The following is a 576716-nucleotide window of genomic DNA, read 5'->3' on the forward strand; positions in this document are numbered from 1 at the left end:
TAGGAAATGATAGAGAGAGCACATGGTCTAACTCACACCTCTTTTTGACATTCATCATCAGCTGTGTAGATTGCTACACTGTGTGGAAGTATATGATTTAGCTCCGTAAAGAAAGTATCTCATCAGGAAAAATAAGCCAGCACTTAGCTCAATTTACTGATGACAGTGCTTAATCTGAGTAATTTAGGCGTTTCCAAACTTTACATTAGGATATATATTTTAGTCTTGAATTTGTAGTCCTGAATCTTTCCCTTGAAGTAAGCAACTAAGCTTAGAATAAGATATTTTTCCTTTTATTTTAAAACAGGGCCAGTTAAAGGATAATTTTCACTAGAGATTTTATTCTCAGGGCCTTCCTCAGAACAAGATAACTCAGTATATTTTTTCTATCTCTCTCCTGTATTTATACCTTAACTATAAACTTAGAGGAGAGGTGGTCTGTGTTAAAATATAGAGACAAGCAAGTGGAAAGCAGGACTTCTATTTTCCTGGGAGAGCCATAATCACTAGACTAGAGGGTAGTCACCCTCTCTCTCTTTTGTTTCCACAGGTCTGTAATTTTTACTTCATAGTGGAAACATGGCAATATGTTGGGTAGAGATTTGAGGCCCCATTACAAAACTTCATGCTTTCTTACATCTGGCAAGGTGTTCTTTTCTATATTGCAAGAATACAGAGGAACAAGCTGATACTTAATGTTTTGCAGCCACATTCAAGCTTGAAAAAAAGTTCTGGCATATATTTATCATTACTCCCTCTAGATGTGTAGTATAGTACTTGGAATAAGAAAACTTGTCATTTTCTGACAAATTCTATACCTGTATGCTTCTTGCTATATTTCTGATAAACAATATATAAGCATACTACATACATAGATACGTAGATATGTGTTTTTAAATGTACATGTGTATTATAGAAATATATTATGATCAACTGAAAAAAAACACAACAGGTTATAAAGTACATACTTCTTTAAAGCACTCAATATACATTTACTGATCAACCAAAGCAATACACTGGACAACGGACATATGTCTGTTCTTTTGTATCTTTTATAAAGGCAGTACAGTCTTACGGAAACAAAAAGTCTCTTTTGCAGGGTTAGGAAGAGAGTACTATTAATAGAATCTTTAATTTCAGTTTTCATCATTCTTAACAGCTTTGTGAAGCACTGAGATGAATTCATGTCAGTCAGACCTGTAGGTGTTAAATTAGATGTACTTCCATATGTGTTTATACTTGTGGGTGCAAGTGCTAAAAATATTTGTGTATTGCGGGAGTTTTTTTAAACATCTCTAATTTTCCTTAACTTAAAATGATTCTATTAAAATTGTAGTAGGCAAAATAGCAGTCATGATGTTATACGTGCATGTGAAAGTCAAGTACATGTGAAATTGTACAAGGATGACCATGCATACTTTTTTCCTGTGGTCTGAGCATTGAAATTCCTTTCTAAGACAGACACAGTCCGTTCATTTGGCTACAAACAAATGCAAATGAAAGAAATTGCATCTTAAAATAAAAGAGAATTCACAAAAATCTGAACAATCTGGCATAGCATAATACGTATTATGAATACATTATTCTGTACTATTGCAACACAACTCTTTCTTGTGGGGACATGGACTTTTTTACTGTTGGTACATCTGTAAAACTGTTTGCACAGAGAAAGCTTATCTGATGGATAATTCAAATGTATTTATAGTATGCTGTTTTCTAACTTTACAGGAATATTCATCTAACCACACACAAATAACAGCAAACTAGTATCTTGATATTTCTTTTTTACTTAGTGCACTACACTGTAATTTAAGTTCTGTTCTCTAATGAGGAGGTTTGATTGACAAAGGGCTTTCTACAGAAGAATGGTAGTATATGGGTTCCCAAAACTGTTGTCTTTCTCAAAGACAGATGGTAAATCTGTCAGCAATAGCATTCTGCACAACAGCAGCCCAGATGCTTTTAGGCTTTCTGTGTGAAGCCTCTCCACCCCTCCAGAGCACCAAAGGGCTACATGCCAGAGAAAGGTCCCCAAGGCAATTAGCTGCCTCTGAATTCAACTCCAGCTGTCTGGGAAGTCAAATGAACACAGCTTGTTTGGTCATACACCGTTTAATGCAAAGTCTGCTTTTTTATATTTAAGGCAGCATTCTATAGATCAGACCAGCTGTATCCTAACAATAATAATAATAATAATAATAAAAAGGTGACATTTATTGTTCACAATAGAAAATGTGTCTTATTGTACATTTTATTTTTTACTAATGAAAGCTAATAGTCCTAACAATTACTGTTTTGCAACTTCCCTGCATGTATATTTTTTGCCAATAAAACCTCATATCCACAGTATTTGTGAGTGTTTTAGTGCAAAAAGAAGAAAAAAAAACTGAGAAACAGAATAGACTTTGCACTTCAACTTTGCTGGTTTCCTGAATGCTTCTTTAGTATAACTGGGCCACAATTTAAATTTGATTAAGAAGTACAAATTGATGCTAGCAATGAAAAAATTACATAATGATCTCAATTATTAAAGACAGAGTATCTAACTTACTTAATTCTTAAGCATACCAGACCAACTGAAATACAGACTAAGCCATACTCCTTTATATGCTACTAGTATTAAATTGTTAGATCTCTACTACACACCATTTTGAAGAAAGTCAGCAAATGAATGTGTTCTTTCAATAACTACAAATACAAATGAGTATAATAATTCATGTCTTGAAAAATGAAAACTGTTAGATAGATATATTGATTGTAACATGCATATGAAATTACTTAGGCAAGCACAAATCAGAGACTCCATACAGTAACATCTTGAAGACATATTTTATTGTTTCAAATGAAGCAAGTTTGTTGAAGCATTGGGAAGCAGCCATTACTGCTGCTAACTTCAATGATTGCTCACAAACAACAAAAATATCATTAGTTTCACTGCATCATCAGTGGGACATCAAGCTATCTAGCAATTTAAAATTTTGAAAAAAAAAAAAAAAAAAAAAAAAGAGTTTAATTTGTCTTTGCTTCTCATGCAGTAGAACTTTTAAATCTCAACCCTCTGATCTCTGCCTGTCAGCAACCAGTTATTATCTTTCTACTCTTTTTGTTATTAAAAGCAAGTTTGATTGATTGAACTGGAAGTGTTTTATTTAATTTTTTGAGATTCATAAAAACATAAATATTCAACAGGTTATTTTGTTATTTTGTTTGACAAGTTATTTTGTGCTTCGGACTTTGTAAACTATAAAGTAAAACTGCATAGAAATGACGAAACTAAAAGACTGTATATATAACAAGCCACTTGTGTATATAACAAGCTACGAACAGGAGGGGAATCAACTCTTTGAAAGGGTAGATAACAGCTGGACAAGGGGAAATGGTTTGAAGTTGAGGAAGGGAAGATTTAGGTTGGATGACAGGGGGAAGTTCTTTACAGAGAGAGTGGTGAGGTGCTGGAACAGGCTGCCCAGAGAGGTTATAGATGCCCTGTCCCTAGAGGTGTTCAAGGCCAGGTTGGATGGAGCTGTGGGCAGCCTGGTCTAGTATTGAATGGGGATGTTGGTGGCCCTGCATGTGGCAGGGTGGTTGGAGATTCATGATCCTTGAGGTCCCTTCCAACTCTGGCCATTCTGTGGTTCTGTGATAGGAAGCCACTTCTTTGAGAAGCTGTAAACTGAGAAAGCAAACTTTACAAGAATGAACTTCAATTAGGAATTTTTATTTATAATATTGTAAAGAAAGAGAAAATATTATTATTAATAATAATAGTAATAATAATGACAAGCTTTTATTCCTGCCCTGCTTAAAGGACAGATTTCATATAGAATGACCACCTACAAACTGAATAACATCTTTTTCTTAAAGGAAAAAGAAATTTAGAAGCAACACCATAGCAAACATTCTGAATTTTCCTCCGCAGTATGTCTTTTTGATGGCTGACTTCATCATAGCACCAAAGGACAATCTCAAGTCTCAGTAGTAATTGTGTTCTGCAGTGTATAACAGAGGAGGGATTATATTTTAGTAAGTACCAACTAAGCATTTAGCCTTTTTTAAATTAAGGCCTTTATGCTACTAGCAAGAAGGAAAGACATTCACTATAGAAAATAATTCACAGAGAAGACAACTGTTACTATGAGGAGGCTGGCTACAATTTTACCTGTCACTGTAAGAATATGTTGTTCAGACATCATTACACCAAATTATAATTTTAAAGGCAAATTTGCATTTATTTATTTACTCATTCACATTCTGCCATTGTTAAAATATGTTATTTTACTAATTTAACATATAGGATATTGTGCCATTCAAATTTCAGATAAAATAAGGGTGTGTGGGAAGTGAAAAGAGCCCATAGAAACTTTCATTCTCCCTGGACTGAGAAAAGTACTTTCTTCTGACATTCATATTTCTGTCACTTAATTACATTTTATTTTGACCAGAAAGAACAACAGACCTACAGTCACACACACACACACACACACACACACACACAAAAAAAAAAAAAAAAAAAAAAAAAAAGGACCAACATTAACATTAGTCTGTAAACAGTGGGATTTAGTCCAGGTCTTTTACAAAAAAAATTATACTACCCCTGCAGGTCAGACATTGTATCTGTTACACTGTGTAGTCAAAAAAGATGCTGGATTAGCAGATCTTTTATGTATTTATATCACTGGTGCATTTCCTCAAACAACTGAAAACAAAGCATCTGTGGATAAGCCTACTATTTTCTCATGTCTCATTCCACACATTTAGAAACTCCCCAGTTGAAGCAGGCTGGAAGGATGAGAAATACAAAGTCTGAATTCAAAGTTAGGGTCCTGGTTTCAGCTAGGAGAGAGTTAATTTTCTTCATAGCATGTGGTATGGTGCTTTGATAACACATTGATATTTTGTTTGTTTCTGAGAGTGACTGCATAGAGCCAAAAGATATTTCATCTTCCCCTATTGCCCTGCCAGTGAGAGGACAGGGAGTGGCGCAAAGAGCTGAAAGAGGACAGAACCAGGACAGTTGACCTAAACTGCCAAAGGGATGTTCTATCCCATGTGACATGATGTGAAAGATATAAAACTGAGGGCATTTGGCCAGAGGGACAGTAGCTGCTCAGCGACTGAATGGGCATCAGTCAGCGGGTGGTAACCAACTGTGTTGCATTTCTCTTACTTTGTAAATATGTGTATATATATATATATATATATATATATATATAAAATGTATATATATATATATATATATAAAATTTTGATTGTTATTATTTCTCTCTTCCTTTTCTGTCTTAGTAAATAGATTTTATCTCAACCTACAAGTTCCACTTTTGTTTTCCCTATTCTCTTCCCTATTTCATTGGAAGAGTGTAACTTCAGAGAGCAACTGCGTGGAGCTGAGCTGCCTTCTGCGTTAAACCACAACAGCCAGTAGCGATATTATTTCCCTCAAAAATACCTGAGTTATAAAAAAGCAGTTATTTCTTATAACCCTCATACATTATTTCCCTTCCTCTTTTAAATTTGCAGTTGCTTTCTCCACGCTGTGTTACTGTGGGACAAAATTTATTATAATTTCCCTCAGCCACAGGGAAGGTTTACTTAAAATGCAATTCTACCTTGAAAATGATTATTTTAATATGCTATCAAAGATTCTCTGTTCACTATGCTCCAATGATTTCAATATTAAAAGTGCTAGCAATGAATATTAAATAACACAAAATAACTGCCAGCCATACAAAATCAGCCTAAAAGCCAAACTGGTCTTCTCCCTTTAAAGCAATAATAGAGATTCTGCAAGCCAAGTTATACATCAATTACACGTGTGCAGCTTCATATTCTTCTGATTATTTTCAGTGACAGCTGTGGTACCGTATTGACATCAATTATTTTATGCATGTGTAATGTTGGCTAACTTAGTCTTGTTGTGGCTGATTTTCTAGATGAGACTGCATCATGTTCCTCTTCCTTAATGTTTTTGTAAAGTTAATGTAGAGGAAAATAATTTCAGGTATCCTACATTTTTTGTGACTATACTCAAGACTGTACCATATTAAGAAGGATATATTTATTTGTTCAGGAAAACAATATGTCTAATACTTAATGACAGTGTATCCTGAAAGTCAATGGGGTGTACCTTACATTTACATACCTCAGATAAGCCTACTCAAGAACTGGGGATACAACTGATACAAGACAATACATTCAATATGGCTGTATGCAAGTAAAAAAAAAAAGTCTATATACTGTGTTTGTACTAAACAGTTAAGCTAGTAAATCTTTCAGTAGGAATTCTTAACCTATGATAATGCCTGTATTCTTGTGCTATCTCTATTCTAGAGAGGAAGTTTTTGAAAACTGTAAGCAAAATCATGGATTTTAAAAGACACAGGATACAGTTGGCTTTCTTAGCTGCAGGTACATGTTGCTGGCTCAACTTCAGTTTTTCGTGTCCTTCTTTGCAGAGTTGCTCTCTATCTACTCATTGCCCAGCCTGTGTTCATGCTTGGGTTTGCCCCAATCCAGGTGCAGGACCTTGCCTTTTGCCTTGTTGTTTCATGAGGCCCAGTTCTCAAGGACCTTCATCAAGGTCCCCCTGGATGCCATCCTTTCCCTCCACGTCGCTCAGCTTGGTATCATCCACAATCTAGCTGAGGCACCCAATCCCACTGTCCGCATCACTGACGAAGACATTAGATTATACTGGTAGTTCAAAACTTTTGAGTTTGTACTGTAATATGGAATTCTCCAAAAGTAAAAAAAATAATGAATGTCAGAAGACATAAGTTGAGTGTTCTAGGCAATTATGATTAGCTTACTTAGTTTCCATCCAGAAGAATCCTCTATTTTTTTCATATCAGTAATCTACAACTATAGTTGTATCAGCACGAACAAACTTGTGGACATACATAACTGCTCTTTTACAAGTGTCAGTGTATAGTATGCAGGAAAGCTCTGAGAATGAACAAATTTTATTTTCCAACATAAAATTGTATCAAAATTTCATCGTAAAGGCTTTTTTCAAGAAAAAAGTGGAAGTTGGAAGCATTACGTTTTTTAAGGTCACTTTTTTTTTCCTTTCTGAAACAGATAACCTGCAATCATTCTTCCTTTCAGTAGACGAGTTATTTGTTTTTATTTCTGCATTATTTGTGATGATTTCTGTTACAGTATGGGTAAATAATTGTGTGGAACTTGAATAAGATAAGGTTTAAATATACTTAGAATATATAAATTACCGTTGTTTTTTTTTTTCCCATGGTAAGACATTTGACATCTGCTACAATTTAGAATGAGGCAGATAACCAGACTGAATTAATTAAAAATGCTTATAGCTATCCTGAAGAGCTAATGAAAGTTATAACCTGAAAACCACATTCATGGAAGAGAAAAATTAATGCAAATATGGTTTTTAATTAGTGTAGGAAAAAATATGCTTAACTGTATTGACTTAAGAATAAACATTTTCAAATTGAGATCTAAAAGTTTGCAAATAGATAAGTAGTAGTATTAAGTGTGCACAATATAAGTTCAGTTTCAAAAAAGTAATAAGCAAACAAAAGACCATCTAGTTTAGGTGTTGCCTAGAAACACTTCAATAACAGCAACAATGATATTAATTTGAAGCTTGCTGTCTTAAGCAATCAACTCTGTTTTTCAGATCTCATTTGAATACCCTTATTATCTTCATGTGCCATTCTGTCTGCCTACTCCAACAAAACTGCTTAGTTTATTCTTCAGTAGGTCTTGAACTCGTTGCTTTAAATACTATATCAACTCTAAAGCCCTTTGAAAGTAAAATTTCGTATCAGATAATTTGTTTTACCTTGTGCCATAAAATTAGATACCTCATAAAACGAAGCCTGAAGTCTAGCTGAGGACAACTATAAATATGATGCAGTATAATCAGAATGAAGAAACTTCATTTAGAAAACCACTTTATTACATTTGGTTTACCTAAAAACCAAACAAACATAGATTGGGAAGAGATTAAAAGATATGTATTTTACCCCTCTAAGAGATGAATTATCACTTTCATATAATCTTGCAACTATTGGATCTTGCTGTGGTCTGAGCATCCGGTCCATAACTCCCTTGCAAGTAGTCTATTCCACAAAAAATTTGGAAAAAAAAAAAAAAAAAAAAAAGCAAAGCTAATGGGATGGAGGGAATTTACATTCATGAAACATTTTCCAGTATTTGAGCTTGTAAATTTCCTGCATGACTTTATCTAAATTATTGTATTCACTCTTCATTTACACTACCAGTCTTCAGCTTAAAATGCTTTCTTGTCTTTTCTGTCTACACACAGTTACAAAGAAAGAAGCCTCATTGCTTTGTTGCTGCATACTCTTTATGAATGAAAGTAATGTTCGATATTCAGAATACTCATTAAATTAGACTAAATTATTAAATTCATTTACTAAATTCATTTTAAATTTTTACAGAAGGATAGAAGCAAGTAGAGGCATAAACTTTCTGTCTTTGAACAATGTTAAATGGTCTTTCCAATTTATTACTCCCTGGTGTGAAACTTTGTTAAAGCAATAAAGTATTGCATTCTAAATCTTTCCTTACTCAAACTCCAAAAGAAAATTATTCAAGTAATCTTACCTGGAAGAAATGATTAAGGAAAGAAAGGTATGTACTAGGGAAGTAACTATAGACTTAACTCATGCACTTCAGAACGTTTTACCTAAACTTTATTATAATAAAAAGTGTCTCAAAGCATAAATGGTCATCCCAAGAAACAAAAAAATGCCTAGAAAAAAATTCCTAGATATTGTAAATAGTGGCCTCGCTGTCAAGTTTCAAAATTGCCTTTGAATTATTCAGTGTGCTCCCCATTACAATGGTTACACCACCAGAGTAAACCAAAGGAAACATTTCCTCCTGACCCTAATTACTGAACAAATTATGTTCTGAAACATGATTTGATAGACTTTAACATTTTATCCTGGAAGAACTGGAGAATGATTTTCTCACTAATATAATATTTGAAATTTACTATGCTGTCTACCCAATTCTGTCTTATGTTAATCATTACCATACGGTAATTCCATATGTAAACATTTGCTTTTTTTGTCCATCATGGATAAAATAAAATACAAGCAATTCACTGGTCTTTCTCCATTATTTTTCATTGTGTATTTGTGTATCTCCCCAAATTGATTTGTACATGAAATACAGAAGCAATATACATACAGCTCTGGAATCCGAGAACTGAATTCAAAGGAAGTCAAAATTAATGTTCAGAAGTGTTTAGTCAGCCTTGATCTCCTCCTTTGAAACCAGTGACAGTTTTAAGACTGATCCCTTGGGGGAATGCTGAGCATTATTAAAATCCGAAGAGCATAATTGTCCTATGGGAATGCATTTGACTGTTTGCTGTTGCATATCTGCCTCAGATTTTCTCCTGCATTTTTTATGTCAGGAAGTTCCTACTGGCATAATTAATTCTGCTTCAAAAATATTATCCACTGTTTCTCACAATTACAAAAAGAAAAGGGAAAAAGAAAAAAAAAAATTAAAAATCCATGATGAAGAATGGAAACAATTTCAAGTTTATCCATATGATAATCCACCCATCCACCCACCTCAGCTGGGACAAAGTACCAAGATACAACCCTATGACAAATTGTGGTTATCATTGCTTTCACTAGCATTTTCAGCCAGTGCAGTAATATGGTTTTAAGGTAAATCATCCACTTTTATTATGTGCTGATACAGTTCACCACAGAGCAGTTCTGATGCTCATGAACTGGATTCCTACCAGATAAAAATCAACCAGAACTTCCAACAGAGATGCACACCAACTGTGCTCAAACCTCTAATGGCTACATAAAGGTCCAAGCCAAAAAATCTTCATTCATATTCAAACAGCACTTGTAGAGCTGTTTGGGAGGTGGAAAAATTTCATGCGATCTAACTTAAACTTTGCCTCCACAGGTTATGTAGAGATAGTGTCTGAATCATCTGATTCTTTTATGCCAAATTAGCTCCTAACGGTATGTCTATACAGACAGATTTGCACATAAAACATCAGAGACTTTGAGAATTCAGTTTTCAATTGCTTGGTGTACCTCCCTTGTGTTTCTCTTCCTCATATTGGTTTTCTAGGTCATCCTGTCTATAGCCAACCTGAAGATGGAATAAGTACTTATGATGTCAAAATGTTTATCTAGTTTTCTTGATTAGTAATTCAAATTTCTCTACTTAAAATTTTGTTAATTCAGTCTCTCTTTAAAAAAAAAAAAAAAGTCTATTACATTCGATTTATATGACTTTCTGAAGATCACTAAATGGTTTTGAGTGACACAGCACATTTCTCCAGCACATAGATACTTCTGACTAATTCTTCAAGTTGTAACTCAATGAAACTGATAGCTCTAGATATTCATATCTGATTATTTCTGTGGGTAACTGACTCATGCAAATCAACCATCTCGACAGCAATCTGAATAGTGTGGCCTCTCTAAAGCTAATTCTGGTACAAGGACATGAATATCATATTTGCTGGTCTCTGGGCTGGCTGAGTACAGCCTCAGATGCCTTTGGGGGATCTCAGCCTGCAACACCTCAGTACGCTCCAGTTTTGGAGAAAGAGAATTAAGTGCTGTAAATATCATTTTCCCAAACAAGTCATTTTTAGCAGTGATAATTTAACCTTCACCCTACAATTTGAGATTTAAGCTGCATGTCATATTTACATATCTGCTGTCTCACTTAAGTTTGAGACTATTATCCTGTCTCATATCAAGTTACTGTTTTAGATATTCACATTACAACACAACCTACCTTAACATTTTCCCATGATGTTAAACTATTGTTTCATTTGCTGGTTGTTGTGGATGCCCTGTTCTCTCTTCACGGTCAATGGACCTGTGAGCCAAATTCAGAAGTTACATGTAAGGCACTGTAAGATAGATCCCATAATATTCACTTGAATTTCCTTAATATTTCATACTCTGTTCTCCACAAAGTGAAAGGTAATGTAACAAAATATAACTCTTACACAAAGTAGTTGAAAGGAGCTGAGTAAGCTAAAGCATCTCATTCCATAAATTATGTTTTCTCACGTTTGTGAGACACTGTGAGTTAACTTTAAGTTTAAATAGTCAGGCAGCGAGAGAGAATTAGCAGACACAAGTCTAAGTCATTCTCTGTTAGTTGTGGGTGATCTTTATAAATAAAATATTCAAAAGTACAGCCTCTGCGTGAGCTAATTGAACTCGAAGTCATTTTAGGTATATTAATTACAGGTCTACTTGAGTCCATGTACTTACAAAGACACTATGCTCCTGAGTCAGCAGAACCAATCTAAGAACCACTTTCTGTGGGAAATACAAATGAGACTCTCACTGCCTCCTGCTGACTTACGCTGAGAAGCTATTGAAATGTCTGGATTGTTTCCATTTTCAATATCCCATCTTCTGAGTAAGATAACAGAGTCAACTATAAAACATACAGTCTGCATTACTCATCACTTTTACTTTGTGCATGACTTATATACACAACAGTTTGTGACAGTGAAAAAGAGTGAAGACAAAAGGTGCCATAAAGTTCTGGAAAAATGTAAAAATAAATAAAAGGAAATAAATGGAGAAGATTGAGAACATGAAATGAACAAACCAAATGAGGATGGTAGATATTCTGAAATATACTGCAGTTGCTTGTGCTGAGAAAATAAAAAGTTTAAAACTCAGAGAAAGCTGCTCCTCTTGTTTTCAAAATTATTGGAGGGGTGACAGGAAAAATAAACCTATTTTAAAAAGAAAGGTTAAATTTCTGCAAGATCTCACCGCTCTAGTGGCTAAATCCTGCCTCCCTGTTTTCCCCAGGTATTCATTGCCTTTCATGATTCTTCAGGCTGACGACCCCTGTTACAGTGCAGAGCATCTTATGGGAGCTGACGTTTATACATTAACAGGTTTTCCATGTGCATTTTTCATCCAAAGTGGATCCAAAGTTTTTGCAATAGCTTCTTTCAATCGTCTTGTTCACAAGAAGATAGCAGCTTGTGTCATTATACAGTCCTTTGTGAAACTCGTAACAATAAAGATTTGTTTCAGTGTTGCTGATATGACTGTATCATTAAGAACTGGTAAGTTTTGTATATCAAAGAACGAAATAGCAGTCTAGACCATACAGAAGAGCTCTATACCTGAAATTTTTTACCATATATATAGTTACAGAAAGTCACAACAGCAATAAGAGTGTAGATTGTTTTGAATATAAAGGTATTTGAAGGCAAGAGAAAAATTAATTGGTGCCCAAATTGGTCTCCATCTTCTATGCTACTTGTTACTCTAATAGTGTTCAAAAGCCAGACTGATGCAGAGAGCTCCTGCAATACCTGCCTTTTGCAGACATTGTATAGACATTACCTGGGAATTATTGTCAGATAAGTATATGTATATGAATTTAACATGCATACTCACTGTTGGAAAATATAATTTTTTACTCACTGTTGGAAAATATAATTTTTTTCATATTTTAAATGTAGATGACTATTGTATCCCATTAAACTTTAGCACAAGCATCAGCATTAAGCATAGTTTGATTTTTGGTTAATTCTATCTACTTTATGGATAAAAGGTATACAGAAGTAATTCTTTTTCATTGTTTTTAAGGGGCAAAGAGGGTTGTGCAAGTAATTTGTGTTGTGGTGCTAAATTTAGCAGAAGACTGCCTTTTACTGCCTTAAATAATTCCTTATTTTCTGAGTAGTAGCATACAAAGTACAGACCTGGAAGTAACATCAGACTAACAAGAACAGACAATTTGTATATAGAACAGAGTTAAAATTTGCAGTCAAGATGATGAGAAATTTAATCTAATTCACCATCTTGATCATGTTGGTGTGGAAAATCTACAAGCCACACAGACACATGCTTGATTTTAATTGGCCTGTCAATATCACTTTTTTCCTTACATTTATATAATCCTTATATTTATTCCAAAAAAAATGAAAAAAAAATTTAAAAAAAATTAAAAAAAATTAAAGCTATTTAATATTTTATAGGATATCTATAGGTATCTGAGCTCTTCATTTCTGAAATTCCCCTTTCTCCTATGTGGCATTCACTTAGTGTACCTCAGAGAGTAGAAAGTGAAGTCCCATTATATGCTCCAGTTCCTATTCAGTCAATTAGTATATGCTCAAGAGTTATTCTTCTGTGGCAGACCTGCCCATAATTGAATTTATGTCAGATAAGATGTTGTACTTATACATCCGCTGGGAGCAGAAATGAAGACATCAGCCATAAGGTACAGAAAGATTTCTCTACCCTATAATCTCAGCAAAACAGATGCTAATTTGTTTTTAGAGTACTTTGCAGATGCTTAAACAAAACAGAAGCTGGTTTACCTGACTTCTAAGAAACACTCAGTCATTGCCCCAGCTGAGAAGATATGAGGTCATCTCAGCTCATGAAGATGATAGCTGACAATGTTTTTTGCAATCTGTATCATTATCATTATTGTAAGAATCACCCTGTACTGTTCCATCAATTACAAATGCTAGGGAAATTTACAGTGGGTTTAGGAGATTGTTAATGAATTCAAACACGTTCAAACGACATCTTAATTGGCATAACCCAAATAGTTGTTCACCTCAGAACAGATTTTTTAGCCAGGCTACAGTTTCCACTTCAAGACTGAGAAACACACAGCAGGAGAAAAAAAAAAAAAAGCTTTTGCATGGCATTACATTATTTCTTTCCCTGGATGTAAATTTCAACATATTCAATTTTAAAAATATATATTCAAGGGAAGATAGCATCTTTAATCTCTAGCCCATACAAAGAGTGAAGTTAACTAGAAAAGGTGACATTGATATATCTACTTGGGCTAGCAGCAACCCAAGGTTACCTTGTACTAAGATCATCTCCAGTTGCTTTTTTTTTGCTTATTTGATGCCTATTTACTGAAGTCTTTCAGTGCAAAAGAACAATGACTAAGTTTAGATGCAGGCCTTTGGTTATAAGATAAAGTACAACAAAAAGAGAATAAAACTGCAAAAGTATAAACTCAAATAAATTAAAATAAGTTGCAAGAGAACTTTGATATAATTCCATCAGGGCATTCAATTACTACACGAATGGGAAAGTGATTAACAGATCTATGTACTGAATCAGTTTTCTTGCACAAAAACAAAACAATGGAAAATGCCAATGTGTATTCAATACCATCACAAAGAGTTAAAACTTTCATACTCAGAAGGATTTATGCAATTTAAAGAAAAATCTTGCTAAAATAAGTAGAGCACTTTAAATCAACCTGTGAGAAACTCCTAATAAGGACAAATGTTTGAGTGAGAAAATTCTTAAGCTTCGAAAAATAAACCCTACAGCTAAAGGAAATTCTTCAAAATGCACATTGAAAATGTTTGATTCTTCTTCTGTTTTAACAGATGTAAATCACATTTCATTTAAACTGGTGAAAGAATGTTGCAAATTTGGACTACACTGTCTAAAACACAGCTTTCCATCTCAAAATTGATAATCTTTTTCTTTTTTTCTTTTCCTTTTTTAACTAAACAGAGGTTGCATTTTCTATAAGGCACATCAGTTAATTAGAGGGAAAAGTCCTATCATCAGTATCTGTCTCATTGTTAGATACTGCTCCAGGCTGCATTTATTCACTTCACTTGTTTCTTTCTCTTTTTCAGTGTTTACAGCTGCTGTCAAATCTCAGAGAGAAAAAAAAAATCACTATCTACTATAAATGGAAACAGACTTATCTTTACATAGAGAGGAGTGCTTCTGGCTTTTTCAAAGCATAAGACCTTTTTCATTTTTAATTGTATCTTATTTTATTTTATTGACTGACATGTAAAGAGAACGTCCAAATCCTTAATTTTTCTTCCTGCATGAGTGCCACAAAGTCTGTAGGGAAATGTTAGATCAAGCGCAAAGTGTAATACCTTGCATTTCCAACTCCTTTATTAGCTCTGTATATTCTACTTCATGCTTGTTTCTAAAGAAACATTCCCAGGATTAGGTGTCATCTGCCTTTAACATCACTCAATGGTGATCATTTGGCATCTGGCTAATCTGAGCCCAGCCTTGGAAAGTATAAACTGCATTACCTTATCGATCAATATGACCCAAACTAATAACTCTATCACCTATCATGAAAATTGTCTTAAAACAATTGCCTGTCATTTTTTAGAATATTTTAAATTGATTAACTAATACTATTCCAAAATTAAAAAATAAAGGTTCTGGTCAATTATAAATGCTGCAAATCCTCTTCCTCTGGCTATAGTATAATTTTAATGCCTTTGCTAATGGATTCAATAAACTGTATTTTAGGATGTGAGCTTTTTACTTAATTGGCATGTTTTATTTTCCACATGCTCTGCAAAAGCTGTCAAAAAACTGAGACTATACTTTTGCTAAGGAATTAATCATCATTAAGCACTAAACCATAAGTATGCAAAGTAACTTGTCAAACATTAACAAGCTCTGTAGATTCAGCAGACTTACCTCAGACTGAGTGTGTAAGACATCTTCACATTGTTATAAATGTAGTCAAATTCCTATGCACTCTCTATGATTGATTCTTTTTAGAAATGCATTTGATTGACTAAAGTCTCTTGCTCAGGAGATTGCCAGAAGTTAGAAGCTGATAAATGAGTTTAGAATTAACTTCTTTTGTAATATGATCAAATAAATATATATTTGTCATGCTCATGAAATCCATTAACTTTAGTACATACATAGTGTAGTTCATCACAGAGCATTTGCAGATCTGCTCATTGTGTGGTCCTTGTCCAACACCACATTCTGATGGTGATCAGATATTTCAGGGCAATTGTAACATTGTCTGCCAAAAATAAATAAATAAATAAATAAATAAACAAAAAAAAAAGTTAAATAAAAATATGAAAAAAGCGTCAAGAAAATTGCATGACTTATCTACAGGATACTACTACATTTCTCCTGCTGCCAGTCATTCTTTCCTAGTCAAACACGAACAAGTCAGACACTTAGCTGAACTGAAAGTTCCATTTACAGTAAACATTGAATAGCTCACATTATTCCCGGACCATGAAGAAAGTATGTACTTAGCCATTTTTTTTATAGAAAACCTAGGACAGTGATTTCCTTAAAAAATTAGGACTGTTTGTCTAGAAGACAGAGAATTAATAAATATAGAACAAAATATCTGTATCTTTGATGAGTAGAAAAATCAGAGAAGTAGTCCTAAAACCACATGAGCAGACAAAGAATTGCAATCTCCTAACAGGTGCAAGGGCAACCAAGAGAATGAGCTTACCATGAGCTAACACTGAACATGGAAGAGAGTTCTACAGGATGTAGAAGCAAGACATGAATAGTAGCTGACAGAGTCTGGAGATTTGAAAGTGCTGTGGTTTAATCCAGCGGGCAGCTCAGCACCACAGAGCTGTTTCCTGCTGGGGAGAGAATCCGAATTAAAAAAAAAAAAAAGACAAAGTAGAACATTTGGGTTGGGATATAAACTATTTATTAAGGCAGAAAATTAAGAGTAAAGGGAAATAATGACAATAATTATCATAATATATTATATATATATATAAACAAATGATGCACAATACAATTGCTCGCCACTTATCGATCATTGCCCAGACAGCCAACTCCTCATAGTTTTACAAACTTTTTTTTTTGCATGATGTCATCTGTTATGTAATATCTCTTTGGCCAGTTTGGATAATCTGTCCTGGTTCTGTTTCTCACCAGCTTTCTGTGCCCCTTCAGCTTCCCTTGCTGGCAGAACAGTACAAGATGTTGACTCTATGTAGCCACTACTCAGCAACAACTGAAATACTGGTATGCTATCAATATTGTTTTTCTCCCAAAGTGAAAACATTATATCATACACACACAATAAATAGAAGAAAAAGAAGAAAAAAATAATCTCTGACCCAGATGAAACCAGGACAGAAGCACATGGACCTGGATACTATACAGTGAGAAAAAATAAAAGTAGATTTTATCTAAACCAGTATATGTTTGGATATGTTTATCTATGTACTAGATTAACAAAATGTAAGCAGAACCCTATGGAACATCAGCTTATGCATTATGTTTATTATTTCACGTTTGCTTCTGAAAAGTTAACTCAGTGAGACAAAATTTAAAGTCAAGGGGTTTGCAGGGGTTGTTGCCAGTCTGGATGCCAGCAACTAGGTCATGGGTTGTCAGATCTTAGGCAAGTTGCTTGTAAAAATGTTGTTCCTGTCCTTGGCAAAGGGCTGTGGACACAGTGAAATTTGATTCAAGACCAGTCACAAAAACTTCAGAAGTGTCTAACCAGAACTGACTTGGCTATGGTTCTCACAGAGTATTAATATCCTTAAGTGACTGAACAAGTAGCACTCAGAGAGAAAAATAAAGGCAGTCTCATACTCAAAAATAAAGCATGGAGTAGTCTCAGAGATTAATACAGTGGGTGACCTTTAAAATGTCATTAAATCCGTCTTCAAGAAATCAGTTCTCATTGAAATCAAATTAATCTACTCTTCTATTCATCCTAATCTGAGCAACAATCTTATTTGTTGCTGTTTTCAGTGATCTCTAGTATAACACTTCTTTTGCTTTTTCTGTATATCTTTTGATATAAATCATTTTCCCTGTGTACATGTACTTTCAAACTCAAGGTTAAGAAGCCAATTGCTTATTTAATAGAGACAATTAAGATAACTCCTCTCACTGGATATTCTGTGGCGTATTTCATGAGGTAAGTTTTATTCTATGGGAGCAGGTAGAATTTTGGTAAGTTTAAATGTCCTCAATAACATATATGACATGTAGTTCCCAGTTTTGGTTCGTCAAGACTACAGAGAAAGAGCAAAGTATTGTTTGTTTCTTTCCCTCCAGATCGAGAGGGCTTAATATCATGTGATGATTTCACCAGATTGCATTAAGAGAAAGAGAAAAAACACAGATCAAAATTTTACTGGGCATAGTAGATTGTCACTGGGGACTGATGGCTAATAGACATGAGGTATAAACCTTTACACTGTTGGTCATCTCTGTTCTGAGAAAGATCATGGAGCAGATCCTTCTGGAAGCTATGCCAAGGTACATGGAAAACGGAGGTAATATGGGAGAACCAGCACAGATTCACCAGAGGCAAATCCTGTTTCATCGACCTAGTGGCTTTTTATGGTGATGTCACTGCATCACTGGTGAAGGAAAGAGCCACTGATGTCATCTATCTGGACTTCAGTAAAGCTTTGAAATTGTACCCCACAATATCCTTCTCTCCAAATTGGAAAGATATGGATTTCATGGGTGGACTGTTCAGTGGATGAAGAACTGGCTTTAGGATTGAGTCCAGAGAGTAGTGGTCAGTGGCTCAATATCTGGATGGAGATTAGTGAAGAATGGTGTTCCCCAGAAGTCAGTGTTATGACTGATACTATTTAATATCATCATCAATGATATCAACAGTGAGGGGTGCAGGAATTCATCCCTGTGCCAGATGAGATATTGAATTCCTATTTCTTCAGAAACTGTACTCAGTTTCGTCAGCCACCTTTTAGGCATTTTTGGAGCAGCCAGTATTTTAAAGGTCAAAAATGGAAGTAGTCACCAGTATAAAGTAGTTCTGGCAAAATGATGGATGAAAATAAGGCTTTTTGTAGCTTAATTGTAGCTTTTTTTGTAAGAAAAGATACCAAATGTTATGTGGATGCTATTTCTATTAATCTTTATTATACTAGAAATACATCCAATATGAAAATTGCCTAAAAGTCCAGACATCACAGTGTATATTTTCTTCATTTCCTTCTGTTATTTCTCTTACTACTCAACAGGTCAGTTACAGATTTCAACTCTCTGAACCAGCTGCAAGATTGCTGAGATCTGTAAAGAACCATCTGGCTCCATTTCTTTCAAAACTGCTAAGTAAAATTTGCGCAAATTCTAGAAGAAATTATTCATAACAAATGTATTGATCTGTTCATAACCATTTTAGCTGAAAGATTTTTCCATAAAAGGAACCTCCACTGTCTGCAGATTCATAACCTCAGAGTAATGAGATGCTTAAACTGCATGAGAGGCATCCAATGTTTTTTCATGAACCCATTATTTGAAGCTACTGTACTTTAATGTGGTATCCAGAGTGGAACAAAATGATTTCTTTTTATTTGTCTTGCCTAAAACTTTCCAAATATCCATGCAACTGAGATTGAAATCATGGATTTCCTCACATATCCCACAAAGAAAAACTACTAACATAGCCAACATCTTCCTACTTTAGCTGAAAAAGTATATATATCACATCTGTATATTAAAATGTCTATTTTCAGCTGAAGTATTTCAGCAGTATTTTAAACCAATTTCAGTGTCCTTATACATCTCTCATGCCTTTTTGTGGAATACTCAGATGTTCTTTTTAAGAGATTGTGACATGCCATTTGAAATCCATGTATAACACAACATGGTCCAGTCAGAAAGATTCCATTCATTCTGCTACTTTTTCTAGAGAAGATAAGTGACAACCTGAATAAAAAACATCTTCTGTGAGAGTACCTCAGTCTTTGTGGAGAAGGCCTAGAGTTACAGCCTCACATGCCTCAGCCGGGCCCTTTTGGGAGGAAGGAGTAGACAGGACTCCTGCTATATTAGCAGTCATTTCCAATCCATAGTGTTGTCAAAGAATTTGGGCAAAGTTTCAAAAGCAGATCAGGTCCCAGTGGTTCATAGAGTCGAACTGTGCATAAATGCCAGTGATGGACAAGAGTCAGCATGCCATGCATCTAAAAATCTATATCAGTAGTGATTCACTGTTTCACAGCTATGACTGCATCATTGCTGAAACTGACCACATGCTGCCTCTCTGTATTCACATCCACTGCTTGTTCTCAACAAACATTCATTACACATCAGTGAATGTGAATGGTGACATTTTTTCCACGTGGAGGAATTCAATGACACTCCTTTGTTTCATACGCACTTCCATGTCAGATGCCATTCTGTCAGACTGCCCCTCTGCTGCCATCTCTCACATGGCAACAAAATGGAATATTGGTGGAAAGGTTCAACATCTACTGCCATACCACCAGCATCTGCCTCTGACATCAAATAATAAAAAAAATAATAAAAAAGGAGACATTGCATTCAGTGAATTTGGTCTAGTGTATTTTCGATGTAAACATTTTAAGAATAGAAATTGGAGGTAGCCAATAGAAGATTTTGTGTTCAATTGTAATGAGGAAACAAATATTTTAACCACATCCAATCTGGTAATCTAACAGCTAAAACATTGCTGCAGACTAGCACTATAATTTAAAATTTTTAAAAGGTTATTAATAATTTCTGATACATGAAACACAGGTGTTTCTCTGAAAAGGAATGAAGAATGAGGAACAGGAGGAAAGAATGCAGGAAAGAACAGGAGATGAAATTCAGTGGGGAATGATTATAATGAGGTCCTACCTTCTCCTTTCCATGTTTTCCAGACTAACAAGAGGTAGTGGACAACTTTTAAAATGTCACTAAACTCAGATTTTATTTTGTTTACTACAAAGGATAATAATTCAAAGAGTTGTGGTTTAGCACTGCACACTGAAATCTAAGTAACGTATATTTTAAGGGTTTCTGTGGCTTTTCTGATCTTTGTTTCTTGAAAAGATCCATTTGCCTCAAGATTGTTCCTCTCTTGCCAACATTCATTAAAGAAAAATATGTAGGAATTTTCCTTGAGTTAAAAGGAAGTCTTTAATAGCTCCAGGAAAGGTGATAATTGTTTTTCACTTATTTTGATTCAAGTGTTCTACCTAACATTCATTCTGTCTATATATAATGAAAAAGTAAATAGCCAAGGAGTGAGTCAGAAGAGCTTTAAAAAATAATACTAATAATAAAAAAAAATTGCCAACAGGAATGATCAAAGGCAGCAAATATTGGAAAGAAAAATATACTTTTTTAATTCTTCTATTTCTCATTCCTATTTACCTTTCCTTTTTCATCTTCAGTCTGCTTTTGTTTACATATCATGTATTGATTGACCTTGAGCTGGTAAGTGGGATCACATCCACTGCCTCTCTTGAATATCTGTTATACCAAAAGTCATCTGCAAAACAGAATAACCATGCCATCTTCAAAAAGACTATTAAAGGAAAAGTCACTGCTTCACATACATAAAGCTATCAGGACCTAGGTTTTCATATTTATTCTAAGGCTTATTCTACTCAGTCTTCAGTTAGGGAGATGCCTAAAAGAGAGCAATATCATGGAGGCTTTTCTGCTGACACTAGGATCTCCATATAGCACTACACCATTCTGCAGTTTCTGTGACAGTTCATCCATTGCTGAGGATATTGCTCAACACTTGGCTGGACATGAGCCAGCAGTGTGCTTAGGTGACCAAGAACACCAATGGCATCCTGGCTTTTATCAGAAATAGTGTTGCCGGCAGGAGCAGTGAAGTGATCATCTTTCTGTACTCAGCACTGGTGAGGCTGCAACTCAAGTACTGTGTTCAGTTTGGGGCCCCTGACTACAAGAAAGACATTAAGAGCCAGGAATAAGTTCAGAGAAGGGCAATGAAGCTGGTGAGCAGTCTGTAGCACAAGCCTGATGAGAAACAGCTGAGGAAACTCAGATTATTTAGTCTGGTGAGAGAAGGTTCAGTAATGATTTATCACTCCACAACTACCTGAAGGGGGGTTGAGGTGAGATGGGGGTTGGCCTCTTCATATATGTAAGTAGTTACAGGGTAGAGGGAATGGCCTCAAGTTGTGCCAGAGGAGATTCAAGTTGGACATCGGGAAATATTTCTCCAAGAGAGTGGTCAGGTGCTGGAACGGGTTGCCCAAGGAGGTGGTGAAGTCACCAACACTGGAGGTATTCAAGAAATGTTTAGATGTCGTGTCGAGGGACATTTTTTGTGGGAAATTTTGGTGGCAGGTGGATAATTGGACTGGATGATCTCCACATCTTTTCCAACCATAGTGATTCTATGATTCTATGATCAAGTCTATAAGGCAGGTATGAAATTCTGGATCTCTCCTGCCAGACATTAAGATTTACTTCAATCACAGCTTCTGGGCTTATTCACTTTGCCCATTCTTTCCTCTTCTGTGATCCATTTCTTCACTGAGTCAGTTTAAATATCTGATAACAATTTCAGCTGATGCACACCCAGACATATCTCCTGAAGAGTGAGACAGCTACCCAGGCCTTTGATTCCAGGGAGCTCTTGAATCTAGTGGTCACCCATGGGATTGAGGCAGGTGAGGGGTGTCATGGGTGCAAATGTGTCCAACTGAATGATCTTCTTGAGCAGCTGACCAAGCTGTAAGAGGAGGTCATAGAATCATAGAATCATAGAATGGCTTGGGTTGGAAAGGATGGTCTTTGTGGCCCTCCTCTGGACCCTCTCCATAAGAGCCATATATTTTTTTATTGGGGTCCTAGACCTGGATGCAGTACTCGAGATGGTACCTCATGAGGGCAGAGTAGAAAGAGACAATCATTCCACTGTCGTGTTGGCTACCCCTCTCCTGATGGAGCCCAGGATACCATTGGCCTTTTGAGATGCAAATGCACACTGCATGTTATGCTTTTCATCCATGAGGACTTCTATGTCCTTCTCCACAGGGCCATTCTCAGTGAGTTCTCCCAGTCTGTGCACACATCTCATATCTGAGATTACTCTGATCCAAGTGCAAAATCTTTCACTTTTCTATGTTGAACCTCACTAGGTTCACACGTGCCCACCTTGCAAGTTTGTTGATATCCCTCTGGATCATGTCCCTTCCTTCTAATCCTTCTAATATGTCAACCACACCACTCAGTCATTACCAAACCTGCTGAGGGTGCACTCAAGCCCACCATCGATGTCACTGATAATGCTGAATAACACCAGTCCCAAGAGCAGTGAGGGCAGTGCCCACGCTGTCCCACCACACACATAGAAGCAGAGCAGATTGAGTTTGGTCAGTATGAGCTGTGTTGTCTATAGCCCAGCTGTGAGGAGGCAGGATCCAGGTCACATCTGGGAGTCTGTCCAGTCTGTGTGGATAGGCCTACTCTAGAAAGTGAAAAACAGTCTGAAGGGAAGCAGATAAAGACTTCTCTGGAGAGCAGTCATCTTTTTTTGTATCTTATTTATCTGATGGCTAGTCCAGGTGGTCTTTGATTTAAATTCTTATGTGTTTACAGAGAAAATTACTGTCCAGTGTCATCTCCCTAAATAAAATTTGCTACAATCTTTTATACACTTTTCTTTTTCTTTCTGTTTTTTAGCATAAATAATAGGTTTGGAAATTTTAAGACACTTTTATATCCTCAATGATTTCATTCTCTATTACAGTATTATCTCTATGTTTACTAATGATATTTCCACCATTTTCAAGAAAAGCCCTGAACTTTTCTTCATTTCATAGGACTCTTGAGTTTTCTTTTTTTGTGTGTGTGTCACAATTTGCTGAAGCTGCTGTTATCCACACTTTTCCTCAGTCTTAATGTAAGGATAAGGTTTACCCTTATAGTTATAAATAACATTGCAGTGATACAAAATTTTTACCTTACCCCAGTCATACTTACCAGAGCTCCTGGCAGGATCACAAAAATCAGCCTCAGGTGCAATAGTAGACAGTTCAATCCTCATTTTATTCCCAGATTTGAGTTACCCTTTTCTCCTTTTGTTTTAGCAGATGTAACATTATGGCACCATGCTTGCCCTTACATTTTATGGCTGAGAAAGAAAAAGTTCCTCCTGGAAGCCTTGGATACTGTAATCATCAGACTTTCTCTCCTTGCTTTTTGCCCCTGAACTTGGCCTCTTCTTTCTGTCCAATTGTCCTGAATTTATGGGATCTGGGCAGCTCAAGCAAATCAGTCCCCAGATTGCTCTGAAACTAGCCAAACTCCAGGAATCCCATCTACACACTTAAGGTTTTGTAAAACAAAAGGGAAAAGGAGGGCAGAGGGAAGCCAACAGGTTAGTGGGGCTTCTCTTTATGATTCCTCAGGGGAAGAAAAATAACACTCTAATGATTTAAACAGCCTGATGTGTGTTGTCAAAGTCCATAAGTCAGCACCAAAGAGTTATATGCAGCATGCCCTATAGCAGCTAAAAAATGCATTTGCCATAAAACAATACTGTGTTATTCATCTAATATGCTCCACAAATCCAGCCCAGGCCCTTTAGTAGGTGACCAATTTAAATAAGGTAAAGCTCTGGAGATTGGCCATTACTATACACTGGAACTTGCAGAACAACTCCACACTAATGATTAACCTGAGAAAATACCCTTTCACATGCTTCTTTTCTCTTCTTCTGATCTCAGAATCTTAATTTTGACAGTATCAAGGTATTTTATAATAGTATACTATATATAATATATATATATATATAATTCTTGCTGTAAACAGTCAGTGCTTCTAATTTAAAGAGTCCCCACAGTGTTTAATCTGCAATTAATTCAAATAAAATATTTATGTTAGAGATACCTCATAATCAAAATGATGTTAAATATCATGCATATTTGAAATTGCAAGCAGTACAATATATGCACATTTTATTAAACATTCTTAACATCATCAAGGAAAACCATCACACCATTACTGAAGGTAACTTTAGTCTATCTCTTCTTGAAGCTGGAACATTAGGGAGGTAGAGAGCTTTCTCTGAGATGCATCACAAGGTGCATTAAGGAGACAGTAAATTGATTCTCACCTCTGTTTCATGACATCCTGGCATAAACAGATCCCCAAACATGGAAAGACACAGAAATGTTGATGAACAAGGTGCAACCATGTCAGCCTATCACATATTTGCAAATGTTGTGTATCCTTCCCTGAAGAAGCAGCAGTGAAGCCTTGAATATATCTCAGATTTGAAAAATAATTAGTGAACATCACTGATCATGTTTCTGAATGCATTGTGAGCCAAGGAATTGTTTGTCCATAAGGCTTTCTGAAGTCAAATCCGAGCAGGAGATACCAATCAGTAACAATGCTTTCCATGTTAGCAAACTATGTATTATTCCTGTCAATTAGCCAAACGGAGAAGTTGAGGGTCACTACATTTTAATACAGGCTCACTTAACTTTCAGTATTATTAAGACCTTGTGAGTCACTCAAAATAATGATTCCAAGTGGGGGGAAGGAAAGAAAGGCAGATAATGAAACCTGCAGGCATGGAATAAGTTTTAATACTCCTAGGAGGCATTATACAGAATGTCAGACTGGACACCTACTGAAAAAGTGCTGGAACCATTGTCTTTCAATGAAAGTAAGTAAATGCTCATTAATCAAGCTAATGTTTATTTTATAAAAGCCATACAGATTTTTGTTGAGGGGAGGAGATTCTTATCTCCTATTTACCCTGGTCATTATTTTTCTATAGGCTGGACTGAATGGAAAGTAGTTATTGCTTTTAATTTTGGATCCTAAAACACTATAAAAGTACCACTCACCTAAACTTCCACATAATGAACTGCAGTAACCCTTCTGGAAGAAACAGGTAACTACTGTACTCCACAAGCTCCCATTACTGCTATCCAATCCTTTACAATGAACACTCTTTTCTACAACTTCCATTTTATTTTTCAAGTGTCAGAAAAATTCTAAGAAAGGTGACATAATTTCATTTAGGTGCTCTTGGCTGGAAAAAAGTCACTTCCCAGAAGTAGAAAATTAAACACTATTCTGCTTGTCTTGTGAGGCAAGGAAAAGTAGTAGCTTAAATATCTACTAGATATTCCTTAATTTCAAAGACAAAATGTTTAATTAATAATGTATATCAATATTTTTTTTAGTAATGAATGAAAGGTCAGAATCATAATATTGGGACATAAATTTCAACTCATTTGAATGTGTATGTATATTTATAACTATGGGCAAAAGGCCACATAATAACTGCAACAATCACCTGACCTTTGGTCATCCCTAGTCAGGGATTTTTTCATTATGACAATCAAGTTAAGTTTCTTTTTTCATTTCAGAAACATCTAATTTCCTGTATTTTACTGATCTATTCAGGAGCAAAATTAAGTTCCAAGAAATTTTCATCACATTTCACTACAGGACAGGTTCCTAAATTTTATAGGAGACAGTATTGGTCACACAGGTCTTTGTGGCAGATTACTTTATGAATATATTACAATATATTCATATTTGAGAACTGTACTTGAACCAATTCTAAACAGCCACTAACAGTTTACTGCTCCATTATTTAGAGCCATGAATTGTATATCCAACTCTTCTTTACATTTCACATCCAGTTTACTTTTTATATAAAAGGTAATCTGGAAAGCAGGTTACCAGTCTGCTTGTAAAGATTTTTTTGCTTCTATCTGAATGGTCTGTGCAGGCTTCTGTTCATTTCATTTTCACTTTGAGATAGCATACCATGTACACAATTGTAATTTTGTTAGAAACTACATGGAATTGCTAAACAAATTATTTTGAACAGCCTGGTGTAGAATACAGGGTTGGTTTGGTTATTTTTTTGTTGTGTTTGTTTATTTGTTTTGCATTATTCTGTTAATGTATTCACAGTTACTAACTCCAGCCCTTTGCAGAAAGTCACTGTCTCCACAACAATATAGCTGGAAAAAGAAACTAATGCCTGCATGTTTTAGTCTCCATGTTTTAGTGGGGTAGTGGGGGGGGGGGGTTGAAGAGAGAAAAGAGAGAATAATAACAAACGCATCAAAAGCATCCTGTGGCACCTGGTGGCAGAGGGATAAAGAAGAAAGAAAGTTTAATCATCGTTGTGTGACCCCCTGGTCAGTTTTGTGGTTGTCAGTCAGCATCATCCAGAGCTGTACTGTGCCACTCACAGTGGTGATGAACAGAAGGTCTGTCTCAGGTTTTTCCTTCGCTATTTTGTAGGACTTCTGTAGTTCTTCATTTATTCAGATTTAATTCAGATATTCTAATAATTAATATTAATCTAATAAGAATATTCAGATTCAGATTTGTTGCTCATTCCCTTGAGAGCACAATTTATATAGTACATTTTCAACATCAAAGTGAATTAGAATTTGTTACATCTGTAGGTAGATTTCTGAACATTTGCCTTGCACTCTTTCTTTTGTTCAATGAGTTTTGTAAGATTTTTCTGTTTATTGATATTATTTTATTTTTCAGCAATAAATTAAATTTATAGGAAGCATATTTACTTCTGTGCCAGGGGATAGTTCACTAAGGTTAACATTTATTTCCAATGTATGACTAGAATTCAGCTTAGCATAGAACGAATTTTGTGTTGTATTTGTTTTTTGTTTTTCTGTTTGTTTGTTTTCTGGTGTCCTACAAGCATAAGAGATCAAAAGCAATCCAGAGCTGGGGGCATTATACAGTTTTTTGGGAGGATCTCTACCTCTTTAGGCAGGAACAACATAATATGTACTTGACGCACACTAAAGTAGAAGGTATAAAATATCCTTTAACCTGACAAGTCTGGGAGCAGAAACAGAATAAAAGCTTATTGTAGTTAAGTGAGAGGTATCTACATGTTATAAGAATTTGTAGCCCTACATCCTCTCATTGTTTTAGGAAAGACAGAGCACCTCTTTTCAATTAGGAAAAGAATGCAAGCCTCTAAGTCTGCCTGCCTGTCTTTCCATTTGGACATGGACCTATCACACAATTCATTGAGTTCAGAAAGGAAAGTCAAGGTACTAGTTAGTATTTTTATGATTTGTTTACTTAGAAAAATTACACTTAACCACACAGTCTATTTTAACTAAAAGAAAAGAAATACTCCAAGAATGTGTATCAGAGGAATTTACCGTTTGTATAAAAATATGCTTTCTATCGCAGAAATGTGATTGTGCCAGAAACTTGTTATGATTTCCCAACATTTTGTAGCATGTGAGGTAAAAATGAAAAGGAAACTTTTCACATCTGTGGACAGATTTCCTAAATCTGCAAAGATTAAAAATTATTTTTCTTCACATCATTAAAATCAATAAAATATAAACAAGTTGGAAGCTTCTCAGATAATAAGCATCATAAATCTACAGTTTACTTTTCACAGAATCACAGAATCACAATTACTTTTCTTTAAATTGTTCTATTTACATGCAGGAATCCTGCTGAAAGAAGTGGCAGGAAGGAACCATGGTATTATCTTCATAAAACAAAGGTATTGGAAAATGTTGGTGTCCAAAATGGCTTATGACCCAACAAATTCCACTGAATTCAGACATTATATAATATGAATAAAATCTTTACTTTGAAATAGTTAATTATGTCTGAATAAGTAAACTCAGCATTGCTGCATCCCATAGAGGATGAGGGGACACATCTTTGTAAGCCACAATTCTGTGTTTACTACAAACAAGAAGAAAATTTTGTGTAATGTTACTGTTATTGTACAGAAAGACACACACACACTCAAAAAAAAAAAAAAGAGTATGAAATACAGTTCTGTAACTAAATTTGAAGCAGAATTACTGGAGTTGACTCACATTTAAATATAATTCATCTGACAAGATACAGAAGGGAACGACAGTGCAAATAAGAAAAAAAAAAACAAAACTATTCAAACCATAGCACAAAGAAAGAATCTATCAAATCTCTCTTTCTTTCTTTACCTAGCACAGACTTTTCTTTATACTGTTAGATTCCTTGTTTTAAATTAAAATTAAAATGAGTTGCAAAATATAACAATGAATTATATCTTTCATAGCCACTTGTCGTTTTCACATTCTGCATCTACCTTACCTTCAGAAGTTCTATTGAATGTTAAAGGCACAAAGGAAGTCTCAATGTTTTTTTTAATATTAGTGGCACCATGAAAATGTCAGATTTTTAAAAACAATTTCATTACTGTAGTTAAAACTAGTGATGACTGACATACTAGTTCCTCTGTTTCTTATTTTTACTAATAAAATTAATTGCAGAAATAACAATATAACTTGTCAGCCTCTGCCTACTTATGTATTTTTTACTGACAAGTCCATAGTATATCACAGATTTGATGCACAAAAGCATCATGCAGTAATCAGTACTCACTGTTCTTAAGGCAAAGATTAACACTGACAAGACAAGGAACTCACATTTAGTGTGAAGATTGCTCAATGTTAGATTTGATTGTCGCAGATTCTAAGAAAATGCAATTCCTCTGCATTTATTATGTTTCCTTTGGCACTGAAACACTTTCTAAGGAGACACTTCTGCAAAGAAGAAAATCACTTTTGGAAAAACACACCATAAAACTAAAGAAAATCACAACTTCAGTGTGGTGTTGAACCAAGTTACATACAAGAATGTAAGCAAAGAACTGTCAGAAAAATACAAGTAAGGTGTTACTTAGGTGAAGAGCTGAAGAGTTGTACGAAAAGTTATCTTCAGTTAATCTCTAGACTGAACCACATTTAATTCAGATGAACGTTCACTTTTCTTTGAGGGACTACCTCAGACATTTGGAGGTTATGCTCAACCTGAACATAAGAAGATTCTGAATATACCGGGGTTCAGATAGGAATAATAAACTCTGTAGATACACATTCACTTTTTTTTCAGTATCAAGCTCTCAGGAAGAGAGAAATGTCTCAGGTTTTCGTAGTCATTATGTCTGTCTTCAAAGATGTCTGAATTTGTCTGATTCATACAAAGAGTATATGGATATTAACCACTTAGATTTTTGTCTGACTCAAATTATAAGAGTCAGAGGCAGTGCATACATAGATAAATACTCATTATCAATTTACAAGCCACAGAAAAAAAATAAAAGAAAGGACATCACAAAGCTACAAAATATGATTTATATTATGGTGGGATTCAGTGATTGCATTTCATTTTGCACTTTGCATTAAGTTGCAAGGAACATGAAAGGGGGAGGGGAATCAATAATGCATTTAGTTTAGAAGAATGTTAAAATGTAGCATTACTGTTTGGGAATAAAAACTGAACATTGTTTTATCAAAAATTATTTTTTTTTGTTGTTTTTTGATAGAAAATTCAACGTGGATGTTATAAATAAACTCAACCATGAATTTTACAGTAAAATCCTGCAGAAATCATAAGAAATATCCAGAAGCAGTTGGGAAAACAAAGACCTGAAAATTCTGTATAACTGAGAGAACATTTTTGTGTTAATAAAAGCTCACAACTTTTTTTTTATATACCTCTTTCACAGATATCAGTGTACCAGAATAGCCTTTAAAGTTCCAGAAGGTGAAGTATTGAATCATATAGTTTTAGAAGGATCTTGCTGAACCTAAATGGGGAAAGTTTTCATTTATGTGGGGATGTGCTGAAGATGTGCACAGGAAAAAAAAAAAATGAACGTGAGATGATGGTGAAGATAGATTATCATCTGTTTGTGACATTATGTGTATGCCTCATTTTATCCATATTATTTTATGTGAGTGTCTCAAGTAAATTAAAATAGAACCTGTTAGGGAATGCAAGTATGAAACCAATACCTGAATTAGAACACTGTGTGTCTGTTCCTCAGCGACCCAACCTATACATTTCCATAAGGAATGCAGACTAATTTTGTCAAGGCCAGAAAGATGAAACAAAAATAATCAATTAAGTGCCTCATCATCAGGAAATAAAAAAGTGAACCTGGGGTAGGAATAATGGTGGCTTATCAGAAAATGATACAAGCAGAATTTCCTTATGATATTTTTGAGACAGTTATACTCATTTAACCTCTGAGAAGGTGATGTTTCAGTCAATTAATTCTTTTTCTTTTGCTGCTATATGCAATTGCTGAGTGAATTCAGAAGTGCTATGTTCGATATAAACTTAATCACAAACTCTTGAAAAGTAGAACTTGGCAAACATTAATTGTAGTTTTGCCTTCAAGCTGATAGGACTGGAAAAAGTGAGAAAAGTCTCATTGTAGCATCTGGTCTAAGAACTTAAATAGGTTACCTTGACAGATTAACACATCAAAAGGGCACATTTTCAACCAGAGGTAAGTTGAAGCTGCATACAAGAGGAAAAAGGCCACTTCTTGATTTCTAATAAGATCTGGGAGGTGGTGGATGTAGACACTGAAAGCAATTTGCTGATGAAATACTTTTTTCAGTATTAATACACTAGATTCATTCTTGATAACACTGCTGATATCTCAGTCCCAGTACCAAATCAGTGGTAAAAATGGACTTCTTGTATTAATGAAACCAAAAAAATCTGTGAAAGATAGGAAGAGGAAGACATTGAAATGAATGTTTTATAAGGTGTTAATAAAACTTATAGAACAACAAAAAAAAAAAAAAAAAAAAAAACAACACTAAAAATTTACTTTTGAGGGATAATCTTGGCTTATCAGGGGGATTTTTGAAGTTCTTGTCTTCTTTTCAGATTTACACCACTCTTAAACACATAGCTTATTTAAAATCAAAATGAGAAGTTCTGTATTTTTTTAAACATTGCTTAAATAGTTCTATACCTTCAAAACTAAATAATTTAAAGCAAAGAAAAAAAAAGTATTGTGTTCTTAAGAGATCCTTTAGTATTTCAGCTGAACTGTGTACACACGCAGATACATGACAAATCAATGCCTGAAATCAGTCTCCAGTTACAGCATTTCCCACCATGCAAACTCACTGACATGCAAAAATTGTTCCACTCTAAATGCGAGAGCTATTTTGATTGTCTTTCATGCTTGACTCCCCTTCTCTGAGGCACGCCAGTGTTCATGGTTGTCACTTCCAGCCTTGACTTGCACTGTGCAATGATAAGAAGGGACTATGCTACAACAGAAACCTAAATAGGGTAGATTAAAATCTGAATGGCAAGTTTGCCACCTTCTGAACAATGTACATTCTCTTCCCACAATAGCTAGGCAGTGTTAGCTATTATATTTAGAGGTAACAGTAAATCTGAGCAGCCATCTCACAGTCATACGCACATTGCCCTGGAGACAAAATCCGTGGCAATTTAGCTACAATCTTTACCTCTACAATTTTTTGTAAAGTTTGAGTTACTCTGTTCCTTTTTCATGAATCTATTCAGTGCACTGAATATCACATATGCTGTAGCCAGTGCCAACATAAAATACAATTATTTTAGTTTTATTGAGTCAGTAACTAAGAAAGAGAGATGTCCAGCTCCAGTATGCTGCATATGTATTCAAATGAGATCCATCTGTAGATGTACAGCAGAATGTATGGTATCCTGTAAGCCCTAGAGCAAATATGAGGCTAATTGTATTTTATTTCAAAAATACTTTTCTAAATGTATTATTATTTGTTTTGAAGAAAAAATGAAAAGAAAGAAACAATAGATTGTGCAGAACAAAGCAATTTAGTTAGGAAATAGACATTAGAGGAGTGGGATGTGTGCCATGCACCAAAGTGCATTCACCAGTAAGGTACTCAGAAAACTACAGTGAGTACGCCTTTTGTACATATGAATCCTGAAGGGAACAATAGCATGTAAGATATCCAGGGGCAGTGGGAAGAGGAAAAATCCTTCCTCCTTCATCTAGAGGCACATGACAGCCAAACCAAACACTGAGTATGCCAACTGCAGCACCATGATGCTCTGCCAAGCACTGACTGTGGATTGGCTCAATTCTGTGGCTCTCTGCCTCAATGTTTGAAAAATGAGTTATTGCATCAAATACCAAACTAATTTTTCAACTCATGGTAAAACAATGGTGTATCAACAACTCTCTTACTTTCTGTGTACTTTTTTTTTGTTTTTTTTTTTTTCCCCCACTATCCAGATATGGCTGGACTCATCACAGTTAAAACAGTTGAAATGGTAGGACACAGTTACTATAGTTGAAAAGGGAAAAGGGAAAGGGAAAAAAGAAGGGAAGGAAACTACACACTACAGCACAAATCACATCACCTAAAGGTAACACAATTTTATCAGAGAAATGAAAGGCTGGAAAGTCACAATCATGCTTCTAAATTCTTTCTATGCATTGGAAAAAAAAACAGTGTAAAACAAAAGTAGTGATCACAGATTTAAGGGAACTTCATATATTGCTGAAACATTGATCTTCACATCAGGTCTAAATGCTGCTCTATGCTATATTTGGTCTGAAAAAAAAAAAAAAAAAAAAAAAAAAAAAAGCAGATTGAAGACAACAAGTAATTTGACATCTCCAGTCGGATTCCACGTGGCATTGTAATAACATAACAGCATTACAGTAATGCCTACCCCAACAACAAGAGTCCAAAGTAGAATACATTTTCTCATATATGTCTTTATGGTTAAAAATGTTCTACTCAGCGTATCTAGTCAGAGCAAAGTTATGCTCAATGTTAAAAAAACAGATATGGAAACATACTGCTTATCCTCAAAAGTTCTCAGTGACATAACACCGTAACTTTTTCATCTTGCAGACCTACCAGAGGAATTACAGCTCCTTAGCTCCCAAGACAATTTAAATACTTATGTAGAAGGTAGAATTTGAAGAAGAATTGTGGAAGCAAGGACTGAACAGATGCAGAATGTTCCCCACTGAAACAATGTCCACAAAGGTACCAAACCACATAAAAGGTTCTTCATTATGTAGACATTTTACATCCTTAAAATATTTGAATGGAGTTTATGTGATTTCTGCAAACTTACCAAGCTCCTTGAAAACTGCTAATCAGAAGAGTGTTTTTTTCATTCCTCTGAGCTTGATTTGCATAACTTTTCTGACTATATCACTCACTTTCTTTCAATAACAATTATTCACAAGTGAATAGGTTAAAGTGAATTTTCTTTTACCTTTCATCTACCTTGAACAATGGATTACTTAGTTCACAATAAAATTCAAGTTATCTGTCTCTTCCTCCTTCATTTATCACGTGCACTGATAGAATTAATATCAAAACAAGCTGCAGGCAATTTTGGGTAAGGGCCATTTCTAGCAGGGTATTTGCAGAGCATTTACCACAATTTTGTTACAATTAATCATCAGCAGAGTACCAGAGATATTATTAGCAACAATAGAGGCTTTAGGTTCAAAGATCAGATGAGATTATGTCTAAATGCAAACGAGACAGTTCCATTGGCTAGCAAATAATGATCACTTCACAAAATGAATTCAGTGCTTGCAGCCTCTGCTGAGAACCCCTGATTGATGGGAGTCCTGACTGGTGCCACTTGTCAGAGCTGTCAGAGCATAACCTTGATGTGCATGTTTCAGAGCTGCCTGCGTCTCTGTCACTTTCACTACAAGCACAGCTCCAATTTGTTGTTTTCAGTGAATTGTCATTATGGCATTACTGATTTTTCCCCATTTAACATTCTTGATGCTCTCTACTCAGCACATATAAATGCACAAGAGTAGTAGAAACTAAAAGCTAAGAAATCACAAAAGTAAACTTCACATGAAGCTTACAGTGATACAACACCTTGAACACTTTTCCTTTTTTTGCATGCTGACTTTAAATTTGCTATGACTACACAAACTGGTTAATTGGAATAAATTGTTATGAGTTCAACATACAATACACTAAATAAGGCTACTTACATTTTTAAAGAATAGAATGACAGTGTATTATCATTTTCAGCCTAATTTAATGGGAAAATTAATGAAGATAACATTGTGCAATATTTATGAAATTTTTACTTATCAATAGTGAGAGCATGGTGACAAACTAATGTATTTATTAATCAGCAAAACTGGCATTACAAAATTTTTGGAGAAATTCAAATAATGTGATGGGCAAAGTGAGACTTAGAGCAGATGGAATTGTCCAAACGAAATGTCACTGAAATTAACATATAGATTCTACAATATTGGGAAAATGAAAATATGACTTCAAGGTAGAATACTTGGTGCACAATAATTCTTAGAAGTTGTAGAGATTTGTAACTCTTCTAATAAGATATAAATGTTTCATACCATTCAAAGAAAAAAACTCCTTTGTTATTGAAATAAAAAAGCAGTTTAATAAAAGGAAAATCATAGAAGAGGGTGTCGTATCATAATGTTCATTTTTATTAGCTGTGCATGCGTTTGAGTGTGTAAAGTAGCATGACTTCACATCTTTTGGCAAGTACAGAAAGATAACCTGTCAGACACATGGAGAGTTTCAAATTCCTAACTGTAGGGATTTTGTGTCATTTTGACCCTAGGATAATTATATGGGACTTGCTGATATGAAAGGTTCTTGAAGAAGCAGCTGAATATCAGGCATGAGACCCTTGTACATCTTAAAAAGGCACGAGAGTACAAAGTTTAAATGTCTGAACCCTGTCTTCACCCCTAGTTGTCTGACTAAGGGACAGCAGTATCCCCCTGTTGAGAAAAGTCTGAGGGAAAGGCTGAGAGAAATGCTGTTTGGCTTAGAAAAGAGAATGCTCAGAGGGAGATCTCATCAACGTGTACAGATATCTGAAGGGAGTGTGTAACAAGGACAGAGACAGGCTTTTTTTAATGGTATCTAATGGCAGGACAAGAGGCAAACACTGGAAGAAAATAGGTCCCTTCTGAACATAAAAAATCATAGAACCATAGAATCATAGAACTGCTCAGGTTGGAAAAGACCTTAAAGATCATCAAGTCCAACTGCAACCTAATCATATCACCCTAATTCTAACAACCCTCTGCTAAACCATGTCCCTGTGAAGAAAATCTTCTCTACTGGTTGACTTTCACCCTCACATAGCAAAAGTGACCATGCACCAAATGTGCAACAGCTGAAAGTGTTCTCACGCTTTGAAAAACTCATGCATTGCTGTAGATAAGCACTAATTTATGATTCAGGAATGCCTGCATAGCGGTATATGTATCAAGTACCCATTTGTATATTCATATAAAACACTCCCCTGGATGCAGAAAATTAGATTCTTACAACACAGCAGATAGCATCTCTACTTTAATGTGCTTCGTACTGCTTCAGTTTTGTGGCTTCTCTCCATGTTACTAGTCTCACATCTAGCTCTACAAATATTGCTTCCATTACTATGGGAAAAGTTCCAAACTATTGTAGGGGTAATCTCTATCATGAATCTTATGCCAGTGGTTTTCTGAACATTATATTATAGTATTTTATCTTTTGTTTTTCTTTTTGTTATGCCAGATCATTTAACACATTTCTTCTACATCCTGTTGTATTCATTCTGATTCACTAAAGTCCTCTGAGATCTAGAAAAGCCACCAGGGTGTATATGCTCAAAACAAACCTGAAACTCCGGAAAATATTCATTCTTCTTTATATGCCCACATACACAGATAAATTTTTTGCAGTAATATTAAAATATATTTTTTTAAAAAAAGGGAAGGAACTGTGTAGAAAATATACCTCCTATGTTGCTTGAAAGACATACTTGAAAGACAAGTAAAGAAAATTTGTTTGTACTAAAATAAAAATAAAAATATAAAACCTTACTGCAAGATGATGAAAAATGCCCAACCATCTACTTTACATTTGTTTTAATGAGTATGAATAACACTGCAAACCAGTTCATGGCTACAGAACCAAAACAATTGAAATACACTATAAGTCATTCTGTTCATTAAAAATAGGTAAATAAATAAATATTAATTATAGAATCATAGAATCCTTAGAGTTGGAAGGAACCTCTAAAGATCTAGTCCAACACACCCGCAATGAACAGGGACATCCACAGCTAAATCAGGTGGTCCAATCTGACCTTGAAAGGTTCCAGGGTCTGGACATCAACCCTATACTTGGGCAACTTGTTCCGGTGCTTCCTCATTCTCCCTGTAAAAGAGTTTTCCTTATATCCAACCTAAATTTACTCTCTTTAATCTTTAAGCCATTTCCCCTTTTTCTGTCACCACAAACTCTTCTAAAGAGTCTGTCTCCTTCTTTCCTGTGGCTCTCCTGTAGATATTGAAAGGCTGCTATCAGATCACCTCAGAACCTTCTCTTCTACAGGCTGAACAGCCCCAGCTCTCTCAGTCTGTCCTCATAGGAGACTATTCCATCATTTGAATCATTCTTGCAGCAGCCTTCTGGACACTCCCCAACAGGTCTATGTCCCTCCTGTACTGAGGACTCCACGTCAGGAGTCCTGATGATGTCCTCACTACTCCAGGTGAGACCTCACTGATGCAGAGTGAAGGGGCAGGATCACGTCCCTTGATCTTTTGGCCATGCTTCTTTTGATGCAGTCCAGGATACTGTTGGCTTTCTGGGCTCCAAGGACGCATTGCTGGTTCATGTCCACCTTGCCATCCACCAGTACCCCCAGGTCTTTTTCAGCAGAGCTGCATTCAGTCCTGTCATCCCCCAGCTAGTACTGGTAGTGAGTTGTAAGTATTGGTAGTGAGATTGGTTGCCTCAACCCAGGCGAAAGATCTTTAATTTGGATCGTTGAACCTGGTGAGGTTTACCTGGGCCCACTGCTCAAGCCTATCTATTTCCCTCTGGATGTCATCTCACCCTCTGGTGCATTCACTCACCCCAAAGGTTGGTGTAATCCACAAACTTGCTGAGGGTGCACTCAACCCCACATGATGATGATATTAAAGAGTCAGTCCCAGCACTGAACTTCGTGGGACACCACTCATCACCAATCTCCATCCAGATACTGAACAATTGATCACCACTTTCTGGACTCAGTCCTGCAGCCAGTTCACCCATTGCATTCATATCTTTCCAATTTGGAGAGAAGGATGTTGTGGGGTATCGTTTCAAAGGCATTACTGAAGTCCAGATAGATTACATCATTTGCTCTTCCCTTGTCCATAGATGTAATGACACCAATGTATTGAGATTTGTAGCTGTATTTTTAAATATATATTGAAAAATATATGGCATGCAATTAATAGGTAAAGAGGACAGTGTAATATAGGCTGCTAAAATTTGTCAAGAAAAATAACTGACGGTTGCTGTTATCTCCTGCCAGTGACAAGTAATTTTTTTGAACTGAGCTGTGAAGAAAGATTGTAATAGATGTTCACTTGAGTAGTTGATTGCCCATAGCATCATGAACATCAGAAGATTGAAATGTAATAGGATTTTTACTTTGCATAACTTAATCTGTAAGTTACACAGAAATGAGGATAAAAATGAATGCTAATCAACTATGTTTTTCATACAAGTAAAATACTGAATCTTACACAAAATTCAAGGACTTTATCTACAGTAAGGTTTTGATTAATTAAAACTATTCCCAGAGGCTTCAGTGAGCTCTGGTTCAGATCCTAATAGGGCAGAACAGAATCTGAGCAAGAGAATCAGGCTGTTAAAGATATATAGCAACAGATGATTATCAAATATTACAAATATTACCAAATAGCTTCAGGTAAGCCCAGTGTAACTCTATTCTCAGCACATTTTTTGTGCAGGGTAATGTTTTCAAGGTGGATTTAAATCAGGCATTGTGTTGCCATACACATGTTTGTAATAACATGATCAGGATCCTTCATTTCAATCCACAAAGGAATATATATATCCTTAAAATAATTATGTGCCTCCTCACAATGTTGTAAAATATTCTTGAAGGTATAATAGCATGAATGCTGTATTCACTAAGGCAAATATCACAAGAAACAGTAGTAATGACAACTTAATTCAACCTTTCCAAATTTGACATTGCCCAGCTCTGAGGTGCTTCTAAAAACATCTTTAATATTAAAATTGGTCTATAGTGAATTGAACCACAAATACTGCCTCTGGAAATACTGGTAATATTTCAACTGCTTTTCATGGGCACATAAGAGTAATATATACCTTACAAGCCCATTAAAATATCTCTAGATCCAGTTATAAGGTTCATCACGAAACAAAAAGATCTAACAAAGTGCACCTGCCACCTCCCACCTGGTGCAGTGTACCTTATCCAAACTATTTCAAAAAAAGTCTATAATTTTTACTTCCACATGACAACACAGCTGTGCTTTCCAGTACATGTTTTAGTCAATAATATGTGAAAGACTCTAAACAAAAGTCCATATCTGTGTTACAATACTTGAGTACCTAGAGACTGTACAGCTACTTTTAGAAACAGAGATGCCACTGAAGATTGCCTATCTTTTTGAAATAAACCTTTTAGTTGAAACTGAAAATACTTATCTGGAACAGCAACAACAAAAAAGTAGAAACCTTTCTTGACTGTGAAGCCGTTTAGTATCTAAAGAACTGGACTTCTTCACTCTGGCCAGAAGATTCAATACAGACAACCACTGCCCTTCTCTCACTACTTTTCATTTTTGCTTTTTCATGATGAAAAGATGCAGCTTGAGTCAATTAGAATTTTGTCCTTTTTTGTTTTTCCAGTTTTAGGCTCGTCTTCATGGAAGGTAGTTCTGTAGAATTTAATTTTATTTTTTGCCTCTTTCTTATGCAATCTGCTCTTGAGTCAGATGTTATCTCACCTATGAATCAGGAAATTAATACCTGGCCTGAAAGGGAGGGAGGGGGGAGGGGAGAGAGGGGAGGGAGGGAGGCAGGGAGGCAGGGAGGCAGGGAGGCAGGGAGGGAGGGAGGGAGGGGAGGAAGGAAGGAAGGAAGGAAGGAAGGAAGGAAGGAAGGAAGGAAGGAAGGAAGGAAGGAAGGAAGGAAGGAAGGAAGGAAGGAAGGAAGGAAGGAAGGAAGGAAGGAAGGAAGGAAGGAAGGAAGGAAGGAAGGAAGGAAGGAAGGAAGGAAGGAAGGAAGGAAGGAAGGAAGGAAGGAAGGAAGGAAGGAAGGAAGGAAGGAAGGAAGGAAGGAAGGAAGGAAGGAGACCTCCTTTATATCAGATAATCTGGACATCAGGAAAACTCAGAAGCAATTTTTGTTCTGCACTGTGGTTCTGCGCTGCAGATCTGAGCCTATTTTAATAGTAACAACTCATTTTTATTCTGTTCAGAGGTTACAAACAAACTTTGAGTAACACTCCAAAAAAGTAACTGAATTTGAGTAGTTTAGTTACATTCTCTAAGTCTCTGTCTAATTTTTATCAAAAAGAACCAGTCTGCTAGTGGGAATGGGCGCTTTCCAAAAAAAAAACAAAACAAAACAAAAAACAACAACAAAAAAAAAAAAAAAACATGAAATGGAAAAAACTGTTGTATTTTCCCATGTCACTGACATTTTCACCATGCACAGGAAGGACAGAGACTTTAAAATCAGATTTTTTTGATAAAATGAGAACAATTACTGTTGTGTCATTGATTAAGCACTAGCAGTTTTCAAATGCCCTTTCAAATGGAGCTTCTAGATGTTTTTACGCTTGAGATATTGCAAAACTGAAGCAGATCTTCATATTTAAAACATACTAAGTACCCATTTTGAACATGTGGTTGCACTTAGAAATAATAATGTTTATAATCTTTCATTAGGGGCCTCAAACATTATTCAATGGATTCCAGCTCATGCTAAAATTGTACAGCTCCTTTGACCTCCAAGACACTTGCAAAGTGCTGTTTTCTTTTTAAGAGATTCCAAAAAAAAGTAATTGCAATGTATAACCACTTTCTGAAATAATTAGGATTTTTTTCTTTTTTTCTTTTTATTTTATAACTATTTGAAATATACTAGCATTTTCAAATTGAATCACCACTAACATGGATGAATATTACATGCTATATACATCTGACACTGTACAGGCCATGATAAGAAAAATGTACTGTCATAAGAAAAAATGTTTCCCTGTTTATGCCACCTGTGTCTGACATCTGACAAGCGAGTGTGTCACATATAAAGTCATATTTAAAAAGTTCAAAAAGTACAAAGTTGCATTCAGCTCATAATAGGGGAATTCATTTGTGAAAATTAACTGGGGGACTTGGAAACAATTCAACTAGTTTACTGTAGAAATTACAAATTACAAATATTTGATGGAATAGAAAAAAAATTCTGCAATGCTGTGAAAAAGAAGGTAGATGAGTGATGCAAGTATGCCATTGCCAGGTTACTTTAGAATGCAACTGAATATTGGGTAAAAGATCCAGTACATATGTAAAATATTATTTTTGTTTTTCTAACAGTCACATTTGTGATCCATGTGTAAGTGAAGAGAATGGCCGTATCTTATAACTTGAGACAGCAAAAGACTTGGATAATCCCAAGGTGATCCACAAGAAATGGAAACCATCAAATATATAGTAGCTGTCTATTTCTGTCTAAGTGTTTAGGACTGCTGTAGAAACCTTTGAAGGTTAAAGGAATGAACTACAAGAAAGAAACTTTTGGATAAGAGTTTCCAAGGCTTACAGCAGGTCTGTGTGAGGTTTCTCGCTTGTCATACTTACTTTCATTTCACAGGATATGTCTGGCAGACAGAGAGGAAACAGTTGCTTCAAAGAGAACTTTGGGAAACATAATGAAAAAGCCAAACAATAATCCTTATCTATCAAATCCCTCTCAATTTTTAATAAACTCCTCTGTCATTTTCCTCTTTTAAACATCTACATCTGACTCAAAAATTCAGTTGGATAATGCCAAATGGTTTTGCTATGTCATCAGACTTGTATCATGTTTAAATGTGAGCACAGTACAGGTGAACACTTAAGAATGAAGATTCATAAGAGATGAGAGTCAAATAGAGACAAATTTCAGCATTGCGCTAAATATATATTTTAAAAAAAAGTCATGCAGTCATGCTCACTGCTTTGCATGGGCACCATGGACAAATTGATAGTGTGCATGGATAGGAAACTAGCATCCACAGACCTCTTTTGGTTTAATTTAGTAGTGTGAGTGTAAGGACACATTTCATAGTAATTTGCCTAATAGTCTGGGATGTAATTTTTTTTTTTAATTAAATACATTTAAGAAATCTAAATTTTGCAGCTGAGTCTATCAACATCTGCTCCTGTCTTGATAGGGCAGAACAATTCCATATCTGTCTCCTAATCAAGCCTGTTTAGGATTTATCAAATAGAAGGTCCCTATCAAATTGAAGGTCCCTATCATTTATATTGTATGTCTAACAAATTTGTTAGGTTTATTGCATAAGTCTAACAAATATGAACTTTACTGTTCACAATATCATTAATTCAAAAGCATTATGATGATTGTGACAATAAGCCATTACATGAAGCTGTGTGTTCTCACAGCAGGGTGTATCCTTCATCAGGGAGATACTGACTCATTGAATGCTTTTCAACATATACTATTATACGACAATACTCTTAAAAATAACTTAAATTCTTTTACAGGCAAACACACCACGTTACAGGCATCTAGAAGGTCAGCCTTTTTACGTTTCTGGATTTATTATCTCAAAGGAAATAAATCCACCAAAGATTTATGATCACCAGAGTTTACCTTCAAGAAAAAAAATATAATTTTAATATAATACACCATTGTTTAGAAAAAGTTTAATTCTTGATAATAGAAAAGGAGAAAAATAGGTAGTTACAAAGAGAATATACCACTAAAATGTAATTACAGTGACTACTTAGCAGTAAGGTTCAGACTCTGGTGCCAATGGAGTGGGCTAATTCAGTATCTAGCTTTGCATTCTGTGTTGTGTTAATATCTTCTCTGTCACTGTCTTCAAATGAAATCTTCCTGCCTACCTTTCATATGCCTTTTAAAAATTTATGCCACTGAGAGCATAGCTTTTCTACGTATACTGCCTTTGGCTATGATGACTCACAAGTTATCCATCTCTCACATCATGTGAATCTCATACAAGCAAAGAGTAAGACTGATCTGCAAGACATATACTTTATTCAGTTCATAAGAGAATCTCACTTTATTCTTCTCGCAGAGACCATACAATGTATCAAAAATACCATGAAAAAAAAGACTTTGATAACTATTCCCTTGTTTTTTTCAGAAGTTAGTGTCATAAAAGTTTGTTAAGCAGTTAAGATACTTCATGAGATTTTGCTGGTTTTAATACTTTTTACATACAGCATCAACTTTCAGAGAAAGTGTCTAAGCCAACAGACTATACACAAGTCTAAATAGGGCATGATATTCTTCCCAGGCCTCTTGTTTGAGCTAAGACACTGTGCAGAAGGGCACAGAGAATGTAAAGGAAGTGAGAGCAAAAGAGGATAGCACATAAGTTTGAATTATTTGGGTAGGTGTTCAGAAATAGTAAAAGTATGCCATCCAAATTTTGCTTTTAAAAAAATATAATTTCTGGACACAGTTGTAGGTAAATCTTTTACCCTGAAAGAGTGGTAGAGCACTGGAACAGACTTCCCAGGGAAGTGGTGGAGTCACTGTCCTTGGAGGCATTCAAGAAACATTTAGATATAATACTGAGGGACATCACAGGATCACAGACTGTTCAGGATTGGAAGGGACCTCAAGGATCATGAATCTCCAACCCCCCTGCCACATGCAGGGCCACCAACCTCCCCATTTAATACTAGATTAGGCTGCCCAGGGCCCCATCCAATCTGGCCTTGAGCACCTCTAGGGATGGGGCATCCACAACCCCTCTGGGCAGCCTGTTCCAGCACCTCACCACTCTCTCTGTAAAGAACTTGGTTTAAAACATGGTTTAGTGGGCATGGTGGTTGTAGGTAGACAGCTGGACCAGATGATCTTAGAGGTCTTTCCCAACCTTAATGTTTCTATGATTCTATGATTATTTAAAAGGATAAATAAATGTATAAGAATATTACACTGACAAAGCACAGGTGCACTGCATAAGGTCATAGGACCATATAGAGCTTTCCTTTCTTTGAGAGTAGCAACGAAAGTATAATATGGGGAGGTGACTAGGTTATGATATACAAAATTGTTCTCTCTACATTCATTCTAATAATGTTCCCAACTTCTATCTGTACTTCAGAGATTTCCTGAACTGTTTATCTATGAAACATTTTTAATAACCATTGATGAAAAAGATACCGCATAGACAAATAATTTCCATGATGCATTTTGTCACCTGGTTCTAAAATTACTGCCATTAGCAGTTTATTCTGATGAGCCCTTATACTCTCTCCCTTCCTGGTCACAAGTTCTCTTAATTCTCTCTGCATGAATCACAGATCCATCCCAGAAAGAATATTTCATATATTGTTGCCACTACAAAATCTCCTCCTTTGGTCAATATTTAGACCCACAAGAGCAATTTTAATACAAATCTGATATTTGGAACTGTGCTAGCCAAGAAGCCTCTGTACATGCATCGTGGGATTTTTTCAGCCCCATTTTAAAGAATTTCTCTGGGTGGTTTAGGAAATATTTTGTTTGTGAGATTTTCTGAGTTTGATTGCTGTACTTCCATTTTTATTAGACAAATTTTGATCTATCTAGATGTTTTCTTTTTAAACTGTGTTTTAACTACTGTTTTTCAGAACTCATAGGTCTATTGACAGAAGTATTTGTTAATACAAATATTTATGCCACAGTTTCGTTGTTATTTTAAATATAAATATTATCTTCCTCAAACAAAAAAAATCATGACTGTTCAGTAAAAGGAAAATAAATAGATATGAAATGAATTCAAAAACAAAAACTCTACTATCTGCTAGAACATGAGTGACCAAGAGAAAGTTCTGCTGACAACATGAACTCATGAGATATCCTATGAGCAAGAAGATTTGTACTTTCCCTGACTTTCATTTGGTGCCACAGACAAAGAAACTGAGAAGCCTTATGCAATAGGTTCTTCTCTGAGAGAGTGGTCAGGTGCTGGAAAGGGCTGCCCAGGGAAGTGGTGGAGTCACCGACCCTGCAAGTGTTCAAGGAACAATTTACATGTAGTACTGAGGAACATGGTTTAGTGAGAAACATGGGTGACAGCTGGACAGTTGGACTGGATGATCTTAGAGGTCTTTTCCAACTTTGGTGATTCTATGATTCAATAAAGTAGCTTTAATGACTTCAATATTTTAATATAGAAAGTTGATGTTCACAGTTATTGCTCACAAAAATAGGAGACATTCATTCTGAATGAGCAATAGAACTTCATTTAGTAGTATCCTTTCACACAAGATCATGTTCAAAAGCCCTCCATACTGTTAAATAGTACAGGAATGGATCAGAAAATTCATAAAGGAACTGAGGATGATAGAAATTAGGTAGTAAAAAAAAGAATGTGTATCTTTTTCCTTTCTAAGTGATAAAAGAGGCAAAAAAAAAATAATACAGAGCATAGACACAGATAGACTGTTCTGTATCAAAGATGCTGTTCTGGGAGCAATTCTGTCTGTGGCTAAGCGGTGTTAGGGATAATTCTAAGTGTTTGGTTAGTGTTACAGATAAAGAAAAGACATGATAATATGAAGTAAATCTCTGCCAATGACTGAAGAAAAGCATAGGCCTAGATTTGTTTTGTTTTTGTTGTTTTTTTGTTTGTTTTTTTTTGTTTTGTTGTTCCTTTGGATTGTGATACCTGAAGCTTCCTGCATTTTGTATACTAAAATCCTGAGTTTATTTACCTACTGCTATTTGAACATTTATAACCGGAAAAAAAACAAGTTGATGTGCAAAGGAGATAATCTCAACGTCCCGGTTCAGGTTCTGAAATGTAAGTCCTTATAATCCTCTCTACATGCTATCCAAAATGCAAGAAACAGACTGGAAAATGGTATCATAGACTTGGTATTTCTTAGAGTGCAGGATCACTTCAACTATACGAAATTTTCCACTAAGATGCTTGGGGTAACAATGGTTAGTAATCTGAAGGTACAGTTTGTTCAATGTATGAATAGCATTGCCCTACATGGATATTGGTTGGGGCTGTAATGAGTCCTCTCCAGTCTCTCTCAAGTCCTTCATTTTCATCTTTCAGAAAGAAATCCTCCTTTCTGAGATCTCACTTTTTCCACGTCAGCAGTCCTAAACTTATCCTTTTTATTTCTGTGATATTGCTCTGGATTTGGAATAACTGGTCTTCCTTCACTTTAGTAGGTTTAGCACATGTAAAAAGGGTTGTTTTTGTTTGCTGCTCTTCCTACCCATCACAGTGTGTGACTTATTTCCTCTCACAGCACACAAACAGAGGAGCGGCTGAAGGAGCTGGGATTGTTTAGTCTGGAGAAGAGGAGGCTCAGAGGAGACCTCACTGCACTCTACAACTTCCTGAAGGGAGGTTGTGATGAGGAGGGGTTTGGCTCTTCTCCCAGGCAACAAACAGGACCTGAGAAAATGGCCACAAGTTGCACCACAGGAGGTTTAGATTAGACATAAAGAAAAATTTTTATCTCAGAGAGTGGTCAGGCATTGGAATGGCCTGCCAGGGGAGGTGGTAGGGTCACCGCCCTTGACAGTGTTCAAGAGGCACCTGGATTAGGAGCTAAAAGATATGGTTTGGGGCTTGTGGTAGCAATGGCAATGGGAGAATGGTTGGACTAGATGATCTTGTAGGTCCTTCCCAACTTTGTGATTCTATGATTCTATGACACTAAAAATATTATAAGAGTTTTCCTGTCTACAGTCCCACAGAATACATAGTCTCTGTGGGTTTGAGATGTCTTTAGGATGCTATCATTGTCTCAACTTCTCAGTTAACTGTGATTGTTATAAAAACAAAAACTGTCTTTGAATCTTAGGGAAAAAAAAAAGGGATTAAGAGTAATTCAAATTAACCATTCTGTTACTAACTAGCATAGCCAGATATGCCACTATTCAAGGAATAGTTTATTATCTCACCACAAAACTGCACTGTACAACTTAGTGTCTGATTTATATCTGTCCTCAACTCATGCACCATCTGCATTTGATAACAAAAATCATCTAATCATACGTAAGAAACAATCACAGATAAAGAAAACAAAACAAAACAAACAAACCTAAGAGATCAAGGAAAAAAAAAAGATCAAGGAATATTTTGAATGTCAAAGAGATGTATAAGTTAACTGTATGTTGACCCATTCTTAAACCAGGTTCAGAAAAAATTCCCCAGACATAGCTCATCTAACCTAATGTATACCAGATGTAGGACACAGAACTCCCTATTTCATACATAATAGTTAATGCAACTTCATCAACTAATAGTACTGACGTCATATATTGAATAGATCATAATCCACGATATAACCTGATACAATAACCTGAGGAATGTTAAGTTCATTCTTACTTCCTGACAGTGTTATAGACCAAATCATACAGTCATATCTAGGATAAAGTTGAAGGATAAGTGGGGTTTGATATGGTTCAATTTGAGTATGACAGATACCCTATACTTATAAGAAAGCCAAGAAAAAGGAATTCTTGATGTAAATATTAGAAAACTGTTAATAAATCTACTTTAAAGGAATTTTCTTTAAAATCCTCTTTCACTCTGGAGCCAAGAACTGCCTTCTGGAAGAACACTTCATTTCCCATACGTAACAAAGGCAGACCAAATCCCTAACACGGGAACTGTTATGATGTTTTCAATTAAATACACTGAGTGGGGGACAGACTGGTAGTCAGTTTTCACTACTTGATGAATTTATTATGTATTCTTGAGAGTAATTTTACTGGGAAAATAATTTCTATGTAACTTGGATTACTAGTTACTTATGAATAGCCCCTTTTCTTAAATGTATAGATTTTCACAAGAGCGGAGACAGAGAAAACGTAATATAATATATTCTACATATAATTAATATGTAGTAATATTATATATAATATATATATAATATATAATAATATTATATATACTACTATATAATATACTACAGTTCTTGTCTTATTTTTGCAACATCAGCTCACTTCATGATATCACTTAGTGGCAGTGACCAGAAGCGCTCAAGCTGAAATGATTTCATTTAAGTTGAAAAAGCACCTGCTAACAGAGAGTTCTGTGGACTCTGGAGCTCAATTTGCCCAGTTTGATCTTGTGTGGGAAGATTAAGAAAGGATTGAAATGATCTTGAGAGCTGAACAGCTCAGATGGATCATCCATCCATGATTTGCGGTGATGAACAGATTCTTCAAGGAGAATAAACTATAATTGTTACTTAGTATGTGATTTATTAGACCAGATTGCTTAATATGTCAACCAATATCTTATCTTCCTTCTTATTTTGGACCATGATTTTCTCAAATAAACAGCTAAACAGCTAAATGTGATGACGCTAAATGTATGTATAATGATAAATGATACGTTTCTAACCAAAAACCACAGTTATTAAAATTTCTTTAGCATCTGATAGATAAGTTACTTTTAATCTACAGAGAGATTGATTTTGTTCAAAATGATTTAAAATCTGATGTACTATTTCACCAGCCATTCTACATTCTGAGCTTTATGTGCAGTAGTTTCAATGCAATTATGACAGCCAATAAAATCTTCTTTGAGAGTGTTGAGTTCTGTAATTTAATTAAATAATTCATTATATAGGAAGCTATTATTCTTCTTCATTTTAAATCCACATATATTGAGGTATGGGAGAAAAAAAAAAAAAAAGAAAAGAAAAGACCCAAACGGAATTTCTAATTAAGCGGTGATTTTGTCAAAGAATAAAATAAGAACAATGTTGCATTTGGAATTAAGTTTTCATGAGGACTTCCAAAATATCTCTTATTGTGAACTTAACTATATTATAATGAGGCAATAGGACATTTATAACTCAGTTTGAATGGTTGTTTCTTACACTGTGCACTCTCTCTTACACATACATATATAGCTTAGAACTTTTATATCAATCTCTGTAGTGGAAAATATACATTGTTATATATTCTCAGAACTACTAAATAGTTAATTAAAAAGCCTTCACAATGTATGCTTAATTAATTAAAAAGCCTTCACAATGTATGCTTAATGCTTTAGTAAAATAATTATCTGATTTTATTTGCACATCTCTGCAATAGAGATTTTTCTGATTAATTTCTCTGAAACTGTTAAATATTAACCAATAGATAGTTAAACTTCAGCATCCTAAGTCAATCTATCCTCTAAATTTTAAAAATCTTTTCAATATTTCAATAAAAGGATTAGAACTGCTTGCAAATCCATTGTATTAGATACAGTAAGTGACATCTATAAAATTACTTGTGTACATATATTTAGATTACTCTGAAAGTAATGCATCCTACTTATATCCATGGAAAATAAAATGGCTACAAAGAGCATAATAAAACTATTTGATAGATCAAATTCTCATCTACAGAACACTACTTTATACCATAGTCCATTGGCTATGCATTTCCACCAGCACTGGACAAGAGCTTGTATGCCGTTCTCCTAAAAATTTGCATGGCCATGGCTTGTCTTTCACATTGCTGTCACCACTGCTGAAACAGATCACTCACCACCTCACTGTGCTCATATCCACTGTTTGGTCTCCATAATTGTTCAGCAAGCATCAATGAATGTCAATGCGTGTATTTTTTTTCCACATGAAGGAATTCCATGACATACCTTTGTTTCATACTCACTTCTGTGACAGAAGCCACTTTGTTAGATTGCTCCTCTGCTTCTGTCTGTTGCAAGGCAATAAAATGTAAAGCAATATTGACAGGGAGGTTCAATCTTTAGTGCCACATCACCAACAACTGCCTCAGAATGTTGTGGGCCAACATAATAAAAATAGGAGGCGTTACTTTCAGAGCACATTTATATATGTGTGCACCCTGTGTGTGCAGAGTATGTATAGATGAATAAGTGAGCACATGTATTACATATATATATAAATAGGCAGATAGATAGACTGATTAATGGAAGAATGAAATCAAGTACTTTCTCACATACACAGTGAAAGAAAGTGAAGAAATTTTTCACTCTGTCACTCATTTAAGACAGTCTACCATTCCTGCAGAGAGCAGCAGTCTCTGTGCGTTGTATTCTAATGAATATGGGAGTCGCATTTCCAATTTTCCATTAATCTTAACTTTGCTTATCATATTTACAGTGAAACACTATATCACAGTTACTAAGCAAAGAAAAAGTATCTCATAAGTACCTTGCTCTCATCACAGGTTTTGAGAGAAAGAAGCAGTTTCTACTTACCAATTTCATGCCTGTCAAAGGCCCTGGAAAGTATTTCCCTTTTTTTATTTTGGTTGGTGCATTTTTTAAATTTTTTTGTATTTTTTTTTACCTCTACTCTTTTATCCACAATGCTATTCAGATGATTTTATTTCTTTCATTCTTCCTTTGGCTTTCTGCAATTTTGTCAACCTCTGATATGAGAAAGAACTTCCCTTCCCCCCTTTACAATTTATAATTCTTCCAAGGAGATCAGGATATAAACTTGTACTATTCTTCAGGACTTTAATGTCTTTTCAAAGTACTTTTGATGATGTTAGCAAAGAGGAAAAATGAAATTAAATGAACAGAACAGATTAGACAATATATTAAAATATCAGAGTAATGAATATATTCAATATTAACACTTTCCCGTAGACCCACTGCAGCAATACAGAGCTCTCCCTGAGACTCCTTGTTCTGTTACACCAAAAAAAAAATAAATAAATAAAAATGTCATAGCCAACCCCTACTAATCTGAACACTTGCAAACAAGTGGCCATTATCTTCCTGAATCTAAGAGGAAAAAGTTGAAGTAAGCCTGACCACAGTGGCAGCTGCAATGTAGGGGACAAGCATAGAGGAGCTCAAACTTTACCAGAAGAGGCAGAGTAACCTCTCTAGCAGTCAACACTAATGGAAGCGCAGTGATTTAATTCCTCCAAATACGAGTAGAGAGAATTAGAAAGTTCCTACTTCCAAAACAAAAACCAAAAAAAAACAGGCAATCCACTGTCATTTCTGAATAAAAGTATTTGTAGCACATTACTCAGAAATGTCTCTTTTGGAATAACTTACTGAACAATCTTGCACAAGGACTGCAAATTTCTGCATATTCATGCCTTGCCAATAAATTTTTTTTTCCATGGTCACTAACAGCCGTATGGTTTAACAGTCTTATTCTGAGTCTGTTTAGACACAGTTTCTTTTCTAACCTTCTTGTGAACCTAAGGGAAAGACACAATTGGCTGGTTTTAATTTACATTCTAAACACTCCACATGACAATTCAAGATGAACTTATTTTAGTCTTCACTTTTAGCTAGTAAAAATATCTGCAAAATGTATGTGTCTAATTTTCCAAGAACTTGGCTTTGATTAATAACTATGTGTATGTACAAAAAGCTGATATATGTATTAAACTGTGATTGTATACAAATTTTTTAAATTATTTTGCAATTAAAATATTCTTAGACTAATTATAATGCAAAAGCCTCATGTCAAATCATTCACATTTCTCAGTGGAATATGTTTTTTCTTCGTTGTACCATGGCAATGAACCCTTAAGGAATTTTTTAAGTGAATGTAACAAAAATCTTTGATAGTAAATTTATTTTTCTTATAATTTAGGTGTGTTTTCTTTCTCTCCTTAACTTCTGCCTTTGTGAGACAAGGGAGTCAAACAATTCTTTATAAACTTTTGCAAATTTTGAGGTCAAAAGTTTCCAAAGATTCTGAGTAGATCCAGACAACACAGAAAATCAAATGTATGCAAAAATATACAGAAAGTTTAGTGACTAAGTAAAAAAAAAAAAAATTAGGAGTGAATACCACTCAGCTGTGAGATTCCTCAGAACTATGTCTTTATGATAAAATAAAGTAAAATAAAATAAAATAAAATAAAATAAAATAAAATAAAATAAAATAAAATAAAAGTTACTTTAAAAATCTAATACAAACTAAGCATGGACTCTAATGGAAACTAATTAGGTTTTTACTGTCTCTGTCATGACACAGTAGGACAGCATGTGTTGTTTTGTCACAGAACCAAATTGTAGTTCCTTTGCCTTAAATTAAGATCAGCACTCTCCCAGCATAATCTGTTTACACATTTAGACTGTTGATTAAGACTAGAGATTTTTATAGACATTTAGTAGAACAGAGTCTAGATTAGGAACCAGGATAAACTTGAAAAATTGGGTCTGCACTAAACAAATAAAGTTCAATACAGCCAAGTGCTAAGTGTTGCACTTGGATTGGAGCAACCTTAGGTACATAGACAGGCTGGGAGAACTTGTAGAGAGTGGTCCTGTGGAGAAGGACATAAGAGACCTCATGGATGAAAAGCATAACATGAGCCAGCAGTGTGCACTTGCAGTCTGGAAGACCTACTGTATCCTGGGCTGAATCAAAAGAGTGGCCAGCAAGGAGAGGGAACCTCCTCGGTTCTGCCCTTATGAGGCCTCATCTGGAGTATTGTGTCCAGTCCTGGGGTTTCCAGTACAGGAAGGATCTGTTAGAGCAGGTCCAGAGGAGCACCATGATAATCAAAAGGCTAGAGCATTTCTCCAATGAAGAAAGATTGAGCAAGCTGGGATGGTTCAGCCTGCGGAAGAGAGAGCTCGTGGGAGAATTCACTGTGAACTTCCAGTAGCTAAAAGAAGCTTATAAACAAGAAAAAGATTGACTTTTTACTTGGGTAGAGTAACAGGACAAGGAGAAATGGTTTTAAGTTAAAAGAGAGGAGGTTTAGGTTAGATAGTAAGATGAAATTTTTTACTTGTAGGGCAGTCAGAAGCTGGCACAGGCTGCCCAGGGAAGCTGTGTTTGCCCCTTCCCTGGTGGTGTTCAGAGCCATGTTGGAAGGAGCCCTGATCAAATATGTGGCAGCTCTGCCCATAGCAGTGGGGTTTTAATTATATGGTCTTTAAGGTCCCTTCTAGTCCAAACCATTCTACAGTTCTATGATTCTATGAAGAAAATGCTTGCTTGTGGGAAAGCCTAGAGGACATCAAGAACTAGATATTTTTTTTTAAGATAGTCCAGATTATTCACATTATAATATACAGAATATATTGAGATTTGTTTCTCAATGTATGTGAGTGTAGACATACACAGTCAGCCAAGTTATACAGTACAGGTTCATTAAGATTCCTCGATTTGCGTTAGCATCCTCAAATTGCATCCTAGCATCACAGATTAGACCTAAAAAAAGAGAAATTATGCCCTCAGTTTATGTGAAAACCATCGTGACCATGAAGAATCAAAAAAGACTTTAAAAACTATCAAAACTATCCTGCATTATTTTTTCTTACAAAAATCTGTATCATATCAACAAAAGTTGTGAATAGTGGTTTAATTTTTTTTCCCTGGTTAATAGCAAGATTTGGCAATCAGGTAGTCTGGGACCCAGGAAGTCCAGGATCCATTTGGATAATTGACTCATCCAGATTTCATTTATTGCAGACAGAATTTTCAGGTTCTTCTCTCTTCATATGATGATTGTGATAATATTCACTGGAGAGCATGACTGCACAGTCCACAAAGCAAATAAATAAGAAATACATATATAAGAGTGTTTCCAGAGAAAAGTAATATTTTTAGCTGGCTCTCATGATCAATATTCAGTATCAGACTCATACCTGTAATAATTAAGTTTAAATTTGTGTTGCTAAAAATTTCCAGAAATATCTAATTGTGAATATTTCTTACAACACTTTGTAGCCACTGCCTTACTTCTACAAGATTAAAATGCCCTGAAAATCAAATGTGATTTTAAGGTTGCCTCTTGAATAACACACAGCATTTACTTTGACAACACTCATTCCTGCAATAGGAGCAGTTGCTATTGAGCACTCCCAAACAAATCCTTCTTCTCTGTTCACTGTGAGAATAAAATCATTGAGCTCTGGAGAAGATAAATTTAAATAATGTGATTCAGCTTAAATGTTTTCTAATTAAGCATAATGTTATATGGTAATTGCAGATGATGCAAAACAAACCTCAAATTATACTTATCATTTGACTAAGTCCTTTTTTTTCACTAAACTCTTTTCAGCAAATCATGTGAATTAATGATTTCTTTTCTAAACTGGAAACGCATTTAAAGAAAAAAAAAAAAAACATTAAAAAAAAAAGTACCATCTGCCAAATCTGTAACCATAGCAACTCTACATCCAGATGTAAATCAGATTTGTCCCCAGCAAACTCTCATTAAAAAAAAGCTATTAACTGTTTATAACTTATAGGTCCAGGAAAAAATAGATAAAATAGAAACTAAGTTTATGCTCTTTCAATAAATGGTCTTCCTGTGCTAGTCAGAGTCTGAGCTGGCATAGTGAGATGGCACTAAAATGCATGTTATAGATAATACAGACAACTTCCAGTACTTGTGATGCAGACCAACAGCATTAGCATAAATCAGAAGGAACTGGATTTTGAACAAATATGTATTACTATGTACAGCAGATAAAGTTGAAAGAAAGGATTTGTTAGGCAGCCTCACTCAGAAGAATTTGGGAAGAGATTGCAGCTACATTATTCTCAGTCTGTGTTACATGTAATATTATGCATATTATTTCTCCCAGTATGACTGTGTTCTCTATTTGTCTTCTGGACCCTTGAAACAAACAGAAATAAAATAGGAAAAGAAAGATGAGCATTGATACTTAAACTGATGTCACACAGATGTAACATCATTGTAAAGACAGTCAGTCGCCCCAAAAGAACAAGAAGCTATCAATCATGAATTTGGGACATACAATTTGGACCTGTACAGATGTCTGAGTGTACTGGGGGCACCCTCCTCTGTTCAGCTTCTGAAAGTCAGCTAAATGGACTTTCTTTGGACTGAATACATGCTAAGTAAGATCACACATCTCTTCTTTATGTAAAGCCACTTTTCCCCAAGTGGGAGACACATTCACTGTGGGAATAAAATAGAGAGATAAGAAAATAAGAACACGTCTTTTAACGGTTCTGAAATACACTATCTGATTTATGTTTAACTGCTTCCTTTGTAGTAGGTGTTACTCAACACTTCAGTGGAAACTTCCTTCCTTTGAGTATGTCTGCATCCAAAGATAGATATTTGTAAGATATTTTATGTTGTTTTAATACAAAGTTACGAAGAGTTTGAAATCTGATTTGCTTATGTGGAGTTTGCCTATAGCAATTATCGGCAGATACCTATCCTCTGAAGGACAATCAAGTACTTCCAAAACAAAATCACCCTGAATCATCTACTTCATGGCATTTATACATCTATTCATGATGTGTGAGAAAGAACTTTAGTTCCCTATGAGAATAAAATATTCAGTTTCTAGAAAAACTGTTTAAATTTAAATCATTTTGCTTCTTTGCTTTAAATTTTAGAGTAATCAACTTTCTTAATCGTCTTGACATATCAGTAATAGTCATGCAGACACTTATTCTGTATTGCCACTCTATATCATTTGTCTACATGGTGGCACTTCTCAGAAGGCTCTTATATTTGGAACTTTATTTCATGTTTCAAATATTCTTCATAGGATTCTGTTGTCAAGTTTTGTTTGAAATTGGAATTATATTGCACTGTGAAAAAAAAAAAAAAAAAAAAAAAAAGTTAATATCTATATAGCATGTCATTAAATGAAATTAAGTGAAATAGACTGTTGGAGCCACATTCTCTCATCCCTGCAAGAAGTATACCAGAGTGTACCAAAGGGACAGTTTGCAGTAAGCGGAGAATCCCTTACTTTCTCACTCACATGCTTAAGGAAGGTACCTAAGAGACCTGGAGGAATGGAAATAGGTCCATGCTTGGGGTAGCAGGTGAATCTCCTCCCAGTATACTTCATCTCCTCAGGTGCTCAACAGGTATGAAGTTCTAGAATGTGAGGGACAGACAAATAAGGATATTGGTGAAGGTTCATCCAGGGAGTTATCTAGGGTGAATCAGTCAACCTCACACCTCAAGACCACCTCTGCCAAGAACAAAAGAAGGGGAATTGTCATAAATGAGTCCCATACAAAGTGAACAGAGAGCTTGACATACCAAGTGGACCCTATCCACAGAGAAAGCCATTGCTTCCCTGGGGACCAGATCAGAGACATTAGCAGGAAGCTCCCCAGTCTAGCCTGTCACTCTGATCAATATCCACTTTTGTTTGTTCAGGTCAGCAGTGATGAAGTTGCAGAGTGAAGTCTGAGAGTTATCAAAAGGATCTTCAGAGCACTGGGGAAATTAGTTGAAGGAGCAGGAGCACAGGTGGTGTCTTCCTCAATCCCTTCTGGGTCAGGAAAGGGTATAGATGGGAAAAGGAAAACCTACCTGATCAACAGATGACTAAGAGGTTGATGCCATCAGTGGAATTTTTTATTTTTTTATTTTTTTTTAATTGAATCATAGAATGGCTTGGGTTGGAAAAGACCTCAAAGATCATCTACTTCCAAACCCTCTGCCATGGACAGGGTTGCCACTCAATAAATCAGGCTGCCTATTTAACCTAGCCTTGACGATCTCCAGAGATGGTGCATCCACAACTTCTTGGAGCTGCCTGTTCCAGTACCTAAACACTCTCTATGAAGACCTTCCCCATGACCTCTAATCTAAATCTCCCCTCCTTTATTTTAAAATCATGTGCCACCATGCAGTTTATAAGGCATTAGGTGTACTGGAGACAGATGGGGTTCACCTATCTCAAAGGGAGAAAAGGGTTCTAGCCCTAGAGTTGACAAGGCTCATTGACAAGGCTTTAAACTATGTTTGAAGGGGGAAGGAGATAAAATCAGGCTCTCTATAGCTGAGCCTAAGGGCAGTATGCCAGGCTTAGAGTAGCCCAGACAAAGTGCATCTTATCCAATGCACACAATATGGATAACAAATGGGAAGTCTAGAAGCCATTGCATGGCAAGAAATCTATGCCATAGTTGCCATTACTGAAATATGGTGGGATCACTTTTGTGATTAAAGTGTTGCAGTGGATGGCAATAAGATCTTCAGAAGGGATAAACAAGGAAGGAGAGGTGGTGGTGATGTTCTCTATGTTAGTGAGTGTTTCAGTGTTGTAGAGCTCACTGCTGGTAATGATAGGGTTGAGTTTATGCCAGCAAGGATAAGGTGAAGGGCAACAAAACTGATATCCTGATGGGAGTCTTACATAATACCAAACCAGGATAAAGAGATGGATGAGGCATGAGGCATTCTACAAGCAGTTGGCAGAAGTCACACAATCGCTAGCCCTTGTTCCCATGGGGTACTTACACTGGTCTTACCAGAAGTTTCGTGGAAATACAACATACCAGAGTGGAAACAGTCCAGGAGGTTCCTCAGTGCATACAGCATAACTTCCTGACAAAAGCTGGTGAGAGATCCTATCAGAGGAGGTGCCACACTAGATCTGCTTTTCACAAACATAGAAGAACCAGTGGAAAATGTGGTGGTCAGAAATCATGGACAAAGAGACCATAAGATAGAGTTCTTTATTTTTGCTGAAGTGAGGAGTGAGTCAGCCTGTACTTCCGAACGGCCAGCTTTGGCTTCCTTAGGACTCTGGTTGAAAGAGTCCCTTGAGAGACAGTTTTGTAGGGAAAAGGGGTTGAATTCTGGACTATTCCTTAGCAGGAAATCTTAAAAGAACAGCTTTTGCTGGGACTCCAGGAAAAGAAGGTTACCACCTTTGTAAGAAGGGACAGGCACAAGAATACAAGAATGTACGAGAATGTTGCTTGGATATGCAGATGGAAAATCTGAAATATATACAATACAAAAGCCCAGCTGAAGTTTAATCTGGTGACCACTGTAAAAGATAATAAAAAGGGTTTTTACAAATACCTTAACAACAAAGGAGGGACAAGGAGAATATCTATCCTTTATCAGATGAGTTCTATAATTCAGAGGGAAACATTTAGCAACCTGCTACTCCACCTGGACTGTATGAGTCCATGGGGCCAAATGAGATCCACTGAGATACTGAGGGGATCTGGTGGAGGTGATTGCTAAGATATTCTCTGTCATTTGCCAGCAGTTCTGATTAACTGGAAAGGTCCCAAGCAACAGGAGGTTTGCTATTACGACACCCATCTATAAGAAAGGTCAGAAGGAGGATCTGAGGAACTGTCAGCCTGACCTCAGTATCATACATACCTTTGTATATATATACAATATCAATATATATAATACAATATAATATATAATTATATAATATATATAATACAATATCAATATATATATATATCAAAATGATTGCAGTTTGACAGTTTGTAATAGATCCACAGCAGGTTTCAATAAGCATTGTCCCATAAATGTTAAGAGAGTTATGCCTATTTGCCTATTTACACAAAGTCAACATGTCAGGCTTCTATGCTGTTATATTCTTTTGGGATATGTTTGGGACAAGATCATAAAAATTTGTTGTATCTTTGCAGATACATTTTCTGGATAGTTGTGCTTGACTCAAGAGTATTAATCTGTAACAGAAGAGAGAAATGCTGAAAAAAGCCATTAATAAATCCTACCAAGTGATGTCATTCCACTCAAATGAGGAATAGTTAAGGCACAAAAACAAACAAACAAAGAAAAACCCCATCTGGTGGGATTTATGCACTTTGTCAGACAATAACAAAATTATTTGGATGAAATGACCAAGGCACAAACCTATTCAGGTGAGTAAAATTTTCAGGTCTGCATTTTGAAGTGCATATCAAGATTTCTTTAAAAGTTTTTCTCTCCAAAAATATTGCCCAACTGCTGCATAGACAGTACATTTTCTTCTTTTCTTTTTTCTTACAAAGAAAGTTTTGGTTACAAATAACTGTAGATCATAATTATGAAAGAGAAGAGGTATCTTTAAACAAATCCAAATGAATCTCACATGTACTACTAGCCATTGATTCAAGCAGATCTGTAGTCCCAGCCCTCAATACAAAACAAGACATTTATGGAATTCCACCTAAGGGTAAGTGAAGAACTTGGACATGATAATGAAAGGATGGATTCAAAGAATATAAATTTAGCTGCATATTTTTGTGTATTTTTCTTAGCTTTAAAAAGATACCTGCAAGTAATCCTAGCCTAATTACTATTTCCTTTGCATCATAATAGTAATCTGAAATTTCATTAAAGTAAAAAATAATTCATTTCTTGGATTTTTTTAATCACAGTATTTATTTAATATAAATTTCTAGAAGATAAATTGTGTCAGACAACTGTGGTTACATTTCAATTCTGTCATACTGAAAAATGATCAGATTTACATATAATCACCATAGAGAACACCGTAGGAATATCACAACATGGCATGGCCTTTAAAAAAAAAAACAAAAAACATATCAATACACAATGGAGTGAAATATTCACTGTAGGTATACTAGAATTAACACTGGTTGCTTAACTGACATGAGAAACATTATTAACATAGCTATATGCATCTTCAGTGTTTGGTTTTGAAGTTCAGAGACTCAGATACAAATACTAAGATTAAAATTATCATTATCATATGAATGATGATCAAAACTAGAAGAAAATGAACACATGATATTATTTAACTGTAACAGATGGGGTATGGAGAATATCAGGTAATATAACTCATTTAAGATAGGTGAATTTTGTAGACTACAGTACCTGTGAGGTACCTTCTGTCCCAGCCTTGTAGATATGAGCCTGATATAATTCCTAGGGGTTCCTAGGGGACCAAGGGTAAGGATGCCAAATACAGTTCCTGAGAAGCATACATACACCCACAGAAGACAGTTAGAGATAAGATTTAATAAGTAGATAGTACAAACACATTGAGGAAGTGCAGGATTCAGTCAGGCACAAGACGATGTGCTGACAAACCAGCATCTGCTTCCACATATGCAGGCACATCTATTATCTTTCTTTCTATTTTCACAAGTTTTCCTCCTCAGTCTTCCTTGATTCCTCTTGTTTTCGGCCTCCAAGCTGTCTCCTATAAATCTCATATTAATCTTCTACCTATAATTGTTCATCTGATCCTTGTTGGGTCTTCATATAAATTTCTAAACCTATATTCAGATAACATAACTATATCTGAATTTAGCTTTCAAAACTAGAATTTACAGCATTTATTTTCTGTAGCCCACCCCTTTCAACCTGACCTTTGTTTCCCTTAACATTTGTCAAGCAATAGCCCCAGTGGCAGTCATGATGGCTGCATCCAACTTGAGCAGATAACCATCAATGACAGTCATGATGGATGCAGCGAGTCATGATGACTGCATCTGACTCAATGTAGATTGAGGAAAAACATATGACAACACAATATCCGAGGGGCAGTTTGAGCAATATTCTCATCAGACCACAATGTTTGTCAGTATCAGACTCAAAACAAATTTGGAAAAGCTGACACCTGCAGTCAGTATGCAAATATGACTGTGAGTCAATCATGTTATGACATTAATGCTGAGCAGTCTAAGAGAATATTAGAAAGAAAGAGGATCCACTTTGAAACTAACTACTCAATGGTAGTGTCTCCTCGATGAGTATGTTTAACACTATTCTTTATGCAGTAAATTGTACCTTGTAATCTCAAAACTAGTTTCTGTCTTATGATTAAGATTTATTAAATCACTATTTTCTTTCAGTAATTATATTTTTGCATCTATCTTAAGACTGAAGTACATAATTCTATCTGTGACACTGTTTCAATCTAGCAAAATTGCGATCATGCAATAGTATAAAAAGAGCTAATGAAAATTTGGCTGAAGTCTGGCATATTCTCCTCACTGCTCCCCATCAAGGAAGAAATTCATGGCGTTTTCATTAAAAGTTTTACTGCATTTTAGGAAATACTATAAGGCCTCATGAAAACCTATTTTAGGTAATATATTATGTTTTGGATTTATTTTGTACCCCAGTGTTTATTTAGAAAATAAATACTTTTTAATTTGAATACCAGGCATTGAATGATCCAAAGCTACAGAATCGTTAGTCAGTTGCAGACTCTTCTTTAGTGGGATGGTTTCAAACTGATGACTATCTAAACTCCACCACATCATTCTCTCACTCCTCCTCAGAAAGAAATGGGGAAGAAACTGCAATGAAAAAAGGACTGAAGTTGAGATAAAGGCCGGGAGATCACTCACTAAGAATTATCATAGGATAAACAGACACAGCATAAGGCAGATTAATATATCTAAAACCAAACTAAAACAACCTTCGCTCAAATCCACTCTCTTTTACCTCTTCTCCCTCCAAACACCACAGTGGAACAAGAGCGGCGTTCCATAGCACTTCATCTCTGACACTCCTTCACTACAATACTTTGCCCCTGTTCCAGTGTGGAGCCTCTCCCACAGGGTTCCACCCTTCCCAAATTTATCCAATATAGGCTTCCCACAGGCTGCAGCTCTCCAAGCACTGCTCTAATATGGGTCCATGACACAGGGTCCACACTTCAGGAGTGGACTGCTCCAGTACAGATAAATGTAATTCAAAATATGACTGAAAGTCAAGCATTTACAGCCTTCACAACAAGACCTCACAGCCACTATCTTGATGAAACTTCGCTGATGGCAATATTGTCTTTACAGCTATACTTTCCTTTGACAAACCCTTTTCAGATGCACTGAGTCCACAGCTATAGTCTTCTTTCTTTCCTCATCCCAACCCTAGTTTTAACTAAGCTTTACACAAGGACCAGTTGAAATACAGATTACACAGTGGAAAAGCTTCTCACACGAAAGTTCACTTTGCATCCCACATTTTGTTTTGCCAATCTATTTTCAGCCCCACCCAACTTCCTCTTTTCTGTCAATTCTAACCTCAGCCTACCATAGGAAAACAAGCTTCTCCATATAACTGTAATTAAAATTTAATGTTGTTTTATTTAGAAATCAATAAATCCTTGTTGTTAAAATGTAGTTCTGAAAATTTCTCCAGAAGAGATTCACATCAAAAAATTGGTTGAGGTTGACAGGAATCTCAACCTGTATATACGTAGTCTAACTCATCACTAGAGTACAGTGGTCAGACCTGATACCTCCATGGAGACTTCACAACCTCTCTACACAATTGTTTGACCATCCTCACAGCAAAGAAATACTTTCTTTCTTATGCACAGATGGATTTTTCTGTATGCCAATTTCTACATTGCCCCTTGTTCTGTCAGTGTTTTCATCCTTCCTTTTCCTATAATTCTTTATGGGTCTTTATGTTAAAACAGATTGTTACAATCTCTAAGACAAGAATTTCAACAGGAAAGAGAAACTGTACTATAAGGAAATGGTCTTTAGGACATATCACCCAACTTTAAAATTAGATTAGCTATGATGGGCTATGCTTTTTATGACAAGATATGATATTTGTTCTTTTTTTTTCAATTTATCATTATAACCAGCCAGCTAGTTTTTAAAAATCATTTTCCTTATTTTCTGTCATCTGTTAATTTTATGTTTCTATAAAACTTTTTCAATTGATCTTTTGGGGAGAAAAGAAAAAAAAAATGAAACAAAAGACAATTACTGAAGTAAACATAGAACAATCAGGACACAAACACAACAAGCTGTATCAGTTATTTTCAACCATTTTCTGCTTTATTGAAACTAAATTTATGGTTGAAAATGTATCTTTCAGATATTAGACAACTTAATGAACTTTATATTAATCCATATTGTTTCCAAAACATTTAGCATCTTCTACCCATGCTTCTGGCATACAATATGTGTTTCTGGAAAGCATGCAATAAAACATAAGCCAGTAGTAAACTTTCATTTTCAGTAAGCTGTCAAAATTTTATGGAAGTCTCCTATGTTGCCACAGTCCTGAGAAAATATCCTTATTTAATCATCTTTATAAATTACAGTGTTTTTATATCATATTGACCTTTATCTATCATGAGCTAATTTCAACTAAACATTTCAGATGAAGTAATTATGTGTTCCAAATCATAACAGTTATTCAAAATTGCTACAAATGGTTTTTCTACAACCATGCATAAAATTGATCACAGCAATGACTAACAGAATCAGACATTCTCCCGTAGTTCAAAGAGTAGGGTAAACCTTTAACAGACAAAGAAAACTTATTTCTAAAATTGCTGCATATAGTCTCATGTATTCCTTTTTTTCATCTTGTATTTGTTTAGAGAAATTCCTAGGTCTTTTACAATTGAATTCTCTCATGATTTTGTTAGCTCATTTGTTTACCAACTACTCAATTACTTCACAAGACTCATCGTTTAATTAAAACTTCTTCTTTTCTATTGGGTATTAAGTTTCTCCAGTTCTTCAGAAACCTGATGAACTTTAGTGGTTTCTTTGACTCTCTGTGGTCCACAGCTCATAGCCTTCTCATACTTCCTTTTTTCAAAATGTCTACAAGTTACAATTCCAAATTTTCACAAGTTCCTTACTAATCCATTGTTTCTTATTTAATGAACATGAAGCAGTAACAGCATTTTCTTTCAGAAAGGTGCCATGTGAAGATAGAAATTTCTCACATCATGGTAACTGCCAGGAAGTGTCTTACTCTTAAATCACTACTGCTAAACTGAACTATGAAAATATGAAAACAACACAACTGAATGTCTCAAGTCATTCAAAGTTGTATTTTGTGGTGCCATAAATATGCTACACTTCTTACTGCGTATGTCAGAGTTTTTTTATGAGAAATTCTCAATCCATTAAAAATGGTGACACTGGAAGTTAAGAGGTTAGTTCAGAGAGATTACTAAACTGGTCTTCAACTCTTCAGCCAAAGGTAGTTCCTTATATATTTTGTAATGTGTATTTCAAACTTTTCAACACATAATAAAATATTTTAATTTCCTTCACAAAACTCTAACTTGGATTTTTAATTCTTTTTGTCACTCACAGGATGCCAGGAATTATCCTTTCCAGAAGCAATTATAATTTAAAGAGTTTAGATTTGAAAAGTTATTATTTATTTAATCTTGTCAGGGCAAGCAACTGATAAATCTTCTATGTATTGACAGTCTTTGTACAATGTGAAACTGGTGGATACATTTGAAGAACATCCTAATTTGTCTGGCTTAGAAGACTGATAACAGATCTTTCACCTCTGTTAGTTGTAATGTTTGGCACAGAGGTATGAATATGTGAATACATGTCTTTTTTCTTGGAACATCCAAATCTGAGATTCTTAAATGAGTTGTTTCTCAGTAACTCAATTTCCAGTATTTGTTGAAACTCCAACTGCTCTAAGAACTCTCATGAGGGAGAACCAAAATAAATAGTAACTCAAAATCCTGAACACAATCTTTTCAAGTAAAAAAAAGTAAATATTTTCCTTGTTGAACATACTACCAGTACTTTTTGTGTGTGTGTAGAAGACATATTGTTTCTCTCTGTTTTGAATCTTTTACAGACATTTAAATGGATAGACAGTGGTTTTGCAATTGTTCAAGAAATTAACATAATTTTTTGCTCTCAACACCAATATGAGAATTTACACTGTGTTTTCACCAATATTTAGGAAAAGTTACCATCAATAATAACATATTTAATTTGGGGATTCATTTCATGCCTGTAATGATTTACAATTTAAATAATTTAAACTTAAGTATCCAAATGTTCTATTTGTAATGTAAGAATGAAATACAGTATCAACATCCAAAGGTCTCAGAAGAAAATTCATACAAATGTATTTAAAAATTTCTGTTAAATATCCCAATTATAAAATTCAGTCTGGCTCCTAGGAAAAGCACAATTTTACTTACTGCAGTTCAAAGGATCAAATTCTTCCTTGATTTGGACATATTATTTGAAGAAAGTGCAGGGCCAAGAAAAGAGAAGTGTTGGAACCAGCAGATACTATATTGCATGTTTTAGACCTTTATTCATTCCAATATGTACCCCTTATATATACCAACAGTCTTTACATTTCTCTTCCAGATATTTCAACTTCTTAAGGTTCAAATTCAATGTGCAGTTTTCTTACTGCATTTTTTTTTTTTAAATGAGGACTAGTTGTTCTGCTCGAAATTATAACTTTTTTCTTTTTTTTTTTCACCAGCCTATGTAAAAGGTATCTGATGAATATTTTCTATATTTTCTGCTGCAAGTCTGTAATATTACTAGTGGTACCCAAATCCCTTAACACTGCAATTTGATATTATAATCCAAAAATCAGTCTACCATCAGTTACATAGAAGAGTCTGGAATATCTTAAATATATAATTTTATGCCCTTATTAACAACCGGAGACATTGTTTTCATCCAAAGTCTTTGCTTTTAATAAAGACAAAAGAACACTGATGCTTCTTATTAGGCAGTCTTTCACTACTGCAACAACATGCATCCTTCAAATCCTACCTACCTTCAAATCCGCTGAGCTAGTTGTAAAACTATGATTTCAACATAGTATGATTGCGCTTGATTCTACTTCATACCTTTTCAGCTTAATATCTTGGGTACGTAATATGTATTCCAACAACCCTGGGATCAAGCAGGTATATAACTTATGCAAGGAAGCTGGATCTCAAGATTAAAACCTATTCAAACAGCTCAAAGCCACTTTTGAAGGTTACAAATACGAAAGGAATATGTAATCTACTCTGCATATACTTCAAAATCAGAGCCTAGAACTGAGGTCTGTGCTTCAAGCACATTAAAAATTTGTCTGATTAATTCACACAGATGTATGGGATTGGAAAAGATGAGCTCAAACTTACTTACTTACTTTACTTTACTTACATAAGTAAAATATTTTTACTTTACTTACGTAAGTAAATTTTACTTACGTAAGTAAATTTTTTACTTTACATACGTAAATTTTCTTCTTGTGTCAGAAAGATTCACCCCCTTTGATTTTATTTGATTTCCTAAAGCTACCATAATTGGCAAGGAGATAATAATGTAGGAGATCTAGTAAATCTATTTCTTGAATCAAATTGATATTGTAATTTCCAGAAGTAAAATTAATACCCTTCCATCCATCTATCCATCCATTTGATTATTCTCTGAAGGATCAGAGGATCAGATTATTCCAAAACTAGCAAGAAGAAACTAGCAACTAGCAACTTTAATAGGAAGAGACCTGTACATTGACATAATTCAAAATTAAGTCTGTTAATATTTTTGTAATTTTACTTAGTGATAGCAGGACTGGTTTCACAACTGAATGTTAGTTACTGAAACAGTGCACATTTAGATTATATCTTTCAGTATAATTTCACCAAAAGGAAGCCCAGTTCATGTACAAGAGCTGTCTTTGCAGGTGTGTGGGAAGAGTAGTTCAATTGCACAATGGCAGCCAGACCCATAATAACACAATCCTCATTTACTATATATCATAACTGTAGATACCACCTTAGCATGATAGTATTTAACAGTGCTCAAGTGGAAAAAAATAATCAGTGTAAAATTAAGCCACGGAAAGAAATTTGAGATTTTCAATTTTTAATTTTTTTTTTTTTTTCTAAGATTTAGGAAGAGAATGACTACTTTTGATTTGAGTTAGGTTATCTTAAGAGCCTAACAGTATAAGTCATATGAAGAAAGAAAAAGAAATAACAAATCCATTACAAAAACAGTAATTTCTTCATTTTAAAAGGTTGCTTTTGAAGACCTGGAATTTCAGGAAGCTCAGGGGAAGAAGTGAGATCTAAATCTTATTTGTACATCTTACTTGCATTGCTATTTTTTTTTACAGGAAAAGCAGCGTGTTCAGAAAGTTACCAAATAGAAGTGATGGTAAGAAGTAGGAAGACCTGAATATATTATTATCTCAACTCAGCAAAAGTGGAATAAATAAATAAATTTCTGCAGCTTATTATGATTGGTGTCACAATAAGGCAATGCATTATAACTTCAGCTAGAAACCAGATGAAAAGAATATGCCTAGAAATTGCATTCCAAGGTAGTGGGAGGAATGAAGTAAAGATACAGAGGATCATTTGGACAAGGGTTAGCTGAGAAGCTCTAAATCTTTGGAGCTATCTTTATTTGGTAATAAAATCAAGACTTTTTAAAGCAAGTTTAATTTTCACACTGAAATTAAGTCAGCAGAGAAAACCTATGAAAGCAGAATTGCCTCTCTCCTTTGTAAATTGTCTGAATCAATAGTAATTCCATTCCTGGAAGCAAAATTATATCAGGATGTCTCCCTTCCTAGGAATATTCAAAGGCTATTTGGAGATGGCTCTGGGCAACCTGCTCTAGGTTTCCTGGCTTGAGAATGGAGTTGGATCAGATGACCTTCAGAGGTCTTTTCCAAACTTAATCGTCTTGTGATTCTGTTCCTTCAGCTCACTGCACACAGTGTAAGCAATTTCATGGCAAAAGGAGAGATGAGAAGATAAAAATCATGCAAAACCTGTAATAAATCAAAATTTTATGTGCGTTGCGGTAAGGGCTGTAAATATCTGATGGCCTGTTGAGGGGAAGTAAAATAATATGCTAGGGGTCTGTAAACATGCCTAAAGACCAGTAGCTCATCATAATGGGAATGACATCGGTATCAGACCCCAGATTCACAGAATATTCACAGTGAAATGAGAAAGCTACACCATTCCTAACGTCCCTTTTTCCTTCCTCTTCCCCAATAAAGACTTAACACTGAATCAGAAAATGCACTGTCTGCTTTTGATTTTTGAAAGCTGGCATTTTCTCTTGTGTGCATGTCATTTTTAATTCCACTTAATACAAACTATTAAAAGAAAGCATTTGAATAAGTCACTACAGATGAATTATAAAAACTATCTATTAACTAATGATCTACAGATGAATGTCATGCCAGCTCCTTGAATCTAAATGTTTAAAACCTAGGGAGCTATTGGATTTTCCAACAGGTGACAAAGAAGATTGCACATCCATCTCCACTGGTATCTAGCCATAAGCAGATATTCTTATTAATCTTTCCATTATTAGGTGACAAGTAACAGAGCTTTGTTTTAACCACACAAGATCAGAATGGGATCTGTTTCTTGCTGCTGTTTTAAGAGATCATCTACTGATAAAATAATATTTAAAAATAACTAATGGGCATTCAGCCATCCTGGTATGCATTGGCCAAGTTAAAAATAAATATTTGCAACAGATTACATGGCAGCATTGTTTGGCAAAACACACAAAAAAACCACAATCAGTTGTGTTTTTTTGTTTGTTTGTTTGTTTGTTTGTTTTTTCAATTTTGCTATATATACAGAAAATCTCTCTCTATATATATATATATACTAAAATCTTTTGGTACATATATATAATGTGTAATTTCAAGGAAACTGAGGTATAAATGCATATTAACCATACTTTAATTACTAAAAACCATGCTATTTTCTCACAACTTTTACACAAACTTGTAAGGCTAATCTAAATTTCAGGGAATTTTTGCAGGTAATTTTCTAAAAAGCAGAAGAGTCATAACCCTATACCATATTTAACCATAGCATGGATGCTGACTTGTTGTCTTTCAAATCAAAATTTCTGTGCTTGCCTCTGCTGAGTATTCACTCCTGTTCTTAAGCTTTCAGATTTACAAGTCTGAAAAATGATGAAAGCTGCAAATCTCTAGGACATAAATAAGACTTAGATTAGGTTCAAACACACTAGTCAACTCAACTTTAAGGAGCCTGTCTGTTTAACATAAAGATGATATGGCCCTATCAGTCTCACAGACTTTCAGCATAATCTGGATCACAGGTCACAATGATTCAGATGTTTAAATCAGATTGTTTTCCTCTGGTTTATGATGCCTCAACTGTGATATGGATGTCTTCTCCATTTCCAAAAACACAATCTGCTCCGTCAGCATAGTGGGACTGCTGTCGCTGCACATTATTTTGACTATATAATATGTCTTACTGACAATATCACCACCTTTTGATTTACATTGACAGGCTTCAAAATATAAAAGTGGAATATTCTCCAAGGCATATAATCAATAACATCTGCAGCATTTCTGGTATTTCCTTTGCCCTGTTCGTACCACTGTTGAAGCTATATCACTGTAAATGCTTCCAGGAATATATGCTGGCATCTGTTTACAGCATTGATTCTACAATTAAATTAGATCTCAGAGGAATCTCAGAAATATTTTATTGTTCTTATACTCAATTTATTTTAATAAATAGGTTGAGGAAACATACACAGTAATGTCTTTAGTAACTTATTCTCATTTTCTGCAAGAAAAGACAATGAAGAAAAAGCATTCACAGGGATAATAAAAAGTCATAATCTTGGAAAAAAATATATATAAAATTAAACAGGTTTTTCCTTTGAAAGAAAAAATAAATTGTGTTCAAGTATTAAAATGAGTTATCTTTTGGAAAAGCATTGTCATAAAAATAGCCTTAAGAACAATTTAGGACAATATGAATAAGTGAAAGTTGACATTATTGCTAACTGTGTGTATTTATATTATTTCAGTGATGTATTTTCTAATATACAAAATTCATATCAAAATAAAAAGCACAGTTGAAATGATTATATTAAAGATTGGAGAGTAGAAACCAAGTTGGAAAAAAAATTCTGATTGACTACAGGTCTGTAGCTGAACAGCGGAGAGGAAACTATGCATGATTTAAATTATGCAGTGTGGTCTGATTTAGTTCTAATAAATGTATCAGACACTGAGTTCTCTGAGGTTTATTTTAGTAACATTTGCTGTTTATTTATGAGAGAGACTCATGAATGTTCCAAATTATAATAATCAAAAATAAAATAATATAATATTTATTGTTGTCAGCTTAAGCATGAAAGTAGCCATTGCAATTGCTTTCCATAAAATCATAGATTCACCAAGATTGGGAAAGTCTTCTAAGATCATCCAGTCCAACCATCCACCAATCACCAATATTTCCCACTAAACCATGTTCCTCAGTACTACTCCCTGGGCAGCCCACTCTCCTTGAGAAGAACCTATTTCCCAACTTCCAAACTGAATCTCCCATGGTGCAACTTGAGACCATTCCCCTTAGTGCTATTGATAATGATGTGAGAGATCAATTCCCACCTCACAGCAACCTCCCTTAAGGTAGCTATAGAAATCAGGTGAGCAGGCAAAGAAATGTTCTGCTGTATCAAACTAAAATGTTCAAATTTTCTGTGTCAAACTCTAAGCCAAATGCAATTGCGTTTAAAAAAGAGACAAGAAGCTTACCGAGGTTTATCTCTTGAAGTAATAAGTAAATTAAATGGAAAAGAAAGATGATTTTAGGAATGGTATTTTTTATATACAGGATTTAGATGATGTTGTGTATATCCAGTAAAACTATTCTATCAGGAGCAGTAAGATGTAATGAAGAAAGGAAAAACACATTTATCAACTGTGTAAAATTCAGCTATGGCAGCAGTGAATGTGCCTTAATGTTCAGGTGAGGGGTGGTAGACAGGACACGGTGTGGCAGTTGTCATAGGAGGAAAACTGCCTCCAAAACTTCAACTCAGGGAATATGCGGTACTACGGACTACGGACTACAGACTGCTTAGGGAATTAGAGAGCAAGGTCCCTTGACAAATTGCATTTAAAGGTATTGTAGTTCATCAGCGCTGGTTACTTCCTGATGCAAGCAGGTCAGAAGGCTGGATTGGCTGAGCAGGGATTTTCTTCTAGAGTTTAGGCGTAAAAACAGATTGTATGGCCATTAGAAGCAAGGTTGAGCAATATGGAAGGATTATGGAGATACTGTTCAACATTGCAGGGAGAAAACTAGTACAGCCAAAGTTCAATTAAACTTGAAGCTGACCAAAACTGTGGAACACAACAAAAAGGGCTTTTATAAATGTGTTAATAGCAAAAGGATGACCAGAGATAACATTGTTCTTTGACGAGGGATGGTCATCTGGCAAAAAGAGATGCCAACAAAGAAGAAATATGTAATTCCTTCTCTGCCTCTGTCTTCAATACCAATTATTATAACCCTGAAATCCTGAGTTGGAGAACTATGACTTTAGTAAAGATAAAATCCCAGCCAACCCTGAACTTGCGCAGGATTTACTACTTCAGCTGGATGCATGTAAGTATATTGGGCTCAGTAGGATTCATCCTACTGTATGTAAAGAACTGACTGGCATTGTCCTAAAATCTCTCTTAATTATTTTTCAATAATTTCATGAATCTGGATAAGTCCCAGTCAACTAGAAGTTGGCATACATTGTCCCAGTCTTCAAGAACTGAAAGAATGAAGATCCAGTTTTGTCAGTGTCACTTTAGAGGTAGACAATATTGAGAAAATAATTCCAGGACTTATTGAAAAACACATGAGAAAGAATGTATTTATTTGTTAAAACCAACATGAGCTCACAAGGAGAAAGCCCCATTTAACATTTTATGAAAGTTACTCATCTAGTTGAGCAAGGGAAGCTAGTTGTAATGCTTTTTTGATTTATGCAAAGATTTTGATACTTTTACTCACAGAATCCTTCTGCACTAAATGTTCACCATACAGCTAAACAAAAATAAAATGTAATGGCTGATAAGCCAGGCTCAAAGGGTAAATGAGGTTACAGCAAGCCGGTAGCCAGTCACTAGTGAAGTTCCTAAAAGCTCCATTTTCGGATGAATTTTATTAAATGTTTTCACCAGTGTCTTGGACGCAGAACTTGAAGAACTGAGTTTGTAGAATACACTAAATTAGGAGGAGCTGTTCACTATCCTTGAGGATAGAAAGATGGAGAGATCTTGACAAATTAGAGGGCAGGGCAATCAGGAAGCACATGAAGTTCAACAAGAGGAAGTGCTGGATTTTGCACCTGGGACAGAGTAACTGCATATAAGTACAGACAAGTAAAAGAGGCAGGAGAGCAATCCCACTGAAACAGATGTGGTTAATAGCAAGTCAAACATGAGTCAGCAGTGTGCTCTAGCAGCCAGAAGGGCCAACCATACCCTGGAGTGCGTATATATATATATATTTATACATACATACATACACACACACGTATGTATATATGGCCCAGCATCAATCCCAGTGAATGAAAGCGATTCTCCTGTACTGCTATGAGCTGCAGTGGCTTTACCTCAAGTACTGTGAACAGTTTTGGGTGCCACAGGAAGGATGTGAAACCAGCAGAGAGCTTTCAAAGACAGTGAAGAGTCCAGAGGGCATGACTATCATGGGGAATGGCTGACATCCATTGAACTATTCAGCCCAGAGAAGAGGAGATTGAGGGGAGTCCTCATGAGGACTACAACTTCCTTACAAAGGGAGATTAGGGGCAGGCCTCTTCTCTCTAGTAACAATGATAGTAACAATGATCTCAACAACGATCCCAAGGGAATGGCATGGAGCTGCATCAGGGGAGGTTCAAGGCTCAGGTTGGATATCAGGAAAAACACTCAGATAGCAGTCAGACTCTGAAACTTGTTCCCCAGGGTAGTGGTCAGGGCCTCAAGCTTGCTGGAAAGAAGAATCATTTATCAGTGCTCTCAGACACGCTTTTAATTTTGGATGAACCTGCGTGAAGCCACAAGTTGGACTTGATCCCTGCTGGTCCCTTCCAACTCAGGATATTCCATGGTTCTACAGTAATCTTAGTAGTATGCTAAAGTGTATACATATAGAGCCTGTGAGAGATCAGCGCATTAAACTTATTTGCATGATTAATGTGCATAATTTGTACTTCTTATGAACCATCTGTTCTACCAATAAAAGGTGAACATTTCTTTAGATATGTATAAATCTGTATTAACTTTAATTCAAACTAAATTTCAGTAATTCTTTTTAAAGTGTCATCCAAATGAAAATTTTAAACAATCTATAAAATAAGGAAAAAATCCATGCAATAAAACTGTGTACAAAAAAGCAATTATATCAGTACTTTCAAAGCAATACCACAGATTTCTAACGTAAGAAGGGAAAATGAGTAGCTTCAGGGTTTCATTTATAAATCTTGTACTCTTTATTGAGATTGATTAAAAGCAAAAAATTTTTGGCTGTATTTTTAAGTTCTTTTCCAGCTAAGGACAAAGAAATATGGGAACTATTGCATAGGAGTAGTCACTCTGAAATCTCAACTCATGCATTTTCTTGGACTGGCCCAGTATCTAAATATGCACAGACACTTTTACTGCTGGAGAAAAGTAGGTGCTCCAAGAACAGATAAATTTGTCTCAGAAATGAAGATTCACAGCAAATCTCTAGAAATTTAAGGACATACCTAAAACCCCATGAAGCCCAAATGGGAGACAGGGCCTTGCTGAAAATGTATCACACTGTAGAAAAGAGTTGAGACATAGCAGATTGAGGACTTGTCAGTGGATATGGATGAAGAAATAATGTTTTGCTTTGTGACAGAGTTAAGGTGATCATATAAGAACTGTGAAACCTGTTATCCTGTCCTAGTGTTTGGCTTCTATATATTATCTTACCAATAAAAAGAGCAATAACAAAAATAATGCTCTTCATCTCAGCTGATAATACTACTTGCCATGACTTCAGAGCTAAGCACTTCTTTCACTGCATACCTTTCCTAAGAAATAATAGACATTTTGCTGATTCGTTTAACTAGAAGAGATGAAAAAAAAATCAAAAAGTCTTTATCTAAAGATTGGAAATTACACTGCACAATAGTGGTGGTTAAGATAATCTTCCAGATGGGAGAAACAGGCAAAAAAAAAAAAATCCAGAGCTCATGATTTATTTTTTATTAGAGGTTCCTAAACACCTGGCTCATATACAGTAACTGCTGTCATTCTGAGAGATCAGTGAAGAACTTGATCCTGTTAACATATGTTCAGCAATCTCCCTGAATGTTCCAAGAATACTCTTGGAGTACATCTCTTCAGAAACATGAAGAAAAGACTAAAATTCCTCAAGGGATCCCACGTTTCTCAAGACTTTTGCACCAAATACAGTTAAAACGTTTACTAGAAAAGAATAGCAAGAGCATGTATATCATCTACATATAGACATACCCTCGAATTCTGGTAATTTTTCTTTTTTTACAGAAATTAAAAAGAACTAACACAGTGCAAGAAGAGTAGATAATGGAGATGATGTTTTCATATTGCAAGAACTGAGATTTTTACTTGAAGGACACACATTTTTCCTTAATGCCTAGGAAAAATACAGGTATTTTTAATAAGTATAAAGGATCTACATAGTTGCTCATGAACTCACTTTGTCACCTGCTTTTATTGTCTGCCTAGGTTAATAATGGTTTTTAAAATACAGACAAATCTTGCCTACCTTAAAAACTTTTATCTAAGAAAAGAAATACAGGCAAACACAAATGAATGATCAACTTTTCACAGGCCCCACTGTAGAATAGTTTTAGAGCAAAAAAATTACTTTAGTAGAGCTTCCAACCACCAGGGCCAAGACTCAAACTGACAGTCATAAAGAGAATTTTAGTATGTGGAGCATGTACTTGTAAACATTTCTTATATTTTCTCCACATTTCCTTTTGTCACTGAGGTTATAAAAATAGATTTTAGCTTCAAAAACCATTTGAAATAGTGAAATTTAAATTACTCCTCTATGATTTTCCTTGGCTGTCACAGCATCAACTCAGATTTCATTTCATATTGTGCAAATATCAAATTATAATTCCTACAGTGACTTTACTAGTAGCACAATACACATTTTTGTGTCTTGACTGGCAGGTTTACACTTAAAGCAATTAAATAGAAATTAAGTTTTAGAGTGGTTATTAAACTTGCTACATAACTTGTCTACTGTTCTGCAGAGTTTCTTTTTCACATTGCTAATATTCAGAAAAATGGTTTATTGATAGGAAGATCTTTTGAGAAGGACCTGAGCATTGTTTCTGCAAAAAGTAGAAATAGAACACAAGTTATATAATTAGTTAATAACAAAAGGAATATTAAGATTGGAAATCTGTTAATCTGTTACACCTTATTTATTATAGCTATAGTATTTATAATTCACAGTTCTTCATCAGTATAGGAGACTTAAATTTCAGTCTAGAACAAAGAGAAAGGGGTAGCAATATCTTACTTCAACATTAAAGATTTGAAGCTTCTTGGAAAGAAACAGAGTGTGATTTCACTTTTTTTTTTTTTTTTTTAAATACACTTAATCATAGGTATAGCAAGCCTTCTAAATGAGAATTTCCAATATTTGTTGAACTTGTGGTGGCGCAACCCTAGTAGCATCACATGGCCATTTTTTCACTCCCCTTGCAGGGCAGGGGAGAGAATCAAAAGAAAATGTGCTAGAACTTGTTGTCTTTACCTCAATTAACAGGTAAACAAAAAGTAATTCATTTGCTACTTTCCAATATAAAGCAGATGTTCAGCCACTTCCAGAAAAGCAGAGCTCATTATGTGTGAAGGTAAGTGCTATCACTCCTGCTATCCCCCTTCTCCTCCTTCTTTCCCCAGCATATATTGCTGAACATGATGCCATATGGTATGGGATATCCCTTGATGGGTTGGGGTCAGCTGTCCTGGCTGTGCCCCATCCCTGCTGCTTGGCACTCCCAGTTCCTTACTGGCAGAAAAGCATGAGAAGCTGAAAACACCTTGGCTCTGTTCAAGCACTGCTGTGCAACAAGAAGAACGAGCGCGTTGTGACCACTGGTTTCCATCACAAATCTGAAACACAGCATCTTATGAGACTTGAAGAAGAAGAATAACTACACCAGCCTATACCTATAACACCCATGAATATTTTTCATGAAATCAACTGTGGTTTAAGAACTGAAGTAAATTGCATTTATATCCTTTTGGCAGGTAAAAAGTGTGTGTAAATGATCAGGTATTTCCCGTTCTTGTGGTTCCTCTATGTATGAATCAGCAGATAAGTCCATAGCCAGGAACTCAATGTCATATAGTTGCTTCTAGAACTGGACAGCCATTACAGCGTGTCTTCAATTGTTTTCTTTGATTCAAGTGCTTCAGGACTACATAATTTTAACCATTAAACAGGAGCTATTTCTTTTTACTTTACCTTCAAGTATGACATACCATTGCATCTTTACATACAAAATGAGTTGAAATAAAGGTGAAAAGGAAAACAAAGCATTTCAGTAGTTCTGTATTATGTTTTAACACATTTTGCATGGATTTTCAGAATGACAACTTTTAATCATATTTCTGGAAAGGAACAATTTTCAACATTTCAATCTGCCTTTCCCTGCTCCCAGGAAGACAATAAATGAAGTTTGCATTCTTTCCTGTATTAATTTGGTCTGAGGCATTCCTTGCAACCCTAACGGTATTCAGTTTGTTTATCGTACCGTCTTGTCTTATTTTCCCTTATTTAAGAATTTATATTTATACCTGTGCTAGAATACTCTATTTACCTTGCTTTCATTATTACATTTATGATACTCTGTCTCTTGGAAATTTTCCTTGTGTGTCAAATATGCATATAAGAAAAAGGAAAATAGAAAATAGAATTACAGATGAGAACATTATAACTTTAAGTCCTCAACAAAGTATCCAGACAACTCAGGCTGTACATACAAAGAGCCCAAATTTTTTTTATGTAGAACTAGAGCAGTAATTGCTGTGTAAAACTCTGGAGCATTATTAACTTCGGCATAGATACATTTTAATGGAAAGTGTGAGTATAGAATAAAATTTGTTTTTTTCCGCATAGATCTTAACTTCACAGGTGTTCTGACAGCTTTTCTTGAATATTTAAATGTTCAAAAACAGTTCATCCAGAAATATAGAGCCTCCAGATGAAGTGTTAAAGTATGAGCCAGACAATCTATTTTAAATTAAAAACAAAGACGTTTAATTGAACTTGCTTTAGGCTACTGACCCTGAAGATGTTAAAATAAAATAGAAAGTCATTTCACCAGCCACATTTTCCTAATCTCACAGAGTATTAATCATGTCCTTCATAATGAGAAAATTCTACTAGCTATTGAATTTAAGGTTATGTATAAAAAAATTGAAAAGTGCTTATTTTAACAACTATTTTATCTTTAATATTTTTAGTGGAACAATTAGATTCTATACAACATGATGTAACACATTTGTTGTGTATATATATATACACACACATTAATATGACAAATTCAAGCTCAGTACTTGGGTGACTGGATATAGATCATTTACTGGATATAGAGCATTTATTTGAGCAGTCAAGTTGTGTGTTTCTTTTCCTTCAAAAAGTGACGATTTCCCTCCATTACAACTTTTATTAATCAAATACGTCCATAGTTAAAAAGGTTTCTATACCCTGGAAGAAACATCATGCTCTGTGAAAGAAGCAAGATAAATAACTAGTTGAGATCATCTGTGTCTCAGCTCTCCAAACTGCAAGTAAACTGCAACTGTCTCTCTGCAAGTAAATCAGTTGATGAACAGTATCTAAACTGCTACATTTACATTTCAGCTAAAAATATAGTCTAAATTAGATTCTACTCCTGCAGTGCTTTAAATACCTCATGAAATGCTTGAATTCTATGTGCTCAAAAAGTCCAAACATATCTAATATGACACATAAGACAACTGGGCTATTCCACAATCTGTACTTATAATCTAAATGATGCATAGCTTCCCATTTTATTCAGCAGATTGTAGGAGCCCTCTTCTCCACACAGGATTCAGAAGGACTCTGATTTCTGGCATCACAAAACAAAACTGTTCTACCTGCTGCTTTTAACCAGGATTTTTTCCCATTGAAATATACTGAAAGCAAAGGTGCAGGTATTGCAAGAAATCACTGTCTCTGCATCACATTCAACAATTGCAGCCAAGTAGTTTGTAGTTACAGAATCACAGAATCATAGGGGCTGGAAGGGGCTTCCAGAAATCAGCGAGTCCAACCCCCAAAGTTGATTTAATCAGTCTAAAAAAAAAAAAAAAAAAATTGTACTGCTCTCCCCATTACTTCACACTATTCAGATACTCAAAAAAATTTGCAAAGAGAAACGTAGGAAGAGAAACTATAGGTGTGGTGTTTTAATGTTCTAATGAATCCTTCTCTGCAATGCAATTTCTTTTTTTCCATATAGGCAATAACAGTCTGTCAGTGAGTAGACAGTCTCTGAGCTGCATTTCCTACTTAAACAGTAAGAAATGTTATGTGATTGTCTCACTGACTGTAATGAACAAAATGAAATTGAAAAGTCTCGTGCTTCAATAGCTTTGATGATTTTTTTCAAAGATATGTCACATATATTACACTTTTTATTTCACTTTGAATGAGAAACTACTAGTGCCACTTCAAATTAAGTTTTCCAGTTATGAATTTAACTAGACAGTTATTGGGCAATACAATCAATAAATACTAACTGATTGTTAAAAGCAAATTCAGACAGGATTAGTTGTGTAATGGATACATACATATTGTATTACTATAAAACCTCAGTTTTATAGGGTTTTACTAACCAACTGCTATTTCAAATGCTTATAAAATCTAAGTACTCTATTAAATCCAGTTATTTAGCCTGAATGTGATGGATTATATACTATTCTGTAACTGTTTGAAACTGTTGTATGTTGACCTGGATATTGGGATTGTTAGCATATGCCTGTATTTTGCTGCTAGCAGAGTTAGATGGGCAGCGGCTTCCCTGCTGTTATCCAAGGAACATACACAGCAATAAGTAAAACCAATAATGGAAAAAGGCAGTGCACATCATTCCCTTCAGCCTTCATCAACAGTAAAGCTTACTGTTAGTCTTCTAAAAGGAAGAAATCCATGCCTGAAGTGAACCCATTCCCCCACCTTCAAGGTGATTGAAATGCAAATGTTGATTCAGACTCAAGAAACCGTTGAGGTTGGAAGGAACCTTTGGTGACTACATAGTCAATTCTGAGCAGAGTCAGCAGATTGTTCTAAAACCAGCTACACTATGGAACTTACTCTACTGTCTCTTTGAATCAGAGCATCAGAATAACCCTTTGCCATTAAGAGTTTCAGCACAAGAGTTCATTTTAAAGGTGCTCTCCAGATGGCTATAAGCACATACTTTCAGCCTCACCAGAATTATCACATTTTGATGTAGTTTTGTGTCTGAGGCACAGCACTGTTGTCTCTTCGCATCCACCTTGAACTTCATAACCTATGAATTTCATTAGGAAAAATAAAAAAACTCCATTTTAAACAAGAATTTTTGCATGAGATAATTGAAATGTGCCTTAAAGAGTTTCTTTGCCTCAAGTAAGCCACAGTAGCAGACTGTACAGCCACAACAAAATGTCAAACATGACAAAAGAAACTTGAGGAAAGAGGCTTAAGCTGACACATTGTAGTTAAAACTAGAATACATACACAACAACATGTACTAAATTTTTAGTAGTACACTCATATGTAGTAGTCAGGTTTTATGTCTGAGCCACAGCACAGAAACAGCAAAGTCAGCATCCACTGACACTGGAAATAGTGTCTGATGGAATCTATGCTAAGTAATAGACTCTCAAACATATACTTCATCACCAAAAACGCGTAGAGTTTCCAGATCCTTTTTTCTTTCAGTAGAAATTTTTCATTCTTAAAGATTTAAAATGGTGATGACTTGGGACCATCTATATAAATGCGTATACACAGTTAGAAGTGCGTCCAAGGTGAGTGTCTGCATAACTAATTTCTAGGCATGAGCTGTGAATGTGAGGAAAGCATATGAACAATAACAAAGTTTCACACATTTCCATTTTTAGTCTGAAAGTCCCCATCTCAGTGTATTCAGAGGAGTTTCAAGTTTTATTGCCACAGTAGTAAAAACAGCAACTCAATAGCAAGTCTCCATCCAGCCAGTGAAAACCCCAACGCTTAGTATTCTGATCCAATAAGGTATTTAAACCCATGTGATTCCTTAAACAAGAGTAGTCCCATTGAAGTCAATTAGACTATTTATTTGCCTTAAATAACACATGGGATAAATATTCTGCCAAACTGGGACCAAGGAGAAAGTGCCTCACAGAAAATAAAACAGCTATAAAGCCTGTTTTCTGTTGGGGGCTATCAATTCATTTATTTGCTTTTTCCTGAGTTTTCACATCTGCTTCTGGCTTTCTTACTTACATAATTCAATTACCTCCAAGAACTAACTTAAGACTTATTTGAAGGAAAATATGCTAAACAGGGGCAGAAGCAAATTTTTATTTATAATAAAGCAGCACAGCTGTAGAAGACCAACAAGGAGCAGTTTCTTTAAACATTGAGACAATTCTCCACATTACTTCTGTTTCTGCGTCACATGCAAATGGTCATTTCTCCAGTTATAGACTGAAAAAATTCTAAGAGACGGTGAACTCAGATTGTTCACAATAAGTTAGCACAAATTTATTTAGCAGAATTTTGTGGGGAGGTTTTGCCTGACGTTCTGGCATCTTCTTTGACTAGGCCTTCAGTATACTCTGAAGTTCAGAGATTAGCAATTTCAGGCAAGTAGGTTATATCCCTGTTCAAAATGTTCCTTGATGCACAATACTGTTAACAGAAATTAACCCTAAAAAGGTGAATGTCTTTCTATGTTATCTGTGCTCTTTCACCAAACAAAAGCCAATACAGAAATACTAATCAATAGAGAAGCACACTGTTGGTAACTTTAATATGTACTGGAATTTTAGTTGCACATTTTATTAACATATTATGCAGTAATCTGGGATGAAGCTTTACATTGCCTTTCCCCCTGTTTACAGTCTTCTGACAAGTGTAATAAAGAATTATTACTCAATTCCTCATTAACATCACATATTTCTAAGTAGAGTTTTACAAATCATGAAGACCATGAAATCATTTGCTTTAGAAGATTCACCTTATATTATTTTGTCAGAAAATACTTATTAATACCACGTACAGCAAGTTCAAATTGCTTTTAGCTTTAGCATTAACAGGGAAGTGGTGTTGTGTTTGTTTTTTGTGAGTCCTTTCTACTGGCCATACTGTTCTCAGACAATAAGTATCCATAACAATCTCCAGCATAAGTTTGCATAAATACATAATCAGAAACAAATAAATATGCTTATGACAACAAAATGCATTTGTAAAAACTGGATTTTGAAAACACTTGATCCTGAGAAGGTATTTACACTATTTGATAGAGTAAATAGTAGCTGTAACTGTATTAGAGAGCTAATAACATCAGCCCCGATCATGACTCTGCCAATAACTTTCTTTTTACTCAGTGTGTTTCAGTATACACATGCTAAACTTGAAAAAACATTTAATTTCAATATGATTATTGAAAAAAGGCTTCTAAAATCTTGTTAATTTGGTGGTGGTTATGCTGTTGTTTTGTTTCCTTGATTGTTTTACTTTGTTTAGGCCTGAAGTAAAGAGTGAGAGACGCTATGGAAGTATCTTATTCTCAAACAGCTTGAAAGTGAATGGTGGTAGTGTATGAATGTGCTATTGCACACACCTTCACAAGGATGAAAAAACTGCTTTGAGAATTATTGCTTGCACTGAAAGAAAAAAAACTCTGAAACCTTCCTTTGGTACTATCACCTGTTAACTAACCACAAACATCCCAGTGGTACATTTGACAACGAAACATAGTTTAACAACTTGTGACTTTCAAAGCCCATTGCATAATCAATGAATATACAGATGTTGCAATTAAGAAATATACAAGAAGGTCAGGCTCAACAAATTATCACACTAAACAATGGATGGAAAGCTTACCCTTATCCTAAACTTGCTGAGAAGGCTCCAAGAGAAGCAATCTCCAAAAGAGACCCTTCCCCAGAAGTAGTCAGCTCTTAAATGGGGTCTAGGAGAGGTGGAGCAAGGCTTCACCCCTTCCAGGAGCACAGGAGAATTGCCTTCACCTGTGCTCCCAGGGTTGACTCATTGCTTGCCTCAGGTGGTCAATCAGAGGTTCAGGATATGATTCAGCAGTTTCCATACATTTGTTGAAGTCTGAACATTCTGAAAATGAACATGTTAAAGTCACACTCAGCTTAGGGGTTTGCATTTGCTGTTGGAATTTTTATTTTATTTCTCAATTCATTCTTTCTGTGCACTATAGTTAAATGAAAACTGGATACACATTTAAAATTAATTCTCTTCTAACACTTTCCAAAAGCATAATAAGAAATTTAATATGAAAATAATGAAATGTTTTTAAAAAGGAGTATGGTATTTTATAGCATAGCACCAAGTAAACAGTAAGATGATCGTTGCCTCCTTCAGTCAGCAAGGTTATACTGTTGAGCCAGGCTAAAAGTTAAAAGCCTTTTTTTTTTTTTTTTCAAGGATGCTCCTTGTGGCATTCTACCAAAGTAAAAAGAACAGAACTTTTCACAGTCAAAACTGAAGTGAAAATCTATGTAGTGTATGTCCCGCTGTTTCTCTGAATGGGTACTTTGATTTTCTTCAGGCTTTTTCTAGCACTGTTTCCCAAGACTCCTTTCCAGTGTAACATTTCCTTTGAAGTCTTACATAGCTTTCAAGTGCCAACCTACTTGCTCTTGAGAGATGTCAGTGGCCTGCTTGAGAAAGATAAGCAGCACAGGCTGACATATTCAATGTATTTTGTTTACTGTAGTTTTATCTCAGTGATCAATAACTATATGTAACAGAAAGATAGTTTCAGTCTCCCTTTGATGTGATGCTAGGTACATTGCCTAAGGTCTTTTTTCACTGTCAAACACGGTTTATTCTAATATCTGTAGCTAGTTTAGCACCAATATGATGTTTTATACTCAGAGGTGCCAGCTATGCTTTCACTTTTGATTTGTATTTATTCTATCAAAGGGATTATATTTTAATATACTATGGTGTCTGGCTTTAAATCACTGTCAGCAAACTGCATTTGTTGAGTAACAAGCTCAGGCCAGCAGAAAGGATTTCAAGCAGTGAGGAGTTCTACTACAGGTTTTTGTTTTCTAGGACTTTTCACAACAGAACTTTGAACACTGGCAAAGATTATTACTGTCAATGTATTCGGTAAGTACATCTGTTTGTGGAAGTTAGAGTTAGTTCGTAATACTGCTCAAAGGTGCACATTCTATCACTTCTTCAATAAGAATTAAATCAGAATCATAGAATCACTCAGGTTCAAAAAGACCTTAAAGATCATCAAGTCCAACCACAACCTAACTTAACCATACTACCCTAATTCTAACAAATCATGTCCCTGAGCACCACATCCAAACGGATTTTAAACACATTGAGAGATGGTGACTCAACCACCTCCCTGGGGAACCTATTCCAATGTTTAACCACCCTTTCTGTAAAGAAGTTTCTCCTGATATCCAACCTAAACTTACCCTGGCACAACTTGAGGCCATTTCCTCTCATCCTGTCACCAGTGAGAAGAGACCAACCCCACTCTCACTGTAAGCATCTTTCAGGTATTGGAAGATAGCAATAAGATCTCCCCTCAGCCTCCTTTTCCCCAGACTAAACAGCCCCGGTTCGTTCAGTCACTCTTCATAGGGCATATTCTCCAAGTCCTTCACAAGCCTTGTTGCCCTTCTTTGGACCTGCTCCAGCACCTCAATGTCCTTTCTGTACTGAGGTGCCCCAAACTGAACACAGTACTCGAGGTGAGGCCTCACCACTGCCAAGTAAGGGGCAGGATGACTTCCCTAGTCCTGCTTACCACACCATTCCTGATACAAGCCAGGATGCCATTGGCCCTCTTTGTCACCTGGGCACACTGCTGGTTCATATTCAGCTGACTGTCCATCAGTACACCAAGATTCCTTTCCATCAGGCAGCTTTCCAGCCACTCCTCCCCAAGCCTGTAGGGTTGCCTGGGATTGTTGTAATCAAAATGCAGGACCCGACATTTGGCCTTACTGAAACTTATATAGTTTACATTGGCTCATCAATCTAGTTTATCTAGGTACATCTGTAATGCCTTTCTACCACTCAAACTCTCATCAAGATCATTGATAAAGATTTTGAATAGGAGTGGACTCAGTACTGAGCTCTGGGGGAAAAAGGTGTGAAAATGAATGAGGGCATGGAGTAAAAAAGCACACTTATCTGCTTCAAGGAAAAGCAAACAATCCATCCAAAAATATCAGATAAACCTATTTAGTATTTAAGCACATTAAAATATTAATGTCTTTTTATTTGTCTTTTTTAATAGCATGTTTAGTACTGCCTTATCTGTCTTATATCAATACTTACATGACTGAGTTTATGGAGACAAAATTAAATATTGTCATCTTACAGTGACTCAACTATTTGCATTCTAACGGCTGAGGTGACATACAACTAATGTAGTTGTAAGATAAAATGCATAAGCTCATCACTGAGACATGCTAAAAGTATGTTGATGGTCAGGTAGACCATTTAGCTTTGCCTGTAGCACTAGTTCAGTCACATTCAGTTGTGTCAGTACCTTTAAAATATGTCTTTTCAGTTTCTATCACAATTGCAAATTAATAACACCTTTTCTTAAGTACGGTCTATATAAAATGCTTATATTATGTTGAAATAAGAGTGCATTAAAAGACAAGGGATTTGCAACCCAGTTGTTTCTACTTTGGTTCCAGCAGTGTAATACAGTGCCATTTATTAACTTATTCCATGAACAATGTAAACTTTGAGATTCAGGGACCAGGATTTATAAGCATTTATATCCACTGCATGGACTAGCACTGGGACAAGTGGGGCAAGAAAAGTTTGATTTGCATACACTTTATTTCAGTCCCCCTGTATTAAACCAGTGCTTCAGGAAGGCATTAATAAACAAACAAACAAACAAACAAACAATCAAACAAACAAATAAATAAATAAATAGGGGGCTCACAAGTTAGAAGAAACAGATTAATCCTCAATCCACAATTAATAGAAGATTGTACTGCTGTGAAAATTGCCTTATCCTGCTGTTTATTGTTAGGCTCTCTTTCAACTTATCTAACCAGGACCTTCCCCCTTCCCTGAACAAAAGCCCACAAGAAAGACATACTAGGTTTCAGCCTTTGTTCCTTAATAGCAATGCTTTAGAGGAATGTCGGGAATTAAAGATCACAAAGGAGCTTGGTAAAACATATGTGGAAACTTTGAAATAGGAAGAAAGGAGGAAGATTACCTCATTATAGCTTCTAAGAATAACTTTTATGTGAGCTAAGGATGACACCTTTACATAGAATAAGGGTTAAATTCTTTTGGTACAGGCATTAGGAAGGATGCTGGCTCTTAGGACTTGGGTTCAAGCAGGCAGGTATTAGAAATCTCCTTATGTAAATCTGAATTTTTATAAGATCCCTTTTCATTTGAGAGTGCATTAAAGCTAAGAACATGAGTGCCACAACCTCTCAGCTTGTGAGAGATATTCCTCTTTTGGATGAGCATGCGTAATTCTTTCATAAAACGTTTGTTCCGGTTTGGAGATTTTTAAATGACACTTGTAGTGATGTGGCGGTAGGCCTCTTCTCTAAGAAAACTGGTGATAGGATGAGAGGTAACAGCCCTAAGTTGCATCAGGGGAGGTTGGATATTAGGAAAAATTTATTCTCAGAAATCACAGGAATCACAGTCCCTTGTGGCATTCTAGAAATTTGTGGGTGTGATACTGAGGGACATGGTTTAATGGGCATGGTAGGGATGGGCTGAAGGCCCATTCCGGCACTCTTTCTCATTCGATGATTCTATGAAAAGCAACACAAAAGAATACAAAGCCTGATTAAATTTCTTCACAGCTATACAGTGTGTTTTTCTTTAAAAACAAAGCTAACCCACATACTGAATATACATATATATATATTACGAAGTGTTACATCTGATCTGTTTTCATTTTAGTCTTGTTGACTAAATAATGTTAATGTTATGCTTTATAAAAACAAGGGTATTTTTTTCCAGGGAGTGCAGATTTTTTTTTTAATATAATTAATCCTTTCAGAAAACAATGCCTGGAAGCCACATCAACCTCATTTCTGTTTATAATTATTTTGGGCTTTAAGAGTTTCTAGACCTCTGTAGAGAGTTGTCTACTCACATTTTCTAAATAAGAGTATAATTCTTGGGTTTGTCTTATGATTAATTATTGGAAAATCATCTTCATGCATGAGGAATGAACATGTGAAAGCGGGATCTTTTTCAAAGACACAAACAGTTAGATATTTCCTCTGGGTGACATTATGTATTAGAAGTAAATTCCAGAGAAGCTTCTGCAGTTTTTCTTTGGTGTTCTCTCTAGGGTACACAGACTAGTGCAGAAAGGTCTACAATGTTTACCCTGCCTGACTGCTGAAACTTTTTGAAATGCTGCCCTAATCACAGTGGTAGCTTTAATCTCTTTTTAACCAGAAGTCTACCTAGTTTAAACTAGCTGTTCAAAGCTTCTGATTATTATACAATCATAGAAACACAATTTCAGGGGTGATATGTAACAGGGCATGGATCCAGTAATCCACTATTTCTCTCCTACTGATATAGTAGTTACAGTGGCATGATTACATTATTATTATTCCAATTTTTACTGAGGATGTTTTTTATTTTTTATTTTACTAAGTAGCAAAATTCTGCTTTAGAAATGTCAGAAGTGAAAGTTATGGATCCAAGCCTACACATATGAAAGGCAATCATCAGAAAATTCTGTCCAAAATATCTGGCTTTTTTCACTTCCTATAAAATGGCAAACAAAATATCTATGCCATAATTCAAGTTCCTGAGAAGTTCAGAAATGGTGGTCTTCAATAGGCTTCACATTTTTTATCGTGAAATCAGATAATCTACATGGGCATGGGTAACTACACTAACACTTAAGTTCTGCTCTTACCTCTCCTACAAGTTATCTTGCATAACAGACATTGTTTAATGTATGCAATGGAGGAGTAACTCTCACCTTGTTCTGATCCTTGTATATTCACTTGTCAGCCATAGAAATACTCTTTTCAGGAGTGAAACCACTTCCCAAACAACAGAAAGGAGCTATCTGGGCCAAGAATATATTTCAGCATTTAGACATCAATTTGGCAACACCTGAGAATAAGGAAGATGGAATACATCAGTCACTATCAGTCAATCCACACTTTGGATAAGCAGGATGCAATTGGCTGTGTTGGACTCTGGACAGAACAATGGACCTAACACCCTTCCACTTGCATCAGGAAGCTATTTTTAATGACAAGTAATGACTACCTTGATTATATGCTTCCACCAAAAGAATTCAATTCCTGCATCATATCTCCTAATGCCAGAATATTAATATAATTAATATTGACTGAGAGTGAAGAATATCATCTATTAAAATGCCACAATCACTTGCACTTATAATCTGGAAATACCTGTTTGAGCTAACTAAGCATGTTTTGTGTAGCTGATCCTCAAGGGTTCTATTCCATGATGTTCTATTCAGAAATATCCCTTCACAAAACAAAAGACTTTTGTTGAAGGAAAATTTATGGTTTCTGCTTCAACAGTCATTTTTAAAGGGGAAATTAAAAGCGTTTTACAAACAAGTGTAAAAGGAGAAGTACCTAATATGCATGCCTAAACTCAGAACATTATCTTTTTGCTCACCTAACCAATAAGTTACCTTTTTCATCTATGAATGATTCAATTTATTCAAAACAGAATAGTTTCCAAAACAAGTTACTCCTTTTGAGTATATCCATATATATATATATCACTTTAGATCTGCCTAATCACAGGAACAAATCCTATCAAAAGCTCTGCAGTAACATCCAGTGGTATGGAAAATGTCCAAAGAATACTAATCAGTTTTCTGTATAAACAAAATGCTTTGTATAATTCAGTTTCTGGAAGGTTATTGTCCAAATATTTTACTGAAGTACTAAGTGCCTTAGAAAAAGACTCTTGCACAAAAGCAAGAACTGTCAAAATACCTGTGGTAAAAGATAAGATTGCACTTTATCTTTCATGATGTGTTTTTGCAAGCTCCAGCTCTACTGATGCTATCAAGAAATTGCTCAGCCTGTGCAACTTCAGAGTTTCCATGGTCAGGATTCTTGACTAGGATTCTGCTCTCTTAGTATTTTAGTAGTGGAGGTAATACGTGCAAGAGAGTGGTTGTCTGGCAGAGAGAGAATCATTTCTGTGGTCTCCATGTTCTTATTTAAAATGCCAAAGTGAAGTACAATAAAAATATTAGCAATGAAGGGCAGCATATTTAACTCCTGCTCATCTCATTTCTCTAAAGTGCACATTTACAGCCCAGACCACTTGCTGAACTGCTGAATACATAATCCCAAACCACCACTACCAAATACAGTAAGTTCCTCTGAGACAGCACTACAAGACATAGATTCAGCAGCAGAAGGTCCATTGAATTCAGTTTGATCCCTTAGCCCACATAATTCAAGAGATATGAAGGTTTATTAACAGCCTTGTATCAGCCACCTAAAATTAGGTGCTATCCTGAGCCTTCTGTTTCAGAGAACGTGTCTGCACAGTCAGATGTAATTTCTTACGTTTCATTGCTACAAATTTCCTTCAAATTGGGTTTGTCACTCCAATGAATCCCCTAGTCAAAATAGCCCTGAAATCCTAACTCATTTGTCACCCACCAGTGCTTCCATCGGCTCAAAATTATCTAAAGCTTCCTTTATCATTCCTGCAGATGTTAACGTTGACTAAATGCCTATTTTCATCCAACTGTAGAATTAAAGCTGCCAGCTCTATTTCTCACAGGGAAATAAAATAAAATAAAAATAAAAATTAGGGTATAAAAATCCTGTAGCATAAGAATCTGTAAAAGGTAGGGGACTGACAGACCAGAAAAATAGCACAGTGGTTCTATTTTGTCTGCTTAGTCACCAGAAGAAAAAAAAAAAAAAAAAGATAGTAGGATTTAAGGTGCATAGGCTGAAAGTACAAGGTTTTCCCTTCCCCTCCACAGGTTCGTCACATATGTGAGCAGTCTCTCACCTTGTGTCAGACCTGTTAATTTCATCTGTGTCTCAAGCTCCCTGCTGCAGTTTCCATAACTCAAAAGAGAGCAAAGCTCCTTGATCTTCCTTTTGCCTTGTTAAAAAGACTGCCAATTATTTGCACATGACCTGCAGACTCCTTCAGAAAGAAAGGCCATGCAACTCACAGCCATGAAAAGTTCTGCTCCTCACTGGGCCAGGAACTTCAGGGACCCTCCTGACATGCAAACCGCCCTACAGCTTTCCCCTGCCTACCTACTGGGTAGACATGCAGTGATGAGATCTAACTCATCACCCACTGTCTCACACACTGGATCAGAGGGAAGTTGATAGGTTTTCACAAAATCCTGAGTGACTTCATGCCACAAATACTACATGTTTTCAAATAAGTCTGCAGCTTCGCAAGATACAAGAGCACTCCCATTTCTACAGCAAGACAGTCCACCACAAGGCTGGAGAGCTGCACTGCTACTCTCCAGCCACATCTAGTAGCTGAGGGACCACAGTGCCAGATGTGTGGCACAGGGCACCCTGGGTGCCAGGAAGTACTAAGTTTATTCTTACATCCATTTACCACTCTGGGCCATGTAGTGTTGAATAGATTGCTACAGTGAAGCTGTGTGAAATAAAATTTTGTGCCAGTGAAGATAAATGGGGACGTCAGTAGCCTTAATTGATAGTGATTTCCTTGCAGGAAAAGCTACTACTACTACCTGTCAGAACATTGCAGACCTTTCATCTGCCACCAAGCACTCAAAAGATTGGGGAAACAGAAAGAAGACTTTAGCTTCAGAGTCCTTATAGAAAACTACTTCAGAATAAACATTATGCTTTAAAAGCTTACCAGCCAAATCCCCAGAAACTTCAGTGCAGACAAGAATGATCAGCCCCCTAATCTACGTTGTCTCAACAAGAATAAAAAATCTGGAACGAAAAGGCTGTTGAAGAGTCCAGATATATTGCAGATACAGTGAGATGTTACTGCTTATCTGGAGGTCAATCTTATTTTAAAATGCAAATTAGATGGTATGAAAAATATTTTTATTCAGCCACTAGCCTAGCTGCCACTGATATAATACTTTTCTAGAAACCCACTATTGGACAAGGGCTATGTAACCTTATCACTCAGGCCAGGCAGTGTCACATGTGTAGTACTGCCAAGTTGGTAGTACCTTGAATTAACAGAGACCTCAACAACCTCTTTGGGAAAGAGCTTTGCTTTTTTAAACTTTATGAGAATTTCAATGCAAATAAACCACTTATAACATCACTGACATGATTGTAACATAACTGCTGGCAACATTTAAATTCTTCTCAAGATCACCTCCACAGACTTGACAAGGATTTGTTTTTCCAGCAAAAACTCCATCAAAACCACACTATAATGTTACTAGAGAATTGTTTTTAAATTGCTACGATAACGCCACAGTAATATTTATTAATGTGAGAAGATACCTTGTAAAGTTGTCAAAGTTTCATTCTTAAAAATTGACTAATAATATATGCCAAATATGTTTTGTTTCAGCAGAACAGCGTAACTTAAGACAAAATCCATATACATAATTTAGAAGATTCTGCAGGCATCAGCTGGGCATTCTTCAATGATTTAATGTGCTGTATTTTTAACAGACTAGAATATAGATGATACTAGATACTAGATACTAGATACTAGATACTTCTGTGATCTGAATTTTATTTTCAACCCTTTGAAATAACCTTAATGAAAGAATATATTGTTCCAGAGTTAAAAATTCATTTAGATTAAGGAATGCTGTTTTTTATAAATAATATCTATTCTACTTTGAAATTCATTTCCCTTTCAGGACAATTAAATTTGCAAATGTGTTCTCACCTGTATTTATTCAGGAATAACTAATTTCTTGTGTAGACAAGCTCTGATGAGCTTACAGAAGATGCAGAAAGTATTACAGTATTGCAGAAAGTGTTGTATAGGTGGTAGATTTGAAGTAAAATGCCAAGGGAAAATATAGTCCTCAAAATGACTTGAATTAGAGTTCCTGTTTTGTGCACACATTTCAGATCAGCTATCCCATTTCTGAACCTTATAGAGACATATTCTTCCTAGGGATGGAGCAAACGACAAAATTAGGTGGTTGAAATTAAAAAAAAAAATGCTATGCAAAGAAAATTTTGGTTATAATTAAATATATCCTACCGAATTTAATTTTTAGTCATTAGTACTGAAGAAGGTTTTCTATTTTATACGATTGTTCCTTATAAACAGAAAATTCAATAAAGCAAAAAGATTCTGATTGGGCCAGGGAATCGCAGCCATATATATTTATGCGACAATAAACTGATAACTGCAGTTAACTTACGTAGCTACTTTAAAATTTGTATGGAGCCATTATCATGTTGTAAGGCGAATATCTTCTCACCTGTACTCTTCCCCATAATACATACTTTCGTCTTCTCTTCATTAAACTTATCTGAAAAGCTTATTTAAAATCATTAAATTTTCATTATAAATATTTTCTGTATGCTGAGTTGCCAGAGCAAATTAATAAGTAAAATATATTTAAACAATTAGAGGTTAATTGTGGTGGATGAATATTAGAATAAACCAAGACATTTACATTAAAGAAATACTATTACTAGAACAAAGCAGCTTTTACATAATATCTTGCTAATATTAGCAATATAATATCCATTTACTTTTCATAACTGTACAAATCCATGAACTAAACTATAGAGAATTATAAAAAATCTTTAACTTCACTGCTACCAATTTAGAATTTCTAGTTTAAGTAACAAATACAGTCCTGGGTGCCCTCTTTCTTCAAGTGACAATTATTGAGGACAAGGGAGATGGTTTCAAACTAACAGAAGGGAGATTTAGATTGGATATAAGGAATAAGTTTTTTAAAATGGTGCTGAGACACTGGAACAAGTTCTCCAGAGAAGTGGTGGATGCCCTTGGAGACATTCTGGGTCAGGCTGGATGAGGCTCAAAGTAACCTGTTCTAGCTGTGGGCGTCCCTTTTTGTTGCAGGGTAGTTGGATGATCTTTAAGGGTCTTTTTCAAGTCAAATGATTCTGTGATTCTAATATGAATGTGGTTGTCACAGTGGACACTACAACAGTTTCACTGGCATCATGAATAATACCAGCAGCTAAACTTCAAATTCTTTTAAACAGTGAATTACAAGCATAATTTGCATAATAAAATCCCTTTGTATTCACTGAGATTGCTAATATCAAGTGATTTCATGGGCGAATGAGAGCTTGAAAATCCGATCCTCAAAAAAGAAGTCTCATTATGACTTATTTCTCTTTTCTTAAAATAGAATACATGTGAAAATATAACATAGCATTTGTATCAATTGTGGAGCAGCAGTAAATGCACACAAACATTAACTTCTCTGTATGCACAAAACACCAGACATTTGCCCATACTGTGGTAATTAATTCCTTGCTGCTCATTTCAGAGCGAAAATGTAGGTCATGTTCAATCTTTGCTTGAAATTGCATTATTACATGACTGTTAAATAATGTAAAAACATGTGAATGCAGTCACTGCTTATACAGTTATACATCTTGTTTCCTTGGGGAATCAAGGGGTTAAAGGTACTCTTTGGCATCAAGTATTACTTTTCTAGCCTTTCACATCCGAAAATGTGAATTCAAGTCATGCTAAAAGTAGGTTTTTTGTCCCTGTGCCCAAGGACATAGTGTGGCACGCATATTTATAAAACTTGTTTAGAGCAGGACAAGGTATGCAGCCTTGCCTTTAGGAAATCAATGACAGCTCTCATACTGGTTTCTCATACTGGCTAAGCTTTCCCCTAAGGCTGGCAGTATAAAAGTCTCTCAAGAGATCTGCCTAAAATTTAGCTTCCTTTTTGGCTCTGTCTCATCTTGGCATGGTTTCCATTTTTCTTGGCCAGCTCTCCAAAATTCCTGTAAATAAATGACCAAAAAAAAAAAAAAAAAGTCTTGCCTCTTGACTATTTCAGGATGCTGTTTCCCCATGAAGTTGCATCTGATTTGCTCTAGCCTTTATTGTATCAAATAGTAGAGTCCCTCTGGGACATGCTGGCTCAGAACAGACTCCTTTCACTTCTGCCCCGGCAAATTCTGTATGCCTAAGGACAAGCAGTAAGGGGCCTAATTTCAGTAATTCCATTTTTATGCCACCTAGAGGCTTTCCTAATTAGAGAGTATGTTGGTACAGGAATGTAGGTATTGCTATAAAATATATTAGAAAGCAGGACTGCAAAAGAATATATCAGACACTTTCTCACATAGTCTCAGGATCCATTCTCCTCATTAGATCTCATTCTGATTATTGGTATTTAGCTGCTGTCTTCAGATAGAAGTAAAATTGAATATCTGTGCACTTTATCTTATCCCAACTTATTTACCTATTTTTGAATGTAAATAATCTTCACCTTTTAATTTCTACCTCCCATTTTTCTGGTCAGTATTACGCGTATGCTCACAAACTGCCTAAACTATGCTAAGCGTGTGTTATGCAGAAGTCTTAGAATTCAGCATGAGCAGGACAATAAGTCAACACAACAGGACACAACTTCATGCAGACATATTTGGCCACTTTGAGGAACAACGCAATTGCACTGCTAACATACTATACCTAAGCCAGCACGTTCAACTCTTTAGCTTGGACAAAACACAGTCATGATACGACTGCTGTCACAAGCAGTGATTCATGCAATCCATGTGCACCCATAAAAGGCTGTTATTTTTAGAACATCCTAGCAACTTCTAAGTACTTGATTTATATAAACACACTTGAGGTTTGTTTGTTTTTACTAAACTCCTTTTTTACTCGAAACCTGCTTTTATAACATATTTTCTTCTTGTGTCACTATCTGCCCTTTAGATACTAAACTTATGGGATTCAGTTACTGCTGTGGCTTGAATGAGCTTTCTGGTGAGATAATTCAGTCTAAGCATGAATAAATGCTATTGCCATTTTCTGGAACTATCTGTTCCAACATTCTACCACTTAAAGTGCCAAAAAATTGTTTTTCCAAACACCATACATTTGTAATTGTTATAAGCAGGTAGCTGTTATTACTATCTTGTCAGATTTTTGTGGCCTCTTTGATCACACTTGCCACAGAGCACTCAATGCTTAGTTTTTATTTTATTGATCTAGTAGATGTTAACAAAGCCTTACTTCCTTACAGATTATTATTACAGCTTGTGATTTCTAGTGATACAGATTAAACTTTGACAAGATAAGGAAAAGAAAACAGAGGCATTTAAAAATATATATTAAAAAGATATAACAAATACAAATGTATAATATAAAATATATTAAGAAATATAAAAAAAAAAATAGAAACACAAATTATTTAGGAAATAGTTTTGCAAGACTCAGATTAATTTAGGAGTGTACATATATCTGTGCTATTAGGAGCACCAGTGAAACATGAAGTAACAAACTGGTAGCAGTTACAGCTGAGCAGGTGTTCATTTATGTTCATATGGAGTTTATGTGTTCTCTGGAGTGGGACATAACTGGAGAGGACTAGACAAGAGCAGAGAGATTAGGTAAATTAGGCTTTGTCAGTAACATATATTGTTACTCATATATTTATGGTGCTCCTGCTCCAGAACAGATCCCATAGAGGAACTTAATTTTTTATTTTATTCTTTTTTTTTCTTTTTTTTTTTTTTTTTAAAGAAGAATGTACGTTTATGTAATAAAGACAGAGGAAACACCAGGATACTGTACAAAGGAACTGACAGCCTGCCTTCAGCCTGTTTAAATTTAAGGGATATTTTTAATTTATGACCTTTAAAATGCAATTTCATGTCAGACTACACGTGAAAAGAATCAAACAACAAATTGCAAAATTTTACTTAAATTTCATCTAAAAAATGCTGGCTTCAGTCTTATTCAACATCTTCATCAATGACCTTGATGAGGGGATAATGGCCACCCTCAGCAAGTTTGCTGATGATAAGAAGTTGGGAGGATTGGCTGACACGCCTGAAGGCTGTGCTGCCATTCAGCGAGACCTGGACAGGCTGGAGAGCTGGGCAATAAGAAGCAGGATGAGGTTCAACAAAAGCAAGTGTAGAGTCTTGCATCTGGGGAGGAATAATTGCATGCACCAGTACAGGCTGGGGAATGAGCTGCTGGAGAGGAGCTCTGCAGAGAGGGACCTGGGTGTCCTGGTGGACGACAGGTTGGCCATGAGCCAGCAGTGTGCCCTTGTGGCCAAAAAGGCCAATGGCATTCTGGGGAGCATTTAAAAGAGCGTGGCCAGGAGGTCGAGGGAGGTGATCCTCCCCCTCTACTCTGCCCTAGTGAGGCCTCATCTGGAGTACTGTGTCCAGTTCTGGACACAGTTCAGTACAAAAAAGACAGGGATCTCTTGGAAAGAGTCCAGCGGAGGGCCACAAAAATGGTGAAGGGCCTGGAGCATCTCTCCTATGAAGAAAGGCTGAATGAACTGGGTCTGTTCAGCCTTGAGAAAAGAAGACTGAGAGGGGATCTAATCCAGGTTTATAAATATCTGAGGTGTGAGGGCCATAGTGGTGAGGCCAGTCTCTTTTCAGTGGTGAGTGGAGACAGGACAAGGGGAAACGTACGGAAACTGCAGCATAGGAAGTTTTGCACGAATGTGCGCAAGAACTTCTTTACAGTGAGGTGACGGAGCACTGGAACAGGCTGCCCAGGGAGGTCGTGGAGTCTCTTCTCTGGAGATGTTCAAGACCTGCCTGGATGCCTACCTGTGCGACCTGCTGTAGGGAACCTGCTTTGGCAGGGGGGTTGGTCTCGATGATCTCTGGAGGTCCCTTCCAACCCCTACAATTCTGTGATTCTGTGATTCTGTAATACAAAACATTATTAACTGATCAGACTAGAGAACACAGTATGGGAAACTGCATAAAGAAGTTCTACTTTCATTGGAGAAGTCCTGTTCCTATTTATATAAAGTTGATGCCATTTATCCAAGACGATTTGTATTTAAATCTTTTAGAAGAAAACATAATTTTATGTGGATGTGTCCAAAACTACAGGAGTGACTGATTTACAGAGGGCAGTGAATTCTCTCTGCTCAAAGTTTCACGTTCCAAACTGAGTAACCACTCTGGAAAACTGAAAGTCTGTTTGCTATTTGCTAACTTCCACAACCATTACTTCTACTAAATTTATTTTCAAAGAGCTGTCAGTATTTTTTTTTCCCCCCTGCAGGAAACTACAAGGGCTTCTCTTATGAATTTCATTTTAAAAGCAGATTTGTATTGCCAGGCACACACAAAGCTCTAAACTTGGTTTCATTCCCTGAAGGATTTGGGAAGTGTTATAATCTATAAGAAGTGCTAATGAGTGACTGAAGGAGAATTCTCCACTGCTGGAAGATTCCTCTCTCTGTCTGTGCAAAGCTGATACTTTTTCAAGAGCCAATGAAAGGTACACTGCTATGTGATCTCAATTCATCTTCATCACAGTAAGCAGCCAGTGACAAGGTAAAGATACACTCTTGAAGACAAAGCAGATTTCAGAGGGAAAGCTATCCTTGTTGAGCATGCAGTTGGTGTGATTTGTAAAAAGGTATACAGCGGTATCCTTTCTTTGCATAAATAATTGAAGTGCAGCAACTACTCTAGCAGCAGCACACTATTAATTGCTTATTTCAGAGGCTAAAATCCCTGATTACAATATCAAACTGGTAAAAGGTTATACTTTCAGACCACAGAGAGTGCTACATAGCTCAATTCAGATAAACTAATAGCTCTTCTGTATTCAAACAGTAATCAGAAGTAGAAACTCAACTCCACCTTAAATCTTTAGCTATAAATGTGCGACTTTCAAATAAAGGACCATTTTTAAAAGAACACTCCTGAAGTGCCTATACCACTGTATCTAATAATTTTTGCATGCACACTGTGAAATATCCCTCCATACTTTGCAAAATCCATTCTTTCGAGCAGACACATCACTGCAGTTTACAAGGCTCCATTTCAGTAGGAGACAAACTCCTCCCTGCTGTGGATTGTTCACCTTCATGTGCATCCAGTGTAGTAAGCAAAGCTAAGACAAAAAAAAAAAAAAAAAAAGTAATGAAAATAGTTTCTATAAGTCTGGCAGCTATGGATAATGTTGTGGATAATTTGCAAAATGCTAAGTATTCCTGAAAATTGCAGATGCTCTGTTTTATTATGTGTAGTACCTTTCATTAAGATTATTTCCTTCTAAAGTCAAACTTCTGAAAGCACATTGTGTCTGTCTGTTCAGCTGTCTCTCTGTCCACCATCTGATGATAATGCAATTTTCAGCCAAGTTCAACAGAACAAGTTTCATTAGCTCATCTGCTCACTATTTTTTCCATCTTTTTTGAATGTCATTTAGGAGAACATCTCCTAAATAACATCTCCTAGGTAACATCTCACTAAGATACCCTTTTTGCAGGATTCCTCCAGCATTAGCATATTATATACCTCAAGTGGCATTTCCTTGAGAAATCTGAGTTCTCATCTGTGCTCCATGGCTAAAACAAGTGATCTTGGAGCACTATTGATTGTACTGTCATCTGGAAAATCAGTAAGAAATGGCTGTTCTGGACACAACCATTAAGGAACAAAAATCTTATCTCTTGGGCATCACTACTTTCAGGAAAAATACACATTTCTAAGACTCAGGAAGGAATGTTTTGTCTTTCAGACACATGAGAACACTGAGAAAGAATTTTCTTTGATGTAATTAAATGCATTTCCTCCAGGAAATCCAAACTTTTTCATATATTTGCATTTAGCATCTAAAATGAGATTTTACATCCTCAGAGGCACATATTTAACTCTGAATCTTATCATTTCACAGTAACTTCCATGAGAAATTGCTTCATCTAAGTATAATCACTTTCACAGATGATAAACATCTGATTGTAAATAAGAAGCATCAACATATCAATTACACCTGAATACTCTGAAAGTACTTAGCCAAGGCCCAAAAATTGCTGATAGTCACAGGTATCTTGGCTTTTGATTGTCTTCTTTTTGAAAATCTATTTAAAAAAAAAAAAAAGCAAACCTGAAAGTATCGAATTTTTCTACACATGGATCTTATTTTTCTGATTAGAAAAACCCAAGTGTTTTTGCGTGTGTTGAGACTTCAACCTTCGGTGCTCAGCACTATTTGCCATAGATTTGAGCCAATATGAACACTTTGCTAGTGACAAATTTCTCAGTAAAACAACATTTTCTCCCCAACAATCTCTGGATAATATAGAGAGCTGTGGCAAAATAACATATATCATGAGAAGACATAGTCTTTACCAGTTTAAGCAGTTTAATAAAGTTAGATAGCACTTTGGGGCCATACCAACTGGTAAAATGATTTTGCAGCTGGTAAAGTAAGTCGCCGAAAACAAGTGTCTGTAATGGGTCCACATGATATTCCAGCGTAAATCTGAAGCAGCTCTTAATGGTGAATGGGTGTAGATTGTTTACACTGGTATAATTCTTTTTTTATAGAACGATAAACATTCCTTGACCACTTTGGCTCTTGCATCTGAAAGCTAATAATGTGTGCAGCTTCCTTCTGTCCCAAGTGTGGTGACTTCTCAAGTGTACAGCAGTTTTAGACTTTTATATTCTTCTGTCTCAAAACCAACCAAAAAGCAAATAGAGTAAACTAAAATATCCAGAAAGATTTGCTAAGAGAAAAAAGGAAAAGAGAGAAAAAGTTACTGTTATATCCATTTGCACTGAGCATTTCTGTTATACGTGTCTAGAGCCCATGTTGTGTGGGGTTTTTTTAACTGTTTTATTTTCTTATCTGCAGTTTTCAGCCACATTAAAAACATTACCCTTGGAAGTTAAAACAAGTCAAGCCGTACAATGTAAACCCACAGCTAGTACAAAGCTATATTCTTCTTATTTATGAGCTTTTCTTTGTCTCATCCTTCCTTTTATTTCTGTGATGAGATAATATGAGGTTATTAGAATAAAGAAAGATTTCTTTGCCATCACATTCAAGACAATTGCAAATGCTCAGTCATATGTAATAAATACTTGGAAAATAAGATCTATGTTCAGATATAATCCTTCATCTGTTTATTGCAAAAGTTTAGACTGTCAGTTTTACTGCCTGTTAATAGGAAAACATAATGAAAAAATAAAATAGTAAAAATGATATCTTGTGTTCTTGACAGACATTTTACCATATTTTAACAATCTGAGTTGATATCCCTTTTTACTTTAAGTAATGAAAACATCTCAAATATTGACATTGAAAATTGTTATAAAGAAAATTTTTAATTGTCTCTATACCCTTTGCAAAATACAAATTCTTAAGTGAAGGACAATTCAGAGACCACTCAGGTGACTGACTGAGAGATGTAAGCAGGATCCTGTTGCAGTAAACACTGCATCCAAAATGTATTCATATGGGCATATGCAGAAGATAAAGAAGTAAGGATGACAGACAAGAGAAAAAAAATGAAATTCATAAGAAGAAAATTGAAAATGAGAATATCATAAGAAACACATTTTGGAAGAAATTCTTATCAAAGTGTGGGTAAGTATAGATTCCATTTGTTGGTTTTCATGGGAAAAAAAAAGACGCAACAAAAAATTAGATTGAATAACATACAGAATTAAAAATACAGTAATTTTCTAACACCTAAATTGTGTTTTAAGTCTGATTTTATGCATTTAATTGCAGTCAATAAAGTATATTAAAGGGAATTGCAAAATGTTTTGGTAAACAGCAGCAGAAGCAACAAATCACCTGATCTGCGCTGACTACTTAGTTCAAAAGAGTTCCCATGCCTTTAGCAATACACAAACAGTGTTTGGAAGATGCCTAACAAATTACTAGAAAAGAAATACTTTTTTTTTTTTTTCCTTCTTGCTATTGCCATCTTTTGCTTGATTATTTGCCTTAGGAAGTTTCTTTTCTGCTCTAGTTTTGTGAATTAGGTGATATACAGCTTGCAAGTAGATTGCGTGCATCTGTCATATCTGGAAGCATGAATTTATTCATCTTGAAACATGGGAACAGACTAAACAAAAGTCTGAGATTCTAAAACTAGTATGATACTTGAAGGATACTTGAGGGGTACTTGAAGGGATTGGGTTTAGGAATAATTAAGGAATTTCAGAAGTGCCTCTACCAGTCTCCTTTGTAACACTAGCATCACAGAATCACACTAAATGCAATCTAGCATCACAGTGACTAACCCAGCACCTGTAGTCATAGATCAGCAATGTAAGCACATATTCTGTTATAGTATGACTTTCTTGTTTTCAACTGGCAGTTGACTGCCAGTTTTTCCTTATATGAATATTAAGAAGGAACAAGACCTTCCACTCCCATCTCTACTGCTTTATAACTTAGTTTTAACTTAAAAACACTACCTTGAGCTCAAAGTGAAAACACGGTGAGGGAGTTTTGAATGCATCAGTTTGTTATCAAACTGAAGGATAAGGAAAGAAACTTTTTCACTGGCAGTCAGCCACAGGGTCGCAAGAACTGATATCACACCTAATTCTTACTAATAGCATGGTATGATTGTCATTGCCTTTTTTTTTTTAAGTTTACGTAAAATTGAAGCATAGAAATAATTAAACATTACTATCATAGTGTGTCAGGAGTATGATATTCTTGTCCAGGATAAGATCCTGAGTGGGTCTGTGTTTTTAAAATTACTTATACGAATTATTTGAACCCAAAAAGTCAAATTAAACCTTGACCTTATACTTTCCTAGAATTAACCAAAGGATATTCCAGCTGGTGCTGCATACAAAATGCTGAATGAAAAAGAGTAGAATAGATTGACAATATGATTCAGACATAAAATTTGATGTGTTCAAAATTTTTCAAATAATTAATTCTGGCAGAAGTAGTTTTGAATGCATTAACATTTTGATTTGTGTATCCTATATTAGGATACACATATTATTATTGATCCTATATTAGTTGTCTCACTGTTAGATTTATCATATTAGAGAATCAGAGATTTAGAAGTTGCATCAACCTTAACCTCACTTCTGCATGTAAGATAACCACAAAGGAAAGATGTGCAAAGGAGTACTCCCTTAAATTCTGTAATCACATAGCCACAGAGCCATAGAATATCTTGAGTCAGGTGGGAACAACAAGGATCATTGAGTCCAACTCATGACTCTACTCAGGACCACTTGAATCCTATGTCTGAGACTATTGTCCAAACACTTCTTGAACTCCAGCAGGCTTGGTGCCATGACCACTGCCCTCAGGAGTTTGTTCCAGCATGTGATAGCTGTCTGAATGAAAAATCTTTTCCTAATATCCAATGGTTGTACCAAATAGAAGTCAGGAGATAATTCTTTTAAAAAGGTAAAACTTCTCAAGTCCGGACTACTCAGAATACTTAAAAAGTAAACAAAAATAAATTTACAAAAAAAAAAAAAAAAAGAGATTATTATGATTTCATAGAACTCCTCTTAAATAATGGGGTATTAACTTATTAACAGTGTTAACTGCCATAATCCAGCTTCCAGTTTTCTTGAATGATAAAATGGCACAAGGGCAACACCATGTTGTTAACTGCCAAATTCCTCTGGAGAAAATTATTTCTAGGCAAGGCATGTTGTTTAAAACAGTAATACAATAGGTGTCTTTGTGGGGCAGATAAGTCTGTGTGCCTTCAGAAATTCATATCTTAGTTCACTAATTTCAGCCACATTTCAAGCTTTGAAGCTGCTCCAGCAATGGTTTCCTGGAACTTTTCAAATAATTTGACTTTAATTTAAGGCAGAACATTAGCATCTTCAGTGAACTCAGAAATAGTCATATAGCTCTCGGCACTCAGGGAACTGGTGTGCTTCAAAGCATGATTGTAACTTCTTTGATGCCTTGATAATATCAGCAGCAATAGGACTCTTTGGTTGAGAATCCTCTCAGGAAAAAAGTGGAGTCTACTTAATTTGCCAATAATACTGCCAGTCACAGCTGGAGCCTCCAAAACTGAAGTTCATTACTAAGAGATCTTTAAAGAGCATAACAATCAGGGTAAATGTCACACTCATTAATCACCTTCCTAAATAGACCAAACAAATAGCAATGATTGTATGAACTCTGCTTTCCTGAGAAAATGCCATAAATTATGGAGATCAACACCACATCTGATAAATTGCTAAATAAAAAAGAAATATGCACATAAAAGTAATGTGAGGCCCAAGTAAGGGTTATTTATTCATATCTCTGCTAACCTTGGTGAATATAGTAACATACAAAAAGGTAGAAAGGCAAGGAGTTCTTCTATTTCACGTAAAAAAGTGAAATCATTATTGCTTGCAGTATGATGAAGCTGGAATGGTGCGTGATGTGTAAAGTAAGAGTCTCATTTCCAAAATGGTTGAAACAGTCTGAGGATGATTAAGCAGCAGTAAGGCCAAGCAGCTGTCACGGTAGACATACAGTTTTTACACCCATTTAATGCCTTCCTTTAACTAGCCATTCAGCAATAGGAACTAGTCCTTTCTAGAGCAGCAACAGAAGCAGAGGAGCATTAAGAACTGATCCCTATACTTCCTCCCTACCTTGTAGTCTGTAGAACAGCCACATGGCTTTTTCTGTCCTACAGTGTAACTTGTTAGAGAAACATTGTAATGGGTTATTTGTTTATAATATATAGTAAATTGCACACTAAAATAGATAGTGAAGGCATCTCTTATTTTATTATGCTGGCCCACAGCATCAGAGGCGGATGTTGGTGGTGTGGCAGTTGAGGTTGAACCTTCCCATCGATATTCCATTACGTTTTGTTTTCCCGTGACAGATGGCAGCAGAGAGGCGGTCTAACAGAATAGCATCTGACTTTGAAGTGCGGATGGAGAAAAGGTGTGGCGCTGAATTCCTCCAAATGGAAAAGATGGCACCACTGACATTTACCATGCTCGCTGAATGTTTATGGAGACCTACAAGTGGTTGTGAGCATAGTGATGCAGTGGTGCATTTCAGCAGTGGTGGCACTGACAGTGGATCACCTCCCTCAGTGCAGATTTTTATAAGCATAGCATGCAGGTGCAGGTTTGTGTTCATCGCTGGTGAAAATGCATGGCTAGGTGGGGTGACTGTGTTCAAAAATAGTGTTTTGTGGCTGAAAATGTGCTTTATCAAATAGTACTATTGTGCTCTTCTTATCTGTTTTAGTTAGCATGGAAATAAATAGGAGATATTACTCTCAGAGTGTTGGGAGAACTTGTAGCTATGCTTGCAAATCTTTTCAGCAACCTGTGAACAATCGTATCTGTCTCTGATCCTGATGGCATACTGAATGCTATTTTGTAAGTCCTGCATGTGCTAGAGCTATGACAGAAAAAGAGATAGAGGAAATGATAGAGAATACAGCACCTGTTGTATCATTGGCAGGAAACCTGACCTGGATGTGGTCCTGGAAGTCTGCTCTAGGCATCCTTGCTTCACCAGACAGGTTGAACAGGATGACCTCCAGAGGTCCATTCAATCTCTCCCCACTCCTTCCACAAAATCTGCAGAGTATGATGTCTTTGTTTAACCACACTGAACAGTCTCAATATTCCTCATTTCATTCATGACGAAAGGGGTAGGCTTTTGACATTTGCAGATTGATTTTTCTGCCAGATGAGGAAAAAAAAAGCATTAAAACTCCAGATATTGCTTGTATACAAATAACTAAAGACACACAGAAAAAAAGCTGCTTGCATAAAACAAGTTATGGCAGATTGGCGTATTCTCTTACATTACCCTTCAGCAATGAGGAAAATCTGAATGCTGATGTAAGAACTTTCAGATTCAGAAGATAAAACTAACATACTTTATACAGATCTCTTTGCATATAAACATATACTGCACTGCCTGCACCTTTTCTGGTTTCAAAACAATACAGTATGGTTGATGAATGCATGTAGGAATATTCACACCTATGTTTTCAAACTTCATGCACTTTTAATGGCATGCAACCCTACTTCACCTCAATGTGAATAAGGGAAATAACCTCTCCCTGCTGCAAGTAAACTCCATACATTATTATGTACAGTATATCAGTTGAATTCAATTAGGGGACAAGGAAAATGTAAGCAGAGGTGAGGTAGGAGTGGGGGGGTGGCTAAGGCACCAGTAATCAGAACTTACTGTGTCTCTATAAGCTTTTAAGAGTGTGCACAGAATAATTGCTTCTTGCACTAATATAGAAGGAATTATGCTAAGGTTAATAAATTAAATGTATGCAAAAAAGCAAGTATATCTATATCTACTACTTGTTGTAAGACCAGAAATAAATAGGGAAAGCAAACATGAACCTGGAGGTAACCTATATTGACACTCAAGAACTATTGTTGTATCATGTTATTGTTTGTACCTATTCAAGCACGAGATAAGTCAGAACCTATAAAGTCAATGCCTTTTCCACAAAAGATATTGTAAAAAGAAAGTGATTGGAAGAAGCAGCATTTATTTGGCCCTGACAAATGCCTTCCCAGAAGTCTTTCATTAATGGAAGTTGAACAGCACTATTGTCACTTCTTGTTGTGACAACTATTGACTATGCTGGCACTGCTTCTTGCAGTACAAGTAGGGTATATTACATGTATTAAAGCAGTCCGAGTCTTGAATAGTATTCCTCAGGCTATGCAATAAATCAACCAGCAGACAAGAAGTCATCAACAGTTCTGTAAAATTGCCTGCATTAGTAAATGAAGATTTTATGTCATACCTCAAATTTTTTCCTTGGCCAAGACTATCAAAACAGAGGTTTTATGTCTGTATTGTCTATGCATGCTGTTTCATTCTAGCTTGCTTTCCACCAAACCAAAATTTTCCTCTTGACTGTTAAATTCTCACAGACAATGATGTGTTTCAGTGCTTTGACTTTACTCGTTGCTCATTTATCATAGCAGAAGGGATTAACTGAAGATTTCCAATCAAATAAATGCCTGCCTGCTTTCTATGCTGTGCGAAAATCTAAAGTTGTAGTTATTTACTCAGCACTTCTGTAACAAGCTTGGAAGTTCAGCCAGGAAAGATGATCAGTATGGAGTTGAATACAACCACTGCCAGCTTAGTGGCATGGAAGAATGTATGCCCTCCATTTCTCCAAAGTATTGGATAAGTGGGTATTTTTTCACTGCTCCTCTTCTGTTTTGGCTCGCCTAACAAGGTCATCCCTCTACTTTAAATACTTTTAATCCTAATTTTGAAAGTTATTTCCTCTAAAAATGAACCAAAATTGATTTTCCTATTTTTATGGTTTCTACAAACCCAGGGTTGTAGAAGACGGATCTACCCATAGGACTTACAAAGTCACACTTTCTCTTACAAGACTTTGCTGGGAACATTCTCCTTTCTTATAATACTCTTCCTCTTGTTAAATTCTCAGAGTAATCTGGTTGCTAATACGTTTAGTGCTCTTTCTAGTATTTTTTCCACTTTACAGTATAGTAAGCTCTATTTCTCTTTCTTTATCTTTCTTGCCATCTTGTCTTTATCTATTTCCCTTCCCACACACTATTTTGTCTCCCTGTGTCTGATAGAAGAAAGTATAATAAATGCAACATACGAATTGTATCTTAGAATGCCCATGGGGCCATCAAAGTAAAAATAAAGGCTATTTTCTACTCTATGAAAATAAACTTTATATAGTGGAAATATGTAATTTATTTTCAAAGAGATGTATTAATTTAAGATGAAATATGTTACTATAGTATTGGAAAAAAGAAATTCCATCTGGCTGCTCTTATAGATGTATTCCCAGCTGAAAGTTTACAAAAGTGTTAACTCTCTACCATTCAAAGTATATTGTGTCCTATGAAGTAATTTTGAAATGACTGAAGATACTCTCCTTCCTGAGAAAGTTCTTCTTTCTAGGAGAAAGTCACACATTTTGAACACAGTAAAAAAAAACCTTTCATTCTAATAGCACCACACTGAGAGCTCTGTTACATATTTAGTGCAGCAGTCCACTTTGGCCTGGACTACAGAGAGACAAAAAGCAGAACTGGAATGGCTAACAGGGCTGTGAAAGGTTTCAGAAATTCCTGATCTGTATTAAAATCTTTTTTCCCCCAGACTGTAAATAAGCAATAGACTGCCTTATGTGAAATCCAGGTTCTGATCCTTGGTCTTAATTCCTTTGTTTGAATGGTCCTGCTTTCCATAAATAATTAAAACTTTTGACTACAAAGAATAAGACTAAAGCAAGGATTTTAATCTAGATCTCTGACCAGCACCTACTTAGTCATTCACAAACCTAGCACAGTATCTGCTCATGGTTAAATACTTCAATAGTTGGATTTATAGTTTTTGTCAGAAAATATCATGAAAACTTGGTGATGATAATAAAAACATCTAGCCACTTGAAGGAAATATGGGAAAATTCTTCCTCTTGTTGAAAAAACAAACAAACAAACAATCAAACAAACAAACAAGTATGTGTTTTAGACATGGAAAGACTGTAGCTTTTAATCAGCTTCATGCTTGGACCTTCCTCTACTGCAACATTTAGGGCCTGACATCAACAGTCAGGCATTGTCCCACTATAACATCTGCTAGGAATCCTTAAGTTGTGCCTTCTATAATGAAATATGCATGTTCTGGGAGCTTTTTATTTTCTTTAATACAACAAAAGCCTTGCAGAACTAGGTGTTTCAGAAGAACTCTAGTTTTATGGGCACAGTTTTGCACTTGCAATAATTGAAAGCACCAATTACATTTACACATTTTGGCTGCTCGCTTAGACGTATAAATGCTGACATTTGCCCTAACAATTAGCTTGTAGAGATAAAACTGTAATCACAGAGCAGCAGACTGTCTTTCACTTACTTTAGCAATTAACATCATGACATCTTAAAAACTCTTTATTCCCAGCTTTCTTCCCTCTCCTTCTGCACAGCTTTCTGACAAGAACAGGAACATAATTGGTCTTCATTCTTGTAGAATGCAAGAATAAGTGCATGGCCAGTTTCATTGCATTGTACACCGTGTGCACAAACAACTGATTTTGCAGATTTTTTTATTTTTATTTTCATTTTTGCCTGTAGTTAAGGTGTAGATATGGAAGTATAAAGGACCCATTTGGTGCTCTCCCTCCTCCTTAAAATGTCTGTCCATTGATTGGCATGAGCTCTGTCACAAACATTCCTTCAGCAGTAGGAATTGGCTAGCCCATGAGCAAATAGTATGTGTTTCTTAAGCACCAGTGACACCTGCATTCAGAAAAACCACAAGCTGTCCCATCTGACAGTGCCTTTTTCAGCATTCACTTATAATATGGACAGAAATACGTGATGTTTCTGTTGAAAGCAGAACTGAAATTACCATAATTCATATACACAGTCCAGGAGTTTATATAAAAACAAAATTGTCTTTACTTTAACATGTTATGCAAGGTATTAGTTTTTGAGTGTGAATTGTCACCAAGTTATGCATCCAGTAGAATTTAATATGATTCTTTTAAAGTTATTTAATTTTAAAGTTTCAGAACAAAGATTTTCCTTTAAGTTTTCTATCATTCAGCCATTATCTTAATATTTTCACTCATTTTACTTTCACTAAAATACAGATTTATTATCTGGAAAATCAGAGTAAAATACTACAAATTCATTTGATTTTTAGCTGAGCTTTTATTCATTTCTGGTTTTATTGCACTTATGAGACAATTGCTTTTTTTTTTTTTTCCTAAATCTTTGGTAGTTCTTCTTCGGAGTGAAACTTTATTCTGGGAAGTGCTCTGAAACAATTTAAAGAAAAAATGAAATTGATACAGTATTGTTACATCGTTAGAGGGGAAAATATATAAAATATTGTTTACTGCTCATTCAAACAATGGTAGATTAAAGGCATATACAAAGAATAAACCATTGAATTTTCTGTATCTAATCCGAGGGTGAAGGGGGAGGGAGTGGTAAGGAGACCATTATGATATTCTGTCAGAGAACTGCTCGAGAAATGACAATGGACAGCAGAAGAAAACTCAAATATATTTCAAGAATAAAAGAGATGAGAAAGAAAATCTTCTACACAGAAATTCACAAAACATTTCTTCTCCTTTTTAATTTCTCATTATTACCATTCAACTGGCCATTTTTAATAATAATTTTATTTTTACTTTACTTAATTCTCATTCAGAAATAAACTGTTTCTGCATAAACTTTGAAGAGAAATTGCTCAATTTCCAGCTCAAATACCAAAGCCAATTTCTGCAGTATCTCATCACCAAAGAGCTATGGTCCTCAGCATGTAAACTGTTAAAGATTGATATTTATGCATTTATATTTGAAAATATGTCTCCAACATAGAGACAACTCTCTAGTGTCTCTGGTGCTCAATAATATTGGCCTTAACACTAAAGAAGGAAAGTGAATGACTTGGATGACAAACATTTCAAGAGTATTTCATAAAATGAGGCACTCCAACGGGAATGAAAAGTTAATTACTTTTCCGACCACAGCATCCACAGTTCAAAAAAAAAAGGTTAATCAGGATCAAACAACATCAACCAGTAAGTAACAGAGTAAAACTTTAGCAAGATTCTGTGGGTTTCAGACTTCTGGAGAATGTGACTAATTGGGAATTTGAGCACTGAGATAATGGAAATTTATTGATATGGACAAAGGTACTAAAATTTCCTGAGAATCTTTAATAGTACCATATTGGAACACTAATAGCTTTGTATTGGAACACTAATAGCTCCATATTGGACGGAAAGCTCAGCTAGCATTAGATGATACATTAGAAAGTAGTGAGGGGCCATTAAAAAGAAATTGTCCTGAAGGCAAACAAACATTCAGAACTGTAAGTGCTAAAAAATACTTTGGGTTAGTAGGGATAGAGTGAGAACATTATCAACAAAGTAAGAAAATGTCTGAGGACATTTATTGGTATGGAGATTTCCTGGATTTGCAGCTGAAAAATTAAAAAAAATAGGGGGCTTAAACACAGAAACTAAATTTAGAAAAATGATATTAATTCATTTTGGTTTGTTTTGTGTTAACATCTAATCCTGGAAATATTTCAATCCAGTACACACTTGTAATTTGGTTTGATGATTACTTTAATTCTGACAAGTTTCTTTATACCCACCCTAGTACCTATTAAAGGGCAGTTTTATCCATGCAGGCACTATTTTTTTACTGCAGTGTCACTATTATTCCAGTTCCAGGTTGCTCCTGGCAGAGAAGTTACATCTCACATAATCTCATTTCTGTATACTGTAAAACACTCGAACCAACCTAAATCATATGCTCCAATCAGGTGTGCCTCCCAGTCTGGGAGACAGAAAAGGCAGATATTTTCTTTCTCTATATTCTTTCTCTAATTGCTTTCATCGTGCCAAATCAGAAGTTCTCAACAATATATTAAATAATTAGGAGGTATTAAGAAAATAGTATAATTTCTTCAGATGATGCTGACCCGGTGTTTCAGAGTTTATTCTATATTCTACAGACCTATAATCTCTTATTTTATCCTTTAGGTAAAATCAACAAAAAAGTAAGAACGTAGGAATAGAGCACCAGATCAAATCAGGGAATCATTTAGGCTAGTATCCTACTACACCATAGCTATATATGCTTATCCAGTGAAGATTGTAAGAACAAATGGAAATGATACTTATCCATAAAGATCTCAAACTCCAACCATTTTCAAATCAGAGCTATGCTGTTTTAGTTGTGCTTCTGTTGTGCATAGTAAATCTCAGTAATTTTTTTCTTTTGGACTTAGGCAGTCCTTTCCTGACCATCAAGTAAACTTTAAACATGCACTTTTTTTTTTTTTTAAGAGTCTTCTTATTTATTTTGAACCCTCTGCAATCAGCTTTATTTGATTAGCCCCTCCATCTTGTGGTAGAGATGATGAAATATCAGCTGAGCCTCTACATGCCACCAAGGAGTCTTTAAATCATACTTTCTCTTTCCTCCATCAAATATCTCTTTTCCAGCCTGATGATTGCTATCTTTGTTGCTCCTCACATAAAAGCTGTTTTGTACCCTCTTCGGCTTCTGTTGTCCACTCATTTTCCAGATCTCAATCCAGATCCAAGTGATTCAATGGTTTGTTTAGAAGCTTTATGTCAATCTTCAGTGCCATTACTTGCACTTGCTCTCATCAGTCACGTATGCGTATAGGGAAACAATAATTCAAAGGACCCAGAAGTTTTGTCACTTTGATGACAGGCAGTCTAGAGCATAATTTATTTAAATGATGCCAGAAGTGTGAAAGATTCAAGATTTAACAAGACAGCCAACTGCATTATGAGATTTTTAGTCTGCAAGGTTGAATAGTTTATTGTAAGGGGTATGAAGAAATCCTCACTCCTGGAAGTCTGGCTGCTGGGGCTCAGGGGCAGCCGAGAGCTAGTAGCTGTTCATTCCCTTGGCAGTCATAGAGAGAGCCATCATAGTGCAGCACTGCAGGGAGGGCTCAGCCTGCAAGGCAGGAAGGCTCTCACCAGCCAGGGTCCATCCCATTGTCCTTGGGGAGATGCAACTCCTCTCAGCATCCCTTAAACCCGCAACTAGACCCTGCTGCGACCTTATATACAAGAAAATATAAAAATACTAGGATGGAAACCAGGGCTTGGTTCTGATTAGCCTCTCAAGATCAGTGCTAATAACTTAAAATAAATCAATAACGGGTTGAGCAGATACTTTCCTAAAAGAGAGATGGGGAGAGAATGGAAATGAAAAGAAACAAACTGGAGGTAACAGGACAGATTTGCCTTAAAGGAAAAGCACTTTAATTCCGTGGAAAACAAAAACAAACAAACAAAAAAGTTTAAATTTGGTACTGATCGATCAGTGAGAGGGTGGATGGAAAACTAATCTATACAAGAAAAAGCTGGGATAAATTAACTTTTTTATATTCTTCATTGCTCATTTTCACCTCTCAGCTTTTGCCAACTCATCAACAGGCAATGATTTCACATAGTGTTATCCCTACTAAAGAGATTGTATACAGAAACCGTATGTAATGCAGATTTACTAATCAATTGTGGGACTGTGGTGGCTGGTCAGAAGAGCAGTCCGAGAAAACAGTTTAGCAAACAGAAATGCAATCACTGTTGTTTAAATTTTTGTGGTTCTGTTATACATGTGGTTCTGTTGTTTGCTTACTTGAAATCTGTGTCCATACTGCTCTGGAAAACAGTACATTTGAATGGGCCTACAGCACTGCTTTGAAAGGAATTCATATAACCCTTAAATGAGTTTTAGGTAAAGTTCTTAGCTGGGAATGGAGATGAAAAGTGAGTCTATCCTCACTTTTCTAGCTCTCTCTTTCTTAAAAAAAAAAAAAAAAAAAAAAAAAAAAAAAGCAGACAACAACAAGAACAACAAGGAAAGGATTTCCCTATAATTCTCGATGCTTGTTTACAGTGCTCCAAAAGCATGTTGTCATTTCAATTCCCCACACTTCAGGCATTTGGCAGCTTCCTGTTGGCCCATGCAGGATGTTTTGGATGACTTGCTGAAGAACTGAAGTCTTTCTGTGCATTTTTTTCTGGAGATAGGACACATGGAATGAAGTTCAGCAGTTGACCAGTTAGTTTTCTTTCTGCACAGCTTTGCCTATTCTAGATGTAGGCATAGCTGCAAGAAGGTTAAGGTTATACAAGATATGAAGAATCACAGAATCACAGAATCACAGAATCACAGAATCACAGAATCGCCCGGGTTGGAAGGGACCTCAAGGATCGTGTAGTTCCAACCCCCCTGCCTAGCAGGGCCACCAAACATACACATTCAGATCAGGTTGCCCAGGACCCCGTCCAACCTGGCCTTGAACACGTCCAAGGACGGGGCATCCACAACCTCCCTGGGCAGCCCGTTCCAGGGCCTAACTACTCTCCTTGTGAAGAACTTCCCCCTAACATCCAACCTAAATCTTTCCTCCTTCAACTTGGATCCATTTCCCCTAGTCCTGCTGTTGTCAGCCCTTCTGAAGAGTTTACTCCCCTCCTGGGTGTAGGTTCCCTTCAGGTATTGATAGGCTGCAACGAGGTCACCCCGCAGCCTTCTCTTCTCCAGGCTGAACAAGCCCAACTCCCTCAGCCTGTCCTCATAGGGGAGGTGCTCCAGCCCCCTGATCATCTTAGTCGCCCTCCTCTGGACCCTTTCCAAGATCTCTATGTCTTTCTTGTACTGAGGGCTCCACACCTGGACACAGTACTCCAGATGGGGCCTCACAAGAGCCGAGTAGAGAGGGACAATCACCTCCCTGTCCCTGCTGACCACCCCTCTCCTGATGGAGCCCAGGATCCCATTTGCCTTTCGAGCTGCCAGAGCACACTGCTGGCTCATGTTCAGTCTCTCGTCCATCAGGACCCCGAGGTCCTTCTCTGCCGAGCTGCTCTCAAGGCCCACTCCTCCCAGCCTGTACGGGTGCCTGGGGTTCTTCCGGCCCAAATGCAAAACCTTGCACTTTGCCGTGTTGAACCTCATTAGGTTCACCCGAGCCCAGCCCTCAAGCCTGTCGAGGTCCCTCTGAATGGCATCCCTTCCTTCCACCGTATCGACCGCACCACTCAGCTTGGTGTCGTCAGCAAACTTGCTGAGGGTGCACTCAATTCCCTCATTGATGTCATTAATAAAGATGTTAAAGAGCACCAGTCCCAAGACAGACCCTTGGGGGACACCACTTGTTACCGGCCTCCACCTGGACATAGAGCCGTTGACCACCACCCTCTGTCTGCGGCCTTTCAGAGGGACAAAAAAGAAGAAGTGAACAAATAAACAAAAATGTTTGCTGGAAATGTAACTAAAATCAAAATTGCATAATAAAGAAATGGTGACTCATAAAAATTAGGAGAAAATACAACATTCTACAAAATCAGCATGTCCTAAGGATATGCAAAAAAGACATCTAAATAAGAAGTAGGTCAGTAATGTTGGATACCTTCTCATTTCATAATATGAAAGAGAATATTTAAAACAGACTGGGCTGCAATTAGGAGCATTAGTGTGAATGATGTACCTCCCTTTTTATTTCATTGCCTATTAAATCAAGCTTAGTGTCGTAAGCTGAAGAAAGAGAATAGCAGCAAAAAAAGGGCAAACTGGGAATGCACGACTCATCAACCAGAAGTAGGTTCTATCACATTTTTGGCAAATATATCAGGCTTTTGTTAAATTAAGATGAATTCTGGTTTCCTTTCTGTGCTTTTTCTTCACCCTTCTATTCTGTCTGTTGGGCATGGTTTGTTTTTCCTGACAGTTTGAGATTTCTGAGCTACTGCAATGTAGTGCCAACACACACTGTGCACAGTGAGTGAAGAAGAAACAATCTGGCTGTTGTTTCTCTGCTTTGCAAATAGCAATTTGCTTCTCATGACTATATTTTAGATCCTGATACCAGGAGTCTGATTTTAGAATGTTAAATGTTTTTGTTCCACATAATGTGTCTGTTCTAAGATGGCTATTCTGATGCAAAATTAAAACTGGCACTCAGTTTATAGAACAAACTAAGTAAGAGTCAAGAATACATTGCAATACAAATCTAGTAATTACATAAACAAAGCAGAATTAAAATAACTCAGTGGTCTGCTTACCACTGACCTTGATCTTTGGAGGAATCAGGCTTTTAATGTTGAACTGGTTCATAAAACAGAAATTCAGCACTTTGTTCAGCTAAATGTAAATCAAGATGAAATTTAGAATATTTTATTAAAACAATAAATTACACTTCACTATTTTCTGACAATAAAACAAGAATGCAATAAATACTTTATATTCAATACAGATTAAGCAAGAACACTAACAGATTTGTTACTATTACTTTACAAAGACATCTATTGGCTATAGTTAAAATGTAGCCAAATTTCCAACAAAAACTTTCAGATCCTTTGCCAAATAGTAATGGTATCTTGTCAAGAAATTCGTAGAACAAATAGCACCATAAATCATATGCCACGTGCAATTAACTATACATTTCATTTAGATTTAATAGGCTATTTACTGCATGATCTTCTCATGTCATAAATTATCATCGCTTTGTGGAAGTCAGTGAAGCCTGTTTATACCAGCTGCAGCTTTTCTCCTTACTGCTGAATGATTAATGTTGCTTTTTAATATTCAGTAGAAAAACGTATTCCGTTATTGAGAGACATCAAGAGGAGAAAAGGCAAATAAACATTAGAACTACTTTCCAAGAGGTGCTGAAAGCCAACATTTCAGGGAGGGCAGGGAGAAAAGCACAAATCTAATCATAATTGTTTTACAAACTATTATGATTACTTTCTTTGAATAGCTTTGAATTAACTCCAAGGGAGAAAAAGAAGGGGAGAGGGAGAAAAGACATGTACAGAAAACATGTTTTTTAAAAGCAATCATCAGTCACATATGTGAGGTAAGAAGACTAATTGCCTAGTCTAGAGATTATTGAAGATCAGAATGTTTTTTCAGTAACAACCATTCTGAAACACTGGATTACATAAAGTAAGCCAGGATCATCCAGTTTAATTACTTGTACTTTTGTCTCTTCAAGAATGTGACAACTTAGTTTGTAAATTGTCTATTTAGTGAAGAACCTCAGCTGTTCATATACGTCAACAAGCATAGCTCCATGTAGTTTTACCCACTTCAGTGGCATGCTCTTTTTGTTTTGTGCTAATAGCCTGCTTCACAGTGGGTGTCTTTTGACAAAGACTGAGTACTTAATGACATTTACAAAATAATTAAATGTGATAATTCTGGATTACCTCTTAATTAAACCAGAGATTTGAAACACTCTTTGTGATTGTAGTAACAAGTAATTGAAGATAATCTTGAGATAAAACAATCTTCTTTCCTCTTGATTTCTTTCCTTGATCCCTTATATGCAGGCAGTTATTAGTGGTATTCACCTTCATTTGCCTATTTAGACCTAGTTTTATTTGTGATTGTATGTTCATGTTCTCAATTGATTTTACACCTAAAAATCAGCAAGGATTTAGGTACCCATTCACACTGTTCCTGCCATTTCCCAAGCGTTTTGGTATAAGTAGTAGCTCCATGTCAGGTGTGTCAGATTTTTCTTATGTGAGAGTTTCAGGTAGGTTTTTGATGACAGTCCTATTTTGATCTCTCAGTTTCAAAGGTTTGCTACATAGATGTAGTAGTCTCAGTATTTGTTATGACAATACCCATACAGCTACTGTCAAGTAGCCAAAAGACATGTGGTGAGCTTTGAACAGGGCAGAGCATGTTAAGGAAATTGACACAGAAGTGAAATTTCACTTCTTGGGATTATTTTAATTGGCTATTTAACTAATGGAAAACTACACAGAATGACTTAAAGCCTCCATAGATCACTACTATTCCCATTACAGTCTATATGACCTCATTTGGGGAAATGGCATTTGCCATTGAATTGGCCTTTCTGGACAGAGATTTTCTTAATAGTTTAGAAAAACAAGACCTACTTATGGCATTTTCTGAAGAGGCTTACACATTTATTAGAGCTTTATTTCTCTTTCATCCCTATTAATCTCTGTGAGGGGTGTTCATAAAGGCCAACATTATCTTAATAAGGCTGATCTCTCCCTCTGTACTGTATTCAAAAGGACAGAGGGTCGCTTAGAAGAGCTAAGCCGGGTCTATCTTTCTCTATTAAACTTAGAAAAAGCCTTGGGAGTTTTATATCATACTTTGTGAATATCCTTTTCCAAAATTTTCCCATGTAAAAATAACTATAACAAGTTCAGGCTGTTTCCCATAAACTTCATAACAATTGAAATTGCCTTTTGTTGTTTGGTTCTTTTTTGTACATTTCATGTTGCTCAGAAACATAGTAACAGAAAAACAGCATTTGATTACTAACAGGCATGAAACAGAGCCAAATAAATAAATAGTTTCATAATGACTTGGAGCATACCAAGTTATAACAACTCAAGGTCAAGATCAGTGAAAAGGAATAAATAGATATTAAAGCTCCATCAGCAGCTGTAGGTGGAAAGTGGTTGCATTATAATTTTTTTTAAAGCACAATGTCAAATTGGTGTGTATGCTTTCATGGTGGCAAAGGAAACAAAAACGTTATTTACGCTGATACAGAAATGATAACTCCTACAGATCAAAGGCTCCCATCTTTGAGAGATCCCTGGGCTTTATCATTAGAATCTGTGTTAATTCATTAACCTCAGAGCAATATTTGGCTTAACATCTAAAAATCTCCATGAAGTATGTCTGCATTCAGTTACTTTTGTGATCAGGGAATAAAAACAGAGAAATCACTCTGTTTCTAGATGAATTTTAGTATTTGAAATACCTTAGAAAATTGTGGCCTGCTGAGAAAAACCGAAAGGCTTAACAGCGTTGTTAAATAGATTTACTGTGCATTAAAATTGTTATGTCACCACTGAAAATCAACCTGTGATTTTAATAGTATACTAAATTCCTGAAAATATTAAATGCATTATTTCATACCTACTGTTTGTGAGCCATGAATGATACATAAAAAGGTTCCCAAGTTTGAAGAAAAAAGGTTTGGAAACTTTTTTCTAAAACCAGACCCAATTCTTCCACAAGATTTTCACTATTGTATTTTCTATGTGCACACAACACACTTAAAATCACAGTAAAATCACTACAAGATCTGAAGTTTCCAACTCCATAAATTGACAGCTGATGGCAGAAAAAAAAAAAGCCTTAGGTTGTTATACACTCAGTAGATATTTTGGGTAACAAATAGTCCTATCTTTAAACATACATTTGGAATGTTCTGGGCCTTCCAGGTGGGGCATGCAACAGATCAGACTGGCAAACAGAAACAGTCAGTCAAACAAATAAGCAAAGTCATAAAAATGATATTTATTCAGGTAACAATTCTCATTAATTTAACACATCCTTTTTTAAAGAAGGCACTGTTTATTTTAATAAGCTAGAACTCCAGGCTAAATCACAACATATTCACAGGAAAAGAGACCTCCTGTATCTTGGAATAAAAAGTATTATCCCTCTCTCTCAACAACTATATTTCCATGTTCTGTATGATCAGAAATAACATTATTTTATGATTAGCTATATACATTTTCAATGAAAATGTCAATAGTATGTGGCCCTTCAAGAAAACCTTATTAAATTACCGAGGTTTATGTTTATGCTTCTCTAGTAATTATTTATATATATATATATATATACATCATCAAATTTTCTAATAAATACTAATTGAACACAGAAGATTATCTGTAAATTTCTGGAAAGACGTAACTTAAGCTACTGCACACTAATCAAAAACTCTCACAATCTAAAAATTTATTTTTAACACATAGGACTGGATACCACTGAGGAAGACCATAAATTCATAAGCTGCACCCAAGAAAATGTGCAGCAGGATATTTTTGCTATTCAATGTGATTGTTGAATACTCCACTCATCCACTTGAGAAGGTGAGATGTTCTTTTTTCCTACTTTTTCCTACATTTACGGAATGGGAAATACTCTATGGATTGGAATTTAGTATTGGATTCACTTTTCTATACTATGGCTTCTCTAATCACATTTAAAACAAGGAATTCTGAATGACCAAGAGGATTTTGAACATTGCTGTTTCTTCTCCACCTGTGAACTCCTTAGGGAAGAGGCTGCATCTTATCAGTTAATGAAAAGCACTATACAATAAACTAACATTACTAAGTAACAAGTAATGGCACTTCTCCTTGCCTATCACTTTGCATAGGGAAATTCTGCTGTTCAGTATTCATTTTTCAAGTCAGAGGAAGAAAGCCAGTGTAATTGGAAAACTGAAACATGACTGTCTATAAGTTGGTTAATGTGAGGACCCATTTTACATCCAAGTTGTTATTCCATTCAGAATGTCCCAAGCCAATGGCTGAAGATTTTTATTTTTCCTAAGAGATCGGTTGGTTTATAAGAGCAAAGTCCAAAACCACTAAAGTCAATGGGACTTACTTCAGAAAGACACGGATTGAAGATTATGAGGGAGAAAATATTTGTCATGCTGTTTATACCATTCTTTTCCTAGCTCCCAAAGAAAATGTCATTTTTTTTTCTATATTTGATAATGAATGAAGATGCTGTAAGTCAAATATATCTATATATTGTGAAGATTTTAAAGGAAAAATACGCTACGAGTCACAGGTGGTTCACAGCTCAAAACAGATATTTGGAGATAAAATCTGTTCAAAGAATGCACTTACTGCAGCTCAGGCACAGATATATCCAGCCTTGCTGCCATCTCCTCTCAACGTGTATGTACAAGTATAGACACACGGTTAGAGTTACACTTGAAATACTCCATATTATAGTCACACCATGAAATTCCTCTCGTCCCAGCAGCCACAACAAAGGAAGGAAGCTGCTGAGCAGTACCCTGACTAGTATTTGGAATGAATGCAATAAATGGCTTTTGTTCTATTTTCTAACTTCAAATGGTGACTGAAGTAGTCCATGCCATCTGCTGAACAATTTGCCTCCACACTGTCTCGTCTACCACTTGTTTAACATGTAATGTTATATGTCACTCTGACAGGAGTGCAGCATTAACAGGTCCTAACAGGGGATGTCTCTCAATGGGATGACAGTTGATGTCGACTCTGCCTCTGAAATACTGCCAGTTTCATTTCTATCCTACAGACTCATTTCTCAAGATTATTAATGATAATTTGACACTGGGTTTGCAGCACACTGAGTTTGGCAATTACTCCCCGTCCTTTCCAGAAGGGAGGCCTGTGGCTGTTATGACAATATCACTTTATTCTTTCAGTTCACATCTTTTTTCCTCTCTGTTTTTATCACACATTCTCTGTCATCCTCCCTGCCTTTTATGTGATTTTTTTTTTTTCTCCTCCACTTAGCACTGTCTCCTAAGTGAGGAAAAGGAAAAGGAAAGATCAAGCTCCAAGGCTCACCCCTGTCCTCTCTACCCTCACTGTGGGGAGTGAACAGGAATTGCTGTAGCAGGGCATGGAGTTTTGGAGCACGGAGCAGCTACTCCAAGTTATGCCAGTTGTTAACTCAGATCACTAAATGGGAGCCCTCAACCATGTCACACAAGACTATGGACCCTGCATGTACATTTAACAGAACTTTTTTATTTTTTTATTTTTTATTTTTAATTTTATTTTTTGCTAGTACTGCTACAGTTGCTAATTTAATCTCAGTTTTGTTCACTTTTACCAGAGCAGAGTCTTAAATAGAATCTGGTGGTTCTTTCACCAATAGAATCAGGAGCTGATAAAACTTTCCAGATAACAGTAACTACTGATCACTTTGCAGGTCTAGCAGCATATAAGACATTTCAAGCTTTCCCTTCTTGAGACATTGATCTGTGGTCATGGATCACTTCATGGAAGCAACTTCATTGGAACAAAAAAAGGTTACTCAGGTTATTGAAACAAAAGTAGCCCTTGAGCTGGTGAGGCCTGTGAGCTTCAGCACAGCGATATATTCATGAGTCTTTATGGCTTCCAGGCCAGAGCTGGCTTCTGTTCAGGCAGCTTAGTGTGCAAGAAGATCAAACGCATGACTGTCTGCACCCATCTGTACTGACAAAGCCTTTCTGCCTTCTCTGACTCACTCTGCTTGAACTGGTTTTGATGCACCCCAAAGGAAACACACTGAAACCATTAGAAGTATTTATGGAGTCACTCCTAAGGCCCCAGAAACTAAGTATGCAGTGTTCCATCTTTTCTCATTTGCAATTAGCAGGCCATTAGCTGAATGCTCATTTGAGTACCTAGCACACACAACTAAAACCTGCCGGTGACTGATAGAGATTCTATATTAGGGCTATCAATGACCATCTTGCATTTCTGAATTTACCTTACAAATCAAACTGATTTCAGATTTTAACTCACTGTGCACGTGGCCCATCATAGTTCATGTTTAGTTCAGAAGCAGTAGTCAGAACTGAGCACATCACAAACCAGATCCACAATTTAGACATGCTCCTTAATGAAAGAAGTGCAATTGCTGCAGTTTCTAAACTGCAGGGAAAGTTGGTGATCTTTGTTCCACCAGAAAGGCTTGTTGCCACGTGCCACATCTGGACAGCAACATAAAGTTCCTTTGTTCACTTGATGTGGAATCACCATCATTTTTTGAAATGTTTGCTGACACTAAATGTGCATCTTCTTCTTCAAACCATAGACCAGTAAAAGCATACGAAAACGGTTCTTAACTTTCTACATTATCTTTTTGGTGGATAAAGATCCAGGTGAAAGCAGACAGTATTTGCAGATTTTCAGATATCTGTGGCTAACATATGAAATGTTTACATAAATCTCTTGATAAAAATTATGGCGTACACAGCTTTGCTCTTCTGGCATAATGGAGCACTTCAAAGGAAGGATAAATCCTTCAGCTGATGAGTACCATTTTTCCACAGGTTGGCTTGAAGTTCTTTAACAGACTTCCTTATAAACTAAGGTCTGGAGCCTTCACTGCCTTCCACTCCAAATACAAGATGCCTTTTCACATCTTAGTGTACTGAAGACATCCAGTATAAACACAAAACAGGATATCTTTGCTAATAAAAAAATATATGTTAGAGCTATAACCATAAAGTAGACTTTAACTATAAATTTAAGCCATTCACATCCATTAGTATACTCTTATCCCCTGGGAAGAAAATAAAAAAAAAAAAGAACTACAGGTCAGATTTTCAGCCTGTAGTTTATGAACTACTGGAACATACTCCGATGCTATTGTGAAAAAAAGCCATATAAAAATTCACAGATAACAGAGTAGAATTGCCAATCCACAAAGCCAGATGTAATAAGCATGATATTAAATAGCAAGGGTGCATGCTTCCCTGGATCTATAATTTTGCACCTCCCAGGCAGCTGCAGAAAATAAGGAGATCTCCATTTGTTAGCATTTTTATGGTTGTTTGGGATATATTAAGATGAAAGATACTGCAATACTGGGTGGCCATTTCCCAGTTCGCTGCTTTTGACATTCTCTTCCTTGACGCCAGCTTCAAAATACTGTTTCATTTGTTGCAAGAATATTGTTGTAGCCCTTTACATTGATCTCATGACCTCTCTTGATCTCCCGGAATCCCATACTGCAATAGGAAGCGGGTAGCACAGAGTGAGCAAATACCACACAGCACTTGGAACGCAGCACCATCAATCAGTGAACTTCACAGGGACTCTCTCTTTCCAAGAAGAAATAAGGCAGAGGGTCTCCTCAGTTGTGGTTTCTAAAAACTTTGTGGATCTGTAGTGCAGGAGTAGGATGCTAACCTCGCTATCCTTTAAAATTTCTAGCTAGATAATTGCATCTTCCTGACCTACATTCCACTGGCAGTCGTGATTGGTTTTCAGTGACTGCTTTTGAGAGTTGCTCTGAAATGTTAAATACTGCTTTGTTTTGCTTCAAAGGCATTCTTGTCACGGGGAAATTGCTGCTCTATGACCCTTCTGTATGCTGCAGGAGTGACGGGACATTAAAATACTCTGATAGCCTCAGGAAAAGGTATTAAGGAATATACTAGTATTCATAAAATAGTGAGTGGTGTTTTAAATCTCTCTTTACATCAGAGCTTCTAATTTGACATTGAAATCTATGAAGACACACTGCATGAGAGGACTGCCAGAATTACCCAGCCTGCCATACAAAGAGTGGAAGTTTTAGAAATATCAACTGCACAACAATTTAACAGTGGAATTTTCCTTCACTGCAGGAAGTCAGGTCCAAAATACCTGATGTCATATTCTTCCAAACTGAGCACTCAGACTGAAAGCCTCAGAAAAAATTGCTTGTACAGCTGAGCCTCCTTACATTGGAAAAACAGTTCTGTGAGCTGCAGAATTAATGAGGCCTGATTTCCTATGGATTGTGTCTAATGGTTGGATTCCCTGATGTCTAAAAAGGTGCGAGCTCCTATTTTCCCACATTGTTCTCCCTCTCCAGTATGGATTTGTTTTCAATATTTTCCTGAAAGCACCAGGGGAGGGCTGGGATCATGGGAAAGAACAATAATAGAGTCCTCTTCCTGCTCTCAGCTACCTAGTTTCAGACTAATGATAGGGCAGTGAAACGCATGCCACTCTTGGTAGAATTCAGCCAAAAATAGCACAGTCTGATAGGACTGAGACAGACACACAGAGAGATATCGCATAAGACTCACTACATGTGAGTAAGGTGTGTGCAAGAAAACAGCCACATATTTAGATATGTTTGAGTATGCAAAACTATTTTTGAGACAATAAGAAATTTTCTGAACTGCAATGCATGACAGTTGGCAGAGCTCTTTCTCTACCGTTCTTGAGGTAACCTGGTTTATTCTCTGTAATTTTTTTTCTTTTTACTTGTTTGTGTTGTAAGTTTGTATATCAGGTATTTTCTTTCTTCTGTCCACTTTGAGTGCCTATCAACCTCTAATTGTGTTCGTTTAGAGCAAATGTACTTGTTCTGTGGAAATTGCATTCTTTCAAGTTTGTCTACTGCTTTAGAAACAAGGTAATGATAATAAAAGATGCACTGCTAAGTGTGGAAGTTCAAAGACAAATTAACCGGAAAGATAAAATCATCTCCATCAAAATCATGATTCGGTCTCTGCTGAAGTATTGACAACAGAAAAGCATTTTCTCAAATGTTTGAAATCAATTAACTTTAATGAAATGGAAAAGCACAATGGTTAAAAATTTTGGTACTTTAAAGTAATATGAATAGCATAAGCTTCAAAAGAAATGTACTTATTGAGCATTTTTAAATTGACTATCTTTTAAAAATGTAATATCTTTATGAATTATTGCCTCTCAACCAATTGAATAATTCAAAGTCAAGAGCACTTGCAGAAAATGTATTGAGTGAGTTTAAGAATACACTAAACAGAAAAGTATGATAAAATTTCTAAGAAATTTCAAAGGCTAAATAAAATATTGAAAATTGAGCATTGGTAGATTATATATGAAAAAAAAACCACAAATCCTGGGCAATCTTGGCGACCGGAATTAGGATTTTTATCTAGAATGTTCAACTGTTATGAAAATAAGGCCAGTCTGAACAAGAAAACACTGATATGTTGCATGCCTTGTCACAGAGGCAGAAATGGCTCACCTCTCAGGTATCCTACTGTCAAAAACAGTTTGCTTGATGTCCTCCAAGACACAAGTGAGCTCACTAAGGACCAGTGACAGAGCTATCACTGAGACACACCAACTCTGGAAAAAGCTCCATTCTCTGTTGATGAAATACTTAGAGCTTAAATGTCATAACAAGACTCAATGTGAAATGATTATGAGGAAAGTCCTGGGTACAAACAATTTCAGAAATGAACAAGCTCAAATACTTCTCCTGTAAACCGTATGTTCCAATGCTTGCTTACACAGAGTTGAAATTGGGTCCTGTTAAACTAAACAAGAGCAGACCAGGGGATGAAATCAGATCTGCTCTTACTGCGAAATAAACATTTTCCTGTAAGGACAGTTTGGACATACATGCCTTTTATGAAGTTCCAGCTCCAGAATGCATTTTTCTAACATCAGAGATGGTGAGCAATTGAACTCTATAGCCAGAATGTCCAGCTGCATCTAAAACTGCCTTAAGTCCATCTATAAGAAAAGTAGAAGCCCTGAATTGCAACCTATGAGCGTTGCAGGATGCAGTGACTAGAAAAATTAGTATCTCCAGCCCACTGTAAGAAGATAATTAAAGCTATTATTTTCCTTTCACATCTCTATGCAGGAATAATGAACAAAGGAAATAAAATATCCCATTAGCAGTTGCAGAATCAAACACAGAGCTGGTGGCTATTCAAAGAATTGACATCTGCTTGTCGTTGCTGTCCGTAGTGAACAACAGATGCTGTTAACTTTGCATCCTGCGTGTGAAGGTCCTATTTAAAAATAAGACCTTAGCCTGCTTACTAATGCTTACTCTTCATCATGCTTTACTTTCAAGCTTCCTGTAAGAAAAAAAAAAATACAATAATCATTAATGCTCTTCAAAACTCTCTTTTTATTAAAAACAAACAAACAACAAACAAACAAACAAACAAAACAATGAAAAACTCAGGGTTCTATAGGTTTGTATTCTGATTTTACACATTCTTACACAACTACATTTACTTTGGTGAAATTTCTTTGGAATTAAAGCAGTGTGTCTGAGATTATAGTGAGGCCCTATGATATTTCCAGTTACAAAAGCTTACTATGTGGTTATTTAAATTGCAGGCAATTGATGTAGGTGTTATTCTTTCCTGTAGTAGATAGCTAGATGTCAAAAATCTTGCACATCTAATTCTTAGTACAGTGCTGGGCTGAAAAAGAGATATGCCAAAGAGGTTATATTTCTTAGGTTTCTTTAATATAGTCTCATGTGACATTGTCCCTCCTTGATGTTTCTTATTTCTCCTATTAAGTATGAATTACATTAGGCTCTACTAGCACTTTTCCACCAGTTTCAAATTACCTTTCTATTTCAGTTAATATGCTGCTATGCAGTTAATATTGCTGCCTCTTACTTTTCCCAATCTAACTTCTGTATTTCCTATCTGCTTTTACTGGATTTCATTAAATTGAAACAAAACAGGAAGCTTATATTCAGTCCTCTGCTCTATGTAAGAATATTTTTCAGTGAGACCCTCCTAAATACTTTGTTTTCAAAGGGATAGAGATTAGACATTCTGGAATGAGTACTGTTACATTAACTGCAGTGACATCTGTTAGGTTAAGGACCATGAAAGGCCTGTCAATAGATCCAATCATTCCAGCTTCTCAAATGGAATAATTGTAATTATTTGTGCAGTGCAAGCATGAAACACACCTTCTGGTACAATTTCAGAAGTGACTTAGAGAAAATGTACTTTCCAATTTGTTTTGTTAAGCCTTTCAAATATAATTCTAACTCTGTATTGATTGGGCTGTTTTGCCTCTACTTGCATTAACTTGTACTCGATCAAAAAGTAGATCCTTGCTCTCAGTGTTACAGAAGTTCATAGAGAGCATCTCACACACAGTGGAGGTCCATGAACAAACGTTTAGTCACAACAAATGCAAGATGATTAAATTCAGCTTCTTGCATTTTGCCTTGATTACATCAAATCACACCATGTTTACTATGGCTACTGATAGCAACTGAGCCTCAGACAATATCCAACACAGTTTGGACTTGGAAATTAACTGTGAAGTTTATGTTATGTTGTTGCTTTTTTAAAGGAGAAACTAAAAAAATGCAGACATGATTTTTCGTGTGAGGTACTCCTGAACAGGAAGACCTTCTGTGAACAGTAGGCACCAGAATGTCTATTCTAATTCTAGCAAACAAACTTGTAATCTAAAGTGCTGCATTTGACACTTTGGGGTGGGTAGCTTTCAGATTTTAGGTATATGTGTCTAACCTGCTAGACCACCACAGGAACATCAAGTCCTGATGCCTTACTTACCCTGCACCACTGCAGCCAGGGCACAGAGCAGATGACTGGAAAGGACAAATGATGTGACTGCAAGAGATGGGCGCACGCACAGCTGCTGAGAAGCTGAGAGGCAACTATAAGGAAAGCAGTAATTAACCCTTCCAACATTTTATATTAAAAACAAAACACAACAAAAACAACAACAACTAACAAACCCTACCTAATGAACAGCTTGAATTGTGAATCTAAAAGTACCTGAGATTTGAGCTTCCTTTATTCCCCAGCTGAATCTCTTGACTGAGCTGACAAGCTGTTTGCTTTTCCTCAGCCTGTAAAAGAGAGATCTGCCAGTCAAAAGGTTAGTACTGGGGCAAAAGGGCTTGGAAAACAACCCTGAATCCAGAGAAGGGCAACGAGGTAGTTAGAAAAATCAAGCAAACATGAGAGAAGTTTTAGCTATGGCATAGATTAGGAAAGAAAAAGAACATCAATTAGATTTCTTTCGGGATTTCTTTCAATAAATAATTATAGGTGATTTACTTATTTATTTATTTTTGCTTAAGAGTTAGCACATAAGCCACAAAAGGATGAACATCAAGTTGTTCAGACTTGTTCATCAAGTCTGTGACAGAGAAAATTAATTACTAACAGATGAGCTGTTGTAAGTGGACTGAAAAAAAGAAAAGAATAACAAAGCAGAAGCTAAATGTCCATTATACCTTCATTCTCAAGAGAGCCCAATTTTTTCATGTACATTAACTAGTATCTGTCAAAAACCCATATTATTTCAAGTAGCTTGGGTTTTATTTGGGATGCATGTCACATTTTTATTCTTTTTCGTGTATTTAATAGTCATAATACACTCAGAAGTTTCAGAGGTTATCTTTCCTGAAAATACAGTTTCTGATATTTTGTTTCAAATATATTTTGCTGAAGCAAAAAAAAAAAAATTAGGTCGAGATTCCTTTCCTCCCTTCTTACCCACCCTGATTACTTGGCTTTGTCCTATCAATCACAATTATGTTCCTCCTACAATAATTACAGTTTTAAATCAATTTTCTAACAACATTGCTCAGTGGACTGTGAAATGCAGTTGAAGTCAGTCATAAGAGGGGTCACACTGAAAATTGCCAGAAATAGTGCTTTTTTTTTGTAGATTTGGTGGAGAGGTTACACACAGGAAAGACAGAGACATCACCTCCTCATCAGGCTTTAACATTCATTCAGTACGCAGCAAATAATTATCACTGTGCGTTTGACAAACTGAAAGACTGTTTAGATCTCAGCTGGATGCTGCCATAATGACAACAGCCCTCCAGACATTTGGTGGGGATGTATTTTCCTAAAAACATGCATACACACAAAAATATCCTTTTGCAAATCGTCCCTGTTATCCCTGTTATGGCAATGTGACCTTGCACTGCAAAACAACAGCTCACTGTGTTAGCAACCAGCACTCGCTCTGCTCCAGCTCTGATGCTCCAAAGCAGCCTCTCTGTCTTCATGCTTTTAATAACACAGCTTCACATTGCCTGAATGAGGCAGTAGACTCTAACAGAAAAATCGTTTCCTCTAGGGGTTTCTTAGCACAGCATTTCTAAGAACAACTGATACTTTGCTAAGAAATCAGAAAAACCATCTGAGAAAACAGCATATAAAGAAGTCCTTGTTCCAAATAGCAACAGTGCAACTGTATTCACTCAGTTCAGTGACAAAACTTTTCACATTCAAGTGGGACAGCAGTTCTTCCACTTGGAGAGTTCTTCCCTAAAAGCAGAAAGACAGAAAGTGGGGTGCATTGTCTGAAAAGCTGCAGAAACTGTAACACGACAAGATTTGCTGATTTGTAACAGGCTCGCAGGCAGAAAGGCCCTTCAGAAGCTTCCTGTTTGAAACACTACAATTATGTATGTTTTCCAGATTTGTCACATAGAGTGCTATGTCTTGTTCTGTTTGGGTTTTGTTAGTAATCAAAACTTCTCTCTTTAAGAGAGTCTGATTTATTGTCTCCTGATTTTCAAAGTACCACCAAGACAAAAGCAGCCAGCAAAGGAAGTGACTGCCAGAAGAGTATCAACATATAAAAGCATTTAAATAAAAGACATAGCTATCTGGATCTTTTCTAGCATTTCACTGTTTCAAACACAGAATTTAATATTCATGATATGGAAGAACTGGAGCCAATTATTCTGGCCACTGAACTTTGCAGTGAGGGAGACTGTGCTACAGAAAAAATCCTTCAGTTCTTCTAATTGGGAATCCAACTTTGTGAATCTAGTAGGCTCATAGGGCTTTGTTATACGCGCTGTTATCATCCCTCTTGTCTGCTCTACATGTTCATAATAATCACTTATGCTTAATTTAACAGACGGCTGGAACCTGTACAACTCCCCTTAAGAGGTACAGAGAATGGTTATACCATTCCCACCCTTGAATTAAAAGTAGAAATCCAACACCAAGTAATGCTGCCTATCCACTATATGTCCATCTATCATTTCTACAGCTTTCTGACTCTCTCTAGTCTGAAATGCATGAGGCAATTCTACATTTTAAGTATTACTGCCTTTTCTTGTCATTTAAAAGGCAAAAAGGGAGGCGCATGCTAAAAATCTTTTAATCCTGTAAGTAATTTATTGAAAAGTTAGATTGGTATATCCTGTTTATTCTTACTAATACTTCCCTGAATGGGGCAGAAAAACTAATTACTTTTATTTACACAGTTTCATTAAAGAACAGAGTACTTCACAGCCAAGTCAAAGAAACAAATCACTGCTCCCGGGACAGTGCTGTCTGTGATGAATACAGAAGGGCAAGGAAGGACAATAGTCAATGGCAGAAGTGAGGTTATGGGAAGATGAAGGTTAGGGAAGTTTGGGAGATGATCTCTTCATCTTGTCACTTTCTGGAGATGCTGAGTGGGAAACTGCCAAGATGGATGTGACCATTTGGGATTTGCCAAAACATGACATACAGTCCCAACCAACATTTCTGAGAGCAGAATTATCACTCACTATTTTTGCAGTAAAGAAATAAAGTAAATGATTACAGAGCAGCTTCCCACATTTTCTACCCAGCTTTTTTTCCCTCTTGAAGTAGTAAAACTCATTCCCATGTGCAGTGTTAAAAAAATATTTTTAATCTCAGATACTAAAAGGTTGTTCTTCCCCTCATTTTGCCATTGAATACATTTTTTTTCCTGCAGTTTATGCTAATTTTCAGCTTTTTTTTTTTTTTTTTCTCTTTTTCTTTTTCTTTTTCTTTTTCAGGAAAGAGGGTGAAATAGAAACGGGACAGTACTTCATGTTCGCATTTGATCTACTGCATACCCTTGCAAGATAATAATATACGAATCAAAATAAGAGGCCCTCTAAATTCACACTTTTTTTAAAAAAAATTTCACAGTGCTAAAAAAAATTAACTAAATAAAACCTTCTCTTTCCCTGTCCTTATTCCTAATTTTTCATCAGAATAAAATTATTATTATGAAAGATATAAGTTAACTAAACAACAAAAATATAGAATATTAACATTAAACTATTATTACACTGGTCAGTATAAAAACCCTTTGCTAATCAGTCTTGAAATCTGAACACTAACAATTCTATTTGCAGAGGACACAATTCCTTCTTTTTCAAAATTACCAACTTCATCGAGCTAAAGAAAATCCACTTTTATAAGGCTACCTCTAATTGACATTGATGTATCACTACCAAGAGTTGAGCAGCACGTGTCTGATTTCACATGGCTTGACCTCTTTTTCTTCTTCCCATGCCAAATGGAGCAATGTTTTCACAGCAAGAAACGTTAGAGTAAATGTCCTGTTCAGATCAGTTGGGTAAACATGGCAGGGATGATTATTAGAACAGCTGACATTGGGACATATATGTGTACATATGTGCATAAAGTGAAGAGCGTGTGTGGCGAGCACGAAAAGTGGAGTGAGCACTGCACTCCTCCACAGAGTTCCATTGCCACCTACGCAGTCTGCTCTCAAACTGCATGAAACCAACTGATGAAAAATATCACTGAAAATCACATAGTAGTGTGAAAAGTTTACTATCTTGTGGAGCTGCATTTCGAGCCACGCAGGGGCACATGCAGCCCATGGGTGTGACATGTCTGGTCTAAATGTAAATGGTCCATAGTTTACAGTATTTCCTAAAAAGTAAAACAAGTTTTAAATACTTTTAACATCGTTGACTGTAAGGCACAAAACTGATGTAGAAGTTCAGTTCACAACCAAAACTGCTCTCTGTCTCTAGCTTCAGGGAAAGCAGTTCTTCTTCTGGTCTCTATATCATCCATATGACCAATAAAGAAAGAGGAGAGAAAATTATTCTGCGCAAGAATGTCCTAAAGACTTTTTAAACCAATGAAAACAATAACCAGGAGGCCTATTGCATAAAGCAAAGAAACAAAGAAACAAACAAAACCATCAGAGAAACAGATATTTAGTTATATAGCTAAAAAATGAACTGACACACAAACTTCACAGAGAAACTGCGCGTTGGAGGAAGAAATATCAATTAAAAGACTTTCTATAGACAGCGACTGGCTTTGCTCCTTCAGTGAATTTTAAGACACGAGTGCCACATACAGAGCTCTCTGTTGCTATTAATAGTTCATTTATGAAAAAAAACCTTAAAGACTTTCATTATGGAGCAACAAAGGGAAAAAAAAAAAAAAGGCTACGAAACAGTGGTTGAAAGGAGAGATTCAACTGTATAGCAAAAATAAGACTTTTTTTCTAGCATCCTACATACTTACGGCGTCATATAAAAAAATTCACTGCCACAAGAAGAACAATACTGGATTCCAGAATCTGTGGGTGTGCTAAAGTGATTCTTTGTTGTAATGATTGGCTTTGTATATTGGACACAAACCAGAAGAGGGAATTTATTTAATATAAGGAACAATATGCTGTATTATATATTCATGTACTGTAGAGAAACTTATGTTTGTGGTTGCAACAAACATGTCAAAATAATACATAAATCTGCTCTACGTAAAAGTAATTTCCCATTGTAATAAAGAAAAATATATACAAGGGTGTACAAGAACATCTGTTTCCAAGAAAATTAGAGACAAGATAAAATAGATTTTTCCAGAAAAGGATAAAAAATGCTTTGCTTACAGGAAAAATTTAGAGAAGAAATAAAAACCTCTGAAATACTCTCTGCTCTCAGCTATTTCTTACACAGCAAGCCAATGCATAATTTGTTGAAAATCAGCTGGCTTAAATCATTCCTGAAATCAAACCTGAACACAAGATCAGCCATCAAAGCCAAGTTCAATTTCTGCTTATCACAAAACTGTCGCACCCGTGGCTTAAATGACTCACAACCCTGCGTGAGCGTACTTCATACAGTCAGATTCAGGTTCAATAGGAAATCTTAAGTTTTCTTCACTGTGAATGCTGAAATGCACACGAATTGACACAGATTTATAAACAAACAAAATCCATCTTCAAAACTTGGACAGAAATACCTGCAAACTCAATAACTCAAGTCAATGTCATTCCTCTGTCACCGAATCTTTATTCAAATAAATGAGTAGTTAGCAAACATGAGATATTTAATCTGCTTTATTTTATACCTTTATAAAAGGTCCTCTCTGATGTTTCTGCCCTTCTGAAATGCTTCCTCATTTGCAATCTGCAAAGCTGTCTGAATCTACCTACAGCACGATACTATCCAAGAGCCAGCACACCATGACAGAGGAAATACAATGAGAAAAGAAAGAACAGAAGGTGAAGGGAGAAACATCAACTTGAATTTTGAACACATATGCATACTTAACAGTTTTGTAATTGAATGAAATAAATCCAGGTATGTATTCACTCTTCCTTGCTGGGATGTCCTCTAGTCTGTATTGCTTTTTTTCTCCCCTTTTAGTTTATCTTGGTATATTTTGATCTTGGAGTTCCTTGTTTGTTGTCGGAATAGTATGTCCGTCCTCCAAAATTCTTACTTATTTCCACAGAAATTAATATAATTTCTGCATAAGCTTCCTGACACTTCCTTTCCTACTCCCTACACAAATAGGGATACACTCTGTTCCTTAAAACTCATTCTTCCAGTGCTGCACTGGTGAACCTCAGAGAGGTGGATATTAAGCACTCACCATTCACAAGAAGCAAGGCACGGAGCCTGCATAACATAACATCTGAATTTTCAAAGAACTAGAAATACAAGTTTCGAAAAGAGAAATCAGTTATGGGATTCTCTTTAGATTTTCCACAATTTCTTTCTAAATTACTTCAGATTTTCTCACTGAAATCTTTGCCTTGCAGACTTTATGGATGCTGCAAAATAACAGTAACTCAGCCATCAGTAACTGTTCTCACACCTGAACTGGAGACAGATTTTCCCATGTTACCTCCATTCACCTCTGGTGGTCAAAGCTGTTGTGGGAAAGCTTACACCAAACAGCCATGCTAGAGTGTCCCAAGCCAGATCCATATGAGCTGGTGTATTTACATGGAATTATTCACTGACTTACTGTTATTCTAGTTCAAACCCCAGAAGTAATACAGCCATCTGTGCCAGCTACAGAGACCAAGTCCAGATGGGCCTGTACAACACATCATGTTTAAAAAGCCACCTCATTTCTCCAGCTTAATTACCCCTGTGTGGAACTACTATGTGCCTCCATCAGAAGAGAATCATCAGAATTATGTATCTGCTACCTGAAAGGTGTAATGTTTGGAAGAATAGAAACATTGGGAGCAAAACAGAAGGCAGACAGAACAAGATCTCACAGAGGATTTAGTGAAAAGATTGCATAAGAGGAGCTTAAGCACAGTTTTAGACTGTTTTCATGAGCAAGCAGTGACACAGATCAGATTCTTTGCACGCATCAAATTTTGTATGTGTCATTTGCCATTAAAACCTATGTAGTAAGGAATGACTGAAAGCAAGGTTTGACTTTTGATAAAAATCGGGAATGATCATTAAGTTTGGAAGTCAGTGACCCAAAGCCTCTCTTGTGCTCTGCTCGTGTCCACAGACGTTTTTTAACTGTACAGCAAATCCATAAATGCACAGCACCCGAACACAACAGGACTAGGTAGACAGCAGAAACCTGCTGTTAGGTCCATTGAACTAAAAGGACTCTGTCCATCAAAGATGAAGGAAAAAATCCACAAAAGATCAAAGAAGCATTTATCTTCATGACATCTCCTGTGTAGGAATAAGGTGGATTTTAAAATTGATCATGTAACACCATAGCATCAGTAAAAGGTGACCTCAAACACTAAAAAGGCAGTGTATGTAAAGCCAAGACTGATTCCCAGCTCGTGTAGACAATTACACGTTTTTGAAACAAATTCTTTGACGTCATATTCATATATCAATACAAAAATAAATTATAAGCATAACTTATTTGTAAACTCTTATTCCCATGCAGTTTAGAAAAAAATATATTTAATAGTTACCATAACACTTTTGGTGAGAATTAGTGATTGGAGATATCAAAATGCTTTCAGAGAACTTTCTGAAAATATCAAATGAATATTAAAGGTAAAAGAGTATAGAAAAAGCCAGCTACAAGACATTTGTACTTAAGCTATATAGTTCTCTCATACCTAGAACAGCCAATGTAACTCACTAAATAAGAATAATAATGAAAAATAGAGTTGTTACAGTAACAGATAAAGGAATGCACACTGTGTTAGTTATCAATGCTTTATTATTGAAAACAAAATTGAAATTCTCTTATCTGGCACATAAACAATTATTTCTACAAAAAGGAAAGCCTACAAATCTGATAATTTATACAAATAACAGTTTTTCAAAAAATAAAATTTTAATTTAGTAAACTTGTTTTGTGCTCTTTAATTTTTTAGCACTGTCTGCAATAATCCACCATAAATCCCTGAGCAGAGAGACATATTTTAAACATGTTCTAAATTCATCCCAAAAGAAGAAAGTTATCAAGCCCAGACCTATATTAAAAAAACATATTCAGGGACATTCTTGTTAAATTTATGCTAGTCCTTTTTTCTCTCTCTTTTTTTTTTTTTTTTTTTTTTTTCTTAAGGAAACAAATAAGAGTTATGAATGCAAGCATGACACTGCATCATACGAGTGCTCCCCCTACCCCTATTTTGTGCAATGAAAAAAAGTTAATAAACAAGAATGAGTACAAATTGAAGGAAACATATAACATAGTGAATGGTTAAGACCAAGAAGCCATCAGAGTTTGATGGATGTTGAGTACAGTTTTATACTGAATTCTATACATTTTCCAGAAAGTCAGTAAAGCAGGAAAATAAGTTCAAGCTACTATTGTGTTCTACAACTGGTTTCAATGATAAAGTACAAATTCAACTTCTGACCCTTCCATTTTGCTTTTCCAGCCACAACATTATTTGAGAAAAACTTGATACATTCGACAAAACTAAACAACCTTGCCCCTCTGGCCCTTATGGTAGGCCACTTGTGAACACAGCAATATGATACTTTAGTGAGCAAGAGGAAGGAAAACACACACTACTGCATTTTTACTACAGTGACTGAAACAGCTATTCCTCAGTCTGTTTCAGTACATATTTAAAATCCAAATATAATGGGACAATGATTGAGATGGTAGAGAAAAGTGTCCTCTTTCCCAATAAGGTAAACACGCTAACCGCACAAAAAATGTCAGGAAAGCCAAAGTAAAAAAACAAACAAACAAACAAAAACAACACCAAAACTAAAAGACTACTGTGTTAATAGCAGGTAACATTGCTGTAGTCAAGTAATAAATAAATAAATACAGCAAAGTATTCTTCTCTATTGTTTTGTTGGAATGGTGCTTAACAGTTAGGAAGAAAAAAAACAGAAAACAACAAAATTTCCTCAGTAATCACGAGGTTTTAAAGACGATCCTGAAAAAGCTTCAGTTCAAGGTGCTCTACCACTTTAACATTACGTCTACCATTATGAAATGAACATTGAAGCATGAACATATGAAATGAACGTTGAAGATATCAACAGGTCATTAAATGAAATAGTACATTTTCATAAAAGCAATAATACTTATTCCAAAGAAAGAGAGCAGTTAACAAACGGCCTGGAAAAAAAGGATTGAATCTTCAATACACTGCAATTTAAAATAAATTATTCGTACATTTATAAACCGAAGAATAAAACAGTAATTAGGTCAAATTGTTCTGAATCAGGAATAAGCAGAACCTCACCAGAAGCATACTTAGATATTTGACAGCTCTGTTGCTAGTACATGTCAGAATACAAACAGAATTCTACTATTTGGTTAGAATCTGAATAGGTAATATGTTTTTAAAACATCACCACTACGAAAAGTAACTGGCAACCAGTTACACATTTATCTTTGCCTATGATGTTTTGGATATAATCTAATCCATTCCCTTGAGCTATTTTCTAGTCCCACAGACGTGTAACATTCCCTTCTCACTGAGTTGCTCATGAAGTCTGTGTAGAATATGCACAAACTAATATTTTCAAATCTTACTGGATGAGATATTGCAAAAATACTGGATGCAGAATCCAGTCAGTCTTTTTTTTCTTAAGATGACATTCTGACCACATTCACTTGATACCAGGGCAAACATCAGTCTCACTTGTACTGCTACATCATGTCTTTTTCTTATTTTTTAGATTCTGCATACATGCGTGATGTAGAATTTGGGCAATCGCTTGCTCATTCTGTCAAGCCCACAGCCATTTCACCATGTATTTCCAGAGAATTGCAACAAAACTTAAAGTAAGTTGAAATAATATGCATATTTGCAGCAAAAAAAAAATTTGAATGCCACCATCTAAACACAAACAATAGGTTTTAGAAAGATAAAAATTGGCCTTGTATGCTGTGAATTGGTAAACAAGTGGTCTTAAAGTGAGATTCAGCAGCATTAAGACAAACTGCAAACACGCCAGATTTAGTACACATTTTAATGAGTTACATTTAACGAGTTATTAGTACCCACTTTCACTCCCATATGATTTAGTGTATACTGTACAAATTTCCATTAGTGTTTCTAGGACAGTATACCTTTCACAGAAGTGAGCAATATGGAATTTGCAATGATTTTTCAAATATGCCAGGACACCCTCTTTCAAGTTCTGTGGTTCTAAATCTTTTTGTAGGCTAACATTGAAGTCCTTCATGAATATCTCCATCTCCCTTTCTGTGTTTTTTTTTTTGTTGTTGTTGTTTTGTTTGTTTGTTTTTCTTTTTTTTTTAAATCTAATAGTAACAACAAAAAAGGCAAAAAGCAGAATAGCTTCTCCTAGCAGCAATCAAGACTTCCGATCCTTGCAGCCAAGTCTGATGAGTTCTCTGTTCAGACAACTGTATGAAAATTCTAGTTATAAACCAATTTAAGAAAAAAAGCTTAGCGTTTTCCACATCATGTCTTGGATGTCTTTAAACCTTGTTTCTCCATGATGTTCCACAATTTGCGAAGATTGGACTGAGTGATGACATCATCAGGTTTAAGTTGAAGAGCAAGGAGGTAGTTTTCTTCAGCCTCTTTCAGTTTACCATTCAGATGAAGAATGGCTCCAAGATTCATTAAGGCAGCTGGATACTGGTACAAAAAAGAAAATGGGAAGAAGAAATATTAAGAATATTTTCAGTTTTTCTTTTCAGACAATCTTCTTCCACTTAAACAAACTATTACCTTATGTTTACAGACTTTTCATGGAAGCAGTTAAGCAATTTAAGGAAATAGAGATAACAAGAAAAGGTTTCTGAACAGCTGTTGCTTACTCTGTGCTTAAAACGGCAAATTCTGGTGTCTACAGGCATAGACTTCTCCCTTTAATGAGAAAGCACAGACCTCATCAAGCTTTTCATGTGGTAATGTCAGCATAGCACAGTTTCCAAGAGAAAATTAAAGTAGTCCAAGAATGGATTAAAGACAGGAATTTAATTTTGATTCAACCCATTGCCAATAAAGAATTTATAATTAGTGGGGATAGTTAACACATTGGAACTCACCCCTTTTTTCTCTGTCTTAATTATAACTAGTAGAAAAGACAATCTGTTCTCAGATTATAAGGATGTTCAGGAGTTCTAGGATATCCATTTAGATTAAGGCTGTGGCATTTATTTCTTAACGAATGACCAAACAAAATTTATATTATGGAAACATCATTTTAATAACAAATGTGAAAAATGTACAACAAATCCACAAAACTACATTAATACAAAGTCCATCTTCAACTAAAAGAAAATATTTCTTGTTTTCATTTTTTAATCTCAAGATTACTCCACTATGAAATAAAAAGCTCCTCATGATAATTAAATATGTTTAGATATCACTCACCAGGACTCAAGATCTGATGCCACATGGAAACTCAGCTAGAGAGTGTTATGAGTGGGGATGCAAAATGTTCTAAAAGGCCTGCAGTGACAGTAACTTCAGGAAAATATGATAGCCAGAAGGTCAGTAAAATACGCACTAGGGATGGTCTCCCAGACCAGGAAGTCAACTGGATGAAGAAGACTTACCTACATTCCAAACATATTCACCACCACATTAAACTCATTACTCTTACCCTTGTAATTCAGACCTCATAAATAAACAAATCATGTCCAAAACCTAAATTTTGCAGTGGAAATCCTGCTCAAAAAATACTTGATTTTTATATCCAACAAATATGTCATATTTTCTCACCTTTCTTCCTGCTTCTTTTCTTCTATTAAGATACGCATCATAAAAAGTGACAAGGACAACAGTGCATCAAGTTTTTAGAACTGGCTTCCAGAGTTCCAAAACAGAGCAAACCAAATTAAGTTTAACTGCCCCTGTGTAAACACCTGAAGGTATTATTTTTAGATTTAATTTTTCTTGGTTAACTCTGATAGATTAATTCCTCTCACCCCTACTCAGATGTTTGTTTCCACTTAAACAAAACAAAACAAAACAAACAAACAAACAGACAAAAAAACAAACAAAAAAACTACAGACACACACATACAAAAACAAACAAACAAACAAACAAAAAACTGCAAAAGAAACTAAAACAAATCCCCAGCTGAATCTTACAAAGTACTTATTACTCTCCAAATCTTTTTCTTCAGCCACATGCTATATAGAGAAGGAAAACTATTCCCTTGAAATGTTAGCTTTTGCTAGAGAAAACATATATTAGAAGCCACATTATCACAGTTACCCCTTCTCAGTGTCAGCATTATATACTATTTTACAAAGGAGTAACATTCTTCTTAATTATAGAAGTTCTAAGCGCTGACTGAAGTGCTACAAATGAAGAATCATATGCAAACAGCTTCACTGCAAATGGACGATTGCCTAAATATCTATATATTTTATTTATTCATTTAATTTTAGACTGGAGATTGTTTGAGATAATTTTCTGTATTTATTCTAAGTTGGATGGTCCATACTCTCTAACTGTGCTACTTGTTTGTCTGATTAAAGCTTGTGAATCAAATAGCTTCTTTCAAGACCTCCATTACTGACATAGAACTGTCTTTATTCTCAAAGTATAATTTGGTCCAGATGTAGATGGTAGACAAAGCTTGCAATAGATAAGAATTAACAGAACATATACCTAGAATAACCCATATTACATAAGACATACTTTTGAATTGTCCATTTCTAATTCTTTAACATTCACAAAGTTACTGAGAAGTAAAACAGTTTTCTCATATGGTTTCCAGAATTTGTCTCAATTTCCTTCACACAACACTCACTGAAGACATGGTATGGGTATGGTACTAATCAAGTACTCTAAATAAAGATTATATATGACTGTACACCTACATAAGAAAACTCTCTTGCCATGTATTTATCATCTTACTAGGGCAAGCAACAAAAATATCTAAAAGAATGAACTGTATGCCTTTTAATTGAATATGAAATTTTTCAGCTTCTAAGTATCACCTCTGAATTCCCAGAGGCCCAGCAAATTTTGGGCCATTAATATTCTATGAAAATGTATCCATGCAAGTAGATAGTGACAAAAGCTCACATGATCTCCTTCATGCTTCGGGTGAGGACATGCATAGGATAGCTGAAAGACTGCTCTCCGACCTTTTAGAGCACCTGTCACCCCAGTATGTACAGTTTATTGTCAGTCACAAGAATCACATTCTTTTCACCAGAACATGAAAGATTACACATCAGTGTCATCACTCCCTGACAGCTATGTATGACGGCCTGAGGAAAGAGAGAAAGAGACATTTGCTATAGTTTTTCTTCACATATATATTCTTTTATTAAACACAGCTGATAAAACTTTCCAGTATGTTAACAAAGACCGTCGGCAGCTACCAGTGCAATAACAAGAGACTTGTAGCACTGTACAGCAAATGACACCACCTACTACTTCAGAGACTTGAAAGGAGAAACAGTCCTTCCTTCATTTCCTTTTGGAGACAGATGCTTTACATCAAAAAGCTGACTGGCATTTCTATCAGGGTTATAAATGCTGTCTTTTATGTTCTATTGGGAATGATTTCCTTTATTAGCATTTTTATTGTGGTATGCTCGTTTCCTTAGTGGGTTTTTGGGGGGGTAGAGTTGGGGGCTGAAAGGAAAGAAATAATGGAGCAATTAATGAATAACAAAATAACAAAAGGCATGGACTTAGTTGCCTGAGGTGGTTTTGGTTCACATTGATGACAATTCTTTCAAACTTTCTCCACAACACCAAAATAAAAGGAGAGCCTAGGGGCACGAAAAATTTTTTAACATCAATTAAACTGTTCTGTAAAATGCATTGTGGAATCCATAAATAAATCAAAATAATTCTACATAGTACTTCAGGATTATCTTAATGTAACCAAGTACAGTATTGGTACAGTACAATAAGTACAGTATTATACCAAAATAATGAATATTAGCAACACAGTAGGTATAGTGATATCTTGTTCATCTCAGGCTCCATGTATAAAAATATTAGAAGAAAAGTCCCAAACAGAAGAAGATAATTTTATTGTTACATAAGCTTAAGGAGTTATATAGAGAGAAATAAAGAAATACAAACAACCTATTTAAAAAGGGCTTTTGAATGGCAAATAGCTATATCAAAGAACAGCCCAAAAGTGACCAATGAAATTGGAATATCTTTTCCCCAAAGTTGATCTTACAGATATTAATTGCTTGACACTATGAAGTCAGAGTGACAGAATGTGAGATGGAAATGCATTTTGTTGCTGTTGGAGTACTTTTAATGAAAGTCATGCCAGTTTATACTCCACTAGAATTGCAACTGCAAGCTAGTTCTCACTTAGCAATTTTCAAAGGTCACTGAAAAGATGTTGCCAACATTTCTCTTGCTCTTAATGAATTACTGCAGTGCATAATCATGTAGATGTTTCAAAACAAACCCAGGACTGTTTAATGAATTCTGTAATCAGCATGGCAAACTTATCAAAAACACAAAGGTTAACTGCTTTGTTTTAACAGTGCAATTAAGGATCCTTGTTCTTTTAAGTACTTAGAGAAAGACAGTAAATGTCACATGTGAGTATTTCATCACATCACTTTTGTGTAAAAAGTAACGAAGTAAAATATTTCTCTTTAATAACTGAAGATACATGGGTGATATAAAAAGTAATGAAGTATGCTTCATAAAGTATGAAAGCAAAGCATGGTGGACTGCCTCATCTTATCAATAATCATAATGCTTTATTTATCTTCCCACTGTGATAGCAAGAATTTTTACTCATATTTTTATTATTGGCGTTAATGCTGTAGCACAGTATAGTATTTTCTGAAGCAAATCTGAATGCAATCAAAATGTCATCAGCTCCTTTTTTATTGCTAAAGATAACTGTGAACTACTGAATAATTTCAGGGCATGGCACTTACTTTGGACAGACCGCAAAACATCTGACTGAAACCATGACCTACAGGTTGTCCAAGATGTAAGCATACAACCTTGAAGTATGTGAGGGAAAGAAGGACAAGAAAGGACATATCCACAGAGATGGCGTCTGCCAAGTAGATCTTAATCCCCAGTGTTGTTCCATTAATACTACTATAAATTTAGCAAAGAGACTGATACATGGAAGCAGACCTTTTCATAGAGGTAATCAATGTGTTGCCAGATAAGCCAAGTAACAGTTGCTGCTTCCAGATAGTCATGTTTTTTACCTGGTTCTCTATGCTATAAGGCTGCTGAATCTCTTAAGAAGTGGAGTTTGCATATACTGCCACTGGTATTTTCTTCCAAAAAGCACATGAATCCTCACTAAAGCACTATCACCAGAAAATTGCTTAAGATGGCAACAGTAAATTGTCTAGGATTTGATTACTTAGTGGAAAAGGCATTCTGAAAAAAGATGACAGGATGTATGTCAAAACATTATGGATCAGAAAGAATAAAAAAGCATAAAATTCACAGCTGAGAGGGATTTCCTGTGTCATCAGCCAGACTGCAAAGCATTCAGTTCTGCTGTAAAATAAAAACATCAGCATCTTTGCAAACTCCTTCTTAAAATGGAAGAATGCTTTTCAACTCCTTTATGGTAGTTAAGTATGTATTTAATTGCAAGTCTGCCTGTGAATGATTTCTGCAAGTAAGTTTTTGTGTTGACAACTACCTACAGCTTAAACAGTAAAGATACGAAATGGAGAGGAAAAACATTCTCCTTGCAACTACTATTTTGAGCAAATGTTCTGAAAAGCACAGTTTCCACAGTTGCATTAGTCAGATAAATACCTCTGCTATAAAGGGAACCTGTGTCCCAATCTAATTATGCGAGGCTGACTAACATTGCTATATAAATCTAAGCAACAACAAACCTGGGCTCTACAGGAGAGTGGATCCTTGGATTTAGTTAGAATGTTTGAGAGTACTACAGTGTTAATTCTGATAGAGAATAGCCTCAGTTACTTACGTTCCTTTAAAGAAATAGTCTTTATTTAGTGTTCTAGTCATATTTAAATTACCAGCCTTACAAACTATTAATCTGCAGAGCAAATGATGAACATCTTTTATATATATACATATATATATATGTATATAAATCAAAACAGACAAAAAACAAAAGTAGGAAAGTAAGTAAGAAAAATACCACTTTTGTGGAATGCTTTTTATGTACTAGTCTTATATTAGGATGAGGCAGAAGTAAAGACAAAGACAAACAACTGGTCACATTACCAACTGTTACCACCTACATAAATGTTAGGTCACACGGCTTTACATGTTGGTTGTTTTTTTGTTTGTTTGTTTGTTGGCTGGTTGTTGGCTTGTTGTGTATTTATTTACTTACTTTTACATTTAGACGTTTTTATCGTGACATTCAAAGCAAATGGCACTTTCACCTCTCTCATGCAAACAGAACATATGTGGAAATGTTTGTATGGATCTAAGCTTGTGTGCTTTTGAACACTGGAAACTTTCCTGTCTAAAATCAAAAGCTACAAGATACTTACAGCTAAAACCAGAAACTGAAAAAATGAAGGAAGGGACACTTTCCCCCCCACACCCTAATCCAGGATCAGTATCATTACGGGTTGAGAAATGAGAATGAGCACTGGACTTGGCATGAGAAGCAGTCTGCTTCGTTTCTCAAATTATCACATCAATCTGGAGTGTTTTCGAATCAGTGTTGTCCAGCAAATGGGGATTTTTTGTTCTTTTTTTTTTTTTCCATGTTAACATTCAGAGAAAGAGCTTTTAAAACACAGTTATCCAAAACCAAACAACCATATATTGATATGCTGTATCTTGCTGCTGAAAAGCTACCTACTACTGTCTTTTATGTAAATTCAGAGGATTTATGTATTGGTAAGCTAACAAAAGCACATGTTACAGATGGTAAAGGCTGCAGATAATCACAGCAGCTTTAAAAGTCCTACAAAAATGTACTTGCATTTGTAACTTCTGTATATCTAGGATTTCTTCATCAATGGCCATGCGTCAGTTGTTTTGATTTATTTGATTTAAAAAAAAAACACCAAAAAACTCATAGTAATCACTCTTGGTTTATACAGAAACCTTGATGGAAATTTTTAGATAAAGTACTTGTATTACCATAATAAAAGCTAAATAGGAACATATGTGATAAGCATTTAGTATTATGGCTGTATTAAAAAAAATAAACAAACATTTTCCAGGCCTTGAAGTGTTTTTAATTAAACTTTGTAGCTTTCCAGCTCAGAAGTTTTCATCAGTATAGCATATGATAATCTTACTCAGTTTTTCCAGCAATTCAGGATTTTATTAAAAAAAACAACCTTCAAATGACTTAATTTTTGTTTATCAAAATTCAAATGCTTTCTGATGCCTGCAATTTGATAATTTTAATACATAGCTATGATTATAGCATAAAACATTTGACAACTCCTTTACCTTATTTAACAAGAACCCTATGTGCTAATAAGACACTCTGCATTCTCAGCAAGTGAGAAACTTGCTGAACAGAAATGTCATCTGTACTAACAGAAATAGCTCAAAAACTTTCAGTAACAGAAATAGATCATATTGAAACAACAAAAAAGGTGTTCTTGAATAAAACTGAATCTGTTAGTTTTCATGTACTTTCACTCTAAGCCTTGAAAACAAGAAAAAAAGATGGGTTTATGTTCTTGCCTGAAGACAGATCATAGAATCACAGAATCATTAAGTTTAGAATATACCTCCAAGATCATCCAGACCAACTGTCCACCTACCAGCAATACTTCCCACTAAACCATGTCCCTTAGTAAAACAACTTAACGTTTCTTCAACACTTTGAAGGACGGTGACTCAACCACCACCCAAGGCAGTTTGTTCCAGAGCCTGATCACTCCTTTGGAGAAGAAATTTTTTCCTAATATCCAACCCAAATCTCCCCTGGAACAATTTGAATCCACTCCTTCTAGTCCTACTGCCAGTCATGCAAGAGAAGAGACTGACCCCTACTCACCACAAGCTCCTTTCAGGTAATTGTAGAGAGCTATAAAAGCCGCCCTGAGCCTCATTCAGACTGAACAATTTCAATTTCCAGTATTTTGACTCAAAGCGTTCAGAGGAAATGTTAAGTGTCAAACGAGGCTTTGCATCTTTAGCTGACAAGTGTGGTCCAGTGAATTAAACACTAAAGAACTTGATTAACATTGATATCGCTGTATGTTTTCCAAAACTATTTAGGTATTTGCAGTTGTAAGGTAAAGCATTCAGACTTTCACAGTTTACACTGTGTAAACCATTATGCAACTTGATAAATTTGCTCTGAGTATGAAGAATGAGAACCTCAAAGATTCACCCAAGTCTTACATCATGCACTATTCACTATGAAGAAATCCACAGGAAAAAAAAAAAAAAAAAAGAAGAAGATATTAGAGCATTACAGGAACAGGAAAAAAGGAACGGAAAAACAACATAGGTTAGGCATTGCCACACATTTTAGGATGAACTTAAACCTTCATTCTACTCCTTCACAGTTAGTTTCTTTTAACTAACTTTCCCTAGACAACAGATTAAAATATTTTTCCTCTACTGGTAGTAATTTAATTACTGGAAAAGTACAATTGATATCTACTGAAGGAAGTGAGACTATTTCCATAACAATAATTTATCAATAGTGTTTGAAGGTATTTTCAAATTGGTCGAACAATGCAACTTCAGCAAATAGAAATGTCACCATGGCAATTTTACAAATAAACTCCCTAAACAAATAAACTCTCTGTTTTAAAATAAACAACAAAACTCTTCAATGATGTCTTCATTAAACAGTTGACAGAACAGCAAAAGCTGAAAAAATCTTTTTTTTTTTTCTTTTTTTTTTTTCCCCTTTGTCCTTCATCTGTCTCCTATCAGTTTCTTGCCTATTGCACAGAGCAAACAAGCTTTGCCCACCCTCTGCCTTGACTTCAGTTTTACCCACAGGAATATGAGAGCAGTTAAAAAAAGAGATACACTCTATTGGTTTCTTTCAAAATCCTGAATTACAGTACTCCATACAGTTCATGCCTTACTTTTTGGCAGCCAGTAACCTGCAGGTGTTCCCTATATAGTGTTTAGCAATTGAATCCACAGTACATATTAAAATTATTAACTTACAGGGTAAGTGCAAGGATTTAATTTTGATTCTTACAGCTTAAAGATTTTAATGCTGTAGTTCCTAAAATACAGTCTTTTCATTGCTAATAGTGAGGCCACTGGACACTAATCACTTGCTAGGCTTTTACAAGATTGTGACTTGTAAAAAATAAAGCTACTTACTGCTAAAGCAGCCTTATTTACTACAACTGATCGATGACATGTACATTTACAGTGCTTTCTAAGTAATTAATATCAATTACAGCAAGTGTTCAGTGTTACTTACACATGCTACTCTGGAAGTCTGCACTTAATAATGCATATGCCAATAATTGCTGTTTAGTGAACAACAGGTTTCTGCATTTTACCAACTGTCGTTTTAAGAAATGGACACAATAATTAACATTAGCCTTAAAAAAAAAAAAAATGTTTAATTAATTATTTCTTAATGCACGGGAGGACAACTTACACTTATTAAGGAAAATCATAATTCAGTTCCAGCCTCTGAAATTCAGTGTCAAAAATTTCTCATTGAAACTACATGCCTGTGTGCCCCAAACAGTTCTCTGCTGACTGGAGTGGACAATAAAGACATGTGAAAGCATTTACTTCTTCTGTTACTGTAAAAATATCCAATTTGGGAATTAATTAACAAGAAAATCAATGTAACTTCAGAATATAAGTTTTCAAACAGAATTAATGAAGAAACATTTGCTGATCTTTCAAATATGATAAAAATAAGCCTGATAATTTTAAGTATGTAAATGGAATCAGAAGGAAAAGAAATACAGTACAGAACTGCTGAGTTACAGTAATCGTCCACCAATTAACCACCATAAATACATCAGTCATTCACTCCAGAGTACCTAAGAGGCAGACAGCAAAATTTCATCTGGAATTTAAGTTTTTACTGTGTATTTTCTTTTTTTTCTTTTCTTTTCTTTTTGTTGTTGTTGTTACATTGGACAAGATTTCCAGCCTGTAATTTTTTTCACTGAGTTTAAAGCAGCTTGGGCAACTGGCACAGTTACAAACCATAATGTCAGATTAAAGCTATGTACTGTTAGAGGAAGACAATTTTTACTGGAACGCCTTAGGAATTAAGTAAGATGCCTCAACTTCATAAAGTAGCAGTTTGTTATCTGGAAGATACATTTCAAAATGATAGGTATACACTTGAATGTGTATTTGCTCTCCAGTAAAATTAACTATGGTGAATAGAAGCATATAAGCACAGCATTGATCAGTATACACTGGTACAGAACGTCTCAAAAAAAGTGGCTGTTCTTTGGAGGAAATGAAAAGCTACCCATTCTCTCCCCACTGTTTCTTCTCATTAGCATGCTTCTGACCTCTAGACTCTAATTTTCCCAGGCAGAAATAAATTAAGGCTGCTACTGAATTTACTTCTAAAAACAAATTACAAGAAAATGACTTCAGCCACCCACAATCCCTTGTCCACTGCCTTCTTCCTGACAGTCTGTAAACACACAAAACAGGGAAATCTCAGACCTAAAACAGTTTCATTGTAGAGCATTTTTTTCTCCAGACAATCTCTTGTGTATACTATAGGAGGAATGGGGGAACAAAAGCAGTTGCATCAATACCATCTCAAGCAACAGAAACATGAGTTCTCCAAAACTTACATCAAAATATTCCAACAACTCACTCCTAAAGTAAAATAAATTAGAACTACAGACAAGGAAGAAATTAAGAATTCACTGATTGCAAAACATCCTACTGAGAATGTAGTACTGCTGATTTTATTGAATGAGCATTAAGAACGCTTCCTTGTAAGTTCTAACTACATAATAAATTGTTTCCAGAATCAGCACATCTAGAATACTCTATTAGGAAAAACCTTGCTGGATTCTCTTTTAAGTGAGTTGAAACAGATGGTTTAATTTCTGAAATGCTAATCTACTAACTGCAAATTCTGTATTTCATAGCACTTTGCTTTTGGTTGACACCGATGGCTACATTTACACCGCAAAGCCCATCTTCCTCTCTCCAGGAATTCATTTGGCGGCACAGTACCCCTTGCTATGTTACAATGAGCCAGTGAATCATAGTGAAGTGTACAGGTCTATCCATAATGTATTATCTTAACTTACAAAATTTGAGCAAAGAGACTGTGTCTTCAAAAACTATTGCCTCCCACCACCTCGAAGTATCATAATTCCTTTTTAATATCATGGGTGTCCAACCTTTTGGCTTGCCTGGGCTGCACTAAGTGAAGAGGAGTTGTCCTGGGCCAAATAGAGATTTTTGATGAAATTTTATTCTTTCTGTACTTCTTCTTTGAAAACAGTTGTTCACAAATGTACATACTGCCCAGAAGCAATGACATGAATAAGGCATGACTGCAAAGCAAAGAATAGGTCTTATAAAAGTCTAGACACGTGATCATTCTTTAGTTTGATTTGAATACCTGATCAGAACTCATTCAACTGAGAATTTGCAGGCAATGTATTTATGCTGACTGAAAATGGGAGTCGTAGTATCTAGGTAGGTGCCTCAAAACTAAAAAAGATTCTATACCTTAACATTTCAATATTTGGAAAACGATACTGAACTAATAATGAACGTGCTTTTTTGTGTGTGTGTGTAAACATCATTTACTGTTTTGCAGGTTTAGTGGCATTAAGATTTTGACGACATCAGGCAACAGAACCTAAAGTGGAAAACAAATGCAGAAAGCAAAATATTCTGGGTTTGGGTGATCTTTTGTTTATTTGTTTATTTTCATATAGAAAAGACTTCCAGCAGCTCTAAGCAGCAAAACACTCTGCCACTAGACAAACTGAGAACTTTATACAACCTATATTCTACGTGGACAGCGCCTGAATCACAGTTTGTCTCTCTCAAATGTTAAGCATGGAATTAGTGAATTAACAGTTCTTGGCAAGAAGAACATTGGTTCATTGGTTATTTAATGAAGATCTAAAGGTTAATGAAATTAGAAAACAGGATTCAGTATATAGTTGCTTATTTCTAATGCTTCTTTTCCTGTTAAAGAAAAACATGTATATGGATTTTACAGTTCATGAAAATAATTTATTCAGAAAATATAATAATAATTAGATTGTAGAGGGACTAATATTTAGAGGAAATCTGTAAACATTTTCATAGCCAAAATTGAAAAGAAAAGCACTCCAAATTACCAATTACCAATGAGTTTCTGGTTTACTTTGTGGGATGTTTCTGAGTATGTAATCTATTTGAAAATCTATGCATTAAGATGAATTCATAGTTGTTCATGTAACTTTACTTGAAGAAACCACGAACAACAGAGCCCCATTTATCTTTCACATGGGAGAAACAGAGAAGTAACTCTAAACAAGTCAATATTGCTACACCAATGTAAGCAGAGAAAACAAATGCATTTTCCTTTCAGTCATTTAGAGCTTATGCAGACAAAATACTTATGTATTGATTATATAGACGTATAACAAGTTATTCTTGATGAGAAATAAGAAGCAAGTTAAAAGCATTTTCATTCTAATTCCCAGTCTCATACATTACATGGAATGAGCCAATTGATCTCAGATATTTACATATTTAACTGCTTGCATAGTCATAAGAGTACAAAAGAGCTTCCTATAACCAAATACTCATGATAGTGAAGAAGACAACTGTAATAACATGATTTTCACTTTCCTTCCATGTATATTAAAATGAGATGGATCATAATATCCAGAACCAGACTGAAGTATTCCATAATCACCCAAAAGCACATTCAATCTTTGTTTTCACAGAGCTGCTAGCATGCATGAGAAAACACTTATAGACTGCTCTGGGATAAGGCTGTAAAATGCACTTTTGTATTTCCCAAAGGAAATTCAGTGTTTTCCACGAATGAGTAAGTTGGTTTTCAAATTATGCAACTCATCCTGATATTGCGCTCCAGTATTACAGGTAAATATCCCCACTGCAGTAGCCTGTGTTCTTTCTTTGTCCCCCGACAGACATCAGAGGGATGGGAAATGCTGTGTATTTTATTTTATTTTTTTTATTATTTTTATTTTTTTTTCTTTTTAAAGGTGGGAAGGCAAAGTTGGAATACTTAAAGATTTAGAAAAACAACCTATATGCAGAGCTTGTCCTGAGGCTGAAAACTGTGCACAAGGAAAAAACTAAATGTGTCTTTAAAACACTTAAGAGGTCAATAAGCAAATGTAATTGTCAATACAGACAGAACTATTCAGTTCATAAGAAATACCACAGATTTCTCCCAGTAGGTAGATAGAGGCAATACCCCTCCTTTCCACTTAGCCACAGACAGGAATGAGCTGAGCGTAAGGACTTGGAATGGCTGAAGCACAACTCCCACCAAGAAAAAACATGTGGACCCCGAGTCTAAACAACATTTTAAAAGTTTTCTAGCTTAGGAGACATAGAGAGAGGGCAAGTACTAATGAGTGCCTTACATGGAGGAGTATGAGTATTACTGTGAAAGCATGGAAGACTATTTCTACCTGCAATGAATGACAGATTATATGTAGTAATTATTAATTCCTCTGGAATTCACCCCTTCTGCACCACCTTCAGGCTAGGTCAGCCTTCTGCTAGGAAGGTCAATATATGTCATAATTATTTTGGGCCAGTCTTTCACTGTTTGTCAAAGGAGACATTCCAACCAATTGGCAACAATCAGAAAGTGGAATCCTTTTTTCTCAGGATGTTTCACTGTCTCTTCTCCCTGTGGAACTAATTCGTGCTTTACTCTCTATCGGTCTTAAATCAAAATACTAGCAGCATGCCATCTGGAAGTACAATTCACATCTGTCATACCCATCTTCTCATTAGGAAGCCATGGTATACTTTTTTTGTCCCTGACAGTTTTGTATGCCCTATAACAATAGATACAGTCTTCAGAAAGCCACAGAGCAGGAAGAGGGAAGTTTTCTTATTCCTCATACCTTCAACAGAAAACAGAGACAGATTCAGCAGGTCAAGACTGATGCTGGACTGGAAGGAATCCACAGCCACTTATGTCACTGAGGCAGAATGTTTTTTATGCTTGAGAGGAAGGTTTCTACAATGCGAGGCTCAGCGACAACTAGCGCCACTAGGGAGATGCTGGAAGCAGCTCAGAGGGCGGGCAGACAACCAGTAGAAACTACACTTGCTCCATATGGCTCACTTTTGTATTTTCTGTAAAAGCAGACACAAGTCAGTGCCTGACACTACCTAAAAATAGGACTGTGTGGTTATTCTATGGAATAAACATACAAACATTTGACTGTCATGTTGCCATAACTTTGAATAAGCAAGTAAACTTACAAAAGAACATTTTAGAATGAGGATTCTTAACTGGAAATTTCATGAACCTTGGGAGTTACCAGTACTGCATTCAGCTCTGCGTTCTTCAACATAAGAAAAATGGAGACCTGCTAGAGCAGGTCCAGAGGAAGATCACAAGAAAGATCAGAGGCCTGGAGCACCTCTCTGGTAAAGAAAGGATGAGGGTGATAGAATTGTTTAGTCTGTAGAGGAGAAGATGCCAGAGAGACCTTATAACATCCTTCAAGTACCTAAAGGAGAACTACAGGAAAGATGGGAAAGGATTCTTCATCAGGGATGTTTTGTTAGGACAGGAGATAATGGTTTTAAAATAAAAGAGGGTGGATTTAGATGAGACTTTAAGAAGATATTCTTTACTACAACAATGGTGAGACACTGTTGGGATTCAAGAAAGAATATTCAGAGCAGAAGCTGCAGAGCAAGTTAAACAGCATAAGAAAGGAATGCTGAGAAGAAAGGACCCCTCCTGAAGAGAAATACAAAGATCAAGTAAGCTGCATGATAATGCATGATAATGACCCTGACTGGAGGAAGAGTGGTGGCTTGGAATGACTCATGACTCAGATTGGATAAGCGCTGCATGCAAGGTTAAGGAGTGTTTGTGGAATGTTCTGTTGACATGTAAAGGCAGGTGGGAAAGTTACAAGAGAAAAATTGTGAATGTAAACAAGGGATGTTTGAACCTGCAATAAACGGTTTGGGTTGTTCACATCTGATCTGTGCCTCAGACACTGCAAGACACTGGAACAGATTGTCCAGAAAAGCTGTGGATGCCCCATCTCTGGAATTTTTCAAGTCCAGGTTAGATGGAGCATCAAGTAACCTGATCTTGTGGGAGGCATCCCTGTCCACAGTTGAGGGGTTGGAACTAGGTTATATTTAAAGTCTCTTCCAACCTAAGTCATTCTGCATTTCTATGCTTTAAAGGTAATGATACATGGTATAGAAATGAAATATGCATAGTTTCTGTAGATGACCGAGTCAGTTTTGTCTGTACCATCCTCCCGAGTACTTTGGGCAAGACACCCCAGATGGGAAGATGGATAACACTGGGTAGATGTTCTCAAAAGAGCTGCAGGAACAACAGATACATCCCTGGTAGGGGATTTACAGTATCTGTGAAGTAGTATGAGCAGAAGATTGCATCTTGCGAAGTGTGGAACTGTGCTAGTTTTTCCTCAGTTGAGGATCAGCTGCAGACTGCTCAAGAATCACTTGTAAACAATCTATCTTCTATCAGCAGCAGAATTAACATAGCAGGAGCTATGTTCATGACTATGTTCATGACATCTCTTACAAGCTTCATGAAAATTCTCCTGTGAAAATAGGATATACCTTTAACAATGATGGCAAAATGTATTAAGGCCATCTCTTTCACATTTACCCGAGCTAAAAGAGCGAATAACTAAACATTTAGGAGGAAGATACATGGGGAAATTTGACACTGAAACATCTAAAAAAAAAATTATGATAAAGCAGAATTTGGTCACATATGTTTCAACATAAAATGTGACATCTACTTTATTTTTTAAAAATGTATATACTGTAGGAAACATATTCATTTCTTGAGACCTTGCCAGGAATATAAAGCATACATACATACAAAAGAACCAAAAGCATTTTATCTAGAAGAAAGCTATAAAAATATACTCAATTATCTGAAAATCACTAGTGTTCTTCTTTTAGCTGTTGGACAGCTTAGTGTAAGCCTGGAGACTTTGACACAAAATCTGTATTCTAATGCTAGGGCAAAACCAAAAGAAGCACTTGTAGAAACTGCTTTTTAATATGATATTGTGTTAACTGATTACATAAACCCTTCAAATCAAGAAATAGTTTAATCCTCCACACTATGATTAAACCATCTAGTGGAAATTATATTTATTTTGCTTACAAGTACATTTCTCCTTTCCCCTTCATTCTGTGTGTGTGTCTTTATATATGTTGTTACAGTAAGACATTTAATCAAACCCTTTTGAAGTGGTAGAGTGGAAACAGCTGTTTCTGACAATGTGTCGATGATATGGGGCTTAAAGCTGTCATGAACTCCAGATTGCAAGCAGCACTAATATGTGGTTGGGATGGTAGTGACTTGCAGGTCATGGCAACTCCTTGAGGAATGCTTCTAAGCCAATCAGCTCAAGGTGGTGGCTCAAAGTCTTAAAGCTTTAGTGAGCTCTCTTTCATTTAATGCTTTTGAGGTCACACTTCAAAGTGCTCTTTTTTCTAAAGAGCCACTGGCCATATGTGGGGGTTCTAGAGCAGATTTTTAAAGATTGCTTGCTTCAAGTTTGGACTTAAAAAATTAGAAATGCAGTTCCATTACACAAAGGATGTCTTACAAGTTCAATAAAACCCGAAGCTTACATCAATAACTCACTTTATTGTAAAGAATGATAGCTTAAAAAAAGTTTCTGGATGACTGATTTTTCCACAACAAAGTGAGCTTAAGGCTCACATTTCAGAGTGCCTAACAACTCATTAAAACAATTTTCTGATATATGAACATTACAAGACATAGGGCACCTAGAAACCATCTGTGAATACAGACTTTCCTCAACAATATTCCCACTCAAAATACTTACTGCAGAAATGTCTGTCTATCCAAGAAACCTGCACTTTCATTTCTTCATGCAATTGTATTTGTTAAAATTAGACTAACATCCATCTAAGCCAACACTGTTAGAATGAACACGTATGGGCTTTTTATTAAGAAGGCCCTAAAATGATTTTGTTTTGACAGCACTGTGGGTATACATTTTTCAGAAAATATTTTAAAAGGTCCAGGGACTAGGGAAAATAATCTCTGTAGGTTACCTATAGAGTTGAAGGAAGAAAAATAAGTCCTGTAAGAAATTATTCATAGCAAATAAGAGTAGACTTCTCTGAACTGCTTCCTAGATACCTCTCCTCTTTGGCTCTCCAGGGGAAAGTCAGCTCTGTAAAGTCTGCTTGGAAATAAATAAACAATCTTGAAAATGCTTGCCTTTTCACTGAAGTTCAAAAAAAAAAAAAAATTCCCATCTCCACAGAAGTATTGTATTCCATGGAAAGTATTGCTCTTCTAAAATTTGACTGGATGCTTTCAAAGAAGATAAATACTCATCTAATGTAAATACAGCCAATCATGAACATTTTTTGACAACAGTTGGATCTAAATCCAGAATAACTACAGTCAGATTTCTTTTTTTTTCTTTTTTAACCAAGCTTAATCTCAGCTGCTGCTGCTGCTGCTATACTGAAGTGCTATAATTCTTTTACACTCTGCAGAATGGAGTAACCAAAAGCAAAGATGTTCAAATGAATATATATATATAATAATAACTCATCTGTGCTGTTTTCAGTAGTTCCTTTACTATGCATAACCTTTTTTCAAATACATAACTCATTGTAATACAGCTTTTCAATATCTTTAAAACTTATCAGAATTAATTCAATGGTGATATTTACTATTTACTAATTTCAACTGCTGTGTGGTTTTTTATTTAGGTTGTTTTTAGCCTCCTTAGTCACAATTTCTACAAAAATGGATTGACTGAATGAGAAAACGATCCAGACACTGTTGCCACTGTACCCCAGTCTTGAGACACTGAAATAGTGGAAAGCTTGCTTAGGAGACAAATGCAACAATGGAGATTCTGATGTTTGGGAAAAAATTAAAAAACAAAACAAAAAACAAAACAAAAAGCCAACAATGAAATGGCCAACTCATTAGTTCTGAAAGTCATAACTCAGGAAATTATTTACAATAAAACATGGACCAGAATGAGGTCAGTATCACATGGTAGTCTCTGTACTTCGCCATACCGCAGCTTCATTTCCTGTATGTGTGCAGTTTAGTCCCCAGAGCTACTGTGGGTGTTTTGAAGTTGAAGCATCTGGGATGTGCTAGGACCTCACTGTGACAACTAACAGGACACAGCCCCAGAGTTAGAATGCTGACACTAAATTTGTTTCATGAAGGTTCAGATGAGAATCTGAATTCCCTTACTAGCAGTAAAACACTGAAGAGTTTGTAGCTACTCTCACTGCTACTAAGGCTAATATTTCATAGTAGAGATATGAGTGATATTCGATATTAAAGAATATGCAATATTTGCAAAGAAATAGATACTCAGATACAAGAAATTGTAAATCTGAGTATTGTTTCAGGCTGCACTAGTTATCTATCTCTCAGTACCTAGGTGCTGATCTAATTCTAAATAACTGATAATTTAGGTGTCTTGGTACAGTGAATAACAAAGAAGTTGTAACAGAGAAATGGATCACCAACTTAGGGTTCAACTTAGGACTTGGTGGAAGGTTATCTTCAGACCTGAAAATTCTATAGTGTTAAGACTTTTTTTTTTTTTTTTTTTAACTGAAATTGCTAACATATTTTCAAATTAAGTACTATAGACTTCTATGACAAGAATGTGTTCTATATTTCATTTATTACATATGCAAGGCATGAGGTTTTAAAAATAAATTCTGTCCCTTATATCCACGATTGGTGCTTTTTTTTCCAAAGCATGAAGGTAATTGAAAAGGAATATAACAATGAAGTGTTAAAATGAAAATATTTTATTCCCTTAGTTCCTAATACAGTAAAAAAGGTAATGAGCTTTTATTTTTGTTTTCTAAAAAAGAGCATTTACACATTCTTACACATTTCCACTTCAATGAATAAACATTTATTTGCTGTTGTACTTCAATCTTAGAGGAACTATCTCTAAAATAAAAAAATTGTTTGTTGAACAACAATGTTTTGCCAGAAGTTCAGAAAGAGGAAAAGTCTTAAATTATTATTTAAAATGCCCTAAATAATCACAAAATAGCCTTTCGTTGTCCTTTTATTAGAGAAAACAGATGAAATTAGGAGAGCTTTCCAAACTTAACACATTTAAAAATAGACAAAGAAATCTAAATCTATATTTTAAAACATGTTGGCCAAGTATGACCTGGTGTTAGAATAAAATGGAAGTGTGGTGATTGTTCTAACAATCTTTATCTGACTACCCTATAATTAACCACTAAAAAAGTATGTATGATACAGGCCAAGAGATCAAACATCAGCAAGAAGTCTCTCCTCAGCACAAACAGTTTTGCACTACAGAACATTCATCAGTTTAAGTAATGTATATCAATAAGAAGGTACTTACATTAGGTCTTAATCCTGCTGCCAGTTCATAATACTTCTCAGCTTCTTCATTAAGACTGGCTTGTCTATCAAGACAGAAAAAAACCAACATAATTACACCTTTTTTTCCATATACAAAAGCACACTTAAAAAAATTACTGCAACCATTTCCCACTACTTAAGCATATTACCATAACAAATGCATGAAATACGGAAATCTTTTAGATTGCATTTCAGAATATCCATTACAAACATTTTTGTGCCTTATTTTCTTCTTCGCTCTGAAAAGGTATTAGTGCACACTGAAGAGTACTGCAGAAAGCCAAATACTCATCTGAGGCAGAAACACACATGTACCAGTCTTCATCAGATGAATATTTAGCACACTTTTGTAATTAGCCATACTTTAACAGCAAATTATTAAGCAATATGTTATACAATAGTGCAGTTTATTTCTGTGTGCACTGTTATCCAATTATAAGAAAGAAAACAGAGAATACAATGATTTCTTAAAAATCAGTTTCCTTGATTCAGGGAAATAATTTACATAAGAGTTCTCATTTTGGCAACTACTCACACCAAGAGGGGTTTTTTAACTTAGAACACATAACCCATGGGACTGAGCTTCATGGTTCCTGAAGTACTATTAGCCCACCTTTGCTCTTCTTCCTTTCACACAGACAACAACTACATTCTCCTATAACTTAAATTATTACATCTTCATTCCCACTTTTTTTTTTTTTTTTTTTGTCAGAGTGGGCTCTTGTAATCTTTTCCTTCAAACTCATTTCTTCTTCTTTTGTCTCCAGCTTCTTAATTTCCCTTCAAATAATCATTGTGGCCACTGGCCCAATGTCTTCCACATCTTAAGAAAGATGACAAATATTTAGAAATGACCAGTCAGGTAAGATAGGTATCTTCTGCTATTGTTCTATCACAATAATGAAGCCATCATGGTATCGTGGGTGGGAAAAACATACACACACACTCACATACACATATGTAATTGTTGCATGACAAGCTACCTGTCCTAGGACAGGAGTTCTTCAGGGTATTTGTGGGTGTTACATGATTATAGATGCATTTCTATGATACAAGTGAAAAACCAGAAAACGAATACAACACAGACTGCGGTAGGTTTTTCTTCTTTTTTTCCCCCTTTTTCTTCACCTTCCAAGAACACTTCAAAGAGTATCAGTCATAGAGCACTCATACCTGGAGATTTTACCATGTTTGTTACATATGAGGTTTTACATGTTTCAGTGATTACATTGTGTTTTGATTTTACATTCCCATCCACCCAAATTTTAAACATAGTCACACTACACATAACAGGCAATTTCAATCAACGCATCTTGACAGACAGTGATTGGTCCTGGGAGGAAAAAGGGAGGATGGATAAACTCTTTGAAGTTTCTTAATAATTCACATGCAGGCTGAAACCACTTTCTGACTATGCACTGAGTAGAACCCAGTTGATACCTGTGAACTGTTTTAAATTACTTTACACATGCATCATCAACATAGTGGTTGTCATGGTTAGAAACAGTTGAATATCTGAAAATATTCATTCAACATGCTTCTGAATCACTCCTGCTAGGCACAGGAAGCTCTTGAAACTACTGGAAAAAAAAATTCTCATATTTGCAAATTTCAGTACTTGCTACAAGGCACGTAAATTGAAATTTATGACATAGCACTTTCTCCTGTTTCTACTTAGTATGATGCTTTCACTACAGTCCCATTCCTCATTCTAAAGGCAATCATCCTTAGTTCACACGAAAGGATCTTACAGAAGCTGACCTTCAACTGCAACTTAGCACTGTCAATACACCAAGCTCCAGCCAACATAAGACATTTCCAATACATGCTTCACTACATTCCATTACAATGTATCTAGTTTTGCTGAAAGGCTTCAAATAGAGGCTATAAGCACAACAAATACTTTGAAAGTAAAACATGTGACCAGTTACTATATTAGGGATCACCTCCACAACAGCTATATGGCCCTGGAATTAAGCTGTTTGAAGAACAAATTTGTCAAGAAAACAAATTTTACAGACAACTACTATGCAAATTTATGGGGGAAAAAAAAGAAAAAAGTAAAGATCAGTCTATCCCTTGTTCAGAATATTTAAAATTCGGTAATTAGTGGAGTACAAAATAAATTGAAATTTAAGGAATTCTGTTATCATCCTTCATCTAAAGTAGCCGTAACCCAAATTATAAAGAATTTATCTGCAATTCTAAATAAGCAACTTCATGTTTTTTAATCTTGTGGTGCTAGTAATGATGGAAACAGGATTCTGACAGGAGGGAAAGATGATAAGCTTCCTAACTAAAAAATGTAGCATTGAGAATGATTACAATTAAAAAAGAACAGGATTTATTAAAAAAATTCTGAGTTGCTGTTATCTTCCCTGACATTCATGACACCTTGCATCACTCACATCAACATCAATTTCTGCTTCTTAATCCATAACACATTTCTAAAGCATATCACTTCTCTCTTAGGGCAGTTCACTTCCATGCCTTCTGAACTTCTATATTTTCTACCTCAAAGACATGCAGTCCACTAAGAATCTAACCAAACAGATTTTATAGCTGAGGTACCTCAATAGCAGTTGCTTGCCTACACGAAACTGTTATATTTACTAATTTCAGCTTTTCTTTTATGATTCTCCTTAGCATTCATCGGTACCATAGTTTCTAGCTTTCTCACTCCATGCCACTCTGAGTATTTGTTTCTCTTCTTACTAATTTGTATTTTGGTACTGCTTTCTACTTGGAATCACCTCAGCTCTCCTTCATTCAAAGTATTCTGAAAACCATTATGAGTCCTCCAGACTCATAATGGAATTGCAGTTGCTTTGCCCCAGAGTAGTTGCTTTGACCCAATGGACAATCTATTTGCCTAATTTCTATTATGTAAGTAATATATTGAATAAATTGCTAAGCATAGCAATAAAACAAGATGGGCAGCAAAAATGAATCAAATCATAATGCCTGTGGTTTTAAGGAAATACTTGGCAGCATTCAATTTGACTTTGCCATGCTGAACCTTGCTATATCATCCACACCAGCTGAGACTCCAAGAGCATATTAAGAGGACATTACAGTCTTCCACAAAGAAAGCTGTATATTTAAATGAAAAATTAGACCAACTAGACATCCCAAGTGGGCACAAAAGGATTCTAGCTAAGCTAAACTATCAGGGCTTTTTTTCTTGGTAGTGGTGGGTTTTTTTTAGAGTTTTGGTTTAGAGACTATTTTGTTGTTGCCATTTTCAGGTTTTTAATTCTGCTTAAATATTTAAAATAGAGAATGCTGTTCAGAATCCCTCAGCAAAATACTGGTTGAAATCTACAAGTATACAGACCTAACAAGATCAAATAGCCCTTATTTCAAAATCCTATAGAAATATTCAAGGTATAGAGGTAATAGAAGAGGTATAGAAATATAGAGGTATAGAAACCTCTCTTTGAAACACAGGCCACTCGGCTGAAGCTGATTCTACCTGTTTTAATATAATTTTCATTTTCTTTTGTTTACTGTCTTCAATAGTAAAATTACAGCCAAGCAACACATCTTCATTAGAGAAATAACCTAAATAACAGTTTTGTGCTGATTAAGTACGTTTTTTATTTCCTTTCTCATATATTTTCTAAGCATAGATACAATCTGAATGAAATTAAGTATTCTCACACCTGTCAAGCACACAATAGATAATAGTTATCCTAAAAACAAGTATGGAGAATACCTATTACAGTAATATGAGATTAATGATAATGTGCAGGCAGAAGCTCAATGTTACTGAATCTGCCATCTTTAAAAGGAAAAAAAAATTCCATTTAAAGGAAAGGAAAAGGTCTAACATTTTATTAATTTCAGAAAGAGAACATAATTAAATATAAGACTATATAATCGTATAAATATATAATCGTATAAATATATAATATATACAATATATATATAAATATATAATTAAATATAAGAATATATATTGAATCACATATATTGATAATATTAATTCCTCTTGTGTAGCTTCAAGTATCCTCAAGCATTAGCTTGAGGATATTTAGATTTCAAACCATCATACTGTTCCCTGTTGATACTAGCAAAAAATGTGTCACTTCCAGTATTCTCTAGTTACATCCAGATCAGATTCAATCTATTCTTTGAAGTTGCTTTGTATTCTAAAAACTTTAAAGATCAGATGAAAGAAAAGTCTTCACAATGTTCTTCACAAAATAAACCAAGCGTTCTTCTGTGCAAGAAAAATAATGATCTGGCTTGTGAATAACAGAAATTTTAAAAGTACTAAATTATAAGCGCTCAGGAAAGTAGAAAGAGATAGTACTAAATTCTGCAACAGTTTCATTCAAGTTCTTTTTATCAGCAATATTGAATTATTGACAACAGTTGCTGGGCTTTAAAAAAAACAACAAACTCTATACAAGCAAAGACTGTAAAAAGTTTTTCCTCCAAAACAGAAGAGAAAATTGAATTAGATTTAAACACACTAACCTGAGCATATGGGCAGCGTTGAAAACAACATCAAATTCTGTATTATCAAGTTCAGCTGCCTTCTTTGCCATCTCAGCTGCTTCAATCAGACGGGATTCCTCTAGCAGGAACTGACCTGCAATGGAGAACGTGAGGTTGATGTCATAAAAACCAACTGATATATGATGCTTCAGATAATACAGTTGTGAAATACACATTTTTCAAAAATTGGATGTTCCACACTCAGTGTTTGGTCATTTGCTGATTTGCTCTACGTTACAACATGCAAGATCTGTCTCGTTTCCTACATAATCCTTATCTGTTCTGTAAAAAAACTCAGAAAGTATCTAAAATCACATTAATGAATTTTACGATGGCACAATCTTATTCATTAGACCACGTAAAAACCGAAAAGAATGAATAATGTAATATGAACCAAATTTTAACTGAAGTACAGTACTTTGGGAAGAAAACCACATATCATCTAATAAAACTCCATAAAAATGAATTTTCATTGAAGAAGGAGAAAATGCCTTGGAAGACACTCCAGCCACCTTAATTCTGTTCCTTTTAATGATTTTTTTACATTTACTTTATAAAATGTGTTATTTTGGATCAAGGACATTTCAAACCATTTCAAGGGTTTCAGCTATCTAGACTTTGTCTAAATAACATATTTGGAAAATGTATCTTAAAGTATGGTGATGACACATTCCAGCATCCCATGCTTATTTTATCTTACTTTTGTAAAGTAAGATCAGTCAACCAAAAGTCTACAAGGCCATCACTTGCCACAAGTCTCTTCAGGGGCAGCAGCCCATGAACAAATGGTTTCTTCTCACAGTGAGGGATTTTGTTTCTTGCTTGTCTCCTTTCCTCACACATTCCCTGTTCTATTGATACTCGTTTTAAGCATATGCAGAAAATCCACATAACTAGAGCTAGCAAGGTCTATAGAGGCCACAGTGAATCCAATGATGCTTGATACAATGAACACACATGCAGAAGGAATTACCACAACACCAAAAGTGATGAAAGACAGCTTTCATAGATTTTTGCTTTTTCTCTATGGATGCATTTCAACTTGGCAAGAGATTCTTTATTCAGGTAGCTACCTGTCTTAGTTATTCAGATGTACAAAAAGTTTTGGGAAAACAATAAAATAAATGCCTTACTGCATTTGTAGCATAAACCTTGCTTGCTTTAGTTACATCCACACTCAAATAAGTGCCATCCTTTTACGCATAATGATGCTTTGTGTTGTTTCCAGAAACAAATAATTTCCAAAGAGGTTTTCTTACATGGATCAACAGCAGTGACAAAGATGAAGAGGAGGAAGGGGAGAAACACACACACACAAAACAACATACAAAAACAGTTTGAATCATAAAAAGTAATTGAACTTCAGAATTAGAAACCATCACTTAAACCATTAATTAGAGCCTCTTACAAAGGAGAAAATGTCAGTTTTCCTGCCTCGTAACAAGAATACAAACAAATACCAAAAGTTTTCTCTTATTTCCTCTTCTTTTTTTCTGTACCATTTTAGGGTTTACTTTATGTGTAATTAGACAAACACTAATATGAATTTGAAAATTCCCACGCAAGTAAGTGTTCTAATTACAATAGGCAGTTCTTAATCTGGGTTGATTTTCTAAATTCCTTACAGAGAAATCTTTGAAATAAGCTTGAACAGCTGACATTCCGATTCTTTCAACAAATGAATTGGATGAGTAATACTAATCTTGGGTCTATGCCAAAGCAAACTAGCCTTAAACTGTTAACATTAAGTTTGTTGGTGGTTTTTTTTTTTTAATGGAAAGCATGGAGTTAGGAGAACAAGATTATAATAACTGGATGGGCTATTTATACATCCAGCAAGAAGGTGAGAAAAAGAATCTTTCAGACTTCAAGATATAGTCAGCCTTAGAAGATCATTCTGAAAAAAAATCTTCATACTTAGGAAAAATATTGTGCAGCTTAAAACCCACAAATAAAGTCAAGTGATCATCAGGGCAATTAATTCCACACGGGTAGAAAAAAACTTCATTGTTCTCGACAAAAAATTACTCAAGTCCATCTTTAGAACCACGCTTCTCGTTGTCTGTATGAAACATTTCAACACTGGACCTCAACCAAGATGTTATCTCATATATATTTATAACTACCCTACACGTAGTAGAATGTAGATGATATGCTCAATTTAATGTGATCTAATAAATGATTTTCTTGAATCAAGATTTACTTTATTAAGACAGTAAAATTATTTCACTTCATCCATATAATTTCTAAATTACATTTTTTTAAACCATTTCAAACTAATACTAATGGTTTGTTGGCAGTCCTAAGCGAAACACACTTGGTTAATTTTTAGCTCTTTAAGAGATCTATAAGATCAACATATCACTGAAAATATTATGAAATTCCTACATACTTTGGGATTTCTACAAGAAGGCTGATTTAGAGAAAGTCATTATTTACATTTAGCAAGTGCATTTCTAGTTAAAACCTTATTTATCTTAATAGCCTTTTCTAGGACTTTGGATGCATACATTCCATTAATCTACATGGACATACGAGAAATGTCAGCAACAGCTATAAACGAATGTTTTCAATTGTTAAAAGTAAAATTTGCCCTGTTTGCTATTAGACCTCTTAAGCATGCCTCTATAATAGGATTACATTACACAGCACATTAAAAGTTTACCTTTACTACAGGTTTACCAAAGCGAACTAGAACAAATTGCAATTTATCCATGACCCCAGCTAAGTACAAGCAAAACGCTCCGGGACCACACATTCCCATAAACAAGTCTCTTTCCATATCGCAGGATTAATAACATTGCCAGTAACTCATGTTAAGTGGTAAAGAGCAGATGACACATGGCACCCAGTAGAACCAACTATAGCACCTCTTACATCTGAACTCTTACAGAATCCTGACAGCAAAGAAAAGGAGAAGACCCCCTGAAAGGACCCATCCCTATCATTTCCTGAGTAGAGGTGACTTAATCAGAGGTTGCTGATTAAACAATTTCTTCTGTCACCTTTTCAATCTAATGAAAAATCAATACCTGAGTGCATAACAGATGTGTGGTGGGCTGCTACCCCTTACTGCCAAGCACTCCCCCACTCAATCCCACCTCTCAGCAGTATGAGGTGAAAAAAATATAGGAAGAAAAAAGGAAGAAAGCTTAGGGTTCAACACAGACAGTTTAATATGTGAAAAAAGAGGGGAGGGAGGGAATTGCAAAGTAAAGGAAACTGCTCACCACTTCTCACTTGCAGACTAATGTCCAGCCACTCATTGAACAAAGGATACCTTAGAAGCCAAAAAATTTTTTTCTGCAACTATCCCAGTTCTTATCGCAGAGCATCATACTATATGTCACAGAATATCCCTTTGGCCAGTTTGGTCATTCATCCGAGCTGGTCCTTACTTCTCCCAGTCAGAGTAGGAGGAGCCAAAACACCAGTGTATTTATCAATGCTGCTTTAGTCACAGATTCAAAACCCAGCATCATCCAGTTATAACTTAGGAAAAAAGGTTAACTTCATCCCAGCCAGACATGGTATTAGGTGGAAACTTACAGCTGACAATTGAAATTTGACAGGTTCTCCTGAAATGCAAACCAAATTCATTCACACATTTAAATTTGATTTACAGCATATAAGTAGTGGTAACCCATTTTGAAAACATTAGTTTCTTATAAAATGATATACAAAGATCATTCAAAAATAAACTAGATTGGCAGGTTAGTGTTGTGCTTTCCTCATTAAAAAAAAACTGACCTCTGAACTTTTCCTGTCAAAGCTATAAAGATGTGTTTTCTTAAGACAAGAGCACTACCAGGGCAAAGTATTGGCTAGATCCTGAAAGTGAATCAGTAAGTCTCATCCACAAGCCTCTAGATTGAGGAACAACTTGTGTGGGTCTAAATTTATGTGTAGGATTTTCTCCTTTGAGAGGTAGCTGGCAAACTGCATGATTTGTGAGATACTGCCCAGTATCACGTACAGAGCGTTCTTAGTGCAGGTGTCATGAATCTGACTCTTGCCAACAACATAAATTATGGCAGCCTGTTTTTTGGAATTAGAACCAGGTTTTTTTAGAAAACAGTTTTCTAGAAGCTTTTGATCCAAGATTTTCTTCCTTCAAGAAATTAATAGTTCTCATTAACTAGAATAAGTGAAATCCATAGTCCAGGTGTGATCTTCAACAATACTGTTCTCTGTCTGGAGCAACATTACTATTTTAAATATAATTTTTCATCTTTCTTACTAGATAGCACAGAGATGAGTGTAAATGCATAGCCAAGATTTCTCAAAGACCTCTGGGAGAAGATGATTCAATGCTTTGTTATCTTCTCAGACGTTATTTTTTTCTAAGCCCTAAAATATCCAAGCCTCAGAAACAGCATAAATACTGAAGGATCCTACACCTGCAGCACTGTTCAAACTTTTTCTTTCAAATGATCAACAGCGATTTGAGTCCACATTTGACTGGGAAAAAAAATGAGGCAATATACATGTATCTGAAAAATAACATAAAAAGGTATTTCAATTCAATTTCAGTTTTCTTTTTACGGATTGTTTCCACTTCCTAGTTGGAAAATAACAACAACAACCACCACCCTAACTTTCACCTTCTGCCAAAATTTTTAACAAATATTCATCCAAAGAGATGAAAGCGGACAGCTCTACTCTGTGTAACAACCTCTCTAAAATGATCATGAACATTTGTAAAGCATTTTGTAAGACATGTGCCAAGAACCGTTTAGAAGCCATACATCTAAATGACTAGCTCTGTTACTTTGTTGTGATATAGAAGATATTAATTGGTTGGGATATGCTTATGCATAAATATCTTTCACGTTAAGAGCACAAGGACATTAGTGCCTTTCTCTAGAACCTCTCTCCTATCAACTTCTGCCCTACAGGCATTACGAGCTTTTATTTCACTAGATAAAACTGAATGTTGCATCGATCTTTCTTTGGTTCAAATTTTCTATTTTTTTATTCATTGGCAAGCAGTCAAAGGTACTTTGTACCAAAACAAGGAGAATTTCTAAAAGAGTGCACCTTGCTAACACTGCTTTTAAAACAAATCACTCTGAATGATCTCTGAATTCTATTGGTTCTGTTCTTATTCAAACTTCAATAATTTATATTCTTGTCCCGATATCTTTACTAATGCAAGAAAAACTAAGTAAACTGTCTTCCAAATAAGAAGGAAAAGATCTTCCAAGTCCCACCATAATAGGGAATTGTTAATATTTGATTTTTTAAAAAATAGATATACCTTTGTCATCAAGTCTTTTGTATATTATCCTATGCAAAAGATTTTTCTCCGTGGTAGTAACTTAACTATTTTAACCTGAGAGATAGATATATCAACACCATAAACTCACATATCAAATCTATTTATAATGAATGTCACTAGCAATACCTTCAGCACATTCAATGCTGAGGATATGAAGCCCAATATTTGTTGGTGTTTTCACAGCACTTTGAGTTCCAACATAAACCAAAACAGGTATCATGTTCTGGGTGAGCTAATGCATTTTGTCATCTGAAGCATACATAAAGGCTACAAGATCATGTCTTGAGAACTGAACTACATTCTCACTGGCACAGTGGCAGGACCATGTCTGAAGTTGTCATTAACTCTGTGGCAATCTGAAGCAAAGGAGCAGATGCAGGTATTTCTCTAAATTGAAAAGTTTCAATAGCTGTGGAAGGAATAAGAGAAAAGATCTCCTTTCTGAGTTGATATCCAAAACTTTGCAGCTGATGAATCAACGTCGCAAGATGCCAGGTCAACAGACATGACCTAATGTAACTGTTTCCTTCAAGAGTTTCAAAACAGATTCATTGGCTGTGAATGAGCAGTTTCCAGCGCAAGGAAATGTTCGCTAAAGATCCTGCTTTCCTGTTAAGACAATTTCTCACTGAATTTGTAGGATGTGACAGAATAAACAAAGAGAACTTACATCAGAGTCACAAAGATGAAGGCAGTTTTCCAGTTTGTTTTATTGCTTCTTATATCCTATTCCACCCTTATATAAAGCTGCTCTCTGCCTTTCTTGCTGAAAGGGGTGATGGGGAGCCTATCCTCTCAATTGTTTCCTTCTGAGAAAACAATTACATGCAAATAAGATGTATAAAAAGACTGTCTAAGCCAGTGCAACATCGGTATCTGCACTGTCTTGAAACACTCCTTTTTCTATGCCTTTTCCTTTGTCTGAAAAACTTATCTGTTGCAGTTGTGCTAAATATACCATTGGATGTCATCCAGAGCACAACCAGAGGTAACAGAGAAAAAAATAAATTGTGAGCTTTTGAGACTCGGTGTTTGAGCTTGTAGCCATATCTAGATCACTAGAAGCTCTCAACGAAACATAAAATTGATTACACTACAGAGGATCTGATGTTTTTTCACATTCTAATCTAGATTCTAGACACTATATCATTCCCCAGACACCTGATGATATTTGGAAAATAGATATTTGGAGGGGAAAGATCTATCCAGTTGCACTTCTGTAGCAGCTCCATGTTGTCTCTTCAAAAATCTTCATAATGAGATTGCAATCATAGGTCAAAACATATAATCATTAATAAAAATGTTTCTGGGGATGTTTGCACCACAAGCTTTTCAGTTTCTGCAGAAACTCCAAATTTTGGCAGCATGAAAGAAGCATAAAGCCATATTTCTAGCAATGTTTCCGATCTAAAATTTCTATTCAATATCTCTTGAGCAGTCTAGTGTATTGTGCTGAGGAAGCAGAGTCTACCATATATTCAGGATGTCAAAATGATTACATTTAAGGATACCTCAAGGGAAGAGCCAGAAACATGTAAATTCCACAGCATTTGGGGTCAGTGACCTAACCTGCTTGGAAATATGCCACTCCACTACATTCCACTTCAGTGATGGGTTCTAAAGGGAGTTTGTAATAAATAGTGATTAGAATGGTTGTAATAATCTTCTTTGAATGCTGTATGATAGCAACAGCCTAAGAGCAGCAAGAAGAACTTGAAAGTTTATACACATGCTCATTAAAGTTATTCACAGCTGCCAAGAAAAATGCAAGCAAGACTTCAAATTCTTCCAGATAGTTCAATTTCTACTACATCCCTCTTGTTTGGTTTCCTTTGGAAGAAATACTGTCTATGCTAATAGCAGCTGAACATTTTCTTGAAGTTATTGGAGAGAGTTTTGGGAGCAGAAAGGTTGGAAGATTTGAGTAAGTTACAGCTCTCTGCCTGGTTTAGACCTGCAAATCCTGTCTTCTTTGAATAACATTCACTGATATTGTAGGAGCAGGTACAAGACATAATTCAAGCATCTTAGTTTGATGGCCCTGTATGCTCAATATGGAGAGATTTTTTTCTTTAGAAAGTACACGGTCCACAAAAATACATTGTTTGAGTATCATAAACTTGTTTTTATAGCTTCCCAGCAAAATTATGATATATTTAATATTCCCACACAGTTTAAAAAAAAAACCAAAAACCAAAAAAAAACCACTCTCCATATTTCGTTTACAGAAAGTTTCACTGCATGCATACTAGGAAGGCTGGCAAAGAGACTTAGTGATGGCCATACTGTATCTGGTTGGCCCTGACCCCATCACTGAATTTAATTTTTCAACACACAATCTTTATGTAGCATCTGGTGTTCCCAAAAGAGCAGACCCAGGAACTCAGTTTTATTTATTAGTCAGCATATACTGAACTTCACCAATCTGCCAGTCTGAAATGGACAGTTCATTCACTGGAATTACAAATTGCAAAGTCATTTTTTTCATTTCATTGATGAAGAACTGAACTTCCTATGATCTTAGGTGACATTTCTTCCACTGGCACAAAGCTCTTAAAGAAATCATTAAAATTTCATTGCTAGGTCATAGCTTACATTTCCCTTTTGTATCAATATAACTTACACATTTCATTTTTCATTATTACACTTTTCAGAAGATATTTTCCTTACATATTTGGGAGATAAATAAAGTTTTCCTAGGCTGTTCTTCAGGCAATGAAGACCAAAGGCACAAAGCTTCAGCACTGTGAACAGTATAACTACACATTATATACATCACAGCTAAGAAGAAAACTGATGTTCAAAAACAAATAAGCATTTATTAAATTCAACTTGGTCTAATCAAAACTGATGACTTTAAAGCTTTTTTAAACAGAAAATGTGTATTAAAAATATCCAATTAAAAATCTTAAGTTTTACAGAAAAATTCAAATCTTATACCTGAAATAATTTCATAGTGTTTTTTTTAAAAGCATGTAGGTTGTGCAAAATAAAAAACAAACAAACAAAAAAATCCAACCCAAAGGTTTTTCATTCCCAGAGAATTAAAAATAAACAAATAAAATTTTACTGATGCTTCTGCACTCTCCCCCACTGCATTTCTTCCTCCCAGTTGATTTGCATTTTATCTCTTCCATCTGCTAGATATTTCTGGCAGCGTACTATGCCAGAGTAGCTTATATCAGATCACCTATCAAGACTCACACTTTGTAAGACAGTGGTTGTGGACAACGTTCAGATGTTCAGATAAATTACATGTGAGAAGAACAGAGGAGAAAAAAAGAGTGCACAGAAGAGTGCTACCTGCATTTCAGTCTCAGAGGGGGCTGCCTTGCTCTCTGGTCACTGCAGCAAGAGATACTTCCTCATATTATTTGAAGCAGCAAAACGTCTGCAGTGCAGAGGGATTTGGAGCTCTTCAGACTCTTCACTAGATTTTCTTTCAGACTTCTCCAACTATACTGAGTTTGGGACACACTGCTTTAAATGCACTGAAATCCAAAGCAAGTTACCTACACGAAACTGTTTGTAACTCAAGCACAGAAATACGCTGTGGTGGTATTATCCCAAGGAGATCCAGGAAGCTGTTCACCTCAATTTTCATGGGAACAAAAAAGCTGACTCCTGCACAAAATCATATCTTCTAAGAATAGCTTTGGCTTATGGCCTGAATTAAAGAACTTTATAATAGAAGTGTAAGCCTCTTAAAAGATACAGTGTATCAACAGTCATTTCAGATAGCTCCAATAAAGTCCAAAAACTTAGAAGTCAAAAAGAACATACACACATCCATGGAGCAGACACTATAATTGTGTGCATACACGAGCATTTGGAGGATAATCTTCATATAATAAAATATTCATGCTACCCCACCAACATGCTGTTGTGTCCCAATAGACTGCTCTTTTCATTTGGCTGTTCAGTGAGGTATGTGTTTTATTAGGGATCAATGCCAACTATTTTACTTGCTATTCCAATACATTCATGCTGAGAAATATATATATATATATATATATATATGAACAATATGGCATATAGAGTATGGACCATACCTGTGACCAAGTGCTAAAACGAATACATAGGATGTAGAGATGCGCCTACAGTTCACCAGGGATTCCTGTTTAATATTAAGAATGTCCCTGGTAATATACACTAAAGATTCTTGATCAATACAAGAAGTGAAAGGGAAAGAAGAAAAGGGAAAAAGAAAAAGAAAAGCAATGACAATCTATTTTGAAATTTATAATGTTTCATGCCTGAAATGACAAGATTTTGAGATCAGCTGTACTACATGGACATGTAAGCCCATCCTCCTCATAGTTACTTTGATACAAACATGGAGTAACATTGCTGAATTCCTTGAATTGATCAGAAGCTTAAAAAGTTAAAACTTCTCTTGTGATCCTGTAATCACAGGAAAAGTTTTAACTAGCATTCAACAGACATATAAAATACTCCACAACAGAGACCCAATAGCTTGTACAGTGAGACTTCTTGTTTCTACTGCCCTTAAGTATCACATTTTACTACTGTATATTCCAAACACTCACCAAGTTTTTTTGACTTTCACTGCAAATTTGCAGAACAGAATCTCATTTATTTTGCCATAATGACCACTGCAGAAGTACGTGGAAACCATTTACTCTACTTGCAGCACAATAAAGGAAAACTTTGCTAAAGCTTTTGGGAATAGTCTTAATTAGGAAACAATACACTGTTTTAATGTTGTAGTCTGGTAATGAAGAATAAAATACAGCAGACATGAAGGATGATTTGAATAACCTTGCTTTTAGTGTATTGGTAAACTGGAAATGACACATAAGGAATACTTCAGGAAAAGACAGGCAAGTTAATAGGTAATGAAAGAGAAGAGACAAAAATCTAGATCTGTAATAAATTATTTGCATTTCTAACTTCAATTGTTCTGATGGATAGTTGAGTCATACCTTTGAATTTGTATGCAAATAGAATTTCTGATCACAGAAGATAATTTCTTAATTAGTAAGGCTGGAAGGGGGCTTGAGAAGGATTTCAAGAAATAATGTACTGCAGCTTTTCCTCATTACTTTGAGATATCATCAGCTATACTAATATCCAAGCGAAATAATGGAACTTATGTGCTTATCAAATTTACCTGCACTGGCATGAATAGAACATAACATCACTAACTGAAACAACCAATAATGCAAAATTATGAAACACTGACCAAACAGAAAGAAAATGTGTGAGCAATTCAGAGAAGGAAATCACACAAAATAAAAATACGATTATTATGTGAGATTAAATTTCTGTTTTGGCCATTCATTTTCATCTATATTACATTCACTAGTTAGAAATTGAAGAGGAAATTAAAACAGAATACATAGATATATGCAGAGTTCCTGTGGTTCCCTACCTTTTTCCTTAACTATATTGGAATTTATTACTTCTTTCCATATTTTCCAATTGGGACTATGTAACTTGCATTTTTTATAGATTCATGTATTATCAGTTTTAAAATACAGTGAAAATTAGTCCATAAAGTTAAACATTTTTGGTTCCTTGGGAGTAATCACATCTGGAAATATTTTTTTCACTTCTAGCAAAAACAATCCAAACTTACAAGGATAGCGTCAAATTAGCTGAGTGCTTTAAACAGATTCATGCCTTAGTATGACACAACATAGTCAACTTGTCAAAACCTTTTGTAATACTTACCCATTTCAAGACAAGAAGATGCTGGGAAGAATGTAGCAAAATGCAGACACACTGACTAGTAAAACTCTTATGCACAAAAGTAAAACCTTTAGTTGCCCAACCATGGCTAGCAGCAAAGTTAGGCCAAAACTATTAATAATGTTATTCCAGACCATGAAGCTTAGACATATGGCAGCAGTTGCCTTTCTCCTTTCCCAGCAATTTCAGCAACACTGAAATTCTCTCACAGGGGGAAAGCTATGCAAGATATGAAAATCTTCACCTCTCCCTCTGCGGTTATTAACAAATTGAAACGGAGATGAAGTTATACATGGTAGATTAGTTTTTTGCCCTTTAAAGAAAGTATTATGCCAGTAGCGCTTTTCAAATCCTTAATCACTCAGAGATTAACAGCAAGTCTGGTATATGTGTGGAAACCCTATCTGTCTAAAACATACCATAATGCATATAGCAGTTTCCTTTGGTAGGATCCAGCTGAATTGCCTTCATGAAGTACTTCTCTGCCTCACTCTTGCGTCCCTTGGGAAAAAAAAAAAAGAGGGAGGGGGAAAGATTATTTGAACAGTGTGTCAACATGGAGCCCTCATATACAGTTACAATTTCAAAATTCCAGGCTCGGGAGGGGAGGGGAGGCAAGGGAAGGCAAGGGAAGGCAAGGGAAGGCAAGGGAAGGGAAGGCAAGGCAAGGCAAGGCAAGGCAAGGCAAGGCAAGGCAAGGCAAGGCAAGGCAAGGCAAGGCAAGGCAAGGGAAAAAGAATGCTTTGGTTCTGTGAAATAACACGGCAATAAAGATATCCAGCAGTAAAGACACCACAAATTAAGGAACAGAAATAGAAAATGGTACAGATTTTAATGTGGAAACTAAGATTTCATCAGAAATCAGCACTGTCAATCATAGAGTATAAATAGAATTAAAAAATAGGATTCTTAGAGACAGTGGTCAATGCTAAGACATAACAATAATTAAAACCAACCAACCAACCAAAAAAAACCCAAACAAACAACCCCACAAAACAAATAAAATCTAGAAATGACGGTAAGAGGAACAGGAATATTCTAAACTACAGATTTTCTTGTCTGAAATCAACAAGACACTAAACCTGCACTGTTGGACACAAGATGATGGAATAGATTTGTAAGTGGCCATTATTCTTATCATGAATAAAAATCCAAAACCCTGTGACACTGGATTAGCCTAGTCTCATATTCAGACACAAATCATCATTAGCTATTCAATAAGATACCTGAGACCTGTTCAATCCTATCCTCATGAAATCAGTTGCTGTGGTTTGTACTGGAAAACAGAAGGCCTCCATAATGAGGAACATTTAAGCTAAATCACTGTGGTAGAAAGGCACTGCATTATGCACCTCTCAAGGTTGGCCTTCTTGTTATTTCACAGATATAGGCTTTCTCAAGTTTTGTGGTCTGGAATTAGTTATAGCAAACATCCTGCACTATCCCACAAGCTAACGTAGGAGTAATAGTGAGGTAAGTTCATGATTACAGCTGCTCCAGATTCTAGGGCCTTAAAGACAAGAAAATAAAAAGAAAGAATAAAGTTCTGCAGCACATAAAGAAATATATCAAAACTGGGTTCTATCAAAACCAAGGTAGTCTGAAATTTTTCAAGACAGCATCTTGGTTGAAATATAAGCAGAATTGCCATTTCTGATATTAAAGTTTCACAAACAGAATGCTCATGTGCACTAAGAATTTAGCCTGAATAAACTTACTTTAGTAAAACTATATTCCCAAAACCATAACCACAAGGCTTCTGAAAGCCAAATGAAGCCATTAAATTACAGAATATATTACTTTGTATTGCAGCATTGTTTTTCTTTTTTTAAAAAAAGCAAAACAGAATGGCACAGGACACATAATCCAGACTAATTTTTTCTCATCTAGTAAAACTGAAAAGATATATCTAAAGATATATATTTATTTTTTTTTAATACAATCATAGTAGAGAACAAAATGTGAAGAAGACAATAATCTGCACTTGGAAACATGTGGTGAATGTAAAATAATTATTCAAATTAGAATAATGAGGATTGTGGTGGGATTTAAAATTAAACACTGAATTTTGCACATTCAACTTCCAGACTGGCACATTTTAGCCTGGCAAAAAATACTATGACATACATAAGCCGAGCCTTGAGGCTCCAAAATGACAGGCACCAAGCACATGTGTCAGAATACACTGTCAGAACTAATATTTATAGATTGTGCTTCATTAGTTTTGTTTTTTTTTCTCACACAGATGATCATCATTAGTTTTAGCTGGTCGCGCTCTGCCTCTGTGTCTATTTCTAGAACATAAAAGAACAGTTCATTGGATACAGCAAAAAATATGTCACTTCAGACTAGAGAAATACATGGCTACAAATGTTTGTCAAACATTATTAACTTTCATTTACTGAGATCACCAAAAATACATGACCGTTCCTCTTTTTGGCATTTTCCAAATGGCATATTGCACCCAAGTTCAAGAGCCCTGGAGGACATAATGATGACAGATGCCAGTATGTACAGTATCAAAAGAAGGACTGAGCTGTTAATAGGTCCAAAGTCCCATTAACAGGAAAAGGGGGGAAAATCTTACATTATATTACCCAAGCCATAAAACAAACTGACTAAAAATGATCAGCAGAAACCAATTTGTTCATATTGGTCTTTATTTTCATTTATCCACATTTGTGGGAAAAAAAGAAAAAAAAAGAAAAAAAAAGATATAAACATTGTCTTTCAATATAAGGAAGCTGTGTCATATTATCTAAAAATGTCCTCTTTTGTGCCATCTGTCTGCTGCTATACCTTGGCATAGATTTACTAAGTTTTCTTATCCATGTCAAATAACATGAAATCTAATCATCTGTGTCAGTCTACAACCATTAGTACATTCAAACTTTTTTCAACTATCCAATTTCCATAACAGAACGTAGGCACTGTGTAGTAACATTAACATGGCAACCCTGCAATTGTCTTTTCCCATCATATGGGTTCAGAGTTAAATAAAACATATGGCATAAGGGGGAAAAATAGCTTTTAACAAAAATCCACAATAATTGTTTAAACAGCTGAAAAGTACCTTAGTGCAGGAAGGCATTCTGTGTGCATGTTCACTGCTGTGTATTGACCCACACAGATGTAGGCATTAAGAGCCACTGGAAACCTCCCAATTTCTAGTAGGAGGGTGTGCAGTTGTATATGCACAACCACATGCTTTGGCAACTTTACAAAGCAAAAAATGTAAGTTTTCAACTGCATGCTAGCAGACTTATTTGAAGGATAAATATGTTATTCATAAGATTTTAACAGAAGGACTTGATGGCTCTAAGGATTAATAACGGGATACAAAATACCTTTCACCTGTTGGTCACCAGTTCACAACCAGTCCAGGTCAGTAGCTAATGAAAAGGTGCTATCTGACAGCTACTGGTTTCCTCAGGAGAAATAACTAGGTGGTCCAAGCTCTAATGGAGATCCTCTGCACAGAAGCACTGGCATATTTATGGCTGCTCAGCTCACTAAGACATAATGATACAGGATCATAAAACAATGAATGGCAATCTCATCGCTGAGGAAAAAATCCATAATTAAGACAGTTCACAATTCAGCTCAGAAGACTGCGTTGACATTCTACCTTTAACAGACCTGGACCTTACCCTAAGACCTATAATGTGTACAAAATTCCAGCAGTTTTTTTTTATTAATAAAGAAAACTTGATTCTTTTTCCGAGGCACAAATAAGGATAATTTGCCAATGATTATCACCTTTCCATATTAAGAAGTGAAAAAGTAAATGTGACTGACAGATGGCTCTAGTACACCAGTTGTCTTGGCTTTCATAAAAATCCTGCTCTCCACACACCACACAGACTTAAATCAGAACGGCTGGTTGCTTCTGGCTTCAGAAGCAAAACAGTTAAGTATTTAAATATGAATTCAGGAAGTTGATTTTTAAGACACTTGGTCTCTGTAGATGCAGACTGCAAGGGGTTTTGTTTCCTTGGCTACTTCTTCCCTAGAGACGAGACAATAGGTCTGACCTTATTAATATGGTCAGATATTTGCTAAAAAAGGCTTTCCTAAAAAAGGACATACGATTACCAGGAGAAAGAAAGAGCTAGCTAAGAGCAGCTGACACATCAGTAAAATATCTTACATTTATCCTTAAAATATTTAAAAACTGAGGACAAAACTACTATTTTTTTTTTACCCTCTCCAATTCTTTCCTCACTGTTGGCGAACTGTGCCAAATTCATGTTGAGGCAGCTGGTGTACTTCAGGCTGCTGGAGGTCCAAGAATCCTGAGATGCTAATAAAATTGGAAAAGACTAATACAGCTGAGCAACTCTGAATAACCCTCTTGTGTAAACTATGATGATACAGTGGCTACCAGCAAGGTGGCTCTTCTAGTTAGGTGGTCTTTGCAATTTTAAACCAATTGCATATTTTGTAAATATTCATCATTCTCCAAAATGCACAAGGGTTTAATCAGTAGAGCAGAGATTTCACTCTTCAATTGAGTTGCACCGGCTTTAACTGGCAATAATGTGATTGCAATTTGCATCACAAATGCAGTTGACTTTAACTCCCCAAATTGGCTCAAATGTTTTTTTGGCAAGTATTCCCTTTTTAATAAAAGGAGTTGAATTACGGGAAAACATTTCTTAACAGAAGATTGATAAAAATACAGACACTAAATACATAATAAACAGTTATTTTAGATATTTCCTTTTTCCCTTTACACATGTGTTTCAATAACAGAGTATGCTAGGAGAGGAAAAATATTTGACTTGAACTTGTGACTTTGTTTTGGCTTTAAGTTACTGCAGACCTGTACATCTGTTTCTCAATCATTTCTTTTCGCTTTATGAAATTTTCCATGGGATGGTAAAAACACAATTTAAGCTATGTATAATTGAGTAAATTAGCAATAAACTCTTCAAAAGTTTTTAGTTAGAGAGTTACATCTTACACTGAGGTCATTGACATACAAGATCTTCATTCTTATTCCTACTACTAAGAAATAAATTTAAAATCTAGTATGTAAGCATCTAAATCAGCAGATTCTTCATTTTCCCCCATTTTGCCATGTTTCCACAACTCCGCACTTACCACTCTGATTTGGGAACGTCTTGCACATGAAGTGCTAATCCCACTGAAATACATGGGACTTGCATTACTCACATTGCAGGCCCAAAATTTATCTCAGTCTCTATTCTCCCTTGCAGCAAAGAGCCCAATCTTGCCTCTTCATCTCATCTTTACCAGAATAAAATAAAAACAACTGGACACGGCAAAGAAGTAGTGACTTCTAATGGTTAACAGCTGATCCAGAAAAACATACATCTATGAGGCAAGATTTGCAATGATTATTGAATTTTATGGAAAAAAAAAACAGTTGTTGGGGGTGGAGTTTACAGCCCTCCGAAGGCCTTCTTTCAGCACTGTCCAACTAATATCATTAGGTTTGTAAAACATGTTATCTTTTCAAACAAAAGCTTCCTCCCCCATCTCTTTAGATGATCATGTTGAGAAACATCAAATTACTAACACTGATATTCCCAAGTTATGTCTCTCTAATAAATTCAAGAGCAAGACAATATCATTTCTCTATATTGAATAAACACAATGTATGGGAGAAATAAATTTGGAGGAAATTAGTGTATAAATCTGTATCTAATAATTCACCATATGCATATGTGAGGCAACTTTCTTATAGTCCAGTCTGTCACATTCACATGCTCTTTATATGACGCTTTCATGTCATGATCATGATGATCATGATACAGTCAAGTCTATGAATACTGTTTATATAACCCAGTAGGATTTTACTTCAAGAAATCAGCCTTCATATGATCAGTACAATGCAATATCTTGATGTTGTTTAATCCACTATTTGCACATTAGGTGGCTTGCTTTTATCTAGATATATCACCCCAGTCGTCCTTCAAAATTGGTGTATTTCTGCTGACTAAAATCCACTGGCCTGAGTTTCTGAAAGTCAGTGGAATTTTACTATGAGCCAAGTTTATTTTAGAAAGTAATAACATAAAGTGGGTTCTTGAGGCTACATCTATGATGATAATGGCGTGATAATTAGAGAGTAAAGATTTAAGCACTGACTTTGGTGGGAATGAACTGGAACTTAAGCATTTTTGGATGTGACATCACTGCTTACATACAGATTTAGGAATCTAAAGCACAATTCATAACTTTACTGGCTTGGGGCATAATTCAGAGTATATTAAGGTGATATTTTCTTCAAGTAAAGTAGTATGTATATGATTAAGTAATAATATATTAGAGCTATTACCCATCCATTTTCTTGTTTTATGGGGTCTCATATCACAAAAAACATTCTGTTTTTACTAAAGGATTCAATATGACATAGAAAAGAAATACAGAAAGAGGTTTTTTTTTTTTTTTTTTTTTTTTTCTTGAAGGTCTTTTAAAATATACATATATCTACTTTGCAGTATTTATTTTTGGGCAATATGAAGTCTAAAATTTATTTACTTCATTTAAAATCACTGTTAACACCAAGGGAGTTTATGTACAGTCTTAAGTAAACTTCAAAAAAATACATTCCACTCCATACATTGTGATTTATTTACTGCCTAGACCTCTATAGAAATGTTCTCCATGGTCATTAAGCTTTAGATTATTTTATTTCAAGAATATGTAATGAAATGTTAAGTACATTTCCACATTAGGTACTTTCTTTTTCTTTTCCATTCCATCTTAAGCCACATTTTATATTCTCTGATAAAGTAGTATATTAATATCTACTCATATTTCACCAGCAATTCAGTAGGACATAAATTCACCATCTCCACACTGCTTTCTCTGAACCCTATGAATTTCTTCCAGAGTAAGTTTGGCTTCTATCTTGCATTTTTCTGTGATTACTGAAAAAATCGCTACACATGGAGTAATAACAGGTGACTGGCAGCTATTTTCCACCATGTAACAAAACAAAGAGATCTCTTTCTTTCATGAAAGCAGTTCATCCTGTGTCAGCGGTGCTTTCTATAACAAGCTTTAAGTTTCTGTTGAGTAAAGCAAGAAGTTTAGGGCTCCCCTTTTCCTGTCTACAGGAAGTTAGAAATAAGATACAGAAGATGAGATCCCTGAAGGAGGTTAGATAGGGGTTACATATCTGAATGTGTGCACCAGGGTAATTTACCAACTAGTTAGATGGATATTTTCTATTTAAATGAAAATACTGTTTTACAATTAGTTCTGTTATAATTGGCATGTAGCCAAACACATGTCCTAAGGGGACTGAAAAGTATATCTCTGGGCTCAATACTTATGGCATGCGGCCAAGCTCAGAAGAAACACAAGCCCAATAGATGTCAGTTATTGAGTTTTCTGTAGTTCGGAAATACTGACATTCTGCCTGGAGGTGCAAATGCTCCAGATACACCAGATAATGAAACCTAATTAAAATAGGGCTCAAGGTTCTGAAGTCAATAAACACGACTTCCACAGTGGAGGGGGACTAGCCCATCCCTTACAAACAAATTGTTTTTAAACTGGAAACAAAAACAACTTCTGGCATTTTGCAAATTTCAGAAATAAATCCAAGCTTTGTGCTTGGATCAGTTGTAACTCCCAAGGGATTTAAAGTGGCAAGAAAAATTACAGTATCTGTGTCAGATTCCGAAGACAATTCAAACACAACAGAGAAGTAGAAGCAGCCATTGCTTGGCTCCACTGGATTTGCTAAGGAGCGCTTACTGAAGGATTCAGCATCATTAATGCTATGGTTATGATGGGAGTTTAAGTGATATATCTGATTTTCATTAAAGTATCTTCCTAGATACAGTGCTAACAGCCAAGAGATTTAGCCTCCCAAAATGAAATCTCTAACAGCTTTGCTCATCTTATCATTCAGAAAATGTCTTTCACGTGTAATCATTTATTTTTCATTCCTAAAAGAAATATTACTAAAAATACATACTACGTTGATTTAGAGGAACCATTAAAATATGATTTACTTGAGTTACTAAATTATTAGAAGAACTATTAAACTGTTTTAGGGAATCATACTTGAATTTAATATACAGTTTTTCAAATGCTAACTCTTAAAAACAATCATGACTCTTCTGACTTCATGACTGCACTGCTTTGCCCCTGCTTCCTTCCAATTGGTTAAGTCAATGCCAATTGGTAGCAATCAAACAGTGAAATAAAAAATAACAGAGCTTTCCAACAGAAACACGGATTTCCTTTCCATGCTGGAACAAGCAAATAATTACAGAAATAGCAGTTGCTGAATTAATCTTTTCATTGCTGTGCTATCTTCCCCTTTGCCTATGCTGTCCCATGTCTTTCTATTCCTCCTACCTTCCATTTATTTTTAAATTGTCACTTATTTTAAGATGACTTTCAAGGACTACATCAATTACTGAATACTGTGGGATATTTTATGGTATCACTCTCTGTAATTTAGCAGCTAACCAACAATGGCAGCATAGCTTTCTGGCCTCCTGTTTGTCAGGAAAAAAAAGGAACAAACAGCAGCAGGGAAAAACACCACCATCCACAGAGAAATAAATATTCTAAAACTTAAAAAATATATTTAATTTCAGTTTCTTTGGAACTTAACTTCTGTTTCCTTTATTTTAATTCCAAACAGTGCCAGCTTCCACCAGTCTTTGTCATTCTTTGTCATTATCCTCCTTTGGAGAAAAATGTTTTAAAATAAAATATTCTAGATTTTAAAGAAACTTCTACTGTGATTATTATTAATTTTATATGGTTTGGAGCCATAGAACAGAAATTTTACAAGGCAAAGTAAATTTTTCTTACAGCACTTTGGGTGATTTTCCAAGTCATTAAAAAAAGGAGATTAACAGCACTGTGTGGAGCCACATAAAATGCAAGAAACACTGCAATTTTTTTTCTAAAGAAATACAGTAAAACCTATAATTCCTGTATGCAACATGATAAATGTTACAATATGGGGCTGTCCCTAAGTACATTAGTGATTATAGGCACTACTGGAATCTACAAGGGGTGGTTTGTGGGCTCAACTTCACTCAGAACAGATGAGACAAATCTTCAAATACATCTATAATTGAAGTAAAGCTTCTCAGATTAGAGTGCTACTACAGCACCCATGCACTGCCTGATGGTGGAGGCCAGCCATAAGAAAGGAGGGTTTCTCAGTCTCCTCTCTAAGAACAGATTAAAGTGAGAGGAGAAAATAACATTATAAAAGCCTCACTTATGCATGGTTGGGGTTTTTTTTTTTTTTTTCAGCATGATATCCAACCTTTTTTCTCCTGGAAAGTCTGTTCATAAAATGGAAAAAGAATTACAGCATGTGCTCAAGGCCTCACCTGGTACTGCCATTCTGACAGATTCATTTTTATCTTAGAATTGAGAGGCTCACAAATGTAAAGCCTTTTACAAAAACAATGATTTTCTTTGTTATATAAAAATAAATTACCTAAGCAATGGATGAGACCCCGGTGCTATGACTCTAGACTCATGTGCTACTGTAGACCAGCTAGGATAACTATCACAGTACATTGACAGATAAATTTATCAAGCAATTTATGCAGCACAACAAGTTAAAGATATGAAAAATGATTGGAAATACACAATGCTAAAGCAATGCTGTCCTAAAGAGCCACACTTCTGAAAAATGCACAATAAAAAAAGTTAAGCCCCTGTCATCTATCTGTCTTTCAACTCATCCACTTGTGAGCTACTACATACATGCTTTTAACCACTACTTTGTTTTTACTGTTCTAATATATTTTCAGGAAAATTGTAGCCTAGTGAACTGTAATTTTCAGATATAAACATATAGTATTGTCCAATATATGGTTTATGAAATATCTGTGACTTATAATACCAGGCAGTAAGACTATACATTCATTAGACATTCCTTTGAGCCTTAAGTTGTTATTTTCTGCATGTACAACGGAAGTCCATCTATCATTTCTTGTATCCAGAAAAGTGAACAGGAATAGAGACATGCATTTGCACTAAACTTAGGTACACCATTTAGGTATTTCAAGAGTCAATGACAAATTAACACCTCGGTGTGTGCATGTATGTGTGTGTGTGTTTGCACGTGCACTTTGCATTCTGTGCATATAGTTTATATTAAAATGTAAATTCCAGTTATAACAAGCTGAAGAATGTATTTTGATTTTCATGTATCTTTACAGTTATTCATAAAGTATGCTTAAATGAGAACAATTTTGTGCAGAAATGCTACATCTAACATTTCAAATTATTATTGCTGGACAAGAAGCAACCATCAGCAGGTTTTCAGAGGTGTTGAAGGGAAGCTGGTTTTACTTGGATTTTTATTTCATGTTTTACTTTTATTGGGTTTCCTTGATTTTGCATCAGTCCACATTTTCAGATACATGTGTGCAAAAAACTATGTAGCCTTTACAGAAGAAAATATTGTTTCTTCAGGTTTGTCTGATGACCTGTTAGAAATTGGGCTTGTAACACCTTATACTATCAATTTTCCCATAATTCTAACCTCAAAAGAAAAAAAAAAAATACTTCACAAATTGCCTGTACGCCGTGAATAAGTACATTTCAAACTATTTGTTAAATCATTTCCAGAAATAAACAAACTGCTGATTAACACTCAGGTTTTCAGTAACATTCATCTGCAGGATAGAGAAACTCATACAGAGCTAACATCATGTTGTCTTTTAAGACTTTCTGGACTATATGGAAGCTTATGAAATCATTTATAAATTTATGTGCTCATAGTGAGCATATAGAAAAGCATGAGAATTAGCAAAAGTAAAGAAAATACATAGAGTATGCTTTTGCTTGCTGTTGTTCATTTAATCTCTCATGAAAAACAAGTTTAAAATTTAAATTGCCCTTTGGAGCAGCAGCAACATTAGCTACATGAAAATGGATAGAGATGATGACATGAATTAGTATCTGTCATTCACAGCATAATTGCAATCATTTTAATTTTATCACAGTGGATGAATTGTGATTTATCTTTTTAAAACTGTAAAAATGATGCAATTCATTACTTTACAAAATGTAACCCATTCTGGTAGAAGCAAATCTTCTTCTGAAATTTCTTTTCAATAAAAGAGAATAATAAGCTTTTGAATTACGTGTATACTTGGGACTTCATTCAGAACAATATATTTCAGTAAATTGGAACTATCTTCAGCACTAAAACAAAAGTTACATAAAATCATAGAAAAATTCAACTTAAAAAAGTCCTTGAGATATCACTTTATTTAATTACCAGATCAAAGTAGACTTAATAGACAATATTGTCCATGATGATTATTGCTTAAGTTGGAATGAAAAGTACACTTTTTTTTTAATTTATTGTTAAGCTACTAAACTGATCTGGTATATACTGTCTTTATTTTATGTGTGCTGCAGAATCCATTATTACAAGAAAAGAAAAGAAAAAAAGAAAAAAAGAAATGGCAGGTAACTGTGAATTTAGAAAACATACTTTTTCACGTGCAGAGATGCTAGCTTGTGTTTGACAGAATCAAGGCCAGATAACATGAATAAAACAATGGATTACATTCTAGAATGTACATTTGTCTCAGTGTCCCTGTTTATGAACGTGACAAACTTTTGCTGAAAGCCAGGAAGCAAGAGCCTGCTATAATGAACAAGCAGTTTTACAATCTACAATCTACACACTCAGCATCGGTCAGCCTCAAATTTCCTCACTGGAAGGTAAAAAGACTCAGAAGGTACAAGCTGGCCCAGGTATCAGGATTGGCACTAAGAGAATAAATGAATCATGCCATGCTGCTCTCAGTAAGCATTAATACTGGCAGCAGACTTAAGAAGGAAAAACACTAAATTAAGCCACTTTATTAGAATTTAAGACAGGAATTAAAACAGCTTAACTTGTGAACTTCACGGGTTAGATCTTACTGCTTTTTTTTCTTTCTTTCTTTCTTTTCCTTTTTTTTTTCTTTTTTAATAGTACAATTGCCTTTGGCTGGAACTTTGGAACTTGTCTGAAACTATCCTCCTCTCACCCCTCATCCCTCAATTTTACTGACTGAGAAGAATTTTCTATCTATATTAGCACCCACTCCCATCCCTCACTTTATCAGCCATCTCACCTTTCTCTCCTGGGAAAGAGACAGAGAAGTGTTATCAATAGTTTGGTTTCAGCACTTAGACAAAGGATTGCACAAACTCTGAAAGTTTAGTTCCAAAAAACCAGATGACAGATGAGGAGAAACAAGCCTATAAGCCATCTCTCTTCTAACATCTGAAAACTTACTGAAGTAGGATTTTCTCTCTCATAAATACACCAGCTGTGATGTGAATAAATGACCAGAAGCCTAGGTAGCAAAGTTTAAGTGAAGAATAAATCACAGTGGTACCTCTGTTTCAGTATGGACTAAAATAACTACACCAAAGGGAGTAGTTCTTAACAGTACTGAATCCCAAGGAAGTCCATGCAGACTTCTAGGAAGGATGTCAATTATGGCATCATATATTTGTGATAGGAACTAGAACTAGTACAGGCTAGAGTATTAGAGACTAGTCAAAACTCATTTAATATGAATCATTGAGCAGATGGTAGACTGCAAAACTGATTAGGGACAAGCGACCAATATGGACACAAAAATTCATATTCTACTGCCAAATCTCTCCATGATCCAACTTCTTATTGAAGGTCTTTTCAGGCTTTGTAACTCAAAGAAACAAAACAAAACAAAACAAAAACAAAACAAAACAATAAAAAGGAAAAAAATACCAAATTCCACCACATAAAAGACAAACCAACATTATTTTTTCATGAATGAAATATCCACCTTAAAAAATTTCCACTACCTTTAATTACATTGACATCAGTGTGCTTTCTTGTGTTTATAAAGACATTACTACAGGTCTGACAGACATCAGTAACAATTTTTCAGCCTATGCTGCTGTTATTAAAATGGACTTCAAAGCTTTATAAGTCCTGTCCTTTTTGCTAATAAGACACATTCTTTCACAAGCACAGTTCAAATCCTCAAGACAAAATCCACCTCATAAGTACTTTGTCCCTTAAAAGAGACAATATCCCTGAAGAAAAGTAAACAGCTCAATTCTACTTTATGTATGTACACAGTTCATCACTTCCTTTCCATAGTTTGGGTATGCCACTTATGTTTAAACCAATAACTGAACATTCCTAACGAGGGGACAAAATTCAGAATTTCTTTTTAATGGCACACAATGTTTTTTAGGAGTTATCAGATTCTGAGACCTTGTTACTTTGAAGAAAACTGAGATTTTTTTCCCAGACTAACCGCAAGATTTTCCTTAATAGTTCCTATATTTCATATATTCAGCAGTTCAGAAAATGCACAGAATTGACAAGAAGTACAAAGTACAAGAAAGAAAAGAGACAAAGAGAGAAAGATATGGATTTTAACTAAGAAAACTCTTTCCCCACAGTAATTCTAATGCATTGGAATTTCTATATCAAAGATCTAAAAAGAAGCCAATAATTAGGAAATTTTGCTGTATAACCTACTTATATTTGTGTTCCAGAGGAAGGTAATCAGTAAGTGCACACATTTAAGAATATCTGCAAAATTTTACCTGGATCTGGAAATGTTAATAATACGTAGTAAAAATGCCTTTCCAGATCCTGAGATGGACATGCAGTGGGGATATAACACTAACAGCTTGCCTTCCAGTAGAAGTTGAAAACTCTAATCCAGACAGCTTTTACCAAACTCTCTACAGGACATCATGTGACAACACAGAACCATTTTTAATTCTTTCTATTTATGTTGCCACTTGTTGCTCAGGTAGAAGTCTTCTGTGCTAATAGCAATGGATCAGCCAAAATTAATTCTGAACTATTTTTCTTAACTTGAATTCTACCCTGTGTCCAAGGACACATTAAAGGCTGGGCAAGAAATAACAAGGTCAGAGGAAAAGCTTATGGCTAGTGAAAATTTGAGAAAAACAATCAGGCTGAAGCATAACGATTGAAGAAGTTATAAAGGCATATCAGTAGAGCACAGAAAGGGAATATGGAGCTACTGGGGCAAACAATGAAAGCAAATGTGGAATAAAAGAAAGGAAAGATGATATTCCCAGAAAAAAAAAACCAACGAACAGCAATGTGAATTGGGAAACAAGCAAAACAGGACCAATTTAGTGAGAAGAATAGAAAATTCTTTTAATCTCTAAAAACTGTGAAAATCAAGGTTGACTGGCACTGTGTGTTCTATTATGGGTCTAGTTTAGCTGGAGATAAAAGTTTCTCTGTACTCAAAACGCAGAGTAAATTTTGAAGAGATTAAAAGTCAAACTCTTCTGATTGTTAGAAGTAGCTTTCAGACAGGAGTTGATTATTTCTATTCATAAGCTCAAAGAGATACTCCTGAAGAAGTGTAAATTCAAAGCATGAGACATGTAATATGCAAATCCATATGTTTGCCATAGATTGCCACAACAAACCTGGGTCAAGCACTAAATATTTTTTAATAACATTACTTATGACCTAATTATTTATAAAGAAGGCATTTTAAATAAAATATTATGAAGTTTCAATTCTTTGATAACTGCTTTCTTTTCACAAAGAGGTTGTAATAGTTCAGGAACGGATTAAAAAAAAAAAACAAAACACAAAAACAAAACAATCCATACACAATCAAATTCCTTCACTAAAAATCACAGCTGAAACACTGCAGTAATTTTCAGGCCGAAGTCTTTCTGTCCCTTCACTTCAGCTACTCAAAAGACTCCCAGGAGCTGCTGAGTAACTCACCGTCAGAGCCAGAAGCTTTCCATAGGTGAGATGTGCAGGGATGTGGTCGCTCTTGGATCGCAGTGACTCCACATACCAGTGCTCTGCTTCTGGCAGACGGCTCATTCTCATATAGGCTTCTCCTACAGGGTCAAACAAATGCTAGTGAGAATATCCCCAACGTTTTTAAGTTTCCCATAGATTTATTATCTCATTTATAATTTTCTTTATTTACTAAATAGGCAAAGATCTTGGAAAGTGTGACGTGCTTTGAATGTCGGCAATTAAAAATAATAGTAAACAGTCTCACTGAGACTTTTAAGTTATGGCCTCACTAAGGCTGAAAAAGTGTGGTTTAGGAAGCCTTGTAATAGAATTGCAAGAGGTAGCTCCAACTGCCAAGTTTCAGTTATAAGTCTCTAACAGAATTTTTATCACATCTGCTACAGAAAAGTTACTTCTTGCCATAAGTCTACATTGCAGAGCAGGGAGTAGAAGGAATAATATAGAATGAGTTTGCAATTAACCATATCACATCAAGAATATAGACTTTAAAAAAAAAAAAAAAAAAAAAAAAAAAAAAAAGTAATGTTAAGAAAGCAGTCCTGAAACCATTTTGGAGGGAAAGAACAATACAAAGAAGCCTAATCTCCATAGGTAGTCAAATTAGGTCATCTGCCACAAAAATATTAAACTAGAATACAGAATTCTAATTTTAAAATTTTAAAATTTTAAAATGCTAAAAGTTGCATATGGAAAGATCTGAGTTGGACTTTTTGTCAAAATAAAACCCTTTACTATGAGAGGCTGAGGCAGGCAATGTTGAAGAACAGGATGTCAGAAGGACATATTGTGGTATAGATGATTGCAGTCCTTAAGTTTCTCAGAAAAGATTTACTATACTGGGAGGGCAAAGCTAAGAAACAATTCTTGAAGGTTGGAAATAAGCAGTATCAACAAGTACATAGTGGTGAAGAAAAGCAGCTTTCAAATTAGTTCTCTGCATCTCCCCCTTTTGGAGAGGGTCCAGAGGAGGGCCACAGAAATGATCCAAGGGCTGGTGCAAACTCTCTTATGAATATAGGCTGAAGGAACTGGGCTTGTTCAGCCTACAAAAGAGAAGGCTGTGAGAAGACATCATTGTAGCCTTCCAGTATTTAAAGGGAGTTTACAATGATGAGGGAAATCAACTTTTTACATTGGTAAATGGTGATAGGACAAAGGAGAATGGTTTTAAACTAAACGAAGGGAGATTCAGATTAGATGTCAGGGGGAAGTTGTTCACTGAGAGAGCAGTGAGGTGCTGGAACAGATTGCCCAGAGAGGTTGTGGATGCCCTCTCTGGAGACTAGGTTGGATGGGATACTGGGCAATCTGATCTAGTATGTGACCTAGTGGCTGGCAACCCTGCCTCTGGCAGGGGGGTTGGAACTCGATCCTTGAGGTCCCTTCCAACTCAAGCAATTCTATGATTCTACAATTACACTTCTATGATTCTACAATTACACAGCTCTTTTGCTGTGTATATAGCTCTAGGTGCCCGTTCCCAACTGAACAACTGAAAATGCCCACTTGAGTGTGCGGATTTCATCACTAGATTTTTTTTTCCTATATTTGTCATAAAACACAGGAATCCTTGGTGAAATGTGGCAGAAGTTTGAGTTTCCAGATGTATGGGAATTGCTGTCACAGCCTAAACCAATGATTGAGCACCTGGTGAAGGGACACAGCCAGTCCTGGGTGCACATGTAAAAGCAATGCACCTGTGGGACCAGAAGGGGTGGAATCCAGTTCTTCCCCTCCCTAAGTCTCATTTAAGGGCTGGCAGCTATGTGGGAAGGATCTCTACCTGGAGATGCCTCTTTCTGGAGTATTTGGTGAGCCCTGATCCTTGGGACAGATAAGCAAATCTTTCTTTCTTTAACTGAGTTACAGCCATTGCCCTTTTTTGGGTGATTTAGAACTGGTTATCGGCTATCACCATTTCCTATATTGGAATTAGTCTTTTATTAAAAATTAGTTTTTTATTAAAAAATCCCTTAGCCTTGGATAGTGCAAATTCTAACATTTGTACTATCCAAGGCTAAGAAAGGCCAACATGAATTTTATCAGGAAATAGAATGTTTCCAAAAAAGGGTGCAGGTCTGTACATCCAGTAGACCAGGATTACTAATTGAAGGGTCTACATAGCATTCCATATTCATATCCTATTCTCGATATCTGATTGCATACAGAAGTAGCTGATGTTTCAGCTCCAGCAGTACCCAACTCACTCTATTGCTGGTCCAATAGAGTTTTGCTGGCCAAGCTAGAAGAACAACTCCAGAAGAGCCCAAATCAAACCAAAACCAAAAAACGTCCAAGCTGGGGAAAAAGCAACAGCAAGCACAATATGAATGCTCCCCAAAACCTGTGATCAAATTCAGAGATATTAACAACATGGTAATGTTTTTTCCCCATTATGCTGACACTCACAAATAAGTAACATAACATTATGCATAATATATCTTAGTATGCACAAAACAAAGTCAAGAAATCAAGCGTGTGTGTATATATATATATATATATATGTAAGCAAATTTTCTATATTTCTCCAGGTTCTTTGGGACTGAAAGATCATCTCTAAAAATACAGCATGAACAACAAATGCTAAAATTATCCCTGGGTACATTAATTAAGAGTAAATAAGTAATAACAATAGTAGAAAACATTAAATATTTATATTAACTAGTAAGAGAGAATCAGTTTGCTACCACCTGTTTCCTCAGAACCATTGACTTTATACTTGATAATGAAATGTAATACAAGTTTAATGCAAAGCTTCCAATTAGAAAACACATGGTAGGTTTAGTATATACTGCATATTGTTAATTAAGAACCATTTGCATGAAAGCATCTTTCTTTCCAGAAGAAAGATTTTTTTTTTCCTTTTCTATCTATGTCGTTCTAGATTAACCTCCCACATGCTGACTTCTGATTTGCTTGGTTCATTATAGATAATGTAATTCTTTCAGTTCCACAGCAGCCAGACCTCTACAAAACCCAAGCCAAAGCCATCTGTTTGCAGGGAACACAGCAGACTTATCAATGAATACAGTGAAGCCATGCTGCAAGAGCAAAAGCTTCTGCAAAAGCACTGTGCTTCTTTAGGTTCCACATACTCACAGTTTCAGATTAAGAACATAAATTTTTCTGTAGTTCTTCTCTTAGGACCTCAAGAGATAATGGCTATAAAGACAACTGAAAACAAATCTCTCTGTGAAGGAGACATGCAGGGTAAATATGCTTTGTATCATCCTTGTACGTGTAATTATCTGCCACTGAAATATCTAGATGGTAAAACTGTAACATAGAAAAGGCCAGAACAGAGTAGAACTCAAAACAGCAAAGAAGACAGAGGTGCACTGTAGAAAGGAAAAGCTCTCCTATGAAACTTTAGTCACAATTTAAATTTCATTTTTCCATAATTTCTTTGAATTAGGAATATAAAGAGGTGGTCTTAGAAAAAAGATAGAAGCCTCTGCTCCTATGTACTGCAACACCATAATGAATCTGTGTCCTTCCCAATGCAGCTGCACAGCCCTCTTGTGCAAATTAAGGCTGCAGATGTGCTTACCATAAATGCACAGCATATATGATTTCCTTCTTTTTTTTCCCTTAGGTATCAGTGCATACAATAACATAATAAATCTAGGAGCATAGCTTGCTATAGTGTATTGATGTGTAGGATACACTACAAGAGATTCAGTCTTGGTGATAAATATGCAGTGCATGCACATCCTCTCTGAAACAGCTGAAGCGTGTGAGCTTAATGAGCATCACAATCTGCATAGACTAAGCATATTGTATTTTTTTTTTTCTTTCAGAGAATAATCTCCTTGAAGATTTCAAGAAATGCACTGTATTTTAAGCGGGTTTTTGATGGATAGGAGCCAATCCACATTCACTTTGAGCAGATTCTTCCAGGCCTCAATTAGCCAAAGCAAAGCCTTTGATCTGATTTAATTAGACCAGTAATCTACTTTTAGAAAAAAAAAAAAAATACCTGATGTGGAAAACTTATATAAACAAAGGGAAAAACAAAATAGTTGCACCACAAAACAGCATGGACTTAGCACAGCTGTTTCCTGTTACACAAAGACTTCCACAGAATGGAAAATATTGACAGAAATGGCAGCACTGAGCTCACCTGAGACAGACAAGCTCATTTTCATTTTCCAACAGATGTGCAACCAGCAGTAAACTGCAAGGGTACAAACTGACCAAGAATTCATAACTGAACTAGTGATTGTACTCTTCATTATTATTTTATTTTTTTTGTCAGTATACCATAGACATTCTACCAGAACAGTTGTTTGTTTGTTTGTTTTTAAATGCTCTTTATAGAAATACTTTCCATTAGAATCACACCTAACTGGTATTCCTGTAGTCCAGTTTCAGCGCTAGATTATATTTTTAGTCTACAAATGCCTCTTTTCATACAAAATCCTGTATGTTGAAAATACAAATACATGACAGGCTTAGACTCATGGCCTTTTCAGAAATTTGTCTAAGAAAATAAAAACATTTCACAAGAAATTATAGTTCAATGGCTAAAAAGAGAAAAAACTAAGAAAATCTGAGAACCTGAAAAAAAAAACCAACAAACCCAAACTGGTCTCAAATGCTGCATCCACAGTACCCTCAGCAACTCAGTGCAGTAACTTTCATACCCAGTTTGAATCCTTCACATGAATAAAGTGAAAAAACAGGAAAAGGGTCAATCAGCCCAGAGATCTACATACAGTTTTGAGCAGCAAATGTGAACTATAGAGGTCTGCAAAGTTTGGGTACAGTTAGGATGGGGTTTGAAGGGGGAGAAGGGAACAAAATCTTTTACGCTTCTTACTACTGGAGTCAACTCCATTCTTATTCTAGATCATCCAACAAAACAAACATATGAAATAAAAAAAATCCTTTTTTTACAACGAAGTTAATCTAACAGGAAAAAAAGTTTTCACAATGTACCTTTAGCAAGCAATTACCAGCAAAGCTTTATAGAGGAACATAGTAAGTGCACTGATGGTTGGAGCTTAGACAAGTGGAGGTACCACACTCTGCACAAGATATGACATGGGATATCCATTTCACAGCTTAATCATCTTTGGCTCTTAAAAAGTAAGCCTTGCACAGTATGAACTGTAAAACTACACCAACAAAAGTGTTTCTTGGAGTACTGAACAACATTTAAAAGTAATTCAATAAAAAAAGCATTTAGTGGGAGTGGGGGGCAAATAGGATAGGAACCTTAACAATATTAACAGGTTTGTACAAACAGCCACATCCACTTAAAAGCATAATTAAATAGATAGCTATGTTACAATCATCAACACAAAAAATCTCTCTACATGCTAAGCCTCCATGCTTATGATGCAAACTTCTGCACCAGATGTACAATTTGGCTCCCCTTTCCTTTTCTGTACCTGGCTTTCGCTATAGTATGATTTGTTTTCTGTCCATGTGCAATGTAGCACATTAGCAAGGAGAAATCTAAACTGCACATCATTAACCATATTCACTCCTGCAATGCCAGCTTCTTTTATAACTTGCATTTCTCTCATACAAAAAGGTCTGAAAAACTTTGCATGAAATGCACTTGAAAATAGACATTCAGACATTAGTCAGCAAGAGCAGATGAAGTATGATCACAGCATTTATGACTTCTTATCATCTTTATGATAAGCATCTTTATGACTTTATCTTGCCAGCTTAAACCTGAACACCACCACTCCAGCATCTCTGTTGTTGTTTTCAATATTAAAATAAAGCTTTAATGCCCCACCTCACACCAATTCACTGGCAGGAGTACAAATTACTGTAGCAGGTGGGCCAGCGTGGTTTTAAAAGCAATGTAATACAATCAACTGTACAATATCAGATTTCAAGAATGCAAAAGACATCGAGAGCAAAGGCTGATCCTTAAGCAATCCTAATATTGGCATTAAAGTGTTCAAGATCCCACAGGGACTATTTTATCTTTTGACCCTAGGTTTTAATTGAAACTTTAAACAAAATATATTACCTATTTAATGCAGCTGAGCTGGACTCTGGCCTTTGTAGTGCATGCTGTCATGCCAAACAAATTAATCTGTGTAACCTTAGTACGTACTTTTTAATTTACATCAAAGAAATATGACATAGAGAAAATAAATATCGAGCCAACCCTACACAGCCTGTTGAATAATTATTTTGTTTCTAGTTTTAGAGTTTAATTTTTAGCTGTTCGGAGTTCTTCAAATTAAAAAAAAAAAAAAGAAAAAGGTTTTACTTCTTGGTACAAAGCCAGAGAAACATATGGTTTCTTTAGCTGACTTGTTGCACACCTGGCAAAATAAATCACAGCAACAGGAGACCAAAATCTACTCTGCAACTTTTCATATGCACAAACTTAGAATAGTAATGCAGGTCTTCTGGCCTTTTGTGTAATGATTAAAATGTAAAATCAAACGGATGGTTTGCTTCTTGAAGCCCAGTATTTTTTCCTCTTTTAACAGGGAAGTTAGTTTGAGTTTTAAAGAATGAGTCAGCTGGACAGATTGGCACACTAGAGGAATGAGTCCCTGGGCCTGGCAGAGCAAAAGGCCAATAGAGGCAAGTGCAGGAAAAGAACTGTAAGACAAACAGGGAAAGCAGGTGGTGTAAAGGCTTAACGCTACTGGAGTGCTAATGCTGCCGCACTTGGAGTGCTGGAGCTCAAAACCTGATTCATTCAAACAGTTCATCTTCTGTTTATTTTCCTTCATGTATTTTATCTACATTATACATGGAAAAAAGCCTTCATAAAATCTTCAATGAAATAATCAACTAGTTATTAGAAATTAAAGGAAGTACTGTTTTCTTAGATCACATGCTGACACTGAAACAAGCAGAGCTACTGCCAGATACTTGGAATACATCAATCATAACAGTTACTACAGCAGATACATAATCTCAAACTGTATCTACTCTTCGCTTCCATGATAAGCTATGAAGACCCTCTCCACATGTCTTGACAGGGAAGGATCCTTCCTTCCTGCACAGGTAGGGAGCACACTCCAGCTGCTCCTCCTTCTCCTCAGCACACAGTGAATGGGCACAGATCAGAGACAGCTTCATGCACCAAGCACATGAGACAGCACTGGCCTATCTCACTGCCTCAAAGTCTCCTAATTAAAGGCAAGCAGTAGCCAGACAAATTTATGTAAAGCTGTATATCAAAGGTAGTGTTATGGTGAGAGTGTTTATAACTTTGTCTTGAATATCAAAACAGAAATAAACAATCTAGTCAGCTCTCTGGTACCCAGTGGCACTGTATGAACTGCAGAGCAGATGCACTCCTGATAATGGATGTGTTCGCCTTGTTCTCCTGTCACTTTCGATGCAAAGAGGTGACTGACTTGGTGTTTGGGATTTATCTCACCCAACTCAATCTAGCAATTCTAAGCCAGCCATCTCAGCTCCTTTTACAGAAGAAGTATGCTTACAGAGGATTTTTCATGTAAACTAAAATAGGTGTTTAGGACAGGTGGGCTAAATTACTCCCCAGAGGTATCTTTTCTTTCCACAGGACAAACCCAGCACAGTTACCCAGTTCTGACATTCCAGCTGACCTTTACACTGTTACGGACAGGAGAGAACAGTCTGATTCAATTTGTCTAACTGCAGTATGAGTGTTGATGTGGACACACCCAGGACAGCTTTAAACAAACCGGCTGTTAGCATAGCTGCACTGAGCACAGTTGAAGTCACCATCTGGCTCTTCACCTAGCCTCTCAGACTGCCTCTGCAATAGAGCCAATAAGCCACACCTCAGAAACGAACGTGAAGCAAGTCCTGGTTTCTCTGCAAAAGCTGCAATCACAACAGCAACCAAAATACAAATATACACCACGTACAGCATAAGCTGTACTTTACAGAGCCCCATAATAGCCTGAAAGAGGCTATGGCAATCTCAGCTGGCCCTGACTTGTTATGCCACCAGGATATTTGTGGCTGTCAGCAGCTGCATAAAGGCAGTGGAGCCCGGCGCGCACACTGAGCAGTGGAGGGAGCATGTGTAGCACCAGCCAAGCCTGGGCAAAGGACAGAGCTGGTCTTTGTGCTCACTGTCACTCAGTGAGTTAATACATGCAAATCCCAGAAGTAGAGTGAACTTGAACTTTGTGGACTGAGGAAAGGATAAAGAAAGCTGAGAAAGACCTCCTGAATCTAAAAAAGTAACCAACAGAAAAAGAAGCAATATATTAAAGAACCTTTTAGGTCATTATGATTCTAAAGGGAGCACCTATTCATGGGAAAGAAAAAGGGTGACACAGGCCTTATAATGAAACAACCATGATGTGGGAAACAGCATTGGTTTTCATCTTGTAATTTCTGCACTTCTGACAGCACTTTTATCAGAACTATGAAATATATATCCTACTAAAGAGGGCAATCAAACTTCTGAGGGTTTGCTGGAGCCCTGCAATACATCAAAAGCCACTACAGGACACCAATAATAAGCAGATGTTTAATTCCCACAGAGCTATGATTGCAGATAACCCCATCAAATCCATCAGTAAATGCTGATAAATAAAAATGAAAAAAAAGCATGTGCAAATTTTAGCCATTTGCATTGACCTGGTAGAGCTCAGAATTTAGGAAGAAGTAAATCTGCATTGAACTGTATGAAAGACATTAGATACTTTGTCATAGTGACAAATACTTATTTTAGCATTTACAGATATGCAAATAGGTAGCATCAGTTACAACCAGAGTTTCAGAGTTCTTTTCCCATGTCCAAGAACCTGTAAGGAGCTACTGAAAGATAAATTTTCCAAATAAGTAAAGAAGAGTGAGTGGTGCCTCCTTTTGACAGCTGTGTTAACCAACACAGAGCCTTACCCTTTTGGCATGAGGGATCCTAATTGCTTCTACATGTATTTTTTACTGCTTCACTTCAAACTATTTCAAACGCATCTTAAGACTGTTTCTTTCTCAGATAAGAGCTTGCAAAATCTACTCATCAGAAACTGAGGTGGGCTAGTAGAAATGCATGCTTCTTTAACAATAATTCCACTTAAAACATCTCAGGAACAATTGCTTTCCTGTTTTTTGCAGATCTGAATAGTACAAATAATACATACATTTTTTTCCTGTCACTCGTTCAATGTATTTTGTGTAAAGATGTGATTAAGAATACTATCTTATTAAGAATACTACCATATTAGATGAAATTTTGTTATAATTAGGATTACTTTCCACTGTGTTTTCTATAAAGCAAATGCAAACTCAGTTTCAAAGAGAAATAAATAAATTTAAAAAAAAACTGAGCACTCTTAGATATCCAACAGTTGATAGTCTAGTCATGTTTCATACAGCACTGCATTTACTGGCATGTAAGCTCTTGAACCTTGTTTGGCTAGTATCTACTGAAAGCAACTATTTTGTTGTTATTAGCTAATTCATTTTGACACAGTAACAATATACTTACCCATCATGTTGTATAAACTCTGTGGTGCAAACTGCCTTGGCATTTTCTGTATTGCTTCTTTGTAAACAGTTAGGGCATCCTGAAGAGAGAGACACACATGGGACAAATCATTAGCAAAGGACCAATTTCAACAGTGGTTCTACATATGAATTATAAACAATCTGTCTTCTCCAAATAAAGAGATGCAGAGAGAGAAAACACATCTGCATTATAAATATCACAGAACTTTCACATTTTTCATTTACAAAATTATACAAATTCAGTAAAGCTTGTTGGCAAGAGATCAAATTAGTTCCATTGACACAACTCCTTTCCCACATCAAAATTTCTTTAAATTCTTTGAAGACTCGTGAGCTTATGAATATATATAAAATTCTATATGCTAGTAAACAATATAGGATAATACCAAATAGTAGACAAAGGATTTTCTGATGACTAAGCTACAGTAAGTGACCTAAAAATAAAGAAATCATTTTCTACCACCAAGGAATAATAAAATATAAGCAAAAGCACAAGCAAAATTTTGCTCCACAGAATGAGATGGACTATAGTTAGGAATGCCACAACCATCTTCCCTTCACAAATGTGCTGTGCTTTGAATTACCTCATTATGTACCTATGATTCATTCAGCACTTAGGATGCTTACTGATCAGTCTGTTCGCTATGCATCGCTTTCCACGTCATCCCATCAAATAGTCACAGCTTCTGACAACTGAAACGTGACTGAAAAATCTAAATATATGATCAAGCCTGGGTCAGACTGCCGTGACCACCAGGCAGAAACCCAATGTTTTAAATTTTTAAAATCTCTTGTACCATGCAGGCATTGCACTCTACCTCTACACTCTATCAGCCATGCAGGCAATATGCTGCTGTTCTCTTATCTTTATGGATGTATTAGCTGTCTGTGCCTGCTTTAACCAATTAGTAACTGCCATCTGACAGGGCTGGATTCGACAGTCAGGTGATAGAGAATCTGTAGGCCTTGTGAATGTCTGATCTTAAACAACCAAGTTAGCTCTCACAGTCAGAAAGAGTTGCATGGATCAAAGCCACGTGTAACTCCTGTGCTGAAGTATCCTTGGCAATGCAAAGACAATGACTTTCTTTCAAATACTGTAAGAGGTGAAAACTCAAGCAAAGAACCAGTTTTAAAAATTTCCTAGGGAGAATGGAGAGAAATTTCAGCAGTCACGTGTAAATGAGATAGCTGTGTTGGGTGCCATGTAACTACCTATAAAAAATTCAACTTACTATAGCACTTAGGCCAAATTATCTCAAAACAGCACTAGGATTTTAGCATACATAACAAACTGGGATGTTTCCAATCACTGAAGTTTTGAATTATTCCAACTAAGTTTAATTCTTGGAAACAATGCATTTTAATAACTAAAGATGGACACACTATTTTGAAGTAAAAAGCCAATATGAATTAGGTCAGCTGGACTGCAGCAGCCTAATTCTTTTCCCAGCAATAGGGACAAAGACAAAAAGAATGAATTAGCACATAATCAGATGTGATCACTGATAATACCAATTCTGACACCAGAACATCACACTGCAAATTAACATTTTCCCACCCATGGTTGTAGAGAATAACTACTCTCTGCAGAGAATACTAATCATGATTTGGTGAAATTCAGTCAATTAATGCCTGTGTCGTGTTTTGACAGTCTGGATGGAAACAGTGGGCCACTATTTGTGCATGCTATTGTAACAAATCTGGAGTGTTACCTCATAGTGTCCTTGTTCATGAAAAAGTTTTCCTAAATTATAAAGACAACTAGTAACAGAGCTTTTATGAGCATGAGGATCTTTCAAATTTTCATCAGGGATCTCTGAACACTTTAGGAATGTCCTCCTGGCTTCCTCTGTCTTCCCTTGGTTCATCAGGATGATGCCAGTATTTAAATAGGCAGCTGTGAAGATGGAAAGAAATGTCATATTTTCAAAGTAATATCAGAAAGAGATCCTGTTACTATCTAATTTGATTTTGTATAATATAGATCAATTACTGCTATAAAGAGGAACAGGTAAGAGTGTAATTGTTCAGAAGCAAGGAAAGGAGAATAGAAGCTATAAAGACTGAGGAAAGTGAAAAGGGAATACTGGTTAAGCTGTGCACTCCATGTCATTCCTCTTATTAGGAGTGTATCAAGCATATACTGTCAGTGCTTGAAATGTTGAAAACTTGATCTTTTTTTTTATAAAAATATATTGATATGTCTATGCATATGTATGTGTACACACACACATGGACATGTGGAAGATTCAATATTTCACCTACAAAAAAAAATCACTTTAAAAGTATTTACTTAATTTTGGAACAACACTTAAGTTTGGGCAACACCTTATGGATTATTTCCATTTTTTCCATATAAGAAAAGAAAAATTAAAAGACTTAAAAATATTTATATTATTCACTTACAACACTTAGTAAAATAATCAGAGACCGGCTGTAGAAAAGAGATAACAGGAGCCTATAAATTTGGGCAGAAATATCTACAGATAACAATGCCAGAAACATTTTAACTTCTACCTGTGCTGTCCAGTGTTAAATCCCTATCTGCTTCTTCCCTTCACCACAGTAAATAAAACCACTGTAAAATTTCACCACAGTAAAACAATGTTTCCAGCTTGGAAAGGGTGAAATCTCTTCTTTCACTTTCAGAAAGAAAAAAATGTGTGTGGGGAAAAAAAAAAAAGTGTTATTAAAGAGTAGGAAGATATCCTTTAAAATGCTAATCAATGTCATGCAAGTTTGTTGAGCTGAAATACTTACAAGCTAATGTGGGTCTGCTACCAATAGCCAGTTTATAGTAATGCAATGCCTCTGAAAACCTGTTGTTCTCTTGAAGAAGTAATCCTCTGCACACAGATGAAAGAGAAAAAGAGAGGGAGGAAGGTTATTCAAAGTGTAATTTCAAAATATATTTTTTTTGTCTCATCAAATTAAACATATATATGAAAAACAAAACTGAGATTGTGGGTTTTCCCTCCCTGGAAACATTCAAGGCCAGGCTGGATGGGGCTGTGATCTGGTCTAGAGGGAGGTGTCCCTGCCTATATCAAAGGAGTTGGAACTAGGTGATCTTAAAGGTCTCTTCCAACCCAAACTGTTCTATGCTTCTATGATAAGCTGAGAGAAATATTATAAATTCGCATGTTACTAACAATTCACTTGGAATTTTTTTGGCCTAACATAACTCATAGACAAAAGGTATGTTCATATGGCTTTACCAAAGCTGTTACATTCAGTAGTTTCAGCTTGATAGAAACAAGAAGATTAATTGACTCATTTGATAAAATGATTTTTTAAAGTGGTTGGAGTATGGTGGAGTTATTTGTAACCTTTAAGTCCCTCATGTTTAGTTTGTTTTCTCTCCTTGACTTGAATTAAGCAGACTTTTTTCAAATGCATAATAAAGTTAACCACCTAACACTTCTTTTGTATTACCTTAACCAGTTCTTGCTGATCAATTTCACTAGATTATCCAAGATAGGGCTAAGCATCTACATCCATTCTTTTTTTTTTCTCACGTCTTCTTTCTGCTCTGACCAAATTTAATAACTTAAGAGATGTCAAAAATGATTCTTAATTCTTCCAGTTCTGTTAGTTTCATAATTCATGAGCTTTAATTAAAGCTTTTATGACAAGTATCTCTGTGAATTACAAATTACAGAAGTCATACAGAAGGTACTGAGAAATTAGTGATGTGGAAATCATAAATTCACAACTGTATGCTTAAATGAGCATTCAAAGCATTACAGCATTCCCAAAGTTTTAAGATCAGAAGTATACACAATGCCTTAGAAAAGCAAATATAAGAAAATCCTTAATAACTAGCTATCTTAGAGCTTGGACTGAGACATGATCCAGTGGGAGATGACTCTGTGTACACACCTCAAAGTACTCAGGAAAAAAAAAGTACTTCTTTTAGAAGGTGGAAGATGGAGGATTATAATCTCTATTTCTATTTTTCCTACAGAATCTTTCTCTCCTTCCTCTATGCTTCTGATAATAGCTTTTCAAACTGCAAAGAGGTTGGTCTTTTTCCTTTATCCATTTTCAATCAGAAAAACTTTTCCCTCCAAAGTCTCAGGAAAACTTCTTGAATCAAACCAGTAGACTTCATGGGAATTTAAAAAAGTATTATTTGCTTCTGATCACTGGGTCAGAATTCAACAGAATGAAAGAACATATACATTTTCTCCATCTGTAACACGTAGCCTCACGTTTGAAACAGTATCTGTCCATTAGCCCCAAGTCAGTCTGTAAGGGACTTCCTTCGTATTTCCAGTATAAGCTCTTCTGCTTATTAAGAGAAGTAATTGGTTAACACAAACACAAGAAATTATCTTGGTATGCATACGTCAATTACACTTCCTGGATTAAAAGCACTTTTATTTATCATTGTTACCAAATTTATCTTTTCTGCCCAGTACATGTTCTACTACTTGCACTCTTAATTTATTACTTGAATTTTAAGGTTGTTTTTTTTTTTTCCTTCCCATACTTCTACTCCAAACAAAGCAAAACAAAACAAAATACAGTTGGTCCTCTAATAGACATTCTCTTTCTCTCACAAACATATAAAAACATAAACAACTGCTTGGATGCACAATTGAATATTGAATTAATTGCATTAATTTCAAATATTTTCATTTCTATTATTTATGAGATTTGGTCTGAACAAAACAAAATATAAACAGAAGGATGGATATGACCTAAAAACCTTGACCAGGCATGAAACTGCTCCTACTGTCCTTGTGAAATCAGTCCTGATTGATCACTGGTTTTCCCTGTGGCTACTGGTAATACAAGCTGACTAGATTTATGAGCTTCTATTTCTAGTTTCAGGTTAAACAAAGATAGGAAAAATTGTGAAGAAAAATTAAAAATGCAATTTTCATTGAGTAAAACTAACAGAAAAATAGTCTGAAGAGCTGTACCTAAAGAGAGACACTTCACTTTCCAGATGAAAAATCAGTTCCTCCCTGGCTTTAAGCTCAAACAGGATTATGCAAGCATATAAATATGCTCAATAACCTCTAAGGTCAGTGCAGGAGGAGGGCAGGAGGTGCTCCAGGCACGGAGCAGAAGCTCCCTGCAGCCCAGAAGAGGCTCACAGTGGGGCAGGAGGACTGGGGGAGCTGCTCTGTAGCAGTCTCTGAAAGGCAGGCCTCATGGTGCGCAGCCATGTTGGAGAAGTGCTTGAGGTACCGAGGAGCATGGAGAGGGGCAGAAAAAGTGAGACCCATAGACTGTAACAATGTAAGCCCATGACCTTTGAAGTGCTTTGCATTTGTTTGTTCAGATCCACTCTGATAGTTTCAATTCCCTCCTTCCTTTCTTCCTTCCTTCCCCTACAGCTGATTGCTAGGGATAAAGTTGGAAAATGGCAATGGCAGATGGAGTCTCTGCTTCTTCTTCTATTGGCTTTCCAACTTTTCAGTCAAAAATAAGTTCCTTTCCATTCATCCGAAAAGGAGTGATAATGAATGAATGATGAGTCTATAAAAAATGACAAACTGTCAGGAAAAGCTTCCTGCGTGCACATTTCCATTTTTATGTGGGGGGGAAATGAAAGGATTAAATGTTCATCTATTTCCACAATCAAACTTTTTTTTTTTAAAGCTTTTCATTATGCTTTGTTACACTGAAGACATCTTTGGGGCACTTTTTTTCAAGGAGAAAGTTAATTTTTATCTCACGTTGTCATTTCTACTGTCTGCAGTAAGTGTAGGGACAAAAGAAAACGTTGGCTCTGAATGACCAGTTTCTAGATGCAGAGGAATAAAGCCCCTAAGTGGAAACTCGCACCTTGCGGGCACAGCCTAGTCTCTGATAGCTCCCAGCAGTGGAGGCAGATGGCCACATATGGAAGTTCCTCCTCTGCCAGGAATGGATCTGTTCTGGATATGCCATTCCCTTCCTCTGTTTGCACTTTTAAATGATAACTACTCGTCAGAGGTTACTCGTCAGAAGGCATAAGGAGTGGATAGAAAGAATATGAAAGAGGAGGGGGGTACAGTGCAGAGCACTGACCAAAAGCCAATTGTGAATCAGGACAAGAAGTCTACATTAAGTATGTATCTGTGTTTAGTCGTTACAGAGATACAAAGCCTGCCTTTTTCCTTACACAAGCATGAACAAACAAAAGTATGTCTTTGCAATAATGATGCTTGATACAAGGAAGCCGGCTCAACTGGTGAGCTTAGATGAGTACAGAAGCTCTTAAAAGCTTTTGCCAGTTTTAATAAACTTTCTACAGTGGCTAGGGATACTCAAGCTAAATAAATGAGCATAATCCCAAATATCCTGAAAAAAAACCTCTAAAACAAACAAACAAACAAACAACAGCAAACTACTTGACAAGATGAATCAAGTTTGCAGTTTTCAAGCTCTGTTTTCCCTACAGTTCATTTCCCAGCTGTAAAGCATGTAAGTTAAGACATTAATTGAAACACACAACTTTTGTTCAAAGAAAGTTTACTCACATAATTGTACAAATGTGAAGTCTACCAGATGAAAGGGGGCAAAAAAGAGTCAGTGGCTCCTTTTGCTTAGTAAAAGCAAGGACTGTAGAGGAATAATTTTCCCTCTAAAAATACATGAGGATGAAATTACTAGTAAAAGGAAAAGCAACTTAAACCACAGGACATACAGTAAATGGATATAAATTGACCATGAACTAATTTAGGAAGAATTAGTAGACAAGTTTTAGCTATCACGGCAGCAAAACTCTGGAACATCCTTACAACAGGCTTTTTTTTTTTTTTTTTTTTTTTTTGTGTGTGTGTGTGTGTGTATGTGTATTGCTTCTAGCTAAATTTACAGTGGAGTGTGAATCACTTGTGAAATGAAGGATATGAGCTGACTACTTGTAGCATTAGCAGACCTCAACCACCAACTCTGGAAGCATCTTGGAATCCTGCTTGTCTAGTTGCAGGAAAAATAAAAAGAAAAAAGTTAACTTTTGAGTATCTAGAAATGCTGAACATTACTTCCATAAATATGAGCTGCTTATTTATACTAATAGGAAAAATTATTTTCAGGGACTGAAAAGTAGACACAAAACACAAATGGAAAGTCTACTGCTTTCCTCTAGTTACACACTAATTTCTTCCTGGTGCAGTTCAGCTGCTCTGTTTAAAAAGTTAATTCCTTAATCACAAAAACTGACATATACCACATGTATGTAACCACATACATACAATACACAGGAACCATAACCGTCATGAAGGTAAACATGGATGTTAGTGAAATATCTATTAAAATTTCAGATCAGATACAGCAAAACCAGAAGTGTTTCGTCCAAACCAACTCTTTCAATGTCATTTGCAAAACTAATGGATAGAAAAATAGCAATAGAAAATGCAAAAGCCCAGCACACAAAGCCAGTAAGTTTGCTCCTTAATTAATGTTTTTGTTGTTTTGTCTTGCTTTTAAGCAATTAAACCATTTAGCTACTCAACCAAATGACTGCTAACCTTTTCTAACAGTCTACAACTAGGTTCCATTAACAAGAATAGCAAACGGAGTACCTTTAATGTTTTCCAATAACATCCTGTTAGCAAATATCTAAATAGAACACAAATCCTAGTTTTTGTAGTCAATAATAATCCATATCCAGTAGGTAGTAACATAGAATGACTATTTCCTTTGCAGAATTTAATAACAAGAGAAAGCATAACCATATTAATAATTATTATTTTTTTTTTAATATTGAAACAGAACAATCATCCACAAAACTCTCTAACTCTCTTAGTCTTTCAGATAGCACAGAAAGAATTCTGTCTTTTTCTCCCATTTACAGGAAAAGCTCTTCAAATGCAAGTAAGTTGGACAGCAAATAGTTCTGTTCTTCCTTCTCTTCCTGAGTCACTTCAGTTGGAGTTCCCATCATAGAATCATCAGAAATTATAGAATCATCAGAAATCACAGAATCACTCATTTTGGAAAAGATCTTAAAGATCATATAGTCCAACCTCAACCTAACCATACTACCCTAACTCTAACAACCCTCCACTAAATCATGACGACATCAGCTGCTTCAAGCCCTGCTGCCTGGACAGAGAGAGAGGGATGCTCCTAGACAAGGAGTGGCATTGGTCCTGTTTCTTCCCCCCAGCTCTTGGTGCTGAGCAGTTGTGAGCTGTGCCAGCACCACGCAGACAAGAAGCCTGATCCCTCATTTGTTTCTGCAAGCACTGTGGGATGAGAACTTGACAGAAACTTTTACAAGAGGGGCCATTTATAGAAACACAGACTGATCTGGCTAAAAAGGGACCCCAAGGGCCACGTAGTTCCAACTTTCCATTCATGGGCAGGGGCATCTCCCACTAGAACTGGCCTTAAAAACTTCCCAGAATGGTACATCTACAGCTTCTATGGGCAACCTGTTCCTCTGTCACCACCCTCACAGTGAATAATTTCATCTGAATATCTAATCTAAATCTACCTCCTTTTAATTTAAGGCCATTACTCCTTGACCTTTCACTGCACTTCCTGATCAAAAATCGCTCTCCAACTTCCCTCTAGGTACCCGTTATGTACTGGAAGGTACTAATGAAGCTGAACTGCTGTCCACAAAACGGACAAAGTTCATGCACAGACCATTTCAAAGAATGAAATATTCAGTTGGATGTCACCAAATGCATTTCAGCTCTCTATTCTGATTAGGAAAATATCAGCACTTCATTTTTCATTACAGGTTCTCAAAAAAAAAAGGCCCACAGCAGAGATTTGCACTGTGTGATGCCACTGGTCATTGAAGTGTCCTTTGAATGCTACCTCAAAAACCAGTCACACAACACAGCAAGACTTTATGCAGAGAGCTTCAGTTACAGAAAGACACAAATTTGAGCTGCTGCCCTTGATAGATGACGAGTACTGGCAAAGCACAGATTAATTCCAAACAGGCTTGTAGCAAGGCTCTTTTTTTCTGAGCAGAGAATGCAATGGTCAAGTAGTAAAACAGTCAGCAATACTTCCTCTTTGCTTTTAACTCAACATCCTGCATTGTAAAAAGCTTATGTGCTATCAAGGAAGAGGAACCATAACCTTGACTTGTGTCCTACTATGTGAAGAAGTAGTGCAGCAACTCTGTCTGTGAAGGTTCAATTCCAGGTCAGCACAGGTTAGGAAGTTAGCTTTCTTTTGGGGATTTTCAACTTTTACAGCTCAAAGGAGATTTTTGTGCCAGCACCATTAAAAAGGAAGAAGCTAAAACACAATTTCAACTGTTTTATAGGCTAAGAACAAGAAAAAAGAATTTAATTCAAATTGATTTCCAGAGATTTCACCAAAGGATGCAAATCTAAAGACTGTGCATGAAACACTTATATAACCTCAGACTTCACAGAATTAAAATGTCAGTTACACTGAAGACTTTAGCTAACAAAAGTCTAAACAAAAATAAATAAACAAATCCACATTTATTCACATAGTACCCTGTAGTTACCAAAGAAAGCTACGAAAATTACTTTGAATATATTCAAATAAATTATCTGAACAATAAACTTGTAGACTCAAAGCACTATCAGTGCAATGAAAATAAAGGTACTGAGGATGATTAGTCAATTTATTCTTTATTGGGCATTGTACACTCCCCAAATGCATCATTTACATGAACTAGTACCATTCCAAAGGCATATTAAACATTTATGTGAGATTGCAGATCTATCTACTTTAACTTGCTGAGAAACTCAAGGTAGCATAGATAACTGCTATAATGACAAAAGCATACTCTAAGCAGAGCTTGGCCTAAATATAAATGAAATAATATACAATAAACTGTCTTTTAACTGATAAACAATTTTACTTTAGGCAGCAATTGGAAGTAATTTTAAACAAAAGAAATTTAAAAGCAAAAGAAACCCTGAGTTTTAGGGAACAATCATAAAAAAGTTAACAAGCCATAAAAAACAAACAAACAAAAACCCCAAAAAACTAGTTTATTGTTCATCTGCTGATCATTGCCTACTTTGGAGAAGCAAATATTTTTCTATAGCTCTGTCCTTGGTACTTCACAGTAATAAAATACATGGATTTCTTAAACACATGGAAAGAGATTTCGTTTATGTTCATCTATCACCTTCTGAAATCTAGCTGAAATCAGTAATACTACACAGGTTTTTAGAACTTGGTTTTGAGATTTGGTCGAATTACTTGCAGTGCTATCTCAAGCAGGAGGCCACGTGGTAGGTATCTTGAAGTGTAAACTACCTTATTACAGTCACATTTTAATACAATCTCTACCTACAGTAGAAAATCAGAGCCAAAATCCTTTCAGCACTGAAATTACTGTGAAAATCTCAACTGCTCTCAGAGATGTCAAGCTCCAAGATCCTCTTGAGATTTTCATGAGGCTTTTAGAAAAAAAAAGCTTCCAAACAAAAAGTCAAGGCCGTAGCCTGAACGCAGATTGCTAAAATTCCAGGCCAAAGATCTTATCCTCAAGATAGGCTGTTTACCAGGTAGTTCCACTTTTACATATTCGGACTTGAGAAATGTCAGCACAACGAACCTACTTTAACTCACATCTAAATGAGCGATGAACCACCAACTTAGTATTACTGTTAGCAAGACCTTTTCTTTTTTTCACTATTATTAAAACAAAATTAAAAACAATTTCTTAGTTAAAAATGCAGATCAACTTGGAACTTAGTTTCCTGAGTGTTTGTGGGAGAGAGGGAAAGCCATGAGAAAACAGATTTTTCTAGGGAATTACAGTTTGTCAAAATCTGTTCATCTTCCAAATCCAGCGCTTCTCTACAATGTATGTGGCTGATGCCTTGTGCTATTTTTATTCTCCTTCTCCATACTAAGCATCTTATTATATGGTCTTTACTATATGTCTGCTGCTCTCTAAAAATGCAGGAATTTATTTATGGTTACATAATTGCCACATTTGAACAAAGTGGCAAATGACACATTCTGAATCAGGCAAGCATTCAAAGGGAGATTATGTAATTGCGTAATCTAAATTCATGCAGCTTAAATTGTCCTGAATGGCAAAAGAAGCTGCAACTCAGTGCTGCTGTAATGCTGCAAAGGTATAACAGTCAGAAAATAAAAATGTATTATTGAAATCAGCCATTTCTTCATGTTGCTAAACTCACTAGGCTTTAACAATCAATAGACAATTGCTAAGCCAACAGCACATTTTAGCACAAAATGGTGTCTTGAAAAAACAGAACAGAGATCATCAAATGCTTCTGTTTATGTAGTTTGTCTTTGATCATTACCCATTGAAAATTGTGAGTTAATCCTTAATAATTTCTTCCTTGATCAGAAAGCACTTTGATTTGCTACTGCTGTGTACGAATACTGCAGCAAGTGCTTATTATCTTGTATCAAATACTGGGGCATAAATGCAAAGAAAAAAAACAAAGAATATGTGAAGCTTAAATAGACTTAGGATCCATTATGCCAAAACCACACAAATCAGAAACCACTGTAAGGGTGCTTTCTTTCTAAAAATCTACTAAATTACTGCTTTAATTTTAAAGCCACATACTAAAACCCAGAAACAGTAAATCTAACTGTCCTCCTGTAATCACACACAAGATGTATTTTTCAATTACAGTATTTTTGTAAAGGCTCCCATATAACTGCATGCCAAGAAAGGGCTGAATTTGCAAGGAAGCTCTTCAGAGTTTGCCCTTAAAATATTGGAGTAGATTGGTGTCTTGCTGCACCAAAGCCTATTCCATTTACCACTTAGTTTCCATACTGGATTTGAAAGTAGCAAACAAACAGAAAAAAAAAAAAAACAAAAAAAACAAGACTGTATAAATAAAAAGATTGAAAATAATGAAAGATTTTTCAGTTTCTGTAGCTCATGCTTTTGTGAAACTTAGGAAAAAAGAAAAAAAAGAAAGAGGATTTTATTGCATTCAAGATACTGTTAGATTAAGAATTAGATATTCTTTTTTGCATATGCAAATGTATAAACACATCATATAGCAAACACTTTCTTTATTTTCAGGGGTACATGTAGAAGCTATATGCCCTGCATATTCCAGCAATTGTAGATAAATTCCTTTTACAAACTCAGTGGAATTTCAAGAGGTTTTCTATTTATCACAAATGAAGGCTTGTAGGCATACATTTTGTAAATCAGTGTAAAGCCAGAACATTATGGCTTGCGCTCAGAACAGCAAACTACTGAAGTTTGATTTCTTTTATATCCCCTGTCTTTATGGCCCAACCCTCCTTCTTATTACTCTGGTATTTCTGTATAGGCATATAAAAAAAAATTAATAGTTATAATTTTCATCCCCCAAACCAACTGTGTATAAGAAACTCAAGAATATCGGTCTTTTCACTTTTTTTTCCCTACAATCTCCTGCTGAATTCAAAAATTATTTCTTTAAACACAAGTGAAAAGAGTTTGTTCTCAAAAATATGATTTTCACAGACATTGCCTAATAGAGGCAAAAATTGTTGTGCACGCACATACGTGTTAAATGTATGATTAATAAAAATATACAAATTTTGAGATACTCTAACAACTTTGGAATAGGTATTGTACCACTAAATTTTACTGAAAAAGCAGAGAAACGTCTCCCATATGTTTACCTGTAAGGCAAACTAATGAAATGGGCAATTGATTCCTTGGTAAAAAAGTCCAGTTATTTATTTTAACAATGAAGTTTAGTATTTGCATTCATTTTTTTTGTACAACTTGTACTACAGCACATACTTTTGGCATTTTGTTTCTAAACAGCTTACACAACTGTATACTGAATGGCCCTAATCTGAACTCTGCTCTCCATGACACGTCCTGCGTGAAAGGGTCCACATCACAGCAGAGCCCCACTCTGAGGGTCCAGGCTGCTGGGTGCCCAAATGCAGGAGAGAGCTGGGAGGAGGATACATTTCGCTGCTCCAGAAAGTATTTAGTTATTTTAACAGTTCAGGAGCTAACTGAGAGATATGGACTTATGCTAGGAAGTGCTTACACCCACTTCTCCCACCCACTGTTATTTAGACTTCCTTTTTAAGTCTAAGTAACACCTCTGTATTTTAGCAAAGTCAGAAACATATGGAGCAGTACTGGTGCCAAGCCCATCTATCTGCATTTTGTTCAGTGTGGGAATTTTGTTTCTTTTTAAGCAATCAGATTTGTAAGTTTGCCTGTTCTAAAGTCAGAATAATGATAAAAGAACATATAGAAATATTGACCAAGGACAGATCCTGTTCTCAAAGCTTAAGGAGCACTATTAATGAAATGATCAGTACAAAGTAGCAGCTAGAATCATCTCCATTGCCAGCAGGGAAATCAATAGCTACATTCACAACAGGTCCAACCCCAGGAAAGCCACACATACTTACAAATTATAGAGCATATCAGCCATGTTGCTGCGGTAGTACAAGGCATTTCTGTAGGCGCTTTCAGCTTCAGAAATCTTGCTCTGGCTCTTGAGAACATTTCCAAGGTTACCCCATGCTGTCAAGAGAAAAAAGCAGTATTCAGAAAGAGCTTCAATCCAATTACACATGACACAGTATCTGAGCATGGGGTAGTTCCAAGGGGAGGTAAGTCCCACAAAGAAGCTATGCCTAAAGGGAGGGGAGGTTGCTTCTTTTTTCCCTCAGTTCTGCACCGTGCAACTTACCTTATGTAGCAGTGATTTGCATACACTCTGCATACATACAGATTTTGGGGGGGGAAAATAAACTTTCAAGTCAAAATACATCTTCATGATTTAGAAACAACTGTAGCAAAGGAAAAGGATCATTTTCTTTTCTAAAACCTCTACATAAAAAGCTTAAGAGTTAAATGCACAACTAGAAATGCACATCTTCATGGCCCAAGTTTTTTTCAGCATATCTACTTGAAACCACAAGAGTTGTGCCCAGAGTAGACAGGCTTCTCATGGAAGTATCAAAATTGACATATGACACAGGAATTGGAAGAACAGTAAGGTAAATAACCAGGATTAAAAGTATGCCATATGGATATAAACATATTACATATGTCACTAAAATGCATCTTTCTACTTGGAAAACACATGGTTCCTTTCCTTACGTTTTATTGTGTTATATAATGTGTCCTTATGTCCCACCTATAAAGGACTTAAATAACATTTACTTAAATGAAGTAAATAACAATAATAATAAAAAAACTAAGGCTCCACATGTGTTCCTTTTGCAGTTTGTTGAGTGGCATGAAAAGTATACTTACAAAAGAAACTGGAACTAATATTTTATATAAAATACAACCCACGTTTTTCCAGGAAGATAATCTAAATGGCCTTATAATTATAGACTGTATGTATACATGAACAAAAAACACATTATGCTCATACTACATGAAAGTTGTTTCATAAAAATGTTCTACTTTCACAAGAATTTCTTTTTTTATGAGCAAGAATAATGGAAAGATGATGCCTATCCTTTTTACCAAATAATATATATCTTCCCTCCAGATGTATGAACCATGAACATTAGCTCAAATTACTGTTAAGCTCTGCCTCTTCAGTTAGTCACGTCTTTTTTTTACAAGAACTTATATAAAAACTCAGTAACACAAACTTTTAATGTAGCTTAACATAATGCTAATAGCAGGTTGATGATTATTTTAATTATTATCAGGTACATGTTTTTCTTTAGGATGTACATTGCTTTCAAACTGCTGTGTTTTGCTGCAGAAGGATCCTGCCATAAGAATGAAAACAATAGCAAATAGCATTTTCTTTTAAGCAGAATATATTAATCATTGGCGGGAAAAGATGATGGAACCCTTTTAGGCTTCACAAAAGAAAAATCATTCACACAACATATTTTGCTAAGAAAAAGAAACAACAATATTTCCATGAGTACAGAAGCTATAATTTCTGTGAGTCACTTCATTTTAGCCTGGTATTTCAGAACAAGAAAAAAAATTCAAATTTATTTAGCACTGCTAAAACTGCTGACAATTTTCCCCGATTAACTCGACTTTTGCACTGTAATCACTGGATTCTGAATTTATCTTCAATTGCTGCCGCTATTCTTTCTTATGAGCAGAAAACATTTCAGAAGCATCACCTAACATGACTACTGGCCAGCATGCAAACATTAATGACTATAAGAAAAAAGAATTTTTCAACTTCAAACAGGCATGCTGATGCTCTTGTACATTCGATGACTGTCTCCCACAGTTGCACATTCCATTTACTCCATAGCTACTTCTGCTTTCACTATGATCTCCCATAACAGAACATTACATTAAACGATCATTTGGAGCACTGGTAACTACTTCTTGCTAAATAGTTACATGTTTCCCAAAACAGTGGAGCTCTGTAAATACAAGGATGTACTGAAGAATGATTCAATTTATCTTTTCAGCTGCTAGGTTGAAAAAAAACCTTTTAACACTATTAACTGCAATAGTTTCTCCTCCATACTTCATTACATGCTGTATGTTCCATTATTTAACTGATTTAATATACTTTTTCAGACGATATCTTATTTTACAGTCTGTAAAGTATTTTGTGTCAAGGCTAATATCAATATTTAACCTGCATTATTGCATCTGAAATGTACTCTAGACCTTTGTTTAAACTTGTAAAAGTTTGTATCAATCCTTAAGTCCAATTTCTCCTATAAAATTGTAGAAACATTTTGTATGCATTCAGAAAAAGAGATAAAATTGCACCTGGATATGAAGCTACAAACATATTTAAACCGTACTTTATGACTCCAACTAAATTTCAGCACATGGGTATTTTCCATCTGCACATGCTCAGAAATTAAAAATGAATATACTTGAGGCAAAGAGAAGAAACTAAATCAGTAAATTCTAGTATTTAGGATGAATTTTTATTCCACTTAGTATATTTTTCATACAAAATCAGAAATACCTTAGATTAGTATTGCAAAACATTTAATATTCAGAAGAAGCTAACGGGCATATGCAGTGCAATTTATTCATCCAATTTTTTCCCCAATAGGAGATTCTATACAGCACAAAATAAAGCAAGCTGTGGGTGAAATAGTTTCGTAACATTTACTTTTTGCATGCTGCTCATTCCCTTTACACTAACTTTGAGATAGAAATAGTCAGAGGTCTTTCAGAAATAATACTCTAACTTAGCAAGGCAACTAAGATAACATACACGCCTCTCACACACCTACAAAACAGTATATTAATTGCAGATGGTTACACAGATATACACAATATAAATGGATATATAGAAAATTAAAACTGCACGCCATGTAAGCCAGTGATGAAGTGAAAAATGTCTTCATATTTGAGAGTCTCTAAACTAGTTATGTCCACCTATGTCCAGGTGGAGGCCGGTAACAAGTGGTGTCCCCCAAGGGTCTGTCTTGGGACCGGTGCTCTTTAACATCTTTATTAATGACATCGATGAAGGAATTGAGTGCACCCTCAGCAAGTTTGCTGACGACACCAAGCTGAGTGGTGCGGTTGATACGGTGGAAGGAAGGGATGCCATTCAGAGGGACCTCGACAGGCTTGAGGGCTGGGCTCGGGTGAACCTAATGAGGTTCAACACGGCAAAGTGCAAGGTTTTGCATTTGGGCCGGAAGAACCCCAGGCACCCGTACAGGCTGGGAGGAGTGGTCCTTGAGAGCAGCTCGGCAGAGAAGGACCTCGGGGTCCTGATGGACGAGAGACTTAACATGAGCCAGCAGTGCGCTCTGGCAGCTCGAAAGGCAAATGGGATCCTGGGCTCCATCAGGAGAGGGGTGGTCAGCAGGGACAGGGAGGTGATTGTCCCTCTCTACTCGGCTCTTGTGAGGCCCCACCTGGAGTACTGTGTCCAGGTGTGGAGCCCTCAGTACAAGAAAGACATAGAGATCTTGGAAAGGGTCCAGAGGAGGGCGACTAAGATGATCAGGGGGCTGGAGCACCTCCCCTATGAGGACAGGCTGAGGGAGTTGGGCTTGTTCAGCCTGGAGAAGAGAAGGCTGCGGGGCGACCTCATTGCAGCCTATCAATACCTGAAGGGAACCTACACCCAGGAGGGGAGTAAACTCTTCAGAAGGGCTGACAACAGCAGGACTAGGGGAAATGGATCCAAGTTGAAGGAGGAAAGATTTAGGTTGGATGTTAGGGGGAAGTTCTTCACAAGGAGAGTAGTTAGGCCCTGGAACGGGCTGCCCAGGGAGGTTGTGGATGCCCCGTCCTTGGACGTGTTCAAGGCCAGGTTGGACGGGGTCCTGGGCAACCTGATCTGAATGTGTATGTTTGGTCGCCCTGCTAGGCAGGGGGGTTGGAACTACACGATCCTTGAGGTCCCTTCCAACCCAGGTGATTCTGTGATTCTGTGATAGTTAGATTTCTTGATAGGAAAACGGACATTTTAAAGGAGTTTTGTGTGTGTGTGTGTCTTGTCATCAACAGAAATTGATGAAGGCATCGAAAAAGTGAACTAGATTATTACTTGAGTGACAGTGATAAACTACTTGAACTGCTACTGAAATATTTAGGGAACAGCAAAATCATTTGTAATCAAGTTCTCAGCAGTCCAAACAAGCAACTCTACTTCACAGCACAACACAGAACAAGCCAAAGAAACATCTACAGAGATTTACAGGTATTTGTGCTTTATTTACTATTCTCCAGCTTGTGAAATCAGAAGGGCTTTCTGCATTTTCCCTTTCAAGTTGTGAAAATGAAATGAACACTTACAACTATAATCTTTGTTTTGTTCATTAAGATTTTAGGGGATGAAGAGATGCCAGTGCAAAAAAAAAAAAAAAAAAAAAAAAAAAAAAAAGCTTTTTTTTTTTTTAATGTAATGATTGACAACACTTATGATAAACGAAACTACCACAAGAATATTTAGTGTTCAACTTCATTGCAAAACAGTAATTGCCTTTCCCTTTTTTTCACTTCTTTCTCCCCTTTCTTTGCTAACTCTGATTAGTATAGATCTCTATTTTTCCATCTGGAAGTAACAAGAGAAGGGTCACATAACACCAAGAGCAAAACAAACAGCCCACTCTATTCTTTACATGTGTAAATTCTTTGCAGAGAGAGTGGTGAGGTGCTGGAACAGGCTGCCCAGAGAGCTTGTGGATGCCCCATCCCTGGAGGTGTTCAAAGCCAGCTTGGATGGGGCCCTGGGCAGCCTGGTCTAGCATTAAATGGGGAGGTTGCTGGCCCTGCATGTGGCAGGGGGGTTGGAGATTCATGTTCCTTGAGGTCCCTTCCAACCCCGAACGGTCTGTGATCTATGATTTTGTGATTCTGTATGTAAAACTTCCTGAATCAAAGGATATCCAGTTTTGAAAAATATCACTCTTCTGAACTACTTGAAAAAGTAGTAAGTATTTTTGAGTCGAGCTCCTAAACATGCTTTTTTTCATGTTGTTGAATAAAATACTTTTTTATCTGGCAAGCATGCAAAGAATATTTTTATTTTCCCACCTCCCAATTAAAGAATGGGAGGAGGAGCAGGTTGTGGTCATACCACTGCCAAAAATGGAGTGGAAAGAGAACTATCAAGACAGCTATCAACACTCTGAAGTGCATGGTTACCATTTGCACTCATTAAACTATTAGAACACTATTGGCTTCTTCACACTGTAAAAGTAATGTTGACTTGTATCAAAACATGCCAGCTCCCACATCAAGCTGATAAACAGTGCAACTCCTCCATACTACCCTACAGTTTTAAACATAAACCAAAAAGACTCATAATTTTACAAGAAAATTATTTTTTTTTCCTGTTCACATTGCAGAGGTAAGATATCAAGGCTTATCAATGACAATTAAGCAAACAGATCCAACAGATGCTGCAAAACTCCAAAGCATCAATGCTTTAAAACCTTCCAAAAGTCCTCATCATCATGCAAGTACAAAGTAAGACTTTTTTTGGATGACGAAATAATTGAAGGGAGTTTTATTTTTACTTTTATTAAACACTTCTGTTTCCAACACTGTCCAAATTGACTTTCCATTTGCTTCTCTCTCCTTCCAACACTAACAAGTCAACTGAAATATGTGTACTTTTCATATAAATCAATACTTCATGGCAGCACACTAATCATCTCTTCTTGGTTACAGCATCAATACTTGAAATTTGCACTGCACTTGGTACAATTTTATGTTTTCTTTCACTATGAACTTGTTGCATAAGAAAATCACAGGGGAATAGGTATTAAAACAGTATGGCAAAATTGAAAATTTTACAAGGAGGAAACAGTACAAATTACACTTCCAACTTTGAAATGCTGATCTGCTTTCCAAGAATTTACATCATAGTATGTCTAATTTTCAATGTATTTTTTTCCTCTGAAATTAGTTAATTCAGTAGCTATCCGTGTAATGGAGTCAATCTAAAGGAACTAAAAAAAAAGTACATGGAAAGTTAGGAGATTTTACTACTTTCCAGGTGATGCTTCTGAAAATTAGCAAAAATAGCAGGGAGAAGATTCCACAAGCATTGATTACACCACACATGTCAGAAAGGGTATGTTTATACAAGGCTGTCAGCCCCACGAACATTAAATGAACTTATAAAGCTTGAGAGTATAAAATATAACTAGACCCAAAAAGAAATAACCTCTTCTCTTTTTCTATGAGATTTTGTGACAATTCCTGGAGCATGACAATCCAGGCTTCCTGTTCAGGACACTTTGATTTTGATTGATTGGGTTTTGGTTTTGCTATTTTTTATCATGTTCTTAAAAAATTTTCATTTTGCACTACGAATTATTGTTCTTCAGCTATCAGTAAGAAAACCATGGATTATGAGCATTCACAGCATCACCTCACCATGTGGGAGATATCACCATGAGGTATGCAGAGGTGAATACAGCAATGTATTGTGAAGCTCTCAGCTCTATGGTAATAGGGAACAAATAGATTATTACAAATCCTTGGAACTTCCACCAGGAAAGTTCTTAGCCCTGACACCGGATAGTTCTCGATCAAATATTTACAGACTGAATTATCATCACCTATCTAAAGCTCTGCATTAAAAGCTGAAACCAACGTATTATCTCACACAGAGTACTGGACCACTGTTAAGGTTGAAATTAAGAGATTTTTTTTTTGAGCAATGAGATAACAGGATGGCCTCAGCAAAAATACAGTTACTATAGATGTGGCTTGAAGAGAAAAATATGGTTTTTTTCTTGTGCTCAAGTTTATACCTTTAAAATAGATAAATTACTGTCATCAGATTCAGCTTCCTCCTGGACTCCTACAGGTGCTAAACTAGGAATTAAGAGTTATATTTTGTTCTCAGGTCTGTTGCTCATCTGTTATTTAGATGTATTGTTTAGGAAGCTTCTTCTCCTGATCCCTTTCCATTCTTTTCTCTTGACATTTGTTGTTCATTCATTAGTTGCAAGCTTTTTCTGCCAGGGACCATCTCTCACTGTGGGTTTGTACAGTGCCTACTACAATAACACAGCTAGACACTAATGGAACATAAATGCATTTCAGCCTCTAAGGGAATGAAGTAAAGGAAGGAGAGGAAGTGTTCTTGCAGTATGGAAGAGAAATGTAAGGAACATTTCTCTGTGTAATTACTATTCTCATAAAAGAAGGGCCAAGAAAACTAAGTTATTTAAACACTGTGAGAACTGCTGAAATTTACATTTACAGATTATATTTTGGTCTATACTCTTAACTTCCATTAAAGGGTCATCCTTCTTAAAACATATTTGGGAGCTGACAAAGGTCCCAAAGGGAAATCTGAGTTTCTCTGAAGAGTTTTGAATGTGATCAACTTCATGAGAAAGAAGTTGAAATATTAATAGCAATGTTTGCTAATGGAAAATTCATCCTACTGAAGAAAAAAAAAGACTGAGATTTTGCAGCGGAGGCCACTTGTAGATCTCAGATACCAGGACTTCGCTGTAGTAGAGAGCTCAGTATCACAGATATAACATTTGCATTTAAGAGGCTACATTCATAGCTATAAAGAGTAACACCTTTTCCTTCTTGTCAGAAGGTTCTATTCGTCAGCAATTTATGGCTTTTTTTTCTGACAAGGGTACTACTGGAAAAAGTAAAGTGGTGCTTCAGTCTTTAGCATTCACATTTCATCAAGCAATCACTTTGTTCTAGAGAGGAAAATATTTTCACTAGCAGAAAAAAAATAGTTTTTCTGAATAAAAAGTCTGAAAGCTGAGTTGCACTCACCAAAAAAGTAAACGAAGAGAACAAGTTTTTCTACAATACAAATACACTCTATCTTACAGATATATTCAGGAGATCAATTAGATAATGTTGTTTTTGTTAACTGGTTTGAGTGCAGAGAATTTCGCCTAAGCCCTAAAGGTTACTTTGTTGGAAGCTGAAGAGCTTTATAGGCATTCCTCTTGCTATATTACAGAAAGTTAATATTTTCTTCCCAAAGGCCAGGACAGTGTCAGCTGTCTCTGTCAGCTCAATGAAACTGAGATGATACCAAGCATTTGCTAAGGAGAGTCTGTTCCTAGGCTTCATCATTTAGTCTATTCAGTCTAGAGGAAGGAATCAATTGACTCAAGTAAGATAAAAAAGAAGGGAGAAAAAGTGAATTATGCTACCCTTAACATCTAGTGTGGTCACTGGTCTGAATCACAGGAGGCTCAGATGACATTTTTGATTGCATAGCTTTCTTAGCTATGTGCTGTGCAAGCCTGTGAACGCTGTAAGCCATATCATGAGGCTTCACAAGGATCAAGAACAAAGCAGTGAACCAGGGCTGACTCAAAGCTCTCATGACATAAGGAATTCTATTTTGTAAAGAAGATAGATTCAAATTGTTCAAGAAAGAGAGAGATCATCCCAAGCACTTCAGGATCAGCCCTGAGGAATGCTTTAGAGAACTAAACTGACTCAGGCAAAGACGTGACTGTGTGTTAAATTTGCAAACTTCCATAGCTTTCTAAACAGCAGGAAGGATTCTAAAAATAATAATATATATTTCAAAACTATCACTTAAATCCCAAGTGGTGGACTGTAAGCTAGATTAAATGGAAGGGTGTACTTAACTAACTGAAATGACAGCCCTGGTTCTCAGAGCTAAAGTAGATGGATCAAGTTGGCCCACTTCCAGGCAAGGGTAACAGAGAAGACAACAACCTGGGAACATGCCAGAACAGTCACAGGAAGGCTGGAGTTTATCAAACCAAGGTAATTCTAAGAGGACTACATGTGTCAGATTTGGAAAAGGCAATATACTTCATATCTGGGAAGAAAGCTTCTCTATGAGACTTCAAGGTGAGCTCTGTTTGCCCATTTTTAAATCACTTATTAAGGCAAGATAGACCTTGTGAAGCTTTACCATCCAATAAATGTTCATATTGGTATGGAAATACATATCACACAGAAGAAAGTAGATCATAAAAATACACACTTGCAAGTAGTGAAACTAAGAGACTAAAATAATTCACTAATAGCCCATACTCTACCTTCTTCATTCTGAGAATAGAAATAAATGTTCAACATGCCACAATGCCTAAGCAAAGAGAACAAAAAGTTCACCTATTTTTTTTTTTTTTAATTTTTTCTCTATTTAGGAACAAAACTAAAAGCAAGCCTTCTGCTTTCCTCCCAAGGTATCCCCATGGAGAATCTGGCAGCCCATGGCTTCAACAGGTACACTCTTTGCTGGGTAAAGAACTGGCTGGATGGCTGCACCCAGAGTGTGGTGGTGAATGGAGTTAAATCCAGTTGGCGACTGGTCACGAGTAATGTTACCCCAGGGGTCAGTACTGGGTCCTGTGAATATCTTTACTGATGATCTGGATAAGGACATTGAGTGTACTCTCGGAAAGTCTACTAATAACACCAAGTTGGCAGGAAGTGCTGATTTGCCTGGGGGAAAGTAGGCCCTGCAGGGCAATCTGGACAGGCTAGAAAGCTGGGCTGAGGCTAATGGCATGAGGTTTAACAAGACCAAGTGCTGGATGCTACACTTTGGCCACAACAACCCCAGGCAATGCCACAGGCTTGGGACAGAGTGGCTGGAAGACTGTTATAAAGGAAACAGACATAGGGGTACTAGTTGACACTTGGCTGAACATGAGCCAGCAGTGTGCTCAGGTGGCCAAGATGGTCAATGGCATCTTGGTTTGCATCAGAAATAGTGCTGTCAGCAGGAACAGCAAAATGATCATCTCTCTGTACTCAGCAATGGTGAGGCTACACCTTGAGCAGCATGTTCAGTTTTGAGCCCCTCACAACAAGAAAAGACACTGATGCCCTGGAGCCTGTTCAGAGAAGGGCAATGAAGCTGGTAAGGGGTCTGGAGCACGAGAAGTCTTACAAGAAGTGGCTGAGGGAACTGGGATTTTTTAGTCTGGAAGAAGCCCAGGGCAGATCTTATCACTCTCTACAACTAACTGAAAGGAGGTTGTGGTGAACTCGGGGTGGGCCTCTTCTCCTATGTAACTTGTGATAGGACTGGAGGGAATGGCACCAAGTTGTGCCAGGGGAGATTCCAGTTGGACATTAGGAAAAGCTTCTTCTCCAAAAGAGTGGTCAGGTGCTGGAATGGGCTGCCCAGAGAGGTGGTGGAGTCATCCACCCTGGAGGTGTTCATGGAATATTTAGGTGTTACACCGAGGGACATGGTTTTGTGGAATATATTGGTGATAGGTGGACAGTTGGAGTGGATGATCTTGGAGGTATTTTCCAACCTTGGTGATTCTATGATTCTCTACTGCAACTGTCATCATATCAGCCATCACCTAATTTTCATATGACTCAGGGCTGGCAGAGATGATAATCCAAGCGAGAGAGGTGAATAACACCTGGTTACAAAGGATATTGGGGAAAAAAAAGGATTTTTCACTGCCAGAAAAGGCATTAAATGTGCATAAATTACTGTCACGTTCACATCAAAGATTTTTTTCTCTACCAGACTTATGCAATAGAGCCTCAACACTTACTCCTATGCGATCTAGTACAGACAGCAAAACGAATACAAGTAACTCATGATGAAAACCAGTATGTAAAGAAAGTAAGATAGTGGAACACCTGGATGAGTATCTAAACAAGCATGCTTAGTTTGAGAAACAACCTGGATAATCTCAATTTTCCTTTTAAATAGTAATTCTTTGTCTCCAAAATGATCAGACTCGGTCCAGAACATACATGAAAATGGATTGAAGGCCAGATCTTTAATCAGACAGGAAAAAGAATAAACTATCAGTTTTTGGCAAAAAATAAAAAAAATAAGCAAAAAAATAACCTCAAACATAATCCACTCCACTTGATAAGCTACAAAAAGACACTTTGCCAAAACTAATTCCTGTTGGAGCAGAGGTGGAGTTTTTGAACTGCAGTTTTCAGCACAGATGAGCTTGCTGAATGATTTTGCAGAGCACCTCTGGGAAGGCTGAGGAAGGAGTAACAGCCTGATGAGTCCATGTTTTAAAACAGAGTAATAGAGTCCAAAATTGTTTATTTCCTTAAATTCTTAGTATATGCAGAGGGGAAAAATAAAGTCTAGCCAGTAGTTAATAACAGATTTGCTTCTTATCTTACTGCTATTTAGGATTCACATATCAGAGATATTGTTGGACTGTGCAAAAGGGAAAAAAATATATATTTACTATCCTTGTATTCAGTCCTCTACAGACATTAAGAAAGAATATTGGGCTTTCTGGCATCCTGCTGAAGGAGCAGCAGGTATCCCACAGTGACTTGTGTTTCAAAGGAAATTACAGCACTGCTGAAGAACTGAAAGAAAGAATACTGACACTGGAGAATAAATTTAGACTTTGAACTGAAGTGTAAACCACTTTCCTTCAGCTCTCCAACATATTTAGCATAACCAGACTGTTTTGCTGCGGCTGGACTGCCTGTGGGATGCTCAAATGCTCTAGATAACTATGGCTGTTTCCAAACAACTAATGGCTATTCTTTCCATGCTTTCTCATCAGCCATGGCAGCAGTTGTGCCATTTACATAGCCCTACACTATTTTCAGACAGCAGTATTTTTATTTAACTTCCAAACAATTCCAGGCAGTTCACTTGCTGGTTCTGTTTTTAAGCTGCTATGATTGGCAGACAGAAGAAGTATTTTCTGTTTCTTTTAAGAACACTGAAGCATCCTGAACTACATTTACTCCTCAAAAACACTTTTATTTTAAAAAAGAAAAAAAACAACGCAGTATCTTACATACACCCCAATAAAAGAACTATATAGAGATACAAATTCATGTACTGCTAGCAATATTTTAAAATGTGTTAGTCTTTGTATTTTTTACTTACATCAAATAATTTAATTATTGGGTGGATTTCCATGTACAGTAGATGGTGTAAGGAAACATTTTACAGCCAAGACAGAAGTTATAGTTCCCTTATAGTAAAATAAATAAGTAAATAAATAAATAAATAAATAAATGCCAAACTTAAATTTCTGAGCAAGGATGAAAAGAACAATACAAGTCAGAGTAAATACCCACCCAACATTTTATCAACAGATTAAATGTCAAAAAGTTCTGGTGAAGGCACTCTTAGCAATAAGCACATTCAAAGAAGGCCATACTTTTAAACATATATTCTCCTTTCACCTTGTCATTACTAGTGACAGAATAATATTAGTAATCATGGAAAATACTGGTTTATTGTACAGTTTTTTCTTTATTTCCTTCTTCACCTAGTGCACCAGAAGATATTATAAATATTCCTTGCTGCACTAATAGATGCTATTTTCATTGTCTCTTAAAGGAGGAAGGCAGGACTGCTTACTCACAGCTACTATTAGCACAGAATCATTTTCTAAGAGAGGGGTAACTGCAGAAAACTGTCAAATCAGATGGAAACAGCTCCTAGTACTTACTTCTAGCCAAATGCACAGAAAATCACATCACAAAAGCTCTACAACTACCTGCATGGATTTTTATATATTTATTTATATTATTGGAGGGGGGAGGAGAGGTGAGGGGCAACTGTTGGGTGAGCAAAATTTGGGTACTAAAATATATATACTTACATTAACAGTGAACAAAATTAATTCAAATTAGGGTGTTTTTTTTTTTTCCTATACTTACTTTTTTATTTAAAACAACTCTTAAAGCAAATGTGTTTGATTGCTGCAGTATTAAAGATATAAACTTAAGAGGAAATCATCACCACAAACAATTTGATACGGAAAAAAAAAAAATTTGCAATTTTAAAACCCATTTAAAATAATTAACATTCTTTTTTTTTTTATCCAGTTCAGATGGAAAGGCAGGTATTAAGTGTAGGCAGTCCTAAATTTAGCTTTTAGGAATCCTTTAATTTAGCCAATGGCAAACAAAACTCTAAACTAGTAACCCAAAGTGACATATAAACTACATATGAAACAAAAATGCTATTACTTTTTATGACTACTCAAATGAGCATAGAGCCACTCCACACATTTTTGTTCAACGAAGAAGCTTCGTAATGTCAGAATTCATACTTGTATCTTTACATTCACAGGTATGTACAGAGGCAGTCCTTGACGATCCTATGTTAAACGGATAGTAACAAATGAAGCAAACAAACAAAATGTAAGAAACTATGAAGTTCCAGGGGCTGAAACCAAAGCTATGCCAAAATGCCAAAAATCAAAGCAAATTCTACAAATCTTCTACAGCTGCCAATATAGCAGAATGAGGCAGGAAGATCTGACAACCTTGTCACAAATGAAAAGAGAAGGATAGGGAAAAGGAACATTATAGTTGAGAAGTGCATTTCAATATTAGACTATCTTTTAAAAATATTCAGCAAAATTGAAAGATTTACCATTACAAGAACTGGGAGCAGAAGGAAGAATGAAAGACAAGAAGTGTCTCTCTACCTGTACGGAATAACAGCTACTGTCTGACAACATCATGTTCATTCGTAAGTCCAGGTGTAGGCATCACAGTGATGTGGCAATACTGCTTCTGGAAGTACCTGCTTCCTCCTGTATTCCCCACTGAAAATAATGTTGTCACATATATTTGAATTTATTAAGACTTCAGTGCACAGTTGAAGTTAAGCATCCACTGAGTAAAGATGCACAATTTGGTACAGCAGGTCAACTCACTTCAGGAAGGATCTTCAAAGTTCACTTATAAATCTCACAGTAGGAACCAGGAACTAAAATTTCACCTGTAAATATGATCCAGAAACTAATACCTCTGCAGCAGTCTAACAGCCTAAGTTTCTTTCTGCTATTTTCTACTTCCTTATTCAGAGCCTTTAACAGTACAGCAAACATATCTGAACATGAAAAATCGTTATGGTGCGGACTACAGGCACAAATTGGACTGGAAGTACAAGATGATGCTTTGTGAAGCTACTTCTGGTACTACAGAGAAAACCTGAGATAACAAGATGCAGTGTCATTATAATTTCACATTATACACCAAGTATATGAGCAATGAATGACTCAGTCTAATTGTGACAGAAAAGATGTGACAGTTACCACCCATTTTTAACTTTTTTGTTTGTTTTTACATGTTAGAAGGCTTCCTTCACTTTAAAAAAACTCTTAAATAACGTGAACTGTTTTATATCCATTCAGCTGCTCATTAAGTTGAAGGCAGCAGAAAGAAACACTTGTGCCTTTCCCTCCCTGGTGACAAAACACACACACAGCCACTTCAGAACCCATAAACTACCTTCATCAGCCTTGCCTGTTTTTCCCCCAAGTGCTAACAAACCATAACGAGGCAAGGCTCAGATTACTATAAAGATATCTACAATACTAGTAATAACCAAAACAGCAAGGGAGCAAGCCAAACAACAGACAGGGCCATGGAATCTCAAATCCTGCTCTCACTCCATCAGCTAATGCCAGCAGCCACTGTGGCACACCCTCAGAGAGGCCTGGGCCTGCACAGCACCATGCGCAGCCTCGGCAGGGTTGGTGCGCTTGACTCTCATGTGGTGTGACTTTGTTGTAGTTTTGGAGTTGCTGTGCTTTTTTTTTTGACAGACAAGGTGATCAAAACACCATGCGCTTTGGAGTATTTTTTTCCACACTCAGTGATTGGCACAAACAAGCTGGAAAAATGTAACTGCACGAAGGCGACAGCTGCTTGCAGGGCAGCAGTTCCCTCACCTAAGGCAGAACACTGCTTCTCTGCCTGGGCTTCTGCAGGGCCCCAGTGTGGGTCCTGACAAAGAGCTTTGGAAAGCAGTCAACACCCATTTCTTCACTGAGGACTGAGAAGCCACTGAACAACTTCATCCAACAGCCTCTCAGCAGCAGAGAGGTTACATTCTTGGACATACTGCAACACAGAGGACTTGATTATAAACCAACACCATATGAGATAACACCTTTCCAAGCCAGTTCAGTCACACTAGCACATGGATGCACCCATGCTAATAACTCACCTCTCCATTGACCTTGTAAGCCAAGCACATCAGGTCAAGGCTGTCACATATCCAGCTGCAGAATGGTTTCCATCCACTAGGCCAGAATACAGATGAAACTACAAAAACAACTCCACTCCCAGCTCTAACAAAACTGCTCTTGCAGATTTCTACTTTGTATTGCTCCCAGCAGGGAGCTTTTGAAGGGATCCCTCTTTTCTCTTTAGCCTACAATAGAAGATGCTATTGTTCAGAAGCTCCTTACAGGAGGAGGGAGGATTAATGGAGCCTTCAGGGAAAACAACTCTGCAGATCAAAATGATCAGAAATAAGAAAACACTCATAAGGAGAAACGAATGAGTGGCAGCTTCGTCTTAGCAGTCCAGAAGGAAGGAAAACCCATCTCCACTATAACATTTGACTGAACAGTCCATTGTATTTCTGTTTGAATAGCCTATTTATCACTGGCATTCAATTATTTTTTTTTTTTAAGGAGGCAAACAAAAATAAATTGTTTTTTCTACGTCAACTTCTTTTAGTTACTGAAGAGTACTGTGAATTGCTGATCTCCTAATGCTTTGGCTGGATTGGCAGCCAGTCTAGTCCAGTCGGGCTTGCCTAACGGTATGAGAAATAGAAAATACAATTAGCATAGTCAAAGCCAGGGATAATCTAGGAGGTATTCACAATAATGAATAGAGTTGGGTGACAGGTTGCTTTAGCTGGGAGTTTCTGATACCCAGCCTTGTAACAATGTGTGTGGGCTAGTAAATATTCAGCAGAAGTTTAACAGGGTATTTTAAGGAGATTTACAGTCAGCTCAGTCATGTATCACCACACTGACATGTAGTCTTTGCCTTTGCATATCATACAAGAAACTTAATGTCAGTTTATATGGCAATCATATATATATATAAGTCTGTGCATACTGAGATGTCTATGATGAAAATAGCTTGCCTAGTCTCCTGGGAGCATAATACACAGCAGTCTACTTTCCAAACAACACTATACTGAATTCTAATACTGAAAAAAAAAAAAACAGAAAGTAGATTTTTTTCTTTTTAATCATTAAAACTGGCTCAAAGCAAGTAGATGACTGCTTATACAGTCTGATATCTGGGGATCTCTACCAAGAGTGAAGGCAACATACTTTAATCTTTTAATACACATTTTGTCTTTTCAAGGAGATCCAACATTTTAGTGCAAGCTTTACACTGTCACTAAATTGATCTCACTGTATCTTACAATCACTGTGGTATTTCAGCATTTTTGTTCAGTTACTTCTCTTTTTTTTGCCCTCATAAGATAAAAAAAAAAAGTAGAAATCGGATGTGCTTGTTCAGACTTAATAAAAAATAAAAAGTCACTTACTGCAGCAACAAGATTCAGTTTTACATTCATTTTCATCTAGGGCAACAAAGCATACAATGAAGAGTTACAAAGTCAGACTGATGATTGACAAGCTACTCTAACACTGCTTTGGAAGGCACCTTATCTGCCAAATCCACTTTTACACTCTCTATCAGCTCACACTAACATCTGCATTTGCTTCTCATCATCACAGCTTTTAGACTATGGCTTAACTGCATAACCAAAATGCACAGTCCTGTCAGCAGATGACTTCACATTATATAACGTGCTTTGGAGCAGCAAACTGGAAAAACTCAAGTGTGATATGTTCAAGAGCTGTCAAATTTTTCTTTCATACACAGGCAAAGCAATCAGTGATCCCTTCTCGCTCCTGATGAATTGTGGATAATGATGGCTTAGTCAGTGCCTACACTGCACTCACAGGTGGTATTTTGACTGCTTTCACGTAAACTTACTTGTGTGCCAAGAGCAGAACAGCCAGGGCATCAAGGATTCCCAGCTGGATCTGCTGTATATGCTGAAACCACAGAACTACAGCTAAACACTGCTACCGATCCCTAAACGAACCAGTTTACTGCCAGTTTGGATGTGTTTACACTAGCTGCAGTCACATTTCATTACAGCACAGATACAATCTTTGGGTGAAATAGCTGGGCAATGTTACCAATGACATTTAAACATTAACATGAAGGTGTTAGTATTTGACAGTAACTCTTTACAGTACTTGCATACAGGAGGAACCACAGTAATTTCCTAGGCTGAATAGTATGACCTAATTTCCTCATTTTTATTATGTAGCACTGACATTATTTGCGTCACATGAAATAAAAAAATAAAATTAAAAAAAAAAAACACCACTTTGCTAATGCTGTCCTTTAGTATTTCTTATATTTTCTGTTCACAGCAAATAGAACATCCAGTGAACATTAGAAAAAGCTCCATTAGGTTGACTGAAACCAGACTCCAAATGGAAAACTATCTCGGTGGAGACTGTAATACTCATACTCATTAAATTTCAAAACGTAGCACTAAGATCAATGAAAAATAAAGTGTCTTCTTACCTTAGGATCTCGTTTTCTGCACGCTGATGTGAAACCTGTGACACATAATCAGAACACTTTCCTGTTTTTCCTCATTTCTGCTCAAGTATACACTGTTTTAAATGGACACTTTCTGAGCATCTTCTTAGAAACAGTTAATAAAATCAGACAATTCAAAGGCTAAGACAGATAAGAAGTGGAACATTTATCATAAAGAGTAAAAATTACCTTTAGCAGGGTTCACTTTTATTCCTGACCTATACAGCATCTCCTCATTCTGCCAGTCCCCATTTCTGACAACAGTCTTGAGTCCATAGAAAACAATCAATGCAGCAGTGGAACAAAAAACCAAGTTCTTCAGAAAGCGTTTTTGGGTTTTGACATAAAGGGCTCTGACACCTACTGTAACCAGCAGGCAGAAGCCCATACTAGGAACATACAGCACACGCTCTGCTATTACAAAGCCAACATAGAAAAATAGGTTTGTGGCAGGAATAAAGGGCACTATTAACAAAGACAGAGACAGAATGACAATGTTCTCAGTTGAAGGAAGCTGTAGTTTTAAGATTTCATGCTTTTTTATGCCATTCTCTTCCTTCGATGCAAAACTTGACTTCCCCTCCAGTGTCTTATATTCCATTTCAGAGTGACAGCTATGCCCATTAGCATTCTGCTTGCCATTCATTACACTTTTCCCATTGCATTCTCTTTCATTGCTGGAGCCCTTCAAGCTGAAGTAGGCGAGGAGGAAAAGTCCAGCATAGAAGGCCACAGTGTGTAGATTTCTCCAGTCGCTGACTGCCTTCAGAAGAGGCACAGCATCCATTGACCAGTCAAAGCTGAGGGTGTCTGGGCAGAACAACAGCCAGAGGTTCTTTGTTGGCAAGTAAAGGAAGGTCAGCATTCGTGTGAGAAAACTGTCTGAATCAGCTGCTGGATTGTCAGAGTTGGAAAAACTTGGGGGCTTGTTGCCCATCCAGTATAAGCGGATACCCAGCAGTGCAGTCCCCCAGGAGGTCAATAAACCAATGCTGAAGAAAAGGTTCAAATTCTTCCTCTGAAAGGAAAAAAATAAGCAATCATAAGTCTAAATTAGCACGAGGTATTTAATTCACAAACAAAAGGAATCCAGAAATATCTCATACAACTATTTTTGGTAATGAAAACCAAGCACTGCAGGTCTGTCTCAGGCGTTTGGTTCACAGAACGCTGGAGTGAACCGTACACTGCTGACCATAAACTAAAAGAACAGGTTTGTTCCTGTAAGCCCCCTGAAGCTTGTAAGAGAATCAAGTCTTGAGATCTTAGAGCTGTCAGTCCATGCTTATCACTTATCCCAAGTAGCCGTATAACGATTTGAAGAATATGTAAGTTAGAGGAATTTATGGAACATTACATTGGTCTTCATATAACCTCCCAAATCCCTTATTCGATTCTGGCAGTGGCTGAACCAACAGTTTACCTCAACAAAATTTAAAGTTACAGGATTGCTCCATTTTTCCTAACAGACACATTTCCTAAAGTATTACTTACGGAATTTCACCTAACAACCAAATAAACATTCCAATCAGCCAAGAAAAGAAAACAGACAGTTTCCATGTTTAGGTCTTCCAGTTCCAGTTAATTACAATGTTCATTTGGAGCCGTCAGATGTGCCTATTACTGAAAGCTCCATTTCATTCTGCATCTCGCAGCCAAACGTTGTCTTTTTCCTTCAAGAGCACCATATTAAATCACAGCTTTAAAAATCTTTCACATCTTTATACTCATCTAAATAAAAATTTGTGAAGCATTCAGATGCCTCCACCTACTCATGTCATCATACTAGCAACCACAAGCTGCCACTTATTTATGGAACAACTGAACATTTGCCAGCTGAAGCTGCTTGTTGGGTTCTCCCCCTCCCCATTAGAAAGTACTTACTTATTCATACACTTGCAGAAACATACCACTTCTGCCTGAATGAAAATCAGAAGAAGCGAGACTTTCTCACCTATTTCTAGGATTGATGAGCTTAAATTCTGCTTTCAACTACATGGGCACCCTAAACAAAAGCTGTTTTGGATTACTCTCTTTTTGGCAGAAATATCTGTATATGAGTAATTTTTATATTTCATTTTCTTAGATGCTCTCTGTAAGAACAGAAAAATTATTTGCCAAGTAGCTCCAGACACAGTGTGAGCACTTTGTTATTATTTCCCCACATTATTACAAAAAATTAGTTGTCAATCATCTTCCTTTTTATCAGGTCTGGTTTTTTATCCATCTCAAACTACACATTCCTGGTACGGTTATTCACTGAACGTTTCTTATGTTTGTTACTGATAAACAAGATCTCACAGTGGAACTTTTTATCTTATTTCTTTCAAACACCGTTTTTCTTCTTCATGGGGTTACTCTCTCCTTGATATCTTGACATACAGGTGACTGTGCTACTCCATTTTAGGTTTGCTTTTAATAGTTGTCTATCAACAGGTCACCCAAAATGTAGTCATCATAATTTACTTGCTTATTTCACGAAGAAATTTACTCCCATTCACATTTCTGAGAGCTTTTCCTTGTGAATTTAAACTATTTAATGACAGTTAGATTAATTCATTCAGTTTTGAGGAGATATGGAAGAATGCAAAGGAGGCATTAGCAGGGAACAAACAAATTCATAATGAGAATGATTTACATATCTATATCAGATCCACTTGAAAAATGTTGCACCTTTTTATACATGAAGCAAAGTCTGAGTCCACATATTTACTATATTGATTACATTTTTTTATTAGTTTCTGCATACTTTTATATTTTGGAAATTCAACACCTTTTTAGTAGTAAATCAATCAAAATCCGTATCTACTCTTCATGATTAATATATTACTTGGAAAGCCTACTGAAACAGACTACTTTGACTTGTAAGCTACTTAATTCTTTACAACCCACCTGAGGTACTGTTTTACCCCCACCTGATAGAATTGTCTAAATGACTTAATGTTATAAAGCCATGTAAACTAGTTACCACAAAAAATTCCAGCTAACTTTGTTTTTGGAATAAAAATACAACCCATATTTCATCATTTGCATGTATTCCCTCATAGTAAAAATTTATTTTCCTGATTCAACCTGCTCCTCCATTCCCAGTATATTTTGGTACACTAAAATCTTTGCCTTCTCTTCTCTGGCTTCATTATTTTCAAACTTGTTTCCTTCAAACATGCAGATGACAAATTCTCATATGCCAAATGTAACTCTTTTTTGCTCTTTTTATATATCCTTCTGTAGTCTCTACAGAGGAGTACAGGAGACTGCTTAGAAAAAGAAAAAATAATAAGCTGGAAAGTGGAAGATGGGGAGTTTTGTTCATTTGTTTGCTTGTTTAATTAGTAATTCAGAGCAGGTCTTTGCTGGAAGACCATAGCACAAAAAGATTAAGACATCCTGAGTACTTAGCAAGTGAAACTTGATTAATAGACAAGAAGTGAGCTTTCATGGATTGCTTAGACTGCTTTGTTATTTTGCTAATACTTACTTAACAACCAGAGGGAAATCTCCCTTTCCTAAAGTTCTAACAATTGCACTTTTCAACTAAATGCAATGAGAGTTCACATTACAAAGTTCTTCAACAATGCTCACACTGCAGCAGATACACCATGCCTCGTGGTTAACAGAAAAACCTGCTAAAAACTTTCAGATCTTCTTCATACATCATAAACCAGTAACAATGAAAAGTTTGCCTCTTACTCCTAGCCTTAGAATGCAAACAATCTGGACCTCAAAGCTAATCCATCCTCACTGCTACAGTAATTATTTACAGCCTTCCTTTTGAGCTTAAATTTAAGAACTGTAAGGTCTGGATCCTCAGACATTTTGGATCTATAAAGAGCACCACATTTCTATACGCAGTATTGTGTTTCATGCTCTAAGAATACTTTTCTTTAAGACTTTACACCAGTGTCAAATGAAATATCTCAGCATACGAACAGTGGATTCAGAGTTATTCAAGTAGGTGATTTTCCACTCCAGCATATCTATCTATCATGCCGCAGAATACTACTTAAACCAGAAGAGGACCTCTGGCAAATTCCAGAGCTTAATTATTGGGCTACAGGAGTGGAGTGCAGGCTCCTTAGAGACAAGTGGTCTGCATCCTTCCACAGCAGCTTTTTGACACGTGACTCTTCTCAAAAGCCAGCAGTTGTACATCTTTTTAAAACTAACTACACGTTCACTGCAGCTACCAATAACCTGTGTAACATTGAGCTACCAGTGCAAATTTTTCATGGCTCAGATGACATCTTCTGGATTTAGTTAAAGGAAAAAATAAATACTAAAATACTTCCCAACACTTAAAAAAAAAAAAAAAGAAAAAAGTTTATCACAGATAGAGTTGGCTCCAAAGAGGAATGACAGACTCATTTTTTTCCTCTCTCATCACTTAACCTCATGACTTTTGCACAAATATAGTCAAAGATAATTAGGCTTAGCTCATCTTCTGGTTTTACTTTCTTCCAGGCTTTGTACAGAGAACCAATGAGAGGAGGAAAAACCAATCAAAATATGATGTAATATCATCAGCTCACCAGTACACTTCCATCTGCAAAGAAAGTGCTTTCAAAATGAACTCTGCTTTGATAAGCACTTTCACCAGCAACTCTTCCCCTGCATGCACTTAGTGCAGCCCAGCAGCAGGAAGAGATCCTCGGTAATGCTTGGCAGCAAGGATTTGGATTACTGTACTCATGAGCCCTAATCCAGCCCATCTGCCATATGTTTTGACACCCCCATAAATCCTCTAACCTTTCATAAGTAGTCATTTTCATCTGAGGAAAAAATGAGCACTGATTTAGATCAGATTTAACATTTCTCCTGCCTGCTAACAGTCAAGTACCACCACCGCAATTTTAGTGCTTGTGACTGCAGAAGTCCTTTTCATCTCCCTACCAAAATCCATCTGCATGACCCACCCACATTGTACATTTCCCTTGCATTAAATCCTAATTCCTCACTCCATTATACTGCTCTTAAATAAGGCACTGCAGCAGATTGCTTGATTGGGCAGCCCCTGCCAAAGCTCAGTCATCACCTAAGCAGTATCCAAAGCATTTTCAAAAGACACCGTTCTTTTAACCTCACCTTGTCCACTGTACAAAACAGCATTAAATGCAGCATGTGGTCAAACAGGCCAGATATCAAAATCAGCAGGGCTAACCACACACAATTTGCTATTTATAGAACTTGGGAAATACAGAAAATAAACTGGGTAAGTCATCAGGCATTACTCAAAAAAGAGTCTATTTTCCAACACAGAGCTCCTTGAAAATATGTTGGCTCAAGAACTGGGGCTTCCCAAAGCAGCCAAATCACCAGACTAGGCTGACAGTATCTTGTTCCCTGACAGGATCACAGATGAGCTGAGTCTAAGCTGAACCTGACTGCAAAACCCAGATGGGCCAGGAACGAGGCAGCTTGCTACAGCCCAAGTCTGGCCCTGTACTGAGCTGGCAGCAGCTTTCCCAACTCCCTCTCCAGCTTCCCCACTTGTTCCCACTATTTTTGTTCCTGGCTCATGACCCACCAAACGAGGTCAGCTCATTTACATTGGACAGCAACAGCAGCCTGAAGGCCTGTTCTTCCTTGGAGCTGGAGTTCTGCCTATAGCTTTTCCAATGCTGTGACCAATTTAATGCCATTTACTTTGTGTTACGAACCCACATGGTTATTCCTCGGTGAAGAAGTTACTGCATTCATAAAGCAGCAGAAGAGTATGTGTACATATTTTTACTGTAATTAGCAAGTAGCACAATTTGAGCAGTCTTTATTAGTGTTGACTTGCATTATTAAAATTAAAATTGAGTAACAAATAGTGGCATTTAAAATTTACGGTCTTCCTCTAAAATCTGTAATATGAATCTTTAAAAACAGAATGAACTCCCAGTCTCTCAGCTGAAAAAGTAATTGCTGGAACTACCCTGAAAATGATAAATTGTGTTAAGAACAACAACTGGATGAATGACCAAACGTAATACAAGAGCAGAAGGGACAACATTTCCCTTGATAATCTGGGAGCACGAGCCATGCAAAAAAGAAGGCTCTCTGTAGGTAAGTCTGCTCAGTGTGACAACTGTGTAGCTACAGCCATCTACTCACCTTCCTAAACACAGGAGGTGAGGAGTCCTCTGAGACTAAGACACTACACTTGAATGGCCACACTACCCAGGAGTACTGCCCAGCCCCGCAGTTATCAGGATACAGCTAGATATGTTGTCTAACAGTAGTAGCTGTATTTCATCCTCAGAAGAACAGATAAATGTTCATAAAAACAATGCTGTACAAAAGGCAAGGGCAACTCTAACTGCACAAAATTGCACCTGTATGTGATGTGAAGCAAGTGTTGGGCTCTTTTGAGAAACATCTGAGATTACAGCAGATCACAAGCAGCTCCCTTAAACCACTGCTTAAAAGGCAAATGCTGTACTGGGACTACCAATGAAAGCACACCCTGCTAGACACGTGCTTCAAGTAATGTTTCCACTCTTCTCAGTACAAGGAATTCCTACAACTGTCTGCTTCCAGCACATAACTATTAGAAATAAATGGAGGAAACAGAGAGAAAGAGGTCAGAGGAGGAGAACGAGACTGATTAGTGATCTAGAAAAACGTGTCCCATGAGGAAAGAATGAAGAACATAAGCTGTTTATGTATGACAGCTGCCTGCCAGTACAGAAATGACTACTGAAAATAGGAAAGGAATAATCTGTTTTCTACATCTTTGTCCAATGGATAAAAATAATAAGCTTCAGTTCAAGAAAGGAAGATCTCGGTTAGCTATCAGGAGACACTTCCTGCTACTAAGTATAGGGATGCGCTGCAAAAACCTGCCATGGAGGTTGGTTCTACAGCTCTATGCTGTCTTTAAGAATAGAGTAAATTTGTGGGAAAGAAAAAGTAATGTCCCCATTAACCCAATCATGCTCCAGTCATTTCTGCACTAAACACCAAAGCTTCCTGCAATCGTAATTTGTTTCAGGGTTTGCATGACTTCAGCCAAAATGTTAGTTCAGATGATCCTCACATTTTGTTCCCTCAGTCATATCAGCATTTTTGAACACTTCTAAAATCCAGCCAAATCTAACATGTTCTTTTAAAGCAAAAAGAATCATATATAATAATAATTTGCAATCCATCAGTTTCAGGATGGTCTCTGTCATTATGACATCCTGTCTTCCTACACTAAAAACTACTCTGTAACATTCAAAGTTTCATGAAAAAAAAAAAAAATACAAAGTTAATTAAAATGTATCTGGAAGAGTCAAGTCTTATTTTTAACATGTCCACTATCATGTAAAATCTATATTTTCTCTTACTATATTCTATCTATTGCTCTCATTATCTTCAACATAAGCATCCCTCTACTCCAAGATAAATGCATACATGTTGAAGGGAAAACATAAAAACAAAAGACACAAAAAGGCAGATATTTTGTGTTGAGAGTTTTAGTATGACATCAATGTAAATGTTTGTTTCTGTTTACTATAAAAATAATAAAAATTCAAGCTGGTTGATAAAATAGTGCCATTGCTACCAGCAATTTACATCATGTAATGGCTACATACCAAACCAATCAAGTGAGAACATTAACAGCAATACTGACTCCAAAGTTGGCGTGATAATGTTATAGTTTCTTGATGACATACGAGCATAAAAAGGAAAAAAAAGTTAAGTAAATAATCCAAGCCAGGCTCTGCAAAATGCTAACAGCATACATAACAAAATGGGATACATGCTTGAGATTTTTTACATACTTTTTATAATATGCCACAAGACCCAAATAATACACACAAGCACAGGACATGACAGGACTTGTGTTTGTCTTTGCACTGCTTTTTTTTGCACAGCAATTCATGTAAGTTGAAAAGGACCTGAGGGAAAACTTACCCCTGAAGCACTTACTAAAGGAGCTTGAGGATTTCAGGGAAGAGTGACCAGGCTCAGGCTTGGGGTTACGCCTGAGCAACCTTGTGAGCAGAGGCCCAGGAAGAGAGGGAAGATCCTGCTGGGAAGGCAAAGCCTGCATGTGTTGTACAACCAGGCTGTCGTCTCAGAAAGGAAATGAGTTCCCAAGGCTGAAACCCACAGTGCCACTTGTATTTCCCTCATGGTAACATGTAAGTCTGATCTGGCAATGCTTCTGAAATAGTCACCTTGTGCACAGTGTTGACAAATACCGAGAAGCTACTAAAGCTCTGATCACTTGAACGGATGGGTATGTATTCTTTTCTTCTAAGGGAAGTTTGCTGTGTACAATATGCAGACATGCTTAAGGAAAAAGAGGCAAAGTATAAAATAACTCTTAGAGCACACGTGCAATCATTCCTCCAAACACACTCCAAAAATTATTGTGGCACATTTCATGTTTCCTACACTAATAAGATGGTAATAAAGGAAATTTGAAGCTTAAGAGTTTGCTTAAGATTTAGTAGAAGAAAAACAAATACTGTAAATGTGTAAATAGACAGATATTGACTAATGCAAATGAAAATTGATTTCATGAGTAAAAATGTCATTTATTCTCAAATTAAGCCTGTGGCAATGACTAATCAGCTCTATTAATCCAGTAGGAGAGTGTCATCAGTAACAAATTTCTGTACATGGGATAAACGTCAAGCTGTTTCCAGTTTTGATAGAACAACATATCCAGGTGTCACAGAAATCCATCATCTAGAAGGGCACAGAACGAAAGAAATCAGCTCCTACAGTGAAAAACCACCCAAATCTTACGTGTTGGGACTTTTTTTGCTTGTTTGTTTTCTCACTAACTAAGTCAAGAAAGTAGGTATTTTGTATAATTGCATCTTTACAGTATAGGGAAAGAACAAGTAGCAAAGCTATCTTGAATCTTCTTCCTAACAAAGAAAATATATTAAAAACTGTAATTGTAGTAAAGGTTAAACACAGATAAATTGATAACTAAAATTCCTGATGATATGCAAAACTTACTCATCAGCTCAGAAGGTACTTTATATTATTAAGGAAGATTCATGTAAGACTCTCCAAAAAAATCACTTTTAAAAAACATATATTAAAAGCTGATTTTGGCAAACATATTTTCAAATCTACTGATTGAGCGAGACAGGAAAAAATAAAGGTAATTGTTTAGTTACTCAGAACACATTTGTGTGAAAAACTCCATACTAGGATAACATGATCTGGATGCAATCTGTTCATTCTATGCTACAATAACATCACATTTGAAGCAGTGGGAACCACAAAGAATTGGAGAAGTAATGTACCAATGGCCCTGAGTCTCAGAAAGTCTTCTGAAAAAGCTTCAAAAAAGGCTTACATACTTTGGAGATTCAAAGTCACTTCTTGAAAGACAACTCTGAAAGAATACTAACAGCCTCTGTAAGACCTGACCAATAATACTGAGATCTTAGAGAAGCAAGACGGGGGGGGGGAGAATTAGCATTTTAATAACAATTTTCTCCTCTTTTTCCATTAGATCAAGCTAGCTTCTTATAGAATCAGTTATGCTTGAAGACTAATTTAAAGAGAGGTTTTGCCATGTTCTGTTAATTTCTAGGGTAGTTTTTTATATTCATTCCCTATAGAATACACCAAATAGAAACGGGAATGAAAACCTATTAGAAAACAAATAGAACAAATTAAACATTTTTTCAGCAAATAGTACTGTCTAGATACATAAATAATGACCATCCAACGATTCTAGCAAGTACCACTGGCAGCAGTATCACAGGAATAGAAATATACAAACACATATAAGAATATTTACCCAATAATAAAAACCACAAAAACTTAACACAAAGCTGGGAATTGTGTTTGGGAAGACTCAAATGGAATATCCTCTACCTTGTTTCCCTACACATGAAATACAAAGATTATCTTTTGTGTGTGTGTGTTATTTTTTCCTACTTTTATTTTAAATATCTTCTCAAAGGATATTAAGTCCAGCCCTTTTATAATCATGAACTGTATTATTAGGGTTTGATCTAGAGATAGAGTAAAAAGTAAAGCAATTACTGACCTCAGTAATGCAAAATCGTATCCTTAATAATCCAAATAAAAAGAGAGCTATAAAAAACGGTGAACTAGAATATGGATGACAAAGCTTAATTCATGTCATGGGACTGAAATTGGCATGGTGACTCATTATGGTCCATTAAGCTAAGATGAAGAAATGAGGCAGCGAGCAACCTTCTGTGAACCAACACCAAAATACTTCTCAACCAAACTATTAGGGGGTGAAGTACATGAAAGAGGTCAATCGTTGGTACTGTAAGAGGTATGCTAAAGCCCCTTGAACAATTATATTAAACTTACATGAATGTCTGATTTTTAATAAGTATGATCTTTAATACTTCCCACTAGGCAGTGATCGGTGGTCAGATCAGCCGGGCTCTAAAACATTCCAGGTTCTATGACGGAAATGACAGTATACAAACACTCCTTTTGAAGAACGTAAGAAAATTAATTTTATAATATATTCAGTACTCTATCAAAACATTTGTTTTAAATAAGTGTCTCCACTTTCTGGGCCAAACAAAGAGGAAGAAATAAAAATGGTGCAAATGTAATTGATTTTGCCTGCATATATTCATTCATATTCACACACATACATACATCCTTCCCTATTAATTCTTGGTTTGTAGGCCTCATGCATTGCAGACGTGTTTCAGGCATCAAGGAAGTCGACAGCAACAGTCTTTCCTGTGTGGCTCCAGCACAAACAGCCAGCAACTCTGAAACTCATTCCAGTGTCATTAATGAGTGAAGTTTGGAAGTGTAGCACTTTGGAATCATAAAGAGATGATTTATAATGAGACCACTCAGTGGGAAGGCTGAAGTACAGCAGTTCTTTTTCCAAGTTATCAGAATAGAAAGCTATTTAATGAGTGTGGGATTTCTTTGAGAATGCAAAAAAAGAAGGCAGGATTTGGAAGAGGATGTATTATATTATGCAGATACCCACATCACTGGATGTTTCTGCTACAGTAAAACCAGCAAAATAAAAATCCTCAGAGTCGTTCCTATTTTGAGCCTTTGGCTTCTTTCTAATAAGCACTCTTAAATATAAAACACAGATTTGTAGAGATTAGCAGATCAACATAAGTCAGTATAAAAAATATTAGCAAGGTTTTGTGAACTGAACTCCGTTGCCTAAGGCCCCCTGTGAGGCACAGAGCGTGCTGCTGACCCAAACTAAACGGCACACTCACCTGAGTCCTCTTACTCCAAACCGAGAGCAAAGCTAATTCCAGCCCCTGACACTAATTGAAAAAAAAGCCTTCATGCATGAGATGGGCACATAAAGACTAGACGTGATCGAAACTAATCACCTGGCTTTCAGATTATATTGGTAGATTTGCTAATGAAGGACAGGAGTGGGAAGGGGAGGAGAAGACAACAGAGCCGTGTGCCTGACTTCTTAAAATTAAAATGCTGGTATAACTGGACTAACCCTTGTATCATATTTATTTTCTAATTATTAAGTTTAGATAGTAATAATTACATGAGCTCAATAAGAACTACTAAACCTTAAGAAAAAATATCTCATTTTACTAAGTGCTTGGGGAAAAAAAACTTTACATAAAACTTAACATAAAATGCATAACAACAACAAAACAAAAAGCCCTTGAGCCATCATGGCTTAAGAAGGATGGCATGGCCATGAAGACTTCATCTGTCAGTCTTAAGAACATTCACCCATTTTACACAGGCTGTTTGTTTTCAAGGCCAGCACACTCTCTTTGAAGATGTGATGTAAGGAAAGCTCTAAACTTCTGACTATCCTTTGGAATTACGCACATTTTCAGCTTCTTGATAATATTCAGACACTTAAGGTGAACTTCTCCACTTTTATCTGAATGTTTTATCTGGGTTTCCAACAATCCGCTCACAGATCTACCACCAGCTCATCATTCTCCTCTCAAACGTGCCTTAAGACTCCCTCTAAAACATATTCCATTTCTCCCTCATGGATGGAATAGTTATCCTCATACCTGACATTAGATCAAGATGCTGCTTCTCTGATGAGTTCTGACACTGACATGCTGGATTATATTAAGCAGATTACTTAAAAACCTTTTGTTTCCTTTTGCTCTAGTTTTTCCCTACTGCCTCTAAATTCAGATGTCATACTTGTAAAAGCAGTAAGAATTTACAATGATGTTTTCTCTCGTTGCTCAAGGAGGCTCTGCTCCCTTGTGTCTATTATACAAATAATAAGTACTACAGACAGTAGTGACCTCTTTTACTGTGTGATCTGGTAACGTGGTTCTGCTGCAATACATTTTACCAAATGAATTATATGCCTCAACTACTTTTACTATTTGCTTCAGCCACTTATTACACTGAAATGCTACAGTGCCTTTGGAAATGGTGAGGTCCACCTCCACGTCTAGAGTCTTGTAAAATTTAACATGATCCAACATTACATTCTGGGAAGCTCAAGTATAGTAAGTATCATCTGCTACTTATTATTCCAGAACTGTATGATTTAAATATTCAGCTAGACAGATATACAGCAAGTCCAGCTAAACTGGGCTTGTAGCCTTTAGCTGACAATTTTGACCGCTATTCTTACATGAAAGAATTTATTTGAAAGAATTAATCAGCTTTGAGCCATCATCAGTTACCTTGCATGCCAGAATCTCACTAAGAATAGAGACAGAAGACTTATTGTTCTTACATGAGTGAAGAAAGGTATGAAGGGAGATAGCATCTTCTATTAGAGAAAGCAGCATGACTAGGAAAACATACAGACTATAATTGGAAAAATGAGCCAAAGAGGAACAACTGACCTAATAAAAAGATACTACCTCTCCCCATAAAATTTGTTATATATTTTTACCACCACAATTATACTAGTGCTGCTTTCTATTAAGGAATAAAAAAGTCTAAAGAAGTCAAGGGAATTTTAGCTATAAAAGGATGTCTCTCCATTGTTGCATACTTTTCAGCTAAAATGTGCTAAGCAGAAATGAAGCTTTTAGTGCAATACAGTTGAGAGATGATAATAATTTGCTCTTATACCATAATGATGAACAACATAATCCTGGAATCTTCTTTCCATTAAAATAAATTAAGGAAAAACAATTATTATTATTATTATTATTATTATTATTATTTGCTTTAATGGGTGGAAGAAAGGCATGGATGCAAATCTCACGAGTTATAGAAATCAATAATTTAAAAGAGAAGCAAAAATCAGAAACCAAGAGAAGCAATGTACAGGGACAAAGACTTAAAAGAGAACAATACTGAGTTAAAATAAGAATAAACTGAAGTTTTTACCCCTTCCTTTCTCAGATAAATTGGGGGGAGGGGGGGGGGATATTTTTAAAAAAGACTAAAAAAAGGAAAAAGAAAAAAAGGAAGGTATTGGAGCTGAAGGGGGTACGTAGTTGTTAGTTGTGGAAATATCCAAAGTAAATCACAAAGTAAAGGTACAGAGATGGAAATAAATATGAACGTGAGAATAAAACCAGAAAGAAGGTTTGGGAACCTCTTCTATGACCTCTCTTCCTTCTGTTTTTTCTATTCTCCTTATTGTTGAACTTAAAATTATTTGCTAAAAGAGTGATTGCCAGCAATTCCAATTTGGTTAAATCTCAGATTTTTTAAATGAACCCAAATCCTGCCCATCTCGGATGGGTACAACATAAAAGGCCACAGCTCTTAATATGATGAGATCATCCTATTGCCAGCTTCACAGCCAGTTCCCCTCCACCTTCTAAACTAGAAACCTCCAGAAAAGTGGTTGCAGAGAAGATTACAGAAGATTTGGGGAGAAAGAGGGAAAAAAAACCCAACACTTAAGCAGGTCTACTACAACTTGCAGTAAAGTTCCAAGACTTCCAATCCTTTCATTTACTTATATATACATACACGCCTGCATATAGACATATACATTTATACTTGCCCTCTATGGGTAGTGTAGACACAATGCCATACTGTCATTCTGTTGGTTTTTTGTGTGTTTTTCTTTTTCCTCTGATTTCCTAATGAGGACACTACTAATATCCACGTAATGAATTCTGAATTTCCTTTGTTGCACTGAAGTCTGACTCAACAGGAATGACTATGGCGGTCTAACAGGGACATTGTAAGCATTATGCATCCTGAGATGTCACAGAAGGAGATTGACCATGCTCAATTGATTTTCAAGACAGCAACTAGGCTGCAAAAATTCGGAAGTTGTTAATCATTTACATGCTTCTCGACTTTGCCAATCAATGCAGCAAGCACACTTCTTGACCTTGCTTACGAGAAAAAAAATGAGGAAAACCTTTAAAGAGTAGCAGGACTCACACATTATGGATTTATCTGGATAACAATATTCATTTCACTGATGAAAAATTTGACTTAAAAGGCTAACATTTCTAAATTGCATAAATGCAAGTTTCATTAAAGTTCCTTCTTGTTTGCACAAGAACACAGAAATCATTAACCAAAGCACAGGCAGAGTCAGAAATGATAACTGATAGATTTTCGAGGAGTTAGGCTGCTTTCCAGGAAATGCCGAACTCACTTAGAAACCTTACTCCAGGCTCAGCTTCACAAATGGAAGAATAAAACACTTGGACTTTTTCAAAGCATTTTCTTTCCTTTTGCTCAGTAACCTTGTAATATTGTTGAAAAATGCCCTCCTTTTCAAGAATAAAGGAGAATTTTGACATTTCCATCTTTATTTTCTAAGACAGATTTCAGACTGTGCAACTACTTTCTAAGACTGCACCCTTCTTTCCAAAGTTGTTTGACTTTGCACACATTGCAATAATTGGGTTCCCAGATGACAACAGTAAACACAAGTAAGCCTTACTTGAAACCTTTGTCCTGGAGAAGACTTAAGTTCTCACAGCTCACTGAATAACTAACTCAGCACACCCCCGTACTCTCATTACTACTTCAGTGCAGACAGCCACCCTAGCGTGTTATGACACAAAATGAAGTATTTTTTACTATAGGAGTGGTGAAGCAATGGAAAAGAATGCCCAGAGAGGGAATAGATGCCCCATGGCCAAGCTGGACGTGGCTCTGAGTAACCTGATCTAGCTGTAGGCATCCCCAGTCATTGCAGAGGAGTTGGATTTGATGGTCTTTAAAGGTCCCTTCCAACTCAAATGACTATATGATTATATGATTCTGAAATCCCAGAAACAATGAGGGAAAGATAGGTAGGATCTACAGATCTGGATAGACTTTATAAACACCCTGCATGTGAACTCATGTGTATATGCCACAGCAGCTGCTTAAGGGCTTAAGAACGGTGCCTGGGGACTGTTCAACTGCAAGTGGCAGCTGAACAAAACCCAAAGATCCACCTTTTGGACCTGTGCAAATGCAGTAATTTAAGAGTCCTCTGAGACACCACATCTCTCTTTGGATCTCAGCCCAAGTGCTTGTGTGAAAGGTTGACATACTTTCCATGTGCTACAAGCATAAATGAAGGAGTTTTTCAACCAGCAGCTAAATGGGAAGTACGCTCCCTGCAGTCACACTCCCTCAGACAGAGCTGCTAACAGTTGGGGTTGCCTCACTGTTCTCAACTCCACAGTCAGACTTTGACTCTTATCACAGAAATTAGTAGAACACCAGAAAACCCACTTTGTTTTAACTTTTATTTGCCTTTTGAAATCCCAGATTAAAAAGGTTTACATTCTTAAGCATTGGCCAAAACCATGAGGACTATGTATATTGGTTTTGTTGGTTTTTGTTTTTTTTTTCCCCATGAAAGCTGAGATTCTCACTGGGACAGATGTTACAAGTGTATAATTCGTTGCTCACAGTTTACAGTACGCATATGTTTTGCTAAAGGGCTGTGGCTTGTCAGAAGCACTGGGCTGCCTGGTTGCCTTGCCAGTCAGCCCATACGGGTGCAGGCAGGATGCCCTGAAGGAGGCAGCTCCTCCTCAGACATAGAACTTAACTGCAAAAAGCCTCAGCCATACTGGGGACTAACGACAAAGCCATAGGAAGCCAAAAGCCAAGTGGGTGAGAACAGAAGGCTTGAGAAAAGGGAATCAGGCCTCAGAGACTACAGGCAGACTTCTAGAGGCTTACAGGAGACCACAGACATCCACCAAAACAAGGAAAACATCAAAGCCTTGCCAGCAGGCAAGGACAAAACATTCAAACGGAACTATTTGAGTTTACCTCACCCTCAATCCCTTTTTTTTTTTTAGGGGAAGAAAGAATATTTTATTTTTATATTTGCTTTCTAAGAAAACAGTAAAAGTTTTAAAGATTCAAAGTCTTCTTGGTGTGTTCTCTTTAAGAAAAAAAGTCTAAACAGGAACAATCCCAAAGCTCCAGATGAGAGCATCACAGAGTTCCAAAAGATGGAGGAGGTGGCTTCTTGAAAGCATTATCAATAACTTATTATACTGAGCCGTGCCTTTGCTTTAAAAAATGTTGCTCGCCTAGATAGAAAAAATATATACATTATATAATAATAGGATGACTTTTCTTTGCTTGAATTTTGTTTTCCAAATAGAAAAGATCAACCAACACACAGTAACAGCAAACTCAAAGCCAACTCACAGCAACTCAAAGCCAAAATCTAGCACTTGCCTAAGGTCAAAAGGAGCAAAACTAATCCAGCAGGAAATGTGTCTCCACAATAGGAAGAGCGTTCAAAAAGAGAACCCCAGCCAGCTGGGCTGTCTTGACCTGGAATGTAAACTCTGGTACGGTCCTGGTCCAGCCCACTGCTGGAGCAGGAGAGTGCAGGAAGCAAAACAGCAATGATCATGGCCTTGACTTCCCCAACAGCTTCTATTATTGTTGTTTAACTTCCTTTAAGGAATCTGATAATCTTTTTGGCTGCGCAGTTCACAGTTTACACCAAACAAACGATCAACCATAACAGCAAAAACCGGGAAGATTACTTAAGTAAATGCCAATTTATTTACAAACACACTTCAGCATCCCAGAGGATTAGTTCATGAGTGACAACATAGGCAGCTTGATGAGGACATAGCTGGAGAGACAGCAGAAGTGTGAATGGATGCAGTATGGATGAGCGCAAATAATGCAGGATGCCTGAAGATTGTGCAGGAACAAAGTCATTTCCTGGAAAGGAGCACAGACGAGGAGAAAAGTGCTTGGCCTTTGTTTTTTAATGCTATATTCAGTTTTACTTTGAACTTATCTGAAAACATGTTTTATGCCAATTCACCTGTCCTTCCAGTTCTTATTTCTTAACCCTTAACATAACCAGGCAGCAGTGGACACCTAGGCAGAGTTACACCTATCTACTTCTGACGAAGGAACTGATGCTGTTGGAACAATTGTTGGAGTGTAATTTTTCTCTATTACACCAAAACTGTAATTCATACAGAATTTGCATGTTACAACGTCATTAATGCTAATCATCCTAAGATGATTAATGCCAATCATCCATCCTTCTAGTACTATAGCCTGGAAAAGGTTATTTCTACAGATCAATCAAAGAAAGAAAAGGATATCCCTGGTATCTTAAAATATGAACTTTCAAATTCCGAAAATAAATAAATGAAAATGTCATATGGCTTGCAAAAATTTCATCATTTAACTCATGCAGTCTTTCTCCGACTATACAATCAGGTGATATGGAAAGACTTGCAAATTTAGGGGTATTCTTTAAATCAAAAACAAACAAACAAAAAACCTATGCAGTTGGAGACATACGGATGTTTATATAAGTGCAGAAAAAGAAAAGTAGAAATTTTGAGATGCTTTATGCCTGAACTTTCAGTTAACAAACACAGCACTCCAAACAAGACACTGTAATACAGCAGCACGAGTGTGTTTCAGTGCCATCTAGCTAACACTCAAGGTAACTTGCATCATCATTCAGTTATCTTTTTTCTTGCAAATAATCTTTATTTAAGAAAAAAAAAAAATGAATGGAGAACTGGCACATTGTTTTTTGCTTCAGATCCATCAGAATACTGAAGCACAAAGAGTAGGGTTGCTCTTTGTGAAATATTTGAGCTTTGAAGTATTTATTTGAGGAATGTTAAACACGTAACCCCAAAATCCTTTATGCAGAGACTAAGTTCTTGATCTTGACAGATCCACATGGCTGAGTACTTTACATACTGATCTTTCAAACAGAAACGTTTTAGGTGTCATTATGCAACCATTCTCTTCCACAATTTATGCTTTACATTTATGGAAGACTTGAGATGAAAAAGGAAGAGCAAAGAAGGAAGGATATTTCAGCTTGATTTAATAAATGGAAAGAGCACTGATTTTTAAAGAAATTTGTAAATACAAGTGAAGAACATATTTTGAGCAGCGGAACACTGTTTTAAGTACTATGAAACTTCTTTTTGCTTTTTCATAGAACAGATTTCCAGATAATAAAAAACATTTGCAGTCCTGACTAAGCCATTGTGACTATGTTAACACCAACTAGAAGTGTGCAAACTCTTTAATCAAAATCATCCAATTTAAAATAATTTGACAGCCTCACACTTCCTGCTGCAGCCCAAAATGGAAGGGAGGAAAAATTCTTCCTTTTGTCTCAACAACATGCTTTTATATCCTGTAAAACTAGCATTGAATCAAAATGGCTCTTTTAAAATTTTCTGGCTTAAAAGCATACCATTTAAATCTCTTCAGAACGGACTGGATACCCAGCATATGGCCACTAAGTCGTGCTACTGCAAGTCCCAGAAAAAAATATTTCTGTATATAACCAAAACTTACGAGACTTATTCCTCTACGTAGTTACTGCATTTCGGATTTTAGATTGTGTGTTCATATCCTCAACACAATAATGAGAAACAAACAAACAAAAAATCAGCCCAACTAGGTTACAAAAGTACAGAGCACACAGTTGATGTTAAGCCTAATCTGGTTACAAGGTAAAGCTGAAATAAAGCTACTCTTTATTTCTCCTGTCACGTAATCCTTCACTATTTAATTTACACACATACATATATATTGTACCAGCATTCAACTAATTCTCCCTGTAAACAACTTTTCATCAATAATTTGTCAGGTTTCTCAAAGGGCATTGCAAAACATTTCAGGAAGGATACTTTGAACAACTAGTAATATCACAAAAAAAAATTTGGATGGGATTACAGCCTCATATAGGAACCTGTTCCTGTTGTGTTTGCTCTAGTTGAGCAGAATAAGCAGCTGGAGGCTTGCTTCAGCACACTGTTTTCCCTCCCCCTCTCCCACCTACCTGAGCTCCAATGTTTCCTCCCCTTTCCAACTAAATTTGGACTTTGATTCCCTCCTTTCTCCTTCCCAACACCTTTCACATCTCAGAGTATCAAATTTAGCAGCTGGTTAGGACTCCATTTTGTGTTACAGTTAGGTTGTTAGGGAGGGGCAGAACAGCAAGGCAAAGACAAAGAAGCTCTACAAAGCAAAGGATGACAGTAAGAAAAAAGGCCTGAAAAACCAGAGCCGGTAACTGCATTGAGGAGGAAGATGAGGTGTTCAGAGAAGTGATGTTTTTGATTGACTATTCCTGTTCAGACTGGAGACAAATTTCAGATGAAAACAGGGAGAACATGTATAGATGAGTATAGCTGACAGAAACTCATCTGAATGTGCTGCTAAAATAACTACTTCTGTATATTCCCATCCTGATAGGCATAGAGATTCTCCACAGTACATAAAGACTCCATATTTTTTTCATAGATACACACACTGCTCCAAAAGTAATGCCTCCTATTTATTTCCACAGAAACATGGAATATAACAAAGAGTACAATAACACTATTCAGTAGGGCAAATTCTCAGCTACAAAACAGTATTTTTCAACACAGTCACCACTATTAGCTATGCATTTTCACCAGCAAAGATTAAGAGCTCGCATGCCATACTTGTAAAAATCTGTGACAGCAGAGGTGACCCACTGCTGGTCACATCCACCATTTAGTCTCCATAAATGTTCAGCAAATGTCCATTAATATCAATGGGTGCTATTTTTTTCCACACGGAGGAATTCAGTGACACATCTTTGCTTCATCCGCGCTTATCAGTAACCACTGTGTCAGACTACCCTCTGCTGCCATCTGTCACATGGCAACAAAATGTAATGGAATATCGATGGGAAGGTTCAACATCTACTGCCATACCACCACCATACACCTCTGATGTTGTGGGCCAACAGAATAAAATAGAAGGCACGGCTTTTGAAGCAGCCCTTATATTCATACATACTACCATTACATTGGAAAATCTGACTGCATCAACTGTTCTTTAGACAGTTATAAAAGTTTCCAGCTGATAATGAACACCAGCTAACACAAACTGATCTTCTTTTGCACATTACCTTTATACCTTCATTGTTTCATTAACTTTAACTGCTTATGGATAAGCCCAAAAGTTTCCAGCATAGCATAAGGAAGGTTAAAACAGCTTTGGGAAATCCAAGCTTAGCTTTTGGTGTGGATAAATTAATGCAGAATGAAGTGAGCTACTCAGAGATATTTTTGGTTGGCTAATCATCTTTATGTTATCCGAAGTAAGAAACTTCCCCTAAGCCTACACTAGTTTTTGTCTCAACTATAAGTAGGCAGATAAATAAAAAGCATTACAGCATATGCTTAGCTGTTGTTTTCAACAGTCTAGCCTTTAAAAACAGCAGCAGATATCAGACGAAAAAATTAGAGCAGTCCCAAACATTCACACCCACATCTCAGATTTCCTCACGTTCCTCCACTGCATTTTGAAGAAACTGGACAGTGAAGAGGCTTCAGAGCACACTGGGTACAGTTAGTATGTGACTGAGATACAAATACAAGTACTGTATGTCTACAAGAGTTGTTACTTTGTGGGCATCATCCCTCACCTCCACAAGCACTGAGCCATTCTCACAGACCACAATCTCAGGTTCACAGCTGGGTCTTGAACCAGACAGAGGCACGCTGAGCTTGGTCATGGAGTGGGAAAGGGGCAATACATAGACCTCTGGGACACATAATCTGTTTTTAGGAATTATTTTTTCTTCCCTTCTTATATTCACCTTTGATGCTACTTTCTCAGCTAGTGGGGCAACTAAAACCAGTTTATAGAAGAAGATGCTGTTTTCTAGAAGTTTACTACAGCGGTCTGCTCTCAGGGAAATACTTCCCTGAATAAATTAAAGCAATGGTACACAAGTTTCTACACTATGCAACAAGAACTCGGTTCTTGTTGTTTAACTTGGAGTTAAACAACAGCCTGTGTGAAAGCATGAAGGAGACCAGTAATTCTCCGTAATGACTGTGAAAATGATCTGACCCCAAACAGTTTTTCACAATGATTGTGAAAGCAGCACGTGCTAATTACAAAGACAAGACTGACACTCCTACAGATACTGTGTGGCCACCTTCTTCATTGCTATGCATATCTATGAAATTAGACAACTTGTCCAACTGCATTAATTTCTAGAGAAATACGTCCAGTGGGAATTCTACCTCATTTGGACACAGAGGTCCAGCTGAGGCTCTTCCATCGAGCTGTCAATCACCTCCTGCCTGGCTGTCTGCACCAGTGACCCTGCTGGGAGTTGGCAGCGGTGCTGGACCAGGTGTAGGGCTTGCGGGAAGAGCAGGAGGGAGGAGAGCTGCCTCAGGAACAGCAGCTGGGGAATCTGACCTTTGCTTCGGGCACCTCCTCTGATCTCGGCCTTGTTCCAGGTGGCCAACAGTCACTGATAATCAATAAAAACCTTTTGTTAAGTATGTGTGAAGTGCTGAGCCCATGGAAGTTCTCACGGATAGAGGCAAACACGACTATAACAAACAACTGCTTTGAGCAGTGAATCTTGATGAGTAACTGCAAGACCCACTAACACAGAGAAAGACAGAGCAAGTTTGAGGTACTACTATGGTATCTGATATATCAGATAAAGCACAAAGGAACAAATCCACATATAACACCACAGCTATCTTTTCCATAAAACTATGAGATCCATATGCAAATCACAACATTTCTCTAAAGACAAAGCTATTTCTAATCTCAACAATGTTATCTTCACAGTTACTTTAAATCTTACCACATGACAACTGACAAAAGAGGGAGAAAATCTATCAATTTAACTGGCATTCTTCTTAAGCAGTAAAGGTTTAATGTAGTCTGATAAGGAGCGAGATGAGGCAAGTTGCTAAACATCTCTACTGATGGAGTATAATTCAGGATATAAAATCAGAAAGTGAAAAGCTGTGATTTTACCACTAGACAAAACGATCATGTTCTGAAATTCTCCTAATACTAGGCTTTATCTTAACACAAATTTTCAAAATTTAAAACTGCATATCCCACATACCTTTTTTTCTGATTAAGAGTTATTTAGAAAGCTTCTCATTAAAAGAATCACACGCACAAGAGATGTTCTTTGAATATTGCTGATCTCAGAAACCTTCTGAAAGGACTCCATTCTTACTTCCCAAAACCACAAATAAAGAATGTCTTTCAAGGCAGAAGAATGTACACCATGAACACTATTTACAGACATTTCCAATCTTCTCTATTTCTCACCCTGAAATCTTCTGGGCTTTCTAACTGTGCTACTTCCAAAATGCCTGAATAAAATTACAGTAAACCAGCCTATAGGAATGAAGCTTCCTGGAAGCTGCTGCGCATGGAAATCATGGAAACAGTCCACAGCTCTTATTCTTAATCCACAGAAAAACAATCTAGACAGGGAGAACAATTAACTTGTCTCTGATAATTCCAGGTCAGTGTTGGAGCCTGTCAGGCCCTAGGATACCTAAGCCGCCCAGTCTTCCTGGCAGTTTAATACATAGTGGTCAACAGAGTTTGCTTATTAAAATAGTTCTGTGTGCCAATTAGTAGACAACAACAACAACAACAAAAAAAACCAAAACACCACAGTCAGACTTCTAGGGGCAAAATCTAGACTTGGCAGCACTGCCTTGTGCGATAAACCTTTTTGGTTTATTTTCTTTAAAAATAACATTTTATTCCTTGTTCTGACACAGTATTTCTGAGATAACCAGTTACAGGAACAGTAACCATATAACACTTTGTAGTCTCATTTTTTTAGAAATTAGGCAAAACTTTCAGCAACTACTGAGGGGAGAAAACACAAGTAAGTATTTTGATCATCTTCAAACAATAAAGCATTTAAGTTTCTGCAGACCATAGTAATGAATCATTTCCTGCAGCTATAACCTCTGATTTTACTTGTCAAGCAAAGTAACAAATACAGTTTGACAGCTCTGATTTAACTTTAGAAAACCTACAAGGAATTAAAACCTTTAAGCGAGTAGCCAAAGAGAGTTTCACATTATTAATATTATGAAGAAGGAAAGAAAAAGGGAAAAAAAAAAAAAAAAAAACCCAAGAAAAAAACCAAAACATTACCAATTGTCTTCTTTTATGCAAACTAACAAAGGGAAAAAAGAGGATTAAAGTGTCTGACAATAAAAAGATAAAGCCTCTGCACTAAAGAAATTGGAATATCTTTCAGCTAAGTGCTGACCATATATTTTTACACTGCATTAAAATGAGCTTCTCTGTATATGCATGTCATCCAGGCTCCACTGAAAACTGTACAAAGAGTATGGCTTTGAAATTCCCAACGCAAAAGCAAGGAAAAGCAAAATGACAAGATAAAGCAACATAACACAGGTCACAGTGGATAAAGGCACATGTAGGACAGTAGTTTGATGGCAATCCTTTTCCAAAGTTTCTTTTCAAAAAAACAAAACAAAGCAAACCCTCAGATTTAAAACACACCTGAAGAGAAATTCCTTTCTATTAGTTTTTTTCTCTGAATGTTTCAGACGAGGAAACATTTTCAGATCAGCTAATCCTATGCTTTGTAAGAACAGTGACAAGAATGAAGAGAAAATTCTGCTTAGAATTCAAATATTTTCTTGGAGACTATCTTCCTACTTTGGTCAAAAAATAAAAAATAAAAAATAAAAAGAATTTAAACCATCTACATGCAAGAAGATTGCAACTATTAACACTAACGAAGCCTACTTTTGCAGGCTACTTTTGTTGGCCTGTGATTTGATACAATGCAATTTTTCCCATGGTTGTAGAACTCAGAACACAGCACTACTGCTTGGATTTCTGATATCTAACAGATTATGAGCTCCCGAGTTATTTTCCCCTCAAAAGAAATCGATGCTTCTTCTTTAGTCTAAGCTTTCTCCTACTGCAGCTTGAAAGTGCTCTGCCTTTGAGAAAGCCGTTCCTCTGTCTAATTCTCCTGTTTCTTCCTGATGGATGCTAACATGACTGAGTGATAAACTGGACCAAACACCAATCACAGAAATGTAGTTTCTGGGTATGAAACCCCTATGATTAAAATACTATTACTAGTTTCTGATATAACACTGTCCAAAGATTGTGATCTTGCTAAAAATCTTTTGTGAGCGAAATCTACTTTTTATCTGCAATTTAAAATCATGACATAAGGTCTTTGCTAAATTTTGACGTGGACGGTTTTTATAGTTGGGTTACAAATTCTAGAGGAAACTTTAGGATACTGTGAGGAAAATACTACCAGAGATAGAGGTGGGGAGAGATTGACGTTCACATGGTTAATGCTGAGGCTCTGGTATTATCAGGAAGAGCTCTGTTCTGAAAATAACTTCACTCTACAGCACAAAAGAGAACGTTAAGAATCAGAAATAGAATTCACAGAAGCAAAATCCATTTGCACTATCCACCTGTAACTGGCAAATATGACTTTCAATACATTTCCATTTCATAACATTGGTTCTCAACAATCCATCCACTTCCAGATGTGCATCAGATCTTCTGTTTTTGATGGGGCAGAAGCAAGCTCCAGAACATGCTGTCCTCTTGCCCCTAGGCATAATGCTGCTGAACTCCTCTGTTCCCATGTTTTTGCAATCCTTCACGCCACAGCTGTGACAGACACCCTGGTGCCACCTGCAGCGCAGGGCTGAAGAGATTGAACTTCCCTGGTTCATGCCTGGAATGTGCTACCAGCAGTCATCTGTGCAGTCACGGATTAAATGCTAAAACCGTCAGCTTAAGAATTATCTTTTCACACTGGCTTTTTCCTAAGCCATCTCAGCGATGTGGATCTTAACAAGCTTTACTCTTGCTTAATAATTGAGAAGCACCCTGGGGTTTGAGGACTCTGCTATACTGACTGATCGACTTTTATTAGAGATGTTATCTTCACACTGACGAGTCTGAGGCAGCATTATACACAAAGCAGTTCATAAAACAGAAGGCGGAGATTTCAGCTTTCTGTAACAAAGCACCATAACAGTCACTAATTTGGAGGAATTATATTTTTGCTTTTATGTTTGATGGGCAGAGGATGTGAGGAACCCCTGGTGTTTCACACACAAACACCTCCACGAGGATTTACTTGACAGGGGAGAAACATGAGAGCATAACCTTCTGGGAGGGGGGTATTTTCCAGGCATGCATAATAAAATGTTGAAATATGCTGAAAGCTCTTCAGCTTATGCCATGAACTCAAAAAAAAAATCTGCTGTCAAGTAGGTGTCTAAGCCTTCTAATCAGCTGCTGTTTAACATTTATCTAAACAATAGCTGACAATAAAAAGTAAGATCAGTCATATGCATTTCAAAATCCTTCTTCATAACAAAAATCTCTACTAGCCCTGGAAAGAGACATGCACACCACTCAGTTTCACTACAAAGCATCTATTCAACACATTCAATAGAGATGCATGGACAACTAGCAGGTCCTTCATACTTAAGTTCCTTTGTCATTTCACTTTTTTTGCTGACATCTTAAAAACATGCATTTAAATAATACTTCCTAATTTTTGCTTTTAAAGTACTATTGATCACAAGAAAAAATCATGTTATTTTAAATAAACTTTTGGGTCACCACAGAGCTCATGAGACTAATTTTACTTTCTTTTTTTTTTTATTAAAGGAAAACTTTCCAAGGCAAAATTGCCATCTGGGTATGTATATGCAAACTGAACCTTTATTTGGCATGCATGATGCTTCTTCTAAAGCCAGGGGTTACCCACACAAACCACGCAAAGAGAAGTCTGGCTCTGGTATCAGCCCAGCCAGCTACATGCATGCAGCAGGGCATTCAGTGATCCATCATGGCCAACTAGTTACACAGCCAAGTAGTTTCTCCTCTTTGTTCTGAAGATTTACGTTTTTATAGTACGTACATGTTGCTTTTGATGAAATGTAAAGGTAAAAACTAGATCCAAATGCATCAGATTATTTGCTATGGTGGAATACGTCACTCTACTGCCATAATTTAATCTTTCTCCTCCTGATTACAAACCTTTCCAATATGTTTCTGTTCATCCCATGTAACCAGCTTCCATCTTCAACTTGATCCCAGACTGTGGGTATATTCCTTCAAGAGACTCCTTTGTGGGAAGACATGAATACCATCCCTGTAAGCATTATATTTGTATCACTCAATTATTTATAACTTTGTGCTCAACTCTCAACCATCATTACGCTGGACTTGCTTATATTCTTTTTTGTCTCTTCTTATTAAAAAAAAAAGAAAAAAAAAAAAAAGAATCATCAGAATAATCTGAAAGTCATAAATGAGAGGCTTTGCTCTTCTCTGGTTTGTAATTTTTTTACCCATAATTATCTCCTGAGGAGAAAATTCTGAAAATATTTTGGTGCTCAAATATTGGAAAACTAAATAGCAAGGGATAACTACACTTTTGCGATATGGTAGAAAGGCTTAAAACCACCGAGTCTATTTTAATGATGTTTTTTTCTTCTGCTACTGCACACAGAACTTATAGTTGAATTCACTGACCCCCACCATCTTTAGGAAGGTATGCTAAAGCACTCTTTCACAATTAGCTTCCTCAGATTATCCTCTAACATCTGGTTTGTATTTTGCAATACTACCACCCAAAATTTCTTTATACAGCTGGTCTTCTCCCTCCACCCCTCCCCCCCAGAAAACAAATCCACTGCATTAGCTAACATTTTTTTCTAACAAATTTTCTAATCCATTTTTGGTAGCAGTTCCTAAAAAGTTACATTTATCATCATGAATCACAAGACTCTAAACCCTCCCTAATTCAATCCCAGTGCTTCTCTTTCAAGTAAGAGTTAATAGCATAAGTTAGTAATACAGAAACAGGAAGCGAAAAATTCAAGGAAGGACAACGTTGTAACCAAGCTTGTCGTGTGGTAATTATTTCTTTTACCTGAATGAACACGTATGATCACTAATTTTAGATCATCATTCCTTAGAAGTAAATTCACTCTAATCTCCTAAAGCCACTTCAAAATTTCACAGCATTAAGTTTCAGTTCCGCCCTTCCAAGTCCAAGCAGTACCCAAGCCCTACAGAGCACATACTAAGAAACAGTTGGCAACATAAACAGCAAGGCAGATGGACACAGTGCAGGGAGGCACAGGAGGCTGAGTTCAGCATGCCAACGCCAAAAAAAGCACTTTTTTTTAGATCCTCTGTTGTAAGAAAAGGACAACAGGACACAAAATAGATATTTCTCAGTCATCTGAAAATGTTTCAGATGGCATTCAAAGACAGTCTTTGTTAGTCTGAGCTGTCAGTCATAGTATTTCTTTTTCTTTTTTTTTTTAATCTATGGGTATGCCTGAGTCCTTTAGCTTCAAAATCCACTACAAATTTCCCTAGTATATTTTCAGGGACTTTTGTTATTTACAAAAAGATACAGAATGGTACAGTTCCAAATATAAATCTCTAAGATCCCAGTTGTTTTCAACAAAGATATTTAACCTTCTGGTTTATCTATCAGCTAGCTAGGTTTTTATCTACGGTAGAAATCTAAACAAAAATCAGTATGAGTTACTGTAAAAGCAAAATTAAGAAGTATACTAAAAAAGTACAGGATTTGAAGTTCAGAAAACCACACTTTTTTGAAACTACTAGAAAGAATGTGTGTATTTTTTAGTTGAATCATTTACCTTTAAAGTTCAAAAGAATCTCTAGTTAAAATGAACGACATCACCTTCAAAAACTTATTACAAGAACAGCACGTGGTTTGTCTTTTAAATGAACGTATATCAAAATGTGAATGCACACATGTTCCTCTCCATACACCATGACTTCAACCAAATGACAAATTAAAACATTAAAGTCTGAGCTGCCGTTAACATTTTGAACTAAACATTCAATGACATGAGGAATTCATATTTTTCTTACAGAAGTCCATTCTCTTAATGATCTTGTTTTGCTTTAGAGTATCACTAAATTAAAAAAAAAAAAAAAAAAAAAAAAGGACAAAATTGATGCATGCTTTTCCTTGTTTCCCAGCTTCTCAAACTGTGTTATTCTTCTTAGAAAACTACTTCAAAGACAAAAATCCATATTCTGGCTTTGGCGATTTGGTTTTTGTTGTTTTGTTGTTTTGGTTTTTTTTCCTGCTCCTCCTCATTGCCTGCAGTCAAGTTTTTCCCTTCCTGTTGCTTCTTACTTTACTCTCCTGGGCAAATATTAAATTATTCTATTTTTCATTGCCCTTGAGTTTCTTTCGAATGCCTTTGCTGTCCATGTAATCTTTTTTCTCCTCTTCTAAAAAGCTAATGTATTTTGTTACTAAAAGCATTCGTTAGCTTTAAGAGAAAATACCACTTGGGCACAAATTCATGTCTCAGGATGCTAGTATTTCTAGTCACTTATGTATAATCTTCTCTCCTATTTAAGCAGCCCTGAGTATTCTCTTCAGCAATATATCAAATCTGGATGCCCTGACAAGCAGTTCAAATAGGCTGAAGCAGATTAACGGTGATGCAGCAATAGGCACTTTTTATTCTGGATCAAGAAATTAAACACAATCATTCAAATAATTTTCTGTAGGTGCTTTTAAAGATATCACAGCTTTTTAGAGAGAAGACAAGCCTGAAAAAACAAATCTAAACTCCCAAATTAAGGCATACAAAAAACAATCGCATACTTGGATATCAGAGAAAATGTGTTGTCTACCTGAAAAAATAAACCTTTTCAATCTATTGCTGCTATTAAATTTAAGTGGAAAGTTCTTGGTGTCCAGTTGGGCCTCAAGCACTGCATTTATTGTAGAAATTAGAATTTAATGAAATGTAGAAATGTACAAGTTAAGATCTTTTTAAATCAGCCTTCCAATTTTTTCCAGTCCAGTTATTCATGGCCTATACAATAAGAAAATGCTAGTTCATTTAAATGGAAAAAAAAAAAAAGGAGAGAGATGAGGAGAAAGAAGGAGATAGGAGAGAAGAGTTTAGCATTAAGCAAATCAGAACTAGTTTTCAAACTGCTCACAGACAGGAAAAACATCACTAAAAACCTTTTGAACGTGCTGCGGGATTCAGCAAGATCTCCACAAGACACCGCAACCAGAAAAAGGAACTCAATCTCATGCTAAAAACAACTCTCTCTTGTCAAAAAGGACAGCACATGGCATAAGGACACAGAGTGATATAACATTCAAATGTTACATCAAAGTCCCAAAATAGTGGCATTAACTAGATATTTACATTTAATTATGCTTCCACAGTCTACATTCCCGCAAGCAGCCTATGCAATTCACAGCTGAATGTACCAGCTAATCAATGGGAGAACATATCAGATTACTTTACCAATAGGAAAACATGATGTACTTAAATTTCCACAGCCAGCAATGTTATCAACAACAACAAAAAGTATTAACAGCAAACAATTTACATATTTGCTTCAATGCACAGAAAACTGAGTTTCCTGCAAGGAGTCGAGAAAATTTAATATATGATTCCAAATGCAAATACATGTTATTTTACAATGTGGTTCTACAATTTTTAGCAATAAAATTTCTGAGATATTTAGCTGCACAATTTCATGTAGACAGACTTAGAAGCCTGCTGATGTAGAGCAGCATGGCTCTGGGACACATAAAGAGCCTGATTTTGTTGGATATGTATGTTACTCTTAAACAATGCCCTTTTAAAACCAGACCTGACTATTCCAAACAGTTTCTGTATCAAAGTAACATAACATTTAATCAAACCAGCAACCAAGCCCAGAGAATGAAGTAGCAAAGCAGCCTGACAGACAGACAGACTCAAAAAGGTCTCTCAGAGTGTCTGAAGCTGTCTGCCACACTGCAAGTAAAATAAATAAATGTATTAAAACACAGATTTACTACCCCAGTGAGATAATATGTTGCTTGCTAACCACCAAGTGCCATGAAATCGAGGCACATCAAATAAGATTTTATAAAATTTCAGTTTTCTGTCTGTCAGAACTTATAAGAAAATGCACCAATGCTGCACACAGTAAGGACAGAAGACAGGTGCTGCATCATCTGGCTGCTATGAGCAGCTCTGCCAGTCAATATAATAGTGGTAAGTCTGTACAGATTCCAAATTTTTGGCTTCCATATCACACACTCAGCTTTTCAATCAATTTTTTTATTTTTTTTTTTTAATTTGATCATCACTGTTGAAAAAGCTGAACCAACACCTGCATATTCCTTACATCACCCAATGACAGCAGGGTTTGTTACCAGACTATCCAAAGCAACCATCTGGGTACTGCAGAGCATTAGAGACTGACTTAAGAGTGCAAGGACATATCAACCTTTTTGCTAGTGTGCAATCTCACGCTGCTGGCAATACATATCACGAGCAAGACAATTCCAAGGTAGAAGCACTTATTTGCAAGAGTCCACGTCTATACTAGCATGTATGTCATGATTTATAATGGAGTGAAAACATTTCTCCAGTTTGAAAATTGCTGGAAATAAAAGTAGTTTAAAAATTTGCATTTAGGAACCAGACGTATTCAAAACACATCAACACTGAACTGCCAAAACAATGATCGAATATCATAAACATAGATTTATAAACTACATTCTTTTGTTTGTTTGTTTTAATTTGGGTTCCATATAAAACCTGAAGTCTAACTGAAGGTAAAAAGCAAAAAGTAAGGCTGTTCACAGATCATCCAATCTGCCACCACAGAAGTCAGCTTAATTCTGTCTTATGGGAACCCAGCATCAACTCAGAACAATTTTCATCGCATAAGAAACTTTTCTTCCCCCTTTCCAAACTTCACAATTACAGATAAAATCCCCAAAATACTTACACTATAGGTATATACACAATAGGTTTGTAAAGCAGACAGCGAACGAAAACTTTCAGAAGTTAATGTTTGCTTCTTGATAACTAACACTGAGAACTAAGTTACTTTGACTGCAGGGCCTCCTAATGGAAAGACTGGCCATGAATGCTCATTCAGATCCTGAGCACTGTACACACATTTCTTTAGCCAGCTTTGAACACTGTACACTAGTTACAACCTGGCACCATCCAGCCAAGGAACCCACCTGCTACCTTGCCTTTAGATCCATTTCTGTTTTCTGAATCAAGATCCCTCAAGTTAGCCTGGCAATTTCCACAATGCACCACTATCACTAGCTTGATCTATATTGAGATTTTCTTACCACTGAGTTTGTTTGCCCTCTTGTTCCAAGGAAAGATTACTAATCAAAAATCACTAACAGAGCAAAGGTTGACAGGCAGTTTTGTTCAGGTACAGATGTGTATCAGTAAGAAAACAAGATCAAAGAACTCAGTGCAAAGGAAGGAGGGTATAAGTACACACTAAGCATATAACATCACCCCAAATAAGATATGAGAGGGAGATCTGTAATCATAGGATCATATCATAGAATGGCTTGGATTAGAAGGGACCTCAAAGACCACAGTGAGCACTGCTCACTGAAAAGTTTAGAAGAGGGTAAAGACATGTGGCTTAATACTTTTTCTGCAAGAAATTACACTTGAGATTTCATTTGTAATTAAATGGGATTGCACTGAATATATCTGGTTCCACAATTAATCCATATTCTCAACTATAATCACCCACAAGAAGTCAAATTCTTGGTTAAAGCTCAGGTCAGAAGAAGTAAAAACTAAATAATGGCTTAAACAAAAATCATGAGTAACAAAAAAAAAAAAAAAAAAAAAAAAAAACCCTCTGCGAAATTGCTAACACTGACTTTCCACAGATTTCAAGTTACAAGAAGCCAAAAATGTTGTATATATGTAGTATTCCAAAGAAGCAAGAACTAAGCTTACAAAAATTGGCACTGCTTCTATTTTAAAACTCATGAGAGCTATTTTGTGGCAGTGTTTTGCCACTTCTAATAACATATTTTAAGGAGAAAAGTCTCCAAATAAAAGATAGAAATATAGTAAACGTGTATTTTAAAAATAAACTGAAATCTCACAATCCCTTATAAATAAACACTGCCGTTGATGCAAGATTTGCTATGTTCTACAGCAATACAGGCTGCCCAGGATGCTTTTAAAACATGCAGACTAAAACATGCAAAAAATTCATCCATAGCCCCCAAAGTCCTGTTTTCTGGGAGAGAAAGAATTTACAGAGACTTGATACAATTTTATCCTCTTTTCCTCTGCTCTCTCTTTGCCTTTATTAACTCAATGTGCCCCTACATTCACTTTAAAAAGCTTGTTGCTATGAGAAGTTATTTCCACATTTTATTGTCAAGGAGAAAAGTTCTTGGTGATTACATGCCAAAGAAGCTGACTTCTGCATAGCCCAAACAAATCTACAGCCTTAGAAGTAAACTGTATGCATCTGAAAGTTGTACCATTCCGACTATAAAAAGGTACATATGTTCTACCTGACATTTAAGCACCAAGCACACAAATTCTCTTTCCCTTCCCCCAAAAGCTTCTGGACTGCTTTAACATAATTTCCTCATGTGCACTTTCAATTAGTTTCCTAGAAACACAGGAACAAAAAATATTTTGTTTTCCCCCTCTTCTCAATGTGGACAACCCACAGCATTGAGGGATCATTCTCTTCTCTAAGAGACATTCAAGGGTAGTGAGGCTAGAAATTTACCTCCTAAGAACCAATCCATAAAGTCATCTGCAGGATTGCGAGCCTGAGTTGTCTCCCTCCCCATACCTAATCTACATTGCAGCTGGAAAAAGAAATACAGGCATATGCACAAAATATCATCTGTTCCTCCAGTAAATATGCCAGAAAATGTTTGCTGCCTTCTATCACAACTGGCTGTTTCCACCATAGATCTCAAATACTTGCATTCTCTCCCTTTTTAATATTGTAACTGTCCACACAGGTTACTGTTTAAAATCACTCAGCTTGGAAAAATTGTGCATGTAATCATTAAGTCATTACTGCATATAAAAATGAGCATAAAACTAGGAAATTCAAAATTAAACCTAATACCAAGAGAAAAGTCTCCCTTGTGGCTCATGGTTTACATATGTTCTTGTTTCTCTCAGACATGTTCCCCTGGTTCTGGAATCAAAGCTTATGCCCAGGTAGCAGCAAGGCTCTATTTTAGTATGACTGTGAAAAGAGAATGTAATTGTATTGTACAGACTCAGGTAATTAGGTGACTACATTTAAGATGCTCAAAAATCCTAAGGCTATTTTCATTTATTCCCAGTAGCAATCACCTTTCCAGAAGATGCTGTAACGTTTCTAAGAGCCAGAACTATGAGCGTCCACTACCTGCACCTGCTCCCCTGAATATTATCTGTTTGATTCTGTTTTTTTGTTGTTGTTTTTTCCCCTCCCTCTTTTGATGCTATTGGCATTTGCCCCAAGTGCTGGAAGCAGAGAGTCCATCATGCCATTTAGTTGTGCTCCACAAAGTGCAACGCCTTCATTCAGCACAGCCCATCCATCAGGAGCTACGAGCATTCAGCACTTCATCAAGTCTGGATACTTAGGTGCCTAAACGTGGTATTAGGAGGATAATGGAAAGTACTCGAGTTTGAAGATTTGTATGCAAGGCACAAGTATAAACTTTCTGTCTGGCATTTAACAGATGCAAAAGATACTTGGTAAATAAAAGAAGAGAAACATATTTTAGCCAAAACACTGTAAGATATTTAACCATAAAAGGCATAACTCCCAAAGCAAATCAACATGAAAGGAATTGCACCAGGAGAATTTAACATGCTAAAACACCACTTACCTTTAGGATTGTACATGGTTTTTTTCATTTTATGGCTGGTACAAATGATTCATAGAGAAGCACAGCTAGAGAGTGAAAATAGATGTAGCTTCTCATATCAAAACTGAGTGCAAAACTGAAGAGAGACCAAAGCTGCATGTACTTATTTCTTACCCCTCAAAGTTCACAGGTATTCCAGGCCCATTATCAATGCTTAAAACACTACATTTCAACGCATGAGTTCTAACTGCTTTTTAGTGCAGACACTCTTCGCAAGAAACCTTCCAGCTGTTAGAAAAACAGGTTTGCAAAGCTGCTTCCATTAGGAAGCTGTAGGTAATCACTAAGATGAAGAGTGACCGACACCTATAAATACTCAGTGCTTTGAAACACAGTCCTTATGCACTACAAGTTTTGTGCTTTTACTTGTTTTGTTAATTATTGTAAAAACACTAACAAATAGAAGAGTAACATTATCAGTTGAATATTACTGGCACAAGCTTTAAAACTGGGCAAATAGCAAGCCCAACGGTACCCTGTAATTAAACACCATGAAAAAAGTCACACTGTTGTTCATATTTGTGATTGGTATGCAACCTCAGAATGACAAGTAAGTGCTAATACCAACCGCGCAAAGCCATTGAAAGCTTTTTCACCTGTGCTTCAAAAAAGATCCCTTGTAAGCCCAGAAGAAAGAAGAACATAGCATATTTTGCATGCTACCATGCAGTATAGATCTTAGATCTAAGACTGAATACAGTGACAACCTCTCTCTAGCAAACTATCCTCTCTGTTACATTGAGGGCTCTTCACATCTTCACAATCTCCGCAAATATGAAAAGGCTTCTCTGTTTTTGATTTACTTACTTACTTATTAAAGGAGCCTTCCCTTTTTCCTTTTTTTCCAGAGAGGAACTCTCAGATATACTCTCAAAAATATTATTGCAGACTTCAAAGAGAGTAGAAAAAAAAGTAATGTCGATTTTAGTAGCTATTCCACAAAAGATATTACAGATTTAATATTAAAATATAGTCCATTTTAAGCCAGCTTCTTCAGATAGCTTATGATTCCTTATTTGAAAAATAGACAAAAAACCACACCTTGGTTAAAATTGCCTCAGGATGCTACATTAGTCACTGCAAAAGTAATGACTCCTATTTATTGCTATGAAAACTACAACTGATACAAAGAGCACAGTAACATTATTTGATGGTTTGTCTGGGTTCCAGGAAATCCAGAAAGACCACCCCTTTTCCATCCCAGAAGACGGTGCACATCACTCAAGTGCATCTTTCAACTTTTTCTTCAATGGGGAACTCACAGTGACATTTTAACTCGGGCTCATAGTGGTGACACATCTCATCACTGGTAATGATGCTATCCAGGAAACTGTCACCATTAGCTTCTTACAGGTTCAGTTGGTCCTCACAAACTTGAATAAGGTGTTCTTTCTGTTTCTGAGAGAGCACTCTTGGGACCCACCTGGCACAGACTTTTTGATATCCAACACTGCCATCGTCATTTACAATGCACTAAAGCTGATATTCAGGTCCATACGTTCATAAATCACTGATTTGCACAGATGACCAAATCAAGATGCTCTTCATTTTGCAGCGTGACAGCTGTGCATTGCTATCCAAAACCTGGCTTGACAACCCTTTGGCTGTCACTACTGCCAAAATGCACCACCGCCTCACTATAATCACATCCGCAGTTTAGTCTCCATTGATGTTCAGCAAGCGTCCGTGAATGCCAATGAGCACAGTTTTTTGCACATGGAGGAATTCATTGACACACCTTCACTTCATCTGCACTTCCATGTCAGACACCATTTTGTCAGACTGCCCCTCTGCTGCCATCTGTCACACAGCAATGCAATGTAATGGAATATCGGTGGGAAGGTTCAACCTCTACTGTCATACCACCACCATCTGCCTCTGACACTGTGGGCCAGCACAACAAAATAGGAAGCATTATTTTTAGAGCAGCCCTCATCTATTTCTGTCATACATTATGTATTTCTGCGGTTTAAATCACCACATGCAAATGTTTTCAGGAAACAACAGCTATTTATACATATTGATGTCCAATTCAGTACAATTCCATTGACATCACAGGACCTGCAGGAGATCCATATCTCTGACAAGAAAGATAGCAGAGGCCAATCTTGCTTTTCTCATTTTAGGATCAAAAAGAAAAGCAGCAAGGAGCTGTGGGAACTACAGGAAACAGCAGTATTAGCTACTTGAAATTGTCAAGGAAGAAGTAAATTGCAAAAAGCTTCTTTTGTCTAGGAGGTATCTGCAGGGGGAGGGGGAGTGGTGGCCAAGACAGTGCAGGCCTCACGCTGCCGCTCTCCCGCAGTGTGAGGAGAAAAGCACCGCACAGCTCCAGCCGGAAATATGAGCAATGTAGGCACAGGCACATTCGTCTCAGCACTTCCACAATTTCGTACGGGTTTGAAGCAGCCAGGAGAATTAACCCCCAGCTGACCACCGCAGAGCCTGAGCTCACAGCTGGGCAACAAGAGCGGCCCAGCGATGGGGCGCCAGTCCTGCACACAGCTCTGGAACCTCAAAGGTTGCACAGCTCACAGAGATGGCACACAACAGCTCTTGTTAGACAAAGAGAAGCTGCACGAGGTCAGACCACATTTGAAGCTCTAAGTTATTTGTTATTTCTATATATACGTTCAGGAGAAGTGTGTTTACCAAATATCTGGCTCTGAGCATGAAGCCTGTTCCGAGCAACTGCTACCCCAGCAGCCTAAACCTTTCACGTCACGATAGAGTAAGGCAGATGCACATCATCACAAGTGTTCGAGAGAAGGAACTTGCAAAGTCGAAGCTTACTAAGCAGGTCTGCTGAAATATGCAGGCCTATGGACAAGTTCAAGCATCTTCAAGTTCCTTGGATTGTAGAAAATATACAGAAAACACACACCATTGAGCCAGAATTTAAACAATATTAAAACACTCTCTCAAAATGAAATAACTTGTAGATGGAGAAGAGATGAAAAACCACCAAGTCCTACAGCACCGCTAAGGCCCTTAAGCCCCTCAGAAGAGAAGAATACAACAGCAAGTTTAAATCAAGAGCAGCATTTTATTTTGAAATTGCTTACCAATATGTGATACTTCAAAAGGCATCTGCTTCAAAGAATGGAGAAAGTGATTTATTTCAAGTCTGGAATGTTCTCAAAAATCAGTAGCTTTATCTAATATACAGAAAGTCCTATTTTGCGCAGGAATTGTACATATCTCACTCACAACTGAAGTTGTTCCAAGATCATAAAAGAAAGCAGTGCTTTATAAAGCTTGGTTTAGTGGTTGACTATGTTATCCATGCAGGCCGAGGGTTTCCATCATTACCTTAAATAAAATATAGACTTCCAATAAAATTGCTTTTTACAAAACCAATACTGTTATAATAGCACAGAAGGTTAGATAATGCATCCTGCAATCCAATTTGTGGTTCCCATTAAGTTATAGACAACAATAACTAATTCCACGTGAGACAGACCTCCTGTGGGGAGGAGGGGGTTAATCAGATCAGTGATGGAAAAAGAGAGGTCTCTTTCTTTTAGTATAACAATCCCCCTGTACTAAGGCTATGCTGATCTGGTAAAACATTACTGTAATGTAGCAAAGGAACATTAATGGAACATACATCTGGTTCAGTTATTTCTATAAGGCAGTTTGTACACAAACCACAGAGCAATAAATATTTTATAATAACCATTATATTAAAAATGAATTTTAAATGTATTTGTCCCATCTTTTTAACTGCTAACATTGTCCAGCTCCATTTTCACTTAAAAAAAAAATAAAGAGGAATAAAGGATGGCGCAGTTGGGCTTATATTAGCTTCGTACAACTAATTGGACAGAAGATTGTCTACAGCAATGTTGATTAATGGCTCGGCTCTTAAGCTGGGTACTGCAAGTACAAAAGAATTAAGGCCTCTGAATCTGCATAGTTTCCATAATCACAGACTTGATCACAGCTCTGTATCGTATTCAGACTCCCCCTCCAATCCCTGTACTTACGATGGTTTAATTTGTGCAAGTCTAACTGCTGACAGGTACAACCATTAGATACACACAACACATGACAACTCAATCAATCTGCATACCTGCTACGCAACTTAAGACAGAAACAACTCAAGGCCTAAAATGGTGAAAATCAAAACAAAATCTCAGCTTTCTTCAATAAGGAATGCTTTGTCCAGTACAGAGTCACATTTTTTTTTAAATTGCTCCCATTCCAAACAACTTATTTACAACTGCAATAAACACACTTCCATCAAATTCTGTTGACTTAAGACAGCAAATACTTTCTTATCAGAGTGCACTTAGAAAATGAGAAAGTTAAAAAATGACAGAATAAAATAGAACTAACCAAACCAAACTGCATTCAGACTGACATCTTTGCCAGCCAGAGTTTGAGTATCACAGGCAGACAGGAATACAACAAGACTTGGCAAAGGGAAAAAGATCAGCAGCCAAGTTTTACCGAATAACCAGCACATAGATGACAGGGAAAAGAGCTGGAGAGTTTAATAAGTAGCTATGATATACACTTTTAAAAGTGCATTAAAAATAGCTTTAAATAAAGGCTAATATTAATCTGCTCTGCTGGTGGTCCTTCTCTGCAGCTGCCTCATTCAAAAGCCATCAGTCCTCTCAAAATGCAAGGAGTTGACATGGCACATCAAGTGACACATCACTGACTTGTCACGACAACAGGTGTGAGCCCAGTAAACAGCTACTGGTCTTGTGTCAGAGCCACCATTTCTCATTTATTTCACACTTGGACCAGTGATAAGAACAAAATGAAAGAAACTTACCACCACCCCCTGTGCCATCTCTACCACCTGCTGGAGCACTTTTAAGGCTGCTGTTACCAACTCATCCTCTCTAACCATCACGAGTGCATTCAGTGGTCTTACTGTTCCTTGTACATAACTAATTGGGTCTTAGTTCCCCCAGCAGTGCGTTCTCAAAAGGCTTACAGACAAAAGCCCAAGTCCTTAACCACCCACTGCCCCAAATGTCTTCTGCCCTCTTACTTCAACTTTCCTCCCAAAATTTCCCACTGCAGCTGTTTGCAGAACAAGGAAAACTGAATACAGTGTCCAAACTGGATACAGATAGAGAATGGATACAGCGTTGATTCAGGTTTAAAATCATTCCTAAAGCCCAATCTGGGATATTTGTTTTTCAGGGATTTTTATTACCAGCATTTCCTCTAAGTTCCAGTTTGCAGCACAGCATATGAAACAGATGTGTCAGCTCAGCTGGACAGGGTTTAGATTAAGGTTAGGTAGATTGAAAGGGGTAGTTCCTTCCTGCCATTCCACAGATGCTGTGGCATGCCCTTTCTTCTGCTATCAGTTTCATATTGTTACTGTATACTTGGAACAGATTTCAACCAACCCCCTTTTCGAATTATTTTCCTCTCTTCCCTGGCTCCATTCTACGCTTTCCTACACTATTTAAAAGACCATCACATTTCTCTGGACTGCTCTTAGTGATATCTGATGTTTTTCTTTCTACAATTACCTTCCCACACTGAGAAAATGTAAAACACAAGTTCCAGAACAGGTAGATTACTTCAGTTCTATCTGTACAGACATTCAGGAAAGCATTTCTGAAACATGATAGACTTGTATTTGGTGAAATTTGGTGGTGGCTTTTTTTTCTCTGTTTCTTTTTTTGATATTGTATTCTCGTTATGAAATGCTCAAGCCAGTGGATAACTCAGAATTACTCATCTGTAGATGGCTATTGACATGCAAGTTGCAATGCAGGAATGTCTTTCTAAGCAAAAAGTTGTAGGCAACAACATTAAAGAAAAAAAACATAAATAAAACTGTTAATCTAAAACTTGGTTTTGTTTGCTGAAGGGAGAAATAATTTTTCAGTTCTTAACAGGGACACATTTTAAGGCCAAAACAACAAGAAAAAGGTGACACCCAAACAATTGATCAAAGAATGTGAGTTGAAAATGGCAACGTATTCTGGGCTCCTGTTTGGATTATTTGTTTTTAATACAAAACTAAAAGATAAACAAGCTTGTCTTTGTCATTCTTTGCTCAAACACACCAGACTAAAACTAAAGCTTTCAGCAAGAAAACCTAGCTCTGTTCTTACTAATCATTTCAAAAGTAACAAAGCATCATTTTAAACTACCATTCTTACAGCATAATCATTTCAAACTTATGTGAAAATAAACATAAAAAGTCATTTGAAATCAACAAGACAGCATCTAAATTGCCATAATGGTCAGGATTTGTCAAACATTGCTCAGATGCTACCATCAAAACCCACATTACCTAACTCCAATCACTTACAGTGATCATCAATTTAAAAAAAAATAAAGAAAGAAAAATTGCACTTCACTCCTTTACTTCTCATTCAAGCCTTGGAAACAGGAAATTGCAGTGGTTAATGGTTATGGCCGGGTCCATGCAAAGCCAGAGTACAAAAGAACATACAGGTGAGTACTCAGTGAGAAACAGTTCTGGTAAAATGTTAAGTCAATGAAGACATCTCTGGCATCCAAAGTCCTACAGGGTGATATGTTCTTATTAAAGCTTAAGTAATTTGTGAACGATTTTTAAGTAAAACCTACGAAAAACAAAAGAAGCCTAACTGGAAGTACTTCATAAGCAGGGCTCCCAGCTATACCTCTCATCACTGTAAATGACTGAACAAAGGCTGCCTTAACATTGACATAAAAACTAGCTAGCAGCATTCAGATTGAACTGAATTATAAGGAAAATACAGCCTAATAAGTCAGTGAACCAGGAAATGTATGTTTGGCATATCAAGGAAAATATTTATATTTTTTTATTATTATTATTTGTATTATTTATTTATATTTGTATTTTTGTTTAAAGTGATCCTCCCCATAACACTTCTTCCATCTACAATCTAAACTTCTTAGAGGTTAGTAACCTGCAAAGCACAGAATTATTATTTCTATTGTTAGAGATGGGGAAAAAAAGCACCTTTAAGCATTGACGCTTCTTTGCTGTCCAAGACAGTTTCATGCAGGAGGAGAATACAGACGTCCAAATTTAGAACTACATAACCCAGAAGGATGGGTCTTCCATTGACTTTGTAGGACATGGAAACTTAGATTTCATTTATGCCACCAAAATCTCTGCTGGACCAATTTTTACCCTGGCGTCAATGGAGGAAACAGGGGAAAAGGGAATAAAAGGCTTTCCTCACCAAAGTTCATAAAAAATGTCTGTAAAGGTTTAGGGTTTTGAGCAATGAGTATTCTACGATAAGGAACTTTAGTTCATTGACTGTAACTTGGTCTTTGAAGAGAGGCTGCAATGAGGACAGACTGAGGAATAATAATTTAGATTTGGTATGAAGTTATGTGCAAGGCATTCAGAATTTCATATGTGTAATATGAATGTTTTTAACTGTGTAATTCTCTAAGACAGTTTGACATTTGAATTACAAACTGAATTCCTCAAAGTACTTCACAGTATCTTTTTCCATATCTTTGAGAATAAAATTTGCTGTTACAAATGGTGTTTTAAAAAAAATACATATATATACATATTATACATATACATGTTTGTTTCTGCTCAGCATTAAGGGGCAGAGTTTAGCATACAGTACTTAGCCACTTGCATTCAAAAGAGGTCTTAAACATAAGAAATTATTCTGTTCTTTAATATGGCCATTTATGTCAGAAAAATGCATGATGGCTAAGTCAACGTGCCACAGGAGTTTATCAGGCAACTACAAGAAACTACTTGCTTTTTCTGACTTTATTTTCATTGTATGCTATTTGTAGAATCTATTCTACACTCTGCAAGCTAAAATAATAACTTTATAAAACTAGAATTTATTTTAGATTAATCTGTGTGAGAAGTCAGATTTTAAAAATCAGTGTGATTGAAACAGACTTCAAAACCTTATTTTATTCCTATACTTAGTTATATCTCACTAAAAAATGAGACGACAGGTGTCCCCATGAAGCATTTTCCTTTTGTTAAGTCAGCATTTTTTTGAAGGAAAATCAATCCACTGAAATAAAAAGTTACATATATTCAGCTCTTACATTTGTATGACAACTAATGTGATCAAGTCTTGATTTCAGCTACAGTATATGGGTGCCACTAAAATACTTGAACTCTGGGGAGAAGACAGACAGGGGCTTTGGGTGGGCTTCATTTATTTATGCTTATTACACTTGCTTGCTTGTGGGCTAGAAGTTAAAAAATGAGCAATACTTTGCTTGAAGGCAATAAAACATTTGTCACAGCTCACAGCTCACAGCACAGGAGAAAAAAATGCATGCCAAAGACATGCTGCCAGATTCTGTGCATCTCTGTTAAACCAGAACAATGAAAAGTTCTATCTTTGCACCAGGGAGCCTGCACATGGTATAAGCTGCTGCTCTTGCCTGCTTGACCAAGCTAAGCTAAGTTAGCAAGATACAAGAGAACAAGAGAATGGATTCTTTGCAAAAGTCAGCCACACATCCAGTGCTTGATGGTAAACAGAATGAGGAGGGAGCTTCTGGAAGCAAATAAAGTAATGAAAGAAATCCCCAGTGTCAAGTAATAGCAATGGGTAATAGCACACTGTTCAAACAAAACGTAAAAACTCCTTACTAAACTGAATTAAAAATACTTTCAGTGTAGACATCTGTGCTTATTTTTCAGAGTTGACTAAACTACTGAGAATTATTCTGTGCTTGAAAACTCATTTAACACCTAATTAACAGTGACTGTTTTTTAACAGTTTATGGGAAAGAAAAGGGAGACTCACCTTGTATAAAGCAGGAATGATCTGATGCATTTTCAGTCGATGAAATACAAAGATGTCGTACACTGCTGAAATTGCCAGTACAGTCACTCCTTGCTCCTTCCACAGCATGCTGCATCCAGCACAAAGTCCCGCTCCCAAGATCCAGCCCCAAGTTCTAGCTGAGGAACTTCTTGTAGAGCAATGCTTCACGTAACACATCAGGGAAAGCAAAAAGAAGAGGCAGGCTCCAATGTCTGCCCTCCCCACTATCCCTGCTACGGCTTCGGTGTGGATCGGATGAGACGCAAACAGCAAACCAGCTATCAAGGTCCAGTACCCATCCCCGAAGAGGATCCTGGAGAAGTTTGTGAAAAGGCCTGTGACTGCAGCATGCAACAGGATGTTTACAAGATGGTAACCCCATGGATCCATTCCTCCAATGGCATGGTTGATGCGGAAGGAGAGAGTGCAGAGAGGTCTGTATGACTTGTGGCTCCCACTGTGAGTGAGAAGCGTTCCCCAGAAATCATTGTAGAATATATGGGTCCAGGGTGTCTCTGGCAGAAGGTCCTGGTTTGTCTTGATAGCTCGACTGCAAAAGACAAGTAAAAACGTCATTTCAATAGAATGAAAAGAATACAAATGAAGGGCTGTGAAAATGTAATCACACTGCTACAACAAGAAAGAATGGCGTTGTTTTGATGTTGCTTTAATCCAAGTTTTTAATTTCTACAGGAGATGTTAGAGAAGTCCACATCCATTGACTTTTCACTAAAGCAAAATTTCCATATAAATTGGCTTTTAAAACATTAGAAACAGATGTTATGCTGCTTCCATTAAATTAAAACACTCTTCAGTTGCATTCGTCTGAGTCTAACCCAGGAGTAATTGGTTAAGATTTGATGAGTTATAATTAAAATGTAAAAGAAATATGAAAAACTGACAAACACTGTTGTTGAAACAACTGATTCTCCAGTAACTGAGAACTAAAACCCCAACTGGCCCTTTATACTGAAATTTTAATTTAGATGTTGGAATGAATCTCACTGACATGGATGAACAATAAACAGAAGTTGGTAGCAGCATGCAAATTTCTGGTGTGCTATGGGCACTCCCACAACTTTCCCATACATCTTTTGACTGACAGCAATTTTCAGTTAACACCTTGCTGAAGGCAAGCAGCAGAGTATTTTACAGGAGATCATACCTCTTTCTATTTCTTATATTTACAATTTAGAAAAAAACATTTTTTATGTTGTATTAGCTTAAGAATTCAGGCCTGTGTCAAGTTGACTGGGGGCAAAAAAAAAAATGCAGTTTTCAGCATTTTTGTTTCCAACCACCCCAGCAAGGACTGGTGCCAGCCATTAGCAATCTCCACATCTAATTCAGTACTGTAAAAATCTGTCCCCTTTAAAAATCCAATCATTTGCATTTCAAATTTATGCTGTAGAAGAAGGTGTGAGGCCTGTTTAGTTCAAAAAGATGACTAGAATTTAATTAATTACTTGTCTTCATAACTAAAGTTAAAATTAAGCAATTACAAAACCAATAGCAACAACAAAAGTGCTTTGTTGTTGCTACTGAGCTTAACTCATTTATTATTTATTTTAACAGGGTAATTGAGAATGAGGGCAGCTCATAATTCTAATATTAAAAATATTAAACAAGAGAGATGATTTATCTCTGTTTTTTTTTTACTGAGTCCCCCTTCCTGCCTTTCCAAAAAAATATATTTCTGTAATTAATCATGTTTCAGTTCAGATGAGGAAGCAAGAAATGGTACAAAATTCAGGCCAACATCAGAAACGCACCAGTCAAATTCATTCGCCCAGATTCCATTCACACTCTCATCTCCCAGTGAAAGAAGAACCTTGCAATCTGCATCCAAATCCCAGTTTTTATGCTATTCATTTCAGGAATGTTGCCTTGTTCGTTATAGAAAAATACTCAGACACTGATATGCTGTGCCACAGAAACTCCATACAAATACCCTAAATGACATGCAGCTCAAGGTTTCCATTGTCTACCGTGCATTGCTGTAATGCTTTCAGACACGCTTCCTATCTGCATGTCCTTTTGTCTCTGTGCACATGGAGGTTACAAAGAGGTCAGCTTAAATCCTATAAAGATCTGATGATGCCTTCTAGAATGCTTGAAAATTTTCATTTTGACTTCTGCTTATGCAGTGGATCAGGTTCCTTATATTTGTTTTCTCGACCCCACACACATTTTTCTCATTTTAGTCCAGTCACAAAAGAACACTGCAAGAAAACAAGATCTTTGTTTTCACGTTATTTATCTTGTCCTTTGGAGGAGTCTTTTCCTGAAATCTAAGCCCTCTGTTTGTGATTTCAGTTTGTAGTAGCACTCTCAGAGTCATAAAAGAAAAAAAAAAACAACAGGAATTCAGTAAAAGTAAAGCAGGTGTTAGGCTAGAAATAGTTCTTTCTCTAAGAAAGGCACAGTATCTAAGACTACAGACTCCTCAACAGTGAGCAGAGCTAAGAATGGCTATCAGATGTCAGGATTTAGAGCTGAAACCTTGAATTCAAATACTGTTTCCCTGAGAAAAAAAATGCTAAGGAAATAAGTGGCAGTAACACTGCCACTGCAACTGCCTTCCCTGAGGCTGATGTAAAAAGACTAGATGGCACACAGGTCACAGCCATTAAATCATCGGGTTTTACTGTATCTTTTGCAAATGTGCCTACTTCCAGTACTTGAAGCCATGCAACTGCTTCTAAAAAAAATAAGTAATTGTACACAGCTATAAGACACATCTATACGCATGTATATGCACGCATGCTAAGATACTAGCTGATGTCCCAGACAACTCCACGCTGCCCTTATAAGAGAAAGGACCAGCTTGGTCCCCCCCCGGTGAACAGCCCTTCCCACACAATGCGTATCTCCTTGAGTTCTTCCTTGCCAGGAATAAACTGTTCCTCAAAATTATAAAGAAACCTATTGTACATTCAGATGGCGTGAATTCAGTCAAATTTCATTTGTCTCAGCAACAAACTTGATGAAAGCCTGACTCTTTCTTGTTGAGTCCTATTCATTTAAAAATCAATCAGCAGCAAGCCTTGTGGGTACAGTATTGATTTATTGTATTTAGCTATAAAATTCCACAGACAATTGTGGAATAAATGTAGTTTCTCATGCATGTAAAGGTAACACAATCTAATATCTGCCAGCATGAAAAATATAGAAACTGCTGGTTCCACCTTACTTACTGGCCCAGTCATATAAAATGCTGGACTGTCTATGAGACAGAATTTGAAAGAAAGTTAGGAGTTCTTTCCAGATGATGATTTTTTTGCCGAGGCTTTGACCGTAACAACAGCAAAAGCCTGGTTAATGCTTTGGGACACTGGTAAAAGCAATTACAGGAGATGAAACTAGATTTCCTATAACAAAGAAGCATGTCTCACACAGGCTGCTGGTTAAGCTTCAACTGCCACCCTGCTTCATATTTTAAAATGTAATAAAAACTACACCTGGCCAACAAAGACTTGACTGCACAAGAGGATGCAGGAGTATGGACATCTGAGGTCAGGCAGCCCTATGCCATTTTGCTCTTAGAAGTGTGAAAGGCCTCCAGCTCCCACAGCCCAACCACAGGGCCCCCAGTCCAGGCCCTCCCACAGGCCATGGCCCAGCCCAAACCTGGCTGACGAGGCCTCATCTTTAATTACTAAAATAACAAGCTATTACTTCTGCTGCAGTATTGATGCTTAGGCAGTGATTTCAACAGCAATTTTAAAAGCAGTTCCTCCTGACGGCCTGACAGGCAGTGCTGACATGTCCTTTATAATGCTTCTGTGCTCACAGTGACCGGGGCTCTCCGCAGATAGAAAATGTTATTAACTGCTGTCTCCAGGAAAGACTCTGGGATAAAGGAAAGTACAAAACGTCTTTTTAGCCTTGTCTTCTCCTTCTCCTTCACTCACAGTTTACCTCCAGTTTACGTCCTGCAGATTAGTCCAATCTTGCTAATGGGCATAACAAGAGAAGCTCGCCAACTGCACTCATCACTCTTAAAAAGAGCTGTAAACTCTGCTCTTGCTAAAAGGCACTGGGTCACAAGGGAAAGTCATTTTTCAAAGCTCCAACGCAACTGGCATTTTTACTTTCGAGCAGCTTCAGATAAGGCTTGCAGACTCAGCCAGGGAACTCGCTTTCGTCAATTTTTAATGCCTGCCCATTTCACGCATCCCGGGAGAGCAAGATATCTCATTCAGAGTACAACAAATGGATCAGTTTGAGAGTAGAAGAAGGAAGAATCATAGCCAGCTATCAATACTTTAGAAATGGAAGTCTGAAGAAAGACAAGAGCTGTACAGGCAAATCATTTGTTTATCAACTCAAAAGATTCCTTCTGCCTCCTGCTAATTTGCTGTGTAGGTCAGTACACACCTTCAGCACAATGCAAGTAAGATTTTTTCCATCAAACTCAAATAATAGCAGAGACCGAGCAGTTCATACATACACATATATATGCATACACACAAAAAAGCCCAGATGTTTTTAAAATTAACAGCTCTATATGTCCTGAACTTCTGCACTAGTGCTAAACTGATCCAGGTGTTAACACCAGGGTAAAAAAACAGATGCAACATTCTAAAGTGATTTAACACATTAAGCCATATGTCCAGCTTCAATATTGCTAATGGCCCCCATATGCTGAAAACGAACATCAGCATTTGAAGTATGGGACATATTTTTGAGAAAAAGGAGAACTCCCAAATGTGCACAAAGAAGCTATTGCCCAGTCTTCTCTCACATAAAATAGATAGGCAGTGATGGACTGGCAAGTCTCTATTCAGAGGTTCTTCCTTGGTTTTCCTCAAAATCATTTTAGAATATTTAGAATACTCCATTTTCATAAGTAATGGAAAAGCACCCTGTAGCATTTTTATAGTAGATCTTAACAAGTCATGCTAAGGAGGCTTAGAATATTTCACATTACCTATAGAGACAGCAAGCTTGAAAACAGCCTGAGCCTCCTTTACAGAGTACAAACAGCTTCACATCCCCTGAATATACAGCAGCTGAGTCTGTCCCTCCAAAATACTTCCAGGTGATCGGTTCAGCAGGCATGCGTCAGATAACAGGCTAACAACAAAGGTTGTCATAGCTTGGATAATTCTCATGCTTACCCAAAGACTAAGATATACGTGTAATCTATATTGATAACCAAAAAAAAAAATAAAAAATCAGAAAGCACTATCTGGTCCATAGAGATGCCTTAAGAGTAATAAGCATTAAGTATGTGAAAGCTCATTCATCTAAATGTTTAATTACAGACTCAAGGGAACTATTTACCATTCTTGCATATTTCTGGCAGCAATTATATCTTGCATGTTCCATATTAAAGTTCATTTCTTTTCAATAGTTGTGAAAGTGGTATTTATCTACAATACCAGCAGGCTATAAAATTTTATCCATGCTGGTTTTCAAAAAGAGGTACCTATATTGTACATTGAGCAGGGACACCTGCAGGAGACCAAATTCTATGCATCCTCTGGGTTTCAGGTCGCAGCTTTTAGTTTCTCTGAAGAACAAATTTTCTTAGGTGAATCTCTAAGGAACAGACAATAACTCAGCTGTTCTCAGATGGGAAACAACTACGTAACCTGGTTACACATTGGATCCTCAGTTGCTGGCTTTGAGAACAGGACTAGATGTATTAAAGAGGCCGCAGAAGAACACCTACATTCAAATCATATTTTACACTAATTAAATGAAAACTTAACATCACAAAAGGGAAATGTAGTGCCAGTAAACTAGTCCCTAGCTAACTTATGCCAATCCTTTTCTAACTGTAGAAATGCATCAAACTCAGAGCTCATGCATGGAAGACAATATTCCCATCTTGGAAAGTGGTAATGAAAGCTATTAACTATGCAGCTAGTAACAGAGAATATACGTGTAAGTATTAATATTATTTACAGATTTTGGATTATTATCGTTCTTTAACAGTAACATCATAGCCAACCTAAGCTGTGTACAGAACAAAGATGAGCTACACATAACAGGACAGTAAGCAGTGTTTTTCTCATAAAACATTTTCGGTGATACTTTTCCGAATTAGACATAAGCAGAATGGAAAGATGGATGAGACAATGGTATTATACATTTGTATGCTTACAATTGTCATAAAAAATGGAAGCACATGGGGAAAAAAAGCAATAAAAAAAAAGAAACAACAAAATTCAGACAACAAAATCAGAAGCGTCACTGTATCACAGTAGGTAAATATATTGTATCCAAGTATTTAGACTTCCCAATAATTGCCTGAACTGTACAATATCTTTTAAAAGCATTGACCTGCATTGGCTGCAGCCTTCTAGACTTCTCTAACTTTGCAACTGAAGATGCAGTGTTATTCTGAAGAAGAAAAGCCATTCTAAACAGGTGGTACACACAACACTGACTGCTGTCAAGCACTGCTTTACCTATACTGAGGCATACAGCAAGCACTGATTTTCTTATTGACTAAAAGAGCTCTGAAAACTTTAAGGAACTAAAGGTTCAAAACATTTTGGTTACAAGAAGGTTGAGATGGCCTGAAAAATCTTTTCCTCCAGGAACATAAATATTTCAAAAACTAACCATCAAGGCTTCAGTGGAGAACCTTTCTCCATTCTATAAGCCCTTTCACTTCTAAGTGCATCCTCATGCTGAAAGAATCTGGCCTTAATATTAACCCTAAGTGCAGCTCGCTCCCTCTAAGTTCAGTCTTTTTCCTGATATAACAAACAGAAGACTACATTAAGTATGAAACCCTAATATCAACTGGCTGGTTGATCTTATTCAGACACATGCAAAAAACAAGCTGCATGGAAGCAAGAGAAGTAATTAATACTTTCTGCTGCTGAACAATGGGATACCATGAGACTCCTCTCAGGAGGTAGCAGATACGCACACAGAGAGAATAGAGGCACTGTCGTTGTGTCTGCTCCCTGAGTTTGTTCACCACAACAAAATATACAGCAGGTATATGAAGCAATATTTACTGAAGAAAATGCTTAAATTACTAGACCAGAAAATGCTTTGTTTTTCTCACATCTGTTTCGTAAGATCTCTCCCAACTACAAACAAACAAACAAACAAACAAACAAAAAAAAGCTAATTCTGTTTCTCTAAGTCTTCAAGATATTCAGTATTTATTTGACAACATCTTCTCTCAATTATATAAGCAATGCTATTCTTTATAAATATTATTCAGTGCCAAACTACTGGCTGGCAATAGCTCATTATTTCTTTCTTTTACACAAGCACATGAACACAGAGACACACACATACATACATCCACCTGTGAAAATGTAATTCCAAGCTTCTGAAGCATGGTCAGAATTTATAATTGGAACCTCTGCTGCCCTTTCAATTCTATTTTAGATGATAAAAGCAGGCCCAGCAGGCCTTATTAGATTTACTGTTCCACAGTAAAACATGGCACTAGCCTACTTCTTTTTCCCACTTTCCTTTGAAAAAAAAAAATTTTGCCATTTCACCGTACAGCTACTCACAACAGTACAATTATCTCTAAGGAAAAGGACAGATGTGTTAAGGCTTGAGAAAACAGCAGCAACACTGGAAACATTGAGACTCTTAGCTACTTTAATAAGACAGACATTAAACTACATTTTCTGACAAGTCATCTACTGAATATACATAAAGCCTTTTCAAAACATGTACGTTTTAAGCCATTACAAAAAAAACAAGGCATACCTTCTGTACTGCACAGAAGAGCATATCAGTTATACACCAGTCCTGTAACACCTCTCTTGTTCTTTTCAGTAGATGGCAAACTACATTGAAGAAGCAAGGCTCAGTAATTTAACTCTTAAGAATTCACTTATTTTTCAATTCAAATTTATTTATTTACACAGTCTTTTCAAAAAGTTCAGGGAAACTGTACGTAATTATGCCTAAACACACACTTCTGCACTCTAGATTTAAATCCTGAAAGAACCTTTGGGCAGCTGACTTATTGTTATGGAAGTATTGAAAAGACTAGCCAGGAACATAGACACATATAAGTACAGAAATACTAAGTAGAGAAGATACTTCTGAGAACACAACGTAATTTACATACACTGTCCTTTTAAACTTTTATATATATATGTATGTATATACATATATATATACACGTATATACGTTTGCATAAGTGGGTGGGTAGGGGACAAAGAGAAGTATCAAGGGATTGTGGTGATAGCACTATTTGTAGCAATATACTAAATAATATTAGGAGATCAAATGGGTCCTCCCTGGGGATTAAATATCTAAGTTATTCTGTCAGCACCAAAGTCCAGCTACTCAGGAGAATCAAAGTTGACACACTGTGCTTTCAGTAAAACAGAGGACAAAATATCAACAAACACACAAAACAAAGCATGTTTAATATGATGAAAAGAAAAAAAAAAAAACCAGCAAGATATGTTAACATATACTTAAGATAAAACCCAAGGTTTATATTTCTCTGTAATAACATTATACTCATCAGTGAATCAACCAAAATATTTAAAGCATCTTTTTAGAAAACTAAAAATTAAAAAAAAAAAAAAAAAAAAAAAAAAAAGGTAGTTTTCCTTCTTAGAATAGGATTCTAATTCCAGCAAATGATATAGAGGCTAAAGAAACCATTTATGATGTACATAGATGAAGATGACCTTTTGGCCTTGCCACAGAAGATACGTCAGACAAATTCCTGGAAGCCTTTTTTGTTTTTTTTTTTTAAGCAGAATAAAATGGAACTCACTACAGTTAAGTCAAAACCGGTTACTATGGGGAAAGAAAAGATCTACTCAATAGAAAATAGTCCAAATCTGTAAGATTTCATCAGTGTACTTTAACAGGGCAGACCAGCATCCATCCATTTATAAAGGTGCTGATCGGGCTGAGAAAAGGTTAAAATGAGTATTATTGACTTGTTTCATCTTAGTGTTTCAATAGTCTATCCAGATGCAGGGACTCATTTGACTAAAACAAATTTTGTGGCATACCATAGTAATTGTGAAACACTAGAAATAGAAGTTCATAGCAATGTGTAGAATATATTTTATTTTCTCGTATTCTCTTGTGGTTAAGAGCATTCAACTAGTAGATAACAGTTTGAGATTGGCTTAAAAGGGCTAATTACAGTTATTTTTTTAAAGAAAATACAGACTTTCTAGTCACGATTACATGCTAGTCTGCACTAAGCATACTCCTAAGGATTTTACTGGATGCTGTCAAAGATTGAGCTAAAAAAAAGCCAGGAAATGGCAAATTAGTTGAATTATGTTATCAGAACACACTGAATCAAATTCTGATTTCTTCTATATTAGTGTTAATCCACATTAGCATTGGAATAACCTCCAATTTATGTCACTGAAACCAGTATGGTTCTGAAATCAATTGCAATTGGCAAAAGCTTTTATAGCCTTCCAGTAGACTTTTTAGATTCCAACGCATAAAACAAAGTAACCAGAAATCATTCCTTCTTATGCTTTAGAGCAGCTGTTGGGAGTCAGGTAGTAAGTAGTAACGATCTCAGACAGCAATTCAGGGAAACTGAAGCCATTACTAGACACTAGAACTGAGTACGAGATCAACCTTCCTGCCCAAACAATTGCAAGCCAAATTAAGTTAAGCTGAACTATAAAAAGAAAATCAGCAAATCAGCATAAAACAGAAGCAGTCTCCCCAGCTCTACACTAGCAAATTCACTTATACTTTTCTCCTCTGGTGGTTTGTGTGTCCATTCAGAATGCTTTTTTTTTTTTAAAGCAGGTTTAGCTTTCCTAGGAAGCATCCCTCTAAGAAAGGAAGGCCTGAAGATCTGTGGGAAGACTGAGCCAATAGTTCATCGTTAGGTTCAACTTCTTACTATAACATTTAAGTCCAAGCACTCCTGAGAGCAAAACAACAGAGATCTGCACTTTTTCCTGGTAGCTGAGGAACGAATGCTGCAAAAGGTTATGGCATTTCATAACTGGTCTTTTTTGACAATGACAGCTCTAAGTTCTGCCTAAAGAGACCTATGGAGGAAAGTCAACAGAAGAGAACACAATGCAGAAAAATTACTGAGAGATTTTTAAAAAAGAACAAAAAAGTTTGCTTCTTTCAGTAGTCCACATCATACACAGAAATGTTTTGTAGGGGAAACAATTCACACACAGTATTTTGGTAACACAGAAGTTGCTAAGTCCTCTCTTAAATTCTGGCACTGCTAATGGACAGTAATCATTCTGCCTTCGATATTTAAACAAGCAGCACTGGTTGAGATCAGAGTAAGAAGAAACTTTAGACGTAGAAAAAAAGCCTTGGATAGATTATGAGAGACATGCAACAGAGTGGAGTGGAAGATATCCAAAGGAATCTGGAGTACTGCGTCCAAGTTTGGAGCCTCCAGTACAAGAAAGACAGGTAGCCATTGGAGATGGTCCAGAGGAGGGCCACAAAGATAATCAGGGGACTGGAGCACTGCCCCTATGAGGACAGGCTGAGGGAGCTGGGCTTGTTCAGCCTGGAGAAAAGAAGGCTGAGGGGTGACCTCACTGCAGCCTTTCAATACCTAAAAGGAACCTACAAACAGGAGGGGAATCAACTCTTTGAAAGGGTTGATAACTGCAGGACAAGGGGAAATGGTTTCAAGTTGAGGGAGGGGAGATTTAGGTTGGATGTCAGGGGAAGTTCTTTACAGAGAGAGTAGTGAGGTGCTGGAACAGGCTGCCCAGAGAGGTTGTGGATGCCCCGTCCCTGGAGGTGTTCAAGGCCAGGTTGGATGGGGCCCTGGGCAGCCTGGTCTAGTATTGAATGTGGAGGTTGGTGGCCCTGCCTGTGGCAAAGATGTTGGAGATTCATGATCCTTGAGGTCCCTTTCAACCGTGGCCATTCTGTGATTCTGTGAATCAGAATAGATGCCTAGAGAGACTGGTCAACATTTTCAGACTGCAAAAAAGAAAAAGAAATGGTGAGTATCGTAGTGCAGCATTTGTTGACAAGGCTAATATATTCTCTTCAGCTTCTCACAAAAGGATGGAAAATATAGATTGGAGAGAAACTTCAACATCACATGCTTATGTTTGAAGAGAGTTGGTTTTCTACTAGGATTCTAAATGTGTTTGTTACCTAGATCATTTAAGAAAGAGTATTGCAATGTCTCCCCCTACTCCCCAAAGAGAAATCCATTTTGGCCCTTACGTAAAATACAGTGCCTATCTACTACCTCAAAGGAAAGAATCTGGGAAGGTTACTTCTACAGGAGTCAAGCTCCCTCTTTGCTGTCTCCCATGACATAATAAGCCGCTGAAAGTTTAATGAAGAAAATGATAACTGGCCAGAGCATATAAAACAGCAGGATGCATTTATTTCTGCATAATAAAACCAATCTAACTAATATAAGCAGTTTCTGCTCTACAAGATTTGCTTCTTTTTTTCTGGGGCTCTACATTGCATCTTGCTGTAAATTTATTGGGAATCCAAAATTTGTTTCTCTTCACAGGAAATTACTCATTCAGAGTAACATAATGCTGTGCATGTATCACAAATATACCAGATTCCTAACATACTGAGAAATTAATTATTATATAGTCAATAAATACAGCAATTCAATGTATCTGTCCCATCCACTAAGATAGTGTAGCACTTAGGGTCTATTCAGTTTTCAGTGAAGATTCCTATGCTATCCTGATGAATTTTAAAGGAATACTTAAGTAGTAAGACATTGCTACCAAAGTCCTTTAGAAAACTTTACCCAAATGTTGCATGCAATAAGACACACGTATCTCACTCAAATCAACTTTATCATCCCCTCTAGTTCTTTCTCAGTTCAACTGTAGAATAAAAGCATGTAGACATCACTGAGAGACAAAAGATGATGTTCACGAGAGGTGCTGGGAGCCCACAGGAAATCCAAGAAGCCATCCTCACGTTTTCAGGTATGTTAGGTTTGCCATCTCACCATTGAGAACAAAGTGTAACTGGAAGCTGCAGCAGTGCTAACTATGAAGATCTTTTCATGTGAAGGCACCTGACTTGAATCCCAAATTCACAGCGAACGTTCAGCCATCAACTATTGAGAAAGATAAAATCATATTTCTAGAAACATAAGCTTCTGTTATTTTAATATCACAGGCCATTGTTGCAAGCCAACAAAACAGATGAAAGTTTTAAATTAAAGGTCAATTCTGCGGGTTGATACTCTGCAATTTTATGTATAAATCAAGCCAGGTGACTTATTTCCAATAGCTATGAAAATAATAAAACTGGTTTCAATGACCCCAGAGATATATATGCTTATTTGTGGTTGTGGCCCCAGGCAACCCTGAAATCAGCAATTCCATTCAGTCAGAAGCATGGCACACAGCCAAGCTCCTGTAAGAGTTAGAGGTCCTGCATATACTTTCTTTGTGTGTTTATTTGAATAGAATGGTGACTTTGGATTTTGGGCCACCCATCACTTATAGACCTCCCAGTATACTTAGAGGAACTGTTTGACCAAATCTTAATACCAGACAGCTTTGGTTTACTAGCTCTTTAAACAAAATGTAAAAGTATCAAAAATGAAACAAGGGAAGAGAGATTAAAACAGGGTTTATCTGGAGATATCTTAATGTCCATTTTCCTCTACAGATAAGACATACAACGTTTTGGGTGCAGTTTAATTGCAATAATAAGATAAAGAACTTAAATGTTGTTTCAAAGCCAAAAGAAATATATACTAAAACACAGGCTGTCCAATATAATAAAGTAGGAAATAATGGTGACAATTATCAGAAGACAAAAAAAAAAAAAAGTACTTCAAGACATTACACTGTAAATAAATAAATACATAAATAAATTTCTTTCTGTTCTTCTCCAGGCTCACATCAAGCACCTCCCAGAGCTAACATATAAACTTGACTGTCATGGTGATATGGAAAAATATTCTGAATATTCCAATCATGCTAACTTGTGTTTGCCAGTACTTTTAAGGACACCCTGCTACTAAATAAACAATCTGTATCTAAATCCGGACTCCAGAGCTGAAAAAGTAATCATGAATTAATATTTTCATTCAGACCCTGAAAGTTTAAATTGGGGAAGGTATCTTTAACAAAGGAAAACATCTGTGTACCCTATTACTATCTGTGCAGTTAGGCTGTATCAAAACTCACAAGGAAAAAGTGCTGCACCTAAAGATGAGTGGGGAAAGTACAATTCAAATTTGCTGGTAAATACCATACAAAAGCTATACTTAATGGTCTACTCTTTCTTGCCAATGGTGCTTTCACCACAAAAGCTCTCTCTCAAAGACAGCCAATGTTAAACTAAATCTGATGAAGTGAAGTTTTCAGGACTCGCTAATAGTAGTCTCCCTCATCTATCCTGTATTCACGGCCTCATCTCTGTTATGTCCCACTGTAAATATTGAATAGAAGAAAGCAGCAAGCAAATTGTTTTAAAACAGGGACTCAAAGTATATGTTCTTTTCTTTGGCCAGGTACCACAAAAAAGGGTGTCAGTACATTTCCAGTGGCACCAGTTCCAGTCTAGCTGCACGCCACTTGGAAGCAAGCCATAAATTACTGGAGTGTGTATATGCACATAGTGCAACTTAGGAACTGCTGCTTTAGAAAATTGATTCAGTACAAACATCTCAAACTTTAAATTTGGCTCCTGAAGGAGAAAGATTACAAAAGCATGACTGCTCATCAAGCATCAAGAAAGGAATCCACTGCACTACCCAGCAATAACAAAAATCAATTAGTAATGTATTTATTTGTAGAATGTTGAAAATAAAAGTGCTTATGCCTTTCTGGACTTTAAATATAGAGAAGAAGGCATTGCCAAGAACTGCAGAGACTCTAAGATCTCCACTTCTCCTGCCACCCAGAAGACTCACAATAGATGATAACGGTTGCTCTGAGCTGAATTTCATTCAGCTCCCATCATCAAACAGATTAACTCATCAGCAAAAGTTGTTCATTAAGCCCAGGGTAAAGTTAACACACCATAACAGTTATAACCTGTGATTTGAATGACTGCATCTGAATTAATCCTGAAAAACATACGTGGATAGAAAAGCAGAAAGATATTTTGCTTATGTACATATTTTTATGGCCTGCTCAACTTAACTGTTTGAAGTAGGAAAAAGAACTGCAGTAGAGTATTAGAATAAAGCAGAGGCGTTGGCCATTGCAACATGTAGTACACCTGTCAGTTAATCAGGTTTTCTCCCTGAAACTGAAAGAAAAACCAGTTTGCAGATACCTTACTCTGGATACTGCACGCAAAGCTTCTTTCCCACCAGGCATGTTTTGTCTTTGTTGAATTAACACAGAGCCACTGACAAGAATCCACCCTTTCTCTTGGTATTTATTACATGGCTTCTTACTGCCTGAAGGATGCTGATGTCTCCTGGATATGTTTTTGTAATTTTTCAGAACTTATTTTAGATGCTGTGTAATGACTTTTTAAACTGAAGTTTCATGGTGATGTTTTTCAAGCTCAACTGATTAAAGCTTGTTTAATGAATCTTGAAGAAAATATATTACTCACCTTAATGAGAATTTATGCAAATCACTGCTACTAGCTTCTGTAGAAAACCTTTTCAATTAATTATAATTAGACTTCTTTAGTTTTAGGTTTCTTGTTTTTTTTAACAGGTAATTATAGGCACAGATTTACTTTTTATTTTCTTCCTCCCCCTGTGGGAGATGGAGAACTTCCTTGGTGTGATGTCCAAACTCCTGTACAAAGTGCCTTGGAATTGCAGTGTTACTTTCACCCCTACTCATGATTGGAAAGCCAGTAAGGGATCTTGGTCACTTATGTTGATATACAAATAAATTACTCCTCAGCAGAAATTTCATAAGAAATTACTTATTTCTTATGAAGAGAGAGTGATTTCATGAGAAAAATAAAAGGAATATTCAAATAGATGCATGTTTCCTAACACTTCTGAAATTCTCACCAGTACAGAAAAACCTCTCTTTACGACCTCATTTCACGGGCTTTTCAGTAGCTTATCTATTTAAAATTTATATTAAAAAAAAAAAAAAGTCTTCCATAAATGGAAAAACTGTACTTCAACTATAGCCAATCAAGAAATTTCAACAACACAAGAATAATGCACTTACCAGTGCATTTTTGCAGATATGGATTTACAGTGACAAAGACGGTGCAAAACTCCACATTGCAGAGATAAAGAAGTTGGAGATTACTATGATTAATTAGACCCTTTATATGAGGAACTTCTCAATATAAATTAAGTCCTTGTTATAATGCAACAGATTTCATAAAACCAGGTGCTTTTAGCTCTTTTGAACAAAGAACCACCAGTCTGGTAGTCATTTTAAAAGCTTAGGCCAGAAAGGGAAGGCAGGAGAAGACTGCCACTGCAGTCTTCCTAGTGAAGAGTCTTCATTCTGGAGAGCAGCACAACTGCCATGAACATATTCCCCTTGGGCTGCAGTGGTACTATGATTACTTTCATACCCTCTTCCTGTGAAGACAGTGAAATTCTATCAGATTCCAGAACTAATACTGAATTATTCAAGTCTCCTCCACACTCTCAACCTCAATTACATTCAGCAGCACAGGTACAGGCAGGGCAAAGAATCCATTGAGAGGAGAAGGACTTGGAGGTGCTGGTTGATGAGAAACTAAATAAGGGCCAGTAGTGTGTGCTTGCAGTCCAGAAAGGCGACTGCATGCTGGGCCGCATCAAAAGCAGCATGACCAGCAAGAGATGATGGCACCCTTCCACTGCAGCATGACCAGCAAGAGATGATGGCACCCTTCCACTGCACTCTCATGAGGCTCACATCTGTAGTGATGTATTCAGCCCTGGAGCACAAGAACAAAAAGAACTTGGGCCTGTTGGAGCAAATCCAGAAGAAGGTCACAAAGATGACCAGAGGGCTTGAGCACTTCCCCTACAAAGAAAGGCCTACATTGTTCAGCCTGGAAAAGAGAAGGGTCTGGGAAGGGACCCTTGTGACCTTCCAGTAATTGAAGGGATCAGCAGAAAAGCTGGGGAGTGACTATCAAGGAATTCTATCTCTGTAGAACAAGGAGTAAAGGCTTAAAATTTAAAGAGGGTCGATTTAGATTAGATATTAGGATGAAATTCTTCACCATGTGGGCAGTGAGGCACTGGAACAGGCTGACCAAAGAAATTATGGATTCCCCATCATCCCTGGAACTTCCAAGGCCAGGCTGGATAGGCCCCTGGGGAATCTGGTCAAACTGGAGGTTTCCCTGCCTATGGCAGGGGGATCTGAAGTGATGGTCATTATGGTCCCTTCCAATCCAAATCAATCTCTCATGTTTTATGAAACTTGTGATTTGTTTGGAAGAAGAGAGAAAAACAATATGGGAAGAGATTGTGAGGCTGTTACCTAGACATACATTACAGGCAAACCAGTTTCTGTCTGTCCTTTATTTCTCCCTGGAGCAGCTGAATTCCAGCCCCAGAAAACCTCCTATGCTTCAACAGCATCTCTCTTAAAACAAGCCTGGTGCACTCTTATTCTCACTCTTCTGTTACAGTTTTCCATGCTGCAGCCATAGAGGGAAAGAAAATAAGTAAAAAAGAACGAATGCCTCAAGCAATCCATCTTCTACAAAGTTTCTTACTGCTATCTATTTCTGACAACTCCCATTCTGACCCTATTCCAGTTCCTCAGGCACAGCTTACTTTCTGCTACAGAGTGGAAGTTCTAATCCACACTGATGGTTGCAATCAAAGACACTATTCATAGAAGAGAGGAACTTACAATTGGATGTAGATGTATTCCTTAATCTGTCACAGTTGTTTAAGCACGTGTCATTCAACCAGAAATGAAGACTCGTTTCCCTCTTGGAAAAGCAAATGCGAATGCATTTGGTTCTAGGTTTTACTCTAAGCCTGATCAAATCAAAAAAGCTACTCCTCTCTTTGCTCCATAAAAATCAACCAGGCTTCTGCAGACCACTGTTCCCTTTTTGAAGCTTACACTGCAGGGAATGGTAGCAAAAGTTTGGTAGCTAATTCCAACGACAGTGACATTTACATTATGCAATGTTAACCATAAGAGACCTCAACAAGACAAGCATAATTAAATCCTGCCCAAAACAGTAACCTTTAAAATTAATGTACCAGACCACCATCTTGAACAGAACACAGATGTAAAAGTGAGGCTTTGGAGCAGCAAGCAGATTCATTAGAAATAAAATGGCAAAGCAGAATATTAAAGAGCAACATAAAGGTGAAACTATACAATGCTTTTAATTTGTAGGAAGAATTTGGCAGCTGGAAATTCATTAGCAGTTTTGTAGGTAATGTATGAACCAGTTCAGTCTCCCATGACTGTACTGTACCTGTTTTGCAGAGTTAGCAGTAGTAAAATTGACATAATAGCTCGAATTCTAAAGACAGAGAACAGTACTTCTCATCAACCTCAATAAAATGACATGTTTCATTTTTTAAGCACTCACTTAACCCATTTCAAAATGCAGTTATGGTCAGCTGACAGAAATTATCTTTTGAACTTTAATATTCACTGTCAAGGGGATATTATGATGCAAACTCAATCCACTGTCAAATTATTTATAAAAGAGATCTTGTTTTCCATAAAATATTAAAAAAAAAAAAATTAAATGTATCTATCTTATTGGTTTTGTCTGTTGTCTAACTGAAACAATTAAAATATTCACTTACATCCTTGTTCTGATTTCTTGGGAGACGTAACTTAGAAATCATGAGAAAACTGTGATCAAGAGAAAGGGTCTGAAAGATTCAATTTCTGAGAGATCTTATTGTATATAATACTAAGTATAAGTAAAAATTCAGGCATTCCAAGGTACATTTTCCTGTAAATAATTAATTTTATAAAGATTATACTTTATTGGCTGAATTTATTTTTTTGTATTATTTTTGGAGTCATCTAGACAAAGATAAAATAAAGGAAGATAATTACAGCAGCAGCAGGAATAACCTTCAGTAACATTTTTTCTATTATAAGAAATGCTTTCATGCACAACATTCAATACTATAATAGCATAAACTGGCTTTCAGCACTGTAATTTAGAGAATTACAGTCTCAGAGCCTCAAGTATTTTGCTGCTGTAAGATTTCAGATTTGTTCTGCTCTAAGTAGCCAAACCTTTCAACATTTCTCCAGCTGTACGTCAGATTAGAAAACATTTTCCCCTCCTACTGTTCAGTTATTTCTTGGCTTCTATGTTTTCCCATTTCTATCTAAGAATATAAGGCTAATAGAACATACTGAAAACAAAAATATCACCCAGTAGTTAATACAACTACTGCCCCACTGAAGAAATGAAATTCCAATACAAATCTATTAAGTTGTCCAAATATGTGATGATCCTGTCAGAAATGTCAAATTGATCCAATGAATGCTTTGGACGGTTGTTTTTTTATTGTTTTTGTTTTTGTTTTCCTTTTCCCCTCATGATTTTCTCTTTAAAGAAAGTTTCCACATACCTTTTTCAGCTTTGATTGCCCCACTGAGTGAAATTTGCTGCTCTAAAAGAAAAGCCACACACACACACACACTTATGCTGCCACAGACACATATTTCTTTCACAGAGCACAATTTCTCAATTGAGCCATTTTGCATAAGCCCTTAGGTTCTGATAGCTCTCATGAAGCCAAAGCATGCTCATAAGACAGACAAAATTAGTTGACTTGTGCAAAAATCCATTGACCTTTCTCTCCCTCAGAAAATCATTCAGAAATAACTATAGAAAAACTTTCTTTTAACCAATAAAATGATGCTCTCCATCACAGCTTTCATATGTATCTTTAGCAAGAGGAGGAAGCTGCTACAAGAGTCACAAGCCAATACAGAAGGAAAGATTATATGTGCTGATAAACTTTTCCCTAATAAATTACACAGTGACCTCCTCAGCCTACAAGTCATGTTAATGAAGTTTCTACCTAATAAGCTAAACACATGCCGCTAATCAAGTATTTCCCTGACCAGTCTGTAAAATGCATAGCTAGCTCCTTACAGTAGTTCTGTGACAGAAGGTGCCAGAGACAGCCATGCAGCCATACACAACTCTGACTTGTTTCTGCATCTGACAGCTCCACCACCCCTGGTCAACAACAGCAAGACCTGAAACCCCCACTGTCCACTGCAGTCATCCCAGCATCTGCTTTGAAATCTCATTCCACTCTATTCCTCATAGCAGGACAAGTCAGATTAGGACTTGTTCCTTTTTATCCCCTCCTTACAGCAGTGAAATCTGAATGAGGACTCCAAAGAAGAAAAGAGGGCTCCTTCATCAGGGAAGAGGGAAGAGGAAAGGCAAGAAACGGTCAGAAAAACAGTAACAACAACTATGTATAATCCTCTAATGCTTCAGGATCCCGTGCAACAAAGAGAAGATGAGGTGGAAGACACACAGACCCACATCCCCAGAACACTTCCAAAAAAGTCAGCACACAGCATGGAGCTGGTGCTGCCATCACACAGCTCAGCTCCTTCGCCTGCCGCCAGGCCAAGGCCTTCAGGGCAGTGAAACATTGCTGTGAAACGCTGCCATGAAATCCAAAGATCAGACTTGAGCAACCAGGCCGCACATCATGTCACCACTGCTCTTCATTACAAAAATAAAAGGCCAGGCCTGCTCACTGAGAAAAACACTGCTGTGACCTGATCAGCAGTTCCACAGTTTCCATTTCATTTCAAAGACACTGCAGTTGCCATTTCAATTGTTATGCTAGCAAAAAAAAAACAACACATTGCAAATGAGTCTGAAACCAACAACAACAAAAAATCACATCTAGACGTGCACATCAAAGTAAAACAAGACAAAAACACTGTACTGAATGCAGTACAGACTATACAGGACATTGACAGGACAGTTTTCCAGGCGTAGCATCTTTTTAACATTAATAAGAAAAAAATTCATTTTATAAAGAGTACAGTTTAAAAAGGGAAAGGATCTGAGTAGCTGAACACGTTGGGCATTGTTTTTCCCTCTGCCTACTAAAAAAGAATTATTCTTCTCCTATTTCCCTTTTATCTTTAATAGCAAACAGCAGAGACGTCTCAGTGTAGGAATTGTCCTTTTTTTCCCCTTTATTTCTTCTTTTTACTCTGTGCTAGTAATGGGTGTATGGACAACTGAGGGTGGGGTATGAGTTGCTTGCTTTGTTTTTGCTTTTTTTTTTTTTTCCCCTAGACAATTACAGCATTAGTTATTCCATTTCCAGGAAAACAATGTTTTTTACTTGTTGAAGGGGATTGAGCAGCAGAGATGCAGCTCTCTCACCAAGCACTGATTTACAACACGCCGTTGGCTCCTTGAAACTTAAGCACTCTTAAGCAAGTGATCAAAAATTTCAAACAATCTGCCCTTTTGGATGATGTCAGGCTTTGGTTGTTTGCATACAATTTTCGATATGTCAGGTTCCAAAATCTTGCTCTCAATTGCAGATCAGAAAAGTTAAGAACTAGCTGTGAGCTGCCTTGAGTATGTACCTGTCTACCTTTCTGAAATTACATCAACGTGTCTATCACCAAGTACGTTGCTGTTTTATGTTTTTTTAACATACATATAAACTTCACACCTTCCAGCATCCCTCTCTAGGCACCACAGGCCCAGAGAAATATAGAATTGTTTCTTTCATACTACTGTCCCAGTATGCCCAAGAGTGACAGGAACCTTAAAATCAAGCACAGTCATCTACTGTTCTACACATACAAAAGCCAGAGCTTACTAATTAGGTTAACCTAAATTAAACCAGTTTTTAATTTAGAATGTCCTTGTTCAGTCATTTTATTACACCCTTGTGAGGACATTTTCAATGCAGCTGATAGTATTTAGCCACCAAGTTTCTCACTTACAGTACTGTACAGGGGTGTTTTGAAAATTAATTAATTTTAGTCCAGCACTTCAAACACATAAAATACTGTGTAAATACTAAAGGCATTCAGTCAATGTTAATAAAAGTAGTTTAGCTAAACCTCTATTCACCACATTGAATGTAAGCATTTTATATTTTTAAAGTTCACAGACTGTCTGCTAAAAGCCTGACAAACACTTAATAGGTGCAGAATAGCACACTTAAAGCACGGACAGCCTCAGCTTGTCATTTCTGTAATAGATTTTGAGCAGAGCAATCACCTCTCCAAGGAACAGAAAGCCTACACGATATAACAGTTCTTACATGAAAGGGCAAGGAGTCTGAGAACTTCTTCTGCTGCCATGACCCAAAAAGCCATAGAAGGCAACGAGATTGCTTTAACTACCGTGAACTTTGAATCCTGTTGCAAAGGTCAGTAATTAATTGACAAGGGAAAAAAAAAAAAAAAAAAAGTTAGCATCTTTATTACTTGAAAAATTCTTTTTAGTAGAAAAGACATATACTAAATGCAGTTCCTATAACAGCTCCTCTGTATTTTCCCCTTCCTCTCAGCCTCTGTACAAGATGATTATGTGTTGTTTTCATGCTGGGCTGTAAAAACTTCTAGATTCTTAAAGTGTGAAGACCAGCTAGAATTAGCATATGTGGTGTTGGACCTACCCTGCTAGACACAACTTGAATAAACACTGTGGAAAAATGCCTTCACCCACAATCAAATCAGGCACAGAATTAAGTTTACATCAACCATGTATTAAATGGCACTATTAGAGAAGAGCATCACTTTTGGGAAGCACTGCCAGTTCTTTAACAGAAGGTTCTGTCCAAGATGGCCACGCTATGTGCTACACACAGCTCCGTGTCAGCAGCTCTTAATATAGACATGCTTCCCAACAAATTCAATGTTTTTTTTTTAAAAAAAAAAAAAAAAAAAAAAAAAACAAAAAACAACAGCACTCAGCATTTTTTATACGAGCTTTTTTAAACCCTCTAGCAGGAGGGTCTATAGGGTCTATTCCATTCTAATACTAAATACTCTCCATTAAAACTTACATTAGTCTAACAAAACCAGGCGAATATACATTCAGGTATCTATTTTTAAGTAACTGAGCTACTGGAGGAAAAATGGGCAGACTCGTAGACATCAGTGTACCAAGAAGGCCTGAAAATAGTTGTTTAGTTCTACATACATACACAAATGAGGTATTATTTGTCTTTGACACCAGATTTCCTGCAGAGAGATCATCAGTAAACATACTGGTAGTCTGCACAGAAACATGTCTAAATTTAAACCCCTCAGAGCTGTGTAATAATGAGCTTCATTGAACAACATGGTCTGAAGCCACACTAAACTGCTCACATTTTCAAATATGTTGGAAAAAAATAATCACATCTTGTATACGTGTTCATAAAACCAGTAGGCAATCAGCACATTTCTGTTTGCTACTGCTTGCAGACTACCCAAACAAACCCTTTTGCACTGTGCAGAAGTTGACAGATTTCAGAGTTTCAAAGTCTGGTCTTTGGCACTGCCAAAGTTTGACGCAACATATGCAGGAAAAGGGCTCCTGGCATTCACATTTTGCTTAAATCTCTAGTTCCAGATGCTTGGCTTCAACAGCAACTTTAAAACAGTTTATGACTTCACTTCGGAACATCATTTCTGTTCTTATGACATTAGGAGCAACTTTCACCACCGCTAGTGAGTTTTATATTCATAAGAGGCAACAGTGGTCAGTCAGTTGTTGGCATAGGGGCCCACACCTAAAAAACTCCACTGGAGTCCTGCCATGAATACTCAAACAAGCAATACACATGGCTACCTTTCAATAGCAATGCTACTTTAAGCACCAGATTTCTTCTGCCCAAGTCTGCTGCTTCTGATGGGTCCCACTTTATGGGCGCCTCCAAGTCCCCAGGATGTTCTCACATCTACATCCAAATCACAGCCTGTCAGAAGGAATTCTGCTAACTATAGCAAGGACAAAGGGCCTAATAGGGCAAATAACAGCACTGAATATAGCCACTTTTGTTTTCAGAGCTAAAGCTTCCTTAAAAGATGATGAATAAAGTGGATTGTTAAGCAAAACGAGAATAGGAAGTGATGATGTAGTCTAATTGCCATTGGACTACTACTGGAATACTCCAGCTAGCACGCTCTCCCCAGACCTACATTATTTGATTGCTTTTCACTGTCATTCCACATGCATGCAATTAAAAAAAAATTAGAAATACTTGAGAAACTAAGATAATCAAACTCAAAAAAGATAGCTGTTCACTGATAAAGCTTATATGTTTTTTAAGCCAATAGTAAGTTCACTTTAGAATGCTACTTAAAATTTTATGTTTAAAAAACTGCAAAGAAGTCCTGGTGTTTATGTTAAAAAGTTGCATTATAATTCAAGTTGATTGAGTGATTGAGCTATTTTGACAAGCAGCAATAGTTTCATGCAACTGCCTTGGGCTTTTTGCAGGGCCTGCCCAGAAGAAAAAGTTAAAAAGCTTCAGACCCTTCTACTGAAGCAATTCATCCTCAGTCAATGCTTCCTTCACCTTCACTCTTCTTTTAAAAATATCAACAATGGGCATGCAAGCAGCCAAGGGGAATAAATAAAACCTTTGTAAGTTCTAGACAAAAAAAGCAATGTGGGCAATACTTTACCACACAACAGCGCACTTTTCCTTCTTTCTTCTGTCAGGTTTTCAGACTTCCAGGATTTCCAGTAATAAGAATGAAATCCCAGGACAAAAAAAAAAATAAAATCATGATTATAATAACCTCAACAAAATGTGAAAATTACCTTGATTCTTTCAAATACTTAATCACGATTATATGCCTAAGGGCAGACTTGCTCACTTTGAGTCAGATTTTATTAATTAAGGCTCTGCGATGAACAGTATAATTTGTTATTGGTTCACTGCTTAAATAACGTGTGCTGTACATTTTGTTGAAGAGATGGGTAATAAGTTGTCTGTTAACATCAGTTGATTGCTGCAGCTCCGTGTCACACTGAACCATCTGGAAATGAAGAAAATGATGCTTTCTCATCTCAGACCAGCAGAAGCCTCCCAGCTTGCAAGAGCTTCTGGATTTAGCTTTGCCCAGTGCCTCATCTCTGCTGTCTTCTGGAACAAAGCCTATAGGGCCGGTGTCCCTGGGCGCTGTTGGTCCAGCTCACCTCAAGTAAGAGGAACGCAGCTCCAGCTTTGGGGCTGTGACACAATTGAAATGACTCCTGCTGAAATCAGCAAAAACATGGAGAGAATCTTTAGGGATCTAGCTTTAAAAAACTTCTTGAAATACAATTCCTTGCCTAAAGAAGAGTAACAAAAAATTATCTGCTGTAAGCATGAGTATTACAAATACTACAGTGATCTGGTTACACAAACACTGTTAGGAAAGCAGTCCATTTCAAGCACAAGTAGTAAAATAAAGGCAGAACAAGTTCTACTCTGCTTGACAAATGAAAATAATTATTAATAGCCCTACCTCCTCCCTTTTTCCTTTATATATTTTCTTTGGAAGACATTAGTTTGATGGAATGGAGAGGGATTACATCACTAGTGGGATATATACGAGTAATACCACTAAGGTATTATACATTTTTCTCCAGTTGAAAAGAAAAATAGCAGCTGAGTGCATAGGCCTTCACTTGAGCACTGAGCTGAAGGCACTCATCACTGTACAGGATCTAATTTGGGAATGTTCTGTCTTCTGTTGTGGGTTAAGGGGAATAAAATTCTGCTTGTTGCCTAAGCAAACATAATAGCACTGAAGGAAAAATATTAGGTGTTAGTATTTTCACCGAATAACCTTTCAGGGCATAAAAACTGAAACAATATTTAAAGGAGCTTGTAAGATTTACGTAAAAGTGAATATCTGGATCTTGCTTCACTGAAGGAAATGGGATTTTGACAATGAATTAGCAACGGCAATATCTGCATTCATCTGCACAGCGCAAGCAGTACAAAAAGTGAAAGATCAACAATGAAGCAGTTATCTTTGAAACAAAAAAGTTCCATGCCAAATTCTCCTTTCCCTGTGTCCTCTTAGAATATGAAGTAGCCATATTTTCTAAGAACACCATATACAATGTGAGAGTTGCTGCTCTATGCTTACAATTATGAACAAAACAATAACATAATATCAGCTGTGTATTCCTATGAATTTCTTAAAACTCTGTTTTATTCAGCAGAAGGCAGAAATTTGTTGTTACAGAGCAAGACTGTCCAGTATCTCCCAGAATTAAGCCCCAAATATACAGGATAACTGTTTATTCATACATATACATTTTATTTATAAATGCCAGACCATATGCTACCTACAATATTAATATGTCATCCCTACTGACATCCCTTTCATTTTCATTCATTTTCATTGATATGAAAATGAATACTTTGACCCTTTCCATGCCAACCATCTGAAATATTCAAGTTACTTCAAGCATGTGGTGAAACAAGAAGTTTGTAATTGTCAAGATGCTTCATTTTAGAAGTGTGAGAAGTTACATGAGAAATACTTAAAATGAGCAAAACAAGATGCGGGCTTTTTTCATCATGTTTAAAGTCTGTGGCTTGAAAGCAGCAGGTGGAAGAATGCAGAGGATTTCCAGTCAAAATTAAATGTGCTGAAAGCAATGTGGAGTGCATGCAGGTAACAACCTAATGATCTGCCTTTGTAAGCACAAGCTGCAAGTATCTGTCCCCTTAGTGTCACACAACTTTTTCATCTAACAAGCTTGAATTATGCCTGGAACTCTTCAGAACAGCCTTGATTTGTTTTCTTAAACTTCCTTCTGAAGTTCACTCTCTGACTCTCTATACACACTATGAAACAAGTTGCATCTCAGTACTTTTTAAAAAGCAGAAAATATCTCCATTCCTTTCCTTCCTAGATTAGTTCTAAAGGGCTTTTACCCAAATGATTTTACACAAAAGCAAATGTCTTCAGTTCTTAGAAGCCTGACATAAAAGTCTAACACATCATTCCATGCAAGCAGCATCCAGGGAAAAAAGGCATCTATTCACACAACAAACATGCACTTATGCATGGGTTCACAGCCCAATCCATGCAGGGAGTGGTGAGACTGTACTGCCAAAGGCAAATTAGACCCTTTGAAAGGGAATGCTTTTTTTTTTTTTTTTTTTTTCTTTTTCAATAAGGCTGGTACTGAGAATCTGTTTCTTGTAACACATTCTCCAAAGTGTAACAGAGCTCCTCTGTCCCTCCCATACTTCTGAACTGTACACCAGTACATCAGCGAAAGGTCACAGATCTGTGAATCAGCTGTGTTTGATACAAGGAGGAAGCAGGCTGTGTAGCCAGCATACGAAACATTTGGACTACAGCAGGAGAGCATACAGCAAGGGCCAAAAGAGTAAGCTTGTGCTGAGCACATAAGACATAACAGGTCTGTAAAAGTAATGACTTCCAGCCTTCAAGACATACTCTGTGGCATTCCAAATCAATAGAAGAGCGGCCCTTTTCCTGTTCTGACCTATAAGATGTCATCCTCTAACAAATGACCCATAGGAGTATGTTTTTGTTACTTGTTTTTTATTATTTGGGTTTTTTTGTTTGTTTGTTTGTTTTTTTAATGAGAACACCAGATTATTTTTTGACTGAAAATATAAGATAGTTTAAGTGTGGATAAGAGTATAACCTATCAAAAACTTTGAGCTAAAACAAAAGTACAACGAAAATGTTATAGAGACAGCAATTCAGCATGACCAGACAAAATCTTTGCAGAAAGCATCAGTGTCCCAGCAGCTTTTAACAGCTGAACAAATGAAGTACCACACCACGCCCTCAGCACATGCCCTCACCCAAGATATGAAGCCATCACTCTTTGGAGCTACATGTGCCCAAATATCCTTCAGCAAGGACTACCTGTATTGTTATCACTCCTTGCTACCAAGCAGTCACAAAAGGTGAGAGGGGGAAATGAACAGGAGCCATAAACTAAGTCAGAAGGAAAAAAGCTAGGGAAATAAGTTTGTTTGGAATGGTACAAAAGGAAACATGAGTTAAAACTGCTTTCAGGTCTCAATGAGGGTAAATGCATCTGCCCAGGACATGGTGAACCAGGCTGATCAAAGGTATGCTGCAGCTCAGCATTCACAGGTGGTGCTGAGCCCTACTGGGGGAAAAAGCCTCTCACCTCCCTCCTCAGCTTATCTCATGGGGTCTTCTGGGAAAGCATTCTGAGACATCAGTGCTGACAGCTTCCATCCACACCTTCCATACACACATACCTCAGTGACCCCTTCCGGCACCAGCTCTCCTACCAGGTCATTCCCTTCCTGCTCTTGCAGGATGTAGGTGGTAGTCTGCCACCTCCAAATGCTGTGAAGTACCGCATGTCAAGAAAAAAGGGGGAGAAAATAAGTTTGGATCACATTATAGTTGAGATTGGCAGGATCTTCTAGGTCCACCCTTCCCAACTCTTGCTCAAGCAGAGAAGACACTCAGAGCAGGGGGGCCCAGGCAGCTTTTGAAGGTCTCCAAGGAGGAGACTCCACATACAGCACAGAAGTGCTTCCTGATGTTCAGAGAGAATCTCATGCTCCAGTTCATGCTCATTTCCTCTTGTCCTGGCACTGGGTAAGACTCTTCCTCAGCATCCTCTTGGCTGAACAGTCCTGAAATCTCAGCTAAGTGGTCTTCCAGTTGTTTCACAATCTTGAGTGTACATATGCTGGACTCCATCCCATAAGTTCAGGTCTCTCTCATACTGGGGAACCCAGGACTGATTACAGTGCTCCAGGTGTGGCCTCATCAATGGTGAATAGAGCAAAAAGATCACCTCTCTTGACCTGCTGGTGACACTTTGCCTAATACAGCCAAGAATAACACTGGCCTTCTTCATAGGAAAGGCACATTGCTGACTCATGTTTAATTCTACATCCACCAGGATCCCCAGGTTCTTTCCTGAAGAGCGTCTTTTCAGCTGGGTGGCCCCCAGCATATTCTGGTGCCTGGGATTGTTGCTCCCCAGGTGGAAAGACTTCTCCCTGTTGAACTCCATAAGGTTCTTGTCTGCTCATCACACCAGTCTGTCAATGTCCTTCTGCTGAGTCAGCCACTGCCCTCTGTCTGGTTTTGTGTCATCCATGAGTTTACTGAGGGTGCACCCTAACGCATCATTCAGACTTTCAGCTAACTTAACTAACAGATCATTAGCTAAGATCTTAGCAGGACACCCCCAGGGTACTCCACTTGTTTCTGGCTTTCAATGAGACTTCACAGACCCGATCACCCATCCTCTAGGCACAGACAGTCACTTTTCAATCCAACTCAGCACCTGCTTCTCCAGCTTCTCTGCGAGGATCTTATGGGGAGACCAGGGACTGGTTCATGCCAGTTTATTCCCTTGTCTATTCTGACAGATCTTTTCAGTGCAAGGATTCCCTCTCCTTTGTGATCACATCAGATGCTGCATATCAAAATGTACTATCAGCTGGAATTCCTCACAACTTCAGAGCAAGTACAAGTTATAAAGACACACCACTTCTTTTTTTCTCCTTAATTAGTGTAAAGATTGGATGTTTTCAGCTGTAACATGGTACCTCATCTGGGAAGAGGCAAGGGAGGATGTCGAGGAACAATTTCAAGCCTTAATAAATCAGATGTTGGTTAAAAGATCAGCCCATCTCACTACTCAAGTAGCAAATCAAGATGAAAAGCGGGAGCACTCATTGCCATTCAAAGCTGTCTGCAATGAATTACTTAGTTTCTTCTAGTACTGTAAATAAGTGGTGTTACCTGCATATTCCACAAAGGAAGTGCCTCTACAGAGAATGAAGCAAAAGAAACCAAAAGCCAAATTCCTCAGCGTTCCACCAGTTTTCCGACACTAGAATTTGTTAACAGATTATTTTTCTCTTGTACTATTTAGGAAGGAACCCATCATAAATATTTACTGGAAAAACAGAAGAAATTGGATTGTAAAGTAGTTTTCTCAATAAAAGCAGTTTTTGAGTAATCTGCACATGGGAACTTGCATTCCCATGTATATCCATGTATTTAGGTAATTATTCACTTACATACTGAAAATGAATATATTCAAATATACCAGTGCATGATTTTGTTTGTAGCTCATCTTCCTTCCACTGATGTTATTTTTACTTTGAAAAGATTATGATCTAAATAAGTAGAGAAGATCAAGTATACAATGCAATGCATTAAAACACCCACACCTGCCCCAAACTGAACAAAATCATGAAATATTAAACCAGCAAGGTGCTTGAATATGACAACATTTAGTCAATGCAGATGCACAATTCTTGCCACAGCAGACCTCTCCCCCGTGATCTCTGAAGTACCACTGTGTCAGACACAATGGCTTTTGGGCTTGTTTTTCTTTTCGCAAACAAAGTTTATACCAAATTAAAATAGACCAGAGAAAGAATTTTGAAGAATTTGAATTAAAAGTAACAGTGGCAACACTCTGGAATGTTTTAGACAAAGATAAAACCAGCTTTGTTTTTCTACTTATCAGCTACAGAACTTTTTACATCTATTTTTTTCTGCTGAACAAAAGCTTTTATTTTTTATTTTTTAAATTGCAATTCAGCTCCAACAAGCAAACTGCTTATTTAAATGGGGCAATAAAGCCATGACAGAAAGTCACAACTACATTAACTGTTGAAGGAAGTGAAAAGAGGCTAAACAGGAAGCCAAAAGGGTGGTATCGTGCAAGAGAAATACTACATAAAAGAAACTGTGTAATAACACCAAATTCAATAATAAGCTGTCTTACAATTCCCCAAGTGCTCAATTAATTACAGCATATGGGAAGAAGGAGGCTCTTTTATTCTCCAAGAGTTTTTATGCTGTAAATTACCTTTAGGGTGTAATTTTAGCCTTATTTCAAGTAATTAAACTGTATGCTTTACAAAAAAGGTAACTGAAAAAAATCCTTAATCTTTGTAGATATAATTTCACTCTTCTTGCTAGCGAACATCACTAGCAAGGCCATCAATGCTATACAATCACCAGAAAATATCCAAGCTGCATCACTCATTACCACATCCCGTCAACTTCAATTACAATTTTTCTGCTTACTCTTTTTATTGTGGGGTAAGATGCAGCATACTTGAAAGCACACTTAAAAATTACCAGACATTGAGCCCGGGTGGAGATATAAAGCATTTTGATGAGCAACGTGGGAATAAAAAGAAGCGTAACCCCTAGAAGAGTATTACTATGTCTCCAAGCTGTCAAAACTGTGAGAGAGTTAAGGAAACAGCAGAACAGAAAGAAATTTAGGCTACATTAAAAGCTGTTGAAAAAGAAGAAAATAACCACCAAAGAATACCCCACAACCTTGGTAGCTGCGCAGTGATTAGTAAAATCCTGTCAGCCAACAGGTAGGAAGCAAAGGAATACTAATAAATAGCCAACTCCCAGCTCAGAAAAAAAGTTGACAGCAGTGTGCCCTGGGGAGCTTTGCTGTGACTGTTCTGTGTATTTATTAATGACCTAGAGGAGATGGAAAAATATGCTGATGGCTGAAAATTATATATAGGTTAGTCAAGATGAAACAGCACTGCGAGAAGCTCCCGAGCAGCTGAGCAAAACTAAGTTGGAGGTAAACCTTCCTGCTTATTTAAGCAGAGCATCAAATGAAGAAACTGCTTACGGTTTAAGTCTCTCAAAAATCATTTCACTACCGTATCTTGGGCAAGTCAGGCTTGGTTGTCTCATTGTACACACAAAGTGGGAATAAGCAGTTCTGCTGATGAAAATAATGATACAAAAATTCAAGTAAACCAAAAAAGTACCAACCAGATATTCTGGTATTTTAAAACAGAGCTAAATGCAACAGAAATGCAATGGAAAAACAGAAGTCTGATAACACTACTAGATATATCAAAGTTTTGCTTTACAGACCCCAGAAATTTTCACTGCCATTCAGAGTTCAATGCTTACATATACAGATTAAACAGAAAGAAAATTATTTAAAAATGCATTGAAATTTCTATTTAAAACATGGCTGCTAGAAAAAATGCATATGTAAATATAATGAAAGGCTCAGAATAGATTCTTAACATTCATCACAAAATCTTTAAAAAGATCCAGGAAGAACCTGTGCTGTTCCTTATAAGTTTTTTTGAAAGACTGAGGACTAGCAGGAGAATGGATGAACAGTGAAAACAAAATGACAGTCTGCTGTTGTTAATCCAGTAGTAAAAATAAATGCCAACTTTGTAGCGCTGCAAAAAACCCACAATATTTTGCAATCAGGCACCAAACGACATTCTGATACAGTCTGCAGATGAACATACACTCAAGCACAGCGTATCCTAAGAATATTTCTGTAGAATGTACTGGACTTTGACCTATCTATTATCTATGAAGACAAAAACACAGTTTTAATGTTCAAGTAGAAGTCGAAAATAAGGAGAAGACATGAAATTATGTCATGCCATACATTTAGGAGTGCACTCACTTTGCAATTTTATTTTTCTTAAGTTTCACATTCTCATTCAATTTTTGCTCCCTTTCCTTAAAAACAGAGATAAGAGTACTGTAGAACAGGAAGGAAGATAGGGGAACAGATATAATAGAAAGAAAGATTTGTCCTACACAAGGAGCAGCCAAGCAGATTGAAATCCTTCAAAATGGAAAAAGTAACCAGAAAGTAACAAGACAGAAACATATCAATGTTATGCAGAAAGCAAAAGACGAAGTGAGGGATTTTCCTTTATTGTTTTTAGTACGTGCTTTAATGGGCACTCATTGCACATCCAAAAAGCAGATTTCTGGCATTAAATTTCCAGGGTAAAATCGCCACTTTTTTAATGCTCATACACATACAGCTCTACTTAACTGATATTCATTCCTGAGATCAGCAAGCTAGATTTTCTAGTTTGATCTAGTACGACCATTTGTCTTCTGAGTAAGAACATACAAAAAAGGTTACAAGCAAAGAATGATAGAAAAGTTATTAAAGAACTCTTAGAATCACAGAATTCTTAGAGTCAGAAGGGACCTTTAAAGGTCATCCACTTTAACTCCCTTGAAATGAACAGGCATACCTACAGCTAGTAGGTTGCTCAGAGCCCCATTCAGTCTGATCTTGAGCGTCTCCAAGGACAAGGCATCCATCACATCTCTGGGCAATCTGTTTCAGTGCTTCACTACCTTGATCGTATCGAACTTCTTTCTTATCTCCAATCTGAATGACTGCTGTGGGTTAGAATTTGGCATTTGTTATATACTGTTCATACACATACAATAGCCTATCTGCTAGTGCTATAATACAGAAGTGAGTGTTAACATGAAAAATCTACTGAACTCAAATGTTGCTGATAGTCATAGTCCCAGAACCACTCTCTAACATGAAATCCATACGCAGAATTTTAACACAGCTATACAAAAAGCATCTCAAATAATGACCTCAAAACAGACATTGTAGCAAAAGATGTAGACATTTACAGGAAAAGTTCTTATACACCTCGAGTTTGACTATTCTTTGCTTAATATCATGCTGTCATTTATACCAACAACAGAAGTGTCAGCAGAGAAGCTTATAGAGAAACTCTAAAATACTGCCAAATTAGAATGTAGTGGTTTGTAACTACTCGGTGATAGCTTAATTTAGCTGCAGAGTAATGGAGCATTAAGACCTGATTTACTGTGAGAAAAAAGGGATGGAAAACACCCAATTATTTAGTGACCTTTTCCAACCTCTCTCCACTGGAGAAATACTTAAATAAATAAAATATTCAGAATACAGAAAGAAAAATGAAACAGTGTTCTTAAACAAAGCAAGTAGGGAAATAAAGCTCCAATTTAGAAGAAAAAAGGTTTTCATACAGAAGCAATAAAGTGAAGTACATGCAATTAACTCTTGCAGGATGTTCACTTAAAAGAGTTTAGTAAGACTGTAAAATACTAGCAGTAGAGACAAGAACAGCATCCTCTGTTGCCATAACTAAATAAAATTACAACTGCTAACCATAATTCAGTTGTTTGATTATCCTTCAGTTTACTTAACTCATAAAAACAGAGATTTTCACACAAGTTTTCAAATAGTTTTGGTCATTTTTAGGAATAAAATATTTGAGTACATTTTTTGCATAAAAAGATGCTAAGATTTTAAAATGAACAGTGAAGCTGGTCATGTTATCAGGGTATTAGCCGTGAAAACAGAATTGTAAAGAATTGTATGTTTTCCAAAAATTTCAAGGTACTCGAAAACAAAACCAAGTTCAGAAGGATGTGTTCTGAGCAGAGAGAAGTTTAGCTCTGCTTGTTCATTTAACAGAGTAAAGATGAAGCTGTCTGGAAGCAAAGTAACATTCAGGAAGACATCCATAAGCTAGAGAGTTGATGAAGGAGTAAAAAACTCCTTCCTGGTTTAGGAAAAGAAAAGTAGTTCTGTGATTAAAAACACCTGAAGAGACCCCATGGCATGACATTTTTCTGCATTACAGTTTTTCCTCTTCTTCACTTAATAATAAGTATATTTCAACTGTATCTATACCTATAGTCCCAGACAGGCTACATGCCAAATACATCAGCCAAAAACATATTGGTTTCTTCCCTCCACCCCCCCAAATAAACACAAGACCAAAATAAATGAATAAATTCTGATAGCTTCCTGTTTAAGAGCACTTTCTGATCGGATCACAGACAACTCAGCAGTTACTCACAGTAAAAGATACTCAAAATAAAATGCACACACACACACAAAATCCACGTTCCTGAATTACAAGCCACAACACACGCCCTAAAAAGATTTTCTCCTGTAATTTTTCTTCTATGTAGCAATTTTTGCAACTGATGAGCAAACAAGATGAATCAAGGCCAGGGGATGTTCTTTTCCCTCCCACTGGAAATCTATTTATTATAGTCATTTCTCTAAACACTCCAGCAGACTAACAAACTTTAAACACAGTAACAATCCCCCTTACTTCCTACACTCTAGGTTGGTATTTGCAATTTTTAAAAACATTCACTACAAAAGAAAGTTTTTAGTCTCGGCCAACTACATCTTTTTGCATGGACTAAGCAGTTCCAAATAATAAGGCCCACAGCTCCCAATTAAAAAAGGACTGTGCACAGCTCTCTTTGCTCACCAGCCTCACTCAGAAAAGCATTAAAGTCTCACTAACAGAAATTTCTAGAAACGAAACAAACTTTTTCAAGCTTTTTTGCAGACCATTTCCTTGACCAAGTAAACTTTAAACACATGTAAATGTGCACATACAACTCAGTTTGGGCTGGTTTTGAACTTAAGTCCTTCTGGAGCCATTCACTTGATACATATGTGATATAATCTTCAAGATAATGGCAACTATTTTTTGTGCTTTTTCTAACTGAAGTGTAGCTTGCACTGAAAAAAAAAAAAAAAGAATTCTCAAATTATTAACAAACCAATTTAATCTCATTATTTATAATACTGCCCACTAATAACACAACAACAAAAAAACAACATTGAGCATCTACAGTTTCTGAAGAACAATATCACCCACCTTCTCAATTTCTTATGAAAAAGCGCCACAATGAAAAAATCGTAGCACTATAAAAAAAAAAGTCGTATTGTTCTGAAAATAATGCCTCCTATTTATTTCTGTTGAAACAACAGCAGATACAAAGAGCACAGTAATACTATTCAATAAGGTGAATTCTCCATTCCAAAGCACTACTTCTGAACACAGTCACCACCATCAGCTTTGTGTTTTCACCAGCAATGAATGGGAGCCTGTTAAAACATGCTGTTAAATCTGCACCAGTGGAGGTGACCTCACTCTTGCTGTCACCACTGCTGAAATGCACCACCTACTGCCTCCCTGTGCTCACATCAACTGATTGGTCTCCATAAATGTTCAGCAAGTATCAATGAACGTCAGTAGGCGCAATGTTTTCTGCACAGAGGAATTCAATGACACACCTTCACTTCATACACACTTCCATATCAGACGTCACTCTGTCACACTGCCCCTCTGCTGCCATCTGTCACACGGCAACAAAATGTAATGGAATATTGGTGGGAAGGTTCAACCTCTACTGCCATACACCAACATCTGCCTCTGATGTTGTGGGCCAACACAGTAAAAGAGGAGGTGTTATTTTCAGAGCAGCTCTTATTCACGATTTCCCAGCCACCTCAGGATGCACTTGTAAAGAATATTTGTCTTATTGAGACGGACTTGGGCAAGACAATTTCCAACTACAGTGTATTTCACCAATGCAATGTATTTAAGGGATTATTTAACAGCTACTTGCAGTCACAACATTGTAGAGATTATTCAGAAACAGACAACTCCATTGGCAAGACTTAGAGTTTTTACCAAGTCTTCGATGAACAAAGAATAGAAACAGATCATTCAAGGGTAATTCAAACATTGATGTTGGCTCTATTCTTCTAGCTATGGCAAAATATTCAAATTGTTCTGTGAAGCCCTGACACCAAAAGCCTATTAATTGTATTACTTTAAGGAGGAGTGCAAAGGCATGCCAGCAGACAAAACATCTTGTGCTATTTGAGTCTCTAATATAATAGTCTTTTATACAGCCAGTGTGTTTTGTATCAACAGCTATGTTGAAAAGAATTACAGCAGAATTTGACTACACACATGCAGGACACCAGTTTATTCCTTCATTAACGTGCCATTCACCCAGTCAGAGAGCACCCAAATGCTATTTGAGCACTCAGCATCCTAACCCTATTGCTTAATAACTGCACAATTTGTCTCGTATGGTAAATGCCCAAAATGCAGGGAGCAAGGGCAACTGGGAAATGCATTGCATCAGCCTGCTTGGGACCACCAATGTGGGCTTCAGACAAGATGCTGCTTTCAGGAGAACACTGTTGAAAACAGCTCTCTAATTAGCATCAGACAGGCACAAGCTTGAGCAGAAAGATGAGGGTCAGCAGACTGAAGAGCAGGTCAAGCTACCAAAATTCTATGGGACAATACACAGGCTACATGGCAGCAAAGTTTTTCGCTTTCACAGACAATGCTCTGTGCTAAAATCTATAGGCCCTCCTCACTGCCTCCTTCTTCCAGTGGGGGTGGGGGGGAAGGAAATTAAATGGCTCTCTTGTCAGTGTGACATGATCACTGTTTAGGAGCTACAATTTTCTGAATAAAAACAAATAAATAGAGGCCAAGTACGCATCACTTGCAGCCAAAATTGTTTATGTTGTATATAAGGGCCCAATTAGCAGTGTATTAAGACAGCACAAATATTCCCTCACAAGATTTCACGCTTCTCATCACACAGAGGATGGAAAATACACAGAAACATTCCTGGAAGAGAAACAACTGCACCACCTATTCAATCGCTCTGATTTATTTATCTGTTTGTTACATTTATTGTTGCTCTTTAACAGCTTAATCAATGACTCTGACAGTGGGATCGAGTGCACCCTCAGCAAGTTTGTGGATGATACCAATAATGCCAAGCTGTGTACTGCAGCCAACACACCTGAGTGTTGGGATGCCACCCAGAGAGATCCATACAGGCTCATGCAGTGGGCCAAGGTGAACCTCATGAGGTTCAACAAATCCAAGTGTGGCAACCTCCCCTACCAATTCAAGCTGAGAGAAAGACACAGCACAGCCCTGCTGAAAATGACATGGAGATACTGGTAGATGGTAAACTGGACATGAATCAATGATATGCCTTTGCAGTACAGAAAGCCAACCGTATCCTGTGCTGCATCAAAACAAGCATGGTTTCAAACTAAAAGAAGGGATGCTTAGATTGGATATAAGGAAGAAGCTTTTCACCACCAGGGAGGTAAGACACTGGACCAGGCTGCCCAGAGAGATGGTAGGTGGAGGTATTCAAGCTCAGGCTGGATGAGGCTCTGAGCAATCTAACCTAGCTGCAGGTATCTTTGTTTTCTGCAAGGGAGTTGGAGTGAAAGATCTTTAAAGATCCTTTCCAACACAAAAGATTCTGTGATTTTATTACAAGGATTGATGCTTTAAAAAAAAAAAAAAAGAAAAAAAGTGATAGTTAAAGACCAGGTTTGCTTCTCAAAACCAAAATTACCATTAATTGCTGCTTTAGAGCAAACACTGCACATCCCCAAAGGGATTTTCACTCCAAACTTTAGACTTCCACCTTGGAGAAGAAAGAACTCACATTTTAGACATCAGCTTTAAGTGAGTCACACCCAGTGCATCTGATTTCTCCTAGTGGCTTTGAAGTCCAGTCAGAGCACGAGCTTAGGTGTCAAATACATATAAGCATACCTGGCTGACCTCTCTTGGTGGATTTCTTTTTTCTCTTTAAATTTAGTCTAACAGTGGGATAAACAAACCGCTGCCCATTTTTGCTAAGCTATTACAATCAGAGCATTGTATAAACTTCACATCTTCCTCAAACTTGGATAAGACGCTTGTCCTTATTCAAAAAGGTCAAATTTCCCAATGGAGCAAAACCAGAAAAAAACAGATTGCTCTCAAATTTACCTGCAGCTGCTTCATTCAGGAATGAGCTGTCAGCAGCCAGCAAGACTATCACTTCTCAGAGCTTCCCTGGCTCCAAGTCAAACTACGTTAAGCCCACAGGGCCAAGCCTCAGCATAATAGATAACACAGACAGGAAATAGCAAGGGGAAATGAGTGTGTGCTAAGGAGATTTTGAGGGCAGAAACCAGGCTGACATGTAGGGGAGGACAAAAAGAAGTGGGAAACCAAGGAGGGAGCTGAACCAGTGAAGTACAGAGGAAAGCAGGATGGCAAAAAAAAAAAAGTAAGTGAAAGGGAGACTAAATGATGTGAAAAAAGGATTATGATTCAGTGTTTTATTGTTATTACAAAAATTGTATCAGAATAGAAATTACCATCCACATGCTAACCGGAGAAAGAAAACGCTTCCCAGGAGCCATATGTTCCTCTAAATTGGGCCAGGTACTTCACTGATGCAATGACCAAACATCAAGCAATCATATAATCATTTAATTTAAGGAGCTATACATTGCACTGATAACATTGCAAGCCATAAGCTTATAAACAAGAGAGACATCATGATCATAGCCACAAAAAACTTTTTTTTTTTTTTAAGTATACTTCTATATTTGTATACACTGCCACGTTTCTGGAGGCATCAGAAAGTATCATTCTGTATATCTTTCAGAACATCAAGCCGACTGTATGAGGAGACTCGTGAAGATGAGAGCTCAGAAGCACCAACAGGCAGTCGCTGCTCCAAAGACAGTAGAAGGATGCAGATGAACAGAGCCCCAGTGGAGTGACTGGCCAAAACTCTGAGATCATTTTAAAACTCTGAATTCACAAGGAAGGTGAGGGGACAGAAAACTTGGGGCAGTGAAAAAAAAAAATGGGTGTTAGGACTTAAAATCTAAATTGATCATTCAAGCAAAACCAACATCAAAGAGGAATTTCAGACAATATAAAACCAACTCAGTATTGTGGGCTTTAGACGAGTATAAAGCCTAAAAATTTAGGGCAACAGATGTTCCCGAATAATATAGGTCAGAAACAGCACTTCAGCATGTTAAAATAAATCAGGTCTTTCATATTTCAGTGCTGTTTACAGATAGATGAATTGAGAAGGGAATAACCTCGCCAAACAGAGCAATGCAATGGGGCCTCTTTTAGAATAACACCTGCACATTAACTGTTTATTAACTGACATATTTTATATGTTGCTAATACTTTAATACTTCACTTAACTACAGTGAATGCTCTAGAGATTCTAATGTTTAAATGCATATCTACATTTCTGTTGGTCTGAGTTAAGAATATAAGAAATGCCTCACGCTATGCGTAAGAGTGATTATAAATACACTGATTTGAATCTTTCAGGAACTCTGCATCCAAGAAGGACTGAAAAAACAAATTACCCTCACAGTACTATAAATGCCTAATGTTTGCTATACACACAATATGTTAAACATGCATTCTGTATTCATTTAAGGCAAAGATAAGAAAAAATAACATAAATGTCACTAACAGTTACATTTTGGAACATATTTTTTTTCTCCTGAGAAAATATCTTTTTTTTTAATAAAAAAAAAAAAAAGCCTGCAATTTGTTTCTAGTAGCTCCTCCTCAAGGAGCAGTTTTGAATAAAAAAGGGCAAAAGTATATGTTTTTCTGGTTGCTTAAGTGCAACATCTCACTATTCAGCTCTAAAGGTGAGGGATTTGAGCTTCAGGGAATGCTCATCTAAGTCCTTCTCTCAAGCTCTCCCATTAAGGTCTTCCGACCTTAAAAACCTTCAGAAGCTTAAGAAGCTTCAGGAAAGATTTATTTTAATGAATCTTTAGAATATAAAGTTAAGTGAAGTTGAAGGGGGAAAAAGAGAGAAAACAAAGAAGGTCAGAAAAGTAGAGAAGGTAATAAGAAGTACATTAAGTAGCATGTTATATTAAATACTCAAATCAAAAGAATTAAGGAGAAAATCTACTACTGCACTGGTTTTAGCAATTCATAATCACTTTTCAAAATAGCAGTCAGGGATGAATCTGACTGCAAAGGCAGACCATAATTAACCTCAGAAATAAACCTGTTAATATAGAGGGAAACATTTTTCTTCAGATTCTTTATAGAGTTGCTTTTCTATTACTTCATGTAGAAGCGACCACCTTTATAATGTTATTTAGAAACCTCGGGACCCATTCTATTTTTGTTGGCCATCTCTGTCACTTACTCCACACCTCCATACCACAACGTGGCGGTACGTTCAAACTCTGATCTGCAGTCTCATATTTAGAAGTTTTATGTATTTGGATGAATTCAGATAGATGTACTATTTTTCTTTTTTTCCTGAGGTAAAGTTCCACTGCAGAGCACCGCATTTAACATACCCAGTAATATTATCCTCCTGCTTTTTAAGTTCCACACAAACATTTATTTGCAATATTAATGCATCGTTTGCAATGGCACAGCTTAGACAAGAGTTCAGAATTTTTATAAAACAGCTTTGAACACCTTGGTGGTCACGCACAAAAATTATAGGCTTATGCCATATCAACTTCTCCAACATCAGCTTGATCCCAAAAGATTATTCCTCGCTGAATTCAGCATAGAAAAGCCAAGGGTAAGCAATAAATGACCAAAATTATTCCACACCTGTAGAGTTATGGATTCCTGCCTTTTTATGGAATTACAAAATATGGATTTATTCAACTCCTTTTCCTTCCTCCTCCCCAAACGAGACAGTTTAATAGTGACCTGGCACATCACAACCAGCTGGAATTTGATGCTATTCCCAGCACTGATCAATCAGGTTCTAGAAGCTAGATGGATGTATTAAGGCTCAGAAGATTTCAAAGCAGAGGCTTTAATTCGTGCAGAGCTGGCAAAGGTTTTGTTCGCCCCTATTGTTCAGCAATCCACAGAGAGTTCTTACAGATGCTGAAAGTTATACCGAAGTGAAACCAAACCTTCAAAAGAGCAAAAACAGAACGTGATTGAACGAAGCTGCAAACCAGAGTGGAGACAGCCTTTAGCAAGATTCTCTAAAAAGGAAAAACAGGCTGAGTGTTTTGTAATGACTTTAAAAAAAAAAAAACACAACTCCACACATTTGAGACTTTTGGAAGAAAAGACTTTGTGAACTTGGACAGAAATCTTCTTTGCATATTATCCATAGCAACACCAGTCAAACATCAGAACTCTGACTGCAGCAGTTCTTCACCCACCCATCTGCTTGTTGACTGCCAAGATCATTAGTGCTTGACAGTGTGGCTCTGGTGACAAAATATAGCAACCAATCATTCATTACAAGGGCAGTCTCCCTTACAAAGTCACCTACTGTAATTGGTACCGACACTGTCATCTACAAAGATATTTCTTTAGCACACGTGAAGGTAAGGGGAAAAGGGACCTTTAAGTGGTACCTGTATTTTTTGTCAGGATATTTGCTTTATTGTTCTTTTTAAGCTATCCTTATGGCATGTTCACCAAGGTACTTACATAGCACCTTTAGGTACTTACAGATTCACTTCCAGAAGTAACCAGTGGAGTTTTATAGCTGAATTTACAAGCACTACGCAGTAACTACTCAAATCTTTTCTCCCTCATGCCAAGCAGAATGTGAGTTTGGTTCCTATACTGATGTTGAAACTAAGGGCCTGGGACAGCTCAAGGCACAGCCAAGGCAGGTGCTGGTCAAGCTCTGTAAAGTATTGCCAACAGTTCTCATTCTGGTCAACAAACCCGCGCCGCTTCCAGCGCTGAGCCTCTGCAGAAGACAGGTTGCCAATGCTGTGGCTCTGATGTGGACAATCACTCTCAAGGGAAAAAGATGAATCCCAGGAACTCTCTCTCACTGGTGACTCAAGCCAGAATACACATGTAAGAATAAATAAATAATAATAATTTAAAAGACAGATGTTCAATGTTAAACATAGTAATAACAGGAATATTTATTTTCTTTCTCCTCTGCACTATTCCAGAAACTGGAGAGAAGCCGAACTGAAGGAAGCAGAAAGGACTTCCTTCTTCTTGCATTTTTTTAAATTCCCCATACAGCTCCCAGCCAGTAAGCATAGATGAACCCACACACCATCAGGACTCAGAAAAGCCTGCACTTCCAAAGACAGCACAGTCCATTAACATAAAGCAATTAATAGTAAGTACCATACTTCAGAAATAAAAGATTGTTATCCAGACCCAGAGTCACATATGGCAATGGAGATAATGAATGAATAAATAAATACAATCCTCAGCTAATTATCAGAGGAACCAACAGGCTCTTCAACAGCTGTCTACTCTTCAACAGTATTCTGTATCTTCCTCATCTCCCTCCAGAAGAGACTGGTATTCCACAGTAAATATTGCATCCTGCTATTTTTGCCCATACCTGTGGGAAACACACACAGTTCTTCGCCATCCTGTTCAGTTCCGATCCTGTAAGACTTCCTTCTCTAAGCTACTGAGTAGTCTTACCTGCTTCAGCGGCTCAACAACTTCAGCTGCATTTCAAGAGAAGAATGCATGAGCTGAAACTCCTGATGAGGCTCTTGACAAAGAGCAAAAAACAAGCATTTCACTTTGGGAAGAAATTGTCAAAAATAGAAAAAAAAAATTACTTTCAGTCTGAGATGCCAAGGTATACCAGGAACCACTGATGGATCTCCTCATGGCAAAATAAAAGATCTCCCTTTCTTCTTGCTTCTTTTCTTGCCCTTCCTCTGCAAAGTCCATCTCAGTTTGAACCTTAAGTTTAATGCAATAAAGAACATTATGTCCTCATTCAGGACCACAGATCTTTAAGTGGTTACCATAATGACAAACAGAAAAGCTTCCAAAAGCAAAAGACTTTGGGAACCACGCAGATACTTGCTTAAAATCAAGCTTATCCACAAATAGGCAGCACAGTGCTGCTGCAGGCTATTGCAATGTCATGTCAGTGGAAAATACTGACTTTATTAATGTATATTTTAGTGAGAAGGTTGGTGGTTTTTTTTTCAGCTTCCATGACTCAAAACCAGAAATAAGGATCAAGAACTGCCATGCTAAAGAATTGTAGGACTGCTCTGTAAGACTGTTCTCCTAAAACCAACAAGAACTTTCATTTCCAACCACTTTTAGGAGGCTCACACTCATCATCAGATAACTTACATGGGTAGTTCTAAGAGAAATTTTCTCCCATTTTACTCAAGCTCTGTCATTTTAATGTGGCAAGAGAACTGATCATTTTCAATCTTCCCTTCTTTAACTAAAAGCAGGTAAACTTGGGCAAATGTTACTCTTCCCTGGCCCTCATGATCAACAGTAGCAGTGCTACCCATAAATCAGCTACATTTTGCTTTTTATACTTAGAATCATGGATCAATCCAATAGATAAAAATCACTACACAAAAAGATGTGCTACAAAATTCTGTAGTATGCTAGCAGCAATTTTCCTTAGTTCACATTCCCCAGAAAACCACATCTAATGGGGGGAAAAAAAGAAACTCAGTTGATCACTGCCATCGTGAGCAGCTAAGATGTGGAGTCTGAGGAGTTCGGTTCATACTTCACAAGCAAAATCTTAAACTGCACATCATCTGTGGTAGGGAGAGCAAGCAAGCAAAGGAGAGCAAGAGGCACCTTCAGCAATATTGGGAAAGCTGGCAATACTGGAGGTAACTTAAAACAACTATAAGAACACTGACAGCACAGAACTAGTCTCAGTGTGAGATCCCACCAGAACACTTTCTAAGTGCTGAACTGCCAGGGGTGGAGTGGAAAGCAAGAACAAGCTATCAGCTGATTAAAAATTCTGATCACCACTGCACAAACAACTGTGGATAGAAAGCAAGCAGCTCAACTTCTGAAAACAGCTCAAAAAGCACTTCCACTGTTTTTGTGGTTTTTTTAATCAACGATTAAAATTTGGAAACAATACCCTTGTGCAATTTGTAGATGGCATGTGATCCAAGGAAAAAAATAAACTTCTTTAGTTTGTATTAACAGGTGTTTCTCTTAGTTAAGTTAAATTTTCCCTAGAGGTGCACACAGGGAAAATAGCACACAACAGTCAGTTAATGAAGAGCACTCATAATTTTGAGAGGCAAATATGCTGGAGGTGAATTACATTTTGAGTGCTCCTCTTGAACATTTCCTCTAATCTTAAGGAGTTCGTCCTCACCTTTCTGCCATTCAGAAGAACACATCTGCAGCAACAGCAGTGATGGAGAAAGAAGCAAATAATATTAATTCTGAATCTGCACAGCTACCTGAGTGTCTTCTGGATGCCTCTCACACTAACAGCACTAATAGAAGGCACTGGGGTTCATTCTCTGGAGTGACTGGTTTGAATCAGTTTCCAAGTTTAAACAAATCTTCTGGCCACTGCTCAGGCACTGTAAAACAACATTTTCCACACCACAAAACCACCAACCATTTCTGCAAAAGCCAGCAGCACACTAGACCCACCACTGTAATCATATGGATGACAAATGCTAAGCCACCAGCGCTCTGCTGCACACCAAGGTTATCCATTATTTTCTGGAAGAGTGATGAGGAACACTGATGGTCTTGATGCACTACCTTGAACACTACCTTGAATCTTTTCTACTTTACATTATGATTATCATTGCTCTTGAAGTATTCATAACGGATGCAACAACCCCACTACTGGTACACACAGATACAAGAATGTACATTGTGACTGTGTTTTGCAGCACGCTGGAGCCTCTCCAGCCACACTGCTTAAATATCAACCTTTTCTTTCCGTTTCACTCAAAAGGCTAACTACTAAGAAGAAAGTACAGCTGATCTGTCACGTGTTTCTGTAGCTGTTCCTGTAATAAATCTACATATCAGGTCCATCACACACGAAAAAAATCAACAGGAATGGGGGGAGGAGGGAGAGAGTAGGCACTGTATTAGCCCCATTCAGCCACTTAGCAAGGGGACAAACTGTTCAGCTCACTTTTTGCTGATCTTCCGGAACCCGAGCTGCCATGGACAGTCTGGAACACAAAGAGGCTTCCCTGGCAGGCCAGCAAGGCTCTGTCCCCACACTTACCTGCAACATTTCACAGGAACCACTGCTCTCAACAGCTTTAAAAGATTTTATCTGCAATTCATGCACATTTTTCAACATGCTTCCTTCTCTGCCTTAAAAAAAATTGGCTTACAAAAGAACAGCATTAACATATGTAAAATAGGCCAACTTGGCCTCAAGCTACTCAGTCCCCTCCTAAACTCAAGTTTTGCATCTTATATCTGCAAAGACAAACTGTGGTTGCAGTATAGTGTTTCACTCATTTTTCCTCTGGACAACTGGGCATCCACTTACGAAATCACAGGATTTGCTTAAAGTCATGAGGCCTGATGTTGATTAAACTAAATCAGCCTCACTGTATGAGAGATCTCTAGGGAGGAAGGAAATGCTTGCAATTCTTTATTCTTGTAAATTCAATTCAGACTAGGTGAGTGCAATCCCAAGAATGGCAGACTGCAAACCCAAGAAGGAAAACAAATTGGCAAGTTTCTTACATGCAAACTCAGATAACAAACCATACCCATAATTCCCAAGATGTCTTGAAAAACAGATCGTATCAAAGTGAAAAAAGTACAAGTTTTGTTTTATTATTTTTGAAAGTATGCACGCAAAAATCTTATTTTCTTTGACTGAAGTGCTAACTGTATTTGTACCATCTTATATTTCACGACATTGTTCTCAAAGAGAACAAAGATCTCTCTAGCAGCAAGTTCAGAGCTCAGCCTTTTGATGTAACTGACAGTTGTTCTGTACACGGGAAGAAGTTTTGATTTGTATTGGTTATGCAAAGTGGAGCAGTTTCTCTGGAAAGCTGAATTTAGACTGGGGATACAAAGATGGTAATTTCTTTTATGTTTCACTCTCTCTTATTAATTTAGTAGCAGCTTGGAGTGTAACATTTGCATTCAAAGCTTCAGATACTCTGTACATCAAAACATCCCTGTAACAGGCAACATGCTTTGAAATTTAAATATAGGCATAAATTGTACTTCCCTCCTGCAAGTATGAGGAACTATCCAAAATTCTGGGGAATTCTGCATCCACATCACGAGGCTTCAAATGTTTCCTCTGCCATCAAAACCATTGCCAAAAATTCCCCTATTCCAAATGTTACCAGCATTTCTAACTCCTTTTGTTCTCATCAGGATCTGCTGTTTCTTTTTACCTTGTGAGCTCTGAGGATGCTATTCAGAGGAATTTAAAAACCAGCGAAGAAAAAAACTGAAAGGTGTAGCTCCATAGTAAACACAGCCAGGCCACAAATCCCAGCCGAACACACTCCTCTGTTTGTTTGCTTCTTAAGAAACAAGTGAAAAGGTTACCAAGCAGTTTAGAAGTACTGACAAGACACCAAATTTACTCCTCTCTCTTCTTTACTCAAACTCAAGCAGCGCAAGCACATAAGGGCATTTGAAGAACACCATGCCCAAACAGCACCCAGCTCTCAGTAAGCCCACCCAGCACTCACCCACCTCTGCAACACGCATGTGAAGATTCATACTCTTTAACTCATCTACACTCGAATAAACTCTGAAGTCCTCCCAGACTATATCATCCTGATGATGTTATTCTTTGTTTCATCTTGTTGTAAGAATATAATTGTTCAGAATTGAAATAACAGTGGCTGGGACCTGTTCCAGGTCATTACTGCAACCACATTAAGGCAGGATTGAGCACCTCCTTTGCAGCAGTGCAGTGCTCCTCCGGAATTTGCTTGCTTTTTCTGTTTACAACACGTTCAAATCAACTCTGAATCCTGCAGGATTATTTTTCCTGAAGCAAATTCCAAATTTGACATAGTTTTTCTGATATTTAATGTAATTAACTCAGTAGGCATTTAACTTGCTTCTTGGACTTGTAGAAGGGTTTCATCTGTTATAATAATGCATCATACAATACAGGTTAGTGTTTATTCACATGACAAAACAGGAAGAAATTAGAATGAGATTACAAAGAAAAAAAAAAAAAAAGAAAAAAGAATTTTTTTCCAAGAAATTATAACGTCTTTAAAGGGAAAACATTCTGCAGTCTTTCCAGACTGCATGCTCACTATATTATCTGTTCCCACCATACCTTTTTTCCATTATAATTTATTATATATTCTACTTTTAAAGCCTACGGTACACAAGCACCTCATTATAGCATGCAAATTTTTTGGTTCCCAACTTCATTAGTGTGGGTGAGCTGTATTGAGTAATGCTGCATTCGCCACTTGTTAAACGAACAGTATTGAAATAATTCATACAAGGAGAGAAAGAAGCAGAAATTAGCAACCAGAAAACTCGAGTCTCCTTTTGCAATACATAAATTTAGTATCACCTCTCCTAGCAATTCACTTGCTAAGAAGGCAGGTTTGTATACCAAGATGCAGAAATAAAATTGAAATAGTTCCAAGTACTACATAAGGTTTGCCTGCCAAGAAGTCTTTGCAAATGTACACACATCTTTATAAAGTACATACATTTCAAATACTTCACCCTGTAATTTGCATGTGCATAGTTTAAGGAACAGGAGCATAAAAGCTCATCGACTGTGCTTAAACCACAGGCACCTGCAGACACATGCTCTACTGGTGCCTGCATGAAAGCTGAATTATCTCCCGATCTCTTACTGCAGGGCTGCAACCACCTGTTGAGAGCCTGTTTATAAAATGCAAACCAGAGCTGACAAAATAGATTTTAAGACTCCACAGTTCAGCTTCTGCTTACTGGATATTTGCATGATAAATGCTGATACTGTTCTAACAGAACTACTTTTCCCACCCTACATACAAAGCCCAAACCGCTACGTGATTTAATATGGACAGCTGATGCAAGCAAGACCTGTACATTCAGCACCAACTTTCTACTTTAAATATGTTTTTCACATAGGGAACATCATATTTTTCTTGAATATACTTTTTAACAGATATTTCGTTTAGCAGATATTTCTTTCATTCATATATGGCCACGGTCAAGGGAAGAGGTCCCAAGCATAGATTTCCTTTATGACAAAAAGAAACAGTTTAATCTGTGGACTCTTGGCATCAGCATACCAACAGCTGTAGAAAACTAATTTCATTTGAAACCCTATAGGCAAATATTTTTCTAGTCTCCAAAAGCTACATCAATTCACACAAACTGTGAGCAAGCTGTTACAGACAAAGGAAAACTGCTTATGCTCACAAAAGCTGAACGCATGGGATTTAAGGCAGGTCAAAGCAAAACAATCCAATTAATATTCCCTTCAATATTTTGGGAAATAATTAGTACACACGCATTCTCAAGTAATTGCTTCACAAAGCAGTTCAGGCAAATCATGCAAAACCAAGTGGAATTCCATAGAAAGCTCAGTCCACTCTTCATTTCAAAACACTATCAGAATACTGCATATGAGAGAAAAACAGAGACTTTAGGGAAGTCAAATATTATACAAATCAATGATTTGCTTCAGGTTTTGGAGTGAATGAACAAAATCCTGTAGGTATACCATTGAACAAACTTGCCATAAAAAGCCACAGTAAAGTCTGCTATTTTACTTTACAGAAAGAGCAGGCTTCAGTGGTTCAGAAGATGCATCATGGTTATGCATACTTAGGAGAACACTGAACAGCTGCTGTTGGAGAGGACGCACTGGGTTTCTTTAATCATTGAAATCAGTCATTAATCTACATATTTGAGCATACATGAATATTAAAAAATACTAAATAAGCCAGATATTCATCCACAGTTTCTACCAAACTAGTTATTTTTGAGAATTATTTCAATGGGTAACCAAATCACCATGACCTTATTGGAAAAGAAGGAATGACATCTTATGGGAATGACAATTCTTTTAAATACTCTCTCACATAAAAATATCCTTTATACCGAGATAAATAAAAATGTGCACTCTCCAATTTCAGAAGACAAAATACACACTAGCAAATTCTATATTTCAGCAACTAAATCGTATTAATCTTAGAACCCCTATCAACCAAAGCCTGTGCTGCTCTTCACGAGCTTCCCAACTCAGTGAATCCCCTGGCTTTTATCATCTCTTTCAGTTGAGACAATGCAGAAACACATTCCTTCCTACGTTCTAGAAATCATATTAAAACAAGCATAGCTTCCAGAAGACTTATGAACTTGTTACTTAGGAGACAACAGCTGTCTGCACCTGGTTACACACACAAGGTATGATGCTCTTCAGCGTGCTTTCAGTTCTCTACAACTTTAAAATGAAGCTGTGATAAGTACAATTTGAGGAGGCCAGGTATTTTATTGCTTCAGTGAACTTTCAGCTCATCTCTCCAACTTCTCACTCCCCATCTATTTTAAGAACTATTTTCAGAGATTGGCTTGTGTTAAAACCTGCAGCCTACAGAGCAATACTGATCAGTATTCACACAGGCCACTGTTTCCCATTGTTAGCTTTTGATCAAATGCTTCTTTTGTGGCTCATCTATAAAGCATCAAGAAGTACCAGCCTTAGACTGCTATGGATTTGAGAGAATGATGCTCATTAGCCCACCAATTGTTTTTTCAGTCATTCCATCTAGGTTTGTTATTCTGAGTTTATCTGCCAGTCATTTACAAATCCTGACATACATCAATGACCACACTGACAAAGCCTGATGTCACAGCAGCACTGTGTTCTATGTAGCTGGAAGTCAAAAAGAAGAACGGGTATTTCCACAGAAGTACAAAATTATTCAGTAATGGTCCTGAGTAACCAACAGTATGTATCTGATAAAGGAACAATGGAGTTAAATGTTTCAGCTTTGTACAGTGACATGAGAAGGCTGTTAGGGCACAAGAATTCTAAACAGTTTTGTTCCATCTATATTTTATTTTACCAAATTATGTATTCTACTACGGTTCCACATTTTGATGTTAAAGAGAGAGAAGAAGAAAAAAAAAAAGTAGCCTCAACTCATTCTCCCTTCTGTCCATATTGAGAGTAAATCTGCAACAAAAATGATGTGCCAGGAAGAGTCTAAGCCAGGAACCACAAGCACTCAAATTCAGCAACAGTAGTTTCCTTCAACACAAGGCAGACAATGTGGTGCTATGCAGACAAACTTTTCAGTTCTCTGCCACCTGTCAATGCTTCATTTTTACCATTTGCTTTTTCTGACAGCTGACCTTGAGATGCAATTCTGACTGTAAATTCTTTTTTTTTTAAAAAAAAATCTCTAAACATGGAGATATTGATGCTTATACCATCACTCCTTTTTCCAGATTCATGTTGACAATGGAGCAAATACGTACTGATAAAAAATGAATGTGGTAAATAATTTGATGCAAATTAATGAATACAATCTTATATCTAAGCCTTACTGCACCTGTGAACTACAGATCACATTAGCAAATAATCACATGAGTTAAGTTGTATCTACTTCTACCTCTAGCACAAGCCAAGCATCTCCATCGATCCCCATCCTCCTAAACTGTTCAGGAAGGGAAAGGGCAGCTCACCTATTCCAGGCTGATTAATGGGATTACTACTGGGAACAGAGCAGGATATTCAGGTACTCACATTGCTATTAGCCCCAAGCAGCAAGGATTCAAGATGAGGTAGAATCAGAGTTGAAAGACAAAACAGAAACAACAAAACCAACTAACCATGACATTAAGAAATGTGGCAAACTTCCAAGCTCCACCATTCCACTAATCTTCTCGGCCTGCTAATAAGACTTTAATTTAGATTAGTGAGGGGAATTTCACCTTCTTCCATGCATCAGCAATCTACACATCAATAGAGAAGATGGTTAAGGTGCCCTGCTCCCACCCTTAATGTCCGATCAAAACACCACAGCTAAGTCATGCCAAAACTCTTCTCTGGGTCAGACTGGCAAAGAGCCAGCGAGATTTATAGATACATATTCTTCCACATCCTTACTTAACATTTGAATGGCATGGATGCTTACTAAGCAAAACCCTCTGACAAAACTGACCACTGCAGAGACATTTGCCCACAAACTTCTCTCTTTGGAGGCTAGTGATTCATTTCCAATTCCCCAAGCCCCTAAGAGAGGTACTAAACAGCTCCAAGTGTATGGTTTGTGGTTGCATACTGGTGTGCAAAGCAGATGAATCCCACTAGATCAGCCATGTACCACACACTGTTGCAGTAAACATGATTTTAGTCCATCATTTCCAGAAAGAAGAAAAATAAAAGAAAAGAAAAGAAGAAAAAAAAGAAAAAAGAGATTACCACAACTGAAAACTGAACAACTCAACTTGCAAACTTCAGACACTCTGGACCCTACTGCTTTTACACAACTCTGTTTCTTCCTTTTTTAGTGAACTAGCTGCCTATTTCATATTGAAACACAATGGTTTTGTGCAGAAACAGCAGAAACAGACAGCATAAATCAGTTATAAAGTAAAAGTTACCATCAACTAGAAACATAAAATAGATAAGTAAAGCATTCTGAAGGTACTCAGCAAGTCACTGTAGCTGTTAGCTGTGCATTGATCTATCCAAGTTACAAAGTGAGAAGGAAACCTGACAGCAACTACTTATTCACTGCCATAGGAAAAAAACAATAAAATCACTGCCTAAATCTAAGCACATTTTCTTAATTAAGAATTAAAAAATGGAACTCATTTTAGAACCTCATTCTTTAGAGTGCTGCTACTCAGCAATATTACTTAACTCATACATTTTTCCAATGTACATGTGGTGCCCAAAGATTGTGATATGAATTATGTGGCAGGCTGTTGCAGACAGCAAAACGGTCAAAAAGCCTTCAGTAACACTACTGATGCTGAAAATTTTGCTTAGCACTTGAATGGCAGCTTATCCAGCACTATCAGCAAACAGCACAGCAAAAAGCCATGACCTATTCCACTGTTATGACTCACAGCAGTCCTTACAGAAGGGACCCAACAGATTTAGTCTCATTCATCTGAAGTGCTGCTACACCCTCCTGATAAGCACAATATGTATTTTTTACAGCTCTTTCTCGTCACAGAAATCATGGTCAAGTTACAGGCGTACATAACACAGGAATTAGAAACCAGTAAGTTCCTAGAATCAAATCCAGTGAAGGAAGATCGGTTCTGCAATGAGTCGCTAATGAAGAGAAGGAAAGCTCTGCAGCAGCCAGCCAGCCTCATAGCAAACTGTCTGGAATCACCTGCAGCAAGGCGCTGCATTTGCTTCCTTTTTTTCCATCTGCTCAAATAAACAGTAGACGTTCAGAAAGGAAATGCTAAAAGTAAACTGCGATTCTGTGCTGATTTTAATGAGGAAAGGGCTGTCGGTGTTGCAGAGAGAACTTAATTTCACTGAAAAAATAAAAAGGGAATGGAAGAATAAAAGCTTTAATGAAGAAGTTCTCAGAGTAAACAAGATTTTGTACTGAAGACTTTTTTCTGTTTGTATCACAAGTAGAGTCATAAAGATACAAACAGTGAACTAGAAAGTGCCAGAAAATATTTTTCACAATGTTAGACAGAAACTTGTCTAAACAGTCTCACAAATAGCCAGGAAACTCATTTTTAAGTCTTTTCTTTCTCTTTTCTGTTTACGGAAATCTTTTCAGAGATTGGTTGCTATTAGCTCTCTTGAATTCCTTTCCTGGTATATGAATTTTAATTGAATATTTTTCATTCCATTCTGTACTGAATTGAAATACTGAAGTCAGATTCATTGAGCAGCTGCAAGTATCCCGACCAGAGAAAAAGCTGAACTTGCTAACCAAGTAGAGCTAACACTGAACTCGCCAATTTGCAATCACTGCAACCATTCCCACCAGTGTCAAAGGCAAGATGCTTTAAATAGAGTCTTAATTTTATTTTCATCCGTTCTTCCCCAGTGAATTAGCTTGGGGACTGAGAATAACATTTATGCTAACAACCAGAAGCCAGATGTGCTAAGTGATTAAAAGTACTTTATAATGTGGTTAGCTTCTATGCACATTTACTAAATAGTCTACATTGGACTCCATAGCAACTTGAGAATATGATCCGACGTTGAATTTTATGAATAGTCAAATTTCAAAGAATTACTGTATCGTTCTTACAACTCACGTCTCCTGAAAAACTTTGCTGAAAACTCTGATCTCACAAAGCATATATCTGGAATTGCAGTCTGCCTACTGCCAGTTCCCACTTAAATATGATTTGCAAAGAAGATGAAGCATTTTTATCTAAAACGAGTAGAGATCAGAAACAATTGTTCTGAGGTAACAGGTGCTCTAGTGCCAATGAAGTTCTGAAATACACTTTAAATGTTTTCTTACTGTAGGCATTTTTACACAATAGTTGTCATATACAACCCATACGAAAGCATGTGCATGCAAACTTTGTTATTTAGCTTTAAACTATGAGCAGATTTTCAAGATAGGAAATGCCAAAACTAAAGATTTGCACTTTCTGTCCTAAAATGGCAGAGCAAAAATAGCAGTCCAGCCTCACTTCTCCCATGAGAAGCTTTGCAAAACGCATTCTATCCTGTCTGCTTTACCTCTGGAAATATTTATTACAAAAATTCCAAGCTTCGTGACTGAATTTTTCTGAGTCATTTTTTCATCTCCCCTACATCCTTCAGGATACCTCTCATCTAAAAGCTATTCTAGTCTCTTCCTATCCTAAGGGCCTGACTTAACACAGCCATAGGAAACTCACTTCCTTCCCACCCTGGTTATTTTTCTTCCTAATAGATGCACAGACTGATCTCTGACAGACGTTTAGTCACTGGGAAAGAGAGGAGCTGGAAGGGAGCAGAAGCCCTCTGGCGCACTGAGAGATTAAAGGAAAATGCTGATTCAGGCCGGCCCAGCTGTCAAACAACTTTCTGAACAGGATGTGTAACATTCACAACTTCATCTCAGTGCTACACATTGCAGTCACTTCATTGTCTTACCAGAGAAAGAAAATACCTGGTTACCTTCAGCTACCATCATGGGAAACACTGAAAAATCATCAATTGCACTGGTCAACATCAAGTACGTTACTAGTTTGGTATCTCCTCTGTACTCCCCCAAGCCTTCTCAATGATACAGAAGCAGAAGAACTCAGTGAATGTACGACAGCACATCCTTCACAACACAGCATGGCTTCTGCACAAGTTGCTGAAAGCCAATTAAATGTGAACATCACCTGCAATCAATAATTTTGACCAATGTGTGATCAACACAAATACCAAAGGAGTACCGTTTCACTGCAGGACTATTTGTCCTGCTACATAAAGCCCTGGAATGCCTATTTAACATGAGGGTTTCATCTTCCCATATCAGGGGTGTGAGGAAATGGCTGCAAACAGAAAACCACACACAGCCTAACTTCAAAGCCAGCTTTTGCCATGTGGTGCCTACGCACAGCATCCGCAAGCAGCTACTAGCACCTTGAAGATCCTACACAGAATCTGTACATATTATTTTTAAATAATTGATTATATCCCCAATGTTACTGCACAATACTTACATGCTCCAGTTCTGCAAGGTTTCATCAGAAAACGTTACAGGTTTTAAGCTTTCAAGAGATAAAGTAATTTCATTTAAAGATGAAAAGCAGCATGTATGGTTAAAAAAGGCTCACTGATAGTGTAAAACTGGTAAAATAACTTGCATGGTACTATCTCTGAGCTGTAAAAACATTTTTCCCATTTTATATATGAGACTGGAATGAAGCCACATTTACCATCTATTCATTCATATTACAGGATACAATGAAACCTCAGGGCTAAATAAAAGCAGCACATCTTGAAAAGCAATATTACCACTAGTTCAGACAGCAGACAAATACACTGTTCACATTTGTCTGAGGAGAATTTTGAGCATCACAGCATTGTAAACAACTGAACCCAGCAGCTCTCAACAACCTAAATCCAGCAACAAATCAAATAACACTAGGTAACCTCTTGCTACAGTTTCCAGTGTCAACAGGTAGGTAAGGAAATTTCACAAATGTGTTCAACGTTCTATTAAGTTTGTCAAGATAAACCAGCAAGGCAGTTCATTTCAGCTGCCAGAGGAAGTTGTCGTATCTTTAGGCCATAACCTTCACTCTTGTAGACTACACAAAAGGTTTCCTACAACAGATCTTGCCTAACCTTCTTTGATGTAGCCAGAAGACACACGCCACTAGACAATGCACAGCACTTCTTGTTTCTACTACTCCAAGGTTACTTAGTCCATGGTTTATGGGATCAAAAAGATGAATAGGCCACACATTATAACAAAGGAAAAAAAATGTTAAGTTTCTAAAACTGCTGCCTAGTTCCCTTTCTAAGGGTTGCAACTGCCACATCAAGATTAGTTTCTAGATTTGGAGATCAAAATGAAAACTAAACATTTTTTATTCACTCTCCCCCCTGGACACAAGGCAGTAAATAGCCATAAAGAAACAGGCTAGTTATGATATATTGGTGTGCTAATACACAAAATCAAAATAATGATAATGAACACTATTGACAATACTTATATATTATCACCAGATTAAGACAAAGAGCTCAGCAGTACTTATTACACAGTAAAGTAGGAGAACAGCAAAGATGATCAATAAAATCATCTCAAAACCACTTCTCTGCATCTGGTACAATCATTTTAGTTATTATGGGAATAAGAAATTTCAAATAAGCTATCATTTCCAGCAGATTGCATCTTTCTTCGTTGACCTTCAGCACAGCATTATTCCCCGTCACATCACCACTGCATACAGAAAAACTAATGGTGGGGCTGGAGACAAATCCCAAAGCCATGTCTACCACCACTGCCAATTCCTGAAGCAAGAATCAAGGCCAACAAATTTAACTTGATATCCTGTAGACACCAGTAAAGGCCAATAATATATACTTTCTTTTCTGCTTAATCAACTTCTTGCTACCAGATAGCATTTGCACAATTCTACTTATGAAGGAAAAATCTTAAGTATGTAATTATAGTTGTGAGGATTCCCATTTTTATTGCAAAGTTACATACTGGAAAAATACTGCTATTATTAATGCATTAAGACAGTTATCTGTTTTTCAACCTAAATTGCATTAAGGTTGTACTGCATTGTAATTGTAAGCTCATGGTGTCATCAATCCTTAGAAATGTACTTTATTTTTCTCCAAAAGAAAAAAAAAATAGTAGTGTGAACACATTTCAAATGCAGATAAAAGAAAACAGAACTCCATTCCTAATTCTATTACAAGGAAACAGAAGGGACAGATCGTCTGAGACAAAAAAGCACTGTGTAAGACCTTGCTAAAGCACTGCTGGCTGAGATTGCTGGTCAGTCCTTTCCCCTTAAGGTGTTTCATTGACAGCTAGGTCTTAAAAGTGAGAAGTAGTAAAGGCTAACAACTCTGAAGGAATCCCTGAACAGGACAAAAGGGTAAAATGTGCTGCAAAAACAGTCCACAATGTATGCGTATTGAGGGGGAGTTCTATAAGCGCACACATAAATACCTACCCCAAATGCTCTTTCTTACATTCTTCTCGACAGACTGAGAACTCTGGGGACACTCAGGAAATGATGATGAAGAGACTTGATGTTGAGCTTTCTGTTTGTTTTTGTAATGAACTACAGTAGCTGAAGAGTACACGTGGCATAGTAATCTAACTAAAAAAGAAATTGTATTTAGCTTTACAATGCTGCCTCGCAATTTCTACTCATGTTAAGATAGAAAGTGATTATTATATCATAATTATACTTTCAAGTATGCACCAGTGCTTATTCAAGACCAACTCTCAGTCCACATAAGAACCCGGTACAGTGCAGGTCCTGCCTGCACCTCCCCCCAGTCTGGGTCCCTGAAGCACACGCAGAGCACATGGGGTAAGGAAGAACCAGAAGCCAAGGCATGCGGGTCCTCTGGGGAACTATTTCTCATCTTCCATGCATGCTTTCATGCATGATTCTCACCACACCACAGCAGCGAAGGGCAGCCCGGCACCATTTATGAAGAAAGAATGTTTGAGGCGTGGTATATGGTTTGAGCTACATAGACAAGTCTGCGAAAGGAGAATGAGAGAAAACAGTAAATCTGACCAAGAAGAGATAGAAAAATGTGAAAGACTGGAAAGAAAGGACAGAAGCAACTGTCTGGGTTGGAGTCAGAGACCTTAACAGGGCTGTGAGGTAAGAGATAAGACCAAAAATATGGGCAAAGGGAATGAAACAAAACAATTCTTAATTGTTTTTTTTTTCTTTCAATCTAAACCCTCAGGAAAAAAAAGGCTCACTTTTAACACGAATATTCTATACTCCAGCAGGGTGGCATTTTGAAAAGGTAAAATTTGGTACAATCCCAATCACAACCTGTTTGAGCTGAGTCCCATCAGTTTTAAAAGGTGATGTGCTGCTGAAAAAATGTTACCCAGAGACTTTTCCCAGCTTTGTTTCCCAACACTTGGTTCACAGCCAAATGGAAACCAAAGTGGTTGTGCCACTGAGGCACAACTTCACTCATTTAACTTCACTCATGGTACCCATTTAAAACTTAAAACAGCAAACATTTGATTCCAAAAGCAAAGAGCTACACAAACAGAGGAAAAAGAAATAATAATAATAATCAAATCCAGCAATACAGCCCAAGCTAGTTAGCTTACAACAGCTGCTACAAGTTTTTTGAACAACATTCCTGTCATTTTTAGCTCCTTTTCCTTTAAAAGAACTTCTTCATCATCTTTTTTTTCTTGTTGTTCTTGTACTCAGATATACTCTCTATACTTTTATGCTGCATGCACAATGCACCTGGTCTGCCTGGCAAAGAGAAAAGAACAAGACAGATGAATTTTTATGCATGCAAAAATGTACTAACAGTCTCCACAACAACATTCTCTGCATGGTGATGCAAAACTGCAAATTTTATAGTGAGCTCTTAAAAAGTGTTTGCCTAAACACATAGAGCTCATTAAAGAGATAAATCAGCTTTGACAGCTACAGCACATTCTGTGAATATAGCAAGAATACATACTTTTTTAAAAATTTTGGTTCATGGAAATATTTCCATTGAGTTACTAATTCATTCAAAACTGATGATCCCACAGCAAGTTGCAGAAACAGGACAGAATATTTTCCAAACCATCACTAAAATGAAAATGGAATCCCTTCTGGTTTCACAAGCAAATCTGAAGGGATATGGTTAAGCAAAATCAATTAGATTAAGTTCCTTCACTACAAACACCTCCTTTGGTAAGTAGACTTCTGAGAGGAAGAGTTCCTAAAAACGTGATCCTTCTAATGTTTCTCAGAATACAGATAGCAATTCTCAGAAAGCAATTGGACCTCAAAGAAAAATCAGTCATTTTTCATATAGATATTAATGGAATCGTGAAGTACTCTGGAAAAGACCTTAGGCAGGTCCAAGTCCCTGCACTATGAAGGGCTAATTGCAGTGATCCTGACTTATCAGTCTAGTTATTAAAGGCTCCAAAAGCAAAAAACTAAACACCTGCCTTCCAAGAGCTGAAGACAGCAGCCAGATCTCCACCAGTTCTCTCATCTGTGTTGTACCAAGCCTCCGGCTCCTCCCACCTTAGGTGCTTGACCCCCCAAGCCATCTCAATATTACTATTCTGGTCCATGCTTCATAATTATTCTCCTGCATTGGCGAGCCCAAAACTTGACACCATTTCCCCAGGGCAAAGACACCAAAGTCAGGCTCTTTCCAGTGGCGCCCAGCAGTAGGACAAGAGGTAATGGGGATAAACTAGAACACAGGAAGTTCCCTCTGAACATCAGGAAGCACTTCCATGCTGTGAGGTTTGATGGAGTACTAGCACTGGCTGCCCAGAGAGGTTGTGGTGTCTCCTCCTTGGAGACCTTCAAAAGTTGCCTGGATATGGTCCTGGGCACCCTGCTCTCGTGTCCCTGCTTCAGCAGGGGTTGGAGCAGATGGACCCAGAGGGCTCTGCCAACCTCAGACACTTTGGGAATTTTTAAGTAATGATACGGGCCATAAAAATGAACACTTTAAAATTGTTCTACTTTGATTACTCCATTGTGTTTAAAAAAAAAAAAAAAAGAAGAAGAACTGGCTAACCCAGATTACCTATTCATATGATTTTCTTTGATTCATAATAGCCACGCTAGATACAATTACAACCTGAAAACAGAGAGAGATTTAACTTCCTGAACAACGGTCTTTGTAGAATCAGAGTTCTCTGGACAAACAAGCTTTGCTCTGACAGACATCTGGCAACAGAATTCTGCTCTCCGTTCATGAGTCTGAGGATAGGCAGTGAAACCTTCCTGATGAACATTACAAAAAAGCTGAACATACTCTTACAAACCCCTCAGATCAGCACAGTTCACAGCAAAGTTAAATGTCATGAGACGAAACATTTCTGGCAGGGAATTTCCTCATGGACTCTTTGAGAAGACGAAGCCATCTGCTTAGTCAAAAATCAATACTTATGAGATTAAATGAAACAGAATGCATCAGATCACTTAGGTGTTGTAGAGCAGTATTTTGCCAGTGGCTGAGCTCAGGATAACAGGATTCACTAGAAAAGTTCTGAATTTATCACCATCAGTGAGGAGTCTAGATCATCACTTAAAGCACCATCTCAGGAGAGAAAGACAGAAGATAAAAAGAAGCAGAAAAATCCTTTAAAGATGCTGCTTCAGCAAGTGTCACAAATCATTTCCGCCAGTTTAACAGAAAATAAGTATCTGGCAAGATAATGCAGAGAGCATTTACTCTGCATCTGCAAATCACATGTACAAGTAAGTATGTACAACTGGACTAACTTGGGTTTTGATAGAGACAATGCAACATCACTGATTTTCTGGAATCTCAGCAGATCACATCAAACATGTTTATCAGCAACAACCCAGCAGTACTATAAATAATTATAAATAAAATCTAATGAGGCTTTCTAGCAATGCATGTTTTGCTGCAACAATATTTAGTCAACAACTCAGTCAAAAAGGTTTTACTGTGTCTTTCTGACAGCAAATGTTTCTAGTGTTGGGGTTTTTTTTATTATTATTATTGCCTATTGTATGGAAAATGACATTTCTGTCCCTCAGAGGTAAATGATTCTGGACATTTGGAGAGGTAACATGCTGTATTATATGACAGTTACAAATGCTATCTTCCGTATTTTGAAAGATCTGTATTTTCTCACTCAATATTCCTCAAATTTTCTTTCATGAAACATGAAGTATCAAGCACTGATTCTACTCTATGGCTGCTTCTGGCTGGAAGCCCTGCTAAAATAGATATTCTAGCTCTTGCCTAAAATTACAAGTGATTTTAACTGACTCTTGTTTCAGAAAAGACAGAAAAGAGGTAATAATGTCTAAGTGTTTTTGACATCCTGCACTGCCAGGAACTAAAAACATATCTTGTATTAAGAAGCCCTGCACAAAATTATGTGGTAAAACAGTACAGGAATTTCCCTTCTTTGAATACATCACATCTTTAACATTAATTCTTCTGTTTTATTTTCCCTTTGCTATTGCACAGTATTTGATGTGTCCTTATTCTGGCATGATTAAAAGTGAATTCTAGTCAGTAGCCAAAGAGAAATGTAGTTCACTCATGAAAAGAAGCAAAAAAAAAAAAAGCCTGACTGCAGTGCCTCTTTACACAGCAATGCTGAATTTTTTCACTAAGAGGTTCCCTTCATCTTCTGAAAAGACATACCAATCTTGAAACCCAGATTAAAAAAAAAAAATAATGAAAATGAGCTAGAAATCAGTCCATTTGAAAGAACCTCTCTTTGATTTCTTCTACCAATTTGTGTAGTTCAAAACACGTTTACTGCCCCAGCCCTTCAAAGGTTTCTGTTAGCCCATTTTTCAAGAATCACCCTGCTGGGGGAAGCTGATCAAAGGCCTCCTGACCAACCTCACCTCTGGGCAGCCCTGTCACAGCCAGGACCCATCCTGCAAATCTGAGTGTGTCTGGCACATGCCCTTGTCACTCCCTCAGCACTCTGCTACCCAAAATCAAAAGCTCACAGGGAGCAAGGCAGAAGGCCACACACACTATTCTCAATAGCCACTCTGGAATGCATGATTGCATCTTCTATGACCACAGAAGTTTGGAAATAGTCTGAAGTCAGAAACTGTTGGAACATCAAGCTGCTGCATGTCTGCAGTGGCAACCATAATGCCCATGAACACTGCTCTATGATTCTGACACTATTCAGCAAAAAAGCGGAGTTTCAGCTGGCTTTATGTTTTAGTAAACTGCAAATAAAATCAGTACTTTTTAATGATCTAATGCAGGGTGTGATTGGTTTGTTACCTGATGTACTAATTTTCCCTATAAAGTCAGATGATGAAGTTTTGCCTTCTGATTGTATTTTATTTTTTGGATTCAATTATGATTAACTTAATTAATTACTTGTGCTATAGATATTGCAACTCTAACACGAACTGGCAAAACATTCTGTACTTATAAGGCAATCTAACACCTCTGCCCTCCCTCTCCCCTGAGAAAGCTGATGATGTGAATAACGAGGAGCACTTCATGAAAAGTGCAGAAAAGACAATATGGCTCTTCAGCTTTTTCCATGCTACAAGTTGGCCCTTTTCTCCAGAACAAAGCTCAGAACCAAGTCTGAGTTTGTTCCTCTTCCTGCCATCTTCTCCTCCAGAGAGAACAGCAGGGAGAGCCCTTACAGGCACAACCCACCTCCAAAGCTCCTGACAAGGCACTTACTTCGTTATCAATAGCTCTTAGCGTGGATAGAGCATGGACTTGTCCAAACTCCTAAGACTAGAATTTAATGAAAAAAAATCTATCTGAAGCCAGCTCATCTCTTTTACACTACATAGGAAGACAGATGAAAAGGGAGGTGGGTGGAATTGATCATAACTACAGAAACGATGTGTTATGTAGGATAATGAATATACATTTTCATCTGTGTCACAGGTTGCAAGTAAAACGAAAAACAAAGCGAAGTACCTAAGCAGAAGATAAAGAGTTTTTGTCCAATTTTTCAATGTCTTATATAAGTGGAAGCTAAGTATCCACTATATTTCATATGATGATCTAACATTCTTTTTGCCTTATAATATCAATTTTTAAAAAATATATTTTTACTTTGATTTTGCTTTGTCCTTCTTAACCCAGTAGTATGCTTCAGCTTAATATCTTCTAGCAGAGCATGCAGACAACAGCATACTTCACTCTTCTTTATGTTCTTATTCTTTTAGATAACCATAGCATTTTATTAACATACAACCTTTTACAGCTGGTACTTCAAGAACAGTTCTCATGCATCTTTATATTACCTTCTTCCAGAAAACAATTTTTAGGGACATGCTGAATGACTGAATTTTTTCCTCCTTGGAGCTAGATTTTGGCATTAAAAAGAAAATGCTGACCAAGAAATTTCCCTCTCTAACCTAAGCACAGGTCTGACCCTGCTACCCCTCAAAATAAACTTAATTTACAGCAGTCATCTCAAAAATAGAACTGGGTCCTCTGTCACCAGCTAACCAGTGACCCCATGTTTACAAGCATTCAGAATACCTATACACTCAAATCTAGAAGACGACCTTTTCCAGATCAGATATCTGAGTTTCTGGATGCTCCCTGAAAATCTCATTTTTACACAGGTCTGAACTGATGCCACTGTGAAAGCATAACCAGCCCTATGTTCGCTATTTTTAAACTTCGTATAGTTACTGCTTCAAAGTTGTGTATCAAACCGTAGAGTGTCTCAGCACCATTATCGTAAATGGATGTGAGCTGAAATCAATTTCAAAACACTGTTTCAGAGAGACTTTAATTATTAATATAACTCATATTGTTGTCATTCTAGTATGAAGGAATGCATTTTAAATGTCAGCTGTCAAGGCAACTGGAACCACTGTGTTACCTGCACAGGGTCCCCGTGAAGGTACATAGGTGGATTATCACTTTGTCTTAGCTCAGAGGTGAAGAGGAAGAAGTAGTGGTGGAATATATGGAATATATGTGCAAACATAAAAGATCACGTGAAACAAAGGGTGGAAGTAGCCCCATACGGATCTCTGAGCAAAGGAGAGGATGTATTTAATAAAAGATCATCACTAGTGCAAGCGAGGGTGAATTTAATGTTAGGTTTACTTGAAAAGGTTCATCTGACCTGTTGTTCGTTTCCATTCTGTGCAGAACACTTTACGGCTCTCAGAAGACTGAGAGACTCCTTCTCACTTTTGATAAATGTAAATTGTGAGATAAATTAAATCTCATGCTTCACTCCTTTGGTTCACAAAACAAATCAAGCCTTCCAGAAGCTCCCATGGAAAATGCCCAGACACCATTAAGCAGAAAATGGTTCTGCAGGCCCTGGTACCTGTTTCTCAGTTGCTGGCCGGGCCACAAGGCTTTCTTTCCAGGCCAGGAACACAGACTCTCATCCTACTCGCAAAGCTGCCAGCTTCAAAGGCTTTCCAGGAGTCAGAGCCTTTCCTGTGGAAACCACTGTCAAAACATACTACACATGCAAAGTCAGAGAAGCACTAAAAAGAGAAGGAGCAGAGCTTGCAGGACTGCTCAGCGATACGCCTGAGGAACAGGGTGCTCACCCAGCAGAGGGGAATGCTGGCTCTGGTCTGATGGTTAATGAACGTATAAAAAATTCAGCTAATCATTTTATGTGGCTTTATTTCCGAGCAGCACTGTGAGATTAAAATCTGCAGCCCCAAGCTGTGCAAGACCATTATTGTTAAAATCATGATATATTACAACCGCACAAACATTAATATGGCTAATGCAATCACACAGCTGAATTTCTAAAATTAAATACATCTTTCACATGACAAATTCTCCTTCTAAAAGTTCATAAGGGTTAAATAAGATTCCCGAAAGATGTCAGAACCAAAGACATAATAAACAGTATATATTCATATCTTACTGTCAGCTTTTCCCTTAGCCCCAGAGAGTCACATCTGCACACAAAAGAAACAACGTAAATGTCAACGCACCGCTTCAGAGAAGAAATAAGCAGCAACACTGGATCCTAAATTCTTGTTACATGAGTTATAAAGTACCATAACTTCTGCTGGGATTCACTGCGGATCAGCTGAATTGGGATACTGAAGCCTGTCTGACAGGCTCCAGCTTTCTTCGGTGTCTCTCAGGGCCAGTTATTCTCACATCGTCCACAGTGCTTTGCCTAAAGCCTAAAGGCATTATCCCGTGAAAACAGTCATGCTGTTACCAGGCTTATTAGCCATGCCAAAGACAACAATGTACTTCTGTCCTTCCAAATACACCCAGGCTCTCTATCAGGTGTAAATCCCTACTAGATAAAGTTCAGAGTGCTCTTTCTGCCCACTCGTGTAAGAACACGAAGTTTCCTTTCATATCAAAGCCTTCCTTTATATTTTTGTTCTTCTGCACGTTTGGTTTTGAAGTACATCAAATTCTTTGATACTGTTCTGTGAACATTGCAAAGAAAAAATTGCTACTTTTACTTTATGTATATCTACACAAGAAAAACAATCATCTTCTCTGCACAATGTTTTAAACCACTTAACCACTTCAGAGGATCTTAAAAGCTATACTATGTTTTGAGAAAGTGACTTCCATCCCAACACCATTTATTTCAAAATCACAGTTGAAAGGTAGGTGATAGGCAAACATAGAGTAATCTCAATCAAGAAATCATGGGTGGATTTTCAAGAACTACTAATCTGCTAAAAACTCTATTTGAAGAGCACAAAAGCAGTCTTCCAGGACCTAAAAAGAGCCTACACACAGGAGGAGAGCCAACTTTTTGAAAGGGTAGATAATAGCAGGACAAGGAAAAATGGCTTTAAGTTGAAGGAGGGAGGATTTAGGTTGGATGTCAGGAGGAAGTTCTTTACTATGAGAGTGGTAAGGTGCTCTAACAGGCTGTCCAGAGAGGTTGTGGATGCCTCATCCCTGTAGGTGTTCAAGGCCAGATTGGATGGGGCCCTGGGCAGCCTGATGTAATATTAAACGTGGAGGTTGGTGGCCCTACATGCTGCAGGGGGGTTGGAGCTTGATGATCCATGAGGTCCTTTCCAACCCAGGCCATTCTGTGATTCTATAACAAAACAAAAATAAGCATGGCTATTTGAAAGAGTACCAACCTACTTAAGTACTTTTCTACACACAAGAGATCAAAATTTCAAGAGCCATAAATCATATCACAATGATTTGAAAAATTATTGCAAGTTTGTTTTCAAAGACGTATCATTAAGCACATGAATCAGTCTAGGGGAGGGAGGAAATATTACAATAGCATGCTAATAAAAGGATCAACTGTGTCAGATTATGAAAAAGCAAGGAAAGCTGGGGTTTTATGCGCGAGACCACCAACAAAGGCTTCCCAATAAGTACAGTAGAAGTGGGCTAACAACTATGTGATTATCTAAAATAATGTGCATGTTATTGACCCTCCCAACTTTTACATGGGAAATACTTATCCATTTCAGAACTCCAAAAATGTATTGATTCTCACCCTAGCAAAACTAGCCAGAACTGTGTTTGCACTACCCATAGCAAATTCTATAATTCCTCCACTTTCTAGGCACAAGCAGCTGATGACATTTAGCACAATCTTTTTGAAATTCTTGATAAATGTTCCTCTCCCCTTCAGAAATTCATCTATTTACTTAAAAATAAGCAGGACACTGCTGCAACCACATTCACCTCAGAAAGAACAACCAAGCTACTTACAATTATTTATTGACAGAAGCTGACAGCCAAACCGCTGATAGCTGGTAACTGGGAGTGGACTAACAACGTTTTAGCAGATTGCCTCAGCTGATAATTGTATATTAGTATAATTGCAGCAGCACCTACAAATCTCTTCTTTCTATTCATGAAACATAGCTCATAAAGTTCTACAGCCTCTATTTCCCTGCTGTTGTATTCACAGGTTCATGTGGGAAAAACATCCTCCCTAGGAGGAAAACACTTTTTACTCCTCTCTTCCTCCATCAACTCTAACAGCAATATAGTGACAAAAAACCCATAGTTCCTGCTCAGTTATCATCTCCGGTGTAGACGTACTCTCCATAACCTTAAATGCCAGAGGACACTGGGAACAAAGGGTTCCTTCTGGAGCTCCTCCTCTTGTCCTGCACTCCTTAACCCACAGAAAACAAACATCACCTGAGTTGGCCAGAAGCCATCCTCTCCAACACATCAGAAAAAAAGAAATAAACATCTTGCAGTATCACTCTCCAGTGTTCACCACCTCCCACTTCTAGTATTGCCGTACGGCCATAACAACTAAGATGTTTTTTCTGTTGTCTTTAAATGGTGACTGTGGCACAAATCTATTTTTTTAGGGCTGGGAAAGGCTTACTGTTTCACAAGTCACGGAAGATCCTTCCCATCTTCCATACAGGAGTTCAAGGATAGCTACAGAAAACCCAAGTTACACTGTGCTAGAAGATGACAAAAGCTCAGCACAAGTACCATTTTAAGGACAGTTTCCTGACAAACACTGTGTGCCAACCACTGCAGACAAATACATTCAGAAGAACATCTAGTACAGCAAAAACACATTTTGCTTTCATCTTTATTTGATCAGATTTGAATGGAGCCCAAATGGGACTCCTGACAAAATCTGGAGGCAGCTCTTCACAGAGGCGGATGCCAGTGAGGGGCAAAAAAATAATCAGAGGAGCAAACAGTTTCCCAGATCAAGTTGCTTCTGCATCCCATCTGTTGCCACTTGCACCTGAGAAGATTGCTTTTTTATTAGGGGACTTCAACTACACTAAGACAGTTGTTGCTACTGAGGAATCAGGAGGAAAGAACTCAGTGAGATTCTACTTTTCCTTCAGTTATTATAAAAAGCTAAGTATCTACTAACTCAAATGTTTCCAGCTGGGCATTTCACCTGAATCTGTAAGAGAATCAACATGTCCTGATTCTACCTCCATTGTACACAGACTGTCATTATGCTGTCATTGCAGGCTCTAAAGCAAAGCAGTTTAACAACATACACTTCAGAAGAGCTGAAAGCTTCGCTAAATCAAGAAGTATTTCAGAAATGATAGTCGGGGGGAAAAAAAGCAAAGCAATTTTCAGACTATTTCTTAGATAAAAGTCAATATATGTCAATATACTGGCAAATTGTTAGAATCATATATGTTTGATTTCCTACTCTTTTTTCCTCTACCTACCTCTGCTAAAAAGCTGAAAAGAATTCCTAATTGCTGCAAATACAAAAAATAATCATCCTAAATAATCTTTAATTAACTAGTTTAAGTACTAATTTTAGACAGAAGCTCTCTTTAAAGCAAAAGTACTTCTGATTTTCTCAGCTATACTGTGGAAAGGAAAAAAGAATCAAAACTAACTTCTGCGTGGACTGCAAAAACTAGCTAAATTATGACGAAAAAAAAAGATATCTAGGGACAAATTTATTGTGCATAATTTCTCACAATTTTTATCCCTTACTATTCCTGTCAAATTTTAATGCAACAAAAAACAGCATTCTTTTTGTGTGTGTTTTGTTTTGTTTTGTTTTGTTTTTTGTTTTTTATTTTTTTTAATCAGGAAAGAAAACACTACATCCTCCCATTCAAGGTAAGGAAACATTTTATTAGCCCCAGATTTTTATTCTCAGCAGGAAAGAATGAAAGTGCAGTATGTGTTACTCAGACTGTAAGCACCTCCATGTTATCAAAGTATCAATGCAGTCTCAGGCACTCTTAGTGAAGTTTGCAATAATTCAAACAGAACTTGTTTATGGAGAGAATATTAGAAACTTGATCAGGAATCATTTTGCTCATTTACCTAACAAAGGAAAAATGGATCATATGAAACAAAATGGTTTAACTAGGTTAAAACCCACAACTTCATATCATGCTAATGCTTAGATGCAAAAATCAGGAGCAGAAGAACACAGGGAAAACACTACTCTTCCTGATTAACTTTTAATATAATTTGACTGCTTAAAGCTTTTGTTTATTTCAGTGTAATTATTCCCTTTTTATTACCATCAAAAACAGATTCAGTGAACAACAATTTTTTTTTTCCCCTGGTAACTTTCAGACAGATATTACCCTGGGTAGGTTAAAGTCCAGGGATATATATTTACGCACAGCCAGAGGTTCAGAGTTTCATGAAAAAGGTTAAATAAATTCTCTTCTGTAAGGTGTGATTCTTACTGGAAACCCAAAGAATACACAGACCATGGTTGAAAACAAGAGATGGAGAGCAGAGTCAACAGAGCCATCTTTTTTTTTAAGGACTGAAAAAATATAAGGTCTTTGCAGCCTGGTTCATAACTAATCCTAGTTCAGACTATTTCACACTAGTAAGAAGAAAAAAGCAACCAAGTAAATTCCAAAATGAAGAAAACCTCAACATCAAATAGCCAAGTGATCAGTCCCAGCAAATTGATGTTTGTTGTTCTTTCCAAAGACAAGTTCAATATAACAGCTAGTGGAAGATACCTGCGTTTCTGAGAATTGATCTGTAGAGTCTCTTGCAGACATCACAAACAAATTCAAGCTTTTTTTGGTTTTGTTTTGTTACTTTCTCTTAGTAGTAGGGACTGCCTAAAAATGTTAAGGAATACCATTAAGAAATAAAGCACTCAGTCCTTTGAATAATTTCATTCTTTCAATACATTTAAGGAATGGTTCTGTACAGCAGTATACAGTAACATGAAAAACAGGACCAAAATCTGGATCTAGATGAAGCATAACCAAAACACAAAGCACAACAGAAAGGTCACTAATGAGAAGTCCTAACATCCTAATTCAGTGCGGAGATGAAAATACATTACTATAGGTACTCCTCTGCTCTCTTAATGCAATTCAAAAAACAGTAAACATCCCATTCACACATTTAATGTGCTTTCTCTTATTTCCAAATTCTACTATACAAGTGTCTCCAGTATGTTCCAAGCTTGTACAAAACAAGTTCATCAGATCTTTTTCACTCAGTACAAAATTAAAAGGCAAGAACAAATATATAAAATCAATATAGAAAGCACTCTACTCTTCCTGATTTATTTTTTTTTGCACCTGATTTTGTTTTTGCTAGTGCAAAAACAGAGAAAACTTCACATTATTCCATTTTTCTCATGTAGCAATTCCAGATTCAATTAATTTATGCTTAGGATTTGAAGCCTGAAGATTCCAGCATAGAACCTGTGCTAACTGAAGGAGTACCTCTATAAACCTCCAGGAGAAGTGTGCTGCTATCTTTTGTAGATTAGCCTCTAATGGGTGCAACATAATCCACTTCTGCTTAACGTTCTGCTTATCCTTATGACTTATACATGGGAAAGTTATTCATTCTTTTAATGCTTTCGATAAGTCTAACCTAAGAATGTTAAACTCTACATGAACCATGATGCAGTTATTCATTATGCACTTCAATGCAGTATGTACTAAAGCAGTCAGATAAATGAGTCTACAATCATTTTAGTCCATTTTTAAGCACAGCCTTATCTTCTCATTTGCTGGTTTATTTGATATGAACTTCTAACTGTGACTAATAAGTAAAGTACACAGTATCTTGAGTACCATACTCGTGAGAGGCAAGATCTTATGTCCACCAATTTAAAGTCAATAGAGACAGTCTTCACTTTACAAAACAGGACAAAACATCCAGCAATGTTGAGAATCAAGTGCTTCTTTATCCTCTTACAGGGAAAGAAAAAAAAAAAGAAAAAAAGAAACTGGATCTTTATAGTCTTAAATGGAAACATTCCTAAATTTCTTGCCAAGAATTTGCCTTCCCCTACAATTTGTATATGGCATACCATATACTTTTCTCCAGTTATTTCCTGATAGCATGTTATTTCTCCTCACCAACAATATTATTAACTTAGTAAGTACTGCTTCCAAAGGATGGCTGAGACACTGCATCGCACCAATTCCTTGCAAGGCATTTTCAGATACTTCCATACAGAACAGCAGCAAAGCCACATACTGGCAAAGATTCAGTTTGCAATGCAAAACTCTGACAAGGGTTAACTTTTTAATCACTGGCAAATACTTCTCCCCAAACATCTAAGTTCGGGAGCTCCAAGATCCATTTAAGCATATCAAACTTCGATGCACTTCCTAAACTAAACCTTAAAATTTCATTTCAAAGCTGTATTTGAAATAATTGTGAAACTATGGATTTCCAAGGCTTGTCTCCGTGCTTCTGTGCCTAACTCAGAATAATCCAAGGTAGTCTAGCATGGCGGGCAGTGGAATATAAACCTTTGCTAACAACAAACAAACAAACAATAACAACAAAAAACCCTCTATACAAAGCTTTCTGCACAAAGAAGGTTAACATTTTTTTTCTGATAAAATCTGCATAATAATTAAATTGGGCTCATGCAGCTCCACAAGATATTCGAAAGCAATTATTCAGATATATCAGGTTTTCTATCACAAAAGGCTGTTTTTTCCCATTTCAGAACAAAAACAGATTAGCTCCTCGCATTCAAATTGTTCGTACTAGCCACTGAAATACTACAGATGCAAATTCAAATCGATTTTACACATTGTCAAAATAGCAGAAACTCTCTTTTTAACAGATACACAGTATGGAATGAATATATGCATAGCAACATTTCACAAAGCATGAGTAAATCAATTAACATTCTTGCAAAACAAAACAAAATTGGAAGAAAATGCTACCATCACACGTCAAGGACACTGAGACTTAAGCGACACAAATTATATTATCTTCAGGTAACTAACCTGGGAACACAGAAACGTTCTCTTTGTCTTTGGTCATAAAGCACTCTTCTGTAATGACAGTATGATTGGAAGCATACCTGGAGGTCACCTGAAAGCATGAATTAGGAATTGCAGACAGAATATTCAATTAAGTAATATTCGTACCAAAGAAGGAATGATTCTTTATTACTAGAAACTGCTTTCACTGGGAAAGCAGTTCCGACGTCAGGTGAAATAAAGGCTTTGCCCTTAACGCGGTAAGAGTACTCAAGAGAGCACAGAAAAGTGGAGATTTATATGGAACAAAAAAACACAAATGGAAATCACTTTTAACCTGTTAATCCATGAATCCAGCTCAATTACATGCTCTAAAAAACTTCTTCCACTATGAAATATTATACAAAATTTTCACAGAATATTTAAAACCAGCTCCTCTCAGTGTGAGGAAAGAAATGAATTCAATTTACACATGTTAATGTAATTATGCAAATGTTGAAGTTTTCATCATGGCCTGCAAATAGTTCCATTCTCTCGAGAGTTTTCTCTACTCAATTTGTTTTACAAAGTGCTTTTTCCCTCTCAGGTTGTTTTCTTCTGTCCCACCTCACTTGCAGGAGGCAGCAGGTAGGACTTAAAACTGCTAATGTAGGTGCACCTCTTCTGTCAGGAGGGATCAGGGACTGCAGGTGAAATCCAGGGCGTGCCCAGTTGCCAAAAGCAAAGGTAGAGCAGGAGAGACCAGAAAGCTGGGCCAGCCTCCCTCCTGATCTCTCGTTCAGTTTCTGACACTGCAATGAAGACACACAGAATAGTCACCAACATTTTTGACAACCTGGGCATCCACCCAACATAAGTGACACAGATGCTAAAGACAAGCCGAAGCCCAGCTGTGAAGCTTGAGACAGGCTATGGTTGTTATAGCACTCCTCAGGCTGTCACTCACTATTAGCACTCAATGATAAATCAAGGATACAAGTCACAATTACATTTTCTGTTAATTAATTAAGCAATCACATCCAGCTTCCTCCCCTTCCCACCAACTGTGAAACTTAAAGGTTCAAGATAAGATGCTTACATCAGAAAGGGCGTATTTGTCTTGCTCTGTAACAGCATGAACATCTTTAAGGTCAAGTGCATTTCTCATGCTATGCTGCAATCTTTCTTCTTCACTGCAGGACACGGAAACTTAAAGGACTTTGCCAATCCCCACTTCCTCTGCAGCATACCCTGCCTACACCCGCAGCTTCAAGGCCAGTGTCTTACTACAAATCCCATTTTCCCCTTACAGATGTATTTTCCAGAAGAGGATAACAATGCTTTTACCTATGAAGAGATACAAGGTCAACGCCTTTATAAGAAGTGTTAGGGATGGTGTTTTTTGTTCTTTTTGCCCCCAAAAACAAAAGATCAAAAGCCATTTGGTACTCTATAGGACTTCCCTTATGGGAAAAAAACATTAATAGCATGATCTGATAGAATGCTGGAGCTGCTGGGCTTTCACCTCAGCTGTTAAAACCACACTGCTTCCATTTCATTGTCGACAAGGATTTATGGTAAGACTTTTTATCTGAACGAATAATCAAATTGCTTTAGGAGTCTCAGTTTTATGTTATTATACACAATTATGTGAGAGTAATGGTGAAGTAGATGTTATCTAATTGGTAGATGGATTCCCAAATCCTTTGAAGAGTGATTGTCCATAAACCATAAATTTAAGTAGGCCATGCAATTGCACCGCTTCACAAAATGCCAGTGAAGTGGAAACAAAAAAGATCACATTTATAGAGAAGATTGGTTAAATTACTAACCAACAGCATTAGATATGGAAGTATGGCTTTAGCAAAATTACTGGAGGCAACAGTATCACAATACAGAAATGCACGCACAGCATGGCAATACATTTGAAAAGATTGCTTGGTTGCAAGCTGGGTTCAGATGTTCATGAAAAGATCAAAGCAAAAGTTATTGAAATGCAGGAAACTGATGCACTGCAGGTGAAGAATTATCACTGTTTAAAACAATATCAGTTAGGCAGTGTTCAAATGTATGTTTCTGTAGCATTTTTACTGTCTTCCTCATCTTTTAGCTTAGTCAACGTAGCTTTTAAGTAGCATAGAAAATGTGTTTAATAATTATTAAATTATCTTTAAGTCATTCAAAAAGTATCATCAGGGGTGTTTTAAAATTAGCATCGTGAGCATACTGACAAAGCTACTTTCAGCCTTGATAGCAAGTAACAAATCAAGTTATTATGACAGGCACTTTAAGAACCACACTAAACTTCTGAAATCAGTTTTTATAAATGCAGGAGCACAAACACACAAAGACACACTGGGACAGAACAGACTGTCTAGTACAGGAATATCACTTTGAAAGCGGTCATTGCACATTTAATAGTTTTTCCTTGGGCAAATGTTGCAGAATGAAAAAAAAAATGGTGAGTTTGTAGCTATGAAATTAACTCAAAAGGCAATCAAGCTCTACGTCAACTTCTTTGAAGAGGAGTGTTCACTTAGATTTTATTCCTCTTTGGAACAGTAATTCAGTGGTAATTCTTTCTTTCCCATACAGCATTACTGAGGCCTGTAGCTGTTTTGATAACATATGGTTGAGAAACAGCTGTGTCTCATGCACTGAGACTTCAGAAACAGCTCCCTTCATAACGTCTGATTGTTCCGATGCAATTTTATTTCTGCCACCATGGTGGAGGAGATATGCCACACTTCTTATACTCTACAAAGAAACCACGTCCAATGAGACACGAGCATACAATTAAAAATTCTCAAGATGGGAACCTCATCAATTGAAAACAAACTTGTAAGGGCAAAAAGCAGCTGCTAGCCACATTCATAAGCTTGAAACAGAAATTGCATTATCTCAGCGTTCTCACACTTTCCACCTCTCCCCATCAAGAATGCCTGTGCTTTTACTTCAGATTTTAATATTTTTCTATTAGTCTCAAGCTGTCATTTATAAATCCAAAACTTTCCCAGTAATATCACCTGCAAGGTACGAGTTCCATTTTCATAACAGCTCAAGACTGAACTTCCTATTCTAATACTTGAAAATCAGAGTAAAGTACTGAAACTTCTGAGTGCACTTGGCACTACTTACTCTTCCATTTCCCAGTTTTTTCCTTTCTTTTCCTAAATCTGTCAAGCATTTCAATATTTAGCATGCCAGTTTCATGGGTTCAATTCCATTCTTAAATTAGATCACAAACCAGAAACGTACAGAGCGCATTCACGCCACACTTCAATAGAATCAATTTATACACCTTCCAAAATTTTGGCCCTTACATATTGCCTGTTTCCAAAGATGTAGGATCTGATCTAACACAACAGAATCTTATCTTTATGCCAAATTGCCCACATCCCTGCCTCCTTCTTAGCCTGCCAGTCTTTCCAATATCTTCCATGGAGAACCAACAGGTTGCCTCAGGCCCTCCCTAAGCAAAGGAAGGGCATGAAAAGGTCATAAACAGCAATGAAAAAGCCAAAAGGTTTGGAAGAAGTCTACATACTATCTCCAGCTGATTATATGGTGGTATTACTGGATAATTGTTGCAAAAGGTTTTATGGGTCCACTACAATCATGCAAATTTTCTTCAAAATGATTCAGAAAGGAGTTTCTAAACAAGCACTGACAAGACTTGTTTGCTAGATTTCATCTAAGCATCTTTCTCCCCATCTTACAAGTACGATAATTACCACAGACTCCAGTATTTCCCCATGAAAACCAAATTAGGTTTTAATGAAATACGCAACCTCCTTCCAACATACTGAGGCAGATTCACTCTGTTTAATATTCCACAACTAAAACCAAGCAGCTCCTGGAAGCCAACTGAGCCCAGGCAGATAATACTTTCCCAGTGGTACACATTCTTCTGTCTCCTGGTTCATGTCAGATACTGCAAGCATGCATACAGGCAAGCGCGTGTGTTCAATCATGACAAAGCTATCTGTCCAACACAAGCAATAGGCTGTCAGTAACCAGTGTATTATGATTGCATTTATTAACAAGTCTAGAGGCCCAGAAGTCTCATTGCTAGTAAGTTTTTAATCACTGTAATTTAGTTTTGCATTTTTGATTCTGAAGTCCATCTGCAAATATAACTGTTAATCTAATTAAAGAACGATCATTACAGAGAAATTAAATGAGACTGTGAATCTAAAATGGGTGTAAACAGGAAGTCTGCAGTAATCCTATACCATATACTGGCCCAGAAACAGCACATTTCAGTTGATTCCTTATGAATTTTCACTTTTTTCTAAGTCCTTCGCTATGAAGGAATAAATTAACTACACTTTAAAGAGGCACAGATTACAAGAAGATTAAAAGAAGGGGGCTTTCACACTTTAATCTGCAGCTACTGAAATTGGACTCAATTTTTGAGCAATTCAACAGCTCCATTATATGAGAGAATAAGTAGATACAGTAGTGGTTACACATCATAGGCATACCCTTTCCTCCCTCTTTTTTCTTAGGCAAGGCAAAAATAAAATTAGTATTTTCATTCCCTTCCTATTATATAAATCAAGAGTGTAAGAAAGGACTTTTTTTACTTTGTCTCCTAGTAAGGCAGCACACTTAAAACAAGCTTTCGATACCTTTTTTTTCCTAAAATAAACAGGTGACAGTGCTCTAATGCGTGATGTAACGCCTCATATTTTTACACTGACATTTTAAATCTCACCATGGCTCTTATAGTAGCAGAAGCAGCAACACAAAAACAGAAACCCAGAAAACCAGTCTCCCAGGTGAGACGGTGAGGGGAAAACATGTATTCCTGAAGGAGAATGGTCCTCTGCCTCTTTTCCAAACAGATTTATAAAATGAAGGCAGATAGAATTAGCTATTATCCAAACACTACCTACTTACAACACATTGTATATTTCTCATTGAGTGCTGCTCGAGGGGCAGAGAGGTCCCCAGTCTGACAATAGCCTGCTACCAGGTGGAAATAATTAAGGAAGGAAGCTCTCCTGTGCACTGTGCAAATTATTTACTAGCAATCCCCACTGAAGCTCAAGCTATGACCTAATTTAACCACATCACTTGCATCATGTCTCTCTCTCCCTGCATGTCTAGGAAAAGACCGGTCTGAAATCTGCATGTTCCTGTAGAATATTTTGATTTCTCTCATTTGTTGTCATTGTAGCTGTTTTTAAAAATCAGTCTGCTCTCTTCCTGCATTTGAAAGTAGAAATAAATGAACACCCTTTTTTCGCTGTGAGTCAGCCAAATTCTGTTTTCGAACTATATATTAACTTACATCAGCTGAAATTCTAACTCTGAGCTAACAGCACTCTTTTTTAATTTTTTTGTAATGAAAAACAAGGGAAGAAGAGGAAGATAATACATACATCAGTGATTTTTGGATATTTTCTAGTAATCATGGTTTAAAAAGACTTTTATTTGTACATAGTAGATCAATAGTAACGTTAGGCTCTCTGTCTTATTACCTTTCCACACAATAATCTTCTAATAAAATATTACAGCAAAAGAATTTCTTTAATGTAACCGTTCAGCTGATGCATCCTGCACTTTTAAAGTCATACTACTTGGTCGTCTTTGATCTTCAGTCATCTACACCAAACTGTCAGAATCCACTCCTTACCACAAATTTCCAAAGGTTACTATTAACAATTATACTAAACTTGGAGAAGCCTCTCACACACACAGGAGAAGTAAAAATTTTAGATATCTGAAATTCTCAACCATTCCAAACGGTTTCTCTCATAAGGAAATTCACTGAGTGCAGAACGGGGGGGGGGAGGGAGGGGGTGGGAGATGGAAATAATTCAGGATCTGCCCATCTTTGTTCCCTTTGAGTAATGTAGGAGTCCCCAGAATTCACTTTGACTAGATCTAAATTTTTTTAAAAAACAAAGCCAAACAACCAACCAGTAATGTAAAACCACTACGTCATTCAGGATTGCCTTTTCATAAGGAATGGGCTCTGCAGCAACACAGTGCAGTTTTGGATGGCTTCAAAAGCAAGTCTGTAGTGCAGCTTGGCAATGTTCCTACCAAAAAAAAAGGTTCCTTACTACAGAAACAGGTAACACATGCTTATAAAATGTCCTTTGAATGTTTTCTGCTCATCTCAGAGGCTCCTGGTAATCAATACCATGGAGGACCACCTGCCCTATACCAAGAACAAGCACAGCTGGAAAAAAAAACCTAAAATTCAAATAGTGTCCACTTGTGCTTCCTCCTTACTCAACAACACAACTATCATCACGTTTCTGAACTTCAAAAGAAAGGAAAGAGATCATTTCCTCTCTATTTCTCAGAAACAGCTGGGGAGAGAAAAGGGAAGATGTAGCACCCTGGTCTCGCTGGGAATTGCTCATTTCTGAATCTTACACTGATGATCTGAATTAGAAGAGGAAGGAAAAGCGACTAGTACTTGGGTCAACATCCCTTCACCCTGACAGCAGATAACATTTGCTTCCTCCTCCTTCTCAGTGTACAAATAAAACTACACATCCAACACACTACACACCAGCACCAGTAACTGTAATAGAGAGCACAGCCAGTGCAATCGTCACCATGCTACAGGTACACAGACAAAATGGGGTAGGGGAGGGGAGAGAAAGGGCACAAAAATAATACCTCTCACTATCAAGAATGAAAGTAGGAATCAGTTAGTTATGAATTGGGCATCATCTCCTCCCAGTGAAGACTGCCAACGCTGAGTAGTAACAATGAGACATGCAGCAGGGAGAACCTCTACACAATTAATCCTCAGCAAAGGCTGCTGAGCTTAGACTGCCTGTAGAGCGCACCATAAGGGAGAAAAACACTATTCACATGTTGCAATTATCAAAATCCATAAAATAAGGGGGTCCTTTTCTTTATCCCCTTGAGAAATGGCGTGGAGAGTTGGTTAATTTATATTTTAATCCCATCAAAAAGTTTTAATAGGAATCCTTGAATTTTACATCATCCTCAACTGCTTAACAAGGTCACTCTTATTCTGAGAATAATAAAAATTGTTAGTAAAACTATCAGCCCCACAACATAATCATTGTTTTATTTCCTTGGCAACAGAGGAAACTTTCAGTGGAAGGAGATTTTAAATGTGGAATGGACATTCCAGACTGTAACCTTTTCCAATAGAGCCTAGTTATAAAACACCTGTCGAATATCTGCGTTAGAAGGGATTGGAAATGACAAACAGAAAATATACAACTTAAGTGTTTACACAACTCAGTCAGAAGAATTACAACCCTCTAAAAACCAATATCTCACCTCCAGGCTTTTCTGCGCACCTATTTACAAGAAAAACATAGCAGAGAGAGAGAAATGCCTTAAACAGAATCAGAATTTGAAACAAAGCTCAAATTAAGCAAATGCAAATATGACTTCTGCTTACACACATCTGTACTGTGGGAAAACCAACCCTGAAGCACAAGCATACAATAGGTTTTCTCCATCTGTGCATTCAACTAGCATGTCTGATTGTATAAAGCTGACAGTGCGATTAGCCAGTTCTCTTGGTAAATAAAGCAAAAATTAATTAATAGACAAATGGAGAAGCTCTGCAAAAGGCTGATCTTGCAAACATATAACACAAAAAAAAAATATTATCAGCAAAAATATTTAAAAAACTAGCAAGATCTCTTCAGGCTTTGCATCACCAGCAAGGTTACTCACCAATCCAAAACTAAAACCACTGCAAAGAAGAAATATCTACATAAAACTCAAGTAAATATCAAGAGCAGAAGATACCTGGAGAAAAAAAAAAAAAAAAAAAAAAAGCTGCCATTGCAACATTTGCCAGCAAATCTGCCTCTGCGACACCCAGCAGTGCCAGTTACATATTTTGGCAAAAGACAAAAGATCTCCCCTCATTTGTTCCAGGTCATTTTCAAAATCATTTTAGAGAAAAAAGAATTACCAGTAGGTGTTTCCATAGTGAAGGAGAAGATTGAGGAAGCTATGACAAGAAAAACAAAATGCAAGACAACTGAAAAACTGGATTATCTCAGCACCCACATCAGGAAAAATAAGTAAGAGCTGCGGAATATCAGACTGGAATCAGGAAGTGAAGCGTTTAAGAAATTGCTTTTTATGGAGGTTAGAAAGAACTTCTTCCCCACTACATGCCATCTCCTCAAATACTAAAGAACAGACAAGTTTTAAAGATGGGAAAATTAGGGGTTTTTTTCTTTTTTTCCTCCAAGTACTCCGGATTAGGGCATATAAACGAGTAAGGTCTTCAGAAACCCCCTGACACTACAGAGTGCAGTTTGACCACACTGCCTAAAAATGGCCAAGGAAGGACCTGATGTCAGCATTTCACCACCCCTCCCATTTTTACTGAGAGAACCAGCAGTTAGACCTACAGTCGTTTTGCAACACTGAAATTGGAGTCAATGTGCCAAAAAAGCCCTTTTCAAAAACAGGGAAAAGTGATTTTAACAAAATGATTTCAATGCATTACTATTTTCTTCTTTCCAACCACTTCTCGGATTTGAAAATGAAAAGAGATAAAAGACGGACTCTCCTTTCCATTACATAAATCCACACTTCTGAGTGCTTTAAAAGAAGGGAAAAGAACAGGCAAATAGAGTTTTTATCACCATTCCGTGAAGCACACAAAGCAGCAAACCCCAGGAAGGGCTCTGCTTTGTTCTGCTTTTTAAACACTTTGATACAACAGCATTCATAACATTTCTTTGTGTTCTTGCACACACATTCTTGCACTATGTGGCTGCAAGTAGGCTGCCATGGTCACCTGTATGCACACTCCTTATTTCAAAGGCTCTCGGGCAGCTGAGGGCACTGTGGCTGCTCAAGGTCCAGAATGTTGTCAACCCAGAGCTGTGCTTGTAAACCAAGTACTGGAATGGTTTCAGAATGGTCTCTCTGACTCCTCCTGGAAGCTTTGAGGCCAAGCTCACACTACCTGCTTAGTAACAAAGCCACGATCTTGTCATTTTCATAATGATAAAAAAGCAAACGAGGGAGGAATATACAGCTTTCATTTCATGACATCACAAGTCTGGGTACTAATGCATTTGTAAGTCTTCTGTGCATGCTTCAGTGGTTATGCTGGGATTAATGTTCAATGCTAGCAGCTTAGAGGGCTGGGGGGGGAGGGTGGCAAAGGTTATGGCAAAGAACAGCTTTTCATAGTAAAGTGTATAGGCTGAAGAACTAGCAGTATCCTTGATTTTGTCTACGTTGTAAGCATTAAAGTTATTATTAAACAGAGTGATAAAGAAGTTCCAGCAGAAGTAAATCAGCAATGCCATCCTGAAAAATTACTTTAAAAGATTTCAGCATGCTAACATCCAAATGCTGATACTGAATATACCTAGCAGAGCTGAAAATGATAAAAGAGAAAGCAGATTGTGCTAATAGAAGTTTATCTGTATGAACTGCAAATGAGAGCAAAACCCATCAACTTTTAAAACAGGAATGTTTACTTCAGGGATATCAGATTGACATAATCCAAAACATGGGATGCTTGTTGCACCAAGCCTGGCAAAGGGCCCTAGTGCCACAGGAGCATCCTGGCAGCCCTGCGTTTTTGGTCTAGTGGCTGACCATCCCTAGTAGTACCCACGGCTGTTGGAGATACCTCATGCAAACTATCGACCACCCACTCACACTCAGTGGCTCCCAACAAAGGCCAAGCAGGGCCTGGTCAGTGGGGGCTCCGGAATAGGTCAAGGCAGCCAGAGCTGCTGAGAGCACTCTTCCTTGGAAAACAAACCTCAGCTTGCACTGAGTTGAAATAGGGCAGCAACGTAGGTTTCACTGGCAAAGCTGCTGCTCTTATCTCTATCAGCTCAGCAGGGGTCAGGGCCAGGTTTCCAGAGCCCCTGCAGCTTTGCTGCAGCAGGAGGAATCAAAGGAAATTCAGACAGCTGCTGTGGGATTACAGGAACAAAGGAGGCAGAGGAGGAGCAGCCAGGGGCCTTCATCAAGGCCGCAGTGCCCAGCCTTCAGAAAGCGCTTTGGGAAAGCAGCGTGTCCTCGGGACTGCCAGGGCAGCAGATCTGAAAGTGGCTCTGGTTTCTGACAGGGGGAAGACACTCACAGATTTGCCCTGCTGGCAAAGGTGCTCTGCAGCTCACGAGTAAAAGTCATGAGTAGCGTGTATTTTACATAAGCATCACTGTACCTTATCACTTCTCTGTTTTCCCCACTCATAGAGCTCAAGAACTTAATGTAGTACAGAAAAGACACAGATATCAGTAAGCACCAGCATAAAAGCCTGACATTTGTCCTCACCAAAGAGGCATAAAAGCAAAAAGTGATAGGTTTCATGAATTATAAGAAGCCACAAAGCATGGATCAGGTTCAGAGAACCAAGTAACAATATTTAATTAATCCAAACCATCAGGGAAGAGACCTTTCTGCAACAGACTGAACAAGGCCAGTGCAGGCTCCTTTTCAGACCACAGGAGCTGTGATACAGGTGAGAGGTGGGAAAGAATGAGAGCAGAGGAACAAAGCAAAAACAAGAAAGATACGGAAGAAAAACAGAACAAATTTAATATTGACGTGCAAGAAGACTAGTTGGGCTTACATCGCTTTCACAGTTCACAGTCTATGATGGCACAAAAAGGCTTGTCCATGTTTATTTCTCAGGGGGCTGTTTTGCTGAGTTAGTTTGGTTGTTTCTTTTTGTATATGTATATACTGGTAAGAAATGTTTTCTTAAATACTAGATGATCAGTACAGAAGAAAAACAGAGTAATAAAAGCCAGAAGTAATGTTAAGTAATTATAAGGGAAAAGGCCTTTAAAGTTCCATTTCAAAAACACTCGTAAAATTATCCATGTCTTTATGCAGGTCTTTGATAACGGGGTATGTTTTACACAAACCAGTGGATGAGCACAACTTCAAACATATCACTCTGAGGGCTCACAACAGCACCTCAGGCAAATCCACAGATTAGCTTGTGGCACTGCTGATCATTCCAGTGTTAAAACAGTAAATATTTGTTAATGTTAACCACTGCACTTTGAGTTGGTGATTTTAACATATAACTGTCTTCAAAAAGTACTGAAGCCTCTTCAGAGATAAACACATAGAAGAAGCAAAATAGAACTTTTCCAACAGAGTTCTAAAAAATGAAGGGAAGATTATAACAGATTCAGATCTGTTAAAAAAAAATTAGTAAATTTTATTTATTAACCATAATTAATTTTGATTTTAACAGTTATTCTTTTCATTATGGTTTGTTTTCCCCACACAGTCTGTGTCCCAGACTTCCATTACTTCACACTGAGGGTATTGATGAGGTAATTGGAAATAAAACACGAGCAAAATCTCTAAGATTTTTATGTACTCAAAAAATAAGACAGTCATACCAGTGTTTAGGTTTATATCAACAATCCTACTGAGTCCAATAAAAAGTGGACAGGGGAAGATATAAAGTATGTGGGTCTTCGTTTGTCTAGGTCAGAATAAAGGCCTGGTCTTTAGGACTGGGACAGTCTTTCAGATAGTGGAGATGCAACTCTACAAAGATCCAGCCGCTCCAGGACACACAGCGCTGTTGGAAAGAACGTTCTTTTATAAGCTTTTGAAAAGACTATACTTTTAACCACCCACACTGCAAATATCATATATTTATTGACTTAGCCCTGGTACTGGGCTCTATCTGAACTTTCTGGCTGTATCTGCCAGAGCCATAACTCAAGCATATGCCAAAAATATCTAAGTCCTAGTAACTCATAATTACACCGAGGCAAAAATACAGTGAGAGTCACACACTGGGAATATATTTAGACGCCAGAATAACTCAGAAGCATGCACTGAACACATGTGACTCTCTAGACTGAGTTATTTGCTGCTGTTTTCTATTAGGTTGGACAGAGATTGCCATTGTCCCTCATATTCATATGGTCCCTCATACTAACATGGTCTCTAGAACTCAAATCTCTCTGGAAAGAGAGTGTTATTGCTACATTGACTTGAGAGAAGTTAAATGTACACCAAAGTAACTGATGAAAGCATGCTAAAAAAACTATTAGCATTCCCAATTTTAGCATTCACAATTTTTCTTCCTACTTAACATACGTAACTGTATTCAAAAGACAAATTAAATAGACTTTATCCTTACACCTTGACCAACAGCTGTGGTGAATGCTGCACTGCCAAGTCACCATGCAAACTCTTCTCAATCTGATGTTGATTAAGTTGTGTAAGTGGACTGCTATCATGCCATTACCAGACAAATTCTGCCTCTATGCCCAAAGCCTGGATATCACACCTGACAGAAAAAAACTGACGTATTACAAGAATTGCCATATCAGTTGAAGGTAAACATAGGTCATAGTCATAAGCAGTCCTAAAGTACTTCTTCCATCTAAGAAAACGGTGATTAAGAAAAATATTAACAAGAAAATCTAAGTGTATTTCCCTCCTGTTTAACAATTACAGAGATAGAAACATGAACCATCAAGTGAGATGTTTTTCATGATAAATTTATAGAATTTCTACCAAGCTCGTGCCAGTATGAAGAGTCAGGCAGCATGCAGGTAAATGCAGGAAATCTTTTAAAGCTTCATTCATCATTCACAAGAGCATCCACTGAACATTTCAGCAGAACTCCACACAGAGCAGGTCTCAGAATATGTTAACTGGGGTTAAGTTTCCATTTTCAGGCCACAAGTCTTACAGGCCTGGAATTACATGTCTTCACAAATTACTTCTTCTTAAGGTCAAAATTAAGTTTTCCCTTTGTCCTTCACAGTAGACATTATAAAAAAAAAAAAAAAAAAAAAAAAAAGTCTGAGAAGAAAAAGCAAGTCTACACCTGGTGTTTCAGATGCATGTTTGCCTTCTATAACAATAGCCTAAGAAAACAAGGAAAAGAATACTTAATTCATAAAACTTAATCTAATAATGGGATAATAAATGAATGCCACATGCTGTGCAATCCTATGTTTGAAATTCACAGTCAGTTCTCACGTTGACAGGGATTTGAAAACTTCTTCAGCATAAGGCATTCAAAGTGCAAGCACAGAGCCACTTTCCAAGAGCTTCTATAGCTTTCTATCAACTATTTTTTCAGATACATAGCCCTAAAAATAGTATCATCTCTGCTGATAGTTCAGTTTGGCCTTCCATCCAAAGCTCTACTGCCAAGACTAGGTTACATTCTAGCGCTTCATTAGCCACACAGCAGCCTTGGCAAGAACCTGCTAAAAGCAGCAGCTCTTTGCATTGTTGCTGTCTGCCCTAAACTAGGATTCGGCATAAAGAATAGCCAAACAAGGCAGCCACAAAACCCCAGCTTCTGCAGCAATCTAATTTTTACACAGTAACAGTTGGGCCTCTGTCTTCAGCCACATTGTTTTACCCATTTTCCTTTCCCAAGCAATTTATCTCTTTTTCAGTCTACATTGTGTCTTTCTCCTTGAAAGGGCCAAACTCTATTAACTGAGCCATTGCTCATTTTTCCTACTTTGGTTCCAGCGTCTGTTTTCTGTATATGTCTTATTAGCTTTCCATTGTAGGAAACATGAGAGGAGAAAACCACCCAGGGAGACGGCGAAACAGAACAGGTTAGAGCAAGCTGAAAACTCGTGAAAGGTAAGAGTGAAATCCAGGGAGATCTCTCTGGACAGACTTCACTGGTACAGTCTGATGAGATTATCACCACCAATTGCTCATCACCACCTACGCCACAAGCAGCTACCCCTGTGCAACCTCCTAGCCATGCCAGTGGTCTGACCGACCTCAGGTTTGTTTCGGCAGAGCAAACGTCCTCGTTAAGCAGTTTGACCCAGCCTGGCTCACTACAACAGAAACAGCTGAGACTGCCCAAAATCCAGGGCTAATGTCTCTTTCAGCAAACTCAGTAGCAGCACTGACACACTGAGGGCAATTTTCCTCTCCGTTTGTGTATTGGCTTTGGATCCTCTACATCCCACATGCCTAACAACCACCAAGCATTCAGCCGTAACTCATTTCCCCCCCCCCTGTCTTGTCTCTTCCTAATTTCCAGACATCTCCTCACTTTAACTTTTGGATGGTTCTCATACCTGCAGATACAACACAGAGATTAACATGCGGGAACACTATGCATATGGTCTCTTTTCCATGCATTGCTCTTCTCATCTCTTTCAGTCTGAAGTGTCCTGGGGGAGGAAATCTCAAGTACTCCTAAAGCACCCTAATGCAGTACTCCCTATGCAGTGGGATGATATAAGGGAAATGAAAGGAGTTGCATCAGTACCTTAGCATAAAACAGCAAAAAAAACTCTCAAACTTTAAGAACTACAAACATTGAATAAGAAGTGAGAAAGCATTTGCCCCAGATACATGCACACACATCACAAGAGCTTTGCACCAGTGCTGTATCTTCTACTGCCTTGACACTTTACTTTTTTTGTAGTTGGCCACTACAGATTCCTCTTCCCCAGCAGCAATTGTAGTGCACAATCAGCAGCGCTAATATTTTTTCCTCCTCCATCCTCCAGAAATACAGGGAATATTAGTCTACAAACTGGAGACAGGATAAGAAGAGAGAGCAAGGACAAAAGGGAGGTCACAACCTGAATCTGACCTCACCACAGGGAGACGTTCACGAGCATTTTCAAGTGCACAGAGAAAAAAAATATCATCAACAGCATGCCAAAATGAAAGCATTTGAAAATGAATAGCAGCTGTTATTTTCTTAAGACCTCAATGTCTGTCTTTAAGCGAGGTCTTACAATAGAGATGGCTTCGTTTAAATGAGAAGGCGGTTGCAGGTTTTTAGTATACTCCAGGTAAAATGAGTGAATACACACAAAAAGCACCTGATAACACTATTTGCACATGCACTATTGTGTAATTGTTTCCATAGGCACAAAGGACTGCCAAGCTGCCATAAAACCTCATGATAATTGCTTGGTTGTGTATGTGTCATAAAATATAAATCAGGATTCCCTCAAAAACCTGGAAAATTGCACTTATCTAAATCTCACAGTACTAAGGAGGCAGTCATTTAAATTCTATTTGTCACCGAGACACAAAACTGGGCTCTGCAAAGATATTCTACACAAAGAGAGAGACAGAGATCTGTCAATGTATGTGACAGTTGCTTTGCTGTACAAGCAGTTCCAAATCAAATTTGCTAACCAGTGAAACATCTGGAGGGGAAAGCCTCAGATGGAGAGAACCGTCAAAGTTACGATAACGCACAGTGTTTCTTCACTGAGCGTGATATGAAATTAAGTAGCTGATATACATGATGGCTACAACAGTTGACATAATTATCAATCACATAACTCTTATGGTAGAGTATTAGGTGAGGGGCTGTAACTTTTGTTTTGCCTCCTCACCCTTCCAAAAGAAAGCTTCTCCCACTACTAAATAGTTATGAATAACAAAACATAACAATGATACTAATTCCTTACATGCATTTGTGCCAAAAAATATAAAATAAAAATATATTACAAGAACGAGCACAGCCCATAAACATTTTCACTGATTCATTATTTAGGACCAGCCAAGTGTTTTATGAATTGTAGTTATTTATTATGTTTTATATACTCTGATTGTTTATGCCCAAAAGGTTCATCCACTTTCTCGCCACAGGTCTCCATCACCCAATAGCAAGGCAGGTCAGACTTCAAACTGTGTCACAAGGGTCTTATTCCTGTAGCCTTGCAGGCCCTCTATTCTGCAAACACTGAGCCATGTGTTTAACTTACTGTATACAAGTAGTCTCACTGAACTCATTCATGAAATTCCAGCCTTATTTAAATTGCCACAAGTTTTACCATTGACTCCAGTTGGACCAGACTTCATGTAATGGGACTATTTACATGCAAAAAAAGCTGAACACATGTCTAAGTGTTTCTGAAAGCAGTCTTCAAGATAAACCTGACCCCTACATTGCTTTTTTTTTTTTTTTTAATCTCTTATTGGCATGCAAGATGCACAAAACGATCTGCTTTTATCTTGACCTTAGCAGTAAACAGCTCATCACTAAAACAAATTACGTCATTTTTCCTCCTTCTTGGAGATTATTAAACTGGCCATTCATCCTCCCCAATCTGCTAATTTTTACCATCCCAATAAGCACGAGGTAGTTAGTGCATAGTCATCAAGGAACAAAGACTGATTTTGCTTAGCTGGATACTTCACTCGCTCATTTGCAATTTAGAAAAGAATAAACTTCAGGCAGGTACAAGAGACAGAAAAACAGATTAGGTAGCTGCAGTTTTCTTTCCTTAATTACAACAGCAGCAACATTCAACCAATCTAAATTGAATTCAATTAAATCAACGTTTAGTCAGTTCCCGAAGCAATAGCTGAAATATAATCCCTGTACTTGCTTCCTCATTTAGTTTTATTTAGAATGAGTGAAAGGTGACCCATGTACCTGGCTTCTAACCCTCAGCAGAAAAAAAATAAAAACTGCGAATTCAACACAGATCCTTTGCTGCAGAAAGCAAAAAGGTAGAAGTTCCTGCTGTACCCAAATTCCTGCTGAAACTCAGAACAATGTCTACAGAAACAAAGACTCTTTGACTAGAAAAAGAAACAACATCCTTTTTTTCTGATTACCATACAGCTTACTATATTTGAGAGCTCAGAAATATCCTAAGGGCATAATTTGATACTAATTTAATCACTCTGTAGGAAGATTCACTGATTGCAGTCCATCCCTTCATTCCCTCCATGACCTGCACTGTTGGTGCAGACGTAAGATAGCACTGCAAGGATGAAAAATTATGTCTGTTATTATACGTGCAATTAAATATGCATATTAAATGCAACTGTCCTGCTATGCACAGGGCTCTTTTGCATTTTACAAAGCAAAATACAGCATGATAAGCAGTCTGCCTTGAGCAACTTATTCTACAAGTGTGTTCGCTTACCCTTGGCAGAGGACTAACTGGCATGATTTCAGGTTCATGCTATGAATTATCACAATATCTGCTCTTCCTTAGCAGGACTATGTTCTGCTACCTCATGCATTTTATATAGGATTCAGTGAGAAATAAGGATAGAAAACAAATACTCTCTACTCACTAGTTATCTTTCTAGCCACATAGTACAGCAAATATAAAGTATAACATTGTGCTTTTATATACTCTGCATATATACATGTTTCCCTGTGATTTCTTGTCTTAAAGGAAGTATGTAAAATAAAGTGTTCTTAGGGTTGTTCAAGCAAAAACACTCAGCCATCACTCCCACTGTGCTACACAATGGACAGAAGTCCCTACTGCCCTATACGTGCTCAGGCAATCAAATGCAACTTACACTTTTAAGCACTGTTGAAATTATACGAGGCCAGAAGAAAATAAAACTCAAAAAATGATCTGAATCCCATCCACCATTCATCACATCACTTAGATTTTTCTTAAATATTTATAGAAAGAATAAGACACTTAGTAACAGTGTTTACACCAGAACCCTGCGAGCTCTTCCACACTTATATTTACCTGTATATTAGCTCTTTATTTGCATGCTTTAGAGTCACTTATTCAGAAAAGAGTACTGTAAAACATGTTGGGTTCCAGCAATAAGAAACTGACTTTAAAACCTTTTGGTGCATAACAAACTCGTACACTTTTTCATGCCATTAACAATTTGCACAGCATGAATATAAACTGAAATTCCTCGCCTATATTAAGCTACTGTACAGGGAGCCTCAACAAAATCTACAGATTTCAGACTGCAAGAATTTCAGAGCAAACCAAGCACAGAGTCAAGTAGAGACATTTAAATTTCACACAGCATGCAACTTTTGGAAACTATGCTTAACAGGGTGGTACCTTGCTTCAAGCCACTGTATCAGAGCCTTTCAAGATACACATATCATACTCATCACCATCAGACCCTTACTATTCAATTTTCTTGCTCAGATAAGACTCCTCCAACACTACCCCCAAGGAGTGCTGAGATCCACAGCAGCATACAGAGCAGAAAACCTTCTCTTGTCCTGCAAAATCAGCAGAATCCCAAACACCTCACATCAACAGCTCTGAAACACAGTACAATGGCTGCTAAAGAAAATAATGCCTCCTATTTTACTATGTTGGCCCAAAAAAACAAAGGCAGATGTTGGTGGTATGACAGTAGAGGAGGAACCTTTTCACTGATATTCTGTTACATTTTGTTGCCACATGACAGATGGCAGCAGAGGGGCAGTCTGACACAGAAGTGCAGATAAAGCAAAGATGTGTCACTGAACTCCTCCATGCAGAAAACACTGCACACATTGCCATTAATTTGCGCTTGATGAATGTTCATGAAGACCAAATGGTGGACGTGAGCATGGTGAGGTGGTGGGTGGTGCATTTCAGCAGAGCACCAGTGGGTCACCTCCACTGGTGTAGATTTTTATGAGCACGCCATGCAGGTTCTTGTTCATCGTTGGCCAAAGTGCATTGCAAATGTTGATGGCTAAGTCAGAAACTGTGTTGTAGCTGAGAATTTGCTCTATCAAATGGTGTTATCGTGCTCTTCGTTGTAGTTAGCATGAAAATAAATAGGAGCATTACATTTGGAGGAACCTAGGTAAATTAAACACAAATGTTTTGTCAGATGGACAAAACACCACAGGTATTCTTATATACCTGTAGTTCTGTTTTGTTTTTGTTTTGTTTTGTTTTTTTTTTACCACTTTTCAAGAGAAATATACCAAATATTAATTCTTATTAATACTACATGATAGTGGATTACACAACTAGGTGAAAGCCAATATTCTTTAGAACTTTTTCCTTAATGGAATCTTTTCCCCACCTCACCAGAGCGTCTGTCAAACTCTAGGAGAATCTTTAACTGTTTTTGGAAGGGACTGCATTTAATGGTTGAAAAGTATATATTAAAAAGTAAGAAAAAAAAAGAAAGAAAAAGAAATGGCTGACTGTCCCCTACAGGAGAATTTCCTGCAGAATCACAGGTTTATCATACTTCTACAAATCAATTTCGGGAGGCTACTAATATCTACTTTTTTGTCAACATCCTTCCATTATTTTCTTTGTCAAGCACCAAAAGCAGGCTCTGAATTCCAGAGGACAAACTAACTTCCTGCTGCCTGGACACTTAATCCTTCCTACTTGTTTTAACCCTGTACCAGCTAGCCATGAACACCAAGTACCTAGATCCATCACATATCAGAGTAATTTGGAATTCAGTTTTGAACCGATACAAATCGACTCATTCAACAGGAATCAAAAAAAGACTTAGAGTCACTTTAAAAGAAAAAAAAAAAAGAGGACAACAAGAAATTTTGGTAAAATACTACAGTAGAACAAACTCAGAGGAACGGGAAACTACAGCCAATCTATCCTGGCTAAATAGCACCCATGCACCTAGCAACTTTATGGAATAAAAGAACTTCCAATATGCTTTCATTCTTTCAGCTGAATCATCCTTTTAAAACAGCCAGATGCACACAACCAGATGCCCTTATCATGTTGAGTCAACCAGTGCAATATTAAGGATGCCACTTTGGTTGCCAAGAGCTCATAATCACATAAGGGGCAAAAACAGGGAGAGAGGAAGCAGCAAGAGATGTAATGTCTTGCACGGTAGCTGAGGGCACATCCAGCCATACAACTCCAAGCCTCTTGGGGTAGGGATAGCTTTCATGTAGGGCATCAGCTGCCCATTAGCCCCATAAGCACACTCAGGGTGTTGCAAGCTAACTCACACACAGCTCTGGTGCAGGGCCAATGTCAGCAGTCATTGCAGAGCTCAGGCAGTGCACAGGGATGGCTGTCAGTGAAGAGCAGCCTTGCCCTGAAGGGATTTCACATGGGATCTCTTTTTAATACAAGCCAACACAAGGAGCCATCTACTTTCTGGCCTTTCCCCATAGTTAAGTCACAGAATCACAGAATGGCCAGGGTTGGAAAGGACCTCAAAGATCATGAATCTCTAATTCCCCTTCCATAGGCAGGGCCACCAACCTCTCCATTCAATGCTAGACCAGGCTGCCCAGAGCATCTTCACTCCCTCAACTTAAAACCATTTCCTCTCATCCTGCAGTTATCAACTCTTTGTCCTACTCCTTCTAAAAAAGAAAAAAAAAAAAAAGTGCATCCCAAGAATTCTTCAGAAGCACAGTGTTTATTAAAGAGAAATACAACAGTTTTCAACAACTTATATAAAGAAATGCGTAATGTACTGTGAAATGGAGTAGAACACACAGCTAAGTCATCTCATATAAAATACAACGTTTACTGAAGTACACTGGTGTTCAAGAGGAAAGACCTGCTTGTGTTACCAAAACAAGCTACTACACACAAAAACGCAATGTTATTTGATTAAATTTTTCATAATTCATTTTGTATTTTTTCTCTCTGCAAGCTTTATTTATATAGCCATGGGGCATTTAAATTATTGTTTTGGCACGGGAACCCTAACTCAGATCAAAAGGCTTTTAAAAAGCCTCCACTTTCTTCTGCTTTAATTATAAAAATGCAACAGATCAGAAGTTTAATTACAAATTAATTAATTAGAGAATGAAGTATTTCTTCTGCAACTAACTCTACTTTTGCAAGACCAATCTTCCTTTTCTTCCTGAAAGAAAAAAAGAAAAAAAAAAACTTAAAAAGTTTCTTCAAGTACAACTGAAATTGTTTGGAGAAAATGAAGAACATACACTCACACTGTCAAGCTCCACAGAATTTACTACAGGGAACTTTTTATTACAATCCAGTTTGTTTTGTTTTGTTTTCAGCAAGGAAATACACAAATAGATGTCTATCATTCCCAGAAGTATCTACTGCTTCTGGTATGGGATTTGTCGTGGAGGGGTCTGAAAGGTCAAAGACAGGATGGCAGAAAAAGAACCTTGCTAGAGACCACAAACCTAACACAGAGCTTCTCATCTGATTTCAGACTGTTGCCCAGGATGATTCCCTGATGAAATTCAGGCATCAGCAAGGAAAGCCAGACCAATAGTGTCTTAATCCAAGGCAAAAAAAAACGTATTGTATTGTAGTGGTATCTAGAGGACTGACAACTCACAAAATAAGGGTTGTTAAGATACTGAGCTGTTTCTGAGCCTAAGCCTCACACTTGAGCCTAATTACTTCTTCATCTTTGTATTGAAAAAAAAATTAAAAAAAAAAATCAAAACAATCAACCAACACTACAGCCCCACTAAGCAGTCAAATCAAATAAAGACAGCATAAAGTGCAAGTGAAGGCACGATTGCACCTTCATATAATTAATGGAAATAAGAGGACATGGCAGGGCACAGTATTCCTTCAAATATTTTCATTTGAAAACAAGAAGAGGTTGTTGGGGTTTTTTTGTTTGTTCTTTGTTTGTTTGGGTGAGCTTTCTGTGGTTTGGTTTTGTTTTTAAAGAGTACGAAGAATGAGAAAGAGTACTTTAATAAGGGAAATCCCCAGTGAAACATGGGTTAGGAAAGTTATTCTAACGGCTGTAGAGGCAACAAGCATCTCACTTAAACTTATAACTGGATCTAAACCCCTTCTCAAACTAGTAGAGTACAAATGCACACAAACAAGAGAGCCAGCCATAACTGATCAGGACCCATGAATGTGATGATACTGCAACATGGAGTCAAGACCATTTGGGTTATCACAAAGTCAGAATACGACTAAAATCACAAACAGACACAGAATGAGAAAGAGGAAGTGACAAAGAACTAAAAACCCTGTAAAGACATACATAGTGTTTTTTAAAAGGCAAACTTTAAGTTTATTGTTTAACATACTGCTGTGCTCTATAGTTGGTGAGATTCTTCTAAGCATTCTCCTGTACCCACAAAAAATAAAATAAAATAAAACAAAATCTGAAGAAGATGGGACTGAACTATACAAAGGCACAAAAAACTCTAAAAATTCCCGGAAGAGACTTATTTTTTTGGAACTAGCACTTTAAGATTTCACGATAGGTTCCTGGAACAAATTAGTCACTTGAAGAAAAAAGCATTCTGGATTAGCAGTTCTAGTTCTGATCCAAGATGTTGACCTATTACTTCACAACTCAGTGAACGGAATCCCTCACTGCAAAGTGACCACTATTACAAAGCAGACCATCTCTGCCTACATCTGGAGGCTACATTAGCCCTCCTATCTTTACATACTGATACTTGTCTCCTCATGACATCTCTCATTTCTTCTCCTACTGGAATCTAGATGAAGCCATAATACACAAACTCGTTGACAAAACCAAATCAAGTTCAGTGCTAGTTGGGTAGCTTTCAGAGTTGGATTTTGTTTTTAACTGTGATACTCCACAACACAGGGTCTCTGAATCCTGTGTACAGACAGGTATACTTTCTTGGTACCAGCACTAATCTTCAAAAATTTTCATAACAGGCAACATTCACAGCCTTTCCCCATGGAGTAACTACATTACCTTAAACCCACTGAAAACATTAACTTAAGGAGAACGTTTTTAATGGAAGAGCATTTCTTAGTGCTTTAGTCAAATACTGTTGCTTTTTTTTTTTTTTTTTTTTTTTTTTTTAAATACATACATATCAAATAATCATTATCAGCTTCTGTAACTTACCAAGCAAAACCCCATGGCTATTTTAAACAACATCAACTGAGAAACATCACTGCATAAAAGTCAGAGGCTAGATGCCATAAAGGCACCGTTGACTCATTATAATGTTGGGAGCCTACATACTTAGCAGCTCATCACTGCTTCCTAAGGAAGGCACCTAAGTCACAGAGAGCCATCCAACTCAGGACTCATATTTCCCTTTATCAGAGGGACAGAAAATTCTCAGAAAAGCAATAAAAACCAAAGTTATGCTTACTGAGGGCAGGTAACCACACCAACAGAAAAGCTAAGTACAAAAATTGAATGTTGTCTCTAAACTGGGTCTGCAAACACTTGTGTTGTACCTACCTTTCAGTTAGGCATTTGAGAGGGTTCCAAGACCAGTCTCTCACTAGAGGGAAGTCCTAATCATAGGATGCAGACTGCTCTGCAGCAAGGACGGGCAGCATCTTGGAGAAAGGCATAATGGAGCATGGCTTCTCTGCCCAGGGCCAATTATTAATCGTTTAATCTAAAAAGTCAGGGGGTGGGAAAGGAAGACAGAATAAAGATCTAGGAGCACTTTAAGCTGCTGAGTGGGTTTGTTTCCATGACAATTTTGGTCACTGAATTGTGACCCCATTTCAAGCATTCAAGTCCCTTTTTAGGATTTAAGTATGCAAATTAACAAGTTGCATGAAAATAACATCCAGACACTGGCAGAGACTTTACAGCGATAGTTCTGCTACCAATTACCGCCTTGTTCCTCTGAACTAATACCAGACTGACTAAAGCAGATAGGAGTTAAAATCACATAACCCTCTCATTAGCAAAATAGCCTAGAGTAACACTAAGCTGAGAAAAATCCACCCTGGAAACAGGATGTTAAGCTTGGAAAAAGCTGTCCTCACTTGAAACACGGGTCAGAGTTCAGGGAGGGGTTTTCTGGTCTACTGACAGATCCGTAATAGGGGATGCCCATCCAGACCAGTGATGGTCTGCACCATCATATGGAAAATCTGCTTTCCCTCACCTGTAAAACTGTGGCCCGGACTGTGCTGGAGAGCAGGGAGTGCTCACAGCCAGCAGGGACTACCAAATAAATGCAGGAGCCCTTCTGGAAGACTTCAAAGGGAAGCCTATCCCGTTCTCTGGTGGAGAACGGATGCTGGAAAACACCTGGTCTCAAGTTTTAAGCATAAAACAAAATCCCGCTATTTTACTTGCTATGTGGACTGTATACACCCCCACACACTCTTTTAGAGATTACACTGATTTTGTAACACGTTTTGCAGCAATCAAAGAGATGAGGTGAAGGAAAGATGGTACATGATGACAGTAAATGAGCATTATTTACCTCCAGCTGAAACCTCCTACTATTCCTGAAAAACATCCTCATAAAGCCATCAGAAAATGAATGCTAACAGCAATTCACATTATCCTGGTGTGGTGGTTTCACACCAGTGGGCAGCTCAGTATCACCACTCTCTCACTCCCCCTCCTCAACCGAACAGGGGGATAAAATAGATGAAATAGAGCTTGAAGATCAGGATAACAACAGGGAAATCACTCTCTAATTACCAACACGGTCAAAAGAAAAACAGACTCAGTACAGTGTTATTAATATAATTTACTATCTATTGATAACTGATTAGAGCAGTGAGAACTAAAAGGACACTAAAAGACACTCCCCTATCTTCCTCCTTCTGCTTCCTTGCCATAAGAAGCACAGGAGAAGAGGGGCCACAGTCAGTTCATATCTCTACCACTGCTTCGTGGTCACTCTACCCATGCTCCACATGGGGTCCCTACCATGGGATGCCACCCTTCCTGAACTGACCCTCTCCGCATTTTCTACAGGCTGCAGCTCTCCAAGCACTGCTCCAACACAGGTCCATACCACAGGGCTCACCCTTGAAGCACTGCCCTGCACAGACACAGCTCCCCCAGCCCTCCTGTCCTACCACAATATCCTCCCCATGGGCAGGCAGCTCCTGCCCAGAGTGCTCCTCAAAGGGCTCACCATGGCTGCACGTGGAGATCTGCTCTGTGTGGTGCCCATGGACTGCAGGGGGACAGCCTGCTTCACCGTGGACCTCTTCTGGGCTGCAGAAAGCTTCTGCTCTATGCCTGGAGCACCTCCTGCCCTGACCACGGTGGCTGCAGGGTTGTGTCTCTGCCAGCTGCTGATTTTTCTTTTCTTACATCTGCTCTCCCAGGGCAAACCCAGCATCGCTCTCTGCTCATCTATGGGGCCCTTCTGAAGCAGCTGGAGCTAGCTCTGATCTGACATGGAACAGCAGCTGGGCTCACCTCACTGAAGCTACCTCTGCAGCTCCCCCACTACCAACACCTTGCCACAAAAAAACAATACGCCCAGGGAACACAAGGATTAGTATTTAAGGACATCACTTCTGCTTTTTCCTCCCTCTTCAAGCTTAGGGCCAGAGATTGCTCAAAAGGCAGTGCATCAGAGCATAATGGCCAGTGATCCCTCTCCAAGGGGCACTGGATGAACAAGTCTCATCAGCCTCAAACTGATTTACTGGGTTTTCTTCTTCTTGCAAGTGAAATAGAGTTTGACAGATACATGATCCTTAACTGACATCCCAGCAATCCAGCAGATTTGTTTCACAATAAGTGGTCAAATGAATAACAGCAGCACCATATTATGCCTCAGCAGAAGGCAGAACCTAAAGGAACATCGCTGCCTTTTGCAGATGACCATTACGAGCCATCCACAGGTCTGAGAAGTACTTCGACGGTCCTGAAGTTAACAAACTGAGCAGCAGAGTCAACATGTTAAATCACGTCCAAAGTGTGATTCCAGAAAACATCTCCTGTGGCGCTTCAAGTTTCATTCAGCAATGGGAATTGGGCTTGCAGAAAAAAATGTGGAGTCCTGTGGAGCACAAAACTGGGAAGTGAACTGTAGGGTTTGCACCCTGCCCTGCTTACAGGAATCCCATGGTTATCCTGACTTAACCAATCCTCCCACACAACAAGAACCCCATTTAAAGGTAGGTAAGGAGGGTTTATATGATCACACACCTCAAGCAGGAAAGCACAGGAGCTCAAGAGCTGCCAATGTCAAAGACCAGCAAGAGGCATCTGCAATCACGAGAAATATAAAAAAAGAGACTGCCCTGAGAGCCAAAGCATCAGAGAAGAAAGAACTTCTGACCTAAGATTCAGATCTCCATGTAAAACATTTCCATCTTTCAATCAACATTTCTGACAAACATTAGCAATGATGGATTGTTTAAAAAAGAAAGTTGATCCAAAAGCTGAGTCAAGCCTGCAAAGTAATTCAAGGACCAAAATGATAAAATCTAACTGTAAACATTGGCCCAAATAACAGATTCATTTTTACATAAATAACAATAAGAACAAGCATCTCTCTCTTCAGATTTAGTCTGTTTCTCCAACTGTATGTTTGGAGCAACTTTCACCACAGGTTGCCAGCAGGCCTGCATCTACAGCTTCAGCATCAAATATTTCAGCTAAAGAAAGAAATTCCATAAACAAACAGTGAAGCCTGCTTCAGTCAGATCCACTAGAAAAAAAAAATCGTAGCAGCCAACAAGGAAAAGGCAAACTTCCAGATGAGGGAGGCAAAGTAGATCTAGTTCAGCATTCCTGCAGCTATCAGATGGTTAACAAATTGAGATGAGAGACTTCTGCGCCTTCCGAGCAACTTTCACTCTGGCAAACTTAAAGGATTCAGAAGCGCAGCTGGAATACATATGGGAGATGCAGGAGAAAGTGGATCATTTGAATTTGTAACTCCATTGTGCGCTGGAAGAACTTCCTGCAGATGAGCTACATCCCATCAGTGACTCAGGGAGACTCTCCGTCTGCTAACAGTCATGAATTTATTCTCTGAACCACCTACCAAAAGCAGCACGGTTTATGTGAGTGATATGTATGTAACAGAAATCTTAAAATAAAGCCTGCAGGGACAATTTCTTTTTTGCTTCCAAATACCTCTATACTAGAGCATCCTCATTGCAGGGATAAAAACAAAAAAACAAAAAACAACCACCACAGAACACCACATTATATTGATGAAACAGATTTTATATTTTGATCAAAGTGTTTTATTCAACACAAATTTAATGCACAAATGCTTTTAAAGCTGAAGTCAAATATATTTTTAGATGACGTTCAGCATTGAAAATAGAACAGACATCATAGTAATGGAATATTATCAAGCCAGATTCACCCTGCCAGGCAGTCAGTTACTGGCTTGCCTGGTTGATCCTCAAATACAATACTTGAAAACTATGCTGCCTTAGTTACTCAGGCATCCTCTCTGGATTACATTTTGCCTTATCAGCAAATACAAGGGCATGCTTACGGTCATTTGAAATTAGCACGTTTAAGACACAAAAGCAGGGACAAAGGGAAAACACTACAGATAAGCACGAATGTCCCCTTCTTCAATTTTCCTCCACAGCTGGCCTCACTACTAGAATTGAAAAGATTGCAGCCAGCTGAGAACTGGATCTACTGGAGCCTGCTGGAGAGGTGCACTTGGAGCTAAGAAACAGAGTAGATGACAAAAAGGAGCCATAAAAATCACAGATGTAAATTAATAATCAAATATACACATTCAACAAGCAGACAGATGGCAAGCAATTTTCCCCAGTGTACTTACACTTGTTCTTCTAGTGCCTGTATTTGGGTCACTTGCTAGATTAATTCTCATGGGCAGAACCAACAGAGGTACTGTGCAACAGGCATGGCCTCAGACCATTTCCAAATTATGTAAAATTGACACTACAGCACAAAAGCATTCATTAGGATTTCTTCAATGCAGCTTGCAACACTGTAGCTTTCAAACAAAGCTGTTTGATGTTGTTTCTCGCACCAGCAAGGCTGCCCCACTCAGGCCCATTAAACAGAATGCAGCACAAGCCACAGAGATCTGGCCAGCACTGCCACGTTTCATGGAGGCATCTTTCGAGGAGCCAAAAGTCTGGTAAAACTGGTGCTCCAGAAAATACACACAGTGGGCACAAAGAAGATGCACCACTCAGTGTTAAAGATCCCTCCTAGTGGCCCCCTCAAACCATGGCTTCCTTCCACCATTTGGGAAGACAAAGGAACACTTCAATGGATGAGTAGCTTCTGACACGCACCGCCGCAGCGTATGACCCCAGGACACTCAGAGCACTAAATCTTCCACAGCCCAGCGACAGTCTGACAGGGATCTGTCCTACTTGCACAGGTTGCGTGAGGGGCCCACAGCTCAGACTGCCTGCTTGGGGTGGGCTCAAGCAGCAAGGAAAAATAATGATGCCAGGCTGTTAGCCTCACTGCAGCCATAGGCTCCCCTCCTGCGATTTGGGTAGATATTAGCCTGAAACAAGGGTTGCATGTGCAGCGACTAGAGATTAGCCCCCCTTAATCTGGCAAGGAGCTGGATTTAACACAGTACAATATGTCAGATCTTCAATACATTTGCAGGAATGAAAATTGCATTTCTCCCTACCTCTTCTTACGGCTTCCAAATTGATTTTGCTCAACAGTAAGTAAACGTTTATTAATATGCATTGTGAGCTCATCATGGCATTAGACATGCATCCACCCCTCTCCCTATATTTGTCTCTTCTTCCAGGTTAATGTATGTCATATCCATTTTAAAACTGAAAAGAAAATAAAGCAAAAAGAGAATGAGAAGTATATTTATTTGTTCCAAAATGAATAGGGTTATTACCGATTTCCTCCCCAGTAATCTACACATTTTTCTGGAAAATATCACAGTTGCCGTGAAAATTAGAGCAGCAGGGAAGGGGGTGACAAAAGCTCGTTTCCAAGGTACACAGAGAAAACAACAGTGACTCCTCATTACACTGAGCTCGCAGGTTTAGAAGCTGTCACTTCCATTCACACTAATCAATAAGCCAATCGATCTAAGAGATCACATTTGCACTGATTATGCGCACGTCACGTTATCCAGCATGAAAGCGGCAGTGAGGTAGGCAGACTCAAGATGAAAAGTGAGAACGAATACTTTTTAAATTCATTCAATTTCAGTTTCATTGGGTGAAGGCTAGGAAATAAAATATGGAATTCTTTGATATAAAGTCATAAACCTCAGAGTACAAGTAAGCTTGTTACATCACTGCCCGTACAGGCTTTGCTTTGGTGCAGTGCAGCCGCTAAAATATTAAGTTTTACCATTGGGAAATTGATTTTGTTCTAAGAAGTTTTTACGATGCCACTTAATCTTAACCAACCTACATAAAAACATAGAGAAAGCAATTACAGACACCCTTTATAAAGTAAGCTTGATCACTATATTAAAAAAAATAAAAAACAACAGTCTGATCTAATTTCAATACACTTGGCAAAGGAAGCAGAAAAAGGTAAAGCAATATGCTGCCCTCATACAGATTGCAGGTTCCTAGCATAAAGGCACAATCTTGATTCACTTAAAGTTAGTATCATGATCCATCTCCCACATGGGGGACCACGTCCGACAGCTCCAGCATCAACCTCCTTTCCTCTGTTACATTTCAAGTAGGCTCCTGCAGGGCAGCAAGATCCTGTGATTACCATTAAGAGAATCCTTCAGGTCTGAGAGCCTGCCGTTGTCATCCCTAGCCCCAGCAAGCAACAACCTTCCTGCCTTTCCCTTCCAGGACCGCAGTTGAAAGGCACCCTAATTAGATGACCCTGCGTACGGGACTGCCATTAATTGGCTTTTCGAGCACTCTAGTGAATACCTAAACCTTAGTTAAAATGATGAGAAGTGCTCTTTAGTTACAAGGTAAACATATCTGCATAGCTTTTCCTCAGAACACCTTTTAAATAGTATGGGACTAATGTTACAAAGGCCACATGCAACTATCTTTTCCACCCTCCCCAAGACAACACTCAATACCCCTATTTCCAAGCAGTGTTAAAGCACACCCGGGCAGGAGCAAGAGTAACCTTGACCTCCGCATGAACACTATCAGGCAACGCTTCAAACTGCTTTCTACCTCAAGCCAAATTGAACTGGCCTGCAGGACAGGCTTACGTCCTTAAACAACCCAGTTCTGCCCGAATACTGCAGCATACACTGCTTAGGGTTATGCAAATACTCCACTTCTGCAGCTCTCAGCTACAACAAGCGGGTTGAAAGTAGTGTCAGTGTGTCAGAATACTGCTTTCTATTGGTCCAACTCAGTCCCTGCCTAGCGGAATAACGGCTAATTTTTTTTTCCTTATTTTACTGTTCGTGCATTACGTTTTCAGATGTTAAAAAAGGCGTAAAAAAACAAACCCCTGCCCGTAACCGGAAAGCTCACACAAACACCAGAAACAAGTAATCGCACCACAGGATTTCGTGTCAGTGACGCCAAGGACCGAAGCCCGAGCTGCCCCGCTCCGAGGGAACGCGGCTCCACACCGCCTGAGGACGTTGTGGGAACGGTGTTGTTCCACCCGCCGCGGCAGGTGCACCGCCGGCAGCAGCCCGAGGGAGGCGGCCCGGGCTCAGCGCACCGACCGGACGCTGCCTCGTCCCACCCCGCGAGACGGCTCGCACCTCCCGGCAGCACCGCACCGCCTGCCACCGCCCCACGCAGGGCGCTGCGAGGCTCCAACACCAACCCTCGCCACGGGACCCCTCCAGGCGGAGGGGAGGAGAAGGACCGCCGAGAAGCTGTCAAAGTAAATCCCGGCTCGCTTCTCGGATGGTTTAATTCCAACGGCGCATGAAACACCCCAGGACGGTTCATAAGTTTAGCCAGGCGTGCTGTTCTCCCCAATACATTTTAATTACGCATCCCTTCTAACTGCAATCAGATCAAGCCAGCGGAAAAGGCACCAATCGGAATGCCCGGCGGCCAGCCCCGCCCGGCGCTCGGAGGAGCGGCACCTCGCGCCCCACCGGCACCCCGCTCCCTGCTCGGGACGCCCGAAGTAGCGGCAGCGCTCGCCAGAACGGCGGGGTGGCAACGAGCTGTCACGGCTCCGTCAACGTCCTCGCCGCCGGCACCGGCGATCCGGGCTCCCCGTTCCCCCGGCCCGGCCCCACCGCCGGCAGGTGTGCCCCGGCCCGCCGTACCTGTCATCGTAGCAGAAGTCGGCGCCCAGCGTGTTGAGGTAGAGGGCGAGCCCCAGGGCGCTGCTCACCAACTCCGCGCTCATCTCTCCGCCCGCCGCCGCGCTCGCACCGGGGCAGCTCCCCGCCCCAGCCTCCCGCGCCAGCCCCGAGGCGGCTGCCCCACCGCCGCCGCCCTCTGCCTCCTGGCTCCGCGGGCGCCGCTCCGCGCTCCGCCGGCGGCCGCAGCCTGACGGCGTCCCCCGATCCTCCGCCGCCCCCTAACCCATGGCAGCGGGGCGAACGGCGGCGAGAGCGCGGCTGAGCGGGGTGCAGCAGCGGCAGTGCCGGTGCCGCCCTCTTCCCACAGCTCCCGGACGCTTCTGCTACCGGTGCTTCTGCCGCCACCACACCGCCCAGTCCCGGCCCGCGCCCCCCTCGCTGCCGAGCCGGGCGCCGCTGCCGAGGCTCTGGGAGCGCCCGCGTGGGGCGCCCCGGGCTCCCACCGCGCCTGCGTGCCGGACCGCCCCGCGCCCGCCCCTTCGTGCCGCCCGCCCCGCCCCGTGCCCCGCCCCGCGCCCCGCCCGCACCCCGGGCGGCTCCGGTCCGACACCGGCCTGAGATCCGGCTCCTGCACCGGCAGGGTGCGGCTGCTCCCTGTCCGGCTGCGGCTCGCCTCGATGCTGCCGCCAATCTCGAAATCTTTTTCTTTCTCCGCTTTCCTGCTTTTTTTCTGTATTCTTTTTGTCCTTTGTGTCTTTTTTTTTCTCTGATTTTTTTCTTATTTTTTTCTTCGCTCTCTCCCGCTTTTTCTTCCTTTTCCCATTTTTCTTTAACTTTTTTTTCTGCTCCCACCTTTTCCTTCTTCTTCTTCCCCCCTCACCCTATGCCAGCTGCAAACTTGACAGGAGTCCTACCTACGGCATGGCTGTGATGGAGGGTTCCCTGCTTCTCTCTCTGTCAGAGTGAGCATCTGCGGGGACTCCTGGGCTTCCTGTGTTGCAAAACCAAACTAAACCACTGAAAAGTGGCAAGGAAACAAGCACACCCCAAGGCCAGCTCTGTGAGCTGGGGCTCCTGGAGAGGCACAGCTGGAGATGGGCAGTATGAGTGTCTGCACTAAATGACCTGCTCAGGAAACCCAGCTGTGGGAAATAATGTGCTTAAACCATCCTCAATAATTCATTGGACACGGACACACAGAATTATGGCAAGGGCCTGGGTCCATCAAGCTGATTGTTTCCTTTTTTTTTTTTTTAGAGTTATTAACATCCTGCCTCCATTTTCTGCCAGCCACTCCTTTGCAACCATTCCTGGTGTTTTCTATCAAGTGGCCATCACTCTGCCCCAGAAGAATGGGAGTCTGTACAGTAAGCTGCATCTAATAAAACGGAAAACTTTTAACAACTTCTCTTACTCTGCTCTGTGATTATTTAACACTGTTCTTAGCAGCTTCACAATGTACTAAGTGCATTGAAACCTCTTTCAAGCAGGATTTAAAGTGCTCTTGAGAAGACTGCCCCAAGTGCCACAAACACCCCAGCTGCTTTTCCTCAGGCTCGGGTGTGTGCTCCCACCACCAGACTCAGTAATTGCAGACAGGGTGGGGAGGGCACCCTAAGAGCTTTGAGGGGCCATAGCAGATCACATTAATTTGGGAGCTGTGCATGAAACTTTTCAGCCTGAAGCACAGCATGCAGTAACCCAGATTTTAGGAGCTGGTATGCTGTCAGAACTGCAGTCCTTACGTTTGAGCACCAGTTCTCAGAGTCTTCCTGGATCTACTGCCAAGTTCCTGATCATCTTGACTTAGTTCTTGCCACAGTGGGATTGCTAAGCTTCCACACTACAGTTGCACAACTCCTTTTCTGGAACATCCTAATAAACTCTGCATAAAAATCAGCATAATTGCTGCTGAGTCACAGTGGCAGAAGTCTTTCCTTCTCCATCAAGAACATAGTTTTTTTTTTTCTCAAGGGGCAGGGCTACTGGCTAGGGTAAATGGTTAGAAACAGAATCACAGAAGATCACGAGCTGGAAGGGATCATCAAATCCAAAACCTAGATCCACAAAGAGCAACCCAGATCAAGCCCTGTCTCTGAGAGCATTGTCCAGATGCTCCTTGAACAGTTTGGGGGTGTGACCATTCTCCTGGGGTGCTTGGTCCAGGGCCTGATCACCCTTTGGTGACCTTTTCTTAACACCCAGCCTGACCCTTCCCTGATTCAGGCCGAAGGCGTTCCCTCAGGCCTTGTCACTGCCATCAGAGACAGAGCTCTGTGCCACCACGAGGCCTCCCCTCAGCCTCCTTAGCTCTGGGCTGAACCAACCAAGGGACCTTGGTCACTCCTCATACCCTTTGTCCTCCAGACCCTCCATTTGAGGCCTTTCTTTGGATGCTCTCTAATATTTTTAAGTCCCTGTTTTGTAGCACCAAAGCTTTAGAAACAAAACAAATTCTCTAGGGATAAAGTTCAGCCAAGTCTGCTGCTGACGAATAAACCCAAATGCACGCTGCCTGTGGTGACCTCAAGCAGCAGCAGGCCTCTGACACCCTGAGCCACTGACAGAGCTGGCACAGCTTTCCTGGATGGAGAACATCTGTTCTGTGGAAAGAAATGGACGGCAACGTGTGTGTGTGTGTATTGCTCCACCTGGCAGTCCTGGGACCCCATGCGCCAGGCCACACTGAGGCAGCAGGTGCAGAGGTCTGGATGCAGGCTCAGCACAAAAGCAAACAACACAATGGAGAGCTCAAGAGGGTAGAAATCCAAGTATGCTAGGGGAATTCCATCTGTTCTTCAGTTAGTTGAAATAATAAATGCACTGGAGCTATGAACAATGTTATCTATTATGCTATCAGGAGATGTCAGATAACATTCTGACTCACAGATTTACTGTGTGACGCATGGTAATCACAAGGTATCAAAAGAGGTAATTTAGAAGTTCAGATATGTCACTTAGCAGCCATTTCCAAAATAACCTTCTCTTCCAGAAACTCATTGTCACAGATTCTGGTATCAGGGAAAAGGGAAGAGGTGGAGGGTTGTAACAACACGTAATAATAACAGTAATTGTGAAGATAACTAGCGTGATGCAATCTAACAGCTGATCTATTGTGTATAGCTTAGTAGACAAATTCATATGCTTTATTATAGTTATGGCACTTAGAATGGATCTATTTTAACATCAAGCGGGAAATTTCTTCATCGCATATATTATAGATTCTGATTCAGTGTGCTACAACATCCTTCACCTAAACTGTGCCTGAAAGATTAAGTTGTGGCACGGCACGTAGAAATACATGTCTGTCATAGTGACAGATTTGGTTAACCGGTCACTGACTATGAGACCTTAAATGTCAGGGTAATGTATGTGGTGCAGATCCCTCAGCAGATTAGATTAGACACTTCAATTTCTATACAAGGGGTTCATTTGCTGGAGCTTGTAGAAAATGTTTGTGCCAGCTTCCTCTGAGCATCTGAGAAGAGAAAGGCTAGCTGGAAGTGGTTATTAGAATATTAAATGTTACTGTAGGAATAATAAAGTGGATTTTTTTTATTTTTTTTTTTTTGCCAGTTGTTACGCTCAGATACTATCAAGTAAAAGTGATAACATTGTCCATATTTTGAACAACCTAAATTACATCCAATGATGTGACTTAATGAGCCCCAGAAATGTAAACTTTGGTGCATCTCAAATCACCCCCTCAGTTGCTGTTGCCAAGGAAAAGCTGGTATTATCTGAGGAAATAAATCAAATTAATTGAATACTTACATGAACACCTGACCTTGTTTTATTAAAGAAGGAGCAAGTGGGGTAGAGAAGAATGTTTCAGCTAAGTGCTTTTTCCAGAATTGCTCACTCATTCACAGAGGCAAGATTGTTTAATTTCCTGGATCAGGATCCAAGCTGTTGTTTTCCTGTCATACTAATATGATCACACTAATTCTCAATAGATCAGCTTTTCTGCTTTCTGTGACATTGTACTTTTTTCTTCTGTTAATGCTATGATAGCAAGAACATCAGCAATGGCAACCGAAGTAAAAATATGTTGCAAATGCTAAACAGTGAAATCTCATGGAAATCTGCATGAAAGGGAACAGTGAAAACTAAACACATGCAGAAAACAAACAAACAAAAAAAAAAAGAACACAAGTACATACAGGACTTGCATCAGTATGAAGGAGAGATCTTAGCTGAACACATTTCCTAAGGAAGCACATTTCCAGGAGGCACCAATTCCTGCTTTAGATCAGTCAGTGGAGCTAGAGTATTGCTGCAGAGCTGGAGGGAGAGAGAAAAAATGAGAGAGAGAGAGGGAGAGAGAGAGGGGAAAAGCCAGTGCAGTGCTGGTTTGACCTAATGCAATTACACTGGGTGTCTAGGAAGAAAAAAGTTTTAACTTTCTTGTATGCACCTCACATGCAAATGTGTTTGTGTAAATCACAGGTGAGCATATCTTGAAGGAGCTGATTTCTCAAAATCACTGTGATTAAAAAGGATAACCTATCTTACAGAAAACTTACAGTTAAAACCTAAATATATGAAGGAACCCAAATATCTCATTATTCAGAGAATTCTTCCACTTAAGTGCCAGTGTGGGATTTTTAGGTTTAGCTGACATCAGCTGATGTAGAAACTTGAAGTTTCTAAGTACCTAAGATTACGTAATTAAAGTCCCCTATGTTTTTAGATTTTTGTTACTTGATATTTTCAGAACCACTAAAAAAGACCCTGTATTACTTGAAGCTTTAGCATATTCTGAAGATACATAACGGTTATCAGAATGAGCCTTTTCTTTCCTCCCAGTACCTGTAAATCTTGAGACAAAGTGTGTTAGGAGTATGCACAGCAGCACAGAGGTAATTCAACACATGACATAGGATACAGGAGGTATCTGCCAAATCAGTGAATGAATTTGAACTGCAGTGTTGTAACCCTGATTTTACTGTACCAACATCAAGCAGTCCTTAACAGTTCATTTTAGTACAATACCATTTATTCAGGAGATAGAAGAGCCATAGCTTCTGCGATTGCAGTCAGGGCAAATCAGCATACATGTAGTCCGGAATCAGATGTCTGCTCCAAATCAGGAACAAAAGGGCAGATTGTGAACCCAGCTCCTTGATAGCTCTGCTGAAGAGCTTTAAATTGCAAAGCATTTGTAAGGAGGGCTAATGGAGCTCCCTCCTGAATGATAGGTTTTTAGGAAAACAAATAAACTGATGCAGGCTCCTACCTCCAAAATACATTTCCTGATAGCAAACATAAAGATAGGGGATAGTTCCTACAGTCTTTTTTTTTTAATGATATCTAACCTATACATTTCTGTCAGTTTTTGAAAATTTTTGGTTTAATGTTACAGTCTGTTACAGTCAAGAAGAAAATAGACTTGGTTTTGTTCCTCCATGATTAAAAACCTCCCTATACTTGGCATATTTTCCATAAGCAGTAATTTAGGCGACTCCATATTAAGTTTGCTGTCCTCTTCCCAATTCTCCCTTCAGATGCCTGGATCTTTCCATTTGGGACAATCTCCTTAACCGATCATTTGTGTTCTCTTCACCTGCGTGCAGTAGGAAACAGTGCTGCATCTCAGTCTCGGAAGGATAGTCTAGTTTTCAACACTGCAGCAATTGCCAATTATTTTGCAGCAAGATACTGTTGACTTGTACTGATTTCTGATGCTATGCTCACTTCCACTTGAAGTAAAAAAGTAATGTCAAAGCAAAAGGCAGTTTTCCATCTCTTCAGAAATTTCAAACATAGTTTTCATAATGTTACTCTACTCTATACTAACCCTAATCTGGTTCACTTATTTATCTCCCTTGTCCTTTGTGATAGCTCAAAGTAAGATCAAAAAGAGTTTTTAAACCTTAGTGTTAAGAGTAAGTTGATAGCGAAAACTTGCTAATTGCAGATATCTCAGCTTGTCTTCTCCAGGAACACAAACCTCTTTACTGTTTGCTTATTCATACTTTACAAAAACAGCAACCTACCTGTTTTCTTTCCTTGTAGTTCCTCTCATCAAAACAGCTCAAATAAATACGCATCCTTAAAAGATGGCTCTGGAAATAAATTTTCCTCATTGTATGCAAGTGGACGTGGAGGCAACTTCCATTTGTGTCAGTTTATCCAGATTATACACAACTCTATAGCAGAAGAGGAACTTGTCCTAGATCCCAGCCATGGTTCCCAGTCATTCATTTGCTTTCATCATGAGATCATCCTTCCGTTCACAGTAATTGATATTTTCTTAGACAAAACACAATGGAATTATCCAAGGGATTAATTTGGCCTAAAACCTTAATTCTGAGAAAAGCCCTACTTGACGGATGCCTGCAACATAACCAAGAAGTTTGTGGCTCACAGCCTCAATTTTGTGCAGGTGGAGGAAAGGGAGTATGAGTGGTATATCATATCCTGCCTCTCATCATTTCTTGGCAGATGTATTGCCCAGTAGATGGAAAAGCTTCATCAGCAGCTGAAAATCTGTTTCTTGTCATCTTCCTTCCCATAGAAAGAAGTGAGTCATCATACTGTCCATCAGTCCTGTATTTTTCAGGGTACTGACATTTCCCTTGAGATGCAGATGCTGAAAGACAGTTTAATTTCAGTCTAGATCTGTCTATTTCCACTTCATTTGTCCCTCAAATGTACAGCCTGGGATATAGGTTGTGAAAATTGGACAAAAAATGATACGTCTCTATGGCAGCAACATCAGAACTTCATCCCATGGCGGACCAAAACCAGCCAAAGATGCAAGTGTAATTTCCACCTCAATCCCTGCAGATTTTCTATGAAATAACCTCATTTACTTCTTTACTTCAGTACAATCTTGGCTTCCTGCTCTACAAGTATGAAATAAAGCCAGGAAAACTATGATTACTCTTACTTTAGAGAGAGCGTGTCAACGTTACTGAAACATGTCTAACACCAGCAGAAGCACAATTCTCGAGAGTTAAATAAACAAAGGAAAATTATTATAAGGAGTAAACCTTTGAATCCTTCTAAACAGACTCAGTTTGATTTTTCATATTAATGTTGGAATCAAGTGTTGTTCTGTACTGTAATGTAGACAAGTCCTGAGAGGACAGTCAAGGAGTTCTAGGCTTCTAATGAACAATAAAGTAGAAAGAGCTACTAAATTAGAAGAAACTATGTTTCTTCTCCTCTGCTTGCTTATTTGAGAAATATCTCTTCTGTATGTGTAGAATACTGTCTGAAAATCTCGGATGGACTCTACCTCCCCTATATGAAAATACAATTAACACATATCAGGATTAACATCACATCAAATTTAATTTTTAGTATACTAAAGACATTGCTACTTTGATTCAGAGCTTCTTTTATTTGCACATACACAAAAATAGAAAACATGAACAGTATTCATTTTGTAGACAAAAGTAGAAGTTTAATCAGTTCAGTGGAGCATTTGCAACCTTTAGCCAACGGCAGTGACTCAGGGTATGCAGGTGACCCAGATTTCTCCTCTGCTGTGTCACAGACAGCTAGATTTAGAACTGAACTGTCTGCAATCAGTGAGTCAATTGGTTGGCTACAGGCTACTACATACAAACGCCGAATTCCATCTATATTTGTGTGCGCCATAGAATGCCATGAAGTGAAAGTTACTGTCTTCAGTGTGGACAGCAAAACTAAAATTCACTGGAGTCTCTACCCAAGCAGGGTATTTTCTTCCATATACACTGACACAGATGAGAGATTTTCCTCTGTTTGCCAAGCACAAACTTTCTAATTTATTTAACCTTTTCTGAGTCATTTCTTGCAACTTTTGCTTACACTGTTTTGGGAAGATTTACCATGTTCTAGCTCCCGTAAACATTACCATCACCAAACAAGCTAGGTCTTTGTGCTCTGGTAACAGAAAAACCCGAACTTCAGTCAGTTTCTGAAGACACTTAAGATAATGTAGGATCTTAATATTGTTTCAAATATTTTTTTATTTACAAAGTTGATAAAAAATAATGTTGTGCTTGCCATTTCCATTAGAAAGTTTTGGAAAATACATATATCCTACTGAATACCTTCAATGGAAAACATCAACTTTCTGTGTTAAAGCTTTCCTTTGGTTTCTTAAAGCAGCTAGGAAGTGAAAGATGCAACCTGCTTTATCAACAACAGGACTTTCCCATACACTAGCTACCACGTGGTTAAAACCATATTTTCTAACGCAGTTACATCATCAGAGATTTTGGATCATATTTGCAGGTGGTATAACTTGTCATAACTTCAGCAGAACTGTCACAATTTCTATCACCTAGTGTCTATTCCTTAATACTCAGTACAGAGGGAGGCATGAAAAGAGATAAACAGGTCTCAGAAATGTTGACATTTTAAATTCCATCCTACCCTATTTTTCACAAGAAAGAGCATTACATTTGGCTATGTAAATAGATCCCAGATTTTAAAATAGCCAAGTTCTTTTCTGCCTCAAGGAGAAAGAAAGATATAAACCAGAATTATTGGCTTTCTGCAATATTTTATATTCAATTTTCTCCTATTACGTCCATGCCATGTAATTGTGTGCACATGTGTACATGCGTGGTCCTTGTTGCACAGGGTTACAGCCAGATTCTTGTCGGAGTGCCAGAGCTCTACCAGGGGTTCAGGGAGTTGCTGCGTGCTCTCCTTTATTCCATGTACAATGAGTTCTCCTTCCCATATCTGCCAAATGCATGGTTTTATCCCATTGATATCCATTTGGCATCAGGCTGTTGCTCACTAACCCTTCACCACAGCTATTAATCACATGCACATGTGAAGTGCTGTTTGCAAGGGGTGGGTTCACATCTGCTTTGTTGTCTCATTTTATTACAGGCTCTAACACCAGTCTTCTGGCCTAGCCTTTCTCACCAGCACATTGCTGAAATAGATACCCCTAAGTGATTCCTGGCTCTCCACCCCATTCCCTGTTCCCCACAACGTACATACCTGCCTAAAGCGTGGGGCATATCCAGCCATTCCCAGGAGACTCCTTTCCATTATCTGAGCATCCTCTCTTCCCTGTCCAAAACACTGCATCCCAAAACCCTACACACAGCACTCTCTGTACTACAGTGTATTTTAGTTGAGGGCTTTTAAGAAAATTGAACGTTGAACAGACTGCAGATTCTCTGTGGTTCATGAGTTCGGTCTCAATGCTTGCTTCATTTGGGCTGGTTTGGATTGTTTCCATCATCAGCTGCAGACGGTGGTTGGCTATAACGTTCCTATGACACAGTTCTGTATGCGTACAAATAGCCCACAAATAACCCACAAAGTACTGGTTTTCCCTGGTTACAGCTGAAATCAGATTAGAAAAAGTTACATTATTTGCAAACCCAGACTTCTTTCAATAAAAAAGAAAACAAACAACTCTATTCAACTTTGAAGGAGTACCTACCAGATAAGCGTATCCCCGGGGCTCTGGAGCAGCAGCATTCTAGCAAAACAGCTACCAAACAAGGTTCCAGAAATGCTGATGGCAGCCCGAATCATTTACTAGTGAAAAGGAACTGAGTAATGAATCTGGTGTTGTGAGTACAGGGTCACAACCTTAGTTTGCTTTAATGTTAACGTTACCTTGGTACAAAGATACACTTAGACTGGCCGAGTGTACTGCATAGGGTACCTCTAAACACATCTCAGTTCACTTTTGCTTTAAAATCTATGGGGAAACAGCTGGAGCACTATTTATCAAAAAACAACAACAAAAACAAACAAACGAACAAAAAAACCAGTCCCTGCTTTCCATGTATTTGAACAAGGCTTCAAACAAAATTTTTGATAGTGTTTGAAACGTTCATTTTAAAAGCAAACCCTCAGTAGCAAAACTGAAAGAAAAACGAATTTTTCAATGGAAAACAAACAAAAAAATGAACTACTTGTTGACAAAGGGACACATTTACCTGGTTCGTATGCTAACATGATCAGTTTTATCACAGTTTTTAAAGCCAAGAGTTCCAGCTTGGGTTTATGAAATGCATTCAAAGTTTGGCAATGGGCAGATGAAGTTTGGCAAGGGACAGACAAAAGCACACAGACAGCAGAGGCCTTGATTAAAAACCAAGCAAGTGCAAGGCTGGGTGGGCTTCCTGAGCTAAGGGTCCTGCCACAGTTGTGGCCAGTACCCACTATATGTGGTACCATTTCCTGGTTATATCCCTCTTGGGATGATCCTTCTACTGCTCTTATCACAGACCCCAGCATTTTGGAGGATTTTTGAGAGCATTTAGCAAGCTCAGATTTAGAGACTAATGTCAGATGTTCCTAGTTTGCTGTGCAGCTATCAGAAATCAGATTTCCTTAATCCTTTTGTCAAATGGGGCCAGGCAGGTCTTTGCCACAGCTAATGCTGGGCATTTTCCCCAACCTACTTTCCTTAAGAAGCAAAATAATGATAAATGTTCAGAAAGCCTGTGAAGCTGAACAGCAAGCTCAGCTGTTCATCACAAAACAGACACGAACTCACTACCACTAGAAAAAAGTAACTCCTTGCTGCTGTACTTTCAGAAAAACACAAATGCTTAGAGCACTGCACTGCAGCAACCACCTTTTTTCTGCTTTAGATGAAGTATGTGCAGCTACATCACTGCATAAAGGAGCGAAACTTAGCTTGTGTTTTTGTTTTGTTTTGAAAGGGTTTGAGGATTTATTTTTTTTTTAAGATTTTTTCTTTTTTTAAAATCACCTCTGTCAAAACTAACATTTATTCTAAGCAAAAGAAAGCCATGCTAGGTGAGGATGCAACAGCCAACCCTTTGCATTGATTACTTTATCTAGAGAGGCACTGAAGGGAACATATAGTGGTTAAGCCAAAAACAGTGAGGGGAATGCCACCCTAGAAAGGACACCAAAATCCCAGGTCCAGAAGTCCCTGGTATACAACGCAGGATGATATCACCTCAACAGAGAGTTAGAGTTTAGCGCCACATTGTCAAATTTTATTCTGTGAGTATATAATACAATAGACCAAGAAAGAAGCATATTATTCTTTCTAAATCACAGGGATTGAAAGGTAATCATTTCCTCTGCCGGCCTTTCATTCTTTCTGATTGCAGCATTCTCTCTCCTCAAATCCTAAATAAAGCCACAATAAAGCCAATGGTTTAGAGAGACTTCCAAAATGCCTTTGAAGAATTTGTGATGAATTGATGAAGGAGTTTACTGTCAGGCAGTATTTTCAGTTAGAGACATTTCATAACAAAAAGAGACTATGTTTGTTAGCAGGCACGGAGGATAACTGTCTCTTTTCACTTGGAGTCTCCAGATCTATTTTCAGTCTGCTTTCAAGTTTGAGATTATTTTTACCAGTGCAGAGACTTAGGAGGCTTCAGAAAGATTGTACATTCCTACCGTTAAGAATATATACTCTTGTTTTGGGGTTTGGATCCAATGGAATTTACAGCCATATTTCTTCACTTTTGCTGTTTATCCTGATCCTATTCAGCATTGATTTTTTTCCCTATAGAGTTGAAAAAAATCAATGTTCCATTATGTTTTTTAATCAGTCATAGTACGAGTTAAATAGTCCTCGGCACTGCAGGTAAAACAGCTGATAATCAGCTGGGGAGTTATCTCATTTATTACTCACAGCTGACAGGGAGTTAAATCCTTCTCTTTCTTTCACAGCTAGGTTAGTCAGAGCAGCGTTGCCTTGCATCCAGACGTGGTGCTTGCCAGACAAAAGCCCACTCCCAGAACTAGGCCAGCTGGTGCTCAGTGCAGTTCTGCCATCCTTGGAGTACTTTGGGTAGCTCACTCTGATGGCCACAACGTCACAAAAGCTAGATGCAGACAGTGGCATGCTGTCAGCAGACTTCAGGGTCAGGAAGTGATTTCTTGATCTAAGCATTTGCCAGCCTTTGCTGGAAACCCTGATCTGCTGCTGCATTACAGATGAAAGAGAAGTGCTGAGAATGGAGCTGCTCATGCAGTGACTCACCCAGGGTCCAATCCAGCTTTCTTTAGAAAGAGTGGAAGCCTTTCTATTGGCTTTACAGCTAGAGTTTGTTCAACAGTCACCATCTCATGATGAAAAATTGTTCGGATATTCCTCACCTTCAACTGAGTATCTAGCAAGAAACTGCTAGAATAATGCAGTTTCAAACTAGAAAAAGACTTCAGAAGTCTGAAGATGGGAACAAGCAGATCTTTCCCTTTCTTGATTACTGCAGGTTCCAGAGGCTGCTCTGGTAACAACTCTGGGATCACAGCTTCAGTTTCACTATTATGACTCACCCGTGATTGCTCTTAGGTAAGTGCCAGATGCCTTCTTATGGCTCTCAAGCTTCAGCTCAGCAAAACACACAAGCACACGCCTAAACACTTTTCTGAATAACAATAGTCTTCACACATAGTTGAAATTCAGCACACGCTTATATGCCTTGCTGAATCAAGGCCTTAATGCTCAATATAGGAGATTAAAGGATCATAATCTAATAGTTTTTGCTGATGATGTGACACAATTTTTCACTTGGCCTCTGCCAAATTGGGGTAAAAGCTCAAAATGAAATTAAGGAGTACCTTAAAAATAGCTAAAAGATATAGTGCTAAAAAAACCCAACACAGGTTCAGGCCCCTACTGGAAGCAAGGGAGTTTAATTGCCCCATTAATCACATATTTACACTTCATCACATTTTAGTATAAATATCGATCACTGTTATACTCTTCATTGCTCAGACACCTCAACATTAGTCAGGAGACTTTATATATCTTCTCCAGGCTCCATGACTCCTCTACGAGGCCCCAGTCATAGAGAAGAGGCCACAGGTCATTACCAAGTGCTCCCATCTTGATCAGTATCTATACCAGGCTCAGGGCCATTTTCACAACTACCATGTCACTTTTAGGTATCTGAATGGAAATTGGCTTGTAGGGCAGTAGTTGTTAGAAGAAGAAAAAAAGCAAAACTATGAGGAAAATGCTGCTCTTCGGTGATCACTCCTCTCTTACAACAAGAGGCTGGCACAGGGCTGAACACTAATGCCTGTCTCTATCTCCACTCTAGTCTTTCACTCAAAACCAATCAGCTTCCATAACTTTTCAGCATTTATCTTCTGTCTGACTCGCATATAGATTTTGCCTCTCTCATCCAACAGTGCTCTGGAAACATTACACAGGTATTTGTGAAACACCTGGAGAAGTTCATTCTTTCAAGTGGCCTGGGTATACACCTTTTCCTTTCTGGTACAGCAGCTTCTGCTGCGCAAGGTTTCAGGAAAGATTAAGATGCTGGTGACAATTAAATGAGTACTTTTCTGTAGGGATGTTTTCACAGCTTTCACAGTGCAGCCTTCCTACCCCTCACCCCTCAGAGAAGACCGAGAGTTACACCATTAGATTAACACAGCCGCTGCTTATGCCGGGAACAACAGGATTACTTAAGACTTGTCTGGCAAGGCTGTGAGTTCCATTTTCTTCTTAATCGTGCAATGTGGCGTTTTCCAGCAAAAAATCATGCAACACTCACATGCTTTGTCAGTTTATCTTGTGCCGGTCTGCCTGGTGATACCTTCCATTCAGCTCCATGGCTGCTCCCACTCCTTAGACTGTGGAGGTCCCCAGAAAGGGTTGCTGTTTCTCCAGGCATTGAGTCATGTGAAGTCCTGCATTTAGACCACTTTGGCCTATGGCCAGCATGATATCTAGATTTTCTCCTTCATCATTGGGTGAAGGCGCTCCCAGGGTGAGTGCCTACAGTCTCCAATCTCTTTCAGCCGCAAACCTAAAGACTCCAGTTTTCCTTAACAGCACTTCTTCTTAAGGTCATTTGCAGGACAAGCTGTTTTCACTCACCAACTATGTGAAATGTGACAGGAAATGCGGAATAGATACTAGTGTCTTGTACTGCCTTTCTGTCCTGCCACTCTTCCTTTTCTCCCTCACACACACTTCTTTCACTATTGGCATCTTTCCTGATCCACCATGAGCGCAGTGAGCCTGGGTCGCCTACACAATTCCTGGTGCTAGATCAGGAAGCGTCTGGGTCCCTTCTGGACATGGCTTGGCCGTCACAGTGTGTTTCCACTCAGGCACTTGTCCCCCTCTGCCAACTTCTGTTTAAGAAAGGAAACATTGCGGTTTTCTATATTTGGCCATTGGTCTAGACCACATGAACTCTTGCTATTGTTTTGCTGCTTTTTTTTTAAAGACTTGCTAGGATGCACTTACCACATCCAGATTTTGTTGACAGTCTTTCAAGTTTTCTCATAAGATCCTGAAGCATAACAGACCATCACCCCAGGCTGTGCTCATGGATCTTACATCATGTTTCCTGCTCTTCTATTGCTTTCCTTTCATTGGAAAGCTAAAATGACCAGTCTCAAGATGATCTTTATTTGTGTTACTTGAATTCATCTTTGTGATCCCTCAGCTCAGCGCTTTTTTATTCTGCTTAGACCACCACAGACTCAGGCTAGATTGTGAGATAGCCATCCAAACTGTCAAAATTTCACTTTGCAGGTCAAAATTAATCTCACTTTTCCACAGCAGCTTTCCTAAGCAGAGCTGTACATGTGGTTACCTTTCTTTGTAGTTCAGAGAATATGCATTATCTCAGACAGCCAAGTAGAACCTAGTTATTCTTAATTGACATTGTCTTATCTAACTTGCAGGCTAATAGCTTTGTCTGTTACTCTATAAAGATGCTACAACACATAAAGGAATCTTGCCCTCCAGAAACTGCTCCAAGAATTGATAGACAGAGGTGTTCCAGCTTGAGTCTTCCCTGATGGGATAGGTAAATCATTCAGGCTTCTTGCTCCTGATACCTATATTTTTTATTTTCACTTACTGTGTGAAAGGAGTGGCAGTAGCTGATGCAGCTACTTTAAAGCAGTTTCAGATCACCCAAGAAAGGTAGAGGTCACAATCTGGTAATAAAGAAGGAACTGCTTACCCCTTTCTGAGAATCCTCCAGAGGAGGCAGCCTCCAAGTAGAGATGCTTCCATTGCAGCTGCCAGCCCTTAAATGAGATTGGGGAGGGGTGGACAAGATCAGATCCAGCACCAACCCCTGGGCATCACTGCTATTTACGGGCCTCCAACCAGTCTGCACTACTAATGACAGTACTCTGAGCTCTGCCAGTCATCCAGTTGTCAATTCACTTCACTGTCTGCTCATCTATCCCATACTTTCCAAGTTTCATAACAAGGATGCTGTGGAACAGAATGTCAAATGTCTTGCTGAAGTCAAGGTACAGAACATCCATTTCTCTCCTCCCATCTACTCAGTCAGTCATATCATAGAAAGCTACCAGGTTAGTCAAGCATGAGTTCCTCTTGCTGAACCCACGCTGACTACTCCTGATAACCTTCTTCTCTCCCACTTGGTTGTAGAAAGTATCCAGAACAAGTCGTTCCATCACCTTCCCAGGGGTGGAAGTGAGGCTTGACTGGCCTGTAGCTTCCCAGATCCACTCAGTTGGCCAGCCATCAGTTAGAGGCAAGAAGTCTAATGCAAGTCCACTTCTCTTTTTGTCCAAACAGGGCAGTACTGAGTGAGTATGGACAGGAGAGCTAATTAGATGTGGCTCTTGACAGATGCAGACGCTGAGAGCTGTGTACTCCTCAGTGTGTGACAGGTCGTTCTTTTCTGATGTGTATGACATAGGCACATGCATTACCCATATACCTAATACACCACAAACCTAGTATCTGCACTTTATGTACACGAGAATTGAAGAAAACCAACCCTGACAACTTGTGTAGCATTGCTCTTTCCATAATATTTATCAAGAACAGAACCAAGGAAGAAGGAGATGAACACTGGAGAATGGTTGTAGATGCTTTATGGACCTCTGAAGCATGGCAGAAGTATGTTTCCATTTCTGTATTTCCTGGAGTTAGTCTATATCTAGCAAAACCCTATTGATACGTATTCAATCTAGCAACTGATTTTTCTCTATGAAAAAGCAAATAGCTGGAGTATCAGGCAGTACTGAAAGACGCTATGTTTTCCAATCACTGCTGTGCATTTATGCATGGCATTGTATACAATTATATTTTATATATTACCTATTATATATTCTTATATACTATGTGTAATTGTATTCACACATCACATTTCATCTATCTTCAAACTTTTCCTTATTCTAACTCAATTTTACTACATTAGTTCAAAGACTGATATTAGTAATTTGTTATTTATAGTTTGACAAGTAGATAAACATATGGTAAATGATTTTTGCAAATGTTTTCAAGATTGCTCATTCTTAACTCTAATACTGATTTAGTTTAACAGAATAAAAAATTACACAGTATTAACATTTTTAAACATAAGTTCCACTATAACAGCTAAGGAGAACAGTCTAAAAATTTAGATCTGTTTTCCACTGCTTATTTCAATTACAAGAATTAAATGCCCACATTTCCAAAATAAGTTAAATACAAATCAAAGATCTGTCATCTGTGTTTATCAGAACATTTATAGCTTTGCTATTTACACAAAAATAAAACACAGTTTGTTAATCTCTGATGTCTGTAGTACATTTTATAATCTTATATGTTCTATCTTGATTGTTTTTCCATGGGCTGTTTATATGGACACAAGAAACAGCTTGTTCTAAAAAAGTTTGAATATAACTCTGGTAATACCATTCTGGAAGTTATAAGTAAATGTAAGAAGATGGCAACTGTGCAAATTTATGCAACACAAATTGCAGATTCTTGTCACATGATGGCTCTTCTATGTAAAGCACACACATACGAAATTTTTTCCTGGTTCATACAGATTCCATATTCTAGCTTACATTTTTTGATTTAGTATCAAAGAAACAATTTGATGTGACCACAAATCTTTTTGTACAATGAATCAAATTAATAATTATTACCAGATCTCTTAAACGAGCAAATGTGTTAATAATAATTCTCCTGTGCACAAACATATGTCATTTTCTCAGATATTGTAAGAGTTATTTGTGGTAAAACAAAAGCCTTCAACCAATTCCTGCTAAAAGATTTGACAAGTCTACTGATTAAGTGCACACAGGAGAAAAGCTCAGAAAAGCTGTGCTTTTCCCAGTAGAAAACTGGTTTGTTTTGGACTCATCTACAATTTAAATTTTCCCACCAATATGGTTCTGCCATAGACTGAACCTCATCTCCATCTGTTGTGTTAGGAACTACTCTATTCTTACACCACACAATCCCATTTTTATGACCAAAACTTAAATTGGCATTAATGGATGTTTTGTCTAAATAGGACTTCACTGAGGCCAGGACTTTGGATATGGCCCAGTTTCTTTTAGTAATTAATAAAGTACTACAGCTACAGTACTTATTTACAAAAAAGTCAGCAGGCGTCAGCAGGCAGCTGTGTGGAAAAGGAGATGGGAGAGAATCAGTACTGGCAGTACTCATTTTCCATCTCTCTGGCCCTGATTCAGCAAAGCACTTAACCACATGTTTAATTTTAGGCACATGAGTAATCCCATCTCTGTGGAGCAAAGCGTGTGTTTCATTCTCATTGATTTTAATGAGGCTACTCATAGACCTGTCAAATATTGCATGTTCTGCATGACATTCTCACAACTGGTTCCACCTCGCTGAGCCCAGCAACATGGCCTTTGGTCTGAGTCTTTGCAAAGCAGCAAAGCTTCTCTTGCTCTGTAACTCATGGGTCTTATGACTGTGTTCCACTTGGCGGTGTTCTGCTAGCTGTGTCTGGCATGTAGGAAAATGGACTGGGAGTAAGTGGGAGCCAAGTTTATTCAGAACATTCCCAGACCAATATCAACCTCATTTTGTCATCCAGCTTTGGAATCATGCTCAACAACTCTGCTGAGTCAGATTCTAGCATCCTAATTAGCTGAGAAGATCTCTATCAAGGGTATGTCTTTGAGCCATTAGGTAGCCCAAGGTTGAATAAAAATACCGTATGGATTGCTGGCAGACAGAACATGCTCTACACAGGAAGGCTCCTTAGAGCAGAATAGGTGGACACATAGGGTCCAGATCTGTAGTTCTTTGAGCCCTATTTAAGAGCCTAATTCTGCAACCATGAAAGTCAGTGGATGTTTCCAATAAAAATGGGATCAAGGTAGTAGGCCCTCATTCAGCTAAATATTTAAGCAGATGCTTACTTTAAGAATATGATTAAGTCTCTTTGAACTCACTGGGAATGCAACACATGCTTAAGTACTTCAATGAATCAGGGACCTCATCCAGCTTTGGATCCACAGCACTAGAAGGTATCTACAGAGGCAGTACAGCAATTTCCTGTTGCTGCCTAACTCCCTGGCTGCAGCTGTGTTCTGCTTATTTTGATAAATATAATATTCTTCACACTTCTGTAGTTATTTTTTCTTTAATATGCAAGGCACTATAAATATATTTATAATAATAATCACATAATAATTATTGTTGGACTAATCATGTTTTGAATGGATTGAATGGTGGAAGCTGAAGCAGTTTTTTCCTACTGTAGACTTTTTGTTCTGGCCAATTGATTGAATCATGACAAATGATTTGTTGAGCATGCTGACTGCATTCAACTCCAGTGACATTTCACAAAATCCTGCTTGTGACAGCTGATTTCATTCTCAAAACTTGCAAGGGTTATTTACGGGAAAACAAAAGCCTTTTAGTAGATACTTAATGCATTTAGCATGTTAGTTCATTTGCTGTACAAAAAGAGAACACACTCATCAGCTCTTGCATACATTCTCTTACAAAATATTACATTTGCTTTAGAGTCATCTGCTTATCACTCTTTCATGCCAAACTGGCCCAATAGGTAAAGGCCAGTGTCTTTACCACAGCTGTTATGCAGTGCCAGTTAGGAGAGAGCCAGCATGGAAAGCGTAATTTGGCATTCTCTAGCCATAGAAGGAAGCACTTTTCTCCCATCAGAATCAAAAGTAGACTTTTTGACTAGAGCCTGGGGGGGCCTTGAAATCTTGAAATCAGGATCTACAGACACAAAAGTCAGTTTCTATTGGATCAAGCCCAGTGTGCATCATTCTAATGTCAGATGTATGAGTGCAAAACTGTACGTAGTGCACTGAAAAACTTACCCTTCTCTTGTGCACAGTTGGAGAACAGCCTGACATTGAAATCAGATCTCTTGATCAACATAAAAATATACTTGAAATTGTGTTTGGAAATTTATTGTGTATAGAGACACACAAAAGGCAATTGCTTAACGTAAATACAAGTGACTTAAAGTCAATAAGCAGTATTTTCCAGGCTGACAAGGACTCAAGTTTTATAAAAGTAAAGCTGTCTACTAGGCATACAAAAGGCACTGAAAATTAGGGACGGATGAGATCATTCTGTTTCATTTCAAGCACTGCATTTTTTGGTTTGAAAGTTCCAGGCTTCACAGGACTACTCTTTCAGTTTATTACAGTCTGTGGGTATAAAAGGGGCAGAGGCTGGAAGAGATTAAGAAAATTACTGAAAAAGTACAATGTGTACTGTATGTGCAGCCATATACTATTCATGCCAGCCTAGCCAGGGCATATGGCCTCCTTCAAATAAGACAGAAGTACATTTTATATAAAGAAAGGGAGTTTTTCAGAAGAAACTTCCCTTTCCCCTCAAAAAATGTTCCAGCTATGATAGAAAAGATTTATAAATGTAAACAGATTCTGCAAGCCTAATAGTCCATCTGTGAGATTAGTTACCAGCAAAATCATTCAAATTACTTTTAAAAAGCTCACGGTGCTTTTTTTTTTTAAAGATAGGCAGAGTTTGAATAAAAGTGCAAAACAACAAAGCCACAAGCTGAAGTTCTATTTTCAGAGCCAATATAATTTGAGAACTTATACACAATTTGCAAAGATGACTGCATTCTTCATGGTATGGGATATTAATGGGAATTAAGTACATAAATGCTTTGAAAATATAATACAGAAGTTCAAAGAGTTAGTGATATTTAAGTGGCATTTAAATGACGTTATGCAGTGACACTTCCAAACATGAATTTCAGGTTCCTCTGTTATTCATTTAGGTGCCTTCTACAACAAGGTCTGATTAGTCACTTTTTTCCCAAATTCTGTATTCTCATGTAGATTTTATTCATATTAACTCACTCATATCTTCAGTAAATACAGATTTTATCCTTTCTAAATACATAAAAATGTCATGTTTATTCATACTAGGTTTAGGGCCAGCTTTGGGTATAGGTAAAGAAGGTAACTTCGCACTGCATCAGGGAACCCCTATTGTACCATTTCTAGAGGGCATGCATTGGCTGTTCCAGAGACAACTCAATGCACCAACTCATGGAGAATCTCTTTCTGTTTTTGCCTCCTCACCCCATTCCTCTGTGGCAGTGGGAGGAATAGGAAACTTTGCTGTCTAGGCATTTTGTTTCAGTGTTTTATTCAGGGTCTGCTAAGGCCGATACTCTGAGGGTGGAACTGTGTTGCTGAAATGAATGGAATGGGAAGAAAGATCCATGAATGAAGACTAGGCAGAGGACAGGGGATCCACAGTTCTCCCAAAAGTGTCCTAGGATATCCCAAATTACCCTAATTGCTCACTCCCAATGGCACATGTATGCCAATACATGTCATGCATTTACTGAGCTCATTCTTAACCCACAGGCTTTGTTTAGAGAAAGCTGGCAGAGCTGGAAGTATCTTATTTTAAATTGTCTTGTGGTAGAAGGTGATGTAGTGTAAGCACCAGAGGAGAGGGCTTTTCAAAAGTGCACTGTTTCAAGAGGCACAGGCGCTGTCAAATGCAAAACTTTTTACTATCTCCTAACAAAAAAAAAAAAAAAAGTTGGCAGTACACAGACCCTGAAAGCTAGACCAAAAATAACACAAATACATAGACCCTCTGGCCACAGAATACTCTGTGAAATATAGAGAATATAAATACTGGCATTCCTCCTTGAACTAGACAAAATGCTGAAAGATATACAGGGAACATAAAGAAAACCCCTTTCTTCTTTGGCTTTAAAGTATGACAACAAATAAAAAGTGTGCTTAAAGCACTTGGATTTGTTTAGAAACAAAATTTGTTTAGAAACAAAACAAAACTCAATATAAGTGACTTTACTCCACTGTGTCCTCCAGGATAGGAATGAAGGCTCAAGAATGAGAACTGCAACCCTCTAAAATTTAATCTTGACATTTTCAAGTAACAGATATGAGCTTCCACAATTACTGAATCGTGTGGTATGGCCCATTCTGTTTGGATATGCTCGTGGCAATGCAAAACATATGGCCACTTAGGGTTTGTAGGTGATGATGGTAAGAATTTAGAGAGAAAAGAAGAATGCTGAGTAACCCATCAGCACGTGGAGCAGATATTACTGGCACTGTCTAAAGAATAGAAAAACAGGGTCATAAAGATGCAAAGATCTTCACAATTATAGCTGGTCATCAACCTCTTGTGACAGAAATGCCAGATCCTCTTTAAGTGAAATACATAGCAAACCAACATGGAACCTCCAGCATAAAAAGGGTTCATGTGCTCTGATGAAAGGTTTTTGAGCTCTCCCTCACTGCATAATCTGGTATTTTATGTCCTTTTGTATTGTTCTCTGTCTGAGGCATGGAGATAGGTTCAGAGCAAGCCCTAGTGGAGCGGAGCCTGAGAAGAAGATAGATAAGACAAGTCAATATTTGTACACACTTTGGACTTTCTACAATTCATACATAATAGTCTAATTATTAGCTTTGCTTGAAGTGCTCTTCCTCTTCCGGATATGACCCAAGAACTGATACCCCTATTCTCAACATGTTCAGATAGGAAGCAGCATCTGAAATAAATATTCAACTTTTGCACTAGTCTCTCCACATGTTGACTAGACAAGAAAAGATCAATTCTGTAGGGGAAGGACATGGATTTGGATAACAGCAAATGATCTGTAGACTTTAACAGCTCATCTGATGAAGGAGGTGGTGGGAAGACATGGAATAGGGAGAAAAAAAGAAATGGCCATGCTACCTCATCAGTGCTCCACTGTCTTTGAAGCCAAGCTGGGCTTTGCCACACTTATCAATTACTGTTGTGCCAGAACAATTAAGAGACCTGGTTTCCAGATCAGGAATAGTGTACCCAGCTCACTCCCTGTAAAACTGTTCTGGCATTTTATGCCCTCACTTCAGCTCCAACAGTGTGAGATCTGGGTGTGTTTTAATGAGTCTCAGCCTCATTACAAGTTTTCAGGAATGTGAAGGAACTGCTAAAGTTCCTGCTACACGGAACATTTTCCTACATCCCTGCCCAGGAGTGGGCGAACATCTGGATAGCAAGAGACAGTCTGTCCAATTAGAGTGTTGGACTCTTGGGCCCTGTAATGGAGGGTGGAGAAAAAGGACCCATCTGGATTTGGCATAGAGCAAGGATGGGAACTGATGTTTCAGAGCATTTATAGATTCAGTGAGGATTCACCTTGTCTGCTTTAGGCAGCTCAGTGTCGGTACTTTGTCCTTAGCTGGGCTGTGAGCTTCTCACAGCAGATGCTAGCTTGTATGCCCTTTTCCTTCTTATGGACTAAAAGACTTGACAGAAATTAGTTAGCATAGGTCTGTGAGGGAAGTAAGTGTCCAGGCAGGTATGAGGGTTTGTCCTGGAGCCTGTCCTGGAGGATGGAGGACTTGTAGCAGGCCTGAGTCCCATCGTAGCTCAGGACTGCCCCCAGCACTGAGGGCTGGCAGTGAGTGAGTTGCCTCAACACATCCTTTCTGTTTACTGTTGCAACAACTCAGACTTGGTTCTAGCACTGCTGGTGAAAGATGGACTACTTAGATTTATAGAGACAAGGAGCCCTATGACAGTCTTTGTAACAAAGATTGCTCTAAACATACCAGGCAGTTTAAAAAAATATATACGGTTAATTAAAAACCTGATCAGGCATTCCTATATCAACAGTCTTGACTGCTAAGAGAGTCAGGGACATCTCAGGTTCACCTGCAGCTGATTACTAGACACGAACTTTGTATCTAGTAAATACAGACTACTGCTTAAAAACTGAATCCACCTCAGGAGCTCATAGAAGGAGGGGAGGAGAGCCTGTAACACTGCAAAAACTAGGCCAAGGACTAATCAGGACAAAGTGGTCCTCAGTTAAGAGCCCACAGCAGAAATCACTGTAAAATGGTGGCTATCAAAGGTAGGAAAATGAATTCATGTGAAGCATTTCATTTCCAAATTAAGCCTTTATAAAATACTAACCAAGATGGCTGTCAATCAAATCAGAATGTTATTCATTTATTACTTTTCATGATACAATGTGCAAGATGTTATTGGTGGTACTTCAGAAGGCTGCAAGTGAGAAACACAGCCTAAAGTCAGTAACATGCTAAATAAGTTACATACTATACATTCAAGATGATAATCAGATGGCTTTGGGGACTAGGGAAAAAGAAGAAAAGAAAAAAAGGATAAGAAATAGGATAATCCTCTGCAGTCTCACAGTGTACTCTGGAGTCATCTTAAGAAATAAGAAAGCAAAATCTTAAGAGAGACTCATATCAAAGCTAAGGCATCCTTGCCAGACACAGAAAGAGCAAAGTCACCTGGAAAAGAGTCATATGAAATTGTCTGTCCTCCCGGAGTGAAACTAGCTAAAACAGCTCACCACTAATTCACACAGTGTCTACAAAGATTGCAGATGGTCACGCAGCCTTTTTTTTTTTTTTTTTTGTCCAAGTTGGCTCTGAGGTAGTCCTGATGGCAGCACCAATAGCCTTTAGCACTAATCGTAAAGGAATGGTCCACAAATCCCCTTTAGTCTTTCAAGATTCTGTTCATTTCCTGATGACCATGCCCCTGTTTGGCTGAAGTCCCTGGATACACAAAGCCAGTACTTAACAGCAGTGAAGTTGGGCACCTTGTCCTCCCCTTTCTCTCAGCCAGAGACAAGAGATGTTTGAGTCAGTCAATAAGGAATGGGAGCAGAGGTTCCCCAAGAGCAAAATGACTACTTGTCTAGCAGAAGCAGGGCTACAGCTTCACTGTGGCGAGAAAGCAGGTAACAAGCATTGTTATAGTTCTATTCTAAGGTTTCAGTACAGATATGATTCCAAGCATGTGTCCTTTTTGAATTACCTGGTCAGGTGCTGAATGAAAGAATAAAGATTCTTTGCAGAAGTGTAACTGGGTTTTGCAATACCCAGGTAATGGGAGTTTTGCAATGCCTCCATGCAGCACTGACTTTCTGATGCTGAGTTTACAGAGCTCTCCATTACCTTTCACTGTAATTCTTTTCTAAGTAGAATAGTATTATTCTGTACTGTGTCAATTGCCTGAGGTTATACAGACTGAAAATACATGACTGCCTCATGGGCAAGAAAAAACAGAAATGAAAGGAAAAAAAATAATAATGCAGTTCTTTCACTGTGGATTCTCTTGTAACAGTTTTTTGACAAACTATAACTGACCATGAATGCTTTTGGAGACCTGAGACGTATACATCTACAGTGGCATCACAGATGAGACATGCTGTTGAGGTAGGCAAATATAAATTAAGTGGATCTCAGTGGGAGTAGCACTGAGAGCTAAGCATCACCAGTGAAGAGTTTCCAGAGAAATCCTTAGTCAAGAATCACCACACTCATAGGAGTATAGAACAAAATTATCACAGTGTGCCAGCTTTGCATCTTTGTTGTTTTCCTTTAATACTTCTTCGTGTCACAGCTTTATGAGCCTAAAACCAAATGCTCACTTTTATTCTGAGTTCAAAACCTTAAAACAAAGGAGTGTCTTTTATATTTCAAAAGTCAGTTGAACTGCTTTAGCATAGCTGAAGGACTGGTGTACAAGGAGACCAATGAGGCTACTCTCTCCTCCTTGTTTCTTGTTTTTTTGCTTTGGTTTTCTCTTGGCCCTTAAAGTACTCCTTAGAGAGACATCATACCAGGTTTTTGCCTGGGGGGAGAGGGAAACCTGTTGCTTTATGGCTGTCATATCGAAGCCATGGCTGGTACTGCAAAGTGGAGTCACAGTATCAGGCTGTGCTGTATGCACCAGACCAACATGCATATTCCACAGCAGTATCAGCCCTTGTAGCTTCATGGTTGCTCCCATAACTAAGGTTTTAAACTGGGAACGTAGAACATTTTAGGAGCTAATTTTTCAGCCCAGCTGTGCATTTTAGATCAGCTTTGCTGCTTCACTAAATTTTGCTAGGATCATTTCAAATTTGCCCTTTTTTAAGATGACTGCAGTGAAGCAGGATTGGATATTTGGTCAGTTATGGGTCAGAGGAAACTTCTCCAGAGACTATGAAAATCTGACCTCAGTCACACTTAGCAACTAAAGCAGCCTATGGCTTCCACAGACTCATGTATAATTTCACAGGGAGGACATGTGAATTATCACCTCAAACAACACTACACACACTCAGAAAGGATGATCCATGCAGCTAACCAAAGTTCAGCTCTGCCCTCTGTGATTATAGCTCAGTGTGGAATGGGACACGTGATCAGAAACACAGTTTCATGCACACTTCCCTTTCCTGCTGTTTGATATAGCTGTACTACATTCTGCTCTTTATCTGCAAAAGTTCTGCATGAGAAAATATTGCACCAAAGAGGAACAAAAATGGCAGTAGAAATCAGATCTCTGGCAAGGAACTTTTCAACTATCTTTCCTGCACTACTTCAGCCTAACAGCTGAAAATTCAGAATAAAGACCAAGTAACATAATCACAGAAACATAAGGACTATTAACATGGCAGCTCCATCAGATCTGCTGACGTATAACAGCTGGAAGTACTGCAGCTCTTAATAGATGGACCCTCCTGATGAGATTTACAAGAGCTCTTGATCTGTCATCATGCTGGTTGCATCTGTCATTTGCACCTGGTAAGAATATCTTAGTTACTTATCACATATCGCTTTCATGTGGTCCAGCAGGACAGCTGGACTTAGTTCACCTTTGTGTTAAGGCCCTCATTAGTAAAATGTATTTTATAAAATTAACCTGTGTCATTGCTAGTGTTGTTTGGTGCTGGATTATGCTTGGAATGGATTATTTTAGGAATACACCAATATATTGGTGATGCTCAGCTCATAACCAGCGTTGTAAAATTGATTTATGTTTCTTCCCCTTTTTTACAGGCTGTTACATTTGGACTTGGCTTCAGGAGAAGGAATTCACTGGGTATTTATTTAAGCCATTATGTGAAGCATATATTTTGATTTAAGCATTTTATATGCATTTATTTGTAGGCCACCAGCATCTCACAGAAGTCTATTCCTTTACAGGCGTTAGGTTTGATCAGTGTGTGAGCTGAGATTTCTGTTATGTGCTATTTCTTTTGATATTATGCTGCTGCTGTCACTACAAACACATGATTACGAAGGTCTTTCTATCAAGCATCAGCACCCTGAAGCAACAAAAATGCTTTGTTTCATAACCATAGCTCAGCTTCTATCATCTTGGTCCCCTCATTCATTGATAGCTCCATTTCCTAAAATCTGTTAGTGATCAAGTGAAAGTCAGGAGACTGGTAAGGTACCTCTTGCACAGATGTGATCCAAAGCAAAGCAGTACATATAGGAACAGTTAGCACACAGTTGTCAACATGACCCAACATCTGAATTGCTCTCTTTCATGCTATTAACATGAAAGTAATACATTAGTGAATATTAGCATCAGTGGTTTTTAACATTTGATGGAGATCTTCAACAAAGGAAATTTACAAATCTTTAGCAAGTCTTCCTGCCTATGATTCTGGGGAAAGGACATTAACATAATTCTTTCTCCAGATTTGTGAGGCACATACACTTTAACACAACAAAATTATCAGGTATGTCACTTGCAACCAAGTAATCAATATAATTACTGATAAATCACAATTTATGACCCTAAATCACTTGCACATTTCTTCATTTTCAATTGAAAATTATGTCAAACATAACATTTACATCCTTGCAGAACACTACTGGAACTCTTAATCTAGGAATATTTTCAACTAAATAATTTTTTTCTGTAATGAATCACAATGTAGGTAAACATCTAAGGGCATTGGATTAAGAGTATTATTCTGGCAGGTGAAAAATACTCTTATCATATTCCCTTTTTCATATTCACATGCTCTTAAATATATCCCATTAAATTTATGTTCTTTCAATGTAAATTCCATATTCAGTCCTCCATGTATTTTATCCACCAGTTTGTGACAATCAAATGTTGAATTTTTTCCTCCATACTGAGGCTTTTGTTTTATTGCTTCCCAGTTTGAAATACTTTAGTGTCTCCTATCTTCCTGTGTAGTAGCTTAGTGAAGTTTAGGGGGTATTTTTGTTTCCATTGTGTCTTGTTCTAGCTTTTCTTTTCCTTCACTTGTCTTTTTCTGCCCTTATTGTCTCACGTATGTGCATTCAGGTATTCACACAGTGAAGCCTTTATTTTGCCAGGGGAAACACTGAGAAGAGCTTGTGTCCATGAGAATGAAATCTCTGTGAGAACGAAGGGCAAGGCAGGCACAACAGACAAGGAACTGAAACTGAAGAAAGGGGCCGCCTAAAGCAAGGGGTGAGCTGGGAAGGGTGGCATTTTTCTGCAGAGATGGCACCTGATGGGTCAAGGCACACTGAGGAAAGTCAGAAGGGACAGAGACAGTTAGGGCTTGCTGGCTTCCGCCACACAAGCAAAAAGTGGTGGCTGAAAGAAGCCAAGGAAGAAGGCAGGAGAGTTGGAGGTGGCGGAGAGTGGGAAGAGCAATGACAACGAGCATGAAAATCTCCCACTAAAGCTCTTGGCTGACAAAGGGCCTGACTAACCCCTTCCATCTTCCCACTCACATCAGTTGATCCCATCTCTCTCTTCCAGCTGGCCTTTTGCACTGGCCAAAAGTTTTATTGATATGAGTACACTGTAGCTTAAGCCTTTTCATGAGTAATTTAAAATTAATTATCAAAACATCTCTTCCTTGCTTCTCTCCAAAAACATACGTGAAAGAGTGATTAAACTCTTTGATGTATGTTTCACTGGAAAACCTACCTACTTCATAGTCAACATCAAAGAAAAACATCCATAAAAATACAATGTTGGTGTAATGAGGCTCAACAAAAATGCACTGAAGACACCTGGGCCACAGGTAAAACAAAGGAGGAAAAAGGAAGAGGGAAAAGAAATAAAGTACTCAAGCATCCATAGAAAACATGTGCAGCTCAAGAGCCTGTATGCAATAAGTCTTCAAAACTAGGGGTTATTGAACAGGTTTATTGAGCATTTTTAAAGCATTTGGAAATGATACATGATGAAATAGAAAGGAGGAAGAGGCATGCATCCGTGCTCAAAATGGCTATAAATCTGGCAATGTTAGATTACTGCCGTGTTAAGAACAGGAAGAAAAGAAGTAACAGAAAGAAGAAATTTTTCATTGAAGACATAGCGACTACTCAAACTACCTGTGTCCAGTTTGCACAAGTTGAGAAAATGAATGAACTAGGACCTTTGGTAAAATACTGCATTATGGTAAACTGCAAGTTTATTTTGTGACTCATCAGAATCGTAGGAGAGGGAATATTATCCACGTGACACCAGAAAACCTAAGTTAAAAGAAATTAATATTGTCAGCATGCCTTATTTGAATAAAATAAGACCTATTCATATACTGGAAGCTCTAAATAGAGTATTAAAGAGAACAGAGCGTAGTATGAGGCTACTCTACACAGTCACCTGCCTTTCTTGCATGTCACATTGAGCTTCCCCAGAATGTAAGAGTAGTGAGAAATGAAAGCTAGATAGCAGGGTCACGTGTAAAAATGTACATATGTTGTATGTATTATAGAGGACTCAAAAAAGCTGTACAATTCCACTGCTGCTTTGTGATTAAGTCAGTCTTTGGGGATCATGAAAATGAAACAGAAATGCTGTTACTGACAAATTAAAATAATTGGAATGAGGTTGTTCAAAAAATATGCAAAAACTATTGTTATAGGAACAAATTAACCCTTTTTTTTAACCACTTGAAGCAGAATGAGTTTGTCTTCTTTCATCTGACCATATTTGCATGTTGCTGTAGGTGTCTCAACTGATCGCATTTTTCTATGCTATAAACTCCAAAAGTGTGTAAGATCTCTATATAGCCAATGTAAATAATAGCAACAGTAAGTAAGTGAATTATTCTGTTAAACTTGGATAGAATTTAGCATTTGAGAGACAAAAGATGAACTGATAAAAAAATGTCTCTTTTTCTGTGCTGAACAGGAGTGGTCATTTATTAAAGCAACGTATTCAACAGCTCTTGTTGAACTAGCAAGCCTGGCAAAGTTTAGGAAAAGTGTATTTTCTTAAACTCTCACAACACTAGTTAATTTGTTCAAAATATTTCCTGTAAATCACACATAGCTCCTTATCAAAATGATTTCAAAGTGAATGTGTTCTCCTGAGTTTTGTTTAATGTCTAAGTAGAAAATACTTGTAGCCTAGAAGTTAACCACCTTCATCCATGATTTCTGCTAGAAGACAAGAGGTCTTTGTATGCAGTTTTTCTGCCATAGAAACTCAGTGATAAAATGTGATGGCAGGGAGGGCAGTTCAGTTGTGTCACAAAAGATAAAAAGGTGTAAAGCATCCTGAAGTCTTTTGAAATCTAGGTTTCCCTTACATTTCTTTTTACTATTGCCAGGAGATATTTCCTTACAGAGGTTTTAATGAGGGATTCAGGTGATACTTTGGCATGTGCTTTTCAGAGCTCACACTAAATGCAGTGCCTCTTCTCTCGAGTAAAACTGATTGGAAATTATTACAAAAAAAAAAAAAGAAAAAGAAAAAAAAAACTTCTGGAAACTTCTGCATTCCAGCATTAGAACATTGCTGGCAGGTTTGTTCACTGCCTATAAGGAAAACATGTCATACCACATGCTGGTCCTGCGGATATCCAGGGTTTCTGATGGAAAGATATCTTTTCTCAGCCACAACATACAGGATACTAAAGGGGAACAGGCACCTTTTGAGTACAGTGAGGAGTGCTTGTTTTTTTCTAATGACCTGGCTTCAAAGCACCATGAAGGGACTCAGGTTAATAGGAACAGAAGCCAAAAAGAAAGCTCCAAAGCTACCTAGTCAAGTGTCCATTGGATCTTATATTTCATATCCCTGGGTCAGCTTCCTTAACTGTAGCTAGACACAAGCCTAGGCCTCAGACATGAACTTTTCATGTGTTTACTACTTCAGTTTTCCTGTTGCTTGCCTCAGACCAAAGGAACCACAGAGCCTGAGTAGATTTCAATATGGCACTTTTATCTCCTTTCTAACTGAAAGAAAATGTCATAAAGTGACAGTCATGTTGAAAAATGCAGATGAAGAGAGAATTTTTTTTTAAGTGTAATTTAAGGAAGTATCTCTCTCTCTTCTCATTCTACTCATAGTCTTGACTAGCAATAAATCTACCTTAATAGATCTGAATAAATGCAGACTAAGAGCGTGGATTTCACAGACTTCTTCCAAGAGTTTTTGTTTTGATTTTGGCAGAAGTATTTCGTACTGGCAATCAAAGTGAATCAGTGTGGAGAGATGCATTGCGGAGCCTTCAAATTTAGCATAAACATAGCAATTGCCTTTATGACTGTATTCACCTGGAAAGGAAAAGATTCATGATCTATGTATGTCCTACAATAATGGACACAGAAATCTCACAAATTAATTGACAAGGTTGCAGTGAAAAGATATGATCAAGATATAGCTGAATAAATAATCACTGTTTATAAATAGGAGAACCTACAGATAAATTAGTCCCTTCCCTGCCTTATGCACATATTTATTGTTGTCAAGAATAAAGACTTCATTTCTCCCCTGAGGTCTTCTGAACTGTAGGACATACAAAACTATATTCACACTGTTGCTCACCTTGAGTGGCTAAAATACTTGGGAGGTTTGGCTAAGTCACACAGAGGATGTTTTCATTAGGAAAACAAAGTCAGGATGGATCCCAATAATTCTTTATAAACAGTAGCCACTAGCAAGGAACACATTCTCATCCAGCCTTGCCCAACAGATTTTCCTTTCTCGCTTCTCTTTCAGTTTTTCCTCAGAGCTCTGCACTAAAACCTAGTTCATCTTCAAACTTGACCTTCAACTAACGTGGTATTTCTTATTCTTTGTCCTTGCCCTTCCCTCTCTCTCACTGTAAAAACACAGGCAGACAAACATGACAAACAAGTACATAGATCTGCAATCTGTCCTATTTCTCTCCCTCCTTACCTCACCTTTCCAACTGTAGGCTGTCCTGGACTTGCCCAAAGCAGTTTTCCATTGATTCCTTTTCCAGAGAGGGAAAAAAAAAATTAAAAAAAGTGAAAAAAAGGAAAAGGTAGCTGTGGAGCCTGCCATTTGTTCAGAAGAGGCCATGATCATCCTTCCTGGCAGTACTGACTGCCCTTCAGCACCCAACTTGTTGCTTCAGCTGCAACTTCGGGAATCTAAAACGCACTGTGCTTTCTGTCTGATGGTAATACGTTAAAAAATATAGGAAATTGAGTTATTAAAATAAGCCTTATTGTGCCTTTAAGACAAATACATTTCATCTTACACCCCCTGCAAAAAAAAAAAAAGCTGATAATGTGATAATTAAGATAAAGGTATTCTAGTTAAAAAGAACCAGAAACCGCTATGTTCTTATCTTATGTAAATGCTACACTGTGCAAATCCTCTCAGGCTTAGTCTGACTTGGCCCGTGTAACATTTCAGCTGTTATATTTCAACTGTAATAATAAGCAAAATGTAATCTTAACAGATCTTATCAAATCACCACAATCCTTCCACACTCAAGGACAAAGTAACTCCTCATCAATGTTTTGTTCTCTGTAAGGGGTTCTTTTGGGGTTTGAGACTTTTTCTTTCCTTCCCTTCCCTTTCTGAAGGAACAAGAGGAGTGTTTGCTAAAGAAAATAGCCCAGTCTGTGTTCCTAAGAGCCTAAGAACGCTGTCTCCTTGTGGATTACAGCTGGCAGCTGTAAGGTGTAAAGTTTTACAATTTACAGTGCTGGGATTTCTTCTTCTTTTTAATCTCTGCTACTCAAAAACCTTTGGTTTTCTTGGCGAGCTGTGAAACTTTAGATTGCTAGTTAAATAGAATGTTCTGCCTGCAAATATTGTAATGGATATACGAACTACAGGGAATGTATAGTAAATGAATGCAGAATGCATTAATATTGTCTAGTGTGGGGATAAAGGTGAAACTATTGGAACATTTTAGCAGCTACAGGAACTGTCATAAGAATGAGGGATCATTTAAGATGTGAATTAATCTTTTTTTCTCTTTATAGAAAAATCTTGTTACTGCTAATACAGATTTATCATGCATTTTTAACAGAATGGATATATTTCACCATTAAAATCTTTAGATTGATTTTAGATGTCTTCAGAAATGAGTTCTATAATCTTTTGAAAATACTGAGTTTTATCAGAAAGTGTTATTTAATTTCTTGGCACCCCATTGCATTTATCCCATTAGATTCATTATTGTTGTTATTAGTTCATTATGTTTTACAATAGCAGGACCACATCATCTCCTTCTGTGCTACAATCCTCAGACAGACAAAGACTTGGTGAGGACCTTGCTGTAGAGACACAGATTCTCTCAAAAGAGGACCCAGGTTTTCTTCAGTCCAAATAGGGCACTGCACTATTAATTTGTTCAAATTCTTAAGCAGCTGGCTTTGTCTGTTCTTGCTTGGTTTGGCCCCAGGCAAGCCTTCTGGCTTACTGGCAACGTTGCTGGATTGTACCTGTGCCGTATGGGATTTCCTCTGGCTCTGCCTGACCCTAATAAAAGTCCGAAGAGGCAGAGTAGAAATAATAATACCAGAACCCTAAAGCAATTCTGGATAGAGTGGATGCTTGCCATTTCCCTAAGCCTCATTCATTTAATGTCTCCTTTAGCCTGTCCTATCCTTCTTTAATCCCCATCTAAGAACCATGTCTCCCCTTGTCGACCGTGTCAGCAAACAAACGTGGAGGACAACCTATCACTTAGAGGAGAAAACCTCTGCATGGAGATCCTGTGTGCATAGGGCAGGTATCTAATCAGAGCTTTCCAGTGGAAAAACAGACATGTTCCCCTCCTTTCTCTTTTAGCAGAGGGATCCCACTAGCTAATTTCTGCAAGTCTAAAGTGATTGTTAACAGACTTTGCACTGATCCCAGCTTTACCTTCATTTAAAGGAATGTTTCAGCAGTGTGCAACCTGTGGTTACTAAAATTGCAAACCAAAAACATTGGAGACTGGAGTTCGGAGAGGCTGCAAATAAACAGTGGTCATTGTGTTTTGCATCCTTCTGCTCTGAGCAGATATAGAGATATGAAGGAGTCACTATATTTGCTAAAAAACATCACATGCACAAATCTCTCTCCTTTTCCTTTTTTTTTTTTCCTTTTTCTTCCACGTAAACTAGCCGTGGTTTCAAATCTCAGAGTTAATCTGCATGTCTCTGCAGTCAGTCCCTCAGGGCTCCCCAGTGCAGTTCACGTGGTCACTCCCTCTCCTGCAGCCCTGACTGCTGTGCTTCTGCACCAGTATCAAAACACAACATGACCTTAGGACAGAATTTCAGCTGTTGTGTGACATTCCTCATCTTTATGAGATGAAGTCACACCTTGACTTCAGTTTGAATTCAGATCTTCTTTCTTCTTATGACGGCTTACATTTAATCAAAATTGGAGCAATTGCATGCAAAGTGCTTCATTTCACAGTGTTTCAGAACACATACTGCTTGGACAACATAGCATTAACATTTTCATGGTTATTGCATTTAAATGACTGAATTTCCTCCTCTTTTCCTAGCGAAACATAATAAAGAGTATATCGCACGTTATATCTTAACAGCTGGCATAATTTCAAAATCATGAATTATTATACAACGTAACGCTAAAGGAAATAAGACTGCAATTCTAATGATTTAACCTTTCTTTTATGCTCCCTGCTCCTTAAAACTGCCAAACTCCTTTTACCTAACTTCAGGGAAAAAAGTTCTTCCTATGCTCAACTTTACTCAGTCACTCAAAACTGCTGAGCATATGTCTCAGTCCATTTAGGTTGTACTGCAAAGACAGTTTTAATGTTGAAACAATGAACCTGAATGGAGAATAGTAAAGGTTTAGTAAAGATGCACCATCCATCAAAGAATAAGGTTGAAATTACTGTTTCTTTAAGTCACCAAAACTTCCGTTGGCTTCAAAAGAACTCAAGATCCCATACTATTCATTTCATAAATAAACCTACTTTGTTATGATGTGACATAGATCAAAGCATAATATACAACAGAATGTACAAAGGCAAGAATTTTCCCTATGAAGCAGATATTTAAAGTCCTACGATCACCATTGTTTTTAGTCTGAGAACATTGATCTGGGTGGCCCTCCATGGAAACATCTAAACTCTGCTGAGTAAATATATCATGGCATCAGAAATGGTGCACAGTTCAGTATGCAAGATACAGGAGAACACATAAGACTTAGAATTATACTAGCTGGTATAGACTGAATACAGTTTAGTCTCTCCTTCACCAGATGGACATCTGTACTTACCATCATGCTAATCTATATATATTAGTAGTTGGAGCTCAAGCTAAAATGACGAGATTTGGATTTCACTTTATTATTAACAAGCTTTAAAAGGCATAGATCAGTCATTTTGTTGTGGGTTTTGTTTTTTTTTTTTTTTTTTTTGTTTTGTTTTTTTTTCCCCTCATTTTCCTCCAGAGGCACTGGATGAATTACAGGAACTAGTATAGGATGATTAGTTAAGCAGGATTAGTTTTCCAAAAAGCTTCAAATTAATGGCAAGCATCTTGAAATGCTCATTAATTACAAATACTTTAGTGTTTATATTATTTTTCCTGAAGACAGTTATTCCTATGGCAATTATAACGTCTCCCTCCACCATATGCAGCCATTTGCTGTCTAGAACTCCTAGTTTTATATCAATTTGAGCCAATGTTATGGGAATTGATACTCAGCCCAGCTCCTGGATGAAGACTTGGAAATTGGTGGATGATGGTGCATGGTGACCCCTACTGCTTCTGTGGTGCTACAGTCATGAAAGGCTCAACAAAGGAGAACGTTGCACCAACACTGCATTAACCATGGAAACGTAGACAAAATACTTCTATGGAAATACTAGTTTGTACTGCTGCAGGTCAGTGCCAGACAAATGGGTGAACAGTCAAGCATCTGAGTTTAGGAAAAAGAGTATGTATCAAAGGATGTGTGCCTCTTGCACAGATTTATAATAACACTATATAATTTCTGCTGAAATACTATTTATTCTAACTCCAGATGTTTGGCTGCATCAACTGTTTATGAGGATGAACACTGTGCATATTAATTGAACTGTGCTATCTGTCATTTCATTTCTTGGAATAAAATGTTTATTGTTAGTTCCTAAATTTTAAGTAACGTGATTTAGTATGCAATAAGAAATAGAAACATGCTAGAAAGTATTTTCTCTGTGCAAAACACTACCAGTACTTTAACAGCAACCGACAGACTCTCCATGCAGCCTTCACTGCCACTTAATAATACTACCACGAAAAGAAAACTGAATCAGTACACAATTTGAATGCCAAGGACCAATACAAAGTCTACCACAAATTAAGGTGATTTTTGACAGATTCATGATCTGTTTTCACATATGCTCTGTTGCAATCGTCAGTCTTTTTTAAAGTCCTGAAACAACAGCTGTACTGGAAGATGGGAGTATCCTAGTCAATGTAAACACTGGAACAAGAGACTTTTCTCAGGCTACATTTCATGTTTCTTGTCCAGTCAGGAAAGCTATTTATAGCCTTTCCCAGAAGGTAAGACACCACCCGCTGTTGAGCCAGATTCAGTAGCAGGGACTGTGACATTTGCCTGGGGCCCTTAGAGAAATTCAAGATTAAAAACATATTTTCACATGTTGTGTCTCTTCCAGGCACGTTTTATGGCATGCAAGGCCTGGACAATGTCATTTGGGGTTGATAGAACCCAAGAAACCAAAAGAATTGGATTAAATTTAGTTGAATGTACAGCATCTCTAAAGAGCTATTAAGCCATGACTGGGACAAGGCTGTTTCCCAATGTTGGTTACAGGCTGCACTGTTTTGCATGAGAAAGGTTTGCTCAGGAGCCCGGGCACTGTGTGTGCCTATGGCATAATCTGCTCTGTGTCAGAGTGACCCAAGGCTGAGAGTATATAAAGACAAAATATCAAGGAATGTACTGTGCCCAGATTAATAATAAAAAATAAAGCGGCTCAGGAGAGGATAATGATAATAGCTCTCCTTTAGAGACTCTATGAAGAAATTTTAGTGAAAAAAAAAAAAGTCTTGAGTTTTTTTCAGCACTTCTTTCTGCCCAAAGATTGGTATGCATAGGGTAGATGACATTGTGAAAGGCATGAGAGAAAAAAAAGGCACGTCACACCTCTGCAGAGGTATAACAATGAAGAAACTTCTCAAGATGCCATCTGAGCAGCAACTGAAAATGAAAAATGATCAAAAAAACTTGTTTTAGTGTAACTGACTATAAACACACGGTATCACAACTAGAGGACAGATTGTTTAACCAGAATACTAAGCAACATACACTTATAATACAAGTATTCCTAGTTAAACCCAATAAACATTTTCTTAAAGAGAATTTCAAGTCAATTTTTAAATAAAATCGCTTTTAAAATTGAAAAGAAACATTGGATTGCAAGATCGCTCCTGTTAAACTTCTCATTCAGACTTTCTTATGCCTGCTACTGTTTAGGCAATGAATATTCATGAACATAAACATGATTCGTAACATCTGTATGCTAGTGGTAGAGTGTTAGCAAGACATTTACACTCCTTTGTTTTGGATATATACATGTATACAAAAAGAGAAACTTTCCCTTGTGATCTTCTCCAGAGATGATTTCACAGTCCAAATCTGGCCTTAAAAATTATAATGCATATCATATGATTCTGCAGAAACAGGAATGGAAGCAGTGTCTCTTAGCCCACAGCCAAACACGTCTACCCTGCCAGAAAACAGAAATAAAAGTTTAGTCTGTGAATCCCTTTAGAAGCCTTCAGTCCACTTGAAAAAAAATAATAATAAAAAAAAGAGACTGCATCTGGTTTGCCTATGCTGAATGCATCTGAGTTTGCCAGTACATATGAAATCCCATCTTCTGGGTTAAAATTCCCTTTCTATATGTCATTTCTTTACTCCATTGGTCTAGCTGACTTAAATGAAGTTGTGGAGCTTGTCACATGAGGAAGTCAGCTGCGTTATACAATCCCTTTTAAAATCTGGTAGTGAAAGAAGTATAAGTAAGCATTTGTAACCCACATGAGGTCTACTATTTCAGCTTCCCACTGTCTTATTTTTGTTAATCTTAAACTAACTCAAAATTCTAAACTGAAGTCATCAATTTAAATTAGCTTCTATCCTTTTGTGCCAGGCCTCATAATCCATTTACGTGTGTACTTTCTTTAAACTAAGCTTATCTAAGAAGGAAGTTCCTTAGGAGAGAAGTCTAATTTAAACCAATTAGACAATAATAGCAAACAAGAGTGGTACAACACATAGTGGTATAACAGATCGTGATGCATTCTGTGACAATCATTTCTAATAGAAACTAATAAAATCCAAGAAATTACCAACTGTGACCTGACAGTGGCATACTTCTGGGAATCTGGTGCCCCACTAAGCATTTTAAGAAGTTTTATCAGCCACGTATTATCCTCCCAAATGCAGGTTTGCACACAGCCCTGAATTCTCATCTGCTGATGAGGTACTTAAACTATTTGCTCAGAACAGCATCCTCAGTGGCTTCAACACTCTTATCTTCTGGTCACTTTGTAAGTATGTTCCTCTACATGGCTTGTAGGTAGGAGCATAACTAATTTTTCCTCTAGCTAACCACTTCTCAATTGTTATTCTGGGCTATAACAAAAAGCCATTGCAATACCAAGTTACTTAACTGGAAGTTTCAGTCAGAATGAAGTTAAACTGGTCCTGAGCTGCATGTTTAAGGTTCTTACCCCAATATAGAAGTCTTTGCATATAGGTCACCCAGCAGATCAAAAGAAGCTCTAATTTGACTACTGGTTTCTAGCAGTTCAATTGCTAACATGAATGAATCAGTAATTAAAAGATCAGTCACTCAGGTCGCAATCGTTTCTGATTTAGAAGTGAGAAGAGAATTAACAAATTTGGTCTTTATGAAAACTGGAGTGTATGGAGTATTACAGTATTACAAAATACTGCTGGTAGACACACATTTACAGAGAAGTGAAATATGTTTCATCACTTGCCTGTGTAGAATGAATTATAGTCTGCAACACTCCAAAAGGCTTCTATGAGCGATCTGAAGTTTTACTGCAAAGTGTATGCTGATGAGATAAAAAGCAGTCTACCTATGGCTGTTTTGTTAGATTTTTTAAACAGAATTGTGCCTTGAGTTATTGTGGTCTACTATGTGATTCTGCAGTCAGTACATCCAGTAGCCCATCCAGTTTCTTTGGAAGGAAGATTCTTTACTGAGCATTAATCTTTAATTGCTATCTCAAGCATTCCTCTTCTGGGATGAGGGCTTTTGCCAATGTGCTGAAAAATGCCAATATAAAATTCTTCTGTCATATACCTATATCTTAATTTTAGGAATTGCCACATTCACAGACTTCTCAGTCAGGATGAAAACAGTTTGTCTCATTCTCAGTGTAGATAAGACAGGTAGGTTTGAGTGGAACGTTACTGCTTTTGCTGGTTCTCAGGTGTTGCTGCATATGAAATACAGATTGTTTGTAAGATGTAACTGCATGCTATGAACAGTCAAATGGCTCCAATTATCTTGCCGTGTCCACACTTCAGATTAACTCAGGCCTCCTCTTCCGGAAAGCCTGTAAAAGGAAGATTAATAGCAAATAGGAAGCTTTAGAAAATACAGACATCTGGAAGTAAAGATACCATATTGGTGTAAGCCACAGTGGAATAAAAGATTTGTTTAGTTCAACCTTTAGTCTCTGAAGCCACTCAGTAAGGAAAGAGAGCCAACAATTTAATGGCGCACATTTGTTTATGTAAGGTCTGCTGTGCAGAAGAGCCATCCAACTTAAGTCTGCAAACTCTCCAAAACAGCAGGTGCTGGGTGTGCTGGGCTGTCGGAGCACCCATTTCCTAAGGGTAAATATACATCATCACTCACATAATCCTTAAGCCTCTCCTGTCTGGCTGATGAGCACCTGGCTGAACCCCAGCCTCTTGCAGCAATGCATGACAGGGTGGAAACTGGCAGTGCCAATTCCACTGGGATGGCGCACACCCACCCCCAGCTCCTGCCTGACATGAATCCTACAACATAATTCATCTGGATGTGCAGCTGCTGCAGTATGGCAATAGCTGGTATAGGTTCCTGCAGAATTTCATGTGTGCACTATGCAATGGTGTCAATATAAAAAGTAGTTTTAAATATTTTGCTGGTGATGTTTACATTGTGCTGATTTTAATTTCCAACTCAGCAGGCTGAAATATTTTCTTCCAGACTGGCTTTCTCCTAAAGCACATAAGTCTGCATTTAATTGAAGCTGATATTAAAATAAAATGGTTTTATTCCTTAATGTCATTTCATGCAATGCATTAGTATAGCCAAATATCTTTGTTTGGTAGCAGTGTTAAAAGGCAACAAAACATCCACAAGGATAATGCTTCTTACTCTGATTTGCACACAGTGTTGCACTGTAAAAAGAATGTCCAAACTCATTTGCCACTGTCTGTTCTTGTAGTGAAGAGCAGAGGTTGAGATCAGTATTTTGTAGACTTTAAAATGAAAAGTTTATCTAGTAGATGACTTGGTAACAGAAAGTACATTAGAACATCAGTAAATCACAGTGATGGATGGAGCCCTGTCAGCTACTCAATTTAACTTGTTTTAAAGTTAAATCCAATTTAACTGTGTGTATAAAAGAAGTTTTAGAGACCAACTGTGAATTACCAAATTTTGGTCGTGATTCTGTACTGAATTACCTCCATTTTCATTCAAATCAATATGAGTAAAGGATATTTAGCTCTTTGCAGAACTAAATGATAACATGAAGGATTATTCTATGAAGAATGAGCTTTAATTTGCATATAATTTATTTTGAGATTCAGCTCCCCGAACAAACACATCTAAAGAAGTGTCTGTGTTGGACATAGTCATGGTCTTTCAGAATTGATGGAGAGGAATAGACTTTTTCAGAGATGTGAAATAGATGTATAGCAATGTCAAGAATTATTATCCTCCAAAACATCTATTTCCCTCTTAAGAATGATGGTTCTATATTATCCTATCCTAATTTCAAGTCTTTGGGGATTTATTCTTATACAATGGTCCACAAGATATTTACTTTGACTAATTAGAGTCTTAAGAATTTTACTCCACTTCTAAGAAACTTTCTATAGAAATTCAGTAACCTAAGTTTTCTAACAGGAGTTATAAGAAATAAATAAATCTGGTTTGTGAAGCAAGAATTTGCAGTTTTATTGTATTTGTCAATTTTTGTGATCTTTTTCTTTCTTGTCAATTTTTATGCTATATGACTGTTCCATAACAGATATAGAAGTTTCAGGGGTTTAATACTCATAAGTCTTTTCAAGGAGACTGAAGACCACCTTTCTTCTTCTCTTTAACTCCTTTGCTTAGGGCATTCAAATATCTGTATATACTCAAAGTAGAAACATTCTACTTCCTAAATCCAATTTAAAGGTGAGGAACAGCTACGCTTTTAGCCATTTCTACTAAGTACCGTGAGATTACGGATCTTACGGCCATCTTTATTAAAGAAATAAGAAAGCAACTGTGGGGCTTTATGGTATGATAGATTATCCACAAAAGCTCTTTGCAAGGCATCTTTCTACACCTGAACAAATCACAGCAGAGTTTTTTTCTTCCTGAGATTAGAATAACCAAAGTTTTCCTTTTACAGAAGCTGTTTGTCTGTCACAAAAATAAGCACTGTTTGTATGAAATATTGTGGCCAGGAAGAGTCAGTTCCAGTCTCATAGAATTAATTGCAATTTATTTATTAAGTTAAATTACAATGTGTATATTCAGGGTGGGAGGGAGAGGTCAAGACATAAAATTACAATAAGAGAAAGAACGCAATAGAAACAGGTAGTACTGCTTTCTACACCTCCAGCACCTGATCTGTGTACCTAGAACACATTTCATTAGTTCCTTTTGTAAGCTGCTCCAAATGCAATGCAAATCACTCCTTAATGATCGCATTGACTAAATGGGAAATGCTTTTGTTGAATGCAGCAATTTTCTGCCTGGAAACTTCTAGCAGAATTTAGGAAATTTCCAGAATAAGCATACAAGCAGAACATGGACATATAATCATATTTCCTTTGTTCAGTTTTTTTCCCAGCTGACTTGACATTTTTCCTCTTAAGAATTTAATTAGAAGGAAAAATAAAATTAGATTATCAATAGCAGTTAAATGATGTCACATCCTAAACAAACTTTACGTTATCAGAGAGAATGAGATTGTTTGTTTGTTTGTTTTAGAATAATATTTTTCTCCAAAGTAGAACAATCAAGAAGGAAATATAACAAGGTTCAAAATATACTGAGACAGACTGCAGAATATTTGCTGTTTTTCACTGAACAATGACCAGTTTCTCAAAAGTGCTGAGACCTTTCCAGTGAATTAAAGCCAAGTATCATGCACACTGAAATGAATGTAAGTATCATAACAGATCCATCATGGTCGCTGTATGTTTCAAACCATGAATGGAACCAATTTAGCAGTTTCAGACAAACTGTAACAACTTCCTTAGGCTTGATGCTCATTGCACATTTCTAGGGTAGTACATGGTTAATTTATAAAATGTCTCTGCCTTAACTGTGTCTTTGAGAACTAGTTCTGGAAGGAAATGTGATACATTTCTATTTTAAATTTCAAGAATCCCCTTGCTTTTTCACTTACAGAAGGGATAGTTCTCATTCTACAGCAAGTAAAAGAGACTGGGTGAGCCAGTCCACAAGGATGCCTTCTCTTCTGGCATCAAGCAGTCAAAAACCTTCTCTTGGAATAAAGTCAAAAGTGCATTTGATAAATCAGATAATTTCATGGTATAAGCAGAATCTCAGTAGAAATTTTGCAGTTAATCTTTGCTGAATAAAAAGTCTGGTTTAATCTCTTTAAACAAAGCCATAGTAAATAAATTCTTTCCCCACCCCCAACTTTTCTCATAGAAGTTCAGCTGGGATTGATGTAAACAAGAAAAAAAAAAAAACACTGAATGGATTTAGAAATTATTTTTAAACTTCATTTCCTTTCCCTTCTGTACATTTCTATTTGCTTAAAGTCTTCCACCATCTCACGAGAGCTATTCTTAAGCTTTATCTTTCCAGAATTGCTTATATCAAATGCTAATTGGCTTAATTAACTACAAGTCATAGCTCCAACAAAAGCATTTCCTATCTAGTCAGTGTGACCATTAAGAAGTGATTTGCATTGCATTTGGAACAGCTTGTGAAAGGGACTAATGAAGCATGTGTTCTAGGCACACAAATCAGGTGCTGGAGGTGTAGGAAGCAATACAAAATCCCTTTGTAAATGCAATTTAAAAGATTTAAACACTAGTTTTCTAAAAAGGACTGAAATAACTTTTTGCAAGGATAAAATAATTAAGAGAAAGAAGAGCACTGTCCTCAAGCAATTTGACAATTACAAAAAGAAGCGCAGTCTTTACTTGTAGTAATTCACGCAAGTGATTCAGCAAGTACCAGGTCAGAAAGATGTTATGTAAGTCATATTTTGAAAACAATTTCGAAGGGCAAGTGCAGCACTGAAGTGTTGCTAATGGCCTGCAGGGACAAATCTGCACAACCACAGAACTCTGCTCTTACAGTCAATAAAAATGCAGCACCACAGGAACCAAAAAAAGGCACCATTTCAAGTGGAATTTAGGTCACATGTAAGTGCCACGATACAAAAATATAATCCTGTAAATCTCTGCACAGCTGCTAACAGATCTGGGTAGGTAGTCCTGCGTTCAACACAGCTCTTATTCTTGGCATGTGCACATGTAGTACACATTGGCAGGGCTGAGCTACAATGTCTGTGCCTGGTGCTAGACCTAAATCAGGATTCGAGGGTTGGGATTCAGAATCTCTGCCTTGGGCTCCAACACTTGTCTAGAAGATGTTATCTGGGCACATCTGACATGCCTGCACTCCACAGAGCACACAGGTGAGATAGGAAACCTGTTTATATTATAGTCACAAGAAAGAAGAGTCTGATTGTCTCCCCCACCTCTTCTCTTTCTGCTGTTTCTTGGCGTTTTCCACAGCCCTGCAGATGTGTGGAAAGTGAGACTGACTTCCTGCTGCTCCCTGTGGGACCGATTGCTCTGGCCGCTCACTTACATTAGAAATGGAGATTGCTGCATCTTCTTCATCTAACTTTGAAGTCAGCCCTTCTCTGGGACTTGACTTCCTAAAGTCCCTCCCATCCTAAATTATTACATGATTATTTCATCTGCTATGCACATTTAAAAAGATGACAGTAGCCCCAGCTAATTTTCTGCAACAAAAACTGTAGACCTATTTTGGGACGTGTATCCACAAGGAATGAGTTTGTATGAATAAAGAATAAGAACAATAAATCCTCTCTGTGGGATTTTCATGCTGGTGATCTGTAGGTGATTCACTGTGTACCTGGGCGTACAGTTTGCCAGTGAATTTCATTCTGGCACCCTTTAACTTTCTCAGGTAGTGTTTCATCACCCTGAGCTCCTGAACCTGCTCATGAACCAGAAAAGAGCCCTGAAATACAGATGTGGCAGGATTGCCTGTGGCGAAGGGGACTCTCACATCTTTCCCCACTTGCTCTGGTACCAACCAGTGCAGCTCAATTCCCCACAGAGATCAATTATTCAGAAAGCACTTTTCGGTCTTACAGTGGAAAGGTCTGACAGAGTGCTTTTCCACTCCCATCCTATTTCCAGGTGAGCAGAAAAGCATGAATCACGTCCCAGAGCTCAGAGGTTACGTCTCTGGTTAAAAGAGGTTCTTAAAATTTTAATGCATCATCTCTCGTGTTTCCCAGCTGAATGTAAACTGAAAATCAACAACTGAAAAACACGGTAATACAACAGAAAGTCTCAAATTATTTCTCAATTTATCTGCAAGCTATCAGCAATACACAAATAGATTCAAGACCTTGTCTGTATTAACAGGCAGCAATAAGAGGATGTAGGTGCAAACTAAACACTTAATGAGGTACCCCTGGTGTGTTTCGGACCATGCCAGCTGTCAACGGGCTCCATGCAGGGTGTAGTGGAGGCTGGAGCCCCTGTGGAGCAGTGCCTGGCACCGTGCCCCTTCTCACCCCAGCCAGGAGCATGCAGGAGGGGCTCTGAGGTGGGCCCAGCACCAGGCACTTCCCTGGTGACAGCGAATGGCTGCATCAAGGCCAGGATGTAGGACCAAGGAAGGGCCCAGCTGCATGGGGCCCGTGGCCAGGGAGGGCTGTGAGGAACTGGAGCCCAGCTCTTCTGTGGCCTGGCTGGGGCAGGGGACGGTGGCTCCAGGAGTGATGTGGGATCCTGGGCCTGGGCCAGGCTGGGGAGCCCCAGGGAGCAATCAGGACTCTATGGAACCTTATGCCTTCAGGACCCCAAGGCAGGGCCATTGACCATTCCAAATCGGAAAGGATGGATGAGGCCATCTCCTTCGGTGTATAAGAGAAGTTATGCTTGTGGCTAAAGGCTTTGTAAACCTCCTTCTATAAAGGCCTGAACTTTTCACTAGAATGAAAAATAAAGAAATGTAGTTTGAAATATCATGTGGGCATGTCCCATAGCAACAGCTATTACTGCTTTTAAGTATTTAAGTTACAAGAATTTATCTTCTTGTACGTACACATGAATGATCTTCTCTTAATCATCTGTGGGCAATCCAAAGATTTTTGCATTTTGTCTCATTGTATTTTAGCCTGAGCCTTCTAGCAGTTTTCTGACTCATTATTCAGATGTGTCTCTTGTATAATCACCTCAAGCTATCATATGTCTAATCTCTCCTTTGGTAAAAGTTGGAATCCAGTGTTTGGCCACTGGATGGTTCTGCACAGCCACATGCTCAGGCTGTGGATCAGAGAAGCTAAGCAATGCACATCCTCACCTCACCTCCCCCAGAACACTGGAAGTTACAGCAGGTTGGTTATGGCTGCTGCCTAGCAAGGATCAATTTGTGTGCTTTGCCATGTTCATCCCATGTTCCTTGAACTCTATTTAATTTTGGAGAGATTTTGCCAGTAGCTTTGGGAATGCCCGAAATGACAAAAAAAAAAACAAAACCAAACTTCTGGTCATGCTCAGATTTTTATTTCCGCAGGCTAAGGTGCCTTCCATGAATCCTTCCAGAAGAACTTTGCTGTGAATTGCAGGCACTTCTGTCAGGACTGGCATGTATTCCTCTGAGAATTTTTTATCTTCTGAAAAGAATCTTTTCTCAATATTTTCTCTCCCAATATTGTTTTTCTCCCAAGAGAGCATCTTCTCAAGGTGGTCATATAAAAAATGAAAACTTCTGAAAATTCTTTTCAGAAACTGTAAAATTTCCAAATTATTTTTACCCACGTTTTTAGTTGTCTTCCTGTCCTAATGGGAAAAAATAACTTCTTTAAAACCCTGAATCTAGCCTTCTACTGACTATGGTATTTCTTTCAGTGATAAGATCATTTGTTTCTGGCAGCACATGAGCTTATGCACCTATATCCAATGTAAAATGTTTCATTTGCTTTTGGACTGATGGTTAATTTTCTGTTTCTTCATTCACTCTTCAGATTCTCCTGGCATTGGTGAACTCTTAGAAAGTCATGAAGTTATTTTCAGTTTCTGTATTTTCTTCTGAAAGCCAGGCCATTGTGTTACTTATTGCAATGCATGGAACTGTTTCATGTATCCTGATTATCGTCTCCACGTGCTTTCTTTCTCATATATTGCAGTAATTCATCTTCCTTTAAATCTTCTGTGTCAAAATAGCCTTCACTCCCACATGAAGCTCAAACTGGACTAGTTGATAGCTTTGCATGATCTATCAAAGTAAATATGTAAGTAAAATTTAAGACTTAAGACTGAACCTCTTATTCATTACTGTCTTTTGATTCACACGTAAATGATGATTTGGTATTTAGAAATAGCCTCCAAGATTTCAGGTGCTTCATTTTTCTTTAAGCCAGAAAGTTTTCTGTGATTAAGAACATCCCTCTCTTATTTCACACAATGTGGAGTAATACAGAACAATTTCAGATCTAGCTTCTGCCAGGTGTTTTTAAAGACAGTCAAGTTCAGCTCAAAGAACTCTACATCCCGCTAGAATTTTAAAGCTGGTAGTCCTTTTTAGTTGTTCTATTTATCATTCAATATTTTTTCCTTTGTTTTCTTCATCCTGCATCAGTCAGGAAACATGAGAATAAAACCACTTGACAAATACCTGGTTTAGGCTGTAATACCTCAGCCATTAACACTTGATTGATGCATTCCCAGATCACCCAGTAATATGCTTTTGATCCAGATCAGGTGTGTTAATGCAGCCACTGTTTTGTGAAATTAACAAAAGCCCACAATATGGTGTTAATGCTGTCTTCACTCTGCAGGATTTTTGATCTCACACTATAAGCTCTAAACCTGACTTTAATGTGTAGTCAGATCATGACCTCAGCGCCTGAGCTGTAAGCTAACAGCACTGCATAATGTGATCCTCAGCAGAACACAATGCATTCCTTGTGCTTTCTCAAGAGTATCTGAAATGTATAACTCCCAGCAATAATTTAGGTGAGTCACACAGAGGAACCATGGCCTAAGATGAAAGTATGTATTAGTGAACTTTTGTGCATATAAAATGATATAATACCTCTTGCTAAATAGTTATGTTTTCTTTTTAATTTTTTTTCTACTATGCTTCTTACTATTTTGTCATATTTTTTTCTGCTGATATTTTTGGGAGTCTAGCATTGAATCATCACAAGAAATGTTGTGTCTAAAAGCCAATTTAAATGTGTATTTATTGAATGTCAGTATATATTTACACTGACTTTCGAAGCCAAATAATTAAAATACTCTTTAAATATTACTAGTTTACTTTTTTCTTTGAGATATGCCTTAAGCTTACATTATAATTTTAGTCTATGAAGTCACTGGTCTAGTTATGGGAGAAGATTGAAGACTTACCAAAAACCACGTTTTACTTCAGAAATGTTGTCATGAAAAGATGAGCATAATTGTTCTCAAAGTGAGCAAGTCAGGAAGATTTGTAACCTGACATTCCAGAATTCACTGTTTCCAACATCAGCAGCCGGTTCCAATGCCTGACCATCCTCCTGATAAGAACCTTTACCTAATACCCAACCTGACCCTCTTCTGATGCAGCTTGATGCTGATCACTTGAGTCCGCTGGCTCATTACCATAGGTGAAAGGTGGAAAGGTAAAGCAAGCAGTAATCCAACATTAACACTCATCTTCCAACCAACTTTGTATTCATTATTCATTAAAAGACTGCATGTTGTGAGCTATTGAGGACAGGTCTGGAAGGCAATTGTACAAGATATGGGGTGGGAGGTGAGGAATTCTATGTCTACAAAGCCAGATTGCATAGAGAGATAGGGGAGGCTTGAGGGATAGGATGGAAAAAAGTGATTATCTATGTTGATCAATGATCTATTTCACATACCTTTATAAAAAAACATTCTTTCTCTTCTTCCCATTACATTGTCCTACATCTCTCCCTTCCTTACTTTCAAAGAGGAGGTCTGCAGAATTTTTCTGAACCAAGAATCTATTATATTTGGATTCGGAAGAGAGAATTTATGGATTTTGAACAGGAAACTTTCTGTTGTGAACTAAACCCATGTGCAAATACTAAACTTTATATTCTGTAGGGAGCTAAATGGATTTCCAAACTCTGCAAGCTTAAAAGTCTGGAATGTTGCCAGAAACCTGGCAAGGTGATGTGGTCATCATTCTACTAGAGAGAAAAGATTTGTGGAGTTTGCAATTACTGTGGTATAACATTGCCTAAGTTTTTTTGAAGGGAAAACAATCCATAATGAACTTGTACAATAAGCCTCTGTCAAGCACTTCCATTTTTGGGAAGCTGCAGTGTAGACAGTGCTTTAAAGTGGGGCAAACTACAAGGTTAACAGAGGGCTCCCTGGAACCTGAGACCATAGTTAAACACTTTCCACTGGACCAAGAGCAACCTCTAGTTCCACATTTTTAATTCATAATTTTCTTTTCCAGAAATACTTTTAAAGTCCAGGTAGGACTTCAAAAATATATAATAGTGCCACACATAGTCAGGCATACACAGGGACAAACATGAAATCTGAAGGAAGGGAAACTTAGAAGATGGAATTTAAGCTTTTCTTCTTGGCAGATGTAAGGATTTTGCTTTTCTTTTAGGATATAACTGTAACATTCCTTAGCTAATGTGGGATGATGACTTTAAAAGTTGATGCCTTGAAGGCTTGTTACTCTGACATTAAACATTTGTTTTATATGGTGAAAGAGATATTGTGCCAAAGAGCTGATTTTCTACTTTTTTTCCCCTTATTACTACAATAAATGGAACATTTAAGGAACATTTGTATTAAAAAAAAAACAAAAAAAACAAAAAAAAACAAATAAACAAACAAAAGAACATTAATTTAACTTCCTTGGAAAAGTGTATGAGAACTAGGTTGTTGATGCTTTTTTGTAATAGAAAAATTGTGCTGGTGTTCTTGTAAGTGTAAATGCTTTATAAAAGAAGCTAAGGTTGGGCAAAGTCTACGTGTTTTCATGGAACAAAGTAAGATTGTTTGCAGATCACAGAGAACCATGTCCTCATCAATTCATGTGATCCTGTTGCACAGGCTGTACCGGAAATCCTGGGCTGGTAGGAATACAGAACTGGTATTGTATTGTTTTATAAATGCCAATTACTTGGTTGATATCTCTACTAACAAAGGAAGACCTTTGTTAGTAAAAACTCATGACCTATGAAATGTCAATAAATTCATGAAGAAGTCCATGCACACTACGTGGAACAAACTTTTTTCAGATGTTTTTCAAAAAAATCTTTCAGCACGGTTACCTACCTGCAGGAAGAACCTGACCTGAAGAAACCACAGAGTTCAGAAAGCTCTGAAGATACGTTAAAATAAACAAATTGCATTTTTGTTCTCATCATAAAAAAATACCAGTTTCTAAACGATTTTCTTCTCTCAGTATCTCAAGTCCTAGCAGCCTCTCTTAAGGTGTTTCACATTGCTAGTGCAGAAGAGCAATGTGAAAGCACTCTCCAGTGCCCAATACATACAATGAAGCGTGCTTAGTTGTTAGAAGCCTTGGATCATCACAAGAGTTATTAGGAACAGCAGACAGAAAATACACTCTAAGAAATCCAAACAATAATTTTTAACATAATTCCTTGCCTGATCATTCCAGTATTAAAACAGGCTTGGATAAAGGGGGTGAAAAATGGGAACAAAAGGCTCCTGGGGTTACTATACAATGACATTTAGGTTCATATTAGTGATTGAAATAATGTATTGAAATTGATATTGCTTGTATGGCAGTATTACCTCATCTCATATTCAGTAGAGAGCAGTGGGAATATTTACTAACACAAAACAAAAAGACAAGGTGACCTTCTTTTCCAGAATTGAAAAATTAATATAAATGAAAACAGAGAAACATGGGAAAATTCAATGGAAGCATTACTATGACTTTGCCTAAATTGCAACTTTCATCAAATTCTGACATATTCATAAAAACTGTGAAATATATATCTAGGCAAAGAAGAACCAGTGATTCATCATTCTGTGCTGTTCAGAACACCACGCTGCAAGGTATGCATTCATACACCGTGACAGTACAAGCATGATAATTTTTATAAATTGAATAGTTATGTTCAAGCAAACAAGTCAGACGCGTTGCCTCATATCTTTAACGCCCACTGAGTTGGCTTAGAGTTTTCCCATTAGAGATAATTATTTATAAAGCTTTGTGTGTGTTGAGCATAGAATGTGTAAAAATAGATACACTAACTAGAAGCAATTCTCCTTTCTATTCTGTTCAATTATTTTGGTTTACTTTTGCAGTGTTCCAAATGGTCACCATCTTTTTTTCATTAATTAATTAAATTGGTCTTGCTTTTGTTTTCCGTTCTAGCTAAACAAAGTACAAAAAGTTTCCATTGTTGCTGTTTCCAAAACATCCTGTGGTAAGTCAGATTCACTGTGTATTTGGCTGGTTTTTTGCTCTTTCTTTGAATTCACAGTCTGCATATCATGCAATGTTCTCTCTGGCATCAAATGTCTGGACTTCCTGGTCTCTCTTATTGGTTCATGGCATGCTAATTTGATCATGATATGAACATAAATAATACATCTGTGTATTACACATACCAAATTTATCTTGCCGAAAGTCTGGTATGAATATACTTCAGAAATGTTTACTTAAACTATTGATTTTATTTAAAAAAATATTTCCTTGGCTTTGTTTGTGCCTATGTTATGTTTGCAATCCATAAATACTACAGTAAACGCTCTTCATTAAATGAGTAGTTACAAGAAGCTAATTTTGATCAGATGGTCTGATAGTCACAAGAACTACACTTCATAATTTATATTCCATCTTCAGTCCCCCTGTCAATTACTATTCTTGTTGTTCTAGCTCATGATCTTTAAAGATATTCCTCACTTCTTATTACAGTGTAATGCCTCATGACCTAAACAGGACGAGAGCAGTGAAGCTAAGCAGATGACCCAACGTCTGCAGAAACAGACTTTGCTTTGCTACAGAAACTATCCAGTCAGAAAATAAAGCAGTGGAAAATGTAAATATTCCATACCATTTGTGAACCATCTGCAGGCCAGCAATTATTCCCTACAGAAATTAATGCATATTCCAAGACAATAAATATGAGAGATAAATATGATCTGCTAGTGCAGTTCACAACAGGGGGAATTCAGCAGTGAGCAATGAGCCAAAATCAGGTTAAGCATCTTGCAGACTAACTCTAAGCTTTTCAGAAAAGGTTTAAATTAGGCTGAAGTAGTACATGTATTTTCCACTTTGGAGTGGAATTCACATAAACCAGAAAGAGTTTCACATAAAAATTCACATAAAAATAAGGAGTTAAATTAACTAATTAATCTGTCACAATGGTTTTCTGTTTGTTTATTTAACACATACACACTCCTTTTGCAAAGTAAGATGAAATTCAATCCAGAAAATAGGAATGCTTTGTAGTATACTTCTGATACATTTCAGTGTCGCAAGCTTGTTTTCTTATGGGAAGTAATTTATTACCTGTGTTCATTTAAGGGCATCTTCTTAGCAACAAATAGCAGAGGGATGAGACCTGGCCTTTTAAGACCATAATCAAATAAAAAATCTCTCAGGAACTGAATGCAAACACTTTAAAAATCATTTTCAACAGCAGATTCATTGATTAGATAAAAAAAAGGAAATATATTAATAGGACTGCAGCTAACTTTCACAACATTAGGAATTTCACATTTTCATTCGTAAGCTCTTATGTAAGCTCTTTTTGTTGTTGTTTTTGAAGGCCATGCAAACTGAAGAAAGTGATTGCATATATTATGGCATTGGAACTGTTTGCAGTAACTGTTCTGAACATCTACAAAACAATTGTAAGATTTGTTTTCTATAGGAAAGGTTTTTTAGATTACTGGAAAATATGTATTGCATACTTTTACATCAACTGGAAAAGGGTACTTCTGTCTAGCCATACATTATCACCTAACTGGAAGGAAAAATAAATAAAGAAAGAACAGGTGAAAAGTCTCAGGAATTAAATATTAAAGATACAAATTAGATTTCTAATATAATAGGATAGCTTCCCTGAGATGTTTCAAGAATGAAGGTCAGTTTTGGAAAAGCACTTTAAAGAACGTGTCGTTTCAAAGAGGACTGTGTCAGAATGCAAATGTAGTGATAATATAGATAGTGTACATCAAAGGTGCTTTTCTGCCAAGAAGGAGGGAGGGTGTTTGATTTATCACACATAATACAGATTTTCTGAACACAGTTTGGGGTTACTTATTTATTTTCCAGATCTATTCAGTAATGTCCTATGGACAACCTGGGAACAACAATATGTACCACAATGTTCAATGACAAGTCTGTGAATCCGGCCTCTCAACTTGCATGCTAGTTCAATAATAAAGACACCCATATTCCCTGCTGTATTGCGAAGCACAGTGTCACCTCTGAGAGATGACAGCAAGTTCTGTAACAATTTTCTAGGGAAATAAAAATACAATTGGAGAAAACCAAAAATCTTCCATTCTCTGCAGTGAAAACATATCAGATTTTAGACAGTATTTTAATTTAGTTCTTAGAATAGGTCCGTACTTCACGTACTTCAGTTGTGATAATACACGATTAAACTATAATACTGTGACTTTCCAAATCACTTCCTCTCACAAAACGTCATTGTACTTTGCATATTGAGTTCTGTCTGCCACTGCCAACATAAAGTAGTGCTCATATCCTTCCCCAGACCACTTGAAAATAGAAAACAGAAGAAATATGAAGAAAATAAGAGAACTAGTTCTAATAAAGAAATGATGATCTCCAAAGAAAAAACTGAGGTAAAGATTTTTAGACTCATACTTTCCAGTGGATACACCAAAGCACATGTACTCAGTTTGAAACTCAACTACTTGTTCCAAGAACAGAACTTAAATTTTCTGATATAGTTTTAGGGATGGGTGTAGTTTTAGCTTTAATGATGGAAAAGAGATCTGATACTAAGACCTAGAAAATTTTGTATTTGAATAAGAAAGGATTTGATAGAGATCACCACATACTGTGATTACAGTTTATTTGTGATTCTGGCTGTGATGTTTAACTATACTGTTGCCAACTGGACAACATTACCTGAGTGGAAAAATAGAAAGTGAGCATGTAAGTTGCTCAACTTTAGGGATCGTAAAAAACAGGGCCAAAACTTTTCTGTATTTGAGATCCACAAGATACAAACCAAGCTCAACACAAGTTGAGGAGAACAGCTTGGAGAAGTTCAGCATGGCAGATGAGAGCAGTTCCCAAATGACTGACCACTGCACTGGAATGGAAACTCACTGGGATGAATAGACATGTCAGGCACAAATCAGAGTGACTTCCATCAGTCTGTCTGGTGGCAGTGTGTCCCAGACACCGAGACAGCTCCATAGGAGCCATGCTCACAGAGTTTGAAGAGCAACCAGTGGTAGTAGTACTAAAGCTTTTCCTTATTCCAGCTATGCTGGAAAACAGAGAATTACTCTGAGTTATCAACACACAAATGGCCTTATGTGCTCTTTGACATCCAGTCTTGTATAGGGTAAGGTAGATCAGACATTCCTTACTTGAGCTGGAGAATCAGAACTTAAAGTTGGTTTCAAATCTTAGCTGACCACAAAGCAATGAATAAAACTGACATTTTCCTGTGACAATCCGGTAAAGAAACATGCCTACTGTGAACCACAATCTCTTTTTGCATGTGTTCAGATATGCTTTGGCAGCTGTTTTAAGGAAGAAACACTACATAGCAAAACACAATACTTTGATTTCATTCAATAAAACTGTAGAATGTTAATGTGTAAAAAAAATGCATGTTCCTAGATTTGCCTTTTTGGAAACTTAGGTACAGTTTGCCAAGGAAAAATAAATTAGCAACATAAGAAACTGCAACATTTCAATAATACATGAATGAGTAACTGTGGTACATTTTATTCTTAATTAACTTACATTGTCTTAAAGCTAAATGTTAAATCACAATAACAAGGAAAGTTCTTGAAAATTTTTCCCACTGACATCTTGAAAAATTATTTTCATTATTCACTGAGAAGCTATGTCCAGGTATGTAATTTTCAAGTCCTGATGGAAAATATTTTCAATGAAATCACATTCTAAAAATATTTTCCACAGAAAATATTTTCCATTCCATTGTGAGCAATACATCTCACATGGAATTTTAAAAATCTATCAAAAATTATGTATCTCAATCTACAGTAATAGGTTCTGTCTTGAATTAACGGGCGGTACACAAAGGATTATTAATTAACATTACTTTCTTTAACATGTAGCTCATGAATAAGGGATGCACTGTCTGCAAAGTGCTGATAGAGGTACTAAATGAGGAAATGCACCATTTATATAAATGCAGTTCTTTGTTTTACACAGTCCTACTTTTGCACAAACGAAAGGAAATCTAAGTTTATAACGAAAACTTGCTCTTGAGATATTCTGCTAAATTACTGTAGCAAATGTTGCTTTTTGAAAAATTAGGGTTAAACCTTACTCTCCTTATTGATAAAGGCAGTTATAATAGAGGGAATGGGAATTTCAGCACTGGCGTCAGTAATTGTACAGGCTCACACTTGCATTTCTCTTGAGTTGATCTTAGGAACAAAGAATGTCATTTAACTCCTTATTGCTGTAATCAGTGCTCTTGTTGTTAACAGACCAGTGCATAGAGAAAAGAAAATCCTGAGGGTTTTAAAGTAAAAATAGATATTACTAGTAATAAAAGATACACAAAAAGCTGTTTGAATTTTCTCTTGCTATACACCAGGAAGATTTCAATGATGATCCAGATTTCAGTGTGAAAAACAAATTAACACTTTTTTTTTAAATGTTTGCTGGCTATAAAATTTTTACTCAGAATCAAGAATCCATCTAGAGATGATCTGATGGTATGCAATCATTACATGACTCAGTGCTGCTCTTCATATTCTCAAATTAAAGCTAAAATTTCCAGTGAAGTAAGCTTTTACATTTTAGTTTCTATTTAATTCTTTTTTTTTTTTAATCATAAGCAACATAGCATTAATTTTGGTGTAATCATTCTTATCTCTTTTGCTGACTATTAATGCATGTGCCAATAAATAATCATTCAAGATCTTGTTGCTGTCCGTTGAGTATTTTGAGAACTGTGTTCTTTGGATTGATAATCACGCCACAGAGTACAAAAAGGTTAGCAACTGGCACATTTATTCAAGTAGCGTGCAGTTCATTCTACACTTTATAACATCCAAGTGTCTTTTTGATGACTTCAGCATTTCTAAGACTAACAAGTGTATTTAGGATTTACAGTTGAGAAACAGCATGGCTGCTTCTGCTGCCAGTCTTTATTCATGACTCTAATAATAGAAAGCGTAATAAACAATGTAGATTTATAACTGTATGTTGTAGTTATTGTAACTGAAGGTTCATGTAATCAGGAGAGGTGATGGCTATTTTTTCTAACTTAGAATTTTCTCACTCGATGCCAGGCACTATCAAGTTATTCAGTAAGCAGACAACTTTGCTATTTTCATCAGTGCTTTGTGAAAGAGTTGACAGCTTGCGTGTTAAGGCAATCTGAGCTTCAGTCTAACAATCTGATTTGTTGGCTGAGTGGATTTACTGCATCTTGATTTTCTTGATAAACTCCATGTGAAACACAATGAAAGCTGCCTTGAAAACATCTTTATCTACATGAAAAAATCTGCATTGGTCTGTGCAAAGCCTCACATAAAACTGAGAATTTTGTAATAAAAACTTAAATGTTTGTGCAGTTTTGTGAACAACAGTATGGTGTTAGCATGTGCTATATAGAAAAGAAAATGGAGCCACTTCAAGTATAACTGTAAAAGGCTGAAAGAGATAATTCAGTGGTAAACTTTAGATTAAAAAAAAAAAAGAAAAAAAAAAAAAAAAGGAAGCATAGATCAGAACTGGAGAATAGATTATATTATAGATAAAAAAAGCATTATGTAGGAAATAGCTTGATTTTATGGAATGAACAGTATCATGTTGTTGCCCTGAAAGGATTTTTTACTTTTGAAGTTCCTAGATTAGGTAAGTTTCAACAACCCTCTGTTAATTACTGAAAACTCATTATTTCTTGTATTTCCATTGGATCAGACAATTACATTTCTTCCTACAATTTGTAAAGAATCATGATATATTTTACAGTAGCTGCAAATCTCAGATATTTTGTCCATATTATCTTGCCCGTGTGTCTTGTGTTCACAAGTTTAGCAAATTCTGGCCAACTATATGCCTTATGATGTAATCTGTGCACATGCTGTTCTTTCCCACCCAACAAACTAATGCAGTACAATTTCAATTGCTTCTAAATTTAATCAGTAATCCAGAAACCATTTTCTGATTTCCTCTGAATCCACAGTTATTTTTAGTCATCTACTGCTTTGATGAGTGACAAAACTGTATTGTGAAAAAGGCCCATCTATAGATATAAACCACAAGACAAAAATTTTGTACAAATATTGATAGTCAGTATTGACTGAAGTAGCAGCAACAGACCAAACTGACTGAAGAAGCCTGTGAAATTGATGTCAATAATATTTATACATCTGAAAAACCTTTTGATGTTAGATACCTATTCTATGTGTATGTTGCCTTTTAACACACAAGATTAGAGTGTCATTGTGAACAGCGTCACTAGGATGGTGAGACAATTGTCTGTTTATTCCTCTACAGGTTGATACAAATACTGCAGACAGCCTTGGGGAGGATATAGGTGAAGACTGGGAAGGTTCGTGTACAATGTTTTAACATGGTTGATGGCAAATCTTCACTATGTCCGTGTGTGTTCTTGCAGGTTTCAGCATAATGAGGCTGTACACTGGAATTTCTGTGTAGAAGATGCCTCAAGAGCTCTTGAATCTAAAATGACTTCTGAAGAGATGATATTGTGCATAGTATTTTTAATATTCTATGGCTCTTAGTTTGTCTGATAATTATTAATCTGCATGATCTTCAGGAATTAATTTCAAGTCTTTAATGGAGAAAAGAACAAGATGCCTCACAGTGCAACTGTGCAACTTTCTTGAAGCATCCTGAAGGATTTTACTCTTTATCTTAAGGTACTCTGAAATATAACATTAACAATGATAACAACCACAGAGAAGCAAATTCAAAGAACCTAACTAAGGCTTACTCAGCAGCTGCTTGGAAATACAAAGTTTAGAGCCACCAGATTGAGTTGGTTGTTTCAGATGAACATAGTGAAAGACCAGCAGGTGGATCCCAAAGAATTAGGCCACATTCCCATTTGGCAGCAAGCACGAGAACCTTGAAAACTGCAAAATTTGAGCAGATCTCAAAAATGAAGGAAGTTAAAATCACAGTTCTAAGTGCTAGGTGGCCAACTAACTTGTCTGAACAACTTCATTTCTGTCCCAATTTGATTACAGACACTCAAAATTTGTCATGTTTCATTGTCTAGCATGGAGTAGACCTCTTCCAGAGCATCAGGATATAAATCAATTATAAGGAGGACATATTATCAGTAAAAATGAACAGGCATGTGAGAAAAAGGATTTAAAATGCTGACAAAGACTGAGCATTCAGATGCTTCCTAGAGAAAAGAGATGTCTGAGGCCCCATTCTCAGTTACTATTTCACACCTAAGTGGGGAAGACTTTCTTGGTGCTGGTTCTTTTTTTTTTTTTTACCACCGGCGCTTTGTGTCATTGATCACTGGCAATACAATGACACAGTTATGAAAGGTTTTTAGGAAACAAAGCATTTCTGTTCCAGTAAGTAATGACAGGTAAGAATATTCCAGTCACCAAAAGGACAGATAGCTGTCGCCAAGCCAGATGTCTTTAACATGCTTATCGTGCGAAGAATTTAAGTCATCATAGGACATACAGATTTTGAGTCTCAAGATTTTAACTCTATCATGAAATAGCAAAAGCATTATTAAACCTGAAGAATAATTATTACACCTAATGAATGGCTGTTGTTTTAATGGTAAATTAATGAATACTATAAATGGAGAACATTCGTAATAATAATAATAAAAAATCAGAAAAAGACTTGAAACTGAAGTCCAGAAACTAGATCAGTGCAGGATGTTTTGTGAGGTGATGTTCAAATGCATGATTCGAGACTTCAGGATTAAAGTTTATTGGCAAAGAAAGCAGGCTTAGAGATCTTAGGACTACAACCTACCCTTGGATATTAAGGCTGCACACACACCCTGCATATCCTCTTGTCTCTCCAAGCTTTCAGCCCTAGGAACTATAAATAAATCACACCAATTTTGCTGCAGAATGCACAGACGTGCCACAAACAGAATTGGGCAAACACCTCAGGGAAAGCAGGTATATCCACAGTTCCTCAGAGAGTATCCTCAAGATGCATAGCTCACTTTCATAGTGAAAGAAAATAGAAATTCCTTTCTATCAAAAGACTTCATTATATTTAAGATATTGTTTACATTATGGGAGAACTGCTGGCAATAACCACAAAGAAAATTCATTTTATTCAATTTGATTACTTTTGGGGATTTTTCCATTATGTAAACAACACCTCATGCATCTCAAGCTTTGAAACAGCTTTGAAAGCAGACAGCAACTGATTTGGTTGAATGCAAACTCTTTATATAAACCTCTTGATAGTTATTATTCTAAGAAGCACATTGCTTCTGTCATTGCCTGTATAGACTACAAAGTGTGAAAAGTACTGAAAAAGCCTGAAAAGTTGCTGTGGGGGCATGAAATTTTTTTTTCAGACCTTTCTGAAACAGTGGAAAAGTGTTTGGGCTAGAGACGTGCTTGTAATTCTAAACTATTCCAAATGTCCTCTTAAAATAGTTATAAGAATTTAACTTTGAATTCAGATAGCTTTATGCACATAAAAACATCACACAAAATTAGCAATAGCCTATATACCCTATGTAATATGGAGCGTGTTCAAATTAAACCAGGCAGAGCTTACTGATGAGACTATTTTTCTTGCAAATACAGGGTACTCTTAAAAATTTGCATTCAGTCAATAACTGTGATAACTTTGTTTGGACACCATATATGCCCGGTTTTTGGTATGTGGTCTGAAAAAGCAGGAAAAACAATTTATAACACAATAAAGGCAATTAGAACCCAAGTAAATTTTTCCAACAGCACACAAGGTTGGGATGGCAAATCTCTATACTAATAATTAGACATCATAATTAGCAAAGGCAATATAATAAGCTTATTTTTTTATATTTTTGTTCATCTTTTTTTTTAGACATTATTTACCTTAAGTTCCTTCTTTATATTGGATACTATTCATATTTCCTTCCAGATGTTAGAGGTTAAGAAAAGATTTTTATTTCTTTTGATTTCTCTCTTGGGTAAAGAATCTACCAGCTTGTTATTTTCCTCAGTACTCTCTATACACCAAAGAATCTCATATGTGGAAGGCCTCATTTTCTCTTTTTAGTTGTACTCCAGAGATGCTGTGAGCACCTGCAGCTGAAGTTGATTTCCTTGAGTATTGCAACTGTTCAGCAACAATAAGGATTGAACCTGCTATAGCTAAATAAATGTGAGAAGCTCGTACTGGATCACAGAATCACAAAATTGTAGGCATTGAAAGTGACCTTTGGAAATTAGCTAGTCCAAGCAGGTTCCCTATAGAAATTTATACAGGAAAGCATCCAGGCAGTTTTTGAATATCTTGAGAGAAGGAGACTCCACCATCACTCTGTTCTGCTAATCTGTCACCCTCAAAGAAAAGTTATTTTTCTTCATGTTCGGATATAAATGCTGTTTTCTAGTTTGTGCTCAGTGCCCCTTGTCCTCTCACTTGGCACCATCACAGAGTCTGACCTCACCCACTTGACTCCTATACTTTAGATATTTATAAGCATTAATAAGATCCCCCTTCAGTGTTCTCTCATCCAGGCTGAACAGTCCCAGGTCTCTCAGCCTTTCCTCATAAGGGAGATGCTCCAGGACCCTCATCATTTTTGTGGCTCCATATTGGACTTTCTCCAGAAGTTCCCTGCCTTTCATGAACTGAGGAGCCCAAAACTTGACACAGTACTCCACATGTGGCCTCACTGGGCAGAGAAGAGAAGGATATCCTCTCTCCACCTGCTAAAAACCACTCTTTTTAATTCACTCCAGGATATCATTGGCCTTCCTGGCCAAAAGAGTACACCTCTGGTTCACAGTCAACCTGTTGTCCACCAAGACACGCAGCTCCTTCTCTGTAGAGCTCCCTTCCAGTACATCAGCCCATAGCCCATAGGTGTCCAACCTTTTGGCTTGTCTGGGCTGCACTGAGTGAAGAAGAATTTTATTGGGTAGCATATACATAGGCTGCTTTGAAAGTAATGCCTCCTATTTATTCCCATGGAAACTACAAAAGATATAGTGAGCACTGTAACACTGTTTGATAGAGAAAATTCTCAGCTACAAAACACTATTTTTTAACATATTCAACACCATTAGCTCATTTTCATCAGTGATAAACAGGAGCCTGCATGCCATGCTCATAAAAACTTGCACCCACTGTCACTGCTGCCACTGCTGAAAGGCATTACCCACTGCCTCACTGTGCTCACCTCTACTGATGGGTCTCCACAAACATTCAGCAAGTGTCAGTGAATGTCAGTGGGTGCCATTTTTTCCACATGGAGGAATTCAAGGACACATCTCTGCCTCATCAGCAGTTCCATGTCAGACACCATTCTACCCCTCTGCTGCCATCTGTCACACGATAACAAAATGTAACGGAATATTGGTGGGAAGGCTCAACCTCTACTGCCATACCACCAACATCTGCCTCTGACACCGTGGGCCAACATCATAAAATAGGAGAATTACTTTCAAATCAACCCTCATAAAAAATATAATATAGTCAATGTATATAAGTAAATAAAGATTTTTTTTTAATATTTTTTATTAAAACATAAATAGAGAGAGCAAAAGAAATTATCATTGAACGGGTGGGATCTTTGACTTTGTGACACTAATGCATCAGTGTGGTTCAATGGAAGTGAATGCCATTCTCAGTGAGTTCTCAACATGTTAAACAGAGCTTTTTGATGAAATTTTTCTCTTTCTGTGATTACTCCTTGAAAACAGCTGTTCACAAATGCACGTATTGCCAAAAAGTGGTGACATGAGTAAGGTGTGATTGTGAAGCGAAGGATATTTCTCTCTGCTAAAACAGGCTCTTAAGAGTCCAGCACAGAGACATCATCAATATTTTTAGTTGAATATGATTGCAACTCTATACATTCCATTTGAAAATTTGCAAATCATTTATTTATGTCAATTGAAATTGGAGTCACAAATATTAAAAAAAAAATGGTAAGTTTTTGGCAATGTTGAAACCTATTGTCAAATTCTTTTATCAAAAGGTACAGCTGCATATTTTTTGCTGTTCACACACTGTGTTTAGCCAGCGCATCAAAATGCATAGATGTATTTGTCAGAACTTGAGTTAGCACTGCACTATGCCCCACGTCCTGCTTTCAGCTCAGCCAGAGTTAATAACACACCCAAATTTGGTTGTTGCTGAGTGATGGTTGCCTGCCTGGGGCTGGGCCAAGCTGCTTCATGCAGAAGAACCACTGTCATTATGCCACAGGGCAGGGAGGGAGCGGGACACATTGTGAGCTGCACTGGGCTGTATGTGGCCCGCAGGCTGTGAGTTGGACATGCCTGTCCTCACCTGTGCTGATGCATGCTGTTATTCTTTCCCAGGTGCAGGACTCTTCAACTGCCCTTGTTGAATCTCATCAGGTTGTTCTCCACCCACCTCTCCAACCTGACCAGGTCTCATCGAATGGCAGCACAGCCTGTCAGCGTGTCAGCTAGTCCTCCCAGCTTTGCCTAAACACCGAACCTGCTGAAGGTGCATTCTATCCTTTATTCAGGTCATTGATGAAAATGTTGAACAAGATCTTAACTGGTACCGAACCCTGGGGAATGCCGCTAGCTACAGGTCTCTGACTGTAATCCAAGCTGCTGATCACAACCATCAGAGCTTTACCAGTCAACCAATTCTCAATCCATCTGACCACTTCTCTATCCCACACTTCCTAAGCTTATCTATGAGGATGTTGTGGGATACAGTGTCAAAAGCCATGCTGAAGTCAAGGTACACAACATCCACTGCTCACCCCTCATCTACCCAGCCAGTCATGACATCATAGGTTACCGTATTGTTCAAACATGATTTTCCTTTGATGAATCCATGCTGACTACTCCTGATAATCTTTTCTTCCACTTGCTTGGAGATGGCATCCAGAATAAGCTGCTCTATCACTTTCTCAGGGATGAAAGTGAGTCTGACTAGCCTGTAGTTGCCTAGACTTTTCTTCTTGCCCTTTCTGAAGAGCGGAGTGACACTGGCTTTCCTCCAGTTCTCAGAAACTTCTCCTATTCTCCGTGGCCTTTCAAAGATGATAGAAAGTGGCTTGGCAGTCACTTCTGCCAGTTACCTCAGCCCTCATGGGTGCATCCCATTGGGCCTCATGGATCTGTGGTAAAGTTTGCCTAGACGATCTCTGATCAGATACTACTTGACCAAGGGAAGTCTTCCTTTCTCTAGACTCAACTCTTGTATCCAGGGTCTGGAATTTCTGAGGGGCAGTTGTAGCAGTAAAGACTGAAGCAAAGAAGGTGTTCAGTGACTGCATCTTCTCAGTGTCCTCCATTACTAGGACATTCAGCACCACATTCAGCAGATCCACTGAGCTAGTAAGGACTGAAAGTCCTAAAACAGACAGCAGTGAAATTACTTACACTACTAAAACCATTTATTTCTTCCGAGTGAATCCATGAAAAGAGATGTGACATGTTAGAAAAACACCCTACTTCCCTTTTCTTGAATGGCCATGCTCAAAAGCTCACATTATATTTTGCAGACTGAAACAGAATAAGATTTAATGTTCCCTAGATTGGAATCTCAGTTTGATTCCCAAATCTATTACTATATCACTATATAATTAATATAAAAATATTTTCTGTTACTCTTATTTGCTGCCCACCAAAGTTGCATTCTCTGGTTTTATTTTTTAATGTTGAATTCTATTATTTATTGGTTGGCCTTTTTTAATACTCCCTGTAATTAATTATTTTTTATATTCACTGGAAAGTTCTAATAAAAGCACTAGGAGTTAGAATAGAAACTTTTGTCTTTTTTTAATTGATAGTATATCTGCAGGCTTAAGGAGATGAGACTGAGATGAGCACATCAACAAATAAATTTCTCACTCATAAAGTAGGTATGGCTAAGCAGAAACTAACTAGAAAGTTTCAACTAATTTAGGCACCAAAATTTTTATGCTTATACCTAACACATTTGGGCCAGATAATAGCTTACTCATAAAACCCAAGGATTAGAATGAAATGCAGCAGGGCAGCTGATTATTTAATATTGGAATACAATGGATTACATCACACTCAGTTGTTTCTTTCAGAGTCACTGGCAAGTAAGACATGTCAGGAACACGCCTGAAGGAAGAAGAGATTAATATAAAACCCCCTGTTGTGGGTATTTAGTATTTAGTCTTAGAAGGTTCTAGACTCTTCAGGTTGCTCTACAGTAAGCTGCCTTAGTTCACTTGCAGAGCAGGAAAGTACAAAGACTTACTTAGTCTACACACTTCTTGTCTATAACAGAGATTAATTTTCTGTTTAAACTATGTGTGGTCTGAATCCAGAAAAGAAAAAAGCCAGGCTTGCCTAAGATTGTTGATGTCATCCATTGCAAAAATAGAAAATTTCTATGGAAGAATAATCTTGAAATTAAAAATACCAAGAGGAAGGACATTGATAGATAAGAATAGTGCCTTAAAAAGATGAAACATAAAAATTATTTTAAAATGTTAATCACATAATACAGGTCATAACTTTTATAAGAAAATCATATGTCCTGCATTACTTAATAACTGACATGAGGAAGCAGTGCTGTTTATAAAAGAGGTACAGATCACAATTTATTTCTTACAATTCACAGAGGCATTGCATTTATTATTTTTGCATCTGAAAAGTAAATAGTTGCCAAATGTATCAGTATACTTGAGGAATCAATTAAAAAGAACAATGAGGAAACAGCAGTATCAGTTCAGCGCTTTCAACCCATCTGCAGTTTGCTTCCACTTAAAGACACGACTGTTTCTTCAGAGCAATAACTGCACAGCATCTGGGGGATTTCACGGGATCAAATAACTTCACAAGTCCTGACCAGGCAATGTTGTTCTGCAAAGCGATATATGATTGAAGTACATTAAAATGTCTTTGACTTAAAAGCTAAGATATGGTAATAGATCCGCATTGCCCCCCTATTCTCTCCCCCCCAAAACAAAATTCCTAATGCAAAATGAGAAGAACACTTGTCTAACAATAAAAATAGTGAAAGTTTGTTGTAAAAAAAAAGGAAATGCGAAGAAGGATATATCTTAAAGTCATTAAACTATTTCTGGAACCATGAAATGACAATTTACCGCCTCCTTCATCAATAAAGCTTTTTTTTTTTCCCAGTTGAACTACAGAAACTATATTAAGGATCAAGTCCTACTTGTTTTATGCAGCACATTCTACTACTGCAGCTAATTAACTGACTTTTCAAATGAATAAGGCCAGCTGGATCTGGTCTTCATGTTGCATATGGCTTTTATCATTTCTATTTTTTCTTCCTAAACATATTTTGTAAATCAACCAGTACAAGATTAAATCAATGGGTATATTACATTTAGGAAAGGTAAATTAGAACTAAATGCAGCAAGTCTGATCTCCTGTCTTGGAAATCATACAGATCTCTGTGTGATTTATAACTGGTTGGCATGTGGGAAAATACATCATTATTTAAATATTTCATATTGTCTCTCTGTAAAAATACCAGCTAGAACAAAAACATACATTTACTACAGTTCAGTTGTTCCAAGAGTTCTGTGGCAAAAAAGAAAGTAAATTTTTAGATATGATAAAAAGAAGCTGTTAAAATGAAAGGCTTGGAGTGGAAAAACAGCTATTCACATGAATGGGTTTAAACTGTATATTAAAATTTCATTTTCACCATGGACCAAAGCAGGAGCTGGAAGATGCTACCATGTCCTCCAATAAAATTGTTGCTTGTCCAAAAATACGTTTACCAGCGCAGAGAAAGAGTGATTGATGCTTCTGAATTTATCAAGTCAAGGTCAAAATTAGTCTTAGTAGAAACACTGTATCATAAATCATTATAGAGTAAATATAGTAGCATTTGCTTATCAAATGTACTTCAGTTGATCCATATGGTTGGAAAAAGTGTACCTCTCTCATCACAGATATTCATTAATAAACAATAAAAGCAATGTAATGGGACCTAATTAAAAATTTCTTGAATTATATGTTCTACAAAATATCCATTGGAAGCTCTAAAATGTGCAGTATAATGTTTGTCTTGCATTTCCAATATTTTTTTTAATAATCTCTATGTCATATTAAATGAGATTTGTTGCATATACAATTTATTCATTTTTTATCATTTATTGACTTGTAATTACTATTCGATTAAATGAACCTAAGCTTTACTGTTGCTGCTTTACTGAAAATAAAAACATCTGCTGGGCATATGTTTATACTAAATAGAATGAATGCTTATACTTTTGCAAATATGAGAAAATGATTCTACAACAGAGACTTTTGTCTGCACGGTAATAAATGGGCTGAAATAGTCTCATTTCTCTGATGCAGCCTTTAGGTACCATAAAATGTAATGCAAAAATACCTGCTCCTTGAGGTAGCAAAGACGATCCAGAAGTATCAAAACTTCTATGCAGGGAGCTAGCACAACCTTTAGCTGAAAGAAAGATTAGATACTGTTATGATTTTGGGAAAGGGAGCCAATACACTTCCCAATGGCTCCACTTCAACAAAATAATACCAGGAAGGTCAATCAATTTCTAGGGGCTTTGTTGTACAGATGTCACCTTGTAGGATGGTCATCTTCAGAACAGATTACGTTAAAGATCAAAAATACATGGAAAGCCATAAAGCTAGAAAACTACATTATTAGTTGTTTTTGAAGTGTTGTCCAACATGAAAATGATATTATATGAGGTAGAACAATTTTAAAGAGGGAAATAATGAATTTTAATATAAAGAATTTTTATGAAATAACTGCATGGAGACCATTCTAGGTTTAAAAGGAGACTAACATTTTATTTTCCAGGGTAATGGTCCCCCTTGAAAAAGAATCTTCCATGTGTTCGCTTTATTATTTTACTGACACCTAATATAGTTTTGGAATGAGATATGCTCCGAAGTTTGGAAGTGGAGCTGCTTTGTTTTTGAGATTGCATACCAGAAAGTAAGACAGTCTACCTCCACATAAAACTTAACAGGGCTTTGTTCTAAACTACCACATATATACAAGGTAACGGCATTAATCTTATAACTTTTACCATATTAAATGCTTCAAGCTCATTCATTCTGTGCTTGTATTTTTCATAGTAATCCATTATACAGCTGTCTGGGAGCTGCAAGGAATTAAAAAAAAAAAAAGTATCAGAGTCATTCTAGTTTTGAAATATGAAATATGTTTTTTATCATAATTGAAAGTCATCCTACAAAATGAAATCTATGGGGTTTTTTTTTGTTTTTTTTTTTTTTTGGAAATTAGCAATTTACTAAGGTCTGTAACAATTTTCCAATAACTGTTTCTCAGTTCTCATTTGCAATTACTGTTCTACAGACAGTATTTTGCACTACCATGACATAGAGATATATTCATTATTCAGAGAGTTCTAGCCATTCTTAAACGTGTATTACACAGCAAAGTGGAGATAACATTCTCATTTCCTTTCCTATAAATCTCGTCCCTTGTGTCCCCTGGCCCAGGAGATTTATTTAAATAGATGAAGATTGGAGTCTGGTGTCAGAATAACATGCTTCAGTTAGGACTCCTGGATGGTATTTCACATTACAAAACCTACTGTCAGATTCTGTAAATAATACTTTGTGTCATTGTATTACAAGTAAGCCATGTCTGAAATAAAAGTTTTTCTATTCACCTTGAACTACTACATATTCCCATCTTCTTTTCCCAATTACTTGATTCAACACTGCCAGCATTGCCACTATAACTGCAAATGAGGTGACTTTGGGCTGAATTTGATAGAGTAGATCAAGAGCTTGGCTGAAGCAAATACTCCTCTCCTTTCAGTTCTTGGTGGCCACTGCAGCACAGCAGATAGCACCTGTAGTGCCCAGTCACAAGGAAATTTAATTGCCTAAAATAGTAAAACAAACTAAAAACATTTCCATAAATTCTAAGTTTTCAGGTCATGTGTGTATTATGGACTCAATCCTAACATAGCCAAGAAGGCAATGAAATGGCTTCAGCACTACCACTATTAGTGAGCAAAGATGGTTAATCAGATGGCTGGTGGATGTGAGGCTTTCATTATTAGAGCAGTCTGTTCAAATTCAATGCACTGAAAAAAAACTGAACAAATACTCAGGAAACATAAAAAAAAAAAGGAGTGATAGGCAAGTAAGTAATGAGTTTTAGGCAGTTTGCTTGGCAGGTGGGTGAGAGTATTCACTCTACAATTGCGTAAAAGAAGGTCGTGATGAGGTGGGGATTGGCCTCTTCTCCCTGCAGAGGATGAGAGGTGATAGCTTCTAGTTGCACCAGGGGAGGTTCAACTTGGATATCAGGAAAAAATTCAAGCATAGGAACAAGCTGCCCAAGGAGGTGCTGGAGTCACTCTACCTGGAGGTGTTCAAGAAAAGAGTAGATATCGCACTGTGGGACATGGTCTAGAGTGGGCACAGGCATGGGTTAATGGTGGGACTGGATGATCTTACTGGTCTTTCCTATCTATCAGTCCATGATTCTATGAGTCATGACAGAAAAACAGAAGGCTGTCATATATTCTGACTTCAGCAAGATTTCTGACACCATTTCATACAACAATTTCAAAAGCTAATATAAGAAACAAGGCTTAGATTAAAGTGAGTGAAAAGTGAGTGTAAAACCATAACCAGAGAGCTGCTGTTAATGAGTCTCTGAACAACTGAAAATTCATACTGAATCAAGGTCCATTACAAAATGGAAAATGTTTTCATTAAGAACTCAAATGATAGAACAGAAACCACACTAAATCTGAATATGTGCAACAGGAAAGCATTGCAAAAATTTTAAATAATTTTCAGAAATGGGAGCACTGCTTGGAAAAGGAGTTTGAAATGCTGTATGGAAAACCAGGAGGGACTACATTCAGGCAGAAATAATCAGCTGTTCCTGATGGGAAACACCACATGGCAACCTGGGAGATACAGCAGATCACAAGCTGAGCAAGAGTCACAGTTGTGCTTCTGCAAAAAAAAAGCAATCATACTGCAATGTGTATGCAAGAACAGCTTGCAAAGAGCAGGAATTAATCTTTCAATTCTGCTTGGCAGTGGTAAAGCTTGAGCTGGAATGCTGTATCCATTTGGGGCACCAGATTTCAAAGCATGAGCTATCTGAAAAATCCCTAAGAAAGAGCTCCATATCTTTCTGAAAAGAGATCAGAAATCTAGAATATATGACTTGCGAAGAGAGATTTAGTGAACTGGAACTGATAAGGTTAAAGAAGAGAAAATTTAGCATGGGCACAATAACAGATTTTGCAAGGCTGTCACCAACAAATAAGGAAGGTTGTTCTGTGTATCTACAGCAGGTTGGATAAAAATGCATGAGCTTGCTTTGGAGGAAAAAAAAAAAATCAATCAAAAACTTGAACAATTTTTTCTGTGAAATTAATTCAGGACTGGAGAAGTCTGTTTCTATCATGGGAAGTATTAAGAAGATTAGACAAGCATTTTTTAGGAAAGATACAAAATTCTCACTCTGAAGCACTTTTATAGCCCTTGAGTTATACATGCATATTTTTTAATTTAGAAAGTACTTTTTCAAAGTAGAGCAGCAAGGTCAAAAAGCTGACCCAGAGGTACTAATGCACTGACAGTTTCAGCCTTCTTGGTATTTTATTTTTAGTAAAGCTGTTCAAATATCTGAAGTTTTTTGTTGTTGTTATTATTTTGGTTGGGTTTTTTCCCCTCTATAAAGAGCCAAAGCAACTAAAATACATCAGTCTTGAGATAAACAAAATAGTTTATTTGAACTCTGCCCTATAAGCTTTTCATTTCAACTGAGAATTAAAAGGGTTTTAGTATAATGGATTTTTGAAATTACAGGCTCTTTGGTATTAAAATATAAAGATCTGTATTTGTAAAAATATGAATACGAAACCTTTCTGCTATTGCATCCTTTCTGGTCTCCATTTTTGAACATGCATCATTTCAATTAAAACAAAACAAACCATGAAATGTTTTGCAAATAAAAAGTTGGGTCAGAAATGTCTCCTGGATGTAGCCACACTTGTCAACACTTTTGCACTCCCTCCTCGCTCAGCACACTGACAGAATGCATCCTGCTGTCATGGACAGATTAGGTAATATTCCAAACTGCACCTCAATTAAAAGTTTGGTTTGAATACATCAGGCCAGCTGAAAGCGAGACAGTGACCATGGCAAACTGTTGACAGAAAGGGGCACGAAAAGGGTAAGTGGTCCCTAGCTATGTGATTGATTATCTGAAGGGAGACCAAAACCCAGATTATGCTGGCCTTGAAACCACAGCAGTTTGCCACCTGGCTTCAGTACTTCAAGGGCACCCAGCACATTCTTCGGCTGCCCTTCCTAGGTGAGGCACAGTAAATTATTGTTCACATTTTCTGGACAGAATTGGACTTACACATGCAAAGAAAGCCCCATTTAAGCCATTGGAATTGTGTGTACAATTATTCTCTGATGCCGCAGATTCGTGAATGTATAAGAAATTTTATATACATGCACAGAACTTTTTTTCTTACGTTGTGATGGTGATGTTGTTAATATCAACTCACAGCATGAGTCAAAATGTGTGAAGGAACCTAAAAACATATATCATGCCTTTGTCTTAGTAATAATCCTGCACTCTAAGATATAGCTTATGTTACTAATACCCCAGTAAGGTTCAATGCATAAAGAGTTTTTGGCCAGTATACTTTGCTGATTTAGCTCCTGATTTTTACCAGCGAAAGTGCTTCTTCTCTTTGCACTATGATGGTAGTGCATCCTTTCTTTCGAAGTAATCAATCTCTTTGTGGACTGATGTGGAGGCTGAAATAGCCAAAAAAAGTAAGAGGGATTAGAGGGCAGTCACATTCCCACTGTCCCTGTTACAGCACCACCACATGCTGGTGGTGGCACTGAGCCCTACGGTGGGCACATCTTCAGGCTTCAAACACTGTGAGGCTGTCAGTAAATCCTCAAGAGCAGATGAGGTGCTGCATGCCCAAGCACAGCGCTATAAAGCATTCGCACAAATGTGCTGATAGAGCACATGCTGAAAAGAAAGCAGATGGGCACAAGGTGGGTGACAATGAGGAATACCACACCTGGCATTTCTCCAGAGAGTCTTTTCTCAGAGCTGAGTTTTTCCCCAGGCTAAGAACACTTTGATTGAACTGAAGAAAGTCTTTTCCTGTCTGCACACCCTCTTCAAAGGAGAGCCAAATCCTATAGATCCTGTCCCACAGTCAGGTTAAACAGATGTGTTTCTCTTTGCTGCCCCAAGAGAGTGCTTTCCCCCGATCTGACTGCACATTCATGTCTGCTCTCTCTTCTTGTACCAACACTATCATGAACACCAGCAAGAGTACCAGAGAGTAATAAGAACCCTTCAGCAGAGCAGCCTCAGTACAAAATCCTTGGGAGACCATCCTACAGAGCCACTTTTTACAATTTTCTCATGACTAAGGCAGTTAAAAAAATTTTTGTTTGTCATATAATTTAATTACTGAGAAACTTATGTTTATTTAGAACTTCATTTGAAACACAATCTATATTACTTGTAAATCTAATTGAAGTAAAAGTCCCAGTCCTGGTTTCCGCTGGGTAGTGTTGATTTTATTCCAAGTAGCTGGGCTGGTGCAGTGTTTGGCGTTTATTATGAGAGTAATGTTGGAAGCACACTGATGTCTTAGTTGTTGCTGAGCAGTGCTCATGGAGCCAAGGACATTTCAGCTTCTTGTCCTGCACTACCAGTGAGGAGCTGGGGGAACACAAGGAGCTGGGAGGGGACAGAACCAGGACAGCTGGCCCCTACAGGCCAAAGGGCTCTCCCATACCATATGGCATCACGGTGAATGATAAAACTGAGGGAGCTGGATGGGGTGGGGAGCTGCTGCTCAGGGACTGACTGGGCATGGGTCACTTGCACTTCTGCATCACTTGTTCTGTATATTCTTTAATCATCATTATTATTATTTTCCCTTCCTTTCCTGTCCTATTAAAATTAACACCCAGTTCCCTCCTGTACCCACTGTGGGGTAGCGAGCGTGGTGCTGAGCTGCCTATCAGGTTAACACAACAGTCACACTGCTTGAAACTGCTGTCAGACTGAAAAGCTATGCTACCATAACTGGGATAGTATTTTGCCTTTTTGAAAAGCAATTATACTCGAAAACAGCATTATGCAGCATATATATGCAGGGTATATCTTATACACTGTAACACAAATGTTACCTGAGCCTTCATTAAATATTTCCTTAAATAACAACAGAAATATAAAGTTTGAGGTGTTCACTTCCATTTAAAATCCTCAAAACTGAATATGGTGGGATCAGACATTTTTCTCATTTCTGCAAAACTCTTTTTCCTGCCAAGCAGTGTTATGTATGTACAAGTTTGTTCATGTTTTAATGTTTCAATCGATTCCATTACTGACAGTTCCCCAAGTCTAAGTATGTGGCTCTTAAGCAATTTAAAAATAACAGCAAAATTAAGTGATGCAATACAATTCTTCCTTTTATGTCTAAGTGGAAGAACCTTCATTTGCTAACTGCATTTTATAATATTCTCTTCTACCAAGTCAAGGTAGGCATTTATTAACTTGGTAATCAGAACACAGCAGAAAGGTGTTTTCAGGAGACATTAGCAAATGCCAAAAAATGGAGAAGGCATTCTTATGTGTTTTATCACAGCAAAAGGACCAGGCACAGACTTTTCACAGTAGCAGCTGTGTGGCATATTTTCATAGTATTTGACTTCCAAGAAAGTAGCTTCTTTCAGAGCAAGTTAGCAGACAAATGAAAAAATAAATATTCCCATACAACCACCAAGTTCTCAGAAGACTTTTTAGTGGCATTCTTTTAAGCAGTCTACTTGAAAACAAAACTGGCTTAGCTCTCTGGCATCTCAAATAGCACACAAAAACTTCTGCATTTGCAAGCAGTTATTCTGTAGTTAAGACTCTTAGAAAGTTTCTGTATGTCAAGTTTTGGAAACTGAGTAACGTTACATATGGGAAACGAATAATATGTTCTGCCATTTGAATTTAGGAAATCTCTTCAGTTAAAGAGTTCATATTGGTGTCGAATTTAAGTTCAGAAACTCAGCTAATCCTATGAGATAGGCTCAGAGAATGCCATGCTTCTTTGGTCAAAATCTTGTAACATGAATCAGAAATTCATATCAAAAACCACTTTAGCAAAATTTGAATAGATAAAGATGGATGGATTCTCTTACTCTAGAGTGTTCTCACATAACTGGAAACGTTAATAAACATTTTCTTGGAAGGATGGAACTTTCAAATATATTGTTTTTTAAAAGTTTAGCTCTCTAAATACTGTAATGCAAGTTATTCTCACAAGCTCCATACGGACAGCGGCTTTTCATCCTGCCCTGGGCTCACCTGCTGATTTAATTGAAATGTTGTTTGGCAATAACATGTACAGAGCACAGTGTCTCTTAGTTATATGGTTTACAGCATTCTGCTCAGCATAATTTGTCACAGTTGCGTTCAAGCTTAATGAATTGAAAGATCATTCAGATCTGAAACACAGATGTAGGACCAAACTAGGAAACACACATGATAAATTGCGTAAAGGAGAAGGAACATCTTCAAAACCTACTCACTACGACATGAGTAGAACATGGTGAGGGACTAAATCCAGAACAGCTCACGACACAGACTGGACTAAGATCAAACACGGGGGAACAGGGCTTCTACCTGCATGTTCACAGAGGGACCATGAAGCTTGCGAAGGCATGTTGGATAGGCCCTGATTTAGACCAGAAGGAGGAAAAATGCATAGTAGGAATGGATCCCAAGAAACTCCAGAGGTGCTTCAGAACATTTTATCAGCCATGCATTGTGAAGCTGTCTGCAAGGTTATTTACTGCAGCATTTTCACAATGCACTTCTGTGCTTGGGACATCCATTTCTCCTCAGAGGAGTCTCTGACAGTTCCATCTTCAAGTTCTTGGCTCTAGGCCTTGCTTTCATCTAATACTGCAGGAATCTGAACACAGTAAATTGGAACCGTTTTTGTATTCATTTTAGAAAGAGTACTCTTATCATGTAAATACATGCAAGCAGGCAGAGCATAAGTTATGTCTGCTGAAAATGTATTCAGGAATGAACCCAATGTATTAAATAGAGATTTAGCTAACATGAATAACTGGCTCATAAGAGAAGACATCTCCTTAAACCATGTTCACTTTGCCATCTGAGCAATTATAAAAAGGAAACATATGTTAAAACTGCACTTCTGAAATAGTGATAAATTACATGGAACTTGGAATAAAAGTATATCTATGCTCCCTGTGCAAAACTAGTTGTTTTTAAAATTAATATATCCTCATTTTATTAAAAAAAATCAATAGAATAAGCTTTTTTATTAGTCTTATAAAACTCAGAATTTTCACTTTCTTTGTTACTTGATATATTATCACTCAGCTCAGCTATTTAGTTTCAGGCTTCACATATACATATAGGCTAACATAACTATAAGGTGTTTACTTCATCAAAATGAAAGCCAAAATTCACACATGCTCTACTGCTAGTTCTCTTAAAAACTATTGTTTTTTTTCTATTTCTTTAAAACACACTATAGCCATATGAAACATACATCGTGTCCAAAACTATCAGAAAATAAAGTTTGTCTGACAAAAAATAACCAATTATCAAACTAAATAATTAGTACAATTTCATACAAATATTTTCAGTTTTCTCTCGTAAGTTTTATTACTCAAAATTAGAAACTACAGAGTTTGCAAAAGTACAAAGACAATGTACCAAAAAGGAAGTAGTATAGGAATTCCAGAAGATCTGAACTAAGAAGGCCACTGTATTTCAGATCTCTTTGGATTTATTTAGTGATATTAAAAAATGCAAACATAACTATTGTATGAAAAGGATTATTTCATGATTTAATGATATACATTAAATGGAAAAAACATTCAGAAAAATAAGAGAAAATTATATATAATTATTTATCAATTATTAATTATAAATAAACCAAAAATAATTAGTTATTGTAGCAAAATAAATTGCTAATGTGTTCATTTAATTAAATATGCTTTAAATACATAACCTTTTCAAAATATGCAGGATGATATTACTTATACCCACATTTAGCTACACAGCTAAATGAAGACTTCAAACTATTCTAACATTGCTAGCCATAATATATCAAATATGAAAGCTGTTTAAATCATGTACGATGACAAATGAGCTTTTTACAGGACATGAGTTTCTGTTACTGTGTTATTAATTTCACTGCTACTGTGATGGGTTCAACACCTCACAGACAGGTCCAGTGCCCTTTGCTGATCCAGCAGTTCAGAGCTGACAGCAGTAGATCTTTGAGAGATGTTCTACCTGAAGCCCAGGGTCAAAAAAAGACAAATGGGTGGCAGCTGTTTTTAAGAAGTCTGGTCAGGGCTACAGCAAACAGGAATGGTGGAAGGTGTGCGTTAACCATCTGTTCACTGTTGCAGATTCTTATCTCAAGTTGTTCACCAAATCAATGATTTTTTCAGCAGGAAGCAAATTCAGGTTACGTTCAGTCACTGGGTGGTTCAGAACTTAAAAACACCAGTCACAGGAGACCTGGAAGCTCAGTTAAACAAAACCAAGTGAATCTGACACAACACACTCACTGGCAAAAAACTTCTCTGTTCATGGAAGCTTAAGGTGACCCTACCTTCAAAACTTCTATTCTATTTCCCCAGCATATGTCTGCATCTCAAAGGGTTAAGTGATTTGTGAAATATTTTGACTAAGACAAAGTAACTACCTTATATGCTATTAGCCCCTAGCAGCAGCTACAGAGTAAGTATAGCGGGAGATGAAATCACAGTGACTAATAGCTTTTCTTTGCGGATGTGTCAGGAGTGTTTCCAGCCCTGTATATCTTCCTGCAATCAGATGTGGCATTAAATAGCATTCTGTCCTGAAATGAATCCTGGCCAGCTTGCTTGCTGAGCAGCTTTACCCGCTGAGGTTCCCACTTAGAGTCACAGAGCATCCCAAGTTGGAAGAGACCTATGAGGATCATTGAGTCCAACTCCTAAACTTAACAAAACAGTTGTCATCCTGGCTAGACTGCAGGTCCCTGAGCCTCCCAGCCTTAACCTGCTAAGCCCATAAACTTTCATCACCCTGTGAACAACCTTTTGCCTGATTTATCCCAATAGGAACAGGACACAGGGCGATTTAAGAACACTTAAATCTATCTGCAAGAAGGCCACAAACAGTAGAAACACATCATGCTGAAGAAATGCACCAAGAGGAAGGAACAACTACCCTTACTGCTCGAAAGAAGTGAGACTGACAGTGCATGAGAGGGCAGCTCCATCAGGAGAAGGAACTGGGATGAGCACTTCATTCTCTCACATGAGTCCCACGCTCATGTTAAATTAGGCAAAAAGGGAATAAAAGGGAGAAGAAGCCTGATAGAAAGAATTTATTCCATATCTAAGCAACACTGAATGCTTTGTCTGTAAAACATGGATTGTATGGGAACGCAGGGAGAAAAACAACCCGGAATAAAATACTGCCTTTGTGTGTATCTACGCCAGTTACTGAAGCCCTACACAGTGATCCATGGCCCACAAAGCAATTCCATTAGTTCTGAATCTAGGAGCAATATAACCATACCTGTGAAGCATCAAGCTCACACTAGAAGACCCCTCTCTGCCCTCACAAAATGAGAATATTTTGTCAGACATTCGACAGTCATGATGCATGCCTCAGTTTTACTACCCAAAAGAATGGTCTTCAAACAAAAGGCAGGAAAAGAGTTCATTTACATCTCAGTGTGTAATCTGGAATTGACGGGCTCTTCTACATTGATAAGAAACACTACGGAGGAAATTATTTTGGCTAAGGTAATAAGAAACTTCAGTCCCTGAAGGGTAACTGGTAACAACGAATGGGTGACTGGTAAATGCTACTTTTTGTAGGGGAAAAAAAATATATATATACATTACTATTCTGTCTCACTCTCACTCTGTCTTGATTGACAATCTTTTCATAAAGGCTCTGATTCTCATTTCTGATCAGCAAAGACCTTCTCATCTATTTCACACATGAAAGAAGCGCTGTTCCAGTGATGAACTGATGGGGTTGAGGTACCTGAATACCTGAGAAGAGCCCTCAGATAAGCCCTCACTTAGCAAAATGCAGATACTCACATGAGTGAGCATAGAGATAGTTTGGGTTTTTCAGGCAGTTGCCCTCACTCTCTCTATTTTTCCAGGTCTGAGAAAGCAAGAGACACTTCTGGTTTGACCAAGCTTTACTTAGCTGTTTTTTGAACATTACTGAAAGAAACTGATGAATGAAGACAACGATTGACTCCTTTATCAGTGAATGACGGGCATGTTTTTGGTTACTGCAGTAGTACTATCCACTTATGCTTACTCTTTACTTGCACTTTTCCTCAATGACCAGTTTTTGGCCACCACCAGAGACAGAGCAGACGTTTGGTCTATGCAGTGCAGCTGCTCTTTTGTTCAATTTTAAAAACAGAACTAGCAAACAAATTCTGCATAAATTTCTCTTTCATTTGTTGTCTGTGAGAGCAAGTGCATAACATTCATCACATTTTTAGCTATGTAAGTATTTTTTTCTGAAGAGAGGAATTTAACACATTCTCCAATACTGTGTAGATACAGTGCTGACTCCACTATGAAAACTGCAATATCAGAGCCACCATTGAGAGAACAGTAACAACTTTTCTCACCCTACCATCAAAATAGCACCGCTTTTATACTGCTGCAGATTTGAATGCAGCTGGAAAATGAAAAATAATATTGTTTTGATCGGCATAAAACTCAGTTGTCAGCCAGCTGCACATGAAAATGAGAAACATGAGCAAAAACGAGCATTTACTTGAATGAGATCTTCAGCTCCCACACAAGAATGCAGCTCGAAGTGGTGCTGAGATACACTTCTCCCAGGGCAGCCTTGCCCAGAGCCTTTCTAGCAAAAGGCAGCACTTCTAAAATCAGGCATGTTATCATGAAGTTTCCATGCTCACTATTTTTAAAGAAAAGAATGTGTAACTCTTTACCAGCAGAATTTAATCAATAATTCATTAGACTGGCTGTAACACAAACAATCCACTGCTGCTTTTGGGCGACTGCACACACGATAAGGAAGACGCCAGCAGTTACTTTAAACCAGTGCAAGGTGTGATGTTAGCATCTATGTATATAGAAAAGCTAACAGGTAATTCAGTTAGCAAACAGAATTTAATCCTTTTAAACTAAGAATATTTTCAAACTAAGAATCCTTTTAAAAAAAAATCCTTTTTAAAACAAAGTGGCAGAAGTCTTTTTCTTAAAGCTGTAAGCAAGATTCCACCAGCAATTGCTATTATTTGGTCTTTTAGCTATTTATTTCACATTTTTATCCTATGGTTTGATGCACCTGTAAATTCTAATTGATTACACAGTTCAACTTTGGATATTAAGCACTGATTTACCAAAAACTACTACAACATTCAATTTAAGTATTTTACATGCTTGCCACATCTACTTTTTCTTTGATTTTTAGTATTTTTTTTTAATATTCTGCAAAACACTTTCTAACATATCCGCTGCATAGCTTAATCTTACAGTGCAGCCAGGATTTTCCATTCACACAGCCATATTCCATGCCTAATGCTAGGTTGCCATCTGTTGACCAACTTAGCAGCTGTATTGTAAAGATATAACACAAGGCACTTGAGAACATAAACAAATTGCAAAAGACCTTTCAAGTTTGAATCCCGGTTTTGTACTTCTTTCTCTCTACCTGGGAAAGTTATTTTAAAAGGTTACCATTTCTCCTTAACTTAATTTGCAGAGAAAAAAAAAAGGATCAAGTTTTTCCATACACAGAGGCAGTACTGGAGAACATCTTCAAAGGCTGCTTAAGGAGACTGTCTGAAGGCTACAATCAATAGGACATACTTTGGGAACCAAACTGTATAAGAAGCACACTGCATGGATGGAATGATCAGTATTAGGTGCTATAATGTTATCTTTTTCACTTTCAAAAGGTGTCCAAGGGAATCAAGAAAATATTGCCAGGGAAATGAAAATTTAAATTGGTCAATATATATATATCATTCTTCCTTTTTTTTTTTTTTTTTCCCCTTTTTCAATTTCTTTCATTTAAAAAGAAGTACAGATGAAAAAAACAACATCTCTGTATAAGACAGTATATTAGCTGGGTTTACAAGGGTGCAAGAGACACTTTTAGCAGGATGCACAGTATCACCTCAGGGAGGAAACTCTTCATACCTACTTCACTTAGCATGTAAAAGGCTTTAGTTTTCTCCAAGTGACTGCATGTATGAAACAGAGCGTCTAGAACATTTCTTTTGCCTCAAAGGAGATTTGTAGGGAGTACCTTCAAAAACAGTGGAAAGGCCTTCAAGAATTCTGATCATCAGCATCACGAATAGAAGACAATTGTTTTCTCTGAAGTCATTAGAAAAACAAAGCTTTCCAAAGGAATGATACATGAAAAGGACTTTCCAAAAAACATGAAACAACTGTGACATATTTCTTAATAGAAATATAATATTAAATGATAATGTACAAAATAAACAAACAATAACATACTTTAATAGAAATACAATCAAAATAGAGATCAGCTCTATTAACAGTACTTTATATAGCAATATATAAACTTTCTATAGCAATACATGAACACAGCACAGTCTAAACACTGCATTATGGTGCTGAGCTCAAGAACTTACATGCATATAAGGATTTCATGCAGTCTCTGTTTAGCGACTCACCTTTGAATCATCCAGTTCCAGTTTTTTCAGAGACTTCCTGACATAATCTAAGAAGGAGGATGATTTGGAGAAAATTTTTCCTACATGTCGATCACTGCAAATATAATGATGAGATGCATGCATTTCGCTAACAGAAACTTACAGATTTTAAAAATCATTTTTATCTGAATTTCCATTTATTGAGGGCAAATAAATCTGTTGGACAGCCCCTTGGGTCAAGTTAGTGACAATTTTTCTTTTCTCCTTTTGACTTAAAACAACTAGCTAATACTGGAAGAAGTTTCTAAGCACAACTGTACAGCTGTACTACAGCTGGAGTATGGTTACTATTTTACCAAAAAATGAGAGGGGTGAAGGTTTCTTTTTAATTTTTCCCGTGATGGTTTTATTTCTTCATATGAGTGACAAAATTCTTATTTCTATCAAATGATATTACCTTCTGTGCTCCTGTAACACTGTCATTATTTACTGCAATGCTGCTGTAATTTATTGTGTACCACCAGACTGAGCAAATGGCAGGTCATAGCAAAATTTCACTGTAACCTTGTGTTCTTATCCTCAAAACTGTAGCTTAGTTAAGTGATACCAGAACTTCCACTGTTGACGACAGTGGCTCACTTTTGAAGCCGGCTAAAATTGCAGACAGTTTAAGAAAACGTTAAAATAACGTACAAAAACACAAAGACCACTCAGAAACATTGACAGGTCTCATCCATTCATTTTCTCTGCTTTGTTTAAAATATCTTGGAGAAATTACATAAAACTTTATTAATCTGAACTCACTTTCTTGACAATTTCCCCACATAGCACTACCCTAATCGAGTTTTGCAGCTTAGGAGTTACATTTTCAGCTATAACAGCTGCTCCTGAGCATTTCTTAAGGAGGAAGTATGCTAAGTAGAAATAATAACAAATAGATTAAAAAAATAATTTAATTTGTAAATATTTTAAACTTTTCTCCCTCTTTATTCTTAGTAAAAACTCTCCTTATTTAAGGATCAGAATTAACATCTACCAAGGTCAATATAATGACTTTACCCAGTGGCATTTCTAATGTTTTTTGGGTGGCAGAGATCCCCATTCATTGAGAACCAATGGCCACATTTATTTTTAAGAAATTCTCTAGTCATATTCAATACTGAGGTGCATTTAAACATTTGGGCTGATGCAGCCTGAAAATCAGTTAATGATTATGCTGCTATGACAGGCCTCTGCCCTCCTAATTAGATGCTAGAGGGGGAAAGATATCACACTGGGTCTGGCTGAGATAGGTTAACTTTGTTCAGAGCAGCCCATATGGCGCTGTGTTTTGCATTTGTGACTAAAACGGTGCTGATAACACATGGATATTTCAGCTGGTGTCAAACTGCTCTGCCTTGCAGCAAGGAGGATTGGGTTGGGCAAGAGGCCAAGGGTGAACCCAGCCAGGACAGCTGACTTAAACCTACCACAGGGATATGCCATACTGTATACCATGACGTACAGCAATAAAGCTGGAGGGTGGTGTTCTCATGGTAGCTGATGCTTGTAGACTGCCTGGGCAGCAGTCTGCTGGTGAACCTTTGCTTCATCTGTTTTTGTGTTTAGAGTTGCTTTTAATTTTTTCCACCTTTCCCTTTCATTAACTTATCAAACAGTCCTTATCTTGATGAGTTTTTCTCATCCTGCTGTGAGGGCAGTGAATGAGCAGCTAGAGAGTGCTTAGTTGCTGGCAAGAGTCAGCATAGATATACAATATATTTAATAGATTCATGTTGTATACAAGTAGTTTAAAAAAGAACAGATTAATAATAGTTCATAGTCTTAACAGTTCATTCTCTCAATTGCTTTAATGTGCTAAATGTTTTTCTGGAACTGGACATCTTAAAAAATGCAGAACAATCACAGTAGGTTTCAGAACAATAACGAAAATATCAGCTTTTCCACTGAAACTGGTGACAACTCACATTAGTCAGCTTGCAAGCAGGTAGGCTTCCCCTGCTTTTATTTCAGAAGTATAATCCTAAATTACTTCCTCCAAATTATGCTTCCTTTTACAAATGAAGTATATTGTCATCCCACACACTTTTTTTTCACACTTTATCAACAATGGTTTTACATGCTAGCTTTTAGTTAATTTTAAAATAAACAAGTATTTCTTCTTTCAAAAGACTTTCTGAAGTGCTAGCTGTCTGGCTTCCCACTTTCCAAAAGACTTGGGGGTATCGGCATTAGCATTTATTTTAGATTATAAGTATATTCCCCAAGTGACTTTTGGGGTTTGCTCACCTCCCACAGCATGGTTTGTGCTGTGGAACGGGATCAGAGCTTCAAAATTAAATTAAATTGGAAGGTGTGCTTCTGGATGTGCACCAAATGCTAATGAGCACACACCCCACATAATAAAAGTTAATCCAGACTGCAACTCCAGAAAAGTGTTTAGTGAAGATGTCAAGATCATAGCACTAACTTGCCAAATCCCATCATCTATAGGCATAGAACTTGCTGATGTAGACACAGGCAGCCATCAGCACTTGCTGATGTAGCCCTTCACAGACAGCCATGTTAGCCATTGGTCATTTTTCTGAGGACAAATGGAAATGTCTTTTTGTCTTCTGCAGTATTAAAGCTGCCAAGTCTTCTGAAATACAGGATAGCCTAAGACTGTCAACTTTTAGATGTTTGCTATTGTTTTGCTGTTGAAGATAGATTTTAATAATGAATCTGGTACCAAGGAGGACCTATTTCAGCTATGAGTAAAGGAAGGGCAATACATCTGTGATGTGGACATAGAAGCAAATGTGATGTGCATAAGGAACAAACGTATCCTTCATTTTAATGCCAATATGTATCTTCAGTCTGAGACTGATTCTTCAAACCTGCTGCTTAAGAAATACAGAAAGGGATCACAGAAAATCAGATGTTTTGTATTCTCTGAGTTCAGAGCTTCCTACCTTTTGGTGACACCATAAATTTCTTCTATAATAACCTGAAGAACAGCTCGATAAAACAACGACTCTGTAGGCAGCTGGAAAAAAAAATTCAGCAAAAACGATTTAAAATTGGAATTGAAATTTAGATCATAGTAAAAAAAAAAAACAAAACAAAAATAGTATTGGCTTCTACTTATTTGTTTACATTCCTTGCAATCAGTCATAACAACTGGACATTTTACTAATGTTCCTGAATCCAGTTTAATTTACGTTGCCAGATTCTAACACAACTTGAATGTGAAAAAAAAAGAAAAAAAAAGAGAAACCCAAAGCCTGAAGTAGAAGATCAAAGACTGGCAGAGAAAAAAAGAACAGAAAAAATGTAGTGATCATGACCCAAATTCTACTCTGCAAAATAAATCTAACAATTTACCTAAATTGTTCTAAAGACAAATAAATAATTTCCTAGCTTAATCATCATGTCCTGTAGTCTCAACCATGCAGAAAGCACTGTGCTCATAAAAACAGAATACGCTTAAAAGTTCACATTTTTGAGTATAAAAGATCTGTTTCCATAAAAATAGTTAATAGTTGTCAGTCTAAAATTCGTGGCAAAGCTAACCCACAATGAAAGACTACAGGGAACAGGAGGATTACACACAGAGAGAAGAGTTCTCAGTCTTTTTAAATATTTGCACAGTAGGTGTCTGCCATCCAAACAGGATAACTTGCACAGCAGTAATTCAAAGTATTCATGGATTAAAAAAAAATACAGAGATTAAAAATGAGAATGATGATGTTTCTTACAGATACAAGCTTTTGTCATAACAATTTCTATTTTTACATTCGTTGATATAACACTGGGATGGAATGATCCAAACCAGGGATATCAGAAGGGCATTTGGACTTAATTTATATACTTGCTGAAAGATAGTGCAAGAAGTTAGGAAGAGTAGCTTAAATTTTAAGCCGTGCCTTTTTTTCAGACTCTTAATTATCAAGAGAAAACAGACTCACTAGGTACAACCGCAGCAATAAAAATGCAATTTCATGATGACACATGCTATCTATCAGGATTTGATGTACTGTATGCTAGTGTTTTAGATTCCAGAAATTCAAAAGTTCAATAAAAGGTCGCGGATTAAGAGCATTTAAAGGGGAAAAACACATTTTATCTTAGAACGGTTAAAATAAACAGTATGACTTACCATTTGGCCAACTGCAACTCGCTCCAAAGCCTTTAAGAGTGAAGGAATTAAATTGCTGATATGTTTATTCTTTATCAGAACATTTTATAAACACATTGTATAAAAGTCAGAGGATCTGACATTTTAAAAGATTAATGATGTGACACAACATGAGCTTGCACACTTTAAAGTGTTAATACCGTTACAGAACCATAAACAGCTCACTCCTGTTATTTTGGTTTATTTATAAGAGAAGCAATGATAACCAACTGTATAGATGTGAGCAAAATTTCTTTCTTTTTCTTAGGTTTATAAAAGAATTTCTGAGAATTCTTTCCGTATTTTTTCTCTCTTTGTATTGTTGTATACAATTATTGTATAATTATTTATTTACAATATAATATTTTAAATGCAATATTAGATATTTGTTTTATATCTTCTATTCTTGCAGAAATGCAAGCAATTCAGTTTCCAATCAATTATTTCAAAGTAAAGATTGGTTCAGTGGCCAATGCCTTTAAATACTTTTAGATTCTAGTATAATGAGTGTAAATAAATTAAAAAATTCAGAGGGACTGAACTTAAAAGGGTAATGTATGAACTTTCACAACAGATTCCTCAGATCACAAATCCTGATGCTAGTATGAGAGTACTTGATTTTTATGATCCATACTGATCAAGAATGGCAAATAATCACAAGCATGGTATGTTTTCCTCCAGAAGTAAAGATCATAGTAGAAATGAAGGAAAAACTTCAATCAGTTGCCTGACACTAAAATAAATTAGATAAAAAATCAAAAACGTCTCACCACTCAAGGATCATTGTCCCCAAATTCCACCACAGCAGATAGAACTGCTTTTCACTGAATCACCCACTTTTTCTTCTCCTAATTTGAGAACTGATCTTGTATTTCAGATTGTGCTTCAACTACAATCCAAGTAGTTGTACAAGTGAAAAGTGTATACCTGCCTCACTGCAGAAGATGGATGTGTCTGGAAAAGTGTGAATCTGAGTTATCTCATCCAGACCTTTGTCCCTTGGCCCTTTAACCAATTTGAACAATATGTAATGATGAACATTATATTGAGTATCTTATCATTGTTCAGCAGATTCAGTTTCTCCAACCTAGCCATTGCCCCTGGGAAACTGGGTGCCTAGCTGCATGTCACCATCTCCTTTCTACCTACTAGAGGGCAAGGAGTGTCCCAGTCATGAAAAATGCAAGCAGGGGATTTCAAATGTACTAACTGTAGAAGCATCTAGTGCCATGGGAGAACTCCTTGCCTTTGTGAAGTTTTAAACAAAAGAAATTTTTAACTGCCTAATTTCTGTGAATTCTATGAACTCTAAAACAGATAGATTTCACATGTTCAGTACTATCTCTTCGGAGTCATTTGCTTACAAAATTTATCTTCCTACCATTGTTGAAAGACAGCCCAGACTTTCCCTTTCTAAAAGAAAAAGAATGGGAAAGAAAGCAAGTAATGGGTCAGCCTAGGAAGTAATGGTATTGCATTACACTAACAATAAAAAGAAAACAGGCAATCTCTTTTAGAAAGTATTTCTATGATAAAGGTTTTACAACATCATGGCTAAAAGAAACAGATTTTTTCTTGTACCTTGCCAAGGGTAACACATTTAAGCCTAATGAAATACTAACTGTCCTCCCTTGCTTTCATCTGACAGTATTAAATTATCATGTTAGCTTGCATTTATATATCCTTGATATGTTAACTTGTACTGCCTCTTCAGTCCATACTATTCTCTCAAACAGAGGTAAAGAGGTAGCAGCAAAGGCTTACCAGAACCTATGACTCATCTTGATACAAAAAATTAAAAACTAATAAAGAGTATTAGTCTTCTAACTGAAACAGTGGTCAAAATTTTTGATACGTATCTGTTCTTTCAAATTGGACAACAGTTCATCATTCTGTCTCACTGAGGTTAGGTCTTTGCAACTCCTGGTGCAATGTTAAAAAGATGTTTCCAGTCTGTTAAACCGCACGGATTTTAGAGCTCTTCTCACTTTTGGAAGAGGCAAGTTTGTTTAGGTTTCAAACAGTCAGAATATTCAATATTATGAATCATGAAGGCGTTGGGGGAGTTACTGATTGCAATCCTTCTACAATTACCTTGTTCCACTCTAAGTCCTTGGCCAGGAACTATTACCCTAAGGGGTTACCTTGTTTAGGTTTTACCAAAGGTTTGGCCTTTCTGTCCATTCTTAAAATATGTTTCTGTCAATACTCATTTTTTCATTCCTTCAGCAAGTATAATATATATAACACTGGAAGGTCAGTACTATTTTTTTAGATACAATTCATCATGCTTACAACATTAATGACGTTACTCTGCAAAGTCTTGGATTAAAGTCATGGCTCTTGAATTAGAAGCCAAAAACAATGAATCCTATAACATCTGGACAGAGTTCTCAGTAGGAAAAAGAAAAACAGGGGAATCATACCAAGCACGCTGACATTCTAGCATTGCGACCGCAGCACCAGCCCTCGTCCTTCAAGTACTGACACATGGGAAATCCCCACACTTCCTCTGTGCAATCTGCAAGATGGGGAAAAAAAACAGACACAGCTTTCATGAACTCTTCACTTTACCTTACAGTGTAAACAACATATTGAGCAAGATGAACAGTTAATGGATGGTAGCAGAAACACTTAACTGTTCCAGTCCAGTACCAAGAAACATTAGTATTATAATTATGGATTTTCCTCATAACAGATGTTTTTGGCTGATATTGAATTTCTGGTAATTTCAAAACTTTTTTTTTTTTTTTTTTTTTAAACTAGGTCATTTTTATAAAAATCAACTGAGAAAAAAGTTCTAAGGGACACAGTAGGATTTGCAAATACCTCTGACACATCCTGCCATGCCATGAGTTATAAGAAGTAAGGCAGGCAGTCATTCAGTATAGCAGGACTTCACTATTTCTTCCACTGGGTTCCTCTTCTACCATAAACATCTAAAATCACAAAGAATGAGTACGTGTTTATTTCAATTCTGAAGCTCTGTGCTTTGCTGAGAGACATAATGTTTGCTCTCCAGAAATGAGCAGCTGCAAAGGCTCATGCTGTTTCTTCAAAACACAGAGAAGCATTTGCATCACAAACTGTGTTCAGTTTGTTTCAGTATCATTAGTATTTTGAATAACAGCAGAAGTCTTCGTGTTTAACACTAATGAAAATGTGGGAAAACTAAACAAGCAGTTTAGACTATTATTAGCTAAGTGTTCATAATATCTAGGTGTAAATGTAGATGAAATCCACAACGTTTAGAATTTTTATTGGTGTATTTGTCAGCTGATTTTTTAGTGCATTGAATAAGAATAACCTTATTGCTTACTTACCTACTTACCTTAAAAAAAAAAAAAAAGCCAACAAAACAAACCAAAAGAATTCTACAGCAAATTGGCTAAGATCCTGGCTTTTTAGCATAGAGAGATGACTCGGGCACATTTAAAGACAAATCAATTTAATGGGGTTAAAAAAAGGACAGCAGAAATGCGACTCTTCAAATTTACCAGAAGTCTGGGTATACAAACACATAAGCAGAATTCATTTCGTGAAACATAGGCAAAGAAGGGTAAGAGGAAACTATAAAGGACACAACTCTCTTCCACCTCTTCAGTTCTTCTAGTGCTAGTCTCCAATGACCAATGATCTCTAGAGAGTAACAGTGAGCAAGTAATCTTCTGCAGGCAACCTCACGTTTTGCTCTCCTTTTAGTCTCAAAGGCTAAAAGCTTAATATGGAACGTATACTCGTTTAAGGACCATAACTGAAGAACTGAACATTAATGTGGGATAATTAACAGAAGAAGGAAAGTTCCTGTAGACCTGAAGATGAAATTAAACAAAACAGATTGCAGCTTGTTCCAAACTAGGACTATATAAATATTTGTAAATGCTTCATGACAAGACATCAAACGCCATTTAACTTTAGGTCTAATTACTGAGTGCATGGAATAAAGCTCCTACAACAGGGATAGTAATAAGATCTTATTAAATACATATTTGGAAAGCAAAAAATGACTCCCATGGTTCCTATTTTAAGGGTCACATTAATAAGCTTTTCTAACACGTATGTTAGAATATTTTAAAGTAAAAATGTGCAAACTGAGTTAGAAAGATAAAATCAATCAATCTTCTTAAGTTATCCCTTATAACCTAAACCCTCTCCTCTAGGCAAAATAATCATCCATGCAATTAAAATTGCTAACCACTGAGCTACAATCACAATCTTTGTACTCTATACTCATGTGTAATGCTGAAGAATTTCTGACATCTTTGAAAAGACGGTGATACAAAACATGATCTTCTTTATCAAAACTTTCTCTTTAGCTGGAGAAAGAGAGGTAAACCAACGCAGTGAGTTAGGTTTTTTGGTCTACTTACAAAGTTGACCATATATCTACAATATTACCTTGAGTTCTTTTTGTTTTTCCATATCCAGTGCACTCTCAAGTTTATTGCTGATTAAAAAAAAAATAGTTGAAAGATAAATACATTCCTATGAAGTGTATATGTTTATCAGCTTGACTTCACAGACCTGAAAATTCTTTTAATGCCTTTAACTACTTTTTACATGCTTGATACTACATAGCTCATTATTTATTGTCTTGTGCTTCTATCTGACAATGCAAAATTGCACTAAACTCTATACAACTCTACAAAATATTCAAACATTTCAAATATGGGTATTCTGTGGAAGACTTCACAGCAAACACTGCAAGCGATCAACAGTGCATGAAGAAAATAATAAATCATGCATAATGTAAAGAAGCCAGCTGAACAGAACAGAATTCTGTTTCCATGAAAGGTTAACAAAATGGGAATTCTATGCAACTATTTGATGAGATGAACAGATAGCTATAACATCTCTTCTTCACAGGTTAGGGGGATGATGTGCTAGAAAGGAACTCTGAGCAGGACTCCTGCTGGACAGTAGGTTGGCTATGACCCAGCAGTGTGCCCGTGACCAAGAAGGGTGCATTAAAAAGAGCATGGTCAACAGGTCAAGGGAGGTCCTTCCCTTCTACCCTGCCCAAGTGAGGCCACATCTGGAGTACTGTGTTCAGTTCTGAGCTCCTCAATTCAAACAAACAGGGATCTTTTAGAAAGAGTGATTCAAGCACTGGAATAGGCTGCCCAAAGAGGCTGTGGAGTCTCTCTCTTCAGAGATACTCAAGACCCTTCTGGATGCCTTCCTGTGCAACCTGCTGTAAGGCAACTGCTTTAGCAGGGGGTTGAACTTGATGATTCTAGAGGTCCCTTCCAATCCCTGCAGTTCTGTGAATCTGTTATTCTGTGAAATTCACAAATAAGAATTTTAATAAGAACTTTCCAAATGATTGCTTTTTTGCCATTATAGATTTTTCATGTCTTTTGAAAAACAAAGAAATTTTATGGATCCTAAGTGGATAGATCTTAATCAGAGTATCCTTTGAAGCATTTGCATAACTTATGCAATGCCTCCATGGATTTACTAACTCTTCTTGTAACCACAGCGATGTTTCACAACTAACCCTTGTGCATCTGATTTATCACATTAGTCTAACAGGCAGAAATAAGATAGGTCTTGAAAAGAATATGCTATGTGGAGAAGTTGTCTTGAGTTTGGTTTCCTATATACTTTAAATCCTATGGAGGAGATCATCAAACACTTTGAGAAACATGTGCAAACATACCAGACACAACTGCAAATTATTTATGGACTTTTTCACAGAATCACAGAATCACACAACACTGTCTAGCAAAGGAAAATACAAAGGCCCAGGTAAAACATTTTAAGCTGGAATAAATGCAAAGCCTCATATTTTATCATCAACTGAGTAGGACTAAATTTTCTACAAAGTATGTCAGATTACCATTTTCCACTTCTGGGAACTCAATGCTACAATGCTGTCAGAATGATCTTATTTCTTAACTCATTCCTTGAAATCACATGCTATTTTCTGTCCTCCAATTATTTAGACATTTTTCTAAGTCCTTCAGTAAAATGCTGTCACGCTTTGTACAGATTTCAGCCTCCTTCCATCTAGAATAACTTTTTGAATACTGTAATAGTAATGGCAGAAACCATTTGGAGCACTTCTACTATTCTGAGGGTTTTTTTTCCCCTCTGGTTATTTAAGTTCCATGTGAAAAAGAGGACAATATGTACAGATATCTGGGATACTGAAATTTTATTTCAGGTAGTAAAAAATTAGAAATCATAGCAAATGTGTGTATATATGCATACATACATTTAAAGAATTAGATCAACTACAACTTCCTTCATCATGATTAACTTCTTTCTGGATGCAGAAAAAAGTCAGGTAAGTTTCATTGTTCTCATTTTGTATTCACGGACACACTCTTAGTTGCTGAACAGTGTTTAAAAGAAATTAATTAAAGGGTTTTCTAACAAAATAGTTAAGTGTAGTTTGGGAACAGGATTTCCAAATATAGAATACTGAATGTTATTTATTAATATTTCTTTTTCTGATAGATAAAAAATGTACTAATGTACATTTAGTGTACATACTAGTGTACAGTTAGTAGAAATATCAGACCTTACATAGATCTTAACTCTGAGCAAGATTCTGTTATTTCTAGCATGTTAACATTTAAAATTTAAATATCACATCTATCTATAATTAATGAGAAAAAATAAATAAACCAGGACTTTGTTTCACTTTTGTGGCATTGTATACATTGATCATAACAGCTGTTTTGAAACTCTTCATCTGTTCTTTATGAAAGCAATACAAATAAATTAGGATAAGTGGCAAAGCACTATAAAATATAAGATTCTGATTTTTTTGAAATGTATTTAATTTTTCTATTCTCAGGTTTTAAGATTTTCTAGTGTATACATGACTACAACAATGAGAATTACTTTCCAGTAATGAGTTCATCAGATTGCAAATAGTATGTGACAAAGCGAAGGCAAAAATATGTTTTTAGCGTAAAGGCTGAATTTCCAACTTTAGTCACTATCATGTCTTGCTTAAGAAACTCTATTCTCCTTGGGAAAAAAAAAAAAAAAAAAAGCTTATTTCATTCCTAAACTTTATCTTAGGCAATTTATTACTGAAATGCAGTGAAACACCAGTTTCTTAAAGCGTTTCAGCATGAGAACATAACTTCAGGAGAATGAGAACTTGTTCTATTTACTTAGTACTGTCAAGCTGATTGTACGCCCACAGCCAGTTCTGTACTAAACCACTCACACTGCAGTTTTTAGTGGCAAGTATCTTATACTTACCTTACAAATCACCATTAAGACTGAACATGCTTTCTGTATTGAACTTCACCTATGATTTCTTTGGCACTTACTTTAATACAGAAAGGCTTTAAAGCTTTAAAACATTCACATTTAATATTTGAATTTGGAATGTATTTTAGGATGGTGTATTATTACCAGTACCTTATAATACCACTCGGTGAATTATCACTGCATTACCTTGTCAGACTTGAATGTTTAAATACATTTTTGTCTGTTACCACTTAAAAACTGTGTTGGATACAAACACTTCCAACTCCATTTATTTATGAAGTGTGATCAGAATCAGCTCATGTAAAATATAGCATGTAGCAATGTATACTCTTAAAAGAACTTCTATTTCCTTTTTATATGTTCTTATCTTTTGTTTTGTTCCATTAAAACAGTAACGTCTTCTTCACAACTGCTATTATTTTGACACTAACATCTATTTCAGTTGACTCCTCTGGATGTGTTAGTGCCTCATCTTTATTCATCTTCATAATCTTTCTCTCCAACATACAAATTCCACTGCAATTATGAAGTATAATTCCCCAGTTTGCATCTCTACTAGTGTATGATTTCAGTGTTTAAGATGCTTAATTCTCAAAGGTTTTCTTGATTGAATTTTTTTCATTTTACTAGTTTCAAAGCATTTAATACCTGAAGTTCAGACACATTAATTTTGTTTGCACTTCAACTGCATTTTTGTACTTCATATCCAATGCATTTGAGCATCTCATTCTGTGATCATGGAAGAAAAAGAAAGCTAAAAAGATTTTTTTAAAAATCAAGAGTATGTGATGGCTCCATTTTGAATAGGCTTTGAGCGGCTACAGAATACTCATGACTAAAATAGAGGAGTGCCAATTGTACAGAAAAAGCACAACTGACTGAAGATCAGACACAGCTGTCAGTGTGAGGTAATTGTACAAGGACTGCCAAGCAAACTGAAAAATCTCTATATTAATCATATACTTGTTGGCCAATAACATTTTAGGATTCTCGCCAAAGACAAACAGAGAAGAGTAATGTGATATGGCACCTAAAACCCATAAGCGGCTGAATCCACAAGACTGGCACTAAGAACTGCTCCTCAGCTGTCTGAAGCCAAGAGCAATATCTGAGAGGTAACAATTGAATCTGAATCACATCCTTGCTTGGGTAGCTCTGGACATGTTGGTGGTCAAGATAAAAGCAGCCATAACAACAGGTCTAAAACAATCCTCTCTACTCTCATTTCTTGTTCTATATCTTGTCATTCCTACTTTACTATTTGAAGTTGCTAGAAAATCCATGTGTCCAGTGTATGGTAAATGGTCAAACTCTCCATCCAACCTGGCTTTAAATGTCTCCAGGGATGGAACAGCCACAACTTCTGTGGGCAACTCACCATTCTTAGTCCACACAGAAAGCTGCAATCTAAAAAGCCTTAGGAGCATCCCCTTCTGTGTAACCTAGAGTTTTACTTCTTCCAAGGAATATAACCAGCATTTGTTTATGTGTACATCTTGAGAAAATACAAGCAGGGGTCGTTTGACATGAGCATTATTTTCCATTTCCCTTTTTCTGTTTTTGATTATTTTTTTTTAGAAAACTACTAAGATTCCTTAAAATGTTCTTATTAAAACACTCTTTGCAGAGAAAAGTGATTTTTGTTTCTGTTAGCCAGAACACAATAAAACATGATTAATAATCGAAATATATTACTGAAAAATGAAAGGAAACCTTTAAGGAAAACAAGTGAAAAATGACTAAATGGTTACTGACAGTTTTATGTCAGCACTGGTATGTTAGCAGGGGCCATATTAAGGTACGGAGGGATCCCTGCCCTTACAGTCTCTCTACTACTTGCAAGTTCTTGAATAATTTACAATCTAAACAAATGAAAGTGCAGTGAGGATGGAGATGACATACTAAGAAGTAGTTCTCTGAAGAAGTCTGGTTTCCCAGGAGACAACAGTTCATTCTGGTACTATCAACAAACCCAAGAACTGCCATAAAAATTGAGGTTAGTAGGTGTGAAAGGAAATTAAAACAAATTCTTTGCTAGCACTGTATTAAAATATTGTTTTTTAGAACTGCTACCTAATTCTAGGAAGTGATCACTAGTCATATTAAAAATCAACAACAGAAATATGAAACTAACTCTTTCTAACATTGAGGTGAACTGTAAATCTAATGCAGACACCAGGGGAATAAAAAAATGTAGTCACTGATTTGGAAATACATATATTAAATACTATGCTGTATCTACTTATGTAAAGATTCAAAAGACAGTCATTTTCCAAATACACTGAATATTTAGTGATAAAAACAGCACTGTATTCCAATAACCAAAACTGTAAACATGACATTAAAAACGTTACAGTTATGCAAAGCACTAATTATAAGCACATTTACTGGAAAATAAAATTACTCCTAATTTGTAAATTAAATAAGTTGGAAAAAAGCTTGTCTTTATTGATATATACATTACTTATCTCAAAGGGCTCAAATAAAATGGAAGTATAGGAAAAAAAATCCATAAACTACCCTAAAAATGTAGAAGCGAAAGGAATAGCACCTTCATGTGAACTCCTTAATAATAAATAATTTTTTTTTGCAATTTTCTGATATGTAAAAAAAATATTTTCTTAAACTGGACAACAGATTATTCTACAGTTACTTTTAACAAACTCCAAAGAAAAGGGAGACAATTTTCAACACCAGTGAAATCTTTTTCTTACCTACCTCTTTTACTCAGAAAAATCTCCCACTGCAACCAGTTACTGCCATTTCACACTGCTGGACTTATAGCACTCAACAAGGCATGACACAAATCTAAGAAACTACAAGAATTTGTATCCTAAATCAGATAAATCCCATTAGCAAAATAGGAGAAATAAGTACAAAATATGCATAGATAAAATATATAACTATCCTTTTAATGTAGCCAGTAACATCAACAGAACTATATTTTCTAACTCCTACTTTTACTTCTCTTCATCCATCTGTTGGCAAATATATGATTTATCTTACTGAAAAAAAACATACATTTTTCTGTAGCAAATATGAGCTATGCCTAAATAGCTGTAGGAGTGGATATACTCTCTTGTAATGCATCAGGAGTCTTCTACATGACAAGCCCTGTCACGTTCAAGTTGGAATTGGCACTCACTGGTCACACTGCATATTAAATTTTTCTCACTAAGGCCTTGAACTTGCAATACTCCATGAGAATACTCTGCTTAAAAGGAATTCTGCTGAAGTAATTCAAATAATAGAAATTGTGAAGCCTGGAGACTGAAGGATTAGAGTATATTTATATTGAATACGTAACAAAGATGTGTAAAAGGCAGTTATCTGAGACTTACAAGAAGCAACCATTGTCATTAAATTTGTGGGATATAAATGAAATAACTTTTTACAGAAACTTTCAATATGAGAAAAAGTTTTCCAGAGTTCTCTATTTGAAAGTGGCCTTTGTTTTCTAAAGAAACTTTTCAATTTATTTCAATTTGAAAGATGCTTTCTATTCGCTCTTGTCAAGTATGAAAACATGTTTATTTGACTAGGTTGGCATATAATGCACAATGCAAAAGACTTATGTCAAAACAATGCATTTTTTTTTTAAAGAAGGTAAGCAATTATTTTCTAATTATTTTTGAAAGACTATTATTATATTCCTACAGATGCTATTGAAATAAGCGGTGTATCAAACATGTGTTGTTCATCATTTTCATGCCATTTTATTTCCATATAGTTCATTTTAGAGTCCTTAATAATTACAGGAGAAACAGGCATTAGTTCACATCCCACAAGCTCTTTGCTCTTTGCTCTTGTCAAACAAAGGCAGTCACTACATGCAGACTCTGTTCTTAAACAAGCTCAGGAAGGAATTACACTATTCTGACCAGCAGAAAATATACAGTGATATATCCCAACAATATCATAAATAGCACAATCCAAATAGGAATGTAATCTTGCTTCCAGAATTTTATAGCTTTAGTAATTCTTCTGCGCTCACTATGATTAATCTTTTTGCACTTGATCAAATAACATTTATTTTAAAAAAGTGAAAAGTTTTCTTCTCAGCTGTGTTATTTATATTATGTTCTCAATGCACTTTCTCCATTTCAAGGCATAAAATTGTTAGGATATTATTTTGAATCTCCTTGAAAGAGCACAAAGAATTTAACGGTGTTCTGTACAGTAACAGAAGAGGAAAAGATTATTAACAGATAACTTTCTTAGGCATATGGCAGTATAATAGGCACAGGCAAACAAGATGTTTTTCTTTCAAGAGCTGTAAAAAGTAATTCTGTATGTTCTTTTGATAATAATTGATAATAACTGATAATAAAATGATCTCTATTTTTCTTTACTTTTAAAATCAAATCTCTTCAACCTCTTGCAGATACCTGGATAGAAACAGAACAAATTAATAGATAGTCCATAAAACCAATCGAAGACCTGCTGAAACACGCTGAAACATAACTCCAGTTGTTTTACCTCTTCCAGGGTGCTCAGTAAAACAGCAGAATCTCAGTCTACTTCTACTGCTTTGAAGAAAGAAAAGGAACTACTTACAATGACTTTTGCCTTTTGTGGGAAAGACTAGAACTTCCTAGTCTTTATCTAGTCCTAGATAAAGATTTCACAGTTCCCTGAGCTTATACCTTTCCTAAAAATCACATCACTAAAAGGGATTTATCTGGAAAAAAAGGTGTTCCACCATTTCAGAAAATAGAATCATTTGTCTTTCCAGAACCCAAATGTATGGTATGCTTTAGTTATTGCATATTATAGTAAGCTTTGCTTTCTCAATTATAATCTCCTACTGTGCGCACACACTCTAAATTGTAAATGTGAGATAGTTTCAGAATTTAATATATTTTTTATGCATTTACTCATGAAAAATACCCTTGTAATTGAAATACATAATGCTGTCATTTAATGTCTATAAAACTTACCTAGTTAACGTTTTCTCAAGTTTCATATATTTCTCATGGCCAATTTTGATAGAAAACACCTGGGTTTTAGCCACTAGTTAGGCCTGTCATAAATTCATGGAAAGGTGCCTGGTGCAGCAATAGCTAAAAATGCCTTGGAAAGGAAATCAAGCTCTTTGATCTTTTGCTTGGATATGTTTTCCTGTGTCACCATGGTATCAGTGATAGCTATTTTAAGACACGGGATATGGAATATCTTTGAAAATATAGCTAGGCAACGTATAAATCATCCACACTCTAATAATTCTAAAACAGTGACTAATCTTTCCATATTTCAGTGCAATGGAGTAATATGATGTTTGCATATGGAATCCTTCAGAAAATTCAGTTTTGAAATTTCTGTCTGCTGACTCCAGCTTACTCAGAGCCACTGCAGTTTTCACAAATCTGATAAAATGTTGCACGTGAATTGCAACAGCCCTTTGCATCCCTTTCAGATCCCTTCATTATGTTCATTAGTTTCTAAAACCTGATGTGTAATGAAAGCTTATATGTATCTAACTTCGGCTTTAGAGACCAAGTCTTCTGCAGACAGTTTATTGATTTCATCCAGAATGCCTTGCAGATAACCCCCCCTTCACATTTTCCTATAGATCTCTGGAATTCCTCTGCCTAGCATTTATCTTTTCCTTCCTAGAGTAGATACCTGCTGTTAGAAAACCTTGTAATAGTTGGAATTCACAATTTGCAGTACTCAGGCTAACTTCAGAAAGCAGTTTTGATCAGTCAGCTATCAATGAAGCCATGATTTTATCTGTTTTATTTTGTATTATGAAATGCTTATTCATATGCAGCTATTTACCTATTCATGTTCACGTGTTATTTTCTCAAAACAGAGGATATCAAATAAAGATATTCAGTATCCTTCAGTACGTAGTAGATTGGTAGCGATGTGTTTCAGAGAATGGATGGTGAGAGGGATAGAATTAGAATATAAAAACACATCAATTCCTTTGTAAGTAAAGTCAAGTCTTAAGTGGAAGAACCTTAAAATCGTAGTTGTTGTTGTTAAGGAATAATTATAGTCCATGTCCCAGAACCATCCTAGCTGAATGTAAGACAAAACAACTCCCCAGAATTCCTGAACAAAGGAATAGAGGTTTTGTTTTTTTTCAATAAAAAAATCATAGGCAGACTTCATTTTTCCATAAAAACCAGCCCTAAATAAATAAATATATGTGAAAAGTCCCTAGGAAAAATCCTTCCTATTCTGATGTAATTGACTATCAGATGCAGTAACAGTGAAGAAAGACCCCAAAGGAATCCACCTTAGTAATGGCAAAGCACATTTAATGCATAGAAGAATCTCTGTACAAACAGCCAATTCTTAAAGAAAGTCAAACTAAAACTACTTAGAATTTTCTGATAGCTGTCATAACATTCCTTATTAACTGAAGTTTAGTACTTGATACGACCTTTGACATCCATAAAATTTAAAGCCAACTGTCTCAACAGTCAATGGCTTCAGGTTTTTTTTTAATTGAACGTAATTTGGAGATTATACAGCACCTTTTGGTTGTTGTAGTTAATAAAATGAAGGCTCTCATGTTCTTAAGAGTTCAAAGTTATTTCCAGCATTCGCTCATTGAAAAAAAAATAAAAATCCAGAAGAATTTAGTTTACTTGTAGATATTTAGAAGGATATACTGTATGTCAACTGCAAGATCCAAGACTGTGACTATGGCATCCACTTTTTATCCAATTTGCTCCCAACATATTCACAGCAGGACCAATGGCACACTGAACTGAGCAATTTTATATCTTTACTATTTTTAGATTGTAAGAGAAATGTAAGCTATTAGTTCGCAACTCCTCAGAAAAAAAAAAAACCAGCCTTCCAATATCCAGTGTGAACCAACAGCCTGCCAAAACTAGCTTAGTAATATTTTCTCGATATTTTGTCATCTCAAAATCTCAGACTTATAAAAGCTACTTTAGGCATTGAAACAGGTAAATTTTCTTCCCATGAGTATCAGTTAATCCCATTTAATAAAAAGTGAAAGAACAATTTTTCACTGGCCTCAAACAAGACTGACTTTGGTATTAAATAAAATACAACTGCCAAGCAATGTACAGCCCAGTTTTTTCAAGTTATGGCAACTGTGAGTCCCCAGTAGCTTTTGTGTGGGCTGGCACATCTGCTTTAACAAGGCTTAGAAGAACAACCATCTGCATTTACATTAAAGAAAAGGAAGAGGGGAAGATGGAAAATGTGCTACTTTGGTGGTGCTGGAGATTTTTCTCTGATGCAGAACAAGACAGGCAGAGGTTTTAGACAGACACTCTCAACCTTCTTTACAATAAGCACCTCAAGGTAAACCAGGCAAAAGCTTAATATAAATATAAAATCAAGTACTTACATGTCTAAAACAGAGAATCCTCAAAGCCACTAAGCCAAGATAAAACAAGTATAAAATGATTTATAATAGAATGTCCCACTGTGGCCTCAGAGACAAACCCTCGCATATTGGACTGATTTCAAACAATTGTGACTTCCTATGTTCCAGTAAATTCCGCACAATTAATTTGGTCTGCTTCTAAGGAAGTTCTTCTGTCTGTCACCACAGAGTCCTAGCTCTAAGTCTGCATTCTAATACTCTCCACATAAGGCCTTCATTAGCTTCCCTGGCAGAGCCAGTGGAAGTGAAGCACTACCTACAGTACAGGGACCACACAAGCAATCTGGAAGTACACAAGTCCAAGAGACCAGATGGGATGCATGTCAAGAGCTGAGTGAACTCGCTGATGTCATAAGAAGGCCACACTATTATCTTTGAACAGTCACATCCATCAAGGGAGGTTCCTGGTGACAGGAAAAAGGCAAACACCATGCTCAGGCTAACTTCGGTTCTCAGCAAGATTATGGAACAAATCTTGGAACAAGGGTACTGAGAATAGTTGAGGGTCCAACATGAATCAGCAGTGTGCCCTGACAGACAAAAAAGCAAACCGCATTTTAGGTTGAATTAAATAGCACAGCAAGCTGGTCAAAAGAGGTCATTCTCCTCCTATATTTAGCATTGGTAAATTTATTAATGATTCCAGCAGGTGGACTGTAACATGAGTAGAAAACTAACAGTGTTTCAGTGCTCACCACAGGTTCAGATACATGATCATTTGTTTTCTTTAGCACTTGTGAGACCATCTAGAGCTCCTTTGGACATTCCACCCTTACTGGAATGACTGGGACTACAGGGCTGCAGACAAGGTGAAGGAGGATCTAACTTCAGTGTTAACTCCTACCTAATGGAAAGGAAGAGAAGAGGTTAAACCAGACTCCTGGAGCTGCATAGTGAAAGGACATTATGCACTTCAGCTGAGAACTTCAGAAAAAAAAAACTTGGTGGAAAGGATGGTCAAACACTGAAATGGGCTGCTGAATCACTGCTGGTCCTTGTACCATCAGCCCTCCACCGTACATTCACCAATGAATCATATAATGTCCTCTCCAGGGGAATATGGCAACATTTTAGTAATGCCAACAGTAATAAAAAAATAATAATAATTTTTTTTGAGCATTACTCTATCTTCCATGTTCTTTCCCCCCAAAAGAATACTGTAATTTCTTTTTACTCTGCATAAAGAATTCTTTAAGAGTTATTTGCATCCATCAACTAGAGGAAAATCCAACAGCTAGAAATTCCAGCGCAGTCTGATCTCATTTCCATAATATTATAAAACTGCATGCACATCTGTTTCTTTGAACTTAGAATGGGCTATCACATCTGATGCTTTGGTTGTGTCTGAGAACCAGTATTTAGTAAAGCCTTACATAATGATCTGGAAAAAGTAAGCATCCAATAACTAGAGCAGGAAGCTGTATCCTCTTTGCAATAACAAGAAACAACCAAATGTTTGATACACTCAAATTGAGTGTCTAAAAAGTTCATCACTTTTTAAAACTTTAATGTAAAATAATTTTGTTTTTTTTTTTTCACTAATTGAGTTTCTAGACTTCAAATAAAGCAGAATAAATTTCTATTGTATCTTTTTTTTGAAGCATTGTGAAATAATTGAAATCAGTAAACTCCAAAAACTTTCAAAACTGCAGCAGGTCCATGCTGAGCAACGTACACAAAAAGATTACTAAAACAAGACACAGCTAGCATGTGTTGTTGTCAACCCATAGCTACGCCTTAGCTGGCTGAGCAGCCAACTGTTACAGAATAACAGCTGAGTTCCTCCTGCCTTTCTGTCTATATAGCTCCCTGAGACAGATGAAATAAACTTTGCCAATTCACTCTTTCCCAAATTTGGTTGATATGCTTATCAGTTTCATCTTCAGCAGATGGTCATTTAGACAGCTCAGCTACATTACACTTGTTTGCTCAGAAAAGCCAGCTACTTAATGCTTTTCATTATGGATCAAAAACAAATGAGCTGAACAGAAATGAAGATGTTAATGCATTTGTAAATCTGTACACTACTTGAAGTAGGCACAGAAGCTGCTGTAGAAAATCCCAGCGAAAAGACATTGAATGATGAAGTAGAAAGCGACGTGACAGGACTTAGCTGTAGTTTAAGTCCTTTTTTAATATCTTATACTAGAACACTTCTGAGTTGATATGCAGAAAGCATTAAATCAAACAGAAAGTAGTACTTCTGTTAGCAATGACTCCATCATTGTTGATTGTTTAACAGCAGACAACAGAAACAGCATGAGATCTCCATGCTAAACCAACTAATCCAGCAGGCATTCATACACTTGTGCAAAGATAATCTGTAACTTTTTGTTGTTTGAAGGCTGTACAGAAAAGTAGGTAATTTTTTCAACTAAAGATATCAGTTTTCTATCAGAAGTATTAACAACATTTTTTTTGAAGGAAAATTCCCCTGTGGTTTGAGAACCCAAATGATTTTCAGCTTGTCTCTCCAAGAAAAGCTATTAAATGTGCTATTTCTTAATGTTCTAAAATGGCAGAGCCCCAGAGCACAGCATTCAGATAAATGTTTTTAGAGTACATTACAAGGACTTAATTCTGCTTATAGTTGTACATGTACAACTCAACATAAATGGATGCTACATGCAGACAGCCAAAGGCAAAATCTGGTACAAAACATTTCAAAAGGATGAAAACATTGGCCAAAAACATATACACATTTTATGAGTGAAGTAATGGAATAAAACCAGCTGTATTCATAACCACATTAAAACATTCTGCATTAACATCCCTAATTTCAGTACGAATATTGGCAATATTGGCATAACAGGAAAGCTACAGGGCATCCAGGAGTGAATGACCCACGTAATGTAATTAAAATGAGTACTAAATAAGCCATTGGAAAGGAACAAACATCAGGAGGTTATTAATTAAAAGGTATAATATTCCCAACATGCAAACTGGCAGCCACAAGTTGAGCACAGAAAAATTACCTTCTTGGTTTTCATACTGTTCTGTCAACAGATGGTAGCAGCAGCCTACACTGCAAACTGCTTTGATTTCAGGCTTGGCAGTAAAAATCCGTAGTGTGTTTGCAGCAAGGTCACCACATGTATGCAGACCAACCATTATACAGTCCTAGGAAGAGAAAAAAAAAAAGCTCAATATAAAGCATCTCCCTGTGCAACTGAAAGAACATGAATAACAACAAAATCCAAAATCCAAACATATTGCAAAGGGTTATTCATCTACAAAGTTTAAATATACAACTGCATGACAGCTCCACGTGTTCTGTTCCAGAATCTTTTCTAGGCATAAGAAAAGCACTCCAGTTTAAGAAAACACAGTGTTTGTGAGGAACCAGACTGCTCAGTATTTTGTTCATCTATGGAGCTCTGTTTCTATATACATTATCTCCAAGAGGAAGCAAAAGCTCAGGACTGTGAACAGCAGCCATTTAACTGCATGGGAGGGAACATCTGCATGATGACTGGACAGTGGCCATTTTCTCCTAGCTTTCCTGTCATAATTTTTACTACCACTGCTACTTCCTTTTCTTATTTCAGATTGACTACGACAATACAGACGGCTGGACCGATCTATGGCATTTCTGCTACTCTGAATTGCTGAAAACAAAACCACTTCCCAATAAACTTAACTTAAAGAACAGGCCCTTCTTCATCTGCTTTGTTACTTCCAGAACTGTAGCTGTACTGTGGTGTCCCTATGACTGTAGATTCAATAACATAAATTTCTTCCCTAAAATAAAGAACTTCAGATACTCCATTCCTCCATCCACTTTAATTTCTGGTTTCCTTCTTCCTCAGTTTCCCATTTTCTTCTATTTCACCATCTAAATCACCCCTCTTCTCACTGTTCAGAACAAGACTTTTCCCTTCTAGCACTGGGATCTAAACATGGTGCTTATTGCTTTGAATTCCAGTCGTATTTATTAAACATAATCAACAAATAATTAGCCAACATTCAGTTGTGGAACTTTTCTGATTCTATGTACATATCTATTTTTTTTATTACTTTGTATCTGTATAGTACACATTTGTGTGAAACTGTACAAACTCCTTTTTCTTGCTGTTCTTTCTTTTCACTCTTTGCTACTTCTCCTTGATTGCCCTCTGCTTTTCTCAGTAAATTTTTGGTGGCAAAAGTTCAGTTCCAGTTCAGCTTAGTTTTTAAAGACTTTTCTTCCTGTTTGTCAGCTCCAGCTCACCATTCCACAAAGCTTTTCTTCCACATAAAACAGAGCAGAACAATACCGATGTCTGGAGGCTAATGGAAGACATGCACTTGCAAAAGCAGCATTTAAACCGCTGAGTTAAAGTCAGAGAGGTTCTTTCAGGGGAAAGTGAGTGGAAGATGGCTATCGATTCCGCATGCCATCCATTCCATATCCAGGAAACACATTACAATGCTCAAAACCTCTGAACAATATGAGCATGATCTGCCTGGGTCAGGCACGCTTCTGGACCATCCCCGACTTCTCTGAGGTTGCCTGGGTGCAACTGAAAACACTTTCTGGATCACTGGTGTCAGTGCAGTAAAATTTGTACCTCAGCATTTGTCCAGGGTTACAAACAAACACACATTTCTACACCCACACTTCATCAGCAATTCAAATAAATTTCAGGACTTACAGTATGAATCAGTAAATACTAATGTTACACATTCCACTTTTTTCCCCCCAGTTTCGAAAAAACTGAGAAAAAAACACAATTTATGGTTAAAATAATAAATGTAAATGTTTGTAAGACTATTTGAAAAACAACATTTCTAAAACTTCCAAAAATATTTTAGAGCCATTTAAATGATTACATTTTTTAAACTATTTTAATTAAGCACATTCATCACATGTAGCATGCAGTCTGTTGTGTTTGTTATTTTTTTACCACAGTACAGTTTTTACTTTTTACAGTTAAGTTTTTTTAAAGACAGGCAGTGATGGAGGATTTCTCCTGCCTTTTATATCATACAAATCATATACTAAGAGGATATAAAATCCAAACATGCAAATGTTAAAGGCAGATGCTTTACCTACTGTTGAGAGGTATGTAAAGACAGTAATAACACAAACATGTATTCCTAAATGAGAAATGAAATACACATTTGAGTATATGAATGCATACAAGTTTTCATCTTTCCATAAAAGGCTGACTGTATCTACTCAATCAACATATGTCAGCTCAGGCACAGTAGCAGCTTCTAGACTTGCGTCACTGTCTTTGGGCAGCTGGGTTTGGACTTGCATGTGTAGACACAGTTCCTGCCAGCTAGCAGATTACTAAGTAACATGGAAAGGCCAAAATATAATGTTATTTAAATATACAACTCATTATAAACTCCTGATGTTGAGTAATGTACTCAATAAATTACTTCATGCCTTCAAAATTTTATTGAAATTATAAAAATATAAAACTTCAAGAAATTTCAGGAAAATTGAAATTCCAGGGTTTAAGACATTTGTCTCCCTGGTAAATAAAAAATTCTTAAACACTTAGATGTCATCTGTAATCATCTGTGATCTGTAAGACAGTGGAATATGTTAATATGTATACTGTTAATTCTGACATCTGATTATCATCTACTCAATAAATTCTAAAGGCTGTTTTACATATTCGAAACAATACTAACACATATACTGAAGTAGAAAAATAATCTCTGAATCTGTAATACATACCAGTGTAAACTAGCTGGGTCAGAGTATTCATTCACATATGTACACACATCACACATTACGGATGTATGAAAACAGCAATATAAAGACAAAGGAAAATATATTTCAAATATTAGTGACGTAACCTCTAAATCTGTTATGATGTCACTGAGTTCTGTTTCTGCGCTGATGTAGGAGGTCAATGGAAAATAAAGGCTTGATTCACTTGACTTGCTCTCTTTTGCCTTCATAAATGCCATTTTTCTTCGTGCTCTTTCCTCTTCACGGACTTCCCCATAGTTACAGTGGGATGAAGAAAAAAATTCTACAGCATCAGCAGGCAGAACACTGAGAATAGCAAGAGCCTCTTCGGAAAGCTTGCTCTCATCAGACTGTGCCTGAGCCAAATTGATCTCAGTTTGTTTGCTGGTCTCAGATACAGCTGCTTCTGTGAAAACACAAGAAGGAACTAAGTCTTGGGTAGTCCCTTGGTCTTCACTTTGAAGACTGCTGTTATTACTTAAGGGCTTTTCATTGATAGCTTTACATTTAACTTCATTTTTTATTGGCTTTTCCAACCTCTGGGTCTCAGAATTGACTCTTGCTCGACTCTGATAAGTTTTCCAGTGTTTCTTCAATTTCCTGTTCCTTTCATGAGCGCCGTTAGTATTGGTTTTCGATGAATCGATTCCATAAACTTTCAAGTTATATTGCATAGACAAAAATGAACTCAGGTAGCCCTTTCCAGAACCTATATCAATCACCTTGATAATGGAGAAAAAGGAAAAAAAAAAATAGAAAAAAGGGAAAAAAAAGTACCATATTAATGAGCAACAAGACACATTTAAATCAAACGCAAAATATTTCCGTAAAAAACTAAGCAGGGATTTGATAATAACTTTATCAGTTATCCCTCTTACTACACTTAAATCTGCTTTCTGGCACACTTTCTGACTTTAAAAAACAGAATTAAGTCAAAACTGATTTCCTTTAGGAAACAGACAGTGCAATGCTTATGCACTGCACATGTCCTGACGCTTTTGGAAAATACTTTCAGTATGTATTTTGACATAGAACTTCCTTCTGTTAAAGAAAATAACCATAAATCACCAGCACTACCACCTGCATTTGCCAAACGGGGTTAAAATACTCAGTTAGGAAGTGTCCATAGTAAGTTTAGACACTTAGGAGTCTAGTACACGTACGCAGAAGAAAATGTCTGCAGTCTCAGTGCTTAACATAATCAATTCAGAGGTGACCTAAAGACAGGCCATATTAATACTGCCTCTTATGTCAGAACACCTATTTATACTTTTTTGTGTGTGTGTGAAAATAATCCGTACAAATCAGTATAACAGAAGGATGTTTTTGTAATAAAACAAAGGGCCTGGTATATCCCATGTGCTTTCCATTGCCTGGTCTGGAGGAAGGTGTGAATAGGAATGATAACCAGCTGAAAGTTCAGTTTCTCTCGTAGCAGATAGCATGTGATACTTCAAGTGACATTTCTCTACGGGATGAAAATCATAACATTCACTTCTGTTCAGATATGAATCAAAAAATATATACTGAACATATACAATGATTTTGTAGATGTCCCTGAAAAAGATTAATTTGAGAAGTTTTTCATGTTGTGTTCTTGGTTTGTTGAACATTCATAAGGAAGTAGAGACTGACTGCGTAAGTGTAAATGCCAGAATATATTGCATGTATCCACCTTAAACACAAGTGCGTATGTTTTAACTAGGTAGGAATATGCAGTTCAGAAATATCCTGACAGAAATGAAAAAAAATTATTCTAAAAATACAAAAGATTTGTACAGTCATGGAATTAGGAAAGAAAGATTAAATAAATGCCATTAAAGACTACAAAAAAAACAGTGGAGAATACATGCCATTAAGTAAAAATTGTCTACTCAGGCTATACACACCTTTCTCCTTTGCCTTCTCCATATAATATTACTGCATGTTTGCTTGTCTAGGTACATGAGAATCCTCAAATTTCTTGAGTGAGGAGAAGATACAGTCATATATTACATTAATCATCAATATTATCTCAGATTATTTAAAATTGAAGGAAAGAAAAGTGCCCAAGGAGTAATTACCAAAGAGTAATTTATGTAACAGATGTTATTATTATGCAGAATATGCACATCTCCACTTCTACAAGGTATTTTAACTACTTCTGTGAAGTCAGTGTTTGGGCAGAGAATTACTAAATACTCCTGACTCATACACATGATCTCTAGTGGCTATAAAGACCAACTGCTGGTTCTTGAAGATTTTTTCAGCTGTTTACAAGTGAAAAGAATCACAGAACAATTTGTGTTGGAATGGACCTTAAAGATCACCCAAGCACCCTGCCATAGGCAGAGAACAGACCAACAGAGCATGTTGCTCAAAGCCTTGTCCAAGCTGATCTTGAACACTTCCTGGCATAAGGCATCTATTCTCAGGAAAAAATAATACATTGTTTAATTAGCACTGGGAAATTAGCTCTGAAACGAGGAAATTTTGACTGAAAATGCGATGATCCTGTGCTCAATAAATAGAGTGGATTAAATTAATCCATGTTTTACCTTCCCTTGATGACATAAGGAAAGACAACCAGTAACCCATAGCAGATCTGCCAAGCATGAACATTTAAAATGAAATTTCCATGATATAATGATCTCCAAAGGTCCTGTCCATAGTGAGCTGGGTACTATGTTTAAATACACCTTCTGGCAGCACACAGTCAAGGACTCCATACGCCTTACAACTTTTCCCAGCACCAAATCACAAATGTAATGGATGGTGAATGCAGAATTACATCATACTTGCAACTTCTGTTGGACATGCTGCAGTTTCCAAAGAAAACTTTCACAAATACATCAAAGAATCAAATGTGCAATTAAGTAAAGAAAAATTACTAATGGCTTCTTTTCACACTTTAATCAAGAACTTCTTTCTAAAAAGTTCCGCTTGTATGAGGACAATGATGCTAAAGAGGAGCAGTAAACAACTGAATAAAACTTCAGTTAATTTGCTTTAATGTTTTAATTCAAATCATTAATCTCAAAATAATTACAGTAATAATAGAATTTTTGCTTTTATTTTCATTTTTACTATATTTTTAGTATATTGTAAAATACCACAAGAGGACAATATGCTCGACTGCCCATTATACATCATGGTATGGAGGTGAAATGGAGGGCATTTTTCAACCCGTCAGTGATCTGTAATATCTGAAAGAAACACCCTGAGGACACATGCTATTGTAAAACATGTGTTGTGTTTTCATAGCTCTAGCATTTTTAATTAAATGTTATATACATTTTGTTTTGCCGAGTAGGACAGAAAAAAAAATCAATAAAGAAAACACTCTCCTAAAACTTTACAATTCTTATATTGTTTTAAGTTGAAAGGTAACCAAAACAATAGAAGTTGCTTTTTAATAACTGGGAAGGAGGCTTTTCTGTTTTTTTCTTTTTTAACATGTACTGGAAAGCTCTTTTCATATATTAGGGATTTGTAACTTAGAACAAATAAATTCTCTCACAGTATATGACTAAAATGGAAAAAAGTTAATATAAAGCAGTCAGCATTTCATATTCAGAGATATATTGCAACCATATTTTTCATTAAATGCTACGATTTTTTCAAAAATTAAACAGAAAATAATCCTAAGGATACTCCAAGTCATCTGATAAAAGTGCATCATCACAGGCTGAAATTGTAGTGCACTGACAGATACTTAATAATTGTTAGTTTGAGATTTTATTAGTAACCAGCTACATCGAGACTTAGTTGAGGTCATTAAGGTGGCTCTACTTTTTCACTCTCTGATTATGGCTTTTTCTTTCCTCTCACTCACGAATCTCATGGGAAGTATTTAAAATCAAAATGAAAATGGTATATGAAACACCACCAATTCATCTTCTAGCAAATGCAGAGAACATTTAGTATCACATTATTTGCAAACTACACTTTTCTAAAACTTTTTCAGTACGTGAAAGTCTTCAACACTTGAACAACTGACACTTGCCTGAAGGAAGAGGTAAGCAAGGCAAAAAAATATGTGAATGGAATGACTAAAATTTACTTTTTTGTATCTATTACTACTGCATTTTCACACTTTATAGAGTGCATACACTTTACGGTTGTACAGGACATCCACATTTGTTACTGTGGCTATCTCCTGATTGAGCTACTGGAGAGATCTCATACCATCTCTGAGTAACTACAGATGCTCACAGATTGCAATTCATCCAGTAATATTTGGCCTTAGCTGCAGTTCTCTGTTTACTCAAGATTCCCAGTTGTAATGAGGAGATTGCCTAGAACTTTGCCCTTTGCAGCTGCTCCTTACAAAACAGACAAGTTAGAGGTCAGAATTTTGATCTTCAGCTTCTAAAGACACTGACCCAAACCTATGAAGAATACTTCATCAGAACATATCGTTTACATTATCTAAAATAAACTCAGTCTGAGCAAATAACATGTGTCTAACACATACAATGTGAAATATGGTACTGAAAAAAGTCAAGTGTTGTGATGCTTGTGTTTTGCCAAGAGAAGCATTAGTAAACATCTACAAGGTTTTCATGTAACACTGACTTAGTGAATTACACAATCCTAATAACATTAAGAAAAGGGTAAGTTACAGTTGCATTTTGGAAGAGAAATCCTGCAATTCTTCATCACCCAAGGATGAACTTGCCATCTGATGCATGTGGTTTCAAAATTCCTTAGATTATCTGCATTTTTCCCTATGTGTTACCCTTGTGCGTCTCACAGGTGAAGATTAAGGTTTTGCCCTTCTACTGAAGTCTACAGTAAATTGCCAGCAATAGAAGGCAGCAAATGAAACAAGGCACTGTCTGTGCCTAGCAAAAAGCAGTACAATTTTTAGCTGATCAATATACAGAGGATGAAAAGATTTCTTACTTTTTTTTTGAGTCACAAAATGACCATGGCTCTCTAAAAGGCAGTTCCTTGAGAACAACCCATTTATAAACAAAACTGCCCTTCAGCTCGCCCCTAAAGGCTTTTCTTTAGCTATATTATTTATAGAAAAAAATGAGAACTGTGAGGAAAAATATCAAAATATGGTATTTGAAGAGAACAAAGATAATTAAACAGTAACATACATTAAGAAATGCCTTACCTGCTTTAAACCACAGTACTTTGCTATTTTGTCTACCAGCTCTGACATTGCTTGCACTTCATGCGATTTCTTATTATTCATAAACTCATCAGTTTTGATACCTGTATCAGATTAAGAAAATATATACATATTGACACAATCTATAATAATAAACATTTATAATCCATTAGAATATTTTCCAGTCTAAAAGTATTTCTAAGTATTTTTTATACTTTAAGAGCAGTAATCTTTAATTAAACATCCACTGAGCAGTTACAAGACTAAACTGAATTATACATAAAAATAGATACATGAAAAAAATCAACACTTTAAAATATAGCACTTTTAAAGTAGGTTGTTTTTTTTAAACTATAAGTATCTAAGACCTGACCAGATATTAGACACAAGCTATTTCCAAAAAACTACTTTCTTTTATTTTTTCATTTTAAAAGATTAATTTTTATGTGATTTATCATATTGATATTTACATATATGAAATATAAAGGCAAGGACAATTAACAGTCACACAGTGTTGTTTGTTAATTCTCCAGATTTGTTCAAAGTATCAAGTGGAAGATACCTTAAATAAAGGTTATGACAATGCTGGTAAAATTTAAAGAAAGATGCAGTGTTTTTTCCCCTTTATTTCCACTATGGATAGATAATAGAACTGCTATATGTTTTCAGAAGAAAATGACTCAAAATATGTTAATGAGATGAAACCAACCTCTAGCACCAGTTTACGTAGCTACATCTCTTCAACTAAGAACTAGCTCAGAAGCAGCTCCCTTGTGAGAAACCTTATGAGTTAAATTGATAGCAATTTTTGAAAGTCTAGGTGAGGGTAGAAGAAAGAGGACCGCTACTGGTGAGCATGATCTTACAAAACAAAACAGATTAATATATTCCCATTTTCTGCTTTTTGCACAGTATGCCTTCGTCTGTCCAAAATCTGATCATTAGGTAAAATCTATGTTCATTCCTTGATCAGACCATGCTGGGAACAGAGCCAGGAGCATTACTTATTTAAAAGAGAGTGGGGAATTGCACTGAGCTCATGAGAAACCTAATGTTTTCTCTATTTCTTGAAAACCCACAGGATCTTTCAATTTCTCAAACATCTGGTTTTTTAATAACAAACTGCTATGACAATTAAAAATCTAACAACTGACAGAAGAAAATAATAGCCTAAAATATTTTTAACAAAACAAAGCAAAACAAAAAAAAAAAAAGAAACAAGTGTTTTGCTAAAGTATTCACTAAAGATTCTCATTTGCTTAAAATGGTGAAGATCTCTATGGCCTCCCAAAAACTCTTAATTTGTAACTATTTCAAACAAAAAAAAAAAGAAGAAAAATAGAAAAAAAAAAAACCTTTTTTTTTACTTTTGAACTTTTTGGATAAGCTCAATTAAAAAAAAAAAAAAAGAGGTAAAGAAATAAAAGATTTGTTTGTCTGGTCTCCAAAGCAGCGCCTTCACTCTGAGCCATCATCACATATTGCACCTTCCACCCTTTGCTATAATACAAGATCAAATGACTGACATGGTAATACTCTGCAATAGAATTTCAAACAGTACTTAAGCCAAAGTATTTCAAATGCCAGGGGCAAACCCTGCAACAAGACCCAACTTAAAGGAACTGAGGTTCCAGGTGAAAAAAAATTGTGTGCTCACACCTACAGATATATTTATTACCTTAGTTACTACAGTTTCTAAATTATTTTTAGACCTACATTTTGCAGAATGAAAACTGCCTAGATTTCAGCACATGCAAAATTGCTTGCAGAAGATTACTTTTATTAGTTTTATTTTTGCTGGGTTTTCTGCTAAATGTTGATTGCGATAGCCTTGTGTTTGTGTTTTTAAATCATTTTGGCAAACAAGCAAACATATGTCAATCTAATAGGAAAAAAACCCATCTCTTTAAGGTCTGGTTTAGATGCCCAAAACATCCTTCTGTGACCTAAGAAGAAAGCGAGGCTCCAATACTTTACAGAAGTACTCTGGATATTACAGAGTAAAGGAGAGCTTAATGTTTAAGTGGTACTGAAATGCTGCTTGTTTACATTGTGAACCCTAGCGTAAGTAGATGCTTTCCAATCGAAAAACTGCTTTAACTCTACAGTGCTATTTGTACCCACATCTTTAGTTCTGACCTAGACAAAGTGAGGAGAGACTGCATTTCATATATGCCTAATGCAGATCTTCCAGATCTTTTATACCCTTGCTACCTGTGGAAATTCAGATATACCAGATTTAAAAGAAATTTTCAGTCCATTCATAATTTACAACACTATCTACACAGAAGTTACAGTACTGCAATTTAATTTTATCAGCCAAGACTGGCAGGGACTGGGGTGACCAAATGCTAAAAACCATTCAGACAGTCCATGTAATTTAAAGATAGATTTATTAACAATTGCATGACTATTACATAGTGCATAAACACAATGAAAAGGTAGAAAGCACTGCTGTTTCAATATTTTAGCAAGCCTCTCTCCTTATGTCAAGTATAAAAGAGAAACTGTCCTTACTGGCTTGCTCCTCTTGGGTCAGATCTTCTGGATCCTTGCACTCAACACAAGCAACCCAGTGGGGCAATGAGGGCCACAGAGAATTTCATTGGAATGGAAAAAACACATTCAGACTACACTTAAATTTTGGAACTAACCTTTTCAGGTAATCATTCTAAATAAGAATAGTAATGTCTGCATCAATATGCTATAGAAGTTAGAGAACTACACACGCAGTTAATTCATCCAAGTAAGTTAATTTAACTGATACTTTGCCAGTTCAACACAAAGGTTTTGAATTATAATACCATTATGTTCAGAACATTAGAACATTTTATTTTCTCAGTGAAGTACCATTAGAATAACTACATCACAAACCCAGATCCCAGCTACCCAACAAAACAGAACTCCTTCAAGACAACAAAATAATTAGTAATTGTCTTATTCTATGTTTCATTCTGCATGAGGAAAATGATGAAAGAATCCTTGTATTTTTGCTTGAGAAAGTCAATCCAAGCATGAACTCAAGTACATATATAACAAGGAAGAACTACAGAATTACTGAAAATTAAGCAGAACACAGAGAATGAGAACACAACGAAAATGCTAATAGCTAAAGAGTAAGCAAAAGTAAAACAGCACACTGCTGTCAAATGAGGAAAAAAGGCTTCAGGCAGAAAAACAGCAGAAGGAAAGAAGTCAGGAACTAAACTGACATCAAGATCAATGCACAACAAACCATTAAGACTATTTGAGCTGCTTCAGTAATTCTGAAGAAATCTAAAACTGGGGAGACAAATATGAAAAATAGCAAAATTGGAAAGAGAAGATTGCTGTAGAAAACAGGAGAGATGCCTAATGTATCTAAATTGTTGCTATCACTTAGGATGGGAAACATCAGAGGCATTTTAATTTATTACAGTGACAAAGTGCACTAAAAAGCAAAGGCTACTGGCTTAGAGTCTGTCTCTGAAAAACTAATGAGAAATCTGAAAGATGGTGAGAAACGTATGACTGAAGATTCCATAAAGAACAGATGCAGTGAAAATGACAGCAGTCAAAGCATAAATGTAAGCTCATCATCCAAAACAAACAAACAAAAAATTAGAGGGAAGACTTCCAATGTAAAGATACCACCTTGAGAGTGTTTTCAGCCAATCTCTTCAAAGACAGCAAATGAACCTACTCTAATTTTAGGACACATATTTGGTACTGGTCCAAAAAATACAGAATGAATAAAAGCAGCTTCTTTTGAAATATCAGACTCTTACTGGGCCATATTCAGTTAAATGCCCAAGCACATGTCTAACATTAAACAAAAGTTGTGTGCAAAAAAACAGCACCTGAAGAGGTATGGCTGCCTGACTTTAGACTGAAACTTGAAAACAAACAAAGAAAACCCCAATATTAGCAGTTATAATTTGTGTTGCTGTTGGAGAAGAAAAACAAAAGGAATTAACAAGATTTTTCATCTGTATATGAAATAACGATGTGCCTGATTGCCTACCTCAATCCCTTTGAAACACGGAGAATCTCAGCAAAAGCCTGAATGCTGTCACCCCTCTGCTGAAATTTAAGCACAAGAAGCCACTTTCTAAAAAATGGCAGTGAAGAAATTATCTAAGAACAAATGAGATTTGAAGTTGAGAAGCATGCAGGAAAGAAATGCATGTAAGAACAAAACAAAACAAAACAAAAAAACAACACAAAACCACCCTCTGGAACAAAAACTCTGCAGATCCTGTAGCGAGAGAATTAAAAACTGAAATATAAATGTAAATATACCACTTGCTTCTTGGCTGTCTCCTCTCAGCGCTTCAAGTATCTCTTCTAATGGGGTACACACTCCAAGGTTAGGCAAAGAATAATGCTTGGCAGCGAGGGCAAATAAGTGTACATTGATAAGTTTCTTGGAGTTTTCACAAAACACGTCAGAAAATGTGTTGTCATCTGTATGGAAAAGAAGAGGTTTCTATTAGAAATGCTTAGCACCCCTGCAGCATCTTCCCATAGAACAAAAAGCAATAAATAACATGGTATGAGACAGAAGTAACAATTTATTCCACATGTGAAAATTTGCCATTATTCTACAGCTATTTTCCTCCCCTTTCAGATTGCAGGTCAAAATTTGCTCTTAGATGAACTAGTGCAGATGTGGAAAACTATTATTTTAGCACAGCTATTTTAATATAACCAACAAGATAATTCAGTAAACATCATCACGTCTGTTTACAAACATGCTCATTATGCCTTTCTTAGTTATCTCCATTTGAAAATATATATACTACTAGATATTATAAGAATTGAAGCTGTTCAACATAAGAAATGTTTTGACTTATACACATTACATTTACATCACTTCCAAGCTGCATTGTAGCTGGTGAGGTGCTGGAACAGGCTGCCCAGAGAGGCTGCGGATGCCCCGTCCTTGGAGGTGTTCAAGGCCAGGCTGGATGGGGCCCTGGGCAGCCTGGTCTAGTATTAAATGTGGAGGTTGGCTACCCTGCATGCATCAGGGGTTCCTTCTAACCCAAGCCATTCTATGATTCTATGGTGAATCTGCTGGGAGAATTAAATTAATTTTTATTACCAATCAGGTTTGAGCCAAAGTTAAATTCCAGTGCATATTTTGTTTGACTGAGGATGAAACATTTCAGTCTGGCATTAGTTAGCTCTTCAGAAAATGTTCCCTTTTCAAAAATGCACATCAATTTTTAAGTGAAACATACATTGGTAAGAATCACTTACTAAATCTGAGATTGCTTTGAATTTTCTAATTCCTCTGTATTTTAGCTAAACATATTTGCTGAATTCTCTATAGTTTTGGTAAAAGTAATTTTAGATCTCTAAGCACTTACAAATGTTTTATAATAGATGATAGCTAGCAAGACATGCAAACAAACTGTAACACTCATTTTAAAAATATTTCCTGGTTTGTCTTTTCTCTCATGGGTAGATAATGAGCAAGTGCATACCTAGCACAGCAACCTTCCAGAATCTGGCCTGCCCACCTGTACAAAGCATAGATCTATTTTATTCACTCCCTTTCTAATACTCTTCATTTTCATACATGAGTAGTGATCTCATATAAATTTCAGTCTATGGAAAACAGTCACAAAAATGTCAACACATTTATTTTCACAGTATAACAATACCAAGGCAAGAGTTAGTAAAAAAACATATAGAACTAAGAAGGCATAAATACTAAGCCGTAACCAGAATTAAATTCAGTGCCTGCATGGCACTTTTTACAGTAATTCTCTGTGAAACAAAATCAAAAAGGAAAGCCATTTTTCACTCTAAATGACTGCTTCTTGTTTGAATTTCAGAATATTTGCTAATCTTTAGTTGATTAACCTTCAAGAAAGATAAAAGTGAAATACAAGGGTGCTCCAAAAGTAACACCTCTTGTTTTATTATATTGACCCTCAGCTGTACATATTGTACAGCTTATTGGTGTATAATATGTTGGAGATTTGCATCTTTAAATGCAACATAATTATATGAACAAACTTAGCACAGGATCTATAGAATATTCTGAATTAGAAGGAATTCACAAGGATGACCAAGTCCAGCTCCTGGCCCCACAGAATGCCACCTAAAATCAAATCACATTTTTGAAAGCACTGTCCAAATGTCTCTTGATCTCTGGTAGCTTGGGGCTGTGACCACTGCCTGGGTGGGAGGTGAAGCCTGTTCCAGTGCCCGCTCAGCCTTTGGTGAAGAACCTTTTCCCAATCCCCAACATGACTATCCTCATTTCCTCAGGCCCTGTCACTGTCACAGAGCAGAGCTCAGCGCCGTGCCTTCACTCCCCTCATGAGGAGCTGAAGGCTGCCATGAAGCCTCTGCTCAGCTCCTCTGCTCTGGGCTTAACAAAACAGATGACTTCAGCCACTCGTTAAGTGTCTTGCCTTCCAGACTCTTCCTCATCTTTATAGCCCTCCTTTAGAGGCTCTGCAATAGTTTTATGCCCTTCTTATATCATGGTACCCAAAGCTGCCCACAGCGCTGGAGGTGAGGTCACACCAGCACAGGGCAGATTGGGACAATCCCTCTACCTGCCCTACTGGGTTCAGTTGGCCCTTCTGGCTGCCAGGGCATACTAACAATTCATTCAACCTGCCATCAATCAGCACCCTCAAATCCCTTTTGTCAGGGCTGCTCTCCAGGCTCTTGTCCCCAAGTCTGTACTTATACGTGGGGTTACTCTGTCCTGATTTCAGAATCTAGCACTTGCTCTTGTTAAATTTTATGCGGTTAGTGATTGTCCAGCCCTCCAATTTTGTCAAGATCTCTCTGCAAGGCCTCTCTTATCAATGAAGTCAAAAACTCCTCATTATTTAGTGCCATCTGTGAACTTACTCGGTATACTATTAAATCCTATATACAGATCATTAAACAAAACTGGCCCTAAAATGGATCCCCTGCTAGTGACTGGTCACCAGCCTCATGTAATCCCATTTACTATAAGCCTTTGCACAAGGGTTAGCCAAAACCTAGCTACAGCAGAAAAATAGAAGCAACCATACGTATACCCATCTTACACCACCCTACCCTGATGACGCTATGGAAAAACATAAACCTATACAAGGAAGACATTCATCCTAATTTTTCAAGCTACCTTTCAAATAGCTCACAAAGATCAACAGCGCAAGCAAATATTCTGCAGATAACAAATATCAAGGGGAAATGACACCATCCTATGCCAAAAAGTAAGACACATCTCTGCAGACCATCTCCACACTAAAGGCAATTGTTGGACTACTTACTATTCACAAATATAAAAAATTGCAGTTTTCTCAAACTGTTTCTACTTTGGTTGCTCTCAAGATGAAATCCAACATGTCTTTTTAACCAGACAGTCCAAATACTTGCAAATAGATCTTTGGAGGAAAGAAATATATGCCAAAAAAATGGAATTGTAGTACAAATGGTAATTTACAGTAAAATATGAGAATAATTAGGCAGAGATTTTCTGTGCCTGTGTCCAATTTGCAGAAATCACATGATAAACAAGATACAATATGGCAAATGTTAGCTTTTAAATGTATAAAATATATAAAATGATTTTCTATATCTAAAAACTGATCTGAAAAAAATCTGTATACTACCACTGGAAACCAGGAATTCTAACCTTTATGTCATCATTACAATGAAATATCTGATAAGTGTCTGAAAATATTCTTTAAAACTAAGCTGAAGAACATGTAATCTTCCTCTTGCACACAATACCATACCACAGAACTGTAATTTGTCGCTTATCTATCTCTAAGAGAAAATTACAGCTTAGCATGTGTACTCATCAAAATCCCTACAGTAAAATAAAATATTGTGCACAATAACAGTTTTGTGTCACTCTGTAGTAATGTCACTTTTTAATTTGCAGAACCATGTGAATTTGAACTGACGACCTCTCATTTCCAAATAAATTCTGTCAAGTGTAGCCTGTGTTCCCCTTTAATTTCACTTGGGATTCTGGAAAACTTCCATAGTAGTGTTTGGAATGTGAACGTATTAATGCACAAACTCTTAGAGAGCAAAGGTTTTACCAGATGAAATCAGAATGCCATTTTACGCACACTGTGCGTAAGGTATTTGGGATACATGACTCCAGTGTCATTTGGACACATGGAACAAATCTCTTCTTATAGCTACACCTCCTCATAAGAAAAAGGTCACTCTGTGAATGACAGCATGTTAGGAGAGCATTTAGTACTCATTTCAAACTATATGCATATAACTAATGTTTAAATATCTGATAATTTTAAAATAAGAAACACAGCCTCAGCAGGAAGGCGACACACTCTCCTAAAACACGTGCTTCGTTTTAGCCATAAGTTGTGTCCTTTGATCCAGCAATTCCTGTATTAGATTCCATAGCACACACTTTGAATACAGCTCAGAAAATGATTTTCCAATTTTAAATTCTACAGCGCAATATTCTACCTTCCTGCCTCTCTACTTAACAGGCCACCACCTCAGTGTCTGAATCATTTCATGGGCTATCCCATACATACAGTTAGGATTAAGGTAATTTTCCTTTACAGTTTTCTTTTTGATGACTTCATCCAAATATCCGTTTTATTCTAGACTCAATTACACTCTATTTTATGTTCCCACTATTGCTTAAAATCAGCTCTGACTCTGACATTACCTCTGAAATATACTTGACTTAAAGGTTTTGCTCACCACTTCCCAACACTTTTGCTTGCTGACTGGTTCTGTCTTGTTTCCATCTGGCTCCCAAAGTCAATTCATAACCCAGTGTCTTTTTCATACATAAATTAGCTCTGTTTTTTGTGTTGGTTGTTTTTTTTTTTTTAAAGGAGTCTTACAGTTAGTATTTTGAAGGTCTTCAGATCCAAGAGACAAATGTTACAAGTGATGTCGCAATTCGCAGCTCTTCAATCACTTTCCAAATTCAAATTATTATCTGTTTGCCGTTTATGCCAAAATATACTCAGCTCCACATGCTGGGGTTTTTTTTGTGGACCCTTACATTACACTCCACATGTTCTTCTGCCTCATGTGTCATTTCGCGTGCCATATTCCAGAACTAATGCTACATGAGAGCCATCTACGCTTAACAAGCTTTGGCATGATGCAGTTTTTTCCTCTGCTGCATTCTTTGTCAAAGATATTACCTTCGTTTTGAAGCTGATCTCTTTGCCAGGACTCAGGTCCTCAAAATAACAAACCTTTCAGATGCTTTATCTTCATTTCTCTACCCTGCCTGAGAGCATATTATCGGTACATTTCCTTTTTACATGGAGAGCAGTAAATTCACTCATAGAATTTCATAGCTGGCCTCCTCTTGAGTTACTTGAAAATTACTAAAAATATGAAGTGCTTCTTAAATAGCTCTTGTCAGAAATAAAACTGCTTTCTGTCTTCCTTTGCCAGGCACTCATTATAACAGACATATAGGAAAGCCACGCTTAAGTCTTTTCCAGCTGTCCTCCACATTTCCACAGTTCCAACATTTGGAGGACTTTAACAGTTACATCTTTCCACTCGCATGGATTTATTTTATACGTATATATATTTTTTTGTTCATTTTGCTCCAGTTATTCAGAAATTAGTCCGAGGGAAGCCGTCTGCCAGCTGGGAACTTCATGCCATTTCTCACTCAAAAGGAACGGGGGGGAAGTTTGAAATGAGACCACGACACCACCTAACATTATGAGCGCCTCTCTGGGTGCAATTCCTCGCACCGAGGCGGTGCTATCGAGGTTGCAAAGACGTCGCAGAGAGTGAGGCGAGCACAGCTGGTCCGCATACACGGAGGAGCACAAAGGGCTCCGGGAGAGCAAAGCAGCGGCAAAGCACTGCGGAAACGGCTGCAAAAAAAGCAGCTGGTACAGGCGGAGGAATAAAGAGCAGCTCTGCAGAGTGGTGTGAGATTCTCCTTTTATTAAAGCAAAGGGAAATGACTGCAATCTGACTTTGCCACAGAAAGGAGAAGGCCAAAGAAGTCTGAATGGCGAGGACAGAACCTCATAGTGCCTACACCGCCCGAAATACCATAGCGGGAGGCAGGAAGCGCGCAGCCGGCTCCTGGTCCCTGCCCGCGCCCCACCGCTAAGCCCCGCCGCGACTCACCCCACCGCACGGCCGCGGCGCCGGAGGCCTCCGGCAGGGGGCGCCGCAGCGCCTGCAGCACAACCTCGGGGCGCGCCGCCACCAGCTGCTCCCACAGCCCGCGCGCGTAGAACTCCGTCGTGTGGGCGCGGCACAGCGGCAACGCGCGCGCCAGGAACCGCGCCAGGCGCCGCAGCCCCTCCTCCGCCTCCGCCGCCGGCAGCTGGGCCGGCAGAGCGCCCCGCGCCCGCCGCATGGCCCCTCGCCACTAACGTCCGCCCTCGCGGTGCCGCCGCCGAACGGCCAGGCGGGCGAGTCGAGCGCCGAGCGCCGAGCGGAGGCGGCGCGCCGTGGTGACGTAGCAGCTGTGCGACGCTGAGGCAGCGATGGCGGCGGCGCGGCGTGCGGGGTCTGAGCACGGGGCTTTGGAGAGCGCAGGCAGCGCGGCTCGGCGCCCGCAGCGGAAACGGTTATGGAGGCCCACAGCAATGCACGGCCTTCTGGGGAGCGTCCAGCAGGGTGAGCCTGACTGCGGGCACGCGGCTGTCAGGAGAGCACTGACGCTGATCACTCTGCCGGCTTATGGTCACGCAGATGAGTGGCTTCCCTGTGGCATTGCAGCCGTGCAGACTCCGTAAGCCCGCTGCATTGCTTGTATCAGTGGCGTAACGTGTGCTGTGTTCCATAAAGTAGCGTGTTTACAGTGATGGTGAAGTTCAGGCAGTAATTTTCAGTACATTGTACAAGCTGCAGTAGGGATTGGGTTTCTATCAGTTTTTTTTGTTTTTGTTTTTTTGTTTTGTTTTTTTTGTTGTTTTGTTTTGTTTTGTTTTTTTCCCCTGAATCTTTAAAAGGTCCTGATGAAAATGACCCTAATTAGTGTTCTCCTCTGGGAGGAACGTAAATGGGAAGTGGTCATGGCAACAGCTACGTGGTTTGTTGCTGCTTACTGCTGCTTATTTGACTCCCTTTTTCCTTGTGCTTACAGGACGAGGATTTGCATTTCGGAGAAAACAGAAGATTGAAAGGAAATACAGGAAATTATTGAAGAAGGAGCAGAAGATCTGTTCACCACGGGCTGATCAATTCACAGATACTTATCCAGAGCATCTGAAGCATCTTTACCTAGCGGAGGAGGAGAGGCTGAAGAAGCAGCACAAGTCTCCAAATGATTCAGTTCTATCAGAAGAAAAGCTTAATAAAGCAGTAGAGTAAGTCACGGAAATACTTCTTTAAAAATAGTGGGTTTTTTATGCTTACAGAGGTACTTGATCATCTTACATTTTACATGGACTCCAGTATGATGATTTGCTTAAAAAAAAGCACGTAAGCCTTCAGTGTTTTTCTGAACTGTTAGAAAATGTAAGAATACAGCTTTGTTTTGTTTACATCAGAATCAGCTTTTTGGGGTTTGATTCCAGAGCATCGGCCAATTTTTATACTGTTTATAGAATCTTAGACTTGGAAGGGACCTTTAAACATCATCCAGTCCAACTCCCCTGCACTGAACAGGGATGTGTACAGGTAGATCGGGTTGTTCAGAGCCTGGGCCAGACTGACCTTGATTGTGTCCAGGGATGGGACATCCACCACCTCTCTGGGCACCCTGTTCCAGTACATCACCACCCTAATTGTAAAAATCTTTTTTCTTGTGTCCAATCTAAATGACACCTTTTTGTTCCCATTACAGGGAGTAATGTAGATCTCTGAATTCCAAGCCCTGTGTATATTTAAATTTTTGGAAGAAGAACATGCAAGAGAGTACAGAGAGAGGCAATCAGATCCAAGCCCTGCAGTAGGAGGAAAGTAGAGTTGTGTGCGGAATGGGCAGTTAATTCACAGAGATGACTGATGCAAAACTTAGGCTATTTTTCAAACCAGATTTTTTTTTTTTTTTTAACTTTACCAAGAGTCGTCGTGATTATAAACAAAATTTGTAATTTTATATGAATCTGGCTGCTAATGTGCAAGGTGCAGTGACACTATTAGGCAGACTTCAGTGCTCTATGGAGATGTAAAATAGGGCATTGATTAGGTAATTCTGTTAAAATATTAGCGAACGTTGCCTTTTAAGTAGTTTTGCAGTTCTGAGATGGGGTGTTATTACTTAATATTGCCACAAGATGGAGATCAGAGTATAACAGGTTTTTATTTTTTTTTTTCCTTCGGAAGGGTTGTATTCCATAAAACTGTGAGCAAATCTGTTCACTTACCTTTTTGATTTTCTACCTTAGATTTCTGAGATGATGATGGTGAATTCTAGAAGTCTTTTATTATGAACAGTAGACTAAACAAAAACTCATTCTGTGAATAGCTGTTAAATATCTAGCAAAGCTTATGTTTTTCAAGTATGAAATATGTGATACCACACTGTTTACATAAAGGACTTACTGTGAATCAGAAAAATAATACTAAGCAGAGAATTCTGTATATCTATTATAATAATATGACAATAAATGCCAGACAAATGGCACTGTGGGAGTGTTTTTTATAGAGTTTTCTTTTGTGAGGGATAACTTCTTTTTGAATTTGAGAAGGAATATGAATTCAGCTCCTAATTTCAGAATGTTAAGGGCATAGTATACTGTTACGCCATCTTCTTCAGTAAGAGTTTTAGAAAAGAAATTGTTGCTGCTAACCTTTTTCACTTTGCCATGTCAGCGTGAACTCTGATGAGCAGTTTGCTGACATTTGCTTGTCCTCATATTCTGCAGTTGTGTGCATGTGTTGGATCTAGAAAGAGATAACACAGCTCAAAGTTAATGCAGTGGTCAAGCTTTTCAAGCTCAGAAGACTTTGTATGACGGAGAGAAACATCCTCTTTTAGGCAATGCTTAGCCTTCATATATGCTATTCACTTAAGATCCAGCAGATAAGACATGTGCATTACTAAAAGTTCCATGCAGACCAGTCTTTAGTTCACTTGGAATGAAGAATTAGTTTGCTATGTTGCTAGATGCTCATTATAGTACATGATACCAAATAGCATTACATGTAAGAGTAGTGCAGTTAGGTATTCGTACAATACGAAAAGATGAGCTTTGCTCTTCTCTCATGTAATCTATAAATCTATATTTCTAATTAACTTCACCCCATACGCAAAAAACAATGCAAGACTGATTCTGCAGTAGCCATGGTATATGTGATGATGGGCTATCTGCAGGCAGGCATATTTGAATTTTGTGTATTTTTTCTTACAGACCAGTCACAACTGAAGGAAAGTTTAAGAAAAAAACATCCAATCAGAAGGCAAAAGAAGAGTATGAAAAAATACAGGCTGAGCGTGCTAAGAAAAGAGAGGTAAATGTTAAACAGAGATCATTTAGAATCTTAGGCATAGAGTAGTTTAATACTATTTCCATCTGAATTCAAATAGGACCATGGGATAGGAGCACAGATTTTGGTGATATTCAGTCTTTTTCAGTTTGCCATTGATGTGCAGGCATTCAGGTCTTTGGAATTACAACTCTTGGTTCTAAGTTTTGCACTTGCTGTTGGAGGGAATTTTTATTTCATCAAGAAGTATTTAGACCTTCATTTATTTGGGGGTGTTACTTCTAGTTAATTTTACATTCCAACATTAAAGAACATTCTTACTAACCTTTGTACATCGTAGAAGCTATTTATACCATGGAAAACAAAAATATAATCGCTAAACTTATGATATATTTGAACATTCTGCAGACACGTCAGCCTTTGGGGTCATCATGGCATTGAATTTCAATTAATAAACTTGAGAAGAAGTCTTAAGTCTGATTTGTGATGGCTTACATAGGACAGGATACAAGAGAAGGAAGCTAGTTAGCTTGACCAAACTACTTACTAAAATTATGCTAGAAAAGAGGATGCAAGCTCTTTGATTTAAAAAAAGAAAAAAAAGCAAGCACACAACCCCCACCCCACCCAACATATCGTAACTATCCACACAGAGCAAGTGCCTCCATTAGTGTTCTGGTTATATGTGGTTATATATATCCTTGACAAGTAATGTGTGTACAGTCGAAAACTGAATTGTATCTTTTTCTTATCTTAGTAAAGGCAGAAGTCTGTTTTCCTTTGAAGAGGACTGGTCACTATAATTTCAGTCCTGATTTAGCATCACAACATCATGTGCTTGTGATGCTATGTTAGTATTGCAAACAGAACACCTAAATGTTTCCCGTATCATATCTGCCAGTCTCGTGCAAATATATCCAGTATCCTAGCACATCTGGGTTGGTATGGCATTTTCATGGGGTTGCTGAATCAAGCTCTTTCAGTCTTGCACTGAAAAAGAGAAGGTAGAAAACTTTGGGCACTTGAGTCATTTAAGAAAAAAAGGAGCACGTTTGGCAGAAAGGATATAGTACATTTTTGGGACCAAACCTTCCTTTGTGGGATATTCTACTAAGAAAACTTGGCTTTTCTCTTGAAGCTTTAGTCAATATATATTTTGATTGCATTATGTTCTGAAACAATCCTAATTAAGCTTTTAAAGTCAGTGGCCTACTGTCAGTACAGTACCTGATGACTAGTGCTCGTATAAAAGAGAATATATTGCTTATAGATTTTTTTTCACAATCATATCTGTTTTGTTTTAGGAAGCAGAAAAAAGAAAACAACAAAGAGAAGCAGCTCAGAGGTTGTACAAGCAAAAGAAAATGGAAGCTTATAAAATACTGAGTAGGAAGACCAAGAAAGGACAGCCAAATCTAAATGCACAAATGGAGTTTCTTCTTCAGAAAATACAACAAAAGACATAAACCTCTGCATAAACCACCATTACAGGTTTTGAGTTACATGTGGACATTTTATTAAATGACTTTTAATAAATAATCTCTTTTTGCTTCTTCATGACTTTTTGCCACTGGCACGATTTATCTCAGTCCAATTGTGGAAGGTATTCGCCCTGAATATCTTAGGAATATTCTGTTCCTGAGAGTCAGTGAGACCTGGTACTTTGAAAATAAATGGCCCATGTTAATAAAATTCTATTTGTGTAATGTCCTGAATTCCATATCATTAGATCTTGGAACTGTCTGAACACGAATTTATGTTTGTTTTATAGCTCCTAACTCTTCCAGCTGCTGTAACTACTACAGTCATGCTTACTGGAGAGGAGCAAAATGAGTGGAGTAAAATGCGACATGGTTGATAATCTCATGAACTGCCAAGGAGAGGAGTATTCTCTGGGATAGGATTTGGCACATGAAAACAACAAAAATTATACTTGGTTGGCTATTATTCCCCTTAAAACTTTGCAAAAGTTAAAAAATGTTTTAAAATTGAAGATATAGTATGTTTCAATCATCTTCATCACAAAATATGTATGATTGTAAACAAAGTGTGGCTTCTTAAATGAGATGGATTGAGTGGATTGGTTGAAGTTTTGTTTTGCTAAATATGTCCTTCTTTTTCTGTGGAATTTTTCTTTATTCTGTGGAATATATATAGAAAAATAATTCTAAAGAATTTGAGGTGTTAGACTGATCTTTGTGGGTCCCTTCCAAGTCGGGGTGTTCAATAATTCTATGAAATCTTGATTTGGAGATTTAATTAGTGATTTTTAACTTAAAAATTAAATTAGAATTAAAAAGTTTGTATCGAACTTAATAAAAATTCTCGAGGCATGCTCTGTAAGATTTGCAATACTTTTTACAAATTACATCATAATTATCACATTTAGAATTTGATGTCAACTGCACAAATGCAAAGTTTTTATTATTTAGAATGTATGAGAAATATGAACAGTTTTGAATTGTTTGACAAGTACTGTTAATTGAAGAATAGTTTAGGAGTTTGGGTTGGCTAAAATTCTTGTTATGTCAGTATCCTGAGGCTTTTTCCAAACGTAATTAAGCATTTTGCAAGGCGTGGCATCTTTTCCTTCTTATGACTTGAACCCAAGTCGTAAGAAGAATGTGGGAAACTTTCTGAAATGGACGTGTCCATTCTTGTAGGAGACAATGGGAAAAAATGACATGCCAGTATTGTTCTGTGCTTTCCTGATAATTGCTGTAATTAAAGTCATCACAGACTGGCTTTGGTTGAAAGTGGTCTTAAAAATCATCTAGTTCTGACCCCCCTGCTGTGGGCAGGGTTGCCACCCACTACATCAGGCTGCCCAGCGCCCCATCCATCTTGGCCTTGAACAAATACCTCCAGGGATGGAAACTCAATTTTGAATTGCTCTGCACAGAAACAGTGAAGAGGAAAAAACGACTATTTAACAGTAGTGCACAAGACTTAAAATACTTCATCTAACTTGTGAATAATACAAAAGGAATACCATCCATATAAATTCATGGTTGAAATTCATCCTTTATCGTTTGCATGTCTCTAACCTGTACAAACTTTTAAAACTCCAGCTAAGGAAATATGAAGCACAAGTATTTAGAATTGTTACCTTAAAAAGATCTCAACTCAGTTTGCCATTAGCTTAGTTGTATGTACTGGGCACAAATCTGTAGGGATGTCACCTTTCCTGTGTATATAGGAAAGATTTCAGAAAATGCCAAGTGTTAGACTGAGAATGCGTTAGTCCGTGGCCATCTTAGATTACTCTTACTGCTGTAGATGCTGGTATACTGCCTGTATATCAGTATCCTTTTAGAGATGGTGTTTATCTGTAAAGCATTTGGATAAAGTTTGAGTGGTGCATTTGAGATTTCTTTTTCTCATTTTGACTTTACTGTCAAAATATTCTGTACATATGTTCGATTCTTCATGGAGAGTAGGGTAAGGATAACATGAGCTATTTATTTCTTTATTTTGGCATATCTGATTTAATTTTACCACATCTCACAAATCAGTTCAATAAAACATATTTGTTTTAGCAAATTGCATTCATAATTCACTCAAGTAATTTAATGGCTTCACATCATTCCTCCTTAGCAACAAGAAGTCTCAGTGGTTTTAGGGTGGAAAAGAACAGAATTTTCTTATGAAAAGAAATCGCTTTTTCCACTCATGTTATTCTCTCTTTAAGGATTAGAAGTAGGAGAGGAATTCAAGATACAAAGTATGTGTTCCATGGTATTGCTTACAAAAATTAATCTTGCATCATTCTAACTTTAGTTAGAAAGTTCTCTTCAGTCTTTTTACTCTGTACTCAGTAATATGTAAATTTTCCTGAGTGGGAACCAGAAGATGCCTCCCTGGTTTAGTTACGAGATATGGTTTAGTAGCTTGTGGTAGCAATGGTAGTGGGAGGACAGTCGGACTAGATGATACTGTCGGTCCTTTCCAACCTTGTGATTCTATGATTCTAGGACTCTTTGTGCCGTGCATAGGACAGTCTGGTCAGGTAGAGCACTTGATCAAATACTGTTATGAGGTCTGACCTTAGCCTTGTCATTGCTGGTTTAATGTAGGAGAGACAATTTGTGTCCTTTCTCTCACTAACTTTCTTCTGTACCTTTATTTGATTTGGAGATAAAAGGGGTTATTAATAAGCCCAGCTTATTGCAGACTCAGGTGAGAGATCTTTTTCTCCACTGTAAATTAATTCTTGATATAAGGGTTCTTGAAAGGGAAAAGAAAAGAAAAAGCTAAATTTACATATTTGCTAACTCTGTATTTTCTATATTTTGCTAATTGCCCATGACGGCACTGCCCAGTGTCTCTATATTTCATCTGCCTGCAGTCCTGCAGCATCAAGCTCCTTACATTAATTCAACACAGATGCAGCAGCAGCAGCTCTGGATGACTCAAGGTCATGAAGGCACAGTAGGGAATCAAACCTTTGCTTTCATTTGCAGAGCAGCAGTGTAACAGCTGACCCATCATCCATTCGTGGAGACAAAATATTGAGAGTGGAAGGAAGGAATGGTATGGAGAAGGAAATAGTGAGCTAATTACTTTTTTTGAATTGCTGTTTTCTACAAAAATAGTCAAATGTGAGAGAGATGATTTTATGAATGTTGTAAATGCTGCCACTTTCAACCCTGTCTTTGAAATATTTGAGAAGTGGATTCAACAGCATACTTAGACTTTAAAGCAGTCAAGCTATTTCTGTTTGAAAGTATGATCCACATAAGTACCAAAAAAAGACCACTCCTTTGACTGTTTTTCCTTCACTGCTGTGAATGTGTAGGAAAGATGTTGAAACATGAAGAGTAGTGAAGTCCTACTACAGTTCTTCCAGTCACTCACTCAAGTTCTCTCTTTGCTGGCGGTTTGTTTTCTATTCTCTGAAAACCTGCATCTCAAGTGGTTAAAATCTCTCAGGTACATCAAAGATGAAGTGGAATTTTGATATCTTGTTCTTTAAAACTGAGTATTCAATGAACACAGGGAACATTAGATGTCTTCTGGTTTTTCCTTTCATTGTAGACTGGTGAAGCTGTGAATCAGAAATAAGGGAGGAAGAAAACAGAGTACAACACATTCCTTTTTCCTTTTTGGTTCTGAGGAACAAAATAAGAAGTTTCCCTTGCTTCTTTTGCATGTCTTGGGAAAGTCACAACAGGGACCTGAATGGAACACTCCATTAAGCTGCTCTGAAGATAGGAGGACTTTCTCACTCCATATCCATCTCAAAATAGATATTTTTTTCATGCTACTTATAGGAAAAATAAAACAAAAACTTTTCTCCATGGAATTATGTTGACTTTATGCTGCTTCTTTCCTCCTCCCTCCATCCCCCGCCCTCTGTTGTCCCCCCCCCCCCATCCATCTGAGATGTCAAAAAAGAGTTTATAGTGAGTTAGGAGCTCCACTTGCCCTTTGATATCGCTCCACTTTTTCACTGTTACTGTGTTTATTTACTCAGGAAAAAAAAGAAAAAAGCAGTGGACCTACAATGATATTGTTTATTGTTTTTGTTTATTTTGGAGCTCAGTTTTGCATATGATGACTACTACATAGTGAAAGATGTGTTCTAAGACACAAAAAGTAGTAAGTAACAACAGCAGCCAAGAAATCTCTGAAATATTTTTAGAGAAATGGAAGGTGGATTTATTTGTCCTCTTTTGAGAACTTAAACAAAACATTCTAATTCTGTTGTTTTCAAAATTTTCTATACTCAGTGTACCACCAAGGGGGCAAATAATCTCATCTCATTATAGATCACAGATGTGATTCCTAGAGATATATGTATCAACAGGGAGTTTATGGTGATTAGCTCAGATGTTAAGACTTTGAGAGCTAGGCAAGGTAAATCCTATTTTGTATGTTAAATGAGCCTTTGAAAGGATCGTTTGGCAACAATGCTTAGTTGAAAGTCCTTGATGAAAGCACAGCTGCAGCTGGCTGTCTTGTGGTAGGAAATTCATCAGTTCCTGTCTTTTAGGGTTTACTGTATATTATAAATTCCACATTCAGTGCACAAGCAGTATGTCTGACTTGGCCCAGGCTTGTCAGAGTTACAGCAGTAAGCATTATGACTGATCTGTGCATGTTTAGAGCATTTGAAGCTTCTAGAAATTTTACTGCATGCTTACATACATGATATAAAACTGTTTTGCTCAACACCCCTGACATTTGACAATGTAGCATTCAAGTCTGCATTCATGCTTCAAAGACTGTCAGGACTTCAAACTTCATCAGATGATACTACTGAGTAGAAAATGTCCCCAGACACCAAACATTCAGTAGCATTTTCTGTTAAATGAAAGACACATTTGTTTTTCATAATTATAATTGTTTTTGCTTTAGTGTCCTTCTTTCAGTTTGCATGTTCTTTTCTAATGATGGCTAAAGACTAGCAAGTTTCTGTGCTTAGGAGTATATTTTTGCTAGAGGTCAAACATTTGCAAACATAAAGCTATAGTATATAATATTTTACATTCAGCTGCAGTCATTAATGTGCTTTTCTGTCATCTCAGAGAAATCTACTGTAAAATAATTGCTGCTTTTTAGTACAGCACAAACATTTAATTCTCGAAAGACAATGCAATGAAAGCTTTCTTTTTATAGTGTTTTGATTTCTTCAATTAATGGTCCATCTGCAGCATTGATAAGGTTGCAAAGCACAAATTCAGGCTGCACCATAATTTCTACTGATATTTATCTTTTTTTTTCTATTCCTTATTTAGCTTATGGTGTTTTTTTGTTTTTTTTTCCTATGTTTTTTTCTTTGTAGATAATATAAATAAAACTGGTATTTGAGGTGAAAAATAAATTTCAATGAAATAAAAACAGATTCTTTTGAATATTCTGATACGCTTTAAAACACATTTAGTGCATGATAAACCAATACACACTAGAATCATAGTGTATTCTGAGTTGGAAGAGACTCGCAGTTCAAAGCTCCACAAAGAACCACCCAAAATTCAAACCCTATGTCTGAGGGTAGTCTCCAAACATACCTAACTCTGGGTTCAGGCCCGTGCCCACTGCCTTGGGCAGCCCGTTCCATGCCCACCGCTCTCTGGTGCAGATCCTTTCCCTAATACCCAGCTGCCCTCCCCTTACACAGCTCCATGCCTTTCCCTTGGGCCCTATCGCTGTCACACACAGTAGAGCTCAGCGCTGCCCCTCTGCTCCCTATGAGGAGCTGGAGCGCCATCAGGGCTCCCCTCAGTTCATCTGCTCTGGGCTGAGCTCGCCAAAGATCCTCAGCTGCTGACATATGCTTTGCCTTCCAGACCCTTCGCCATCTTCACAGCTCTCCTTTGGACACTTTAATAGCTTTACGCTATTCTTTTACAGTGTCTCCCAAACCTACACCCAGTGCTCGAGATGGGATTCCACAGGTAAACTAAGGGAGCTGACTAGGAAAGGTGTCTTCCTACAGTTGATGCATGATGGGTGAAGTGGCAATTGGTGGCTGTCTTGGCCTTATTAAAACACCCATTTTTTTTTCAAAATGTGACTTTTAGAATTGTTATATAGGTGTCAACATGATAAATAGTACTTCAGATTTAAAAACACAAAACTCTATTCCATATGCATCGTGCTGAAGATTAAAGGAAAGGAAGGGAAATTGTACAACGATATCTCTCCATATATCTGTAAACATTGATCGAATTTTCAGGAAGAGTTAGACTTGCAGCAAACACTTCTTACTTAATAAATATTTTCATTGGGAGTGTACAATGAGGACTAAACAGTACCAACATCTTCCACTTCTGCACAGTGCTTATTTCAGTAGTACAGCAAGTTCTCAATTTTCAACTGCACAAGTGGGGAAAGGTGCGCTTTTCCAATTCACGTCTGCACTTCTCATCTCAGAATAAGCCCTCTTAGCGCTTGAAGTTCTTGAAGAATCATTGAAGCTAATCATGCAAAGTAAGAGAAATTAAAAAGGCAAATGAAAAGCTACCTAGTCCATCTTCTGACCTCTTACATTCTCTTTTCCAAAGCTGGAACCTATATCTTAAGATTTGCATTTACTTTTGGCACAGTACTTCCCAAGGCACTACACCTGACCGTGCCCTAGGAGCAAAAGAACAGTTACACGGAGGTCTAACACAGAGGCACAGCAGTGTTCACTGAGACCATTGCCAGAGATACGACTCAGGAAGATTTCTGAAACACCAGGTTTTTTGGTGCATTGTCAGAGGATGTCAGAATTAAGTATATTTCTGTGAGAACCCTGAGTGAGTTCAGAATACAGGAGGTATTTTTCATAAAAGTTTTAAATTTGAGGTGAGTTCTGAATATTGCTCATGCCTTCAACCTTCATACCTGATGAAATCCTAATGATTTTGAATAGAAAGTGGACTTCTAATTAATACTCTCTAAATGGTGAAAACAAAGATTGTTTATCAATTTCCTCAGTTCTGAAAAGTAGAGAGAATTTGAAAAAATAGCACATAGGCTCAATTTTCACAGTGCACTCTTTTTTTTTTTTCAGTTTTCTGATGGTTCTGGGGCTATATTGTACTTTTCTTCTTTGGCTTTGTATTCACAAAAGAAAAGCAGGGCTGTGCTGAAACTACAATATTTACCATTTAATGAAAAACGTGACTGAAAAAGCAAAAATAAAATAAAAATGAGAAGTGAGCTTACCTTGAAACTGTAATATGCAGGTAACAACATCTTTTATTTTCTTGCAATGTCATTTGGTAAGTGTACAGTTGAGGTACGTTGGATCTTAGGCAATTGTCAGTCAGTTTGGATAAGGTCTTTCTTAGAAAAATATTATTTCATAAAAATTATGAACTTGATAGAAAAATGATTATCTGGTCTATTCTATACAAAATGTATGTAATTATTGCAGGACTACCATGTCTGCAATTTGAATTATTTTCTAATACTTTTGTGGTATTACTCCAGCCCTGCAAAAATCTAATTTGTGCTGAAGACTGCAGACTTCTGTATCTGTTAACTGTTGCTGATTAATTAGTGGCTGAAAAGCTTTTCATTATCCTTTAATTTTATTGTCTTTTAATTTCAGCGTTATGGTAGTATTAACAAATTGTAAACAGTGCTTTGCAGACAGCAGCAGGATACTGGATGTGAAAGAAAAGATTCATTCTTTAGTGGTTTTGTTGTTAGATGTAAGAAGTAAGCAAGATGTAGTCTCTGCTGTGATAGGGCATTTGACAAGTGTATCTTCTGCTTCTAGAACCAGCATGGAAGAAGAGATCTTGTTCCTCCTACATTAGGACAGAAATGTTTTCCTAGAATGCTTTTTCTTGTAAGTTTGTTAAGAATGTATTTCCTCATATGTCCATTTTAGCAAAAAGTGATGCATCAAAGTAAAGATGTGAGCCCAACAGAAGAGAAAGGGGTGGAGGGGGCAGACAAATGGGAAAGCTGATAACTATGCATGACTCTTACTGTGAACACTATCAAGAATAGGTTGAGATGAATTGCTGTTGTACAGAATCATTGCATATATATAAATATTCTAAAATATTACTGCTTGGAAGTCAGGACAGAGCTAATTCTACCACATGGAATAACCTATCTAACTTTCTAAAGGAGCTCACCTTTACAGAACATCTTCTACACATTTCAGTGTATATAGCCACGACATTTATTTCAGTTTACAACAGGGATGTCACTGCAAGTAGCCAAATAATCTCAGTGGGGAAAAACAAAATTAAGAAAATACTTTACCCTACTTTGAGTCTGTAAAATACGTGCTACAGAATGAAGGCTTATTTCTTATAAAAAACCTGTGATATTATCTGTTTTCTTTCTTCTTTTAAAAACTTGAAACTAATTTCATTTTTTAAACTAAGTTATATGAACTGTTTAAAAAAAGGAAGAAAGATAGAAAGAAAGGAAGGAAGAAAGTACAGAAGAAAGAATGAAAGAACGAAAGAAAGACATTTTCCCTGTGGCTAATTGTATTTGGTCTGTTTCTGTAGCAACAGGAAACACATTTTGTAGATGATTTTTAAACATTTCAAACATCTCACATTTTTGGTAATCCAGCTTCAAAAGGTAACATCAGTACATATATACAATTCAATTGAGCCAATTTACAGAAAAGATGGAGCAAAATAATAGGCTGCATCCATGCTTTCCTCTGCTACTCCATGTGTGCAAGCAGTTTTCAGATGCTCTTCTTGATTTTAGCCAAGAAAAAGCCACTGGGTGGTGGCATAGAGCTGGATTTCGTCAGGAGATCACAATTCAAATGAGAAGAAAAAAAAAAAAAAAAAGACTTTAAGATCAAATCTGATAGACTTGTTAACAAAATCTTTAAGATTTGGTGATTATTTCAAATTGGTCTCATCATAAAACTCACTGGACATAATTAAAAATTAGTTCCGGCAATAGACAATCTGTGGAAAATCTTTATGAAGTCTTCAAATGTTCACCTATTTTCCATTTTGTACTGTCCAGTTGCTACTTTGGCCAAACACTGCTCTATTTTTGCTTGTTAGATGAACAACACCGTAAAAGTTACATATATACTTGCATTTCATCTAAATTGAAGAAACCATAGAGTCTTTCAGTATAGAGGGAAATACAGTATTTTCATTCTCTTGAAAGCTAATTGTAAGTTTATCAACATTTTTCTCTTAAGGAAGACATCAACATATGACAAAGTATCTGTTCCACAAACCATTGTAGGCTGCAGAACATCCTCTTCCTCTATGTTCTCTACTCATCCCTTGCTAAAAAAGGGGCTGGGTCACAACCTCTTAGCTTCTAATCTGAGGTTGCTGCATTGCTAATAGTATAAACAAACACTGCAACATAAACTCAGAGGGATATTTAATGGCAACTTCACAGCTCCCCTGAGTTCAGTTTCTCCTGCAGGTACTGACAGCTGCACATTCTGTTGGCATCTGAGTCACAGGCAGCACAAATGGTTTTAGCCAGGTGAGCCTCTGCACCTGGGGACCAACCTGAAATGACACAGAGTGAATCCTGTAGCAGCTGAGCTGGAGGAGTTACTTCAGCAAGGCTGGGGATACAGCAGTCTGAAAAGGGTGACGAGGGGACAGGAACATTTTATTGACATCTTTTGCGTACACTTTAAAGGAGATGTGTGAGATACCAGATTTAGATACCAGATTTGCTAATCTCTGCCAGCTCTTCCAGTTCACTGAGTTTTGGACAGTATTTCAGGTCAGGACGCTGTTTCAGCTCAGCCCTCTCTGTCTTTTGCAATGATGATGACATCTGCCATCCACTGTTCTACTGGTGGTTACAGGAACTCATAGCATCTCATAGCATCTTAGTATAAGGTCTTCTCTGGGGGAATAAACCATGTAGAAAGAAAAAATAAAGACCCAGTTAGAAGTTGGAGAAATAGCCTTACAGTCAGCTCTGAGTATCGAGTAATTTTGTGTCTGGATGCCTATTCTGTTCTCCTTCTTCCTTGAAAATGCTTGGAGGAGGTCTCCAGAGCAATACAATTAGTTCGTGGAGTCTTAGCAAATATTGAGGCACCTGTGAGATGTCACTTTCACAAAGTTGACCCAAGTGACTGATATGCTTCTGCAATGTTGTTGTGGTTCACTGGGTTGATTTGCTCAGGCTTCTTTGTCTAGGTACAAAGACAGTCTGCAGTTAGGATATGTGCACCTTTAAAGTATAAAACAAAAATTCATTTTTTAAGACTGTTAGGAGTTAATAACCTCTTAGTCTTTAGCATTGGTGTGCCTACTACCTCTGCTTTGAAGAGCCTTTGCTGAGAGGCCAGCAACAGTCAAGAAGGGGAAAGGGCTGGCCACCACCACCTTCTGGGACACATCCTCTATACTTCAAGTTTTTGTCTGTCACCACCTCCATCAACTCTGTTGAAAATGGCCACTTGATCCAGTGTCAGTTCCCAAATAAACAGGACAGCCTGAGCAGCCTCGCTGCTCCACATACCAAGCTAGTATTTTCTCTCATATCCTTGAAATATTAGCGATGCTGTCTCAACATTCCTACCTCCAGATGAGAATTTTATCTTTTCTATCTTTTTCTTCACCTTCTCAAAGCACTTTTGCATCCACCTGAGCCCAGATTATTCCACTGGGTGTGAAAGCTGGGTCTTGGATGGCTGGTCCACTAGGGAGAGTAAGGACTGATTTGGTCACGGTTACAGAGAACAGTTTCAGTCTGTGCAGTGACCCAGAGAAAGGTGCTCAGGAGCTCATTTCTCTGGAGAATGAAACTAATCATATTACTTGATCTACGCTGCTGCTGCTTTCACAGTCTAATGTAGATTTGAGAAAGACAGAATTTTTGTTGTCTGAAGTCACTCAGGATCATGGAAGAAGCATATTCATCATATGTGTTCTTCCTTCAAGTTCAGGAATAGATTGTACAGAGTGGTATCAGGTTCTTCCAGACTGGGTCCAAGATTCGCATTTGTCCTTGTGGAATTTACAACATTTCTGCTCACCTGTTCCTCTAGCCTGCCTAGGTCCATCTGAGCCACAGCCCTACTTCAATCATGTCCATTGGTATTTCTGGTTTCATTAATATCAAAGATATTAAACACAAAAGACCCTTGTGATGCTCTGCCTGTCATCAAATCCAGGTATTATTCCACAGCCTTGCAATCACGGGCATCCAATGTGTCTTTACCCACCCAGTAATCCATTTAGGAACATTTTTGAAATAGGAAACATGCAATGTTTTTGTGGCCAGGTACTGACTACAACTGTTTTTTGAAAATGTATACCTTTCCTTGTTTATCTGCTTCTGAAATAGTGTTATTATTCTTTTGTCTTAAATAGATGGTATAGACCTTAAATTAGCATTATTTTCCTGATTGCCAACTATAGTGTTTTTTTTAAATTCTTTAAGATTATTGATTGATTTTCTGCAATTTCTTACTGATATTCATTTCTAATACCCTTCTCTTCTTGTCTCTTAAACATAAAATTTTTTATTAATCTGTACAACACTGTGATGTATAAATGTAATAAAATTGAAAATGCAGAAGTACTAATTTATATGCATAAGTTCCATTCATTTAGCATTACTTAAAATAATGAGCTTCCTAAAAGAGCTAGCGATATTCTGCATAAAAAAATAATATCTGTTGCACCATCTAGCAAGTACATTTTCAAGATCCACCATCCAAGATCCACCAAGAACCCTAAGGGTATCATATCCAGAGAAAAAAAAAAAAAAAAAAGAAAACCTTTCACATTTTAAGTCTAAACAATCTTATCTACTGAGATTGTTCTAAAAATCATATATGTAGCTGTTTTGGAAATAATTTTATTCAGCTTGCTAATACTAAGTTATATCCTTCATTTTGACAGATGATGGATTAGATCACAGAATTATTATTTTTTGTTGCTTAGTTCAAGTGATCCTAGTATGCAAAATATATACTAATTCTACAGAAGACACAGCATTACCCCGTCATACACTTCCTGTTCAGGGCCCTTTTAATTCTGGCAAAGTAAAATAATTATTAAAAAAATATAATATCAATAATGGGTAAAATAGCTAACTAGTTTGCTTATGATATCTGACACTTTTATCTGTGAGATTTACAGTGAGTAAAGTCAGTCTAGAAATTTACAAGAAGTGCACTCATGCATTTATGCAAATTTTTTCTAACGGTTCTACTCCTGAGACATAAAGTGATTTATATATGAACTGTAGCATCTTACAAATTTGATTTTTTCATGTGTTTTATGCATAAATGGATGTTTTCCGAGCAAACTCATCACCAAGAACTTGTTTACATAATTTGATTGACACATACCTCAGTACAATTACTTATATACTGTGGAAAAATTCCTGGGGAAAAACATAATTGAGAGGATTATCTTGTTTGCTGGAACTCTAACAGTGTTCTAACAACAACATTGTTAGAATAACAGGGAATATTTTTTATAACGGTGAGCATTTTTAAAATGTCAGCTTCCATTCCAGATGGCCCTTGAAAATATAACCCTGTTTGACGACTGAATTTGAATCCTAAAGACTGCAGTTTCTTGACAGCCAGCTAAAATAATTGGGCTTATTTGTGGTTGGAACCCACAGAACAGAGACATAGCTAAGAAAGCAATTCTTAGCTTAGGTGGAAGGAGGCATAAGGAGGATGGCCCACACAGTGTGATGTCTGCCATAGCTTCACTTGGCCGTCCCAGGAGGGGTGATCTTCGTTTTGAGTGAGTTGCCATCTCAGCTACTTTCTTCTGACTCCTCCCTGAAAGACATTACACACCTGGTAACAGTGAGGGGTGAACAAAAAGCTGAGAATGATGTTTGCTTGGTGCTGCATTTATTTATCTAATTACTTATGTTCCTAGTGTACTTTCATAAAACGAAATTATTATTATGATGATATTTTAGGATTATTAACTGTAAAATAACATGTTCTACAAAGTAGTCTTTAGCATCTGCTTTGACCTACAAAGTGATCGTGTACATGTGTCTATGTTTCTTCTTTAAGCTGCTAAGAGCATGAACTTTCCACGATATGATTACACCCTAAGTCCATATAGTAATTAACTGATTTTGAGAATGATCAGTTCCAGTGAAGTAATTGTGTTCTTTACACAGAATAATACCATTTTTAAAAGAGATGGTAAGAAACTGCTATAGAGTTGAAGCCATACCACTGAGGTACTCTATCTCCTTTTTGTAGACCTATTTTGAAAACTGTTGCTATTTTTAGTTGCACTACTCAGTACTAATAATTTTTCTGTACTTTTCTCCTACTAGTAGACTGGGCATACTGTTTTACTACCTGAAAACTGGAGGTAAAATTGCTTCAGGTGGGCTTGTCATAACCTGGAGTTGTTCTGCTGGAAGTCAGGAAGACTGATGCGCAAGAATGAAGGTACTGCTCTTTTGCTTTGGCCATCACATGAAGAACTACTTCAAAACTTTTCTTAGCCTGCTTCAGGGGAAAAGTTGCCATCTAACAAAGGTTTAGGAAACAGGAAAAGAAAGCAATACTCTTATGTGATGTTTCTGGTAGTTGGTCAATTTTCTAGAGTGAATACAGTATTCTTTCCTTGTCAACATCTTCATTATGCTTCTTGTTTTGAGGTTTTACTAACCTCCAATCTAAAAGAGAAAGAACACCAACTATTTTCCTTCAGAATACTTTCCTATTAATAGTCCATTCCCACATACCTTTGTAACATTTTTTTTCCCATAGAGCCTTAAAACAGCACATCTTTTCAAGACTGCTTTCTTCATTTCAGCTAAACCCGCTTTCTTGTCCTCTGCCTTTTTTCAACATGGAATAAAGAGAAATCTCTACATAATGGAGGACGCTCAGTTGAAAGCAATCTCAATTACAGTTTTAGCTTTGCAATTGAATGGTATTCAGCCTGATTATTTCAGGAAAAGAAAAAAGGGGACTTAAAAAAACAGTGCGGTGAAGTTACCTCCTCAGCAGCAATCATCCTCTTTATGAAGAGCGGCTGAGGGAGCCGGCATTGTTCAGTCTGGAGAAGAGGAAGCTTGGGGCTGACCTTATCACTCTCTACAACTACCTGAAGGGAGGTTGTGGTGAGATGGGGATTGGCCTCTTCTCCTAAGTAACTAGCAATAGGACACGAGGGAATGGCCTCAAGTTGTGCCAGGGGAGATTCAGGTTGGATGTCAGGAAATAATTCTTCTCCAAGAGAGTGGCCAGGTGCTGGAATGGGCTGCCCAGGGAGGTGGTGCAGTCACCAACCCTGGAGGTGTTCAAGAAACATTCAGATGCTGTATTGAGGGACATGATTAAGTTGGAAATGTTGGTGGTATGTGGACGGTTGGTCTGGATGATCTTTGAGGTCTTTTCCAACCTTGGCAATGCTATGATTTTATGATCACTGCTGGATCCACCAGCATTTCTCTTTGTAGCCACATAAACCTGGAGAGAATTGTGTAGCAGAAGATCCCAGTGTAAGATCAGGCAATTTCTTGTAATGGATAAATTTCAAACAGTGTAAATGTAGATAGTAGATATCAAGCTCTATGGAGTTAAGATTGTGTTTATGTTAACAAACAATGCGATACTATAACTATTATGTTATCTCCCCAGAAATGGAGTAACCAGAAATAATTCTTTTGCATTCAGACTCATTAGTGAAAATACCAGATTTTTTTTTAAAATTTGTTCTGATGAAAGAAAACTAAATTTCTGTAGTACAGTCAGTAACACAATTATCTGGATACTTTAATATTTTAGAATTAATAATATTATTAGATATGATGATTAGTTATAATTGAAGCATCTTTCATTAACTTGGTTTTGTATAATTGATTGCTAGGCTAAAATTTTGATCTATTGAAGGTAATCGGATTTTCAACTTATGTTTCCAGCAAGTCAATTTTTCTCCCCTGTTTCTTTTGTTAACCTTTTTTGCCCCCATTCCAGTCTTTCATTTCTTGAAATGACAGAGTTCAAAGATCTGATCACAAGACCTGATAAATCTTGTGGAGCATAGCCCTTAATTTTATGTGTCAGTAATTTTCAAGTTGTACAATAAAGCTTGCTAGAGCTCCACATGAACATATTTTATTTGTTCTTCCTAGTGTATGAGGATAGTAACACCAACAGAGTGCCTCAAGACCTTGCTGTCTCTCTGATAGGGAGCACAGATTTTTTTGACTTAAGAGAAAAAATGCAGTCAATTCATGTTAAACCACTGATTTTTGATTGCTACTCTCTTTTCCAATAGCTTCTTCCTCTGCTTGGAAATATATTTCCAAGAAAAGAGATTGTTCAGTAAAGACATATGAAGATGGTGGGGAATGTAATAATTTTATAAAAGATCTGATTCTGTCAAAACACCTGTTATTATGACCTTTTAAAATCTATGGAAGGAATTTTGTGGAGCCAAATCTTGAAACTTGATATCCATGTATTGTGCTATTGTATTTTAAATGGTGTTAATAGGAAGAAATACTTTTCCTTAAAGGATTTTCAGCTTATATTTCCTGATTCAGACATTCACTTTGGTTTATATTATCTCCTGCCTTACCTACTTTGGAGCATTTAGAGAACTAATGAAATACATTATGGAAGACATGCCATGTTTTTCACTGCAATAATACCTGTCCTGAGAGGATATATTTTCACTGATAGAACAAGATCATTAACCAAGAAACCTCGTTTTACTGTGTGTATTTTTACAACAAACTTGATTTGTGCGATTGTTGTTGTGACCTTCCTTGATAATAAAAAGTTTCATTTTTAAAGAGTTGTGTTTCCTAGCTTAGTGAGTGCTCACACATGACTAAGATTAACTGAACTTCCAGTCGCTGAAAGGAGAACTGCTGAGTTCTTCTGGAAATGTGCTTTAGGCAAAATAAATAAATAAATAAATATGAAAATGAGCATGTCCTTCTGACCCTACAAGTATTTCTTTCCTGGTGAGAGTTCAGATGACATCAGATTTTGTCACAGAAAACCAATAGAAGGAATATTAGCAATATGAGTCAGTGGCTTGGGAGTAGAGAAAGAGCCAATATAAGGCTCAGTACGTGTTCTTCACAAAATATATCCTGTTTCCAAAGAGGGGCTTTGGTTTAATTATTTTTGCTTCAGATTTCATTCACTGAATTATGAATTTCTTACAAGAGTCTTAAAAAAGTGTCTTGTTTCTCCAGAGAAAACTGCAGACTGTCTCAAATAATGAGCTACTGGCTTCGTGGAATTGCCTCCTTTGTTGTCATGGAAACTAAAGTTATGAAAAATGAAATGAAAGAAGCCAATAATGCCTCCCATAGTTTTGCTATAACTCTTGGAGTTGCTAATGTTCCTTATCACAGATAATTATTTTTAAAACCTTTGGATCAAAGGAATGATCAATATGGAGTTCTGTTGAAGAGCAACTGAACATTTGTGTACACAACTGGAGCATACTGATGCTAGTTAATCAGAATCTTACAGAATTATACTACAGATCTCAGTCCTAGGGAAGGTAGTCAAAATTTAGCAGAATTTTATCCAAGTGATGAGGATAAACCAAACTCCTTCCCAAACTCCTGGAAGCTTCCACCAGTGGGAAGTAATCTCCTTCTGAAGATTAACTGGCAATTTAGTCCTAGAATAAGGACTAAAGCATTCTTCATCAATTGTTTTCTGAAGGCTAATATACAAAACTCTTCCAAAACAAAGCTGTGTACTGTCCCATTCCAGATGAATCACCTGAATCAAGCATATTTTTTTATTTAAAAGAACTATGTCATGGGAACGGCCCTGCAAAAAGTCTCTGGCTTAATTAGTCTTGAAAATTTATAGTTATGGCATCCCTGTCCAAAATATCTGTAATTGACTTCCAAAAAAGAATATTGTACTTTAAATTAGTCCCACAGTCCATTAACATGGTTGTTTTACTTCAGTAATCAACTTCTACCTTAAGAATGTATCTGTATCACATAAGGGCCAAATCAGAAGTACTTTGGACCAGAGATATACTGATATCTTTTGAGCATCACAAATCCTAACGGTGGTTTATTATTTCCTGCCAGTTTGACAATTAGATATTCTCTTTAGATGGTCACAAAAATTTTTACAGGTAGATATTAAATATTTCAGTTGTATTTCCTCCAACTAGAATCACTCCCCAGTGCTCACAGGCTTCTTAAATGCAGTTGCTGGCACCAAAAAGACAGTGAAGATGGACTCTGCCTTTTATAAAAGGCACCTACCAGGCATGTGACATCCACTTCTATGTAGTAGGTAAATTCATAGAGCATTGGGTGTACAGTTAACATCTTGGGTTAATTCTCATCTTCACTTGAAGGCAACTCAAATTTAAAGAAGGCTATCATCATTATCTAAAACCTGAAAATACTCTCTAGGTTTTCTGCTGAAGCTGTCAATTCTGCAGCAATTAAATTCTCCTACTACTGAATGGACAGAAGGACCATGATGATCAGCAGCAATTGTTCCCACATGAAAGAGAAATCAAAGATTCTTACTCTACTCCCTTGATTCATTGCACTTTTCACTAAAAGTAAACATACCTACCCCTCCCTTGAATAAATGGTAGAAGCACATTTGAGGGGAGGGCTCTGATCATAATCTCATGGCAGCTCTCTTTCCTGGCCCGTGCCTCCTCTATGGGGATCAGACTGGAGAGCTCTCAGCTGAATGTGCTGGCAGGTTTGCTCTGTCTGTCTGTCTGGTGTTTCTGACTTGTCCAAACAACTCTGTCAACAGTCAAGGTGTTTAAGTCAAAGCTTAGTTTTTTGTTTTCAGACATCAAAGGATCAGTACTGTAGTCCTTAATGTGATGTCTGCCTACAGCAGTATACCGTAATCTTTTATTGAACCTGATCCTTATTTTTTTTCTGCTTTTATTTTATACTGTTAAGTGATGATATTACTGTTACATTTCACTGAGTTTTGTTTGAAAAACCCAACAGCTTCTGAATTACTCAGGTACCAAATTAAAGATGACCACAAAAGTGAACATCTAAAACAATACAGTAAAATGTGTTATTTCAGTTTCTGAATCTTAAAAAACAATTTTCATTAACCAAAAATCCATTCAAAGATACTCACCTTGAGCGAGGAATAAGAAAATGTTAATAGTAACACTAGCAGATAAAATCGATGAGCACAGGGGCAAAAATAAAAACACTCTATTTTTTAGAAAAAGGTAATTTAGAAATTAATCAAAACTTTACAAAGCACAGAAGAAAAAGCAATTAATATCAATGTTTTGTATTGCTTTCAGAGAGGTCAAGATTTTAATATTTTTGTTTGTCCTTTCCTTCACTTTGGCTTTATTCAGACTTGTTTATCCTGATTCAAAACATGTTTAACTTTCTGTCATTGAAACCTAAAGCCGGGATTACTTGAAGGACATGTTTGAATGCTTTCCTTAAATCATACCTTTGCCAAATATCCCAGTTTAATCACATTGTTTTTCTCAAGGAATGTTCAGTCTTGAAGAACAATCTCCTGGATTTGTGTAGTTAAGAAAGAGTTTCAGCTGCAAGATTTGTTCTATGTTTCCTTCAGTAAGCACCCTATCTTTACAGCTGTGGATAAAAACTAGAAAATATGATTTTAAAAGTCCATAAAGGCACAATTTCAGAAAAGCAAATAAAAATAACCTCAAAGGATTCTTTTTACAGCTCCTCCTTTTGACCTAACCTCCTTGAGGTTATACTTTCAGTGATACAGGATCAAAATCTCAAATCATGCAGAAAACAAATACATTTTCCAGAATAGATATCATCTTTTTTCAGTGAAAGGAAGTAAAAAAATCCTTGAGTCTTGAATATAATTATTTGAAGCAATATGAAGGAATCAAGACATTTGCTATTCCTTAGGAAGAATGAAGACATCAGAAGTGTTAATTAAAATTACATCCTGCATATAATTTGCATTTTCCATTTAAGATATTTAAGATATCCTTTTACCTTATGCAGTCTTCTTATCCACAAACTGAAACCTGCTTGATTTATGACATGTGTAATTCTTTTTAATGTGATAGTAATATCCAAAATGACCAAAAGTTGAACAGTTTGTAAATCTTACATTTTTTATAGATTAAAGGAAAAAAGGTGAGTTTCATTTATTTATTTTTTTTTCACAGTAGCACGCTTGTTTCTATATACAGTTTTAAAATACAATTCCTACAGGAGCGTCCTTCTTCTATCCTTACGTTTTTCTTCTGTCACTGACATAACATTTTGACCTCTTCTGGGGTGAAGTTAAATTCATACTGACACATCTAAACATAAATATTTCTCAGGAATCTGAGCAAATCTCAGATAAGATGAGGAAGCTATGTTTAACTATTGGAACATTTTTACAGAAGCTCATTCTCTACTGTAAGTTTCCCTGGGGATCCCTGAAAACAATTACTTCTTAGCCCCCTTTCTAATATATTTTTCAATAACTGCAATTACTAATTGAATTCAAGATTGTTTTATTTTTCTAAGATGTGTGCTCAAGCTCAAGTACAACTATGTGATATGATGTAAAATTAAGCCCAGTGAATTGTTAGTGTAATTTAGTATTGGAGGGGATTAATCTTGTCCAACTTTGAATTTCCTGAATTCAGACACCATGTCTAAGTCAATTGTATAGAATCCCTCAGTATCCTATGAGGAAATCAGGTAGCTCCAGACACTCCAGACACCTTCTACTGTAAGGCAGGTATCTTATGCAGAACAGATAGTGTGTGCTCTAGCAATGCCTCTCCCTCTCACTGTGGTGATATATGGATGACCAGTGAAAAGCAGATGATTCCTAGGTTCAATGTCAAGAAAACTGTGAACAATGTTCTTCCATTCTGTATCCCAGCATTGGCAGCAGCATCACTTTCTAGCTCTTCTCTGGCAGTTCTACCTGCTGTCTTCCCTGTGGGCCAGCAGCTCCCAGCTCCACCCCTTCTACGGGGCCATGCTTGTCTCTGTCAGCTGCCAAGTGAGAAACTCACTGCATCAGAGGAGCAACTTGCTGTATATGACAGTGGAATAACAGACTGTCCTGCTTCTGAGCAGATATCAGTGGTGCCTAAGGAGACCAGGGAAATTACAGAGGGACCAAGAAAACGAGAAGGAAAAAGCCTCAAGGGAAATGGAGAAACACAAAAAGAACAGCTGCAACAGAAGAAACACACATAAAACCTAATACTGTGTAGGTGTAAAATTAAAACAAGATGATTTATAAAGAACTGTGGAGGGAAGAGGCTGTTGGGACAAAGAGAGGATATATAATTCAGAATTAAATTTTTTGGGAGACTTGGTCTTTGCACAGTCTGGATAGTGAATAGTTAAACTGGTTCTCTTGAATAACCTATACAGTGACATTTGTTTCCATAAATTATTCACTGAATACTGACAAATAACAAACTCATTTGTTTTAACTGGCTTTCAAGGGAAAAAAAGGTGAAATTTTCAATACATTATTCAAACAGCTGGAGTTCAGATATGTTTTTATGTATGTCACCACAAATACACTTGAGGTGTTATTAGATGGCAAGTGTGATAAACCGGGCATTTGCTTTGCATCAAATGCTATTGATTGCTGAGCTCAGAGGGCTGTTGTCTGCTGAAAATGTGGAGTATTTGAGCTTTTGCCAGTTCCTTGTTGCTGAGCAACAGCATTTGTCCCTTCCAGTTTCTAGTGTGTATGTAGCTTGTACATATGGATTAAGTTGAATGTAGAATGAAAACTACCTTAACTACTTAATGACTGGATATTGTATTCCCTTTATTTAAAAAGTAAGAGCTGCCAAGCAGTACATTCTCGTGCATTTTGGCTGTGTATAGGATGTGGCTGTCTGGGGGCAGACAGAAGCAGGGCTGCCCTGTTGGAAGTGGAGAACAGGGAGATAAGGAGTCCTTGTGCTGATCAGGGAGGGACTCAAAGCCAGGGCTCAGCCCCACAACAGCCTAGTAAACTGCAGGACAGACAAGACCAACCAAAGGCATAAGTCATACAGTGATGGCAATGGAGCAGGTCCGACGTTCAGTCGCGATGTCAGGTCACATGCCCCAGTGGACCAAGTCTGGGCAGGGCTGTGGACCTCTGTATGGTTCCAGCTCAGTGGGACACATGGCTGGGCAAGGCAGGACTTATGAGCAGCCGAAACCTGGCCCTGCAGCAGTCTGACTGGGGCAGAGATTGACAGCCATGGGATCCTGGGCCTGAGGAAGGCAGGAGAGCCATGAAACGAGGCTAAAGATATTCTAGACTGTTGGTGCCCCAGGACTCCTGCAACAGGTAAACAACTTTAGTGAGAATCACACTCACAGATTATTTAGTAATACAGAATTTCTGAACAAAATACGGAGATCTTTTACTACTTTCATGCAGTAATTTTTTTTATTATTGTTGTTATTTTTAATCTGTAATTACTTGTGCAAATAAAAAAAAAAATAATATTCATCGATGATGAGAATGTTTTTCACCACTGCAGGAGAATGAGAGCGTTTTTGTAAGATCCACATTTGGGTGAAATTGGGATTCACATAGCAGTGCTAAAATTATTTTGACCTTTTCATCAGTCGCTTTAAAATGTCAGAAGTTTTCAACTGACTCCACAAAGCACCTTTAGTTCCATTAAGCACCTGTTTTGTATCTGCTATTTTATATTTTGAATTCCAATAGCTGTGTGTTAATTAACATAACAAAAAGTAATTTCCCTCATATATCCAAATGGAAAGCCAGAGGTAAAATCAAGGTCATTTGTGTTTAAGGATAGTGGAACCCAGTGAACCCAGCTTCCAACTAATTTAGTTCCAATTAAATCCAGTGTTTAATTAGATCATATTCATGGCTCACTGATGAAATTCTGTAGAAAACAGAACTGAGAAACAGTCATGTTGGATTGAGTTACTCATATCTTACAGGTTTTTTTTGTTTAAATGGTCAAACTCTCTAATTCTAGTTATTCCAAGCATAATCTTACTGGTGTCAGCCTGCCATCTGAAAAATTGGTAGTGGTTAAGCAAAAAGAAAAAATGCTGTTTAGTTTTTAATTTCTTGAAAGCTGCAAGTCTTCCATACCTCCATGTTGCATAACTAAAAAAAAAATTAAATTAATTAAATAAATAAATAAATAAAAAGAATTTTCCTCTTATACCTCATGCATGAAGTTGATTTCTACATGAAAGGTCACAGAAATTTAGGAATAAGTTAATTATGTACATATGACTTCCTCAGCCTCCCTCTGAATACAAATGTATCATCTTTAAATGCACCATAGTACCCAAGTCTTTGAAATGGTTCAGACTTTTATCATTAATTGCAAAATATCCTTCTTTTCCAACATTAAAAATGATGAAGCAAAATACATAAAAAATAATCTCAAATATTTGTTTAATCCTCAGAGCAGCAACAATCAGCAATAGTGTAGCTATGATGATGATAAGCTAATAGACCCTTTCAACTATGCTGTGTAAAATCTGTAGTAGTGATGCTGCATAAAACTTCTGTGAAGAGGGTGCTGGAGTTCTGCCTTAATTGCAGATTTATTTGAGCATGGATTTGCCTATTGAGTTAGGTCAAAATTTCACATAGCTGTTAGGATTTACCTATAAAGTTAATGAAGTGCACATCTTCCCTCAAGTCTCTTATAGTCATTAATTTGTATCGTGCTGCAAAAATTCCTCTGTTTATGACAAAGAATCTCCTCTAAAACCCCACAAGATTTGCAATAAGATGCTATTCATTTATTCATTGTGGCAGTAAATTCTGTGGAGAACTTGAATGGCACTTGTCTGTTTCCCAGAATTTGTGCTAAAACAAAGAGATTATTCAAAATTCAGAGCTCTATACTGAGAAATGTATTCAGTTATCAGTGTTATGAAACTAATATTCATATGGCTTTTCAAAGTCAAGTGCTTTGTGACAGTATAAATGGAAGTAGTGATTGCACGGTAAAAAAGTTGGTACAAATAAGCATTGATATTTTTAAATCTTTTTTGATAAGCTTGTAATCTTTGCAAGCAATCAATGTTATTGAAAGAATGGACTGGAAAGAAGTCCCTGCATTGTCATTATTGGTTCTGGAGATGATGCTGCAAAATTTTATTTAAAAACTACGAACTTAAAGGAGTAAAATATATCTTAAAAAATCCAGAAGTCATTGGCTCCAGAACATTCACAGGAAGTCTACTCTGGAACTGTGCTTCTCTAAGAGGCCTTCTAAATTCTAACCAATTTTTTTTTCATGGCCAGTTTGTTTTTACTTGCTTTTTTTGCCAACATTGTCCTTTAGATTAAATAGCTCTTATTCCTCTCTCTTGTTTATCCCCAAAGTGTTTATAGAGAGACTGTATTCCCTCTCAGCTTTTGTTTTGCTAGGCTAAACAAGGCAAGATCTGTTGACAGATGGTTGGCCAGAACCCAGCCAGGCGAAGCTGACACACCAGCTTCAGAGAGCCAGGAGCCATCAGTCTGAGGAGGCTACCTCCAGACTCTGAGGCATCCCTTCAGAGAGCTGAGAGCAAATAACCATTCTCTTGGACTGTAGCTTTCTCACTTCTACCTGTTCCCAAGCTACCAATAGTCCATGAACTAATTTATTTATTTTTTCATAATAGTTAGCTGCTGAAATGCTTTTATGGACACAGGAAGTGTTATTGTACTGGACTAATTTTTGTCAGACGAATGTGTACGCCAACATAAGTGAAAGGTAAAGAGTCTGAAGAGAAAGCAGTAAAAAGCTGTCATGGATCCTGAATTCTTTTTTCACATTTGGAGGTGTGCTGAAGTCCTTGAATATCAGTGTTATTTCTTCCTTGATCCAAAGAGAGATTTCATATGTATGGCAGTCACACCAGTATCTGCTGGATACAGAATTTCTTGTTATATCTCCCTGATCTGAAAAAAGGGCTCATAGAATGCTAACAGAAAACCAGAAAAGTAGGGAAATCACTGAGAAATCCTGTATTTTTTATTCTTATTTCTTTAAAATTGACCTGGTAACAAAAATTAATTTCTCCTTTTGAACTACAAATATCATGGCCAAAATTCAAATGGAGGTACCTCTGTTCTTCCAATGAAGAAGTGGAATTGCTTGTTTCATAATTAAAATTACTCTTTTCCCATCTTAAAAATATTTTGCAGTCATAAAGTGGCTTCTTACCAACAATGTTGGCTGTTCTTCAACATGGGGTGAGGTAATCCCTACATATAGTGCTCAGTCTTAGGAACTGGCTAATGTCCAGACTGTAAAAATGAATAGGTTGTGTTGATGTAATAGGCTTTGAAATCTTGTTGCTGTAAATCTTCCATGGGAAAAATATAATTGTCATGCCTATGGATAGTTTTATGACTAAAAGATGTGGTAAAGATTTACCCCACACACATGTTCTTCTAAAAAAATGAAACCTAGAAGGATTATTTACCAGAACCAGCAATACACACGTAGCTGTCTATTTTCCTCCCTGCCTCCTTCCTGTCATCTATTCCTCCCTCCCTTGCTCCTTGTCTCCTTCCCTCCTCTCTCATCCCCCACACTCCCACAGTCTTATCCTCCCTTCTTTTCTTCCAATCCTCCTTCTCATACCCAGGTTTCTCTATTTTATTACACACCATAGGATGATTTCTGTGAAGATTCTGGAACGTTTGTGTGTCTGAATGAATCAGGGGCATAATTTTGACTGCCAAAATCAGTCCGGTGCAGCATTTTCTTGATTTATTATGACACAGATCATCTGATTACTTTGTGACAATATTTTCTATATTCAATCTGTTGAACTTGTTCTTTCTGAATGTAATTTTTCCTTGTGATTCTTCCAGGTTTTTGTTTTTTTTTTTTTAAACTGTATTTAAATAAATTTGAGCAATATGGGAATTGAGAAAATATATTCATTTTGACACTACTGACACTTTGCTTATATGTTATGTCATTTTTTTGTCTTTCATCCTTCACATGAGGGAGCATGATTAAATCCTTCGGCATAAACTAAAGCTTTGTTGGCTGTGGATGGACCTTTTTCTCAACAATATTGTAACACAAATAATAGATTTATTCATTACAATGCTATTAACAGAGAATGCTGCACCACAGAAAAATGTTTTTTTGTCTTACACAGGGACCTGTTAACTTTTTTTTTTCCACCAGTATGAAGTCCCAGTTCAATAAGAGTAGTTGCAAGAGCCCGAATATGTAATGTATTCAACATACTAATAAATTTTCTTAGTACTATAAATGTCAACACTGCAATTTTCTTCAATAAAATTCATATTCACAGGTATCCAAACAGCAGTCTTTGGCTGGGGATCCAATACATGTGTGTTTGGTGGAGACTTCAATATTTGAAAATATAATTTGTAAATAAACATGAGTTTTACTGGAACAGTGACTGAACAAGAAAGACTTGGAAAGTATCTGGATCACTTGGAGGGCTGAAATTTTTTAAAGTACAACTTGTCATTTTCACATACATAGACAATCTGAAAGACAACTCTGTTTGAAAGGTGTCAAATCTTTAGCGAGCACATAAGTGTTGGGGTAGGGACTGGCCAAAAGATTCATGCAGAAAAGGCAACTGCTATGGGTGCAGAGGGCAGAGAGAAAAAATGAGACAGGGGTGAAAGGGGTAGAGGAAGATAAAGTATCCCCATCAAACAGATTTCCCTCAGCATCTTCTGAGATGAATAGCTGAAGTCCCACAAAAAAACGGGGCTGATGTACAGAAAAAATCAATCAGATGTGAGAGCAGTGCTGACCTGCTCACATATTGATTGGCAAGGACAGCAAGAAACTCAGAACGATTCCTTACATGCAGGTATTCACAGAGTCATCATGCACTTCCTACTCCTTTCTTGATGTTTCTCTTTGCCTGACTGGATTTCTATATGTCATAATGTTATTGCCATATGGTGCAATGAAATATAATAGCTCCTGCATAAAGTTGTATGCAAAGCATTCCTTAATCAGCTGAAGATCATACTGCAATCTCCTTGATATGAGTCGCTCAGTAGTTTCTGGATGACCATCTTATCAAAATTGTATTCTATTTACCATAGCTGCAAACAGACATTACATCCTGACACCATCTCCTTGCAAATATTTAGGTCTCAAAAGCATAATACTGCTTTGCTTTTACATTGTTGTTGGCTATTATTTTGGTAGTAATTCTCACAGTTATCAGGATTTACTCTTTTATCTTGATCCCGCACAATTATAAAGTCATTGAGTTAATACTGTGCTACACTATTGCAGTGCTTAATATTCTCTAGTGCTGAAATTTTAGATTTTTAGTCATGATTTCTTTCTACTTTTTTGACCAGAAACATTTTATTAAAAAAAAAGAAAAAAGAAAAATGAAAAGACAAAAGAATGAAATTATTGAGAAAAATCAATAACTCAAATGCATTTCCATATTTCAGTTTTCATTTTTTCTTGCTTTAGCACAACTCTGTATATTTCTATTACACCATTTATTGTACACATGTATATTAGAATGATAACTCCTTCAGGTGGGACAGTAATAAATGCTATCACCAGGGAAAATAATGTCTGGGAAGGAATGTACCATACAAACATTGTAATTCTTGAAGAAATAATAACCACCGGAGGAAGAATTCTTTCCAAGGACTTCCTGAAGGTGATGCAGCTCTATTTAATCTTCAAAGTGAGTTAATTGTTTTTGTATGCAAGAAGACAAGATCCTATTCTTGCGCTCTAAGCTGCCTCTTGATTCTGGCCAGGGACAAAACTGAGTTGATAACATACAGACAACACTTTCAAATCAATTCCATTTTGGTAGTTCAGAGTTGATATTTAAACACAAAAATCTGCTTCCCATGTTGTAAGTGCATGGGAAAGAGAATATAGATGGAGTAAAGATGCACATGAACAGAATGTACTTCTGTTGTAGATAGTCCTAAATTATTAAGCTTTATCCAACCTGAAATGGATTACTGCTGTTAGTGGAGGCGTCAAAGGTAAAATTACATGGTCTGAGGCTGCCATTTTTTTTTTAACTTGCATTTCAGTTTGACTGTAATAATAATGTATTGTAGGAAAATGTCAATCATTTCTTGTTAAAGTTGTTCTGGAGAGGAAAGAGAATGCATTTTCCTTCATAAATGAATGTAATTTAATTCCTCTAGTCTTTCTTGTTCTATTATAAATATAAATAGTTTTTTTATAATTGATTTTTCTGTCCTGTGCTACCAGATTTTGCCTATATCTCCCATTGAAAACTGGTTTGAAATATCTCCGTCAGTGTTTGGTCCATATTCTTATTTGAGATGCCCCATTTCTTCTCAGATTAGGATTGTATGTTTACTTTGATTGATTTGCAATCTCTTTATTGCTGGATTTTTTCAGGTGTGGCTGGTGGAATGTACAAGATGTTTGTGTTGTTAAAAGTATTACTTGCTGTGTTTGTAAGGCTTTCTCAAAGAAAATTTTGTAGGCTTTTCTGCAAGATACAATGCTTTAGATTCACTTTCTTTCATTTGAAAGTTTCTTCTTTACCTAATTCTTAGAAACTCAGGACATCAAACTCAATGGGACTTTACATTTCCAATATACTTTAACATTCAACCTGCTTAGAAATTCAGCACTAATTGCTGCAATGAAGATCTTTTAAGCCAGTTTTTTAACTGTTTCATGCCTTCTACACTTCATTTAAAAGGTAATGTGATTTTCTTCCATGGTTTACTTCTGACAGAAGAGGTTCACCGTGTTTCTTTTGTTTAAAAAACTCAACAACACACAGTTATATCAAGGAAAGATCACAGATTAATTTGGTATAATTTAATTCTGCTCATTCTCGTTGTTGCATGTTGTTCTTTTTTTTTTTTTTTCTTTTTTTTTCCCTCCAGGTATTAACTTTTCTTGCTTTCATAATTCCTTTTAATGTATTTCATAAAATTGAAGTCAGACTGCAGTATAATAAGTCAATGACTGTTATATCTACTTCCCCCTCTTTTCTGCTTTCCAGTCAAATTCAATTGACCACTGACTTTTTTTTTCCAGTATTCTGTTGTGAGTAATCACAGAACGCTTTCAGGTTTGATGTGCTTTGGTTGAGTCCATCCTCTCAATCAAGAACACTTTATTAGCAGCTGTCATACTGTCATATAGACTTGATAAGCTGAAACGTTGCAGGGGAGCAGAACTGTCTTGCTAATTCACAGACTAAACTTTGATCTTTAACAATCTAACTCTGTACTGTTAATTATTCCTTAAGAATATATTGAAAGATGAATGTACTATGGTCAGATAAGACAGAGATCAGTGCTGTCTTTAAGATACAAGCTTACGAAATGTGTTACTATTTTTATATAGTGCTTAGGCTGTTAGTAGTTATTTTTCATTACTCTACATTTCACAAAGTATTAAGGTGTTAAATGACAATCCAAATATGTTTTTATATGAGAATATTGTAGCTCATGTGTTGTCAGCATGCAACACTCATGTCTTCTGCCTTCCTTTAAAAAGCCCTTCTGTCAAGAAAGGCTAGAAAACAACATTCATTAGTGTATTAATTCAGATAGTAAATATTGCTGTAAAAAAAAGTAGCATTCCATTTTCACATGCTAGATCATTTAACCACTTTGGTAGCCCTGTAAATGACAGAAAGTTCCATGAAATGTCTATTGGAAACGCCTAATCCAACCTAATGGTTATTTTCCTTTCTACAGTGAACTCGCAGTGTGAGGAGAAAAGTGTCTATTTGAAGAGGAAACAATTACAAACAAATCTGTCTTCTAATAGCAAGCATTCCGAAATCAGGATTCTCTGTGCTCCCATTAATGTCTATATACCACAAAAAGCTCCTCTGAGGACACTGGAATTGCACAAGTGGTGCATGGGAGAAAGGAATGGAGTTCTGAGAGGTAATCCTATACTAAATATTGAATGATTGTAAGAGCAAGGTGAAAATGAAAGGGTGGCCTTTACAGTTGTTCAGAGGGCTGTGCAATAAACAAAACACAAGACAAATAATCAGATTGGGTTACTTCCATTGACTTTTATTATTTCTTTTGAAATTTCATTTTCCATATTTTGCAAGGTATTGACAATTTCTAGGAACTAAATACTTGTTTTCCCACTTTTTAATACCTTGAGTTTCTAATGTTGCATTTAACAGGTTTAGAACTCACAAGAGTTCTGCTCTAAGGTCATTTCTATTAAATACTGTACTTGCAAATAATAGAAAATTTGCATTCAGTACTGTCTCTGTTTCTATTATGTTAGGGCATTGTACAAAATGCCTGTCAGATGCCTGTTTGTAACATGACATTTTCAAATGTCTACTCTGAATATTACAGTGATTGTGAAGACGTTGGATGCTTTTCCCTGAAGAGGACAAATTCATCCCCAGGAAGAAAGGAAAAATATGCCGACAATTTTGCAACGTATTCTTTAGCAGATGTTATGATGCGATAGACATTGGTCCACAGGGAGAGCCATAGAAATTTGTTTGTGCATTAAACAGAGCTTTATGAGAAGCAAGAAATGTTCCTGCTGAACAATAGATATAATGCAAAGCGTATAGTCTTTGTGGGAAACTGGTTCTTACAAATAAATATTTAATTAACAAGAAATAAAAGGGAGTAATAATGTCTTAACTTAAGAATACATTGCTATAGATTCAAAATTCAGTGTTTTTAAGCCTTGGATATTTTGCTGCTAAGTGTAAGATGTCTGGAAGGAGCTGTCTGTTCAGATGATTACATCTGGCATCAGGCTTAAAGCCTTTTATGCTTTGAGAATTAGCCATTTGTCAGTATGCATAGGATTGCTCCTAAGAGTTACACTGATGACTTCAAAGATAGAAGCTGATGAGCCACTTGAAGTACATAGTTCAGATAATATTTTTTAAAGTATCCTGACTGGGGAACTTTAGGAGAGATAGTAAAATATTTTAGAGAAAGAGGTAAAAAAAAAGAGCAAGAAAGATTTTCAAATAGGCCATTTTTATACATATATATGAGATGAAATGTATCCCAGAATTCCCAATTAATTTTGAAAGCAATGCTTTTAGTGAAACATCACAAAGTAAGTACATTAAACTTGTTCTAATTTTTGTAGGGCTATGATTTTTTTGTCACTGATTCTTTGATACCCTTCATCTGCTGAAGCTGTTGTAATGAGTTCCTTTGAATCAAGAAACAACTGGAAGTTCATAACAAAAGCACCAGGAATTCCCAGGTAACTTTTGCTTAGAGCTCCCCTATAGACAGTTCAAAAATTTTCAGAGGATAATGCAGAGTTTCTTCTGGAAGGAGCTGGAGGAAAAGAGAGGCCTCATTGCTCTTTGAGCCTTGTTTTAATTTTCTGGTACTCAGAAGACGCAAACTTAAATGTGCATTATGGATATGTAAGCAGAAGAAATTGTAAGGGTACATTTGTATGAGTCTCAATACTCCAAATTGCGTATGCTTGACCAAAATTGAAGATGAATATTTTGTTACAATTCCTTAAATCTAAAGCGAAAACGAAACTCCTCAATAATTAATTATATTCAATTTGATAGATTGGTTTCATGTAGCATTTACTTCTCTTTTTCCCCCTTATTATTGCTGTAAAATGTCTATTTCTATGAATAAAATTTACAGCTAATGGCTGTAGCCCCTTTTTTTGTACTGTTGTGTTCAAGGCTCAAGAATTCAAGACTTCTGACTTGAATTTTGACATCTGATTTAACCCCAGGAACCTGATTTTCTTAGCTGCTTATCGCTCGTCCACGTGGAATCATTTTGCTCTGTTTCACTTCTCTGAAAACAGCTCAGAGCACTTTCTTCCTACTAATGTCACATGCTAACTACATCACTGAGGCCCTTACACCAGAACATAGTCCTATAAATTTGTATCTCTTGTCTGAGTAATCTGCCTTACAGAATGACACTTCACAACCGAAAAACTATAGCTTCTGCTTATTTTCATTCTACTTGGATGAGTTCAATATCCTGATTTAGTGATTTTAGAGTTCTGTTTACTTTGCATTAGAGGAGCAGTTCCATTGCTCAGACACTTAATGCTATTAATTAGCAATAATGCATATAGCCATGAACATTAGAGCCAGATAAATGCCTTCTACCATTTTAATTATCTTAAAAGACACACAGAAGAAAGACAGACTTATGTATTTTAACAGCAGACAGAGAAAACATTTGTATGTTGGACAAACATAGCCTTTGTATTTTTGCTAATACCAGATGACATAGTTAAAATACACTGTCAAAAACAAATTCATTTAGTGACAATTTTTAGACTAAAAATGCAACGAAATACTTTTCCTTTTGTGTTTTAGTATGTTAGCCACAAAGATTTCTCTCTTAATATGCAGCAAGCTCTCTTATTATTATGTAGCTTGCTTTACAATGATCACACTAGAATAAAAGGTCTAGATTACTCTTGTTTTCTTTCTTTCAAGAATACCTCCCACAGCTATACAAAACATAGACTATGCAGTCATTATTAAACTGCAGTTTCCCAGGCTCTCGCTATGCACTGTCACTACAGGTTTGCTCAATTCCGTAATGTATTACTTGTCATAGACAAACTATACCCTAATTTAAGCATGAATTTTGCTTAAAAGAACTCCATGATTTTAGAATGGATATGAGCGATACGTATTATAGGTGTTCTTTTAATGATTTCTAGTTAATCTCAACTATCCTTTTAATTTTTTCCAGAACTTATCCTGCTTTCCACTACTGGGGAACACAATCAAGAGAAAAAGCAAATGAAAGAGAAGAAAAGGAGTGAAAGATGGGAAATACTTGGGATTCGTGCAATTCTAAACATACATCAACCTATATCAGAACAGAGAAGGTGGAATTAGGAGTAAGCTGGTAGCTCTTTGCCTTTTGAAGCACAGTCACGTTATTCATGTTTGAGACACAAGTTGGTAGTTTGAGAAGGCACTGGGTCCATGTCTTCAGAATGGTATGGTTTGCTGGGAAACAGGTTTACAAAGTTCTTGTTCATTGTGGAGATGCCATTCAATATGTGCTTTTCCCAGGACTTAAGTAAATTTGAATCATGCTCAGTTGTATTTTGATTCATGAAGCAGCAATAGATATGAAACATTACAGGCTGGCCACAGCCTGCATTACCCATTCCCCTGTTCACGGGGATGAGATAGAAGAGGGAAGATGGGGGGAAGATGATTTTAGTTTGATTATCAATAGGCAATACATTATGTTAACCTCTTTACAATTAGTTCTGACTGTGGTAGTAATTGGGTCACTGATCTCCCTGTGCTTATTTCAACTCTTAAGCCCTTTTTCATCCTATTTTCTCCCTCCTTTACTTCTGAGATGGGGGAGTGAGAACATGTGGTGGAGGCTAGCTGACCATCAGGGTGATGAGCGCACAGAGCACAGACCACACCTCTAAAGTATCTGGTCTGGCATGGTGTGGCTTAGAGTCCCTTCCTGGCAGTGGCTGACAAAGAGACATCGTGTGGCCAAGAAAAAGGGAAGGAATCATCATAGAATCATCATAGAATCCTTGGAGTTGGCAGAGACCTTTAAAGGTCATCTAGTCCACCTCCCCTGCAATGAATGGGGACATGCACAGTTAGATCATGTTGCCCAAGGCTTGATCCAGACTCACCTGCTGCAAAGTCCAGTGCTGGAGGAGCTGACTGAGCAAGGGACAGCCAACAAACTAGGAGCTATGCAAGAACAATTCTCCCCACTTTATTGCTAGCAACTCAGCAACACTTAACAGTTTTAATTACAGAAAACAGCTGGCCTAGCAGTTGCTTTCCCATAGGAAAAGGAGAATAAATTATTATAGTTACCTTTCACGAATTATCATTCTGCTTATCTAACATAAATGTTCCCACCCACAATAAAAAGATGAACATACTTCTGTTATTTTTCAAAGTAAAAATCTTTATTGTTGGTAGGCAGTCACAATGAAAGGGAATTTTTTTAAAGTAGGGTTTCAATGGAATGTTTTAATGTTCATAGTGAAGCTTTGCCTGGAAACTATAGATCAGGCTTTAAGATTCCCTGGTGCTCTACATTCACATTCATACTACTGTCTGGTGTAGACTGTTACTTCTGAGACAGTCTAAATATAAATTATGTTTGCTTTCCATAAAACTCTGTGGATTCTGTTCTGCTTCCATTGAGGTCAGTGGCAGTTTTGCCATCAATTTTTGCAAAACCTGAATCAGGTCTGAGTAAGAGAGAAGGGGGAATACTCGGGGGAGCAGTAAGCAAACACCTGCAGTTTCTTTCAACATTTCTCAGATGCAGTATTTTATCTGCTTAATTTGGCTTGTACACTGTCAAGTGCTTTAGCCCAGAGTACTTAATGAGTTTTTACAGGAGCTAGACCTCTACCACCTAAGGGAGTCCTAGGGACGTCACTGAGGCAGGGAGAGTAGATGCTGATTAAAAAACAGGGACTTACCTACTTCAGAATCACTGCTGGTTGGCTTACAGATCTGAAAGGTCAACACAGCAATATACTATGAAAAGTGCTTGATACTAGTCTACTGAAGTAGACTAGTAGAGGATGCCACATATTGTCAAGATACTAAGATGTTCAGAGTAAGAAGAGCAAACATTCAGTGGAATTTCATGTGTAACAAAGTCCCCCAAGGCGGACGTTGATACGGAAGTAGAGGTTGAACCTTCCCACCAATATTCCATTCTTTTTTGTTGCCGTGTGACAGATGGCAGCAGAGGGGCATTGTGTCAGAATGATGGCTGACATGGAAGTGTCTATGAAGCAAAGTTGAATTCCCTGTAACTGAATTCCCCCATGTGTAAAAAATGGCACCCACTGACATTCACTGACATTTGCTCAGCATTTATGGAGACTAACCAGTGGATGTGAATACAATGAGGCAGTGAGTGGTGCATTTCATCAGTGTTGACTGAGGGCATTCGTCTTCACTGGTGCAGACTCTTATAAGTGCAGCACGCAGGCTCTTATTCATTGCTGATGAAAAAGCATAGCTAATGGTGGTGGCTGACTATCAGTACAAGCTATAGGATTAAAGGATTGAGCGCAGTCCTGCTGAAAAGGACTTGAGGATACTGGTGGATACCAAGTTGGACGTGAGCCAGCAATGTGCCCTCTCAGCCATATCCTGGGTTGCATCAAAAGAAGCGTAGCCAGCAGGGCAAGGGAGGTGATCCTGCCCTTCTACTCTGCTGGTGAGACCTCACTTGGGATACTGCATCTGAATACGGAGTCCTCAGTGCAGAAGAGACATAGATCTGTTTAAGCACATTCAGAGCAGGGCCACAAAAATGATCCAAGGGATGGAACACTTCCCCTATGAGGACAGGCTGAGACAGCTGTTCAACCTGGAGAAGAGAAGGCTGTGGGAAGATCTGATGGTGGCCTTTCAGTATAGAAAGAGGGGGCTATAAGAAAGAGGGGGACAGAGCCTTTAGGAGGATCTATTGTGTTAGGAGAAGAGGAAATGGTCAAGCTAAAAAGGGGGAGATTTAGAATGGATATAAGGAAGAAGTTTTTTATGATAAGGGTCATTAAGCACTGGAAAAGGATGCCCAGATATGTGTTTGGATAGCCCATGCTTGAAGGCATTCAAGGTCAGGCTGAATCAGGATCTGAGCGAGCTGATATACCTGTAGGTATCACTGTTCATTGCAGGGGGAGTTGTACTGGATGACTTTTTAAAGTCCCTTCTTACTCAAATGATTATATAAATTTATGATTTTAAATGCTCAAAAATACTACTGAAATTCTGTATTTTTAATTTAAAAAGCCCTATATACTATTTTCTAGCTATGATTTTCTTCCTGCCTTCCTGCCTTCCTGCCTCCCTGCCTCCCTGCCTCCCTGCCTCCCCTGCCTCCCTTGCCTCCCTTCCTTCCTGATATTCTCAGACCCGATTCTCAATTTACAGACATGAGCCACTACCATCTGTGTGGCTGGTTACACTGGTTACACATCGTAGTACATTAGGCAAAAGTAGGACTATTAAATATGCTAGACAATTACTCTAATCACATTTTATTTTTAAAAGTGAAACAAATTCACTCTAAAGAGTTCCTTATGTTTACTTTGAAAGTGCTCTTTGTACCATCATAGATTAATAACGGCACTTTATTGTTAGCCATTTCATTTGTCTTTGTTTATGAATAGATAAAATATATGCGATAATACTATTTTAGTGAGTCATGTATTAGTTTGAGGGATAACTCAATTTTCTAAGCACTAGGGACATGAGATCCTCTTATAAATCTACAGAAGTTTTCAGTATACAAAAGCTGTTGCTGCTGTCAGCTGCCACGGATTGCTATTACCCATCAAAGTCAAGGGAAATATGGTCATATACAGCAGCTGACAGAAGAAACAGAACATTCAGCTTCAGAACAAGTTTAAAGAACCAGAACAGTTTGCTTGAAATAGCTACCAAAGCAGAGTATAGTAGAAATACTAGTGGGGCATGACAAGAAACAACTCGAGAAAGGAAAAGGTTGGATCCTCCTTGGTTGAGGATCCAGTCAGAGATTTTCTAGGCAAACTTGATGCACATGAATCAGTGGGCCCTGATGAGATGCTCCCACAAGTGCTGAGGGAACTGGCAGATGTGATTGCCAAGCCACTCTATCATCTTTGAAAGGCCTTGGAGAATAGGAGAGGTGCCTGAGGATTGCAGGAAAACTAATGTTATTCCAGTCTTCACAAAGGGCAAGAACATATAGGCCAGTCAGCCTTATCGTTTCCCTGGAAAGATTATGGAGCAGCTTATTCTGGACGTCTTCTCCAATCAAGTGGAAGAAAAAAAGATTACCAAGAATAATCAATATAGATTCACCAAGGGGAAATCATGCTAGAGAAACCTTCTAGCCCTCTTTAATGTCATTACTGGCTGTGTAAATTGGGGAAGAGCTGTGGATGTTGATTACCTTGACTTCAACAAGGCTTTTGACACTGTCTCCCATAATTAAGCTTGGGAGATGTGAGATAGATGAGTGAGCAGTGAGGTGGATTGAGAATTGGCTGACTGACAGAGTTCAGAGAGTTGTGATCAGTGGTGCAGAATTTGCTTAGAGGCCTGTATCTAGTGGCGTTCCCCAGGAGTCAGTACTGAGTTTGGTCTTGTTCAACATCTTCACCAAATGGCCTGAATGAAAGTATACAATACAGCCTCAGCAAGATTGCTGTTGACACAAAGCTGGGAGGAGTGGCTGACAAACCAGGAGACTGTGCTGCCATTTAGTGAGATCTGGTCAGGCTGGGGAATTAGGTGGAGAGGAGCCTGATGAGGTTCAACAAGGGCAAGTGCAGAGAACTATGCCTGGCGAGGAATAACTGCATGTGACAGTATATGTCAGGGGCCAACCTGCAGGAGGGGAGCTCTCCAAAGCCGGACCTGGTGGACTACAGTTCCATGAGTCAATAATGTGCCCTCATGGCCAAGAAGACGTGTCATCCTGGGATGCATTCAAAAGAGCATAGCTAGCAGGCTGAGGGGGACTATCCTGCCCTTCTATTCTGCCCCAGTGATGACACATGTAGTGTACTGTGTCCAGTTCTAGGCTCCTCAATTCAAGAAAGGTGGAATTTGTGAAGAGAGTCCAGCGTAAGACCGCAAAGATTTTTCCCTTATAAGGAAAGGCTGAGAGACCTGGGACTGCTCAGCCTGTAGAGCAGAAGACTGAGGGAGGATTTTATGAATGCTTATAAAAAAGTGTGGGAGTCATGTGGATGGTGCCAAACTCTCAGTTGTACCCATCGACAGGACAAGGGGCAGTGGCACAAACTGCAACATAGGAAGTTCCATACAAATGCAAGGGAAATCTTTGCTGTGAGGGTGACAGTGCACCTGAACAAGTGTGAATTCTCTTTCTCTGGAGATATTCAGAATTTGCCTGGACGCTTTCCTGGGCAACCTACTGTAGGCAGCATGCTTTGGCAGAAGGGTTGAACTAGATGATCTCCATAGTTCCCTTTCAACCTCTACGATTCTGTGGTTTAGCTGTCATGAATTTTCTCCCACAGACTTTACTGGAGCCTGAAAACCCACTCACCTTTTTTACAGTTTTCCATTGCTACAAAATTGCATTTTTGTGTGATATTTATCTCTTGAAAGTGATTTTTATTATGCCTTTGTAATTGCAAAATGTAAGAAATGTTCCTTTTTTATATAATGAATCTTGTTAATTAAACTAATTTTACTTTTGTGCTATGAAGAGAAAGTTCATGTTATATAACAGAGAGATTGCATTAATTCCAATTGAATTAATGAAGCTGATGTGCTAGTTAGCAGCAAATTACTGTTAATTACCAAGTGTCAACCTCTGAATTAAGAACAAAAAAAGGGAGGGGGGAGAGAGAGATGACATAAAATAAAAATCTTTTCAAAACTAGGATGGTGTGAAATGTAGTTTGTAGTACCAATAAAGCAGTAATGAGCTCTGAAAAACAGAGACCCTTGTTTTCTGACTGCATCTGTTTTGTTAGATCAAAAGCCTGCATCAAGACTGAATCCATAAATGTAAAATTCTACTTGATTCAATGTCATTTCAGTCTGCAGTATTGCAAGACTTCCTGTTCAAATGGATTCCTGAGCTTACGCCAGACATTACTGAGTGACTGCCTAGGTTTTTTCTCCTTGTGATCCTCTGCCCCACAGGTGCTTTTCACAGCTGCAAGTGTGTTAGCTTCAGTACGCTTTGGATTTGTATCTTTGAACTGAAGGCAAGAAGAACTGCATATAAGTTTTCTTCCCAATTTTACCTATCCAGGCTCTTTCTAATTCTCTTTTATATGATACTCATCTGAAAATTCCAAGGAACACATCTCAGGATCTTCTGAATCTTAGGAACAGTTTGCCTTTCTGCCTCTGTAGACACATAGACACATACATACGTGGTACTTTCCACCAGCATGAGAGACATCTCTTTTGCTAGACAAAGAACAGAACTATCTGGCTCAAGAAGAAGAAGATATAGCTGAAATTTATTTTGTTTTAGGCAGAGAAGAGAAAGATAATATTTGGTGTTTAAGAAATTTAATTTCAGATTTTTCTAGGTAAAAAGAAAACTGTGCTCTGTGGAGCAAGGTGCCTTTTATGGATGAAAGCTGCAGGAGCACAGTGGCACGCACAATGAAACATTTCAGTCTTCTTGGGTGAGCATGAGCAGGCAAGACTGTAAAGGTGCAAGTTCCATCCTCTACAAAGTACAAGGGAGAAAAAGCAGCACCACAGGCAAGAAAGATTTTCAGACTACTGTGTCTGAAATGCTAATGAAACTTTTGTAGATACTCAGAAAAGTACCCTACTTTTAGTTATTTCTGCTTTTAATTGCTTTTGTGTTCTCAGAGAACAGAAAGGATGTTGCAAAATACACAATAGATAAAGAGGGAATGTATCAAACTACAAAGTGTAGTGGTTATCAATTACACTGACAGAAGAGAGGAAACAGAATGAAAGGAAGTCTGCATTAATTGAATATTACAAAGACACATCACTGGCTCCAGCTAATGGAGTTATTTAGGAAACTTTGGGTTCTAATCCCCAATGTAACGTCTCATAATTAATTTATTGCATTGTATTCCATCTGCAACCCATTAGGAAAGAATGTTGTGATGTGGAAATCCGCATTGTTGGCTCCTGGATGATGGCTGCAATACAATTCCTAACCACAAAGGAATTTGTTTGGAAATTATATGAGATAGAAGCAAGGAGAAATATATATCAAAAGAAAAAGTTACCCAAGCAATTTTAATACAAAAATTGAAAGATAGAAAGATATGATTTAAAAGGTTTTCTATGTGTTTCTTCCTCTGAAGAAGACATAACAATTTTTGGGGGTGGTCATACATATTTTTCATCTTGATGTGTTCTAAGCTAGACATGAAGAAGGATTCGTGTATATATTATATATTGACATCCATAATTGCTGTATTTCAGGTCATATCGTAAAAGTGAAGTGGGAGAAACACATTAATTCAAACATCAGCACCAAGTATTTTCTAAGACTGAAGGAAAAATATATTTATAAAAATAATCATTTTATTCCTTGTGCTCTGGTATCTTCTGCCAACTTTGCTAATAGATTATTCAGTGGAATCCATACAAGATTTTCTTTAAATGACCAAGGGCCCAGAAGTCAAGACTTAAACAATTATATGTAGATTGACAAAACATTTAAATGAATTCCTTTGTCTGGCAATTCATTTTTGAGATCATTAATGAAAAACCACACAGAAATAGGTTTTGTGATTAAACATTCTTATCTGAGCATATGACCCAGAATAATTTTTCTGACTAAGAGTAAATGCCTTTTGGATTTAGTTCAATTACTTATGTCACCTATCTAAGAATGCTTTTCTTACCGCAGTTAGATTGTTCTTCCACAGAAGACAGGCTAACCCAATGGCTGCAACGATGAGGCTCTTTCCTCCCAGCTCTGTGCTGAGTTGAGCAACTCAGCTCAGTGTGTGGCCCAGTCAGGTTTGGCTCCTCCAGAAAGGCTGCTGTTATCTTCAGCACACCAGGTTCCATGTCTACCTACCGGAAGTGGACCAGAACACTGACACTTCCCATAGCCCTGTCATGGGATTCTTGTTACACTGTGGATCATGTGTCTGCTCCCAGGGGCTGGCTCCTAGCAATTCACTATGCTCAGAGGGGTAGGAGGAACCCAACAACTCCTTTCTTTCTACGGAGATGTGAGGGCATTGTGGACGCTTGCAGATGGTGACTTAAGAACTTGTGTTATAATGACAGAGCAGCCAACAGGGGATGGTGGCTGGAGCCACCTGGACAGAAGTGTCCTGATAAGATGGGTGCCATGTGAGTGCCAGCAGGGACATGAGGGACTTGCAACAAGGACATAGGAACATGAGGGATACACTGCTGCAGCCTTGCAGTGACAGGCTGCCCTTCCATAAACATTCAGTGTATGTCAAGAATGACCCACACGAGCACTGCAGATGTAGGAGGCTCAGACTGCACTCCAGTGTAATGGAGGGGACTGCAAACATGCTGTCCCCTCACCTGGTTCAAGATGCATTACCTTATCAAAAAAGTCCAGCAGAATTTGTGTTGTTTCCCATCCCTGTGCTAAAATACTGGACTTCCTGCCTGAGTTTCAAACTGATTGAGATACTATCAACTCAACCAATGGGTATTGTCCTTAGTTGATAGATATATTACATTGAATGTAACCATCACAAACAACAATACATGTATCTATTGTTTTATCTGTAAATGTATCCATGTTAGAAAGATTAGCATACAACATTGTATCTTAAGCTTACTGTGAGTAACACTGAAAGAAGAATTTCACTGTATAAATACACTTTTATTTTTATGAGGGTATCTGGAAGCCAGAAAGTATTTAGTATTTGTTCCATATTTTTTAAGATGATTGGTTTATGTAACAAACTTAAGATTTGCAGTCTTCTGTGGGACAACAATCAACTTTGTAATTTGAATGGCAGAACTTTTAGCTAGCCATCAAAATCAATTTTGCCAAGAAATGTGAGAAAACGTCCCCAGTCCAAAACTATCTGAAACAAGCAGAAGACATCTGACTATTCATAGCTATATACTTGTAGCAGAAATGCTAAGCCACAGCCTGAACCAGTGATTGAACACCCAGTGGGAAGGCAGGGCCAACCCAGGGGAGCTCAGATACAAGCAACGCCTCTCAGTGACCAGAAGGGGTAGAGCCAGGATCCATCCCTTCCCAGACTGCACTGAAGGGTTGGCAGTGGAGGTGAGAGTATCTTGCTGGGGATTCCTGTGTATCTGAGGCCTTCTGAAGGTAAGTTTTTGTTTGTTTGTTTGTTTCCCCTTTATTTTTGTATCTGTGGTTGCTGAATTTGGACTTATCCTCATTTGCTGCAGCCAAAGATTTTGTACTGTTATTGCTGTACTTCCATACAGTACGAAAATTAAATTTTTTTGTATTTTTGAGTGGGGAGGTTAAGTGTCATTTACTTTAAGTGCCATACAGATATTTACTTTCAAATGGGTCTCATAATGTGTAAATGTCAGTGTATGTCTAATAGCAGTTTACAAAACAGTCCCTCTAGCTGCCTAAATGTTTCTAAGAGTTGATCCTGAATTGTGCATGTTTTAGGACAGGATCGTAGCACAGTTCTACATGCAATTTTTAAGAGCTAGAACTTTTTTTTATAGATACTTTGTTCTTCCTGCCTTTCAAAAACCCCGTTCTCAATTCAAAATGCAATGAAGGGGCTGTGGATTTCTCTATGCTGTTTCAGTCCATTTAGTCAGCTGGTTTGAATTTAATGCTGAGCCTGGTTTGGTTGAGAGCCCAGCATGCAAACGTGCTGGAGTCCCTGAGGGAACAGCATCCTGAAGCAGGTGGGAAGGGGTGGAAATGCTTGAAGACTCCTGTAGAAAAACAATCTTATTGCCTTACGGCCTTATTTATTTTGGTGCTTTCAAAAACATGTCTCAAAGCTCTTCTGCTGGTTGCCTCTCTATTCAGCTTAGAGTATGAGAGCATTTCTATGTGTTTGTGAAGGGAAAAGATTCAGGGAGGCAGAGGGGATGTTGCCCTCTCAACCCACACCTTTGTTTTCCAGACTACCTACTGACTTTCCTTTCAGAGCACTGCTTAATTGCAATGTTGTTGTCTGCATTTTTAACATCCATAACAGTATGGGTGTCCTGTGTACGTCGGGGAATACAAAACATTTTGTCAGTAAATGACAATGTCAGTCATTCAGTATATCCAGCACAATTTTCATTTGAAGCTTAAAAGATAGAGACCTTCATAACATTAGGACTGAATGAGGCTTAAGCATTGCCGAGCCTAGCATATTTGCAACAATTTATCATTGAGGAAAGATAATCAATGCTTGTTTAACCTATTATCACTGCTGCTAAGTGGGTAATTCAACAAAAGTTGTTTTCTTGCTATGTAAAGAGCAGAAAATTTGATTAAAACAATAGATTAAATGATTAAAAGAATGATTAAAGCAATGTAGGAAAGAAAGCAATTTTTGTTTATGAAACTCTTATTCCTTCTTGCAGTCTCTTCTATTTATGTCTTCAGGAAATTAGGGTGATGTCTGCATTGATTCTGAGTTTTGAATTCCCAGTCTTGCTGGTCATTGCCCTGATAGTTCTGCCTGGTCACATCGGTCAGTTTGTGCAAGGACGTCACAGGGGGCTGTGCACCACAGAGCTGAATACATCAGCCTTAAGAGAGAGAAGAAGCAACCTCCAGCCTGAGGGACTCCCAAAGGCACAATTTCAGATGAACAACACTATGAAAAGAAAACTAAAATAAAAATATGAGAGCATGTGAGGAACTTTGTTCCTGGAGGTGTACAATGATGGGGACGGAATGGAGCAGTACTTTCCTTCTTCACAGCTGATACCACATCTCTGAAGGCATCTGTAGCAGTAGCTACATGTCAGTTTCTGGCTGCTACTACTTGTGATATGCAAGGAAACGTGAGTGCTCAGAATGAAGGTTGCTGCTTTATACTGGGAATTAAGAATCTAAGATGACCTATTGTGCTTGTTTGTTTTCGGACAGTCTTGGTTTACATCAGGCCAATCCCGCATCAGACCCATTGAACAAGTCACACAGCCACGTAATTTTGCCACTGAAACTGAATAGTCAAAATAAAGTAACACAGAACTTCCTCAAATTCTTATGAATTAGGCTGTATTTATTTACGTAAATATAAATTACAATATTTTTGAAGTTATTTTAATTGTGCAAATGTACTGTGTGTTTAGGCTTTTGTACCTGTTGGCTCCTCTATATCAGTCAATAAGAACCATACTAGTTTCAGTGCAAACTAAGCAGGTCTGTGGCACGAGCACAGATGATGTCCCGTTGTCACCTGGGCAGTTCAGCACTGCCTATCCCAGCTCTGCTCAGGCTACCTGCCAGCAGTGCTTGGGCATGGTTCAGAGGATAGCCCAGAAGCCAGCAGTGTGAAGGAAGCCAACCCGTTTGGAGTCAGAAAAGAAATTTGGCTGTATTGATATCAGCTGTGCCACACAGCCAGTCTGCAGAGCTGAGAGCTGTGGCTTCTTTCATTTTCTAGTGCGTTTTCTACTTCTCCTTTCAGTCAGACACTAATCCAGAGTGATTCATGAGGTTGGCCATTGTCTGAGGGTGCTAATGTTGGACTGTTTGTCAACTGGAACTATATATTTGCTTTTTTACATCTAAAAATTACATTAATAGAGTTTTTATGTATTAGCATAGTGGTTCAGATAAGGCAATATGTGATACCAAAGCAGTTATTTTTATATAAGTGGAGTTACGTCTGTTCTTAAAGAAAGGAGTGTATTTGTTAGTTCATATCTTACAGTTAAAATATTACAAGATGTACTATGTACACTACATTCAAAATCAATGAGGAGCAGAGGGTGAGGATTGGAAGAAGTATAGAATTATATAAACACTTGTTAGCACATGGATGGTGCTGCCTCCTTCCTGCATCTTGTGCACTTAAATTCTGAGCTACCTGAATGCCTATTTGTAAACAAAACTCCTACATTCTTTAATTCTATTTACCTTTCACCAGGCATACTGTTTATGTCATCAGACTGTAAATACTCATCTTTCACTCTCCATTCAGAAGATCACAGAATAAAGTGTCAATATGTTCTGCTTTCTCAACAGCATAACAAATACTACTATCCTGTCAATAAAATTCATATGCAATTTTACTGAATTCATGTAAACCAGGAAGCTTAACTTCAGGCATATTTTTTGCTGAATGTTTCTTGCTGCATGAATTTTGTGATGCTTTTTAGGAAGCATTTTCCTAAAATTTAGGAAGGGGTTTGCATACGAAAATGGTTTTGTACCTATGTGGACTTTTCTTGGAAAACAAAATGGTAGTCAGAAAATACTCACCTATTCACATCCATAGAATTTGGAAAAAAAAACTTTCCATTAAAATGTGAAGTACTTTTCCTGTTCATCTAACATACCAAAATTTAAGGAATTATTCACATGAATAACAAATATGTTATCTATTGGGGAGTGACTGAATACAAACTCATGCTCTTTAAGACATAAAATCCATTAGGAGGCTGTAAAAAAAAGGATCAGTGTGGAGAGCAACTGACACTAAGGATAGTGTGACAAAGAGAGTTTTTGATTTTTTATTCCTCATTGTACAGTCTAATTGTTTTCAAAGACAGTTTTCCCATCCCAAGGCAGATGCCTGTGGTTCCTTGGCTTATGCAATGTACCATTTAAGGACAGCCTCCCAGCAACTTCACTGTCAGTTTTACTACGTTGTCCCACTCTGTAACCTCCAGCTGTTATTAGAGGGATTTCTACATTTAGGCAGTGGTGGACATTTAGATATTAGAGTGACTTATCTGAGTTTTCCTTTAAAAGATAATACATGTGCAGTGAGATTAAAAATTTAGAGTTTGCAACTTCCTGTGTATAAACACAATATAAATATGTATACATGGCTTAGTGATGGGACTCAGTAGATCATCTTGGTGGTTGGACTTGATCTTTAAGGCTTTCCAAACTAGATGATTTCGTGATTCAGCATATGACCTGTGCAAATATAAATAGTATGTGCAAGCATGTAGGCTTTCACTCAAACTCAGAAAAATGTCATGATATGAAACATATGCAGGATGAAGATTAGAACATACAGAAATGCACATTTGTAATTCTTTTACTAATGATGGTAGGTAAATATAACCTCCAAACATGCTGAATTAAAGGATTATTTTAAACTCTTTAACACACGCTTTTTCTGTGTTTTTGTTGTTGTTGTTGTCTTTCCCTATGTTAATAGCATTTACAAGTACTGCCCCTGAAGTAATGCCTCCCATTTTATTCTGTTGGCCCACAACGTCAGAAGTGGATGTTGGTGGTGTGGCAGCAGAAGTTGAACCTTCTCACCAATATTCCATTATATTTTGTTGCTGTGTTACAGATGATAGCAGGGGGCAGTCTTACATAACGGCATCTGGCATGGAATTGTGTACAGAACAAAGGTGTGTCATTGAATTTCTCCATATGTAAAAAAATGGCACCCACTGACATTCACTGATGTTTGCTGAACATTAATGGAGACCAAACAGTGGATGTGAGCACAGTGAGGTGGTGGTGGTGGTGCTACATTTCAGCAGAGGTGAAAGTAGTCAGTGGGTGCAGTTTTTTATGAGTGTGGCATGCAGGCTTTTGTTCATCACTAAGGAAAATGCAAAGCTAGTGGTGATGATTATGTTGAGAAATTGTGTTTTGTAGCTGAGAATTTGCTCTATCAAACAGTGTTACTGTTCTCTTCGTACCTTCTGTAGTTTCTATGGAAACCAATAGGAGGCATTACTTTCAGGGTGACCTGCATACATTCTGTACTTCAGAAATAAATCTACAGTACATCTTCCAATGTGCACAACGTGTTTTCATCAATAAATTTGTGCTCTATTGGTACCTGCATGTAATTAGAATCATCTGCTTAGTGGACTCACTGCTTTGTTTTACATATAGTCTTAAACATAGAAAATATATGACTTATTAAATGTATTTTTTTGAATACTCTACAGTAAGAAACTAATTGGTTTATAGAATCATAGAATTCTTAGAATTGAAAGTTATCTTTAAAGGTCGTTTAATCCAACTCCCTTTCAAAGAACAGGGAGCATCCTGCAGGGAACAGGGAGATCCACAGCCAAATCAAGTTGCTAGGAGCCTGATCCAGCCTTGCCTTGGAGGTCTCCAGTGCACTGATGTATAATATAACAAAAAATTATGTAATTCTCTGTGATTAAATAAATAATTCCAAGCATGGGAAAATTCATTAAATGAATGATCTGCAACACGTTTTATTTTATCAAAACATCTAAAATAAATGAAGTAGTCTAAGTCACAATAGGTTCTTAAAGCAGTTCTCAAACAAACAATACATTAATAAAGATAAGCAAGGGGATGGGTTTTTACACAGCAGTCTGTAGTTTTATTAATGTAATATAATAGGCATTTTCTCATTTAATACAATAAGAAGATCATAAAGTTGGACAGTTTTGTAGAATCATAAAATTTTTCTCTGCGGACCAATTATCTTCAACATACCAATAGGATTCCCCTCAAACCTTAAGTCTTTTCTTAAGTCCTGGGCCAAAACTGAGATATTAAGAAGAAACTTTATTCACAAAGCCCTTAGGATTTCTACTTCTCAGCAGCACTTCACACTTCCTTAATTTCTGAGAACTATTATGAAGCTACACAGGATCTATCTGGAAATTTTGTGGATATGAAAAACCTACTGTTCCTCTGCCAATAAAAAATGGCCTTTTTCTGACTCATGTATTTGATTATTTGTTCTGCATGCAGACTTTCTTTTTCAGTTAAATTTTTCCTTTATTTGACTGTGTTTAATAAACAGATTATACATGTCAAATTATAAAGCACATATATATTCATAAGTGCATATTCCATGTGTAATATAAAACTTGCATATACCCACCTAGATGAACAGAAATAGCTATGTTGTTTTCTAAAACAAGTTAAAATAAGAAATTATTAATGAGATTGTGTCACCAGTGCAGCTCTATACTACTCTGTCAACGTTTGTCAGTACTGTCACATTGCTTTAATTCAAAGAAAGAATGTTTGGAACTGGTTAATTATAATAAGGTTTTATCTGCTCTCGACTTCTAGATAGAGGCATTACCCTTCTTGTAATATTCCCCTGACATATTAATAAGGTCTGGACTATTTCAGCAGTGTTAATTCAAGATAAATCTGTACCTGAAATTTTCAATGATTATTGAAATTACATGTAAATTACTTTGTAATCTTTAAAGAGAGCTTTTATAATTTTCATTAGGATTCATTTCAGCTGTGTTGGGAATGTCCCTTCAACTGTTATTGTAGGCAGGGTAAGCCAGTGATGTCATGCATAGGACTCAAACTGCATTGAAAATAAGTAACATCTATCTCAGAAGCTGCCAGTTATGTTTTTCATTTTTATCACAGTTTCTGGGATTTTTTTAATTATATAGCATTAGAATTAGTGATCATCACTGCTGTCATCTACACAGTAACATCAGTTTTTCTTGAGGAAGATTTCTTTTTTTCCCTTTCTTCCCACGAGTTATGGAAAAAGTTTTAACTTACAAAGGCAAATACAGCCCAAGAAGAACTCACTAGATCCATCAACTGAGGCAAATCTGCACATGCGTAGCCACACTACTGACAAGGCTTCTGCTTTCTGATTTTTAAGTACAATGGGCAGAGGACAAAGAAATATACTTTTGAAGTTACCAGAAGTACAATTCCAATATTTTTGGAAATTCGTCTTCTCTAAGAAGGTAAATTTTCTGTTGTTTAGCTAATTCATCCTGTCACCAGAAGACTTTTTTATTACTGGCTCTTCCACTCTTACTGCATGTGCCCATAGGCAATTAAATTACTGAATCATGATTAGCTAATGATACAGAAGAATATGTACTAAATACATTCTCCAGTTTCTTCAGTGAACCTTCATTACTATGACAAAACTTTTCTGTTATGTAGAGCTTTGTCATACTGTGAAATGCAAACATTTTAAGAATAAACTTCTGTGCCATAGCCTCAAATTCACCACTCAAAATGTTTTGAAATTCACTACTAATACACTTATGTACATGTTTATTAAAATGCAATTTTATATGTAGAATATTTGTGTTTCATCAAACATTTTAAATAAGATATCAAAAATCTCTTATTGAAACTGAAATGCACCTTTATGTAGAGTACTGTATCTGAGCCAACTATGTTGGCCAAAAATGTCTTGCTACTTTTCCTTGCAGACTGCAAAATTGTAGAATAATATTTTACACATTTGTGACTCTGGTCTACATCTTAGTGAGTTCACTTGACTCTGTTAGCTTAAATGTTAAAACACACTTCATGTTACTGGTAGCCTTAAGGAAGGGTTATTGATCAAAGAGTCATTCATTTGAATGAAAATCTTGTCAATTCACACAGCAGTTTGGAAAGCTGAGAAAGCAATTACAAATGTGGTTTTGTTTGTCTCTTCTTTCAAGTACAAATTGGGAATGGAGGAGCTGGGCTACTTCTTGTGTGTTTATTGTTAATATAGCCAATTATTAATGAATATTATTCAGCAAAATCAGAGGTTACTCTGAGTTCACACAAACTCCATTTATATGATTTGCAAAAAGAGCAAGCAAAGTTTTGTATAATTGCTCAGTATTGTTCGTGGAGATTAAACACATCAGTTCCTCACATTAAAAGGTCACAGAAGTGAACATATTACAGGATTATTCTTTGAATCTCTCCAGGATATTTAAAATATTTGACTAATGTGAGCAATATTATACTCACATTTAAAAGGCATTTTTACTTCAGTTTTCTACCTGGGAGCAATCCAGTTTAAAAGAGAAGTGGAGTAACAGAAATCTTTGTTAACATAAAGCCAATAGTGATATGAAATATTTATTGGTATCAATAATCCACGTTTTCTGTTTCTTTTTCAAGAAGGAATAACATGAGTTGAAAGATTTGTAAACGAGGACAGGCAATAAAATGCTTCAATGCCTGCTCTTGTTTCTGATAGAAAAATGGATTTCCAGCTTAAAGTAATAACCTCTCATCTTAAAATGCTCTCATCAAGAAGTCTGGCATTGAACCAATTTGCTTTAGAAAATAACCTAAAAGAGAAGCTGGCTGAACTGTAAACAGATAAGCAGAATGTAGCTTCACAACCAGCAGAGAAGAAATGGAAGGCCTGCCAGTCCCTTTGTGCTGCTCTTTGTTTGACAGGTTGCTTACACTTGACAAGGTATTTGTGCATAGCAGACACTGCAATACATTCAGAAGTACACAGCTTTGGCATGAAGCTTATGTTAAATTTAGCATTCTCTGTAATATAGTAAAAGATTGACCTTGACAAAATGCATAATCAGACACTTCAAGCTTTCATCAGCACCTTAATGCAATGAATTTTCTTCTCCGTGTTTATACAAGGATATTTACGTGTATCAGATAGGACTGAACGTAGCTATTGCTCTATTTGTCACTCTGACAGAGCATGAATGATTTTCAAAATTCAAAAATGGTGCCAATTTATACAAAACAAAAGTCTTATAGGTAAGTGACAAGCATTTATCTTATTTTGTTAATATAAATGAATCCCTTTTTTATAACACTATAGAAATAATCAGTAATCATACAGATTTTACAGTTAAAATGTCTTTCAGGGCTGTAACAGTTTTAAATATTCTATGATATAAAATTCTGTCAAAAATGGGTCAAGCATGAAATGAATTTTGATACAACAGGAGGCAAAGGATGTTATCATACATAAAAATCAAGGATTTCTTTCACACCGCAGTTGCTGTCATGTGCTAGTAGTTTTCATTTTTGTTTCTGTTTGTTGTTAAATGTGTTCTGTATAGTTAAATGTGAGAATGTTCAACCATAACAGCTCAATAATCACTAAAGCCATTAACTTAAGCCCTAGGTCGGTCATGTTCTTTGCATGAAGAGAACATCAACTTTTTAATTCACAGGAACTAGGACTATATGTATAAATATGTATACATCTATATTTATATGTGTATATATATCTCAATAGGCATAACCTGGATACTTTTATTCACATTTATTTACATATGATATAATTCTCCTTCCGCTCTGTTTTCTGACTTTTTTTTTCCCCCCGAAAATATTAAACCTTCTTTTCAGTGCTTTGAATGGTTAATCTATGGGGAGACTTTTCTTGAAGATTATTCATTCTCTGAGTACCAACAAGTCAACAATTACGTGATGAGTACTTTAAATGCACAGCATAATTTGAAAGTAAATGTTGTGGTTTAACCTCAGCAGGCAGCTCAGAGCCCACAGCTGTTCCTTCATTGCCCCACAGCAGGATGTGGGGGGGGGGGTGAGGGGAGTAGGGGAAAGGTAAAGGAAAAGCTGTGTGCACAGGCAGAGCAAAACAAGGAATTCATTCACTTCTTTCCATTGGCAGGTAGGTGTTCAGCCACTTCCAGGAAAGAAGAGATTATCACACATAACACTTTATTGGGAAGACAAATGACATGAATCTAAATATCTTCCCCCATCCTTCTTCATTCTCTCAGCTTTTATTGCTGAGCATGATGCTATATGGTATGGGGTGGTATCTTGGTTGCAGGAGGGAAGGAATTGTCTCATTCAGGGAGACTGTTGTGATGCTATGTTTTGGTTCTAGGATGAAAACAATGTTGATAACACACCGACGGTTACAGTTGCTGCTAAGCAGCATTTTGCAGACCCAACACCATTCACAGTGAGGGCCCAAGGAGCTGGGAGGGAACAGAATTAGGACAGCTGACTTAAACTGGCTGAAGAGATATTCCATACCATGTGACATCATGCAGAAGGAGTTTTGGAGGGGGGTGAGAGTTCATCTGGCTCTCTTCTGCTGCTTGAGGGTCTAACTGGGCATCGGTCAGGGTCATGGTGAGCAATTGCTTGTGCATTTCTTGTTATATACATTCATATAAATATATGTAGTCATATCTGTTCCTTTTCCTTTTCCCTACTAAATAGTTTTATCTCAACCCCTGAGTTGTACTTTGTGGGGTTTTTTGTTCTTTCCCGCATCCCACTGAGAAGGGGGAGAATGAGTGAATGACTGTGAGGCACTCAGCCACCTACTAGGATAAACCACAACCTCTGGTCATCTGTCCTGGCTGTGTCCCTTCCAGCTCCTTGCGCACCCCCCAGCAATCCACTGAAAGAAAAGGAGCAGAAAAGCCCCTGGCAGTCACGATGAAGTAAATTATCACAGCCCAAACTAGGACAGCTAGAAAGCCGTAAATACAAAGGTAATAAATACAAGTGCAGGGAGTCTAGAGACATGCACACAGGTACAAGTTGGGAAAATCTAATCATATAGTTCTTTCATTTGGCAAACTGGTAGCTTCAATACACATCTGAGTACTCCTAACATTCCTAAGTGTGTAACCCGTACTTTTATGAATCCCTGCTATGGAGATTTCAATGTTGAGATTTATATACAGTGGTTATTAGTTAACTTTCACCCTGATAAATTGTGTTCTTGAAATAATGGGTTATGATTGGTATCCAGTTTGATGATAAATCATATTAAGGACTATAGAAAGAGAACTTGCAACATACCATGTTACATTATTCCTGACACTGTGCAAGAGAAAGTACTGGCACTTAATGTTGCAAATACTGTTGCACAAATCTTTATTTGTATAGATGTTTGAACAGAAAGTATGGACTTTCTGAGTGAGTAAAATTTATAGTGAAGAAAATAAGGAAGGAATATTAGTGTCCACTAGGACATGTCCTTCCCCTTGACAGGGAGGGTAAGTCTGTGGAAAGCAAAAAGATTCAAAAGTGATGTTTAGCCCGAGGACTTTTACTGGAAATTACATATGTGACATTTTATTTACATTTCTTTTCTAAAATAGAGTTCTTTAAGATCTGTGATTTTCCAAATCAGGACGCTTCCAATTTTGGTCCCTCTATTAATTTTACATAATAGATTCCCGCATTACAGGAGATGTGCCTCTCACTAGTCTCAACACAAGAAGGAATAAGAATAGTAACACAGCTGTGGGCATGACAATATCCTGGTATTAATAGAGTGGGAGGGAAGTGCTGAGCTCGGTTCTCTGCTTTTTCTTCCCTCCCAGTTCTCTCTGGGCACTGAGCAGGATGCTGGTGTTTTGGTGGAGCAGTTTTCTGTGCCTTTCATACCATTACTCCCTTGCCACATCGCAGCCCCATTTACATCTATGTTTAGAGAAAATCTCATCATGTTTCCTACTTCTGTTTACATAAATTACAAGAGAATTCATTCAAGTGGATGACTGTCATCTAAGCCAGATTCGTATTCACTCTGAAGATGAAATCAGATTGTATTTAATCCATAGATCATACCTTATAGATCATAGTTATTGTAGTCATCCAAGTTGCTTACTTAAAATTGTTTAGTCATATATTTAAATAAATAATGCCCTGTATGGTATGTAGAAAACTTTGGTCCTGTAATATATGAAAACACAAACCCTTTGTCACTTCTTTCAAACATTTATTTCTACATTAAATAGTAAAATCTTTTCTCCTTTGAGAAAATTGAACCTTTTCCTCCAGAATTTCTTCACAGCTGTTAATATTTTTCCTCTATTTTTAATTTCTGCAATTCTTATTTCTGAGTTACATAGATTGCTCTGAAGGCAATACCTCCTATTTATTTCCATGAAAACTACAGTAAATACAAAGAACACAACAACACTATTTGATGGAGCAAATTCATGACTACAGTTTCAACATAGAATTGTAAAAAAACATATAGAATTTATGTTATTTTTACACATTCAAATTAGCTATATTTTTGTGTGACTTCACATAATCACAGAATAGCTTCTTTTGGAAGAGACCTCTGGAAGTCACTATGTCCCTGCTTAAGCAGAATCACTCACAGCTGTTTGCCCAGGCCCAAATTTGGATGAATACCTTTAAGGAGGAGATTCCACAGTGCATCTCAACAACTTGTGCCAGTGCTTTCCCACCCATGCATTAAAGATTTTCAGTTTTCAGTGGTCAGAGAACACGTCCTGTGTTCTGGATCGTGCCCATTGCCTCTTGTCCTGTCACTGGGCACCACCCTTTGCCAGTATTTCTTCTACAGATTGTTAATGGATGCAGAATTCATGCAAGAAAAATCATATCAGTGTTTATATCAAAACATGCAAGTGCCATAATCTATATAAAGACAGCATGTAATATCTTTCATCAGTTATTTACATCTGTTGGAGATAGTTATGAAGTAGAAAGCACTAATCAAGAACCTGTGGAAGAATGAAAGTTCATCATAAATTCAGGGTGAAAGCAAACGAGGATGTACCATACAATTTGCATGCCCTCTGAAATCATAATTTCAAGCACTGAGCAGAATTATATGACCTTGTCTTTTTGCTTTGCCTTCTACAGAAAATTAGTAGAAAAATAACATTTTTCTTTAGTAAGTATTATGTTCTGTAAGTATTATTGTCTGTACGTCTGCTCTGTAATTTATTTAGAAGTAAAATGTACAAGAAATGAAAGAAACATCACGGTCCATTTAAAGAATGGATCCAAAATATTCCATTTTCTCTGAAAGCCTTTTAAGTAGGAAAATCTCAGCTCATATGAATGCATGGAAGTAAACATAACCAGCATGAGATGAAAATTTAGCAAATTAGACATGTGGAGCTCCAAATTAGTGATTTTTTAATACACTCTTTGGTCCTGAGCCACCCTCATCTATTAATTATGTTTGCCTGCTTTTTCACTTGAGTACACGAAAAAAAGCTTCAGGGTATTGTATATGTATTATTTAATGGAGGTATTACAGATCCATTTTAAATCTCACCATAGTACTCATTTGAAAAAAACGTGCTTATCTGAGGCTTACCTTAACATTTCTGCTGGAGGAGAAATATTTGAGTTAATGAAATGCCTTAAATCACCTGGAATTTTGTTTTCTATTTTGTTTTGTTTGTCTCGAGCTTACGCTTTACTCAGCTACACTGGGACTTTTCCTTGCTCACAATCCATCCATTTCATTTATTTCATTACCTTTTGCTTTTCAGTTCATGTGTTTGGAGCAATGTCACATAAGCCAGCTGTTCATCCTAGGGTGAATTTTTTAGAGCCCATGCCTGACTCCAATTTTATTGGCTTGACAGATGTCTGTGGCTCATATTAAGATTAAATTAGCTTCCTGAGGCAGTCCATATCTCATACAATTGTTTAGTTGTTCTTTTTTTTTCACTTGGCTGTGCCACTGCAAGCCTTTCTTTTACTGAAGAGAAACACAGTTTTCCAAATTCACATGTACTCATTTGACATTTTCAGCTCTACAAGCATCCAACCATTGGATAACCCTGTCTTTAGTTTTAGATAGGAAAAAGTCTTGACAATGCAGCACATTTTTCAGGTACACCATTGGCTTCAGTGAAGCTTTACTGACACACTAACAAGACAGAGACGCTGAACATTAGTCCTGAGGCTGATGCCTAACTTCATTTTACTAGACACTTTTGACTATTTTAGGCCATAATAATCAGTGATACATTCCTTATAATGTGGGATTACAGTAGGGCACAGACCAACCCTATTTTTGCTTATCTGTGTGAATGTTTTCATTTAAGCTATGCTTATTCTACTAAAGGTCAGTAGGATCAGCCTGAATTCCCTTCAGCAAGCCCAGTTACACTCTGTTGCAGATCTCTATAACATTTGTGGATCTCTCTATACAAAGCCAGTCTGCTGAGAAATTTTTAGAGGACCAGTTTAATCCTAGCATTGCTTCCTTAGGGATACAGCATATCTAACCCACTACAGAACAGAAGAAGCTGGTTTTGAAAATCATTATGACAGTTAATGCTACTCCCTCACCAAAAGAAAGGTGAAGAAAAAAGAAATCTCTTTTTCAGGGCATTTTATAGATATGGGAAATGTAGTGAAAGGTCTAGTAAATGCCACTCTTCACTTACTGCGCTTGGTTTCTATTTTACAGAGCTTGGTTTCTGTAATTTTTAAGGCACTTGAGCAACTGGGTATTTCTTCAGCTTCAGATACTGATATGCTCTTTAAAGATTTGCATAACTACTTGCAAACAGGCTTCCACTTCTGTGGAAAAGTAGGAAAAATCTGCAATTTCCTCTATGGACAGATTGAGCTAGTTGTACATTTATCTCTACATTCACAAGTTGGTTATATCTTTGTCCAGCTCATAAATGTAACAGAAAGCACATAACAGGAAAAATGGCTTTAAGACTAAATACCAAGATTGAAAAGAAACTTTTTTTTACTCCCACTCTGTACTTCCATCTTCTGAATGTGATAACTGGGACTCATTCTGCTAGGCATCCTATTAGATTGGGGATGCAGTGTAATTTTCCTTCCCAATATCCTTTCTACAAATTCCACGTTAGAGGACATGCAGTAATTTAAAATATCATTACAAAAGGAGCTGGAACACTTCATGAGAAACCTTCTCAACACTGGATAGTCTCTCAGTACTGGTGTGTAATAATTCCTAGGCTCTTGATTTAGGAAGAGTTTGTGCCAACATATAAAGCAGTCAGGGGCTAAGAGCATAGCTTAAAAATGATGTAGATCAGCTTCAAACTTGCAGGGAGTTGTGATGTGTCATTGCATGGGGCAGCATTGGGGTAGGGGTAGTCTGCTCACCCACTTTTACATGAATGTAATTGAAAAACAATTGACATAGCTCTCGGTGACTGACAAATCTCACACTAATTTTTCTTGATTAATGTCTAATAAATAATTTCTTTAATAAATATTCATAATTCCAGAACTTGTGATAAATTGTGGATAACATCTCTAGAAAGAAATTTTGCCTTCTGAGGATGGCTGCAATCTTTATATGAAGCACTGACAGCTTCCAAGCAATTTGTTTTCCAGCTAAGAAGTTTTCTAGAATAATTCTGTCTCTATTAGTGTAAACGATTTTATGTACATAATTTAAATACATTCATATATATATGTATAGGACATATTTAGTCCATGCAGTTAGAATCTTACAAGAGCAGGAAAAATTTCTGCAGGATTCCTTGGCTACAAGCTTATAATACATCTGGCTTAACTGTAATATGACAGATGTTCAGAATACGCATTTTTGTTCAACATTTTAAGACGATTAAGCAGAATTTGCTTTAGATTCTAATACTTTAAATTAGCCATGGAATTTACAGGCTGCCCTAATTTTCAGTTTTGTAGCAAAGAGATTCAAAATGGAATCTGCATATTTTCAAGATATTAATGACATATGTTAATGTTATTTTATCTATATTCTATCAAGCTATTACTACATAGTTTTAGGCAAACTGAAATTGTTTATTTTCAGTCGGAATGAGGCAATGAAGTAGATATTTTACCTGTGGCATGTAGATGGCATTTTTATTCTCTTTTACTCCTTTTATTCATATGCAAAGATACTGTATGCAGTTTTGACAGCCCTTTTTTCTGTGCTTGAAACAATTATTATTTTGAAAGTTACTGGAATCTTTTGAAATCATAGAATATTTTTTTTTTTTTCAGAAGGAAACTACAAATTTTCTAGTCCAACCTTCTCCTCAACGAGCTCCAGGCAGATCAGGTTGCTCAGAAGTTTGTCCAGCCAGGCTTAAATATTTCCAAGGATTAAATATCCACAGCCTCTGTCAGCAACCTGTTCCCATGTTTGACCAGTCTCTTGGGAAACAGTTTTTTTCACCTGTTGCAACTTGTGTCTCTTATCTCTTATCCCACTAGCATGAAACTGAGAAGAATTTGACCTCACCTTCTCTGCACTTCATTAAGCACCAAAAGACCGCAGTAAGATCTCCCTTTCACCTTTTTTTATCGAAGCTGAAGAAACCTAGTTCTCTTTACCTCATTTACTGGACATGGTCCAGTCTGCTGGTGTTCTTTTCATGCCATTGAGCCCCAAACGCAGTGCCACAAGAACTGGATGAAGAAGAAGGGTTGCTCCTCCCAGTACTGGATGTACTTTTGCCATTGCAGCCCACGAGGCGGCTCCTTGCTGCCAAGGCACGTGGTTGGTTCACTTTACAACTCTTTTGAACTTAAAATCTTGGAAAATCTTCAACTGAAAATATTCACATCTTAGGTTTGCAGGCAATCATTGTGAAATATTCAAAGAAAAATCCTCACGTGAAGTCACAGTTGTTTCCATAGCTGACCTCATGTGCAGCGTCAGGCAGCAGTACTGGCTGACAGGGAAACACCTCTGATCCTCGGCTCCACTTCATGCGCGATTTGTCCAGCTTGGAGGCAGCTCTACACTGCCAAACTCTCAATGTGCAGTGTGTGCAAGCAGCCCATGTCAGTGGTTATTCAGTCATGGGGCTGTGATGGAATACATCCCCAGGTGCTCTCCTTGAGGATGTGCAGGATGTCAGATAACAACCCTTTTATTATTTGTGCACTTTGCCTTTCCGCTGAATGCCCAATCTGTAGTTCAGAACTGTATGTGAAATTCATGGTATCTATAAAGATTGCACTTTATATTGAGAGGTCACTTATACATAATTTATAAATAGTTAATAAATTATTAATACTAGCTATAAGTGCTTAACATGGGCTTATAGCAGCAGAGCTGTTGAGGAATCTTGCTTTAGCTACAGAGGCCTCAGCATGAGGCACACTCTGGACCTCTGCTATAAGCTAAACCTCATTTTTTTACCCTGAAGTTTCATTAATACTTATTATACTTAGGTACCAAAAGCTACTATTTCTGTGATACTGGCTATATGGGATGTACAAAAGCTTTCTATAAATGAAGTAGCAAAGCTCAGGTAGAGCTTTGATTTTAGATAATTATTCGCATTGGTTTGCTCTGAGCATATCACTGGAATGAGTTAAAGGTCTCTACAGGCTAACACACTGACCTGCGAAGATCTAAAATAGATTTACCATAATGCTATTCTAATCGATACCCTTCAAAGCTACTTTGGAGTCAACACTATTACAATTTAAAATTCATTTAAATATTAATCATCTGGTAAACCTCTGTAGAAAGCATGTATCTACAAATTTACAGTTGATTTAATTGTTGCTCTTGGCAGTATGGCTGAACACATAAAATATAGTTAGTTTTCTGCATTTACTTAGTTGCATTCTTTGGAAAGGTTTTGCTTTTGATTTTACACGGTTTCAGGTGAGTACTGCTTGGCAGATCAAATGCAGCTTTAGTAGCATCTATCGATGATATTACTGAACAGGTTTGACTAAACTGATAGCAATATAGCTACGTAGGTGAGAACACCAGGCTTTGTCTATTATTCATAGGCACAAAAATAAACGTATTACTTGATGTAAGAACCAGTCCATCAGGCCTTATCAAGATTCTGCCTGCCTTTAAATAAAACTATCGCCAATTCTATTTTTAATGTATTTTACAAGATCATGGTTGTGCAATCAAACTTTCAGAAGTATGATATTGGCTTCCTGACAGATTTGTTAAAAATAAGTAAATTACATAAGCCCATGAACTCATACTAAGTTCTTTGCTTTCAGAGAATGAGCTGAGTGATGATATGTGAATGAAGAACTAAATTATACAGTATTTTATTAATACTGTTAAATATGTGGTCTTTTTCTATCAACTGAACACCGTGTTAATCACAAGAGTAGCTTATAATAATAGTTTATCTACATAGTACATACGTGAGTTGATGAGAGCTTCTTTTTCCTGTTCTGGGGGGGATGTACCATCCAATTTTTACTGCCTAATTTGAGAGTTCTAGAACCTGTTTAGATTCTTTATTTTTCCAGATAATTTTAGTGAGATAAAAATATATTCAGTGATCTCATTGTAAATGGTGAGTTTTTGGAGTGCCTAGAAAACTAATATAACTCAGTTAATGGATACACTTTATTGTGGCTTTACCTTTACTTATTAACGTAGCTTCGTAACATCCTCCATTTTACAGATTTTACAATTACAAACAATGCATTCTTAAGTACTTGTAGGACTAGCTTAAAATCATAGGTATTGCATCAGATGCTTGCAAGTTATTCTTTTAACTCTGATATATATATTTCAAATGTAGCTTTATTCATTTTTAGGTCTTTCTGCATATACCGATATATAGGCAGTACTCTGAAAAAGTCATTTAGAGCATCAACTGACCTTTTGAAAAGCAGCAGAAAAATAATGGCTTTAATCTGCGCTATAAAACCTGTACTTTTTTCTATTTAGGGTTTCTAGGCTTTGCAAATACACTGTATATCTGTTTTTAAGAGTTTTTTTTTCTTGTTTCATTATGTATAATTTTTATCATTACTAAAAAATTCTGATCTTTAGAATCTGAGAGGATTTCGTCTGCCAAGTATTAGAATTAACTATTTTTCCTTGGTTCTTAGAAGAATATGCCAGAATATGTTCACTCTGAAAGTAAATGACTGTAAATAACTCAAGGGTTATTTATGCTGGACAGGCAACTTAAAAAGAGCTTTCATTGCAACATCATGGCATGAGCAATTAATGAGACCTTGAGTTTTTGGAGATTTTTGGAAAGATCTTCTACCATCTATATACATTTACACAGAAAAAAAATATCTAAATAAATAAAATGAGTAAATCATAGCAATCTCTTTCAGCCAGCAGGTGAAAGTATCACAGAAGCCAGGGGCTGAAAGCTGATCAGACTTATGTTGTTAGAGCCAATGTTAGCAGTGATTAATCTCTGAAGCAAACTACTGGAGGAGTGACAACCTCTTATCTCTGAATGTCCTCAAAAACTGTATTGGATGTCTTTCTGTAGTATAGCTAAACACAGGTACCAGGCTTAGCATAGAGTAAATGAGTGAAATGTGTTGGTCTGTATTGTTGAGAAAGACAGAACGTTATTTTCACTCATTAGCAGCATTTCTGGAAGGCCATGCCCTAAGCATAGACCAGATTTGCATAAATAAACCATCTAATATTTTTTGTTTGGTTTGGTTTTTGTTTTTTTTTCTGAACTTTCTGAATATTTTAACTACATGAAAATCCTTGAATATTGGAAATCATAGATATACATTCAGACTTCTAAGTGCCATCCAGCTTTTCAGTGGTGAAATGAGAAAGCAGCCAAGCCTTCTGCTGCCAGGGTGCTGCAGAACCCTCAGACAGATGGATGTCGCTGCTCAAGCTGCCCCCGGCCTAATGGTTATGATCAGGTCCAGGTCTCTCCAGAACTCTGCTCATGACAACTCCAGAACAGGAGTCCAGAGAATAAGTCAGAAGTAATAATTGTGAGAAGTAGCCTATATAAAACAGGACCTTATGTTATTACAGTGCTTCAACTAAAGTAAAGGAAACAAAAAAGAGGGGAAAGGGGGAAGGTCCAAATAACAAAAACTTAGAAACTCAGTGTGGGTAGAAGGCAGTTATGGGGAGCAGAGGAAGGCAAACACGATTGTAATTATTATGGAGTGGGTCTCTATCATGAGACATGCTTCTAGCTAGAACCCTCTTAGAACAGACTTTCACCTTAGAAGGAGGAAATTGTTTTGAAGCAGAAGAACCACAGGTTGAGATGAAAGGTCACACTGCTGTTTGGTCTCTGTAAACTTTCAGCAAGTGTCAATGAATGTCAGTGGATGCCATTTTTTCCGCATGGAGAAATTCAATGCCATGTCTTTGCTTTATATGCACTTCTGTGTCAGACACCATTCTGTCAGACTGCCCCTCTGCTGCTATCTGTCACACAGCAACAAAATGTAATGGAATATTGGTGGAAAGTTCAACCTCTGCTGCCATACCACCAACATCCTCCTCTGACATCATGGGCCAACCAAATAAAATGGGAAACATTACTTTCAAAGCAGCCCTCATATTTGGACACGAGTCCCAAAGTTGTAAAATCTTGCTATGCTTTGCAAAATCTTTAGCTCTCTGTGGGAATCATCTTTTCTCAGGTATGTATCCTTCAGTGCTCAAAAACATTCAAGACTGTCATTGCATCTACAGCAGAAGAGCAGTTGGTTCTAGTCAGCAGCAATATGAACATGGGGTTTTGTTTAATATTCTGTAGGCATATTCTTAAAACGTCAGTGCATATTTTAGACACTTCACTGAACTTCTGTGCGTCACTTCATGTTTTTCATTTCTTTTCTGAAGTGCAAATATATGAGACACAACTGAAAACCGTCAATTGCCATTGTACTGTTTGGCAGTTTCTTTTGATTCATCGTAATAGCTCATCATGGGAACTGCTCCTCTGTACACTTACATGTATATCGTTCAGTGAAGGTTGTTTGGTAAGATGTGTCTATTCCCTTAAGGGGAAAAGAAATACTTTTTTCATCCCTTGTCCCTACATGAGCAGGAGTTTGGGGAAATAATCTTGTGTCGACACCTTTTTCCTCCAAAGTTTTTTACTCCAGAGCTGGATAACTGTTTAACCTTCATGCTACCCATCCTGGCTGTTTTCAAGTATTGAGTTCAAATAAATATTAGACATTACAGCATATTTATCTTTGATTCAAAATCCTTATTGCTTTAAAATGTTAATGCAAGTATGGTGCTAAGAGGACAATATATATATATATATTTTAAATTTCAAGAAAATAGAAACACTACTCAGAAGTTTTTTCTCCTTCATATCAAAAGCAGTTAAAAATGCAACTCCTTGTTCTGCCTTAAGGTGCATGAGGCTGTGCAGGAAAAACACTGAACCTTGAACTAAGATCCTGTAAGACAGATCTGCTCCTTTTTTCAAATATATATTTTGATTTTCTTGAACTACAAGGAAACACAGATAGGAATAGTACCTCAGGCATGTCATTTTGGAAACCAAGACAGAGCAGAGACAAACATATTTTTCTGTGTAGGTGTTTTTCATTCTGTGATAAAATGGTATATATCTCTTCTGTAATACAGATTGTGTTTACTGAACTTGAAGACTGGTTACATATGAAACAGTGTTCATGCTTCAGATCTTATTAAGCCTCTCTGGAATAAAGGTGAAGATTTGATTGTTTTTATTTGCTGTATTCCTTTTTGGTATATGAAAGCAGAGAGGATGTGAATTACACATATATACAGCTTGGGCTTTTCATTCATTTTTGAATACAGTGTTGGAGCCACTGTTTAATATTTATCTTCTAATTTTTGTAAGAATCTACATTTCTTAATCTATGTATGATGGCAGTATGTGTCAGAAGGTCAGGACCAGGACTGCAAGCAAGATTTCTGGTGCTATTTCTGGTTCAGTCAGTGACTTCTATGACTACAGGCATTTGCTCTTGGCCTCAGTTTCCTTGCAGATAAAGTAGAAGTGACAACCCTTGATTCCCTTTGCAAACTGCCTTTGAAGCTAGGAAAGAAAATCCAAATGGAAGGATGATGAAGAATGCTCCCTTGTAAATCAGCAGTAAATATAATTACAGAGGTAATTTTATCCATGCTACATGAAAAATCACTAGCTCAAGTACAGAAATAATATTTAGGCTGCAGTGCAGAGCTCAGCAGGAATTGCAAAACCCACCTAGGTTCCGAGTATGTATTCTGCTGGCTAACCCCTGAAGAACTTGAATTCAGCACTTCCATCGATACTAGAAGAGGGTTTAAAATTGCTCATTTATGTCTGCATAAGATTCAGCCAAACTTCTGACTGTAGAAGATTATCTCCACCAGTAAATTAAATATGCAGGACTTAATAGGAAGGTATTAATGAAGAGCTGACAGTGTTAAATATTTCAGGATTCCTAACAATCCTGAAAATCAGATAAAACCTGAAATACTCAGCAGTATTGAGAACAGATCTAAATGAAGGTCTGCCTAGGCTCACTGGCTCCTCTACCATGTTCATAAACTGCTGCATTAAGATCTTCTAAATTCAAAACACAGCTACTGTCTTTGTCTCCCTCCCTCTATACTAGTTAATGCTGTCCTGACCAGCAATCCACCAGGGGGAAAAGTAGTTGAACTACTGCCCTGCATGAGGAGATGTGCTTTCCACATGTTACTTGTTCAAGGAAAGCCCAATTGGAAAGCACACATTTGCAGCTCCAGCCTGGCTCTCTGCCTAATCTCCACTTGGAGTTTTTATTAGTGCTTATACTTATGTGAGGATTCTTACACAGTAAAAAATAAATAATAATAATTCAGAGGCTCATTCAGTGTAGAACTCTCAGAGATGAATACAGAGGATTTTTAACTGTATTTGGTCAGAACTCAAATAGTTAGGAATAAACATAAGTCTAGGGAACGGCCTGGCCTTGTTTTAAAGAAACTGAATATAGGATTCAGCCACAGACATAAAATGCTCTACATAAAGGAGCTTTAAAATGTCAACCAGTTCCTGAATAAGTTATTGGAAATGATTGGAAATGGATAACATCAGCAAATAATCTTTTCTGATGAATGGTGGTGAGTATATACAGTTACTTCTGGAGCTCCTTAATATCATTTCAGAGAAGATTTTCTCAATGACACTCCAACTCGGATTTGTGATATGATAACCTGTAGTCAAACAATCAAAAAGGAATTAATTCATCAAGAGAAAGTAGAAATCTAAGAATAAACAAGTATCTGTGATATGATGATATACGCCATTTCAAAATAATGCAGTACAGTTACATTAAAACATAGATGATCCAGAACAGGTTGCACTGTAAAACTTTCCTTTTCCAAGGGGTCTAGATTAAAGTGCTTGGAGAATGTGATAACTGCCACGTCACAAAAACAATTTTATGTATAAACATATTTTCTGTGCACTAGAAATACACTGTAGGAAACATTTCTCTGTGTCTGCCTCATCAATTCCATTTTCAAATTTCATCTCAAAAATGTACCTCCTCTTTACCTGACTACTCACCCAAATTCTTCTCTCTCTTTGCTCATATTTCTTGCTTCGTTCCTAATATTTATTTCTAAAAATCCTATATAGATATGAAATATATTCTACGAAATTATACTGTACTCTGCAAGACCTATCCAGCAAAATAATGAATGCCTAAGCCCACACTAATTAGAATGGTTTTCACAGATCTTTGGATTCGTGCAACAGTCAGACACTGAGGTATTGTTTAATACCACTTTCAGACTCCCTTCCATATTTTCTTCCCTTTTTTTCCTCTACCTCCTGTTGTTTTTGTAATTCTGCAAGGAGAAATAATCTCTACGAGGAGAAATTGCAGCATAACTCTTGGGAAGGAGATGGTAGAAGTGATGTGGGATCATGACAGCGGGCAGTTCACCAGCAGCAAAGCTAGTTGATTTCAGCAGGATACTGCTGGATTGTGCTTAGCACATTGGATGTCCAGCAAGGTCTGGAAAGTAGTGAAAGAAAATAAACCACTAATACTGACCTTAGAGATGAAACAAAACATAAGCTCTCTGTTAAGTGGTATGATGAAAAGCTTGCTTGAGAACAGCCACATTTAACCTTTAAAAATGTTGTTTTCAGAGATTACTTTCTCTGATAATTTTAGAAAACAAGACTTCATTGAACATAAAGGATGCCTCTTGCACTTATCTGACAAATTTCTCATGGGGTGAAATACTTCCTCCTGCTCTTTATTGGAACCACTATTTTTCAAATTCAAAGCATCACACAGCCCGCAAGTTCCAAAGACAAAGGCAACCTTAATGATGGACCTGACCTTTCTCCTGCAAAGTTCAGGACTTTTGCTGATCTGGAGACTGGCCAATCTTTTCAGTGGGGAAGTGAGAACTGAAACAGTCGGTACTGGATAAATTCAATTCCCGCTGTTGTCAGTGGTAGAGATCTTCATTGGCTTTGATGGCTGGTGAGCAGTGCTTTTATAATTTGGCATTAAGCAGGCAGAAGGCTGCTGCATTAGCATCAAAGCATGTAACACAAGCTTTATATCTTCTGTAGACTGTGACTTTGAAGCATGATCAGATACTTTACAAATATTATCTAACATTCACACGAGAAGAGGATAGCATTAGCTTACAAAAAGAGTAAGGGAAAAAAAGCAAAGGTTTAAGAGTGGTAAGAAACTGTATAGCCACTTGAAACAAAGACTTTTGATTAGATCTGGTATTAAAGCTCAAGGGAAACAAGGGAAGATGAATGACATTCAGAGACACTAATTAGAAAACAAAGGGTAATGAGCTTATTGCTGCCATTCCATAAAGTGGACTTACCTACTGAGCACTGAGTGCTTTACACCAGTAAACTGTCATTACTGTTTCAGAGCATTGGAAGCAAACTATGTGTGAGAGGCAAAATAATATAAAAATATTTATCCTAAAATTTCTCAAAATATACTTGCATTTACACTGTGAACTAATAAAACAGAAATGGAAGTCCTAAAAATTAAAAATTTCACTCTTATTCTTTCTATACCTAAATGGTGTGAAAGTTGTACAGCACCTTAACTTTCCAATTTTGAGCTTGGAATTACTGAACTATCATTAAGGATTATATGGTACGCAGTTGATTGAAAACTGTTCTTTTTATTAGTATCCAACACGAATATTGGTCAAGTAATACTTTTGTACATCTGTTTACTGTATGATATTATTATAGCAAAATTGAAAATAGCTATAGCTGGAAAAAATGGGAAAATTAACGACAAGAATGAGGAAAAAAGAAGGAGTGAAAAACAGTAATATGACTTTTCTCCAAAGGTTTTTAAAATGACATCTGATTTGCCATCCTTCATTGTTTTTTTTATAGCAAGGAATGTTTCAGTTAGGAGTTACACACTACCTCTGATTTACCAAGTATGCTATTATTAATTTAGCTTTCCTTCTGGAGTACTTTTAAAGCACTGGGGTGAATATTGTCTAATCTGAATATTTCTTAGTGTTCCTTTTGATAATAGTTTTCACAGCCCCATCAAGAGTCACTTAAATTGCAGACAGACCTCCTTGCGAAGGAAAGAGCTAGGTCACAGAAGCCTTCCCAGTTCCTCAGCACTGGGTACTGATCAGTACTTTTCCATTTTGATTCCCTCCAATGGCTTTGTCCTCCACATGCCTTCCTTTTTATATCCTGATCACCAGTTTGCCTACAATCTCTATGTGAGGTTTAAATATCCAGCTGGTTTTGAGGACAGATTTAATAGTAATTTTGAGCCCTTGGCAATTCATTCTTCATTTTTTGTTCTTACCGCATTTTTATATCGACTTTATCAGAATTTACAACCTTTTTTATTTTACTCTCTTGGATGTACCATCAGCATTGTATCTCCTTATTCAAGAACTTAGCAGAGATTTGCTGCTGTACTTCCATTACAGCTTTTTCTTTTTGCTATTTGTAAAGACTGAATTGTTTGTACTGCTTCTTTTGGCAACTTTTTAAAAAGTAGTTTTCCTCTTCTTTATGTATTTAATTTTTTGAAGCTGAACACTCAATCTAGTGGATTATTAGTCTTTATTATTATTGTAGAGATCTCCATTTCCCACTTCCCAGATCCCAGGAGCAGTGTTAGAGAGCAGCTCTTTCCCTAAAGACCTTTGAAACAAAACTCTCACATTACTCACAACCAAGGCCAGAGTTGTGTTCCCTATTGTGGGCCTCCTAATCAGCTTTTTCTCCATTTCTTGCAGGAGCCACTGATAGTATCTAAAAATTCTCTGCTTCACGTCCGGATATGACATTTGTCTAGTCTATCTGAGAGTAATTAAGATCTCTCATTACAGTTGCATTTCCTACTTCTCCGGTCTTTTTCAGCATATTCCAGTCAATGTAGCTGTCATAGTTGAGTCACTGGTAGTATAGATCTAATATTATATTCTTATTCTTAGGACTGAAATACCAGCTCACACATAACCTTTCCTCCCTGGGTCACTTTCACTGGACTTCCATCTTGCATAGTAAGAAGCAGGTTATACACAAATTGAGAGTATACAATTATTTATTTCATATTACACACAACAAGGAAACTAAGACTAATGACCTACTAGGCTAAGCACTAACGTGCTCATCCTCACTTTACTGAAGTAGCCTTTTCTGGTCAGACTATTGTCACTCAGAAGGAAAGGGTTATCTGCAGCTTCTGTTTGGTCCTTGGGCTGAATCTCCCTGCTATTTCATTGCTGTGCTTGGGGTCTCTTTTCCATTTTTTTCATCTTGCATGCTTTTTTTCATCTTGCATGGTCGTATACTTCCTTATAAAGGGCTTTGCTAGTGTGACAGAGCCAAAGTAGAGCATTGCCAAATAGGCCCTGGAGCATCAACAGATGATCGCTAGGGCTGAAAGTTGTCCATACAGGCTCCTTGTTCCTCACTGAGATCTTTGATTCATTGACTTGATTTAAAATCTTAATATATCATTAATATTTATGATCAATAGAATTTATTTTGCTTTTCCTGCGTTTTTATTCTTAGTATTACAACATCCCATGAAGTGTTTTAAATAATCAGCTAAGTAATATATTTAAGAGTAGATTTCATTCTCATTCTGTGGACTCACTCCTCAGTTTGGTGTCACTGGAGTAGAAGTACACGCTACTGCTTTGGCTCCCTTGCATGAGCTTCAGTCTGAGCAGCACTGCACGTTTTTTTTTTTTTTAGTTAAGTAAAAAAGATATTATGCTAAACAGCCAAGCCTTCATAACTTGAACATTAGACATTTCTTCAACCAAGGTAATGTTGAACATGAAAGAAACATTTAATTTCACTTAGAATCTCTCATTTAATGTCTTAGGCTATGATGATGCTGAATTTTTGCATCCTTCTCACTCTCATCCACAAGGTTTGGGGCTTAGAGATCACTGCAGCTTTTCCATGGGTAGCAGCACAGCCAGTGGTAGAAGTTGGTGGGGAGGTGGCAGAGTCACCATGACCCACAGAACAGAACTGATTGGAGATGTCCCATTGAGGACACTGCCCAGCCCTGCCTCACCAGCACAAGTGCAGTGCTGGCAGTGGTCTGAAACTGAGGCTATGGCTTCACTATGCTCCTGGCAGCTCTCCCACGTACTTCTCCTTCCTGCAGCCTGTTTCTTGGCTGCATCACAGCAAAGCTGGCTGTCAGCACAGGCAGCCAAACCTTTGTGGGCAAGATGAGACTACAGAAATTGCTAGTGTTTTCAAGGCCCCAACATTCACTACCTTTTAAGTAGTGTTTTCATTTCCTCCTGTTTTCACAGCCTTTTCTGGTAGCCATGCATTCTCAAACATATTCAATTTAGATTCATGAAGTATTACACCTCCAGCTGCTTTTCCTGCATCCTCTTTTATCACTTCAGCTGCCTCATCTCTATATCACATTTATTGATAGGGCTAAAGACATCCATCTCCTGTGTTCTACATATTTTCCAGTCACTCAAATACATTTGTCTTATTTTGGTTTGCAAGATCATCATGCTTCTCAGTTCTTTTCTCTTTCAGTTTGGATTTGCAATGGGCAGGATGGTGAATGTCCAGCTCTACATCAGCACCTTCAGGTTTGCTCAGTGCTGACTGCAGGCAGTTCCTACTACAGGTGCTCACAGTTTGCCTCACGCCAGGTTCTCTGTGTGCCCACAGCTCTTGGCCATCAGATGATCATTTGACCTCACGCTGCTTCTCTACTCAGATAACTTGGCTGCTCCAATATCCAGCTGGATTCACCAAAGTGCACAAGCTAACACTGACATCAGCCAGGCCCAGTTCATGCCAGCTGCCATGTTAATTTTTTTCACTATAGAACTGGAGAAAGTTTGCCATCCTTAGCCCTAGCATTTCTGGGAAGGCTAGTTTCTTCTAGTTTTTATTAGAAGAAACACGTTAAGCAAATTTGTAAAAACAGATCTAAATTAAATGCACTCCTTATAGATATACACACGTTACTGTATACAAACACACTTATATGTATAGTAATGAAAATAAAAAGCAGTATGTATGAAGTAAACAGCTTTTACATATGAAGTCCTTGCAAAAGATAGCAGGCAGTAATACCAGAGATAGCTGCCACTTGATCCCCATGAGGTTTCTTAAGCAGTGAGCTATTTCAAGATTAGAGTGTAAAGTATTATAGCTACAGAAAACCATCTTATATTTTAATTTCTGTAACTTTTAATATGTATACTGTTTTTTGTTTTTTTTTTCCTTTGTGCAACACTGGAATTGGTACCAACTCATTTATGAACAATGTGCTAGCAGACATCCCGAGGTCCTTGTCAAATTCAGTAATGAATTCTTCTCAGTTTAGCACTTGTTTTTGGGTAGTGGGAAGTCTGCCAAGCTCTGAAATTTGATTTAAAGCTTTTAGCTAATTGTACTTCTTTTCTATTTGTTTCATTTAGAAAATTTGTTGTAGTGAAACTGCAATTTATGACCTTGTTCTTCTTCTAACACAGAATAAATTTTTATAAAAATTTAACAGCAGGGAAGTAATAATTGTGAAAACAAAGCTCACATCTCTCAAAATATTAAATCAGTTTTCCTTTTATAGATTAAGAATGTAATCTTTTATTAAAAATAAATATACATAACCTGCTAAGACTGCTACACTGTTATCTAAAAATTATTTTTTTCATAGGAAACTTGGTTCTACAGAAGAGCAAAGTTCAGTTTAGACAACATGAGAATATTGGTACATCTTCTTTGCTTGGATCTTCTCATTAATTCAAGCTGGTCAATGCCTTGTTTCAAAATAATCCACAGTGGAAAGTGTGACCTCAAAGTAAAGAAATCAAGGGGAAGAACGAGAAGAAGGTTAGGATCAGTTCAATTATTTGACAGCACTTGGGAGCATTATGAAAATTTTGCTGAACTATAAAGGACTCTACACTGAATGTACAGTGAGTCTGACATTACTGCAGATATGGAAAGTCCTTTCTGCATCTAAGGAAACTTCAGTGGGGTAGATTAAGCTGGGTTTGGGGGGTTAATGCTTAAAGGTAGATCCCAGCCAAGTCTTAATTACTAGTGAGTGGTTTCTGCTGCTGAACACTTTCAATGATGCTGCCATCATAATTAGCCTTAGCTTCTGACAGATAAAATTATAACTTTAGTTTAGGTAAACTTTATTCATTTTCTGTTGAATGCCTCTCCAAATACTTCCTTGATGATTATTATTCAATACTGCACTTAGAAAAAAAAAACCTTAAATTTATTAATGTGTCTGGGAAATGTTTACAAGGGAAGATAACTCAGTAAATGTTAATTAAGTCATTAATATTTGACAGAGTGAACACTAGCTCATTATTCTTTTGGTGAAAGAGAGTAGTAAATATTTTTTTGCCTGAGTTTTATGGTAAAACTTAAAGAGCAGATAGCTATCCAGATACTTTATGGAATGAAAGACCAGCAATGGCAGTTTCATTCATTTCATTTCTGGAAATGATGAGATTGAGCCTGCATAGAGCTCTTTCTTAAATGCTTTTCACAACTAGAAAGGAAAAAATAACAACACAGTTTTGAACAAAAATGTGGAATGATAGATTGAATCTCAAACCTTTTATGGCTGTTCTACAGTTGCCTAATACCCCTTGCTGTTGTGCAAAAAAGGGCTGTGCGATTAAACACACAAAAAACTTGTGCCAATCATTCTATCACTTACTTCAATTGATGGCACGTTTTCACATATTCAGCTTTTAATATCTGCCCTGAAATGGGATCGCTGACTCTGACACATCCCTTTATGCATCCTACTTACAAGATTTTTAACAAGCAGGAATGCGACTTACATGTTTGAGGCTACCTATTGTAACTGTCACTCACAGCACCGTGTTCAAGGACTTTGCTTTCAGAATCATGATTTCCTGCTTTCAGTCCTGTGTTTGCAAATTGTCTCAAGCAGAGACAGGCAGAAACCACATCAGAAACACCCAGAACAAAAGGAGCAAATTGTCTTATGGAAATAAGCTTCAGGCAGAGCAAGGCTTTTGTGGATGCTAAAAAAATGATAGTGTTCCTCTCCAGTTTAGATTAATTGTTTTAATTGTCAACTGTGAAGCCATCACTTTGTGTGCCATGTGAGATATATGCTCAGATTTGAAGGGGTTAAACAAGTTGGAACTGATGTAACCTGCCCATTTTCTGATCCTTCTTAAGAAACTGCAGTACTAGATTGTCATCCATGCATCACTGAATTCCGAAGTTTGTTGTTTCACTGATTTTTAGTCTCTTTCAGACCATATTTTAGTCTTTATTATACTAATAAATTTTAATGGAATATCAAGTTAAAGTCAAATTTAATTTAGATTGACAAAGTCAATTTAACTAAGTGCAAATGATTGAACAGGAATTTAATTTGCAGTAGGAAGCAACAGTGGGATACATATATATATATGTGTGTATATATATATATATATATTTATGTATGTATATTTTTGTCTTAGGTAAGTAAAGAAAGGAGCATCAGTGATTGGTCCTGGAGCAGGACAGCACTGTGGTTGAACCCAGCACTCAGTTCAGCATCACTGATCCTTTTGCTCAGTCCCATCTCCCAGTGGGATAAGTGAGAGAATTGAAAAAATAAAGAAAGAACTCACAGGATGAGATAAAAACTATTCACTAAGACTGAAAAGGGAGAAAAATAAGTAATGATAATAATATATACAATTTACACATGCATGTTTATAAAACAAGTGATGCAGTGAACAACTGCTCACCACCCACCAACTAATGCCAGCCAGTCCCGAAGCAACGGCTACCTTCCAGGCCAGATCTCTCAGTTTTAATAGCTTTTACGAATCGCTATATGGAATGGAACGTCCCTTTGGCCAGTTTAGGTCAGCTGTCCTTGTTCTTTCCATTCCCAGCACCTTGTGCTCTCTAACTGGCAGAGCAGAATGAGAAACTGAAAACCTGAAACATCCTTGACTCTGTACAGCACTGCTCAGCGACAACTAAAATGTCAATGAGTTATCAGTGTTGTTTCTCTCCTAACGCCAAAACATAGCATCATACCAGACACAGTGAAGAAAATCAGCTCTTTTCCAGCTGAAAAGAGGACACAGTGATTTCATTTCTAGTAAATACAGTTTGAGGTACTCATTCATTGAAGGCATATACATGGTAAAATCCCCCAAATCTCTGCAAACAAAAAACTGCTATGCATACTACTGTAAGAGTTTGTCATTAGTTAAACAGTTTTAAGTCACTTTAAGTGGAGGATAGTCACAGAAGCAGTATTTACACTTACACAAAGGGCTAAAACACAAGACTAAAGCCATTCTCATCCTGCCATTTTTACTCTGCTGCCCTTTCTGACACTGTTGTGGGTGTACACAAGCACATTTTATTTCTGTCATTTGTGCTCTGCTATGTGCCTTGACTGGCAGAGCCTCTTTACAGCTTCAGGTAAAGAAAACGGCATTAAAACAATCCAGAAGCCATAAAATGGGAACAATTCTGAATATCAGATATCATATAAGCAGTTAATGCATGGTTACTCAGCTGAATTTCACATAGGTTTTATCAGGCTACAAAGATCAAGGATTTACTTACATTTGAGCGTAGCAACATCTCAAGCTATTGAAGTAATGGTAGAGTTTGCTGAAGAAGCTGGAGGTCAGCTATCCTAAAGTGTTTGAGTGCTGCTATGTCTATTAAGAGAAAAAAAAATTACAATAATTATATATATATATATAGTGATTATTAGTTTGCAAGTTCATAGCATGCTTGATTGCTTGCCTGCCTAAAGCACTCCTAATCAGTGCCAGAGGCAAAGGTGAGAGTTTTGTATGCTAAACACTAGAAACAGAACACTGGTCGTCATAACACATACAGTTGCCAGCCAGGAGGGGAACAAAGCTGATATCCTGACTATTCCCATCAAAAGGAAGACAAAACATTAGATGAATGAGTGAAGAAAAAAAAAGTCTTTGCTGTATAACTATATCCTAAGTTGATTAAACATGCATTAGTGACACTAGTCTTCTGAGCGCTCGGTGAGGGAATCAGCAGTTACCTCTACTCTTCTTGGGTGGTGCACACACAAACAGCCCCTTCATATTTAGCATCACTATCTTGTAAATGTATCACATTTAATGTTGTTATTCAGAAAAATAATCTTTTAAGCCATGAGAACCATTATTTTTCTCCACACTTTGGTTTATTTACGACTTGGCTTTGAAGCAATCACAGCTGGTAGTAATCTACACAGGAATTGAAATCTCAAAATTCTAGGCTTTGAATAAATTCAAATTCAGATATGTACCCAGGACAAGAATTTGTGGTTATGTAGCAGCAAGTTGCTTTTCAGGTTTGCAGAGCTACCCTGTTCATAAAGAAAGAAAAGGGTATTTTGTTGTTGTTGCTTTTGCCAGCACTCAGTATTATCTAAGAAATATACATTTCAAATGGTATAATCTGGACTTTTTAGGGTTTTTAAAAAATACAAGTTTGAAAAGAGTGGATAGAAATATCCTCTTGTTGGATGTATAGAACAGAGCATTCAAGAAAATCATTTATAATTTGAGGATGTTTTAACAATAAACTACCTTCAACTTCAGTTTTTACAGCAAAATAGATCTTTTTATTGTTGCCCATGATTTAAGTAGGAACTATATAAATGCAGACTGGTGAAATAGGCAGAAAGAGAACAGGAACATGGGATTCTGTACCTCCCATGGTGATGCTCCTTCCAAAATAGTAAAGTTCTGATTAATGATTACAGTTCCTAAATGAAACAGCAATATAAGCACTGTTAAGACACTGTATTTTGAATAGGTGATCATAATATTTCTTATTGCACTGATGGCTTTTTCAAAACAATTATGTTCAAATCTCCCAGGATAATAACATTTAGAAAACACTGAATGCATGACATTCCACGTAAGGTATAATCTCTCAAATTGTTTACTTTTATTGTCAAAGCTTTTGTAAATATTCAGAACTGATTTAATGGAATCATAGAATGGCTTGTATTGGAAGGGATCTAAAAGATCATCCAGTTCCACCCCTTCTGCTGCAGGTAGGGTTGCTACCCACTAGACCTGGCTGACCAGGGCACCAACCAATATGACCTTGAATGCCTCCCTCCCGTCCTCTCCCCTCTCCTCTCCTATAAACAAGCCCAGCTCTGTCAACCTTTCTTCCTAAGAGATGTGCTCCAGCCCTCTGAATTTCATGACCCTTCCCTGTTCCTGCTCCAACAACTCCCTGTCTTTCTAGTATTGAGGATTCAGGCTTAGGTGCAGTGCTCCAGCTAGGTCCTGATGAGGGTAGAGCAGATAGGAACAATCTCAACAACAAACCTTCTTCCTGCTGCCCCTCTCTTTTGATGCAACCCAGTATGCAGCTGGCTTTTAAGGCTGCAAGTGTACACTACTGGCTCATGTTGTGCTTTTTATCCACTGAGATCCTAAAGTCCTTCACTGTAGGGCTGCTCTCCCAGTCTGTAAATATATCTATTGCTACAACTCAAGTGCAACATCTTGCACTTGGCCTTGTTGAATCTTATTAAGTTCATGTGGGCCCACTTTTCAAGCCTGTACAGGTCCTTCCAGATGGCATCCCTTCCTTCTGTCATATCAACATATCATACCAATCAGCTTGGTGTGATCAGAAAACATGCTGAGGGTGTACTCAATCCCACTGTTTTGATAAAGATAATGAAGAGCACCTGTCCTAAGAATGACACCTGGGATGCACCATACATCACTAGTCTCCACCAGGACACAGAATCATTAACCACAACCTTCTGGCTCGGATGATCTAACCAATTATTTATCCAGCAAATAGTCCAGCCATCAAACCCATCTCTCTCTAGAGATAAGAATGTGATGTGGGACCATGTCAAAGGCCTTGCGGAAGTCCAGGTAGGTGACATCAGTTGCCCTTTCAGTGGACACTGTGACCCCATCATAGAGGGCCACCAGACTATTCAGGCACAGTTTTCCTTTGGTGAAGCTATGCTGGCTGCTTCAGATCACTGAGGGTCTTTCATGTGACTTAACATAGCTTCCAAGTGGATCTGCTCCACGATCTTCTGAGTCACAGTGTGCAAATTGGTCATTCAACCAAGTATAGGGATAAAAGACAAATCAAAGCACCTAGTAGCTGGTTCCCTCTGTAGTTTTTCTCAGAATACTTGGCATACTAGAGAGGTGAGAAGGCCCAGGGCACATCACCAGCCCACCTCATTTTTGTGGAGCACTTGTGCTACTCAGTCACTTTCAAGAGGTAAATGACAGTGTCTTGTATTTCTGTGATATTACCAAAAACCCTTTTCAGTTGTTTCCTAATTAATATGAAGATTTTTTGTTTGGTTCATTTTCTCTGTTCATAACCTTGGCTACTTTAACTGTTACCTTGGAAACTGTTTGGTCATTCATATTGCAAACACCGTTTCTAAGCTACAAAGTGTATTCTGAGGAGCGAAAGGGAAGTTTAAAGAATGGTAAAAAAAAACTTGTTCTCCCTAGCCTTTCTAAAAGACCTCCCTAAATGTAATGCCTCCTGTTTTATCATGTTGGCCCACACATTCAAAGGCAGGTGTTGCTGGTATGGCAGTACAGGTTGAATCTTCCTGCCAATATTCTGTTCGGCAGTCTGACGAAATGGCACCTGGTAATAAAGTGTGTATGAATTAAAGGTGTGTCCCTGAATTCCTTCATATGGAAAAAATGGCACCCACTAACCTTCACGGACACTTGTCGAATACTTAAGGGGATCGAACAGTGGATGTAAAAATAGCAAGGTGATGGGTGGTGTGTTTCAGTAATGGTAACAGCCACAGTGGGTCGCCAACACTGGTGCAGATTTTTACGAGCATGGCATGCAGGCTCTTATTCATCACTGGTGAAAATGCATAGGTAGTGATGTTGAAAAATAGTGTTTTGTTGCTGAGAATTTGATCTATCGAATTGTGTTATTGTGCTCTTTGTTGTAGTTTCCATGGAAATAAATAGAAGGCGTTACTTTTGGAGGGTCCTACGTATTTCTGTAGTCCTTCACTACTTCATGAAATACCAGAGTTTCAATTTCTAGTAGGTGGAAAAGAAGGGCTGGGAAAAAGGATAGGATTCTGTGTAGATACATTTCTTGTACAGTAATGATTTGTGAAATGAAAACACTGAACACATGCAGCTCTAAAGGTCTTGGAACATTGCTATCAGAAAATTCCCCAAACCAATTCAAAATTAAAAGGAATGAATAAGATAGCAATGAAGGGCCTTAGAGCTAAGATAGAAGAAATACTCTGAAACACAGTCAGTGTGAGAAGTAGATAGTGTTTTTGCAGTAGAACAATTCTAACACTAAGGTATAGACATTTGTTAAACAGTCTTACAAAATGGCTGCAGGGAGTGTTCACAACAAATCATTGGTAAATAGCTTAGTAAAGGGTAGAGTAAGTTTGCCAAGTAACTTGGTTGTCAGAATACCTAGACCAAGGCAGTGTAGCAGGGAGGAAGAGTCTAGAATGCATTGTCCTCTTGTCCCCTTGGCAAATGGGGAACTGTAGGTGGACCCAATATGCATTGTCCTTCTGTGCCCCTTGAAAAGCAATGGGGGCCTAGTATGCATTGTTCACTAGTTCCTCACTGAAAGATGAAAGAACAGCAGATGAGCGATAAATTGATATGGAAAAATATTTTAGCAAACACGTCAGGAAGATTATGAGCTTGATATGCTCAACCAATGAGCAACAGGAATGGTACCACCTGTATTGAAGTGAGGGTATTTAATTGGAGAGGATTTCAGTGATAAGTTACACAATTTCTCCCCTGCCATAAGGGGGGTGTGCACCCATTACTGCAATAATGAATATATATTGCTGCTTCACAAAGATCTTTGCCTGATGAGAAATTATTGATTCCGTTTCTTACAGCCAAGACTGTCTTTATTGTATACTGCAGTCTGATACAGAAATGTCATTATTTCAGCTACTGAAAAGCTGGATCTCTGCACTAGCAATTTTAATCTTTTTTTAAACAAGTTGAAAGAACCAATGCAGATCCCTCTGTTACTACAGCTATTTCCACCATCTTTTCATTCAAAACCTCAACATATGGAGTGTCTCAACACCATATTGCTCTCAGCAGTGTAGACATAACCACAGACTGCAAATCAAACAACAGCTAAAACCTCAAAGAGGTTTCCAATAATGTACATTAACAAATTAAAAGACTACTATGATCAAACACATAATTACTTATGCATGTTAGATAACAGTATTCTGTTGTTTGACATATGCTTATAAATGAATGATTTCAGAGGTCTTTGTTATACCACATGATTTCAGAGGTCTTTGTTATACCACCACACAGTAATGAATGGAACACCAGTAAACTCCTGCAGTGTATCAGTATATAACTATTAGAATTGTATTCTTCTATAAAAGTTTCAGTAACAATTTAGAAATCATCAGAGTGCTTGAAAATAACATGAAAAGACCATTTATCACCATCTGTGAAAGACATGCAAATTCATTTCCCAGGGCACAGAAGATTTGAAGTATGGTTTAACATAAGCTATATTTAGTTAAACTGAAGATCAATTGAACAATTGAAGCAACTGAAAACCAAACAAACAAGTAAACAAAACTTATAAAAACCCAGTATCTGGGCTGCATTAGAAGAGAGGTGGCCAGCAGAGACAGGGAGGTGATTGCACCCCTCTTCTCTGCCCTTGTGAAGTCCCATCTGGAGTACTGTGTGTCCAGGTCTGGCGCCCTCAGCACACACAGGAGGTGAAGCTGTTGGAGCAGGTCCAGAGGAGGGCCACAAAGATGATCGGAATGCTGGAATACCTCTCCTATAAAGAAAAGTTGAGGGAACTCAGCTTGTGCAGCTTGGAGACAAGAAGGCTCCAGGGGTGACCTCATTGTGGCCTTCCAGACCTTGAAGGGAGCTTACAAGCAAGAGGGAGATGGACTTTTTACACGGTCTGATAGTAATAGTAATAGAACAAAAGCAAATACCTTAAATAAAAGAGGGGAAACTTAAGTTAGATGTGAGGAAGAAATTTTTTAATCAGAGGGTGGTGAGATGGTACAGGGTGCCCAGAGATGTTGTGTATGCCCCATCCCTGGAGGTGTTCAAGGCCAGGTTGGATGGGGCCCTGGCTAGCTGAGCTGGTAGGTGGCAAACCTCTCCATGGCAGGGGATTTGAAAGTAGATGGTCTTTAAATCCCCTCCAAAAGTAAACTATTGTATGATTCTATGATTAAAGTAACAGTTTTGAGTTTAATTGAAGATACAAAACTTGGTTTCAGCATAGATGATCAATATTAAACTGACTAAGTCTTTGTGATGTAATGTGATCGCAGATGATATAGTTAAACTAGCTGATTATCAGATATGCTTCACAATGCAGATAAAGAAATACAGAATTATATGAAAAGGAATAAAACAAAATGTAAACTCTGTGCAAAAAGGATTTAAGATGGAAACAAAATTACATATATGGAAAATAGTGGCAAAGAGTATTAAGGAAATGCTGAAAAAAAAATGATAGTGAAATCCTACATCTTCTCCAGCTCGAAAGTAGCAAATTCACATGAATGACAATGCCTATAAAGAATAAAGGAAAACCCTCATGATAGTGATACTAAAAACAAGATTATTCAAAATGAAATACAGAACCAATAACAGCTCTCAGAAAGATGGCATTGTGGAATGCATATCAAAGAAAAGTGATTCAAGTTAATCCAATCGTTAGTGAGATCTTCCTTTTCTTTCAGTGATAACCTTATTCTATAACAGAACATTAACCAGCAAAAACAAATATAACTGATGAAAAATGTGAAGCTAGATGTTGATCTAAAAATCACAAACTTGCCAGATTTTCAGTGTAATCATAGATATCAAAAAAGTCAGCAAATTCATTTAAAATAAAATAAAAATAAAGGGCAACCAGAAAAAAAACTGTTATTATGCAGCTTTTAGATGTTAATGAAGCATTTGGCATTTGACACCACAATTCATGCAGGAACATCTTGAAGTTTGAGGTCTGCTAACATAAATAATTAGTCGTGAAAAGGTTTTACATTACTATTAAGGTCACACTGCAGAAGTCTATAGCAACAGAAAACAACGTCAGTAAGAATTTATTTTCTTACATCTGCCTGTGTCACCCTTGGTTTTAGTATGATAAAAAGTATGATAGAAATGGTAGAAGGCAAAAGGATTCATGGCAATGGAGCACTCAATTTTTTTAACTTGTAATGTAAATTCTAATAAAAATCTATAACTTAAAAAAAAAGCAACTATGAACTTAGCTCTAGTTACAACTTTAATACAATAAAAGCAAAAGATACAATATAATATATGTAGAACTGAAAAATAAGAACATGTAGTTAATGGATGGTATCAATTTTTTTTCAAAACACTAAAAATATCTTTTTAATAAACTTTTCTGGAAGCTAGAAATCATAGAATGGCTTGAATTGGAATGAACATTAAAGATTATCTAGTTTTAACCCCTTCATCATGGACAGGGTTACCAACCGCTAGATCAGGTTTCCACTTGTTTCCATCTTAGGTGTTACAACTGAGGGAAATGCCCACTTGGCTTGCTTCAGGACTCAAATCCAGAGAATTTCTGGGGTAGACATGCACTGAACACTGATGAACACACAAAGAATAACCTAAAAAATTGGTATAGAACACTGACAAAGATATCTTAGGGTAGACAACGTGATGGAGCTTATCTTATGTTCTTTGTTTCAGAAAACAAAGAAAAAAATCACAGTCCATGTGAAAAAATGGCGTGGTCATCAGGTTAACTGAAAGTATCACTGTGAATCTGCACTGTGGTTTTGCATGCTGTACAAAATTCAGAATTTACTATCAATTGCCTTCAAAATTATGCCTGTCGTTGATTATGTAAGTTTTTTTGATTGCACAACTGTGCAAAAAACTTCATATACTCTTCACAGTATCTTTTACCATTCCTTGTAATCTCTGCGCAATGACAATTTATTGGTTCTTCCCAGATGTTCTGGATTTTTATTCATTAAAGACATAAATTCAGCAAGACTTTAAAGCAAATTCATATATTTAGGCATGCATTTAGTTCTATTAAGTCAATACTTCAAAGTGATCTCTAAATGGAGTTTACAACCTAAGGGGTATTTTTTAAACAAGAGCTACAAATCCGTGCAGAAATTCATTTCTTGCATGCAGCTTTTATTCTGCTGTTTCAGGACTGTACCAGACTGATGGATGTGTGTGTTACATGGGCCCAACTGTCAATCTGACATATCCAACAAGAATCTCTGTGATTTATATACGCATTAGTAGTGTTCACATGTTCTGGAAGATGAAAAAAATTATCAGTAAATACACAAGAAACATTTTTCTTGGAAGGGAGAAGGGGGGAAGGGAAAAAGAGCGATTTTCTGCCGTTAAGACATAGCACTCCATATTTTTAAAGTGAATATACATGCTTTAGGCATTCAACTTCTCCTTGAAGCCTGAGAAACAAAATGTATAAGCTACAGTTGAAGCTTAGGTAAAATCAGTAAAATTCATCATCAGATCCACAGTTTTAACTTCTGATCTCAGGAGCAAAGGCTACTCTTGGGGGGAGAAAATCTAAGTTCTACTTTCTAGTTTAATACTGTTGATAAAACTTGAAAGTGACTTACCCTTTGATGTTAGCACAATGTAAATTTATAATTTATCCCCCCCCCTTTTTTTTTTATTTAGAAAATTAAACTTTCACATAAGTATCACTAATGGAAACTAATGTACCAGGATTAGAATTTCCTAGTGGAGCTATAGAACTGATTGTTTCTAGTGCCAGAGCTGGGCAAATTTCAAGGGGTGAAATACCTTCCTTTGAGAGGGAGGTGAAATACCTTCCGAGGAGACCTGATAGTGGCCTTTCAGTATGTAAAGGGGACAGACTCTTCAGCACGGTCTGTTGTGACAAGACAAGGGGAGATAGTTTCAAACTAAAATAGGGGAGATTTAGATTAGATATAAAGGAGTTTTTTACAATAGCAGTGGTGAGGCACTGGAATGAGTTGCCCAGAGAGGTGGTGGATGCCCCGTCCCTGGAGACGTTCAAGGTCAGGCTGGATGGGGCTCTGAGCAACCTGATCTACCTGTACATGTCCCTGTTTATTGCTGAGGAGTTGAACTGTATGACCTTTAAAGGCTCCTTCCAACTCTGAGTATTCTATGATTCTATTAATAAAATAAAACCAAATAGGTTGAAACAGCCTAAGGGAGCTAGGTTTGCAAAACTGTGCATATTTCATCTGCTTGAAGAGAGTATGCTTCATATGACAGCCTGTATGTTTTTCTGGGCTGACAGACAAGACTGAACTGTTACCAGGTTTAGTTCGCTGGAATTTAGGAGTTCTATTTTTGCATCTTAAGAAACTCAAACATGAAACCACGTTCCCAAGAATTCTTTTTTTGTGTTTAGGAGGAAAGAAAGAATGCCAGCAAAACAACAGTTGTGCCTAGCTGTAAAAGAAACTTCTACTCAGGAATGAAAATCTTTTTTCAACATAAGAGTCTCTTCAGCAGCCCTTCAGGTCTGTCATAGAAACCCACAACACATCAAATCTTTCCTGACAATAGCTATCTTAAATACTCAAAACAATAACTAATGCCTTTAGTATTCTACAGTGCTGGACTAGATAACATAACAGAGCGTGCAATTCTAATTGATCCATGCTGTATTTGGGATTCATCCCAAAGAAGTCAGTGGAAACAAGAGCACGTTCAGTCACATCTGATCAACATTCATATATCCCATAAACAATTACAGTTAAGCTAATAAATTGGTTAACATAATTTGGGATGGAGTTTGGGGGCAGATAGGCATCAGAACATCAGTGGGTGGGGTGGGTTCCTGTCCATCTATATGTTTCATGCTCACTTTTGACATCTGAGGTCTGGTGAAAGCAGAATGACCTTTGCTGTATGCATGACCTCTATCGTTTCAGACTCGCTTACAGCCCAGCCATTTCATTAGCATGTCATTTCAGGAAAAACAACACCTGAAAAACAGAACTTTATAGAGCAGCATCCCTCATCTGTATGCAGAGTATACAGTGTGCCCAGGAGAATTTTGTTTGCTTGCTATTGGGAGTATGCTGCATGCCTGTTTGGTTGTCTGTTGTTCATCCTGAAATCCTGTCCCTGTGGCTGCCTAATTTAACTTTATTTTCATCATCACTTTCCTCTCCATTCTTTTGATTAAATTAGGTTTCAGAGGCTACCAATATTTTGATGCTTCTTAGTTCCTTTTACTTTCTGCCTTTTGTCCTCAACAGCAGCACTTTGGTGTTATTTCTTTGGCCTTGAACCAGTTTCTCCTGCCAAGTGCCATAGATTCCACAAAGTGCTTGTTCTGCAGTTGTAATTTTGCTGCTTCATATAAAAAAGCAGAGCTTGCTCTGGAGCCCTTGCTATAAATAGAACAGAATTTTTCTTAGGTCTCCTACTGATTTGCCAGATTGATTATATCTCTGCTAATCAAGCTGAATAATACATAGGAATTTTCTTCTGTTAAAATCATGACATGTGAATATATTGCTTCCTACTTCTGGATGATTGCTTTCTATTGTTTTAAACAGAAGAATATGTTTATTATGCCTAGATGCTTTAACCCTTAATTTTATGTTGAAACATTTTTAATGCAGCAAACTAGCACACTTGTTTACATACAATCAAGATATTTCAAGGTTAAATTTGAAAAGGTGACCGAAGCTATTTTTTTTTTCATCCCATATTTTTTTGGTACATGTCTGGACATCTTCAGAACATGTCAGTAAGAACAGAAAGACATTTATCACATAGGTAAATATAAAAAAAAAATACTATTTTCCTCTCATATTCCTCCATAAACAATTTGAAAATACAAACTTATTGTAAAAAGTAACAACCACATCAACTGTAATGTTAAAAATAGAAAACATTTTAGATATATCAGTGTGGAGAGTGAAAGAAACTTGTCTGATATTTAAAAAGAATATAATTAAGAATCTAAGTCAAGAATACAAGAATAACAAAGACCTGATTATTATGAAAAGTGGAAAATGTAGGTCTATTAAAAAAGTAATGGACGACAATATAGCCTTAAATATTTGTATAGTTTACATTTGTACATTTGCACAGTTTTACATTTAACATCCTTTTTTTTTTTTTTTTTTTTTTTTTTAAGTACTTGTACCTCCAAGGTTTGTAATAGAAATAAATAAACAAAATAACATAAAATATAACTATAGCCTTAGCTTATCATATTTCAAAAGCATATACCTGTACCTGAAATGAGCTGTTCAGGTCTTCAGATCAGATATGTCAAATTTGAACCTTCAGTTAATTGCCCAAGAAAGTATAATTACAAATATAATCCAGGAACAGGACACCTATTTCCCATTACTGACTTGGCTTGAAAATGCTATTGCCATGTGTTTAAATAGTTTTTTTAATGCACATTTAAGAAATCTACTGCAGTCTCCATTGTGAGCAAAGAGAAGAACAAATACGTATTTTAAGTGTTTAGAAGATACTTCTTGTGATGATTTTTCACAGTAATATTTAACATCCTACAGCAGTTCTACTAGGAAACTCTCATCTAATTCATGACACACTGGATGGCAAACCTGAGGAGAACCTAAACCTGGCACTACTGCCAACAGAAAAAGAGAGAAAACATGCCCAATGAATGACACATGCATCCTTAATTTGTATGTTATTATCAGGATTAGTTTCTCTTAGTTTTGCTGTTATCTGCAGCAGTTATTAGAATATTGCACAGAATATAAGTCAAGAGTATGGGAAATGGAAATGAATGGAAAAGGCATTCAACATGCTTTGGATGGAGAAGGGTGACCTCAGCATTAACAATTTATTTATTTATTCATATATTTCTGTAATTCTCTGTGAGTCAGTAGAAGCAGAGGTAATTTTAAATAGTATTAAAAAATCAGTCAGTTTTCTGCTGAACCAAAGTGAGGAAATACATATTTCTTTTGCAGGTGCACAACAAGGAGATTAACCACAGGGCAAGTATATTGATGGCTCAATCATTAAACTAATGTGTTCATTAGTTTAATAACATTCACACTGATATTTTCAGAGTTTTAGGGCTTCCTTTACTCACTCCAATAGAGATGAGGATGTGGAATTATATCAGTGTTCTGGTGCCGTTAAAAGTCATTGAATATTTTTCTGAAGTTTTACACAGATATATAAAATAGAAGGAAAACAGACTTCTCTAAGCTACAAAGACTGCAATTAACAAGACTGGAATAGGCACAAAAGATCCTACCTGTTCCTCTGTTTTAATTAACAGATCTCTTGAGCTTTCCAGTGCACATGCAACTATATTCAAAAGGACTTTGGATGATAGAAATCATTGTTCGTACCCTAACTTCTATGAATTTGTCTGTGCAGGGTCATGTAAACAACAAAAATGTTTCATTAGGTGAGATCTGAAAACACCTTAGAGCGACCTCTTATGTCCACTCCAACGATATCCACAATGTAGGCTCCTGAAAAACATTCTGTATAGTTCCTTAAAAAAAAATATGCTTGTGCTACAAAGAAACATAGGGCAAGAACAGAAGGAGCAGATTGTGATACTGAGGAGAAGAGACATAAAACTTTGAAGGGCAGGTGAAATTTCCAATAGAGGTGTAAAGGGAAAATCAGCAATAGTCAAGAAATGGAAGTGACCTTGATTGTGAGAAATCTTAGAGCTTGTCCTCAGATGGTCAGCTCTTGGTGAAAGAAAGAGGGTTAAGTTTTACACTAGCAGTATGAGGAGTAGTATTTACACTTGCAATACAGGTAATGTATCTGTTCTTATCAATTCAGGATGAGTCCCAGAGCATAGCAGCAACACAAGTAGAGTGAGAAGTGACTTTAAAATCTTCAGTAAAACCTCATCAATTTTTCAGATTCTACCATACCTACGAGGCTAACACTACTTGCAGAACCATGAATAGCTTTTCATGATACATGCTGTCTGGATGTAACTATATATGGAAGATTTCTGTAATGGTTCTTGCCCAAGAGTATAGTATAAGTATATTGCTGTCAAGATGTCTTTTTCAGGGCTTTATTACACCATGGATTATAACCAAATCTCACCTGATCTAGCCGCCATGAAGGGAGTTAGTTGGAGGCTCTGTGTTACAGAGCTTTCAGGCTTGCCAAGATAGACAGACATTTGTCTCCTTTCCTTTCAATAGACTGAATTTTCTATATTTTATACCAACATTCCAACTGTTTTGTGCTGGAGCTCACTTTAGGAGAAAAAAAACAAACATGCTACGTGAGAAAAGTGCTGCAAAGAACTAAGGAAGGGAGAGGAATATATTTTAGAAGAAAACCAAGTGGAGGCAGAAAGGTGTTGGGATACACAGAAACTCTTAGATTAGAGGAATTAGAGTACGGCTTCCATTACAGAGAAGTGGCAATGAATGGATGTGATCATTACCTCCTAAAGAGAGCCTGGAGGATGTGATTAGGGAAGCATAGTAATTGAGCTTCTGAGGAAAAAGCTTTGGGTCATGTACCAGTAGCTCGGAATGAGACACAAAAAATTAATGCCTTGAGTGGATTTTTAGAGTGCCATCAATAGCTGTCTGATAGCTGACCAGCTGAATGATTCTTTAGATTCCATTTACTGTATTGAATGCCCATATTGATCCCTTTCACTTGTAACATGACTTCTAGCTCATTTGTTGACATCTGTGTTTAGTCTTAATCTCAGACTGAAATCCTCTCATGAATTCAACACATCTGAAAAGATGAACAGGCCATCTGGGCTCCATCAGTGAATAGCAGGAGGACTGGATTGCTTGTAGATCTCTAGAAGAGCCTGCTGAGGCTGCTGTCTCTGGAAAGAGCTCATGATGTCTGCATCTGGCATAGGCCAAAAAAAAAAAAAAAAAAAAGCATAAACTGTGAGTTCTAACAAGCAGCAGATAACTGGAGGGAGAAGGAGAAAGTCTGAAATCAAATCAAATTTGAGTTTTGAATAGCTATTTTTTAGCTGCAAAAGGTACAGTCTAGCTGTACATTTTGGTAACGTTTGGACTAAATCTGACTGTCCTGGATTCTCCAATATATAGAAAGGTAAAGGTATGAGATCAAAACACAAGGCAGGATAGTGACTGTTCATTATGCTTCTGCAGATGGACTGTGTATATTTGAAATAATGGAGGAAAGGTGAGTATGTGAAATAAGCAACTAGAGTAAAAGCTCTAATTTTCTTCATTGTTAAACCCTAGTATCTAGATCCACTAAAGGGTGTCCTCCAGTCTGTTTTCCTCATGACAACTGCTCTTGTTGTCAAGCACAATTCTCCTTCATAAAAGACTTGTCACATCCTACTTCACTTGCCATCAACTTTGCTATTGATGGGTCCTAGTAAAGGTATTAGACCTTTCATTAAGTCTTTGTCCCTAGATTTTTTTAGTATGTTAAGCATTCATTCCAAACAAAAGAGTACTATCTTACTCATGCATCCCATGGAATGAAACCAAGTGCTAGGATCATCAGCACAGGTGAACTGTTTTTACACCAGTACATGAACTAGATTACTTGGACATCTGCTGTCCTGGCAGATACTTTTCTTTTTTCTCTAGCAGATTTTTTTCAGCGAAGCGAATCACCTCAGATCAGAACTGTCTACAAACAGTTGCTGTTAACAATGAGGTGTTTTGGACCCAAGAACAAAGCACGAGCAAGACATCATGACAGAAAATAAGAACCTTTAATGAGGTGCGCCAGTAATTTTGAATGTAAATAAAAGCAATTTTCTAAGAGTCAACACTTGAGTGGCTGCCTGTGGCCCTACTGTCCTGAGATTAGCCAAGAGCAGCACAGAAAGAAGAGAGCTTAATAGAGATTTCAGCCTCTGCTTTTTTTTTTTTTTTTCCCAAGACAAGCTGACGAGGCAGAGGGATGGAAAGTAGTAATCCAAAAAGTATGAATTGTTATATGCATTGTCTGCTGAAGCAGAAAAGATAGTGGGAAGGGATTGAGAGCTGCTGTACAGTAAGTTAACAGAAACTGAAAGGTGTTACACTGTTGCCCACTCAAGAGCAGCTCACTGTTCCACATACCTATGGCTGTTAATGACCACGATGTGCAGGTATTGCACAGACACAGCAGTGATCTTCAAGCTGTGAATGCACT

At 37.1% G+C, this 576716-nt stretch overlaps 3 protein-coding genes and 1 long non-coding RNA gene across 11 annotated transcripts; 1 reads left to right on the top strand and 3 right to left on the bottom strand.

The window, feature by feature from the left end:
• Positions 1-71223: 71223 nt before the first annotated feature.
• On the bottom strand, positions 71224-80902 carry LOC128073917 (uncharacterized). Its single transcript, XR_008202934.1, has 3 exons — positions 80850-80902; positions 72454-72508; positions 71224-71693 (listed from the first exon to the last, which is right to left on the bottom strand). It is a non-coding gene; the product is annotated as an uncharacterized LOC128073917 (long non-coding RNA).
• Positions 80903-133252: 52350 nt separating this feature from the next.
• On the bottom strand, positions 133253-367282 carry TMTC2 (transmembrane O-mannosyltransferase targeting cadherins 2). 4 transcript variants are annotated; one of them, XM_052669219.1, is made up of 12 exons: positions 367125-367281; positions 266805-267375; positions 224337-225165; positions 206789-206903; positions 196226-196311; positions 195178-195362; positions 193443-193521; positions 183974-184095; positions 169635-169716; positions 158199-158313; positions 153694-153757; positions 133253-134832 (listed from the first exon to the last, which is right to left on the bottom strand). In XM_052669219.1, the coding sequence occupies exons 1-12, from the start codon at positions 367205-367207 to the stop codon at positions 134653-134655; spliced, it is 2511 nt and encodes an 836-aa protein (XP_052525179.1). In that variant the 5' UTR covers positions 367208-367281; the 3' UTR covers positions 133253-134652. The 4 variants fall into 4 exon arrangements, with proteins under 4 accessions (XP_052525179.1, XP_052525182.1, XP_052525180.1 ...); XM_052669220.1 differs by lacking the exon at positions 133253-134832 and adding an exon at positions 136229-137800 and having other exon boundaries at positions 367125-367282; XM_052669221.1 differs by lacking the exon at positions 133253-134832 and adding an exon at positions 151468-151500 and having other exon boundaries at positions 367125-367282.
• Positions 367283-401654: 34372 nt separating this feature from the next.
• Positions 401655-485818, bottom strand: METTL25 (methyltransferase like 25). Of its 5 annotated transcripts, none has more exons than XM_052669224.1 (12): positions 485569-485818; positions 479749-479913; positions 475471-475571; positions 470468-471085; positions 467647-467791; positions 452484-452578; positions 450040-450069; positions 448853-448926; positions 445920-446013; positions 433209-433283; positions 432533-432604; positions 401655-405878 (listed from the first exon to the last, which is right to left on the bottom strand). In XM_052669224.1, exons 1-12 carry the CDS (start codon positions 485801-485803, stop codon positions 405846-405848), a joined length of 1737 nt encoding a protein of 578 aa, XP_052525184.1. In that variant the 5' UTR covers positions 485804-485818; the 3' UTR covers positions 401655-405845. The 5 variants fall into 5 exon arrangements, 4 of the variants coding, with proteins under 4 accessions (XP_052525184.1, XP_052525186.1, XP_052525185.1 ...); XM_052669223.1 differs by lacking the exon at positions 401655-405878 and adding an exon at positions 419053-431022; XR_008202932.1 differs by lacking the exon at positions 401655-405878 and having other exon boundaries at positions 432559-432604; positions 445920-445966.
• An 88-nt stretch (positions 485819-485906) lies between these two features.
• Positions 485907-490998, top strand: CCDC59 (coiled-coil domain containing 59). Its single transcript, XM_052669228.1, has 4 exons — positions 485907-486066; positions 486536-486758; positions 488748-488847; positions 490128-490998. The coding sequence occupies exons 1-4, from the start codon at positions 485934-485936 to the stop codon at positions 490287-490289; spliced, it is 618 nt and encodes a 205-aa protein (XP_052525188.1). The 5' UTR covers positions 485907-485933; the 3' UTR covers positions 490290-490998.
• The last annotated feature ends 85718 nt before the right edge of the window (positions 490999-576716 follow it).

This window comes from Tympanuchus pallidicinctus, unplaced genomic scaffold (genome assembly GCF_026119805.1).
Source record: "Tympanuchus pallidicinctus isolate F22 unplaced genomic scaffold, pur_lepc_1.0 scaffold8, whole genome shotgun sequence".
In the NCBI taxonomy this organism is placed as follows: domain Eukaryota; kingdom Metazoa; phylum Chordata; class Aves; order Galliformes; family Phasianidae; genus Tympanuchus; species Tympanuchus pallidicinctus.

Coding starts and splice junctions, on each gene's coding strand:
- TMTC2 (XM_052669219.1), bottom strand. CDS start 367,207: ATGAGCGCGGAGTTGGTGAGCAGCGCCCTGGGGCTCGCCCTCTACCTC. Junction 225,166..266,804: donor TCATTCCTGCTTTATACAAG/GTGAGTCTCCCT, acceptor TTTTCCTTTCAG/AGGAAGAATTTGAACCTTTT. Junction 153,758..158,198: donor AACGCTGCCCATATGCTCAG/GTTAGTGTGTTT, acceptor CTGTCTTGATAG/ACAAGCCAGTCTTAATGAAG.
- CCDC59 (XM_052669228.1), top strand. CDS start 485,934: ATGGCGGCGGCGCGGCGTGCGGGGTCTGAGCACGGGGCTTTGGAGAGC. Junction 486,759..488,747: donor AAGCTTAATAAAGCAGTAGA/GTAAGTCACGGA, acceptor TTTTTCTTACAG/ACCAGTCACAACTGAAGGAA. Junction 488,848..490,127: donor AGCGTGCTAAGAAAAGAGAG/GTAAATGTTAAA, acceptor GTTTTGTTTTAG/GAAGCAGAAAAAAGAAAACA.
- METTL25 (XM_052669223.1), bottom strand. CDS start 485,803: ATGCGGCGGGCGCGGGGCGCTCTGCCGGCCCAGCTGCCGGCGGCGGAG. Junction 448,927..450,039: donor GAGTTGCAGTTGGCCAAATG/GTAAGTCATACT, acceptor TTTTTTTTCCAG/CTGCCTACAGAGTCGTTGTT. Junction 446,014..448,852: donor ATTTATGGTGTCACCAAAAG/GTAGGAAGCTCT, acceptor TTATATTTGCAG/TGATCGACATGTAGGAAAAA.